General features: G+C 46.1%; 1 protein-coding gene across 1 annotated transcript; it reads left to right on the top strand.

Annotated features, from left to right (window-relative positions):
• Positions 1-109,902: 109,902 nt before the first annotated feature.
• Positions 109,903-462,802, top strand: LOC146829988 (vomeronasal type-2 receptor 1-like). Its single transcript, XM_085603675.1, has 3 exons — positions 109,903-109,982; positions 110,222-110,513; positions 461,897-462,802. The coding sequence occupies exons 1-3, from the start codon at positions 109,903-109,905 to the stop codon at positions 462,800-462,802; spliced, it is 1,278 nt and encodes a 425-aa protein (XP_085459801.1).
• The last annotated feature ends 113,914 nt before the right edge of the window (positions 462,803-576,716 follow it).

Below are 576,716 nucleotides of genomic sequence, written 5' to 3'. Positions count from 1 at the left end.
CAGTACCAGCATCCGAGAGGAGGACTGCTGTACCTGTTGTGGATGGTACCAGGACTGCTGTACTTGTATTGGACAATACCGGGACTTCAATAATTGCAATAGACAGTACCAGGACTGCTAGACTTTTAATGGACAGTACCAGGACTGCTTTACTTTGTAATGTACAGTACCAGCTCTGCTGTACTTGTAATGGACAGTACCAGGACTCCTTTATGTACAATGGACAGTACCAGTACAGCTGTACGTGTAATGGGAAGTAACAGGACTGCTTTAATTGCAATGGACAGTTCCAGGACTGCTGTAGTTGTTTTGGATATTACAAGGACTGCAGTACATTTATTGGACAGTACCAGGACTGCTGTACTTGTAATGGACAGTACCAGGACTGCTGAACTTGTAATGGACAGTACCAGGACTGCTGTACTTGTAATGCACAGTACCAGGACTGCTGTACTTGTAATGGATAGTACCAGGACTGCAGTAAATGTAATGGATAGTACCAGGTTTGCTGTACTTGTAATGGACAGCATCAAGACTGCGTTTCTTGCAATGGGCAGTTCCAGTAATGGTGTTCTTGTAATGGAAAGTACCAGGACTGCTATATCGCATTGGCCAGTACCAGGACTGCTGGACTTGTAATGGACAGTACCAGGACTGCTGTACTTGTAATGCACAGTACCAGGACTGCTGTACTTGTAATGGATAGTACCAGGACTGCAGTAAATGTAATGGATAGTACCAGGTTTGCTGTACTTGTAATGGACAGTACCAGGACTGCTGTACTTGTAATGGACAGTACCAGGACTGCTGTACTTGTAATGCACAGTACCAGGACTGCTGTACTTGTAATGGATAGTACCAGGACTGCAGTAAATGTAATGGATAGTACCAGGTTTGCTGTACTTGTAATGGACAGCATCAAGACTGCGATACTTGCAATGGGCAGTTCCATTAATGGTGTTCTTGTAATGGAAAGTACCAGGACTGCTATAGCGCATTGGACAGTACCAGGACTGCTGGACTTGTAATGAACAGTATCAGGACTGCTTTACTTGTAATGGACAGTACCATCACTGCTGTACTTGTAGTGGACAGTACCAGGACTTCTCTACTTGCAAGGGACATTATCAGGACTGCTGTACGTGTAATGGACAGTACGTGGACTGCTGCACTTGCAATCAACAGTACTGGCATCTGCGATTAGGACTGCTGCACTTGCAGTGGTCAGTGCCAGGGCTGCTTTACTTGCAATGGTCAGTGCAAAGGACTGTTTTACTTGCATTGGACATTAGCAGGATTGATGGACTTGTAATGGCCAGTACCAGGACTGCTCTACTTGCAATGGACAGGACCAGGACTGCTGCTCTTGTAATGGACAGTAACAGAACTGCTTTGCTTGCAAGTGACTGTACCAGGACGTCTCTATTTGCAATGGACAGTACTAGGACTGCTGTACTTGTAATGGAAAGTATTAGAACTGCTGGACTTGTAATGGACAGTAACATAATTGCTTTACTTGTAATAGTCAGTACCAGGACTGCTGTACTTGTAATGGACAGTATTAGGACTTCTGTACTTGTAATGGACAGTGCCAGGTTTGTTCTACTTGCAATGGACGGTACCATGACAGCTGGTCTTGCCATGGACATTACCAGGACTGCTGTAGATGTTATGGACAGTACAGAACTGCTGTACTTGTAATGGGCAGTACCAGCATCTGAGAGGAGGACTGCTGTACTTGTTGTGGATGGTACCAGGACTGCTATACTTGTATTGGACAGTACCAGCTCTGCTGTACATGTAATGGACAGTACCAGGACTCCTTTATGTACAATGGACAGTGCCAGTACTGCTGTACTTGTAATGGGCAGTATCAGGACTGCTTTAATTGCAATGGGCAGTACCAAGACTGCTGGAAATGTATTGGACAGTATTGTGACTGCTATACTTGCAATGGACAGTTCCAGGACTGCTGTAGTTGATTTGGATATTACAAGGACTGCAGTACATTTAATGGACAGTACCAGGACTGATGTACTGGCAATGGACAATACCAGGACTTATTTACTTGCAATGGACAGTACCAGTGCTGTTGTACTTGTACTGGACAGTACCAGGACTGCTATACTTGCATTGGACAGTACCAGGACTGCTGGACTTGTAATGGACAGTACCAGGACTGCTATACTTGTAATGGACAGTACCAGAACTGCTGTACTTGTAATGGGCAGTACCAGTACTGCAGTACATATAATGGACAGTGCCAGGACTGCTGGACTTGTAATAGACAGTACCAGTACTGCTTTACTTGTAATGGATAGTACCAGCTCTGCTGTACTTGTAATGGACAGTACTAATATTGCTCTACTTGCAATGGACCGGAGCAGGACTGCTGGGCTTGTAATGGCCAATATCAGGACTGCTCTACTTGAAATGGACAGGACCAGGACTGCTGTACTTGTAATGGATAGTACCAGGACTGCTGTACTTGTAATGCACAGTACCAGGACTGCTGTACTTGTAATGGACAGTACCAGGACTGCTTTACTTGTAAGTGACAGTACCAGGACTGCTCTACTAGCAATAGACAAAACCAGGACTGCTGTACTTGTAATGGAAAGTGATAGGACGGCTGGAATTGTAATGGACAGTACCAGAACTGCTTTACTTGGAATAGACAGTACCAGGACTGCTGTAATTGTAATGGACAGTTCTAGGGCTGCTGCAGTTGTAATGGGCAGTACCAGGACTGCTCTACTTGCAATGGACAGGACCAGAACTGCTGCTCTTGTAATAGACAGTAACAGGACTGCTTTGCTTGCAAGTGACTGTACCAGGAGAGCTCTACTTGCAATGGACAGTACCAGGACTGCGGTACTTGCAATGGACAGTACCAGCTCTGCTGTACTTGTAATGGACAGTACTAAAACTGCTATACTTGTAATGGACACTACCAGGACTGCTTTAAGTGCAATGGACAGTGCCAGCTCTGCTGTACCTGTTCTGGACAGTACTAAGACTGCTCTACTTGCAAGGAACAGGAGCAGGACTGCTGGGTTTGTAATGGTCAATATCAGGACTTCTCTATTTGAAATGGACAGGACCAGGACAGCTGTACTTGTAATGGACAGTACCAGGACTGCTGTACTTGTAATGCACAGTACCAGGACTGTTGTACTTGTAATGGACAGTACCAGGACTGCTGTACTTGTAATGGACAGTACCAGGACTGCTGTACTTGTAATGCACAGTACCAGGACTGCTGTACTTGTAATGGATAGTAAAAGGACTGCAGTAAATTTAATGGATAGTACCAGGTTTGCTGTACTTGTAATGGACAGCATCAAGACTGCGTTACTTGCAATGGGCAGTTCCAGTAATAGTGTTCTTGTAATGGAAAGTAACAGGACTGCTATAGCGCATTGGACAGTACCAGGACTGCTGGACTTGTAATGAACAGTATCAGGACTGCTTTACTTGTAATGGACAGTACCATCACTGCTGTGCTTGTAGTGGACAGTACCAGGACTTCTCTACTTGCAATGGACATTATCAGGACTGCTCCACTTGTAATGGACAATACGTGGACTGCTGCACTTGCAATCAACAGTACTGGCATCTGCGATTAGGACTGCTGCACTTGCAATGGTCAGTGCCAGTGTTGTAAATTGAAACAACGATGTGATTAAGCATTTACTAAAGACATTAATTCCCCTTTTATAGATCGTGTTTTCTCTGTTATGTTGACCGAAGCTTGGACTCCATTTTGTACTGTCATGCTCTCACGTATTCCCCACGAAAAGAGTCCAACCTCTGTGTTAGTTGCTCTTGCAATCTGCCTAGTAACAGTCTATAAATAGCTCCTTTGTCTATCTGGCACATGCCCAGACTTGACCACATCTGTTATCAGTTAGCCTTGCTTGACCATGTTTTCGCGGGCTCAAGGAGTGCGTTATCTCCGCCCACATATTGATTCAGTATTGAAAATGACCATAAATGGTAATGTTCTTCGGCCTCATGTTGTATCCACCCACTTATGAGCCCCTCTGTTGTGTATAAAAGGGGACCATGTACGAAGGTTCTTTGTGCTACTCTATGCAATACTGAAGAGTGTTGTGTGGATTGTAGGACCACCCTTAAGGGTTAATAAATGCTGTCTTTGTACTTTGCAGTTTCCGTGCCAACTTCCTTATAGATTCCATTACAGGAGAGCGAACCCTTGTGTCCTGCGGGCCTAGCTGGGGCCTGTATTCATCAATTGGCGCCCGTCACGTGGGGCTCATCGGCGACTCGGATGCTCGAAGGACTGGTCGCGACGAAGGTGAGGAATTGAGCCGGGGACGTGATCACTGCCAGCGGCGCCTTAGCCCTGGCATTCCAAGGTTTTTCTTCCTTCCCTTCCGAGCTGACCGTCTGGGTGGCGCCGGTCCTCGACTGAGACCTCTTCTGTCGGTCTTGCCGTGAAAGCCGTTTGGGCGATTGTGGAGCTTGGCAGTTGGAATCTGGACTCTTGATTGGTAAGAACCGGTGTACGGTACTTGCTCCGAGTTTTTGAAGCCTGATCTGGCTATTTGAGTTTGATTTGTGATGACTAGTCATATTTTGTATTTGTCTTTGTGAATATATATGCGTTGCAACACATATAGGCAGATAATGTGGAGAGATTTCTCCGGAGCTGTGTAACTTTGAACGGCGCAACGATTAAGTGCCATTTTTCTATAATATTGCATATTTTGCATTATTTCTGAGCATGCCTGCTTTCAGCGCACTCCGTAAGTGGTGTTGCTGTTTTGGGAACCGGTTGAACCTCGAGGAATCTGCTCCAGCTCCCCCAGAGGGGACTCCTAATAGGGATATGTATGTGAAGCATGGTCTTTCTTCCATAATGTACAGCACAGTATGGAGGAAATATACAAAAAAAGATCCTGAGTTGCGATGGCCTTTGTATGGATCGTTTGATATACGCAAGATTGAGTATGTGGAACAGTGTATGTGTAAGCGGCGTGCTCGTCAGGATATGTTTGAGTGTGTGCGGTTGTGGGTGAAGGAGGTGCGTGAGCGAGAGAAGCGTGAGAAAGCGCTGTTTGATAAAGAACAACGGAAGAATGATCATGTGCGAGCACAGGAAGCGAAGCGTCGGGAGGACAGAGAGCAGACGGACAGGCAAGAGAAGGAGCGTAGGCTACAAGTTTCGGGACAATACGCTGTTCGGCAGCCACTTTATCCTGTCCTTAATAATCTTGATGATGATTTTTATTTACTAGATCGCTCTCCGCCCCCTTATGTCGGCGCATCTGCTCCGAGGCCGCAAGATTCTGTCCCGGGTACGGGTAAGGTAGATACGCGGTCCATGTTATCAGCCGAGCAAATGGCTGAGCTTCGGCAAATTTCCTTCCGTGCACTTAACGGCAAGATATCCATAGAGGAATTATTCCATACTTGGGGGCCGTGGCAGGAGAGAGATAAATTGTATTTTCTGGGTCATTTTGCGGAGGAAGTGATTGATGCTTTCCGGAAACGTTCTGGTGTTTTTGAGCCCGACGAAGTGTCATCGGATGCTAAAGCATTGCGTAATGGTGTTTTCTCTTTTTCTAAGGCTCCAGATACGGCTCGGCGGCTGTTCGCCTTGCGGGACGAGGTGCTGGTCTTTAAAGAGAAAGCGCGCCAGCGAGCAGGGGAGGAGAAGCAGTCGGATTCGTGCACAACAGAGGGCCACTCATCCACCTCCCAGTCAGATAAGGATGATGTAGTGCATGTTAAACCAATGCGAGAGGCGGCGCCTTTGTATGTTCCTCCTAAAGGAGCGGGGACTAGCTCGGACATTACCTCCGCCGATGCTAAGGGATATTTTGTGTATAATTGGGTTTACACTCCATGGCATAGGGCTGATGTTATGGCATTGAAGAATGCGCTGCCCGACCCCCGCAAGAATCCAGCGGCCTTCTATGAAGAAGTCGAGGGGGCCTTGAATTCTTGCGTTATGACTTTAGCAGATATAGATTTGTTCTTTGGGCTTATTCTACCACCAGATATGTGGCGATCTGTGCGAAAGGTAGATGATGTTGCCACTTTTAAGGCTCGATGGTCTGAACTGGAAGATGAGGATAGGGAGAGGAAGCCTGCGCAGAAACCGCCCCAGAATATTTTAGATCTCCCTGCTGCTATTGTGGCTAAGTTAAAGACAATTATCCCCCCTAAAAAGATTGACTGGAATATGTTAGCTGCATGTAAACAGAAAGTTGACGAGTCAGTTGCGGACTTCTTTACGCGCTTTGAGGAGACGTTTCACGATTTTAGTGGACAGTCGCTTACCGACGATACGGGACGCCACCTTTTCGCGGATAAATATGTGGCTAATCTGCTGCCGGCAGTTGCGGCCCGTCTAAAAGCGAGTGAAAGTTCTTGGTCTTCCGCTACACCGACGGCCCTCCTGACTATCGCTCAGTATTATGAGCGTCAGGAGCAAGAAGCGAAGGGCCAGGAGGAAAAGAAATCGAAAGATTTGAAAACAAAGGTGATGTTGGCACAAGTCTATGGCCCGCCTCGACGGGGTAGTAATAGAGGTAGGGGAGGATCTTATGGTCCTCCCTCGGGCCGGTCTGATTTGAATAGGAATCAATGTGCGTATTGTAAGCAATCGGGTCATTGGGCTAGGGACTGCCCGGTGTTGCATGCATCGCGTCAGGGGCATACCCCCGGTGGCCCGCGAGGTAGAGGGGGTTTCTCCAACTTCCGAGGGAATTCTAATGAACAGGCTCGTTTTGACTCTGCTGGGCAGCATCGAGATAGATCAAATGTTTTCGATCGCCAGCATCAGTATCAAGCGTCAGGGATTGACCGGTCGGGGTACCATGACACTCAGCATGCATAGGAATGCGTTGGATGGGGGTTAGAATCAGTTGAGGTGCCAGTCGATCAGAAGGGCCCTTATGTATCGGCTGAGGTTTTGGGCTCTACTGATCAGTTCCTAGTGGATACTGGAGCGACACGTAGTGCGCTATCTAAGCAATTGGTTCCGGGGGCTCCCCCATCCGGCTTAATGGTCACATCGGTAGGGTTTGACGGTACACTCTCCCGAAGCCCTCTTTCACAGCCCCTCATGTTTAAGGTTGATTCTTTTTCTGCACCTTGTCCGTTTCTGCTTGCCCCGTACACACTGGACAACATTATGGGTCTTGATATGTTAAAGCATTTTAGGGCTACGATCCGCTGCTCCCCTGCTGGTGTGCGGGTAATATTGAATGACAATTACCCCCCGATCTGAACGGATGTGTACGATGTCAGAGGATGCGCTGTTATCTACCCTCCCTCGTGCGTTGTGGGCGACTTCGGATACTGATGTAGGACAAATGGTGATTCCACCGGTCCACATTAGCGTCCAGGAGGGGGCGGGGTTACCACGCCTCCCACAGTACCGTATTTCCCAGGAGGGGGAGGAGGCTCTCACACAGATAGTGCAGGATTTGATAGCGGTAGGGGTAGTGGAGGAAGTCCCCTATAACATTTGTAATAGCCCGATTCTTCCCATATTGAAAAAGGATACGGATGCCAGAGTTTATCGATTCATAATTGATTTGAGAGAGGTGAACAAGATCGTGATACCTCAATACCCAGTGGTTTCTGATATCACGACATTGCTTACCTTGGTCCCGCCTACGGCGACCATGTTCTCAGTGATTGATTTGAAAAATGCCTTCTTTTCCATTCCCATTCACCCTGATAGTCGATATCTTTTTGGGTTTACATTAAATAATAGATCTTATCGTTTTTGTAGGATTCCCCAGGGCTATACAGAAAGTCCTAGCATTTATAGTCAGGCTTTGAAACGACAATTGGATTCCTTTCTTCTGCTCGAGGGGGTCGCCCTCATTCAATATGTTGATGACATCTTGCTGGCGGCTGACACTCTGGAGTTGTGTGAGAAAAGTACGTTATCCTTACTTTCTGTTTTAGCGTCCCACAATCATAAGGTATCTAGGAAGAAATTGCAATTCTGTAGACCAAAGGTGACTTATTTGGGTCACCTTTTGTCTAAGGAGGGACGTGCACTCACACCGGATCGTATCCAAGTAATTTTGGACACACCGAGACCGTCCACACAGAAGGATGTGCGTGCATTTTTGGGCCTTGTTTCTTTTTGTAGACAGTGGATATTGGGGTTTTCGCACATAGCTAAGCCATTGTTAGCCCTCTTGACAAAGGACACGCCTATTCCAATCCCTTGGTCAGATGAGTGTGATACTGCTTTTCAGCAACTACGACAGGCCCTTTGTTCAGCACCAGTGTTAGGGACCCCTGATTATGCAAAACCCTTTTCGTTGTATGTGCATGAGAAAGATGGATGTGCATTGTCAGTTTTAGTGCAGATGCACGGCGATAAGCAGCGCCCATGTGAATATTTTTCGGCTGTACTTGATCCTGTCGCCCGAGCATTACCAGGGTGTTTTCGCTCGGTTGCAGCGACAGCTGTGTCAATACGCCAAAGCGAGGGAATTGTGTTATCTCATAAGCTGTTGGTATTAGTTCCCCATGCTGTTGATGCCCTGCTTAATCAAACAAAGACGCAGCATTTGACCAGTGCCCGTTTAACAGGATATGAGTTGACACTTTTGGCTCCTCATATTACGTTGAAAAGGTGTATAACGTTAAATCCGGCCACATTGTTGCCTTACCCCGAAACCCAGCCTGAGGCGCGGAAAGCGCATGATTGTATTCTCGTGACCGAGGAACAAACAAAGGGTCGTATTGATCTCCAGGATACGCCCTTTCCAGATGTAGATGGAGAACTGTGGGTGGATGGATCCTGTCTGAAGCTACCAGAGGGTACGACTTCAGCAGCATATGCAATTACCACATTACAAACGATAGTGGAGACAGCACGCATACCTCAGAAATCAGCTCAAGCAGCGGAACTGATAGCATTAACACGAGCATGTGAGCTCAGTACAGGACTGTGTGTGAATGTTTATACAGATAGCCGCTATGCCTTCGGAGTAGCGCATGACTTCGGCCTACTCTGGAAGGAGAGAGGGTTTTTAACGTCACATGGAGTGCAGATAATGCATGGAGAGTTAGTTCATAACCTTTTAACTGCATTGACATACCCAAAGAAAATTGCCATCGTTAAGTGTAGCGCCCATAGGAAAGTGGTTGATAAAGTTGGAGAAGGGAATGCGTTAGCGGATCGAGTAGCACGGGAGACTGCGATGCAGCCCGGTACTACTGCCATGTATGTAGTGAAGTCACAGGTGGAGAGATGGCATGATGCAAAGGAGGAAGTGCGAGAAATGCAAAGGACTGCTTCTGACAAAGAGCGGGAGCAATGGGCTAGCGAGGGAGAACTGGATGACGAGGGCTGCTGGAGAAATAAGCAGATGGATAGATGGAAATTACCCACGGCTTTTGTACAACCTATGGTTCAGATGGCACATGGGCTAGCACATGTTGGAGCTTCCGCAATTGTGAAATTGCTTACCCAAGTCTGGGAGCATCCAGAGATTGCTAGCACAGCAAAGAGGGTGGTGCAGACCTGTATGATTTGCCTGAGGTATAACCCAGGAAAGGGTACTCGAACTCCAGCAGGAGGGTTTGTGACACCCACTGCACCTTTTGAGGTTTTGCAGATGGATTACATCCAATTGGAGCGCTGTAATAATCTGAAGTATGTTCTAGTAGTGGTCTGCGCTTTCAGCAAATGGCTTGAAGCGTACCCTACGAAAGACAATACGGCGATGACTACTGCGAAGATGCTGCTGAAAGAGTTCTTCCCTCGGTATGGCGTCTGTAGACTTCTGTGGAGTGATAATGGCCCTCACTTCGTGGCGGATGTTATAAAGTACGTCTTGAAGGGCCTAGGTATCACTCAGAAGTTCCACGCCGTGTTTCACCCTCAGTCTGCAGGCCTAGTTGAGAAGTATAATGGTACACTGAAGCTTAAGATTGCCAAAATTCAAGCTTCGACGTCTTTGACTTGGCCAGACGCTCTGCCACTGGCGTTATTGTCAATTAGATCAGTACCGCATTCTCGAACTGGCCTTACGCCATACGAGATCGTTTTTGGACGCCCAATGAATATTTGGGGTCCACCAAGACCTAAGGCTGTGTATGATGTACCTTGTGTAATGATGAGCGATTATCTGGCACAGTTAACGGATAACTTGGTTTCTATCCATCAACAGGTCCGAGAGGCGCTCCCTGATCGGTCTGCCGGCGAAGGACATGGTCTCCGGCCCGGTGACCATGTCATGGTGAAGGTCTTCGACAGAACGAACAGTTTGGAGCCGAGATGGGTGGGCCCTGAGAAGGTCCTCCTCGCAACGAGGACGGCTGTGCGAGTCTCCAACCGAAAGAATTGGATCCACTCTCTGCACTGTAGGAAGGTGCCGCCCGGATTGGTGGAACCTGCCGTGCTGACCGATCAACGAGAAATTTTGGCTGCAGAGACAGGCCGTGCTGCGGAGCCAAACGCCACTGAGGAGCTCTTTCCGGACCACGCGACTCCTGGAGGAAGGCGATATCATCTTCGACCAAGGAAGTGAGTTTTCCAGTACCGGGACATACTGTCAGAACGGCCCTTGGGTTAGTGAAACGGAGAGCCGATGAGGCAAGGGGGGGGGATCAGCCCTGCATTAGTGTAGCGACACCCGTCTTGGCCCGCTGGTGAAGAAATCAACCGCTGCCCAAGGGGAAGAGTTCTGACAGACTTTTAGTTTCATGAAGATATTGGGTTTTATTTTTGTTTTGATATGGAGAAAAAGAAAATCCTTTGTGCATTAGGGTTCATGTTGACAGTAGCCATTGTTGGGATAACCACATGGTTCGTGGAGGATGTAACTCCCGCTCGGAAGATTCTTGTGTTGACAACTCCGGTGCCTGAGGAGCACTACTTTTATACATTACCGTATCAAGAGTTGAAGCATCGACAATCTTACTTGAATAACACTTTCATCCAGATGTTGCATCATACCCACGTTGCTACGAATGCTACGAACTGTTGGATATGTGGGATGATGCCAGCTCATCAGAAGAAAGGAGGAACGCCATTTATACCACTTCCTTTCTCTCATAATGGCTCTTGTAGAGCATGGTATACTTTGCTTTTTGCCACTCGGAAACCGACAGTGGGACAATTGCTTTTTAGACTTAATAAAGAATGCCATCAAGACAAAAATGGGTATCCACAAGCGAATGGGACAATTTGGGAGTGGGAAGAGTACCGACCAGACAATGAATCCATTCCCTACATTTTCACGAACACAAGAGACACTGCGGGAAAAGACAAATTTGTGATCCAAGTAGCACAAGCTCAAGCGGACCTGTGTGTCCAGAGTGTGGGTTCCATCCCTGTTGGTGTTAGTGATTGCATTACTGTTTTGAATATTGATGGGTTGAACAATAGTACCTTCTTGGCCTCTCATAATACGTATTTTGTGTGTGGAAATAAAGGTTATTACCGTCTGCCGGCTGGGTGGTCTGGGGTATGCTATGTATCATTTCTATTACCTCCTGTATTCCTAGCGCCAGCATCTTATCATAAGGATCTGAAATTATTGAATAATGTGACTGTAAATAGGTATAAACGTACTTTATCAATTGATGATGTAGATCAGACTGATACCAGTCTGCAACAGTATATTGATTTTAACTTAGGACTGTTTTTCTTTGTTGGAGCTGCCCTGAACAGTAGGAAGATCCGAAGGTTAACAAGAGTGGTAGAAGCTGTGACAAATCAGACTGCTGCTGCTCTTGGGAATCTTACGGAGGAATTGCAGATCACTAGAATTGTTGCATTGCAGAATCGTATGGTATTAGACGTTATGCTAGCTGACAGAGGAGGAGCATGTAAAATTATTGGAAGTAGCTGTTGTGTGTTTATCCCTGATCACACGCCATCAGTTTATAATGCCATCAATAAACTGCATAAAATTGCAGCTGAGATCCATACAGAAAACGGCACTTGGTCCTTTTCTGGATGGTTTTGGGCGTTAATTACTGCCTGGGGATGGAAGGTTTTAACTGGTCTCTGCATTATTGTGGCGGTTCTGTTTTTGTGCTGTATTTGCGTTCAATGCGGTCCCTTGCTCTGCTCATTATGTGTATCATTCTGTATCCCTGATAAGAAAGCTATTGCCGATGTTGCCCACCAAAAACGTTTAGCTAAAGAAGTTGAAGAAATGATGACAATTGACATATATGATGATTATCCTAACAAACCGGATGTCTTCAGTAAATGCTGAAAGGGTCGTCTGTTGTAAATTGAAACAACGATGTGATTAAGCATTTACTAAAGACATTAATTCCCCTTTTATAGATCGTGTTTTCTCTGTTATGTTGACCGAAGCTTGGACTCCATTTTGTATTGTCATGCTCTCACGTGTTCCCCACGAAAAGAGTCCAACCTCTGTGTTAGTTGCTCTTGCAATCTGCCTAGTAACAGTCTATAAATAGCTCCTTTGTCTATCTGGCACATGCCCAGACTTGACCACATCTGTTATCAGTTAGCCTTGCTTGACCATGTTTTCGCGGGCTCAAGGAGTGCGTTAGCTCCGCCCACATATTGATTCAGTATTGAAAATGACCATAAATGGTAATGTTCTTCGGCCTCATGTTGTATCCACCCACTTATGAGCCCCTCTGTTGTGTATAAAAGGGGACCATGTACGAAGGTTCTTTGTGCTACTCTATGCAATACTGAAGAGTGTTGTGTGGATTGTAGGACCACCCTTAAGGGTTAATAAATGCTGTCTTTGTACTTTGCAGTTTCCGTGCCAACTTCCTTATAGATTCCATTACAGGAGAGCGAACCCTTGTGTCCTGCGGGCCTAGCTGGGGCCTGTATTCATCACCAGGGCTGCTTTACTTGCAATGGTCAGTGCAAAGGACTGTTTTACATGCATTGGACATTAGCAGGACTGATGGACTTGTAATGGACAGTAACAGAACTGCTTTGCTTGCAAGTGACTGTACCAGGACTGCTGTACTTGTAATGGAAAGTATTAGAACTGCTGGACTTGTAATGGACAGTACCATAATTGCTTTACTTGTAATAGACAGTACCAGGACTGCTTTACTTGTAATGGACAGTACTAGGACTGCTGTACTTGTAATGGACAGTGCCAGGACTGTTCTACTTGCAATGGACGGTACCATGACAGCTGGTTTTGCTATGGACAGTACCAGGACTGCTGTAGATGTAATGGACAGTACAGAACTGCTGTACTTGTAATGAGCAGTACCAGCATCCGAGAGGAGGACTGCTGTACCTATTGTGGATAGTACCAGGACTGCTGTACTTGTATTGGACAATACCGGGACTTCAATAATTGCAATAGACAGTACCAGAACTGCTAGACTTTTAATGGACAGTACCAGGACTGCTTTACTTGTAATGTACAGTACCAGCTCTGCTGTACTTGTAATGGACAGTACCAGGACTCCTTTATGTACAATGGACAGTACCAGTACAGCTGTACGTGTAATGGGAAGTAACAGGACTGCTTTAATTGCAATGGACAGTTCCAGGACTGCTGTAGTTGTTTTGGATATTACAAGGACTGCAGTACATTTATTGGACAGTACCAGGACTGATGTACTGGTAATGGACAATACCAGGACTGATTTACTTGCAATGGACAGTACCAGAGTTGTTGTACTTGTACTGGACAGTACCAGGACTGCTATACTTGCATTGGACAGTACCAGGACTGCTGGACTTGTAATGGACAGTACCAGGACAGCTTTACTTGCAATGGACAGTACCAGAACTGCTGGACTTGTAATGGACAGTACCAGTACTGCAGTACATATAATGGACAGTGCCAGGACTGCTGGACTTGTAATGGACAGTACAAGGACTGCTTTACTTGTAATGGACAGTATCAGCTCTGCTGTACTTGTAATGGACAGTACTAATACTGTTCTACTTGCAATGGACAGGAACAGGACTGCTATACTTGTAATGGGCAGTACCAGGACTGCTTTAAGTGCAATGGACAGTGCCAGCTCTGCTGTACCTGTTCTGGACAGTACTAAGACTGCTCTACTTGCAAAGGACAGGAGCAGGACTGCTGGGCTTGTAATGGTCAATATCAGGACTGCTCTACTTGAAATGGACAGGACCAGGACTGCTGTACTTGTAATGTACAGTACCAGGACTTCTGTACTTGTAATGCACAGTACCAGGACTGCTGTACTGGTAATGGATAGTACCAGGACTGCAGTAAATGTAATGGATAGTACCAGGTTTGCTGTACTTGTAATGGATAGCACCAAGACTGCGTTACTTGCAATGGGCAGTCCCAGTAATGCTGTTCTTGTAATGGAAAGTACCAGGGTTGCTATAGTGCATTGGACAGTATCAGGACTGCTTTACTTGTAATGGACAGTACCATCACTGCTGTACTTGTAGTGGACAGTACCAGGACTTCTCTATTTGCAATGGACATTATCAGGACTGCTGTACGTGTAATGGACAGTACGTGGACTGCTGCACTTCAATCAACAGTACTGGCATCTGCGATTAGGACTGCTGCACTTGCAATGGTCAGTGGCAGGACTACTTTACTTGCAATGATCAGTGCAAAGGACTGTTTTACTTGCACTGGACATTAGCTGGACTGATGGACTTGTAATGACCAGTACAATGACCGCTCTACTTGCAATGGACAGGACCAGGACTGCTACACTTGTAATGGACAGTAACAGAAGTGCTGTACTTGTAATGGAAAGTATTAGAACTGTTGGACTTGTATTGGACAGTACCAGAATTGCTTTCCTTGTTATAGACAGTACCAGGACTGCTGTACTTGTAATGGACAGTACCATGACTGCTTTACTTGAAATGGACAGTACAAGGACTGCTGTACTTGTAATGGAAAGTACCAGGACTGCTTTACTTGCAATGGACAGTACCAGTACTGTTAGACTTTTAATGGACAGTACCAGGACTGCTTTACTTGCAATGTACAGTACCAGCTCTGCTGTACTTGTAATGAACAGTACCAGTACTTCAGTACATATAATGGACAGTACCAGGACTGCTTGACTTGTAATGAACAGTACCCGCTCTGCTGTACTTGTAATGGACAGGACCAGGACTGTTGTACTTGTAATGGACAGTACCAGGGCTGTTTTAAGTGCAATGGACAGTACCAGTACTGATGTACTTTTTAATAGGCAGTAACAGGACTGCTTTCCTTGTAATAGGCAGTACCAGGACTGCTAGACTTGTAACAGACAGTCCCGTGGCAGCTTTATTTGCAATGGACAGTACCAGTACTGTTGTACTTGTAATGGGCAGTACCAGGACTGCTATACTTGCATTGGTCAGTTCCAGGACTGCTGAACTTGTAATAGACAGTACTGGCATCTGCGATGAGGCCTGATACACTTGCAATAGACTGTTTTGACATCTGCGAGGAGGACTGTTGTGAGAAGTTGGCCTGATATATGCTGTCCACTAGTTATAGTGGGCACCCTGTATTAGTCCAAACAACCCCTTATGGTGATTGGTTAAAGACAACCTTTATTGAAAGCTATCCTAGTGGTAGCTATGGAGAGCAGCCTTCAGGCTAAGTCTTGAAGGAATGTAAAGCAGCTTGTTTTACCAGTCTATAATCTCTTGAATAATCAAATGAAAAGACAACCACACCAGGTATATATTTATTTGTGTTTGAGATAAAACACACCCCTCTAATCTCTTTAGGAGGCTAGAGTTCGAAGTACTTAAGTTACAAGTCAGTATTCAACAGTATTTGCACAAATACACGTTTGGGCCCTAGGGGTGTACCAAACCATAAAGCAATTAAATGGTATAAGAACCACGACTGACCTAGACACAAGGCCTAGACCCTGTAGAATTGCTGGGACCCCAAGGAACCACCCAAGGTAGTGACACAGGGGACCCACGGGGGCCGTGTACAGTGTGTGAACACAGCCGCTGGATCCCGTTAGCTTCTATGGGCAATGTCGCGGTTGGAAATTTAAAGATTAGGGACACTTAGAAATGAGTCAGGACCAAACCCTTTTGGACTTAGGAAGTTCTAGGGCTAGCACCCTCGGGAACACCGGAGTACTCGTGTTACCTCATCCAGGGAAGCCGGGTGCATAGGTGTCTTTTGGAGTTGGGTCGCGTCATCGATTTCAATGGGAGCTGACGAAGAATTGCTGCTGCCGTGAAGAGGAGTTTTCGAAGATGTGTTTGCAGTGACCAGGTCACAGGCCAAAATGTCTGAAACTGAACAGGCCTTGGTTTCTGGAATAATGAACCAAGTGCCATCCAAGAGGAGGAGCAGAAGGGTTAAGGCAGAGCCTTCCCCCTGACTCAGAAGGACGATCAGTCTCTTCAGGGAGATGATCACAGTCCTGAAGAAGGAACGGTCCCAGAGGAGCTTGAGCCTGCTCAGGTTGAGTTCTTGGGGACAGGGGGACCTTCCAGGGCAGATCTGAGCTCTTGAACCCCTCATACAGCAAGCTGCTGCTGAGGCTGCTGGGAGTGCTAGTGGTACCCACAGGGTGTACTGGGATGATGGACTCCTGTACTCAGAGTGTAGAGACCCCAAGCCTGGTGCCACAAGGAGGTTGGTTATACCTCTGAAGTTCAGGGGCTTCCTATTGACCCTAGCCCATGATATCCCTTTAGCAGGTCACCTGGGCCAGAACAAGACTTGGGACAGACGTGTCCCTCACTTTCACTGGCCCCACATGTCTGAAGACACAAAGGAGTTTTGTTGCTCTATGTAACCTGCCAAGCCAGTGGCAAAGCGGGTGGCACTACGAAGGCCCCCCTGATACCACTACCTGTGGTGGGGGTTTCCTTTGAAAGGGTAGGGATTGACATTGTTGGTCCCATGGATCCCCTAACAGCATCTGGGCACAGATTTATACTGGTGGTAGTGGATCATTCTACTAGGTACCCAGAAGCCATGCCCCTTAGGAACTCCTAAGTAGGTGGTGTCAGACAGAGGTACCAACTTCATGTCTGGATACTTAAGGGCAATGTGGAAGGAGTGTGGTGTGACTTACACGTTTACCACTCCCTATCACCCACAATGCAATGGTTTGGTTTAAAGGTTCAACAAAACCTTAAAGGGCATGATTAAAGGGCTCCCATAAAAGCTTAGGGGAAAATGGGACCTTATCTAGTCCAGCATTTTGTTTGCATACAGGGAGGTGGCACAAAAGGGGGTTGACTACAGCCCCTTTGAACTTTTGTTTGGTCACCCTGTCAGGGGTCCATTGTGTTTGGTGAAGGAAGGATGGGCGTTACCTCTCAAGCCCCCAAAGCAAGACATAGTGGACTATGTCCTTGGTCTCCGCTAAAGGATGGCTGAGAACATGAAAAAGGCAACTAAAAACCTTGAGGCTAGCCAGAACCTGCAAAAAGCCTCTCAAGACCAAAAGGCTTTACTGACTGTTTACCAGCCAAGGCAGAAAGTGTGGGTGTTGGAGCCTGTGGCCCCAGCAGCTCTCCAAGACAAGTGAAGTGGACCCCACACTATTGTTGAACAGAAGGGAGAGGTTACCAATTTAGTAGACCTAGGAACTCCCAGGAGTCCCCATAGGGTTCTCCATGTCAACATTCTAAAGCCATATTTAGACAGGGCTGACATGGGCTTGCTCATGGCTACTGATGAGAGACAGGAGGAAGAGAGTGACCCACTCCCTGACCTCCTCTCACAGAACCCTGATGATGGGTCAGTTGATGGTGTGGCCTTGGCAGACAGCCTCACTGCCCAGCAGCAAACTGATTGCAGACAGGAGCCCAATCAGTTCAGAAACATGTTTTCTCTGACTACAAGTCAGACTACCTGGTGCACTCATGAAGTGGACACTGGGGCAGTCTGCCTATTAAAAATAAGATTTATAGGCAACCTGACCATGTCAGGGACAGTATCAGGATAGATGTCCAGAAAATGTTGGATTTGGGCATTATTGAACCCTCAGATAGCTCTTAGGCTAGTCCAGTGGTCCTTGTGCCAAAACCTCACACCAGTGGTGGGAAAAGAGAGATGAGGTTTTGTGCGGACTACAGGGATCTCAATGCAATCACTAGGACTGATGCCCATCCAATTACAAGGGCAGATGAGTTTATAGATACTTTGGCCTCAGCCAAGTACCTTAGCACATTTGACTTGACAGCTGGCTACTAGCAGATCAGATTAGCTGATGATGCAAAGCCAAAAACAGCATTTTCAACCCCAAGTGGGAACTACCAATTTGTGGTGATGCCCTTGGCTCTGAAGAATGCACCTGCCACTTTCCAAAGGTTGGTGAATACAGTTCTCTCACAGGTCTGGAAACCTACAGTGCAGCTTATCTAGATGTTATTGCTGTCTTTAGCTCCACCTGAGAGGCTCACCTGTTCAACCTAAGGAACGTTTTAGAGGCCCTGCAACAGGCATGCTTCACTATCAACGTCACCAAGTGCCAGACAGGGCAGAGTCAGGTTGTGTACCTGGGCCACCTTGTAGGTGGAGGCCAGGTTCAACCACTGCAGAGCAAAATCCAGACCATCATGGACTGGGTTGCTCCAACTACCCACACTCAGGTGAGAGCCTTCTTATGCCGTACTGGGTACTATAGGAGATTTGTCAAGGGGAATGGTTCAATAGTGACACCCCTGAATGACTTAACTTCTAAATAAATGCCCAAAAAGTTTCAGTGGACAGCTAGCTGTCAAAAGGCATTTGATGACCTGAAGCAGGCCTTGTGCACTGCTCACATTCTACAGAGTCCTGATTACTCCAAGAAGTTCATTGTCCAAACAGATGCATCTGAATTGGGGGTTGGGGCTGTACTGTCACAATTGAATGATGAAGGTCATGATCAGCCAGTAGCTTTCATAAGCAGAAGGCTGACCCCTAGAGAGAAACGTTGGTCAGCCATTGAGAGGGAGGCCTTTGCTGTGGTTTGGTCTCTGAGGAAGTTGAGGCCATACTTGCTTGGTACTCAGTTCCTTGTTCAGACAGACCATAAGCCCCTCTTATGGCTAAAACAAAGGAAGGGTGAAAACCCCAAACTGTTTAGGTGGTCCATTTCCCTACAGGGGATGGACTTTACAGTGGAACATAGACCTGGGAGTAACCATGCTAATGCAGATGGACTCTCTAGGTATTTCCACTTAGAACATGAAGACTCAACTGGTCAAGGTTAGTTTAATGTCCCTGTGTTGGGGGGGAGGTAGTGTAGGAGAGTAGGATCTGCTTCACATGGGTACCCCCACTTTTTCCTGGTGTTTCACAGTTTTTCAACCCTAGTCTGGCTGTGGCCCTGCTAATCAGGACCCCAGCCTAGCTGCTTCCTCTCTAAAATGGTTTCCATGTACAGTAGGTACATTTCTAATTGGATTCTGGAGTGCCTTATAAGCCCCTAGTATATAGTATACTATGTACCTAGGGCATAGGTACATCAGAGGCCTACCAGAGGCTGAAGCATGTATTATGCCACCCCTGGGAAGCACTCCAAAATGGCACCACAGGTCTGCTACTGCAGCCTGGGTAAGATGGTGCTTGCACCCCTTATTTTGGTATAGGCGAACTATATCACTACCATTGCACACACATATAAAACCTATAAGTCACTCTTATAGCAGGCCTTAAGAAGTTAGCCCCTGCAACCGGTTTGAACTGGACTATGTACAGGGACACCAAGTGTGCCCCCAGTGCAGGACTTCAAAGCCCCAGAGAGTGCTCTCATCTAGCCCCAACACACATCTGCCTATCTGGGGAGGTGGTTACACCTCCCTGGGACAGGAAACCTATGGTCCAGGCCTCCCCTGCCGGAGTTTCGGTCAGCAGCAGGAGGCCAGACCCTTGTCTGTGGCAGTGGCAGCCACACAACAGAACAAGGTACTCTTGGGTGCTGGAAGCGCTTCTTGCTACTGGAATACGCTGCTATTTGCACAGCCTCTGCTGTGGTGTGTTTTTAATTTACTCCTCGTTTTTGTATTTATGTTGGACTTTATTTGTTCTGCCCTGTTTTTAATCTGTGGCATCGGATGTTGAGCTATCTCCCCAGTCACGCATTTCTTGCACTTTAAATCGGTGATTTCACCGCTTTTAGAGCGGGTCCCTGTCCCGATATTGCTGCCATATTGGGGGGAGGAAGGTCCGTTTGGGAGCGCCATTGTTGTTAGCGCTCTAGCGCTACGGTGGTCAGGTCGTCAGCCTACTTAAATCCCATACTCAGGTGGGTCAGTTAGAACAAGGTACCCTTGGGTGCTGGAAGCGCTTCTTGCTACTGGAATACGCTGCTATTTGCACAGCCTCTGCTGTGGTGTGTTTTTAATTTACTCCTCGTTTTTGTATTTATGTTGGACTTTATTTGTTCTGCCCTGTTTTTAATCTGTGGCATCGGATGTTGAGCTATCTCCCCAGTCACGCATTTCTTGCACTTTAAATCGGTGATTTCACCGCTTTTAGAGCGGGTCCCTGTCCCGATATTGCTGCCATATTGGGGGGAGGAAGGTCCGTTTGGGAGCGCCATTGTTGTTAGCGCTCTAGCGCTACGGTGGTCAGGTCGTCAGCCTACTTAAATCCCATACTCAGGTGGGTCAGTTAGAACAAGGTACCCTTGGGTGCTGGAAGCGCTGCTTGCTACTGGAATACGATGCTCTTTGCACAGCCTCTGCTGTGGTGTGTTTTTATTTTACTCCTCGTTTTTGTATTTATGTTTGACTTTATTTGTTCTGCCCTGTTTTTAATCTGTGGCATTGGATGTTGGGCTATCTCCCCAGTCACGCATTTCTTGCACTTTAAATCGGTGATTTCACCGCTTTTAGAGCGGGTCCCTGTCCCGATATTACCGCCATATTGGGGGGAGGAAGGTCCGTTTGGGAGCGCCATTGTTGTTAGCGCTCTAGCGCTCCGGTGGTAAGGTCGTCAGCCTACTTAAATCCCATACTCAGGTGGGTCAGTTAGAACAAGGTACCCTTGGGTGCTGGAAGCGCTGCTTGCTACTGGAATACGCTGCTATTTGCACAGCCTCTGCTGTGGTGTGTTTTTAATTTACTCCTCGTTTTTGTATTTATGTTGGACTTTATTTGTTCTGCCCTGTTTTTGATCTGTGGCATCGGATGTTGAGCTATCTCCCCAGTCACGCATTTCTTGCACTTTAAATCAGTGATTTCACCGCTTTTAGAGCGGGTCCCTGTCCCGATATTGCCGCCATATTGGGGGGAGGAAGGTCCGTTTGGGAGCGCCATTGTTGTTAGCGCTCTAGCGCTCCGGTGGTCAGGTCGTCAGCCTACTTAAACGACTCATGGATACGCGCAGCGGTCGAGCGCAGCGGGAGCGCCGTTTATGCGCCGGAGGTGCGCCAGAGGTAAGCCCTTTTGCGCCTGTTCGTGCACGGTCGGGCCTAGGGCCAGGACCGTCTGCTTCAGTATGTATGTTGCCTCTTGCGTATTCACGTCAGTCTTTACTATCATTAAAGAGCAACATACCCATGAACTGCCATCATGCGTTAAATTTAGCTCGTGGACAATTTTTGTGTACGACCTGTGCATTTAAAACTACAGAGAGTGATAAGTCGAGAAGTCGATGTGAACGGGATTTAAAATTGGCACTAGTAAATTGCCGCTCATTGCCCAAACATGCTGTTGAGATCTCTCATTTACTTGTTGATAAATCTCTGGATATCCTGTTTCTTACGGAAACTTGGCTGAGCCCCACTTCAGATCCAGATATTGTGCGGTCATTGCCCCCTGGATATCTGATCCAGCACAAGGATAGAGTCGCTAAAACCGGGGGAGGGATCGCCATCATCTATAAGGACTACATCACTTGCCGCTTACTCGAGCTTTCAATTTCGGACAGTGAGAGTGCTCACTTTGCTATTACAATATCCGCAGCTACTTCTTTTTCAGGCTTCCTGATCTACCGCCCCCCGGGCCCTTTGGGGCTTTATCAGGAAAACCTGATTGAAACAGTAATGGATGTAGCCTCTACTGTCTCTAACTTTCTGGTGCTGGGAGATTTTAACCTTCATTTTAATAAACACTCGGATCTGGCCGCTTTAGAAGTTATAAAGGATCTAGGTAGTTATGGCCTAAGCCAAAAGGTATCACATCCTACTCACTCAAAGGGTAACTTGCTGGACCCTGTTTTTTGTAACATTCCTGGCCTCGTCATCGAGGTACCCGTCCCGGTCCCCTGGTCAGACCATATGGTGGTTCCTTTTGGTTGGAAGGTGGCTCAGCCTAGCTCGTCCTCAAATCTTTGTAAAGGGCTAGCTAGGCATTGGTCCAAGCTCGACCTCTCTAAATGGATAAACATCTTGAAGCCTACTGAACCTTCAATCCACCTAGACGTGGAGAGAGCTAATCAGGAGTTCAACCTGTGGATAGAACGCTCCTTGGACAGTTTGGTGCCTAAAAAATCGATCACAATTAAGAAAGGCCTCACCAAGCATCCGTGGTTTAATCAGGAGCTAAGAGCTCTCAAACAAGAGTGTAAGAGGGAGGAGAGGCAATGGAGGAAAGAGTTTAGCAGTGAAAAAAAAAGCAGATACAGAGCGGCTCTAAAGATATACAAGACCGCCCTGATTAACACTAAATCTGCTTTCTTTGCTAGTAAAATCGAGTCCTCTGCCAATGCTCCCAGGGAGATATTTAGAATAGTGAAATTACTGACTAAAGTCCCCGATCCGCGGCCTGATTCAGATGAAGCAGCTAGCCGATGTGAGGAATTGGCGATTTTCTTTCGTACCAAGATTAAAAAGATAATTGATACGCTTCCCCCACCTTCCTCAATTGACTTTAAAGCGCCATTTGTTAGTCAGTATCAATCGGATCATCCTAGGCTTTCTGCTTTCTCTCCTCTCAGGGAGGATCTCCTGCCTACCTTGCTGAATGCCATAAAGAGTGGCTCCCCACCTGATCCTGCCCCGATGAGCATTTTCAATGCTGTCCTTCCAACTGTCAGCAAATCAATTGTGAATATGGTAAATGCCTCTTTGATCTCTGCCATTGTGCCTAGAGAATGGAAGATATCAATGGTTAGGGCCTTGCTTAAGAAACCTAGTTTGGACCCAGGGGATTTTTCCAACTATCGCCCTATCTCCTTACTACCGGGCATCAGTAAACTTACTGAGAAATTTGTCAATTCACAATTAGCTTCCTTTTTGGAAACTTATAATTTGCTTCATCCATCACAAACTGGATTCAGGAAAGGACAGGGAACAGAAACAGCCTTGTTGAGGGTGGTGGAGGATGCCAGGAGGATTCTGGAGGACGGTGGCAGCGCAGCCATTATCCTCCTGGACCTCAGTGCCGCCTTCGACACAGTTAACCATTACACTCTGGTTACCCGTCTTAGTAATGTGGGAATCACGGGCAAGGCTCTTAAGTGGCTGGAATCTTTCCTTGAGGACAGATTTCTTAAGGTCTTTGAGAATGACTTTTGCTCTGGTCCGGTTCCATTACAATGTGGGGTTCCGCAGAGGTCGTCCCTCAGCCCCACGTTGTTTAATGTGTATATGGCTCCTCTGGCGGGGATAGTGGCCCCTTTCGGGGTCCAGCTGCTGAGCTACGCCGACGATACTCAGCTGGTGCTTTCCTTGAATCAGTTTAGACAGTCTCCGCTGCAGTTGCGTAACTGTCTAGAGGCTGTAGCACGCTGGATGGACCAGTCCCACCTTAAACTGAATGGTGGAAAAACAGAGCTGTTGTTGTTGGGACGGCAGGCTAGCTTTGACAACGCAACCTTCTGGCCTGCGTGTATGGGGCCGGGCCCTACTTCTAAACCAGAAATTAAAAGCCTTGGGCTCTGGCACGATGCGGAACTTACGTTCAGAACTCAGGCCAGAAAAGTTGCTGCTACCTGCTTTGGGATTTTAAAAACCATACGAAAAATCCTCCCACAACTGCCAGAAAGGGCCAGAAAAATCTTAGTACAATCTCTGATCCTTTCGAGGATAGATTATGGGAATGCCATGTACTTAGGAGTACCAGCCTCTACGACTAAGCGACTTCAAGTCGTTCAGAATGCGGCGGCAAGACTTTTAATGGGTGTCAACCACCGCACATCAGCCAAACCCTCTCTCAAATCCCTCCACTGGCTTCCGGTGAAAGAGCGGGTTTTCTTTAAATCTTTGTGTTTGACACACAAACTCCTCCATGGGAAAGGCCCTCCCATCTTAGAAAATTTGGTCATTCCCTACAAATCTCCTCTAAATCTTCGGTCCAATGATCAAAACTTGGCTGTGATCCCTCGAATAAATAGATCTCGTTCTGGTGGGCGTCTTTTTTCATTAAATGCCTCCAAGCTTTGGAACTCCCTTCCTCTGACTCTTCGCCAGGAGCCTTGTTTGCTTGTGTTCCGGCAGAAGTTGAAAACCTGGCTCTTTCCGAGGACATAGAGCCGTACTCTAGTTAATGGTACTTTTCTTGTCCTTGGGTGATCCTTGTTGAGCGCTGGGATGCTTTCGAGTAGCGATGCGCTATATAAGAGCCTATTCAATTCAATTTAGTGATGCCAGGGCTTTAGAAAGTGTTCACCGGGCAGACCAGTGTGAACATGTCTCTCCCTCTAGAAGGGTGAAATGCTACCCCCGCCACCAGATCTGGCAGGGGGTTAGTATTCCAAAGTGTTTGACACCAAACACGACAGATTTCCGTGCAGCCAGTCCAAAGTTAGCATTTACCGCGTGGTTATAATGCAATTAAGAGTATATGGTCAGGCTGCACCACAAACAGCATCCGAGGAGGTACTCCGAACACTGCAGTGGGGCTCTGCTCATGCAGGGGCACCCTTTTGCATAAGAACCAAGCACTCTGCCTTCAGGATTGTTAAAGCCTGCCATAGGAGTGACTTATAGGTTTTATATGTGTGTGTAAGGGTAGTGATATAGGTGGCCTATACCACTGTAAGGGGTGCCATTTTGGAGAGCTTCCCAGGAGGCTCAACCATTACAGAGCAAAATCCAGACCATGATGGACTGGGTTGCTCCAAATACCCAGACTCAGGTGAGAGTCTTCTTAGGCCTGACTGGGTACTATAGGAGATTTGTCAAGGGGTATGGATCAATAGTGACACCCCTGAATGACTTAACTTCTAAAAAGATGCTGAAAAGGTTCAGTGGACAGCTAGCTGTCAAAAGGCATTTGATGACCTGAAGCAGGCCATGTGCACTGCTCCCATTCTGCATAGTCCTGACTACTTCAAGAAGTTAATTGTCCAAACAGATGAATCTGAATTGGGGGTAGGGGCTGTACTGTCACAATTGAATGATGAAGGTCAGGATCAGCCAATAGATTTCATAAGCTGAAGGCTGACCCCTAGAGGGAAACGTTGGTCAGCCATTGAGAGGGAGGCCTTTGCTATGGTTTGGGCTCTGAAGAAGTTGAGGCCATACTTGTTTGGTACTCACTTCCTTGTTCAGACAGACCAAAAGCCCCTCTTATGGCTAAAGCAAATAAAGGGTGAAAACCCCAAACTGCGTAGGTGGTCCATTTCCCTAAGGGGATGGACTTTACAGTGGAACATAAACCTGGGAGTAACCATGCCAATGCAGATGGACTCTCTAGGTATTTCCACTTAGAATTTGAAGACTCAACTGGTCAAGGTTAGTTTAATGTCCCTGCGTTTGGGAGGGGTAGTGTACGAGAGTAGGATCTGCTTCACATTGGTACACCCACTTTTTGCTGGTGTTTCACTGTTTTTCGACCTTAGTCTGGCTGTGGCCCTGCTAATTAGGGCCCCAGCCTAGCTGCTTCCTCTCTAAAATGGTTTGCATGTACATTAGGTACATATCTAATTGGATTCTGGATTGCCTTATAAGCCCCTAGTATATGGTATACTATGTACCTAGGGCATAGGTACCTCAGAGGCCTACCAGGGGCTGAAGTATGTATTATGCCACCCCTGGGAAGCACTCCAAAATGACACCACAGGTCTGCTGCTGCAGCCTGTTTAAGGGTGTGCTTGCACCCCTTACTGTGGAATAGGCTAAATATATCACTACCATTGCACACACATATAAAATCTATAAATCACTCCTATGGTAGGCCTTAACAATCCTGAAGGCAGAGTGCTTGGTTTTTATGTGAGAGGGTGCCCCTGCATGAGCAGAGCCCCTCTGCAGCGTTCGGAGTATCTCTTCTGATTTTGTTTGTGGTGCAGCCTGACCATATACTCTTAAGTGCAGTATAACCTCGTGGTAAATGCTAACTTTGGGATGGCTGCACAGAAACATGGCATGTTTGGTGTCAAATGCTTTGGAATACTGCCCCTCACCAGTTCTGGCGGCGGGGGTAGCATTCCACCCCTTCTAGAGGGAGAGACATGTTCACACTGGTCCAACCTGGTAGGACTTTCTTGAGCCCTGGAATCACAAAATGGATGCCTCTGCCATAGACACGGGTCTGGCCTCCTGCTGCTGACCGAAACTCTAGCAGGAGAGGCCTGGACAATAGGTTTCTTGTCTCAGGGAGGTGTAACCATCTCCCCAGACAGGCAGATGTGTATTCGGGCTGGGCGGTAGCACTCTCTGGTGTTTTGAAGTCCTGCACTGGGGGCACACTTGGTGTTCCTGTGCATAGTCCAGTTCAAACTGGTTGCAGGGGCTACCTGCCCCTGCTCTGGCGTGAAACTGGACAAAGGAAATGGGTGTAACCACCCCTCTTTCCAAACCCTCCCATAGGTGGGTCCCTAGAGTATGTCCAACCCCCAAACTTAGTATAAGTATGGGAACCCAGTCCTTGCGACTTTAGATTACCCTGGACGAAACTTTGCAATCTATATCCTGGACCTTTGACTTTCTATTTCAACTAGAAGACAAAAGAAATCTCCCTTGGGGTCAAGGAGTGACTCCCCTGCTTGGCAGGCACCAAAGAATCAACGGTCCGGTCTGCAATTCCGAAGCTCACCGAAGCACACCGAAGTCTCTGCATCACCAGAGGTGGATTTCCTGACTTCACCGAGGCAACTCTGAGTACATAGCAAAGCTGAGGCCCGTGGCTATTGTGGGTGACGAGGAACCGTGACCCCTTGGCACTGCATACTATTGCTGGTACATCAACCTGTTCATCCTTGAAGTTCTGCTTTGGGCACCGAGTAGCCCCTGCCTTGTGCACTGACTGCACTGAAGATCTCTGGCCTCCACTCCACGAGTGACCCGTGGGCCAGGTTCCAGTGTGACTGCTCAAGGCTCCTTCACGATCGCTAGCCCGTTGGCTAGTGGGTCCCCACAAAGGCAACTCCTCTTCTGCCTGGGTTTTCCTGGTTGCTCCAGATGTGGCCCGACTTATCCTTGCTGCGTGAGTCCCTCAGACCTTGCTGGTCTGCACCGACGTCCTTCTTCTCTTTCCATGAGACTTGTCGTTGCCAAGGCTTGTTGGGTCCAATCTGGTCGCCAATACTGCAGCACTTGACAGACTTCGTGGGACAGCTCTAATCCGGCTCGTGGACTTCGTTGACACCTCCTGGACCTCGTGGCTGAAGAGTCAAGACACCTGCAACTCACCTGAAGCACCTGACATCTGTGGGCATTGGTCCATTCTGCCCTCGGTCACTGGCAAGTGACCCAGACTCTGTCCCCTCTGCTTTCAGGTTCCTTCCATCCTACATCCAGGCTTGGATCTCCTCGGACACTTCTCCTCTTCACGCAGCAGCAGTTTTTCAGCAGCTTCCATTGTAATCGACAACGCGACCCGACACCAAAAGACACCTATGCACCCGGCTTCCCTGGGTGAGGCAACTTGAGTACTCCAGTGCTATTGTGGGTGCTAGCCCTAGAACTTCTAAAGTCCAAAAGGGTTTGGCCCTGACTCGATTCTAAGTGTCCCTAATCTTTAAATTTCCAACCGCGACATTGTCCATAGAAGCTGACGGGAACCCGCGGTTGTGTTTTCACACTGCACACGGCCCCGTGGGTCCCCTGTGTCACTACATTGGGTGGTTCCTTGGGGTCCCAGCGATTCTACAGGCTCTAGGCCTTGTGTCTAGTTCAGTTTTGGCTCTTAAACCACTTTTTTGGTATATGGTTTGGTTCGCCCCTAGGGCCCAAACGTGTATTTGTGCTATTACTGTTGATAACTAACTTGTAAATTAAGTACTTCGAACTCCAGTCTCATAAAGAGACTAGAGGGGTGTGTTTTATCTTAAATACATATATTTTAAATATATACCTGGTGTGGTTGTCCTTTCATTTGATCATTCAAGAGATTATAGACTGGTAAAACAAGCTGCTTTACATTCCTTCAAGACTTATCCTGAAGGCTGCTCTCCACAGCTACCACTAGGATAGCTTTCAAAAAAGGTTGTCTTTAACCAATTCACCATAAGGGGTTTATTTGGACTGATATAAGGTGCCCACTAGAACTAGTGGACAGCATATATCAGCCCACCTTCTCACATGCTGTATTTGAGGTGGACAGTACCAGGACTCCTGTACTTGTAATGGACAGAACCAGGACTGCTGTACTTGCAATGGACAGTACCAGGACTGCTGTACTTGTAATGGACTGTACCAGCATCTGAAAGGATGTGAGATGTTTGCCTGATATATGCTGTCTAAGGGTGGGCGCAGTGCTCTGCTCCGTCCACGGAGTGTGCGTAGTACTTCCCACTTCGCGCTGCGCAAAGTAGGCGTAGCATGGGCAGACTACGCACAACCCATGGCGGAGCAGAGTTGCCCGCCACCCGCCTCCCTCCCAGCCTAATTTTACAATTACTAGAAACATTAGATAAAGAAAAATTACTTACCTGAGCTGCCGCGTCCCGGGGCTCCATCTTGCTGCTTCCTGGATAGCTTCTTCCTCACGAATGCGCATGCGCGGGCGCCCGCGCATGCACATTTCTCCCGAGAAACAATATACCAATAAAGTGGTATAAGAACCCCGACTGAACAAGACACCAGGCCTAGAGCTTGTTGAAGTGCTTGGACCACAAGGAACCACCCAAGGCAGTGACACAGGGGACCCACGGGGGACGTGTGCAGTGTGAGAACACAGCCACAATTCGCCGTTACCTTCTTTGGGGAAAGTCACTGTTGGAAATTAAGAGTTTAAGGACACTTAGAGGACAACTACAAGCAAACCCTTTTGGACTTAGAGGTGTTTAGGGCCAACACCCATGGGAGCAGCAGAGTTCTCGAGGTACTTCACCCAGGGAAGCCAGGTGTATAGGTGTCAAATGGTGTCGGGTTGCGGCGTCGTTTTCAATGGAAGCTGGCAAAGAAGTGCTGCTGCCGTGAAGAGGAGAAGTGTCAGAAGTGATCCAATCATGGATCAAGGATGGAAGGAACCTGAAAGCAGAGGAGACAGAGTCTGGGTCACTTACCAGTGACCAGGGGCACGATAGTCCAATGCCCACAGATGTTGGGGGCTTCAGGTGAGTTGATGGGTGTCTTGACTCCTCAGCCACGAGGTCCAGGAGGAGTTGACGATGACCAGGAACTGGATTCAAGACGTCCCACAAAGTCTGTCAAGTCCTGCGGTGTCGGCGACCAGAGTGGACCCAACAAGCCTTGGCAACGGCAAGTCATTTGGAAACAGAGAAAGGACTTCGGTGCAGACCAGCATGGTTTGGGGGACTCACCCAGCAAGGGTAAGTTAGGGCACATCTGGAGCAACCAGGAAATTCCAATCAGAAGAGGAGTTGCCTTCGTGGAGACCTACTACCCAATGGGATAGAGATCGCGAAGGAGCCTCGAGCAGTCGCACTGGAAACTGGCCTACGGGTCACTCGGGGAATGGAGCCCATGGATCTTCGGTGCTGTACATGCCCAAGGCTGGGGTTAATCGGAGCCCGAAGCACAACTTTGAGGAAGACCAGGAAGATGATGGATCGGCAAAAGATCACTGTGTCCAGGGGTCACAGTTCTACATCATCCACGATAGCCACGGGCCTCAGCTTTGCTGTGGTCTCAGGGTAGCCTCAGAGAAGTCTGGAAATACACCTCTGGCGATGCACAGACTTTGGCGTCCGGCGGGAGCTTCAGAGCTCCAGACAGGACAGTTGCTTCTTTGGTGCCTGCCAAGCAGGGGATTCACTCCTTGACCCTAAAGGAGATTTCTTCAGTCTTCTAGTCAAAATAGAACGTCGAAGGTCTAGGAGATATGTTGCAGAGTTTCGAACAGGGTAATCTAAGTCGCAAGGACTGTGTTCCCAACTTATACTAAGTTTGGGGGTTGGACATACTCTACGGACCCACCTATGGGAGGGTTTGGAAAGATTGTTGGTTACACCCATTTCCTTTGTCCAGTTTTGCGCCAGAGCAGGGGCAGGTAGCCCCTGCAACTGGTTTGAACTGGACTATGCACAGGGACACCAAGTGTGCCCCCGTGCAGGACTTCAAACCATCAGAGAGTGCTCCCGCCCAGCCCCAATACACATTTGCCTGTCTGGGGAGGTGGTTACACCTCCCTGGGACAGGAAACCTATTGTCCAGGCCTCCCCTGCTGGAGTTTCGGTCAGCAGCAGGAGGCCAGACCCGTGTCTGTCGCAGTGGCATCCATTTTGTTATGCCAGGGCTTTAGAAAGTCTTAACTGGGTAGACCAGTGTGAACATTTCTCTCCCTAGAGAAGAGTGGAATGCTACACCCGCCGCCAGAACTGTAGCGGTGGTAGTATTCCAAAGTGTTTGACACCAAACTCGACATGTTTCCGTGCAGCCAGTCCAAAGTTACCATTTACCACGAGGTTATAATGCACTTAAGAGTATATGGTCAGGCTGCACCACAAACAATATCAGATGAGGTACTCCAAACGCTGCAGAGGGGGTCTGCTCATGCAGGGGCACCCTTTCACATAGAGACCAAGCACTCTGCCTTCAGGATTTTTAAGGCTTGCCATAGGTTTGACTTATAGGTTCTATATGTGTCTGCAAAGGTAGTGTTATAGGTAGCCTATACCACAGTAAGCGGTGCATGCACCACCTTACCCTGGCTGTAGTAGCAGACCTGTGGTGCCATTTTGGAGTGTTTCCCAGGGTTGTCATACTACATGCTTCAGCCCCTGGTAGGCCTCTGAGGTACCTATGCCCTAGGTACATAATATACCATATACTAGGGGCTTATAAGGCACTCCAGAATCCAATTAGAGATGTACCTAATGTACATGGAAACCCTTTTAAAGAGGAAGCAGCTAGGCTGGTGTCCTGATTAGCAGGGCCACAGCCAGACTAAGGTTGAAAAACAGTGGAACACCAGCAAAAAGTGGGGGTACCCATGTGAAGCAGATCCTACTCTCCTACACTGCACTTGCGAACAACAGTATTGACATCTGCACGGAGAACTGCTGGACTTGCAATGGACAGTACCGGCATCTGCGAGGAGGACTGCTGTACCTGTGATGGACAGCACCGGCATCTGTGAGGAGGACTGCTGGACTTGTAATGGACAGTACCGGCATCTGCAAGGAGGACTGCTGTACTTGTAATGGACAATACCAGCACTGCTTTACTTGCAATGGACAGTACCAGGACTGCTGTACTTGTAATGGGCAATACCAGCACTGCTTTACTTGCAATGGACAGTACCAGGACTGCTGTAATTGTAATGGGCAGTACCAGGACTGCTTTACTTGCAATGAACAGTACCGTCACTTGCCAGGAGGACTGTTGCATTGCAAGACACAGTACTGTCATCTGCGAGGAAGACTGCTGGACTTGCAAGAGACAGTACCGGCATCTGCAAAGTGGACTGCTTCACTTTTAATTGGCAGTACCAGGACTGCTGCACTTGTAATTGGCAGTGCGAGGACTGCTGTACTTTCAATGGACAGTACAAGGACTGCTGTACTTGCTATGAGCAGTACCTGGACTGCTGTTCTTGTAATGGACAGTACCGGCATCTGCGAGTAGGACTGCTGCACTTGCAATTTAACACTATTCACATCTGCAAGGAGGACTGATGTACTTGTAGTGGACAGTACCTGGACTGCTGTACTTGTAATGGACAGTACCAGTACTGCTGTACTTGTAATGGACAGTGCCAGGACTGTTGTACTTGTAATGGACAGTACGTGGACTTCTGCACTTGCAATGAACAGTATTGACATCTGCGAGATGGACTGCTGTACTTATGATAGACAGTACCGACATCTGCGAAGAGGACTGCTGTACTTGTAATGGACAGTACAGGCATCTGCGAGGAGGACTGCTGCACTTGCAAGAGACAGTAAGTGGACTGCTGCACTTGCAATCAACATCTGGGAGGAGGACTGCTGTACTTGTAATGGACAGTACCAGGTCTGCTTTACTGGTAATGGACAGTACCAGGACTGCTTTACCTGCAATGTACAGACTTCTGTACTTGTAATGGACAATAGAAGGACTGCTGTACTTGTAATGGACAGTACTCAGGACTGCTGTGCTTGTAATGGACAGTACCAGGACTGCTGTACTTGTAATGAACAGTACCAGGACTGCTGTACTTGTAATGGACAGTACCGGGACTGCTGCACTTGTAATGGACTGTACCAGGACTGCTGTACTTGTATTGGGCAGTACCAGGACTGCTGTACTTGTAATGGACAGTACCAGGACTGCTGCACTTGTAATGGACAGTACCAGGACTGCTGTACTTGTATTGGGCAGTACCAGGACTGCTTTACTTGTAACGGACAGTACCAGGACTTCTGTACTTGTAATGGACAATAGAAGGATTGCTGTACTTGTAATGGACAGTACTCAGGACTGCTGTACTTGTAATGGACAGTACCAGGACTGCTGTACTTGCAATGGACTGTACCAGGACTGCTGTACTTGTAATGGACTGTACCAGGACTGCTGCACTTGTAATGGACAGTACCAGGACTGCTGCACTTGTAATGGACAATACCGGCATCTGCGAGGAGGACTGCGGTACTTGTAATGGACAGTACCAGGACTGCTGCACTTGTAATGGACAGTACCGACATCTGCGAGGAGGACTGCTGTACTTGTAATTAATAGTACCAGTACCTGGCATCAGGAGTCCTGTACATTGTTGTACAAGTATTACACACAAGTACAAGTAGCGTGGGCAGTTTTTTCTAGACTGCAATATTGTGTGTCAAGCACAATACGTGCCAAGTGTGAGGAACTACCAGGTGAAAATGGGCCCTTGTCCTCAGACAGACAGACGTAAACAGCTCAGAGAGGGCACAGCTGCAGTTCTTTAGATTGTTTTTCTCTTGACCTCAATCCATTCATTTAGCTTTGAGCACACACCTGTTAAGGGGCCTCACTGCTGTCCATTGCTTTGGTAAAAGGTGTTTGCACCAAACGCTGCCTTAGGGGCCACCAAGCAAGTGTGTTTGTGTGAATCACAAATGTTTTGTTCTCCAGCCCTTAATGCTATAAACCACTTGAAGTTCCAATTCAGGCTGTGTCTTGGGAAAGGGATGTCTGCATGAGACCAGGAGACAGTGAAAGAAAACAGGTTAACAGTTTAATGAAACATGTTTTGTTAAGTTCCCTTAAGCCTTTCTATTCCTGCAATATTCTAGAGGGAGAAGCAGCCCTAGGTGGCAGAAGATGCTCTGAGACTTGTGGGATCAACATGTTTGCAGTGTTTCTTCTCTGAGTATTTCTGTACATTTCTGCAGAACAATATTTTTGTTATTGCTTCAGGATCAGTGCTACTACAGCTGAGCCCCACATACCTCAAGGCTACATTTAGCACACTGCCCCCTTCTCTCACCTCCACTGAACTTGTCTATAAGAGCAGCTCATGGGTTTACATTCAGAGAGCTGCCCCCAGGACCTCCATTCAAGGTCACTCAGGAGTGGACCTCAGGAAGAGGAAGAGAAGTCTTGGAGCAGAACATTGATTTTGGAAGGAGCCCACATCTTCAATGTTTGAGAACAGAACACACAGAAGAGCTGAAGGAAACAAATTCTTCGGTGTTTGAGAATACAGCACAAAATACCAAAATAAACGTAATCTTCAATGTTTGACAACAGAACACACAAGATGGAAAGCGTCATTTCTGGGCAGTGATTTCTCAAGGTAAGCTGCTAATTCGAGTTATCTAATTGTTTTGTCTTCATGCCTGCTTGTGTTAGTGGCAGGCTTGACAGTGTGCTGATCTTACCACCTTCATTTTAAGGCTGTTCGGGGCTTGTAGTTGGTGGCCAGAGCCTGACAGGGTGACCCTTCATAGATTTATTGACCACTGGCCCAGCTATAGTTAGGCCAGCTTGATAGTGTGGTGTGTTTCTAGGACTGAAGCACTGACAGGCTGTTGAAGGAGGGTGTGATGGCAGGCTGTGAGATGAGGCTGTGAGGAGAGGGGGTGAAAGAAGTCTGTGAGGGCAGGCTGTGGGGAGAGGCTGTGTGTGCTGGCAGTTGAAGGAAGCTGTAGGGCAGGCTGTGGGAGAAAGATGTGAGAGCCCACTGTGTAGGGAGGCTGTGAGGGCAACGTGTGGAGGGAGGCTGTGCGACGAGGCTATGATGTGAGCGGAGGCTGTGAAAAGAGGCTGTAAGGAGAGGCTGCACAAAGTAGCAGGGATGGCAGGATGCGAGGCCAGGCTGTGGAAGAAGACTTTGAGGGCAGAAGATGAAAGAAGGCTGTGAGGGCAGGCCTGGAGGCTGTGAGTGGAGGTGGTTAAAGGAGGATGTTAGCACAGGCTGTGGAAGAAGACTGTGAGGGTAAGCCATGGAAGAAGTTTGTGAGGGCAGGATGCAAAGCCAGGCTGTGGAACGAAGCTGTGAGGGATGGAGGCTGTGAGGGCAGAAGATGGAATGAGGCTGTGAGGTCAGGCTGTGGAAGGAGGCTGTGAGGGCAGGTTGTGGAAGGAGGCTGTGAGGGCAGGCTGTGAAGAAGACTGTGAGGGCAGAAAATGGAAGGAAGCTGTGAGGTCAGGCTGTGGAAGGAGGCTGTGAGGGCAGAAGATAGAAGGAGGCTGTGAGGGCAGGCTATGGAAGGAGGTTGTGAGGGCAGAAGATGAAAGGAGGCTGGGAGGTCAGGCTGTGGGAGGAGGCTGTGAGGGGAGGTGGTTAAAGGAGGATGTCAGCACAGGCTGCAGAAGAAGGCTGTGAGGGTAAGCCATGGAAGAAGTTTGTGAGGGCAGGCTGTGGAAGGAGACTGTGAGGGCAGAAGATGAAAGGAGGCTGGGAGGTCAGGCTGTGGCTGGATGCTGTGAGGGTGGGCTGTGGCTGGATACTGTGAGGGTAGGTGTGAGGGATAAGGTTGTGAGGGGAGGTGGTAGATGGGGGCTGTGAGGGAAGGCTGTGGAAGGAGGTTGTGAGGGCAGCCTGCAGAAGAAAGCTGAGGGGCATGTCTGTGAAAGGAGGCTGTGGGGGCAGGCTGTGGACGGAGGCTGTGAGGGCAGGTGGTGGAAGGAGGCTCTGAGAGCAGGCTCTGGAGGAGGCTGTGAGGGCAGGTTTTTGAAGGAGGCTGTGATTACAGACTGCGGAAGGAGGCTTTGAGGTCAAGCTGTGGAAGGAGGCTGTGATAGTAGGTTGGTGCACTAGGCCGTGAGGGCAGGCTGTGGACGAAGGCTTTGAGGACAGGCTATGAGATTGTAATGGGAGGTCAAGAGGTTGTGAGGACAAACTGTGAAAGGAGGCTATGAGTGCAGGCTGTGGAAGGAGTCTGTGTGTGCTGGCAGTGGAAGGAGGCTAAGAGGGGAGGCTGTGGCAGGAGACTGTAAGGGCAGCCCATAGAAGTAGGCTGTGAGGGCAGGCTGTGGAAGAGGCTGTGAGGGCAGGCTCAATGAGGGCAGGCTGTGAAAGAAGGCTGTGAGGGCAGGCTATGGCTGGAGGCTGTCAGGGCGAGCTGTGGGAGGAGATTGTAAGTGCAGGTCAAGAGGCTGTGAGGATAGACTGTGAAAGTAGGCTGAGTGCAGGCTGTGGAAGGAGGCTGTGTGTGCTGGCAGTGGAAGGAGGCTAAGAGGGGAGGCTGTGGCAGGAGACTGTAAGGGCAGCCCATAGAAGTTGGCTGTGAGGGCAGGCTGTGGAAGGAGGCTGTGAGGGCAGGCAGTGAAAGGAGGCTGTGAGGGCCAGCTGAGGGAGGAGGGTGTGAGTTCAGTATGTGAAAAGAGGCTGTAAGGTCAGGCTATAGAAGGAGGCTGTGAAGGCAGGCTATTGAAGGAGACTGTGATGACAGACTTGAAAGGAGGCTGTGAGGGCAGGCTGTTGAAGGAGGCTGTGAGGGCAGGCTGTTGAAGGAGGCTGTGAGGGCAGGCTGTGGAAGGAGGCTGTGAGGGCAGGCTGTGGCAGGAGGCTGTCAGGGCGAGTTGTGGGAGGAGATTGTAAGAGCAGGTCAAGTGGTTGTGAGGACAGACTGTGAAAGGAGGCTGTGAGGGCAGGCTGTGGAAGGACTCTGTGTGTGCTGGCGGTGGAAGGAGGCTAAGAGGGGAGGCTGTGGCAGGAGACTGGAAGGGCAGCCGGTAGAAGTAGGCTGTGAGGTCAGGCTGTGGAAGGAGGCTGTGAGGGCAAGCAGTGAAAGGAGGCTGTGAGGGCCAGCTGTCGGAGGAGGCTGTGAGTTCAGCCTTTGAAAAGAGGCTGTAAGGGCAGGCTATAGATGGAGGCTGTGAAGGCAGGCTATTGAAGGAGACTGTGATGACAGACTTGAAAGGAGTCCGTGAGGGCAGGCTGTGAGGGCAGGCTGTGGCAGGAGGCTGTAGCAGGAGGCTGTGAAGGTAGGCTGTGGACAGAGGCTGTGAGGGCACTCTGTGGCAGGTGGATGTGTTGGTAGGTTGTGACAGGAGGCTGTGAGAACAGGTGATGGAAGGAGGCTGGGAGGGCAGGCTTTGGAATGAGGATTTTAGGGCAGGCTTTTGAAGGAGGCTGTGAGGGCAGGCTGTTGAAGGAGGCTGTGAGAGCAGACTGTGGTAGGAGGCTGTGGAAGGAGGATTTTAGGGCAGGCTGCTGAAGGAGGATTTGAGGGCAGGCTGTGGGAGGAGTCTGTTAGAGCAGACTGTGGTAGGAGGCTGTGGAAGGAAGATTATAGGACAGGCTGTTGAAGGAGGCTGTGAGGGCAGGCTATGGGAGGAGACTGTGAGGGAAGGCTGTAGAAGGAGGCTGTGATGGCAGGCTGTGGCAGGAGGCTGTGAGAACAAGTGATGGAAGGAGCCTGTGAGGGCAGGCTGTGGAAGGAGGCTGTGAGGGCAGGCTGTGGAAGGAGGCTGTGAGGGCAGGCAGTGAAAGGAGGCTGTGAGGGCCAGCTGAGGGAGGAGGGTGTGAGTTCAGTATGTGAAAAGAGGCTGTAAGGTCAGGCTATAGAAGGAGGCTGTGCAGGCAGGCTATTGAAGGAGACTGTGATGACAGACTTGAAAGGAGCCTGTGAGGGCAGGCTGTTTAAGGAGGCTGTGAGGGCAGGCTGTTGAAGGAGGCTGTGAGGGCAGGCTATGGAAGGAGGCTGTGAGGGCAGGCTGTGGCAGGAGGCTGTCAGGGCGAGCTGTGGGAGGAGATTGTAAGAGCAGGTCAAGTGGTTGTGAAGACAGACTGTGAAAGGAGGGTGTGAGGGCAGGCTGTGGAAGGACTCTGTGTGTGCTGGCGGTGGAAGGAGGCTAAGAGGGGAGGCTGTGGCAGAAGACTAGAAGGGCAGCCGGTAGAGGTAGGCTGTGAGGGCAGGCTGTGGAAGGAGGCTGTGAGGGCAGGCAGTGAAAGGAGGCTGTGAGGGCCAGCTGTCAGAGGAGGCTGTGAGTTCAGCCTTTGAAAAGAGGCTGTAAGGGCAGGCTATAGATGGAGGCTGTGAAGGCAGGCTATTGAAGGAGACTGTGATGACAGACTTGAAAGGAGTCCGTGAGGGCAGGCTGTGAGGGCAGGCTGTGGCAGGAGGCTGTAGCAGGAGGCTGTGAAGGTAGGCTGTGGACAGAGGCTGTGAGGGCACTCTGTGGAAGGTGGATGTGTTGGTAGGTTGTGGCAGGAGGCTGTGAGAACAGGTGATGGAAGGAGGCTGGGAGGGCAGGCTTTGGAATGAGGATTTTAGGGCAGGCTTTTGAAGGAGGCTGTGAGGGCAGGCTCTTGAAGGAGGCTGTGAGAGCAGACTGTGGTAGGAGGCTGTGGAAGGAGGATTTTAGGGCAGGCTGCTGAAGGAGGCTGTGAGGGCAGGCTGTGGAAGGAGGCAGTGAGGGCAGGCTGTGGGAGGAGGCTGTTAGAGCAGACTGTGGTAGGAGGCTGTGGAAGGAAGATTTTAGGGCAGGCTGTTGAAGGAGGCTGTGAGGGCAGGCTGTGGGAGGAGACTGTGAGGGAAGGCTGTAGAAGGAGGCTGTGATGGCAGGCTGTGGCAGGAGGCTGTGAGAACAAGTGATGGAAGGAGGGTGTGAGGGCAGGCTGTGGAAGGAGGCTGTGAGGGCAGGCTGTGGAAGGAGGCAGTGAGGGCAGGCTTTGGGAGGACACTGTGAGTGCAAGCTGTTGAAGGAGGCTGTGATGACAGACTGTGAAAGGCGGCTGTAAGGGCAGGCTGTTGAAGTAGGCTGTGAGGGCAGGCTGTGGAAGGAGGCTGTGAGAGCAGGCTGTGGTAGGAGGCTGTGGAAGGAGGATTTTAGGGCAGGCTATGGGAGAAGACTGTAAGGGCAGTCTGTAGAAGGAGGCTGTGATGGCAAGCTGTGGAAGGCGGCAGTGAGGGCAGGCTGTGGGAAGACGCTGTGAGTGCAAGCTGTTGAAAGAGGCTGTGATGACAGACTCTGAAAGGAGGCTGTGAGGGCAGGCTGTTGAAGGAGGCTGTGAGGGCAGGCTGTGGAAGGAGGCTGTGAGGGCAGGCTGTGGCAAAAGGCTGTGGAAGGAGGCTGTGAGGGCAGACTGTGGAAGGAGGCAGTGAGGGCAGGCTGTGACAAAAGGCTGTGGCAGGAGGCTGTGAGGGTAGGCTGTGGACAGAGGCTGTGAGGGCAGGCTGTGGAAGGTGGATGTGTTGGTAGGCTGTGGCAGGAGGCTTTGAGAACAGGTGATGGAAGTAGGCTGTGAGGGCAGGATTTGGAAGGAGGATTTGAGGGCAGGTTTTGGAAAGAGGATTTGAGGGCAGGCTGTTGAAGGAGGCTACGAGGGCAGACTGTGGTAGGAGGCTGTAAGGGCAGGCTGTGGAAGGAGGATTTTAGGGCAGGGTGTTGAAGGAGGATTTGAGGACAGGCTGTGGATGGAGGATGTGATGGTAGGCTGTGGCAGGAGGATATGAGAACAGGTGATGGAAGAAGGCTGTGAGGGCAGGCTGTGAAAGGAGGCTGTGAGGACAGGCTGTGGAAGGAGGCAGTGAGGGCAGGCTGGAGTAGGAGGCTGTGAGGGCAGGCTGTGGAAGGAGGCAGTGAGGGCTGGCTGTGGCAAAAGGCTGTGGTAGGAGGCTATGAGGGCAGGCTGTGGAAGGAGGATTTTAGGGCAGGGTGTTGAAGGAGGATTTGAGGACAGGCTGTGGATGGAGGATGTGATGGTAGGCTGTGGCAGGAGGCAGTGAGAGCAGGCTGGGGTAGGAGGCTGTGAGGGCAGGCTTTGGAAGGAGGCAGTGAGGGCAGGCTGTGGGAGGACGCTGTGAGTGCAAGCTGTTGAAGGAGGCTGTGATGACAGACTGTGATAGGAGGCTGTGAGGGCAGGCTGTAGAAGGAGGCTTTGAGGGCAGTCTGTGGAAGGAGGCTGTGAGGGCAGGCTGTGGAAGGAGAGTGTGAGGGCAGTCTGTGGAAGGAGGCTGTGAGGGCAGGCTGTGGAAGGAGACTGTGAGGGCAGGTGTGGAACAGGGCTTTGAGGGCTGGTGGTGTAGGAGGCTGTTAGGGCAGGGCGAGGAAGGAAGCTGTGAGAGAAGGCTATTGAAGGAGGCTGTGATGGCAGGCTGTGGAAGGAGGCTCAGAGGGCAGGCTGTGGAAGGAGGTTGTGATTGTAGGCCGTGGCAGGAGGCTGTGAGGGCAGTCTGTTGAAGGAGGCTGTAAGGGCAGGCTGTTGAAGGAGGCTGTGAAGGCAGGCTGTGGAAGGAGGCTCAGAGGGCAGGCTGTGGAAGGAGGTTGTGAATGTAAGCTGTGGCAGGAGGCTCTGAGGGTAGGCTGTGGAAGGAGGCTGTGGAAAGAGGCTGTGATGGTAGGTTGTGGCAGGAGGCTGTGACGGCAGCATGTGGAAGGAGGCTGTGATGGCTGAATGTGGAAGGAGGCTGTGAGGGCAGGCTGTTGAAGGAGGATGTGAGGGCAGACTGTGAAAGGAGGCTGTGAGGGCAGGCTGTGGGAGGAGGCTGTGAGGGTAGGCTGTGGACGGAGGCTATGAGAGCAGGCTGTGGAAGGAGATTTCTAGGGCAGGCTATATAAGGAGCCTGTGAGTTCAGGCTTTGGAAGGAGGCTGTGATAGTAGGTTGTGGCAGTAGACCGTGAGGGCAGGCTGTGGACGAAGGCTGTGAGGGCAGGCTATGAAAGGGGGCTGTGAGGGCAGGTTATTGAAGGAGGCTGTGAGGGCAGGCTCAATTAAGGCAGGCTTTGGAAGAAGGATTTAGAGACAGGCTATGTCTGGAGGCTGTCAGGGCGAGCTTTGGAAGGAGATCATAAGGGCAGGTCAAGAGGTTGTGAGGACAGACTGTGTAAGTGGCTGTGAGGGAAGGCAGTGGAAGGAGTCTGTGTGTGCTGGCGGTGGAAGGAGACTAAGAGGGGAGGCTGTGGCAGGAGACTGTAAGGGCATCCGGTAGAAGTAGGCTGTGAGGGCAGGCTGTTAAAGGAGGCTGTGAGGGCAGGCAGTGGAAGGAGGCTGTAAGGGCAGGCTGTGGCAGAAGGCTGCAGCAGGAGGCTGTGAGGGTAGTCTGTGGACAGAGGCTGTGAGGGCAGGCTGTGGAAGGTGGATGTGTTTGTAGGCTGTGGCAGGAGGCTGTGAGAACAGGTGATGGAAGGAGGCTGTAAGGGCAGGCTTTAGAAGGAGGATATGAGGGCAGGCTGTTGAAGGAGGCTGTGAGGGCAGGCTGTTGAAGGAGGCTGTGAGGGCAAACTGTGGTAGGAGGCTGTGAGGGCAGGCTGTGGAAGGAGGATTTTAGGGCCGCATGTTGAAGGAGGATTTGAGGGCAAGCTGTTGAAGGAGGCTGTGAGGGCAGGCTGTGGAAGAAGGCACTGAGGGCAGGCTGTAGGAGGAGACTGTGACGGCAGGCTGTGGAAGGAGGATGTGATGGCAGGCTGTGGTAGGAGGCTGTGATGGCAGGCTGTGGCAGGAGGCTGTTAGAACAGGTGATGGAAGGAGGCTGTGAGGGCAGGCTGTGGAAGGAGGCTGTGATGGCAGGCTGTGGTAGGAGGCTGTGAGGACGGGCTGTGGAAGGAGGCAGTGAGGGCAGGCTGGGGTAGGAGGCTGTGAGGGCAAGCTGTGGCAGGACGCTGTGAGTGCAAGCTGTTGAAGGAGGCTGTGAGGGCAGGCTGTGGCAGAAGTCTGTGAGGGTAGGCTGTGGACAGAGGCTGTGAGGGCAGGCTGTGGAAGGAGGCTGTGAGGGCAGGCTATAGAAGGAGGCCATGAGGGCAAGCTGTTGAAGGAGGCTGTGATGACAGACTTTGGAAGGAGGCTGTAAGGGCAGTCGGTGGATGGAGGCTGTGATGGTAGGCAGTGGCAGGAGGCTTGAGGGAAGTCTGTGGACAGAGGCTGTGAGGGCAGGCTTTAAAAGAGACTGTGAGGGCAGGCTATTGAAGGAGGCTGTGAGTGCAGACTATTGACGGAGGCTGTGAGTACAGGCTGTGGATGGAGGCTGTGAGGGCAGGCTGTGGAAGGAGGCTGTGAGAGCAGGCTGGGAAAGGAGGATGTGATGGTAGGCTGTGACAGGAGACTGTGAGGATAGGCTATGTAAGGAGGCTGTGAGGGCAGGCTGTGGAAGGAGGCTGAGAGGGCAGGCTGTGGAAGGAGGTTGTGATTGAAGGCTGTTGCAGGAGGCTGTGAGGGCAAGATATGGGAGTAGGCTGTGAAGGCAGACTGTGGAAGAAGGCTGTAAGGGCAGGCTGTTGAAGGAGGCTTTGAGGGCAGGTTGTGGCAGGAGGCTGTGAGGTCAGCCTTTGGAAGGAGACTGTGATGGCAGGATGTGGAAGGAGGCTGTGAGGGCAGGCTGTTGAAGGAGGATGTGAGGTCAGGCTGTAGAAGGAAGCTGTGAGGGCAGGCTGTGGGAGGAGGCTGTGAGGGTAGGCTGTGGACGGAGGCTGTGAGGGCAGGCTGTGGAAGGAGGTTGTTAGGGCAGGCTATATAAGGAGGCTGTGAGGACAGGCTGTTGAAGGAGGCTGTGAGGTCAGGATGTGGAAGGAGGCCATGAGGGCAGACTGTGGATGGAGGCTGTAAGGGCAGGCTATGAAAGGAGGCTGTAAGGGCAGTCTATTGAAGGAGGCTGTGAGGACAGGCTGTGGAAGGAGGCTGTGAGGGCAGGCTGTGGACCAAGGCTGTGAGGACAGGCTATGGCAAGTGGCTGTGAAATCAGGCTGTGGCAGGAGGCTCTGAGGGAAGGCTGCAGACAGAGGATGTGAGGGCAGGCTGTGAATGGAGGATGTGATGGTAGGCTGTGGCAGGAGGCTGTGAGGACAGGCTATGGTAGGAGGCTGTGAGGGCAGGCTCTTGAAGGAGGCTGTGAGGGTAGGCTGTGGAAGAAGGCTGTGAGGGCTGGCTGTGGGAGGAGGCTGTTAGGGCAGTGTAGGAGAGTAGGATCTGCTTCACATGGGTACCCCCACTTTTTGCTGGTGTTTCACTGTTTTTCGACCTTAGTCTGGCTGTGGCCCTGCTAATCAGGACCCCAGCCTGGCTGCTTCCTCTCTAAAATGGTTTCCATGTCCATTAGGTACATCTCTAATTGGATTCTGGAGTGCCTTATAAGCCCCTAGTATATGGTTTACTATGTACCTTGGGCATAGGTACCTCAGAAGCCTACCAGGGGCTGAAGCATGTATTATGCCACCCCTGGGAAGCACTCCAAAATGACACCACAGGTCTGCTACTGCAGCCTGGGTAAGGTGGTGCATACACCCCTTACTGTGGTATAGGCTACCTATATCACTACCATTGCACACACATATAAAAACTAGAAGTCACTCCTCTGGCAGGCCTTAACAATCCTGATGGCAGAGTACTTGGTTTTTATGTGAGCGGGTGCCCCTGCATGAGCAGAGCCCCTCTGCAGCATTCGGAGTACCTCCTCTAATATTGTTTGTGGTGCAGCCTGACCATATACTCTTAAGTGCATTATAACCTCGCGGTAAATGCTAACTTTGAACTGGCTGCATGGAAACATGTTGTGTTTGGTGTCAAACGCTTTGGAATACTACCCCCCCCCCACCAGTTCTGGGCAGCAGGGGTAGCATTCCACCCTTCTAGAGGGAGAGATATGTTCACACTGGTCTACACGGTTATCCATCACAAAATGGCTGCCACTGCCACAGATGCAGGTCTGGCCTCCTGCTGCTGACCAAAACTCTGGCAGGGGAGGCCTGGACAATAGGTTTCCTGTCCCAGGGAGGTGTAACCACCTCCTCAGAAATGCAAATGTGTATTCGGGCAGGGCGGAAGCACTCTCTGGTGCTTTGAAGTCCTGCACTGGGGGCACACTTGGTGTCCCTGTGCATAGTCCAGTTTAAACCGGTTGCAGGGGCTACCTGCCACTGCTCTGGTATGAATCTGGACAAAGGAAATGGGTGTAACCACCCCTCTTTCCAAACCCTCCCATAGGTGCGTCTCTAGAGTATGTCCAACCCCCAAATTTAGTATAAGTATGGGAACCCAGTCCTTGAGACTTTGGATTACCCTGGATGAAACTCTGCAACATATATCCTGGTCCTTTGACTTTCTATTTCAACTAGAAGACTGAAGATATCTCCCTTGGTGTCAAGGAGTGACTCCCCCGCTTGGCAGGCACCAAAGAAGCAACTGTCCGGTCTGCATCACTGAAGCTCCCGCCGAATGCCGAAGTCTTTGCTTCACCAGAGGTAGATTTCAAGACTTCCCCAAGGCTACCCTGAGTCCACAGCAAAGCTGAGGCCCGTGGCTATCGTGGGTGACATGGAACCATGACCCCTGGACACTGTGATCTTTTGCCGATCCATCATCTTTATGATCTTCCTTGAAGTTGTGCTTTGGGTTCCTAGTAGCCCCAGCCTTGGGCATCTACAGAACTGAAGATCTCTGGCCTCCACTCCATGATTGACCCGTGGGCGAGTTTCCAGTGCGACTGCTCGAGGCTCCTTCGCGATCGCTAGCCCATTGGCTAGTGGGTCCCCACAAAGGCAACTCCTCTTCTGATTGGGCTTTCCTGGTTGTTCCAGAAGTGCCCTGACTTACCCTTGATGGGTGAGTCTCCCAGACCTTGCTGGTCTGCACCAAAGTCCTTTGTCTGTTTCCAAGTGACTTGCCGTTGCCAAGGCTTGTTGGGTCCCATTCGATCGCCAACACCGAACACTTGACAGACTTTGTGGTTCAGGTCGAATCCAGCTCCTGGTTGTCGTTGATACCTCCTGTATCTCGTGGCTGGAGAGTGAAGACACCCGTCAACTCACCTGAAGCACCCGACATCACTGGGCATTGGACAATCGTGCCCCTGGTCACTGGTAAGTGACCCAGACTCTTTCCCCTCTGCTTTCAGTTTCCTTCCATCCTTGATCCAGGCTTGGATCGCTTCTGACACTTCTCCTCTTCACGGCAGCAGCACTTCATGAGCAGCTTCGATTGAAAAGGACGCCGCAACCCGACACCATTTGACACCTATGCACCCGGCTTCCCTGGGTGAGGTAACTCGAGTACTCCAGTGGGTGTTAGCCCTAGACACCTCTAAGTCCAAAAGGGTTTGCTTATAGTCGTCCTCTAAGTGTCCTTAAAATCTTAATTTCCAACCGCTACTTTCCCCATAAAAGTTAACGGCGATTCACGGCTGTGTTCTCACACTGCACACATCCCCCGTGGGTCCCCTGTGTCACTACCTTGGGTGATTTCTTGTGGTCCTTATACCACTTTATTGGTATATGGTTTGGTCCCAAACTTGTCGTTGTGCTTTTACTGTTGAATACTGACTTGTAACTTAGGAACTTCGAACTCTAGCCTAATAAAGAGACTAGAGGGGTGTGTTTGTTCTTAAATACATACATTTTAAATATATACCTGGTGTGCTTGTCCTTACATTTGGTCATTCAAGAGATTATAGACTGGTAAAACAAGCTGCTTTACATTCCTTCAAGATATAGCCTAAAGGCTGCTCTCCATAGCTACCACTAGGATAGCTTTCAATAAAGGTTGTCTTTAACCTATCTCCACAAGGGGTTGTTTGAACTGGTACAAGGTGACCACTTTAATTAGTGGACAGCATATACCAGGCGATCTTCTCACAAGGCTGTGAAAGAGGGCTTTGAGGGCAGGTTGTGGAGGAGGCTGTGAGGGCAGGCAGTGGAAGGAGGCTCTGAGGGGAGTCTGTTGAAGGGGGCTGTGAGGGCAGGGTGTGGAAGGAGGCTTTGAGGCCAGGCTGTTGAAGGATGCTTTAAGGGCAGGCTGTGGCAGGAGGTTGTGAGGGCAAGCTGTGGACAGAGGCTGTGAGGGCAGGATTTGGAAGGAGGCTGTGATGGTAGGCTGTGGCAGGAGGCTGTGAGGCAGCCTGTGGAAGGAGGCTGTGAGGGCAGGCTGTGGGAGGAGGCTGTGAAGCCAGGCTGTGGAAGGAGGCTGCTCAGGGCACATGGTGGAAGGAGGCTGTGAGGGCAGCTAGTAGAAGGAGGCTGTGATGGTAGGCTATGGCAGGAGGTTGTGAGGGAAGGTATGAAGGAACCACACCTTCATTCCTGAATCTGGCTTCAGCAGAGAGTGATCTAAAGTAGCCCCTTCCCTGAACATCATCACTGAGTCATTGCCAGTGTGAAGAGTGCCAGGCCATCGGAGTGTCAGGGTGGCAGAGTGCCAGGGTGCTATAGTACCTGGCCACCATACTGTCTGGGTGCCAGTGTATTAGTCTAGCAGAGTATCATGCCACGTAACTGCCAGCGTGCCTGAGCACCATGCCACCAGAGTACCAGATCACCTGAGTACCAAGCCAACATGATGTCAGGGTGCCAGTATACCAGAGTGCCAGACTAGAAGACCACCAGAGTACCAAAGTGACAGAGTACCAGAGTGTCAGGGTACCCGAGCACCAGATTACCAGACCACCACAGTGACAGGGTACCTAAGTACCAGGCCACCAGAGTACCAGAGTGCCATGGTTGTCGGAGTACAGTGTGCCAGAGTACTAGGCCACCAGAGTAACAGAGTGCAATAGTACCTGGGCACCAGAGTACCAGGCCACCAGAGTACCAGGGTTGCCAGCACACAGGGTGCCATAATACCAGGGTGACAGAGTATCATAATACCACAGAATAGAGAGTGAAGAGAGAGGGACAACTGAGGAAGAACATAGGAAGAGCCCAGGGACAATGTAAAGAAAAGAAAGGATCAAGAAACAGAGAACGGATGAAGAAGAGAGGGAGAACAGAAGGGAGGAGTGGGAGCACGCTGAGAGTGAAGAGCAACAATAGAGAAAAAACAGAGAGAGAACGCAAGATAAACAGAGAAGAAATGAAGATCATGAAAGAACCGAGAGAGAACAGATAAAAATGGAACAGATGAGAAGAACAGAGTGAGAACAGTGATATAACACAGAGAGAACATAGAACTCCTAACACATGGTCGTTACTGAAATATCTAATGACACTCCAAGATCTCTTACCTTCGGTGCCTGGGTACAGAATCCAAGATCTGTTACCTTTTGGGCCCGGGTACAGTACCTGAGATCTCCTACCTTCAAAGTCCAGTTAAAGACTCCGAGATCTCTTACATTTGCAGCACCGTTACAGACTCTAAGATGTGTTACTTGTGGAGTACAGGCACACAGGTTTCTTTGGTCAGAAATCTTACAGACTCTGAGATCTCTTATTTATGGGGTTCAGGTACATGGGTTTCTCTGATGAGGTGCATGGAAACAAGGTACCTCCAAGACTAACAACCTGGTATCAGAGAATCAGAGCGTTAATGTTTTGATTTATAATTATATATTTTCCAAATCCTAGGACATCTCACTTAGGCGGCTTCTGCAAGAAATCCCATGTACTCCTCGACTAGACCTGGACAACACCCTGAAGCATGGCAGCTGCAATGTGTGCCAATGAGCTGCATTCAACACCCAGTGACACTTGTTCACATTTGCAGCTTTGGGACAGACTGGAGGATGGAAGTGAGGACATAATATGTGGGCTCCCAATGAAGTGTTTCAATTGGATGCTTTGTGACAGATCTGCATGTAGTGTCCCAAACACCACTTCTTTCAGATACATCATGCTGATTTTCATTTTATTCTTGATGGTGCTTCAATGTGCTGCTGGAGATGTTTCTAAACACACACCCAGGTGTAGCCTCCGAACCAGGACAACGCCGAGCATGTACAAGGCTGGAGACCTCATGATTGGGGCGATCATGCAGCGTCATCTGCATAACCTCCAATACTGGAAAGGTTTCAGCGAGTTGAAAGATCCGTGGAGATGCCACTGGTGAGTAGTGAGAGGCCTTTCTTGTCACGCATGAAGAGTCCTCCACAAGTGCTTATCCAAAAGTGTAGTTTGTGAACCAGGCCCAGAGAGTGTTCCAAGCTGTGTCCGAGAAGTCTGTCAGTGTTGAGTGCTCATATTTTGCTTGTTTGTAGCCTGTTGCAAACTTTCATGCTTGCACACTGTAATGCTTGCACGCAGCATGATCTGCACTTGCATGCTTGCACACCGAATTGCTCATAGGCATCATGTTGTAAACTTTTATTCTTGCACACTGTATTGCTTGCACGCAGCATGTTTTGCACTTGCCTGCTTACACACTGCATTGCTTGAAGGCAGCATGTTGCACACCTGCACACTGTATTGCTTGAACAAAGCATGTTGCGCACTTGCATGCTTAAACAGTGCATTGCTTCCATGCAGAATGTTGAACACTTGCATGCTTGCACACTGTATTGCTTGAAGGCAGCATGTTGCGCACTTGCATGCTTGCACACTGTATTGTATTGAATGCAGCATGTTGCGCACTTACATGCTTGCAAACTCTATTGCTTCCATGCAGAATGTTGAACACTTGCATGCTTGCTCACTGTATTGCTTGAACGCAGCATGTTGAACACTTGCATGCAGCATGTTGCACTCTTCATTGCTTGCACACTGTGTTGCTCACACGCAGCATGTTAAACACTTGCATGCTTGCAAACTGTTTTACTTGCACGCAGCATGTTGCACACTTGCATGCTTGCACACTATATCACTTGCATGCAGCATGTTGCGCACTTCATTGCTTGCAAACTGTATTGCCTGCACGCAACATGTTGAACACTTGCATACTTGCACACTGTGTTGCGTCCAAGCAACATGTTGAACACTTGCATACTTGCACACTGTGTTGCGTCCAAGCAACATGTTGAACACTTGCATGCTTGCACACTATATCGCTTGCATGCAGCATGTTGCGCACTTCATTGCTTGCACACTGAATTGCTCACACGCAGCATGTTGAACACTTGCATGCTTGCACACTGAATTGCTCACACGCAGCATGGTGAACACTTGCATGCTTGCACACTCTGTTGCTTGCACGCAGCAAAACCTGTGTCCCCAAGATACATAAATGCAAATCAAACTTTCTGTTCAAAGCTGCAAAACTTCAGAAAATCCACAAGAGTGAATGTGTATTTGTTTAATTACATTTTACGCGAAAATTTGCGAGAGCCATGGCAACTTTGCGTAAAATAATGTATAATTTTAATTAGGAGAGCAATACCTCTATTGTCATAACCCTAGCATGCCACAGAAGATAGCATCCTCTAATTTGCAGAATGCACTGCAGGCTTTTAATTGGACTAATAATGAGGAGCCTAATAATTTTCAACCAATCTCACGCCTCCCATTACCTGCAAAATTTGTTGGAAAAACCATGTATTTGCAACTTAGCGCCTTTCTACTTGAAACCCAAATGTTAGATCCCACTCAATATGGGTTCAGAGAAGGGCACAGTACAGAATCGGTAGAGATAAGGGAGGCTCTGGAAAGGGGAGGTAAGGCTGCCCTAATTATGTTGGACTTGTCTGCGGCCTTTGATATGGTCCATCATGATGTATTGATGGACCGTTTGTTGGCATGTGGGGTCCAAGGTAAAGCATGGAAGCTCCTGAAATCCTTTCTGATGGAAAGATCACAGATTGTGGTACTGGGTAAATTTCATTCTCGACCTTTCTCTTTGCCTTGCGGAGTGTCACAGGGTTCTTCGTTTAGCCCCACTCTTTTTTAATATATATGTATCTTCCCTAGCTTCTTTAATTGGTTCCTTTGGCTTCAGCCTGACATCGTATGCAGACTACACACAAATTGTGGTGGCTCTGCTGCCAGGACTGGCAGCAGGAATTGAAAACCGGTTCCACGATTGTATGGCAACAATCGGGAGGTGGATCTCACAAAACTGTCTAAAACTGAATTCAGGAAAGACGGGGGTCATCTTGTTTGGAAATGATCCCAACTTCTGGACCCGAAATTGGTGGCCAGAAGCTATGGGGACTCTTCCTGTTCCTACCAGGAAAGTAAAAAACCTAGGAGTCATAATTGATGAAAAACTCAACTTTGGTGACCAGATCAATGCAGTGGCATCAACTACCCCCAATGAAATCAGAATGATTAAGAAAATTCTCCCCTTCCTGCCGGCTGACAGCCAGCGGACTGTAGTTACTGCACTCATTCTGTCCAGGCTTCATTATTGCAACAGCCTTTATTTAAACATACAGGAACATTTTTTGAATACATTGCAACTGTTGCAAAATGCGGCAGCAGGGTTGCTTACTGGCACACCCAAATGTGCCCCATTACTAAGGAAATCAAAAACTTCATTGGTTGACAGTTAGGAAACAGGTGCGTTTTAAAGCTCTGTGCACCATTTACAAAGCACTCCAAGCACAGGCCCAGACTACTTGGAAAGGCAAATGTGGTGGTACTTACCCAGAAGCACCCTTCGCTCCTGTGGAGGCAAGTTGGTGATAGTAGCACCCATAAAAAATGCCTCATGGGGTGGGAGAAGCTTTATTGTTTGCGCAACAAAGGCCTGAAATAACCTTCCCCTATTTTTGAGAAATGCCACCGACCTCCTTACATTTAGGAGGGGATTGAAAACCTGGCTTTTTCACCTGTAATGTTGCTTTGCTCTAAAATAGTGGTTAGCGCCAGGATACCCTCAGGTAATCACCGCGCTTTAGAAATACCTATAACACAACATTAGTGCAGTAATTGATAGGTAAACTACTGCTTTGTGCTGCTTCCCTGCACACCCTTTTCATGCTAGCCTTGAGTTTTCAAGAAAGGTTGTTAGAAAAAGAGCACAAAAACACTCTTGCAACCGACCTTGTTGAACTTTTCCCGCCCAACGGTCGTCTTGACCAATCAACAGGAGTATTGTTGTCTCCATTCCAACAAGCAGGATAGGGAAGCAGGTCTTTCTTCCACGTGTTGCTGAAGCCTCATAGCAGAGTTTTATGGAGTAGAAAGCCAGGGAGTTACAAGCGGATAAAGGCCCAGTAGCTTTGGAGCTCACTGTATCCTCTGTGAAGGAAGCAAGGGAGCAGGGAACATCTGAAACTGAGGAAGGGAAAAGATTCAATGGGTGATCTATTGAAGGAGCAATGAAGAGAGTGGGGCATTGAAAGTTATCCCACAACCCCCCCAGACCCTCCCGGCAACAGATTCCTCCAAGGTGAGAGATGGCCTCTTCTGAGACATTGAAAGTTAGACCTGATACCCAAGGGGAGAGATGGACACTTTTGAGGCATTGGAAGTTAACACCCCCCTTGAGAGGTGGATTGAATGTTACCTCCATCAGAGAAGACCACTTTTGAGGCATTGAAAGTTAGCCCCCGTGAGAGATGACCACTTTTGAGGCATTGAAAGTTAACCTCCCCCTTGAGATGGGCACTTTTGAGGCATTGAAAGTTAACCCCAATCCCCAAGGGGAGATATGGCCATTTCTGAGGCATTAAAAGTTAACGTTTTTCTGACTGGGTACTACCCCGGCACTCAAATGTTACTGTTGACAATGTCAGTCAGAATAATTTAGGGTATGACTCGAATACACAGTACTGATGCGAATAGTCCTTGCTGTCCCCTAATAATCGAGAACTGAAACACTTTTTTTAAAATACACAGGAAAAAACAGTAATGTCCCATCATATGTTCTTCATAAGAAATCATGAAATTTAATATGTCTTGTCAATGTATCATATTTATATACAATTCAAAAAAGGACCTTTCTCCTTGTTGCGTTTAAATTAGGGGTGGGCGGAATTTGCGTAATCGCGTTACGCAAATCTCTGCGAAACAGTAAAAAATCTCCGCGAACATGCAGAAATTCCGCGAACACGCGGAATTGCTTGTTCGCGGTGCTTTTTTCCTGTTCACAATTGCTGTTTGCGTGCTCGAGGAGAAATATCTCGCGAACACGCATTTTGGGAACGCGAACAAGCAAAAAATTTCGCGAAGTCGCGGAAAGCTGAATTTTGGGCAATTTCGCGTTCTCCGCGGAACGCGAAATTACCCAAATTTCGCAAATTCCGCGAGCGGAACGAAATTTACCGCCCAGGCCTAGTTTAAATAGTACAGTGTACACAAGGATGTATCGTAATTTTATACAGTTTAGAAAAAGAACCTATCTCCTTGTGAAGTTAGTACAATATTACAGTATGATGTACACATCTGTCACCAATCTACACATTTAGACCCTTAAAGACGAGCCAAAATCTCCGTGAGGTGAGACGAGTCGGACGTTGAGACACCATCGAGGAAATAATCCGGAACAGCCGACAAGTGTTTTGTTACGCAATGTAACTTTTTCAAGGCTTCGATATAGTAGAGATGGATGTATTCCAGTCCAAAGGTATCGTCATCCGAAGGATGAAAGTATCAACCATAACAATCCTGTTTTCTGGGTTCACCATTCAGTTGTTTCTGGCTGCCGTATTCAAGCATCGAATCCGTAATCAATTCAGTGGGGCTGTCACAGTACGATATCCAACAAGTTTTAGGACCCTTAGAGCAAGTTATTATCCAAAGATTAGAGGCAGCGTCCATCCACCGGAGCAGCCCCAATCATTCACTGCACCTTTTGAAATAAGTAGCCGCAAAAGTATGGGAAGTATGAGTCACCTAGGTATTCCTCATCTTATAAACCGTACAATCAAACGGGCGACGTAAGAATCAAGCATTTAAGTATTCTTCTTGGCCCAGCGACGAATTATTCTGAAATGAAGCACTGTGATAGATACTTCAAGACCCAATGTGCAGGTAAGCCGTTCGAGCGTCCTCCGTTGGACTTTAAAAGTTAACCCCCAGCCCCAAGGAGAGAGATGATCACTTTTGATGCTTTGAAAGTTACCCCTATGAGATATGGCGTCTTTTGAGGCATTGAAAGTTAAACCCTCTCTTGAGAGATGGCCACTTTTAAGGCATTAAAAGTGAACCCTGATCCCCAGGGTGAGAGATGGCCACTTTAGAGGCATTGAAAGTTAAACTCCCCCGTGTGAGAGAGGCACTTTTGAGGCATTGAAAGTTAACCCCCCAGAGGTATAGATGGGCACTTTTGAGGCATTGAAAGTTATACCCCCCCTTAAGAGATAGACACTTTTGATGCATTGAAAGTTAACCCCCCCATGAGAGATGGCTACTTTTGAGGAATTGAAAGTTACCCCAATGAGAGTTGACCACTTTTGAGGCATTAAAAGTTAAAAATCCTCATGAGAATGGCCACATTAGAGGCATTGCAAGTTAAACTCCCCTGTGAGATATGGGCACTTTTGAGGCATTGAAAGTTAACCCCCCAGAAGGATAGATGGCCACTTTTGAGGCACTTAAAGTTAAACCCCCCAGGTGACAGATGACCGTGTTTGAGGCATTGAAAGTTAAACCCTCTTCTCCCTAGGTTAGAGATGACCACCTTTGAGGCATTGAAAGTTAAACCCCCTACGCCCCAGTTGAGAGATGACCACTGTTGAGGCATTGAAAGTTGACCCCCCTGAGGTGACAGATGGTTACTTTTAAGGCATTGAAAGTTAACCCCAATCCCCAAGGGGAGAGATGGCCATTTCTGAGACATTGAAAGTTAAACCGCACCCCCAAAGAGAGAGATGACCACTTTTGATGCACTGAAAGTTACCCCCATGAGACATGGCCACTTTTGAGGCATTGAAAGTTAAACCCCATCTTGAGAGATGTCCACTTTTAAGGCATTGAAAGTTAACCCCAATCCCCAAGAGGAGAGATGGCCACTTTTGAGGCATTGAAAGTTAAATCCCCCCTTGAAAGATGAACACTTTTGATGCATTGAGGGTTAACCCCTCTCATGAGAGATGGCCACATTAGAGCATTGAAAGTTGAACTCCCTTGTGAGAGACAGGCACTTTGATGCATTGAAAGTTAACCCCCCAGAGGAATAGATGGGCACTTTTGAGGCATTGAAAGTTAAACCCCTCCTTGATAGATGGGCACTTTTGATGCATTGAAAGTTAACCTCCCATGAGAGATGGCTACTTTTGAGGAATTGAAAGTTACCCCAGTGGAGATGGCCAGTTTTGAGGCATTGAAAGTTAAAACCCCCCATGAGATATGGGCACTTTTGAGGCTTGAAAGTTAGCCTCCACAGGGATGAATGGCCACTTTTGAGGAATTAAAAAGTTGAACCCCCCAGGTGACAGATGACCATTTTTGGGGCATTTAAATTTAAACCCTCTACTGCCCAGGTGAGAGATGACCACTTTTGAGGCATTACATTTTGACCCCCCCTAATGTGACAGAGGAACACTTTTAAGGCATTGAAAGTTAACCCCACCCCTTCAGGTGAGAGATCGCCACCTCTGAGGCATTGAAAGTTAACCCCCGACCCTCAGGTGAGAGATGGCCACTTTTGAGGCATTGAAAGGTAACCTCCAAGGGGAGAGATGACTACTTTTTAGGCATTGAAAGTTAAGCCTCCTGCCCAAGGTGAGATATGACACTTTTTGAGGTATTGAAAGTTACCCCTCAACCCAAGGGGAGAGATAGCCACTTTTGAGGCATTGAAAGTTGATCCTCCCCTAAGGTGAGTGAGGGCCATGTTTGGACATTGAAAGTAAACCCCCCCGCAGGTGAGAGATGGGCACGTTTGAGGCTATGAAAGTTTCCCCCTCCAAGACGAGAGATGGCCACTTTTTGGGCATTGAAAGGTAACCCCCCCCAGGTGAGAGATGACCACTTTTGAGGCATTGAAAGGTAACCCCCCCAGGTGAGAAATTACCATGTTTGAGGCATTCATAGATGACCCTCCCAGGTGAGATATGGGCGCTTTTGAGGCATTGAAAGTTAACCCCTACCCCTAAGATTAGAAATGACCACTTTTGAGACATTGAAAGTTAAAAACCCATCAGAGATGGCCACTTTTGAGGCATTGAATGTTCCCCCCGCCCAAGGTGAGTAATGGCCACTTTTGAGGCATTGAAAGTTAAACCCCACCTCTAGGAGAGAAATGACCACTTTTGAGGCATTGAAAGTTAAAACCCCCATGAGAGATGGCCACTTTTGAGGCATTGAAAGTTAACTCCCTCAGGTGAGAGATGGCCACTTCTGAGGCATTGAAAGTTAACTCCCACCCCCAGGTGAGAGATGGCCACTTTTGAGGGATTAAAAGGTAACCTTCCTACCCCAAGGGGAGAGATAGCCACTTTTGAGGCATTGAAAGTTAAAAACCCCATGAGAGATGGCCACTTTTGAGGCATTGAAAGTTAACTCCCTCAGGGGAGAGATGGCCACTTCTGAGGCATTGAAAGTTAACTCCCACCCCCAGGTGAGAGATGGCCACTTTTGAGGGATTAAAAGGTAACCTCCCTACCCCAAGGGGAGAGATAGCCACTTTTGAGGCATTGAAAGTTAACCCTGCCAAGGTGAGAGATGACTACTTTTGAGGCATTGAAAGTTAAAACCCCCGACCCCCAAGGTGAGATATGACCACTTTTGAGGCATTGAAAGTTGACACACTGACCCCCCAAGGTGAGAAATGGGCACTTTTGAGGCATTAAAAGTTAAAACCCCCATGAGAGATGGTCACTTTCGAGGCATTGAAAGTTAGCCCCCGTCCAAGGTGACAGATGACCACTTTTGAGGCATTGAAAGGTAAACCCCACCCCCAAGGTGAGAGATGACCACTTTTGAGGCATTGAAACTTAAAACCCCCATGAGAGATTACTGCTTTTGAGGCATTCAAAGTTACCCCCCCCCCCCCCCACACAAGGGGACAGATAGCCACTTTTTAGGCATTGAAAGTTGACCCTCCCCTAAGGTGAGAGATTGCCATGTTTGAGGCACTTAAAATGAACCCCCCCCCCCCCCCCCCGGTGAAAAATGGCCACTTTTGAGGCATTGAAATTTAAACCCCTGTGAGAGATGGCTACTTTTGAGGCATTGAAAGTTAAACACCACGATGAGAGATGACTACTTTTGAGACATTGAAAGTTAACCCGTGAGATATGGGCGCATTTGAGGCATTGAAAGTTAAACCCCACCCCCAAGGAGAGAGATGGCCACATTTGAGTCGTTGAAAGTTACAGCCCCTGAGTGAGAGATGGCCACTTTTGTGGAATTGAAAGTTAACCCCCCCCCCACCAGGTGAGAGATGGCCACTTTTGAGATACTGAAAGTTAATGCCCCCAGGTAAGAGATGGGCACTTTTGGGGCATTGAAAGTTGCTCCCTGCCCAGGAGAGAGATGCCCAATTTTGAGGCATTGAAAATGAAATCCACCCATGAGAGTTGGCTATTTTTGATGCATTGAAAATTACCATAACCCCCCAAGGTGAGAGAGGCACACTTTGAGGCATAGAAAGTTAAACACCCCCGTGAGAGATGGCCACTTTTGTTGTATTGAAAATTGCCCCCCTCGCCAAGGTGATAGTTTGCCACCTTAGAGGCACTGAAAGTTAAACCCCACCCCAAAGGCAAGAGATGCCCACTTTTATTCTTTTTTGTTAGAACGGAGAAACTATTTCTTTTGTTCTTGTCTGTGCTCTGTCCTTTTAACAAATGTCATTCAGATTCTCACCTTTTCAGTTCTGCTTCTTACAACCAACTTCTCACTTGTGCTCAACATACTGTGCTGATGTGCATCCACGTCGACCCTCGAGATCTTGTTTACATTCTGTACATCTGCCCCCTTCGTGCACCACATTTGCTTTACACCATCAGTTCTTTCTACACTCTCTGCTGCCCTCCACACTTCAGCTCTTCACTCTACACAGACATCATTAACATTCACTTCCGGCCTTCACCTGCACTCTCTCCTCTGTACGCACGCCCTTCATCTTGTACATTTGCTCTTCAAACTCAAAGTTCGCTCTCCACCCACATTTGTTTCTGACATCTTTTCCCACCATGGGTATCTGCTCTTCACTGTATCCATCTGCTGTACATGCTCCATAGTACCCTCCTTACTGTAAATGCCCTCCCTCTACTGTTACTTTCTGCCATATCTACTTTCTACCAAGTACCTATATCATCTTTCCACTATCTGCACCTGCTCTCCACCCTTGAAAAGCACTCCCCTGTACAGTCCCTCTCCATGGCCCACACCCTCACCGTAGTGCAGCACCACATCTCTAGTCCATGTGCTTCATCCGCTTTCCTCGAAGGTGGCAAGCCATTGAAGTAACAAGAGAGCCGACCCTAGTGTCAATCCTGACTCTGAGAGCCCCTACAAAACTCAAGCCTTGGAAATATTTGACACATAATTATTGCAAAAAACATCATGTGGTTAAGTGTCTTCGAAATTCCAAAAAATGCATTTAACACAGAGAAGCATTTCGTCTTAATACCTCAGGTGATATGTTGCCACTGGAAAGTATTTATTAAAAGAGATTTCTAACATGCTTGAGAAACATTTCTGCCCCCCCTCCCAGGAGATAATGCTATTGGGTAACTAAGAGACACATCGTGTGATCCCCATATGAGGCCTTTATTCTTATGCTAGATGGAGGGACACTATAGGCAACGTGGAGCAGCATTAAAGGCTACTAACTCAAAGTCAAGACGTTTTGTATAGGGTGCATGTTGTACTTCCATATTTGAGGGTGCTCCCACATGTGATAATGAACAAAACAGTGGCTCTGTGAAATAAAGTAGTTTCCTATGATCAAACAATTTGGTCATGCAGGGAAGCTGAGAGCGATCACAGATTTTCAAGTTTTGCACAGTGAAATGTAGCCACTAGATGGGTGTCTCTTTTTGTCATCAAAGCTTAATGTTTTGTCCTTAATTCTTGGAAGATGAGATTAGACAGGTTGGCTTGTGGTTGTTAGGCCCTGTGCACAAACACTTCCATTTTACATGCTCATGTTTAAAATTAACATCTTTTAAACAGTGACTTTTAGAATACTTTTTTCTTGAGCACCAGCATATGATAACGTACTCAGAAAATGATAACATACATGTACATTTCCTTGTAGGTACAATGTCATCTCTTAGAATATTCTGTACAAGGTACCGTTACGCTGCTTAAACTGTGTTGTTGATTATTGTCTGTTAGGCGACAGCTCTCGTAGGTAGAATAAACAATTATGCTCAGGCATTGAACGCATGGGTCCAGTTTAATATATCAGCTGGACCAAGCCTTTGCTTAGGCAAGGGAGCATTTTGATGGATTGCTGTGGTCACTCAGTGCCTGAATTCTATCCCAGAAAAAATCCACCCTTATCCCGAGAAGGATGGCGGCCTGCTCTACACCAAGACTTCTACAACAAGATTGGCTACCAGGTGACCCAATGCACACAGATATCTAGGGAGTAAGTCCACTCTAAGGTATTCTGGCTGACCTGCACACCCTATGCTTATTAGGATAGGCAGAGTTAGGTGGAGTACAAACATATGTATTCACATAATCCAATGCAAATATATAATTGTTGAATTGTTCATTCTTTTCACCCTTCTTGTCATGCTGGTGACATTATTTTGCTTCATTCTACTAATTATTGCAGCACATGAATTTATTATTTTACACAAGAGTCTAATTGCCTCAATAAGTATTTGAATTGCCAATTCATGTACTTCTTGTGTATTTCTTTGTGCATGCCTGAGTTACTAACACAAGGGTAAGATGTTTCCATAATTTCCTTGGGGGAATCAGCGTTGTTATGTTCTGAACTTGCAGACACCATCAGATACCTGTCCAGGTTTACGTCTGAAAGGCACGTTGTGAGCTATCCAGGAATCAGGCAACATATTCTGATCTTTTACGTGGACATAGTCCCCATATTTTTCATGCTTATGTTGCCCAAACCCACAGTCTTACTTAATTAGTAAGAACCGTATAAGAAGGGAGAATCTACAATTCATTTTTTGCCAGTATTGCAAAGCACAAACCTTGCCATAGTGTGTTACACATTTTTCTCTGTCATTTACTGGTGCTCTCCACTTTCCACAGGTACTCTCTCCACACTGTTCACCTGGTGTCTGCCTTGTTTATCTATTCTCTATCATGGGCCGCGCTGTACATGCACTCCCATGCTCACGTATGCTTCCTATATGCACTCTCCATAACTGGTCTGCAACCTGCAAATTCGTTTTCCAGGATATTCACTTCTCATCTTGCATGTCTCCTCTCCACCTTGTATTTATCCTCTTCACATCCACTTTCCAAGCTGCACTTGCAGACTGCAACCTCCATTTATGCTTACCACCCTTTCAGATTACCATCCTGTACCTCTGATCACCTACAGATATGCCCTACTCTCTGGAGTATATTCACAAGAACGTGTGATAACTACCGCAAGAGTAGTGTAAAGCAACTTTCAATATCACAGCCCATTGCTGAAAAATAACCCAGTGACAACGTGGTATTCACAACAAGGCGGTAGCATGCGATAGTCTGCCGAAACCGTGGACAATGTCTGTGTTAAACCACCTCGATGAAGATAAAAACACAAACCACAACACCAAAAAACCTGCGATGGGCCTAAGCACTATAAGGAAATCAGCGATAAGCAGCGCCAGGCCAGCAACACACACCTGGCAGGTGGGAAAAATCTCCATAAAACGGAGACAGCCGGAGCAGGTGCAGAGGACGAGCACTCCGGACAACCAGCCTGGGACCCCGGGGACAGGGAAGGGCAAGGACAAGAAGACAAGGAAGACGAAGTTCAGTCTGCAGGCCTACAGGATCATAGTCACGGAGGTGATGGAACACCATCAACAACTCTTTGTCATCTCCAACGTGTCACTGGGCACCAAAACTGCAATATAGCGGGACATCGTGGACAAGGTGAATGCCCTCAGAGAGCGCAAGCAGACAATGGACATGAACAAGAGGTGAGGGAATGACATCAAGCAGAAGACCAAGGAGAAACTCTCCACCAACCAGAAAGCAGCAATGCAAACTGGAGGTGGGGGCCCAGAGCCACAGCTGGAGCTGGATGACATGGAGGAGCTGGTGTTGACAGTCATCAGTGTGGAGACTGTGGACGGAGTCTGGGGACTGGACACTGCTCGACAGGACACAACACAACCGCAACAGGGTGCGTGACCACCAGGTACTGGGGGAACGAGTGGAGATGGCCACAATGGCACACATGCACAATCAACCAGAGCACAGTGCACACCCACAATGACTCTGGGTCATCGCCCAGATCTACAGACTGTCACAATGTACAATGCCATGCTGTCTGAATGTCAACCTGTACCATGCATCTACACACATGTGAACACATTGTAATACACCATCTCCCCTTCACATCGCAGGGGCACCATCAACACCTCCTGCAGAGCAGTCCCAGCCACTCTTCAATGATGATGAGGACAACACCAGCCTCAATGCCCAAATTATCCAAGACTTCATTGACGTCATCCGCCACTCACCTCTAGGCTCAGGGCAGCTCAGCCTTATAGATGAGACCCCACCCACCACCCAAACCACCCAGCAGGAGGCACCCACAGCCCCGGCACCCTCCCACGACCTCCAGGAACAGCACATGAACTTCCAACGCTGTGTGCTCGAGTGCCAGATGGAGACGGCTGAGCAGGTGCGGGTGGGATTCGGCGTCATGGCTGCCAAACTGGACACCATCCTTGGTTGTCTATGTCCGCTCCATGGTTTCCAATGAGCCCTGACTGACATCACTGGAGTCATGACATGCAGAGAAGAACATCTGTCCACTCAAAGTGGCTCCTGCTATGCCAGCCATGAGCTGGCACACATACGGAGGCTCATGGAGGACATGGTGCGGATGGAGGCGGAAAGGATGGCAGCCACCGCTGCACATCATCGAAATGTAGCTGTGATCTATCATGCCCTACAGATCTCCACCATGGCATTGTCACCACAAGGCGTGGCACTGATGAATGTTGCTGCCCCCACACCATCCACATCCCCGCCCACTGGTGTGTCAGTGGCACACAGTGCAGCAGCCGGATCCACTCAGGCCCCTGATGTGTTAGTGGCACACAGTTCGGCAGCTGGATCCACTCAGGCCCCTGATGTGTCAGTGGCACACAGTGCTGCAGCCGGTTATTGAACACCCACAGGTGGGGCAGGACACACACCTGGGGACGAGGAAGTAGATTGGAATGTGGTCAGAAGGACCAGGCACTAGCATTCATTAGGGCCACCTGGCCTGTTTCTGCTTGGTCCCGCATATGGCCTCATGACCTTCCACTGACCCACGATACACTCGATGCACTCACCTTGGACAGTGACATGTACTACCAATTCTGGATTGATGACCAATGACACGGCGACCAGGCTGCGGACTGTACCCTTCCCTTCAGCAGGACTTGTCATTCCCGGATGGACTCTGGCTGGCCCTCCACGGGCCCATATTGTCAAGTGGGCTGGGCATTGCTCTAAACTGCTCCAGCTGCATAACTGCACTGGATGTGCAATAAACATCCATTGACACACTGCTGTCAAAGTGGTGAAGCTGCTTACCGTTCGCGAGCAGGAAAAAAACTCTGCTGCACCACGCGAAGCACGGTTTTCTGTACTCCGCGAGCTCCGCGGAGTGCAGAAAACTCTGCAAACTCCGCCAACGGAGCAGAATTCGAAGCCCAGGCCTACCTACATTAAGAGTGAACCATGCAACACTTTCAACCAACCACTGTTGTGACCCCAAAGTCAAGCTTTTGCATCTGTTCTCTTCCCAGCACCGTGGTAAATTAAGCACTTGCTCCTGCTTCAGCACCAAGGAGAGCCAGTACAACCCTGCCCCCGGGCTTCTCGAGTCAGGAAAAATGTAACTGACTGTTGTGACTTGTTACAGGGACCCTCAGCACCTTAACCTTCCATGGGGTCCGCATATCACAACCTGCAAGTGACTGATTGTCACTGGTACATTTTTCCTATTGACTGCTATTGTAAAGGTTCTGGATTGAATTGATTTGTTTTATGACTTGCTCTAAAATCCATATCTCCAGTTAAATATCTCCAATCTTGTTAATTTTGGTGTTTAAAGTCATAAAAATTTGCTTTATTTTATAAATTGGTTTTGGCTATTTTTCGTGTAAATTACGTATCATGTTCCTCTAATATGGCTTGGCTGCTCTTTCTCACACTACCAGGACTCAGCTACGGATTAATTATTGTGAATCCAATTGCCATCTTTGGGGTATTGTGATAATATTACATGGTGAGCCTATCCAACATCACCACATGATACTTCACTTTCCTACATTTCCCAACCTGTGCATCTATCAGTCATCCTCTGCTACATCAACCCTGAACAATCTTCTCCGACCTGCGCAATAGCTCTTCAAGTTAGACAGTCACCGCTCACATCCTCATTCTAAACTGTACATAAACACTTCCCCCTCGTCTCTTTCTCCTGACCCGTTATATCTGCGATCTTGTAAAAGTGTCACATTCTAGACGTGTTCTACACAATCTAGTTGCGCTCTACTCATCAGCTATGCTGTACTTCCTTCTAATGTAGGCTGTACTGTCCACATAATCTAAATAAAAAATAACTCTCCACGATCCGCACCCACTTTACATATGTTCTCCTCACCAGCTCAACACATATGCAGTGCAGTTCTTTATCCTACACATCCACTCTCCAGCTTAAACATCAATTCTACATTCTGTACATCTGCAATCCACACTCCTCTACTCACGCAACATTCTATCTCCACCCTCTACATCCTTTCTCTGTCTGATAAACCACACCTGCAATCTGTCCTACTCATTCACTTTCAGCCCACAATATTTGCTCTCTAATCTCCACAATATGTCTCCATCATTAACATTCACTATTCCCTGAAACACACAACTGACCCTCTCCTTCTGCTCTCTACTGGCCATGTCCCACTATATATATATCCCACTGTTTATGTTCTCCACTAGATGTCCCCATCTGTGTCATCCACATGTATATATCCAACTACTTATGTTCTCAACTGCATGCCCTGTCTGTCATCCCACTGTATGTGTCTTACTGCTTCTGTTGTCCACCACATGCTTCCCTCTGCCATCCCCGTCTATGTGTCCCACTGCTACTGTTCTCCACCACATGCCCCATCTAGGTCATCCCCAGGTATGCATCCATCGATTACTTTTCTCAACCACATGCCCTATCTGTGTCATCCCACAATATGTATCCCACAGCATCTTTTTTTCATCACATGTCCATATCTGTGAAGTCCCACTGTATGTGTCCCTTTGCATCTATTCTCCATCACATTCCCCCATCTAAGTCATCACACTAAATGTATCCCGACGCTTCTTTTCTCCTGCCTATGCCCCATCTGTGCCAACCCACTGTATGTATCCCACTGCTTTTGTTCTCCATCACATGCCCCTTCTGTGTCATCCCATGGTTTATGTCCCACTACTTCTTGCCTAAACCACATGCCACATCTGTGTCATCCCACTGTATGTATCCTGCTGTTTCAGTTCTCAACTACATGCCCCCATCTGTCACACCACTTTATGTATCCCACAGCTTCAGTTTTCCTCCAGGTTCACCATTTGTCTTGTCCCACTGTATTTATCCCACTGCTTCTGTTCTAAACAAACCACATTCCCCATTTGTGTCATCCCACTCTATGTATATCACTGTTTCTTTTCTCCACCACCTGCCCTCATCTGTCATCTCAATGTATGTATGCTACTACTTCTGTTCTCCACCACATTCCCCATCTGTGCCATCGCATTGTATGTATCCCACTGCTTCTGTTCTCTACCACATGCCCCCATCTGTCATCCCACTGTATGTGTCCCGCTGCTACTGTTCTCCATCACATGCCCCATATGGGTCATACCCAGGTATGCATTCATCTATTTCTTTTCTCAACCACATGCCCCATTTCTGTATTCCCACAATATGTATCCCACAGCTTAATTTCTTCATCACATGCCCACATCTGTGTGGTACCACTGTATGTATCCTTTTGCATCTCTTCCCCATCACATTCCCCCATCTCAGTGATCACACTAAATGCATCCCACTGCTTCTTTTCTCCCGCATATTCCCCCATCTGTGCCAACCCACTGTATGTATCCCACTGCTTCTGTACTCAACCACATGCGCCTCTCTATGTCTAATACAAGTATATATCCCACTGCTTCTGTTCTCCACCACGTGCCCCATCTGTGTCATCCCACTGTATGATCACACTGCTTCTGTTCTCCACCACATGCCCCATATGTGTCATCCCATGGTTTGTTTACCACTGCTTCTTGTCTGAACAACATGCCACATCTCTGTCATCCCAATGTATGATCACACAGTTTATGTTCTCCACCACATGTCACCTTCTGGTCATCTCACTATATGCATCCATTGGCTTCTTCTTCAAACCACATGCCCCCTTCTGTGTCATCCCACTGAGTGGTTCCCACTTCTACTGTTCTTCATCAAATGCCCCCATTGGTGTCATCCCACTGTATGTATCCCCTGTAGAGGCCAGCACAGATAAGAGCAAATCAACACAGAGGCAGGTAAGTGGTTTTATTTTTTTGTTTAATATAACTTATCCTGTCAAATGTCAACTTTCAAGACCTCCACCCTGCTCCACCACGCCCTGCTCCACCGCCCAACCACTCTTGCCACATCTGTGTCATCCCAATGTATGTATCCCACTGCTTCTATTCTCCACCACAAGCCCTATCTGTGTCATCACACTGCATCTGTTCCCATCCACATGCCCCCATATGTGTCATCCCAAGGCATTTATCCCACTGATTCTGTTCTCCACCACATTCCCCATCTGTGCCATCCTACTATTTGTATCCCATTGATTCTGTTCTCAACCACACGCCCCATCTGTCATCCCAGTGTATGTATCCCACTGCTTCCAGTCTCATCCACATGCGCCCATCTGTCATACCACTGTATGAATGCTACTGTTTCTGTTAACCAATACATGCCCATCTGTGTCATTCCACTGTATGTATCCCACTCCTTCTATTCCCAACCACATGCCACATCTGTGTTGTAGGAGAGTTTTTGCTGGTGTTTCACTGTTTTTTGACCTTAGTCTGGCTGTGGCCCTGCTAACCATGACCACAGCCTAGCTGCTTCGTCTCTATAATGGTTTGCATGTACATTAGGTACATATCTAATTGGATTCTGGAGTGCCTTATAAGCCCCTAGTATATGGTATACTATGTACCTAGGGCATAGGTACCTCAGAGGCCTACCATGAGCTGCAGCATGTATTATGTCACCCCTGGGACGCACTCCAAAATGGCACCAAATGTCTGCTACTGCAGCCTGGGTAAGGGTGTGCTTGCACCCCTTATCGTGGTATAGGCTACCTATATCCACATATATATACAGACACATATAAACCTATAAGTCACTCCTATGGCAGGCCTTGACAATCCTGAAGGCAGAGTGCTTGGTTTTGTGTGAGAGGGTGCCCAAACATGAGCTGGGCCCCTCTGCAGCTTTCCGAAATCCTTCCTTACATCTGTTCTGTGATACAACCATACCATATACTCTTAAGTGCATTATAACCTCGCGGTAAATGCTAACTTTTGAATGGCTGCATCAAAACATGTCGTGTTTGGTGTCAAATGCTTTGGAATACTACCCCCCTGCCAATTCTGGCGGCAGGGTTAGCATTCCACTCTTCTAGAGGGAGAGACATGTTCACACTGGCTAAACCCTGTAGGACTTTCCTGAGCCATGGCATCACAAAATGGATGCCTCTGCCACAGACACGGGTCTGGCCTCCTGCTGTTGACCGAAACTCCGGCAGGGGAGGCCAGGACAATAGTTTTCCTGTCGAAGGGAGGTGTAACCACCTCCCCAGACAGGCAGATGTGTATTGGGGCTGGGCGGGGGCACTCTCTGGTGCTTTGAAGTCCTGCACTGGGGGCACACTTGGTGTCCCTGTGCATAGTCCAGTTCAAACCGGTTGCAGGGGATACCTGCCCCTGCTCTGGCGTGAAACTGGACAAAGGAAATAGGTGTAACCACCCCTCTTTCCAAGCCCACCCGTAGGTGGGGCGTTAGAGTTAGTCCAGCCCCTAAACTTACCATAAGTATAGAAATCCAGTCCCTAGGACTTTAGATTACCCTTTACAAAACTCTGTAACATATACCCTGGACCTTCGACTTTTTATCCTGACTAGAAGACTGAAGAAATCAGGGAACCGAGCTCACCTGAACGCCGCCACCGCCAAGAGTCCGTACAGACCATACGGTTGTGCCGCCACCGCCAAGAGTCATCGCCAGCCAGATCCCGCGCCGCCGCACAACGGGACTACGAATCCCGGCAGCACTTGCGGCGGCGCACAGCACGCACGCATCAACGGCGCCAGGAGGCGCATAAAATCAGCGTAAGGCCGGCGGAGCGGGGGGAACCGAGCTCACCTGAACGCCGCCACCGCCAAGAGTCCGTACAGACCATACGGTTGTGGCGCCACCGCCAAGAGTCATCGCCAGCCAGATCCCGCGCCGCCGCACAACGGGACTACGAATCCCGGCAGCACTTGCGGCGGCGCACAGCACGCATGCATCAACGGTGCCAGGAGGCGCATAAAATCAGCGTAAGGCCGGCGGAGCGGGGGGAACCGAGCTCACCTGAACGCCGCCACCGCCAAGAGTCCGTACAGACCATACGGTTGTGCCGCCACCGCCAAGAGTCATCGCCAGCCAGATCCCGCGCCGCCGCACAACGGGACTACGAATCCTGGCAGCACTTGCGGCGGCGCACAGCACGCACGCTTCAACGGCGCCAGGAGGCGCATAAAATCAGCGTAAGGCCCGCTTCGCGGGACGCGAGCGGGACGCCCGGGGCGAAGCCCGGGCAAAGGGCGGGCCCTCTACGGCCCTCATCGGCAGGAAGAGGCAGGGGCTGGGCCACACACGCTGCAGGAGTCATATCGGACATCATTGCACAAGTAAGTTGAGCCTATATAAGTCCCCACATTCATTTTATCGCACGAACTGCGGTTACAAAATAAGTCATGCCTAAAAAGGTTGTTACAGTCCAAAATAACAATATGAACAATTATTTGGTTCAGACTGTACAGAAGATTAATACGCAAAGGAGGGAGTCATTGGGGCTGAGCCAATCACCGGATTTGCTCTGTTTGTCCCCACCCACTTTCGCTACTACTTCGTCTGATGAAATTAATACACAAGATGTTTTTAGCGCCACCACGTCAGCTGATACTGTTTCACAAGTCATACCTGATATCCCGGACAATGTAACTCCGGCTTTAGAAGACTCGTTTATTGAGGGTGATATAAATGATTCGAATGACATTAATTCTGACCAAGATACACAGTCTCAGACATCCCAGGGGCCTATTCTTGACCTAACTCCTACAGCCCATGAAGTTAGACCCAAACGTCAATGCACCAAGATCCCTCTAAAGCGGGGTGGTCTACGTTCTGGGGCTAAATGGAAGAGGGTTAATACCTCAAAATGTACACAAATGAACCATGCTGAGGATCCTTCTATTTGTTCTATTGATGAAGCCCTTTTTGACAAAATTGCGGATCTTATTGAGACTAAAATTAATTTCATTATCAAACCCCTCATATCCAAGATAGATAAATTACAAGCAGAGGTTAAGAAGCTGGGTGGTTATCAAAACACAGTTGTAAGTGGCATTGAAAATTTAACCACGCTAGTTACTCTTCTGAACAACAACCATGGGAAAGCTGCTGACGTAACTACTTTGGGTGTCGGAGAGGGAACAGAGCCTTCTGGGGAGAATCCATCGTCACTGACTTCCAACGCTGTTGTTGGGAGCTCTTCGCTCCAGTGTCCCCCAGCAAATCCAATCCCCGCGGCGAATGTTCCCCACATGCAAACATTACAACCCCATACTTCTACGTCGGATCCCCTGCAATTTATTGTTGAAGCTACACCCGTGGTGTTAGTTCTTGCAAATGTCCCTCCATTAGAAAGAGGCACGGTGGAAAATTCTAACTCACTGTGTAGCAAAGCCCTACATTGGTTAACCAGCAATATGCGGTTAGCTCCAGGAGGACAGCAACATCTCGCAAGTGTAATTAAATCAGCAACTAGGGTTCCTTGGCTGGGAAACCGACCAAAAAAATTCAAAGGTGACTGTGTGGCTGTGAGCTTTTCAAATCAACATGTTCTTCCTAATATTCTTGCAAATATTCTTCCCCCTCAACGAAGACAAGGTACTGTGGTTCCCCTCACCTTGAAATTCTTTTATGGGGAACAGCAGAATGTATCAATCCCAAGGACTCCTGCTTTTGGATGGAACATAAATTGGGATCTTCACTCTAGTTGGGGTCAAGATATAAGGAATAATGCGCCAGCCCACCGACAACAACCCTTTGTATTTAACCCTGTTACACAACCTCTAGAACTGTTTAACCGCTTTGCGCCACTTTCTTTTATGGATCAAAATGACTGACTTTTGATAAGTCAAATTAATGATGTTGAGGAACCACATCCGGCTTCTGTTTTACCACTCCAGTTCTCTGCAGGCAATAGAGCCTGTAGAATTTTGAGCTGGAACATTGCTGGACTTAGAACCAAATTTAAAGACAAAATGTGGTTGGATAAAATCAGCAGTTATGACATTCTTGCTTTCCAGGAAACTTGGGTAACGTCAGAGTGTTTCGCCCTAGATGGCTACTCTCATTTTTCAGTACCCGCAGTCCCCAGTAAAACAGGAAGAGCTAGGGGTGGGTTAGTTGTGTATATTTCTCTTGACGTTAAAGGTAAACCCAGACACATCCAGTCTAAATCCAAAAATTGTTTAATGGTTGAATTGACTTTATCAAACTGTAACCCTATTTTATTTGTAAATTTTTATAATTCTTCGACCAGTCAATTTCCTAACGAGCATTTGTTAGCATTAGAGGATTTCTTATCTACTCATATTGAGAATAGCTGTTTCGAATATGAGGTAATCCTTATGGGAGATTTTAATATCCATCCCTGCTTGGCAGGTTGTCAGAGGGAAACTGAGATACTTCCTTTCCATCCCTCATCTCCGCATTTTGAACACACTCCAAGCGGAGAGATTTTGGAATCATTTTTGGCTACCCTCAACCTTTATGAATTTTGTACCTGCTCAAACGATTTGAGGCTACCAACATATGTGGGTCATGATTCTGGCACAATTATAGACTACATTTTTGTTTCTTTAAGTATTCTACCTAAAACATTTGTTTATATGGTAGAAACTTCTGTTTTTAGCGATCACAATCCCGTGATTTTAGAGGTTTTAGCAAATGGAGTCCTGGAAAATAGGAAGATTGACACATTGTGCGCGACAGGTCTTGCGCTAAAAGATCAAAATCGTAGGCTAAAATGGGACCAAGTTATCCCAACATCCTTCTTACAGGAGACATTGGCTAAAGTTGTTGATGAAATTGCCATTTGTTTAGATAACGAAAACCCGAGTGCCAAAATGGTTGATGCCTTTGGTGTCATATGTCATCAAGTTAATTTAGATCTGACCGTAAAGGTAAAGTCAAACAAACCAATAGGCCCTAGATGGTTTGATACAAACTGCTCTAGGGCCCATTCAGCCCTTCTTAAGGCTCTAAAGTGTAAACCTAGAGACAGAGTACTGATAGCATCATTGAGGAAACAATATAATTTTGCTATTAGGAAGAGGAAATCTGAGATTAAAAATGAGGCTTGGAATGATTTGTTACTGCCCGAGATACAGAAAGATAGTGCTAAATTCTGGGCAGTCATAAATCACCCATATTTTGTGGGACTAGATAATCAAAGAGCTGACTGTATTATCCCAGACGAACAGTGGGTGTCACATTTTAGTAACATTTATAGTCAAACTCACACCACAACAGATTGTGAAACAACAGTATTAAAATCATTGACTCATATTCCTCCCTTCACTCAGGAAGAGGTGATACTTGCAATAAAAGACACACTTTGCAAAAAGGCACCGGGGCCAGACGGGGTCCCTGCAGACTTCTTTAAGAGCGCTCCCCAACTTAGCTCAAAAATTTTAACTAATATTTTTAATGCCACTAGGGAATTTATTTTCCCCCCCAGTTGGGCAATCTCGACCATTGTGCCAATCTTCAAGAAAGGACAGAGGACAGACCCGGCCTGTTACAGGCCTATTTCTCTTATTGATTCGAGTGTCAAAATCCTGGGGAGAGTCCTGTTAGGCAGATTGTCCACGATTTTAGAAAGTAAGGGTATTTTATCTAACGCACAATATGGCTTTAGAGCGAACAGAGGAACTTTAGACCAGTGCCTAAACCTGGAGCTAATCATAAATAAATATGTAGTCGCTAGGGGCGGTTCACTGTACATGGCCTTTATGGACCTCTCCTCAGCTTTTGACCTGGTTAACAGGTCAAGGCTGTGGAGGATCCTTTTGGCCATGGGCCTTGACCCGCCTTTAGTCGATTACTTAGCCGAGCTACATAAGGACCTTATGACTTCAGTTAGAGTCACTAGGGAAGGAAGATGCACCTGCCTCTTTAAGTCTGAGAGGGGGGTTAGGCAAGGGTGTATACTCGCCCCCCTCCTCTTCACCCTATACATTAATGACCTTGAGGCAGTAATGCGAACATCTCACAGTGATATTCCGCGCGCAGGGGAGACAAAGATACCTGTCCTCCTGTACGCTGATGATGCTGTTCTTCTCGCACGCTCTGGAGTTGCATTGAATAAACTCCTTTTATCTTTTGGAGCTTTTATGGTATCTTTGGATATGAAAATTAATACAGAAAAATCACACGTAATGATCGCTGGACATGCAGGCAGAAAAAAAAAGATGCTAACATTTTATTGCGCGGGGAAGGAGGTTAAGAGAGTTCCTTCTTTCCCATACTTAGGTGTGACTTTTGATGAAAAGGGCACCTGGGCTCCCCAGCTTCTGGTTAAAAGTAGCGCTGTCGCTAGAGCGACCGCAGGGTTGTTGGGTTTTGCCAAAAAACTGGGCGCTCGTCCTATGGAAAGCATAATCAAAGTTTATAAAGCAAAATGCTTGTCAGTCGCCCAGTATGGCTCTATTATTTGGGGATATATTAACTCCACTAAAATACAGAATGTAGAAAATAAATTTTTAAGATCTCTCCTTTCTGTTCCCCAATCAACCCCGACATTTGCATTACATACAGAGGTAGGCCTGGGCTATATATCTGATACCTTAAAATTAGCCCCAGTGATTGGCTGGTTAAAAACCTGGCTTAACCAGGAGCTCACATTAAATCACATCATTTTAAAAGACTGTTTAGCCCTGGACAGAGCACTTAAAATCCCATGGGTAAGATATGTGAGAATTCAGCTGTCCTTAGCAGGCCGTCCGGAGCTCTTTTCATCTCCAGATGAAATAACTCACGGAGACTTAAAATTAGTTAAAAATACCCTGTTAAATCTATATGCTCTGGAAAGGGAAGCACAAGAGCTAAAAAAAACCAAGGGGCCTGATTCACAGAACAAACTTAAGACTAAATCCTAAACTTAGTACCATTCTGGTATTCACAGAATGCACCTAGTACTTCTGGTATTCACAGAATGAACTTACTACTTTTGCTATTCACAGAATGAACTTAGTACTTTTGCTATTCACAGAATGGATTTACGACTCCTAAACTTACGTCCGCACTCGGGCCGGAAATTCCGGCCCGGAGGCGGAGCTTCCGGCCCGGAGGCGGAGCTTCCGGGCAGGAGGCGGGGCTTCCGGGCCGGAGGCGGAGCTTCCGGCCCGGAGGTGGGGATTCCGGCCGATTTAGCTATGGCTGAAATCTCCACCTCTGGGCCGGAAGCTCCGCCTCCGGGCCGGAAGCTCCGCCTCCGGGCCGGAAGCTCCGCCTCCGGGCCGGAATTTCCGGCCCGAGTGCGGACGTAAGTTTAGGAGTCGTAAATCCATTCTGTGAATAGCAAAAGTACTAAGTTCATTCTGTGAATAGCAAAAGTAGTAAGTTCATTCTGTGAATACCAGAAGTACTAGGTGCATTCTGTGAATACCAGAATGGTACTAAGTTTAGGATTTAGTCTTAAGTTTGTTCTGTGAATCGGGCCCATGGTAAGGAAACATTATCTGCTTACCACTGTTCCTGGAATGGAACCATACCTTCTGTGGGTAACAAACCCTTACCATCGTTTTCTCTTAACGAGATTTCGCTTCGACTTAATTCACTTTATTTTGGGTAATTTTGGAACCTGGGCCAGACCTGATGACGCTGAACCATGCGATTGCGATTGTTTTTCAGTTCAGGATACGATGCATTTTACTATGTTTTGCGGTCATTATATTGAGATTAGAAAAATATACTTGCTCCCTATTTTACGTACTCAGGGCTTTATTCAGGTAAAACCAGCTCTGCTGTTTCTGCAACTTCTTCCTAACATAAAAGTAGCCTTCGCTTTCGCTAGTTTTCTAGTGGCAGGAGCACGTTTAAATAAGTTCCAAATAAGGCACAGGCACTTTATTTCTGAAAAATGAATTTCCTCTCTTTTTTAACATACCCTTATTTTTATTCTTTTTAATATATTTATGTATGTTTTATTGTACAAATTGATTTGTTTCTTTTTCTTGATAATTGTATGCAAATTTAATGATCTGCTGAAATGTTGTTATGTATTTTTTTGCTCGATCTTTTATGATTTTCAATAATCGAATAAAGATAATTGACTGACTGACTGACTGACTGAAGAAATCTCCCTTGGGGTCAAGGAGTGACTCCCCTGCTTGGTAGGCACCAAAGAAGCAACTGACCAGTTTGCATCACTGAAGCTTCCGCCGGACACTGAAGTCTTTGCATCACCAGAGGTTGATTTCCTGACTTCGCTGAGGCTACCCTGAGTGCACAGCAAAGCTGAGGCCCATGGCTATCGAGGGTGATGTGGAACCATGAACCCTAGACACCGTGAACTTTTGCAGCAACACTATCTTCCTGGTCCTCCTTGAAGTTGTGCTTTGGGCTCTGAGTAGCCCTATCCTTGAGCACCTTCTGCACTGAAGATTGTTGGCCTCCACTCCACGAGTGACTCATGGGCCAGTTCCAAGTGCGATCGCTCGAGGCTCCTTTGTGATCACTAGCCCGTTGGCTAGCAGGTCCCCACAAAGGCAACACCTTTTCTGCTTGGGCTTTTCTGGTTGATCCAGATGTGCCCTGACTTACCCTCACTGGATGAGTCCCTCAGACCTGGCTGGTCTGCACCGCAGTCCTTTCTCTGAATTCCAGTGACTTGCCGTTGCCAAGGCTTGTTGGGTCCAATCTGGCTGCCGATACAGCAGCACTCGACAGACTTCATGGGACAGCTCGAATCCGGCTCATGGACTTTGTTGACAACTCCTGGATTTCGTGGCTGAAGAGTGAAGACACCCATCAACTCACCTGAAGCACACGACATCTGTGGGCAATGGTCCATCCTGCCCTCGATCACTTGCAATTGACCCAGACTCTGTCCCCTCTTTTTTCAGGTTCCTTCCAGCCTAGATCTGGCTTTGGATCTCTTCGGACACTTCTCCTCTTCACTCCAGCAGCAGGTCTTTGCATGCTTCCATTGAAATCGACGACGCGACCCAACACCAAAAGACACTAATGCACCCGGCTTGCCTGGGTGAGGTAACTTGAGCACTCAGGTGCTCCCATGGGTGATAGCCCTAGAACTTCTTAAGTCCAAAAGGGTTTGGTTCTGACTCAATTAGAAGTGTCCCTAATCTTTAAATTCCAACCGCGACATTGCCCATAGAAGATAACGGGAATCCTCGGTTGTGTTTACACACTGCATACAGTCCCCTTGGGTCCCCTGTGTCACTACCTTGGGTGGTCCCTTGGGGTCCCAGAGATTCTACAGGCTATATTCCTAGTGTCTATTCCAATCGTGGTTCTTATACCACTTTTTTGGTATATGGTTTGGTACGCCCCTAGGGCCCAAACGTGTATTTGTGCTTTTACTGGTGATTGCTATCTTGTAACTTAAGTACTTCGAATTCCAGTCTCATAAAGAGACTAGAGGGCTGTGTTTTATCTTAAATACATATTTTAAATATATACCTGGTGTGGTTGTCTTTTCATTTGATCATTCAAGAGATTATAGACTGGTAAAACAAGCTGCTTTACATTCCTTCAAGACTTATCCTGAAGGCTGCTCTCCATAGCTACCACTAGGATAGCTTTCAATAAAGGTTGACTTTAACCTATCACTTGACTGATACAAGGTGCCCATTAGAACTAGGGGACAGCATATATCAGGCCACCTTCACAGCTGTGTCATCCCAATGTATGTATCCCACTGTTTCTATTCTCCACCACAAGCCCTATCTGGGTCATCCCACTGCTTCTGTTCCCATCCACATGCCCCATATGTGTCATCCCAATGCATTTATCACACTTCTTCTGCCCTCCACCACATTCCCCATCTGTGCCATCCTACTATTTGTATCCCACTGATTCTGTTCTCAACCACACGCCCCATCTGTCATCCCAGTGTATGTATCCCACTGCTTCCAGTCTCGTCCACATGCACCCATCTGTCATACCACTGTATGAATGCTACAGTTTCTGTTATCCAATACATGCCCATCTGTGTCATTCCACTGTATGTATCTGACTGCTTCTGTTTTCAACCACATGACCCCATCTGTGTCATCCCACTGTATGCATCCGACTGCTTCTGTTTCCCATCACATGCCCCATCAGTGTCATCCACACATATGTATCCAACTGCTTCTGTTCTCAATCACATACCCCTAGCCATTTCATCCCACTGTATACATCCCACTGCTTCTCTTCCCAACCACATGCCTCCACCCGTGTCATCACACTGTATGTATCCCACTGCTTCTATTCTCCACCACATACCCCATCTGTATCATCCCACTGTTTTAAACCCACTGCCTATAGTCCCAACCACATACTCCAGCTGTGTCATCCCACTGTATGTATACCACTGCTCCTGTTCCTACAACATGCCCCATCTGTGTCATCCCACTGTATGTAAACCACTGCTCCTGTTCCTACCACATGCCCCATCTGTGTCATCCCACTGTATGTATAACACTGTTCCTGTTCCTACCACATGCCCCATCGGTGTCATCCCACTGTATGTATACCACTGCTCCTGTTCCCAACCACATGCCCCATCTGTGTCATCCCACTGTATGTATACCACTGCTCCTGTTCCTACCACATGCCCCATCTGTGTCATCCCACTGTATGTGTACCACTGCTCCTGTTCATACCACATAACCCATCTGTGTCATCCCACTGTATGTATACCACTGCTCCTGTTCCTACCACATACTCCAGCTGTGTCATTCCACTGCATGTATCCCACTGCTTCTGTTCTCAACCACATGCCCCATCTGTGTGATCCCACCGTATGTATACCACTGATCAGGTCCTACCACATGCCCCATCTGTGTCATTCCACTGCATGTATACCACTGCTCCTGTTCCTACCACATGCCCCATCTGTGTCATCCCACTGTATGTATACCACTGCTCCTGTTCCTACCACATGCCCAATCTGTGTCATCCCACTGTATGTATACCACTGCTCCTATTCCTACCACATGCCCCATCTGTGTCATCCCACTGTATGAATACCACTGCTCCTCTTCCTACCACATACTCCAGCGGTGTCATCCCACTGTATGTATCCCACTGCTTCTGTTCCCAACCACATGTGTCATTTGTGTCATCTTACTCAAGTTTATTCAACTTCTTCTAATCCCAACCACATGCCCCATCTGTGTTATCCCACTGTATGTATACCACTGTTCCTGTTCCTACCACATGCCCCATCTGTGTCATACCACTCTATGTATACCACTGCTCCTGTTCCTACCACATGCCCCATCTGTGTCATCCCACTGTATGTACACCACTGGTCCTGTTCCTACCACATGTCCCATCTGTGTCATCCCACTGTGTGTATACCACTGCTCCTATTCCAACCACATGCCCCGTCTGTGTCATCCCACTGTATGTATACAACTGCTCCTGTTCCTACCACATGCCCCGTCTGTGTCATCCCACTGTATGAGTACCACTGCTCCTGTTCCTACCACATGCCCCATCTGTGTCATCCCACTGTATGTATACCACTGCTCCTGTTCCTACCACATGCCCCATCTGTCTCATCCCACTGTATGTATACCACTGCTCCTGTTCCTACCACATGCCCCATCTGTGTCATCCCACTGTATGTATACCTCTGCTCCTGTTCCTACCACATGCCCTATCTGTGTCATCCCACTGTATGTATACCACTGCTCCTGTTCCTACCACATGCCCCATCTGTGTCATCCCACTGTATGTATACCCCTGCTCCTGTTCCTACCACATGCCCCATCTGTGTCATCCCACTGTATGTATACCACCGCTCCTGTTCCTACCACATGCCCCATCTGTGTCATCCCACTGTATGTATCCCACTGCTCCTGTTCCTACCACATGCCGCATCTGTGTCATCCCACTGTATGTAGACCACTGCTCCTGTTCCCAACCACATGCCCCATCTGTGTCATCCCACTGTATGTATACCACTGCTCCTATTCCAACCACATGCCCCGTCTGTGTCATCCCACTGTATGTATACAACTGCTCCTGTTCCTACCACATGCCCCGTCTGTGTCATCCCACTGTATGAGTACCACTGCTCCTGTTCCTACCACATGCCCCATCTGTGTCATCCCACTGTATGTATACCACTGCTCCTGTTCCTACCACATGCCCCATCTGTCTCATCCCACTGTATGTATACCACTGCTCCTGTTCCTACCACATGCCCCATCTGTGTCATCCCACTGTATGTATACCTCTGCTCCTGTTCCTACCACATGCCCTATCTGTGTCATCCCACTGTATGTATACCACTGCTCCTGTTCCTACCACATGCCCCATCTGTGTCATCCCACTGTATGTATACCCCTGCTCCTGTTCCTACCACATGCCCCATCTGTGTCATCCCACTGTATGTATACCACCGCTCCTGTTCCTACCACATGCCCCATCTGTGTCATCCCACTGTATGTATCCCACTGCTCCTGTTCCTACCACATGCCGCATCTGTGTCATCCCACTGTATGTAGACCACTGCTCCTGTTCCCAACCACATGCCCCATCTGTGTCATCCCACTGTATGTATACCACTGCTCCTGTTAATACCACATGCCCCATCTGTGACATCCCACTGTATGTATACCACTGCTCCTGTTACTACCACATGCCTCATCTGTGTCATCCCACTGTATGTATACCACTGCTCCTGTTCCTACCACATACTCCAGCTGTGTCATTCCACTGCATTTATCCCACTGCTTCTGTTCTCAACCACATGCCCCATCTGTGTGATCCCACCGTATGTATACCACTGCTCAGGTCCTACCACATGCCCCATCTGTGTCATCCCACTGTATGTATAACACTGCTCCTGTTCCTACCACATGCCCCATCTGTGTCATCCCACTGTATGTATACCACTGCTCCTGTTCCCAACCACATGCCCCATCTTTGTCATCCCACTGTATGTATACCACTGCTCCTGTTCCTACCACATGCCCCATCTGTGTCATCCCACTGTATGTATACCACTGCTCCTGTTCCTACCACATGCCCCATCTGTGTCATCCCACTGTATGTATACCACTGCTCCTGTTCCTACCACATACTCCAGCTGTGTCATTCCACTCCATGTATCCCACTGCTTCTGTTCTCAACCACATGCCCCATCTGTGTGATCCCACCGTATGTATACCACTGATCAGGTCCTACCACATGCCCCATCTGTGTCATTCCACTGCATGTATACCACTGCTCCTGTTCCTACCACATGCCCAATCTGTGTCATCCCACTGTATGTATACCACTGCTCCTGTTCCTACCACATGCCCAATCTGTGTCATCCCACTGTATGTATACCACTGCTCCTGTTCCTACCACATGCCCCATCTGTGTCATCCCACTGTATGAATACCACTGCTCCTCTTCCTACCACATAATCCAGCGGTGTCATCCCACTGTATGTATCCCACTGCTTCTGTTCCGAACCACATGTGTCATTTGTGTCATCTTACTCAAGTTTATTCAACTTCTTCTATTCCCAACCACATGCCCCATATGTGTTATCCCACTGTATGTATACCACTGTTCCTGTTCCTACCACATGTCCCATCTGTGTCATCCCACTGTGTGTATACCACTGCTCCTATTCCAACCACATGCCCCGTCTGTGTCATCCCACTGTATGTATACCACTGCTCCTGTTCCTACCACATGCCCCGTCTGTGTCATCCCACTGTATGAATACCACTGCTCCTGTTCCTACCACATGCTCCATCTGTGTCATCCCACTGTATGTATACCACTGCTCCTGTTCCTACCACATGCCCCATCTGTGTCATCCCACTGTATGTATACCACTGCTCCTGATCCTACCACATGCCCCATCTGTGTCATCCCACTGTATGTATACCTCTGCTCCTGTTCCTACCACATGCCCCATCTGTGTCATCCCACTGTATGTATACCACTGCTCCTGTTCCTACCACATGCCCCATCTGTGTCATCCCACTGTATGTATACCACTGCTCCTGTTCCTACCACATGCCCCATCTGTGTCATCCCACTGTATGTATCCCACTGCTCCTGTTCCTACCACATGCCCCATCTGTGTCATCCCACTGTATGTAGACCACTGCTCCTGTTCCCACCACATGCCCCATCTGTGTCATCCCACTGTATGTATACCACTGCTCCTCTTCCTACCACATACTCCAGCTGTGTCATCCCACTGTATGTATCCCACTGCTTCTGGTCCCAACCACATGCCCCATTTGTGTCATCTTACTCAAGTTTATTCAACTTCTTCTATTCCCAACCACATGCCCCATCTGTGTCATCCCACTGTATGTATACCACTGCTCCTGTTGCTACCACATACTCCAGCTGTGTCATTCCACTGCATGTATCCCACTGCTTCTGTTCTCAACCACATGCCCCATCTGTGTGATCCCACCGTATGTATACCACTGCTCAGGTCCTACCACATGCCCCATCTGTGTCATTCCACTGCATGGATACCACTGCTCCTGTTCCTACCACATGCCCCATCTGTGTCATCCCACTGTATGTATACCACTGCTCCTGTTCCTACCACATGCCCAATCTGTGTCATCCCACTGTATGTATACCACTGCTCCTGTTCCTACCACATGCCCCATCTGTGTCATCCCCCCGAATGTATACCACTGCTCCTCTTCCTACCACATATTCCAGCTGTGTCATCCCACTGTATGTATCCCACTGCTTCTGTTCCCAACCACATGCCCCATTTGTGTCATCTTACTCAAGTTTATTCAACTTCTTCTATTCCCAACCGCATGCCCCATCTGTGTCATCCCACTGTATGTATACCACTGCTCCTGTTCCTACCACATGCCCCATCTGTGTCATCCCACTGTATGTATACCACTGCTCCTGTTCCTACCACATGCCCCATCTGTGTCATCCCACTGTATGTATACCACTGCTCCTGTTCCTACCACATGCCCCATCTGTGTCATCCCACTGTATGTATACCACTGCTCCTGTTCCTACCACATGCCCCATCTGTGTCATCTTACTCAAGTTTATTCAACTTCTTCTATTCCCAACCGCATGCCACATCTGTGTCATTCCACTGCATGTATACCACAGCTCCTGTTCCTACCACATGCCCCATCTGTGTCATCCCACTGTATGTATACCACTGCTCCTGTTCCTACCACATGCCCAATCTGTGTCATCCCACTGTATGTATACCACTGCTCCTGGTCCCACCACATGCCCCATCTGTGTCATCCCACCGTATGTATACCACTGCTCCTCTTCCTACCACATACTCCAGCTGTGTCATCCCACTGTATGTATCCCACTGCTTCTGGTCCCAACCACATGCCCCATTTGTGTCATCTTACTCAAGTTTATTCAACTTCTTCTATTCCCAACCACATGCCCCATCTGTGTCATCCCACTGTATGTATACCACTGCTCCTGTTGCTACCACATACTCCAGCTGTGTCATTCCACTGCATGTATCCCACTGCTTCTGTTCTCAACCACATGCCCCATCTGTGTGATCCCACCGTATGTATACCACTGCTCAGGTCCTACCACATGCCCCATCTGTGTCATTCCACTGCATGTATACCACTGCTCCTGTTCCTACCACATGCCCCATCTGTGTCATCCCACTGTATGTATACCACTGCTCCTGTTCCTACCTCATGCCCAATCTGTGTCATCCCACTGTATGTATACCACTGCTCCTGTTCCTACCACATGCCCCATCTGTGTCATCCCACTGTATGTATACCACTGCTCCTGTTCCAACCACATGCCCCGTCTGTGTCATCCCACTGTATGTATATCACTGCTCCTGTTCCTACCACATGCCCCGTCTGTGTCATCCCACTGTATGTATACCACTGTTCCTGTTCCTACCACATGCCCCGTCTGTGCCATCCCACTGTATGTAAACCACTGCTCCTGTTCCTACCACATGCCCCATCTGTGTCATCCCACTGTATGTATACCACTGCTCCTGTTCCTACCACATGCCCCATCTGTGTCATCCCACTGTATGTATACCACTGCTCCTGTTCCTACCACATGCCCCATCTGTGTCATCCCACTGTATGTATACCACTGCTCCTGTTCCTACCACATGCCCCATCTGTGTCATCCCACTGTTTGTATACCACTGCTCCTGTTCCTACCACATGCCCCATCTGTGTCATCCCACTGTATGTAAACCACTGCTCCTGTTCCTACCACATGCCGCATCTGTGTCATCCCACTGTATGTATACCACTGCTCCTGTTCCTACCACATGCCCCATCTGTGTCATCCCACCGTATGTAACCCAGAGGTGTGGGGCAGCGGCTAGGGTGGCTGACTCCGGAGTGCAAGGCTCACGGTTTGATCTCCGGCACTGGCGTCAGATCAGCTCAGCACCAAGTGACTCTGGGTAATCGCTCACTTATTCTCCCCAATGGCCCCCAGCGCCTTGAGACACTTAGGGGTGAGTAGTTTGCGCTTTACAAATACCGGATTTTTTTTTTTTTACTGCTACTGTTTTCAAACATATGCCCCCATCTGATTCATCCCACTCTAGGTATCCCACTGCCTCTGTTTTTCAGCACATGCGTCCATCTTCGTCATACCACTGTTTCAACCCCACTGCCTCTGTTCTCCACCAGATGGCCCCATCTATGCACTCTTGGGTCACCTCTGCTTTTTACTTCCACAGTCCTATGCATGTTCTCATTCTGTGTACCTGCATCCCCAAGAGGAGAGATGGCCACTTTTGAGGCATTGAAAGTTAAATCCCCCCTTGAAAGATGAACACTTTTGATGCATTGAGGGTTAACCCCTCTCATGAGAGATGGCCACATTAGAGCATTGAAAGTTGAACTCCCTTGTGAGAGACAGGCACTTTGATGCATTGAAAGTTAACCCCCCAGAGGAATAGATGGGCACTTTTGAGGCATTGAAAGTTAAACCCCTCCTTGATAGATGGGCACTTTTGATGCATTGAAAGTTAACCTCCCATGAGAGATGGCTACTTTTGAGGAATTGAAAGTTACCCCAGTGGAGATGGCCAGTTTTGAGGCATTGAAAGTTAAAACCCCCCATGAGATATGGGCACTTTTGAGGCTTGAAAGTTAGCCTCCACAGGGATGAATGGCCACTTTTGAGGAATTAAAAAGTTGAACCCCCAGGTGACAGATGACCATTTTTGGGGCATTTAAATTTAAACCCTCTACTGCCCAGGTGAGAGATGACAACTTTTGAGGCATTACATTTTGACCCCCCCTAATGTCACAGAGGAACACTTTTAAGGCATTGAAAGTTAACCCCACCCCTTCAGGTGAGAGATCACCACCTCTGAGGCATTGAAAGTTAACCCCCGACCCTCAGGTGAGAGATGGCCACTTTTGAGGCATTGAAAGGTAACCTCCAAGGGGAGAGATGACTACTTTTTAGGCATTGAAAGTTAAGCCTCCTGCCCAAGGTGAGATATGACACTTTTTGAGGTATTGAAAGTTACCCCTCAACCCAAGGGGAGAGATAGCCACTTTTGAGGCATTGAAAGTTGATCCTCCCCTAAGGTGAGTGAGGGCCATGTTTGGACATTGAAAGTAAACCCCCCCGCAGGTGAGAGATGGGCACGTTTGAGGCTATGAAAGTTTCCCCCTCCAAGACGAGAGATGGCCACTTTTTGGGCATTGAAAGGTAATCCCCCCAGGTGAGAGATGACCACTTTTGAGGCATTGAAAGGTAACCCCCCAGGTGAGAAATTACCATGTTTGAGGCATTCATAGATGACCCTCCCAGGTGAGATATGGGCGCTTTTGAGGCATTGAAAGTTAACCCCTACCCCTAAGATTAGAAATGACCACTTTTGAGACATTGAAAGTTAAAAACCCATCAGAGATGGCCACTTTTGAGGCATTGAATGTTCCCCCCGCCCAAGGTGAGTAATGGCCACTTTTGAGGCATTGAAAGTTAAACCCCACCTCTAGGAGAGAAATGACCACTTTTGAGGCATTGAAAGTTAAAACCCCCATGAGAGATGGCCACTTTTGAGGCATTGAAAGTTAACTCCCTCAGGTGAGAGATGGCCACTTCTGAGGCATTGAAAGTTAACTCCCACCCCCAGGTGAGAGATGGCCACTTTTGAGGGATTAAAAGGTAACCTTCCTACCCCAAGGGGAGAGATAGCCACTTTTGAGGCATTGAAAGTTAAAAACCCCATGAGAGATGGCCACTTTTGAGGCATTGAAAGTTAACTCCCTCAGGGGAGAGATGGCCACTTCTGAGGCATTGAAAGTTAACTCCCACCCCCAGGTGAGAGATGGCCACTTTTGAGGGATTAAAAGGTAACCTCCCTACCCCAAGGGGAGAGATAGCCACTTTTGAGGCATTGAAAGTTAACCCTGCCAAGGTGAGAGATGACTACTTTTGAGGCATTGAAAGTTAAAACCCCCGACCCCCAAGGTGAGATATGACCACTTTTGAGGCATTGAAAGTTGACACACTGACCCCCCAAGGTGAGAAATGGGCACTTTTGAGGCATTAAAAGTTAAAACCCCCATGAGAGATGGTCACTTTTGAGGCATTGAAAGTTAGCCCCCGTCCAAGGTGACAGATGACCACTTTTGAGGCCTTGAAAGGTAAACCCCACCCCCAAGGTGAGAGATGACCACTTTTGAGGCATTGAAACTTAAAACCCCCATGAGAGATTACTGCTTTTGAGGCATTCAAAGTTACCCCCCCCCCACACAAGGGGACAGATAGCCACTTTTTAGGCATTTAAAGTTGACCCTCCCCTAAGGTGAGAGATTGCCATGTTTGAGGCACTTAAAATGAACCCCCCCCCCCCCCCCGGTGAAAAATGGCCACTTTTGAGGCATTGAAAGTTAAACCCCTGTGAGAGATGGCTACTTTTGAGGCATTGAAAGTTAAACACCACGATGAGAGATGACTACTTTTGAGACATTGAAAGTTAACCCGTGAGATATGGGCGCATTTGAGGCATTGAAAGTTAAACCCCACCCCCAAGGAGAGAGATGGCCACATTTGAGGCGTTGAAAGTTACAGCCCCTGAGTGAGAGATGGCCACTTTTGTGGAATTGAAAGTTAACCCCCCCCCCCACCAGGTGAGAGATGGCCACTTTTGAGATACTGAAAGTTAATGCCCCCAGGTAAGAGATGGGCACTTTTGGGGCATTGAAAGTTGCTCCCTGCCCAGGAGAGAGATGCCCAATTTTGAGGCATTGAAAATGAAATCCACCCATGAGAGTTGGCTATTTTTGATGCATTGAAAATTACCATAACCCCCCAAGGTGAGAGAGGCACACTTTGAGGCATAGAAAGTTAAACACCCCCGTGAGAGATGGCCACTTTTGTGGTATTGAAAATTGCCCCCCTCGCCAAGGTGATAGTTTGCCACCTTAGAGGCACTGAAAGTTAAACCCCACCCCAAAGGCAAGAGATGCCCACTTTTATTCTTTTTTGTTAGAACGGAGAAACTATTTCTTTTGTTCTTGTCTGTGCTCTGTCCTTTTAACAAATGTCATTCAGATTCTCACCTTTTCAGTTCTGCTTCTTACAACCAACTTCTCACTTGTGCTCAACATACTGTGCTGATGTGCATCCACGTCGACCCTCGAGATCTTGTTTACATTCTGTACATCTGCCCCCTTCGTGCACCACATTTGCTTTACACCATCAGTTCTTTCTACACTCTCTGCTGCCCTCCACACTTCAGCTCTTCACTCTACACAGACATCATTAACATTCACTTCCGGCCTTCACCTGCACTCTCTCCTCTGTACGCACGCCCTTCATCTTGTACATTTGCTCTTCAAACTCAAAGTTCGCTCTCCACCCACATTTGTTTCTGACATCTTTTCCCACCATGGGTATCTGCTCTTCACTGTATCCATCTGCTGTACATGCTCCATAGTACCCTCCTTACTGTAAATGCCCTCCCTCTACTGTTACTTTCTGCCATATCTACTTTCTACCAAGTACCTATATCATCTTTCCACTATCTGCACCTGCTCTCCACCCTTGAAAAGCACTCCCCCATACAGTCCTTCTCCATGGCCCACACCCTCACCGTAGTGCAGCACCGCATCTCTAGTCCATGTGCTTCATCCGCTTTCCTCGAAGGTGGCAAGCCATTGAAGTAACAAGAGAGCCGACCCTAGTGTCAATCCTGACTCTGAGAGCCCCTACAAAACTCAAGCCTTGGAAATATTTGACACATAATTATTGCAAAAAACATCATGTGGTTAAGTGTCTTCGAAATTCCAAAAAATGCATTTAACACAGAGAAGCATTTCGTCTTAATACCTCAGGTGATATGTTGCCACTGGAAAGTATTTATTAAAAGAGATTTCTAACATGCTTGAGAAACATTTCTGCCCCCCCTCCCAGGAGATAATGCTATTGGGTAACTAAGAGACACATCGTGTGATCCCCATATGAGGCCTTTATTCTTATGCTAGATGGAGGGACACTATAGGCAACGTGGAGCAGCATTAAAGGCTACTAACTCAAAGTCAAGACGTTTTGTATAGGGTGCATGTTGTACTTCCATATTTGAGGGTGCTCCCACATGTGATAATGAACAAAACAGTGGCTCTGTGAAATAAAGTAGTTTCCTATGATCAAACAATTTGGTCATGCAGGGAAGCTGAGAGCGATCACAGATTTTCAAGTTTTGCACAGTGAAATGTAGACACTAGATGGGTGTCTCTTTTTGTCATCAAAGCTTAATGTTTTGTCCTTAATTCTTGGAAGATGAGATTAGACAGGTTGGCTTGTGGTTGTTAGGCCCTGTGCACAAACACTTCCATTTTACATGCTCATGTTTAAAATTAACATCTTTTAAACAGTGACTTTTAGAATACTTTTTTCTTGAGCACCAGCATATGATAACGTACTCAGAAAATGATAACATACATGTACATTTCCTTGTAGGTACAATGTCATCTCTTAGAATATTCTGTACAAGGTACCGTTACGCTGCTTAAACTGTGTTGTTGATTATTGTCTGTTAGGCGACAGCTCTCGTAGGTAGAATAAACAATTATGCTCAGGCATTGAACGCATGGGTCCAGTTTAATATATCAGCTGGACCAAGCCTTTGCTTAGGCAAGGGAGCATTTTGATGGATTGCTGTGGTCACTCAGTGCCTGAATTCTATCCCAGAAAAAATCCACCCTTATCCCGAGAAGGATGGCGGCCTGCTCTACACCAAGACTTCTACAACAAGATTGGCTACCAGGTGACCCAATGCACACAGACATCTAGGGAGTAAGTCCACTCTAAGGTATTCTGGCTGACCTGCACACCCTATGCTTATTAGGATAGGCAGAGTTAGGTGGAGTACAAACATATGTATTCACATAATCCAATGCAAATATATAATGGTTGAATTGTTCATTCTTTTCACCCTTCTTGTCATGCTGGTGACATTATTTTGCTTCATTCTACTAATTATTGCAGCACATGAATTTATTATTTTACACAAGAGTCTAATTGCCTCAATAAGTATTTGAATTGCCAATTCATGTACTTCTTGTGTATTTCTTTGTGCATGCCTGAGTTACTAACACAAGGGTAAGATGTTTCCATAATTTCCTTGGGGGAATCAGCGTTGTTATGTTCTGAACTTGCAGACACCATAAGATACCTGTCCAGGTTTACGTCTGAAAGGCACGTTGTGAGCTAGCCAGGAATCAGGCAACATATTCTGATCTTTTACGTGGACATAGTCCCCATATTTTTCATGCTTATGTTGCCCAAACCCACATGTCTTACTTAATTAGTAAGAACCGTATAAGAAGGGAGAATCTACAATTCATTTTTTCCCAGTATTGCAAAGCACAAACCTTGCCATAGTGTGTTACACATTTTTCTCTGTCATTTACTGGTGCTCTCCACTTTCCACAGGTACTCTCTCCACACTGTTCACCTGGTGTCTGCCTTGTTTATCTATTCTCTATCATGGGCCGCGCTGTACATGCACTCCCATGCTCACGTATGCTTCCTATATGCACTCTCCATAACTGGTCTGCAACCTGCAAATTCGTTTTCCAGGATATTCACTTCTCATCTTGCATGTCTCCTCTCCACCTTGTATTTATCCTCTTCACATCCACTTTCCAAGCTGCACTTGCAGACTGCAACCTCCATTTATGCTTACCACCCTTTCAGATTACCATCCTGTACCTCTGATCACCTACAGATATGCCCTACTCTCTGGAGTATATTCACAAGAACGTGTGATAACTACCGCAAGAGTAGTGTAAAGCAACTTTCAATATCACAGCCCATTGCTGAAAAATAACCCAGTGACAACGTGGTATTCACAACAAGGCGGTAGCATGCGATAGTCTGCCGAAACCGTGGACAATGTCTGTGATAAAACCACCTCGATGAAGATAAAAACACAAACCACAACACCAAAAAACCTGCGATGGGCCTAAGCACTATAAGGAAATCAGCGATAAGCAGCGCCAGGCCAGCAACACACACCTGGCAGGTGGGAAAAATCTCCATAAAATGGAGACAGCCGGAGCAGGTGCAGAGGACGAGCACTCCGGACAACCAGCCTGGGACCCCGGGGACAGGGAAGGGCAAGGACAAGAAGACAAGGAAGACGAAGTTCAGTCTGCAGTCCTACAGGATCATAGTCACGGAGGTGATGGAACACCATCAACAACTCTTTGTCATCTCCAACGTGTCACTGGGCACCAAAACTGCAATATAGCGGGACATCGTGGACAAGGTGAATGCCCTCAGAGAGCGCAAGCGGACAATGGATGAGAACAAGAGGTGAGGGAATGACATCAAGCAGAAGACCAAGGAGAAACTCTCCACCAACCAGAAAGCAGCAATGCAAACTGGAGGTGGGGGCCCAGAGCCACAGCTGGAGCTGGATGACATGGAGGAGCTGGTGTTGACAGTCCTCAGTGTGGAGACTGTGGACGGAGTCTGGGGACTGGACACTGCTCGACAGGACACAACACAACCGCAACAGGGTGCGTGACCACCAGGTACTGGGGGAACGAGTGGAGATGGCCACAATGGCACACATGCACAATCAACCAGAGCACAGTGCACACCCACAATGACTCTGGGTCATCGCCCAGATCTACAGACTGTCACAATGTACAATGCCATGCTGTCTGAATGTCAACCTGTACCATGCATCTACACACATGTGAACACATTGTAATACACCATCTCCCCTTCACATCGCAGGGGCACCATCAACACCTCCTGCAGAGCAGTCCCAGCCACTCTTCAATGATGATGAGGACAACACCAGCCTCAATGCCCAAATTATCCAAGACTTCATTGACGTCATCCGCCACTCACCTCTAGGCTCAGGGCAGCTCAGCCTTATAGATGAGACCCCACCCACCACCCAAACCACCCAGCAGGAGGCACCCACAGCCCCGGCACCCTCCCACGACCTCCAGGAACAGCACATGAACTTCCAACGCTGTGTGCTCGAGTGCCAGATGGAGACGGCTGAGCAGGTGCGGGTGGGCTTCGGCGTCATGGCTGCCAAACTGGACACCATCCTTGGTTGTCTATGTCCGCTCCATGGTTTCCAATGAGCCCTGACTGACATCACTGGAGTCATGACATGCAGAGAAGAACATCTGTCCACTCAAAGTGGCTCCTGCTATGCCAGCCATGAGCTGGCACACATACGGAGGCTCATGGAGGACATGGTGCGGATGGAGGCGGAAAGGATGGCAGCCACCGCTGCACATCATCGAAATGTAGCTGTGATCTATCATGCCCTACAGATCTCCACCATGGCATTGTCACCACAAGGCGTGGCACTGATGAATGTTGCTGCCCCCACACCATCCACATCCCCGCCCACTGGTGTGTCAGTGGCACACAGTGCAGCAGCCGGATCCACTCAGGCCCCTGATGTGTTAGTGGCACACAGTTCGGCAGCTGGATCCACTCAGGCCCCTGATGTGTCAGTGGCACACAGTGCTGCAGCCGGTTATTGAACACCCACAGGTGGGGCAGGACACACACCTGGGGACGAGGAAGTAGATTGGAATGTGGTCAGAAGGACCAGGCTTGGTCCCGCATATGGCCTCATGACCTTCCACTGACCCACGATACACTCGATGCACTCACCTTGGACAGTGACATGTACTACCAATTCTGGATTGATGACCAATGACACGGCGACCAGGCTGCGGACTGTACCCTTCCCTTCAGCAGGACTTGTCATTCCCGGATGGACTCTGGCTGGCCCTCCACGGGCCCATATTGTCAAGTGGGCTGGGCATTGCTCTAAACTGCTCCAGCTGCATAACTGCACTGGATGTGCAATAAACATCCATTGACACACTGCTGTCAAAGTGGTGAAGCTGCTTACCGTTCGCGAGCAGGAAAAAAACTCTGCTGCACCACGCGAAGCACGGTTTTCTGTACTCCGCGAGCTCCGCGGAGTGCAGAAAACTCTGCAAACTCCGCCAACGGAGCAGAATTCGAAGCCCAGGCCTACCTACATTAAGAGTGAACCATGCAACACTTTCAACCAACCACTGTTGTGACCCCAAAGTCAAGCTTTTGCATCTGTTCTCTTCCCAGCACCGTGGTAAATTAAGCACTTGCTCCTGCTTCAGCACCAAGGAGAGCCAGTACAACCCTGCCCCCGGGCTTCTCGAGTCAGGAAAAATTTAACTGACTGTTGTGACTTGTTACAGGGACCCTCAGCACCTTAACCTTCCATGGGGTCCGCATATCACAACCTGCAAGTGACTGATTGTCACTGGTACATTTTTCCTATTGACTGCTATTGTAAAGGTTCTGGATTGAATTGATTTGTTTTATGACTTGCTCTAAAATCCATATCTCCAGTTAAATATCTCCAATCTTGTTAATTTTGGTGTTTAAAGTCATAAAAATTTGCTTTATTTTATAAATTGGTTTTGGCTATTTTTCGTGTAAATTACGTATCATGTTCCTCTAATATGGCTTGGCTGCTCTTTCTCACACTACCAGGACTCAGCTACGGATTAATTATTGTGAATCCAATTGCCATCTTTGGGGTATTGTGATAATATTACATGGTGAGCCTATCCAACATCACCACATGATACTTCACTTTCCTACATTTCCCAACCTGTGCATCTATCAGTCATCCTCTGCTACATCAACCCTGAACAATCTTCTCCGACCTGCGCAATAGCTCTTCAAGTTAGACAGTCACCGCTCACATCCTCATTCTAAACTGTACATAAACACTTCCCCCTCGTCTCTTTCTCCTGACCCGTTATATCTGCGATCTTGTAAAAGTGTCACATTCTAGACGTGTTCTACACAATCTAGTTGCGCTCTACTCATCAGCTATGCTGTACTTCCTTCTAATGTAGGCTGTACTGTCCACATAATCTAAATGAAAAATAACTCTCCACGATCCGCACCCACTTTACATATGTTCTCCTCACCAGCTCAACACATATGCAGTGCAGTTCTTTATCCTACACATCCACTCTCCAGCTTAAACATCAATTCTACATTCTGTACATCTGCAATCCACACTCCTCTACTCACGCAACATTCTATCTCCACCCTCTACATCCTTTCTCTGTCTGATAAACCACACCTGCAATCTGTCCTACTCATTCACTTTCAGCCCACAATATTTGCTCTCTAATCTCCACAATATGTCTCCATCATTAACATTCACTATTCCCTGAAACACACAACTGACCCTCTCCTTCTGCTCTCTACTGGCCATGTCCCACTATATATATATCCCACTGTTTATGTTCTCCACTAGATGTCCCCATCTGTGTCATCCACATGTATATATCCAACTACTTATGTTCTCAACTGCATGCCCTGTCTGTCATCCCACTGTATGCGTCTTACTGCTTCTGTTGTCCACCACATGCTTCCCTCTGCCATCCCAGTCTATGTGTCCCACTGCTACTGTTCTCCACCACATGCCCCATCTAGGTCATCCCCAGGTATGCATCCATCGATTACTTTTCTCAACCACATGCCCTATCTGTGTCATCCCACAATATGTATCCCACAGCATCTTTTTTTCATCACATGTCCATATCTGTGAAGTCCCACTGTATGTGTCCCTTTGCATCTATTCTCCATCACATTCCCCCATCTAAGTCATCACACTAAATGTATCCCGACGCTTCTTTTCTCCTGCCTATGCCCCATCTGTGCCAACCCACTGTATGTATCCCACTGCTTTTGTTCTCCATCACATGCCCCTTCTGTGTCATCCCATGGTTTATGTCCCACTACTTCTTGCCTAAACCACATGCCACATCTGTGTCATCCCACTGTATGTATCCTGCTGTTTCAGTTCTCAACTACATGCCCCCATCTGTCACACCACTTTATGTATCCCACAGCTTCAGTTTTCCTCCAGGTTCACCATTTGTCTTGTCCCACTGTATTTATCCCACTGCTTCTGTTCTAAACAAACCACATTCCCCATTTGTGTCATCCCACTCTATGTATATCACTGTTTCTTTTCTCCACCACCTGCCCTCATCTGTCATCTCAATGTATGTATGCTACTACTTCTGTTCTCCACCACATTCCCCATCTGTGCCATCGCATTGTATGTATCCCACTGCTTCTGTTCTCTACCACATGCCCCCATCTGTCATCCCACTGTATGTGTCCCGCTGCTACTGTTCTCCATCACATGCCCCATATGGGTCATACCCAGGTATGCATTCATCTATTTCTTTTCTCAACCACATGCCCCATTTCTGTATTCCCACAATATGTATCCCACTGCTTAATTTCTTCATCACATGCCCACATCTGTGTGGTACCACTGTATGTATCCTTTTGCATCTCTTCCCCATCACATTCCCCCATCTCAGTGATCACACTAAATGCATCCCACTGCTTTTTTTCTCCCGCATATTCCCCCATCTGTGCCAACCCACTGTATGTATCCCACTGCTTCTGTACTCAACCACATGCGCCTATCTATGTCTAATACAAGTATATATCCCACTGCTTCTGTTCTCCACCACGTGCCCCATCTGTGTCATCCCACTGTATGATCACACTGCTTCTGTTCTCCACCACATGCCCCATATGTGTCATCCCATGGTTTGTTTACCACTGCTTCTTGTCTGAACAACATGCCACATCTCTGTCATCCCAATGTATGATCACACAGTTTATGTTCTCCACCACATGTCACCTTCTGGTCATCTCACTATATGCATCCATTGGCTTCTTCTTCAAACCACATGCCCCCTTCTGTGTCATCCCACTGAGTGGTTCCCACTTCTACTGTTCTTCATCAAATGCCCCCATTGGTGTCATCCCACTGTATGTATCCCCTGTAGAGGCCAGCACAGATAAGAGCAAATCAACACAGAGGCAGGTAAGTGGTTTTATTTTTTTGTTTAATATAACTTATCCTGTCAAATGTCAACTTTCAAGACCTCCACCCTGCTCCACCACGCCCTGCTCCACCGCCCAACCACTCTTGCCACATCTGTGTCATCCCAATGTATGTATCCCACTGCTTCTATTCTCCACCACAAGCCCTATCTGTGTCATCACACTGCATCTGTTCCCATCCACATGCCCCCATATGTGTCATCCCAAGGCATTTATCCCACTGATTCTGTTCTCCACCACATTCCCCATCTGTGCCATCCTACTATTTGTATCCCATTGATTCTGTTCTCAACCACACGCCCCATCTGTCATCCCAGTGTATGTATCCCACTGCTTCCAGTCTCATCCACATGCGCCCATCTGTCATACCACTGTATGAATGCTACTGTTTCTGTTAACCAATACATGCCCATCTGTGTCATTCCACTGTATGTATCCCACTCCTTCTATTCCCAACCACATGCCACATCTGTGTTGTAGGAGAGTTTTTGCTGGTGTTTCACTGTTTTTTGACCTTAGTCTGGCTGTGGCCCTGCTAACCATGACCACAGCCTAGCTGCTTCGTCTCTATAATGGTTTGCATGTACATTAGGTACATATCTAATTGGATTCTGGAGTGCCTTATAAGCCCCTAGTATATGGTATACTATGTACCTAGGGCATAGGTACCTCAGAGGCCTACCATGAGCTGCAGCATGTATTATGTCACCCCTGGGACGCACTCCAAAATGGCACCAAATGTCTGCTACTGCAGCCTGGGTAAGGGTGTGCTTGCACCCCTTATCGTGGTATAGGCTACCTATATCCACATATATATACAGACACATATAAACCTATAAGTCACTCCTATGGCAGGCCTTGACAATCCTGAAGGCAGAGTGCTTGGTTTTGTGTGAGAGGGTGCCCAAACATGAGCTGGGCCCCTCTGCAGCTTTCCGAAATCCTTCCTTACATCTGTTCTGTGATACAACCATACCATATACTCTTAAGTGCATTATAACCTCGCGGTAAATGCTAACTTTTGAATGGCTGCATCAAAACATGTCGTGTTTGGTGTCAAATGCTTTGGAATACTACCCCCCTGCCAATTCTGGCGGCAGGGTTAGCATTCCACTCTTCTAGAGGGAGAGACATGTTCACACTGGCTAAACCCTGTAGGACTTTCCTGAGCCATGGCATCACAAAATGGATGCCTCTGCCACAGACACGGGTCTGGCCTCCTGCTGTTGACCGAAACTCCGGCAGGGGAGGCCAGGACAATAGTTTTCCTGTCGAAGGGAGGTGTAACCACCTCCCCAGACAGGCAGATGTGTATTGGGGCTGGGCGGGGGCACTCTCTGGTGCTTTGAAGTCCTGCACTGGGGGCACACTTGGTGTCCCTGTGCATAGTCCAGTTCAAACCGGTTGCAGGGGATACCTGCCCCTGCTCTGGCGTGAAACTGGACAAAGGAAATAGGTGTAACCACCCCTCTTTCCAAGCCCACCCGTAGGTGGGGCGTTAGAGTTAGTCCAGCCCCTAAACTTACCATAAGTATAGAAATCCAGTCCCTAGGACTTTAGATTACCCTTTACAAAACTCTGTAACATATACCCTGGACCTTCGACTTTTTATCCTGACTAGAAGACTGAAGAAATCAGGGAACCGAGCTCACCTGAACGCCGCCACCGCCAAGAGTCCGTACAGACCATACGGTTGTGCCGCCACCGCCAAGAGTCATCGCCAGCCAGATCCCGCGCCGCCGCACAACGGGACTACGAATCCCGGCAGCACTTGCGGCGGCGCACAGCACGCACGCATCAACGGCGCCAGGAGGCGCATAAAATCAGCGTAAGGCCGGCGGAGCGGGGGGAACCGAGCTCACCTGAACGCCGCCACCGCCAAGAGTCCGTACAGACCATACGGTTGTGCCGCCACCGCCAAGAGTCATCGCCAGCCAGATCCCGCGCCGCCGCACAACGGGACTACGAATCCCGGCAGCACTTGCGGCGGCGCACAGCACGCACGCATCAACGGCGCCAGGAGGCGCATAAAATCAGCGTAAGGCCGGCGGAGCGGGGGGAACCGAGCTCACCTGAACGCCGCCACCGCCAAGAGTCCGTACAGACCATACGGTTGTGCCGCCACCGCCAAGAGTCATCGCCAGCCAGATCCCGCGCCGCCGCACAACGGGACTACGAATCCCGGCAGCACTTGCGGCGGCGCACAGCACGCACGCATCAACGGCGCCAGGAGGCGCATAAAATCAGCGTAAGGCCGGCGGAGCGGGGGGAACCGAGCTCACCTGAACGCCGCCACCGCCAAGAGTCCGTACAGACCATACGGTTGTGCCGCCACCGCCAAGAGTCATCGCCAGCCAGATCCCGCGCCGCCGCACAACGGGACTACGAATCCCGGCAGCACTTGCGGCGGCGCACAGCACGCACGCATCAACGGCACCAGGAGGCGCATAAAATCAGCATAAGGCCGGCGGAGCGGAGGGAACCGAGCTCACCTGAACGCCGCCACCACCAAGAGTCCGTACAGACCATACGGTTGTGCCGCCACCGCCAAGAGTCATCGCCAGCCAGATCCCGCGCCGCCGCACAACGGGACTACGAATCCCGGCAGCACTTGCGGCGGCGCACAGCACGCACGCATCAACGGCGCCAGGAGGCGCATAAAATCAGCGTAAGGCCCGCTTCGCGGGACGCCCGGGGCGAAGCCCGGGCAAAGGGCGGGCCCTCTACGGCCCTCATCGGCAGGAAGAGGCAGGGGCTGGGCCACACACGCTGCAGGAGTCATATCGGACATCATTGCACAAGTAAGTTGAGCCTATATAAGTCCCCACATTCATTTTATCGCACGAACTGCGGTTACAAAATAAGTCATGCCTAAAAAGGTTGTTACAGTCCAAAATAACAATATGAACAATTATTTGGTTCAGACTGTACAGAAGATTAATACGCAAAGGAGGGAGTCATTGGGGCTGAGCCAATCACCGGATTTGCTCTGTTTGTCCCCACCCACTTTCGCTACTACTTCGTCTGATGAAATTAATACACAAGATGTTTTTAGCGCCACCACGTCAGCTGATACTGTTTCACAAGTCATACCTGATATCCCGGACAATGTAACTCCGGCTTTAGAAGACTCGTTTATTGAGGGTGATATAAATGATTCGAATGACATTAATTCTGACCAAGATACACAGTCTCAGACATCCCAGGGGCCTATTCTTGACCTAACTCCTACAGCCCATGAAGTTAGACCCAAACGTCAATGCACCAAGATCCCTCTAAAGCGGGGTGGTCTACGTTCTGGGGCTAAATGGAAGAGGGTTAATACCTCAAAATGTACACAAATGAACCATGCTGAGGATCCTTCTATTTGTTCTATTGATGAAGCCCTTTTTGACAAAATTGCGGATCTTATTGAGACTAAAATTAATTTAATTATAAAACCCCTCATATCCAAGATAGATAAATTACAAGCAGAGGTTAAGAAGCTGGGTGGTTATCAAAACACAGTTGTAAGTGGCATTGAAAATTTAACCACGCTAGTTACTCTTCTGAACAACAACCATGGGAAAGCTGCTGACGTAACTACTTTGGGTGTCGGAGAGGGAACAGAGCCTTCTGGGGAGAATCCATTGTCACTGACTTCCAACGCTGTTGTTGGGAGCTCTTCGCTCCAGTGTCCCCCAGCAAATCCAATCCCCGCGGCGAATGTTCCCCACATGCAAACATTACAACCCCATACTTCTACGTCGGATCCCCTGCAATTTATTGTTGAAGCTACACCCGTGGTGTTAGTTCTTGCAAATGTCCCTCCATTAGAAAGAGGCACGGTGGAAAATTCTAACTCACTGTGTAGCAAAGCCCTACATTGGTTAACCAGCAATATGCGGTTAGCTCCAGGAGGACAGCAACATCTCGCAAGTGTAATTAAATCAGCAACTAGGGTTCCTTGGCTGGGAAACCGACCAAAAAAATTCAAAGGTGACTGTGTGGCTGTGAGCTTTTCAAATCAACATGTTCTTCCTAATATTCTTGCAAATATTCTTCCCCCTCAACGAAGACAAGGTACTGTGGTTCCCCTCACCTTGAAATTCTTTTATGGGGAACAGCAGAATGTATCAATCCCAAGGACTCCTGCTTTTGGATGGAACATAAATTGGGATCTTCACTCTAGTTGGGGTCAAGATATAAGGAATAATGCGCCAGCCCACCGACAACAACCCTTTGTATTTAACCCTGTTACACAACCTCTAGAACTGTTTAACCGCTTTGCGCCACTTTCTTTTATGGATCAAAATGACTGACTTTTGATAAGTCAAATTAATGATGTTGAGGAACCACATCCGGCTTCTGTTTTACCACTCCAGTTCTCTGCAGGCAATAGAGCCTGTAGAATTTTGAGCTGGAACATTGCTGGACTTAGAACCAAATTTAATGACAAAATGTGGTTGGATAAAATCAGGAGTTATGACATTCTTGCTTTCCAGGAAACTTGGGTAACGTCAGAGTGTTTGGCCCTAGATGGCTACTCTCATTTTTCAGTACCCGCAGTCCCCAGTAAAACAGGAAGAGCTAGGGGTGGGTTAGTTGTGTATATTTCTCTTGACGTTAAAGGTAAACCCAGACACATCCAGTCTAAATCCAAAAATTGTTTAATGGTTGAATTGACTTTATCAAACTGTAACCCTATTTTATTTGTAAATTTTTATAATTCTTCGACCAGTCAATTTCCTAACGAGCATTTGTTAGCATTAGAGGATTTCTTATCTACTCATATTGAGAATAGCTGTTTCGAATATGAGGTAATCCTTATGGGAGATTTTAATATCCATCCCTGCTTGGCAGGTTGTCAGAGGGAAACTGAGATACTTCCTTTCCATCCCTCATCTCCGCATTTTGAACACACTCCAAGCGGAGAGATTTTGGAATCATTTTTGGCTACCCTCAACCTTTATGAATTTTGTACCTGCTCAAACGATTTGAGGCTACCAACATATGTGGGTCATGATTCTGGCACAATTATAGACTACATTTTTGTTTCTTTAAGTATTCTACCTAAAACATTTGTTTATATGGTAGAAACTTCTGTTTTTAGCGATCACAATCCCGTGATTTTAGAGGTTTTAGCAAATGGAGTCCTGGAAAATAGGAAGATTGACACATTGTGCGCGACAGGTCTTGCGCTAAAAGATCAAAATCGTAGGCTAAAATGGGACCAAGTTATCCCAACATCCTTCTTACAGGAGACATTGGCTAAAGTTGTTGATGAAATTGCCATTTGTTTAGATAACGAAAACCCGAGTGCCAAAATGGTTGATGCCTTTGGTGTCATATGTCATCAAGTTAATTTAGATCTGACCGTAAAGGTAAAGTCAAACAAACCAATAGGCCCTAGATGGTTTGATACAAACTGCTCTAGGGCCCATTCAGCCCTTCTTAAGGCTCTAAAGTGTAAACCTAGAGACAGAGTACTGATAGCATCATTGAGGAAACAATATAATTTTGCTATTAGGAAGAGGAAATCTGAGATTAAAAATGAGGCTTGGAATGATTTGTTACTGCCCGAGATACAGAAAGATAGTGCTAAATTCTGGGCAGTCATAAATCACCCATATTTTGTGGGACTAGATAATCAAAGAGCTGACTGTATTATCCCAGACGAACAGTGGGTGTCACATTTTAGTAACATTTATAGTCAAACTCACACCACAACAGATTGTGAAACAACAGTATTAAAATCATTGACTCATATTCCTCCCTTCACTCAGGAAGAGGTGATACTTGCAATAAAAGACACACTTTGCAAAAAGGCACCGGGGCCAGTCGGGGTCCCTGCAGACTTCTTTAAGAGCGCTCCCCAATTTAGCTCAAAAATTTTAACTAATATTTTTAATGCCACTAGGGAATTTATTTTCCCCCCCAGTTGGGCAATCTCGACCATTGTGCCAATCTTCAAGAAAGGACAGAGGACAGACCCGGCCTGTTACAGGCCTATTTCTCTTATTGATTCGAGTGTCAAAATCCTGGGGAGAGTCCTGTTAGGCAGATTGTCCACGATTTTAGAAAGTAAGGGTATTTTATCTAACGCACAATATGGCTTTAGAGCGAACAGAGGAACTTTAGACCAGTGCCTAAACCTGGAGCTAATCATAAATAAATATGTAGTCGCTAGGGGCGGTTCACTGTACATGGCCTTTATGGACCTCTCCTCAGCTTTTGACCTGGTTAACAGGTCAAGGCTGTGGAGGATCCTTTTGGCCATGGGCCTTGACCCGCCTTTAGTCGATTACTTAGCCGAGCTACATAAGGACCTTATGACTTCAGTTAGAGTCACTAGGGAAGGAAGATGCACCTGCCTCTTTAAGTCTGAGAGGGGGGTTAGGCAAGGGTGTATACTCGCCCCCCTCCTCTTCACCCTATACATTAATGACCTTGAGGCAGTAATGCGAACATCTCACAGTGATATTCCGCGCGCAGGGGAGACAAAGATACCTGTCCTCCTGTACGCTGATGATGCTGTTCTTCTCGCACGCTCTGGAGTTGCATTGAATAAACTCCTTTTATCTTTTGGAGCTTTTATGGTATCTTTGGATATGAAAATTAATACAGAAAAATCACACGTAATGATCGCTGGACATGCAGGCAGAAAAAAAAAGATGCTAACATTTTATTGCGCGGGGAAGGAGGTTAAGAGAGTTCCTTCTTTCCCATACTTAGGTGTGACTTTTGATGAAAAGGGCACCTGGGCTCCCCAGCTTCTGGTTAAAAGTAGCGCTGTCGCTAGAGCGACCGCAGGGTTGTTGGGTTTTGCCAAAAAACTGGGCGCTCGTCCTATGGAAAGCATAATCAAAGTTTATAAAGCAAAATGCTTGTCAGTCGCCCAGTATGGCTCTATTATTTGGGGATATATTAACTCCACTAAAATACAGAATGTAGAAAATAAATTTTTAAGATCTCTCCTTTCTGTTCCCCAATCAACCCCGACATTTGCATTACATACAGAGGTAGGCCTGGGCTATATATCTGATACCTTAAAATTAGCCCCAGTGATTGGCTGGTTAAAAACCTGGCTTAACCAGGAGCTCACATTAAATCACATCATTTTAAAAGACTGTTTAGCCCTGGACAGAGCACTTAAAATCCCATGGGTAAGATATGTGAGAATTCAGCTGTCCTTAGCAGGCCGTCCGGAGCTCTTTTCATCTCCAGATGAAATAACTCACGGAGACTTAAAATTAGTTAAAAATACCCTGTTAAATCTATATGCTCTGGAAAGGGAAGCACAAGAGCTAAAAAAAACCATGGGGCCTGATTCACAGAACAAACTTAAGACTAAATCCTAAACTTAGTACCATTCTGGTATTCACAGAATGCACCTAGTACTTCTGGTATTCACAGAATGAACTTACTACTTTTGCTATTCACAGAATGAACTTAGTACTTTTGCTATTCACAGAATGGATTTACGACCCAACACCAAAAGACACTAATGCACCCGGCTTGCCTGGGTGAGGTAACTTGAGCACTCAGGTGCTCCCATGGGTGATAGCCCTAGAACTTCTTAAGTCCAAAAGGGTTTGGTTCTGACTCAATTAGAAGTGTCCCTAATCTTTAAATTCCAACCGCGACATTGCCCATAGAAGATAACGGGAATCCTCGGTTGTGTTTACACACTGCATACAGTCCCCTTGGGTCCCCTGTGTCACTACCTTGGGTGGTTCCTTGGGGTCCCAGAGATTCTACAGGCTATATTCCTAGTGTCTATTCCAATCGTGGTTCTTATACCACTTTTTTGGTATATGGTTTGGTACGCCCCTAGGGCCCAAACGTGTATTTGTGCTTTTACTGGTGATTGCTATCTTGTAACTTAAGTACTTCGAATTCCAGTCTCATAAAGAGACTAGAGGGCTGTGTTTTATCTTAAATACATATTTTAAATATATACCTGGTGTGGTTGTCTTTTCATTTGATCATTCAAGAGATTATAGACTGGTAAAACAAGCTGCTTTACATTCCTTCAAGACTTATCCTGAAGGCTGCTCTCCATAGCTACCACTAGGATAGCTTTCAATAAAGGTTGTCTTTAACCTATCACTTGACTGATACAAGGTGCCCATTAGAACTAGGGGACAGCATATATCAGGCCACCTTCTCATCTGTGTCATCCCAATGTATGTATCCCACTGTTTCTATTCTCCACCACAAGCCCTATCTGGGTCATCCCACTGCTTCTGTTCCCATCCACATGCCCCATATGTGTCATCCCAATGCATTTATCACACTTCTTCTGCCCTCCAACACATTCCCCATCTGTGCCATCCTACTATTTGTATCCCACTGATTCTGTTCTCAACCACACGCCCCATCTGTCATCCCAGTGTATGTATCCCACTGCTTCCAGTCTCGTCCACATGCACCCATCTGTCATACCACTGTATGAATGCTACAGTTTCTGTTATCCAATACATGCCCATCTGTGTCATTCCACTGTATGTATCTGACTGCTTCTGTTTTCAACCACATGACCCCATCTGTGTCATCCCACTGTATGCATCCGACTGCTTCTGTTTCCCATCACATGCCCCATCAGTGTCATCCACACATATGTATCCAACTGCTTCTGTTCTCAATCACATACCCCTAGCCATTTCATCCCACTGTATACATCCCACTGCTTCTCTTCCCAACCACATGCCTCCACCCGTGTCATCACACTGTATGTATCCCACTGCTTCTATTCTCCACCACATACCCCATCTGTATCATCCCACTGTTTTAAACCCACTGCCTATAGTCCCAACCACATACTCCAGCTGTGTCATCCCACTGTATGTATACCACTGCTCCTGTTCCTACAACATGCCCCATCTGTGTCATCCCACTGTATGTAAACCACTGCTCCTGTTCCTACCACATGCCCCATCTGTGTCATCCCACTGTATGTATAACACTGCTCCTCTTCCTACCACATGCCCCATCTGTGTCATCCCACTGTATGTATACCACTGCTCCTGTTCCCAACCACATGCCCCATCTGTGTCATCCCACTGTATGTATACCACTGCTCCTGTTCCTACCACATGCCCCATCTGTGTCATCCCACTGTATGTGTACCACTGCTCCTGTTCATACCACATAACCCATCTGTGTCATCCCACTGTATGTATACCACTGCTCCTGTTCCTACCACATACTCCAGCTGTGTCATTCCACTGCATGTATCCCACTGCTTCTGTTCTCAACCACATGCCCCATCTGTGTGATCCCACCGTATGTATACCACTGATCAGGTCCTACCACATGCCCCATCTGTGTCATTCCACTGCATGTATACCACTGCTCCTGTTCCTACCACATGCCCCATCTGTGTCATCCCACTGTATGTATACCACTGCTCCTGTTCCTACCACATGCCCAATCTGTGTCATCCCACTGTATGTATACCACTGCTCCTATTCCTACCACATGCCCCATCTGTGTCATCCCACTGTATGAATACCACTGCTCCTCTTCCTACCACATACTCCAGCGGTGTCATCCCACTGTATGTATCCCACTGCTTCTGTTCCCAACCACATGTGTCATTTGTGTCATCTTACTCAAGTTTATTCAACTTCTTCTATTCCCAACCACATGCCCCATCTGTGTTATCCCACTGTATGTATACCACTGTTCCTGTTCCTACCACATGCCCCATCTGTGTCATACCACTCTATGTATACCACTGCTCCTGTTCCTACCACATGCCCCATCTGTGTCATCCCACTGTATGTACACCACTGGTCCTGTTCCTACCACATGTCCCATCTGTGTCATCCCACTGTGTGTATACCACTGCTCCTATTCCAACCACATGCCCCGTCTGTGTCATCCCACTGTATGTATACAACTGCTCCTGTTCCTACCACATGCCCCGTCTGTGTCATCCCACTGTATGAGTACCACTGCTCCTGTTCCTACCACATGCCCCATCTGTGTCATCCCACTGTATGTATACCACTGCTCCTGTTCCTACCACATGCCCCATCTGTCTCATCCCACTGTATGTATACCACTGCTCCTGTTCCTACCACATGCCCCATCTGTGTCATCCCACTGTATGTATACCTCTGCTCCTGTTCCTACCACATGCCCTATCTGTGTCATCCCACTGTATGTATACCACTGCTCCTGTTCCTACCACATGCCCCATCTGTGTCATCCCACTGTATGTATACCCCTGCTCCTGTTCCTACCACATGCCCCATCTGTGTCATCCCACTGTATGTATACCACCGCTCCTGTTCCTACCACATGCCCCATCTGTGTCATCCCACTGTATGTATCCCACTGCTCCTGTTCCTACCACATGCCGCATCTGTGTCATCCCACTGTATGTAGACCACTGCTCCTGTTCCCAACCACATGCCCCATCTGTGTCATCCCACTGTATGTATACCACTGCTCCTGTTAATACCACATGCCCCATCTGTGACATCCCACTGTATGTATACCACTGCTCCTGTTACTACCACATGCCTCATCTGTGTCATCCCACTGTATGTATACCACTGCTCCTGTTCCTACCACATACTCCAGCTGTGTCATTCCACTGCATGTATCCCACTGCTTCTGTTCTCAACCACATGCCCCATCTGTGTGATCCCACCGTATGTATACCACTGCTCAGGTCCTACCACATGCCCCATCTGTGTCATCCCACTGTATGTATAACACTGCTCCTGTTCCTACCACATGCCCCATCTGTGTCATCCCACTGTATGTATACCACTGCTCCTGTTCCCAACCACATGCCCCATCTTTGTCATCCCACTGTATGTATACCACTGCTCCTGTTCCTACCACATGCCCCATCTGTGTCATCCCACTGTATGTATACCACTGCTCCTGTTCCTACCACATGCCCCATCTGTGTCATCCCACTGTATGTATACCACTGCTCCTGTTTCTACCAAATGCCCCATCTGTGTCATCCCACTGTATGTATCCCACTGCTCCTGTTCCTACCACATGCCCCATCTGTGTCATCCCACTGTATGTAGACCACTGCTCCTGCTCCCACCACATGCCCCATCTGTGTCATCCCACTGTATGTATACCACTGCTCCTCTTCCTACCACATGCCCCATCTGTGTCATCCCACTGTATGTATACCACTGCTCCTGTTCCCAACCACATGCCCCATCTTTGTCACCCCACTGTATGTATACCACTGCTCCTGTTCCTACCACATGCCCCATCTGTGTCATCCCACTGTATGTATACCACTGCTCCTGTTCCTACCACATGCCCCATCTGTGTCATCCCACTGTATGTATACCACTGCTCCTGTTCCTACCACATACTCCAGCTGTGTCATTCCACTCCATGTATCCCACTGCTTCTGTTCTCAACCACATGCCCCATCTGTGTGATCCCACCGTATGTATACCACTGATCAGGTCCTACCACATGCCCCATCTGTGTCATTCCACTGCATGTATACCACTGCTCCTGTTCCTACCACATGCCCAATCTGTGTCATCCCACTGTATGTATACCACTGCTCCTGTTCCTACCACATGCCCAATCTGTGTCATCCCACTGTATGTATACCACTGCTCCTGTTCCTACCACATGCCCCATCTGTGTCATCCCACTGTATGAATACCACTGCTCCTCTTCCTACCACATAATCCAGCGGTGTCATCCCACTGTATGTATCCCACTGCTTCTGTTCCGAACCACATGTGTCATTTGTGTCATCTTACTCAAGTTTATTCAACTTCTTCTATTCCCAACCACATGCCCCATCTGTGTTATCCCACTGTATGTATACCACTGTTCCTGTTCCTACCACATGTCCCATCTGTGTCATCCCACTGTGTGTATACCACTGCTCCTATTCCAACCACATGCCCCGTCTGTGTCATCCCACTGTATGTATACCACTGCTCCTGTTCCTACCACATGCCCCGTCTGTGTCATCCCACTGTATGAATACCACTGCTCCTGTTCCTACCACATGCTCCATCTGTGTCATCCCACTGTATGTATACCACTGCTCCTGTTCCTACCACATGCCCCATCTGTGTCATCCCACTGTATGTATACCACTGCTCCTGTTCCTACCACATGCCCCATCTGTGTCATCCCACTGTATGTATCCCACTGCTCCTGTTCCTACCACATGCCCCATCTGTGTCATCCCACTGTATGTAGACCACTGCTCCTGTTCCCCCACATGCCCCATCTGTGTCATCCCACTGTATGTATACCACTGCTCCTCTTCCTACCACATACTCCAGCTGTGTCATCCCACTGTATGTATCCCACTGCTTCTGGTCCCAACCACATGCCCCATTTGTGTCATCTTACTCAAGTTTATTCAACTTCTTCTATTCCCAACCACATGCCCCATCTGTGTCATCCCACTGTATGTATACCACTGCTCCTGTTGCTACCACATACTCCAGCTGTGTCATTCCACTGCATGTATCCCACTGCTTCTGTTCTCAACCACATGCCCCATCTGTGTGATCCCACCGTATGTATACCACTACTAAGGTCCTACCACATGCCCCATCTGTGTCATTCCACTGCATGTATACCACTGCTCCTGTTCCTACCACATGCCCCATCTGTGTCATCCCACTGTATGTATACCACTGCTCCTGTTCCTACCACATGCCCAATCTGTGTCATCCCACTGTATGTATACCACTGCTCCTGTTCCTACCACATGCCCCATCTGTGTCATCCCCCCGTATGTATACCACTGCTCCTCTTCCTACCACATATTCCAGCTGTGTCATCCCACTGTATGTATCCCACTGCTTCTGTTCCCAACCACATGCCCCATTTGTGTCATCTTACTCAAGTTTATTCAACTTCTTCTATTCCCAACCGCATGCCCCATCTGTGTCATTCCACTGCATGTATACCACAGCTCCTGTTCCTACCACATGCCCCATCTGTGTCATCCCACTGTATGTATACCACTGCTCCTGTTCCTACCACATGCCCAATCTGTGTCATCCCACTGTATGTATACCACTGCTCCTGTTCCTACCACATGCCCAATCTGTGTCATCCCACTGTATGTATACCACTGCTCCTGTTCCTACCACATGCCCAATCTGTGTCATCCCACTCTATGTATACCACTGCTCCTGGTCCCACCACATGCCCCATCTGTGTCATCCCACCGTATGTATACCACTGCTCCTCTTCCTACCACATACTCCAGCTGTGTCATCCCACTGTATGTATCCCACTGCTTCTGGTCCCAACCACATGCCCCATTTGTGTCATCTTACTCAAGTTTATTCAACTTCTTCTATTCCCAACCACATGCCCCATCTGTGTTATCCCACTGTATGTATACCACTGCTCCTGTTGCTACCACATACTCCAGCTGTGTCATTCCACTGCATGTATCCCACTGCTTCTGTTCTCAACCACATGCCCCATCTGTGTGATCCCACTGTATGTATACCACTGCTCAGGTCCTACCACATGCCCCATCTGTGTCATTCCACTGCATGTATACCACTGCTCCTGTTCCTACCACATGCCCCATCTGTGTCATCCCACTGTATGTATACCACTGCTCCTGTTCCTACCTCATGCCCAATCTGTGTCATCCCACTGTATGTATACCACTGCTCCTGTTCCTACCACATGCCCCATCTGTGTCATCCCACTGTATGTATACCACTGCTAATGTTCCTACCACATGCCCCATCTGTGTCATCCCACTGTATGTATACCACTGCTCCTGTTCCTACCACATGCCCCATCTGTGTCATCCCACTGTATGTATACCACTGCTCCTGTTTCTACCACATGCCCCATCTGTGTCATCCCACTGTATGTATCCCACTGCTCCTGTTCCTACCACATGCCCCATCTGTGTCATCCCACTGTATGTAGACCACTGCTCCTGTTCCCACCACATGCCCCATCTGTGTCATCCCACTGTATGTATACCACTGCTCCTCTTCCTACCACATACTCCAGCTGTGTCATCCCACTGTATGTATCCCACTGCTTCTGGTCCCAACCACATGCCCCATTTGTGTCATCTTACTCAAGTTTATTCAACTTCTTCTATTCCCAACCACATTCCCCATCTGTGTCATCCCACTGTATGTATACCACTGCTCCTGTTGCTACCACATACTCCAGCTGTGTCATTCCACTGCATGTATCCCACTGCTTCTGTTCTCAACCACATGCCCCATCTGTGTGATCCCACCGTATGTATACCACTGCTCAGGTCCTACCACATGCCCCATCTGTGTCATTCCACTGCATGTATACCACTGCTCCTGTTCCTACCACATGCCCCATCTGTGTCATCCCACTGTATGTATACCACTGCTCCTGTTCCTACCACATGCCCAATCTGTGTCATCCCACTGTATGTATACCACTGCTCCTGTTCCTACCACATGCCCCATCTGTGTCATCCCCCCGAATGTATAACACTGCTCCTCTTCCTACCACATATTCCAGCTGTGTCATCCCACTGTATGTATCCCACTGCTTCTGTTCCCAACCACATGCCCCATTTGTGTCATCTTACTCAAGTTTATTCAACTTCTTCTATTCCCAACCGCATGCCCCATCTGTGTCATCCCACTGTATGTATACCACTGCTCCTGTTCCTACCACATGCCCCATCTGTGTCATCCCACTGTATGTATACCACTGCTCCTGTTCCTACCACATGCCCCATCTGTGTCATCCCACTGTATGTATACCACTGCTCCTGTTCCTACCACATGCCCCATCTGTGTCATCCCACTGTATGTATACCACTGCTCCTGTTCCTACCACATGCCCCATCTGTGTCATCTTACTCAAGTTTATTCAACTTCTTCTATTCCCAACCGCATGCCCCATCTGTGTCATTCCACTGCATGTATACCACAGCTCCTGTTCCTACCACATGCCCCATCTGTGTCATCCCACTGTATGTATACCACTGCTCCTGTTCCTACCACATGCCCAATCTGTGTCATCCCACTGTATGTATACCACTGCTCCTGTTCCTACCACATGCCCAATCTGTGTCATCCCACTGTATGTATACCACTGCTCCTGTTCCTACCACATGCCCAATCTGTGTCATCCCACTCTATGTATACCACTGCTCCTGGTCCCACCACATGCCCCATCTGTGTCATCCCACCGTATGTATACCACTGCTCCTCTTCCTACCACATACTCCAGCTGTGTCATCCCACTGTATGTATCCCACTGCTTCTGGTCCCAACCACATGCCCCATTTGTGTCATCTTACTCAAGTTTATTCAACTTCTTCTATTCCCAACCACATGCCCCATCTGTGTCATCCCACTGTATGTATACCACTGCTCCTGTTGCTACCACATACTCCAGCTGTGTCATTCCACTGCATGTATCCCACTGCTTCTGTTCTCAACCACATGCCCCATCTGTGTGATCCCACCGTATGTATACCACTGCTCAGGTCCTACCACATGCCCCATCTGTGTCATTCCACTGCATGTATACCACTGCTCCTGTTCCTACCACATGCCCCATCTGTGTCATCCCACTGTATGTATACCACTGCTCCTGTTCCTACCTCATGCCCAATCTGTGTCATCCCACTGTATGTATACCACTGCTCCTGTTCCTACCACATGCCCCATCTGTGTCATCCCACTGTATGTATACCACTGCTCCTGTTCCAACCACATGCCCCGTCTGTGTCATCCCACTGTATGTATATCACTGCTCCTGTTCCTACCACATGCCCCGTCTGTGTCATCCCACTGTATGTATACCACTGTTCCTGTTCCTACCACATGCCCCATCTGTGTCATCCCACTGTATGTAAACCACTGCTCCTGTTCCTACCACATGCCCCATCTGTGTCATCCCACTGTATGTATACCACTGCTCCTGTTCCTACCACATGCCCCATCTGTGTCATCCCACTGTATGTATACCACTGCTCCTGTTCCTACCACATGCCCCGTCTGTGTCATCCCACTGTATGTATACCACTGTTCCTGTTCCTACCACATGCCCCATCTGTGTCATCCCACTGTATGTAAACCACTGCTCCTGTTCCTACCACATGCCCCATCTGTGTCATCCCACTGTATGTATACCACTGCTCCTGTTCCTACCACATGCCCCATCTGTGTCATCCCACTGTATGTATACCACTGCTCCTGTTCCTACCACATGCCCCATCTGTGTCATCCCACTGTTTGTATACCACTGCTCCTGTTCCTACCACATGCCCCATCTGTGTCATCCCACTGTATGTATCCCACTGCTTCTGTTCCCAACAACATGCCCCATTTGTGTCATCTTACTCAAGTTTATTCAATTTCTTCTATTCCCAACCACGTGCCCCATCTGTGTCATCCCACTGTATGTATACCACTGTTCCTGTTCCTACCACATACTCCAGCTGTGTCATGCCACTGCATGTATCCCACTGCTTCTGTTCTCAACCACATGCCCCATCTGTGTGATCCCACCATATGAATACCACTGCTCAGGTCCTACCACATGCCCCATCTGTGTCATCCCACTGTATGTATACCACTGCTCCTGTCCCTACCACATGCCCAATCTGTGTCATCCCACTGTATGTATACCACTGCTCCTGTTCCTACCACATGCCCCATCTGTGTCATCCCACCGAATGTATACCACTGCTCCTCTTCCTACCACATACTCCAGCTGTGTCATCCCACTGTATGTATACCACTGCTCCTGTTCCTACCACATGCCCCATCTGTGTCATCTTACTCAAGTTTATTCAACTTCTTCTATTCCCAACCGCATGCCCCATCTGTGTCATCCCACTGTATGTATACCACTGCTCCTGTTCCTACCACATGCCCCATCTGTGTCATCCCACTGTATGTATACCACTGCTCCTGTTCCTACCACATGCCCCATCTGTGTCATCCCACTGTATGTATACCACTGCTCCTGTTCCAACCACATGCCCCATCTGTGTCATCCCACTGTATATAAACCACTGCTCCTGTTCCTACCACATGCCCCGTCTGGGTCATCCCACTGTATGTATACCACTGTTCCTGTTCCCAACCACATGCCCCATCTGTGTCATCCCACTGTATGTATACCACTGCTCCTGTTCCAACCACATGCCCCATCTGTGTCATCCCACTGTATGTAAACCACTGCTCCTGTTCCTACCACATGCTCCGTCTGGGTCATCCCACTGTATGTATACCACTGCTCCTGTTCCTACCACATGCCCCATCTGTGTCATCCCACTGTATGTATACCACTGCTCCTGTTCCAACCACATGCCCCATCTGTGTCATCCCACTGTATGTAAACCACTGCTCCTGTTCCTACCATTTGCCCCGTCTGTGCCATCCCACTGTATGTAAACCACTGCTCCTGTTCCAACCACATGCCCCATCTGTGTCATCCCACTGTATGTAAACCACTGCTCCTGTTCCTACCACATGCCCCATCTGTGTCATCCCACTGTTTGTATACCACTGCTCCGGTTCCTACCACATGCCCCACCTATGTCATCCCACTGTATGTATCCCACTGCTCCTGTTCCTACCACATGCCCCATCTGTGTCATCCCACTGTATGTAAACCACTGCTCCTGTTCCTACCACATGCCGCATCTGTGTCATCCCACTGTATGTATACCACTGCTCCTGTTCCTACCACATGCCCCATCTGTGTCATCCCACCGTATGTAGCCCAGAGGTGTGGGGCAGCGGCTAGGGTGGCTGACTCCGGAGTGCAAGGCTCACGGTTTGATCTCCGGCACTGGCGTCAGATCAGCTCAGCACCAAGTGACTCTGGGTAATCGCTCACTTATTCTCCCCAATGGCCCCCAGCGCCTTGAGACACTTAGGGGTGAGTAGTTTGCGCTTTACAAATACCGGATTATTTTTTTTTTTTTACTGCTACTGTTTTCAAACATATGCCCCCATCTGATTCATCCCACTCTAGGTATCCCACTGCCTCTGTTTTTCAGCACATGCGTCCATCTTCGTCATACCACTGTTTCAACCCCACTGCCTCTGTTCTCCACCAGATGGCCCCATCTATGCACTCTTGGGTCACCTCTGCTTTTTACTTCCACAGTCCTATGCATGTTCTCATTCTGTGTACCTGCACACACTTTTTAACCAGAAGCCTCTCACTTATAACCTCTCTCCTCAGTCATTCACCCATTCATTCCTTTCTTCCAACCAGGCATTCAAGCACTCACCCATGCACGCCTTCACTCCCCCATTCATTCATCTATGTAATGAGTTATGCATTTTTCAGTCAACATTTCACAAGTTATGGAATCATCCACTCACCTGTCCACAAAACAACACATACAAAAGAAGCATTTTGATTTGACCAGGCTTTTTGGAGGCTGTGGTATTGAACATGTTGTCTATCTGGGAAAAGTAGACCTGTAATAAAATATGCCAAAACATTCAAAGATGGCCGACTGTACATACATAAGGACCACTTCCATAGCATGTACATAAAGGTGGGGTAGGAGACATGCCCCTACTATGAGTAGAGGTCCAGCATAACTGGCAGGTTCCCTTTCCATGGTTGTCATCACAGTAGTAGCTGTTTTTGGCAGTCTTCTTTCAAGTGTGGTGATGTTGCATCTCCTTTTCTTGCACATTGCAGAGATGATTCATGTTTTTGTGGGGCAGGGTGGTGTGCTGGTTGCCCAGGACCAGATACTTCCCAGAATGTTTGATACAGAGAGGTGAATGTTGAGGTGGTTTTCTTCTGCATACATCAGGTAGAGGTCCCCACATTTAGCTCTTCAGAATCTAGGATGAAGCAGAAAAAGCAAGGGAAGCTGCAGCGCTGCTCTTGAAATGATCAGCATCTTACAACATAATAAACATAATACACAATGTGGTTCTCTACATTGTTGTTTCTCTGATCTTGTGTAAAGCTGTAATAAATCTGCACTTCTCTCATGTGTTTCCTGCTCTTTAGGGGTTCATTTCAGCATGTTCTGCAGGGTCTGGCCTTCATCTACACCGTGGAGGAGATTAACAGAAACCCTGCACTTTTACCAAACCTCACACTGGGGTACCAGTTATTTGACTCCTGTGCTAGTGAGATGAAAGCTCTTCAGAGCACCCTGAGCATCATGTCCCAGCAAAGTGAGCCAGTGCCAAACTACAGGTGCCCGAGCAAGGGTACCCTGGTGGGTTTCATCGGTGACCTGTCCTCATCAACGACCTACTCCATGGCCCAAATCCTGGCTCTGTACAAGTATCCGCAGGTAGGAGGATGCTTTACTTCAACTCTATTATAGCCTGGTGGGTTTCATCAGCTACCTACTCCATGGCCCAACTCTTAACCCTGTACAAGTATCTGCAGGTAGGAGGATGCTTTACTTCAACTCTATTATAGGCTTGTGGGTTTCATCGGTGACCTGTCCTTCTCAACGACCTACTCCATGGCCTAACTCTTAACCCTGTACAAGTATCCGCAGGTAGGGGGATGCTTTACTTCAACTCTATTATAGCCTGGTGGGTTTCATCGGTGACCTGTCCTTCTCAACGACCTACTCCATGGCCTAACTCTTAACTCTGTACAAGTATCTGCAGGTAGATGGCCGCCTTGTGTCAACTCTTTCAGTTCTTTCCTTAACACACTGGGGTCCAGCTCACAAGCTTCAGAGAGATGTCCTGTGAAATTCTGCATCAGATATTATATATAGGATCCAAAAACTTCAAGGAAACAGCAATTGAACCAAAACTATATATTGTAACCTTGGACCAGATTAGACAAAGTGACCATTTTCTGCTGCTTGTCTCCTGACATACAACGTACCACCTCGCAACCACAATCCCATTCTGTGATTGTTCATAGGAGCAGAAGGGAGCCATTAACATGATTTAACTAAATTGTGCTGTCTATCTACATTGTGTGGACTAACTAAAGCTCATGCACTAACTACAGCTCATGCACAAACTACAGCACGTGCATTAACTAGAGTGCGTGCATTAACTAGAGTGCATGCACTATTTACAGCACCTGCACTATCTACAGCATACACTACCTAAGGTGGGTGTACTAACTACAGCTCATGCATTAACTACAGCTCATGCATTAACTACAGTGCATGCACTATTTATAGCAAATGCATTAAGTACAGCATGTGTACTAACTACAGCACATGAACTAACCACAGCACATGCATTACTTGCTGCACCATACTGCATGCACCAACTGCAGTGTATGCACTATTTATAGCAAATGCATTAAGTACAGCACATGCATGAATTACTGCACATGCACTAACTGCAGAGCATGCACTATTCACAGCCTGTGTCTTTAACCATAATGCATGCACCAACTGCAGTGCATGCAGTATCTATAGTTCGTGCACTACTAACAGCGCATGCATTAATTACTGCACATGCACTAACTGCAGAGCATGCACTATTCACAGCCCGTGTACTAACCATACTGCATGCACAAACTGCAGTGCATGCAGTATCTATAGTTTGTGCACTATCGACAGCGCATGCATTAAATACAGCATGTGTGTTAAAGTGCGTGCACTATCTAGAGGGATTCCGGTGGTAAACCAGAATGGTGCCTTGAGATGACTGGATGTCAGAATGTAGGGACTGCATCTCTACCACATCGTACCTGTTGCCCCAAATATTGGCTCGCTCACAGAGCCTCACCTGGACTTCTAAACTTCCCAGAGTAACAGGAGGTTTTGGAAACCTAGAACAAGACCCTCTAGTCCCTAAGGGAACAGTGGAAACAGATCAGATCATAACCTTTCATCACTCACTAATGCAGGCGCATAGTAAGCATAAGAAAGACACAAAGAAAGATTACAATATATGTATTGACACTATTGCAGTCTATTATGAAGCAGATGTGCTACAGTCAATAGGCAGATGGAACTAAACTAAGTAATTAGCATTACGATGAGGGTGTATAAAATAAACATCCCCAGCATGGCAAATGATCTGTCTGTCTAGGGCTATCCTTGCTGTGTAAGCAAAGGGATATATATTAGTGATCTCTGGGATTGGCAACAGACCCCATACCAGGTGTGCATGGTTATGTGCTCCGCATCATGGGTGTAAACTCAGTTTACGCAGTCAGCATGTCAAGCAGGTGCACATTCCAGGAACAGTCTCTCTAATTGAATTCTCCTCTCCACCATCAAGGGGACAAGGCACAGTTTATATGTTAAGAACTACTGTGTTGGAAAGCTGTGCTTCCATGTTATGTCTAAAACGTTAGGGGCTGTTGCTAACTGAGCAGAGGAAACAGTGCACCATGTTGTTAAATATTTCAGGTAATCTTGTACAAAATGTGCAGACTGACTCCCGAGATGCTTCACTAAATAACAAACAACATGTGTAGCTTATTCCTAAAATAATGTAATGAAAACGTAGAAGTAAAGAGCCTCAAGATAAATATCGGTATAAACAAGCCCTGTCCTGCTACCATCATACTATCAAAACCGCCAGGCGCAGATCCATCTTCAAACAAATTGAACTGGCTGGCAACTCCTCAAAGCTCTTTTTACATAGTCCATGATTTTACCACCCCTCAGGCATGTATCCAGTCTCTCTCTGAATCCCAGATATTCTGTGATTCACTGGCCAACTTTTTCCAGGAGAAAATCTCCCTCATCTTTGCAGAACTTAACATCTTCCCCTATCCGGGAGCAGCGACTATTCCTTCCAATGAAGAGCAGCCAAAGGACACTCGCTACACTCTAGATAGTTCTGTGCCATTCCCTATAGAGGAAATCCATAGCTCCTTGGCGTCCGCCAAGTCAGGTTCGCCGTTGGACATCTGCACTCACAAGATAATGTCCTCATTGGCCAGCCATTGTGCACCGGCGATTTTAGAGATTTTTAATTGCTTAATCAAAACAGGTACCATCTCGCCTCAATGGAAGGCAGCATGTGTACGGCCTATTGTAAGAAAAAACACCCTGGACCAAAAATCTCTAACTAATTATTGTTCAATTTGGTAACACTCCCTTCTACTGGAACAAGCTTTTGCTTTACGTTCGCACCTGTGTAAATTACGGCAAATCCAGAAAGCTACTTAAAGCTCATCTCTTCTAATCCTTTCCCACTCCTCCTGTACTTGTTTTCAAGACAGTGCTGAGATGCCCCAGGGTGACTTGTGCGCTATATCAAGTATCAATAACATAACATAGCAAAGTGGTCTTGGGTAGCTTGTTTTCTGGTTTGGAAAGGACCTGGCTTGGCACTTTGGGCTGGACTGTTCCCAGTGTTGCACGGACCAAGGCTGAGTTGCATATGTCTGAGTCTAACCTGATTGGTGCAGCTGACCAAGAAACAATGGCCTGTGTAATTAACCAGCCACTGAGAGTAGTTCAAGAATACTACCCATCATTGTTTCTCATGTCTCATACAACTACTATCACACAGCCACCATCTTACACCAACACACCTACCATTGTACACTGCACACTGACCATCAAGTGGCCATCCCACTAACACTTCTGCGCTCTACAGGGTTACTCCAATGACTTAGTTACTCCACCATGCATCCATTACAGAGAATCTTTCGAACCCTTCTCTTATAAAAACAGGGGTTGAGCTTAAGGCTGACTTAATATGTTGGGGCTTAAAATAGTTTCAAAATTGTATTGAATAAAAATAAAAACAATATTCCCAAGTTAAGGTGTTGCCTTCACTTCATGTGCCAACCCAACAGGAATAAATGGACCTAAACGCCAGCCCCCCTTCTTTCTTGGTGATGCTTGCAACAAGGAATGGTTTAGAGACCACTGTGTTTATAAGTGTGAGAAGCGCAGTATAAATGTTAGGTTTTACAAATATGTGATGTAGGGTGAGGACTCTGACCAGGAGAGTTGTCACAAGGGAGAGTGTGGAGAAGGAAGCAGCACAGTAAATGTAGATTGAGTGTGAAATGGGATTGAAGTCAGTGAGGAGGGGTTCCCAGTGGGTTCAGGAGAAGAGGAAAGAGGTTTAAAGACCAAGGGTAGAGGTGGAAGAGAAGGACATGAAGGGGCTAAGAAGGAAGGATGGTTAGACCACTGTTCGTCTTCAATGTATCGTTAGGTCTTTTTTGGAGCTTGGTCGGGCTTAGTGACTGGTAAATTGGGATTAGGGTGATGTATAAATGGCAGCCGTAATGGATACACACCACTCCACTAGTATGCAAAGATCTGTTACATCACCTTGGGTGCTAAACCCCCAGGTTCACCTGCCAAATACCCTCCATAATATTCTACTAACATAAGCACACAAAATGGGGAACCACTCCAAACAATAGTGTAGTCTTGAGTACTGTGTCAACACAACACTCAGGACTGCACTATAATATTTTTAATTGTAATTATCTGTATATATGATTTTACGGCCTTGATGAAGTCCCTTGTGGGGGCAAAACATGTTGGCTGAGCTGATTTGATATTATGTCAAGAAGACAGAGGAATAAATACTGATTTTATTGTGTACAATCATCTGTTTTCGAGTTTTTTATTGAGCCTGGTATTGTTATGTTGCTACAACAACACCAATATGAGCTCCATAAAATAAATTCAAACACAGTTGATTGTGCACAAGAATATCAGTTTTTATTCCTCCGTCTTCCCGATATAACACACATCAATTCAGCCCAGCAAGAGGTTTTGTCCCCTCAAAGGACTTCATCAAGGCTGTAAAAACAGATACACAATGTGAACACCAGCTCTACACAGGACTGTAATTAAAAAAGCTCAAGCAGGGGAAGGCAGAACAATAGGCATCCTGTCATAGGAAGGTGTGACCCCTTATCAGACAGGAATTAGTGTATTAGGCCTGGGTGGTTGTGCTTTCCAGCAACCGAAAGTCTGCATGTTGGGCACATTGGGTGTCCCTGTGCATAGTCCTGTTCAAACCAGTCCTGAAAGCCGTTGGCTCCTGCTTTGGTGCGAAACTGAGCAAAGGACATGGAAGTAATCTCCTCACCGTTCTGACCCTCCACTGGGAGGGTGCCCTGATTCTGTCCAAACCTCTCTCGTGGGTACAAAAGGGCTTACCTGACTGTAGGACCTTAGATTCGACGTGGACAAGATTATGAACCAAAAACCACTGAACGTCAAGTGTCTGGACACTCTGGACTTTGTTTGGGCCCAACGTCGTCTCCCTCTCAGTCTGAAGCATCGTCTGTGTCCTTGCATCAATCAGGCTCCATGCAGGACCTGTGGAGCATCAAGAACAACTGAAGATATCTCCCCTGAAGTGAAGGAGTCACTCTCCAGCTACCACAGGCACCACATCAAAACTGACTGGTCTGCTGCTCCTCAGCTCTTTCAGACTCCAAAGGCTTCAGCAACACAGGAGGTAAGTTTCTATGTTTCTCAAGGTCCAAGCTTCCCTCTCATCACGTTTGATGCTGAATTCCTTGAGGGGGCTGCAATACCTGTACCACTGTGAACTTCTTTCTTTTGCAAGTGTATGTGCTTGATGGTGTTTCCAGAACAAGTGCACTAGGGTCCAAGTAGGCCCAACCTCTGGCAACATTTCCTACAAAAAACTGCTCGAGGTCCCCTTGCGACTCCTGTGCCTCCGGCCTCTGGGTCTACTTGAAGGTCAACACTGCTTTTCTTGGGCTCCTCTGGTTGCTCCCGTCTTGTCCTGACTTTCCTATGTTTGGTGATTCTCCTGTACCTTGCTGGTCTGAACCGCAGCCTTCCTTGACCTTCTGCAAGGGTTGCCATTGCAAAGGCTTATTGATGCTCCTGCCAGATACTGACTCCTCAACACTCGACATCCTTCACGGGACAGCTTGCAGCTGGCTCCTGGTCATCCTCGACATCTCCTGGTCCCTGTGGCTGCAGAGTCAAGAACCTCCTCAACGCACCTGAAGCACCCGACATCGGTGGGCATTCATCTACCGAGCCCCTGGTCACTCCTGAGTGACCCAGACTCCATCTCCTCTGCTTTCAGGTACTCTTCATAAAGAATCCACCTTTGAATTCCAACAGACACTTTTGTTCCTTCCAGCAGTGGCTCTTCTTCGAAGTTCTCTATTGGGTTTGACGGCGGTTTCTGATGCCACTTCAGACCTAAGCACCCGGCTTCCCTGGAATAGGTAACACTGGTACTATGGTATCCACAGGTGGGGTGGCATTCCAACCTCCTAAGTGCCACAGGGTTTCTTCAAAGTCCACTGGTAAGGGTCCTTAGTCTTTAAAACTGCAACCGCGACTCTTCCATAGAATTGTATGGTGCACGCGGCCATGTTCCCACACTGCATCCATCCTCCGTGGGGTCCCTGCTTACTCACCTGGGGTGGTTCCTTGGGGTCCCAGTGATTCTACATTCTCTAGACCAGGGGTCTCCAACGAGTAGCTCGGGAGCTACTGGTAGCTAACCAGTACCTTCAAAGTAGCTCTCTGAGGTGAAGTCAAGCCCAGTATCAATTTCAGAGTAGGTGCCTATTAAAGAAGGCAGCACTGATCATCTCAAGACGCTAAGAGTGACAGCCAGCCAAACTTATCACAGTAACTCATACTAACACTCAAACACATACTGTGCCACTTATAGGACCTGCTACATGACAGTCTGTATCCAATCTCAATATAATTAAGCCACAAGGAGATTGACCATGTTACAGTCCCTCCTTTATCCGTCACACCATATGTGTGAACAGTGCACCATCAAAAAAGTATGGCAGCAGTAGCCTGAGCTGTAATCAGTGCTGACCCACCAAAGTGCGGGACTGCAGGAGTCAGAGTGAAAATGTGTCAGTGAGATGCATGTTCAGCTCAAGACCTGAGGAGAACAGGGTATGATCCAGACCAGAGAAAATTCAGAGATTCATCAACATTTATGTGTCTGCCCATAATAAACACTATTGCTTCCTAAAACTATGCCTGGTGCCAAGAACCGCCAAATATATATGCTAGCCCCATCATAAGAGTGATATATTTGGCATAATTGTGTGCATTCTTGACATAATAGTGCCAATGGCACAATTATGGTCATCCTTGACTGTTTTAGTATTTTTAGTCTAGTTGTGGTATGCTGGCAGCCATCATAGACCTACTCGGAGCATGGCTGGCCTATATGTACCTATTGCTGGCATATTAATGGCCATGACTGATATGTGGTCTTATCCCTGATCCTTCTGGTTCCCAGCCTTGGCACAACTGTGGCCCTAGTTTAATGGTGGGCATTACTGGCATAATCCAGGCATCCGTGGTGCTATGGTGAGCATCCATTATGATATAATGGGGTAACCCACAATTGTCCACGGACCTGGGTAACGATTGGTATAGGAAACAACGGTCCTAGACTTCTTTAAAGCTACAATTCAGTTATGAAAAACATTCATTAGTCAAAGTGCATCCGGTACATATAGAATTAGGTTTGTATCATTAATGTACCATATTTTCTTTACAATGCAAACAAGTATATCCTCAAAAGACACAAAGGCACAAAATATCGCTCCAATAGTGACTGTTTAATATTTAGTTACTTTTATAACAGATCACCATATTCAATGCTCCAAATAGAGAAAGAGGTTGCTCCAAGGGGAGTGTGAAAAAGGAAAGTGCTCGTGAGGTAGGACAGATATAAAGGAGGGGAATCCAAAAGGCAAATTCAATCACCAATCAATTACTCATTCTGGTATCCTTAGTAAAACTGGTCATGGTTCATAGTGGTACCAGATTTAAAGATAGGCCAGTCCCTTATGGATTTACAAATATCAATTTCATGATTTTCTGATGATGCACAGAGAACATTCATCTGTGAAAAGGCAGGCTGGGATGATATCAGGTACAGGCCCACTGGGGGAGAGTGTCAACGTTTCGACCCTGGTGCAATGAGGGTAATTTATATCCTCTGCAGGTGGATCTTCCTCAGGGGCTGTATCCTGATTGTACCTCACCCTAGGTTGCCTCCCCTCCCCCCGTCCTGAGGAAGATCCGCCTGCAGAAGATATAAATTACCCTCATTGCACCAGGGTCGAAACGTCGACACTCTCCCCCAGTGGGCCTGTACCTGATATCATCCCAGCCCTGCCTTTTCACAGATGAATGTTCTCTGTGCGTCATCAGAAAATCATCAAATGAATATTTGTAAATCCATATGGGAAAGGCCTATCTGTAAAACTGGTGCCACTATGAACCACGACCAGTTTAACTAAGGATACCAGAATGTGTAATTAATTGGTTATTGAATTTGCCTTTTGGATTCCCCTCCTTTATATCTGTCCTACCTCACGAGCACTTTCCTTTTTCACACTCCCCTTGGAGCAAACTCTTTCTCTATTTGGAGCATTGGATATGCTGATTTGTTATAAAAGTAACTAAATAATAAACAGTCACTATTGGAGCGATATTTTGTGCCTTTGTGTCTTTTGAGGATATACTTGCTTGCATTGTAAAGAAAATGTGGTACATTAATGATACAAACCTAATTCTATATGTACCGATGCCCTTTGACTAATGAATGTTTTTCATAACTGAATTGTAGCTTTAAAGAAGTCTAGGACCATTGTTTCCTATACCAATGGTGAACATCCATGGCATATGACTGTAATACCTGGGAATTCAAAGTAGTCTGTCCATATGAGGCATTTGTACATGGGAGTACATGATGATAATGACAAGCTGATGTTTTGAGACTCTGCATTTCTCAAAAACTGAAAACTGATATTTTAAAGGCAGTTTTAGTTTTCAAAAATGGGGTTTCTTCTGGAAAATTGAGTTTGTTTGCCCACAGTGGAAAGTAGTATTAGATAGAAAAATGTGCATTTTCAGAAACTGGTGAATAATAATTCAAGCTGAGCTTGAGAGACGTACTGCTGTGCTTATGTCCATTGTGCCACTGGGCATGTCAAGATATGAATGTTACTTCATAAGTCAAGGGGAGGCATTTAATATTGAAGAAATTTTTCCCAGCATTTCTGCTGGTAACCGCACTTGGTATACTTGGGTGGTAACTACTGAAAATCTTGCTTTGGGTGGTCATAGTGTAGTCACTATTTTACAGGTATAAAATTTGCTAGTAGCTCGGGAAGACTTTCCTTGAGCAGAAGTAGCTCTCACTACAGTAAAGGTTGGAGACCCCTGCTCTAGACACTGTCTTGATTCGAGTCATGGTTCGTATACTACTATTTTAGTATATGGTTCGGTCTCCCCCTGGAGCCCACTGTGTATTACTGCTATTTACTATTGTCTCTATGCTACAGTATTGTGTGCTTTGTGATTATCTGCGCATAGCAGATACTTCATCCTACTTAGAGTGTGTTATATTAATAAATACATATTTTTATAACTACTGAGTTGTTCTCCTTTCCTTTAACAAATGCTATAAGGTTGCATTCTGGTAAAACAAGCTGCTCAACATTCATTTAAGACTAAGCCTGAAGGCTACTCACCACAGCTACCACTTGGATAGCTTTCTAAGGTTATCTTTGACCTCTTAAATCACCATAAGGGTTGTTGGACTGGTACAGGGTGCCCACTTTAATTAGTGTACAGCATATACCAGGTCAACTTCTCACATTGGTGTGCAGCGTTTGGGATTCAAGCCTGCATTGTATTACCAGATACATATTTGTATCGATTAACTGAAAACCACTAAGTATTAGGTACATATATTACTAGGCTAGACTAAGTATGTTCTACTGAACTTAGGGTTGGGTAAGACAAGGGTCTAGCACACCCTTTCACCAATCTCATAGAGTTTAGTTCCCACTAGGTTAGGTGGGTACTACACCTCATCACACTTAGTATATCTGCTAAAGAAGATGCCAGTGGCTCCCTGCCCTCTAGATACAGTGAGCCTTAATTCCAAGAATTGAAAGCCCTGTGTGGCTCTAGAAAGCTGAAGACAGGAAGAAGTTCCAACACTCACCGTCTTCTAAAGATGTTCCTGCTAAATGACCTAAGGAAGACTCCTTGGTCAGATGAGCAGGACTGAGCGGATGGGACAGGGAATGAAGACAGGTCAGGAGGTGACACCTTTTATGACCTGGAATCTAATCCTGACAAGTGGGGGGCCAAGATGGGTCCCACCTGGATAACTCATATCTTCCAGAAGGCAGTGGAGAAGGCCTTGATGGCCCCCGCTTCACCCCTCCTGGCAGAGTGCAGAGTTTACCAAGGAGATCTAGATATCGCTCTGCTGAGTCAGATCGCTCAGGACAGTCTGTGGGGACCTCTGTATCTTGCAAGAGGGACCACTCTTTTGACAAGGTATACCAAATGCTTGAACCTGAGATAACTAGGCTTAGGGTCAGGCAAGAGCAATTGGCCCTAGATAAAGAGTTCCTAAAAGTCCAGATAGCTAGAAAAACGTTGGGGCTAGAGTCCCATGGTGACAGCAACAGTGTCCCTAGAATTAAGGAGCATTCCTTTGATAATAAGAACATGAGCAAGATTGTTCCTCCCTACCATATTGGAGATGACATCCATAAGTGGTTAACTGCTTTGGGGAGGACCTGTAAAGTTCAGAGGGTCCCACAAGAGCAGTGGGCAGCTATCTTGTGGCTGTCTTTTGCTGACAAAGATGGAGATAAGCTCCTCACTGTTAGAGAAGAGGATGCTGACAACTATTCAATCCTGAAGAGTGCTCTCATTGATGGGTTTGGCTTAACCACTGAGCAGTACAGAATTAAGTTCAGAGACACCCAGAAGACACAGAATCAAGATTGGGTAGACTTTGTGGATAGTGTCGTTAAGGCTCTGGAAGGCTGGCTGCTTGGCAGCAAAGTGAATGCTTTCAAGGAATTGTACAATTTTATTAAGAGGGACCAGATCCTTAATAATTGACAAAATCAGTTATTGCATCAGTACCTGATTGACTCTGATCTGACTTCTCCCCAAGAATTGGGAAAGAAAGCAGATACGTGGGTCATAATCAGAGTGAAGCAGAAAATCCAGAACAATGGTGGTGACCAAAAGAAGCAAGGTGCTAAAACTCCAGATAATTGTGGGGACAAGGGTAAAGAACAAAAGTCCTCATCAGGGCCCGAAAAACTAGCATCTGGGGGGTCGCAATCTAACAAAAGTAAAGGCAAAAATAAACCTGATTATTCTTGGCAGTTGTTAATTTAATCTGGGGAGGGGTAACTGGCCCTAAGAAAGTTGTGGTTAGCTCAGATCTTCCAGTGGAGTGTTTGTTGGGCAATGATTTGGAGACTTCAGCCTGGGCTGAAGTAGAGTTAAGGAATCATGCAGCAATGCTGGGCATCTCTGCAGATGTGTTTGCTGTGTCCAGGTCAAAGGCCAAGCTGGCTAACACTGAACAGGCCTTGGATACTGGAAATATGGACCAAGGGCCTTCCAAGAGAAGGAGCAGGAGACGTAAGACTGTGTCTTCCCCCAGACTCAGTGTGAGGATCAATCTCTTGAGGGAGATGATCTCAGTTCCTGATCAGGTTGGGTTCTTAAGGACAGGGAGCCCTTTCAGGGCAGACTAGAGTTTGGAACAGCAGACCTGCCCCTCTCTTGAGCCCCTGAGACAGCAAGCTGCTGCTGAGGCTGCTGAGGCTGCTGGGAGTGTCAGTGGATCCCACAGGATCTATTAGAATGAGGGACTCCTATACACAGAGGGTAAAGACCCAAAGACTGGTGCCACCAGGAGTTGGTCATACCTTTGAAGCTTAGGGGCTTCCTACTCACCTTGGTACATGACATTCCTTTAACACAGTGATACTCAAAGTACAGCCTGGCGGCCGCTTGCAGCCCTATTGACCTTTATAGGCGGACCCCGCTGGTGAACAGCAGCACAAGCTGCATTAGTTGCTGAGTAATGATATTCAGAAAAAAAGTGTTAAATAAAGCGGCAAACATTTATTAACATGCAAATAAATGCTTGCCCGCTTATTTAACATGTTTTTACACCTCCTTATACAATCCCTGACAAACCCAAATCCCCTACTGGCAACCTGCTGTCATCAGAGCGGCCCTCGGTCATACCACAGACTGTACTTTGTGGGACTGTGCAAATGTTTGTGAGTACCCGTGCCTTAGCAGTACACCTAAGTCAGATTAAGACTTAGGACAGGCTTGCCCCACACTTTCACTGGCCTCACGTGTCAAAGGACACAAAGGAGTTTTGTTGCTCCTGTACCACCTGTAAAGCCGGTGGTAAGTCAGGTGGTACCACACAAACCCCCCTCATACTCCTACCTCTGGTGGGGGTTCCCTTTGAGAGGTTTGGGATTGATATAATTGGTCCAACGAACCCTCCAACAACATCTGGACACAGTTACATTCTATTTGTGGTGGACCTTGCCTCTAGGTATCTAGAAGCCATACCCTTTAGAACGACAACAGCTGCAGTGGTAGCCAGGGCCCTCCTAGGAATAATTTCCAGAGTGGGTTTCCCTAAGGAGGTCTTAACTGACAGAGGTACCAAGGTACTTCATGTCAAGTTACATTATTATAATATGGAAGGAGTGTGGAGTAAAATACAAGTTCACCAAACCTTATCACACACAATGTAATGGGCTAGTTGAAAGGTTCAACAAAACCCTCAAGGGCATGATCATGGGCCTCCCAGAAAACCATAGCTGAAAATGGGAAGTCCTGTTCCCCTGCCTTCTTTTTGCCTACAGAGAGGTCCCACAGAAGGGGGTTGGCTACAACTTTTGAACTTCTGTTTGAGCATCCAGTTAGGGGTCTCTTGTGTTTTGTGAAGGAGAGATGGGAGTTGCCTCTCAACCCTCCTAAGGAAGACATAGTAGACTATGTACTTGGTCTCTGCTCCAGGATGGCTGAGTAAAAGAAGAAGGCCAGGAAAAACCTTGAGGCTAGAGAGAATTGCAAAAAGCTTGGCATGACCAAAAGTCTGTCTTGACTGTTTATCCGGCAGGACAGAAGGTTAGGGTGTTTGAGCATGTGGCCCCAGAAGCCATCCAAGACAAGTGAAGTGGACCCCATACCATTCTTGAGCAGAAGGGAGAGGTCACCTACCTGGTGGACCTTGGTATTCCCAGGAGCCCCCACAGGTGCTCCAAGTGAACAGGCTCAAGCCATACATTGACAGGGCTGACATGGGCTTGCTCATGGCAACTGATGAGGGACAGGAGGAAGAGAGTGACCCACTACCTGACCTCCTCTGACAGAACCCCGATGATGGATGAGTTGCTAGTGTAGTCTTGGCAGACAGCCTTACTGGTCAATATCAGATTGATTGTAGGAAGGTCTTCAATCAATACAGGCAATTGTTTTCTCTGACACCCAGTCAAACCATCTGGTGTACCCATGAATTGGACACAGGTGAGAGTCTGCCTGTCAAGAGTAAAATCTACAGGCAGCCTGACCATTTCAGGGAATACATCAGGACAGAGATCTAAAAGATGCTGGAACTGGGAGTGATTGAGCCCTCAGATAGCCCTTGTGCTAGCCCAGTAGTCCTGGTACCTAAACATCACACCCAGGGTGGTAAGAGAGAGATGAGGTTTGAGTGGACTACAGGGGACTCAAAGCCGTCACTAGGACTGATGCTCATCCAATTCCTAGGGCAAATGAGCTTATTGAGACTCCGGCCTCAGCCAAGTATCCAAGTACATTGACCTCATTGATGGTTATTGGCAAATCAGACCAGCTGAGGAGGCCAAACCAAAAACAGCATTTTCAACACCTAGATGGCATTATCAATTTATTATGATGCCCTATGGTTTGAAGAATGCATCTGCCACTTTTCAAAGACTGGTGAATAACGTCCTTACACAATTGGAAGCCTACAGTGCAGCATATCTAGATGATATAGCTGTCTTTAGCTCCACCTGGGAGAATCACCTGGTCCACCTGAAGAATGTTTTGGAGGCTCTACAGAGAGCAGGCCTCACTATCAAGGCTACTAAGTGCCAGATAGGGCAGAGCAATGTTCTGCACCTGGGCCACCTTGTGAGTGGAGGCCAGGTTCAACTATTACTAAGCAAAATCCATACTATCATGAGAACACCACTGCACTACCCTAAACCCTAAAACACTACCCCCAGCACGACCCCCTACACTACCAAAAGACCACTGCACTACCCTAAACCCTAAAACACTATCCCCAGCATGACCCCCTTCACTACCCGAACACCACTGCACTACCCTAAACCCTAAAATACTACCCCCAGCATGACCCCCAACACTTCCCGAACATCACTGCACTACCCTAAACCCTAAAACACTACCCCCAGCATGACCCCCTACATTACCCTAACACCACTGCACTACACTAAACCCTAAAACTCTACCCCCAGCACAACCCCCTACACTAGATAAACACCACTGCACAACCCTAAACCCTAAAACAGTACCCCCAGCACGACCCCCTACACTACCAAAACACCACTGCACTGCCCTAAACCCTAAAACACTACCTCCTGCACAAGTCCCTACACTACCCAAACTCCACTGCACTACTCTAAACTCTAAAACACTAACCCCAGCACGACCCACTACACTATACAAACACCAATACACTACCCTAAACCTTAAACCACTACCCCCAGCATGACCCCCTACACTAACCCAAACACCACTGCACTACCCTAAACCCTAAAACACTACCCCCAGTACGACCTCTTACACTACCCAAACACCACTGCACTACCCTAAACCCTAAAACACTACCCCAGCACAACCACCTACACTACCCAAAGAGCACTGCACTACCCGAAACCCTAAAACACTACACCCAGCACAACCTACTACACTGCCCGAACACCACCGCACTATCCTAAACCATAAATCACCAACCCCAGCACAACCCCCTACACTGCTCGAACACCACTGCCCTGCCCAAACCCTAAAACACCGGCCCCAGCACGACCCCCTACACTACCTGAACACCACTGCACTGCCCAAACCCTAAAACACCAGCCCCAGCATGACCCCTCACACTGCCCGAACACACCTGCACTGCCGTAAACCCTGAAACACCACCCCCAGCACGACCCCCTACACTGCTCGAACACTACTGCACTGCCCTAAACCCTGAAACACATCCCCTATACTCGCCCTCCTATACTGCCCGAATACCACTGCACTGCCCTATACCCTGAAACACTACTCCCTGCAAGACCCCCTACTCTGCCCGAACACCACAGCCCTAAACCCTGAAACACCACCCCCATCAAGACCCCCTACACTACCCAAACAACACTGCCCTAAACCCTGAAACACAGCCCCCAGCACGACCCCCTACACTGCCCGAACACCACTGCACTGCCCTAAACCCTAAAACACCAGCCCCAGCACGACCCCCTAAACTGCCCGAACACCACTGCACTGCCCTAAATGCAGAAATACTAGCCCCAGCACGACCCACCACACTCCCGGAACACCACTGCACTGCCCTAAACCCTAAAACACCAGCCCCAGCAAAACCCCCTACACTGCACGAACACCTCTGCCCTGCACTAAACCCTGAAACACCAGCCCCAGCACGACCCCCAAACTTCCTGAACACCATTGCGGTGCCCTAAACCCTGAAACAACACCCCCAGCATGACCCCCAAACTGCCCGAACACCACTGCACTGCCCTAAACCCTTAAACACCACCCCCCCACAATACCCAAACACCACTGCACTGCCCTAAACCCTGAAACACCACCCTCAGCAATACCCCTTACACTGCCGGAAAAACACTGCCCTAAACCCTGAAACACCATGCCAGCAAGACCCCCTGCACTGCCTAAACACCACTGCCCTAGACCCTGAAACACAACTCCGAACAAGACTCCAAACACTGCCCATACACCACTGCACTGCCCTAAACCCTGAAACACCACCCCCTGCATGACCCCCTACACTGCCTGAACACAACTGCACTGCCCTAAACCCTAAAACACCCCCACCTGCACGACCCCCTACACTGCCCGAACACCACTGCACTTCGCTTAACACTGAAACACCACCCCCAGCAAGACCCCCTGCACTGCCTGAACATCACTGCCCTAAACCCTGAAACACAACCCCCAGCAAGACCCCCAACAGTACCCAAAAACCACCACACTGCCATAAACCCTGAAACATAACCCCCTGCATGACCCCTTACACTGCCCGAACACCACTGCACTGCCCTAAACCCTGAAACACCACCCCCTGAACGACCCCCTACACTGTCCCAACACCACTGCACTGCACTAAACCCTGAAACACCACCCCCAGCAAGACCCCTTACACATCCCGAACACCACTGCCCTAATACTGAAACACCAGCCCCTGCATGAATTCCTAAACTGCTCCAACACCACTGCACTGCCCTAAACCCTGAAACACCAGCTCCAGGACAACCCCCTACACTGCCCGAAAACCACTGACTGCCCTAAAACCTGAAACACCAGCCCCAGCATGACCCCCTATGTTAGAATCCGGATTCTCTGGTTGGCACAGGTAGGTACTTGTGTCAAGCAGGGAACCTTTCCTCTAGTCAGGGTAAGGAGTTACACTCTAACAATAACCCCTGCTCACCCTCTAGATAGCTTGGCGTGAGCAGACAAGGCGTTATCTAAGGCGTAATGGTTAAGCATTTGTGATCACATACAATAATTCAATGACATCCCCACAAATGGACTCCACACTGGGTTTATCAAAAATATACTTCTTTCATAGAATAAGACTTATCACAAGACCCAATAACGTGTAAACGGGCACACAATTCTATTTAGCAAAAGAGTTCATGGTTTAGCGTAGGTTTGCAAGTTCTGTGTGCTTCGTTCCTGGCCGTACGTTAGTACGCGGTAGAACTGCTGGGAACGGGACTCACACGCACTGTAGGTGCTCCAAGAAGGAGCGTACACCCTACGGTGCGATCTGGCACAGTACCTTTATCTTTGTTGAAGTCGACACGAAGGCTGCGCAGGCATCCAGCACGATGTACGATGCGGTTTCTTCCTGGCGGTGCGTACTACGGTACGTTTAGACCGTGGGTGTGCAGGCTCAGGGGACGGTGCGTACGTATGGCACTTTCCAGCTTGTTGCGGCATTCGCGCCGTACCGTGCGATGGTAACCTTGAATTCGAGCTGCTGGATCCGAACACTCGTACGCTCCCACAGGGGAGACGTATGCGGCTGCCTATGCACCGCAACCTTCGCAAAAGCAGGGGAAAGGAGCGTACGCTGGCAGTACGGTTCGCAGGGGGGTAAAAGCGAGTACGAGTCACAGTCCTTCAGTTGCGGTGCGAACTATAGCTCGTAGGGGCCAGATAGTCGCGTTGCTCAGGCCAGGCGATACCTTCCTTTGCGGTGCGAGCTTCGGCTCGTAGAGGGGCCTCAGTCACTTTGTTCGGGCCGGACAGCGGGTGCAAGCTTCAGGGGGTTACGCTTCGATCGGGAAGCGCACACAGCAGTTCTCTGCAAGATTACAGGGAAAACGGTCCGTTTTCCAGTGCTCTCTCACGGCGGTGAAGTCCACTGGTCCTGGGACTTCATTCAGGGGGCAAGCTCACTCACAAGCCCTTGGAGATCTTTAGCACAAGTCAAATACAAGTTCCTTTGGTCTTTCTTCCTCTTCTTTAGCAGCAAGGCAACCACTGCAGGCCAATCCCCCAGGTCAGGGACAGTACTCCTCCACGCAGCTTTCCCGGTTCCTCCTCGTCGGACAGAGGTTTTTTCTTGGCAAGACAGGATCTAATTTCTTAGGAGCAGGGCTCCTACATTTATACTATATTTCTTTTGTTCTCCCAGGCCAGGGGGGCCCTTGCCTAGTTCAGTCCAGTACTGGAGCACTTTGTTGACGCAATGCAGGCTTCCTCTTTCAGGGAGCAGGGCAGAGTCATCAGACGCTCCACAAGGGGTGGAGCCGGCATTGTGGTAGCAGGGCACAGCCATATTCAGAGTCCAGGTGTACTCCTCCCACCCATCTACAGGTCAATCTTCCTATTCACCACCAGGTTACCTAGCCCTGCCCCTCTGGGATTCCCCAGCCCTGTCACTCACACAAGCCAGACAGCAGATACACATCAGCACAGAGGTGGGCTGAAATGGTGAGGCAAGCAAATGCCAACTTTCTAAAAGTTAATAAACAAAGGTGTAAATATTGTACACCGCTGCTGCACTGCTAAAGTGAGGAAAACGATCCTGTAGGGTAAACCTCATATTCCAAGTTGACCAAATTCATCCATAATATACCACTCATTATATCTTCATTGTAATGCATTATTTTTGCTGCTTGATAGAACCACTCCGGAAACATCTATGTTGAACCAAATTACTTTATCCTCATATTCAAATGCCTTCTGTTGCCCATCCGAGCTTTTACATTGGCATGTGTAGTCCATCGATTCCGTAACAGTCTGTTTAAAAACCCAATGCATTTCAAACCTAACGGTTCTTCGTCAGGGGTTGCTGTGAATAAATTAAAAAGAAACGCTAAACCAACCCATCATAAACAGAATAAATCAGATCAAAAACATTCAGTGACTGTCACTTCTAATTCCACCCCTTCGCCCTCTTCAATAATTACATACTCCAAACACACCCCATCATCCCCTCATGTGCACGTGTGAAACCAAAATTATTTCAAATTACTCAGCGATCAATGCAACAATCCCTTCAAATTGTTTCCCAAAACAATCTATTTCCGTTATTCTAGTGCAAACAAAAACCTTCTCAAAACCCGTGCTCACAGTAAAAGTAAGCCCATAATGTGCAGGAGGCACATTGCAATAATAAGCAAAAGTTAAAACATTATAAGGGATGGAGTGCATTCACCAACCATACATTTACTTTCTAAAAGTGGCATTTGCAAACGCAGAATATTATAATAAACCTTGCTACAAGATGTACCTTATTATTCTGAGTTCAGGCATACTAAACTCGATCTTCTACCATGTTCCCTGGGCCTGTTAGGATCATAGGATGTTATAATCTTAACAGCCCATTCTGGCCTATGAGAACAGGGTAGCCTTACAATAGTGAAAAACGAAAATAGCTGTAATTCACTATTAGGACATGCCACACACATCAGGGCTTGTCCTACCTTACGCTACAATGCACCCTGCCCTTGGGCCTACCATAGGGTTGACTCACATGAGTAAAGGGAAGGTTTAGGAACTGGCAAGTGCGTGCACTTGCCCAGTCAGCATGTCAGTACCAGACTGCACGCAGGTTCTGCAATGGAAGACCTAGACATATTTTTACCAGGCCGCTTCTGTGGGTGGCACAACCAGTGCTGCATTTGTATTTACACGCCCTGGCACTCCTGGTGCACTCTACTGGGGTCTGTGAGTAAACCAAATAAGCCAATCATGGAATCCAACCAACATATACATTTTACAAAGGGAGCACTTGCACTGTGGCACTGACTGGCAGTGGCACAGTGCTCTGAGCAGCCAACACCATAAAAAACACATGAGGCACAGCAACAAAAAGTGGAAAGGAGACTCACGCCAAGGTGCCAGGTCTAACACCCTACACTACCCAAACACCACTGCACTGTCCTAAAACCCGGAGCGCCACCCCCAGCATGACCCCCTACACTCCACGAACAAAACTGTTCTGCCGTAAACCCTGAAACAACAGCCCCAGCATGACCCCCTATACTCCCTGCACAGCACTGCACAACCCTAAATCCTGAAACACCAGCTTCAGCACGACCCCTTACACTGCCCCAACAACACTGCACTGAACTAAACCCTGAAACTCCACACCCAGCATGACCCCCTACACTGCCCGAACACCACTGCCCTAAACCCTGAAACACCACCCTCAGCACGACCCCTCCACACTGCCCAAACACCACTGCACTGACCTAAACCCTGAAACACCACACTCAGCACGACCCCCCCATACTGCCCGATCACCACTGCTCTGCCCTAAACCATGAAACATCAGTCCCAGCACGACCCCTACAGTACCTGAACACCACTGCACTGCCATCATCCTAAAACACCAGCCCCAGCACGACCCCTAAACTGCCTGAACACCACTGTGCTGCCCTAAACCCTAAAACACCCACTGCACACACCCCACACTGCCCGAACAACACTGCACTGCCCTAAACCCTGAAATATCACCCCAGCAAGACCCTTTACACAGCCCGAGCACCACTGCCCTAAACCCTGAAACACCACACCCTTCAAAACCACACACACTGCCCAAACGCAACTGCTCTGCCCTAAATCCTGACATAAAATCCCCAACACAACCCATACACTGCCCACACACCACTGCTCTGCCCTAAACCCTGAAACACCACCCCTAGCAGAACCCCCTACACTGCCCAAACACCACTGCACTGCCCTAAACCCTGAAACACCAGCCCCAGCACAACCACCTACACTGCCTGAACACAACTGTACTGCCCTATAACCTGAAAAACCAGCCCCAGAACGACCCCCTACATTGCCCGAACACCACTGCACTGCCCTAAACCCTGAAACACCAGCCCAAGCAGGACCCCCTACACTGACCGAACACCACTGAACAGCCCTAAACCCTGAAACACCAACCCGTGCACGACTCCCTACACTGCCTGAACACCACTGCACTGCCCTAGACCCTGAAACACCACCCCCGCACGACCCCCTACACTGCCCAAACACCACTGCACTGCCCTAAACCCTGAAACACCAACCCCAGCATGACCCCTACACTGCTCGAACACCACTGCACTGATCTAAACCCTGAAACTCCACACCCAGGACAACCCCCTACAGTGCCCGAAAAACACTGCACTGCCATAAACCCTGAAACAACACCCTAAGCACAACCCCCCCACTGCACAAACACCACCTCACTGCCCTAAACCATGAAACCCCACCCCCCTGCACAATCCCCCACACTGCATCGAACAACACTGCACTGCCCTAAACCCTGAAACACCACCCCAGCAAGACCCCCTACACTGCCTGAACACCACTGCCCTAAACCCTGAAACACCACCCCCTTCACGACCCCAAACACAGTCCGAACATAACTGCTCTGCCCCAAATCCTTAAATACCAGCCCTAGCACGACCCCCTACACTGCCCGTGATGAATACAGGCCCCAGCTAGGCCCGCAGGACACAAGGGTTCGCTCTCCTGCAATGGAATCTATAAGGAAGTTGGCACGGAAACTGCAAAGTACAAAGACAAAGTTTATTAACCCTTAAGGGTGGTCCTACAATCCATACAACACCCTTCAGTATTGCATAGAGTAGCACAAAGGACTTGCGTACACGGTCCCCTTTTATACACAACAGAGGGGCTCATAAGTGGGTGGATACAACATAGAGCGAAATTCATTACCTTTTAAGGACATTTTCAATACAAGATCAATATGTGGGCGGAGTCAACAATTTCCTGGGCCCGCGAAAACATGGTCAAGCAAGGACTAACTGATAACAGATGTGGTCAAGCCTGGGCATGCGCCAGACGGACAAAGGAACTATTTATAGACTGTTACTAGGCAGATTGCAAGAGCAACTAACACGAAGATAGGACTCTTCTCGTGTTGAGCACGTGGAGACATGACAATACAAAATGGAGTCCAGACTTTAGTCAACATAACGAAAGAGACATGTTCTAAGGAAGGAGAATTCATGTCTTTAGTAAATGCTTAATCACATCGTGGTTTCAATTTACAACAGACGACCCTTTCAGCATTTACTGAAGACATCCGGTTTGTTAGGATAATCATCATATATGTCAATTGTCATCATTTCTTCTACTTCTTTAGCTAAATGTTTCTGATAAGTGACATCGGCAATAGCTTTCTTATCGGGAATACAGAATGATACACATAAGGAACAGAGCAAGGGACCACATTGAACACAAATGCAACAAGAGAACAGAACTGCTAAAATAATACAGAGACCAGTTAAAACCTTCCACCCCCAAGCAGTGATCAATGCCCAAAACCATCCAGAAAAGGACCAAGTGCCGTTTTCTGTATGGATTTCAGCTGCAATTGTATGCAACCTGTTGATAGCATTATAAACTGACGGCGTGTGGTCAGGGATAAACACACAACAACTACTTCCGATAATTTTACAAGCTCCACCTCGGTCGGCTAACATAACATCTAGCACCATACGATTCTGCAATGCAACAATTCTAGTAATCTGTAATTCTTCCGTAAGATTCCCAAGAGCAGCAGCGGTTTGGTTTGTCACAGCCTCTACCACTCTTGTTAACCTTCGAACTTTCCTACTATTTAGGGCAGCTCCAACGAAGAAAAACAATCCTAAATTAAAATCAATATACTGCTGCAGACTAGTGTCAGTCTGATCCACATCATCAATTGATAGAGTACGTTTATACCTATTTACAGTCACATTATTTAACAACTTCAAATCCTTATGATAAGATGCAGGTGCTAAGAATACAGGGGGCAATAGGAATGCTACATAACATACTCCGGACCAACCGGCTGGCAAACGGTAATAACCTTTATTTCCACATACGAAATAGGTATTATGGGATGCTAAGAAGGTACTGTTATTCAATCCGTCGATATTTAGAATAGTGATGCAATCACTAACACCAACAGGAATATAACCCACACTCTGGACACACAGGTCCGCTTGAGCTTGTGCCACTTGAATCACAAATCGGTCTTTCCCCACAGTGTCTCTGGTGTTCGTGAAAATATAAGGAATCGATTCATTGTCTGGTCGATACTCTTCCCATTCCCAAATTGTCCCATTCGCTTGCGGGTATCCATCTTTATCCTGATGACACTCCCTATTAAGTCTGAAGAGTAATCGCCCCACTGTAGGTTTCCGGGTGGCGAAAAGCAAAGTGTACCATGCTCTACCAGAGCCATTATGAGAGAAAGGAAGAGGTATGAATGGCGTTCCACCTTTCTTCTGATGAGCTGGCATCATACCGCATATCCAACAGTTCGTAGCATTCGTGGCAACGTGGGTATGATGCAACATCTAGATGAAAGTGTTATTCAAATAAGACTGACGATGCTTCAATTCTTGATACGGAAGGGTATAGAAGTAGTGCTCCTCAGGCACGGGAGTAGTCAACACAAGTAACTTTCGAGCAGGAGTCACATCCTCCACAAATCATGTGGTTATCCCAACAATAGCTACTGTGAGCATAAAACCTGTTGCACAAAGGATTTTCTTTTTCTCCATGTCAGAAATAAGAATCAATATCTTCCTGAAACTAAAAGGTTTGTCAGAACTCTTCCCCTTGGGCAGCGGTTGATTTCTTCACCAGCGGGCCAAGACGGGTGTCACTACACTAATGCAGGGCTGATCCCCCCCCTTGCCTCATTGGCTCTCCGTTTCACTAACCCAAGGGCCGTTCTGACAACATGTCCTGATACTGAAGAATTCACTTCCTTGGTCTCAGATGATATCGCTTTCCTCCAGGAGTCGCGTGATCCGGAAAGAGCTCCTCAGTGTCGTTCGGTTCCACAGCACGGCCTTTCTCTGTGGTCAGAATCTCTCGTTGATCGGTCAATACAGCAGGCTCCACCAATCCGGGCGGTACTTTGCGACAGTGCAGGGAATGGATCCAATTCCTTCTGTTGGAAACCCGCACAGCCGTCCTCGTTGCAAGTAGGACCTGCTCAGGACCAACCCATCTCGGCTCCAAGCTGTTCGTCCTTTCGAAAATCTTCACCATAACATAGTCTCCAGGCCGGAGACTATGTCCTTCGCCGGTGGACCGATCAGGGAGCGCCTCCCGGACCTGTTGATGAATAGAAACCAAATTATCCGTTAACTGTGCCAGATAATCATTCATCATTACACAAGGTACATCATACACAGCCTTAGGTCTTGGTAGACCCCAAATATTCATTGGGCGTCCGAAAATAATCTCATACGGGGTAAGACCGGTTCGAGAGTGCGGTATCGATCTAATTGACAATAATGCCAGTGGTAAAGCATCTGGCCAAGTCAAAGATGTCGAAGCTTGGATTTTAGCGATCTTGAGCTTCAGTGTACCATTACACTTCTCGACTAGTCCTGCAGACTGAGGGTGAAACACTGCGTGGAACTTCTGGCTGATGCCCAGACCCTTCAGAACATACTTTATAACATCCGCTATAAAGTGGGGTCCGTTATCACTCCACAGAAGTCTACAAACGCCATACCGAGGGAAGAACTCCTTCAACAGCATCTTGGCGGTAGTCATTGCAGTATTGTCTTTCGTAGGGTATGCCTCAACCCATTTGCTAAAGGCACAAACCACTACTAGAACATACTTCAAATTGTTACAGCGCTCAAGCTGGATGTAATCCATCTGCAAAACCTCAAAGGGTGCAGTAGGTGTTACAAATCCTCCTGCTGGAGTTCGAGTACCCTTTCCTGGGTTGTACCTCAGGCAGATCATACAGGTCTGCACCACCCTCTTTGCCGTGCTAGCAATCTCTGGATGCTCCCAGACTTGGGTAAGCAATTTTACAATTGCGGAAGCTCCAACATGTGCTAGCCCATGTGCCATCTGAACCATAGGTTGTACAAAAGCCGTGGGTAGCTTCCATCTATCCATCTGCTTATTTCTCCAGCAACCCTCATCATCCAATTCTCCCTCACTGGACCATTGCTCCCGTTCTTTATCAGAAGCGGTCCTCTGTATTTCTCGCACTTCTTCCTTCGCATCGTGCCATCTTTCTACCTGCGACTTCACTACATACATGGCAGTAGCACCGGGCTGCATCGCAGTCTCCCGTGCCACCCGGTCTGCTAACGCATTCCCTTCTCCAACTTTATCGACTACTTTCCTATGGGCGCTACATTTAACGATGGCAATTTTCTTCGGATATGTCAATGCAGTTAAAAGATTGTGAACTAACTCCCCATGCATTATTTGTACTCCATGTGATGTTAAAAACCCTCTCTCCTTCCAGAGCAGGCCGAAATCGTGCGCTACTCCGAAGGCATACCGGCTATCTGTATAAACATTCACACACAATCCTATACTGAGCTCACATGCTCGTGTTAATGCTATCAGTTCCGCTGCTTGAGCTGATTTCTGTGGTATGCGTGCTGTCTCCACTATTGTTTGCAATGTGGTAATTGCATACGCTGCTGAAGTCGTACCATCTGGTAGCTTCAGGCATGACCCGTCCACCCACAGTTCTCCATCCACATCTGGAAAGGGCGTATCCTGGAGATCAATACGACCCTTTGTTTGTTCCTCAGTCACAAGAATACAATCATGTGCTTTCTGTGCTTCAGACTGAATCTCGGGGTATGGCAACAATGTGGCCGGATTTACCGTTACGCACCTCTTTAACGTAATATGAGGAGCCAAGAGCGTCAGCTCATATCCCGTTAAACGGGCGCTGGTCAAATGCTGCGTCTTTGTCTGATTAAGCAGGGCATCAACAGCATGGGGGACTAATACCAACAGCTTATGAGATAACACAATTCCCTCGCTTTGGCGTATTGACACAGCTGTCGCCGCAACCGAGCGAAAACAACCAGGCAATGCTCGGGCAACAGGGTCAAGTACAGCCGAAAAATATGCACAAGGGCGATGCTTGTCGCCGTGCATCTGCACTAAAACTGATAATGCACATCCATCTTTCTCATGCACATACAGCGAAAAAGGTTTGGTATAATCAGGGGTCCCTAACACTGGTGCTGAACAAAGGGCCTGTCGTAATTGCTGAAAAGAAGCGTCACACTCATTTGACCAAGGAAGCGGAATAGGTGTGTCTTTTGTCAAAAGGGCTAATAATGGTTTGGCTATGTGTGAGAACCCTAATATCCATTGCCTACAAAAAGAAACAAGACCCAAAAATGCACGCACGTCCTTCTGCGTGGAAGGTACTGGCGTGTCCAAAATTACTTGGATACGATCTGGTGTAAGTGCACGCCCCTCCTTAGACAAAAGGTGACCCAGATAAGTCACCTTTGGTCTACAGAACTGCAATTTCTTCCGAGATACTTTGTGATTGTGGGATGCCAAAAAGGAAAGCAAGGACAACGTACTCGTTTCACACAACTCCGGAGTGTCGGCCGCCAGCAAGATGTCATCGACATATTGAATGAGGGCGACACCCTCGGGCAGAACAAAGGAGTCCAATTGTCTTTTCAAAGCTTGACTGTAAATGCTAGGGCTTTCCGTGTAGCCCTGAGGGATTCTACAAAAGCGATAAGACCTATTATTTAGAGTGAAACCAAAAAGGTATCGGCTATCGGGATGAATAGGAATCGAAAAGAAGGCATTTTTCAAATCAATAACTGAAAACGTAGTCGCCGTAGGCGGGACCAAAGTAAGCAACGTCGTGATATCAGAAACCACTGGATACTGAGGTATCACGATCTTGTTTACTTCTCTCAAATCAATTATAAACCGATAAACCTTGGCATCCGTATCCTTTTTCAAAATGGGTAGAATCGGGCTATTACAGACGTTGTAGGGAACTTCCTCCACTACTCCCACCTTAATCAAATCCTGCACAATCTGTGTAAGAGCTTCCTCCCCCTCCTGGGAAATACGATACTGTGGGAGGCCTGGTAACACCGCCCCCTCCTGGACACTAATGTGAACAGGCGGAATCACCATCTGTCCTACATCAGTATCCGAAGTGGCCCACAAAGTACGAGGGAGGGTCGCTAACACAGCATCCTTTACAACCACACACATCCGTTCAGACCGAGGGTGATTATCATTTAATATCACACGCACACCAGCGGGGGAGCAGCGGATCGTAGCTCTGAAGTGCTTTAGCATATCAAGACCCATAATGTTGTCCGGCGTGTTCGGGGCAAGCAAAAACGGACAGGGTGCAGAAAAAGAATCAACCTGAAATGTGAGGGGCCGCGAAAGAGGGCTTCGGGAGAGTGTACCGTCAAACCCTACCGATGTAACCATTAAGCCAGATGGGGGAGCCCTCTGAACCAATTGTTTAGACAGCGCACTACAAGGCGCTCCTGTATCCACTAGGAACTGATCAGTAGAACCCAAAACCTCAGCTGATACGTAAGGACCCTTCTGATCAACCGGCACCTCAACTGATTCTAACCCTCATCCAACACATTCCTATGCATGCTGAGAATCATGGTACCCAGAGCGGTCAATCCCCGACACTTGATACTGGTTTTGTCGATCGAAAACATTAGGCCTATCTCGTTGCTGCCCGGCAGGGTCAAAACGAGCGTGATCGTTAGAATTCCCTCTAAAATTCGAGAAACCCCCTCTACCTCTCGGGCCACCCTGATTGTGTCCCTGACGCGAAGCATGCAACGCCGGGCAATCTCTGGCCCAGTGTCCCGATTGCTTACAATACGCACATTGATTCCTATTCAAATCAGATCGGCCCGAGGGAGGACCATAAAATCCTCCCCTTCCTCTATTGACACCCCGACGGGGCGGACCATATACTTGCGCTAACATCACCTTTGTTTTTAAATCTTTCGATTTCTTCTCCTCCTGTCCCTTCGCTTCTTGCTCCTGACGCTCATAATACTGAGCTATAGTCAGGAGGGCTGTCGGGGTCGCGGTGGACCAAGAACTTTCACTCACTTTTAGGCGGGCTGCGATCGCCGGTAGTAAATTCGCCACATATTTATCAGCAAAGAGGTGTCGACCCGTATCATCCGTAAGTGACTGACCACTAAAATCATGAAACGTCTCCTCAAAGCGCGTAAAGAAATCTGCAACTGATTCATCGACTTTCTGCTTACATGAGGCTAGCATATTCCAGTCAATCTTTTTAGGGGGGATGATTGTCTTCAACTTAGTCAGAATAGCAGCGGGGAGATCTAAGATAATCTGAGGTGGTTTCTGCGCGGGTTTCCTCTCCCTATCCTCATCCTCAAGCTCAGACCACCGAGCCTTAAAAGCGGCAACATCGTCCACCTTCCGCACAGATCGCCACATATCTGGTGGTAAAATAAGTCCAAAAAACAGATCTATATCTGCTAAGGTCATCGTACAAGAATTCAGGGCCCCCTCCACTTCTTCGTAGAAGGCCGCTGGATTCTTGCGGGGATCAGGCAATGCATTTTTTAATGCCATGACATCAGCCCTATGCCAAGGAGTATAAACCCAATTGTACACAAAATATCCCTTAGCATCGGCAGAGGTAATATCCGAACTAGTCCCCGCTCCTTTAGGAGGAACATACAAAGGTGCCGCCTCTCGCATTGGTTTAGCATGCACTAGGTCGCTCTTATCTGACTGGGAGGTGGATGAGTGGCCATCTCCGGTATGCGAATCCGACTGCTTCTCCTCCTCAGCTTGTTGGCGCGCTTTCTCTTTAAGGTCCCTCACCGCGTCCCGCAATGCAAACAGCCGCCGAACCGCATCAGGCGCCTTAGAGGGAGAGAAAACACCATTACGCAATGCTTTAGCATCTGATACCACATCATCAGGCTCAAAAACGCTGGAATATTTCCGGAAAGCAGCAATCACTTCATCAGAAAAGTGGCCCAAAAAATACAACTTCTCTCTATCCTGCCACAGCTCCCAGGAATTCAACAACTCAGCAAGGGATAACTTGCCCTTAAGTGCACGATAGGAAACTTGCCGAAGCTCACCCATTCGGTCAGCCGATAACATGGACCGCGTGTCTACCTTACCCGACACCGATCCAGAATCCGGTGGCCTCGGGGCAGACGCGCCAACATAAGGGGGCGGAGAACGATCTAATAAATAAAAATCATCGTCAGGATTATTAAGGACAGGATAAAGTGACTGACGGACAGCATATTGACCCGAGACTTGCAACCTACGCTCTTTCTCTTGTCTCTCCGTCTGTTCTCTTTCCTCCCGACTCTTCGCTTCCTGTGCTCGCACATGATCATTCTTCCGTTGCTCTTTATCAAACAACGCTTTCTCACGTTTCTCTCGCTCACGCACTTCCTTCACCCATAATCGCACACATTCAAACATGTCTTGACGAGCACGCCGCTTACACATACACTGTTCCACATACTCAATCTTACGCATATCAAACGATCCATACAAAGGCCATCGTAACTCAGGATCCTTCTTGGTGTATTTCCTCCATATCGTGCTGTACATTATGGAAGAAAGACCATGCTTCACATACATATCCCTATTAGGAGTCCCCTCTGGGGGAGCTGGAGCAGATTCCTCGAGGTTTAACCGGTTTCCAAAACAGCAGCACCACTTACGGAGTGCGCTAAAAGCAGGCATGCTCAAAAATAATGCAAAATATGCAGTATTATCAGAAATGGCACTTAAACGTTGTGCCGTTCAAAGTTACACAGTTCCGGAGAAATATCTCCACATTACCTGCCTATATGTGTTGCAACGCATATATTCTCACAATAATCAATACAGGATATGACCGGTCATCACAAATCAAACTCAAATAGCCAAACCAGGCTTCCAAAACTCGGAGCAAGTACCGTACAACGGTTCTTACCAATCAAGAGTCCAGATTCCAACTGCCAAGCTCCAAAATTCGCCCAAACGGCTGTCACGGCAGGACCGACAGAAGAGGTCTCAGTCGAGGACCGGCGCCACCCAGATGGTCAGCTCGGAAGGGAAGGAAGAAAAACCTCGGGATGCCAGGACTAAAGTGCCTCTGGCAGTGATCACATCCCCGGCCAAATTCCTCACCTTCGTCGCGACCAATCCTTCGAGCATCCGAGTCGCCGATGAGCCCCACGTGACGGGCGCCAATTGATGAATACAGGCCCCAGCTAGGCCCGCAGGACACAAGGGTTCGCTCTCCTGCAATGGAATCTATAAGGAAGTTGGCACGGAAACTGCAAAGTACAAAGACAAAGTTTATTAACCCTTAAGGGTGGTCCTACAATCCATACAACACCCTTCAGTATTGCATAGAGTAGCACAAAGGACTTGCGTACACGGTCCCCTTTTATACACAACAGAGGGGCTCATAAGTGGGTGGATGCAACATAGAGCGAAATTCATTACCTTTTAAGGACATTTTCAATAGAAGATCAATATGTGGGCGGAGTCAACAATTTCCTGGGCCCGCGAAAACATGGTCAAGCAAGAACTAACTGATAACAGATGTGGTCAAGCCTGGGCATGCGCCAGACGGACAAAGGAACTATTTATAGACTGTTACTAGGCAGATTGCAAGAGCAACTAACACGAAGATAGGACTCTTCTCGTGTTGAGCACGTGGAGACATGACAATACAAAATGGAGTCCAGACTTTAGTCAACATAACGAAAGAGACATGTTCTAAGGAAGGAGAATTCATGTCTTTAGTAAATGCTTAATCACATCGTGGTTTCAATTTACAACACCCGAACACCACTGCTCTGCCCTAAATCATGAAACCCCGCCCCCAGCAGAACCCCCTACACTGCCCGAACACCACTGCACTGACTTAAACCCTGAAACACCAACTCCTGCATGACCCCATACACTGCCTGAACACCACTGCTCTGCCCTAAACCCTGAAACACCTGCCCAAGCACGACCCCATACACTGCCCGAACACAACAGCACTGCCCCAAACCCCGAATCACCAGCCCCAGGACGACCCCTACACTGCCCAAACACCACTGAACTGCCCTAAACCATGAAACACCAACCCACGCACGACCCTCTACACTGCCCGAACACCACTGCACTGCCCTAAACCCTGACACACCACCCCGCACGACACTCTACACTGGCCAAACACCACTGCACTGCCCTAAACCCTGAAACACCACCCCCAGCATGACCGCCTACACTGCTCAAACTCCTCTGCACTGCCCTAAACCCTGAAACACCACCCCAGCACAAACCCTTACACTGCTTGAACACCTCTGCACTGCCCTAGTACTGAAACACCAGCCCCTGCATGACCCCCTATACTGCTCCAACACCACTGCACTGCCCTAAACCCTGAAACATCAGCCACAGCATAGCTCTAGCTCTCCACTACTTAAGGAGCCCCAAGGAAGCAGGCTTGTGATTTAGAAAGCGTTTTGCCAGCATTGCACAGTATTCTACTCGCTCCCTTAGAAGCGCTGCTTACTTTAGCTGATACTAGGAATTACCATCGTTTAATATAGCATTTTAATCGCCGATTTTTAAAACTTTTAAAACTTGTCTAAATTGTTATTTCCACACTGTTGCACTCAGCATACCTCCCCAGCTCCTTGCATCTATTTTACACCGCTTGTAGAAGGTCTCAGCTGACCTTAGGGCTGAAACTCGATCTATAGGGATAACATCCCCTACGGCGGCCATCTTAGGTGGGAGGCGACAGCAGTGAGAGCGCTCTAGCTCTCCACTACTTAAGAATACGGTCGCTCTCCGCGCTAGCGGACGCGCTTTGCGGAAGCGCCTCGTTCAGCGCGGAGTCACACCGAGTCAGCCCGTCTGCGCCCGTCCGCGCTGAGGACGGGCTGCAGGACGGGCTGTCCCTCATTATTATGCCCTTCGACAATCAGACTCAGGGTGGTCGTAAGTACATCTACTCTTCCACGACATTACTGTCTTTTCGACCTTGTACCCCCATATCTTGTTCCTTGTGCATTCTGCCTTGCCATTATTTCACTTGTGCTGGTTGTGGCTTCACTACTGGTAAAATGCAGCTCTCCAAGACACAGCAGAGCGTTAAGCACTATAGGGGAAAAAGAAAGCCCACCAAGGGCCCTATCACCTCCCCGTCCCCTCTCCATTTCTGGAGCCTAAATTGTAGATCGCTCCCTAGGAACAAACTAAACATCTTCGATTTTATCACTGAGGAATCACCTGACGCTCTGTTCCTGACCGAGACTTGGATTCAGGCCAGCTCGGGTCCGGACATTGCCGCAGCCGTCCCTCCTAACTATGTTGTGCTGCATCAGGACAGACCCTTAGGTAAAGGTGGTGGAATTGCAATCATTTATAAATCTATCTATCAATGTAAACTGGAACCTCTACATCTCCCAGGTAGTGAGGCTGCACTGTTCAAATTGACGATTAATCCTCGAATGATGCTCTCCGGTCTGCTAATTTATCGGCCGCCCGGAAATGCCGCACCTTGGATTCCCTCACTTATTGATTGCTTATCAGCAACACTACTAAAATCTAATAATTTCACCATTCTTGGTGATTTAAACATTCACTTCGATGATGTCAACAACCCCCTCAATAAAGTCCTTCTTTCTGACCTTGAGGTTTTTAACCTCAAACTCTGTAACTCTGGAGCCACTCATAATGCCGGCCATCTCTTGGATCCAATCATCTCTACTCTCTCATTTGACTGTACCCACTCTGCCCGCCCGCTTGTCTGGTCTGATCACTATGCGGTTCACTTTGTACTACCACCTGCTTTATACTCTGCCAGGGTCCATGCGGATGAAATTAAATCATCGTATCGTTGGGACAAGCTCAATATAGCCGATTTTAACCTGCGTCTAACTGAGTCTATTCCATCCTCCATCAATACTGACCAGAATCTGAATGTTTCCATCTCTGATTGGCTGACAGATGCAGTATCGACTCTTGTCCCTCAATCCAGGAGCAAACATAGATCCTTGCGCCCACCAGCACCCTGGTATTCAGAGGAGCTGAAAATCCAACGCTCCAAATGCAAAGCCCTGGAGAGGAAATGGAGGGCGTCCTATTCAGCTTCCTCTAAAGTGATCTACAAAGAAGAATTAAAACTCTATCATTCAAACTGCAAACGTGCTAAGGCCTCCTACACTGTTTCCACAATCACTTCAGTGCAAAACTGTCCCCGAACTCTTTTTGCCACAGTTAAAAAACTCACAGGAGCTGATACTGTCCCCGCACTGCCGGCTTTAGATGCCACACAATGTAATGCCATTGCAGACTTTTTTGTATCTAAGGTTGAGGGCATCCATCAATCTCTTGCTTCCCTTCCCTCTCCAACTGATTCCTCTCTACACGGTCCGTATTGTAATACCTCCACCCCCCCCACTGAGTTTATTTTCAACTGGACACCATTTGACGACTCTTCTTTCCTATCCTGCTTAAAAAGCATCAGGTCTGGATCTCCGCGGGACCCAGTCCCCATGAAGATACTCAAACAACTTGACCTTGAACCACGAAGATTCCTAATGAGGCTATTAAACGTCTCGCTTACCGAATCTCGAGTGGAACAGGACTGGAAACATGCCATGGTCGTCCCCCTGCTTAAAAAATCTGGTGCTGACATCACAAATCTTGCCAACTTCAGGCCTATATCCCTGCTGCCAGCCTGTTCTAAAATCCTAGAACGCCATGTTAACACCCAGCTTAATGAGTTTGTTGAAAACATGGGATATCTCCATCCGTCCCAATCAGGCTTTCGCGCTAATTACTCCACCGAATCCGCACTCCTAGGGGTAACTGAGCGACTCCGACACGGTATCGATGGCGGTGAGACCTTTGCGCTGATTCTTCTTGACTTAAGCGCTGCTTTCGATACCGTGTCCCACTCCATCCTATTGGAGTCTCTCGGTTCCCTCGGTGTTGCTGGATCTGCGCTCGCCTGGGTGTCCTCATTTCTTAATGAGCGCACCTTTCAGGTTTTCTCAAACAAAGCTGAATCTGCGATTCATTCCTCTGCCTACGGCGTCCCCCAAGGGTCTATATTGAGCCCTCTGTTGTTCAATATTTACATCAGACCACTTGCTTCCATCGTAGAGGACGCCGGTCTGTCTATATACTCATACGCAGACGACACGCAGATTGTGTTCTCTTTGTCTAGCAGCAGGGCTCAGGACACCTCTGCCCTCAAAATCGGCCTCTCTCGCGTTGCAGCTTGGATGCAAATGCATCTGTTAAAGCTCAACGGAGACAAGACCGAGGTGATCATACTAGGCAAACAAAAAGATCTCTGGGGTCCACGACATTGGCCCAGTGACATGGGTCCTCTGCCTACCCCCGTGCCTGTTGCTCGCAACCTCGGTGTCCTAATCGACGACAAACTCTCGATGAGGCAGCAGGCAACTAAGGTCGCTGCGATCTGCTTTAACACCCTTCGCTGGTTGCAAAAGATCATATGGATGCTGCCTGAGTCCACTCGTAGAACTGTCGTACAGGCCCTTGTGATGTCCCATATCGACTATGGCAATGTGCTTTATCTAGGAGCAGATAAAGCTACAATCAATAAACTCCAGGTTGTACAGAACTCAGCCGCCCGCCTGCTGCGTAATGTCCCAAGGAGAATGTCCGCAATGCAGGCTCTACGTGACCTCCATTGGTTAAAAATCTCGGATCGAGTGGCCTTCAAAACTTTGTGCATCCTCTTCAAAATTCGCCAAGGCTCCGCTCCGGCCTACTTGCACAATCTTGCGCAGCCATATCAGCCGGGCCGCCTTTTGAGGTCATCCAATAGTGGCAATCTTGTGATTCCCAGAATCCGACTGGCAAAAATGGGAGGCCGTTCATTCGCATATCTGGGCCCCAAGATGTGGAATGCTTTCCCAATGGCGCTTAAAACAGAAACCAGTCTTCTGGCTTTCCGCAAAAAACTGAAGACCCTCCTGTTCTAGTTCCAGATTCCTCCGGTCTAGTGTCTCCCTCTTGCAATTACTTGTTTTCCGATTTCTCCTCCAGTCTATCCCTGGCGCCGGGAAACCCACTGCGGGTAGCTGCGCGCAATATAAGTTCAATAAAATAAAAAAATAAAAAATAAACAGCACAACCCCTTACAATGCCCGAACACCACTGTACTGCCCTAAACCCTGAAACACCAGCACCAGCACGACCACCTACACTACCCAAACACCACTGCACTGTCCTAAAACCCGGAACACCACCCCAGCATGACCCTCTATACTCCACAAACAAAAGTGTTCTGCCGTTAACCCTGAAACACCAGCCCCAGCATGACCCCCTATACTCCCTGAACAGCACTGCTCTACCCTAAATCCTGAAACATCAGCACGACCCACTACAATGCCCGAACATCACTGCACTGCCCTAAACCCTGAAACACCAGCTCCAGCACGACCCCCTACACTGCCCGAATACCACTGCACTGCCCTAAACCCTGAAACACCAGCTCCAGCACGACCCCCTACACTGCCAGAACACCCCTTCACTGACCTAAACCCTGAAACTCCACATCCAGCTCAACTCCCTACACTGCCCAAACACCACTGCTCTGCCCTAAACCCTGAAACACCAGCCCCAGCACAACCCCTACACTGCCCAAACATCAACACACTGCCCTAAACCCTGAAACACCAGCCCCAGCATGACCCCTACACTGCCCGATCAGCACTGCTCTGCACTAAACCCTGAAACACCAGCCCCAGCATGACCCCTACACTGCCCGATCAGCACTGCACTGCACTGCCCTAAACACTAAAACACCAGCCCCAGCACGACACCCAGCACTGCCTGAGCACAACTGCACTGCCCTAAATCCTGAAATGCCACCCTCAGCATGACCCCTTAACACTGCCCGAATACCACTGCACTGCCCTAAACCCTGAAACATCCCCCCTGCACACCCCTCAACACTGCCTGAACACCACTGCACTTCCCTAAACCCTGAAACACAACCCCAGCAAGACCCTCTACACAGCCCGAACACAACTGTCCTAAGCCCTGAAACACCACCCCCTTCACGACCACACACACTGCCCGAACACAACTGCTCTGCCCTAAATCTTGAAACACCAGCCCCAACACGACCCCTACACTGCCCGAACACCACTGCTCTGCCCTAAACCCTGAAACACCACCCCTAGCAGGACCCCCTACAATGCCGAACACCACTGCACTGCCCTAAACCCTAAAACACCAGCCCCAGCACAACCCCCTACACTGCCTGAACACCACTGCACTGCCCTATACTTTGAAACACCAACCAGGGCACGACCCCCTACACTGCCCAAACACCACTGCACTGCCCTAAACCCGGAAACACCACCCCGCATGACCCCCTACACTGCACAAACACCACTGCACTGCCCTAAACCCTGAAACACCACCCCCAGCATGACCCCCTACACTGCTCGAACACCAATGCACTGACATAAACCCTGAAACTCTACTCCCAGTACGACCCCCTTCACTGCCCGAACACCACTGGACTGCCCTAAACCCTGAAACACCACCATAAGCATGACCCCCGCACACTGCCTGAACACCAGTGCCCTAAACCCTGAAACACCCTCCCTTCACGACCCCACACACTGCCCGAACACAACTGCTCTGCCCTAAATCCTGAAACACAAGTACCAGCATGAACCCTACACTGCCCGAGCACCACTGCTCTGCCCTACACCCTGAAACACCACACCGCATGACCCCCTACACTGGCCAAACACCACTGCACTGCCCTAAACACAGAAACACAACCCCAGCACAAACCCCTAAACTGCCCGAACACCACTGTGCTGCCCTAATACTGAAACACCAGCCCCTGCACTACCCACTCCACTGCCACAACACCCCTGCACTGCCCTAAACCCTGAAACACCAGCCCCAGCACGACCCTCTACTCTGCCCGACCACCACTGTACTCTCCTAAACCCTGAAACACCAGCCCCACCACGACCCCCGACACTACCCGAAAAACACTGCACTGTCCTAAAACCTGGAACACCACCCTCAGCACTACCCCTCCACACTGCCTGAAAACACCACTGCACTGCCCTAAACCCTGAAAGACCACCCCCTGCATAACCCCCCACACTGTCTGAACACCACTGCACTGCCCTAAACCGTGACACACTACCCCAAGCAAGACCCCCTACACTGCCCGAACACCACTGCTCTAAACAATGAAACACTACCCCCTATACAACCCCCCACACTGCCTGAACACAACTGCTCTGCCCTAAATCCTTAAACAACAGCCCCAGCGTGACCCCTACACTGCCCGAACACCAATGCTCTGCCCTAAACCCTGAAAACCAGCCCCAGTACGACCCCCTAAAATGTCTGAGCACCACTGCACTGCCCTAAACACTGATACACCAGCCCCAGCACGACAAACTGCACTGCTTGAGCACCACTGCACTGCCCTAATCCCTGAAAGACCAGCCCCAGCACGACCCCTACACTGCCTGAACACCACTGAACTTACCAAAAAGCTGAAACACCAGCCTGTGAATGACCCCCTACACTGCCCGAACACCATTGCACTGCCCTAAACCCTGATGCACACCCCCCGCACGATCCCCTAAACTGCACGAACACCACTGCACTGCCCTAATCCCTGAAACACCACACCCTGCATGACACCCTACACTGCTCGAACACCACTGCACTGCCCTATACCCTGAAACACCACACTCACCACAACCCCTACACTGCCCAAACTCCACTTCACTGCACTAAATGTCAGGATTCAATACTTAACTGTCTCAGAGCTTGCACAGGAACAGAGACGCTGATTCCCAACTCCCTCTCAAAGATGAACCGGAGATCAGTGAATTTGTACCTTGACTCCAATATTACCCTCAAGGGGGAAAGGGGAGTGGATAAAATAACAAATCAAGAAGAGACTGGTCTTGAAAACTTTGGTTCTCTTTCGCTCGTCTACTTCGTCTTCGATTCTGCAGACTCCTTCTAAGAGAACCTTCAACAAATAACACATCAATATGAATACCTACTCTACTCTAAATTCTATTCTCTCTATATTATCTATTGTCTTACCTACCCCAAGTTTTCAAGTACTGCGCCTCTCCTCTGTATGTATTTGTATTTAATACAATTCTTTTTTCTTTCTTGTAGCCGCCTCTCAGTGTCTTCACCTATAAGATGAATCTTAGTCACTACTTCTGCTAAATTAACATTAACTGTATATATAGTGTTTAATTCCTGCTTCTTCACTTACTTTTTTGAGGTAGCTTCGGTATGAGGTATAACGTCACTCAAGGCTGTTCCATAACTCTATAGTCCTTAAACTCGTGTCTTGGTAAATGCCTTTATCAAAGTTTATTAGTTCGAGTGTTCTGGTTATCTTCCTATCTAGGTACAGATTCTACTGCTCTCTGGTAAGCATTGGTTATCTCTCTTCTGCTACTCTCCAGTAAGTACTATTCCTTCTCTACGTAATTTTGATGGTTACCAATGCCCTTGAAATATTAACCTCTTCTTTGTTTCTTATCTACAGGTTCTCCCTCAACTCCCACTCAGGTAAGTATACTTATAATATACTATTTACGCTCTTTTGGTTTCATTAGTTTTACTCACGACCTTTCTGTAATTAATAATACTTAGCTTCGGACTTCTGTTCTTCGATTCTTAGGTGGCGCTGAAGTACTTTGCACAAAGCACCTGTCTGGTTTCTGAAGACTGTACAGGTGACTGAAGTTGAGAAATTCATCTTTTTCGGATTTTACTCTGTTTCCTCTGCTAAAACTATAACCAAGTATCAAGCTCTACTCTGTGCTACTCCCGACGGGAAGCGAAACGATACCGGACGAAAACCCGACGAAATACTCTGGAACTCTAATTCTAGCTGCACACTCGAAAATTACTTTAGTGAAGTGCGCGCTCTTCACGGAGCGCGTGCTTCACCTAGGTTCTGGAATTCTGTGGAGAGAAAGAATAGACCGCTGTCGTGCCTTCTGCAGTGGCGGCCATCTTGGAATTCTGTTGCCTAATTAACTCTGTCCAAAGATTCTTTTCAACCAGTCTTTTCGTTTTTGGACTACAAGCCTTAGTTAGTGTTGCCCCCACAGTTGTTACTTCATACTCCAGAGGCCTGACACTAAACCCTGAAACACCACCCTCCTGCACAACCCCCTACTATGCCCGAGCACCACTGCACTGTCCTAAACCCTGAAACACCATCCCTCGCTCGACCCCCTACTTTGCCCGAACAACACTGCACTGTCCTAAACCCTGAAACACCACCTCCCACATGACCCCCTACATTGCCCAAACACCACTGCACTGACCTTACCTCTGAAACACCACCCCACACATGACCCCCCAACACTGCCCAAACACCACTGTACTGCTCTAAACCCTGAAACGCCAGCCCCAGCATAACCCCCTAAACTGCCCAAACACCACTGCACTGCCCTAAACCCTGAAACACCAACTCCCACATGACCCCCTACACTGCCCGAACACCACTGCACTGCCCTAAACCCTGAAACACCACCCCCCAGCAAGACACCCTACACTGCCCGATCACCAAATCACTGCCCTAAACCCTGAAACACCACCCCCCGCATGACCCTCTTCACTGCCCGAACAACACTGCACTGCCCTAAACCCTGAAACACCACCCCCTTCACAACCACCCACACTGCCCAAACACAACTGCTCTACCCAAATCCTGGAACACCTTCCCCAGCATGACCCCTACACTGCCCGAACACCACTGAACTGCCCTAAACCCTGAAACACCACCCCTTGCACAACCCCCTATACTGCCCGAACCCCACTGCACTGCCATAAACACTGAAACACCACCCCCAGCATGACACCCTAAACTGCCGAAACACCACTGCACTGCCCTAAACCCTGAAACATCACCCCCAGCACATCCCACTACACTGCCCAATCCCCACTGCACTGCGCTAAACCCTGAAACACCAGCCCCTGCATGACCTCCTACAATGCCTGAACACCACTGCACTGCCCTAAACCCTGAAACACCACCCCCCAGCAAGACCCCCAACACTGCCCGAACACCAAGTCACTGCCCTAAACCCTGAAACACCAGCCCCAGCACGAACCACTACACTGCCCTAAACCCTCATACACCATCCCTGCATGACCCCTACACTGCCCGAACACCACTGCACTGCCCTAAACACTGAAACACCAACCCCCACATGACCCTCTAGACTGCCCGAACACCACTTCTCTGCCCTAAACCCTGAAACACCACCCCCCAGCAAGACCCCCAACACTGCCCGAACACCAAGTCACTGCCCTAAACCCTGAAACACCAGCCCCAGCACGAATCCCTACACTGCCTGAACACCACTGCACTGCCCAAAACCCTGAAACACCAGCCCCAGCACGACCCCCTAAACTGCCTGAACACCACAGCACTGCCCTAAACTCTGAAACACCAGCCTACGCATGACCCTGTACACTGCCCGATGACCACTGACCTGCCCTAATCCCTGGAACACGAACCCGCGCACGACCCCCTGCACTGCCCGAACACCTCTGCAGTGCCCTAAACCCTGAAACACCACCCCCAGCACGACCCCCTATACTGCCCAAACACAACTTCACTGCCCTAAACCCTCAAACATCAGCCCCTGCATGATCCCCTACACTGCCCGAACACCACTGCACTGCCCTAGACCCTGAAACACCAGCCCCAGCATGATCCCCTACACTGCCCGAACACCACTGCACTGCCCTAAACCCAGAAACACCAGTCCCAGCACGACCCCTTACAATACCCGAACACCATTGCATTGTCCTAAAACCTGAAGCACCACCCCCAGCACAACCCCCAACACTCCCCGAACAAAACTGCACTGCCCTAAGCCCTGAAACACCAGCCTCAGCATGACACCTATACTCCCTTAACAGCACTGCACTGCTCTAAACCCTGAAAAACCGGCCTCAGCACAACATCCTACACTGCCCGTACACCATTGCACTGCCCTAATCCCTGAAACACCAGCTCCAGCACGAACCCCTACACTGCCCGAACACCACTGCACTGCCATAATCCCTGAAACACCAGCTCCAGCATGACCCCCTACACTGCCCGAACACCACTGCTCTACCATGTATCAGGGATAGGGCAGTGTAGTGGTGTTCGGACAGTGTGGGGTGGGTCGTGCTGAGGGTGGTGTTTTAGGGTTTATGGCAGTACAGTGGTGTTCGGGCAATATAGGGGATCGTGCTGGGACTGGTGGTCAGGGCCCGATTCACAGAACTAACTTAAGATAAAATCCTAAACTTACTACTATTTTGGTATTCACAGAAGGCACATACTCATTTTGGTATTCACAGAAGGCACTTACTCATTTCGGTATTCACAGAAGTTAGGACACCTAACTTCGGGACTCCTAAATGCCTTCTGTGAGTACCGAAAGTCTTAAAGTTAGGATTTTTCTCAGTTTAGGAGTAGTAAAGTTAGGAGTCCTAACTTTACTACTCCTAAACTGAGAAAAATCCTAACTTTAAGACTTTCTGTATTCACAAAAGGCATTTAGGAGTCCAATAGTTAGGACTACTAACTTCTGTGAATACCGAAATGAGTAAGTGCCTTCTGTGAATACCAAAATGAGTAAGTGCCTTCTGTGAATACCAAAATGGTAATAAGTTTAGGATATTGTCTTAAGTTAGTTCTGTGAAACAGGCCCTGAAACACCAGTCTCAGCATGACCTCCCCACACTGCCCAAACACCACTGCACTGCCCTAAACCCTGAAACACCACTTCCCTGCACAACCCCCCACACTGTCCGCACACCACTGCACTGCACTAAACCCTGAAACACCGCCACCAGCAAGACCCCCTAAAATGCCCGATTACCACTGCCCTAAACCATGAATCACGAACCCCCTTTACGGCCACCCACACTGCTCGAACACAAATGCTCTGCCCTAAATCCTGAAACACCAGCCCCAGCATGACCCCTACACTGCCCGAACTTCACTGCTCTGCACTAAATCCTGAAACACCTCCCCAGCACGACCCCTACACAGCCCGAATACCACTGAACTGCCCTAAAGTCTGAAAAACCAACCCGTGCATGACCCCCTACACTGCCCGAACACAAATGCACTGTCCGAAAACCTGATACACCACCCCCTGCATTAGCCCCTACACTGCCCGAACACCACTGCACTGCCCTAAACCCTGAAACACCACCCCAGCACGACCTCATACACTGCCCGAACACCACTATACTGCCCTAAACCCTAAAACACCATCCCCTGCATGATCCCCTATACTGCCCGAACACCACTGCACTGCCCTAAACCCTGAAACACCAGCCCCAGCATGACCCCTACACTGCCCGAACACCACTGCTCTGCCCTAAACCCTGAAACACAACCCCCATCAGGACCCCCTACACTGCCCAAACACCACTGCTCTGCCCTAAACCCTGAAACACCACCCCCAGCAGGACCCCGTACATTGCCCGAACACCTGTGCACTGCCCTAAACCCTGACACACCAGCCCCAGCATGACCCCCTACACTGCTTGAACACCACTGCACTGCCCTAAACCCTGAAACAACAGCCCTAGCACGACCCCGTACACTGCCCGAAAACCCACTGCACTGCCCTAAACCCTGAAACACCCCCCTGCACAACCCCCACACTGTCCTAACACCACTGCACTGTCATAAACCCTGAAACACCACCACCAGCAAGACCTCCTACAATATCCGAACACCACTGCCCTAAACCCTGAAACACCAACCCCCTTTACGACCACCCACACTGCTCGAACACAACTGCTCTGCCCTAAATCCTGAAACAAAAGCCCTAGCACGACCCCAACACTGCCCGAACAACACTGCTCTGCTTTTAACCCTGAAACACCACCCCAAGGATGACCCCCTAAAATGTCTGAACACCACTGCACTGCCCTAAACACTGATACACCAGCCCCAGCACGACAAACTACACTGCTTGAGCAGCACTGCACTGCCCTAAACCCTGAAACACCAGCCCCAGCACGACCCCTACACTGCCTGAACACCACTGAACTTCCCTAAAAGCTGAAACACCAACCTGCGTACGACCCCCTACACTGCCTGAACACCATTGCACTGCCCTAAACCCTGATACACACCCCCCCGCACGACCCCCTAAACTGCAAGAACACCACTGCACTGCCCTAAACCCTGAAACACCACCCCCGCACGACTCCATAAACTGCTCGAACACCACTACACTGCACTAAACAATGAAACACCACACCCTGCATGACACCCTACACTGCCCGAACACCACTGCACTGCCCTATACCCTGAAACACCACACTCACCACAACCCATACACTGCCCAAATTCCACTTCACTGCACTAAACCCTGAAACACCACCCCCCTGCACAAACCCCTACAATGCCCGAGCACCACTGCACTGTCCTAAACCCTGAAACACCACACTTGCTCGACCCCCTACACTGCCCAAACAACACTGCACTGTCCTAAACCCTGTAACACAAACTCCCACATGACCCCCTACATTTCCCAAACACCACTGCACTGCCCTGATCCCTGAAACACCACCCCTCACATGACCCCCTACACTGCCCAAACACCACTGCACTGCCCTAAACCCTGAAACACCAACCCCCACATGACCCCCTACACTGCCCGAACACCACTGCACTGCCCTAAACCCTGAAACACCACCCCACAGCAAGACACCCTACACTGCCCGATCATCAAATCACTGCCCTAAACCCTGAAACACCACCCCCGCATGACTCCCTTCACTGCCCAAACACCACTGCACTGCCCTAAACCCAGAAACACCGCCCCCCTTCACAACCACCCACACTTCCCAAACACAACTGCTCTACCCTAAATCCTGGAACACCTGCCCCAGCATGACCCCTACACTGCCCGAACACCACTGAACTGCCCTAAACCCTGAAACACCACCCCCTGCATGACCCCCTAAACTGCCGAAACACCACTGCAATGCCCTAAACCCTGAAACATCACCCCAGCACATCCTATTACACTGCCCAATCACAACTGCACTTCCCTAAACCCTGAAACACCAGCCCCTGCATGACCCCCTACAATGCCCGAACTCCACTGCACTGCCCTAAACCCTAAAAACACCAGGCCGAGCATGACTCCCCTACACTGCCCAAACACAACTGCACTGTCCTAAACCCTGAGACACCAGCCCCCACACGACCCCAAATACGGCCCGTACACCACTACACAGCCCTAAACCCTCATACACCAGCCCCTGCACGACCCCTACACTGCCCGAACACCACTGCACTACCCAAAACCCTGAAACACCAACCCCCACACAACTCTCTAGTCTGCCCGAACACCACTTCACTGCCCTAAACCCGGAAACACCACCCCACAGCAAGACCCCAACACTGCCCGAACACCAAGTCACTTCCCTAAACCCTGAAACACCACCCCTCACATGACCCCCTACACTGCCCAAACACCACTGCACTGCCCTAAACCCTGAAACACCAACCCCCACATGACCCTCTACACTGCCCGAACACCACTGCACTGCCCTAAACCCTGAAACACCACCCCACAGCAAGACACCCTACACTGCCCGATCATCAAATCACTGCCCTAAACCCTGAAACACCACCCCCGCATGACTCCCTTCACTGCCCAAACACCACTGCACTGCCCTAAACCCAGAAACACCGCCCCCCTTCACAACCACCCACACTGCCCAAACACAACTGCTCTACCCTAAATCCTGGAACACCTGCCCCAGCATGACCCCTACACTGCCCGAACACCACTGAACTGCCCTAAACCCTGAAACACCGCCCCCTGCATGACCCCCTAAACTGCCGAAACACCACTGCAATGCCCTAAACCCTGAAACATCACCCCAGCACATCCCATTACACTGCCCAATCACAACTGCACTTCCCTAAACCCTGAAACACCAGCCCCTGCATGACCCCCTACAATGCCCGAACTCCACTGCACTGCCCTAAACCCTAAAAACACCAGGCCGAGCATGACCCCCTTACACTGCCCAAACACAACTGCACTGCCCTAAACCCTGAGACACCAGCCCCCACACGACCCCATATACGGCCCGTACACCACTACACAGCCCTAAACCCTCATACACCAGCCCCTGCACGACCCCTACACTGCCCGAACACCACTGCACTACCCAAAACCCTGAAACACCAACCCCCACACAACTCTCTAGTCTGCCCGAACACCACTTCACTGCCCTAAACCCGGAAACACCACCCCACAGCAAGACCCCAACACTGCCCGAACACCAAGTCACTTCCCTAAACCCTGAAACACCAGCCCCAGCACGACCCCCTACACTGCCTGAACACCACTGCACTGCCCTAAACTCTGAAACACCAGCCCAAGCAAGACCCTCTACAATGCCCGAAGACCACTGACCTGCCCTAATCCCTGGAACACGAACCCGCGCACGACCCCCTACACTGCCCAAACACAACTTCACTGTCCTAAACCCTCAAGCACCAGCTCCTGCATGATCCCCTACACTGCCCAAACACCACTGCACTGCCCTAGACCCTGAAACACCAGCCCCAGCATGAGCCCCTACACTGCCCAAACACCACTGCACTGCCCTAAACCCTGAAACACCAGTCCCCGCACGACCCCTTATATTACCCGAACTCCATTGTATTGTCCTAAAACCTGAAGCACCACCCCCAGCATGACCCCCTACACTCCCCGAACAAAACTGCTCTGCCCTAAACCCTGAAACACCAGCCCCAGCATGACACCTATACTCCTTTAAAAGCATTGCACTGCTCTAAACCCTGAAAAACCGGCCTCAGCACAACATCCTACACTGCGCGTACACCATTGCACTGCCCTAAACCCTGAAACACCAGCTCTAGCACGAACCCCTACACTGCCCGAACACCACTGCTCTACCATGTATCAGGCTTTAGGGCAGTGTAGTGGTGTTCGGGCAGTGTGGGGGGTTGTGCAGGGGGCTGGTGTTTCAGGGTTTAAGGCAGTCCAGTGGTGTTCGGACAGTGTGGGGGGGTCGTGCTGAGGGTGGTGTTTTAGGGTGTATGGCAGTGCAGTGGTGTTCGGGCAATATAGGCGGTCGTGCTGGGACTGGTGGTCAGGGCCCGATTCACAGAACTAACTTAAGATAAAATCCTAAACTTACTACCATTTTGGTATTCACAGAAGGCACTTACTCATTTTGGTATTCACAGAAGGCACTTACTCACTTCGGTATTCACAGAAGTTAGTAGTCCTAACTTAAGGACTCCTAAATGCCTTCTGTGAGTACCGAAAGTCTTAAAGTTAGGATTTTTCTCAGTTTAGGAGTAGTAAAGTTAGGACTCCTAACTAAGGGGCTTTTTGTTTATTACTTATTTTACAAAGTGTTTGTTGTTGTTGACTTGTTTGACAAGTTACCTTTATTAGTAAGCAATATGGCTAGCCGTAGAATGACTGCTCAGCAGGTGGTTGGTATGCTTCTTGAATCTTCCTCTGAGCATGATTATGAGACTGACAGTGCATCTGAGGGAGAGGAGGGAGGGGAAGATTCTGGCAGTGAGTTTTCTCTCAACATGGAATCATCGGATGATGAAGGTACTCTCAGTGCAGATGAAGGTACTCTTGGTGTGGATGAAGCAACTCTCAGTGCGGATGAAGTGCCTGTCTTAGAGGAGGAAACTGCTGTGCCGATGGTGCAAGAGGCATCTGGATTGCAGTCTGAGGCTGCTAGGCTTCCTACTGGAAGTGCTGGACTTTGGGTTGATCCAAACATGGTGCAGCCGGTGTTGCCTGCCTTTAGCGGTGATGCAGGGTGTACAGTGGATTGTGAACACTTTTTGCCTATACAGTTTTTTCAGTTGTTTATGGATGATGTATTTTTGGGTGAGATTGTTGAGCAGACAAATTTGTATGCTGAACAGTTTTTGAGGGACAACAGCGACAAACTTAGGCCCCAGTCTAGAGCTACCCGGTGGACTCCCACATATCTGGAAGAGATTAAGAAGTTTTTGGGTTTGATTTTATTGATGGGTGTGGTAAGGAAGCCAACCTTGCCTTCATATTGGTCTACTAGCCCCTTGTTGGCAACTGCCATATTTCCTGCAGTTATGACTCATAATCGGTATTTACTTTTGCTATGTATGCTGCATTTTGTTGATAATTCTACGGCGTTGCCACGAGATCACCCTGACTGTGACTGTCTTTTTAAGATTCGGCCCGTTCTTGATCACTTTGTAGATCGATTTTCTGAGATCTATACTCTAGGGAAAGAAATATCTATTGATGAGTCTTTGGTCTTGTTCAAGGGCCGTTTGGTTTTTAGGCAGTACATCCCTAGCAAGAGGGCACGCTATGGAATTAATCTGTATATGTTGTCTGAGAGTAGGACAGGATATGTTTTTAATTTTCGTCTGTACACTGGTAGAGATTCTACTATTGACCCCCCAGGTTGTCCGTCCACTTTTGAAGTGTCAAAGAAAATTGTGTGGGATCTTGCTAGAAGACTGTTTAACAGAGGCCACCATTTGTACCTTGATAACTTCTATACTGCTGTGCAATTATTTAAGGAATTGTATAAAGTGGACACTTTTGCATGTGGCACAATCCACTCTAACCGTAAAGGTTATCCGAAAGAGCTTGTTTGCAAAAAACTTCAGAGGGGGCAGTGCAGTTCCTTGCGTAGTGATGCACTACTAGCTGTAAAATTTGTGGACAGGAGGGATTTGTACATGCTGACTATCATCCATGATGAGAGTACTTCACCTGTGGCTGTTTGGGGTCAGGTTGCTGAAGTGCGCAAACCTGTGTGCATTCTAGACTACAATAAGCACATGGGTGGTGTTGACAGAGTAGATCAGAGGTTGGAACCTTACTCTGCTATTCGGAAGGCTTATGTTTGGTATAAGAAGTTGGCCATCCATTTCTTCGAATTAGCAAATTTCAATGCTTTTATTGTGTTCAAGGAGTGTTCTCCTGCGTCAAAGTTGACATTTCTTCAGTTTCAGCACTCTGTGATAGCTAGCCTTGTTGTTGTGGAACAGGCAAGTGTTCCTAGATTTGGAGTGGTGGAGGATGTGGTTCGATTGAAAGATACCACTATCCTGATTTAATCCCTCCCACACCATCAAAAGATTTTCCCACTAGGAGATGCAGAGTCTGTTGGCGAAGAGGTACGCTGAAGGAGATTCGTATGTACTGCCCCGACTGTCCTTCTAAACCTGGGCTGTGTGTCCCTGCTCGTTTTAGAGCGTACCACACACAAAATAATTTTTGGGAGCATTCATGAGTGGTAAAGTGAACTGCCTGGTCTGTATTCTTTGAAAAATTTGATTCTGTTTTAAGGTTGGCGTTAGTGCAATGTATTTAGTTTCTGATTTTGTGTTTGTAGATTTGTATCTATTTGCGATTAGTTTGTGTTTTTATTTTTGTCTAAAAAAATCCTAAATGTGTTGGCGGTGTGTGTGGACTGGCACTTGGTTGGCGGTGTGCGTGGAATGGTGCTTGGCTGGCGGTGTGCGTGGACTGGTACTTGGCTAGCGGTGTGCGTGGACTGGCGGTGTGCGTGGACTGGCGCTTGGCTGATGGTGTGCGTGGACTGGCGCTTGGCTGGCGGTGTGCGTGAATTGGCGAATGGCTGGCGGTGTGCCTGGACTGGCGATTTACTGGCAGTGTGCCTGGACTGGCACTTGGCTAGCGGTGTGCGTGGACTGGTGTTTGGCTAGCAATGTGCGTGGACTGGCGCTCGATTAGCGGTGTGCGTGGACTGGTGCTCGGCTGGCTGTGTGTAGTGACTTGCTGCTGGTCACTACACACACTGCTAGCTGAGTGCCACTCCACGCAATCCATCAGCTTGTATTGTTGCTGTGTTAGGAATGTGGGCGTGTGAAAGTGATGGGCCCTTGAATGGCGCTGTGTGCTGATGTGAGTTTTGTTATGTGATGGGCCTGCGGCTGTGAATGGTTTTGTATGTCTCACACATATGAAAGGTGCATGAATGGCCTGTAAAGAGGTTGGTGCCTTGTCGTGGCTTTACAGCTCACGAGCTGTGAGTCAATGGTTCGGTTTCTTGCCCTTTCAATTATTAACAGTGCATTTCATTTTTGTGAAATCACTTGCTAATACAATTGTATCTACTGAACCATCACTCACCCTCGTGCCAAATCCAACCAGTATGTGTGTGTGCTTGAGTATTAGATGGCTGTGCAGTAATATTTGCCTTTCTGAAGCAGGGTGTACCTTGTCCCTTTTTGTGAATTTTGTAATGTGTTGTTTTTGTGCCTGGTGGTACGAATGGTCTTGTGTGTATCACATATGAAAGGTGTGTGAATGGCCTGTAAAGCGGTTGGTGCCTTGCCGTGGCTTTACAGCTCACAAGCTGCGAGTCATTGGTTCAGTTTTTTCTCCATTTAATTATTGACAGTGCATTTCATTTTAGTGTAATCTCTTGTTAATAAAATGTAATATACTGAACCATCACTCACCCTCCTGCCAAATCCAACCAGTATGTGTGTGCGTTTGAGGAATAGATGGCTGTGCAGGAATTTTTGTCTTTTTAGTTTCTCTGCCAAGGTGTACTTTCCATGTAAGAATAACCCACCAACTGTAGATATTGTCGTATCCACAATGTCCCATACATTTCTGAAAACTAGACACCCGGGGGCTTCCAGAGAGGTATGGCTTGCGTGGATCCCCCAAAATCTCCTTACCCAGAATCCCCTGCAAACCTCAATTTTAGCTGGAAAAACTCACTTTTTTCACACATTTTTGTGTGGGAAAGTTGTGGCATCACCGGGCTCACACAAATTTCCCACCACCCAGCGTTCCCCCGGGTCTCCCGGTAAAAATGGTGCCTCACTTGTGTGGGTGGCCCAAGTACCCGCGACAGGCAAGGGCCCAAAACGCAGTGAGGCGACATCAAAATTGCCTATGTCAAAACCACCTGGTTTTGCAAGGGGGGTCACTTGGATTTTTGGCCCGGTGCTCGGCGGCCATCTAGGGAAACCTACCAAACCCATACATTTCTGAAAACTAGACACCCGGGGGCTTCCAGGGAGGTATGGCTTGCGTGGATCCCCCAAAGTTTCCTTACCCAGAATCCCCTGCAAACCTCAATTTTTGCTGAAAAAATCACATTTTTCACACATTTTTGTGTGGGAAAGTTGTGGCATCACTGGGCTCACTCAAATTTTCCACCACCCAGCGTCCCCCCGGGTCTCCCGGTAAAAATGGTGCCTCACTTGTGTGGGAGGCCCAAGTACCCGCGACAGGCAAGGGCCCAAAACGCAGTGATGCGACATCAACATTGCCTATCCCAAAAATCTTTTGGGCCCTTGCCTGTCGCGGGCACTAGGCCGACCCACACAAGTGAGGTACCGTTTATTCTTGTAAGACTTTGGGAAATACGGGGTGGGTTGAAGTTTGTGGATCCACACCGATTCCGGAACTTTCCACGACAGAAAGGTGGGGAAAATGTGTTTTTTTGGACAATGTTTTAGGTTTGCAAGGGATTCTGGGTAACAGTCCCTGGTGGGAGGCAGTCAAGTCATCCCATCCTGGATTCCCCTGGGTGTCTAGATTTCAAAAACGTATAGGTTTGCTAGGTTTCCCAAGGTGCCTGCAGAGCTAGGGTTCAAAAACTACAGCTAGCCATTTTGCCAAAAAAGGGTCATTTTTCATTGCGAAATTGAGGTGTGACCACGTTGCGTTTTGTGCCATTTCCTGTCGGGAGCACTAGGCCGACCCACACAAGTGAGGTACCATTTTTCTCATAAGACTTTGGGAAACACAGGGTGGGTGGAAATTTCTGGATCCACGCAGATTCCGGAATTTTCCACCACAGAAATGTGGGGAAAATGTGTTTTTTTAGACAATTTTTTAGGCTTGCAATGGATTCTGGGTAACAGACTCTGGTGGGAGGCAGTCAAGTCACCCCATCCTGGATTCCCCTGGGTGTCTAGTTTTAAAAAATGGATAGGTTTGCTAGGTTTCCCAAGGTGCCCGCAGAGCTAGGGTTCAAAAACTAGAGCTAGGCACTTTGCCAAAAAAGGGTAAATTTTCACTGCAATATTGAGTTGTGACCACATTGCGTTTTGCGCCGTTTTCTGTCGCGGGCACTATGCCTACCCACACAAGTGAGGTACCAGAGCTGATGAGCTCATAGATCGGCTAGGAGCTGCCAAGTACCTCAGCACATTTGATTTAACGTCTGGGTACTGGCAGATCGCCTTGACCGATGGGGCCAAAGAGAGGTCAGCATTTTCCACCCCAGATGGGCACTACCAGTTACGGGTCATGCCCTTTGGAATGAAAAATGCCACTCCCACCTTCCCAAGGTTGGTCAACCAGGTGTTGGCTGGACTGGATTTGTTCAGTGCTGCCTACCTGGATGACATCGCAGTGTTCAGCTCCACTTGGGAAGAACACCTGTGCCACCTCTGGGAAGTGTTGATGGCGCTGCGCAAGGCAGGCCTCACGATCTAGGGGAGTAAGTGCCAGATCGGGCAGGGTTCCGTGGTGTACTTGGGGCACCAGGTTGGGAGCGGGCAGGTGGCGCCCCTTCAACCCAAGATAGAAACTATCCTGAATTGGGTGTCGCCCAAAACCCAGACAGAGGTGAGAGCCTTCCTAGGTCTCACTGGATACTACAGGAGGTTTGTCAAGGGGTATGGCAACATCGTTGCCCCCTTGACAGCGCTGACTTCTAGGAAGCAGCCCAGGGAAGTGATTTGGACTGACACCTGTCAGAAAGCTTTTGAGGCCCTGAAAGCTGCTATGTGCACGACGCCCGTGCTCCTGGCTCCCAACTTCTCCAAAGAGTTTATCGTTCACACTGAGTCATCAGAGCAGGGTGTGGGGGCTGTTCTTTCACAGATTAATGAAGATTGCCTAGATCAAAATGTAGCCTTCCTTAGCAGGAGGTTACTTCCACGGGAACAGAGATGGAGTGCTATTTAGCATGAGGTATTTGCTGTGGTCTGGGCACTGAAGAAGCTAAGACCATACCTGTTTGGGTCTCACTTCTGGGTTCAGACAGACCACAGGCCCCTCAGATGGTTGATGCATATGAGGGGTGAGAATCCTAAGCTGTTGAGGCGGTCCATTTCCCAACAGGGTATGGATTTCACGGTGGAACATCGCCCTGGCGCAGATCACGCCAATGCTGATGGTCTGTCCAGATTTTTCCGCCTTAGTGATGAGGAACTCCTTGGGGTAGGGTAGTTCTCCCCACTTTTCAACTGGAGGGGACACGTGTTAGACCTTGCACCTTGGCGTGAGTCTCCCTTCCCCTTTTTGTCGCTGTGCCTCATGTGTTTTTATGGTGTTGGCCGCTCAGAGCACTGTGCCACTGCCAACCAGTGCCACAGTGCAAGTGCTTCCTATGTAAAATGTATATGTTGGTTGGATTCCATGATTGGCTTATTTGGTTTACTATCAGACCCCAGTAAAGTGTGCCAGGGCGTGTAGATGCAAATGCCACTGGTGGGCTTGCAGCAGTGGTTGTGCCACCCACAGAAGCGGCCTGGTAAAAAGTGTCTAGGTCTGCCATTGAAGAACCTGCGTGCAGTCTGGTACTGACATGCTGACTGGGCAAGTGCACACATTTGCCAGTCCCTAAACCTTCACTTCACTCAGGTGAGTCACCCCTATGGTAGGCCCAAGGGCAGGGTGCAATGTAGCATAAGGTAGGACAAGTCCTGATTTGTGTGGCATATCCTAATAGTGACTTACAGCCATTTTTGTGTTTCACTATTGTAAGGCTACCCTGTTTTCATAGGCCAGAATGGGCAGTTAAGATTGTTACATCCTATGATCCTAACAGGCCCAGGGAACATGGTAGAAAATTGAGTTTAGTATGCCTGAACTCAGAATAATAAGGTACATCTTTTAGCAAGGTTTATTATAATATTCTGCGTTTGCAAATGCCACTTTTAGAAAGATGGCATTTGCTTGCTTATCCATCTCAGCCCGCCTTTGCGCTGATGTGTATCTGCTGTCTGGCTTGTGTGAGTGACAAGGCTGGGGAATCCCAGAGGGGCAGGGATAGGTAGCCTGGTTGTAAATAGGAAGCTTGACATATAGATGGGTGGGAGGAGTACACCTGGACTCTGAATAGGGCTGTACTCTGCCACCACAATGCTGGCTCCACCTCCTGTGGAGCATCTGATGACTCTGCCCTGCACCCGGAAAGAAGAAGCCTGCATCGCATCAACAAAGTGCTCCAGAACTGGACTGAACAAGGCAAGGGCCCCCCTGGCCTGGGAGAACAAAAGATTTGTGGTATAAATTTAGGAGCCCCGCTCCTATAAATTAGATCCTGTCCTGCCAAGTAGAAACCTCTGTCCGACGAGGAGGAACTGGGAAAGCTGCAATGAGGAGTACTGTCCCTGACCTGGGGGATTGGCCTGCAGTGGTTGCCTTACTGCTGAAGAAGAGGAAGAAAAGACCAAAGGAACTTTTATTTGACTTGTGCTGAAGATCTCCAAGGGCTTGTGAGCGAGCTTGCCCCCTGAACGAAGTCCCAGGACCAGTGGACTTCCCCGCCATGAGAGAGCGCTGGAAAATGGACCGTTTTCCCTGTAATCTTGAAGAGAACTGCTTTGTGCGCTTCCCGATCGAAGCGTACCCCCCTGGAAGCTTGCACCCGCTGTCCAGCCCAAACAAAGTGACTGAGGCCCCTCTACGAGCCATTTCTCGCACCTCAAAGGAAGGTATCGTCCGGAATAAGCAACGCGACAATCTGGCCCCTACGAGCCGTAGCTCGCACCGTAACGGAAGGGCTGTGACCCATACTTGCTTCTGTCCCCCTACGAACCGTACTGCCAGCATGCGCTCCTTTCCACTGCTTTTGGAAAGGCAGCGGCACGTGTGGTGGTCGCGTACGTCTCCCCTGTGCAGAGCGTACTAGTGTTTGTACCCAGCATTTCGAACCCAAGATTGCTGATCTTACGGTACGGCGCGAACGCGGCAACGAGCTGGAAAGTGCCGTACAGCGGCACCGTCCCCTGAGCCTGCACACCCAAGGTCCCACGTACCGTAGTACGCAACGCCAGGAAGACCCCGCATCGTACATCGCACTGGATGCCCGCGCAGTCTTCGTGACGAATTTACCAAAGCCAAACGTACTGTGCCAGATCGCACCGTAGGGTGTATGTATGCTCCCTCTTGGTGCGCCAACAGTACGTGTGAGACCCGTTCCTAAGCAGTTTTTACAGCGTACAAAGCGTACGGCTAGGAACAAAGTGCGCAGAACTTTTAAACCTATGCTAAGCCAAGAACTCTTTTGCTAAACAGTATTGTGGGCCCGTTTAAACGTTATTGGGTCTTGTGATAAATCTGATACTATAAAAGAAGTATCTTTTTTATAAACCCAGTGTGGAGTCCATTTGTGGGGGGGTAATTAAATTACTGGATGTGGTCACAAATGCTTAACCATTACGCCTGAGATAACGCCTTGTCTGCTCGCGCCAAGCTACCTAGAGGGTGAGCAGGGGTTATTGTTAGAGTGTAACCCCTTACCCTGACTGGAGGAAAGGTTCCCTGCTTGACACAAGTACCTACCTGTGCCAACCAGAGAACCCAGATTCTAACTTTGGTGGTCAGCGGGGAGGATTCTGAATTTGCATTTGTGATTTATGTACAGTGATTTTTTGAAACGCCACATAGTGAGTTCAGACCAATAACGTAGCCACATACTTTTTAATTTCCGTTTTGCTGGAAATCGCCATTGTTGGAAGAAATCATGCCTGATTCAGTCATTATGGAGAGAGCGGAATCTGTCGTCTCTGAAATGGAAGATGTTGAATGGGAAGAGGAGAGACTAGAGAGCTACACCAAGGCCCAGCTGAAGGGCTTCTGTAAAAAGTTCAAAGTCCCCATTGTTGGATGTAAGCTCAAGGCAGAGCTACTCAAGGCGCTGAGGACCTGGAGTGAGCCCAGGGCGCATGAGGAAGCAGAAATAATTGAAACAGCAGGAAGCATCCATAGTTTTGGCGGAGGCCTGTCGCCAGAGGAGTTGGCAGACAGGAAAGAAACCAGGATGCATGACATGGAGATGGCAAAACTAAAATTGAATGGGCAACTGGAGCTAGAAAGCAAAAACTGGCTCTGGAAGAGAGAAGAATCCAAATGGAGCATGAAATGAAGTTGAGGGAATTAGATCTGAAAGCTTAAAATTTGGAGTCTACTCCCTCTGGTGGCAGCACACCATCAGTGCAGGCAGAATCAAGGGTGTACATACCCAAGTATGTGGTTGAGGAATTTTTTAAGACTGATGACATAGGGCAGTGGTTCAAGGCCAATGAGGTAGCAATGTCTTCCCACCGGGTCCCTGAGAAAGACTGGGGAGCGGGGATGTGGGGACAGTTCCTTAGTGAGGGGCGGGACACACTGCTAGACTTACCTTCAGATGTTTACAATTCTTATCCCCATATGAGGACAGCATTGATGACTAGGTATGGGTTGACCCCTGAGATGTTTAGACAAAGGTTCAGGGGTTGCACAAAGATTCCTGACGGTACGTATGTGGAGTATGTAACTTTTTTTTTGCAGAGCACTGGATGGTTGGGTGAAGGGTAGCAAGGTTGATGATTTTCAAGGGCTTCTTGATTTAATGGCATGGGAGCACTTATCCAGTAATTGTTTTCCTGAGCTACGCCAGCACCTGATTGATAGTAGGCTGACTAACCCTAGAAAGCTAGCTGAGGAGGCGGACCGCTGGGTCAGTACCAGGGTCCACAAGGGTCACATGGGAGATTCCGCCAAAGGTGGGCAGGGTCCCCAGCAGAAGAGTGGGGGGGACAGGGGTAACCAGAGAGAGTTCCCAAAAAGGCCCCAAAGTAATCCCCAAGGGAACCAAGGGAAAGGTTCTCAGCCTCCCCCACCCCAGAAACCGACCGGGGCCCAGACAGGTCCTCCTGTTCAGAAGGGGCCCATCAAATGTTACAGGTGTGGTAACATAGGGCATTTTGCCTCTTATGTAAAGTGTCCTTCCTATGGGAAACAGGCACCCACAGGTGCTCCACCCCGGCAGATGGCTAGTGTAGCCTTGGGGGAGGAGATGTGTATCCAAGGTTGGTGGGGTCCCACAGAGATGTCCCTTGTCTCATTAGGAGACTGTGAAGTGGTCCCCCAAACTCAACTGCCTGAGAACACTAGGAAATACAGGCAGTGGGTGACCATCAATGGCCATAGAGTGGAAGCTCTGAGAGATACAGGAGCCATTGTGACAGCTGACAAATGTCACCTGGTTTCTCAAGAGCAGGTTGTCCCAGGAGCATTCTATCCTGTTGTTGCAGCTGACAACACAGAGAGTCACTGCAAGGTGGCTCAGGTTCCCTTTGAGTGTGGGGGGGGTCTTGGGGGGGGGGTCTCTGGTACTCTTCAGGTAGCAGTGAGGCCTGCCATGCCTGTAGACTGTCTGTTAGGGAACGATTTGGAGAGCTCACCTTGGGCTGAGGTGGAGCGGAGTGCTCACCTGGAGATGCTGGGTATGCCGGATTGTGCATGTGTCACCACACTGTGGTAAATAATTTAATTACCGGGACTTAATTTGATACAGAACATAATAAAAATAGCTCAGTAAATAAGAGGCAGAATCCGTGGGATTAGAGGTTCGGAATGGGCTTTATTCTAATGGACGATTTCGAAATCGTGGCCTCCAAGTTCCATCACCACGGAGGTTCAGGAAGTGAAGTACATACATTATTGATAATTATTCACTTTTATACAATAGGCATTACAGTGAAGTAAATGCAAGAGGCGTAACAATTGATAGCAAAGATAACATTTCACATGCGTAGCTGAAAAAGGCGTAATTGGGAGTAACAAGGAAAACGTCATTGGTTATGATGTCACATATGGGTGGACCTATGAAATAATTTCGCAATGTCAGCAGAAATACTTGGCAGAGATGCGCGCGCAGCAGCATGACGTGTGATTGACGTGCAGCTAGGGGGTGGAGGGGACTTGACATTTAGCTCTACATGTGGCGACAGAAGTCTGGAGGGTCAAGTCAACCTAATCCCAAATCATATCTAACATCCTATGTTTAAAGAACTATGTTATCCAAAAGAGAGGTCTCTTAGAGTAGAATCTTATTCTATACTGACTATACTGACTGTTAGTGCGTGTACAAGCGTCTAAGTGTCTACACTAGATGCGAGGGCAGGAATCTTCCATAGTAACAGAGCTATGAATTACTTGCATGAAGACAGAGAAGCCGGGCCTTTGCTCGGTAGCTGGAAGAATGTTTACTGAAACTACTAGACAGGAATGCATTGGGCAGGGATCGGAGCAGATAATTTCGAAGGTGAAATACAGTTCTTGGCAGGCAGCAGGCTGATGTCAGGCTTCGTGAGCCGCGCAGGGAATGAGACAAAGTCCATGGTCACAGATGCAGGCTCAGACTGGAGCTTCAGAGGCAGAAAGCAAGAAAAGCTTGATGACAGAATCAGGGCCTACTTGCCTGGACTGTAAAAATGGCATAAGTGAACCATATAAAGGCGGTGGCCTTTTGTACTTAGGAATGGAATATCCGGCCCATTCATGGCGGATTTGAAAGAGGACATGTTAACGGTGGACGCACATGTATTTGCGTCTTCATAACTGGAACTGGAGGGAACATACATGTACTTGTAACATGCACATAGAACCGTTGGGGTCCAAAATAGGGGACATAACTGACCAGAAAAATCCATATTTCCACATTCCCTCCTTGTCCCCTACTTGCCCGTCAAGAGACATCAATCTTCATCAATCCATTGATCTGTTCATATAGCATCATTTGTTCTTCTTTCTTCTTCCGGGATTTTGAACGAAAATCTTGATGTGGAATGCATGATGTGGCACACAGACCACAAATCGCTGGTCCACATTGCAGGCATAAGCAGCAACTGAATAGTATGAGAAGGCCAATACCTAGGAAGGATAGAACTCTCCATCCCCAGGCTGATAACACGCTCCAAAACCAACCGGACCAAGTCCAGGTGCCTGGATTCTGGTGTATCTGGCTTACAATCTTATGAAGGCGGGTTATGGCTTTATATACAGATGGCGAATTTTCTGGTATGAATACACAGCAGCTTGATCCGATGACCCTACAAGCTCCGCCCCTATCGGCCAGGATGACGTCAAGGACAAGACGATTTTGAAGCACAACAATCCGCATAGCAGACTGCTCTTCTGTTAAATTGCCTAAGGCGGAAATAGTTTCGTTCACTACTGCTTCAAGGGTTCTAGTTAATCTACGTATCAGTTTACTATTAGTAACGGTACCTATATAGGGAAAGAGACCTTTATTGAAATCTGTGTATTTTTCCCATGCTGTTTCAGTGTAATCGACTATTGGGAGATCTCTCCTTTCTCTATTGTGTACTAAATGAGTATTTCTGTGATAATCAGGAGGAGCTAGGAAAACAGGTGGCAAAAGGAATCCAATGTAGCAGGTACCATCCCAATCTAGAGGCAAACGTACATATGCCGTCTGACCACATATAAAATAGGAATGACGGGAAGCTCTAAATGTCGACTTGCCTTGATCACTAAATTCTATTACAGTGGTGCATCTACTATGGCCCATATGTATGGAACCATTCTTTCTTACACATAATTCACCTTTTACTGGAAATACTGACATGGCGGGCAAACTTGGAGTGACTTCGGATTCGACATTCAAGATCAAGAGATTAAGCGTAAAATTACCTAATCCATATACTTCGTTTTCTAGATCAGTTCCTGTTCTTTTGGGAAGTCCCTCCTTGTTGGGGTGGCAGACTTTAAGTAAAACTAAGTTCAGATTTCCCCATACCCAGTTGTCTTGATAAACTGCAGAATTTGAATCTAAGGAATTAATTAAGCTAAACCATGCTCCACAGGAGCCGTTGTGTGTGAACGGGTATGGAAAAAGAGGTAGAATTCCTTTATAGTTCTGATAGGGAGGGAGTCGGCCACATATCCAACAATTTGTAGCATTGCTAACCTGATGGTAATGATGTAACATACTAATAAAAGTGTTATTGCGCAGCGCAAATCTGTATGACAATTCATGTGGAGGTAATTCACTAAAAGAATGTTCAGCAGTAATATTATAAACATGTCTAGAAATAGGATAATATATGTGCAACAATATACTTGCAATGATTATAAAAAGACTTAAGGAAAACAAAATTAATAACGTCACTGTGCAATGACTACGCAGTGATTTACAATACGCATGTCGTTTCAACATTTTTCGGGTTTTTTCTCTATTCAGATCTAAGGGATACATGTCAGAGACAAATTCAACCGCTTCACCTTGGAGAGGACTTAAACAATCGAATTGCCCGACGGATTAGATCTGAGTTTTAGTTTATAATGTTCGTGACTACTGGTTTCAACCAAAGGAAGTTTTGAGTCAATGGGTGAAGACACGCGAGGTGTAGTTTTTATATCCGATGGTACTCCATAAAATTTCTTGATATGACTTGAATGAATCAAGCCTTTTCTGCCTTCGATCTTCACGGCTGTCCTTGTGGTGAGCAAGACCAATTGTGGCGACCTCCACCTAGGATCCAGCTGAGTCTTTCGATCAAAGTTCCTCACTAAAACGAGATCCCCCGGAATTACGTCATGGGGTTTCACTTCAGTGTTGTCAGGAAAAGCTGCAGCTACCTGTGAACGACAAGATTGTAGTGCAGACATCAAGGAAGCCAAATAATCTGTCAGCATATTACAGTCAATATCAGTTATTTTACGTGGTATAGGCGTCCCCCACATATTTGGTGGTCTGCCAAAGATCACCTCATACGGAGATAGCCCTGTTCGAGAGTGTGCTACCATTCTCATGTAAAAGAGCGCAACTGGTAATGCTACTACCCAGTCGACACCTTTCTCCCTGCATATTTTGGACAATCTAATTTTCAGGGTCTGATTATGTCTTTCCACAAGACCTGCTGCCTCGGGGTGTCGGACACAGTGGAATTTCCACTGGTAGCCTAACAAAAGTGAAACGTGTTTCATGAGTTCGGATGAGAACGGCTGGCCATTATCTGAGTAGACAGCACGTGGTAAACCGTATCGTGGGAAGAATTCTCGAACTAACTGTTTGGCAGTAGTCGGGGCAGTGTAATCTGAAACCGGGTATGCCTCTGTCCAACGGGACAGAGCACAGACAACTACGAGAACATATTTGAATCCTCGACATCGTTCCATCTGGATATAATCCATCTGAAGGATTTCAAAAGGGTGATCAGGAGGCTGAAATCCACCCTGTTCTATGGGAACGCTTTTTCCTGGGTTGAACTGGCAACAGATCATACAGGTACGAACTTTTTGTTTAGCTGCTGCTCGTAAATGTTTATTGAACCAAATGTGTCGGATGCTGTCTAGCATAGCTTTTTCTCCTAGATGTGCTGGACTATGTATAGTGTTAATAATTGTAGGAAGGTGGATATCTGACTATGGTTACCCCCAAATTTTTGCCTAGTGTCTAGCTGGTTTTTCGACTTAGTTGGCCTGAGATCCTGCCATTCAGGATCTCAGCCTGGCTGTTCTCTCTTTAAAATGGACTCCATGTACCCTAGGTACATACCCAATTGGTTAGATCACCCTGTGAGCCCCTGTACCAGTGTACACTAGGTACCCAGGGCATTGGTGTATCTAAGGCCTACCAGGGGCTGAAGCATGTATTATGCCACCCCTGGCCTGGCCTAACAATCTGACACAACTGGCTGATCACTCAGCTGGGGTAAGTTGGTGTAATCACCTCTTACTTAGGTGTAGTATACCTATACCTAACCTTAAATGGGACACCTGGTAACCTATAAGTCACTCCTATGGCAGGCCTTAACAATCCTGAAGGCAGAGTGCTTGGTTCCATGTGAGATGGTGCTCTGGCATGAGCTGAGCCTGTCTGCAGTGGTCGGAACAACTTCCTTCTACTGTTTCCAGATATCGTCATACCATATACTCTTAAGTGCATTATGAACCTCGCGGTTAAATGCTATCTTTGGTTTGGCTTTATCAAAACATGTCGAGTAAGGTGTCATACGAATTGGAATACTAACCCCTCGCCAATTCTGGCGACGGGGTCAGCATTCCACCCTTCTAGAGGGACACGACATGTACAGTACCTGAAACCCGGGTAAAATCAGACATAGCCTCAGCTCCACAAAATGGATGCTGCCACCACAGACACAAGTCTGCCCTCCTGCTGCTGGGAGTCCTTCCAGCTTGGGAGGTGTGGACAAAGGGTTTCCTGCCAGGGGAGGTGCGTGCACCACCCCAGACAGGATTTTGTGTATTGGTCAGGTAGGGCTTGAAAGAAACCAGACATGCCTGTGGCTCACAAGGAGCCTCGGTGCATATGCCAGTTCAAACCGGTCCTGGGGCACACTAGTCCCGGGCCTGGGGCGAGCTGGACAAAGGATTGGGGGTGTAACCACCCCCCTTCCTGGTCCCACCCATAGGGAGGGACCTAGCAGGTAGTCCGGCCCCTAGAATCCGCTTAAAGGTAGGAGCTGTGTCCTAAGACTTCGGACATCCTGGAATCAACTTGAAACTAAGAAGAAGACGGGAACTTCGACATTCTGCTGCACAGAAGACTGAAGAAAATCTCCCCTGTGGTCAGGGAGTGACCACCTTGCTAACGCAAGCACCATCCAGCGAATCACTGTCTGCTTTGCCGCCGCCTCCCGCCGGAGCCCGAGCCCAGAGACTGACAAGACCTGGACCTCCAGACCTCTCACCGCCCGATCCACAGTCCCTGAAAAGAGGAGACCCGTGGAGGCACCGAGACACGTGGAGCCAGCCATCTTGGAACGACTACGACAAGCTGACAAGTGCAACAACCGAGGCTCCCTCCAAGTTGTGCTTTGGGTCCTGAGAAGCCCAACCCCCGAGCAGCATCTGCACCAAAGGTGAGCCCTCCAGCATCTCCACGATCTGCGTGGGGCCCTTCTGCATTTTGCCACTCGACGCGCCTAACCGGTTGCTGGCCGCTGGCTAGTGGCCACCTTGGCGACGAAATCTACGACAAACACCGCTGGTCTGGTTGCTCCAGACTGGCCCTTGCTCCCCTCCAAAGGAGCAATCCCTCTGACCTTGCTGGTCAGAACTAACAGCTGATTTCCGAATCCTCCTGCAATTGCTTTTGCCAAGGCTTGTTTGTTTCGATCAAGTCGCCGACACGGCCGACAGCGAGAGCCTGCGTGGGACAGCTCATGAGCCGACTCCTGGACGTCGTCGACCTTCAGGGACTACGTGGCTGCGGAGACAAGCTACCCCTCATCACCTGTTTGCACCCGACATCGCCTGGTGCCCACCTGGTGCCACGCTGGTCACTGGCTAGTGACTGTGAACACTGTCCCCTCTGCTTACAGGTCTTCAACATCTCCGATCCACTCTGGGATCCACTGCATCTCTCCCGGACCGACCGCCTGCAGCATCTTTGTCTTCAAGCTCCCCGGAACAGATAGAAGAAACCCGACGCACTTCGAGGCCTATGCACCCGCTTCCTGTGGGTGAGGTAAAGCTGGCACACCTGTGCCCAAGTGTAGTATTACATCTCTAGTGCCTGTGTTCCAAATCTTAAGTTCCTAGTCAACCCGGAAGATCTCCTTTGCAGTAACTTTGTACTTTTTACGCACCCATTGAAACCTATGGGAGCGCGCGTGTGACTATTTGCTCTGCACACGCCACCCGTGGACCTCCTGGTCACTAACTGACGTTAGCTCCTTGTAGGCCCAGCGATTCTAGAGGCCCTAGGCCTTTTCCCTTTTCTGTTCGTGGTACTTATACCACTATTTTAGTATATGGTTTGAGTGGCCACCAGGGCCTATCCATATAACGTGCAACTTCTGTGTATTCTGTGATAATCTTGTTTGACGATTTGTGCTCCTGTGCTCATAAAGAGACTAGGGGTTACTTTGAGAAATAAATACATATATATTTTGAATATATATCTGTGTGGTGTCCTTTCATTGGTATAAAAGGGGGTTGCATTTGGTAAAACAGCTGGCTTAACACGCTTCACGAGTTTAGCCTCAAAGACTGCTTAGCCTACGCTACCACTAGGGCAGCTAGTCCGAAAAGGTTGACTTACAACCACACCATAAGGGTTGCTTGGCATGGTACAAGGTGATCACTTTAACTAGTGAGCATCATATACCAGGCCAACTTCTCACATTGGTGAGCAGCGGTTGGATTTGAGCTTGCTGTGTTTTACCATTGTAATCTCTTGGTTACCAATTGAAAGATCACATAGGTACCTGTAGGTACATATAAAACAAGATTAGATATACATAAGTTCTACTGAACTTAGTTGTTGTAGAGCAAAGGGAGTAGCACACCCTGACTACAACTACTAGATAGGTTTAGTAGGTAAACACAAGTGTAGGTAGATTGCAACACATCCACCCACACTTAAGAGCAATGGCCGGGGCAGAGGGGTCCACTGTACCCATCTCTGTTGAGAGTGACCCCCAGAGGGCAACATCCAGCTTTGCTACCCTTAATCAGAATGAGCTCAGGCATTTGGCAACTCTTAGAGGCCTTAAACAGCCCAAGAACCCAAACTCTGCTGAGCTCAGAGAGCTCTTACAGAATGATGAGAATCAGAGAGCACTCAAGAAAGCTTCCCAGTTAGCCCCCTTAGGGTCAGAAACAGGAGGCCCCCCTTCTGAAGATACTACAGAGATACCCAGTTCCAATAGCCATCCCTTAGATGAGAACCATACTACAGGGGAGGAAAGTGGTGAGGATACAGAAAGTAGTGATGATGAAGGGAGAACTAGCCCAGTGCCAAGTATTATACTTGGCCCAGCTAAACTAAGGATATTGGGGACTGACAATGGGTTTACCCCATTGGATCTCCCCAGTGGACTTAACACAGGGCTTGGGAGGCAAAGGAATCGCTCAGGTGACTCCAATGCTTCTCATGGCTCTAGAGGCTCTCAAGGTCACTCCAGGAAAAGGATGACCACCCCTCAGAGGAGGGAACATGAGGCCAGAATGCAGGAAGCCCAGCTGAGGATCAGGAAGCAGGAGCTAGAAGTAGCCCTGATGGAAGAAAAACTGAACAAGGCTAGGCAACCTAGAGAGAGTGGGTCTATACCCACTGGTGGCAGCATTGTCCCTAAGGACAAAGATAGGGTCTTTGATAATAGGAACCTGTCTAAGGTTGTGCCCCCTACAAAAGTGGGGATGACATCCACAAATGGATAACTGCTCTTGAGAGAGCCTGCAAAGTACAGCAGGTTCCTGAAGACCAGTGGGCGGCAATCCTCTGGCTCTCCTTTGAAGGAAGAGGCAGGGACAGACTCCTCACTGTTAGAGAAGAGGATGTCAGAAACTACAGAGTCCTGAAGAGTGTTCTGGTAGATGGGTTAGGCTTAACCACTGAACAGTACAGGTTAATGTTCAGAGACACCCAGAAGACACAGACTCAGGACTGGTCTGAATATGTTGAATGTGCCACTAAGGCTTTGGAGGGTTGGTTGCTGGGAAGTAAGGTATCTGATTATACAAGATTGTACAATTTGATGATGAGAGAACAGATTTTAAGTAACTGTCAAAACCAGCTCCTCCATCAACACCTGGTAGACTCAGATTTGACCTCTCCCCAAGAATTGGGAAAGAGGGCAGATAAATGGGTCAGGACCAGGATCAGGCCTAAGAATCAGGGTGGTGACCAAAAGAAAGATACCACCAAACCTCAAGAGAAGGGTGGGGATAAAGCAAAAGAGAAATCTTCCTCAGGGCCCCAAAACTCCACACAGGGCGGTGGGTCCCAGGCTCCCTCCTCTACCACAGGTAAAAAGCCTTACTGCCATGAGTGTAAAACTCCTGGGCATTGGAAAACTGACAGCAGTTGCCCAAGGGCTACAAACAAAACTGTTCCTCCAATTACTCCTGTCACACCACCTATTACTGTCAGCAGTAATCCCCCAGGTGGTGGGAGTGCCCCCAAACATTTGGGTGGGTTTACTTGGGGAACACAGGGGGACCCTGGCTTAGCCAATTCCCCTGCAGCAGATACTCTTGTCTGTGATGGTGGCATGGGGTTTGCCAACTTCACTGCCTGTCCCAACACTTTGGGTAGGTACAGACAGGAGCCCTACATCAATGGTACAAAAGCTGAGGCCTACAGAGACACTGGAGCTAGCATCACAATGGTGGCCCATTGGCTGGTTCCCTCTGAGCAGCTTTTGCCTGGTTTCTCCTACCAGGTGACCAACATTGATGGCAAACAGAACAGTCATCCCATGGCAGAGGTATGTCTCAGCTGGGGAGGTGTCACTGGCCCTAAAAGGGTGGCAGTGTCCCCAACCTTGCCTGTAGACTGCTTACTGGGGAATGACTTAGAACTCTCAGCCTGGGCTGGAGTTGAACAAGACACCCATTCTAAAATGGTAGGCCTGTCACAAAAGGGTAGGGGGGTTGTGCCATTCACAACCCCTGTCCAAATAGATTTCCTCCCTGAAAAGGTTGGAAGGGCAGTGGTAGCCACAGCCCAGGCACAGACAGACTTCCCTGTAGAGACTGGCAGAGCTGTGACAGTCACAGCTCAAACACAAACTGAGTGCCCCCCTGAAAAGGTTGGCAAGGCTGTAATGGTCTCAGCCTATACTCAGACTGACATAGGTGTAGTGAAGCCTGAAACAATGGATCACTCCACACAAACTGAGAGTAGTGGGGAGGAAGAAAAGTCTCCCTCTCCCCAGACATTAGGAAAAGGTCAGCCTCCTCAGGGATCTGACCTCACCCCTTGTGAAGGAACTGCCCCAGAGGTAGCCAGGCCTGGCCTGGCAGAGCCTCTGATGTCAGTGGCCCCTTCCAAGGTGGGACCCAGTCTGGTGCAGGTAACCTGCCTCTCTCTACCCTGCCTCAGTCAGCCCAGGACTGCAGAGGTCAGGGAGGCCAGTGGACCCCCAGAGGGCCCCTGTCCACAAGAACCCCCCCATCAAAAGAATGAGGATTGCCTGGCTAGTAGCCCTAGTCAGGTGATGGGTAAAAACATTCCTGAGGGATCTCCTTTACAGGTAGTTAGGGACCTCCCCCAGAGGGATTCTGTTGGGTACAGGCAAACATGGGACCTTAGGGCCCCAGACCTGACCTGTCCCTCCAGTAAGTCCACAAAAGGGACCCAGCCTCCAGCTTTAGGTAGCCAGAGGCTGACCCTGAGAGCACAGTGCAACTCAGTTAAGGAAAGAAAGGCATCCATGGTGGAGAATGATTGGAGGAAGCTGAGACCTCACTTTGAGGACACTCACTTCAGTACTCCATCTCAACACCAGCCTTTTACTTTGCCAAGACACACCAAAGGTAGAGATTCCCTATGGTGGAGACCCTCTGATACCCTTAGGGTGAGGGATTGCTTAGTGGACCATGAGACAGGGGGTAACCATGCCAGTGCTGGTTCCTCCTTATATGGCCACTTGGGCAATATAGGCTTACCTGGTCAAGGTCAGCCTTATCTCCCTTCGTTTGGGGGGGGGTTGTGTAGGAAGGTGGATATCTGACTATGGTTACCCCCAAATTTTTGCCTAGTGTCTAGCTGGTTTTTCGACTTAGTTGGCCTGAGATCCTGCCATTCAGGATCTCAGCCTGGCTGTTCTCTCTTTAAAATGGACTCCATATACCCTAGGTACATACCCAATTGGTTAGATCACCCTGTGAGCCCCTGTACCAGTGTACACTAGGTACCCAGGGCATTGGTGTATCTAAGGCCTACCAGGGGCTGAAGCATGTATTATGCCACCCCTGGCCTGGCCTAACAATCTGACACAACTGGCTGATCACTCAGCTGGGGTAAGTTGGTGTAATCACCTCTTACTTAGGTGTAGTATACCTATACCTAACCTTAAATGGGACACCTGGTAACCTATAAGTCACTCCTATGGCAGGCCTTAACAATCCTGAAGGCAGAGTGCTTGGTTCCATGTGAGATGGTGCTCTGGCATGAGCTGAGCCTGTCTGCAGTGGTCGGAACAACTTCCTTCTACTGTTTCCAGATATCGTCATACCATATACTCTTAAGTGCATTATGAACCTCGCGGTTAAATGCTATCTTTGGTTTGGCTTTATCAAAACATGTCGAGTAAGGTGTCATACGAATTGGAATACTAACCCCTCGCCAATTCTGGCGACGGGGTCAGCATTCCACCCTTCTAGAGGGACACGACATGTACAGTACCTGAAACCCGGGTAAAATCAGACATAGCCTCAGCTCCACAAAATGGATGCTGCCACCACAGACACAAGTCTGCCCTCCTGCTGCTGGGAGTCCTTCCAGCTTGGGAGGTGTGGACAAAGGGTTTCCTGCCAGGGGAGGTGCGTGCACCACCCCAGACAGGATTTTGTGTATTGGTCAGGTAGGGCTTGAAAGAAACCAGACATGCCTGTGGCTCACAAGGAGCCTCGGTGCATATGCCAGTTCAAACCGGTCCTGGGGCACACTAGTCCCGGGCCTGGGGTGAGCTGGACAAAGGATTGGGGGTGTAACCACCCCCCTTCCTGGTCCCACCCATAGGGAGGGACCTAGCAGGTAGTCCGGCCCCTAGAATCCGCTTAAAGGTAGGAGCTGTGTCCTAAGACTTCGGACATCCTGGAATCAACTTGAAACTAAGAAGAAGACGGGAACTTCGACATTCTGCTGCACAGAAGACTGAAGAAAATCTCCCCTGTGGTCAGGGAGTGACCACCTTGCTAACGCAAGCACCATCCAGCGAATCACCGTCTGCTTTGCCGCCGCCTCCCGCCGGAGCCCGAGCCCAGAGACTGACAAGACCTGGACCTACCGACCTCTCACCGCCCGATCCACAGTCCCTGAAAAGAGGAGACCCGTGGAGGCACCGAGACACGTGGAGCCAGCCATCTTGGAACGACTACGACAAGCTGACAAGTGCAACAACCGAGGCTCCCTCCAAGTTGTGCTTTGGGTCCTGAGAAGCCCAACCCCCGAGCAGCATCTGCACCAAAGGTGAGCCCTCCAGCATCTCCACGATCTGCGTGGGGCCCTTCTGCATTTTGCCACTCGACGCGCCTAACCGGTTGCTGGCCGCTGGCTAGTGGCCACCTTGGCGACGAAATCTACGACAAACACCGCTGGTCTGGTTGCTCCAGACTGGCCCTTGCTCCCCTCCAAAGGAGCAATCCCTCTGACCTTGCTGGTCAGAACTAACAGCTGATTTCCGAATCCTCTTGCAATTGCTTTTGCCAAGGCTTGTTTGTTTCGATCAAGTCGCCGACACCGCCGACAGCGAGAGCCTGCGTGGGCAGCTCATGAGCCGACTCCTGGACGTCGTCGACCTTCAGGGACCACGTGGCTGCGGAGACAAGCTACCCCTCATCACCTGTTTGCACCTGACATCGCCTGGTGCCCACCTGGTGCCACGCTGGTCACTGGCTAGTGACTGTGAACACTGTCCCCTCTGCTTACAGGTCTTCAACATCTCCGATCCACTCTGGGATCCACTGCATCTCTCCCGGACCGACCGCCTGCAGCATCTTTGTCTTCAAGCTCCCCGGAACAGATAGAAGAAACCCGACGCACTTCGAGGCCTATGCACCCGCTTCCTGTGGGTGAGGTAAAGCTGGCACACCTGTGCCCAAGTGTAGTATTACATCTCTAGTGCCTGTGTTCCAAATCTTAAGTTCCTAGTCAACCCGGAAGATCTCCTTTGCAGTAACTTTGTACTTTTTACGCACCCATTGAAACCTATGGGAGCGCGCGTGTGACTATTTGCTCTGCACACGCCACCCGTGGACCTCCTGGTCACTAACTGACGTTAGCTCCTTGTAGGCCCAGCGATTCTAGAGGCCCTAGGCCTTTTCCCTTTTCTGTTCGTGGTACTTATACCACTATTTTAGTATATGGTTTGAGTGGCCACCAGGGCCTATCCATATAACGTGCAACTTCTGTGTATTCTGTGATAATCTTGTTTGACGATTTGTGCTCCTGTGCTCATAAAGAGACTAGGGGTTACTTTGAGAAATAAATACATATATATTTTGAATATATATCTGTGTGGTGTCCTTTCATTGGTATAAAAGGGGGTTGCATTTGGTAAAACAGCTGGCTTAACACGCTTCACGAGTTTAGCCTCAAAGACTGCTTAGCCTACGCTACCACTAGGGCAGCTAGTCCGAAAAGGTTGACTTACAACCACACCATAAGGGTTGCTTGGCATGGTACAAGGTGATCACTTTAACTAGTGAGCATCATATACCAGGCCAACTTCTCACAATAATAACTTGGACCATTGAGTCAGGAAGGAACCACACAGATTTTTCCTTCGTCATCCATCCTTGGTCCGTTTGAATCCCTCCTAATTCAGTCCATTTCTTTATTTCCTCTGGTGTAGCATGTGTCTGTATGTCAATTACGTCAAGAGCGGGATCTTTAATTGTCATACAATGTGTTGGCGTCGGGACTATTGTCTTTGTCATGTCGGATGTTTGAGTTTGAGCAGTCTGTTTAGCTGTTCTGTCAGCTAGATCATTGCCTTGAGAAATGATATCAGTCATTTTCGTATGAGCTTTGCATTTCATAATCGATATTGCAATGGGTAGATGTATTGCATCTAATAAGGCATGAATGAGGGGTCCGTGCTGAATGTGGGCACCATGAGAAGTTAAATAACCTCTCTCTCGCCACAGCACGCCGAAGTCATGTACAACTCCGAATGCATAACGTGAATCAGTGTATATGTTGACTTTTTTATTTGCAGCTTGAATACAGGCTTGTGTCAGAGCGACGAGCTCTGCTGCTTGAGCGGACAAGGTATTTATACAATTAGTTTCAATGATTTCAGTGTCTGTTGTGACTGCGTAAGCGGCCACTAACTCTCCTGTACTTGTTCTCATACATGAGCCATCTACATACAACGTCAGGTCTGGGTCTGACAATGGGACATCGGTTAAGTCTTGTCTGGGTTTCGTCGTGATTGTAATAACGTCAATACAGTCATGAGCTAGTGGGTCTGTTCCGTTTACTGGTAACAGTGTGGCAGGATTCAATGTGTTACAACGTCTGATTTCTATATGTGGCTGAAACAATGTTAGTTCATACCCTGTAAGTCGCGCTATAGTTAAATGTTGTGTTTGCGTTCGATTCAAAAGAACCTCTACTGCATGCGGCACTTGTACTGTCAATGGATGTCCTAACACTATGGCATCGCTTTGTCTGATTGCTAAAGCTGTCGCTGCCACTGATTTTAGGCACGCAGGCAAAGCCTGAGCTACGGGATCTAATGTACTAGAAAAATAAGCACATGGTTTGTGTGATCCTGCTTGTTCCTGTGTGAGTACTGACAAGGCAGTACCTTCGCGTTCTGTAACAAAAAGTGTAAACTGTTTATTGTAACATGGTGTTGCTAAAACAGGTGCTTGACATAAAGCTTTCTTTAAGCTTTCAAAAGCTTGTGTATGTTCCTGAGTCCAAGGGAGAACAGTCGATGTGGCTGCCTCCTGTGTTGTCAATTGAATGAGTGGTTTTGCTAGAAATGCATACTGAGGGATCCACTGCCTACAATATGAAGTGAGGCCTATAAAAGCCCGCACCTCCTTTTGCGTCTTGGGTATAGGCATGTTAGCTATTAACTGAATGCGATCTGGTGTAAGCTGCCTTCCCTCCTTGGACAGCGAGTGACCAAGGTAAATAACTCGCTGGACACAGAATTGCAGCTTAGAAGGGGACACCTTGTGCCCCTTTTCGGCTAGAAATTGTAAAACCGTCAGTGATGCTTTTTCACATTCAGGTTCGCTTCGGGCGGTGATCAGCAGATCATCGACATATTGAAGCAGAGCAGTGTTGACTGCCATGTGGATACTGTCGAGTTCTCGTTTCAGTGCTTGGCTATAGATGCTGGGGCTTTCTGTAAATCCTTGAGGTGCGCGTGAGAATTTAAAGCTACGTCCATTTAAACTAAATCCGAACAAATATTGGCTTTCCGGATCTATAGGGACGCTGAAAAAGGCATTCTTGAGATCAATTACAGTAAAGAATGTTGCTTCAGAATCAATAGCTGTCAGTAATGACGAGATATCTGGGACCACAGGGAATTGTGGCACAATGCATTTGTTCAATTCGCGCAGATCAATAACCAATCGATATACTGGCGGGGCCTTCGGATCTGTTCGTTTAAGAATCGGAATTATCGGTGAATTACATACATTGGAGTCTGTTTCTACAACCACTCCTTGGGCAATGAGCTCGTCAATGATTTGCAGTAAAGCCATTACAGCATCTGGGGGTAACTTGTATTGTCGCATTCGTGGTAGTACCACTCCTGCCTTTAGTGTAACTCGATATGGTGTAATATTCATGCAACCAACATCAGTAGGGCCTTGTGCCCATAGATGTGTAGGTAAAGTCTGTAGTCGGGGATCCATGTCTCTAGACACATAGTGACCTTTAAAATCACGTAAAAACAATCTTACTCCTTCCGGAGAACAACATATTATGGCTCCTAGAGCTTTCAGTGTTTTTATACCTAACAAGTTTTCTGGACAGGATTTAGTAAGCAATAAATCTGTAGTTCTGGTCAAAGGTCCTATCGTAAGTGGAAGAGGCTGTGATACTTCATTAACAATAGGTTTTCCTGAAAAACCAAGGGAAATATTCTGTGAGCCTGAGAGGGGTGCCCCTGGAACTTCACTACGTTTTATAGTTGTTCGACTTGCCCCTGTATCAAGTAAAAATTTTCTATCTTGGCCTAATAATTCACTATGTACATAAGGTCCTTCTTGATCTACAGGGACCTCGATAAGGGGTAAGTCAACTTCCCTCTCTAGGCTGGTTCATGCGTATCGTTGGTAATCAGGATAGTCATACTGTGCGGTCTGGTACAGCTGTCGTGTCGTGGTTTGTGTGGCAGCAGCAGGCAACGCTGGTGCGGCCGGCACAAACTGTATAGACTGTTGTGGAGCTGGCATGGCCTGTGCATGCTGCGGTGCTCCTTGTTCATTCTGATCCTGTCTAGGTGGCCGTGGTCTTTCTTTTGTAATACCTGTGGCGATATTACGCTTCAGGACTGGGCAATCGTGTATATAATGACCTGGTTGTTTACAGTAGTTGCATGTCCCTTTTATAGGTCCTGCTGATTCACCGGAATGTGTCGTACCCTTTTTATGTCCTTCAGCTGGAACTGTCTGGGAGACTAGCATTTTCATTTTCGTGTCTTTCATGCGTCTTTGTTCATGATCTTGTTCCTCTCTAATTCTATTGTGATGATACTGTAACATTTGTAACATTTGTGATGGGGTATTACCTTGCCAGGTACTCTCGAATTTTAATACTCTATTCTTCACTTGGGGCAAAGAATTTTCAACTAATTTTGTCACAAACAGATGTGGGTATGACTCGCTACTTGCTTTTATACCACTATTTATACCAAAACATTTTTCGAATCGGGCATAGAAATCACTAGTATCTTCATCTTGCTTTTGTTTACAGGCTGAGATTGCACCCCAGTCTTCCTTTTTCGTGGTTAATAAACGTGGCAGTACCTGAACTAGTAAACCTGGTAGTGCTTTAGTTTTGTCCCCAAGCCCCGAACCTGGGCCTCGGGCCTTTTCTTCATTTTCTAATGCTGTCCAGTCTATCTTTTGGTCTCCCACTTCCCACTCTTTTTCCTTGAGTTTTTCATAAATGCCAGCAGGCATCAATACCTTTAATATGGTCATAATGTCGGGATAGGTATACTCTCCCATGAGTAACATGTCTTTAATTTCTCGGTGGAAACCCGCTGGGTCTTTGTCATGACTGGATACCACTTTCTTCATTTCCAACAATTCTATTTTTGATATGGGCGTATATACATATACACGTTTAAACTGATTGTCCTCGCCCTTTATTGGGTGCACTTCTCGTAAGGGATTCTGTCTGTCCATGTAATACATCGGTCTTTCCTTGATGGCCAGTGAATCATGTTCTGGACATACAAAAAGAATGTACTGCTTTCTTGATTCTAGTATTTCTTTAATTAGCTTAGTACCTGAACCTCTCCATCTATTCGTGAGTAATTCAGTCAATATGTCAGGTAAGGGACCAGGATCTGAATGTTGGCTTTTATATAGTATAAGAAGTTGTTGAATCATATAAATCCCAGCTAAACGCTGTTCATCTGGGGTGAGATTCAAAAATGTGTGTGCTACTGTATCATCATCATACTTTCCGGGACTGTCAATCCAATGAACGGCTGACCTGGCTAATTCTTGTTCATCCATAGAATCAAGAAAATGATAACCCCTTCGTTCTCGCAGTAATTTGTCAGCGGCTTGGAACGAATGCTCGGGGGACCTCATATTTATTATAGGTGTTTGGAAATTCCTGTTATTATCTGGACATATCGGACGTATCGGGTCAGTAAAGTATCTAGTACTATTACAAGATCTTCCTCTACCTACATAGGCTATGGTTTCTGACTGTCCTGTGGGCAGTCCTGATCCTTCCTCCTCGCTTTGTTCGAACTGGTCTACCGCTAATCTCTCTTCGTGTAGGCGTTCTATTTCTTTACGGATCTTTCTGCACATGGCTATTATACATTTTTGCCTGTCATGTCTCCCTTCTGATATGTTCTGGCTCCATCTGGTAAGAGTTTCCATTGTTTCCGGGTCTACCCCCGGTCGGTCTTGATTTCTGATCACACAATTTATGAGGAAACGTAACAGTTCCCCCTGTATTTCCACTTTCTGGTATTCCATAGCTCTGTTAATACATTCAGAATCTCGCCCTGTTTGGACAAAATGGTATATATTATCTAGATGCATAGTCATTCCTGGTAACTTCCCTAAATACACCGCAGCTCGTCTGATACGTAATGATGCCAGGATCATTTCGTCCTCTTTGCCGGGCACAGGGTCATATCTACAATCTACAAGAAGTTCCTTAAGCGTGCGGGAATTTATGAGTTTGGGGGTACGTGGATGTGCTGACTCTTGAAAGGTAAGTTTATTTATTCTGGGTGGCGTAGAAAAAATGTTGGTAGCCCCTCCCGTAGCCCCGTCTGGGGTATCGGGCGTGAAAGGATTCGTTGAACGCGATACAGCAACTATAGGTGTGGACATAGCTATAGAAGTAGCTGTAGGAACAGATGAGGAAACAGATGTGCTTGCCGGAACTTGTGTCAGGATTTGTTGTTGTAGAGATACAGATACAGGATCTTGGCGTTGAACCTCCCCGGCCGACGGTCTATGTGGGGCGGGGTTAGCATACTCGGGAGCTGCGTCATCTAAATATGAGGAAAGAAAAACATCTTCTGCGGTTCTAGGATGCCCCTTGGGATGTACTTTTATTGGAAATAATGGGGGTGGCAAGTCTTTTGGTATCCCCGCAGTAGCCTTAGGTAATCCCTCGGCCAGAAGGGGATACATACCCTTCATAAGGGCATGTCTTTGTCTGTCTACTTGTTCTGATTTCACTCGTGTACCTTTTTCAATTAATAGATTTTCTCAGACTTCATTTGAATTCTCTTTACTCTTCTCTTCCTGTCTACGTGCTTTTTCTGTACGTCTATACGATTCTTTACGCCATAATTCAATGGCGTCTTTCTGTGATTGTCTAGCTTTCTTTTTCCATAATTCTTCCTCTACTTTCACGATGCACTCTGCATCCCAGGTCCCAGTTGCGGGCCACCTCTGACTTTCTGGTAATTCCTTAGTGTAGTCTACCCATAGATCAAGAAATAATATGGCGTCTAAGCCGTGTTTATGATACATGAAGTACCCTGGAGTGTCCCTAGGAGGAATAGGAACAGCTTCTTCGAGTACCCCTTTTCTAGTTGTGATCTGTCTTAATTTCGAAAAGAGCGGCATATTGAGAACTGATCTAATACTTGATCTTGAACAAACTTAATACAATAAACACGATAATGAACAGTCATTCATACCACAATATGCAGAACGTATTAAAAACATTTAACATTTAACATTTTAACATTTAACTGAGCACAATGATGATACGATCTAAGGAAACTTAATTACTGAACATAATACTCGGCATTAACTGAATTATTCTGAATTTATATACTAGATATACTAGATATACTGCTAAACAGTACAGATACACTGCTGAAACAGTGCAGACCGGATTTGTGTACCCAAACCCGTCTGGACCGGCACAACTTATGTGCACGCCAGAACGCCTCCCCAGTAATGGTACTCACCGGGTAGCTCGGAACGGAAGGCCTCGGAAACTGAACTGAACTTGAACCGGACTGGACTCGACTCGAACACTTCGGAAACTGGACTCGACTCGGGACTTTCGGAAACTTCTAAGCTTCGGAAACCTGGTGGGCCTCTGTATACCTCGGATCTTGCTCTCTCAGCTAGGCTCTGGTCGGGATACTTCGCACTTCTCACCGCCTCGTCTGGGTGTTGATCGCAGCCTCAGTCGCCCCCGCTTGACCGGAGGGAGATACAGGAAATCCTGCTGGTACGCGTTGTTGTCCGTCCAGCTGTGGCAGGAGACCGGGCCTGCAACGCACCACCGGCGCGTGAGATGAGAAAGTGTCCCTGTTCGGGCGCCATTTATGTGGTAAATAATTTAATTACCGGGACTTAATTTGATACAGAACATAATAAAAATAGCTCAGTAAATAAGAGGCAGAATCCGTGGGATTAGAGGTTCGGAATGGGCTTTATTCTAATGGACGATTTCGAAATCGTGGCCTCCAAGTTCCATCACCACGGAGGTTCAGGAAGTGAAGTACATACATTATTGATAATTATTCACTTTTATACAATAGGCATTACAGTGAAGTAAATGCAAGAGGCGTAACAATTGATAGCAAAGATAACATTTCACATGCGTAGCTGAAAAAGGCGTAATTGGGAGTAACAAGGAAAACGTCATTGGTTATGATGTCACATATGGGTGGACCTATGAAAGAATTTCGCAATGTCAGCAGAAATACTTGGCAGAGATGCGCGCGCAGCAGCATGACGTGTGATTGACGTGCAGCTAGGGGGTGGAGGGGACTTGACATTTAGCTCTACATGTGGCGACAGAAGTCTGGAGGGTCAAGTCAACCTAATCCCAAATCATATCTAACATCCTATGTTTAAAGAACTATGTTATCCAAAAGAGAGGTCTCTTAGAGTAGAATCTTATTCTATACTGACTATACTGACTGTTAGTGCGTGTACAAGCGTCTAAGTGTCTACACTAGATGCGAGGGCAGGAATCTTCCATAGTAACAGGGCTATGAATTACTTGCATGAAGACAGAGAAGCCGGGCCTTTGCTCGGTAGCTGGAAGAATGTTTACTGAAACTACTAGACAGGAATGCATTGGGCAGGGATCGGAGCAGATAATTTCGAAGGTGAAATACAGTTCTTGGCAGGCAGCAGGCTGATGTCAGGCTTCGTGAGCCGCGCAGGGAATGAGACAAAGTTCATGGTCACAGATGCAGGCTCAGACTGGAGCTTCAGAGGCAGAAAGCAAGAAAAGCTTGATGACAGAATCAGGGCCTACTTGCCTGGACTGTAAAAATGGCATAAGTGAACCATATAAAGGCGGTGGCCTTTTGTACTTAGGAATGGAATATCCGGCCCATTCATGGCGGATCTGAAAGAGGACATGTTAACGGTGGACGCACATGTATTTGCGTCTTCATAACTGGAACTGGAGGGAACATACATGTACTTGTAACATGCACATAGAACCGTTGGGGTCCAAGATAGGGGACATAACTGACCAGAAAAATCCATATTTCCACAACACGGTCCACGGCAGCAAGTATAGGTGCTCAAGAGGTCCTGGAGCCTGAGAGGGAGGCCCATGGACCGGCCTTAGAGAGAAGGAGCCGGGGGCGCGGGAAACCGGCCCCTGAAGCTCCCACAGTCCAGGAGTAATCAGACCTTGAGGGGGATGCCCTGGAGCCTACAGGGGAGCTGATAGCTGAACTGGGAGACCTGCCTGAGCTGACCCATTGGCAGCAGGAAGGAGGTCCCTCCAGGGAGGACTTTTGTAAGGCGCAGAAAGAATGCCCTTCTCTCGTGGGTATGCGGCAGCAGGCTGCAGACCAGGCCGCAGGTGATCAGTCTGGGTCACATTTCATTTACTGGGAGAAACACCTCCTATATACAGAGCCTAAGGTTGCTGACCCCGGGTCAGCCCGTGCGCTGGTGGTACCCCAGGACTTCAGAGCCTTCCTACTGGGGCTGGCTCACGATGTGCCTTTGGCAGGGCATTTGGGGCAGGACAAGACCTTTGAAAGGCTTGTCACCCACTTTTATTGGCCTCAAATGCGCAAGAGTTCTGACACTCACTGCAGGACATGTCAGACTTGCCAGGCAAGTGGAAAGAGTGGGAGGAAGAAGAAGGCTCCTCTCCAGCCATTCCCTGTGGTCGGTACCCCACTCCAGCGAGTTGGGATTGACATTGTGGGGCCACTGGACCCCAGGACAGCCATGGGCAACAGGTTTATCCTGGTCCTGGTGGACCATGCCACCGGGTACCCGGAAGCCATCCCTCAGAGGACAGTGACGGCCCCCGTGGTGGGACGTGCACTGATGGGAATTGTCTCCAGAGTAGGATTCCCTCTAGAGGTGGTGTCTGACCGGTGTACCAATTTCATGTCAAAATACATGAAATCCCTTTGGCAAGTGTGTGGTGGTACCTACAAGTTCACTATACCTTACCACCCCCAAGGAAATGGGTTGGTTAGGAGATTCAACCGAACCCTTAGAGGCATGATTATGGGTCTTGAGGGACCTATGAGGCGTAAGTGGGACGTCCTCTTACCATGCCTTCTCTTTGCTTACCGTGAGGTGCCACAGAAGTCTCTAGAGTTCAGCTCCTTTGAGCTCCTGTATGGCCACCCAGTGAGAGGATCTCTAAGTCTGGTCAAGGAAGGTTGAGAGCAATTTCCCAGGAAACCTCCTTAGAATGTATATAGTTACATGCTGGCCTTCAGGAATCAGACTAGGTGATTCAGGCAATTTGATGAGGCAAATCTGGAACCCAGCCAGGAGGAGATGAAGCGGTGGTATGACCAGAATGCCACACTGGTAGAGCTTCAGCCTGGACAGAAGGTGTGGGTCTTGGCCCCCGTGGAGCTGTGTGCGCTCCAGGATTGGTGGACCGGTCCCTTTGAGGTTGTGGAGCGCAAGAGTCCTGTTACCTGTGTGGTGGACTTGAAGTCTCCTAGGAACCCCTTAAGGGTCCTACATGTCAAATGCCTCAAGCCCCACTTGGAGAGGTCCCAAGTGGGCATGCTCTTGGCAAAAGATGCTGGGATGGAAAAGGAGACCGAGCCTCTTCCTGACCTCCTGTCAGCCCAGGAGCAACATGGGTCAGTGGATGGTGTCATCCTCTCTTCCGCCCTGACCCCTGAGCAACAGAATGATTGTCGCCAGTTGCTGGGACTATTTTCTGATCTGTTTTCCCTGGTTCCCTGGTGTCACTGATTGGTGCGCCCATGATGTGGACACTGGGGATAGTACACCCGTGAGGCACAAGGCCTACACGGTGACTGACAGGGTGAGGACATGCATCAAGGAGGAGGTCTCCAAGATGTTTGCACTCGGGGTAATTGAGTCCTCCAGCAGTCCTTGGGCCAGCCCAGTGGTCTTGGTCCCAAAGGCTGCAGCGCCGGGAGCCACACCCGAACTCCGGTTCTGTGTGGACTACAGAGGACTCAATTCAGTCACCAGGACTGATGCACACCCCATCCCCAGAGCTCATGAGCTCATAGATCAGCTAGGAGCTGCCAAGTACCTCAGCACGTTTGATTTAACGTCTGGGCACTGGCTGATCACCTTGACCGTTGGGGCCAAAGAGAGGTCAGCATTTTCCACCCCAGATGGGCACTACCAGTTACGGGTCATGCCCTTTGGAATGTAAAATGCCACTCCCACCTTCTAGAGGTTGGTCAACCAGGTGTTGGCTAGACTGGATTTGTTCAGTGCTGCCTACCTGGATGACATCGCAGTGTTCAGCTCCACTTGGGAAGAACACCTGCGCCACCTCTGGGAAGTGTTGATGGCACTGCGCAAGGCAGGCCTCACGATCAAGGCGAGTAAGTGCCAGATCGGGCAGGGTTCCGTGGTGTACTTGGGGCACCAGGTTGGGAGCGGGCAGGTGGCGCCCCTGCAACCCAAGATAGAAACTATCCTGAATTGGGAGTCGCCCAAAACCCAGACAGAGGTGAGAGCCTTCCTAGGTCTCACAGGATACTACAGGAGGTTTGTCAAGGGGTATGGCAACATTGTTGCCCCCTTGACAGCGCTGACTTCTAGGAAGCAGCCCAGGAAAGTGATTTGGACTGACACCTGTCAGAAAGCTTTTGAGGCCCTGAAAGCTGCTATGTGCATGGCGCCCGTGCTCCTGGCTCCCAACTTCTCCAAAGAGTTTATCGTTCACACCGACGCTTCAGAGCAGGGTGTGGGGGCTGTTCTTTCACAGATTAATGAAGAGGGCCTAGATCAAAATGTAGCCTTCCTTAGCAGGAGGTTACTTCCACGGGAACAGAGATGGAGTGCTATTGAGCGTGAGGTATTTGCTGTGGTCTGGGCACTGAAGAAGCTGAGACCATACCTGTTTGGGTCTCACTTCCGGGTTCAGACAGACCACAGGCCCCTCAGATGGTTGATGCATATGAGGGGTGAGAATCCTAAGCTGTTGAGGTGGTCCATTTCCCTACAGGGTATGGATTTCACGGTGGAACATCGCCCTGGCGCAGATCACGCCAATGCTGATGGTCTGTCCAGATTTTTCCGCCTTAGTGATGAGGAACTCCCTGGGGTAGGGTAGTTCTCCCCACTTTTCAACTGGAGGGGACACGTGTTAGACCTGGCACCTTGGCGTGAGTCTCCCTTCCCCTTTTTGTCGCTGTGCCTCATGTGTTTTTATGGTGTTGTCCGCTCTGAGTACTGTGCCACTGCCAACCAGTGCCACAGTGCAAGTGCTCCCTTTGTAAAATGTATATGTTAGTTGGATTCCATGATTGGCTTATTTGATTTACTATCAGACCCCAGTAAAGTGTGCCAGGGCGTGTAGATGCAAATGCCACTGGTGGGCTTGCAGCACTGGTTGTGCCACCAACAGAAGCGGCCTGGTAAAAAGTGTCTAGGTCTGCCATTGCAGAACCTGCGTGCAGTCTGGTATTGACATGCTGACTGGGCAAGTGCCCACACTTGCCAGTCCCTAAACCTTCACTTCACTCATGTGAGTCACCCCTATGGTAGGCCCAAGGGCAGGGTGCATTGTAGCATAAGGTAGGACAAGCCCTGATGTGTGTGGCATGTCCTAATAGTGAATTACAGCCATTTTCGTTTTTCACTATTGTAAGGCTACCCTGTTCTCATAGGCCAGAATGGGCTGTTAAGATTGTTACATCCTATGATCCTAACAGGCCCAGGGAACATGGTAGAAAATTGAGTTTAGTATGCCTGAACTCAGAATAATAAGGTACATCTTTTAGCAAGGTTTATTTTAATATTCTGCGTTTGCAAATGCCACTTTTAGAAAGTTGGCATTTGCTTGCCTAACCATCTCAGCCCGCCTCTGCGCTGATGTGTATCTGCTGTCTGGCTTGTGTGAGTGACAGGGCTGGGGAATCCCAAAGGGTCAGGGCTAGGTAGCCTGGTGGTGAATAGGAAGATTGACATATAGATGGGTGGGAGGAGTGCACCTGGACTCTGAATAGGGCTGTGCTCTGCCACCACAATGCTGGCTCCACCCCCTGTGGAGCGTCTGATGACTCTGTCCTGCACCCTGAAAGAAGAAGCCTGCATCGCATCAACAAAGTGCTCCAGAACTGGACTGAACTAGGCAAGGGCCCCCCTGGCCTGGGAGAACAAAAGATTTGTGGTATAAATGTAGGAGCCCTGCTCCTAAGAAATTAGATCCTGTCCTGCCAAGTAGAAACCTCTGTCCGACGAGGAGGAACTGGGAAAGCTGCAATGAGGAGTACTGTCCCTGACCTGGGGGATTGGCCTGCAGTGGTTGCCTTACTGCTGAAGAAGAGGAAGAAAAGACCAAAGGAACTTTTATTTGACTTGTGCTGAAGATCTCCAAAGGCTTGTGAGCGAGCTTGCCCCATGAACAAAGTCCCAGGACCAGTGGACTTCACCGCCGTGAGAGAGCGCTGGAAAACGGACCGTTTTCCCTGTAATCTTGAAGAGAACTGCTGTGTGCGCTTCCCGATCGAAGCGTACCCTCCCTGGAAGATTGCACCCGCTGTCCGGCCCGAACAAAGTGACTGAGGCCCCTCTACGAGCCGTACGTCGCACCGCAAAGGAAGGTATCGTCCGGCCTGAGCAATGCGACTATCTGGCCCCTACGAGAAGTAGCTCGCGCCGTAACGGAAGGACTGTGACCCGTACTTGCTTCTGTCCCCCTTCGAACCGTACTGCCAGCGCACGCTCCTTTCCCCTGCTTTTGGGAAGGCTGCGGCGTGTGTGGTGGTCGCGTACGTCTTCCCTGTGCGGAGCATACTTGTGTTTGTACCCAGCGTTTCAAACCCAAGATTGCCGATCTTAAGGTACGGCGCGAATGCCGCAACGAGCTGGAAAGTGCCGTACGTACGCACCGTCCCCGGAGCCTGCACACCCAAGGTCCCACGTACCGTAGTACGCAACGCCTGGAAGACTCCATATCGTACATCGCGCTGGATGCCCGCGCAGTCTTTGTGATGAATTCACAAGCCAAAGGTACTGTGCCAGATCACACCGTAGGGTGTAGGCTCCCTCTTGGAGCACCTACAGTGCTTGTGAGACCCGTTCCCAAGCAGTTTTTACAGCATACAAAATTAGTACGGCCAGAAACGAAGTGCGCAGAACTGTTAAACCTACGCTAAGCCAAGAACTCTTTTGCTAAACAGTATTGTGTGCCCGTTTAAACGTTATTGGGTCTTGTGATAAGTCTGATGCTATAAAAGAAGTATATTTTTTATAAACCCAGTGTGGAGTCCATATGTGGGGGTGTCATTGAATTACTGTATGTGGTCATAAATGCTTGACCATTACGCCTGAGATAACGCCTTGTCTGCTCGCTCCAAGATACCTAGAGGGTGAGCAGGGGTTATTGTTAAAGTGTAACCCCTTACCCTGACAGGAGGAAAGGTTCCCTGCTTGACACAAGTACCTACCTGTGCCAACCAGAGAACCCGGATTCTAACACCCGAACACCACTGCACTGCCCTAAACCCTAAAACACCACCCCCTGCACAATCCCCCACACTATCTGAACACCACCGCACTGCCCTAAACCCTGAAACACCACAACCAGCAAGACCCCCTACAATGCCTGATTACAACTGCCCTAAACACAGAAACACCACCCTCCTTTACGACCCCCCACACTGCTCGAACACAACTGATCTGCCCTAAATCCTGAAACCCCAGCCCCAGCACGACCCCTACACTGCCCGAAAACCACTGCTCTGCCCTAAACCCTGAAACACCACCCCCAGCAGGACCCCCTACACTGCCCGAACACCACTGCACTGCCCTGGCCTAAACCATGAAACACCAGCCCCTGCACGACCCCCTACACTGTCTGAACATCACTACACAGCTTTAAATCCTGAAACACCAGCCCCAGCACAACCCCCTACACTACCCGATCACCAATGCACTGCCCTAAACCCTGAAAAACCAGCCCCAGCACCACCCACTGCACTGCCTTCCACTGAACTGCCCTAAACCCTGAAACACCAACCAGTGCACAACCCCCTACATTGCCTGAACACCACTGCACTGCCTTAAAAGCTAAAACAACACCCCCAGGATGACCCACTACACTCCCCCAACAAATCTGCACTGCCCTAAACCCTGAAACACCAGCCCCAGCACGACCCCCTACACTGCCCGAACACCACTGCACTGCCATAAACCTTGAAACACCACCCTAAGCAAGACCCCCCCACACTGCCCGAACACCATTGCACTGCCCTAAACCCTAAAACACCACCCCCTGCTCAATCCCCCACACTGCCCAAACACCACTGTACTGCCATAAACCCTGAAACACCACCCCGCACAATCCCCTACTCTGCCCGAACACCACTGCAGTGCCCTAAACCCTGAAACACCACCCCCCGCTCGAACCCATACACTGCCCAAAAACCACTACACTGCCCTAAACCCTGAAACACCACCCCCAACTCGACCCCTTATACAGTCCGAACTCCACTGCACTGATCTAAACCCTGAAACACCACCCCCCACACGTCCCCCTACACTGCCCGAACACCACTGCACTGCTCTAAACCCTGAAACACCACCCCCATCACAACCCCCTACATTGCCCAAACACCACTGAACTGCCCTAAACCCTGAAACACTATGCCCCACATGACCCCCAGCACTCCCCCAACACCACTGCACTGCCCTAAATCCTGAAACACCACCCCCACCAAGACCCGCTACACTAGATAAACACTACTGCACTACCCTAAACCCTGAAACACCACCCCCACACAACCCCCTACACTTCCCGAAAACCACTGATCTGCCCTAAATCCTGAAACATAAGCCCCAGAATGACCCCTACACTGCCCGAACACCACTGCTCTGCCCTAAACCCTGAAACACCACCCCCAGCAGGACACTCTATACTGCCCGAACACCACTGCACTGCCCTAAACCCTGAAATACCAGCCCCTACATGACCCCATACACAGTCTGAACACCACTGCACTGCTTTAAATCCTTAAACACCAGCGCCAGCACAACCCCCAACACTGCCGATCACCACTGCACTGCCCTAAACCCTGAAACACCAACCCCAGCATGACCCCCTACAATGCCTGAACTCCACTGCACTGCTCTAAACCCTGAAACAACACCTCCACACGTCCCCCTCACTGGCCAAACACAACTGCAATGCCCTAAACCCTGATAAACCAGACCCCAAACGACCCCCTACACAGTCTGAACACCACTGCACTGCTTTAAATCCTGAAACACCAGCCCCAGCACTACCCCCTACACTGCCCGATCACCACTGCACTGCCCTAAACCCGGAAACACCAGCACCAGCACTACCCCTGCACTGCCTTCCACTAAACTGCCCTAAACCCTGAAACACCAACCGTGCACAACCCCCTACACTGCCCGAGCACCACTGCACTGCCCTAAACCCTGAAACACCACCCCGCATGACCCCCTACACTGCCCGAACACCACTGCACTGCCCTAAACCCTGAAACACCACCCCCGCACGATCCCTACACTGCCCGAACACCACTGCACTGCCCTAAACCCTGAAACACCACCCCCACACAAACCCATACACTGCCCGAACACCACTACACTGCCCTAAACCCTGAAACACCACCCCCTGCTTGACCCCCTACACTGCCCGACCACCATTGCACTGCTCTAAACCCTGAAACACCAGCCCCAGCACAACACCCTATTCTCCCTGAAAACCACAGCTCTGCCCTAATCCCTGAAACACCAGCCCTAGCATGACCCCCTACACTGCCCGAACACCACTGCACTGACATACACCCTGAAACACCAACCTCAGCAATATCCCCCCACAATGCCCGAACACCACTGCACTGCCCTAAACCCTGAAACATCACACCCCTGCACAATCCCCCACACTGTCCGAACACCACTGCACTGCCCTAAACACAGAAACACCAGCTCCAGCACAACCCCCAACACTGCCCGATCACCACTGCACTGCCCTAAACCCAAAAACACCAACCCCAGAATGACCCCCTACACTGCCTGAACTCCACTGCACTGCTCTAAACCCTGAAACACCACCTCCACACGTCCCCATACACTGGTCAAACACAACTGCAATGCCCTAAACCCTGAAACACCAGCCCCCACATGACATCCTACACAGTCTGAACACCACTGCACTGCTTTAAATCCTGAAACACCAGCCCCAGCACTACCCCCTACACTGCCCGATCACCACTGCACTGCCCTAAACCCTGAAACACCAGCACCAGCACAACCCCCTGCACTGCCTTCCACTGATCTGCCCTAAACCCTGAAACACCAACCGTGCACAACCCCCTACACTGCCCGAGCACCACTGCACTGCCCTAAACCCTGAAACACCACCCCGCATGACCCCCTACACTGCCCGAACACCACTGCACTGCCCTAAACCCTGAAACACCACCCCCGCACGACCCCTACACTGCCCGAACACTACTGCACTGCCATAAACCCTGAAACACCACCCCCACACAAACCCATACACTGCCCGAACACCACTGCACTGCCTTACACCCTGAAACACCAACCTCAGCACACCCCCCCCACAATGCCCGAACACCACTGCACTGCCCTAAATCCTGAAACATCACACCCCTGCACAATACCCCACACTGTCCGAACACCACTGCACTGCCCTAAACACAGAAACACCAGCCCCAGCACAACCCCCAACACTGCCCAATCACCACTGCACTGCCCTAAACACAGAAACACCAGCCCCAGCACAACCCCCAACACTGCCCGATCACCACTGCACTGCCCTAAACCCTGAAACACCAACCCCAGAATGACCCCCTACACTGCCTGAACTCCACTGCACTGCTCTAAACCCTGAAACACCACCTCCATACGTCCCCCTACACTGGCCAAACACAACTGCAATGCCCTAAACCCTGAAACACCAGCCCCCACATGACACCCTACACAGTCTGAACACCACTACACTGCTTTAAATACTGAAACACCAGCCCCAGCACTACCCCTACACTGCCTGATCACCACTGCACTGCCCTAAACCCTGAAACACCAGCACCAGCACAACCCCCTGCACTGCCTTCCACTGAACTGCCCTAAACCCTGAAACACCAACCGTACACAACCCCCTACACTGCCCGAGCACCACTGCACTGCCCTAAACCCTGAAACACCACGCTGCATGACCCCCCACACTGCCCGAACACCACTGCACTGCCCTAAACCCTGAAACACCACCCCCGCACGACACCTACGCTGCCTGAACACCACTGCACTGCCCTAAACCCTGAAACACCACCCCCACACAAACCCATACACTGCCCGAACACCACTACACTGCCCTAAACCCTGAAACCCCACCCGCTGCATGACCCCCTACACTGCCCGAACACCACTGCACTGCCCTAAACCCTGGAACACCACCCCCAGCATGACCAACTACACTGCCCGAACTCCCCTACACTGCTCTAAACCCTGAAACACCAGCCCCAGCACGACACCCTATTGTCCCTGAAAACCACAGCTCTGCCCTAAACCCTGAAACACCATCCCCAGCATGACCCCCTACACTGCCCGAACACCACTGCACTGCCATACACCCTGAAACACCAACCTCAGCACAACCCCCCCACAATGCCCGAACACCACTGCACTGCCCTAAACCCTGAAACATCACACCCCTGCACAATCCCCCACACTGTCCGAACACCACTGCACTGCCCTAAACACAGAAACACCACCCCCAGCACAACAAACTACACTGCCCGAACTCCACTGCACTGCTCTAAACCCTGAAACACCACCCACACATGACCCCCTACACTGCCCGAACACCACTGCACTGCTCTAAACCCTGAAACACCACGCCCCAGCACAACCCCCTACATTGCCCAAACACCACTGCACTGCCCTAAACCCTGAAACACCACCTCCCACACGACCCCCTATGCTGCACAAACACCATTGCACTTCCTTAAACCCTGAAACACCACCCCCCTGCAAGAACCCCTACACTAGATAAACACCACTGCACTACCATAAAGCCTGAAACACCAACCCCACACGACCCCCTACACTGCCCAAACACCACTGCACTGCTCTAAAACCTGAAACAATAGCCCCAGCACAACCCATATAGTCCCCAAAAACCACTGCACTACCCTAAACCCTGAGACAACAGCTCCAGCACGAAACCCTACACTGCCCGAACACCACTGCACTGCCCTAAACCCTAAAACACCAGCTCTAGCACGACCCCCTACACTGCCCGAACACCACTGCTCTGTCCTAAACCCTGAAACACCAGCCCCAGCACAACCCCCTACACTGCCCGAACACCACTACACTGACATAAACTCTGAAACACCAACCTTAGCATGATCCCCCCACACTGCCCAAACACAACTGCACTGTCCTAAACCCTGAAACAATAACCCCAGCACAACCCATATAGTCCCCGAACACCACTGCACTACCTTAAACCCTGAAACACTAGCTCCAGCATGAAACCCTACACTGCGGGAACACCACTGCACTGCCCTAAACCCTAAAACACCAGCTCTAGCACGACCCCCTACACTGCCCGAACACCACTGCTCTGCCCTAAACCCTGAAACACCAGCCCCTGCACAATCCCCCACACTGTCCGAACACCACTGCACTTCCCTAAACCCTGAAACACCACCACCAGCAAGACCCCCTACAATGCCTGATTACAACCTCCCTAAACCCTGAAACACCCCTCACACTGCTCGAACACAACTGCTCTGCCCTAAATCCTGAAACACCAGCCCCAGCACGACCCCTACACTGCCTGAATACCACTGCTCTGCCCTAAACCCTGAAACACCACGCTCAGCAGGACCCCCTACACTGCCCGAACACCACTGCGCTGCTCTAAATCCTGAAACACCAGCCCCAGCACAACCCCCTACACTGCCTGATCACCACTGCTCTGCCCTAAAACCTGAAACACCAGCATCAGCATGACCCCCTGCACTGCCTTCCACTGAACTGCCCTAATCCTTGAAACACCAACCCGTGCACAACCCTGTACTCTGCCCGAATACCACTGCACTGCCCTAAACCCTGAAACACCACCCCCACACAACCCCCTACACTGCCCGAACACCACTGCACTGCTCTAAACCCTGAAACACCACCCCAGCACAAAACCCTACACTGCCCAAACACCACTGCACTGCCCTAAACCCTGAAACACCAACCCACAATGACCTGCTATACTGCCCGAACACCACTACACTGCCCTAAACCCTGAAACATCTCCCCCTTCACTAAGCCCCACACTTTCCAAACACATCTGTTCTGCCCTAAATCCTGGAACACCAGCCCCAGCATGACCCCTACACTGCCCAAACACGAGTTGTTAGAATCCGGATTCTCTGGTTGGCACAGGTAGGTACTTGGGCCAAGCAGGGAACCTTTCTTCCAGTCAGAGTGAGGGGTTACACTCTAACAATAACCCCTGCTCACCCTCTAGGTAGCTTGGTGCGAGCAGACAAGGCATTATCTCAGGTGTAATTGTTAAGCATTTGTGACCACATACAATAATTCAATGACACCCCCACAAATGGACTCCACACTGGGTTTATCAAAAATATACTTCTTTATATAGACTCAGACTTATCACAAGACCCAATAACGTGTAAACGGGCCCACAATACTATTTCAGGAAGAGAGTTCTTGGTTTAGCGTAGTTCTACAAAGTCTGTGCGCTTCGTTCCCGGCCGTACACTCAGTACGTGGTAGACTCTGTTGGGGAACGGGTCTCACACGCACTGTAGGCGCTCCAAGAGGGAGCGTACACCCTACGGTCAGGAAGAGGCTTGGTCTCCTCTTCCATCCCAGCATCTGTTGCCAAGAGCATGCTCACTTGGGACCTCTCCAAGTGGGGCTTGAGGTGGTTGACATGTAGGACCCTTAAGGGGTTCCTAGGAGACTACAAGTCCACCACATAGGCAACAGGACTCTTACGCTCTACAACCTCAAAGGGACCGGTCCACTTATCCTGGAGCACACACGGTTCCAAGGGGGCCAAGACCCACACCTTCTGTCCAGGCTGAAGCTCTACCAGAGTGGCATTCTGGTCGTACCACCTCTTCATCTCCTCCTGGCTGGCTTCCAGATTTGCCTCAGCAAGTTGCCTAAATCGCCTAGTCTGATTCCTGAAGGCCAGCATGTAACTATATACATTCTGGGGAAGTTTCCTGGGAGATTGCTCCCAGCCTTCCTTGACCAGACTTAGAGGTCCTCTCACTGGGTGGCCACACAGTAGCTCAAAGGGGCTGAACCCTAGAGACTTCTATGGCACCTCACGGTAAGCAAAGAGAAGGCATGGTAAGAGGACGTCCCACTTACACCTCATAGGTCTCTCAAGACCCATTATCATGCCTTTAAGGGTTCGGTTGAATCTCTCAACCAACCCATTTCCTTGGGGGTGGTAAGGTGTGGTGAACTTGTAGGTTACACCGCACTCTTGCCACAGGGATTTCATGTATTTGGACATGAAATTGGTACCCCGGTCAAACACCACCTCTAGAGGAAATCCCGCTCTGGAGAAAATTCCCATCAGTGCACGTCCCACCACGGGGGCCGTCACTGTGCTCAGAGGGATGGCTTCCGGGTACCGGGTGGCATGGTCCACCAGGACCAGGATGAACCTGTTGCCCATGGCTGTCCTGGGGTCCAGTGGCCCCACAATGTCAATCCCCACTCGCTGGAATGGGGTACCGACCACAGGGAATGGCTGGAGAGGAGCCTTCTGCTTCCTCCCACTCTTTCCACTTGCCTGGAAAGTCTGGCATGTCCTGCAGTGAGTGTCTGAACTCCTGCGCATTTGAGGCCAATAAAAGTGGGTGACAAGCCTTTCAAAGGTCTTGTCCTGCCCCAAATGCCCTGCCAATGGCACATCGTGAGCCAGCCCCAGTAGGAAGGCTCTGAAGTCCTGGGGTACCACCAGCGCACGGGCTGACCCAGGCTCAGCAACCTTAGGCTCTGTATATAGGAGGTCGTTCTCCCTGTAAATTAAATGTGACCCAGACTGATCACCTGCGGCCTAGTCTGCAGCCTGCTGCCACATACCCACGAGAGAAGGGCATTCTTTATGTGCCTTACAAAAGTCCTCCCTGGAGGGACCTCCTTCCTGCTGCCAATGGGTCAGCTCAGGCAGGTCTCCCAGTTCAGCTATCTGCTCCCCTGTAGGCTCCAGGGCATTCCCCTCAAGGTCTGCTTCCTCCTGGACCATGGCAACTTCAGGAGCCGGTTACCCGCGCCCCCTGCTCTTTCTCTCTAAGGCCGGTCCCTGGGCCTCCCTCTCAGGCTCCAGGACCTCTTGAGCACCTCTACTGGCTGCCATGGACCGTGTGGTGACACACGCCCAATCTGGCATACCCAACATCTCCAGGTGAACACTCCACTCCACCTTAGCCCAAGGTGAGCTCTCCAAATCGTTCCCTAACAGACAGTCTACAGACATGGTGGGCCTCACAGCTACCTGAAGAGTACCAGAGATGCCCCCCCCACTCAAAGGGAACATGAGCCACCTTGCAGTGACTCTCTGTGCTGTCAGCGGCAACAACTGGATAGAATGCTCCTGGGACAACTTGCTCTTGAGACACCAGGTGACACTTGACAGCTGTCACACTGGCTCCTGTATCTCTCAGAGCTTCCACTCTATGGCCATTTATGGTCACCCACTGCCTGTATTTCTTAGTGTTCTCAGGCAGTTGGGTATGGGGGACCACTTCACAGTCTCCTAGTGAGACAAGGGACATCTCTGTGGGATCCCACCCACCTTGGACACCCATCTCCTCCCCAAGGCTACACTAGCCACCTTCCGGGGTAGAGCACCATTGGGTGCTGGTTTACCATAGGAAGGACACTTTACATCATAGGCAAAATGCCCTATGTTACCACACCTGTAACATTTGATGGGCCCCTTCTGAACAGGAAGACCTGTCGGGCCCCGGTCGGTTTCGGGGGTGGGGGAGGCTAAGAATCTTTCCCTTGGTTCCCTTGGGGATTACTTTGGGGCCTTTTTGGGAACTCCCTCTGGTTACCCCTGTCCCCCCCACTCTTCTGCTGGGGACCCTGCCCACCATTGGCGGAATCTCCCACGTGACCCTTGTGGACCCTGGTACTGACCCAGTGGTCCGCCTCCTCGGCAAGCTTTCTAGGTTTAGTCAGCCTACTATTAATCAGGTGTTGGCGTAGCTCAGGAAAACAATTACGGGACAAGTGCTCCCATGCCATTAAATCAAGAAGCTCTTGAAAATCATCAACCTTGCTACCCTTCACCCAACCATCCAGTGCTCTGCAAAAAAACATGTACATACTTCACATACGTACTGTTAGGAATCTTTGAGCAACCCCAGGACCTTTGTCTATACAACTCAGGGGTCAACCCATTCCTAGTCATCAACGCTGCCTTCGTATGGGGATAAGAATTATAAACATCTTAAGGTAAGTCTAGCAGTGTGTCCCGCCCCTCACTAAGGAACCGTCCCCACAACCCCGCTCCCCAATCTTTCTCAGGGACCCGGTGGGAAGACATGGCTACCTCATAGGCCTTGAACCACTGCCCTATGTCATCATTCTTAAAAAATTCCTTAACCACATCCTTGGGTGTGTACACCCTTGATTCTGCCTGCACTGATGGTGTGCTGCCACCAGAGGGAGTAGACTCTAAACGTTTAGCTTTTAGATCTAATTCCCTCAACTTCATATCATGCTCCATCTGTATTCTTCTTTCTTCCAGAGCCAGCTTTTTGCTTTCCAGCTCCAGTTGCCCATTCAATTTCAATTTTGCCATCTCCAGTTCATGCATCCTGGTTTCTTTCCTGTCTGCCAACTCCTCTGGCGACTGGCCTCTGCCAAAACTGCGGACGCTTCCTGCTAGTTCAATTATATCTGCCTCTTCATGCGATCTTGACTCCTTCCAGGCCCTCAGCGCCTTGAGCAGATCTGCCTTGAGCTTACATCCAACAATGGGGACTTTGAACTTTTTACAGAAGCCCTTCAGCTGGGCCTTGGTGTAGCTCTCTAGTCTCTCCTCTTCCCATTCAACATCTTCAATTTCAGAGATGACATATTCTGCTCTCTCCATAATGACTGAATCAGGCATGATTTCTTCCAACAATGGCGATTTCCAGCAAAACGGAAATTAAAAAGTATGTGGCTACGTTATTGGTCTGAACTCACTATGTGGCGTTTCAAAAAAATCACTGTACATAAATCACAAATGCAAATTCAGAATCCTCACCGCTGACCACCAATGTTAGAATCCGGATTCTCTGGTTGGCACAGGTAGGTACTTGTGTCAAGCAGGGAACCTTTCCTCTAGTCAGGGTAAGGGGTTACACTCTAACAATAACCCCTGCTCACCCTCTAGGTAGCTTGGTGATAGCAGGCAGGGCGTTATCTCAGGCGTAATGGTTAAGCATTTGTGATCACATACAATAATTCAATGACACCCCCACAAATGGACTCCCCACTGGGTTTATCAAAAATATATTTCTTTTATAGAATCAGACTCATCACAAGACCCAATAACGTGTAAACGGGCCCACAATACTATTTAGGAAAAGAGTTCTTGGCTTAGCATAGTTCTACAAGGTCTGTGCGCATCGTTCCCGGCCATACAGTCAGTACGCGGTAGACTCTTCTGGGGAACGGGTCTCACATGCATTGTAGGAGCTCCAAGAAGGAGCGTACACCCTACGGTGCGATCTGGCACAATACCTTTATCTTTGTTGAAGTCGACACGAAGGCTGCGTGGGCATCCAGCACGATGTACGATGCGGTGTCTTCCTGGCGTTGTGTACTACGGTACGTTTAGACCTTGGGTGTGCAGACTCAGGGGCCGGTGCGTACGTACGGCACTTTCCAGCTGTTGCGGCGTTTGCGCCGTACCGTGCGATGGTAACCTTGCATGCGAGCTGCAGGATGCGAACACTCGTACGCTTCGCACAGGGGAGACGTACACGACCACAACACGCGCTGCAGCCTTCCCAAAATCAGGGGAAAGGAGCGTAGGCTGGTAGTACGGTTCGCAGGGGGATACAAGCGATTGCGAGTCACAGTCCTTCCGTTACGGTGCAAGCTACGGCTCGTAGGGGCCAGATAGTCGTGTTGCTCAGGCCGGACGATACCTTCCTTTGCGGTGCGAGCTACGGCTCGTAGAGGGGCCTCAGTCACTTTGCATGGGTCGGACAGCGGGTGCAAGCTTCAGGGGGGTACGCTTCGATCGGGAGGCGCACACAGCAGTTCTCTTCAAGGTTACAGGGAAAACAAAAACAGTCCGTTTTCCCGCGCTCTCTCACGGCGGTAAAGTCCACTGGTCCTGGGACTTCGTTCAGGGGGAAAGCTCACACACAAGCCCTTGGAGATCTTTAGCACAAGTCAAATAAAAGTTTCTTTGGTCTTTTCCTCTTCTTCTTCAGCAGCAAGTCAACCACTGCAGGCCAATCCCCCAGGTCAGGGGCAGTACTCCTCCATGCAGCCTTCCCGGTTCCTCCTCGTCGGACAGAGGTTTCTTCTTGGCAGGAGAGGATCTAATTTCTTAGGAGCAGGGCTCCCACATTTATACTGCATTTCTTTTGTTCTCCCAGGCCAGGGGGGCCCTAGCCTAGTTCAGTCCAGTTCTGGAGCACTTTGTTGACGCGATGCAGGCTTCTTCTTTCAGGGTGCAGGCCAGAGCCATCAGACGCTCCACAGGGGGCGGAACCAGCATTGTGGTGGCAGAGCACAGCCCTATTCACCACCAGGCTACCTAGCCCTGGCCATCTGGGTTTCCCCAGCAATGTCACTCACACAAGCCAGACAGCAGATACACATCACGTAGAGGCGGGTTGAAATGGTTAGGCAAGCAAATGCCAACTTTCTAAAAGTGGCATTTGCAAACGCAGAATATTAAAATAAACCTTACTAAAAGATGTACCTTATTATTCTGAGTTCAGGCATACTAAACTTGATCTTCTACCATGGGAAGGTGTGGCGACTGGCAAGTGTGTGCATTTGCCCAGTCAGCATATCAGTACCAGACTGCACGCAGGTTCTGCAATGGCAGACCTAGACACATTTTACCAGGCCGCATCTGTGGGTGGCACAATCAGTGCTGCGAGCCCACCAGCGGCATTTTCATTTACACGCCCTGGCACTCCTGGTGCACTTTACTGGGGTCTGATAGTAAACCAAATAAGCCAATCATGGAATCCAACCAACATATACATTTTACATAGGGAGCAGTTGCACTGTGGCACTGGTTGGCAGTGGCACAGTGCTCTGAGCGGCCAACACCATAAAAACACATGAGACACAGCGACAAGAAGTGGAAGGGAGACTCACACCAAGGTGCCAGGTCTAACACCCCCTACAATGCCTGATTACAACTGCCCTAAACCCAGAAACAACACCCCCCTTGATGACCCCCCACACTGCTCGAACACAACTGATCTGCCCTAAGTCCTGAAACACCAGGCTCAGCACGACCCCTACACTGCCTGAACACCACTGCTCTGCCATAAACCCTGAAATAGCACCCTCAGCATGACCCCCACACTGCCCGAACACCACTGCACTGCCCTAAACCCTGAAACACCACCCCCAGCATTACACCCTACAATGCCAGATTACAACTGCCCTAAACCCTGAAACACCAGCCCCCCGCACGTCCCCTACACTGCCCGAACACCACTGCTCTGTCCTAAACCCTGAAACACCACCCCCAGCAGGACCGCCTACACTGCCCTAACACCACTGCTCTGCCCTAAACCCTGAAACACCAGCCCCTACTGGACCCCCTACACTGTCTGAACACCACTGCATTGCTCTAAATCCCAAAACACCAACCCCAGCACAACACCCTACACTGCCCAATCACCACTGATCTGCCCTAAACCCTGAAACACCAGCGCCAGCACGACCCCCTGCACTACATTCCACTGAACTGCCCAAAACCCTGAAACACCATCCAGCGCACGACACCCTACATTGCCCGAACACCACTGCACTGCCCTAAACCCTGAAAAACCACCCTGCATGACCTCCTACACTGCCCGAACACCACTGCACTGCCCTAAACCCTGAAACACCACCCCCGCGCGAACCCATACACTGTCCGAAAACCACTGCACTGCCTTAAACCCTGAAACACCACCACCAGCAAGATCCCCTACAATGCCTGATTACAACTGCCCTAAATCCTGAAACACAACCCCCCTTTACGACCCCACACACTGCTCCAACACAACTGCTCTGAGCTAAATCCTGAAACACCAGCCCCCCGCATGACCCCTATGTTGCCCGAACACCACTACTCGGCCCTAAACTCTGAAACACCACCCCCAGCAGGACCCCCTACACTGCCTGAACACCACTGCACTGCCCTAAACTATGAAACACCAGCGCCTACTCGACGCCCTACACTGTCTGAACACCACTGCACTGCTCTAAATCCCAAAACACCAACCCCAGCCTAATCCCCTACACTGCCAGATCACCACTGCAATGCCCTAAACCCTGAAACACCAGCCCCAACACGACCCCCTGCACTGCATTCCACTGAACTGCCCTAAACCCTGACACACAATCCCCAGCAGTATCCCCTACACTGCCCGAACACCACTGCTCTGCCCTAAACCCTGAAACACCAGCCCCTACTGGACCCCCTACACTGTCTGAACACCACTGTATTGCTCTAAATCCCAAAACACCAACCCCAGCACAACACCCTACACTGCCCAATCACCACTGCACTGCCCTAAACCCTGAAACACCAGCCCTAGCACGACCCCCTGCACTGCATTCCACTGAACTGCCCAAAACCCTGAAACACCATCCAGCGCACGACGCCCTACATTGTCCGAAAACCACTGCACTGCCTTAAACCCTGAAACACCACCACCAGCAAGATCCCCTACAATGCCTGATTACAACTGCCCTAAATCCTGAAACACAACCCCCCTTTAGGACCCCACACACTGCTCCAACACAACTGCTCTGTGCTAAATCCTGAAACACCAGCCCCCCGCATGACCCCTATGTTGCCCGAACACCACTACTCGGCCCTAAACTCTGAAACACCACCCCCAGCAGGACCCCCTACACTGCCTGAACACCACTGCACTGCCCTAAACCCTGAAACACCAGCCCCTACTCGACACCCTACACTGTCTGAACACCACTGCACTGCTCTCAATCCCGAAACACCAACCCCAGCATAATCCCCTACACTGCCAGATCACCACTGCACTGCCCTAAACCCTGAAACACCAGCCCCAACACAACCCCCTGCACTGCATTCCACTGAACTGCCCTGAACCCTGAAACACAATCCCACGCATGACCCCCTACACTGACCAAACACCACTGCACTGCCCTAAACCCTGAAAAACCAACCACTGCATGCCCCCCTACACTGCCCGGACACCACTGCACTGCCCTAAACCCTGAAACACCACCCCCTGCACGACACCCTACACAGCCCGAACAGCACTAAACTGCCCTAAACCCTGAAACACCAACCCGTGCATGAGCCCCTACACTGCCCGAACACCACTGCACTGACCTAAACCCTGAATCTCCACACCCAGCACAACCCCCTACACTGCCCAAACACCACTGCACTGCCCTAAACCTTGAAACACCACACCCAGCATGACCGCTACACTGCTCGAATACCACTGCACTGACCTAAACCCTGAAACTCCACACCCAGCACAACCCCCTACACTGCCCAAACACCACTGCACTGCCCTAAACCTTGAAACACCACCCCCAGCATGACCCGCTACACTGCTCGAATACCACTGCACTGACCTAAACCCTGAAACTCCACACACAGCACAACCCCCTAGACTGCCAGAACACAACTTCACTGCCCTACACCCTGAAACACAACCACCACAACGACCCCCTACACTGCCCTAAACCCTGGAACAACAACCCGCACACGACACCCTGCACTGCCCAAACACCACTGCAGTGCCCTAAACCCTGAAACACCACCCCAGCATGACCCCTACACTTCCCGAACACCACTGCTCTGCCCTCATCCCTGAAACACCAGCCACAGTATAACCCCCTACACTGCCCGAACACCACTGAACTGCCCTAAACACTGAAACACCAACCTGCGCATGACCCCCTATACTGACCAAACACCACTGCACTGCCCTAAACCCTTAAATACCCCCCGCACGACCCCCTACACTGCCCAAACACCACTACACTGCCCTAAACAATGAAACACCATCGCCTGCACGACCCCCTACACTGCCCGAATACGACTGCACTGCCCTAAACCCTGAAACACAACCCTCAGCATGACCCCTACACTGTCCGAACTCCACTTCACTGCCCTAAACGCTGAAACACCACCCCCACAAGAACCCCTTCACTGCCCGAACACCACTGCACTGCTCTAAACCCTGAAAGACCAGCCCCAGCATGACCTCCTACGCTGCCCGAACACCACTGCACTGCCCTAAACCCTGAAAAACCACCCACAGCAGGACTCCCTACCTGCCCAAACAACACTGCACTGCCCTAAACCCTGAAACACCACCCCCAGCAAACCCCCTTGTTGGACTTGGCCCTTCTGGCAGGTTCACCCCTGGACTTTTTGGCTTTTTATTGGTGACTTGGTGTGGTAATTTTTTTGGTTTCTGCGCACTTTCCCTGTGTCCCAGGGTAAAGTGCGTGCGTGCTCTGAGTGCATGTGGTGAGATAGGCCTGCCCTCCCATAGGAATGCATGGGGAGTGTATGTGTCCCTAGTAGTTCCTGATGCGTGGGGTGTGCAGGCCCAAGTTTGGTATGTGCGGACTCGTGGGAGTGAATGCTGCGCGATGATGTGTGCGGCGTGCATGTACCTAGTGTGGAAGTGCCACTTCTAGAGGTGGGCACTTCTGTGTGCAGTGTGTCTGTCGCGTGATTGGCTGGTCATGTCATGTGACGGGCTAGGGATTCCCCAGAGTCAGGATGAGTCACCCAGTGGTGAATGGGGAGATCAGCAGCTAGATGGGTGGGAGGAGTACACCTGGGTCCTGAATAGGACAGGGTTTTCCACACACAATGCTGGCCCCGCCCCCTGTGGTGCGACTGACGACCCTAGCCCTGCCAGTGAATAGAGTGAGGGGCTGAGCACATCAAGGGTGCTCCCCAACCAGCTGCGACTGGTTTTCCCCCTCACCCTGAACCCAGAACAAAGGGTTTGACTGTATAAAAATGGGGCTGTGTCCCCACAGAAATTGTTCTTTGCCAGGATCCTGCCTGAGGGGGGCTGCTGCTGCTGCTGGACCAGAGGACCGCCACCTGGACTACCTCCCTGCCTGGAGGCCCAGTGAGCTGGCTCTGGGTCCAGCCTTGCCCCCCACCCCTGCCCTGCTGCATGCAGGGGAAAACTCTGCTGGACTTTGCTACTGGCACCCTTAACGCGCTGGGAGCGCTTTATTTGGATCTCTAAGCGCCTGGAAGCGCTGAACTGGCCTTGAGCGCTGGGAGCGCCCTCCCTTGCTTTCCTTAGCGCTTGGAGCGCGCTATTTCGAAAAGCCGGTGCCCACCCGGCGTGTGCCCCGTTCTCTGCAAATCCTAAAGTCCCCTGGCAGGTGCCCACCCTGCCAGGGACATTGCCGCAATATCGAGTGCCCACCTCGATTTATTGGACTATAATAGCGCCGGTGCACACCCGGCATTTGCCCCGTGAATCGCCCTCCGGCGCCCGACCAGGAAGTCAGGCGGGCCGGGGGCGGGCCTCCGGGACAACCGGAAAAGGAAGTAGGAGGGCGGGAGCCTACCCCGCCTCCCTCCGAAAGTCCGCGCTGGTCTATGCCCTCAAGACCCAGGCGGGAGCCTACCCCGCGCTGGGCCGGTCCGGAGCGAAGACGTGACCCCCGCGACCCAGGCTGGGCCGAACGCCGGAGAAGAAGGAAGGCCCCGAGGAGGATCCTCCCCACGCTCCCCTGAAGGAAGAAGGGACCGGGTGAAGAGGAATCCTTCCCCCAGAGGCCCGGTAAGTCCTGGCTCCAAGGGGAGGGGGGGCAGTGAGAGAGAGGCACCAGTGCCGGTGCCGACTTCCTGGGCGGCCCCATCTAGCAGCGGGCCGCCCCAACGTCCGGGCACAGTGTTTTACGAGCCTGCGAGGCTCGCGAGTCCCTGAGAGGGACTCCAACGAAGGGGGCAGAGAGGTCAAAGAGCCTAGAGGGCTCCAACGTCCCCCAGATCATTTGTTTGGAGCCTATTGTTTTCAGAGCCCACGAGGCTCCACCGAAGTCCGGGGGCATCTCCTTGGCGACCACGAGCCCCGTGAGGCTCCAACGAAGGAGCGCATTATCGATCAGAGCCTGCGAGGCTCAGGGGCATTTCTTGTGTAGAGCCTGGGAGGCTCAGGGGGCCACAAGTGTTTTCTTAGAGCCCAGAGGGGCCCCACGTGACTGTGATCTGTGTTCAGAGGGCACAGTGGGGCCCACGTTCCTTTTCCCAGCTGCCCAGCACTTAGTGGGCAGCTGCAACATTTAGGTTGTGACCTCTGCGTTTGGTTGTGCGCTTGGCTGGCGCAGCTGGCGCAGCCATGCCCTAACTTCTCTGGACATAGGGCGTCCTAGCCCCGACCAGGCCAGTTGGCCTGGGGACTGCCACAGATAGTGGCTAATGTGAGTTTTTGCGCTAGTGTTCCTTTCCTGCACCTCTGAATGTGTTTATGCGTCATGTGCTTTGCTCTACACCTCTGAATGTGTTATTTTATGCATCATGTGTTTTCCCTGTTCTACACCTCTGAATGTGATGCATCATGTGTAATGTGCGTTTACCCCTACAGGTATTGTGATACTTAGGTGGTTGTTTTCTCCCTAGTACAGGTGGTACTAGTGAGGTCCTAGTTCCCTGCGTGATATGTTCCTAAAGGTGGTTAGGGTTGCGTAGGTGGTACTTTCTGGTTACCAGTAGTTACTGGTTGTGTGCTATATGTTCTATTTTTAGTGCTACATATATTATTTTGTACTACAGTATTATTCCTATGTTCTAAAAAGTGCTAATTCCTGACAGTGGTCCATGTGGCCCTGTCCCCTGTATATATAATCCCTTGTAAATTCTGCCCGTGCCTGTTGGCACATTGTAAAGTGTGTATTTTTATCTAATGTGTTGTGTATAATACAAAGGTTATTTGTATATAATACCTTGTGTGGAGTTTCCTTTGTGGTGGGCCTTGGGTGTTGTTGCTGGGTGCGCGCGCAAACGCTTTACACATCGCCTCAGGGATAAGCCTGTCTGCTCGTGCCAAGCTACCAAGGGGGTGAGCAGGGGTTATCTTTGGCGTGTAACTTCCTTGCCCTGACTAGAGTGGTGGTTTCTGCCTGACTTTGGCGCAAGCCTTAGCCAACCAGAAATCCCATTTCTAACATTGGTGATCAGCGGTGGGATTTGGACTTGCGTTTGCGCTGTACCGCAGCGGCAACTGGCCGCACTACAAAACTCTGCATTTAGATAAATCACATGGTATAGGGATTATTGTTTTAAAATTGTTTTTAATTGTCATTTCTTTGGAAATGTGGTTTTGTGCACTGTGAGTTAGGTGTCCCTAGCTCGGGAGGGTAGATCATCCCCCTTAGTGCATTGTGTTTTCTGGATTCACCAGAGGGTGGGATCCAGTGGTGGCAGCGTCATAGTGTCCAGTACATTTGTCCCCCGCCCTGCGCCCAGAGTTGGTACCTGTGTCACGTGGTGGTCAGGTTGAGGAATCAGGGGTGGTAGAAACTGCCTTACCAGTCCGAGGGGAGGGTTGTGTGTGTGGATGAATGGTGTGTGGCACTAGGCAAGTGAGTGTGAGTTCTCTGGGTTAGAGAGCTTGCTGAATCCTTTGTGAATTGTGTACTCCTGTGTTAAACGCAGACCCCTAGGTTCCCTGTGTGATCTTTTCTCTAGAACGTCTGCCAGAATGGAGCCTGCTTTTGATCTCAGTGATCTAATTTATTACAGTATGCAGGAGTTGGAAAGGTTCTGTAGAGAGAGAGGCATAGGGGTGAGAGAGTCAGACACTATGTGTGAACTTAGGGGCCACATGATCCAGTGGGTTTAAGAGGCAAAGGGATCTTGAGCGCAGTACGGAAAGGGCCCAGGCCTCACACCTGGAGGGTGGTGGGTCTGTGGGGAGCCCTGAAGAGTCAGAAGAGGAGGTAGAGGATGACAATACCTGGACGCCAGTAGAGAGTGAGGACCCCATAGGTAGGGCGTCCCTTGCTGGGTCCAGCGTAGGAGGCAGCGCCTCATCCCTTTCCCTGTCCCCAGAGGAGTGGGAAGATAGGAGGAAAGAAAGGGAGCACCAGCTGGCGTTAGAGAAGCTCAGGTTAGAGCATGCTCAGGCTATGGCGCAGCTGGAGGCCAGGAAGCAACAGCGAGAGACTGAGTGGGTCTTGGCGCGGGAGAGGGTAGAGGAGGCTGAGAGGGCCTCCACCAGAGGCAAAGTAGCTCTGGAGGGTAGACTATCCCCTGCGCGCAGTTTTAATTTTCTGGACTCCCCAGGGAGGGTGGAGTCCAGTGGTAGTAGCGATGTAGATTCCAGTGTAGGAAATCCCAGTCCCCCCAGTCTGGTACCTGTTCCCCAGGAGGAGGAGTTAAGGTTGAAATTCAGGGGCAGTAGGAAACTGTCTCACCAGTCTTGGGAGGAGTTTGTGGATGAATGTGAGGATGCACTGTTTGATTGGATAAGAGTTCCCGCAGAATCTGATTATGATAAACTGTGTGATCTGATTCTCAGAGAACACCTGCTCAATTGTTGTGCACCGGGGTTGCGCCAACACCTGTTGGGGTGTGGGGTGTCTGCCCCATTTGAGCTTGGAGATGAAGCAGAGCGCTGGGAAAGGGCTAGAGGTTCTCTAGAGTCATTAGGGAGTGACTCCAAAAGTAGTGGGTCAGGTATCTTCCAGCCCAGCGTGGTGGAAGAGGCTCAGTGTAGCCCAGCTAGGTCCCAGGATAGCGAGGAGGGTGTAGGGGCTCACTGCCTGGCTCAGTGGAGCAGGAGTGAGAGGGTGACCGAGGGTCCCGGGACGTACGAAACCCTGCCTCAGGACTTGGATGGTTCCATGAGGGAACACCAAGTTGGGGACCTAGGCTGTCCTGTTAGCCCATTTGAGGAAGATCTCCTGGTGAGTAGAGGACCTAGAGCACCTGTAACCAGGGCTCCTGTGGTTCTGGAGTCTGGCAGTACCGCTCCGGTAGGGAGGGTACAGGAGTCGAGTGTGAGGAGTGATTGGGGGATGAGTTTCCCAGTGGAAGAGCCTGTGGGTCAGGGACTACCCAGTTGGGCTAGGATCCCGTGTCGTGACCAGGGTGGCACCACTTCTGTTCTGGGGGATCTCCGCGCACTGTCAGGTGGACAGGGGACGGGAGATCAGCGCCAGACAGACAGTCGCTCGACATATGTGTCCTTTGATAGCCTCAGGGGGATGGAGTGGAAATCCCCAGAAGTCCTGGAGTGCCAGGCAATTATTCCACCAAAGGTTCTAGGCCGGAGGTTGGGAGGCCAGGTTCAGGATCAGCCTGACCTGAAGGGTGGGACGTCTGTAATCAGCGTCCCGACCAGTTCTTCTTCCAGAGGTACCGCCCCAGTTGGTAGGGAGCAGGGTTCTGGAAGGGGGTGCAGAGGGTGGGAGAGCCCACCTCTGCCCCCGGTACAACCTAAGGGGTTAAACCCTGGGTTGGAATGGCGTTCTAGGTGTACCCCTCGCCAGAGGAGGAGGAACCCTAGGAGAAGAGGTAGGGGGAGGAGAGCTTTCCCTGAGACTCCTGGTCCGCCTGAGGGTGTAGACCCTAGGCTGGAGAACCAGTGGCAGTCTAGTCCTGTCATTCAGAGAGGAAGAGTGGAGAATGGCCGCTATGTGCCAGGGGTTACTACCCCCACTCTGTGGTTAGGCAAAGACCAGTGGCACCTGGGTGGCCTAGGGCCTGGTCTTGGCCGCGGACAGCTTGGGAGTACCAGTGGGGTAGCCCAGTTGGTCCAGACAGTGGTGTTAGAAAGAATTCCATGGGTTCACCGTGGCGTAGAACCGGAGGGTGTCCCTGCAGTTGCGGGCCCGCGTCCGTGTTCTATCGCCCCAAGCAGGGAAGTCCATCACGGTGGTGATTGGTCTGCCCTGCGTTTTGGCTGGAAGGGGGTTGTGTTGGACTTGGCCCTTCTGGCAGGTTCACCCCTGGACTTTTTGGCTTTTTATTGGTGACTTGGTGTGAGAAGTTGGCCTGGTATATGATGCTCACTAGTTAAAGTGATCACCTTGTACCATGCCAAGCAACCCTTATGGTGTGGTTGTAAGTCAACCTTTTCGGACTAGCTGCCCTAGTGGTAGCGTAGGCTAAGCAGTCTTTGAGGCTAAACTCGTGAAGCGTGTTAAGCCAGCTGTTTTACCAAATGCAACCCCCTTTTAAACCAATGAAAGGACACCACACAGATATATATTCAAAATATATATGTATTTATTTCTCAAAGTAACCCCTAGTCTCTTTATGAGCACAGGAGCACAAATCGTCAAACAAGATTATCACAGAATACACAGAAGTTGCACGTTATATGGATAGGCCCTGGTGGCCACTCGAACCATATACTAAAATAGTGGTATAAGTACCACGAACAGAAAAGGGAAAAGGCCTAGGGCCTCTAGAATCGCTGGGCCTACAAGGAGCTAACGTCAGTTAGTGACCAGGAGGTCCACGGGTGGCGTGTGCAGAGCAGATAGTCACACGCATGCTCCCATAGGTTTCAATGGGTGCGTAAAAAGTACAAAGTTACTGCAAAGAGGATCTTCCGGATGGACTAGGAACTCAAGATTTGGAACACAGGCACTAGAGATGTAATACTACACTTGGGCACAGGTGTGCCAGCTTTACCTCACCCACAGGAAGCGGGTGCATAGGCCTCGAAGTGCGTCGGGTTTCTTCTATCTGTTCCGTGGAGCTTGAAGACAAAGATGCTGCAGGCGGTCGGTCCGGGAGAGATGCAGTGGATCCAAGAGTGGATCGGAGAGGTTGAAGACCTGTAAGCAGAGGGGACAGTGTTCACAGTCACTAGCCAGTGACCAGCGTGGCACCAGGTGGGTACCAGGCAATGTCGGGTGCAAACAGGAAGAAAGGTGTAGCTTGTCTCTGCAGCCACGTGGTCCCTGGAGGTCGACGACGTCCAGGAGTCAAGTCACGAGCTGTCCCACGCAGGCTCTCGCTGTCGGCGGTGTCGGCGACTTGATCGAAGCAAACAAGCCTTGGCAAAAGCAATTGTTGTAGGAAAAGGAAATAAGCTGATGGTTCTGACCAGCAAGGTCAGAAGGACTGCTCCTTTGGAGGGGAGCAAGGGCCAGTCTGGAGCAACCAGACCAGCGGTGTATGTCGTAAAGTTCGTCGCCAAGATGGCTACTAGCCAGCGGGCCAGCAACCGGTTAGGCGCGTCGAGTGGCAAAATGCAGAAGGGCCCCACGCAGATCGTGGAGATGCTGGAGGGCTCACCTTTGGTGCAGATGCTGCTCGGGTGTTGGGCTTCTCAGATCCCAAGGCACAACTTGGAGGGAGCCTCGGTTGTTGCACTTGTCAGCTTGTCGTAGTCTTTCCAAGATGGCTGGCTCCACGTGTCTCGGTGCCTCCACGGGTCTCCTCTTTTCAGGGACTGTGGATCGGGCGGTGAGAGGTCTGGAGGTCCAGGTCTTGTCAGTCTCTGGGCTCGGGCTCCGGCGGGAGGCGGCGGCAAAGCAGACGTTGATTCGCTGGATGGTGCTTGCGTTAGCAAGGTGGTCACTCCCTGACCACAGGGGAGATTGGCTTCAGTCCTCTGTGCAGCAGAGCGTCGAAGTTCCCGTCTTCTTCTTAGTGTTAAGTTGATTCCAGGATGTCTGAAGTCTTAGGACACAGCTCCTACCTTTAAGCGGATTCTAGGGGCCGGACTACCTGCTAGGTCCCTCCCTATGGGTGGGACCAGGAAGGGGGGTGGTTACACCCCCAATCCTTTGTCCAGCTCGCCCCAGGCCCGGGACTGGTGTGCCCCAGGACCGGTTTGAACTGGCATATGCACCGAGGCTCCTTGTGAGCCACAGGCATGTCTGGTTTCTTTCAAGCCCTACCTGACCAATACACAAAATCCTGTCTGGGGTGGTGCATGCACCTCCCCTGGCAGGAAACCCTTTGTCCACACCTCCCAAGCTGGAAGGACTCCCAGCAGCAGGAGGGCAGACTTGTGTCTGTGGTGGCAGCATCCATTTTGTGGAGCTGAGGCTATGTCTGATTTTACCCGGGTTTCAGGTACTGTACATGTCGTGTCCCTCTAGAAGGGTGGAATGCTAACCCCGTCGCCAGAATTGGCGAGGGGTTAGTATTCCAATTCGTATGACACCTTACTCGACATGTTTTGATAAAGCCAAACCAAAGATAGCATTTAACCGCGAGGTTCATAATGCACTTAAGAGTATATGGTATGACGATATCTGGAAACAGTAGAAGGAAGTTGTTCCGTCCACTGCAGACAGGCTCAGCTCATGCCAGAGCACCATCTCACATGGAACCAAGCACTCTGCCTTCAGGATTGTTAAGGCCTGCCATAGGAGTGACTTATAGGTTACCAGGTGTCCCATTTAAGGTTAGGTATAGGTATACTACACCTTAGTAAGAGGTGATTCCACCAACTTACCCCAGCTGAGTGATCAGCCAGTTGTGTCAAATTGTTAGGCCAAGCCTGGGGTGGCATAATACATGCTTCAGCCCCTGGCAGGCCTTGGGTACACCAATGCCCTGGGTACCTAGTGTACACTGGTACAGGGGCTGACAGGGTGATCCACTTCCAATTGGTTATGCACCTAGGGTGCATAGTTTTAATTTAGTAGAGAGAACAGCAGGCTGGGGGTCTGATTGGCAGGCCCACAGCCTCAATATGTCAAAAACCAGTGAAGCAAAAAGCAAAAATTTGGGGTGACCATAGGATAGCAGACCCTACTCTCCTACACAACCCCCCCCCCCAAACGTTGGGACATTAAACTAGCCTTGACCAGTCTCGTCTTCATGTCCTAAGTGGAAGTACCTGGAGAGACCATCTGCATTCCCATGGTCAGTACCTGGCCGGTGCTCCACTGTAAAGTCCATCCCCTGTAGGGAAATGGACCACCTAAGCAGTTTGGGGTTCTCACCCTTCATCTGATTTAGCCACAAGAGGGGCTTATGGTCGGTCTGAATCTTGAAGTGAGTGCCAAACAAGTATGGCCTCAGCTTCTTCAGGGCCCACACCACAGCAAAGGCCTCCCTCTCAATAGCTGACCAATTCTTCTCTCTGGGGGTCAACCTTCTGCTAATAAAAGCAATGGGTTGGTCTTGACCATCTACATTAAGTTGTGACAGCACAGCTCCCACACCCAACTCAGAAGCATCTGTTTGGACAATAAACTCTTTGGAGTAGTCAGGACTTTTCAGGATAGGTGCAGAGCACATGGCCTCCTTCAGGTCATTAAATGCCTTTTGACAGCTTACTGTCCACTGAACCTTTTTGGGCATCTTCTTGGATGTCAGATCATTAAGAGGAGTCACAATGGACCCATAGTTCTTAACAAACTTCCTGTAGTACCCAGTCAAGCCCAAGAAAGCTCGAACTTGAGTCTGGGTGGTTGGAGGGGACCAGTCCTTGATGGATTGAATCTTACTCTCCAGTGGTTGAACTTGGCCTCCACCTACAAGGTGGCCCAAATACACAACCTTACTCTGCCCTATCTGGCACTTAGTAGCCTTGATAGTGAGGCCTGCCCTTTGCAGAGCCTCAAGAGCCTTCTTCAGGTGGATCAGGTGATCCTCCCAGGTGGAGCTAAAGACAGCAATGTCATCCAGATATGCTGCGCAAAAGTCATCCAACCCAGTAAGGACTTGGTTCACCAGCCTTTGGAAGGTGGCAGGTGCATTCTTCAGACCAAAGGGCATCACCACAAACTGGTAGTGCCCACCTGGGGTTGAGAATGCTGTTTTGGCCTTAGACTGCTCAGCTAATCTGATTTGCCAATAGCCAGCTGTTAAGTCAAATGTGCTCAAAAACTTTGCAGAAGCTAGTTTGTCTATGAGCTCATCTGCCCTTGGAATAGGGTGTGCATCTGTCCTGGTGACAGCATTGAGTCCTCTGTAATAAATCCACACAGAACCTCATCTCTCTCTTGCCATCTTTGGTGTGAGGTTTGGGGACCAGAACCACTGGGCTAGCCCAGGGGCTCTCTGAGGGTTCAATGACACCTAATTCCAGCATTTTATGTACCCCAGCCTTTATACAGTCCCTGACGTGGTCAGGTTGTCTGTAAAGCTTGTTCTTTACAGGCAGACTGTCACCAGTGTCCACCACATGGGTACACCAGTCAGTTTGACTAGGTATCAAGGAAAACATATGTGAAAATGATTGTAGAACCTGTCTACATTCAGTCTGCTGATGGGCAGTGAGGTTGCCTCCAAGGGTCACTCCTTCAACTGAGCCATCTTCAGGGTTCTGAGACAACAGGTCTGGGAGAGGGTCACTCTCTTCCTCCTGTCCCTCATCTGTAGCCATGAGCAAGCCCATGTCTGCCCTGTCAACATATGCTTTAAGCCTGTTAACATGGAGTACCCTGTGGGGACTCCTGGGAGTTCCTAGGTCGACCAAGTAGGTGACCTCTCCCTTCTTTTCCAGGATTGTATGGGGTCCCGACCATTTGTCTTGGAGTGCTGCTGGGGCCACTGGCTCCAACACCCATACCTTCTGTCCTGGCTGAAACTCAACCAAGACAGCCTTTTGGTCATGCCAAGCTTTCTGTAAGGCCTGGCTTGCCTCAAGGTTTTTGGATGCCTTCTCCATATACTCAGCCATCCTGGAGCGGAGACCAAGTACATAGTCCACTATGTCTAGCTTAGGCTTTTTGAGAGGTAACTCCCATCCTTCCTTCACCAAACACAGTGGGCCTCTCACAGGGTGCCCAAACAACAATTCAAAGGGGCTGTAGCCAACTCCTTTTTGTGGGACCTCTCTGTAAGCAAACAGAAGGCAGGGCAGAAGGATGTCCCATCTTCGCCTGAGCTTTTCAGGTAATCCTTTGATCATACCCTTTAGGATCTTGTTGAATCTCTCAACAAGCCCATTGCATTGTGGGTGATAAGGGGTGGTGAACTTGTAGTTGACACCACATTCCTTCCACATAGCTGTCAAGTATCCTGACATAAAGTTGGTACCTCTGTCAGATACTACCTCCTTAGGAAACCCCACTCTGGAGAATACTCCCAGCAGGGCCCTGGCCACAACAGGAGCTGTAGTGGTCCTAAGGGGAATTGCCTCTGGATACCTGGTGGCATGATCCACTACCACCAGTATAAATCTGTGCCCAGATGCAGTGAGAGGATCCATGGGACCCACTATGTCTATTCCCACTCTTTCAAAGGGGACCCCCACCACAGGTAGTGGTATTAGGGGGGCCTTTGTTGTGCCACCTGATTTGCCACTGGCTTGGCAGGTAACACAGGAGCGACAAAACTCCTTTGTATCTTCATTCATGTGAGGCCAGTGAAAGTGAGGGACAAGTCTGTCCCAAGTCTTGTTCTGGCCTAAGTGTCCTGCTAAAGGAATGTCATGGGCCAAGGTAAGAAGGAAGCCCCTAAATTGCAGAGGTATAACCAACCTCCTGGTAGCACCAGGCTTGGGGTCTCTAGCCTCTGAATAAAGGAGCCCTTCATCCCAATACACTTTATGGGTACCTTGAGCATTCCCAGCAGCCTCAGCAGCAGCCAGCTGTCTGAGGGGTTCAAGAGAGGGACAGGATAACTGAGCCTGCCTCAAGTCAGCCCTTGAAGGTCCCCCTGTCCCCAGAAACTCAACCTGATCAGGTTCAAGCTCTTCAGGGACAGTTCCTTCAGGGTCCTCTAGATCAGCTTCCTGGGAAGGCTGATCATCACTCTGAGGCAGGGGGGAAGGCACAGCCTTGACCCTCCTGTTCTTCTTCTTGGTAGGTGCTTGGTCCATTGTTCCAGGATCCAAGACCTGAGGTTCAGTGAGGCACTTTTTGGCCCGTGACCTGGTCACAGCAAGGACATGTGATGATATACCTAACATCTCTGCATGAGTCCTGTACTCCACTTCTGACCATAGAGAACTCTCTAGGTCATTGCCCAACAAACATTCTACTGGGAGGTCTGCACTAACCACAACCCTTTTGAGGCCAGTTACCCCTCCCCATGAGAAGTTAACAACTGCCATACTGTGTGAAGTAGTGGCATTGCTGGCATTGGTCACCAGGTAGTTCTCACCTGGTATGTACTGTCCAGGGTCCACAAAGCCTGGTGTCACCATAGTGACACTGGCACAGGTGTCCCTGTAGGCTTGAGCCACTTTGTCATTAATTAAAGGAGTCTGTCTGTACTTGCCCAGGTTACTGGGGCTCACAGTCAGGGACAAATCAATGTCCCCATCACAGATCAAGACTGCCTGTGTCAGGGTTCTGTCTAAGTCAGAATCTCCTTCAGTTCCCATAGTGATTCCCACTACACCCTTTGTCTGGGGACCAACACTGCTAACAGTAGTACTGGGAGCAGGTGCCTTAGGGGCAACAGTGTTGGGGGCTCCACCCTTTTTGCAATCACTAGTCCAGTGAGTTGTATTTTTGCAATGATTGCACCAGGGTTTCTTTTGACCTTCTTTCTTCTTTTTGGACTGTTGTTGGGACCCACCCTCCTTAGCAGTAGTTTGGGGCCCTGTTGAAGACTTCTGGTCTTTAGATTTCTGATCTCCACCCTTTTGGTCTGTTTTCTTCTGATCGCCCCCTTGGCCCTGGTTCTGGTTATTTTGCTTAACCCTGGTTCTGACCCATTTGTCTGCCTTCTTTCCCAATTCTTGGGGAGAGGTCAGATCAGAGTCAACCAAGTGTTGATGCAGTTGCTGGTTTTAACAGTTATTTAAAATCTGTTCTCTCATCATCAAATTATACAATCCTGTAAAATCAGATACCTTACTTCCCAGCAACCAACCCTCCAAAGCCTTAGTGGCACATTCAACATATTCAGACCAGTCCTGAGTCTGTGTCTTTTGGGTGTCTCTGAACATTAACCTGTACTGTTCAGTGGTTAAGCCTAACCCATCTACCAGAACACTCTTCAGGACTCTGTAGTTTCTGACATCCTCTTCTCTAACAGTGAGGAGTCTGTCTCTGCCTCTTCCTTCAAAGGAGAGCCAGAGGATTGCTGCCCACTGGTCTTCAGGAACCTGCTGTACTTTGCAGGCTCTCTCAAGAGCAGTTATCCATTTGTGGATGTCATCCCCACTTTTGTAGGGGGGCACAACCTTAGACAGGTTCCTATTATCAAAGACCCTATCTTTGTCCTTAGGGACAATGCTGCCACCAGTGGGTATAGACCCACTCTCTCTAGGTTGCCTAGCCTTGTTCAGTTTTTCTTCCATCAGGGCTACTTCTAGCTCCTGCTTCCTGATCCTCAGCTGGGCTTCCTGCATTCTGGCCTCATGTTCCCTCCTCTGAGGGGTGGTCAGTCTCCTTCTGGAGTGACCTTGAGAGCCTCTAGAGCCATGGGAAGCATTGGAGTCACCTGAGCGATTCCTTTGCCTTCCAAGCCCTGTGTTAAGCCCACTGGGGAGATCCAATGGGGTGAACCCACTGTCAGTCCCCAATAGCCTTAGTTTAGCTGGGCCAAGTATAACACTTGGCACTGGGCTAGTTCTCCCTTCATCCCCACTCACATCTGTATCCCCATCACTTTCTTCCTCTGTGGTAGGCATCCCATCTAAGGGGTGACTATTGGAAGGGGGTACCTCTGTGGCATCTTCAGAAGGGGGGCCTCCTGTTCCTGTCCCTAAGGGGGCTAACTGGGAAGCTTTCTTGAGTTCTCTCTGATTCTCATCATTCTGTAAGAGTTCTCTGAGCTCAGCAGAGTTAGGGTTCTTGGGCTGTTTAAGGCCTCTAAGAGTTGCCAAATGCCTGAGCTCATTCTGATTAAGGGTAGCAAAGCTGGATGGTGCCCTCTGGGGGTCACTCTCAACAGAGATGGGTCCGGTGGACCCCTCTGCCCCGGCCATTGCTCTTAAGTGTGGGTGGATGTGTTGCAATCTACCTACACTTGGGTTTACCTACTAAACCTATCTAGTAGTTGTAGTCAGGGTGTGCTACTCCCTTTGCTCTACAACAACTAAGTTCAGTAGAACTTATGTATATCTAATCTTGTTTTATATGTACCTACAGGTACCTATGTGATCTTTCAATTGGTAACCAAGAGATTACAATGGTAAAACACAGCAAGCTCAAATCCAACCGCTGCTCACCAATGTGAGAAGTTGGCCTGGTATATGATGCTCACTAGTTAAAGTGATCACCTTGTACCATGCCAAGCAACCCTTATGGTGTGGTTGTAAGTCAACCTTTTCGGACTAGCTGCCCTAGTGGTAGCGTAGGCTAAGCAGTCTTTGAGGCTAAACTCGTGAAGCGTGTTAAGCCAGCTGTTTTACCAAATGCAACCCCCTTTTATACCAATGAAAGGACACCGCACAGATATATATTCAAAATATATATGTATTTATTTCTCAAAGTAACCCCTAGTCTCTTTATGAGCACAGGAGCACAAATCGTCAAACAAGATTATCACAGAATACACAGAAGTTGCACGTTATATGGATAGGCCCTGGTGGCCACTCGAACCATATACTAAAATAGTGGTATAAGTACCACGAACAGAAAAGGGAAAAGGCCTAGGGCCTCTAGAATCGCTGGGCCTACAAGGAGCTAACGTCAGTTAGTGACCAGGAGGTCCACGGGTGGCGTGTGCAGAGCAGATAGTCACACGCGTGCTCCCATAGGTTTCAATGGGTGCGTAAAAAGTACAAAGTTACTGCAAAGAGGATCTTCCGGATGGACTAGGAACTCAAGATTTGGAACACAGGCACTAGAGATGTAATACTACACTTGGGCACAGGTGTGCCAGCTTTACCTCACCCACAGGAAGCGGGTGCATAGGCCTCGAAGTGCGTCGGGTTTCTTCTATCTGTTCCGTGGAGCTTGAAGACAAAGATGCTGCAGGCGGTCGGTCCGGGAGAGATGCAGTGGATCCAAGAGTGGATCGGAGAGGTTGAAGACCTGTAAGCAGAGGGGACAGTGTTCACAGTCACTAGCCAGTGACCAGCGTGGCACCAGGTGGGTACCAGGCAATGTCGGGTGCAAACAGGAAGAAAGGTGTAGCTTGTCTCTGCAGCCACGTGGTCCCTGGAGGTCGACGACGTCCAGGAGTCGAGTCACGAGCTGTCCCACGCAGGCTCTCGCTGTCGGCGGTGTCGGCGACTTGATCGAAGCAAACAAGCCTTGGCAAAAGCAATTGTTGTAGGAAAAGGAAATAAGCTGATGGTTCTGACCAGCAAGGTCAGAAGGACTGCTCCTTTGGAGGGGAGCAAGGGCCAGTCTGGAGCAACCAGACCAGCGGTGTATGTCGTAAAGTTCGTCGCCAAGATGGCTACTAGCCAGCGGGCCAGCAACCGGTTAGGCGCGTCGAGTGGCAAAATGCAGAAGGGCCCCACGCAGATCGTGGAGATGCTGGAGGGCTCACCTTTGGTGCAGATGCTGCTCGGGTGTTGGGCTTCTCAGATCCCAAGGCACAACTTGGAGGGAGCCTCGGTTGTTGCACTTGTCAGCTTGTTGTAGTCTTTCCAAGATGGCTGGCTCCACGTGTCTCGGTGCCTCCACGGGTCTCCTCTTTTCAGGGACTGTGGATCGGGCGGTGAGAGGTCTGGAGGTCCAGGTCTTGTCAGTCTCTGGGCTCGGGCTCCGGCGGGAGGCGGCGGCAAAGCAGACGTTGATTCGCTGGATGGTGCTTGCGTTAGCAAGGTGGTCACTCCCTGACCACAGGGGAGATTGGCTTCAGTCCTCTGTGCAGCAGAGCGTCGAAGTTCCCGTCTTCTTCTTAGTGTTAAGTTGATTCCAGGATGTCTGAAGTCTTAGGACACAGCTCCTACCTTTAAGCGGATTCTAGGGGCCGGACTACCTGCTAGGTCCCTCCCTATGGGTGGGACCAGGAAGGGGGGTGGTTACACCCCCAATCCTTTGTCCAGCTCGCCCCAGGCCCGGGACTGGTGTGCCCCAGGACCGGTTTGAACTGGCATATGCACCGAGGCTCCTTGTGAGCCACAGGCATGTCTGGTTTCTTTCAAGCCCTACCTGACCAATACACAAAATCCTGTCTGGGGTGGTGCATGCACCTCCCCTGGCAGGAAACCCTTTGTCCACACCTCCCAAGCTGGAAGGACTCCCAGCAGCAGGAGGGCAGACTTGTGTCTGTGGTGGCAGCATCCATTTTGTGGAGCTGAGGCTATGTCTGATTTTACCCGGGTTTCAGGTACTGTACATGTCGTGTCCCTCTAGAAGGGTGGAATGCTAACCCCGTCGCCAGAATTGGCGAGGGGTTAGTATTCCAATTCGTATGACACCTTACTCGACATGTTTTGATAAAGCCAAACCAAAGATAGCATTTAACCGCGAGGTTCATAATGCACTTAAGAGTATATGGTATGACGATATCTGGAAACAGTAGAAGGAAGTTGTTCCGTCCACTGCAGACAGGCTCAGCTCATGCCAGAGCACCATCTCACATGGAACCAAGCACTCTGCCTTCAGGATTGTTAAGGCCTGCCATAGGAGTGACTTATAGGTTACCAGGTGTCCCATTTAAGGTTAGGTATAGGTATACTACACCTTAGTAAGAGGTGATTACACCAACTTACCCCAGCTGAGTGATCAGCCAGTTGTGTCAAATTGTTAGGCCAAGCCTGGGGTGGCATAATACATGCTTCAGCCCCTGGCAGGCCTTGGGTACACCAATGCCCTGGGTACCTAGTGTACACTGGTACAGGGGCTGACAGGGTGATCCACTTCCAATTGGTTATGCACCTAGGGTGCATAGTTTTAATTTAGTAGAGAGAACAGCAGGCTGGGAGTCTGATTGGCAGGCCCACAGCCTCAATATGTCAAAAACCAGTGAAGCAAAAAGCAAAAATTTGGGGTGACCATAGGATAGCAGACCCTACTCTCCTACACTTGGTGTGGTAATTTTTTTGGTTTCTGCGCACTTTCCCTGTGTCCCAGGGTAAAGTGCGTGCGTGCTCTGAGTGCATGTGGTGAGATAGACCTGCCCTCCCATAGGAATGCATGGGGAGTGTATGTGTCCCTAGTAGTTCCTGATGCGTGGGGTGTGCAGGCCCAAGTTTGGTATGTGCGGACTCGTGGGAGTGAATGCTGCGCGATGATGTGTGCGGCGTGCATGTACCTAGTGTGGAAGTGCCACTTCTAGAGGTGGGCACTTCTGTGTGCAGTGTGTCTGTCGCGTGATTGGCTGGTCATGTCATGTGACGGGCTAGGGATTCCCCAGAGTCAGGATGAGTCACCCAGTGGTGAATGGGGAGATCAGCAGCTAGATGGGTGGGAGGAGTACACCTGGGTCCTGAATAGGACAGGGTTTTCCACACACAATGCTGGCCCCGCCCCCTGTGGTGCGACTGACGACCCTAGCCCTGCCAGTGAATAGAGTGAGGGGCTGAGCACATCAAGGGTGCTCCCCAACCAGCTGCGACTGGTTTTCCCCCTCACCCTGAACCCAGAACAAAGGGTTTGACTGTATAAAAATGGGGCTGTGTCCCCACAGAAATTGTTCTTTGCCAGGATCCTGCCTGAGGGGGGCTGCTGCTGCTGCTGGACCAGAGGACCGCCACCTGGACTACCTCCCTGCCTGGAGGCCCAGTGAGCTGGCTCTGGGTCCAGCCTTGCCCCCCACCCCTGCCCTGCTGCATGCAGGGGAAAACTCTGCTGGACTTTGCTACTGGCACCCTTAACGCGCTGGGAGCGCTTTATTTGGATCTCTAAGCGCCTGGAAGCGCTGAACTGGCCTTGAGCGCTGGGAGCGCCCTCCCTTGCTTTCCTTAGCGCTTGTAGCGCGCTATTTCGAAAAGCCGGTGCCCACCCGGCGTGTGCCCCGTTCTCTGCAAATCCTAAAGTCCCCTGGCAGGTGCCCACCCTGCCAGGGACATTGCCGCAATATCGAGTGCCCACCTCGATTTATTGGACTATAATAGCGCCGGTGCACACCCGGCATTTGCCCCGTGAATCGCCCTCCGGCGCCCGACCAGGAAGTCAGGCGGGCCGGGGGCGGGCCTCCGGGACAACCGGAAAAGGAAGTAGGAGGGCGGGAGCCTACCCCGCCTCCCTCCGAAGGTCCGCGCTGGTCTATGCCCTCAAGACCCAGGCGGGAGCCTACCCCGCGCTGGGCCGGTCCGGAGCGAAGACGTGACCCCCGCGACCCAGGCTGGGCCGAACGCCGGAGAAGAAGGAAGGCCCCGAGGAGGATCCTCCCCACGCTCCCCTGAAGGAAGAAGGGACCGGGTGAAGAGGAATCCTTCCCCCAGAGGCCCGGTAAGTCCTGGCTCCAAGGGGAGGGGGGGCAGCGAGAGAGAGGCACCAGTGCCGGTGCCGACTTCCTGGGCGGCCCCGTCTAGCAGCGGGCCGCCCCAATGTCCGGGCACAGTGTCTTACGAGCCTGCGAGGCTCGCGAGTCCCTGAGAGGGACTCCAACGAAGGGGGCAGAGAGGTTAAAGAGCCTAGAGGGCTCCAACGTCCCCCAGATCGTTTGTTTGGAGCCTATTGTTTTCAGAGCCCACGAGGCTCCACCGAAGTCCGGGGGCATCTCCTTGGCGACCACGAGCCCCGTGAGGCTCCAACGAAGGAGCGCATTATCGATCAGAGCCTGCGAGGCTCAGGGGCATTTCTTGTGTAGAGCCTGGGAGGCTCAGGGGGCCACAAGTGTTTTCTTAGAGCCCAGAGGGGCCCCACGTGACTGTGATCTGTGTTCAGAGGGCACAGTGGTGCCCACGTTCCTTTTCCCAGCTGCCCAGCACTTAGTGGGCAGCTGCAACGTTTAGGTTGTGACCTCTGCGTTTGGTTGTGCGCTTGGCTGGCGCAGCTGGCGCAGCCGTGCCCTAACTTCTCTGGACATAGGGCGTCCTAGCCCCGACCAGGCCAGTTGGCCTGGGGACTGCCACAGATAGTGGCTAATGTGAGTTTTTGCGCTAGTGTTCCTTTCCTGCACCTCTGAATGTGTTTATGCGTCATGTGCTTTGCTCTACACCTCTGAATGTGTTATTTTATGCATCATGTGTTTTCCCTGTTCTACACCTCTGAATGTGATGCATCATGTGTAATGTGCGTTTACCCCTACAGGTATTGTGATACTTAGGTGGTTGTTTTCTCCCTAGTACAGGTGGTACTAGTGAGGTCCTAGTTCCCTGCGTGATATGTTCCTAAAGGTGGTTAGGGTTGCGTAGGTGGTACTTTCTGGTTACCAGTAGTTACTGGTTGTGTGCTATATGTTATATTTTTAGTGCTACATATATTATTTTGTACTACAGTATTATTCCTATGTTCTAAAAAGTGCTAATTCCTGACAGTGGTCCATGTGGCCCTGTCCCCTGTATATATAATCCCTTGTAAATTCTGCACGTGCCTGTTGGCACATTGTAAAGTGTGTATTTTTATCTAATGTGTTGTGTATAATACAAAGGTTATTTGTATATAATACCTTGTGTGGAGTTTCCTTTGTGGTGGGCCTTGGGTGTTGTTGCTGGGTGCGCGCGCAAACGCTTTACACATCGCCTCAGGGATAAGCCTGTCTGCTCGTGCCAAGCTACCAAGGGGGTGAGCAGGGGTTATCTTTGGCGTGTAACTTCCTTGCCCTGACTAGAGTGGTGGTTTCTGCCTGACTTTGGCGCAAGTCTTAGCCAACCAGAAATCCCATTTCTAACACCCCTACACTAGATAAACACCACTGCACTACCCTAAACCCTAAAACCTTACCCCCAGCATGACCCGCTACACTACACAAACACCAATGCACTACCCAAAACCCTAAACCACTACCCCCAGAACGACCCCCTACACCACCCAAACACCCCTGCACTACCCTAAACCCTAAAACACTATCCCCAGAATGACCCCCTACACTAACTAAACACTACTGCACTACCCTAAAACCTAAAACACTACCCCCAGCACGACCCCCTACACTACCCAAAGACCAATGCACTAACCGAAACCCTAAAACACTAACCCCAGCACGACCTTCTACACTGCCCGAACACCGCAGCACTACCCTAAACCATAAAACACCAGACCAAGCACAACCCCCTACACTGCCTGAACACCACTGAACTGCCCTAAACCATAAAACACCAGCCCAAGAACGACAACCTATACTGCCCGAACACCACGGCACTGCCCTAAACCCTAAAACACCAGACCCAGCATGAACCCTCACACGGCCCGAACACCACTGCACTGCCGTAAACCCTGAAACACCACCACCAGCAAAACCCCCTCCACTGCCCGAAAAACACTGCCCTAAACCCTGAAACACCACCCCCAGCATGACACCCTTCACTGCCTGAACACCACTGCACTGCCCTAAACCCTGAAACACCAGCCCTAGCACGACCTCCTATAACCCCCGAAAACCACTGCACTGCCCTAAACCCTGAAACACCACCCTCAGCATGACCCCCTACACTGCCAAACACCAATGCACTGCCCTAAACCCTGAAACACCAGTCCCAGCACGACCCCCTACACTGCCAAAAAACCACTGCACTACCCTAAACCCTGAAATATCACCTCCAGCATGACCCCTCACACTGCCCGAACACCACTGCACTGTCGTAAAACTTCAAACACCACCCCAGCATGAACCCCTACACTCCCTGAACACCACTGCACTGCCCTAAACTGTAAAACACCACCCCCAGCACGACCCCTTACACTGCCCGAACACAACTGCACTGCCCTAAACCCTGAAACACAAGCCACAGCACGACCCACCACACTCCCCGAACACCACTGCACTGCCCTAAACCCTGAAACAGCAGTCCCAGCATGACCTCCTACACTGCCCAAACTCCACTGCACTGCCCTAAACCCTAAAACACCAGACCCAGCACCACCCCCTACACTTCCCGAACACCACTGCTCTGCCTTAAACCCTGAAGCATCACCCCCAGCACGACCCCCCACACAGCCCAAACACCACTGCCCTGCCCTAAACCCTGAAACACCAACCCTCTGGACAACCCCCTACACTGCCTGAACACTACTGCACAGCCCTAAATCCTGAAACACCACCCCCAGCAAGACCCCCTACACTACCTGAACACCACTGCCCTAAACCCTGAAACACCACCCCCACAAGACCCCCAACACTGACCAAACACCACTGCACTGCCCTAAACCCTGAAAAACCAACCCCTGCATGACCCCCTACACTGCCCGGACACCACTGCACTGCCCTAAACCCTGAAACACCACCCCCTGCACGACCCCCTACACAGCCCAAACACCAATGCACTGCCCTAAACCCTGAAACACCACCCCCTGCACGACACCCTACACAGCCCGAACAGCACTAAACTGCCCTAAACCCTGAAACACCAACCCGCGCATGACCCCCTACACTGCCCGAACACCACTGCACTGACCTAAACCCTGAAACTCCACACCCAGCATGACCCCTACACTGCTCGAATACCACTGCACTGACCTAAACCCTGAAACACCAACCCAGCATGACCCCTACACTTCCTGAACACCACTGCTCTGCCCTAATCCCTGAAACACCAGCCACAGCATGACCCCCTACACTGCCCGAACACCACTGAACTGCCCTAAACACTGAAACACCAACCTGTGCATGACCCCCTATATTGCCCGAACACCACTGCACTGCCCTAAACCCTTAAACACCCCCCGCACGACCCCCTACACTGCCCAAACACCACTACACTGCCCTAAACAATGAAACACCATCGCCTGCACGACCCCCTACACTGCCCGAATACGACTGCACTGCTCTAAACCCTGAAAGACCAGCCCCAGCCTGACCTCCTACGCTGCCCGAACACCACTGCACTGCCCTAAAACCTGAAAAACCACCCACAGCAGGACTCCCTACCTGCCCAAACACCACTGCACTGCCCTAAACCCTGAAACACCACCCACAGCACGATTCCCTACGCTGCCCGAACAACACTGCACTGCCCTAAACCATGAAACACCACCCCCAGCAAACCCCCTACACTAGATAAACACCACTGCACTTCCCTAAACCCTAAAACACTACCCCCAGCATGACCCGCTACACTACACAAACACCAATGCACTACCCAAAACCCTAAACCACTACCCCCAGAACGACCCCCTATACCACCCAAACACCACTGTACTACCCTAAACCCTAAAACACTATCCCCAGAATGACCGCCTACACTAACCAAACACCACTGCACTACCCTAAAACCTAAAACACTACCCCCAGCACGACCCCCTACACTACCCAAAGACCAATGCACTAACCGAAACCCTAAAACACTAACCCCAGCACGACCTTCTACACTGCCCGAACACCACAGCACTACCCTAAACCATAAAACACCAGACCAAGCACGACCCCCTACACTGCCTGAACACCACTGAACTGCCCTAAACCATAAAACACCAGCCCAAGCACGACAACCTATACTGCCCGAACAACCACGGCACTGCCCTAAACCCTAAAACACCACCCCCAGCATGACACCCTACACTGCCCGAACACCACTGCACTGCCCTAAACCCTGAAACACCAGCCCTAGCACGACCTTCTATAATCCCCGAAAACCACTGCACTGCCCTAAACCCTGAAACACCACCCTCAGCATGACCCCCTACACTGCCAAACACCAATGCACTGCCCTAAACCCTGAAACACCAGTCCCAGCACGACCCCCTACACTGCCAAAAAACCACTGCACTACCCTAAACCCTGAAATATCACCTCCAGCATGACCCCTCACACTGCCCGAACACCACTGCACTGCCCTAAACTGTAAAACACCACCCCCAGTATGACCCCTTACACTGCCCGAACACAACTGCACTGCCCTAAACCCTGAAACACCAGCCACAGCACGACCCACCACACTCCCCGAACACCACTGCACTGCCCTAAACCCTGAAACAGCAGTCCCAGCATGACCTCCTACACTGCCCAAACTCCACTGCACTGCCCTAAACCCTAAAACACCAGACCCAGCACCACCCCCTACACTTCCCGAACACCACTGCTCTGCCTTAAACCCTGAAGCATCACCCCCAGCACGACCCCCCACACAGCCCAAACACCACTGCCCTGCCCTAAACCCTGAAACACCAACCCTCTGGACAACCCCCTACACTGCCTGAACACTACTGCACAGCCCTAAACCCTGAAACACCACCCCCAGCAAGACACCCTACACTACCTGAACACCACTGCCCTAAACCCCGAAACACCGCCCCCACAAGACCCCCAACACTGACCAAACACCACTGCACTGCCCTAAACCCTGAAAAACCAACCCCTGCATAACCCCCTACACTGCCCGGACACCACTGCACTGCCCTAAACCCTGAAACACCACTCCCTGCACGACGCCCTACACAGCCCGAACACCAATGCACTGCCCTAAACCCTGAAACACCACCCCCTGCACGACACCCTACACACCCCGAACAGCACTAAACTGCCCTAAACCCTGAAACACCAACCCGCGCATGACCTCCTACACTGCCCGAACACCACTGCACTGACCTAAACCCTGAAACTCCACACCTAGCATGACCCCCTACACTGCCCAAACACCACTGCACTGCCCTAAACATTGAAACACCACACCCAGCATGACCCCCTACACTGCTCGAATACCACTGCACTGACCTAAACCCTGAAACTCCACACCCAGCATGACCCCTAGACTGCCAGAACACAACTGCACTGCCCTATACCCTGAAATACAACCACCACAACAACCCCCTACACTGCCCGAACACCACTGAACTGCCCTAAACCCTGAAACACCAACCCTCTCGACAACCCCCTACACTGCCTGAACACTACTGCACAGCCCTAAACCCTGAAACACCACCCCCAGCAAGACCCCCTACACTACCTGAACACCACTGCCCTAAACCCTGAAACACCACCCCCACAAGACCCCCAACACTGACCAAACACCACTGCACTGCCCTAAACCCTGAAAAACCAACCCCTGCATGACCCCCTACACTGCCCGGACACCACTGCACTGCCCTAAACCCTGAAACACCACCCCCTGCACGACCCCCTACACAGCCCGAACACCAATGCACTGCCCTAAACCCTGAAACACCACCCCCTGCACGACACCCTACACAGCCCGAACAGCACTAAACTGCCCTAGACCCTGAAACACCAACCCGCGCATGACCTCCTACACTGCCTGAACACCACTGCACTGACCTAAACCCTGAAACTCCACACACAGCATGACCCCCTAGACTGCCAGAACACAACTGCACTGCCCTATACCCTGAAACACAACCACCACAACGACCCCCTACACTGCCCGAACACCACTGAACTGCCCTAAATCCTGGAACACCAACCCGCCCACGACACCCTGCACTGCCCAAACACCACTGCACTGCCCTAAACCCTGAAACACCAGCCCTAGCACGACCTCCTATAATGCCCGAAAACCACTGCACTGCCTTAAAACCTGAAATACCACCCTCAGCACCACCCCCAACACTGCCTGAACACCACTGCACTGCCCTAAACCCTGAAACACCACCCTCAGCACGACCCCCTACACTGCCAAACACCAATGCACTGCCCTAAACCCTGAAACACCACCCTCAGCACGACCCCCTACACTACCAAACCCCCTACACTGCCAAAAAACCACTGCACTACCCTATACCCTGAAAAATCACCTCCAGCATGACCCCTCACACTGCCCGAACACCACTGCACTGTCGTAAAACCTGCAACACCACCCCAGCACGAACCCCTACACTCCCAGAACACCACTGCAATGCCAAAAACTGTAAAACACCACCCCCAGCACGACCCCTTACACTGCCCAAACACAACTGCACTGCCCTTAACCCTGAAACATCAGCCACAGCACGACCCACCACACTCCCCGAACACCACTGCACTGCCCTAAACCCTGAAACAGCAGTCCCAGCATGACCTCCTACACTGCCCAAACTCCACTGCACTGCCCTAAACCCTAAAACACCAGACCCAGCACCACCCCCTACACTTCCCGAACACCACTGCTCTGCCTTAAACCCTGAAGCATCACCCCCAGCACGACCCCCCCACACAGCCCAAACGCCACTGCCCTGCCCTAAACCCTGAAACACCAACCCTCTGGACAACCCCCTACACTGCCTGAACACTACTGCACAGCCCTAAACCCTGAAACACCACCCCCAGCAAGACCCCCTACACTACCTGAACACCACTGCCCTAAACCCTGAAACACCACCCCCACAAGACCCCCAACACTGACCAAACACCACTGCACTGCCCTAAACCCTGAAAAACCAACCCCTGCATGACCCCCTACACTGCCCGGACACCACTGCACTGCCCTAAACCCTGAAACACCACCCCCTGCACGACCCCCTACACAGCCCAAACACCAATGCACTGCCCTAAACCCTGAAACACCACCCCCTGCATGACACCCTACACAGCCCGAACAGCACTAAACTGCCCTAAACCCTGAAGCACCAACCCGCACATGACCCCCTAAACTGCCCGAACACCACTGCACTGACCTAAACCCTGAAACTCCACACCCAGCATGACCCCCTACACTGCCCAAACACCACTGCACTGCCCTAAACCTTCAAACACCACCCCCAGCATGACCCCCTACACTGCTCGAATACCACTGCACTGACCTAAACCCTGAAACTCCACACCCAGCACGACCCCCTAGACTGCCAGAACACAACTGCACTGCCCTATACCCTGAAACACAACCACCACAACCACCCCCTACACCGCCCGAACACCACTGAACTGCCCTAAATCCTGAAACACCAACCCGCGCACGACACCCTGCACTGCCCAAACACCACTGCAGTGCCCTAAACCCTGAAACACCACCCCAGCATGACCCCCTACACTTCCCGAACACCACTGCTCACCACTGCTCTGCCCTAATCCCTGAAACACCAGCCACAGCATGACCCCCTACATTGCCTGAACACCACTGAACTGCCCTAAACCCTGAAACATCAACCTGCGCATGACCCCCTATACTGCCCGCACACCACTGCACTGCCCTAAACCCTTAAACACCCCCCACACTACCCCCTACACTGCCCAAACACCACTGCACTGCCCTAAACCTTGCAACAATACCCCCAGCATGACCCCCTACACTGCTCGAATACCACTGCACTGACCTAAACCCTGAAACTCCACACCCAGCACGACTCTCGACACTGCCCGAACACCACTGCACTGCCCTAAACTCTAAAACACCACCCTAAGAACGACCCCCCCACACTGCACGAACACAACTGCACTTCGATAAACCCTGAAACACCACCCCCTGGACAAGCCACCACACTTCCTGAACACCACTGCACTGTCCTAAACCCTGAAACACCACCCACAGCAAGACCCCCTACAATGTACGAGCACAACTGCCCTAAACCCTGAAACACCACCCCCTTTACGACCCACACTGCCCGAACACAACTGCTCTGCCCAAAATCCTGAAACACTAGACCCAGCACGACCCCTACACTGACCGAACACCACTGCTCTGCTCTAAACAATGAAACGCCACCCTCAGCAGGACCCCCTACACTGCCCGAACACTACTACACTGCCCTAAACCCTGAAACACCACCCCCAGTACGACCCCCTACACTGTCCGAACACAACTGCACTGCCCTAAAGCCTGAAACACCACCGTCAGCATGACCCCCCCACACTACACAGACACCACTGCACTGCCCTAAACCCTGAAACACCAAACTCCTGTAGAACCCCCCACACTGCATAAACTCAACTGCACTGCCCTAAACCCTGAAACATCACCCCCAGCACGACCTCCTACGCTGCCCGAACACCACTGCACTGCCCTAATCCCTGAATAACCACCCACAGCAGGACTCCCTACGCTGCCCAATCACCACTGCACTGCCCTAAACTCTGAAACACCACCCACAGCACGATTCCCTACACTGCCCGAACACCACTGCACTGCCCTAAACCCTGAAACACCACCCCCCAGAAAACCCCCTACACTAGATAAACACCACTGCACTACCCTAAACCCTAAAACACTACCCCCAGCATGACCCGCTACACTACACAAACACCAATGCACTACCCAAAACCCTAAACCACTACCCCCAGCACGACCCCCTACACCACCCAAACACCACTGCACTACCCTAAACCCTAAAACACTATCCCCAGCATGACCCCCTACACTAACCAAACACCACTGCACTACCCTAAAACCTAAAACTCTACCCCCAGCACGACCCCCTACACTACCCAAAGACCAATGCACTAACCGAAACCCTAAAACACTAACCCCAGCATGACCTTCTACACTGCCTGAAAACGACTGAACTGCCCTAAACACTAAAACACCAGCCCAAGCCTGACAACCTATACTGCCCGAACACCACGGCACTGCCCTAAACCCTAAAAAACCAGCCCCAGTATGATCCCTCACACTGCCCGAACACCACTGCACTGCCGTAAACCCTGAAACACCACCCCTAGCACGACCCCCTACACTGTCCGAACACCACTGCATTTCCCTAAGCCCTAAAACACAACCCCTCTACTTGACACCCTACACTGCCCGAATACGACTGCACTGCCCTATGCCCTGAAACACCACCCCCAGCAAGACCCCCTACTCTGCCTTAACACCACTACACTGCCCTAAACCCTGAAACACCACCCCCAGCAAAACCCCCTCCACTGCCCAAAAAACACTGCCCTAAACCCTGAAACACCACCCCCAGCATGACACCCTACACTGCCCGAACACCACTGCACTGCCCTAAACCCTGAAAAACTAGCCCTAGAACGACCTCCTATAATCCCCGAAAACCACTGCACTGCCTTAAAACCTGAAATACCACCCTCAGCACCACCCCAACACTGCCTGAACACCACTGCACTGCCCTAAACCCTGAAACACCACCCTCAGCACGACTCCCTACACTACCAAACACCAATGCACTGCCCTAAACCCTGAAACACCAGTCCCAGCATGACCCCCTACACTGCCAAAAAACCACTGCACTACCCTAAACCCTGAAATATCACCTCCAGCATGACCCCTCACACAGCTCGAACACCACTGCACTGTCCTAAAACCTGAAACACCACCCCAGCACGAACCCCTATACTCCCTGAACACCACTGCACTGCCCTAAACCCTAAAACACCACCCCCTGCACGACCCCCTACACTGCCCGAACACCACTGCACTGCCCTAAACCCTGAAACACCAGCTGCAGCACGACCCACCACACTCCCCGAACACCACTGCACTGCCCTAAACCCGGAAACACCAGTCCCAGCACGACTTCCTACACTGCCCAAACTCCACTGCACTGCCCTAAACCCTAAAACACCAGACCCAGCACCACCCCCTACACTTCCCGAACACCACTGCTCTGCCCTAAACCCTGAAGCATCACCCCCAGCACGACCCCCCACACAGCCCAAACACCACTGCCCTGCCCTAAACCCTGAAAAACCAGCCCTCTGGACAACCCCCTAAACTGCCTGAACACTACTGCACAGCCCTAAACCCTGAAACACCACCCCCAGCAAGACCCCCTACACTACCTGAACACCACTGCCCTAAACCCTGAAACACCACCCCCAGCTAGACCCCCAACACTGACCAAACACCACTGCACTGCCCTAAACCCTGAAAAACCAACCCCTGCATGACCCCCTACACTGCCCGGACACCACTGCACTGCCCTAAACCCTGAAACACCACCCAATGCACGACCCCCTACACAGCCCGAACACCAATGCACTGCCCTAAACCCTGAAACACCACCCCCTGCACGACACCCTACACAGCCCGAACAGCACTAAACTGCCCTAAACCCTGAAACACCAACCCGTGCATGACCCCCTACACTGCCCGAACACCACTGCACTGACCTAAACCCTGAAACTCCACACCTAGCACAACCCCCTACACTGCCCAAACACCACTGCACTGCCCTAAACCTTGAAACACCACCCCCAGCATGACCCCCTACACTGCTCGAATACCACTGCACTGACCTAAACCCTGAAACTCCACACCCAGCACGACCCCCTAGACTGCCAGAACACTACCGCACTGCCCTATACCGTGAAACACAACCACCACAACGACCCCCTACACTGCCCGAACACCACTGAACTGCCCTAAACCCTGGAACACCAACCCGCGCACGACACCCTGCACTGCCCAAACACCACTGCAGTGCCCTAAACCCTGAAACACCACCCCAGCATGACCCCCTACACTTCCCGAACACCACTGCTCTGCCCTAATCCCTGAAACACCAGCCACAGCATGACCTCCTACACTGCCCGAACACCACTGAACTGCCCTAAACCCTGAAACACCAACCTGCGCATGACCCCCTATACTGCCCGAACACCACTGCACTGCCCTAAACCCTTAAACACCCCCCGCACGACCCCCTACACAGCCCAAACACCACTGCACTGCCCTAAACCTTGAAACAACACCCCCAGCATGACCCCTACACTGCTTGAATATCACTGCACTAACCTAAACCCTGAAACTCCACACCCAGCACGACTCTCCACACTGCCTGAACACCACTGCACTGCCCTAAACTCTAAAACACCACCCTAAGAACGACCCCCCCACACTGCACGAACACAACTGCACTTCCCTAAAGCCTGAAACACCACCCCCTGGACAAGCCACCACACTTCCCGAACACCACTGCACTGTCCTAAACCCTGAAACACCACCCCCAGCAAGACCCCCTACAATGTATAAGCACCACTGCCCTAAACCCTGAAACACCACCCCCTTTACGACCCACACTGCCCGAACACAACTGCTCTGCCCAAAATCCGGAAACACTAGACCCAGCACGACCCCTACACTGACCGAACACCACTGCTCTGCCCTAAACCCTGAAACGCCACCCTCAGCAGGACCCCCTACACTGCCTGAACACCACTACACTGCCCTAAACCCTGAAACACCACCCCAGCACGACCCCCTACACTGTCCAAACAACACTGCTGTGCCTTAAACCATGAAACACCACCCCCAGCACGACCCCTACACTTCCCGAACACAACTGCACTGCCCTAAAGCCTGAAACACCACCGTCAGCATGACCTTCCCACACTGCACGAACACCACTGCACTGCCCTAAACCCTGAAACACCAACCCGTGCATGACCCCCTACACTGCCCGAACACCACTGCCCTAAACCCTGAAACACCACCCCCTTCACCACCCTACACACTGCCCGAACACCACTGCTCTGCCCTAAACCCTGAAAAACCACCCCCAGCCAGACCCCCTACACTGGCCAAAGACCACTACACTGCCCTAAACCCTGAAACACCACCCCCAGCATGGACCCCTACACTGCCCGAACAATACTGCACCTGCCCTAAACCCTGAAAAACTACCCCCAGCACAACCCCCTACACTGGCCGAAAACCAATCTACTGCCCTAAACCCTAAAACACCAACCCCTGCACGACCCCTACAATGCCCGAACACCACTGCACTGCCCTAAACCCTGAAACACCACCCCCAAAATGACCCCCTACACTGCCCAAACACCACTGATCTGCCCTAAACCCTAAAACACCAGACCCAGCACAACCCCCTACACTGCCCGAACACAACTGCACTGCCTTAAACCCTGAAACACCTCTTCCAGCACGACCCCTCACACTGCCCGAACACCTCTGCACTGCCCTAAACCCTGAATCACCACCCCCAGAATGACCCCCTAAACTGCCTGAGCACCACTTTACTGCCCTAAACCCTGAAACACCAGCCCCTGCACTACCCCCTACACTGCCCGAACACCACTGCACTCCCCTAAACCCTGAAACACCAGTCCCAGCATGACCCATTACACTGCCCGAATACCACTGCGCTGCCCTAAACCCATAAACCAGTACAAAAGGGGGAGGTGATGGACGGAGCAGCAGAACCAATCAAACACTCACACCCAGTCAACAGATCTGGGGTTGATCCATCACCGCTCTTTAGCCCACTCTGCCACCCCAGTTCAGACATGGCCATATACAAATCAGTCTGACCCTGTGCCTCATGGGAACAGTCCAGCCCGAACTGCCAAGCCATGCCTTCCCTGGACCGGAAACAAGCTTCCTAGGACCGGTTTCTGGCATTTCAGCTGTCTTCAGCCAGGCTTGCTTGAATCCAGTGGCAAAGTGAGCAAGGGACTCACGTCTGAGCATACCCTGCCAACTTATGGCAAACAAAGCAGTACAAAAGGGGGAGGTGATGGACGGAGCATCAGAACCAATCAAACACTCACACCCAGTCAACAGATCTGGGGTTGATCCATCACCGTTCTTTAGCCCACTCTGCCACCCCAGTTCAGACATGGCCATATGCAAATCAGTCTGACCCTGTGCCTCATGGGAACAGTCCAGCCAGAACTGCCAAGCCATGCCTTCCCTGGACCGGAAACAAGCTTCCTAGGACCGGTTTCTGGCATTTCAGCTGTCTTCAGCCAGGCTTGCTTGAATCCAGTGGCAAAGTGAGCAAGGGACTCACGTATGAGCATACCCTGCAAACTTATGGCGAACAAAGCAGTTCAAAAGGGGGAGGTGATGGACGGAGCATCAGAACCAATCAAACACTCACACCCAGTCAATAGATCTGGGGTTGATCCATCACCGTTCTTTAGCCCACTCTGCCACCCCAGTTCAGACATGGCTATATGCAAATCAGTCTGACCCTGTGCCTCATGGGAACAGTCCAGCCCGAACTGCCAAGCCATGCCTTCCCTGGACCGGAAACAAGCTTCCTAGGACCGGTTTCTGGCATTTCAGCTGTCTTCAGCCAGGCTTGCTTGAATCCAGTGGCAAAGTGAGCAAGGGACTCACGCCTGAGCATACCCTGCCAACTTATGGCGAACAAAGCAGTACAAAAGGGGGAGGTGATGGACGGAGCATCAGAACCAATCAAACACTCACACCCAGTCAACAGATCTGGGGTTGATCCATCACCGTTCTTTAGCCCACTCTGCCACCCCAGTTCAGACATGGCCATATGCAAATCAGTCTGACCCTGTGCCTCATGGGAACAGTCCAGCCCGAACTGCCAAGCCATGCCTTCCCTGGACCGGAAACAAGCTTCCTAGGACCGGTTTCTGGCATTTCAGCTGTCTTCAGCCAGGCTTGCTTGAATCCAGTGGCAAAGTGAGCAAGGGACTCACGTCTGAGCATTCCCTTGCCACTGGATTCAAGCAAGCCTGGCTGAAGACGGCTGAAATGCCAGAAACTGCACTGCCCTAAACCCTGAAACACCAGTCCCAGCATGACCCCCTATACTCCCCGAACAGCACTGCACTGCTCTAAACCCTGAAAAACCATCCCCAACATAACCCCCAACACTGCCGGAACACCACTGCACTGCCCTATACCCTGAAACACCAACCCGTGCACGACCCCCTACACTGCCCGCACACCACTGCACTGCCCTAAACCCTGAAACTCTACCCCCGTATGACCCCCTACACTGCCCAAACGCCACTACACTGCCCTAAACCTTTAACCACCCCCCCAGCATGACCCCCACACTACTGCACTGACCTAATTTCTGAAAATCCACACCCAGCATGACCCCTAAACTGCCCGAACACCACTCCACTACCCTAAACCCTTAAACACCACCCTAAGCACGACCCCCACATTGAACGAACACCACTGCATTGCCCTAAACCCTGAAACACCAGACCCCTGCACAACCCACCACACTGCCCGAACACCACTACACTGCCCTAAACCCTGAAACACCACCCCCAGCAAGACCCCCTACACTGTCTGAAGACCACTGCCCTAAACACTAAAACACCACCCCTTCACAACCCCACACACTGCCCGAACACAATGGTTCTACCCTAAATCCTGAAACACCAGCCCCAGCACGATCCCTACACTCCCCGAACACCACTGCTCTAAACTAAACCCTGAAAAACCACCCCCAGCAGGCCCCCCTACACTGCCCGAACACCACTGCACTGCCCTAAACCCTGAAACACCAGCCCCAGCATGACCCCCTAAACTGCCCGAACTCCACTTCACTGCCCTAAACCCTGAAATACCACCCCCTGCACGACCCCCTTCACTGCCCGAACACCACTGCACTGTCCTAAACCCTAAAAAACTACCTCCACCACGACCACCTACATTGCCAGAACGCCACTGTACTGTCCTAAACCCTGAAACACCACCCCCCACACGACGCCCTGTATTTCCCAAACACGACTGTACTGCCCTAAACCCTGAAGCAACACCCCCCACACGACCCCCTACACTACCCGAACACCAAATCACTGCCCTAAAACCTGAAACACCATCCCCCGCACAACCCCCTTCACTGCCCGAATACCACTGCATTGCCCTAAACCCTGAAACACCAACCCACTTCACAACCCCCACACTGCCCAAACTCAACTGCTCTGCCCTAAATCCTGGAACACCAGCCCCAGCACGACCCCTACACTGTCCGAACACCACTGCACTGCCCTAAACCCTGAAACACTAGCCCCAGCATGACGTCCCACACTGCCCAAACACCACTGAACTGCCCTAAACCCTAGAACACCAAACCGCGCACGACACCCTGCACTGCCCGAACATAACTGCAGTGCCCTAAACCCTGAAACACCACCCCCCGCATGACCCCTCTACACTGCCCGAACACTACTGCACTGCACTAAACCCTGAAACAGCACCCCTGGCATGACCCCCTAAACTGCCCGAACACCACTGCACTGCCCTAAACTCTAAAACACCACCCCAGCATGACCCCCTACACTGCCCAAACACCACTGCAATGCCCTAAACCCATATACACCAGCACAACCCCCTACACTGCCCGAACACCTCTGCACTGTCCTAAAACCTGAAACACCTCCCCCAACACGACCCCCTAAGCTCCTCGAACAAAAATGCACTGCCCTAAACCCTGAAACACCAGCCCCAGCATGACCCCCCATACTTCCCGAACAGCACTACACTGCTCTAAACCCTGAAAAACCATCCCCAGCACAACCCCCTACATTGCCCAAACACCACTGCACTGCACTAAACACTGAAACACCACGCCCCACACAACCCCCTACACTGCCCGAACACGACTGCATTGCCCTAAACTGTGAAACACCACCCCCCACCAAGACCCCACACACTAGATAAACACCACTGCTCTACCCTAAACCCTGAAACACCACCCCCACACAACCCCCTACACTGCCCGAACACACCACACTGCTCTAAACCCTGACACACCAGCCGCAGCACGACCCTGTATAGTCCCAGAACACCACTGCACTACCCTAAACCCTGAAACACCAGCTCCAGCATGAAACCATACAATGCCCAAACACCACTGCTCTGCCTTAAACCCTGAAACTCCACCCCCAGCAGGACCCCCTACACTGCCCGAACACCACTGCACTGCCCTAAACCCTGAAACACCAGCCCCAGCATGACCCCCTACACTGCCCTAAATCCACTTCACTGCCCTAAACACTGAAATACCACCCCCTGCACGACCCCCTTCACTGCCCGAACACCACTGCACTGTCCTAAACCCTGAAACACCACCCCCCACACAACCCCCTGCATTGCCCAAAACCAACGGTACTGCCCTAAACCCTGAAACACCAACCCCCACACGACCCTCTACACTGTCGAACACCAAATTACTGCCCTAAACCCTGAAACACCATCCCCCGCATGACCCCCTTCAATGCCCGAACACCACTGCAATGCCCTAAACCCTGAAACACCACCCCCCTTCATAACCCCCCACACTGTCCAAACACAACTGCTCTGCCATAAATCCTGGAACACCAGCCCCAGCACGACCCCTACATTGCCCGAACACCACAGCTCTGCCCTAATATCTGAAACACCACCCCCAGCAGGACCCCCTACACTGCCCAAACATCTGTGCACTGCCCTAAACCCTGAAACACCATCCCCAGCACCACCCCCTACACTGCCTGAACACCACTGCACTGCCCTAAACCCTGAAACACCAGCCCCAGCACAACCCCTACACTGTCTGAACACCACTGCACTGCCCTAAACCCTGAAACACTAGCCCCAGCATGACGCCCTACACTGCCCGAACACCACTGAACTGCACTAAAATCTGAAACACCAACCCGTGCACTGCCCAAACACAACTACAGTGCCCTAAACCCTGAAACAACACCCCCTGCATGACCACTTTACTCTGCCTGAACACTACTGCACTGCCCTAAACCCTGAAACAGCACCCCTAGCATGACCCCCTAAACAGTCCGAACACCACTGCACTGCCCTAAACCCTAAAACACCTCCCCCAGCATGACCCCCTACACTGCCCAAACACCACTGCACTGCCTAAACCCTGAAACACCAGCACCAGCACGACCCCATACACTACCTGAACACCACTGCACTGCCCTAAACCCTGAAACACCAGCCGCAGCATGACCCCTACACTGCCTGAATACCACTGCACTGCCCTAAACCCTGAAACACTAGCCCCAGCATGACCCCCAAACAGTCCGAACACCACTGCACAGCCCTAAACCCAAAAACACCTCCACCAGCACAACCCCCTACACTTCCTGAACACCACTGCACTAAAACCTGAAACACCTCCCCAACACGACCCCCTAAACTCCCAGAACAAAACTGCTCTGCCCCAAACCCTGAAACACCACCCCCCACCAAGACCCCCACACTAGATAAACACCACTGCACTACCCTAAACCCTGAAACACCACCCCCACACAACCCCCTACACTTCCCGAACACCACTGCACTGCTCTAAACCCTCAAACACCAGCCGCAGCACGAACCACTACACTGCCCAAACACCACTGCATGGCCATAAATCCTGAAACACCACCCTCAGCATGACCCCCTCACACTGCCTGAACACCACTGCACTGCCCTAAACCCTGCAACACCACCCCCCTGCACAACCCCCCACAGTGTCCTAACACCAGTGCACTTCCCTAAACCCTGAAACACCACCCCCCACACGAACCCATACACTGCCCGAACACCACTACACTGCTCTAAACTCTGAAACACCACCCCCTGCATGACCCCCTACACTGCCCAAACACCACTGCACTGCCTAAACCCTGAAACACCAGCCCCAGCACGACCCCATACACTACCTGAACACCACTGCACTGCCCTAAACCCTGAAACACCAGCCGCAGCATGACCCCTACACTGCCTGAATACCACTGCACTGCCCTAAACCCTGAAACACTAGCCCCAGCATGACCCCCAAACAGTCCGAACACCACTGCACAGCCCTAAACCCAAAAACACCTCCACCAGCACAACCCCCTACACTTCCCGAACACCACTGCACTAAAACCTGAAACACCTCCCCAACACGACCCCCTAAACTCCCAGAACAAAACTGCTCTGCCCCAAACCCTGAAACACCACCCCCCACCAAGACCCCCACACTAGATAAACACCACTGCACTACCCTAAACCCTGAAACACCACCCCCACACAACCCCCTACACTTCCCGAACACCACTGCACTGCTCTAAACCCTGAAACACCAGCCCCAGCACGACCCCATATAGTCCCCGAACACCAATGCACTACCCTAAACCCTGAAACACCAGCACCAGCACAAAACCCTACACTGCCCGAACACCACTGCACTGCCCTAAACCCTAAAACACCAGCTCCAGCAAGAACCCCTACACTGCCCGAACACCAATAGACTGCCATAAACCCTGAAACACCACCCCTGCACAACCCACTACACTGCCCGAACACCACTGCACTGCCCTAAAACTTGAAACACCACCCCCCACATGAACCCATACACTGCCCGAACACCACTACACTGCCCTAAACCCTGAAATACCACCCCCTGCATGACCCCCTACACTGCCCGAACACCACTGCACTTCCCTAAACCCTGAAACACCACCCCAGCACAAACCCTACACAGCCCGAACTCCACTGCACAGCCCTAACCCCAAAAACACCTCCACCAGCACAACCCCCTACACTTCCCGAACACCACTGCACTGTCCTAAAACCTGAAACACTACACAATGCATGACCCCCTACACAGCCCGAACACCAATGCACTGCCCTAAACCCTGAAACACCACCCCAGCATGACCCCCTACACTGCCCGAACACCACTGCTCTGCCCTAATCCTTGAAACACCAGCCACAGCACGACCACCTCCACTGCCTGAACACCACTGAACTGCCCTAAACCCTGAAACACCACCCCTGGCAAAACCCCTACACTGCCTGAACACCTCTGCCCAAAACCCTGAAACACCACCCCCTTTACAACCCCACACACTACCCGAACACAACTGCTCTGCCCAAAATCCTGAAACACTAGACCCAGCTTGACCCCTAAACTGACCGAACACCAATTCTCTGCCCTAAACCCTGAAACGCCACCCTCAGCAGGACCCCCTACACTGCCCAAACACCACTACACTGCCCTAAATCCTGAAACACCACAGCCAGCACGACCCCCTACGCTGTCTGAACAACAATGCAGTGCCCTAAACCCTGAAACACCACCCCCAGCACGACCCCCTACACTGCCCAAACACCACTGCACTGCCCTAAACCCTTAAACAGCCCCCGCATGACCCCCTACACTGCTCGAATACCACTGCACTGACCTAAACCCTGAAACTCCACACCCAGCATGACACTCTACACTGCCCGAACACCACTGCACTGCCCTAAACTCTAAAACACCACCCTAAGAACGACCCCCACACTGCACGAACACCACTGCACTTCCCTAAACCCTGAAACACCACCCCCTGGACAACCCACCTCACTGCCCAAACACAACTGCACTGCCCTAAACCCTCAAACATCACCCCCAGCAAAACCCCCTACACTGCCAGAACACCACTGAACTGCCCTAAACCCTGAACCACCAACCTGCGCATGACCCCCTACACTGCCCAAACACCACTGCACTGCCCTAAACCCTTAAACAGCCCCCGCATGACACCCTACACTGCTCGAATACCACTGCACTGACCTAAACCCTGAAACTCCACACCCAGCACGACTCTCCACACTACCCGAACACCACTGCACTGCCCTAAACTCCAAAACACCACCCTAAGAACGACCCCCCCACACTGCACGAACACAACTGCACTTCGCTAAACCCTGAAACACCACCCCCTGGACAAGCCACCACACTTCCCGAACACCACTGCACTGTACTAAACCCTGAAACACCACCCCCGGCAAGACCCCCTACAATGTACGAGCACCACTGCCCTGAACCCTGAAACACCACCCCGTTTACGACCCACACTGCCCGAACACAACTGCTCTGCCCAAAATCCGTAAACACTAGACCCAGCACGACCCCTACACTGACCGAACACCACTGCTCTGCCCTAATCCCTGAAACGCCACCCTCAGCAGGACCCCTTACACTACCCGAACACCACTGCACTGCCCTAAACCCTGAAAGACCAGCTCCAGCACGACCCCCTACACTGCTCGAACACCCCTGCACTGCCATCAACCCTGAAACACCACCCTCAGCACGACCCCTCCACTCTGCCCGAACACCACTGCACTGCCCTAAACCATGAAACACCTTCCCCCTGCATAACCCCCCACACTGTCCGAACACCACTGCACTGCCCTAAACCCTGAAACACCACCACCAGCAAGATCCCCTACAATGCAGGATTACCACTGCCCTAAACCCTGAAACACCACCCCCCTTTATGACCCACAGCAGTGCTCAAACACAACTGCTCTGCCCTAAATCCTGAAACACCAGCCCCAGCACGACCCCTGCTCTGCCCGAACACCACTGCTCTGCCATAAACCCTGAAACACCACCCCCAGCACGACTCCTACACTGACCGAACACCACTGAACTGCCATGAACCCAGAAACACCAACCTGTGCACGACCCCCTACACTGCCGAACACCACTGCCCTAAATCCTGATACACCACCGACCGTACGATCCCCTACAGTGCCTGAACACCACTGCACTGCCCTAAACACTGGTACACCACCACATGCGACCCCATACACTGCCCGAACACCACTGCACTGCCCTAAACCCTGATACCACCCCACCCATGACCCACTACACTGCCCAAACACCACTGTATTGTCTTAACCCCTGAAACACCACCCCCACATGACCCCCTACATTGCCCAAACACCACTGCACTGCCCTAAACCCTGAAACACCACTCCACACATGACCCCCCACACTGCCCGAACACTACTGCACTGCTTTAAACCCTGAAACACCACCCCAGCACAAACCCCTACACTGCCCAAACACCACTACACTGCCCTAAACCCTGAATCACCACCCCCCGCCAAATCCCCCACACTGCCCAAACACCACTGCACTGCCCTAAACAATGAAACACCACCCCCAGCAAGACCCCCTAAACTGCCCGAAGACCACTGACCTAAACCCTAAAACACCACCCCAGCAGGACCCCCTATACTGCCCAAACACCATTGCACTGCCCTAAACCCTGAAACACCAGCCCAAGCACGACCCCCTACACTGTCCAAACTCCACTTCACAGCACTAAACCCTGCAAAACCACCCCCCTGCACGATCCCCTACACTGCCTGAACACCACTGCACTGTTCTAAACCCTGAAAAACTACCCCCCGCACGACCCATTACTCTGGCAGAACACCACTGCACTGTCCAAAACCCTGAAACACCACACCCCACGTGACAGCCTACATTGCCCAAACACCACTGTACTGCTCTAAACCCTGAAGCACCCCCCACACAACCCCCTACTCTGCCTGAACACCACAGCACTGCTCTAAACCCTGAAACACCACCCCATCAAAACCCCCTACATTGTCCAAACACTATTGCACTGTCCTGAACAATAAAAAAACCAACCCCCTCATGACCCCCTAAACTGCCCGAGCACTACTGCACTGCCCTAAACCCTGAAACACCAGCCCCAGCACGATCCCCTATACTGCCCGAGCACCACTGCATTGCCCTATACCCTGAAACACCAGCACTAGCACGACCCCCTATACTCCCCAAAAAACACTGAACTGCCTTAAAACCTGAAACACCACCCTCAGCACCACCCCCCAACACTGCCTGAACACCACTGCACTGCCTTAAACCCTGAAACACTACCCCCATACGACCCCCTGGACTGCCCAAACACCACTGCACTGCCCTAAACCATGAAACACCACCCGAAGCTAGACCCCCCAACACTGAACGAACTCCACTGCACTGCCCTCAATCCTGAAACACAACCCCCTGCACAACCCCCCACACTGCCCGAACACCACTGCCCTAAACCCTTAAACACCACCCCAGCAAGACCCCCTACACTGCCCGAAGACCACTGCCCTAAACTCTAAAACACCACCCCCCTTCATGACCCCACACACTGCCCGAACACAACTGCTCTACCCTAAATCCTGAAACTCCAGACCCAACATGACCCCTATACTGCCCGAACTCCACTTCTCTGCCCTAAACGCTGAAACAACACCCACAGCAGGACCCCTACACTAACCGAACACCACTGCACTGCCCTACACCCTGAAACACCAGCCCCAGCACAACCCCCTACACTGCCCGAACTCCACTTCACTGCCCTGAACCCTGAAATACCTCCCCCTGCACGACCCCCTACTCTGCCCGAACACCAATGCACTGTCCTAAACCCTGAAACACTACCCCCCGCACGGCCCCCTACACTGTCAGAACACCACTGCACGGTCCTAAACCCTGAAACACCACCCCCCACACGACCAAATACATTGCCCAAACACCACTGTACTGCCCTAAACCCTGAAGCACCACCCCCCAAACGACCTCCTACTCTCCCTGAACACCACTGCACTGTTCTAAACCCTGAAACACCACACCCATCACAACCCCCTACATTGCCCTTAACCCTGAAACACCAACCCCCACATGACCCCCTACACTGCCGAAACACCAAATCAATGCCCTAAACCCTGAAACACCATCCCCCGCACGACCCCCTTCACTGCCTGAACACTACTGCACTGCCCTAAACCCTGAAACAACACCCCCTTCACAACCCCCAAACTGCTCAAACACAACTGCTCTGCCCTAATCCCTGAAAAACCAAACTCCACTTCACTGCACTAAACCCTGCAAAACCACCCCCTTGCACGACCCCCTACACTGCCTGAACACCATTGCACTGTTCTAAACCCTGAAAAACTACCCCCCGCACGACCCATTACACTGGCAGAACACCACTGCACTGTCCAAAACCCTGAAACACCACCCCCCACGCGACCCCCTACATTGCCCAAATACCACTGTACTGCTCTAAACCCTGAAGCACCCCCACACAACCCCCTACTCTGCCTGAACACCACTGCACTGCCCTAATCCCTGAAACACCAGCCCCAACACGACCCCTACACTGTCCAAACACCACTGCACTGCCCTAAACCCTGAAACACCAGCCCCAGCATGACCCCCTGCACTGCCCGAACACCACTGAACTGCCCTACACCCTGGAACACCAACCCGCGCACTACGCTCTGCACTGCCCGAACACCACTGCAGTGCCCTAAACCCTGAAACACCACCCACACATGACCCCCCTACAGTGCCCGAACCCCACTGCACTGCCCTAAATCCTGAAACAACACCCCCAGCATGACCCCCTACACTACCCAAACACTTCTGCACTGTCCTAAAAACTGAAACAGCACACCCAGCACGACCCCCTACACTCCCCCAACAAAACTGCATTGCCCTAAACACTGAAACACCAGCCCCAGCACGACCCCCTATACTTACCAAACAGCACTGCACTGCCCTAAATCCTGAAAAACCAGCCCAAGCACAACCCCCCACACTGCCCGAACACCACTGCACTGCCCTAAACCCTGAAACACCAGCTCCAGCACGAACCCCTACACTGTCTGAACACCACTGCACTGCCCTAAACCCTGAAACACCAGCTCCAGCATGACCCCCTTCACTGCCAAACACCACTGCTCTGCTCTAAACCCTGGAACACCAGACCCCGCATGACCCCCCTACACTGCCCGAACACCACTGCACTGCCCTATACCCTAAAACACCACCCCCAGCATGACCCCCTACATTGCCCAAACACCACTGCACTGCCCTAAACCCTGAAACACCATACCCTGCACTACCCCCTACACTGCCTGAACACCACTGCACTACCCTAAAACACCACCCCAGCAGAACCCCTTCACTGCCCAAACACCACTGCACTGTGCCAAAACCCTAAAACTCTACCCCAGCATAACCCCCTATACTGCCCAAACACCACTGCACTGCCCTAATCCCTAAAACACCACCCCAGCACAAACCCTAAACTGCCTGAACACCACTGCACTGCCCTAAACCCTGAAACACAACCCCCAGCATGACCCCCTACACTACCCAAACACCACTGTACTGCCCTAAACCCTGAAACACCAGCCCCTGCACGACCCCCTACACTACCCGAACACCTCTGCACTGTCCTAAAAACTGAAACAGCACACCCAACACGACCCCCTACACTCCCCCAACAAAACTGCATTGCCCTAAACACTGAAACACCAGCCCCAGCACGACCCCCTATACTTACCAAACAGCACTGCACTGCCCTAAATCCTGAAAAACCAGCCCAAGCACAACCCCCCACACTGCCCGAACACCACTGCACTGCCCTAAACCCTGAAACACCAGCTCCAGCACAAACCCCTACACTGTCTGAACACCACTGCACTGCCCTAAACCCTGAAACACCAGCTCCAGCATGACCCCCTTCACTGCCAAACACCACTGCTCTGCTCTAAACCCTGAAACACCAGCCCCAGCACAAACCCCTACTCTGCCCGAACACCACTGCACTACCATAAAACCTGAAACACCACCCTCAGTATGACCCCCTCACACTACCCAAACACCACTGCTCTGCCTTAAACCCTGAAACTCCACCCCCAGCAGGACCCCCTACACTGCCCGAACACCACTGCACTGCCCTAAACCCTGAAACACCAGCCCCAGCATGACCCCCTACACTGCCCTAAATCCACTTCACTGCCCTAAACACTGAAATACCACCCCCTGCACGACCCCCTTCACTGCCCGAACACCACTGCACTGCCCTAAACCCTGAAACACAACCCCCAGCATGACCCCCTACACTGCCCAAACACCACTGTACTGCCCTAAACCCTGAAACACCAGCCCCTGCACGACCCCCTACACTACCCGAACACCTCTGCACTGTCCTAAAAACTGAAACAGCACACCCAACACGACCCCCTACACTCCCCCAACAAAACTGCATTGCCCTAAACACTGAAACACCAGCCCCAGCACGACCCCCTATACTTACCAAACAGCACTGCTGTTGGACCTGGCCCATCTGGCAGGTCCGCCCCTGAAGTTTTTATGCTATATGTAACCTGGGGATGGTGATTCCCCCTCTGAGTGAGTGTGAGGAGAGAGCGACCTCCCCTTCCATAGGAATACATGGGGAATGGATGAGTCCTCAGTAGTTCCCGGTGCGTAGGGTGTGCAGGGTCAAGTCTGGTATGGATGAATTCGGGAGGTTGAATGCTGCGCAACGGTATATGAGGTATGAGTGTGTCTAGTGCAGAAGTCCCTCTTTTGGAAGTTGGCATATTTGTGGAATATGTGCCTGGCGTATGATTGGCCGGGGCTGGCTGGTGAGCCTGGCTCCCAGGATCTGGGAGGGTCTGCCCGGTGGTGAATGGAGTGTTTAGCATACTGATGTGAGGGGAGGAGTGAGCCTGGGTCTGCTTGTGGATTGACCGTCTGGTTTGAGTGTCATGAATGAGGCTGGGTTTTCCCCAGACACTGCTGGCTCCACCCCCTGGGGTGCGGCTGATGTTCCTAGCCTGGCCAGTGTAAAGAATCCCCCATAACCAGTTCCAGCTGGTTCTCCCCCTGCCTGCCCCTTCAGACCAAGAATGTGTGTATAAAAAGGGTGCTGGGACACCCTGGACTTGTTCTTGTTCTCCAACTTGAATCTACCCGGAGCTGCTGCTGCTGGGGCTCAGGGGTGGCGTGCCTCCCTGGGCCCTGCCCTACTCCTGGACTAAGGATGGCCCCTTCCCCTCTTTGGCGCTGTTGGGCCCCCCTGAGGTCCTGGACTACCGACGGACTTTGGTAGCCTGCATCTAGCGCTGGGGGAGCGCTGTCCCTTCTGCCCAGCGCCTGGAAGCGCTGCTCCCTGCCCCTGCCGCTTTGGGGTCCTTCACTCCTGCACCAGCGCTGGTAGCGCTACATTCAACGAGCCGGTGCCCACCCAGCGTCTACCCCGTGCTCCCAGTGTTCGATACCCCCAGCGAGTGCCTACCTCGCTTTATTCCCTGCCCGTGTGCCTCACGAGGGAGCCCACTCCTCGTCGATTTCTCCCCGAGTTCACCGCCGCCGCCCGGGACCCTAGTGACGTCATCCCCGGGCCGCGCTGGTATTGGCTGCCGGCCCGGGATTCCCCACTGGCGTCATCCCCCAGGCCGCGCCGTGATTGGCTGCCGGCCCGGGAGAAGGAGGAGAGGCCGGCCGAAGGAAAACGACGTAGCAGGAGCGGCGGGAGCTCACTCCGCGCCCCTGCGATACCCCCGTGAAGCTGCTGACCTTCCCCGGGGCTCCCGAGAGAGAGAGAGCCCCGGAGCACAAGGAGAAGGCTGGCGCAGCGAAGGAGACCGGCGCACCAAAACCGGTGAGTGCTGCTGCGAGCCCCAGGGAGGAGGGGCGTCGGGACACGTTGTCGGTGTCCGCCCCCCCTCGAGTGAATCTCCAGGTGTGCCCGAGGCCCAGGAGGCCTCCCACGAAGCCCAGTCCCCCGAGAGGGACTCCGCGTGCCCCCCCCAATGGTCTGAGCCCTGCGAGGCTCCACCTGTGGCATTGCCCCCAGAGCCCAAGAGGCTCCACCGTATCATTGCCCCCAGAGCCCGAGTGGCCCCACCCGTTGGCACCCTTTTCCCCAGGGCCGGTAAGGCTCCCACGGGGTCCCTCAGTGGCCCAGCACTTAGTGGGCCACTGCTACGTTTAGCTTTGCCCCGGGCTCCCTGCCATGAACATCGAGACATTTGGGCCCCTTGCCCCAGAAAGGCCCGCTGGCCTGTGGATTGCCATGGACCAGGTCTAATGTGATCCCTACACGTATTCTGTGTTGCACCTCTACGGGTGCTCCTGTTGTTGTGTACCTTGTCCTATTTCCCCCCCTTGAATACCAGATGTCCCCTATGTGATTCCTGGCCGTGGTCCCTTGGCCCGGTGCTGTACCTTCTTCCCCGAAGCCCCTACCCGTGCCCCTGGCACCTTGTACGATGTGTGTTCCTATGTGTCCTGCTTAATACAGAATCTATTTTTCATATATATATACTTGGTGTGGAGTTCCTTTGTGGGAGGCCCGGGAGGTTGTTGTTGGTGGGTGCGTGCGCAAATGCTTCACATGTCCTCCGAGATAGGCCTGGCTGCCCGCGCCGCGTTGCCTAGAGGGCGAGCAGGGGTCGAACTTTCATAGGAGTGGTGGTCTCTGACTGGCTGTGGCGCAAGCCCTGGCCGGCCGGGGGTCCCATTTCCTACAACTGCACTGCCCTAAATCCTGAAAAACCAGCCCAAGCACAACCCCCCACACTGCCCGAACACCACTGCACTGCCCTAAACCCTGAAACACCAGCTCCAGCACAAACCCCTACACTGTCTGAACACCACTGCACTGCCCTAAACCCTGAAACACCAGCTCCAGCATGACCCCCTTCACTGCCAAACACCACTGCTCTGCTCTAAACCCTGAAACACCAGCCCCAGCACAAACCCCTACTCTGCCCGAACACCACTGCACTACCATAAAACCTGAAACACCACCCTCAGTATGACCCCCTCACACTGCCCAAACACCACTGCACTGCCCTAAACCCTGAAATACCACCCCCCTGCACAACCCCCCACACTGTCGGAACACCACTGCACTGCCCAAAACCCTGAATCACCACCACAAGCAAGACCCCCTACAATGCCCGATTACCACTGCCCTAAACACTGAAAGACCACTCCCTTAACGACCCCTCACACTGCTCGAACACAACTGCTCTGCCCTAAATCCTGAAACATCATCCCCTGCATGACCCCTACACTGCCCAAACACCACTGCACTGCCCTAAACCCTGAAACACCAGCCCCTGCACAACCCCCTACATTGTCCGATCACCACTGCACTGCCCTAAACCCTGAAACACCACCCTCAACAAGACCCCATACACTGCCCAAACACCACTGCACTGTCCTAAACCCTAAGACACCACCCCATGCATGACCCCCTACACTGCCCGAAAACCAGTGCACTGCCCTATACCCTGAAACAACACCCGAGAAAGATCCCCTACACTGCCCAAACACCACTGCATTGTCCTAAACCCTGAAACACCACCCCCACATGACCCCCTACATTGCCCAAACAACCACTGCACTGCCCTAAACATTGACACACCATCCCCCACAAGACCCCTACACTGCCCGAAAACCACTGCACTGCTCTGAACCCTGAAACACCACCCCCAGCACAACCCCCTACACTGCCCAAACACCACTGCACTGCCCTAAACCCTGAACCACCAACCCACACACAACCCCCTACACTGCCCGAACACCACTGCTCTGCTGTACACCCTGAAACACCACCCCCTGCACGACACCCTACACTGCCCGAACACCACTGCTCAGCCCTAAACCCTGAAACACCAACCCCCCACACCATCCCCTACACTGCCTGAACACCACTGCACTGCCCTAATCCCTGAAACACCGACCCCCACATGACCCCCTACACTGCCTGAACAACCAAATCACAGCCCTAAACCCTGAAACACCACCCTGCATGACCCCCTTTACTACCCGAACACCACTGCACTGCCCTAGACCCTGAAACACCACCCCCTTCCAACCCCCCACACTGCCCAAACACAACTGCTCTGCCCTAAATCCTGGAACACCATCCCCAGCACAACCCCTACACTGCCCGAACACCACTGCTCTGCCCTAAATCCTGAAACACCACCCCCAGCTGGATCCCCTACACTGCCCGAACACCAGTGCACTCACCTAAACCCTGAAACACCAGCACCAGCACCACCCCCTACACTGCATGAACACCACTGCACTGCCCAAAACCCTGAAACACCAGCCCCAGCTCCAGCCCGACCCCTACACAGTCCGAACACCTCTGTACTGCCCTAAACCCTGGAACACCAACCCATACACGACACCCAGCACTGCCCGAACACCACTGCAGTGCCCTTAACCCTGAAACACAAGCCCCCGCATGACCCCCCTACACTGCCCGAACACCACTGCACTGCCCTATACCCTAAAACACCACCCCCAGCATGACCCCCTACATTGCCCAAACACCACTGCACTGCCCTAAACCCTGAAACACCATATCCTGCACTACCCCCTACACTGCCTGAACACCACTGCACTACCCTAAAACACCACCCCAGCACAACCCCTTCACTGCCCAAAAACCACTGCACTGTGCCAAAACCCTAAAACTCTACCCCAGCATAACCCCCTATACTGCCCAAACACCACTGCACTGCCCTAATCCCTAAAACACCACCCCAGCACAAACCCTAAACTGCCTGAACACCACTGCACTGCTCTAAACCCTGAAACACCACCCCCAGCACAACCCCATACACTGCCCAAACACCACTGCACTGCCCTAAACCCTGAACCACCAACCCACACACAACAACCTACACTGCCCGAACACAACTGCTCTGCTGTAAACCCTGGAACACCACCCCCCAGCAAGACCCCCTTCACTGCCCGAATACCAAGTCACTGCCCTAAACCCCTAAACACCACCCCCTGCACGACAACCTACACTGCCCGAACACCACTGCTCAGCCCTAAACCCTGAAAAACCATGCCCTTCATAACCCCCCACACTGCTCAAACACAACTGCTCTGCCCTAAGACCCGAAACACCACCCCCAGCACGACCCCCTACACTCCCGAACAAAACTGCATTGCCCTAAACACTGAAACACCAGCCCCAGCAAGACCCCCTATACTCCTCAAACAGCACTGCTAAACACTGAAACACCAGCCCCAGCAAGACCCCCTATACTCCTCAAACAGCACTGCCCTAAACCCTGAAAAACCACCCCCAGCATGACCCCCTACACTGCCCGAACTCCACTGCACTGCTCTAAACCCTGAAACACCACCCCCAGCACAACCCCCTTCATTGCCCAACCACCACTGCACTGTCCTAAACCCTGAAACACCGCCCCACACAACCCCCTACACTGCCCAAACACCACTGCACTGCCCTAGACCCTGAAACACCAACCCACACACAACCCCCTTCACTGCTCAAACACCAAGTCACTGCCCTAAACCCTGAAACACCACCCCCTGCAGGACACACTTCACTGCCCGAACACCACTGCTCTGCGCTTAACCCTAAAACACCACCCCCTTCATAACCCCCCACACTGCCCAAACACAACTACCCAGCAGGACCCCCTACACTTCCAGAGTACAGCCCTAAAAACTTAAACACCAGTCCCAGCACGACCCCATACACTGTCTGAACACCACTGCACTGCTCTAAACTCTGAAATACCAGCCCCAGCACGACCCCCTACACTGCCCGAACACCACTGCACTGCCCTAAACCCTGAAAACCAGCCACAGCATGAGCCCTACACTGCCCGAACACCACTGAACTGCTGTAAACTCTGAAACACCACATCCCAGCATGACACCCTAAACTGCCCGAATACCACTGCACTGCCCTAAACCCTGAAACACCAACCCACACACAACCCCTTCACTGCCCAAACACCAAGTCACTGCCCTAAACCCTTAAACACCACCCTACACTGCCCGAACACCAGAGTACTGTCCTAAAAACTGAAACACCAGTCCCAGCACGACCCCTACACTGCCCGAACACCACTGCTCTGCACTAAACCCTGAAACACCACCCCCAGCAGGACCCCCTGCACTGCCCGAACACAACTGCACTGCCCTAAACCCTGAAACACCAGCCCCTACACAACCCCCTACACTGACTGAACACCACTGCTCTGCTATAAACAACTGAAACACCAGCCCCAGCACTACACCCTACACTGCCTTGATCACCACTGCACTGCCCTAAACCCGGAAACACCACCCGAGCAAGACCCCCTACACTGCCCAAACACCACTGCACTGTCCTAAACCCTGAAACACCATCCCATGCATGACCCCCTACACTGCCTGTCACCAGTGCACTGCCCTAAACCCTGAAACACCACCCTGAGAAAGACCCCATACATAGCCCAAGCACCACTGCGTTGTCCTAAACCCTGAAACACCAACCGCCACATAACCCCTACATTGCCCAAACAACCACTGCACTGCCCTAAACCCTGAAACACCACCCCCCACAAGACCCCCTACACTGCCCAAACACCACTGCACTGCTCTAAACCCTGATGCACCACCCCCACAACAACCCCCTACACTGCCCAAACACCACTGCACTGCCCTAAACCCTGAAACACCAACCCACACACAACCCCCTTCACTGCCCAAACACCAAGTCACTGCCCTAAACCCTGAAAAACCACCCCCTGCAGGACACCCTTCACTGCCCGAACACCACTGCTCTGCACTTAACCCTGAAACACCACCCCCTTCATAACCCCCCACACTGCCCAAACACAACTTATCTGCCCTAAATCATGGCACACCAGCCCCAGCACAATCCCTATACTGCCCAAACACCACTGGCCTGCACTAAACCCTGAAGCACCACCCCCAGCAGGACACCCTACACTGCCCGAACACCAGAGTACTGCCCTAAAAACTTAAACACCAGTCGCAGCATGACCCCATACACTGTCTGAACACCACGGCACTGCTCTAAACCCTGAAACACCAGCCCCAGCATGACCCCCTACACTGCCCGAACACCACTGCACTGCCCTAAACCCTGAAACACCAGCCCCAGCATGAGCCCTACACTGCCCGAACACCACTGAACTGCTCTAAACTCTGAAACACCAACCCACACACAACCCCATTCACTTCCCAAACACCAAGTCACTGCCCTAAACCCTGAAACACCACCCTACACTGCCTGAACACCAGAGTACTGCCAAAAAAAAACTGAAACACCAGTCCCAGCACGACCCCATATACTGCCTGAACACCACTACACTGCCCTAAACGCTGAAACACCTCCCCCAGCACGACCCCCTACACTGCCCAAACACCACTGCACTGCACTAAACCCTGAAACACCAGCCCCTGCATGACCCCCTACACTACGTGAACACCACTGCACTGTCCTAAAACCTAAAACACCATCCCCAGCACGACCACCTACACTCCCTGAACAAAACTGCACTGCCCTAAACCCTGAAACACCAGCTCTAGCATGACCCCCTACACTGCCCAAACACCACTGCTCTGCCCTAAACCCTGCAACACCACCCCCCTGCAAAACCCCCCAAAGTGTCCTAACACCAGTGCACTGCTCTAAACCCTGAAACACCACCCCCCACACAAACCCATACACTGCCCGAACACCACTACACAGCTCTAAACTCTGAAGCACCACCCCCTGCACAACCTCCTACACTGCCTGAACACCACTGCACTGCCCTAAACCCTGAAACACCACCCCCAGCACGACCCCCTACACTGCCCGAACTCCACTGCACTACTCTAAACCCTGAAACACCACCCCAGCACAACCCCCTTCATTGCCCAACCACCACTGCACTGCCCTAAACCCTGAAACACCACCCCACACAACCCTCTACACTGCCCGAACACCACTGCACTGCCCTAAACCCTGAAACACCACCCCCCAGCAAGACCCCCTACACTGACCAAACACCACTGCACTGCCCTAAACCCTGAAACTCCATCCCCGGCAAGACCCCCTACTCAGTCCGAACAAAACTGCACTCTCCTAAACCTTGAAACACCACCCCGAGCAAGACCCCCTATACTGCCCAAAAACCACTGCACTGTCCTAAACCCTGAAACACCATCCCATGCATGACCCCATACACTGCCCAAACACCAGTGCACTGCCCTAAACCCTGAAACACCACTCCTTGCACAACCCACTACACTGCCCAAACACTGCTGCACTGCGCTAGACTCTGAAGCACCACCCCCAGCATGACCCCCTACTCTGCCCGAACACTAGTGCACTGCCCTAAACCTAAAAAACCACCCCAGCACCACCCCTACACTGCTCGAACACCACTGCACTGCCCTAAACCCTAAAACACCACCCCCAGCACGACCCCCTACACTGCCCAAACACCACTGCACTGCCCTAAACCCACCCCCAGCATGCCCCCTTCACTACCTGAACACCACTGCACTACTCTTAACCCTAAATCTACCCCTAGCACGACGCCCTACATTACCTAAACACCACTGCACTAGCCTAAACCCTAAATCTACTGCCAGCAAAACCCCCTACACTACCCAAAAACCACTGTACTACCCTCAACCCTAAATCTACCCTCAGCACAATCCCTACATGACCCAAACACCACTGCTCTACCCTAAACCCTAAAATACTACCCCCATCACAATCCCCTACACTACACCAAGACCACTGCACTGCCCTAAACGCTGAAACACCTGCCCCTGCACGACCCCCTACACTACGTGAACACCCCTGCACTGTCCTAAAACCTAAAACACCATCCCCAGCACGACCACCTACACTCCCTGAAAAAAACTGCACTGCCCTAAACCCTGAAACACCACCCTACACTGCCCGAACACCAGAGTACTGCCCTAAAAACTGAAACACCAGTCCCAGCACGACCCCTACACTGCCTGAACACCACTGCTCTGCACTAAACCCTGAAATATCCCACCCCCAGCAGGACCCCCTGCACTGCCCGAACACCACTGCACTGCCCTAAACCCTGAAACATCAGCCCCTACACAACCCCCTACACTGACTGAACACCACTGCTCTGCTCTAAACAACTGAAACATCAGCCCCAGCACTACACCCTACACTGCCTTGATCACCACTGCACTGCCCTAAACCCGGAAAAACCACCCAAGCAAGACCCCTACACTGCCCAAACACCACTGCACTGTCCTAAACCCTGAAACACCATCCCATGCATGACCCCCTACACTGCCCATCACCAGTGCACTGCCCTAAACCCTGAAACACCACCCTGAGAAAGACTCCATACACTGCCCAAGCACCACTGCGTTGTCCTAAACCCTGAAACACCACACACCACATGACCCCTACATTGCCCAAACAACCACTGCACTGCCCTAAACCCTGAAACACCACCCCCCACAAGACCCCCTACACTGCCCGAACACCACTGCACTGCTCTAAACCCTGAAGCACCACCCCCCACAACAACCCCCTACACTGTCCAAATACCACTGCACTGCCCTAAACCCTGAAACACCAACCCACACACAACCCCCTTCACTGCCCAAACACCAAGTCACTGCCCTAAACCCTGAAAAACCACCCCCTGCAGGACACCCTTCACTGCCCGAACACCACTGCTCTGCGCTTAACCCTGAAACACCACCCCCAGCACGACCCCCTACACTGCCCGAACTCCACTGCACTACTGTAAACCCTGAAACACCACCCCAGCACAACCCCCTTCATTGCCCAACCACCACTGCACTGCAGTAAACCCTGAAACACCACCCCACACAACCCTCTACACTGCCCGAACACCACTGCACTGCCCTAAACCCTGAAACACCACCCCCCAGCAAGACCCCCTACACTGACCAAACACCACTGCACTGCACTAAACCCTGAAACTCCATCCCCAGCAAAACCCCCTACTCAGTCCGAACAAAACTGCACTCTCCTAAACCCTGAAACACCACCCCGAGCAAGACCCCCTATACTGCCCAAACACCACTGCACTGTCCTAAACCCTGAAACACCACTCCTTGCACAACCCAATACACTGCCCGAACACTACTGCACTGCCCTAAACTCTGAAGCACTACCCCCAGCATGACCCCCTACTCTGCCCGAACACCAGTGCACTGCCCTAACCCTGAAACACCACCCCGGCACCACCCCTACACTGCTCGAACACCACTGCACTGCCCTAAACCCTAAAACACCACCCCCAGCACGACCCCTACACTGCCCAAACACCACTGCACTGCCCTAAACCCACCCCCAGCATGCCCCCTTCACTACCTGAACACCACTGCACTACTCTAGACCCTAAATCTACCCCTAGCACGACGCCCTACACTACCTAAACACCACTGCACTAGCCTAAACCCTAAATCTACTCCCAGCACAACCCCCTACACTACCCAAAAACCACTGTACTACCCTCAACCCTAAATCTACCCTCAGCACAATCCCTACATGACTCAAACACCACTGCTCTTCCCTAAACCCTAAAATACTACCCCCATCACAACCCCCTACACTACACCAAGACCACTGCACTGCCCTAAACGCTGAAACACCTCCCCCAGCACGACCCCCTACACTGCCCACACACCACTGCACTGCACTAAACCCTGAAACACCATCCTCTGCACGACCCCCTACACTACGTGAACACCACTGCACTGTCCTAAAACACCATCCCCAGCACGACCACCTACACTCCCTGAACAAAACTGCACTGCCCTAAACCCTGAAACACCAACCCACACACAACCCCTTTCACTGCCCAAACACCAAGTCACTGCCCTAAACCCTGAAACACCACCCTACACTGCCCGAACACCAGAGTACTGCCCTAAAAACTGAAACACCAGTCCCAGCACGACCCCTACACTGCCCGAACACCACTGCTCTGCACTAAACCCTGAAACACCACCCCCAGCAGGACCCCCTGCACTGCCCAAACAGCACTGCACTGCCCTAAACCCTGAAACATCAGCTTCTACACAACCCCCTACACTGACTGAACACCACTGCTCTGCTCTAAACAACTGAAACACCAGCCCCAGCACTACACCCTACACTGCCTTGATCACCACTGCACTGCCCTAAACCCGGAAAAACCACCCAAGCAAGACCCCTACACTGCCCAAACACCACTGCACTGTCCTAAACCCTGTAACACCATCCCATGCATGACCCCCTACACTGCCCATCACCAGTGCACAGCCCTAAACCCTGAAAAACCACCCTGAGAAAGACCCCATACACTGCCCAAGCACCACTGCGTTGTCCTAAACCCTGAAACACCACCCGCCACATGACCCCTACATTGCCCAAACAACCACTGCACTGCCCTAAACACTGAAACACCACCCCCCACAAGACCCCCTACACTGCCCGAACACCACTGCACTGCTCTAAACCCTGAAGCACCACCCCCCACAACAACCCCCTACACTGCCCAAACACCACTGCACTGCCCTAAACCCTGAAACACCAACCCACACACAACCCCCTTCACTGCCCAAACACCAAGTCACTGCCCTAAACCCTGAAAAACCACCCCATGCAGGACACCCTTCACTGCCCGAACACCACTGCTCTGTGCTTAACCCTGAAACACCCCCCCCCTCCATAACCCCCCACACTGCCCAAACACAACTTATCTGCCCTAAATCATGGCACACCAGCCCCAGCACAACCCCTACACTGCCCAAACACCACTGGTCTGCACTAAACCCTGAAGCACCACCCCCAGCAGGACACCCTACACTGCCCGAACACCAGAGTACTGCCCTAAAAACTGAAACACCAGTCCCAGCATGACTCCATACACTGTCTGAACACCACTGCACTGCCCTAAACCCTGAAACACCAACCCACACTCAACCCCTTTCAATTCCCAAACACCAAGTCACTGCCCTAAACCCTGAAACACCACCCTACACTGCCCGAACACCAGAGTACTGCCCTAAAAACTGAAACACCAGTCCCAGCACGACCCCATACACTGCCTGAACACCACTGCACTGCACTAAACCCTGAAACACCAGCCCCTGCATGACCCCCTACACTACGTGAACACCACTGCACTGTCCTAAAACCTAAAACACCATCCCCAGCACGACCACCTACACTCCCTGAACAAAACTGCACTGCCCTAAACCCTGAAACACCAGCTCTAGCATGACCCCCTACACTGCCCAAACACCACTGCTCTGCCCTAAACCCTCAAACACCAGCCCCAGCACGAACCACTACACTGCCCAAACACCACTGCATGGCCATAAACCCTGAAACACCACCCTCAGCATGACCCCCTTGCACTGCCTGAACACCACTGCACTGCCCTAAACTCTGCAACACCACCCCCCTCCACAACCCCCCACAGTGTCCTAACACCAGTGCACTGCCCTAAACCCTGAAACACCACCCCCCACACAAACCCATACACTGCCTGAACACCACTACACTGCTCTAAACTCTGAAACACCACCCCCTGCAGGACACCCTTCACTGCCCGAACACCACTGCTCTGTGCTTAACCCTGAAACACCCCCCCCCTCCATAACCCCCCACACTGCCCAAACACAACTTATCTGCCCTAAATCATGGCACACCAGCCCCAGCACAACCCCTACACTGCCCAAACACCACTGGTCTGCACTAAACCCTGAAGCACCACCCCCAGCAGGACACCCTACACTGCCCGAACACCAGAGTACTGCCCTAAAAACTGAAACACCAGTCCCAGCATGACTCCATACACTGTCTGAACACCACTGCACTGCCCTAAACCCTGAAACACCAACCCACACTCAACCCCTTTCAATTCCCAAACACCAAGTCACTGCCCTAAACCCTGAAACACCACCCTACACTGCCCGAACACCAGAGAACTGCCCTAAAAACTGAAACACCAGTCCCAGCACGACCCCATACACTGCCTGAACACCACTGCACTGCACTAAACCCTGAAACACCAGCCCCTGCATGACCCCCTACACTACGTGAACACCACTGCACTGTCCTAAAACCTAAAACACCATCCCCAGCACGACCACCTACACTCCCTGAACAAAACTGCACTGCCCTAAACCCTGAAACACCAGCTCTAGCATGACCCCCTACACTGCCCAAACACCACTGCTCTGCCCTAAACCCTCAAACACCAGCCCCAGCACGAACCACTACACTGCCCAAACACCACTGCATGGCCATAAACCCTGAAACACCACCCTCAGCATGACCCCCTCACACTGCCTGAACACCACTGCACTGCCCTAAACTCTGCAACACCACCCCCCTCCACAACCCCCCACAGTGTCCTAACACCAGTGCACTGCCCTAAACCCTGAAACACCACCCCCCACACAAACCCATACACTGCCTGAACACCACTACACTGCTCTAAACTCTGAAACACCACCCCCTGCACGACCTCCTACAATGCCTGAAAACCACTGCACTGCCCTAAACCCTAAAACACCACCCCCAGCACGACCCCCTACACTGCCCAAACTCCACTGCACTACTCTAAACCCTGAAACACCACCCCAGCATAACCCCCTTCATTGCCCAACCACCACTGCACTGCCCTAAACCCTGAAACACCACCCCACACAACCCTCTACACTGCCCGAACACCACTGCACTGCCCTAAACCCTGAAACACCACCCCCCAGCAAGACCCCCTACACTGACCAAACACCACTGCACTGCCCTAAACCCTGAAACACCACTCCCGCATGACCCCCTACACTGCCCGAACACCACTGCACTGCACTAAACCCTGAAACTCCATCCCCGGCAAGACCCCCTACTCAGTCCGAACAAAATTGCACTCTCCTAAACCCTGAAACACCACCCCGAGCAAGACCCCCTATACTGCCCAAACACCACTGCACTGTCCTAAACCCTGAAACACCACCCCATGTATGACCCCATACACTGCCCAAACACCAGTGCACTGCCCTAAACCCTGAAACACCACTCCTTGCACAACCCCATACACTGCCCGAACACCAGTGCACTGCCCTAAACCCTGAAACACCACTCCTTGCACAACCCACTACACTGCCCGAACACTACTGCACTGCCCTAAACTCTGAAGCACCACCCCCAGCATGACCCCCTACACTGCCCGAACACCACTGCACTGCCCTAAACCTGAAACACCACCCCAGCACCACCCCTACACTGCTCGAACACCACTGCACTGCCCTAAACCCTAAAACACCACCCCCAGCATGACCCCCTACACTGCCCAAACACCACTGCACTGCCATAAACCCTAAAACACCACCCCTAGCATGACCCCTTCACTACCTGAACACCACTGCACTACTTTAAACCCTAAATCTACCCCTAGCACGACCCCCTACACTACCTAAACACCACTGCACTAGCCTAAACCCTAAATCTACTCCCAGCACAACCCCCTACACTACCCAAAAACCACTGTACTACCCTCAACCCTAAATCTACCCTCAGAACAATCCCTACATGACCCAAAAACCACTGCTCTACCCTAAACCCTAAAATACTACCCCCATCACAACCCCCTACACTACAAAAAGACCACTGCACTGCCCTAATCGCTGAAACACCTCCCCCAGCATGACCCCCAACACTGCCCAAACACCACTGCACTGCACTAAACCCTAAAACACCAGCCCCTGCACGACCCCCTACACTACGTGAACACCACTGCACTGTCCTAAAACCTTAAACACCATCCCCAGCATGACCACCTACACTCCCTGAACAAAACTGTACTGCCCTAAACCCTGAAACACCAGCTCTAGCATGACCCCCTACACTGCCCAAACACCACTGCTCTGCCCTAAACCCTCAAACACCAGCCCCAGCACGAACCACTACACTGCCCAAACACCACTGCATGGCCATAAATCCTGAAACACCACCCTCAGCATGACCCCCTCACACTGCCTGAACACCACTGCACTGCCCTAAACCCTGCAACACCACCCCCCTGCACAACCCCCCACAGTGTCCTAACACCAGTGCACTGCCCTAAACCCTGAAACACCACCCCCCACACGAACCCATACACTGCCCGAACACCACTACACTGCTCTAAACTCTGAAACACCACCCCCTGCACGACCTCCTACACTGCCTGAACACCACTGCACTCCTCTAAACCCTGAAACACCACCCCCAGCACGACCCCCTACATTGCCCGAACTCCACTGCACTGCTCTAAACCCTGAAACACCACCCCCAGCACAACCCCCTTCATTGCCCAACCACCACTGCAGTGCCCTAAACCCTGAAACACCATCCCACACAACCCTCTACACTGCCCAAACACCACTGCACTGCCCTAAACCCTGAAACACCACCCCCCAGCAAGACCCCCTATACTGACCGAACACCACTGCACTGCCCTAAACCCTGAAACACCACTCCCGCATGACCCCCTACACTGCCTGAACACCACTGCACTGTACTAAACCCTGAAACTCCATCTCCGGCAAGACCCCCTACTCAGTCCGAACAAAACTGCACTCTCCTAAACCCTGAAACACCACCCCGAGCAAGACCCCCTATACTGCCCAAACACCACTGCACTGTCCTAAACTCTGAAACACCACCCCATGCATGACCCCATACACTGCCCGAACACCAGTGCACTGCCCTAAACCCTGAAACACCACCCCTTGCACAACCCACTACACTGCCCGAACACTACTGCACTGCCCTAAACTCTGAAGCACCACCCCCAGCACGACCCCCTATACTGCCCAAACACTACTGCACTGCCCTAAACCCTGAAAAACCACCCCAGCACCACCCCTACACTGCTCAAACACCACTGCACTGCCATAAACCCTAAAACACCACCCGCAGCACGACCCCCTACACTGCCCAAACACCACTGCACTGCCCTAAACCCTAAAACACCACCCCCAGCATGACCCCTTCACAACCTGAACACCACTGCACTACTCTAAACCCTAAGTCTACCCCTAGCACGACCCCCTACACTACCCAAACACCACTGCACTAGCCTAAACCCTAAATCTACTCCCAGCACAACCCCCTACACTACCCAAAAACCACTGTACTACCCTCAACCCTAAATCTACCCTCAGCACAATCCCTACATGACCCAAACACCACTGCTCTACCCTAACCCCAAAAATACTACCCCATCACAACCCCTTACACTACACCAAGACCACTGCACTAACCTAAACCCTAAAACACCACCCCAACATGACCCCCTACACTACCCAAACACCACTGCACTGCCCTAAACCCTAAAACACCACCCCCAGCATGACCCCTTACACTGCCCACACACCACTGCACTGCCCTAAACCCTCAAACACCACCCCCAGCACAACCCCCTACACTGCCCGAACACCACTGCACTGCCCTAAACCTTGAAAATCCAGCTCCAGCATGACCCCCTACACTGCCCGAACACCACTGCACTGCCCTAAACCCTGAAACACCAGCTTCAGCATGACCCCCTACACTGCCCAAACACCACTGCACTGCCCTAAACCCTGAAAAACCAGCCCAAGCATGACCCCCTTCACTGCTCGAATACCACTGCACTGCCCTAAACTCTAAAACACCAGCCCCAGCACAACACCCTACACGGCCCGAACACCACTGCTCTTCCCTAAACCCTGAATCTCCACACCCAGCATGACACCCTACACTGCCCGAACACCACTGGACTGCCCTAAACCCAGAAACACCACCCCCAGCACAACCCCTACATTACCCAAACACCACTGCACTACCCTAAACACTAAATCTATCCCAGCACGACCCCATACACTACCCAAATACCACTGCACTACCCTCAACTCTAAATCTACCCTCTGCACAACCCCTATACTACCCAAACCCCACTGCACTACCCTAAACCCTTAAACACTACCCCATCATGACCCCCTACACTACCCAAACACCACTGCACTGCCCTAAACCCAGAAACGCCACCCCGGCACAACCTCACTGCACTACCCTCAACCCTAAATCTACTCTCAGCACAACCCCTACAATACACAAACACCACTGCACTACCCTAAAGCCTAAAACACTACCCCATCACAACCCCCTACACTACACCAATACCATTGCACTATCCTAAACCCTAAAACAGTACCCCAGCATGATCCCCTGCACTTCCCAAACACCACTGTACTACCCTAAACCCTAAACACTACCCCCAGCACGACCCCTACACTACACAAACACCACTGCTCTGCCCTAAACCCTAAAACACTACCCCCAGCACAACACCCTATACTACACAAACACCACTGCACAAACCTAAACCCTAAATCTACCCCAAGCACGACCCCCTACACTATACAAACATCACTGCACTATCCTAAACCATAAAATACTACCACATGCACGACCCCCTCCACTACACAAACTCCAATGCACAACCCTAAACCCTAAAAAACTATACCCAGCCTGACCCTCTACACTACACAAATACCACTGCACTGCCCTAAACCCTGAAACACCACCCCCAGCACAACCCCCTACACTGCCCGAACACCACTGCACTGCCCTAAACCTTGAAAGACTAGCTCCAGCATGACCCCCTACACTGCCCGAACACCACTGCACTGCCCTAAACCCTGAAACACCAGCTTCAGCATGACCCCCTACACTGCCCAAACACTACTGCACTGCCCTAAACCCTGAAACACCAGCCCAAGCACGACCCCCTTCACTGCCCGAATACCACTGCACTGCCCTAAACTCTAAAACCTCTCTAACAAAGAGAGAGGGACCCCAACACCAAGGGAGAGGGGTGCTAAGTAAGACCGTAGTCACAAAAGAGGGACCTCCCTTGGTTCTCTATCTGTGCCAACAATCATACAACACTCAACACTTTACTTAAAAAATAACGGGGTATGAACCGGCATCAACAAAGCAAACAAACAAGCTACTAAATCAATGGTTTATTAAAATTAGTCACATAAATCTCACCAAAAATGAGCAGTTATACACATATAATAAAAAACAATTTTTTAACAATTTCTCAAAATACACAAAAAGATAAAAATCAATAAAAATCGATAAAAATGCACATGTGATTCAATGACATATAATGCAATGACAACACAGCGGTGATTCTCACTGTCAGTGTACAATACACAAATTAATAAAAACAAGAAAATTGGGAAAAGAAAAGGAAGAAGGTCAGGATGATTATTCCTACTTCCAAAAGGGAGAATCGCTTAATCATAGACTGATTAGTTGTGACCCTAGAAACATTTGATTACGTTATGTATTTCGCACAACCCTTGATGTCATAGATTTTATCCGATTCCGCTTTAAATGAGCATCTGCCCTAAACCCTGAAACACCACCCCCAGCACAACCCCCTACACTGCCCGAACACCACTGCACTGCCCTAAACCTTGAAAGACCAGCTCCAGCATGACCCCCTACACTGCCCGAACACCACTGCACTGCCCTAAACCCTGAAACACCAGCTTCAGCATGACCCCCTACACTGCCCAAACACTACTGCACTGCCCTAAACCCTTAAACACCAGCCCAAGCACGACCCCCTTCACTGCCCGAATAGCACTGCACTGCCCTAAACTCTAAAACACCAGCCCCAGCATGACACCCTACACGGCCCGAACACCACTGCACTTCCCTAAATCCTGAATCTCCACACCCAGCACGACACCCTACACTGCCCGAACACCACTCCTCTGCCTTAAACCCGGAAACACCAGCCCCAGCACGACCCCCTACTATCCCCGAACATCACTGGACTGCCCTAAACCCAGAAACACCACCCCAGCACAACCCCTATATTACCCAAACACCACTGCACTCCCCTAAATACTAAATCTATCCCAGCACGACCCCATACACTACCCAAATACCACTGCACTACCCTCAACTCTAAATCTACCCTCTGCACAACCCCTATACTACCCAAACACCACTGCACTACCCTAAACCCTTAAACACTACCCCATCATGACCCCCTACACTACCCAAACACCACTGCACTGCCCTACACCCTGAAACACCACCCCAGCACAACCTCACTGCACTACCCTCAACCCTAAATCTACTCTCAGCACAACCCCTACACTACACAAACACCACTGCACTACCCTAAACCCTAAAACACTACCCCATCATAACCCCCTACACTACACCAATACCATTGCACTACCCTAAACCCTAAAACACTACCCCAGCACGACCCCCTACACTACCCAAACACCACTTTACTATCCTAAACCCTAAAACAGTACCCCAGCATGATCCCCTGCACTTCCCAAACACCACTGTACTACCCTAAACCCTAAACACTACCCCCAGCACGACCCCCTACACTACACAAACACTACTGTTCTGCCCTAAACCCTAAAACACTACCCCCAGCACAACACCCTATACTACACAAACACCACTGCACAAACCTAAACCCTAAATCTACCCCAAGCACGACCCCCTACACTACACAAACATCACTGCACTACCCTAAACCATAAAATAGTACCACATGCACGACCCCCTACACTACACAAACTCCAATGCACAGCCCTAAACACTAAAAAACTATACCCAGCCTGACCCTCTACACTACACAAATACCACTGCACTACCCTAAACCCTAAAACACTACTCTCCACACGACCCCCTACACTAATCAAACACCACTGCACTACCCTAAACCCTAGAAAAGTGTCTACAACCCCATACCCAATCCCCCTTACCTCTCACTCCTCATGGTTCCTCTCTCCAAATGGTTCCCGCTTTATGTCATCTCTGAGGGGCGGTGCATGTCGTTGTGAGGAAACGGAACATCCTCTATTTCCTTACCTCGACGTGGATTGTCTATATTATTTTAGAACTCATGTTCATTTACCATACATTTCTTTACAACTAATTTTGTTGTTAAGGCATGCATGGCAAATGACCATACGTTCTAAAAAAATGCATAATAATTACTTTGCGATGTACAACGCATTTGTGGTAATGCATGCATTGTAATGGTATCTCGAAGTAAAAAATTTGTTGTAACGGCTGTTTACCGACCGAAGCTAGCCCCTGTTCTTCAGTGAGTAGTTTGTTGGGTAAATTAGGAGGAAGGAATGTGTTTTTGTACCGAAAAGTGCATTCCCGGCTGATGTATTGTGAAAGTGTACACGTGGCCTGGTTTCACATCCGGTGAGAGAGTGGAAGAGACTGTATGACTCTAAAGTGGTTCTGCTGTTGGACGGGGCCAGTGCAACACGTCATCAGAAAACACAGCTAATGGAAAACGTTGTCGCCGAAGTGTGGAGCAGTGCCATGAGAGGTCAACGAGTGTGCGTCCCACCGCAGTATGACCGTACCGCGTGACCCATGTGCCACCTCCAGTGTACAGAAGGCAGAAGCAGCAGCCATCGCAGGTCCTCTTGAAGACCGCTGAATCACTAATTCTACATTTTGGAACTAGGGCATTTTAACCTTGTTGTTCCTGCCAGATACAAAGAGAAGATCCTGTGTTATTCAGTGCACTCGTTTCCTTTTCTGTGGGTGTGGTGCTTGTCACTTCGCTGCCCCGCCAGTGCACACGACTGGGCTCCCCACCTCGTGTGCCACTGCAGGGCCTCTGCCCTCCAATCACTGGTTTCGGTTTCTGGAGTGGTAACATAAACAGTTACTTAGGTGAATATCCCCTGCGCCAGCATTCTGCGGAAATTCTTTCCTAGCTCTCCCACATCGACAATGATGTCATAATAGCTCGGCTGTGCTCGCGACATCGCATGACGTCATAGGAGTCATAAGAGGACCTCGTTGGCGTTCTGACATTAGTTCCATTCATTTTTTCTGTGCCACTAAGGTAAACAGGTGGACCGACACATTTTCACATGTATACATAGTATACTAAATATATATATATATATATATATATATATATCAGGCTCAAGCTTGCACCAACAGGTAGGAGGAACTCGAACATGGTCACGGGCCTCAAGCTGCAGCCCAATCTTCGATCTAGAAGCTGCCTGCTTGTAAAATCCTTTTAGCAGTCCCAATCACCACTGCCTGACGTGTTTCAAACAATCTTCATCAGAGGCTTAGGAGAAGGAGACAACACGCATATGCCGGACCTGCGGTATTTAAACTTTATTGATTGCGCGCCGTGAATCAGCTGCTCATATGAGTCTGCGCATTGCATTGTGGTACCTGCAGTCCGGAGGGATATAGATATCCCCTTGATCGAAGATTGGGCTGTAGCTTGAGGCCCGTGACCATGTTCGAGTTCCTCCTGCCTGTTGGTGCAAGCTTGAGCCTGATCTATTAGCGGCCGCAATGCCGCTGGGAGAGAACCACCCCAAGAACCTGGGGGCCACGGAGGTGTGCATCCAGCTAGCCTTAGTATGTGGGTTCACGGACACTGAACACAGAACTTACCTGTTTGTCAAGGCCCATCGGAGGGCCTTAATTGCCAGCAGACCATTTTCACACACTTTGAAAGGGGATATCTATATCCCTCTGGACTGCAGGTACCACAATGCAATGCGCAGACTCATACGAGCAGCTGATTCACGGCGCGCAATCAATAGAGTTTAAATACCGCAGGTCTGGTATATGCGTGTTTTCTCCTTCTCCTAAGCCTCTGATGAAGATTGTTCGAAACGCGTCAGGCAGTGGTGATTGGGACTGCTAAAAGGATTTTACAAGCAGGCAGCTTCTAGATCGAAGATTGGGCTGCAGCTTGAGGCCCGTGACCATGTTCGAGTTCCTCCTGTCTGTTGGTGCAAGCTTGAGCCTGATCTATTAGCGGCTGCCATGCCGCTGGGAGGGAACCACCCCAAGAACCTGGGGGCCACGGAGGTGTGCATCCAGCTAGCCTTAGTATGTGGGTTTACGGACACTGAATACAGAACCTACCTGTTTGTCAAGGCCCATCGGAGGGCCTTAATTGCCAGCAGACCATTTTCACGCACTTTGAAAGGGGATATCTACATCCCTCCGGACTGCAGGTACTACAATGCAATGCGTAGACTCATACGAGCAGCTGATTCATGGCGCGCAATCAATAAAGTTTAAATACCGCAGGTCTGGCATATGCGTTTTTTCTCCTTCTCCTAAGCCTCTGATAAAGATTGTTCGAAACGCGTCAGGCAGTGGTGATTGGGACTGCTAAAATGATTTTACAAGCAGGCAGCTTCTAGATCGAAGATTGGGCTGCAGCTTGAGGCCGGTGACCATGTTCGAGTTCCTCCTGCCTGTTGGTGCAAGCTTGAGCCTGATATATATATATATATATATTACGTAGTTTTTCGTTTCAAGCGCTCCTGTGCGCCTCAAATCCAAAGGAGACCAGGAACAAACGAACGCTGACCCAGGATGCGGGTGAGAAATTCAATTTATTATTATTAGACCAGCAATGCCTGCATGACGCGTTTCAGCCTACGAAAGGCCTTGATCACATGACGCCTGAGGCTATGCAGGGGAAATTTAAAGTGCAAGTGCAAGGTATAACAAACTTGATTGGCTGACGCATAATTGGCGTGATAGACATGAAAAAAATACAATCAACGTTTTGAACATTTTTGTACAAGGCTACTCGTAATTCACTTTCTGTAAAATACATAAAAATTGCAAAATATGCTAACCAATTGGTACCATGATCCTTAAAAAAAGAGGCACTGATATAAGGTGCAATCAAATTTAAAGGTACAAACCTCAGGACAGTGACAGTTTAAAGCAAGCTGTAAATGCTTTGTATGAAAAAAACTGAACACCTGCTTGTGCAACAACGCAGTCTGCCGTGCAAAAGAGGCAATGTGTGCAAATAAAACCCAAGTGGGTAAATCCTAATTATATACATGATCAATGGACAAATGCAATATAAATAACCATCCTCAATGTACAATATCCTGTCTACATCAGAGCGCCAATCAAGATAGTGCAAGTATACAATGTGCACGGGTATTGTGCTAAATTAAAATCAGTCTTAAAGAACTATAAGGTGCTGTTACAAAATCTATCATTCTTTTTGTATACTAAAAAAGTTTTGGAGGCCATACATCAATGGAATAATTTTTGGCATCTTTAAAACTTAAGGAAAAAGTTGATGAAAAAATGGTAAAATTACAGACAGGTGAAAAAGTCTTCGCTAGCATTAAGACCCGCAGGGGTCTTAGAGTCCAATTCTAGAATATAGCGGGTTTCTAGCGCTCGTAGGCGAGCCTCACGATTGCCACCTCGTATATATATATATTCACTGAAAAAAACATAGGTTTCAGGGGTGTTATAGTTAGATGGACATTTCCCTCGTACAAAACCCTAGAAATTCCCCTGTTATAGTTAGTTCAGCTAACTATAACTTGCGCCCCCGCAATGCACTGCTGAAGACATCACATATTACATCACTCATGACATGGTCAGAAACATCACTGATGACATCACTGATGACCTCTCAAATGACATCACTGATGACATCACTGATGACATCATCCAGTGACTGTGTGTTTCTGTAAAGTTTAAATATGTTTTATATATTTATAGTGAAAGGCCTGTGGAAGAATGAGTGGGTGTACAAGTGTGTGAATAGATGATTTTCTAGGTGCGTAACTGACTCTATAAGTGAGTGATTAAATGTATCTTACTGCAGACTAGTGACTAAACTGTGTGAATGTCTGTATGTGTCTGTGTGTAGGTGTATAAGTGGCTGCATGGTTTTGTGAATACCTATATGAGTGTCTATATGGGTTATTGATTGGTTCTCTGGGTTGTATGGGTGCCTGGGTGCCTGAGTGTTTGTGTGGGTAGGGTGTGTGTGACTCTATGCATAGATGTGTGAGTGGGTGATTCTATGGGTGTATGGTTTTAAGAGAGCATCTGTGATGAACTGTATGGTTGGGTGGGTGTATGTATGGGTGTGTTAGGGATTGAATGTATATCTCAGTGGTACATGTGTGACTAACTACATATGTGAAAGGCAGTATATATGTGTGTAAGAGTATATAAGTGGGTATATGTGAGAGTGTGTGATTGTGAGAGTGGCTGTATGGATGAGTGTGTGCTTGTATCAATGATTGTATAAGAGCGTAAGAATGTGGTACTATTTTTATGAGTAAGTGAACTTGAGTCTGTTTAACTGTATAGGTGAGTAAATTGGACTGTGTTTAATTACTTGCACGACTGACTAGGTGTGTCAGTACCTCAATGGATGATTAGCGGTGTGTGAGTGTCTATATAGGTGTATAAATGCATATGATAGTCTTGTACGGAGTGACTGTAAGTAGGAGTGACTGTACAGGTGAGTGAGTGGAGGTGTATGTAGACCTTAGAGTAAATGAGTGGACATGTAGTTATTGGTATTGGAGTATCTATGGTTTTCAAAATGGCCGTCTGAAATTTTGAGTCGGTGTATCAAAGGTTAAATTAGAGTGTGAGAAGATGCACTAATTTATCACATGGATGATGTCATCAGTGATGTCATTTGAGATGTCATCAGTGATGTCACTGACCATGTCATGAGTGATGTAATGTGTAACGTCATCAGCAGTGCATTGCGGGGGCGCAAGTTATAGTTAGCTGAACTAACTATAACAGGGGAATTTCTAGAGTTTTGTACGAGGGAAATGTCCAGTTAAGTATAACACCCCTGAAACCTATGGTTTTTTCAGTGAATTTCTAAAGTTTTTTAAATGCCAATTCCTAACTATAACGCCCCTGAAACCTCTGTTTTTTTCAGTGAATTTCAAAGGTTTTTAAATGCCAATTCCTAACTATAACGTCCATGAAACCTATGGTTTTTTCAGTGAATTTCAAAGGTTTTTTAAATGCTAATTCCTATCTTTAACTTATCTCTGAAGATCTCATGTTTAATGATTTTGATTGGATTTCTATATTTTCAAATTCAGTGTGTCAATTTCATCAATTATGTTTTTTTTAAAATACTTTTTATCACCATTTTTTAAACTTATTTTTTCAATTAATTCTTTTAAAAATTGAAAAATGTTATTTGAATTTAATGGGTTTTATAAACATATTTTTTTATATTTTTCAAAAACTTTATTTTATATATTTTTTCCATGTTTTTGGATCCGCGCACCCTAAGCGCACCGTTCACGATCCCTACGCTTTAGCATCCGCGCATGGTATGCGTCGGGTACGTGTTTAGTGCACGATCGCAATGCGACCGGTACGTGACTCCCTATGACGCGGTAGGTGCGCGGATCCCGCGAAATATTTAACATTTAAAAAAACATATATATGTATTTCATGTGAATATTAATTGAAGACAAACTCTAAACTAGTCTTAGAACTAATATATTTTTACATCTAATCCTATAATTTTTTTTAATTAAATTTCACGGATGCGCGCTGTGAGCGCGCTACGTAAGTGCAGGATGCGCGGATCCCATGTGACCTGCAAAAAAAGAGATTTGATTGATTCATTACACTTCCTGTTCTAACTATTGAAAGACCTTGCCCAATTCAATCATTCTTCTTTGACCTTCTTTGGAAGAGCATCTCTTTGCAGAGAAGAAGATTTTTTAGACTAAGTTTACACTTAGCTCTAACTTTTTTCAACTAAAAATGGCTTCAGGGCAGCAGGCATCACCTACATCTCCTCATATATCTGAGGATGAATTTTTGGAGGAGGTACCATGCAAACAACGTTTTTCTTCAGTGGTGTGGACATTTTTTACTTTTCCCGAGGGGCAGAATAAGACCAATGCCACCTTGGTCACATGCAAGATTTGCATTTACATTTACATTTGACATTACATTTGACCCTTCATCCAAACAATCTTGCACAACAAGAGTGCAAACGGATGAGAAACACTCCTGATCCTGCGCCTTCCACCTCATCGCAGCCGAGCACCTCAAGAGTGCATCCATCAGCCCAAAATTTGGACATCCGTCCTCAATTTCAATATTTAAAAATACTCTGCACTAAGTGCAATGCGACTTTGTGCTACGGTGAGCAGTCGATCGATCTGATCTGCCGACGTCAAGAAAGTCACATTTGCTATTTTTTTTATTTTTTTTTATTGTTCCCTGAAGTTCATTGTTTGGTTCCTCCTGTTTTTTTTTAATTATTATTTACAGAAATCCCCCAAAAATTTCAAAATTGTTCAGAAAACCCCCCAAAAAATATAAAAGAAGAAAAAAAAAAGTTCTTGTAAGAACTAACTCTCCTGGTTTAAAAAAAGAGCTAAATTTCTTTGTTAGTGTGTGAAAGTTTAGATGAATGTATGTGTAGTACGTAATTGACTGAATGAATGCATTGGTAGCGTATGGTGAATGTATAAGTGCAGAACTATGAGGATGTGCTGCAGCATCACACAGTAACCTCTTTAACTGCAGTGTGCTGTAGTACTTCCGAAGTACAGGGATGCAACATATGTACATAAATATGTTGCAAATCTATGCTTCTCTCTGCATGGCTCCTTAAACTGCAGCCATGTGGTGACACAGGCACCCTTCTGTGTCATGTGCTGTTTATTTCTCTACAGGAAGACACACCTTCCTGCACAAAAACAATGAGAAAATGCATTTTCTCCTTCAATGTATGCCGAACATTTCAGCATGCATTGAAGATATAAAAATGTGGAAAATTGAAAACAATTCTCCTTGTTGTGCTTTCCTACACCAATTTTAGAATGGTGCAGCATTTACACACATATTGAGATTTATGATTTCTGATAAATCTAGACATGTGTCTTGTTCTATGAGTATTAAGTGCAATCATGCACAACAACACTTATAGAACACCCTTTCAACGCAAAGTGGTGTGCATGATGAGGTTGTATTTACATGGAGTATAAAAAGTGCACAGAGTGCCTTTTCCTCTCTTTGTAAATATGAAAGAGTATCTTGCACAATAACTATGTTACAAAAAGTGACATATTTCCGTGTTTCAAATTCCTTGCAAATGATAGAAGGTAAGCACAGAGTTTTGTCTGCAAAGATGTTCAAAGAAGAATGATTGAAATAATTGCGGTCCTTCAATAGCTAAAATGGGAAATATTATGAACCCCTCAAATCTCTTTTTTTGCAGGTTACATGAAATCTGATTATGGTCAGATTTCAAAACTACATAGGTATAAACAGAGTGTTTTTAGAAACGTGTTTCAACTTTGTAGCTTCGTGCAGACCTCCTCATTCTGCATATTGAGACTTAGTTAAACTTACCTTCACAGTAATAGGAATAAAAAATGGTATACATCGTTTTCAGATTTTCATTCCAATCTAAATTCATATAAATTGCTTATTTTAAAATTTGGATCTGTGAAAGAAAAGGAAAAAAACATTATAACATGTAATAATACATTTTTTACAACACAGCATAATTTCCACAAAGTAATTTGTTTGCCTTTTTTGCTGTTCTCAGAATATATTAAATTTCACTAAAAATAGTGATTTCAATCATACTCATCACTTAACAGCGGGCAAAAAAAAAAAATCACAAAGATTGTTACAAAAAATAACAACATACTATTCTCAACAAAATACCACAAGATACGAATCACAGATATATAAAATGCTTACAGCTAACAAAATTTTATACGTTTATCTTACAAAAACTGTAAATGTTGTTGCTTTAAAATATTCACCGAATCTAAGGATGAATTTTTGGAGGACGCACCACGCCCACAACGTTTTCCTTCAGTGGTGTGAATTTTTTTTACTTTTCCCGAGGGGCAAACAAAGACCAATGCCACCTTGGTCACGTGCAAGATTTGCAAAAGAGTTCTGTTGCAAGGGGATCCTAACAAGAAATACTCGTACGGCACGGCAAGTATGATGAAACACCGAAGGACCCTTCATCCAAACAATCTTGCACGAGAAGAGTGCAAACAGATGAGAAACACTCTGGTTCTGTATCTGTAAAAAAGAATCACAAATACATGTATATTAATAACTTTCAAATTTATACTATTCCATTACTGTACAAACATATTTAATATAAAAACTGACTAAGAAACTATAGCCCTGAACCACAAGTGTGACAATCGTAAAAACACTACATACATAGTGCATACAACTTTGAAGCAGTTCATGCCCTAAAGCCTACCTCACTAAAATACTACATGCTAACTGACTAAGTGATTACAGTACTATAAGGAGACACACTGGGTGAGTGACAGGGTGTTTGCTAGTAGTGTATGAATACTGACTGTGGAATTGAAGGTGTGAAAGACTACTCTGTAGGTGGTTAGAGGCCTGCATGCATAGTGAATATGCATTTGAAGCAGTCTATGTGCTAAGGCGTGGCTCACTGCATGAGTACTTGGGAACTGACAGAATGATTAGAGTACAGCAAAGAGAGTGCCTGAGTGAATTCATAAGTGGTTGGCTTTTATACACAGTGAATTGATTAGTACTTGGGACTGAATGGATCACTAGAGGAGTGCAAAGGGAGTGACAGTATGTTTGCTGGACTATGTGGATACTGACTAGGGAATTGAAAATGTGAAAGACAAGTGTATAGTATGGTAGAAGACTGCATGCATACTGCATAGACATTTGAAGCAATCTATGTGGTAATGTATGGTTTACAACATGAGTACTTGGAAATTGACTAAATCATCAGACTACTGCTAGGTTAGTGCCTGGGTAAAACTTTTAAATTTTCAGTTCTGGCACAGAGAAGAGAATAGTACATGGTACTGCACTTTAGTGTCAAACCCTGACTCATTTTATCAATGCATAAGCAAAGAATAGCTTCTAAAGCTACTAAAACTTGACAACATGACCGATTTTAAAACAGTTATCTGTCAGAAATTACACCATGTTACCAAATGCTTCTCTCACAATCCTTACCCAAATGTACACAGACTCACAGTGTGATTTTAGACAAGCAACACTATCCCTAGCAGTTTACCAAAACTCATTCACTAGTCTAGAAGAGGTAATGGTACTACACACAATCTACATATTTAAGTACAGCACATTAGTGTCAAAGCATGACTCATTTAATCAATGCATAAGCAAAGACTGGCTTCTAATGCTACTAAAACTTGACCACACGACAGGTTTTAAAAGAGTTATCTGCCAAAAAATACACAATGTTACCAAATGCTTCTCTCACAGTGGTTCCCAAATGCACACAGACTCACAGTGTGATTCTAGACAAGCAACACTATCCCTAGCAGCTTACCAAAACAAATTCACTACTGTGCAAGGGGTAATGAGACTACACACAATCTACATATTAAAGTACAGCACATTAGTGTCAAAGCATGAATCATTTTATCAATGCATAACCAAAGACTTGCTTCTAATGCTACTAAAACTTGACAGCATGACAGGCTTTAAAAGAGTTATCTGTCACCAAATACACAATGTTACCAAATGCTTCTCTCACAGTGGTTCCCAAATGCACACAGACTCACAGTGTGATTCTAGACAACAACCACTATACCTAGGAGTTTGCCAAAAATCATTCGCTACTGTGGAAGTGGTAAGGGAACTGCACACAATCTACATATTTCAGGACAGCACTTTTGTGTCAAAGCCTAACTCATTTAATCAACGCATAAGCAAAGACTGGCTTCTAATGCTACTAAAACTTGACAACATGACAGGTTTTAAAAGAGTTACCTGCCACAAAATACACAATGTTATCAAATGCTTCTCTCACAGTGGTTCCCAAAGGCACACAGACTCACAGTGTGATTCTAGACAACAACCACTATACCTCGGAGTTTACCAAAACTCATTCACTATAGTGGAAGTGGTAAGGAAACTGCACACAATCTACACATTTCAGGACTGCACTTTTGTGTCAAAGCCTGACTCATTTAATCAAAGCATAAGCAAAAACTGCCTTATAATGCTACTAAAACTTGACAACAAGACAGGTTTTAAAACAGCTATCTGTCAGCAAATACACGATGTTACCAAATGCTTCTCTCACAGTGGTTCCCAAATGCACACAGACTCACAGTGTGATTCTAGACAAACAACACTATCCCTAGCAGCTTACCAAAACTCATTCACTACTGTGCAAGGGATAAGGAGACTACACACAATCTACATATGAAAGTACAACACATTAGTATCAAAGCATGACTTATTCTATCAATGCATAAGCAAAGACTGGATTCTACTGCTACTAAAACTTGACAACATGACATGTTTTAAAACAGTTATCTGTCAGCAAATACACAATGTTACCAAATGCTTCTCTCACAGTGGTTCCCAAATGCACACAGACTCACTGTATGATTCTAGACAAGCAACACTATCCCTTGCACTGTACCAAAACACATTTCTTCATCTAGAAGGAGTACTACATTTTAGTGCAGAAACATAACTCATTTCACAAATTCATAAACAATGACTTGTTTCTAATTCTATCAAAATATAAAAACTGCACAGTTATCTGTCTACAAACACATGAAAAACACAAATGCTTATCACAGAATGGTTTCTACATGCACACACACGGTCAATAAGATTGTAGAAAAAAAGTACTCCCTACACTTTAGCAGGAGAAATACATTAGTCTGATTAAAATCAAAATAGTCTACATACATCCCCTCACAAGTAAATAACTCACCTTTCAAGTTGTTTTGTAGATTAAGAAGTATATCAGTCACACATCAGATATCAGTCACACACCAGATTTTCTTATACAGAATCTCTGCACTGTGCACCTGTCAGCAGAACCAAAGAATGGCAAAGTTTCCCTCTCATTTTCAGCACATATACATGTAAACATCAAATCACATTCCTTCCCACATAAATTCAAAAGCAAACACACATTTCTATTGGTTAAACATTTCAACCCTTTCCAAATGACATCAATTTGAACCCTTCCCCCAATCTGCCTTCTGCCCGTTACCATAGAAACAGATCATGGAACACTGTACTGAGCACACAGGTCACAAGTTCAGCACACAATGTTGCTTATCAAGACAGCAAGTGTGCTTGACTTTTCAACATATCAGCTTATCATATATAATGTTCCTTACAATCAGTTTTTTTTAACCAATACGAATCATGCGTTTAAAAAACAGAAATATACACCCTACCTTTCAGTGTAGAAGGTTGTCAAACAACCAATGATTTCTTGTCTTTTTTCAAAATTGCATCTTAGCCAACATTGGCAGTTGCAGGTCAGTGAATGTGTTGTTTTTGTGCTTGTTGGACATGTTTTGTGGCTTTGTGCCATTTGAATGGTGTATTCTTGTTTTGTTTTGCTTTGTCCTGGTTGTGTACGTGCGTTTTTAGCGTGTGTACGGTGTGTACTTCGGGAATTTTGTTGTACAGTGCTGTCCTTGTGTCTGGCTTGGTACGACTCGTACATGCGCGATGTTGTGTGAAGGTGCTGGTGTTGGGGCCTGGGGTGCGCTCCGTACTTAGAATGTTGGGGTAGGGGTATGCTCCATATGTACGCGGGTGAGGGTACGGGTCATACATTCACTGTTGGGGTGGGGGTACGCTCCATACATACGCGGGTGAGGGTACGGGTCGTACATACACGGTTGGGGTGGGGGTACGGGTCGTACATACACGGTTGGAATGGGGGTACGCTCCATACATTCATGGGTGGGGGTACGTCTCGTACATACACGGGTGTACATACACGGGTGGGGATTCGACTCGTACATAGGAGGGCTGGGGGGAGTGTTGGGCGCGTATGCGGGCACATGTCTCCATGGTTGCTATGGGAGTTCGGTGCGGACGGTGTTTTTTCCATACGGTTGTAACATCGGACGCATGGGATGGATCGTACTTGTGCGGTCGGACTTCACTTTTCACATTTGTGCGGTAAATCGTCCAGGGACGTGTCGGACACATTTTCCGACCCGAGGACGTGTGGGGAATTATTCCCAATGCGATTCGTATGGACTTTTTCCCATGCGAATCGTAGTTGGCAGTTTGTACGGCACTTGTACGATTCGTACGGTAAAAAGACCGGATACGAGTCGTACGGGGACATTTTTTACAAGATCGTAATCGGCACCTGAATGTCTACATTTGGCAAACCTAGGTCTTTGTGAATGCCTTTGTTTTCTGCATACCTTTGGCTCCAGAAAATGTAGCTGTGTCCCACAATCCACACTCTAAGCATCTTGAAAGGAGGTCTGGATGCACTCAGATGGTCTCTGTAAATGAAATGGCAGTTTGGAAAGTAACATGATACACTTAAGAAAAGTCAGTCGCAGGGGCAGAGGAGTTACTAGCAGAGGATAGTGATCCTACTTAAACTTAGAATCTGCCGAACTAGAACAGGCCACAAACAGGTAACAGTCAGGACCAAGGGGGGCACTGGCAAGCTACCGCAATGGCCTTGGAGGTTGAACCGGAAGTAAATAGTCAAGGGCGAAGCCTGTGGCCCGGAAGAAGTTAGGAGGCGTGATGGCACCGGATGGGTAAGCTCACATGGTCAGGTTGGAAGCAGGCGCTTACCTGGAAGGAAATGCATGGTGGTACCTACCGGAAGTGAAAGGTCACCCGGTCGGGTTGGAAGCAGATGCTTACCCAGAAACAAAGGTGGTTGCACCGGAAGTGAAAAGGTCACCCGGTCGGGTTGGAAGCAGAAGCTTACCCGGAATGGAATGTGTGGGGCACCGGAAGTGAAAGGTCACCCGGTTGGGTTGGAAGCAGATGCTTACCCGGAACGAAACGTGTGGTTGCACCGGAAGTGAAAGGTCACCCGGTGGGTCACCCGGTCATCCCGGTGGGATCCCGAACAGAGGCCCAAAACACAACCACTCCTTATAACACACCCACCCAAACTTCAAACACAGCCACACCCACCAATGGACCAATAAAAAGGGCCCACAGACACAAACCATGAGCCTTTGCAACAGACTCACTGCTGCCAGACCCCACAGACAACCTACAGCACCATACTTGAACCTTTACTACACCTTATACTTGCACACCTTCACACACACACCTTCACAAACACCCCCTCCTCACATTCACACACACACCTGCACAACCACACCCACACACCCACAACCATCCACACACACACACCCCCAACCATCCACACCCACACCCCTCACCATGCCCACTAACAAGAATCCAAAGTTCACTAGCCGAGAGTTGGAGGTCCTTGTCGACGAAATCCTCAGAGTCGAGCCACACCTCCTTGGAACATTGGTTAGACAGACCTGCATGTCCGAAAAAACAGCCATGTGGCAGAGGATTTTCGATGCTGTGAATGCTGTTGCGGCCACCAGAAGGACCAGGCATGAATGCCAAGCCAGGTGGTACGATCTGCGGAGGAGGGTCTGAGCCAAAATGACCGATGACCACAACCAGGCCATCGTCACTGGAGGAGGGCCGCCCCGCAGACCCGTACACTACCATCCCTGGGAGGAGAGGGCGATGGCCATACTGCCGGTGGTGTCAGTGGACGGATTAGAAGGACTCCGAGACCCGGGTGAGTACACAAACAACTCACCTCACATGGGGGGAACGTCATCCACAACCAAACTCACAATCAGGCACGCAACCACCCCAAGCTATCGCATGACTCAACCACACTCCATGAACACGCACATGCCACTGGCGCCACCATGCCCCATGCACCCAGCTGGACAATGCAAAGTCACAGGCCACAGAAAACACCAACACAAGACAAGGTAAGCCGGATGGCGGGAGTGTGGGCCTCAAAAATCACATAGTGCAACTCAGAAGCAGACAACAATGCCCTCTGCCCATATGGCCTAGGTCACAGCCAGACAAACAGTGTGTCCTCACACAGGAAAGACTTGCCAGCAAATGGCGGATGCCTTGCATTAACACATGGGGGTGACGGCACGTTTTTGCACATGACAGCAGCTAATGAACAGCCAACACTGTGAAAGAGTGGCAGCACACACCACCAGAGCAGCAGCGCAGACACAGACACTACACCCAATGGGTGCCTGGAGATCAGAAACAAACTCACATCAACAAGCCAAGGGCCATTCAAAGATCTGCAAAAAGTGTGTGCCTAGGAAGCTGGGCTGAGGTGACAGAGGGTGACACACAGAGGGAGGGAGAGGAGGAGAGAGAGGGAGGGAGACACAGGGAGACGTACAGAGGGAGGAGGCTGACACACAGAGGGAGGGAGAGGGGGACAGAGAGGGAGTGAGAAAGGGACACACAGGGAGACCAATTCAGCCTTGGGGGGTGTGGGAATGTCTGCTCGTCAGCAGGTGGACTGCGTGCATGTAGACAAGGGTGGCCAGTGCCTGAACCCCCCCTCTTCTCCATGGCAAAACACTGGGCCATGTCTCAACCTGTGCACGAGCACAACGCCAGCTACCTGCATTATAGAAGTGTGTGGAACAACTCCATGTGCCCACGTACAGTGCAACACGGAAGGCGCCAATGCATGGCTCGCCACACCTGCTCACTCCACTGCTGACTGCAGTCACAATTGACGCAGCAAGTAAGACTGTGCCACACATAGGTAAAGTCGCAAAAGCTGTGGCCAAGGGACATACCCATGCACAAGTGCACTGTGAGTGGAATGCAAGACATATCCAAATTCCCAGAGGAAATGTGCCAACTTAGAAACGAATGAAACATGGATGTTGCATGGAACAAAATTAACATTGTCTCTCTCACACACAGGTCAACGTCGTGGATCACCCCCAACACTGGGGGGGAAGACTCACAGGACCCGGCTCGGCGGGATGACGGACCCACCGGCAGCGTCGACTCTCACCACTCTGTGGACAAACCCGACCCTGACCAACCTGGCCCCTCTGGTGTCCAATCACCTGCAGCACCTGCGTCAGGTACAACTGGGCCAACCACCACCTCCACTCCTGCCACATCCCAGGAACATCCAGGATCCCTGCCCCACCACCACAATGCAGCCAGGCTGGCCAGGAGGGACACGGTGTACCGGGCACCCAGGAGGAGGCAGGCGACAACGCCAATGCCACCCCTCTGGGGTCCCGGAGACCCGATGTGCCGACAAGGGCAGGCCAGGTGCAAGTGGGCAGGGGTGGTGGGAGTGGAGGACGGCGGAGGCGCGAGCCTGACCAGTTGGCTGCGGAACCGGTATATTCCCATGTCAGAAACATCCTGGACACATACCGGCAGGACACCACGGGCATGGCCCAGGTTGTGTCCATCCTCGAGGAGATCAAGACCCAGCAGGCCCAGCAACATGCGGAGCAACATGCCTGTCTACTGCGACACCAAGGGCGGATGGAGGACAGACAGGCTGAGCTCCTGACGGTGCTCACGGGAATTAACCGTTCTCTCCGTCGGATAGCCGACAACATGGGCAACCCTCCCTGTGCCACCAGGCGTAGAACATCACCACCCACAGGGAGGGATGAGGAGGAGGAGGAGACATCCGACGGAGCATCCCAAACATCGTCACGGCCTGCTTCTGAGGGTCCCCGCAGGAGGGCGGGTCGTCCACGGAAAAGACCGTGAGGGTCAGCGCAACAGCACCATCTCCCAGGACACCTGGCCTGGCACCTGGCCCACTGGATCAACAGCAGCACAGCAGCAAAAGACATTCTCTGCCACATGGACTTGCTGGTCACTGTCTGACCAATGTTGACAAAGACTGTGGCATGGACTCTGAGGATTTCCAATGGCAAGGACACCAACTCCCCTAGTGAACTTTGGATTCCACACACCCGGAAAGCCCCTCATGTCATACCCCCCCCCTTCACGTACCCCAACCAAAATAAAAAGTTACACGATAAAGAGATGATGCCTACATTTTGCATTATTACCTTACATGTGTCTTGTAAAGTCTAACCATGACTGAGTTCTCATTTGACTTCAACCATCCACACCCTGGGGCCTGAGTCTGGCACAGGACACACATGGGTCACATTGTATTAGGCAAGACAGACATGGAGCACCATACACACCCGTGATGGGCCCAACCAGCTGAGGGGGTGGCCGCACAACCGTGCCGACAGACATATTGAGTACAGCGACAGCCATGCGCAGAGGTCAGGGATCATGTGGAGTGTCCTGTGGGGCACCCAGGTATGTGTGGACAGGTGGCAGAACCATGTCCTGCAAGCTTGAGTCAGGTGGATGCAGAGAATGGTGGCCTGGCCAACGTTGGATGCATGGGGATGGCACATGTCACAATACCCACACAGTCATGGACATCATGCACAATACACAGTCTAATCCCACACAAACAGCTTGCATCTTGCTACTCGACACATAGACACATAGCCACTATCACGGAAAACCATGCCAGACATGCCGGATGCACCGTGGCAACACACCAGCATTGACTGAGAATAGGCACCTTGGAGGCATAGGGACACCTTTATTATTCATGTATTCGGGAATGCAGAGGCAACTCGGAGTACACATGAACAGGTCATGTGGAGTAACATGTGGGTCCAACACTGGAACCCCCCTTCTGCAGCACAAATGCGTGATAGCCCTGGAACTGGCACACAAGTGTCGGCTAACAGCTGAAAACCCCCTGCTGCTCACGGAGAGGCTGCCATACACCATTGATCCTCTGATGTGGAAGTCCCACACCATGTCAAGCCAATGCAAACCGTATGTGTCCGAGGGCAGTGTTACACACATTGATGCCATCATCACAATCCACAATCCCATCACAGATGACTGTCAACAAGTCTGACCATCTATTCAGGTGTACCCAGCTGCATGTCATGTGTCCCATGGTGATGCGACATGTCTGCAGAGGAACCAAACATCGACAGGGGCAGTGTGCACACATCGTAAACAACTGCCACACCCAATACACCCCAGATGCATCCCTTACCCTAAGGAGACTTCCAAACTTGTCCGTGCGTGTAATGCTGAGTCAGCACACGATGACGTGTCCATGAGGAATAGCAGTGCCACAACAATGCAACCAGCAGACGGCATGCGCAAGTACCTGGGGATGAGAGACACACAAGAAGTCAGCCACAAAAAGCACAGCCACTTGCATGTGCATGTACTCGACACATGTAAGGATGACAACATGCTAGGTCACAATTTTGACTGGGGAAATACACTCATCACTGGCACCATCACTCCAGTGACACATCCACACACACCTCTGACTCACGTGGCATACATGCAGATGGACACACACATCGCAACACATGCCACACGGGGACCAATGCGTGCACACACAGACACTGGTACTCACCACTAAGCAAAGAAGTCGCGTATGAGCCGACTCCGGATGTCCTCTTGCAGAACCACATCCTCCACATCACTAGCCCCATTGCCAAGACCTTCGTCCTCCACGGGTGGATGGTCCTGATCATCTTGATCCAGGATGAGTGGCACAGCTTTCTCAACTGCCATGTTGTGCAGCATGCAGCAGACCATGAAGATTTTGCAGACCTTTGCCGGGGCATATGGGAGGGCACCGCCGGTCTTGTGGAGGCATCTGAATCGGCTCTTCAGGAGGCCAAATGTCCTCTCTATCACTCGCCTTGTCCGGCCATGGGCGGTGTTGTAGCGGAGCTGGGCCGGCGTGATGGGGTTGCGATGAGGAGTGATCAGCCATGGCATGTTGGGATAGCCAGTGTCCCCTACATGGAAACCACATGGACATAAGTAGGACAGGAGAAGCGGTCGTGCTGGAAGTCTACGCAAAATACAGGACAGACAGAGTGTACCCACCAACAACACATGCTCTTTCGTTGCGCAGCTGCGTCATCATTTCAGGCACCCTGCTACGCCTCATGATGTAGGCATCGTGTGTTGATCCTGGAAAACGAGCACAGACATGTGAAATTACCATGTTGGACAGACACACCACAAGGGCATTGATGGAGTGGTAGTGCTTGCGATTCCTGTACGCTACCTCCTGTGCCTGTGGTGGTACCAAAGCCACATGTGTCCCATCTATGGACCCAATGACATGGGGCATCCCTCCCAGGGCATAGAATCCACGCTTGACCCCAGTCAACAGTTCAGGAGTTGGGAAATGGATGAACTCATCCAGGTGAAGCAACATGGCCTCTAAGAAATCATGCAGCACACGGCTGAACATGCTCTGGGACATGCCACCAACATGAGCTATGGTATATTGAAAGGTACCCGTGGCAAGAAAATGTAGGGCTGCCATTACCTTCAGCTTGGGTGTCAGTGCCGTAGGATACCTGTGCAGCGGTTGCAGGTGTGGTGCCAGCCTCTCCGCCAACTCCTCAATCAACGGTTGGGGGAAGCGGTAGCACCGGATACAGTCATTCTCCCGCATGTCAGCCAAGTCCGGAATTGGTCGGGGAAGAGGCGGCGCTCTGCAGTAATTTGGAAGTGACAAGGAAGAGTGAGTGCACTACAACAACAATTTATTTGTACTGAGCACATGTTAATCTGTCAATACACATATGCGACATACAGAGTCAGGTATGTGCCACATGCCCTGGACACGTATGGCTGCCAGGTGACACTCCTACCAAGACCCAGCTACACACGGAGAATGTGAACCTCCACATGCCATGGCATGGGATTAGCTGTGTCCCAGTGTAAGTGAACAGCCAGACGCAACACAGGAGTGACATACATCAACACATCAGCAGAAGTAGGATGTCGATTTCAGAGACTGGTAGCGGAACACTAGAGCCACAGGTCACATGACATTACACTAGGACAGCCCACACAGCTTGCCAATAAGGTGTACATGTAATTACTCCCCACACATTCATTGAGAGGATGCAGACATGTCCTTGTTACGCTACTCCGTGTCCCATGCATACATACGCACCTCACATCCGATACCACATGTGGCCTGGTGTGTGTAACAGTGTGCCATGTCCATCTACACACAGACACATGTTGGTTGCTGCAACAGCTGATGCTTTTGAGGGAGCACCAACATCAAGCTAATGGGAACACCCCACACATACATGACATAGACACATCGTGCACCGTGGGTAGTCACATGTCTGGTGTGGTAACCCCTGTAGCGGGCATCAGGGGACACTTGCGTGTGTTGTTGACTGTGCCATGCCAGTGACGCTCATCCCAAGTGTGCAGTACGACATGCAAACATGTCAAAGGAGTTAAGGGCATGCCTGGCACACATTGCACCGTCACACATAACATCTGTAAACATCTCATCATACATCTGTTGCCTTCTCGACTCAGGAGTAATGTGCCACATCACAGACTTTCACACCTGTGCCCCACACATGTAGTAATGCCCAGACAATGCCTTGATGTCCATCCATGGACAAGTATGTCAGCTCTATTCCTTCCTGTGTGCTGCCTGTCACCACTGTGATGTGTAAAAGGCACCGTACATTCGCTCAGAGGGCCTGTGTACATTCCCTATCACTATGGGTGTGCTCGCGTATGCGTACCCATAGTGATAGTGAGCGTACAGGCGTGTGTACGGTCCGTTTCACTATGGGTGTGCTCGCGTATGCGTACCCATAGTGATAGTGAGCGTACAGGCGTGTGTACGGTCCGTATCACTATGGGTGTGCTCACGTATGCGTACCCATAGTGATAGTGAGCGTACAGGCGTGTGTACGGTCCGTATCACTATGGGTGTGCTCGCGTATGCGTACCCTGTATCGCATGTAAGTGCTTCCTGTGTCTCAACAAATTGTCTCATGTAGGGGGTGGTTGGTGCGGGCAAAGCCTACATGTCAAAACCTGATATCTCCTTGCTAGGTCTGGCCAGTGTGTGATGTTTTTCTGCACATACACTCAAGGTGCAGTGAGCCAGTCATGGTGGGCATGTTTTCAGTATTACCTATGCAGCATGTGCCTCAAGTTCATGGATATGGTCCCTGCTCATCCCTATTTTCGGCAACGCTGTGTGGTGCAGATGCAGTGCTGGATTGTCCCCAGGGCCTGGCTCTTCTGTCAAACTCCATTTCATGTCATTTGCTATTGTGTCATGCTCTCCATAGTTTTTCAGTGGCATGGTGGGTCAACCAACTGTGTGTTGCATGCCCTACATCTGTACCTTGTTTTGTAGATGTTACTCATCTTTCTTTTCAGGCTATGCACTGTAACCTATGTAGATCGGACTCATGTGACATATGTATACAGGTGTATGATTAATTGCTGTCTCTTCACCTTGCCCACAGCATCGTCGGGGGACACGGAGGGAGACATGAGCACAGACGGAGCGGAGGGACCGAGCACCAGTGCCAGCGGTGACATCGTGCCTGGCACATCGAGTGGACCTGAGGCGGAGGAGAGTGAGGCCGAGGACCTGTCCACTGGAACGACAGAATATGAAGCTGACGGGTCTGAGGATGATCTCTCCGAGTGGGCGGAGGCTGCACCAGCAGCTGACAGCGGCACAACATCTCTCCCCGCCCCCTCCATTGCCATCAGCCACCTCCCACTTGCTCGTGTCTCTTCCCAGCGTGCCAAGTCACCACATGTCTCCTTCCTGCCAGGCACCGCACCCCCTGCCCCTGTCTCCACCGCTGCCGCCAATGCCGAGTCTGTGGACATCCAGCGGCAGTTGCAGGTTGGTCAGGCTGTGATGCTTAATGTCCTCCATGGCCACAGCCAAGTGCTGAACAACTTGGAGGGCATTTTCTCATCGCAGGCTGACCAACGCAACTTGCTGAGGTCCATTGACTCGACACTGACTGCAGCAGTGGGTCTCCTGCAGCACTACGTCCAACCCCCTACCCCTGACCCAATCACACTTCCCACTCCCATGCCTGTCCCACGTACACCCAGACGTCAGCATGCACCCACCACAACAGACACAGGCACCACACCAGCAGGAAAGGTCAAACGCACACCTCCTGGCACGCACACACAGGGTGAAGTAGGCACACCCACTGGGTCGGGGGGCAAACATAAGACACGCAGCCAGAGTGGGAGTCCGCATTCCACCAAATCCACTCCCTCCAAATCCCCTCCCCTCAGCTCTCCTGGCCACATATCCGGCAAAGACTCCTTCATGGCCGCTCTGTCCCTGAGCCCCACAGTGACACCACCCCGCAAGCGGTCAAGGGAGTCCCCGGTCAGGGTGGTTGAGTCCCCCCCCTGTCCACACCCTCCCCCAGTGGTGCTGCGACTCATCCCTCCGCCCCCCCCTCCTTGGGGCCTGTGGTTCCTTCGGGTGCAGGGGAGTCGCTGGAGGACCTTGCTAAGGTGTGCAGCGCCATCCTGGCCTCCGCCTTTGGCCTTGCCCCACCCCCTGTGGTGGAGTCCTCCATCCCTGCACCCACGACGCCTACCCTTCGCCCTCATGTCCCTGTGGTGCCTGGTCCTTCCCCCCCACATGATGCCCTCCCCGCTCTGGAAGACGAAGGAGTCTGACTGTGCAGGCAAGCTAGGGGACACGCGTCCCACTGTGTCCCCCACCTGGATTTGAACTTTGGATTGCCCTATGGGCATTGTACATTTTGAACTTTCAAGGGACAAACAGATTTTTGGATGCTGAATAAAGCAATTTCTTTTTCCTTAGTACACTACTGTCTGTCTGGTATTGCTGTTGGTCGACCTGCCCCATTATTTTGGGTGGTGATTATGTGTTGGGTGTGTGGGAATTGTAGACTTGTGCTGGTCATAGGGTGGATCCTGGTTTCTGTGTGCCATCACAAGCTGTTGGCTACATAACTTTGTTCATGTAAGCAGTTACTGCATGGTGACATCGTCCCAAGGTGTGTTCCTTCCTCTGTGTAACCTGACATCTTCCCTGCAGGGTCTTTCCAATATGTGGTGCTGAGCTGTGTCTACATTGGCTGGGTGTGTGACGGACTCGTTAGACTTGGGCCATGCATGCTGAGCGATGTCTCCACTAGGGGTGGGCGTAGTTCGCGAAGAAGCACTTCGCGAAGCTACGCAAAGTGAAGCTCGCACTACGCGAGCTACGCGTAGCACTTCGCGAACTGCGTAGTAACATGTTCGCACTGTGCAAGATGTTGTTTTCAATGATTGCACAGTGCGGACAAGCAACCGGCACTGTGCAATCATTGAAAATGGCATCTTGCACAGTGCGAGCTGTAGTTTTCTGCTGCTCGAGTAGATTTTTACTCGAGCTGTAGCTTTCTCAACGTGAACTGGTAGTTTCTCATCGCGAGCGGTCGCGAGCATACGCGACCCCTCGCAATGAGAAACCTGACCTCCTCGCATTGGGAATCGCGCCGGGAGGTTTATTTTCCATGCTCGCGATCGCCAACTTGATGTTGCTGATCGCGAACAAGGAAAAAGTCTCGCCGGGATGTCATTTTGCTTGCTCGCGGTTGCCAACTTGACGTTGAGGACCGCGAGCAAGCAAAAAATGACCGCAGCACTATGCAACACTACGCTACGCGTGTTCGCACTGTGCTACGTGCAGTTCGCGTAGTGAGAAGTAGCGCGAACTTCGCAAACTACGCGAGAGTAGCGTAGTGCTTCGCCCAGGCTTAGTCTCCACCTGCATCATTCGTGGCGTCCTTGGTGGTCACTGTACTTGTGTATGTAGACTGTTGCCATGACTTCATGTGTACATGTTTTCTTTTTGGCGCTATGCATGTGTATACTCCCAGCCTTGCACACATGTGGTACATGTACTGCAGGATCTTTGTGCACCTGACTGACATTTGTGAGCATTGGATCTGTGGGTACTCCACCCTTTTCTTTGCAGGGGCACTGCTGTGAGTGTTAGGCACCCACCCCTCCTGTGTCTGGGCACTGCTGGGAAGACTCTGCACACACCCCTCCTGTGTCTGGGCACTGCTGGGAGGACTCTGCACACACCCCTCTTATGACTGGGCACTGCTGGGAGGACTCTGCACCCACTCCTCCTGTGTCTGGGCACTGCTGGGAGGCCTCTGCACACACCCCTCTTATGACTGGGCACTGCTGGGAGGACTCTGCACCCACCCCTCCTGTGTCTGGGCACTGCTGGGAGGACTCTGCACACACCCCTCCTGTGACTGGGCACTGCTGGGAGTGTTAGGCACCCACCCCTCCTGTGTCTTGGCACTGCTGGGAGAACTCTGCACACACCCCTCTTATGACTGGGCACTGCTGGGAGGACTCTGCACCCACCCCTCCTGTGTCTGGGCACTGCTGGGAGGACTCTGCACCCACCCCTCCTGTGTCTGGGCACTGCTGGGAGGACTCTGCACACACCCCTCCTGTGACTGGGCACTGCTGGGAGTGTTAGGCACCCACCCCTCCTGTGTCTGGGCACTGCTGGGAGGACTCTGCACCCAACCCTCCTATTTCAGGATATGTACGCTTAGAACATACACAGGTGTGGGTTCGCTCCATGCATACGAGGTGGGGGTACGGTCCGTACGTACACTGTTGGCATGGGGGGTACGCTCCATGCATACGCGGGTGAGGGTACGGGTCATACGTACACTGTTGGCATGGGGGTATGCTCCATGCATACGCGGGTGAGGGTACGGGTCATACATACACGGGTGGGGTGGGGTTACACTCCATGCATACGCGGGTGAGGGTACGGGTCGTACTTACACTGTTGGGGTGGGGGGTACGCTCCATACGTACACGGGTGAGGGTACGGGTCGTACATACACGGTTGGGGTGGGGGTACGCTCCATGCATATGCGGGTGAGGGTACAGGTCGTACTTACACTGTTGGGGTGGGGGGTACGCTCCATACGTACGCGGGTGAGGGTACGGGTCGTACAAACACGGTTGGGGTGGAGGTACGCTCCATGCATACGCGGGTGAGGGTACGGGTCGTACTTACACTGTTGGGGTGGGGGGTACGCTCCATGCATACGCGGGTGAGGGTATGGGTCATACGTACACTGTTGGCATGGGGGTATGCTCCATGCATACGCGGGTGAGGGTACAGGTCGTACATACACGGTTGGGGTGGGGTTACACTCCATGCATACGCGGGTGAGGGTACGGGTCGTACTTACACTGTTGGGGTAGGGGGTACGCTCCATACGTACACGGGTGAGGGTACGGGTCATACATACACGGTTGGGGTGGGGGTACGCTCCATGCATATGCGGGTGAGGGTACAGGTCGTACTTACACTGTTGGGGTGGGGGGTACGCTCCATATGTACGCGGGTGAGGGTACGGGTCGTACAAACACGGTTGGGGTGGAGGTACGCTCCATGCATACGCGGGTGAGGGTACGGGTCGTACTTACACTGTTGGGGTGGGGGGTACGCTCCATACGTACGCGGGTGAGGGTACGGGTCGTACTTACACTGTTGGGGTGGGGGGTACGCTCCATACGTACGCGGGTGAGGGTACGGGTTGTACTTACACTGTTGGGGTGGGGGGTACGCTCCATACGTACGCGGGTGAGGGTACGGGTCGTACTTACACTGTTGGGGTGGGGGGTACGCTCCATGCATACGGGGTGGGGGTACGGTCCGTACATATCCATACCCACGCTATGGAATGCTTGTGCGGGCTGTACGCAGGCCTTTGCCACGTGGGTACAGCCGTCCCGGGATTGTTGGGGTGAAGTAGGTGTGGGCGTGGTACGACTCGTACCCACGCTCTTAAGGCGTGGGTACGGGACGTACCTGTATTGTTGTGTTGCCGGTTCGCGTCGTCAAGCACTTCCGTTGTGGCGGACGCTGGCTTTGCTGGACACGCCCCCACCCCCTCGTAGTGACCAGGGCCTGGCGGTCAGGTATGTCCAGGGCATGTGTGCTGACCCCCTGACAATGGCTAGGGGGTCAGGAACTGTCCACCCTGCCCCCTTTTCATGTTCTCCACCTTTATTTTTCACCTCCCTCGAACTGCGAGAGACAAAATGGCGGCCGACACTTCCTGGTTTCGACCGATTCGAATGTTTACTAAGATCTAACAACCAATCAGAATTGCGCTCGCGCACGGCAGGGTGCGCTTACCGAACGCGCACGGTGCGCGCCTATAGATATATATATGCTTTTAAATGCTATTTTTTCAGAAAATACTGAACAGATTTACACCAGACCTGCAAAAGGCACATCCCTGACCTGAGGACTACCTCTCTGCCAAATTTCAAGGTTTTCTGTTCAGCCGTTCGGGCTGTAGCATGGACTATAGGTCCTATGGGAAAATGCATGGGGAAAATGCGTTTTGGGACCCCCCCTTTTTCTCAGCCCCCGCTTGACGAATTCACGCGAGACTTTCAGGGAAGGAGCGGAGCGGAGCGCCCCACCTATTTTGAAAATTTCGCGAGGATTCGTCAATCGGCGCAAAAGTTATTCCAAATAGAATGTTGCGGATTTCCTATGGAAACACGGTCCTAACTATAACTATCTACTGGCGACCGCCAGTAGATAATATATATATATATATATATATATATGCATAACCAATAAAGGCATGAAGAAATAGCAACAGATCAAGTATTTCTCACTATTAAAACATAAGCATGATTAAGATATATTAAAAACATTCATGCCTAACAGTAAAAGCATCTTTTTGGTAGAAAGAGGTGGACAACGATGAGGCGGGTGGGACAGTGAGGAATCCACAGGCAGATACTGTATCCTCTATAAAAAGCATTACTGAAGATAAGTAACTTGCTCTTCTGATGGATACTTCTGCCTGTTGATTCCTCACCTTTTAATAGAATCCTCAAGCCGTACCTCACGTGGAAGAGGGTGTCCACATGACTAGATCAAAAAATCTTGCAAAACAGATCGAGCAAAATGGCCATCCCTCCTAACCTCTAAATCCAATAATATTCAAATAATTTTTAGTCAAAATTATATTGAGAATAATACTTTAAAAATACTTTTATTAATAAATTTAGACAAACACTTAAAGGAAAACTTTTATTTACATTTAATTGAAAGATATTTTATACTTTACAAACTACGCTGAAGTCGTGACCCCAGCGTGAATTTTCAAAATGGCTACCAGAATATACGCAGCCATCGTGTAGGGTGCGCACTTCTGTATAATATTTAAAAAAAACAAATGAATATAGTTTTCCTTACTTAAAATTATTCACAAGTCTTTCAAATATATATGTCGCCAGTAGATAGTTATAGTTAGGACCGTGTTTCCATAGGAAATCTGAAAACTCTATTTTGAATAACTTTGACGCCGGTTGACGAATCCTCGCGAAATTTTCAAAACTAATGGGGCGCTCCGTTCATCTCCTACCCTGAAAGTCTCAGGGCGATTCTTCAAGTGGGGGCCGAGAAAAAAGGGGGGCCCCAAAACGCATTTTCCCCATGCATTTTCCAATAGGACCTTTAGTCGAAGGTACATCCCGAACGGCTGAACAGAATTACTTGAAATTTGGCAGAGAGGTAGTCCTCAGTATGGGTGGGCGGAATTTGCGGAATTAACTTCCGCAAATTATCGCGAAAATGCAGAAAATCTCCGCAAACACGCCGGAAATATCGCGAAGACGCGGACGTTTTTTTGCCGCCTGTTCGCGGTATTTTTTGCGTGATCGCGGGTCGCCAACTTACCCATGCGGTTGCTCACGGGTGCGGCCATCTTGTCCCGCCCTCTCGCGATGCTTACTTCCTGTTCCGGGTCGCGCAATGCATGTTCGCGCCTGTTCGCGGTTGATATTTCCTGTTCGCGACCGCTTTTACTTGATCGCGTTGCTTTTTGCTTGCTCGGGGAGAAAATATCGCGCGAACTTGCGCACGTGGTCGCAATGGGCGCGGCCATCTTGTTTTTCACTCTATTGCATGGTTCTGGGGCCTGATTTTCAATCCTCCCTAAATCTTTTCAATCCTTTGTTTATAGCCACTTTTTTGGATCTTTATTACTTATTATTTCTCTAACTATTTTCCTGCTTCTATATTTTTGGTTTTTGTCTACTTTTTTTTTGTTTTTTAGCTACTTTTTCACTCTTTCTATTGCCTATTTATTTCCTTTACTTACTTTTTTAATTTTATTACCTTTTCTTTCCCACCCCGTCTCTCATCCCCAGAACCATGTCAAAGGGTAGGGCTCGCCGCAGCCAGAGCCGCGACCGCCTTCCATGTGGAAGGCGGCGCCCACAAGGGGTGCAGGCACGGGCCTTATTTGGGGAGGTGGAGTTGGCTGCACTCATTTTCTTTGTGCAGCGCCAACTCCCCTCAACCCTGGCAGCTGGTGGCAGGCCTGGGTCCGGGTACGGCCTCCGGGAGCGTCGGCAGCGGTGGGGGAAGGTGCGCCGGGCAGTGTCGCGCATCTCTGGAGTCCAGCGCACCCAGGCACAGATGACGCACCGGTGGGCCGACATCCTGGACCGTGAGCAGGACCTGCTGGACCTGCTAGGAGTGGAGGTCCCGGGGCTTGGTGAGTACCTATTTAATTATTACAACTTTGTGTCTGTTCTTCTGCTCTATGTTATATATTGCGAATATCTTTTTTTCCTTCCAACCAGCTAGAATGTTGCTGCTTACAATACATTCCAGGTTAATAACGTTTAAAAGTCTTCTGTGATTATTATGACACAGGTGCTCTTCTGCGCTACTACTAATCTTACTTGTTTGCAGCTTTGCGTTTGCGCTTGCTTAGCGTGATTCTTTACGAGTTTATTTTAGAGAAATTAAGTTACGTAATGCTACAGTGACTCACGTCCACTCCTTACTTTGTCCTGTCACTGATAGAGAGGGGCGGATTGATACTTAGGTTTAGGGACTTTGTAGTTGTATGAGCTTCTAATTGGTTAGTGGTATGCGTGATGCCCCCCCTCACTCAGTTACGGGACGTGCTGCTATTACGGCAGTCTTTAGAACCTTTTCTAGTTTGTTCAATGAGTGGAGGTAGGCTTAGCAGTTACTTAGCAGTAGCAGATCAGCATCAATCAAACCAAAATTTGGTGTATACAAAAAATGTAGTCATGTTCATGTGTCCTCCATGATTGGACCATACGCATTGTTGAGGAATACTGTGGAAATGCATACTTAATGTACAATTGGCATGCCTGGAATAGGTGGGCTAGGTTGGGTGGTACGTTGTACTACTACTTAGGCTTAGTTGTAACTTAGTTTTCTTTAATCAGAATGGAAGACTGGATCACTGTTGATAAATAGTAACTTAAGTAGTCGAACTGCGAATCCCCCGATATTACATGTTGACCAGATTAGATCGGTCAATGTAGTTATTGCAATTGTTGTTTACATAAGTGTTTTTTGACCGTTATTGAAAAATATTGTATTTGTTTGACACCATCCATCAATGTTTGTCTCTTTCTTATATCTTTCCTGTCCATCAGCACCCAGGGGCAGACCGACAGGGACTGGGCAGTCGGCGGGACAGGAACACCACCAGGAGGACACCGCTGAGGGCTCCTCTGCTGGCCCCAGTAAGTCTTCTTGTTTTTAATAATATTTCTTATTCCATAACTTTTACTGCCCCATTTCTCCCGAACTATAGTGTGTTTCCAAATGCTATTTTTTTACCACCAATTATCCTTCGATCTGTACGGTTTCAAAAATCTTATCCCTGCCTCCGCTATGATGACCCTGAGTACTACTACATCCTATCAATCTGTCTGTACTGTAGTAGCTAGTCTTGCCCAGTTGGCCAGTGCCACTCTTTGTGAAAGGTTGTAATATAAAACTCATATTCACCAGTAGCTCGTACAATCCGTTGGGTCCTTGTCTTGTACTACTTTTACTCTTATTGATGTTGAGGCTTTCAAAATTCACAGCAACAGCCCTACCAGATTTCTTAATATTTTGATATGATACCCTATAGGACATACCACTGTTGTAGGGATCTTGCACATACATTTGCACCAGAAAATAGGATGTTGGTGATGGTATGTTGGACCTTCCTTGCACACCTCAATCAGAAATTCCGCACCCACCACAATTCCACTGCTTGACTATAGTACTGTCTTGTCATACCTATTAGGTCTCGGAACCCTCCCCCCAAGATACCCAACAAGTAGACAACCCAGAACATAACACACCCAACTTGTGTCGTGGAAGCAATTCACATGCACACCCTTACTTTAATTTGCTCACTCGTGTAACTTAGTCCACTCCACACCAAATACCACGAAGTCTATGTAAGTTTAAAATGTTTATTTCAATTTGAGAAGGTCTGTACACTGTTTTCTTAGCAGCACCAACCGGCAAATCAATAACATTAAAACAATATACATTGTTACACTTATACAGTTGGGAATTAAATCATGATAACTGAACAGTGGTGGAAGGCAGCACCACCATCCCATAGCAATTTAGTTTATATACATTTATAAATGAAGATGTGAGTGAATGGACCCCTCACCTCAGAAGAACCTAGTACTGGTAGTTGGTGCATCGTTCAGAAGCTCTGGTTCGTAGAAGGGAATCTTGCGTCTGTAATGCGAAAAAAGAAATGGTGTGCGTTAGTATATTGCAACTTGCAAGCATTTCTCAGCCGTGCCAAAAAGTGTAGCATCTATGGATAAGCAATATGGACTAACAGTAACAGTAGTATACCAGTTCTTCCTAAAAAAGTGGCTTGTTAATGTTTGTTGACCGATTGTATGCAGCGCGTAGACTAGACAGTAGCAGTGTGAGGCAGGTCATGTGGGCTCAAAGGTGTCTTAAGAAGCTGCAAGGTAAAGGTAACGTCACATGTGCATGGCTAGGGCTAATCAACCAAAGGCTACAATGATCATATAACTATTAGTGTCTACTCTACTACTACCTGATTTGTACTAGTGATGTATGTTAGTATTAACTCATTTTTCAACCTTGCTACTGATCAATAGGGGGGAGGTGTATATGACGCCTAATAAATGTGTAATGTTTTCTAGGCGCACTACCGACCACCATTGCTGGGGCCAGCGAAGGCGACGCCGAGGGCGAGGATGCGGCAGTTGCAGATAGCAACGGAGCGGTAGGGGGAGTGGCAGCACCAGTGGCAGGCAGTGGTAAGTTAGATTCATAATCTTTAACTATTGTTGAACTTTACAGCACACTCACTGCAAGGGTGTACTGTATGTATATGTATACTGTACAGTTGTGACTTAGGGCCCCCATTAGGATGGTGGGCGTATTGCCCCCGCCGGGCCGGCTGGAATTCACTGCCGTCACCGCAGGGGCAAACCTCCCGCCATCCCTGTAGAAAATATTCAGACATGTCCAGGCGGAAAGGGGTTCAATATGGCGGTGGTGTCTCTCTCACCACACCGCCAGCCATATAATCTGCATTTTGGAATGCCTTTGCGTGGCGGCATTGCCGTCCGCCACGGAAAGGCATGCACACATTGCAGAGTATGCTTGGGGGCCCCCATGGAGGGTACCTACCGATGCTATGGCCCCCCCCGACTTTCAAAGCAATACGTGACAGGCTCCGTGCGGGGCCCGTCATGTTGTGCTTGGAAAAGCAGCACAACATTTTAGCATTGCTTTCAGCAAAGCCAACCAGAATTTAAATTAAAAAAAACAGGGTGCGCCTGCCACTGTGCCGGGCGCATCATCCTAATTAATTGTCCCCACGGGACCCCCACCCTTTTTAGCAGTCGGATGGCGGGCGGACAAAGTCCGCCCGCTATCCGATGTCGTAAGTAAGTATCAGTTCTTGGGGACGTTTGAAGAGTGAACTAGAAGACTAGAATTCCCTTTAATTGGTATAGGACTAGGAGCCGGAGTATTGAGTAACCAATGGCCTCATCTATCTGATTTGAACTCCGCTTTGAAAGTTTTATGGAGAAGAGCACCTGGTGCACTGTTCAACTAAAAAGTGTAAGACAGGTGGAAGGAAGAAGGACGGGCGCCTTTTAAAATGTTATGTACTACTGTGCTTTATTTTATAGTGCTACTCTACCATGCCACTATGTGTATAAATAATTACCTTGTCCTACTGTTTTATTAAGACTATATTTTATAATTGTCTTGTTTTTTTCTTTTTGATACACAGCAACTCCGAAAGTCAACCGTAAGGAGTTGGCCACCAAGGCACGGTGCCGGAAGCTGGAGGCAATCCAGCAGGAATACCGGCGGCTGGTGGTCCTAGCCGAGGAGGAGGAGGAAACTGCAGCAGCTATTGAAGACTCCTCCAGTGCCCCGGGCCCCAGCCACCGCCCTCCAGCGTTACGGCGCCACCGCCTGGCGGCTGCCCGCCGCCACCGTGTCATCTCCGGTGCCCCCCACCACTGTGGCTGCAACTGCCGCGGCCTTAGACGCTGCATCGCCCATTTAGAGGAGGAGATGCGCCAGATGCGTGTCCTCCTCCAGTCCCGCCCCACCAGTTAGTCCCTGTCACTGCCCCTTTTTTAATTCTTGTTCGTTTGGGCGTTCCAGACTTTTTTCTATGGACAGTGGTTGGGGTTAGGGAGGGGGTGGGTCAGCTTTTGTGGGTTTAGTTTATTTGTTAGGGTAAATTCAATATATTTTTCTATGTTACATGCAATGTTGTTAATGTTTTGTAGGTGGGGTAACTGTTTTACATCACACTGTTTCCGTGCTGGTGCATGGCCGCCCATAGCCTGTGTTTGATTTCAATAATTTGCTGACTGTATAAGACACAAACAGATAGATGCGACACACCTCACTCATTGACTGGTCCTTCTAGTACTTTCAGTCTGTCCTCTAGTCTATGCATTCTTTGGAGTGGTGTTAGAAAATAAAATCATTGACAACATGTCCATTATTAATTCTGCCTCCCCCAAACTTCTCTCTTACCGGTGCTTGATGTTTATGTCCAACTGTGGCACAGCACTGGCTGCATGGTGAAGATGGTTTCCTTTTTCATACATGCCATGATTGGGGTGGTGGTGGTGGTAGTATAGTAGTAGTAGTATACACTGGCAGGGTGGCAGCATTTCCAAAAAAAAGAAAAGGAGATAGTCAATCGCCTTTGAGAGACTGTTAGAGGAGTAGTTGAATGAAGTACATCACAGAATTTACAGAGCAACAATTATATGCTCAAAAATTTGACAAAAAAACTGAATGGTGGTTATTATGAGGATAGCCTACTAGACAGAGTTACAAACTATAGTTTTGTCGACTCGAGTCACTTGACTATGCCTACAGTCTAACAGTTAGTGCTGTATATGAGGAATGACAACAAACAAATCCAATCAATGCCGGCAATTCATGCTGAGGTATATGTTCCTTTGTTAAATAAAATAACTTCTGAAATATCCTACTCATGGGTGGGCAAGCAGAAGAAGATCATCGCTCTGCATTGAAATTGAAGTAGTGTTGCTTTCACCACATCCGGCCCAGCAAGTGTGTGATTAAGTATTGGTGTACATTTAATTTAGTTACACCTCGACAATAAGTCACACAGCCCGGGGGAAGAGGGTTAGGGTTTGTTGAATGGATGGGAAGGGGGATTTTGGGAAAGGTTTGACATAGAAAAACAGTATGCCTACATAGACAAACAAACGACAATCATTGAAGACTACCATACCATATCCATTCCATATGTTAAGGGAGAAAAAGGCAATGCATGCATGATGATGAGACCCGGATTACATACACTTCTATTTCTTGTTCTGTTCCAGCCTTAATACTTTAACAGATAGCAAATAGAAATTTTAAATATTGGTAGTGAAGAATCGTAAACACAGAGCAAACGTAATGATGATTGATAATAACAACTCCAAGAACACACTGTTGTAAAGATTGTATACAAGATAGTAATCAAATTATTTAAAAGAAGTTAAGTGGATACTGTTACTGTCTTATCCTGGTCAAAAAGGTGGACTGGTTTTGCGCATCTCAGCATTCCTCTTGATCCTCTCGTCCATCAATCTTGGGTGTGTCGCCTCGCCACTCGCCACTGCCCGGCTGGAAAAAAAAGGTGATTGATTGGTAAGGTAATTAATATGCATTGTAATGTTTTACAAAGTTTTGGCCAAGGCCCGGCCTGTAATTTTAGATTGAAAACCAAAGGGGATATTGAGAAAGAAAGTGAAAACAAATGCACAAGTGATGGTGTAGTGCAACAAGAACACTTTCCGAGGTGGCATGTATGCATATGCATCATCTCTACTCTAGTCTGTTTCCAGCATTGACCTTCAACAGTAACAGGAGAGATCAGGCCCACAGTGCTTACCATTAGCACATCCTACGTTAACACTTTAGAGTCCTTTTTTTTTCTCTCAAAGAGTTGGACAAACTCAAAGCACATTATCCATTCCAAACATAGCATTTTACAGTTAAAGTTAGTAAAATCAATGCACTGCAGTCATCCCACCGCTACACTCTATTCAACTTCTACACAGACATTTGGGTCTGCTGTGGTTGTTGTTGACGTGTTTACCTTTAGGCTTTTCCGTTGCCACTCCTGAAACATCCTCCTCCTGACTTCATCATCATCTCTGAATCGATACTTTTACTGACTGAAGATCGGCCTGCAGTATAAGTATAATTTTTATGAATCACCCAGAGTAGAAATATAAACATTACTGACTTGAGTCATTCTTTATTGTGTACAGAAAGATAGATTACTACTAGTACACTTTGACATCACTTTGTGCACAACAAACAACACAAACACAAAGACCAATAGCTCAGAGTCAGGTGTCCAATGCATGCCATTAATTGTCATTCATTACCTGTTCCTTCTCATCTTAAGTTAACGGGCCGTCTCTTTCGCCATCATCATGAGGGACGGTGCTGTTAAGAAAGTTGATTAGTGGCAGTGCACAATTACATCAATTCATGCGCAACACACACAACAAAATCTACATCATTCAGTCTGCGATTCTGCGGCCAATGCATGGCATCAATCATTACCTGTTGCATCTCATCTCGTTAACGCTGCAGGCCGTCTCTTTCGCCATCATCATGATGGACGGTGCTGTTAAGTCACAGTCATTTGCATTGCGCAGATTGAGTGAGTCCCCTTCCTGTATTGAATTAAAAGCAATGTATCACCAAGATGCAGGAGAAGTACACATTTCTTGTTTGCAAGAAGGGGAAAATTAGTGTGTTCTGTAGAATGTTGATTAGTGGCAGTGCACAATTACATCAATTCATTCATGCGCAACACACACAACAAAATCTACATCATTCAGTCTGCTATTCTGCGGCCAATGCATGGCATCAATCATTACCTGTTGCATCTTATTTTCAGTTAATGGCCAGTCTCTCTCGGCTCTGAAGGAGGATAGCTATAGAAGTCATCAGATTCATGGTCCACTTGTTTTGGAAGGACGAGGAAAGTTTGAATTTGTTGTTACCATCATCCAATCATCATTCATGAGGGAAATGGAATTGAGCAGGAGATGCAGTATGATCGAGCGGAGGAGCTGGATTCTGAGGACTGTAGTGTCAAATGGCAGACACCTGAAACTTGTATCTTAAATTAGAAGAGTAGAAGACGGTGATAATGCATTTGTTGCGATTCACAAGTTTATAACCGGAACGACAGACACAAACAAAGGGGGAAAAAAGGGAGGAAGACAGTAAGTGTGAGCCTAATTGTCAGGGAAGTATAGCTCGTCCTCAAACTCTGGGGGATCTTCCAGTAGTAGGTAATCATCTGACACAATACTTCCGTCACCTGAGCCGCTGTCCTCATCTTCCTCTGTTGATTCATGCATTGTGTAATTCGGTGGTATGAAGTGCTGATTCATTTTGATCATTGTTAACCTCTCCACGTTTTTGGGAGATAGACTGGTCCTTCTCAAGGTTACAATGGAACCAGCAGCACTGAAAACACGTTCGGAAGAGACACTTGCGACAGGGCAAGCCAGATAGCTTATCGCCAGCCTGCAGAGCTGTGGCCATTCAGACCTTTTCCTATACCAATACTGCACTGGGTTTCGATCAACGTACACCTCTGTTGGGTCGTCCAGATAGGCCTGGACCATCCGCTCAATGTTCAGGGTTGCTGCTGGTAAGCTTTTGTGCTGTTTTTTCTGTGCATCAGCACTGTGCTTAAGGCCCATCTTTACATACCAATCTGATAATAATTGTACTCGGCCGAATGATCCAGTTATTGTTTTTGTAGTCGATGGTGATGGTGAGTGTTGCGATTGTGAGCCAACCGCACTGCCCTCAGCCGACGAAGTTGCACTTGATTCTGCATGGCCTGCTTCAGTATCAGTACTTGTTGTGGGTTGATGTGGCGGGCTTTTAATTAGCAGCCCTTCGTTTTCAAACTTGATGGCTGCTTCAGCTATACAACTTTTGTAGCGGGCAACATCATTGTCGGAAAAAGAAAGGAATAGTCCTAATTTTGCACGTGGATCCAGAATTGTGGCACAAATGTAATGTTCTTGTGACAAAATTTTATTTTGTATCCTTACATTTTCTGATAAGCGCCTGGATAAGCTCTCCACCAAGTCATGGGCTTGCCTTCTGTCCTCTACACCTTTGTAGGATTCAGACACATTATTCAGCTCATGCTCTAGCATTTGCAACAATGGGATAGCTTGGCCCATTGTACAGTCCTCCTTGCTGACTTCACGTGTGAAGACCTCAAAAGGAGACAGCATCTCAGTCAGGCATTGAATTAGGGTCCATTGCTCCCTCTGAAGGGTCATGCCTTTAACACTAGCATCACTGCTTCTGTACCAGACATATTCATTGAGTGACCTGTGCTGTTCGTACAGACGATCAAGCATGTAATACGTTGAGTTCCCACGTGTTGCCACCTCCTGGATGAGTGCCTTGACTGGCATCCTACGGTCACGTTGGATGATCCTCAGCTGCTTCCGAGCTTTAAAAGAATGGCCGAAATGAGTGCATATTCTTCGGCAGATGGCCAGTAAATTGCTTACTATGGGTTCTTTTTTCAGAAAGTCTTGCACTATAATGTTTATGCAGTGTGCCAAACACGGAACCCTGAAATAGGAACCAAGTTCCATGGCCTTAAGTACATTACTGCCATTGTCTGTGGCAACAAAACCAATACCAAGCCCTCTGGGCCGCAGCCATTCCCAAACCTTGGTGCGAAACTCTTCTAAAATGTTTTCAGCCGTATGAGATTTCTCCATGGCGAACATGGCTACAGTTGCATGTTTCCGAGTACCTTCAAAAATCGCAGCTGTATCAACAACACCTCGTGCAGATAGTTGATCTCTAACCCCCACAAAAGAGATCCAGTGTGCAGTGATGCACATGTAATCTGTGGCTTGGCAACTGGTCCACATGTCTGTTGTCAGGTGGATATTGTGCACAGCACTCTGCTGCAAACCGTGACCAACCAATTCCAGCACATCATGATGTAGTGCCTGAACAGCAATTCTTGCGAAATAGGACCGGCTGGGAACTTTCCATTTCGGTCAGATGGCAGACACAAATTCAAGGAAACCCACCCCTTCCACAAATGAAAAAGGAAGAAGGTCCAGCGCTAACATTTTAGCCAGCTTTGCATTGTACAATCGTGCCATTGGGTGGTTGCGTTGGAACTGCCCCTCCAACCTAAACATGCTCTCAATGGTAGGCTGGCTTACTTTCCTTAGTGGTGCTGTTTTCATCAACCCACTAAGGCTCAACGACACAGATTGTCTCATTGAGGTACTCGCCGGTCGCCTTGGTGTCTCACCCACACTCTGAGTATGGCTCTTACTGCGGTGCCACTCTGATGTTACTGAGGAGGATGTGGGCGTTACCACTGCAGTGACTGCACTACTGGAGACAGGGCTAGAAATGCCTCCCTGTTCTTCACCTGCCACCACAATAATATCGCTCCCTGATTCCTGACCAACTTCAAAGGGTTTAGTTTTCCTACTTTCTTTTAACTTACGTAGGTGATCCTCCCACACGATATTGTGGTGTATTTTTAGATGACTTGCTTGTCCTCCGGTACCATAGTTTGTACCAAGCTTACCACACCGAACACCTTGCTGACAAATTGAGCATATAGCAACGTTCTCCTCCTTGGCGCTAACAGAAAAGAAGTCCCAAACTGGGGAGGAGAACTTTCTGGCACTGCTGGATGTGCCACTTTCAACAGATGAACTTGAGGGGGTGCTTGAAAATATGTGACCCTGTCCACCTACACTGTGACTTTTACTACCACTTCCTACTGAGATGGTTGAGCTGGATGTAGGTCCCTGCCGGGCCTTGGAAAATATGGCAGCTGGAGGTAGTGGTGGTGTAACCTGTGTGGGTGAGATCCGTGCTACATCCCGCTCAGTAGCAGCCTTTCTGGATAGGGTGAGAATGTCGGTCTCCAATCCCTTTGGGGCGGGAGTAATGTGCGTGATGACTGGCTCGTCTTCATCAACATCATCACCCCCCTCTTCTACATCCACCTCCATAACTCTAAGTTTTTCTGGGACCTTCCTTTTCAGAAGCAATGTCTTGTGGCGTACTTCACTCTCAGACCGAGCTGGTGAGACCCAAGTGCCATCACGATCATCGGAAGCGGGGCTTGAAGAAGAAGATGATGGACTAAGCCTCCTTTTCCTTGCTGGTGGTCTGGAAGACAATTGATCTTCTGAAACAGTGGTTTGACTTCGCTCCACTTTGTCTGCAGGAAGCTCGATTTCCTGAAATGCCCCTACGTCAGGAGCAACAACTACTATGGTGGGCTGTTGCGGCGGCTGCTGCTGTTCTGGTTGCGGCGGCTGCTGCTGTTCTGGTTGCGGTGGCTGCTGCTGTTCTGGTTGCGGCAGCTGCTGCTGTTCTGGTTGCGGCGGCTTGACACTGATCTGCTGAGTTTGCGCCTGCGTTGAACTTGATTGTGTACTACTTTGCGGTAATTACATTTCTTCAACATCGCTGCTCGTTAGTAGACTGGCTACCTCTGCGACAGTAAAGCCCTTGGGCCTAGGTTGGTGGGGTTGCTGGACCGCTGTGCTGCTCCCAGCTTGGTTCCCGGAAAACGCTTTGGTGCCAAAAAAAACCTTGGCCGGCACACCACCAGTCGTGGTTAATGGCACTTCCTTTTTCTGTTCCTTCTTCTCACCAGCAACTTTCTTGGTACTGGACCTGGTACCTTTCTTTGGGGCCATCTTCTTCCGATGTCAGGCAGGAGGCAGATGCACAACAAGTTCTGGTCACACGTGGGCGTGATGCGCAGCAGGACTTCTGTCTGGCTGGCAGTACAACGGGTAGCCAGGTGATGCCGATGACACCTCCTACTCTGTCTTTTGTGCACCTAAAAGCAAAGAAGACAGGAGAAGAACATCAGTGAAATGTTGCATTTGTTTTTGTGGTTCAGTTACTTAGTACTGTACTAGTGCAAACAAAAGATAGTCTAGCCATTTATGACTTTTTTTTAACTAGAGCTATGTTATACTACTAGTACTGTGTACAGCCACACACTACACTCTCAGGAAGGTGATGTCTAAAAATTCAACAGATCACATAGAAAACACTTGATCAATAAAGCTGTGGCTACCTGCTCTGATCCTAGTGGATGAAAAAGCAGGCCTGTTGGCAGACAAGGCCAGGCAAGCTTGTAGGCCTAGGCCTCAAAATGGCCACCAGCCACATGGCCAGGCCCAACAACATCAGCAAGGCCACCCCCAAAAACACACTTCCCCAACTCAATCCAATGCCATTCATGCCCTAAATGTGCTTGAAAATGAAATCCATTCAAAAAACAAAAGGAACAGTTGCTTCATCATGCACACACACCCATGAGGCCATGCCCATGCCATCCATGACAACAACATCAAAAAGGCCACCCCAAAAAACACACTTCCCCAACTCAATCCAATGCCATTCATGCCCTAAATGTGCTTGAAAATGAAATCCATTCAAAAAACAAAAGGAACAGTTGCTTCATCATGCACACACACCCATGAGGCCATGCCCATGGCTAGCTCGGGCCTACTACTACAACCCACACAATTTAAAAAACAAAAAAAGGAATGATGATAATTAATTAATTAACAAAAATAAATTGTAGTTACAACAACTGCAATGCCCACAATCAAACACAACAACCACTTACTTGTAAAATATCATATTCCAAAAATCCTGAAATCCAATTGAAATGATGCAGCAGACAAAAAGAGTGATCTTTCCAGCTCCAAATCCAAAGACAGAATGAGCAGGAGATGGACAAAGCACTGGGAGGAGCCTGCTGGACAGGAACAGGAAGTTGGAGATTCTGTGTCACTTCCTCCCTCTCTCCACCTTTAAATAAAATGACTCCTTGCACAAAAATGTCAATGTAAGGAGTTCTTTTCATCCAAAATCAGCATTTGCAGATGGTTTCATGCTGCTAGAGCCGATATTCCTCTCCAAATTGTAAATTTTACGTTGTTGAGTTCTCGAGCTTCACATTACTTCCGCCGGCGTGTCGAAAACGATATGATCGCGTTCTCTTCTTTGTCCCTGTCGCGTTGGATATGACGTGTTCGCGGTCTCTTTCTCCTGTTCGCGTTTGATTACACGTGCCAGCGTCCTCATCCTCTGGCTCGCGATGTAGAATGACATGTTCGAGATATAAATCTTCTCATACTCGCGCGGTGCATGATCGCGAGAAGAAAGACGTGATCGCGCCACAAATGACGTGATCGCGTGACAAATGACGTTAATGCTGCCGCGAACTCTCGCAAGACATCGCAAAATGGCTATCAAAATCCAACATCTCGTGGAGAACGCGACCGGGTCAAGAAAACTTGTCGGAGAACGCAGGGATTCAGGTAAGGCGATCGCGCGCGCGCGAGAATGTATTATTTTACAGCGCGAGCAAGAAACAAATTATCGCTAAGCTGCGGAATGCGGAAATTTTGACATTTTCGCGCTTTCCGCGGAACGCGAAAATGCCAAAATATCGCAATTTCCGCGAACGGAACGGAATTTTGGCCCAGGCCTAGTCCTCAGGTCAGGGAAGTGCTTTTTGCAGGTCTGGTGTCAATTTGTTCAGTAGTTCCTGAGAAAATAGCATTTAAAAGCATATAAATATCTATAAGCGCGTACCGTGCGCGCACCGTGCGCGCACCGTGCGAGCACCCTAACGTGCGCAAGCGTAATTCTGATTGGTGGTTACATGTTAGTCAACGTTCGAATCGATCGAAATCAGGAAGTGTCGGTTGCCATTTTGTTGGTTTTCAGTACGAGAGTGTAAAAGGAAGGTGGCGAACGTGAAAAGGGGGCAGGGTAGAGAGTTCCTGACCCCCTAGTCTATGTCAGGGGGTCCCTGAAGGACCCCGAAGGCAGAATTTTTTTTTTTTTTTTTTACTTTTTTGTAAAAAAAATAAGGGGGTGCGCGCATGGTGAAAACCCCCCCAAAAAAACAACAATTTTAATACATAGTTTATTGTAAAATAAATATATTAAAAAAAAAATAATACATACATAACTTAGCATTTAAAAACCGTACAAATTCACTGAAAAAAACATAGGTCTCATACACGTTATAGTTAGGAATTAGCATTTAAAAAACCTTGCAAATTCACTTAAAAAACCATAGGTTTCACACATGTTATAGTTAGGTGGATATTTCACTCGTAAAAAACCAATGAAATTCGCCCGTTATAGTTAGTTGAGATAACTATAACTCGCGCGACCGCCACTCTATCACAAGGATGAAGTCATCAGTGATGTCATGAGTGATGTCACTGACCATGTCATGAGTGATGTAATATGTGACGTCGTCAGCAGTGCATTGCGGGCTCGCGAGTTATAGTTATCTGAACGAACTATAACGGGGGAATTTCATTGGTTTTTTACGAGTGAAATATCCACCTAACTATAACATGTGTGAAACCTATGGTTTTTTAAGTGAATTTGCATATATATATAGCACACCTTCCATTGGAGGAGGAGTGATGACATCACAGAGGGAGCGGTCTATTTTACAGCTGCATCTCGTTTGACCCCCTTACAGAGCACAGAAGTTCGTGAAACCGGCACTGAAGAGAGCCATTGGAGGCTTGAAACGCGTCTGCCTGAGCGTTCCAGGAACTTTGAGCACTACGCGCCTTTGAAAACAAAGCCTTTGTCAATTTTACCCCGGAGCTGTATTGCGCTTTTTCTTCATGGGAGGAAGCTTAGACTTGGATATTAAGTCAGCAAGCAGGTCGCTGACTAGCAATACACCCTCTCGTTCTGGAGCACCGTGAAGAGACCAGCACGTTGTAGATTTCTTGCATGGACTGCATCAACACGGCGCCCCCCCAGCTGCCCATATAGCCACATGGTTTGACAAGCGGCAAGGGGAGAGAGTAGGCGAAACGATTCGCCTGATAAGGGGCTGGCAATAGACTTTGTTCGATACTGCTGGGCATCTGAGGCTAACGTGTGGAACACAACCAACTTTGTTGGGGCATCACTTGTTGTTAGGAGAAATGCTGTTACTACACAGACACTCCATGTGAACTACACTAACCAGCATGCATCTGCTCAGCAAGGTGTGAGCTCAAGGGGCTAGCACACCTTCCATTGGAGGAGGAGTGATGACATCACAGAGGGAGCGGTCTATTTTACAGCTGCATCTTGTTTGACCCCCTTACAGAGCACAGAAGTTCGTGAAACCGGCACTGAAGAGAGCCATTGGAGGCTTGAAACGCGTCTGCCTGAGCGTTCCAGGAACTTTGAGCACTACGCGCCTTTGAAAACAAAGCCTTTGTCAATTTTACCCCGGAGCTGTATTGCGCTTTTTCTTCATGGGAGGAAGCTTAGACTTGGATATTAAGTCAGCAAGCAGGTCGCTGACTAGCAATACACCCTCTCGTTCTGGAGCACCGTGAAGAGACCAGCACGTTGTAGATTTCTTGCATGGACTGCATCAACACGGCGCCCCCCCAGCTGCCCATATAGCCACATGGTTTGACAAGCGGCAAGGGGAGAGAGTAGGCGAAACGATTCGCCTGATAAGGGGCTGGCAATAGACTTTGTTCGATACTGCTGGGCATCTGAGGCTAACGTGTGGAACACAACCAACTTTGTTGGGGCATCACTTGTTGTTAGGAGAAATGCTGTTACTACACAGACACTCCATGTGAACTACACTAACCAGCATGCATCTGCTCAGCAAGGTGTGAGCTCAAGGGGCTAGCACACCTTCCATTGGAGGAGGAGTGATGACATCACAGAGGGAGCGGTCTATTTTACAGCTGCATCTTGTTTGACCCCCTTACAGAGCACAGAAGTTCGTGAAACCGGCACTGAAGAGAGCCATTGGAGGCTTGAAACGCGTCTGCCTGAGCGTTCCAGGAACTTTGAGCACTACGCGCCTTTGAAAACAAAGCCTTTGTCAATTTTACCCCGGAGCTGTATTGCGCTTTTTCTTCATGGGAGGAAGCTTAGACTTGGATATTAAGTCAGCAAGCAGGTCGCTGACTAGCAATACACCCTCTCGTTCTGGAGCACCGTGAAGAGACCAGCACGTTGTAGATTTCTTGCATGGACTGCATCAACACGGCGCCCCCCCAGCTGCCCATATAGCCACATGGTTTGACAAGCGGCAAGGGGAGAGAGTAGGCGAAACTATTCGCCTGATAAGGGGCTGGCAATAGACTTTGTTCGATACTGCTGGGCATCTGAGGCTAACGTGTGGAACACAACCAACTTTGTTGGGGCATCACTTGTTGTTAGGAGAAATGCTGTTACTACACAGACACTCCATGTGAACTACACTAACCAGCATGCATCTGCTCAGCAAGGTGTGAGCTCAAGGGGCTAGCACACCTTCCATTGGAGGAGGAGTGATGACATCACAGAGGGAGCGGTCTATTTTACAGCTGCATCTTGTTTGACCCCCTTACAGAGCACAGAAGTTCGTGAAACCGGCACTGAAGAGAGCCATTGGAGGCTTGAAACGCGTCTGCCTGAGCGTTCCAGGAACTTTGAGCACTACGCGCCTTTGAAAACAAAGCCTTTGTCAATTTTACCCCGGAGCTGTATTGCGCTTTTTCTTCATGGGAGGAAGCTTAGACTTGGATATTAAGTCAGCAAGCAGGTCGCTGACTAGCAATACACCCTCTCGTTCTGGAGCACCGTGAAGAGACCAGCACGTTGTAGATTTCTTGCATGGACTGCATCAACACGGCGCCCCCCCAGCTGCCCATATAGCCACATGGTTTGACAAGCGGCAAGGGGAGAGAGTAGGCGAAACGATTCGCCTGATAAGGGGCTGGCAATAGACTTTGTTCGATACTGCTGGGCATCTGAGGCTAACGTGTGGAACACAACCAACTTTGTTGGGGCATCACTTGTTGTTAGGAGAAATGCTGTTACTACACAGACACTCCATGTGAACTACACTAACCAGCATGCATCTGCTCAGCAAGGTGTGAGCTCAAGGGGCTAGCACACCTTCCATTGGAGGAGGAGTGATGACATCACAGAGGGAGCGGTCTATTTTACAGCTGCATCTTGTTTGACCCCCTTACAGAGCACAGAAGTTCGTGAAACCGGCACTGAAGAGAGCCATTGGAGGCTTGAAACGCGTCTGCCTGAGCGTTCCAGGAACTTTGAGCACTACGCGCCTTTGAAAACAAAGCCTTTGTCAATTTTACCCCGGAGCTGTATTGCGCTTTTTCTTCATGGGAGGAAGCTTAGACTTGGATATTAAGTCAGCAAGCAGGTCGCTGACTAGCAATACACCCTCTCGTTCTGGAGCACCGTGACGAGACCAGCACGTTGTAGATTTCTTGCATGGACTGCATCAACACGGCGCCCCCCCAGCTGCCCAAATAGCCACATGGTTTGACAAGCGGCAAGGGGAATGAGTAGGCGAAACGATTCGCCTGATAAGGGGCTGGCAATAGACTTTGTTCGATACTGCTGGGCATCTGAGGCTAACGTGTGGAACACAACCAACTTTGTTGGGGCATCACTTGTTGTTAGGAGAAATGCTGTTACTACACAGACACTCCATGTGAACTACACTAACCAGCATGCATCTGCTCAGCAAGGTGTGAGCTCAAGGGGCTAGCACACCTTCCATTGGAGGAGGAGTGATGACATCACAGAGGGAGCGGTCTATTTTACAGCTGCATCTTGTTTGACCCCCTTACAGAGCACAGAAGTTCGTGAAACCGGCACTGAAGAGAGCCATTGGAGGCTTGAAACGCGTCTGCCTGAGCGTTCCAGGAACTTTGAGCACTACGCGCCTTTGAAAACAAAGCCTTTGTCAATTTTACCCCGGAGCTGTATTGCACTTTTTCTTCATGGGAGGAAGCTTAGACTTGGATATTAAGTCAGCAAGCAGGTCGCTGACTAGCAATACACCCTCTCGTTCTGGAGCACCGTGAAGAGACCAGCACGTTGTAGATTTCTTGCATGGACTGCATCAACACGGCGCCCCCCCAGCTGCCCATATAGCCACATGGTTTGACAAGCGGCAAGGGGAGAGAGTAGGCGAAACGATTCGCCTGATAAGGGGCTGGCAATAGACTTTGTTCGATACTGCTGGGCATCTGAGGCTAACGTGTGGAACACAACCAACTTTGTTGGGGCATCACTTGTTGTTAGGAGAAATGCTGTTACTACACAGACACTCCATGTGAACTACACTAACCAGCATGCATCTGCTCAGCAAGGTGTGAGCTCAAGGGGCTAGCACACCTTCCATTGGAGGAGGAGTGATGACATCACAGAGGGAGCGGTCTATTTTACAGCTGCATCTTGTTTGACCCCCTTACAGAGCACAGAAGTTCGTGAAACCGGCACTGAAGAGAGCCATTGGAGGCTTGAAACGCGTCTGCCTGAGCGTTCCAGGAACTTTGAGCACTACGCGCCTTTGAAAACAAAGCCTTTGTCAATTTTACCCCGGAGCTGTATTGCGCTTTTTCTTCATGGGAGGAAGCTTAGACTTGGATATTAAGTCAGCAAGCAGGTCGCTGACTAGCAATTCACCCTCTCGTTCTGGAGCACCGTGAAGAGACCAGCACGTTGTAGATTTCTTGCATGGACTGCATCAACACGGCGCCCCCCCAGCTGCCCCTATAGCCACATGGTTTGACAAGCGGCAAGGGGAGAGAGTAGGCGAAACGATTCGCCTGATAAGGGGCTGGCAATAGACTTTGTTCGATACTGCTGGGCATCTGAGGCTAACGTGTGGAACACAACCAACTTTGTTGGGGCATCACTTGTTGTTAGGAGAAATGCTGTTACTACACAGACACTCCATGTGAACTACACTAACCAGCATGCATCTGCTCAGCAAGGTGTGAGCTCAAGGGGCTAGCACACCTTCCATTGGAGGAGGAGTGATGACATCACAGAGGGAGCGGTCTATTTTACAGCTGCATCTTGTTTGACCCCCTTACAGAGCACAGAAGTTCGTGAAACCGGCACTGAAGAGAGCCATTGGAGGCTTGAAACGCGTCTGCCTGAGCGTTCCAGGAACTTTGAGCACTACGCGCCTTTGAAAACAAAGCCTTTGTCAATTTTACCCCGGAGCTGTATTGCGCTTTTTCTTCATGGGAGGAAGCTTAGACTTGGATATTAAGTCAGCAAGCAGGTCGCTGACTAGCAATACACCCTCTCGTTCTGGAGCACCGTGAAGAGACCAGCACGTTGTAGATTTCTTGCATGGACTGCATCAACACGGCGCCCCCCCAGCTGCCCATATAGCCACATGGTTTGACAAGCGGCAAGGGGAGAGAGTAGGTGAAACGATTCGCCTGATAAGGGGCTGGCAATAGACTTTGTTCGATACTGCTGGGCATCTGAGGCTAACGTGTGGAACACAACCAACTTTGTTGGGGCATCACTTGTTGTTAGGAGAAATGCTGTTACTACACAGACACTCCATGTGAACTACACTAACCAGCATGCATCTGCTCAGCAAGGTGTGAGCTCAAGGGGCTAGCACATCTTCCATTGGAGGAGGAGTGATGACATCACAGAGGGAGCGGTCTATTTTACAGCTGCATCTTGTTTGACCCCCTTACAGAGCACAGAAGTTCGTGAAACCGGCACTGAAGAGAGCCATTGGAGGCTTGAAACGCGTCTGCCTGAGCGTTCCAGGAACTTTGAGCACTACGCGCCTTTGAAAACAAAGCCTTTGTCAATTTTACCCCGGAGCTGTATTGCGCTTTTTCTTCATGGGAGGAAGCTTAGACTTGGATATATATATATATATATATATACAATCAGCAAAGGATTTTCTGCCTTACTGTTATTTTTATTTATGCTGACACACGAATTGACTTATACAGATTTATTTGAAAAAGCCAAATTGAGAAAATGGCATTTCCTTTACAAACGTGATCAGACTAATCAATTCTCTACAAATGAAGAGGCTAGTCGTTCCTTGTACAATCTGAACATTGCAGATGCAGACATCCTGCGTGATATGCAGGTTCTAGCCATGGGTAATGAGACACCGGATAGTATTCCCAGCGAACCAGTGGAACCGGATATTCACACCGACTTGGCTGTGTCCACCAAATTCAAACCCCGGTCCATTTTTTACCCCAATCTTCCCCACGACAACATAGATACATTCCATGAGATGGTTACTCAGTCTTTATTAAAATTAAAACACCAGACAAATAAAATCAGAAATATACAGCTCAATTTATCTATTGAACAAAAGGAATTCTTAAAAACATTGGCTGATGATCCCAATATTGTTATACGCCCTGCAGATAAGGGGGGCACCATTGTCTTGTGGGCAAAGCAAATGTACATGGAGGAAGCACGGAAACAACTTAGTGATATCAGATTTTATATGCAAACAAACACAGACATGTACAATGCCAGCATTTTTGATATCTGGGCCAAACTCAAACTTTGGGAGGAAAAAGGTTACATTTCATGGGAAGAGTATTGTTACCTAAAACGTGACTACCCAAGACTATCTGTTTTATATCTTCTACCCAAAGTTCACAAGATCTCGGAAGTACCCCCTGGGAGACCTATTGTGTCATCTATAGGTAGTACTTTTGAACATGTATCGAAATATGTTGATCATTTTTTACGTGAATATGTTATCGAACTCCCTTCCTATGTCAAGGATAGTAAAGATTTTTTACTTAAACTCAATAACATCAAATGGGAACCCAATGATCTCATATTAACACTTGACGTCAATTCTCTGTATACCATTATTGACTATACACAAGGTATGCAAGCATGCAAACATTACCTCAGCAAAAGACCAATTGAATTTCTTGAACACACGAATATGGTACTAGAAATGATGCATCTGTGTCTTACCAACAACATTTTTATGTTTGATGGCATCATTTATAAACAGACCCTTGGCACAGCGATGGGGACTTGTTTTGCCCCAAGTTTTGCCAATTTATTTATGGGGAAGTGGGAGGAGGATATCAGGGAAGACAACACACTGCTCGATTTTTTCAGTAAAGTCAAAATTTGGGTGCGATACATTGATGACCTTTTTGTAATCTGGACTGATACCGAACAAACTGCTACCGAGTTTATAGAGAAACTCAACATCAATGATCGTAACATCTCCCTTACCAGCAATATGAGTAAGCATTCAGTGGAGTTTTTAGACCTACTGATTAAACCCCTAGGAGACAGATTACGTACTAGTCTGTTTCGCAAAGCTACGGCGGGCAATACACTTCTTCACGCTCTTAGCAGCCACCCAGAGCCACTCAAATGGAGCATCCCATACGGAGAGCTGCTAAGAGCGAGAAGAAACTGTAGCACCAATGACGCATTCCACCGTGAGAAGGAAGTCATGATCAAGAGATTCAGGGAAAGAGGCTATCCTCAATGGGTCCCTAATAAGGCCATTACCAAAGTCAATTCCATCGACCATGCTCAAACTTTATCTACTGATACTGATACCACAGAAAATTCCTTAGAGGGCACTAACAAAGTTATACTCACTTTTAGTGGTAACTCCGAACAAATACACAGAATACTAACCAATAATTGGAAGATTCTGAAGAGTGATCCTATTATTGGCCATACATTTGAAAACAGACCCAGAATAACTTACAGGAAAGGTCGCAGTTTAAGAGATTTTTTGGTACATAACGATGTTACCTCTAGAACATCTGGTAATGTACAGAACCTTACTGGTTTCTATCCCTGCGGCCACTGCAAGGCCTGCCGCAATAGCCACATGACCAAAACTGTGAATATTCCTGGGCAAACTACACCCAAAATGATTAACCAATTTCTAACTTGCAGTACTTCTTTTTGTGTATATCTATTGATATGCCCATGCAAACTTTGGTATGTTGGGAGCACTACATGTATGGCTAAGAAAAGAGTATTAGAACATATGCATGCCATCAACAAGAAAGATACTAACTATCCTATTGCAAGACATTTTGACCTTTTCCATCTATCCAACAGCTCCCTGTTAAGTTACTTTGTCCTCGAACAAGTCCATCTTGGTCCAAGAGGTGGTAACAGAACGTTATTACTCCGTAAATGTGAATCCAAATGGATAATTGTATTGGAAACTAAGTTCCCCAAGGGTCACAATTTGGACGAGGAACTTAATGTACACCTACATGAAGACTGATTTCTGTTTCATATGTGCCTTCTGTTTTTCTGTTTGCACAATCCCATTGGGGTCATGCATGTCCGACTGCTGGTTGCTTAAGTTTGATTGCTTTTTTAGCCATTGATAGATACTATAATGTAATAGTATAACTATGTGCAATTTTAACTTATGCTTTTTTATGATATTTGTTATAATTCCCTTTTTTCTCTCTTCTTTTGTTGCACAGGAGGAAAGGAAGGGTCGCCATCTCATCGGATTATTTTCATCCGTACCGGTTACCCTACCCTTTTCTTCCCGGTTCTGTGGGTACAGTAAGGAAAGAACTCTATTTCTTCATCCTTTCTTCTTCCTTCCTTTTATTTGTGATTCCAAGATTATTTTTGAGAACTATTCTTTTGCAATGGAGGTTGCACGGTGCTGGTGTTTTCAGAACTTTGTCTGATCCTGGAGGCAACTGATTTAATATTGTAACATTATACAACTGTGGTGCTGACACGGCTTTTCCTCTCTTTGCTCTTACCAGAAGCTCAAGGTGCACAATACGTAACGGGCACTATGCTGAGTACGTTTACTTTCCAGAGTCAGAAACATGTATATACAATTCTAAAGTACTGGACGCGATCATGAAATTACTTTCCAAAGTTAGAGACATGTATATACAATTCTAAAGTACTTTACGTGACTATGCCCTTGTATGCTATTTTGGGGTAACCTTTGCCCACCAGATTAATCTGCCTTTATCAAATTGTCGATTATTAATGCAAAATACTAGCGATGACACACTATTTGTGTATTTATTTTCATTTTGCACTACAAACACATGCTACTGTATGCTACTAGTAACATTACTACAGTGGATAATTTCATATTGTTTGTTCACTGTTTGGCGCTATGCCAATTATAATGTCTAACAATAGCTGGTTTTCAGTCCATTGCGATGATACACTATTGTAGATACAAATTTGGATAATATGTTTTACAATTATTTTGTTGACATAGCATGTAACCAGTTATTATGTCATGAAACCGTATAGTTTGGCATTATTTTTTTACTTTTAGCAATGGCCGCCAAAGTCACAGTCACCACTAGACAAAATTTTGTCTGTCGTTTATTTCTCCAGCCGTGTAAATACCTCCCATTTTGTGTACACTTTGTGTGATCAAGTCAGTTTCACTGACGAAACGCGTTACGAGTGACTAAATAAACAGTTGATTTTCCCTCCTGGGTGCGAGTCCTTCTATGAAGAAGACGCTGTAAGCATATTGAACTACCGGGACACGGATTCCAGAAAAAAAGGTCGTTTGTGGTGAATATATATATATATATATATATATATATATATATATATATATATATATATATATATATATATATATATATATATATATATATATATATCCAATCAGCAAAGCTATTCCAAACCTCCTGGCCAGCGAGAGGAAAGCTCACGAACCCACAGATATGGTGGCAAAGATGTTTATTTCTCCAAAGACCTCATACATGACGCGTTTCGAGCATCCAGTGCCCTTGATCTAACGTTGACACAAACGCTAAGGTTGTTTTTTTCATTTTTAAAGATGCAGTGCTACACCCGATCACATGTGATAAAAATAGAAAACATACTATTTAACACTTAGAATCTAAAAGTTGCTCAACAGAAATACAGGGTCCATCACTATTCCAAATTTGTTTCCCGCTGATAATACATGTTGATAATTAAACATAAGCCATACTGAAGAAATCTTTTGGACAAAAATATTTGTGTTTTAAAATAAAGTTGAATATTTGTAAAGCTGAATACTTTTTGAATAACAAACTTGTAGTGCACACAAACTATCAAGTTTAATCATATATGATTTAGACTTGATATATTATAAGGAACTAACTCAATATAACTTCATTTGTAATGTGTGTAAATACACTTTGTCTGTTTTAAAACACAAAAAAACATGTTTGTCATATATAACGAATCCTTGGCTGATTGTGAATACACATGCCGAAAGCGATATAACTAAAATTATCTTATCATTCCTATGATGTTACTTGGACCCTGATCGTTTGCTGATGTCTCCTGATATTGAATCAGTGTCCATGCTGATTTATCCGTCCCGCTACCTCTAGTTTAGACACTGTCTAAATCTATGACATGAGGTAGTATCAGTGCCAGTTTTAATAGTATGTGCAAATAACGCATCGTGACTAAAGTGCAAAGAGCTGTTGATAAAGTGCTTGATTTGACTAAAGTGCTCAAATACCCTAATAAATAGGTGTAACCTGCATAGTGAATATTATGAAATACTTTAAAACAATTATTGAAATAGTATAAAAACCTTACTAACAAATTAATAATGATTGTTTTTCTAAAATTAGTGCAAATATATCCTTAATTGCGGAAGCGGTCATATTGATCTACTGTTTACCGATATTATAATCCAATGTATTTACCAACACAAGCTGAATCTCAATGAATAACCCTACTCCTCATACAAAGCATGGTATCTCATGAATAACACATAAAATACGTATAATTCATAAAAACCACGCCATCTGTAATAAATAGGAACTCATAAAAAGTAGTTCATGTCCTCTGTGTTATTTAGGCCATTAGGGTGTTGGCTGTCCAGCTCTAAAATGGTTCTGGACTCTAGTTGTCTTAAAGAGCGTTCCCTATCCCCACCTCTATGCTGTTTGGGAATGGCTGCAATCACAAAATAGTTTAAATCTTGTAAATTGTTGTTGTGTTGGGTTTTGAAGTTTCTAGCTACCGGAAAAGTGGTATCATTTTTCACGATAGCTCGCAAATGCTGTAATATTCTGATGTGCACCTGCGATTTTGTACTGCCCACATAACGTAGGCCACAGGTGCACATCAGAACATACACAGCATGATCTGTCCTGCAATTGTAGTTGCCTCTGATCGCCTGTTTTTCCTTACTGAATGGAGTTAAAAAGTGGGTAGTGTTGATCCCAAACCTACAGGCCCGACATGTACTGCACTTAAAAAAAAACAGTTTCGGTTGCAACCAAGAATTCATTTTACCTAGTTTGGGACTGCTTTTAACTATCTGTGACCGCATTGTAATCCCTTTTCTGAAATTGATAGTAGGGACTGTTTTAACCCTGGGAGCTAAGACACCATCTGTTAGAATGATTGGCCAATTTGTATTTATGATTGATCTCAGTTTTCTTTCTTGATGATTGAATGTGAGAATCAATCTAGGTCCTTCATTGTCAGAAGTGTTCTCTATTTGTTTCATTTCTGAATCTTTTTCTAGAAGTGAACTACGTGATCTCAGATTTGCTTTGTTTACTGAAGATGTTAAAATCTTTTTCTGAATCTACTCAGAGCTTCCTCGGTGCATGCCTCAAAAACTTCTTGTGTACTACAAATTCTTTTTAATCGTAGAATCTCACCATATGGAATATTATCAATGACATGTTTTGGATGTGCGCTGTGGGCATGGAGTGTGGAATTTCCTGCAGTGATTTTACGATGGAGAGTGGTAGCTAGTCTTCCTTCCTTCAAATACATTTTTACATCAAGGAAATCCACCTCCTTAGCACTAATTGCAGATGTAAATTTGAGATTTTCATCATTTTTGGTGATAGTTTCCACGAATTTTAGAGCGCTAGTCATGTCTCCTTGCCATACAACAAAAACATTGTCTATAAATCTTAACCAATGGCGAATATATCCCTCATATTCATGCGCCTGAGAACCTGTTCCTCCCACCAGCCAACATGCAAGCATGCATAGCTAGGGGAGAAACAGGCTCCCATCGCGACACCCTGCTTCTGAATATAAACATCATTTTTGAACATGAAATAATTGTTGTACAGGCATTGGGTAATCATGTCCATTAACATCACGTTGTGAATAAAACAGTCAATAGATCGTGAATTTAAGAAATGTTGTATCGCTCTTATTCCTGTTGTATGATTTATGCTCGTGTATAGAGATTCTATATCCAACGCCATGAGAATGCAATCATCAGACCATTCAATATTGCGGATTTTATTGAGGAAATCTCCCGTGTCTTTCACATATGACGGTAGTTTTTTGACCAGATCTTGTAAAAAATAATCGACATATTGTGCAATATGTTCTCCCATGCTACCTATGGCCGAGATAATCAGCCTACCTGGAATTGGGACCCTATTCTTGTGCACTTTGGGAATGAAATAAATTATTGGAAGAATTGGACATTCAATGTGCAAAAACTTATATTCCTCTGAAGAGATAAGGCCTGTCCGTTTCCATTGCATGAGTTGTTTTTTCAAGGAGTCTTTGGCTATGTTGTATTGTTTGATGTTTGTTTTTTCATAGCACATATTGTCCCTCAGATGTCTTAATGCTTCATTCAAATAGTCTGCTTGTGGCCAAATAACAATGTTTCCTCCCTTGTCTGCTTTTGACACAATTACTTTATGATTTTGCTGCAATTTCTTGATAAGCTTTTCATATTGTATGTTTCTATAGTGACGGGAATGGATTTTCCGCGATACTTTATGGTGAAGTGATTTTATATCCTCTACCACTCTCTCATGGAAGATATCAATGGCGTCCTTAGGCATGTTAGGTATAAAAGTGGATCTGGGTTTGAAAGGGCTTAAACCTGCCCCACTTTGTTGAATATTGGCCTGTGCAATCTGAGCTTGTGTTGATTGATTTTCAAATGTCCCCTGTGTTGAAATGTCAGATTCATTGCTAAGATTGTGCAGTGCCAATAAAGCTGGTATGTCATACGCTTGTAAACCGGTGACTGAACTTTCGTTTGTGTCGGGAGAAGCGTTTTTGTCTTTCAAACCCACCTTGATGGTAAAAAATTTCTTAAGTTTCAGTTTGCGGATGAACTGAAAAACATCCACCCTAGTGCGTGTATATATATATATATTACCTACTGGCAGTCGCCAGTAGGTAGTTATAGTTAGGACCTATTTTCCATAGGAAATACGCAACATTCTATTTGGAATAATGTTGGCGCCGATTGACGAATCTTCGTGAAATATTCCAAACTTTTGGCCAGCTCCGGTCCTCTCCTATCCTTAAAATTTCACGGTGATTCGTCAAGCGGGGGACGAGAAAAAAGGGGGGTCCCAAAACACGTTTTCCCCAATGATTTTCCCATAGGACCTGTTGATGCAGCTACAGCCCGAACTGCTGAACAGAATTACACCACATTTGGCAAAGAGGTAGTATTCAGTTCAGACTCGTGCCTTTTGCTTAAATGGTGTAAATCCATTCAGTAGTTCCTGAGAAAATTAGAGTTAAAAAGGTAGATATATCTGGGCGGAGCCTAACCACACATCTCATCGTGAGATCTGATTGGCTGTCAGTACTTCATCCAAGAAGTGTTGGCAGCCATCTTGGGACCAATATACATGATAGCACCTCATTAAAAAGCATTGCAGTTAATAGAAGGTTTTAAGACTTTAGTTACATTATAAATCATTTATTGATGGTACCATACTCATTTTAGGAATTGTGATGTGTTCTAAGGTGATTTTACCATGGGAAAAAGCATTCTGATGTGATATCATGAATCATGTTTGAGAGAAAACTATTTTCTCATGCTTTTCCCACAGAGGTTTGGAAGGTGATCTATAAGCTAAACTGAGAGCATATTTTCTGTAAATTCACATTAACTTTCTCAGTCATGTGAGAATGAAGTCTGACATTCTCAGTAAAACATGTACATCCAACAAGGTCAGAGACTGTCAGCTGATTCCTTTGTGTTCTACTGCAGCTTCCCAGAGTGTTCTAAAGAACAACTAGAGCGCTAACAGTCGTACTTATGACAAACGTATTGCACACCTGAAGCCATCTTGATTGGAATAAAGTGGTAACTCTTAAAACATTTAATTTAAAAAGGAACCAAATGAGGGGGTTAATTTTGCCATAGAAAGTATGATTAGTGCTGCAGAAAGAAAAATTAGGGCACATTTTGAGTGACTTCTCAAATCCTCTTCTATTTCATTAAAAAATTCTGACATGCAGACTGAAACATGCACTTTCAATACCAGCAGCAGACTTCCCTGGTGAGCAGTAGCTTTACTATAGTGATCTAATAAGCAACTAGAGTGCTAACATTCTGAATTTATGGCAAATGTGTGACACATCTGAATGCCTTCTTGATGGAATCAAAGTAAAAAACTGAAAGTATTTCCTACTGAGGAGACTGTAGTAAATGAGGAAATTGGGAAACTTCATAACAAATAAGTCTCCCAAGTTGGCCACCAGAGACAAAAGAGCCCAAATGTAGCACAAATATCACCCAGATGTAGCTCAAGTATACCCAGTGACAGAATGTCCCAGAGTGTTCTAACGAACAACTAGAGCGCTAACAGTCTTACTTATGACAAAAGTATGGTTCTGGAGCGGGCTTAACTTAGAAAATCGATATACCCCCTCCATTCTGCATGTTTACATTAATAAGAATAATCAATTAATTGTAATTGTACTAATTGTTTGCTTTGCGAATATATCAACATTTTAATAAATGAATTACACGTGGGATTTGCATTTGCATGGCTCAATTAATATGTAAACTAAATTGTGTACGCATATTAATAATAGATATATGTTGCTTTTGTGATGTGTTGTGATTTTTGCTATATAAAATAGGTTTTATTTGCAATGGGTGTTGCTTATTGCTAGATAAATACACACATATGGGTTTTAGTGAGGGAATAACATTTTATTAATCATTTCTATGTATTAATTACGTTTTGTGTTTCTTTTGCTTAAGTTGGCCATTCGGGCCTGCCATAAAATGGCTGCCTTCCGTAGCTCACATGATTGACAACACTCCACGAGAATATGGGTGAAGTGCGCCTGCGCTAAAAGATGAGCAACAATAGCCTCGTCCTGACCTCAGGCAAGCTGAACCCATCACGGCCGTACCGGGAAACGTGCCAACCTTATGGACAAAGGACTTCCTTAAAAAATAGATTTGACAAGTATAATGACATCACAGACTGAAACTTATGAGAACCAGGAAGGATGACCCCTGTTCAACCAATCAGGAGAACTGTAACCCATACAATTGATACATGTTGCAATGATTTTTACTATAAAAATGATAGAATAGAGAGGGTCCATGCCTTCGCTATTTGATCGCCTTCTTGATTTCCCGGCGTTATGCCGACGGAGAGGACGGTGACACTGCAGGACAGCTGTTTACCAAATCTTTGACGGACTGATCGGATGCTCTAATTCCTGATGAACTGCACAATCATTTCCCATGAGCCTAGAGTGACAGAACGACTGAATCTGACATTAGAGGACGACATTTAGCCAGAATAGGTAAATATGATAACCAGCTGCTTAATGAATTAATGATTTTCTGCAATATTTAGATAAAAACTATCTGTTCATTACAAACATGTGTTGGATTGTTTATTTACAGAAAGAATTGATGTGGAAAGAATTGCAGAATTAGAAAAACTAAATCAGCAACTAGGATGATCCATGGCCTATTTATGGGAGGAGTACCAAGAGGAGAAATTAGGTCTTAATGAATAGAGAAAGCTAGAGAATCAATCGTTCATTAAGGAGAAACAGGTATTTCCTTTCATTCCAGCGGTTGCAACAATCACTTCCTTAAAGAGCAGACTAATGGTGAATGAATGTTGGTGTTATGGGCCCCACCAGCGAGTGTAGTGAATGAGTGTGTTTGTAGAACTTTTGGTCTGTGACGAGGGGAGGGATTTTGTATTCCGCGCTGCAACAATGGCACACCTGAAGCCATCTTGATTGGAATAAAGTAGTAAGACTTAAAACATTTAATTTACAAAGGAACAAAATGAGGGGGTTCATTTTGCCATATAAATTATGATTAGTGCTGCAGAAAGAAAAATTAGGGCACATTTTGACTTCAAAAATCCTCTTCTATTTCATAAAAAAATTCTGACATGCAGACTGAAACATGCACTTTGAATACCAGCAGCAGACTTCCCTGCTGAGCAGTAGCTTTACTACAGTGATCTAATGAGCAACTAGAGTGCTAACATTCCGAATTTATGGCAAATGTGTGACACATCCGAATGCCATCTTGATGGAACCAAAGTAAAAAACTGAAAGTATTTCCTACTGAGGAAACTGCAGTAAATGAGGAAATTAGAAAACTTCATAACAAATACATCTTCAAAGATGGCCACCAAAGACAAAAGAGACCAAATGAAGCCCAAATATCACCCAGATGTAGCCCAAGTTAGCCCCATGACAGAATGCCCCAGAGTGTTATAACGAACAACTAGAGCGCTAACAGTCTTACTTATGACAAAAGTATGGCACACCTGAAGCCATCTTGATTGGAATAAACTGGTAACACTTAAAACATTTCATTTAAAAAGGAACACAATGAGGGGGTTCATTTTGCCATAGAAATTATGATTAGTGCTGAAGAAAGAAAATTTGGGCACATTTTGAGTGACTTCTCAAATCCTCTTATATTTCATTAAAAGATTCTGATATGCAGACTGAAACATGCACTTTTAATACCAGCAGCAGACTTCCGTGGTGAGCAGTAGCTTTACTACAGTGATCTAAAGAGCAACTAGAGTGCTAACATTCAGAATTTATGACAAATGTGTGACATATCTGAATACCTTCTTGATGGAATAAAAGGAAAAAAATTGAAAGCATTTCCTACTGAGGAGACTGCAGTAAATGATGAACTTAGGCAATTTCATAACAAATAAATCTCTCAAGATGGCCACCAGAGACAAAAGAGCCCAAATGCAGCACAAATATCACACAGATGTAGCCCACATGTAGCCCAATGACAGAAGTGTGCAAAACACTTATTTTTTGTTTATTTGCAGTTTTATATAGTGCAGACTTGTCAGGTATTGGAGTGCTTTACATGAGCATTGGTTACATCACACAAGAGCAAATTCATTTTGGTTGTGGACATGGGGAGACTAAGTGATTTGACCAGAATCACAGAATGTCGAGCTGAAGCAGAAACTTCAACCTGGTTCCCCAGTTGCAAAGTCTGCAGTTCTGGAAGTAACACCACATCCTCTCCCCTAAGTGCAACATTTAATCAAGTGGTCAACTGGATAAAAAAACATAGAGATTACAAATAATTTCAAAGTTCTTTGTCGCTATTTGAAAACTCAGAAAATATGTCCTCATTTTAGTTTTTTAGAGCACTAACCATAATTTTGATGCAAATAAGACCCTCTCATAAATGTAATTTCTAAAGGAAATTCTCTAGGTATTACAGTTTTGATTACATCAAGATGACGTCAGGCGTTCCACACTTTTGTAATAAATATAGAATGTTAGCAATCTAGTTGTTCATTCGGATAATGTTGAGAGGCAGAGGCCAGGGGCACGGACTCTGAAAATTGAAGGCTAGCTGACCACACAGGGAAGGTGGGAGGGGCCATGGCAGCACAGAAGACCATGCATGGCAAGCGGGAGGGTTAGTGGCAGCACAGTGGCTATGATGTGCAAGAAGGAGGGAGCAGGGGCATGCACAAAGGACCATGGAGGATAGAAGGGATGGTCAGGACCTGGGCACAGACAAGAGAGTTCAGGGGAAGCGGCCTCACTACAGACCGCGCGGGGCAGGCAGGAGGAGCAGTTGCAGCACAACAAACCAGGGAGGGCCGAAGGGTGTGGCAGTAAAATGGACGATGGAGGACAGGAGGAAGGGGATAGGGGCATGTCATGAGTACAGGCAGGGTGGAGGTGGCAGGGACAGGTTACAGTCATCTGACAATGCTAGGCAGTTGGGAGGGGAGTGGAAGCTCAACAGAACACTCAGAGTAGATAGGAGTGGCAGGTCCATGGAACATGGTGGCCAAAAAGGATGGAGCAGGGGCATGCACAAAGACATCGCAGGGCAGGGGGAAGGAGAATAGGGGTAGCAAGCTAAGCACAGAGGCTAAGCAGGAGGTCAGTGATGGGCCATAGAATTGGGCAATGGAGGGCACTAGGAGTGGACTGGTACATCATGCTAAATGGAGGGCAGTGGCAGCACATCAGACCATGCATGGCAGGAGGGAGGAGGCTAGTCCATGGATTCAGACAACAGAGGATAGGGAGGAGGTGGATGGGGCAGCAATCTTACTGTTCTGAGAAGGTGGGTATTAGGAACTTCATTGTTTTTAAAATGTCTGTCAGTGCGAACTACTTAAAATATGAACAAGTATGCAGCATAATCTCACTTTTATTCAGGAAGAAGAGGACGTTTGTGACTGTGACTCAAGGCTCACTTGGCAGAAACACCCCCTGACCCTCTAACCCCCATCGCAAAATGTAATGCCCGTGAAAAGGGTAGGTGGACGCAGTGTTATATAGAACATAGTCCTGAGAGCACGATTGAAAATGAAAACTAGATATAGTATATGGTATAAACTGTGCACCAAAAAGTGTGATATAAGATGAACCGGGGCGTGAAATATAATATGCAATACATTGTGCGCAATGACAGATTCATTGGAGAGCGCGAGATAGCACAGGCACTAGCGCGTGCTATGCGATATGCACCTTGGAGTGTAATATGCACAGGGCAGTGTTGAGTAACCTAACTAGTCTCTAAAATTGTAATATAAAATATGTGCTGGGGAGTGTAATGTTGCATATGCACTGTGAAAAAGATATGGATCCCAGAATAAATATGTATGGCATAGCGCTGTGCATTATAACATAGGCTTCGAGGAAGGCACGTTAGATGGGGCAATATAAACCATGCGAAGGCAAGTGTGGCATGACATATTCACGGGGTGGTGTTACAGTGCACATGGGCTAGAGAGTGTCATAGCATATGCACTAGCTGGTGGAATACAACACAAAGGTGTGTGGCACTCGGAGGGCACTGGTGGGTGTAACACAGCATTGGGCTCAGCCAGGAGCATGCTGTGACTCTCAAGTGAGGTTTGTCTCCTTTCCAGAGAGTAAAATAAAAAGTATTACACATCCGGCGGTGGATGTGTGTTTTATTAACCGTGAAGGGGGTTTCTTGCATAGTTTGGTTGAATTTTTGTCGTATCACCTTTGAATGGCTTGGTGTGCGTGTGTATTAAATGTGCCCGTCAATAGCTACCCATGTTTGTATAAATAAACGACAAGGGTGTCTACTTGGAGAGTACCCACCGGCGGGGGTGTCGGGATTAGGCACGGTAGGGCGTCAGACACGTCAGAGCTTCACTAGCGGTGTAAATACATTCCACGTGGATTCATTGTATGCATAGTCGCCTTTTAACGAATATCACGCAAATCGTCATGGTGATAGGTACATACGGTTTGTCCAGCATGTCCTAGGTGTTTCTATAAATATATATTTTTTTAAAAATATTAAAAAACAAAGGCCGGCTCCGGGGGATGGGGTCCCCGGGGCCATAAGTGGCCTGAGGAAGTGGGCAATGCAGCCCCCCTCCTAAAGAATAAAACAAAAAAAATGCCATGACCCGTGGGTTGGGGTCCCCGGAGCCGATTAAGGCCTTGGGTAGGGGGCCACGAGGCCCCCTTCCAAATTTATTTTCTTCAACAAAAAAAATTAGGGTGCAGGCCCTGGGGGATGGGGTCCCCAGGGCCTATAAATTAGAAAAAGAAGGTGGGCCACACAGCCCTCCTTCTTAAAAAAATAAAATAAATAAAAGACCGGCATCACGCCGGAGGACATGCCCCCTCCTTGCAGAACTCTGCAACTGCGCTCCCTGGCCAGTTGTAAGTTGGGGAATTAATTCCCCTTCAATACTGAGGGTCCCTGTGGGCCAACTAGCCCAACAGGTATCTCCAGTATGCTCCAGGGAGCTGCATTGCAGACAGGTGTTCTGAGGCCACGCCCCTTTTTACACCACTATGCAACGCAGCTCTGTGGTGCTTACTGGAGGTACCTAGTGGGCTAGTTTGACCCTAGGGACCCTTAGGATTCATGGGGACTTAATCTCTCAACTTAGAATGGCCACAGGGTGCGTTTACACAGTGGTGAAGGGGCCTGAGGTGACGTGTGCAAACAAGCCCTGTGGCGCGTTTTAAGTTGGGGAAATAATAACCTTTCAATCCTGAGGGACCCTGGGGGCCAACTAGCCCACCAGGTGCTTACAGTAAGCGCCACTGCTCTGCCTTGCAGAGAGGTGGTGCAGGCCGTGCCCCTTTTTAAACGTCTCTGCAATGGCGCTTACTGGATGTACCCAGTGGGCTATTTTGCCCCTAGGGATCCTCAGGATTCAAGGGGACTTAATCTCCCAACTTAAAACGGCCACAGGGCATGTTTACACAGTGGGGAAGGGAGGGACGGGGCCTGAGGTAATGTGTGCAAACACACCCTATGGCGCGTTTTAAGTTGGGGAAATAATTCCCCTAAAATCCTGAGGGCCCCTGGGGGCTAAGTAGCCTATCAGGTGCTTCCAGTAAGCGCCACTGAGCTGTGTTGCAGAGAGGTGGTCTAGGCCGTGCCCCTTTTTACATCTCTCTGCAACGCAGCTCTGTGGCACTTACTGGAGGTACCTAGTGGTCTAGTTGGACCCTAGGGACCCTCAGGATTCAAGGGGACTTAATCTCCCAACTTAAAACGGCCACAGTGGGGAAGGGAGGGGACGGGGCTGAGGTGACGTGTGCAAACACGCCCTGTGGTGCGTTTTAATCCCCTGCCCTATTATATACTAGGGGCTTACAGAGGAGGTCATGCTAATCACAGGGGGACCCCAACGCATAGTGTTCCCTAGTGTATGCAGGTGTTTTCACTCTATTTTGAGTGTCTTTTAACATAGCACTGGCTCTAGGACTGGTTAGTCAGACTCAGTTACCACCAGTATCCATCTGAAAAAGTTGAGGGTACAGGATGATTTTGCAACAAGGCTTCTTTCTGCTCTTCTGTTTGTTCTTTCTGCACATTATCCTTCTTCCTGCACTTCTTATCGTATTTGAGGACTTCTGTTGCTTCTTTCTGCATTTCTTTTTTTTCTTTCTGTGCGTTCTTTCTTCTTTCTTCACATGTCCTATCTCTGTAGGCATAGTTAGAAATTAGCATATAAAAAACCTTTGAAATTCACTAAAAAAACATAGGTTTCAGGCACGTTATAGTTAGGAATTAGCATTTAAAAAACCTTAGAGATTGACTGAAGAAACCATAGGTTTCAGGGGCGTTATAGTTAGTAGGACTTTTCACTCGTACAAAACCATTGAAATTCCCCCGTTATAGTTAGTTCAGCTAACTATAACTCGCGCGCCCACAATGCACTGCTGATGACATCACATATTACATCACTCATGACATGGTCAGTGACATCACTCATGATGTCACTGATGACATCTCAAATGACATCACTGATGACATCATCCTTGTGATAGAGTGGCAGACCTCCTCTCACCCTAATATAACTTTTGATACACACATTCAAAAATAGAGACTAAAATTTTCAAAACAATGGACATACCAATACCAGTTACAACAACCTCTTCAGTAATTCTAAGATCCACATACACATCCACTCATTCACCATCAGTCTTATACAGTCACTCATACATGTACTCACTCATCATATGTACTCATACACCTATACATCCTGTTACACAACGCCACTCATCCATAGAGATACTCACACACACAGTCACTCATGCTAATAAAGAATCATTTACTTGCATATACAGTTATACACATACCACCACACTTACTTCTACAGAAACTTATGCATACTTAGTCTTTTAAACAATCACTTATAGAAACACATACTTCCTCATAGGAACTCTTCCAATCTCTCACTCTCACATATACTCACTTATATACACTAATAGTCACATATACTAGTTTAAAACATATGTAGTTACTCATAAAGACACTATTGAGTCAGTCATTCACTCACTAACACACCCATGCACACACTCATCCACCCATACAGTCCTGCACACATGCTGTCTTCAACACTTACCAACAGTGAGTCACTCATTCATGCACCTATGCACTACGTAATACCCCCCACCGAACAATACAGACACTCAGACACTCATACTGATACTCAAAAAACCAACTAATAACCTATATAGCGGGGAGAATCACTGAGCACGGCCAGTGTTACAGTGTCAGATTATGCCAATTCTGATCCTGCTGTGGGGAACTCTTGTCGTGTTAGGAAAGCTGTGGCCAACTGTCAGGTCCCCAACTAAAAGGTCTCACATCAGGAAAGGTATCCTGTATAAGAAGAAAGGAATGATGGTTGCCGTGTTGTCCAAACTGTGTAAACAGCATTGGGTGCAAGGTCGATTGCAACATGGCGGTTGTGTGTTCCATAATAGGAAACGGGTCAGCGCTCTAGTCAGATTGGCAGATTGGAGAGTTACCGGTGAGGCACGCGGAGAGCTGTGCACTTCACCTGAACAGTAGGAGGAGTAGAAGGTGTCTTCAACGCGTCACGCTAGTTTAGGGAAAAGAACCTACGCGTCGCGAGAATCCTGAGGAAATATTTGAGTTTGTGTACAGCCAGCTATCCTAAGTAAGACAATTCCAATTTTACCTGAGAAGCGGTCCATTAAACTGGTAACAACGCATGCTTGCCAGAAGCTCCTGAGGAAATATTTGAGTTCGTGTACAGCCAGCTATCCTAAGTAAGAAAATTCCAATTTTACCTGAGAAGCGGTCCGTTAAACTGGTAGCAGCGCATGCTTACCAGAAGCTCCGCTTCCTTAAGGCGAGTGCGCAGTTTCTTCTGAAGAAATTTTCAAGTGCGAGTCTAGAGTCAGCACAAGTCTTGAACAAAAATATTACTAGGTTATTCGACGTGAGTTCTGAGAGGCGACGGCATTTTCGTTTGAAGCTAATGCCGTTTCCTAACAGTTTTTCACACAACTTAGAGAGTGGAAACACGCATGAGGTAGAATCCATATGACTACGAAAAGTGAAAGAATATAATACCACAGCAAATCAGCAGAGGTTACATAATAAGATATACATACACATATGTGAAGAAGAAAGAGAATACTTAACAAGGCTTCAGTTCTCTGTGCTGTAAGTGAGCACCAGTGAAGAGAAATTAGAGGTTAGATATAAGAGAAAGAATAACCAATATCACAAGCCCATTATATTACAGTGAATAATACTAACAACAGAAGAACAAGTAGCCTAAGAAGAGAAGCAAAGGCACACAGCTCCTGGGTAGGTTTTCAAGCGGATGAGGAGAATAAGGTTAGAAGGAGAAGAGGAGTCAGAGAGTGATTTACATGTAATTTATTTTTCAGTATACAAGAACAGTAGAGCAGAAGAAAAAAAAAATAGACAACATAAGAAGAAGAAGAAAGAAAGACTACATGTGTGTGCATTCTCTTCTCTGTCCAATTCCCCTTTCTCCAGAGGGGCTTTTCTGGCTACGCATTTAAGATTGTGCGTGGCTGGGGAGTTCGGAGGAGGAATTGGGAGCTTATGTCATTCTGCTCCTGTGTCACCCACCAGCGAAAGAGAAGAGCTGGTTCTGACACCAACGCAATTCAAAAAGAAGTGAAATCACTTTGCGGTTTGGAAGCATCTCTCGTACCAGTGGAGGAAGATCTTTCATCCATTATTGTGAATGGAGAGTGCGAAAGTGACAATGACATGGCAGAAATGCCAAAGAAGGTAGTAGCAGCAGGGAAAAAGAAAAGGAGCAAGAGAAACGAAGAAACAGTGTGATCCGTTCATTGTACCTTATGTATAAGCCATTTACTTCTCGACTGGCAAAAAGTCCTACAATCACGGAATCGACTCCTAGCAATTTAGATTATTCTAAATGTTTACTTTTCTGGTGGGAGTTTAACTTCAAGTTCCAAAAGCAGTTTCCTAGATCCAAGAAGAACAGTCATCCTGTACTGCATCCTCCTTCTAGATATGAGGAAGTGCATGCTACTAACCCAGATCAGGAATGCTGCCTGCTGCAAGTTACCACCCCCAATTTTAAATTTTTACCATTTGTCATGGGCATGACATTATCTTGTCTTGAAACTCGTCCGGCGGAGCCGAACCGCATGGCTGATTCCCGGTGGAGCTGCACCGACAGCTATAGGGGAGACTGACCCTGGCACACCGCTTTGGCCATCACCTACCCAGACGGACTTCAGACATATGTCTCGCCTTCTCTCCGCCGCTGTCTCCTTCCAATAGACTCCCAGCTCCCCCTGTTCTTTGTGAATCCTGACACTCGTCCTGCCAATAACTCCTGTATTGAATTTGTAATTTTTCTGTAATTAATGTGAATTTTTCTGTAACTGGTAACACGCTATTTCCTTATGTAAAGAGCTCTGATACCTCCGGGTCTAGCTAGCGCTATATAAAACTCTCTAAATAAATAAAAAAAATAAAAATTAAAAAATTAAAATAAGCCCCTAGTATATAATAGGGCAGGGGATTAAAACTACCTCTTAAAACTCGCCACAGAGGGTGTTTGCACACGTCACCTCAGGCCCCGTCCCCTCCATTCCCCACTGTGTAAACACGCCCTGTGGCCGTTTTAATTTGGGAGATTAAGTCCCCTTGAATCCTGAGGGTCTCTAGGGTCCAAATAGACCACTATGTACCTCCAGTAAGTGCCACAGAGCTGCGTTGCAGAGAGATATAAAAAGGGGTACGGCCTAGACCACCTCTCTGCAATGCAGTGCAGTGGTGCTTACTGGAAGTACCTGCTGGGCTAGTTGGCCACCAGGGTCCCTCAGGATTGAAAGGGAATTATTTCCCCAACTTAAAACGTACCACAGGGCATGTTTGCACACGTCACCTCAGGCCCCGTCCCCTCCCTTCACCACTGTGTAAACACGCCCTGTGGCTGTTTTTAGTAGGGAGATTAAGTCCATTTGAATCCTGATGGTCCCTAGGGTCCAACTAGCCCACTAGGTACCTCCAGTAAGCGCCACAGAGCTGCTTTGCAGAGAAGTGTAAAAAGTGGCACGGCCTAGACCACCTCTCTGTAACGCAGAGCAGTGGCGCTTACTGGAAGCACCTGGTGGGCTAGTTGGCCCCCAGGGTCCCTCAGGATTGAAAGGGAATAATTTCCCCAACTTAAAACGTACCACAGGGCATGTTTGCACACGTCACCTCAGGCCCCGTCCCCTCCCTTCACCACTGTGTAAACGCGCCCTGTGGCTGTTCTAAGTTGATAGATTAAGTCCCCTTGAATCCTGAGGGTCCCTAGGGTCAAACTAGACCACTAGGTACCTCCAGTAAGTGCCACAGAGCTGCGTTGCAGAGAGATGTAAAAAGGGGCACGGCCTAGACCACCTCTCTGCAACGCAGTGCAGTGTTGCTTACTGGAAGCACCTGGTGGGCTAGTTGGCCACCAGGGTCCCTCAGGACTGAAGGGGAATTATTTCCCCAACTTTAAACGCACCACAGGGTGTGTTTGCACACGTTAACTCAGGCCCCATTCCCCCCCCCCTTAACCACTGTGTAAACACGCCCTGTGGCCATTTTTAGTTGGGAGATTAAGTTCATTTGAATCCTGAGGGTCCCTAGGGTCCAACTAGCCCACTAGGTACCTCCAGTAAGCGCCACAGAGCTGCTTTGCAGAGAAGTGTTAAAAGTGGCACGGCCTAGACCACCTCTCTGTAACGCAGAGCAGTGGCGCTTACTGGAAGCACCTGGTGGGCTAGTTGTCCCCCAGGGTCCCTCAGGATTGAAAGGGAATTATTTCCCCAACTTAAAACGTTCCACAGGGCATGTTTGCACACGTCACCTCAGGCCCCGTCCCCTCCCTTCACCACTGTGTAAACGCGCCCTGTGGCCGTTTTAAGTTGATAGATTAAGTCCCCTTGAATCCTGAGGGTCCCTAGGGTCCAACTAGACCACTAGGTACCCCCAGTAGGTGCCACAGAGCTGCGTTGCAGAGAGATGTAAAAAGGGGCACGGCCTAGACCACCTCTCTGCAACGCAGTGCAGTGGTGCTTACTGGAAGCACCTGGTGGGCTAGTTGGCCACCAGGGTCCCTCAGGATTGAAGGGGAATTATTTCCCAACTTTAAATGCACCACAGTGCGTGTTTGCACACGTTAACTCAGGCCCCGTCCCCTCCCTTCACCACTGTGTAAACACGCCCTGTGGCCGTTTTTAGTTGGGAGATTAAGTTCATTTGAATCCTGAGGGTCCCTAGGGTCCAACTAGCCCACTAGGTACCTCCAGTAAGCGCCACAGAGGTGCGTTGCATAGAGGTGTAAAAAGGGGCGTGGCTTCAGAACACTCCCTGGCGCATACTGGAGATACCTGTTGGGCTAGTTGGCCCTCAGGGACCCTCAGTATTGAATGGGAATTAATTCCCCAACTTACAACTGGCCAGGGGGCACATTTGCAGAGTGTTGCAAGGAGGGGGCGTGGCCACCGGCGCAATGCCGGTCTTTTATTTATTTTATTTTTTTAAGAAGGAGGGCTGTGTGGCCCCCCTTCTTTTTCTAATTTATTGGCCCTAAGGGAACCCATCCCCCAGGAACTGCACCCTAATTTTTTTTGTTACAAAATAAATTTCGCCCTCCCAAGGAATTAATCGGCCCTGGGGACCCCAACCCCTGGGTCATGGCCTTTTTTTAATTCTTTAGGATTGGGGCTGCATTGCCTCCCTCATCAGGCCACTTATGGACAAACCATATGTACCTATCACCATGACGATTTGCGTGATATTCATTAAAAGGCGACTATGCATACAATGAATCCACATGGAATGTATTTACATCTTTAGTGAAGTTCTAACGTGTCTGATGCCCTACCGTGCCTAATCCCGGCGCCCCCGCCGGTGGGTACTCTCCACGGAGACACCCTTGTTGTTTATTTATACAAACATGGGCAGCTATTGATAGGCACATTTAATATACACGAACACCAAGCCATTCAAAGGTGATTCGACAAAAATTAGACCAAACTATGCAAGAAACCCCCTCACGGTTAGTAAAACACACATCCACCGCCGGATGTGTAATACTTTTTATTTTACTCTCTGGAAAGGAGACGAACCTCACTTGAGAGTCACAGCGTGCTGCTGGCTGAGCCCAATGGTGTATTACACCCACCAGTGCCTGCCGAGTGCCACATACCTCTGTGTTGTATTCCACAAGCTAGTGCGTATGCTATGACACTCTCTAGCCCATGTGCACTGTAACACCACCCCGTGAATATGTCATGCCACACTTGCCTTCGCACAGGTTATATTGCCCCATCAAACGTGCCTTCCTCGATGCCTATGTTATAACGCACAGCGCTATGCCATACATATTACAATCTGGGATCCATATCTTTGTCACAGTGCATATGCAACATAACACTCCCCAGCACATATTTTATATTATATCTTTAGAGACTAGTTAGGTTACACAACACTGCCCTGTGCATATTACACTCCAAGGTGCATATCGCATAGCACGCGCTAGTGTCTGTGCTATCCCGCTCTCTCCAATGAATCTGTCATTGCGCACAATGTATTGCATATTATATTTCACGCCCCGGTTCATCTTATATCACACTTTTTGGTGCATAGTTTATACCATATACTATATCTAGTTTTCATTTTCAATCGTGCTCGTAGATCTATGTTCTATATAACACTGCATCCACCTACCCTTTTCACAGGGCATTATATTTTGCAATGGGGGGTGGAGGGTCAGGGGGTGTTTCTGCCAAGTGAGCCCGGAGTCACAGTCACAAACGTCCTCTTCTTCCTGAGTAAAAGTGAGATTATGCTGCATACTTATTCATATTTTAAGTAGTTCACACAGACATACATTTTAAAAACAATAAAGTTCCTTACACCCACCTTCTCTGAACAGTTAGCTTGCTGCCCCAACCACCTCCTCACTATCCTCTGTTGTCTGAATCCATGGACTAGCCTCCTCCCTCCTGCCATGCATGATCTCATGTGGTGCCACTGCCCTCCATTTAGCATGATGTACCAGTCCTCTCCTCCTGCCCTCCATTGCCCAATTCTATGGCCCATCATTGACCTCCTGCTTAGCCTCTGTGCTTAGCTTGCTGCCCCTATTTTCCTTCCCCCTGCCCTCTTATGTCTTTGTGCATGCCCCTGCTCCATCCTTTTTGCCCACCATGTTCCATGCACCTGCCACTCCTATCTACTCTGAGTGTTCTGTTGAGCTGCCACTCCCCTCCCACCTGCCTAGCATTGTCAGATGACTGTAACCTGTCCCTGCCACCTCCACCCTGCCTGTCCAAATGCCATGCCCCTATGCCCTTCCTCCTGTCCTCCATGGTCCCTTTTACTGCCTCACCCTTCTGCCCTCCCTGGTCTGTTGTGCTGCAACTGCTCCTCCTAACTGCCCCGCGTGGTCTGTTGTGAGGTCCCTTCCCCTGAACTCTCTTGTCTGTGCCCAGGGCCTGACCCTCCCTTCTATCCTCCATGGTCCTTTGTGCATGTCCCTACACCCTCCTTCTTGCCCATTATAGCCATTGTGCTGCCACTAACCCTCCCACTTGCCATGCATGGTCTTCTGTGCTGCCATGTCCCCTCCCACCTTCCCTGTGTGGTCAGCTAGCTGCCTCTGAACCCCTCCCACTTTCCCTCCATGGTCTGTATGTATGCCATCATAGTCTCACTGTTGCTCTCCACGGTGTGTATTGTTTCTAGTGCCCATCCTGCCTTACCTCCATGGTCATCTTGGTGCTCCTGCCCTGCTCCCTTGCCCCCAGCCCTCTGTTTCCATGTGCAGACCTCTATTCCCTCCCTCCTGGCTTGTCTGTTCCATTGTAATGCCCCTGATCCGTCCCTCCTGCCCTTTATGGTCTGTTATGCTGCAGCTTTCTATCCTGTCTGTCCATTATGGTCAGCTAGCTACCATTGCCTCTTTCCCCTCTGATCTCTGTTGTCCATGTGCATGGTCCTGTCCCCTCCCTATTGCTTTCTATGGATTGTTGTGCTGCACTCCCGTCCCGCATGCCCTGTGTGGTGTATTGTGCTGCTGCAAACCCTGATGCCTGCCCTGTAGGGTCAGTTTGGTGCACTTCTCCATGTCGCTCCTGTCCTTTGTTATCCGAGTCCATGTCCCTACCCCAATTCCTCCTGCCTACCGTGATCCAATGTACCATACTTGCGAACACTTTGATCTTGGTAAGAGGGAGATTTTGAAAAAAAAACTGGGGTGTTGATTTTCCCCTTTGAGTTACATTGAAAAAGAGGAGATTGTAGACAGGAGACAGATCAAATAAAGCTCATTTGAGCTTTAAAACATTGGACGTTTTCTGGCTGAAACGGGTCTGTTGGCATGTATGGTTGTATGACCACTGCCTCTTTCTTCTGCCCACAATGGTCTATTATATTGCCACAGCCTCTCTTGCCAGTCCTGTATTGTTGGTTTGTTGCCCCTGCCCCCCTTTCCACTGCCCTCCATAGACTGTTGTGCTACCACTGCCCTTCTTGCCTGCCCAGTGTGGTCAAATTGTTGCCTCTGCACTCTCCTACCTGCCTTCAATTATCAGAGTCCGTGCCCCTTGCCTCTGCCTCACAACAGTATCCCAATGAACAAGTAGATTGCTAACATTCTATATTTATTATAAAAGTGTGGAACGCCTGACGTCATCGTGATGTAATCAAAACTGTAATACCTAGAGCATTTCCTTTAGAAATTACATATATGAGAGGGTCTTATTTGCATCAAAAGTATGGTTAGTGCTCTAAAAAACTAAAATGAGGACATATTTTCTGAGTTTTTAAATAGCGACAAAGAACTTTTAAATTATTTGTAATCTTTATGTTTTTTTATGCAGCTGACCACTTGATTAAATGTTGCACCTAGGAGAGAGGATGTGGTGTTTCTTCCAGAGCTGCAGACTTTGCAACTGGGGAACCAGGTTGGAGTTTCTGCTTCAGCTCAACATTCTGTGATTCTGGTCAAATCACTTAATCTTCCCATGTCTACAACCAAAATGAATTTGATCTTGTGTGATGTAACCAATGCTCATGTAAAGCACTCCAATACCTGACAAGTCTGTACTATATAAAACTGCAAGTACGCAACAAATAATTGTTTTGCACACTTCTGTCACTGGGCTACATGTGGGCTACATGTGGATGATATTTGTGCTGCATTTGGGCTCTTTTGTCTCTGGTGGCCATCTTGGGAGATTCATTTGTTATAAAGTTTCTTCATTTACTCATTTACTGCAGTCTCCTCAGTAGGAAATGCTTTCAGTTTTTTACTTTGATTCCATCAAGAAGGTATTCAGATATGTCACACTTTTGCCATAAATTCTGAATGTTAGCACTCTAGTTGCTCATTAGATCACTGTAGTAAAGCTACTGCTCACCACGGAAGTCTGCTCCTTTTATTAAAAGTGCATGTTTCAGTCTGCATATCAGAATTTTTTAATGAAGTAGAAAAGGATTTAAGAAGTCACTCAACACGTGCCCTGATTTTTCTTTCTTCAGCACTCATCATATATTTCTATGGCAAAATGAACCCTCTCATTGTGTTCCTTTTTAAATTAAATGTTTTAAGTGTTACCAGTTTATTCCAATCAAGATGGCTTCATTTGTGCCATACTTTTGTCATAAGTAAGACAGTAAGCGCTCTAGTTGTTCTTAAGAACACTCTGGGACATTCTGTCATTGGGCTATACTTGGGCTACATCTGGGTGATATTTGGGCTACATCTGGGCTCTTTTGTCTCTGATGGCATCTTGGGAGATTTATTTGTTATGAAGTTTCCTAATTTCCTCATTTACTGCAGTCTCCTCAGTAGGAAATACTTTCAGTTTTTTACTTTGGTTCCATCAATAAGGCATTCATATGTGTCACACATTTGCCATAAATTCTGAATGTTAGCACTCTAGTTCGTCATTAGATCACTGTAGTAAAGCTACTGGTCACCACGGAAGTCTGCAGCTGGTATTAAAAGTGCATGTTTCAGTCTGCATATCAGAATTTTTTAATGAAGTACAAGAGGAATTAAGAAGTCACTCAAAATGTGCCCTATTTTTTCTTTCTTGAGCACTCATCAGAATTTCTATGGCAAAATGAACCCCCTCATTGTGTTCCTTTTTAAATTAAATGTTTTAAGTGTTACCAGTTTATTCCAATCAAGATTGCTTCAGGTGTGCCATACTTTTGTCACAAGTAAGACAGTAAGCGCTCTAGTTGTTCTTAAGAACACTCTGGGACATTCTGTCATTGGGCTATACTTGGGCTACATCTGGGTGATATTTGGGCTACATCTGGGCTCTTTTGTCTCTGATGGCATCTTGGGAGATTTACTTGTTATGAGGTTTCCTAATTTCCTCATTTACTGCAGTCTCCTCAGTTGGAAATACTTTCAGTTTTTTACTTTGGTTCCATCAAGAAGGAATTCAGATGTGTCACACATTTGCCATAAATTCTGAATGTTAGCACTCTAGTTGCTCTTTAGATCACTGTAGTAAAGCTACTGCTCACCAGGGAAGTCTGCTGCTGGTATTCAAAGTGCATGTTTCAGTCTGCATGTCAGATTTTTTTCATGACATAGAAGAGGATTTTTGAAGTCAAAAAGTGCCCTAATTTTTCTTTCTTCTGCACTAATCATAATTTCTATGGCAAAATGAACCCCCTCATTTTGTTCCTTTGTAAATTAAATGTTTTAAGTGTTGCCACTTTATTCCAATCAAGATGGCATCAGGTGTGCCATACTTTTATCATAAGTAAGACTGTTAGCGCTCTATTTGTTCGTTAGAACACTCTGGGACATTCTGTGATTGGGCTACATCTGGGTGATATTTGTGCTGCATTTGGGTTCTTTTGTCTCTGGTGGCCATCTTGGGAGATTTATTTGTTATGAAGTTTCCTAATTTCCTCATTAACTGTAGTCTTCTCAGTAGGAAATGCTTTCAGTTTTTTACTTTGATTCCATCAAGAAGGTATTCAGATATGTCACACATTTGCCATAAATTAGGAATGTTAGCACTCTAGTTGGTCATTAGATCACTGTAGTAAAGCTACTGCTCACCACGGAAGTCTGCTGCTGGTATTAAAAGTGCATGTTTCAGTCTGCATATCAGAATTTTTTAATGAAGTACAAGAGAAATTAAGAAGTCACTCAAAATGTGCCCTAATTTTTCTTTCATGAGCACTCATCAGAATTTCTATGGCAAAATGAAGCCCCTCATTGTGTTCCTTTTTAAATTAAATGTTTTAAGTGTTACCAGTTTATTCCAATCAAGATGGCTTCAGGTGTGCCATACTTTTGTCACAAGTAAGACAGTACGCGCTCTAGTTGTTCTTAAGAACACTCTGGGACATTCTGTCATTGGGCTATACTTGGGCTACATCTGGGTGATGTTTGGGCTACATTTGGGCCCTTTTGTCTCTGGTGGCATCTTGGGAGATTTATTTGTTATGAAGTTTCCTAATTTCCTCATTTACTGCAGTCTCCTCAGTAGGAAATACTTTCAGTTTTTTACTTTGGTTCCATCAAGAAGGCATTCAGATGTGTCACACAATTGCCATAAATTCTGAATGTTAGCACTCTAGTTGCTCATTAGATCACTGTAGTAAAGCTACTGCTCACCAGGGAAGTCTGCTGCTGGTATTCAAAGCGTTATAACAAACAAATGATAGATGGAATGCTGACAATGCAGACATTCTCCCCCAGTCAAGGATGCTGGGGGAGAATCCTAGGACCGGGGGCATCCAGTCCTAGGATGCTTGATTCCGGTCCAGGGAAGACATGGCTTGGCAGTTCGGGCTGGACTGTTCCCATGAGGCACAGGGTCAAGACTGATTTGCATATGGCCATGTCTAAACTGGGGTGGTGTAGTGGGCAAAAGAACGATGGATTTAACCCAGATCTCTTGACTGGGGGAGAACGTATGCATTGTCAGCATTCCGTCCATCACTTGTTTGTTGTAACGCTTTTCGCCCTAAGTGGGATGGGTATTCCCAGACGTGGGACCCGTGCTCACTACGCCACTGGAGTCAAGCTATCCTGGCTGATGACGGCTGATAGCCAGAAACCGGTCCTAGGATGCTTGATTCCGGTCCAGGGAAGACATGGCTTGGCAGTTCGGGCTGGACTGTTCCCATGAGGCACAGGGTCAAGACTGATTTGCATATGGCCATGTCTAAACTGGGGTGGTGTAGTGGGCAAAAGAACGATGAATTTAACCCAGATCTCTTGACTGGGGGAGAATGTATGCATTGTCAGCATTCCGTCCATCACTTGTTTGTTGTAACGCTTTTCGCCCTAAGTGGGATGGGTATTCCCAGACGTGGGACCCGTGCTCACTACGCCACTGGAGTCGAGCTATCCTAGCTGATGACGGCTGATAGCCAGAAACCGGTCCTAGGATGCTTGATTCCGGTCCAGGGAAGACATGGCTTGGCAGTTCGGGCTGGACTGTTCCCATGAGGCACAGGGTCAAGACTGATTTGCATATGGCCATGTCTAAACTGGGGTGGTGTAGTGGGCAAAAGAACGATGGATTTAACCCAGATCTCTTGACTGGGGGAGAATGTATGCATTGTCAGCATTCCGTCCATCACTTGTTTGTTGTAACGCTTTTCGCCCTAAGTGGGATGGGTATTCCTAGATGTGGGACCCGTGCTCACTACGCCACTGGAGTCAAGCTATCCTGGCTGATGACGGCTGATAGCCAGAAACCGGTCCTAGGATGCTTGATTCCGGTCCAGGGAAGACATGGCTTGGCAGTTCGGGCTAAACTGTTCCCATGAGGCACAGGGTCAAGACTGATTTGCATATGGCCATGTCTAAACTGGGGTGGTGTAGTGGGCAAAAGAACGATGGATTTAACCCAGATCTCTTGACTGGGGGAGAATGTATGCATTGTCAGCATTCCGTCCATCACTTGTTTGTTGTAACGCTTTTCGCCCTAAGTGGGATGGGTATTCCCAGACGTGGGACCCGTGCTCACTACGCCACTGGAGTCAAGCTATCCTGGCTGATGACGGCTGATAGCCAGAAACCGGTCCTAGGATGCTTGATTCCGGTCCAGGGAAGACATGGCTTGGCAGTTCGGGCTGGACTGTTCCCATGAGGCACAGGGTCAAGACTGATTTGCATATGGCCATGTCTAAACTGGGGTGGTGTAGTGGGCAAAAGAACGATGGATTTAACCCAGATCTCTTGACTGGGGGAGAATGTATGCATTGTCAGCATTCCGTCTATCACTTGTTTGTTGTAACGCTTTTCGCCCTAAGTGGGATGGGTATTCCCAGACGTGGGACCCGTGCTCACTACGCCACTGGAGTCAAGCTATCCTGGCTGATGACGGCTGATAGCCAGAAACCGGTCCTAGGATGCTTGATTCCGGTCCAGGGAAGACATGGCTTGGCAGTTCGGGCTGGACTGTTCCCATGAGGCACAGGGTCAAGACTGATTTGCATATGGCCATGTGTTAAAAAGTAGATTCGTCAGTAAGGAAGGTCACAGGAGTCAGGAAATCTTCAAAGGTAGTTTTATTCTCAAATCCAATGTATAACACAGCTCAGCCACCCAACCGACAGCAAGCTCATTACAATCGGCTGTCTTACATTCCAATCCCAGCTTGAGCCACTAACAATTCTAGAACACCAGCATGTCAGACCAGGGCTCGTAAAGCACCAAGTACATGAAGTAACTATACAACATATCTCCCTCTTTTATATATAGGGATGAAAAAAAAAACAAAACAAAAACATTGAACAAACCCTGAAAGTTATCACACAACATAATCATCCAAATATGCAGGTGTGCGGGAAACCCTGCTGGGCCTATTTACAAATGACGATACAGAACCACCTCCAAGATTATCTGTCGGGGCACTTGCAAAGTCATGGTTACTACAAATAGCAACACGACTTAAATTCCAAACTCTATGATCAGAAGTTTTAACAGCATTGTTGAAGACTTTAATAACTCTTATCGGTTTTGAAAACTTAGCACCAGAAACAGAGAAACCAGGCTTTTTGATCCTAACTAAGTCACCAACATTAACCTTAGTTGCCTTGACAGCATGTCTCACATCATAATTTTCTTTGCTCTTTAAACACTTCTTATCTTCCTTTTCTTGCCAAGATGTAAGATCTGTCAACCCATCTCTCAAAGAAAGACATTTATTAACCCATGGAGGTTCTAAAAATGTGTCAGGAAGCCTCCCACGAAACAGAAGAAAAGGAGATTTCCCAGTTGTAGAATGAGGAGTAAAGCGATATACGCAAACTCTCTTTGAGACTTCTTCTTTCCAATTAAGACCACTCTGTTTTGCTAACGACACTGTTTCTTTTAACACCCTATTAAACCTCTCAACTGTCCCATTGGATTCTGGGTGATACAGAGCACATTTCTTGTGGATTATTCCACAATTACTTAGAAAACTTTCCATATTATCTGAGACAAGTTGAACACCATTGTCCGTGAGTAAAGTTTCTGGTATGCCTTCTCTAGAAATAAGTAGTTTTAAGAAATCAATTACTGTATCAGTATTCACATTTTTTGCAAAAGATATCTCCGGCCACCTTGAGAAAAGATCCATAACCACAATAATGTAAGTGTCAGACCCATCACCATGTACAGGACCCAGAATGTCAAGTGCAATGTCCTTCCAGGGACCACTGGGACGAGATCTTTTCTCCATGGGTTGCGTTCTGACCTTTAAACACTTTTCACTGAGAGAACATTGAACACATTCTCTCACCATTCGTTCTATCTGAATATCAAGGCCAGGCCACCAATAACTAGATCTAACCCTTTCTTTGGTCTTAGAAATCCCTAAGTGTCCCTCATGAGCTAGATCCAAAACATCCTTCCTAAGAGATAAAGGAGGGACTAATCTGTGGCCTCTCAGACGCATACCCTCACAGCAAGAGAGTTGATCCTTCACAGACCAAAACTCTTTCACAGATGAACTCCCTTGTTCCTTATTCTGCCAACCATCACGAATCAGAAGAAGAACATCCTGAATCACTTCATCATCTTTGCATGCATTCACCCAACGTTCCCGTGAGATCACTTTACAATCAACCACACAAACAAAATCATATGAATTCTGAAAAGCAGGATCCGTGTAAACCTCAGGATGCTCTGTAGAGACTAGTCTTGAGAGGGTGTCAGCAACAAAATTATCAGAACCAGGGAAATGCTTGACAGTAAAATTGAAGCCTTGCAGACCAACAATCCATTTGGATATTCTAGGAGATATGGAATCAATGCCCTTGCTCGTTAACACCTCACATAACGGTTTGTGGTCTGTCCTTATCACAAAAGAAGTGCCCCAAAGAAATTTCTTGAGTTTCTTAATGGCCCAATAAACAGCGAGCGCCTCTCTCTCAATAACTGAATACCTAGACTCAGCACCCTTCAAACTTCTCGAAATAAACATGATAGTGTTCTCTGGACTAGTGCCACCCTGATATAAAACAGCACCAAGTCCCTTAAGACTGGCATCGGTGGAAATGATGGAAACTTTTGAAGGATCGAAATTACGAAGATTTGGAGCAGTCTGTAACATACGCTTAATGTCATTGAATTCCCTTTCACATAACTCATCCCACACAAAATTCACTCCCTTTTTTAGTAAATTCCTCAAATTAAACGTGACATCTGCAAAATTTCTTATAAATTTATTATAATATTCTGCCATTCCCAGAAATCGCATGAGTTCTTCTTTAGAACTAGGAGAAGCCAAATCATTGATGGTGTTGACCAACTCCGTCTTGGGAACCACACCATCAGCAGTTATGGTGTGACCCAAGTAATTAATTCTATCGAGACCAAACTTACACTTCTCACGTTTGATGGTAAGATTGTGGGACGTGAGTCTATCCAACACCATACGAACCCTTTCCCCATGTTGAATCTCATCAATCCCATACACTAGGATATCGTCTTGGTAGACACAGACTCCCGGTACATTCTTTAACACTTTCTCCATCACCCTCTGAAAAACAGAGGCAGCGGATACCAACCCAAAAGGAAGTCTCACAAATCTAAAAGTTCCAAAAGGAGTTACAAAAGCAGTTAAATCTCTGGAAGATTGGTCAAGAAGAATCTGGTGATACGCAGAAGTTAAATCAATAGTACTAAAAACCCTTGCACCACGTACCATGCTCAAAAGCTCAGAGATGTTGGGAAGCGGGTATTTATCTACAAGCACACACTTATTCAGTTGCCTGAGGTCAATGCATAATCTCAGAGACCCATCGGCTTTCCTTGCGGCTACTACCGGAGCCAACCAAGAAGTTCCTTCAACTTCTTCAATGATGCCTTGAGACTTAAGTTTCTCCAGTTCTTTCAGCATTTCATCCTTAACCGTGAAAGGTACATTACGTACCTTACAGGATATCGGGACCGATCCAGGAGCTAATCTTATCTTATGACAATATCCCTTTAAGCACCCTAACCTATCCCCAAAAACTTGTGGATATTCTTCCAAAAGTTGAGTCTGCAAGGAAGAGTGACCAACAGCCTTAATAGAGCTTCTTTCCTTAAGAATGATTGGAGGAGAACTATTAGGATCCAGCATAACACCAAGATCCTTTTGGTGCCACCAACTAATTATGCTATCCCCTTTCTTGGAAACATAAATATTGCCAGAGGTAAACCGCCCTTGATACTCAATAAGACCCACAAAATATCCTTTTAATTAAATAGGATCTCCACCATACGCAGTAGGACGGATGTCTGCCTTTAGAAGTTTGACTTTGGCACTCAAATTGTCCTTAAAAAATTTGTTAGACACTATAGTAATCTTAGCCCCAGAATCGAACAAAACCTTGGTTTCATGACCCTCAACCAATATGGTATCCAACGGTCCCTCGTTACCAACCTGAACTACAATCTGACCACATTCAAAATCATGTTTGTCATCCAAAACTTCGTGAGAAATCTCATTCACACTTTGCTTAGAAGCTTTAACTCTACAAGCAGAAACAAAATGCCCTTTTTTTTGCAAAATGTGCATATAGCATTCAAAGCTGGGCAAGATTTGTCATTTGCCCAGTGTCCAGTGCTGTTGCACCTATAACACTTATTTTCTTTATTAACTTTAACATAGGACCTGTTAGTAGATTTATCTTTAAATTGAGGTTTTACTAAAGAATCTTTGGGTTTTGACGTTGAATTTGTGTTAACCACAGCAACATCTTTACTCAAATCTTTTTTAATCTCCTTAACACATTCTAAAGAATGTTCAATTCTTTTAGCTATAACAAGGACTTCATCCAGAGAGGGTTCATCCTTGAGCCACAGTTCATCACGTATCTTTTCAGATGCACACCCAAGCATGAACTGATCCCGTATTCTCTCTTCAATAAGTGTGTCAAATTTACAAGTAGAAGCTAAACGCCTTAGATCAGTGACGTAATTCTCAATGCTTTCACCTTCTTTTTGCATGCGTTTACCAAAGTGATAGCGTTCTAAAATCGTACTAACTTTAGGCAAATAATGCGCATCTAGTTTATACAAACATAACTCAAACTCATTCATACCTCCTGCAACACTGACTGGGACATCAGGAAGATGGTCGAACACATCTTGTCCCTCTGAGCCAAGGCAGTGCATTAGTAAAGCAGTCTTCCTTTCTACACTGAGAGAGGTGCCACACACACGAGCATAACGCTCAAACACTTTTTTCCATTTTGACCATTTGATAGGCGGATCACCAGGGGACTGCAAAAAAAATGGAGCAGCAGTAACATTCTGCATGACCTAAATTTGTACTGGTGTTGCACCAGAAAACACAACTACCAAAGATAAAAACAAACTGAAATCAGTTATATATTAGTACTGAGTAGCTTGTAAATAGGGTCGTGACAGAATCACGGTAGAGAAAACAAAGAAGAAAAAAAAAAAAAGAAGAAGATCAGTGCGGGATACTTCAAACAGCAAAGCTGTGTGTGTCGGCGATGAATCCAGAGATAAACATTTCTCCAAAGATGTCAAATGACTCTGACACACCGTAAATCACAGCAATGTGCCCATCAGCGTAGGAACACCAATAAGAAACTCCAAACGTATTGCAGAAAGCTTCAAACAGCAAAACCCTGTGTCAAACAGTTAATTAAAACTGTGTGTCAGCAATAACATCGAAGAAATGTGTTTAAAAACAACACTATCGACACACTGTAAGTGAAAAGCTGTGTGTGTCAGCGGTGAATCCAGAGATAACATCCAATATATGTTTAAAAACAACAATAACGACACACTGTAAGTGAAAAGCTGTGTGTGTCAGCGATAAAGATGCTAAAGTCTCGAAGACGCTGTTGACACACTTTAAAAGGTAGCGCTGTGCTGTTTGTCTTTATAGTGAAACTGTGAACAAGGTGCAAAACAAAGCGAAGGTTACGTTTCACTAGTGGCACTGGCTGAGTGTAATATGTGCGCTCAACAAATAAAGTCTTTCTTCATCTTGTTGAAAAAAAAACGAAAGTCACGTTACTCCTGTTTCATTGGCTGAGCGTAAGGCAACGCTTCTGACAGACGCCAGATGACGATTTGCGTCACAAGAAAACACACTTTGGAGATGAGCCGCACACACGGAAGCTTCGAACGTCGACTTTATGACAGCAGGCAGGTGAGAAGCTGCTCGTGCAGGCGCGCGTGTGCATTAGCAGATATTTAAGTCCAAACAGACCAACCGTGACACCGTGAAATGACCCCAATTAGAATATGCTTAGGGGCACAGTGAAATATGAGGCAGCGGGTCACCCACAATTAAAAAAAAAAAACGCGCACAGACAATATGCGCTGTTAAACGTGGCAGTTAAACGTTGAACCAGACTTCCAATTATCCGATCAACACATATAAATACGCGTGGCCGTTGATCTTGATAGAAACATGCGCCCGAAACAAACGTGAACACCTTACATGAAAATTGTAGATCCGGTTCACAGAGTTCAGGTACACGAAGATCAACGTAGTAGAAGATGGTCAAATCCGTTGGAGTTGAGCTGTGAAGAACCCAGTCGTCGCCAGTGTTAAAAAGTAGATTCGTCAGTAAGGAAGGTCACAGGAGTCAGGAAATCTTCAAAGGTAGTTTTATTCTCAAATCCAATGTATAACACAGCTCAGCCACCCAACCGACAGCAAGCTCATTTCAATCTGCTGTCTTACATTCCAATCCCAGCTTGAGCCACTAACAATTCTAGAACACCAGCATGTCAGACCAGGGCTCGTAAAGCACCAAGTACATGAAGTAACTATACAACACCATGTCTAAACTGGGGTGGTGTAGTGGGCAAAAGAACGATGGATTTAACCCAGATCTCTTGACTGGGGGAGAATGTATGCATTGTCAGCATTCCGTCCATCACTTGTTTGTTGTAACGCTTTTCGCCCTAAGTGGGATGGGTATTCCCAGACGTGGGACCCATGCTCACTACGCCACTGGAGTCAAGCTATCCTGGCTGATGACGGCTGATAGCCAGAAACCGGTCCTAGGATGCTTGATTCCGGTCCAGGGAAGACATGGCTTGGCAGTTCGGGCTGGACTGTTCCCATGAGGCACAGGGTCAAGACTGATTTGCATATGGCCATGTCTAAACTGGGGTGGTGTAGTGGGCAAAAGAACGATGGATTTAACCCAGATCTCTTGACTGGGGGAGAATGTATGCATTGTCAGCATTCCGTCCATCACTTGTTTGTTGTAACGCTTTTCGCCCTAAGTGGGATGGGTATTCCCAGACGTGGGACCCGTGCTCACTACGCAAATGGAGTCAAGCTATCCTGGCTGATGACGGCTGATAGCCAGAAACCGGTCCTAGGATGCTTGATTCCGGTCCAGGGAAGACATGGCTTGGCAGTTCGGGCTGGACTGTTCCCATGAGGCACAGGGTCAAGACTGATTTGCATATGGCCATGTCTAAACTGGGGTGGTGTAGTGGGCAAAAGAACGATGGATTTAACCCAGATCTCTTGACTGGGGGAGAATGTATGCATTGTCAGCATTCCGTCCATCACTTGTTTGTTGTAACGCTTTTCGCCCTAAGTGGGATGGGTATTCCCAGACGTGGGACCCGTGCTCACTACGCCACTGGAGTCAAGCTATCCTGGCTGATGACGGCTGATAGCCAGAAACCGGTCCTAGGATGCTTGATTCCGGTCCAGGGAAGACATGGCTTGGCAGTTCGGGCTGGACTGTTCCCATGAGGCACAGGGTCAAGACTGATTTGCATATGGCCATGTCTAAACTGGGGTGGTGTAGTGGGCAAAAGAACGATGGATTTAACCCAGATCTCTTGACTGGGGGAGAATGTATGCATTGTCAGCATTCCGTCCATCACTTGTTTGTTGTAACGCTGGTATTCAAAGTGCATGTTTCAGTCTGCATGTCAGAATTTTTTTATGACATATAAGAGGATTTTTGAAGTCAAAATGAGCCGTCATTTTTCTTTCTTCAGCACTAATCATAATTTCTATGGCAAAATGAACCCCCTCATTTTGTTCCTTTGTAAATTAAATGTTTTAAGTGTTAAAACTTTATTCCAATCAAGATGGCTTCAGGTGTGCCATACTTTTGTCATAAGTAAGACTGTTAGCGATTTATTTGTTCGTTAGAACACTCTGGGACTTTCTGTCATTGGGCTATACTTGGGCTACATCTGGGTGATATTTGGGCTACATTTGGGCTCTATTGTCTCTGGTGTCCATCTTGGGAGATTTATTTGTTATGAAGTTTCCTAATTTCCTTATTTACTGCAGTCTCCTCAGTAGGAAATACTTTCAGTTTTTTACTTTGGTTCCACCTAGAAGGCATTGAGATGTGTCACACATTGGCCATAAATTCTGAATGTTAGCACTCTAGTTGCTCATTAGATCACTGTAGTAAAGCTACTGCTCACCAGGGAAGTCTGCTGCTGGTATTCAAAGAGCATTTTTCAGTCTGCATGTCAGAATTTTTTTATGAAATAGAAGAGGATTTGAGAAGTCAAAATGTGCCCTGATTTTTCTTTCTGCAGCACTAATCATAATTTCTATGGCAAAATGAACCCCCTCATTTTGTTCCTTTGTAAATTAAATGTTTTAAGTGTTACCACTTTATTCCAATCAAGATGTCTTCAGGTGTGCCATACGTTTGTCATAAGTATGACTGTTAGCACTTTAGTTGTTCTTTAGAACACTCTGGGAAGCTGCAGTAGAACACAAAGGAATCAACTGACAGTCTCTGCCCTTGTTGGATGTACATGTTTTACTGAGAATGTCAGATTTCATTCTCACATGACTGAGAAAGATAATGTGAATTTACAGAAAATATGCTCTCAGTTTAGCTTATAGATCACCTTTCAAACCTCTGAGGGAAAAGCATGAGAAAATAGTTTTCTCTCAAACATGATTCATGACATCCCAGCAGAAGGCATTTTCACATGGTAAAATCACCTTAGAACACACCACAATTCCTAAAATGAGTATGGTACTATCAACAAATGATTTACAATGTAACTAAAGTCTTAAAACATTCTATTTACTGAAATGCTTTTTAATGAGGTGCTATCATGCATATTGGTCCCAAGATGGCTGCCAATGCTTCTTGGATGAAGTACTGACAACCAATCAGATCTCACGATGAGATGTGTGGTTAGGCTCCGCCCAGATATATTTATCTTTTTAACTCTAATTTTCTCAGAAACTACTGAACGGATTTACACCATTTAAGCAAAAGGCACGAGTCTGAACAGAGGACTACCTCTTTGCCAAATTTGGTGTAATTCCGTTCAGCAGTTCGGGCTGTAGCTGCGTCAACAGGTCCCATGGGAAAATGCATGGGGAAAACACATTTTGGGACCCCCCTTTGTTCTCAGCTCCCGCTTGACGACTCACCGTGAAATGTTCAGGATAGGAGTGGACCGGAGCTGGCCAAAAGTTTGGAAAGTTTTGCGAAGATTCATCAATCGGCGCCAACGTTATTCCAAATAGAATGTTGCGGATTTCCTATGGAAAATAGGTCCTAACTATAACTACCTACTGGCAACCGCCAGTAGGGAATATATATATATATATATATATATAAATTCACTGAAAAAACCATAGGTTTCAGGGGTTTCATAGTTAACTGGACATTTCCCTCGTACAAAACCCTAGAAATTCCCCTGTTATAGTTAGTTCAGCTAACTATAACTCGCTCCCCCGCAATGCACTGCTGATGACGTCACATATTACATCATTCATGACATGGTCAGTGACATCACTGATGACATCACTGATGACATCTCAAATGACATCACTAATGACATCACTGATGACGTCATCCAGTGACTGTGTGTTTCTGTAAAGTTTAAATATGTTTTATATATTTAGAGTGAAAGGCCTATGGAAGAATGAGTGGGTGTACAAGTGTGTGAATGGATGATTTTCTAGGTGCGTAACTGACTCTATAAGTGAGTCATTAAATATATCTTACTGCAGACTAGTGACTAAACTGTGTGAATGTCTGTATGTGTCTGTCTGTTGGTGTATAAGTGGCTGCATGGTTTTGTGAATAGTTATATGAGCGTCTATATGGGTTATTGATTGGTTGTCTGAGTATCTGTATGGGTGCCTGAGTGTTTGTGTGGGTAGGGTGTGTATGACTCTGTGCATAGATGTATGAGTGGGTGATTCTATGGGTGCATGGTTTTAAGAGTGCATCTGTGATGAACTGTATGGTTGAGTGAGTGTATGTATGGGTGTGTTAGGGATTGAATGTATATCTCAGTGGTACATTTGTGACTAACTACATATGTGAAAGGCAGTATATATGTGTGTAAGAGTATATAAATGGGTATATGTGAGAGTGTGTGATTGTGAGAGTGGCTGTATGGATGAGTGTGTGCTTGGGGAAAGGTTGCTGAACTGCCCTGCTGCGGGACTGCGAGGACCATGGTGCTCAGCGCCTAGCTGATTGGACTCACCTGGTTCCTCTTCCCACTCCCGCCCCCGTCATCTGCATCCATCCACACAGCGCCTCGCGGCCCCCGCTTCACGGGTGCCGCTCGTTGGTACATCGTTATAAATATCCTGGCTGACAATCATTCTGCGTGTGCCTCTGATCACTAAAGACCTGCTTGGACGCTCTGCTGCTCTTCCCGCTCCCGCCCCGTCATCTGCATCCATCCACACAGCGCCTCGCAGCCCCCGCTTCGCGGGAGCCGCTCGTTGGTACATCGTTATAAATATCCTGGCTGACAATCATTCTGCGTGTGCCTCTGATCACTAAAGACCTGCTTGGACGCTCTGCTGCTCGAGGGGAAAGGTTGCTGAACTGCCCTGCTGCGGGACTGCGAGGACCATGGTGCTCAGCGCCTAGCTGATTGGACTCACCTGGTTCCTCTTCCCGCTCCCGCCCCCTCCTGCCCTTTGGTTCTTCTTAAGCCCCCGATTGGACGCGCCAGCGGTACGCGCGCGGGACGTAGCTCGGGGCGAAAACCGGGCAAAGAGCAGGCCGTTTGTGGCAGTTCGTGGACGGGACGGGCCACCCCCCTGACAGGTGCTACTATACATGGACTATACTCATCGTGAGTAGTAGTAAAGCTGCTGATAGGCGGGTCCTGCCTTATAGTGTTTTATGTTGTTGCTGTGTAAGTTAACATCTTAGCATTTATTCCCAATTGTGTTCCCTGGTGCATTACTGGTGCATTATTTTAACTGTTTTGAGACCCCTCCATTTTACGTAGGTAGCCTCCCAATAGTCTGACCCGCAACTATCAGTATGACCTCCCTCAGATCTGGTAGGAAGGTAATGCAGGCCACTAAAGGGGGTCAAGTACTAGGGACTCTCGATAATTTTATTACAAGAGCGGCCCGTGTTCTAGAACAAGAGATTATCTTAACCGAGAAAAGATTGTCCCTAGAAATTCAAGAGAAAAGATCATCACTGGGTAATATAATGACGGCTTTGTCCCCAGATAATAGACTGCCGCAAACTGTTCTCGTTATATCGCCCAGTCTTACTGAAGCGCAGTCGGACCAAACAGATCTGGGCTCAGTGGATACATTACTAGAGCAAACGTCTATCCCCGAACCCAATGCTCCTCTTACAACTGTTAGCACCTCTCACCCACAGTCTATCTCCGAGCAATCGTACACTGTTGCTCCGACTGTGAGTAATAAGCCCAAGCCTACTTTTGGTAAAAGAAAGCGTAGGGGAGTACTGCCCAGGGGTAAATGTGCAAAAAAGTCTAAAATGTTTAAACCGCATGATTTTGTTATTAATCGAGATGCTCCCAATTCCTCAGTACCTGGCAGTGCTACTCCTGCTATAGGGAGCTCTAGGTTTTTACACACTGCTATTACTCAAACTAATGAAGACCCTCTATCCTCTGATTTTCTCCAGCATCTAGAGAAATTAGTTAAATCTCTTCTTTTACCCTTATATGAGAGAGTAAACCGGCTTTCCTCTTCGTTGGAGAAAATAGAGGGCACGGTGCTTACAAATACGACCATGTTGGAGAAATTCACACTGTCCTCCAACTGCTCTAAGTCTCTAACCACCCTTGAAATTGATGATAAAACTAGGTCTGATTCCAATATTAAGACCCGTAGGGGTGGAGCCCCACCCAACTTCCCTGGTCGCAATGACCCTGTTGTTGAAGTACCTTTCTCTCCTGCTAGTGTAGAGGTGCCGACTGATCCAGGGTGTAATAATAATGCTACCTCCACAGACATTAACAAGAGTGCTACTATTAGCAAGCCTAGTATGGAGAGTGTTGATCTCCCTCAAAAGCTCCCATGCATTAATCTTCCCCCTGAGTCGAAACCCTATACTGCTATATTGGTTGGTGTCCCAAGGCTTACCCAGGCTAAGCCTGAGTCTCACAGTGAGCTGAAAAACAAAGTTATACACTGGCTAAATAATAACAGGCCACTACCCCCTAGCTTAAGTGCTGAGATCCTGACTGTCGGCAGGGTGTGCTGGTTGGGAAGTAGAGTTAGGAAAGTGGAGGGTGACTGTGTGATCATCAACTTTCAAACCCTAGGGTGGTGAGCCATATCTGTTCCTACCCCAATAATTTGAGTGGTACTGGAATATCTGCATTGGACATGTCCTATTTTTATTCATATCACTCCCCTGTTTTACCTTTTGACATGTCCATTCCTTGGAGAAGGGTTACCAAGAGATCGCATCGACAGATTGGATGGGACTTCCATCTTCCACTGTCTAATTCTTATGCTCCATTGAATGCCCTAGACGGGGTCGTCTGACTCCCACCAATTACAATTAATAGGGCCAGTCCTGGCGTGGATAATGTGGGACTAGTAGGGAGGGTTGGGTCAAGGAGGGCACTTTTGGGTTTGAGCTTATTGCCAGTTACTCCTGCTCGGGTTTCACCTAGTGGCTCACTTAATATCCACCGCTATTCTGATACTCCTAAGAGCGTGAACAACGGTATGGGCCACACCTCTATTCAACCCGCAATACGAGGTGTGGTTTCTGTACCCTTGCTGCCCATTCCTATCGACCCTCCTTTAATATCTATGGTTTCATGGAACATTGCTGGTTTGAGCAGTAAAATAATCCTGGAAGACTGGTCCGTATGGGTGAATACCCAGGACATTCTGGTCTTCCAGGAAACATGGGCAGTGGAACCCATTCACATCTCCGGGTATTTAAACTTTTTCAAGGGTGCTATACGTGGAGCAAAGGGACGCCCATCTGGCGGCCTCTGCATCTGGGTTAAGCAAACCCTTGGGTATAGTATAAGGGAATTGGTCATAGATAGCCCAGATTTACTAATCATCTCACTTCAGCTCAATGATGATCCTGAATTTCTGATTGTAAATGTTTACAACAGGGGTCTACTTGGTGGTCGTGGCACAAATACTTTTTTACAATTGGAAGGGTTCTTGGACACAGTGAATCTGCGTTCCAATGTTTTAATAGTGGGAGACCTAAACTGTTGTTTTGAGCCTCTACCCATTGCCCCTGAGTCACTCACAGGGGATGTGGACGTAATTTTCAACATTCCACCTCTTGAACTTCCTCCCATCAAGAGGTGGACTGAATCCGCTACCCAGTGGATGAGTCTATGTATGGAGCAGGGCTACAGAGCTGCCAATGGACGAACTCCCTCGGATAAAGAGGGAAGGGCAACTTTCTCCGATGGTCGACGCTGTAAAAGTCGAATCGACTACGCCTTAATCAAAGTGGAGTATTGGTCCATATTATGTGATATGGTGGTCCTCGACCGCCCTGAGAGCGATCATAATCCACTGGTTTTGAACTTATTACTCTGTCCAGCACATAGAAATAAACCCACAGAAATAGCGACCGCCGAAACATTATTAACTAACAACCAACGGCGAGTTCGTTGGGATAAGGTAGCTATCGATAGCGCATTATTATCAGAGATTAATCAGAAGGCTTCCTGTGCTCTGGTGGATTTACAGCTCCTACAGAGCACAGAAGATATAATTACAGGAGCCACCCAAATACATGATCATTTATTTTCTGATCTTAAGTCCATCTTCTCCAAGCCAAGTAAGGCCAAGAAATCTACTATGTTAATCTCGAAATCTTGGTATAACAAAGCGTGTCGAGCTTCTTATAGCAAATTGAAACTTGCTATTGCTACTAAAAACCCGGCTGTTATTAGACAATCTAGAAAAGACTATAGTAAGGCTAAAATAACGGCCAAACGAGAATGGGATAATAACCATTGGAATGATCTCCTGGCTGCTAGCAAAAAAAGGAATTTAACCCTGTTTTGGCATATTGTTAAGTGGGGTAACTCACCCAGTACCCAGGTCCCAACCAACCATGTTCCCCCAGATTCCTGGGTTTCGCATTTTGAATCCCAGTTCACGGACGGAAACCGTGTTGAGGGGTTTGTTCCCATAGAAAGCAGGGACCTGTCCATTTCCCCTATTCTCAATTTTGACTGTGATGAGGTCGCGGCGGCACTGAGAAAGGTGCCCAGCGGCAAAGCACCCGGAATGGATTGTGTCCCTGCTGATCTTTTTAAATCTGATTTTGATATATGGGTACCTTATATTGCACATCTTGCCAATGCTTTAATTAGAGGGGCAGCTATCCCTGACTCCTGGAGGGGCGCAGAGATTCTCCCGATTTTTAAGAAGGGTGATCGTTCCTGTCCGGGGAACTATCGCCCTATTAGTCTTATTGATTCTGTTCAGAAGATCATTGCTAGAATGACACTGGCAAGAATCCAGATTTGGATTGATCAGGAGGATATCATCTCTCCCCTACAGGCCGGTTTTAGACCCTGCACCAGTACCATCGGCCAGGCATTCAAATTCCAACTAATTGTCTGGAAAACAGTTTATCTGTGTGGTGGTTCCATATATGCTGCCTTCGTAGATCTTCGATCAGCATTTGACTTGGTCAATAGGTCCAAGCTATGGGACGCCTTGGTGGAACTTGGCATTCCGGGAGATCTCTTGAACATTATCATTAAGTTATACGACAACAACTTTGCCCAAGTTCGTTGGGGGAAACAGGGTCAGGTTACAAAAAGATTTAGGGTAACCAGGGGCGTCAGACAGGGGTGCGTACTTGCGCCCACACTATTTTTACTGTTTATTAACAGAGTGGTTCAGTACTTCTCTTCCACCCCTACGGATGCCCCTACGTTGGGTGGTACCAAAATACCACTCCTTATGTTTGCTGACGATACCCTTCTTCTTTCCCAGACCCTCTCAGGGTTACAGTCAGCTTTGAATGTCTTTTCTAATTTTTGCAATGATTTTGATTTGTCATTGAATGTATCTAAGACCAAGTACATGGTGTTTAACAAAGGGAAAGGTGTGAAGGGTCATATATACATGAATAATGATTTGCTTGAAAGAACTAGTGTTATGACCTATTTGAGGGTAGTATTTGAAAATAAGCTGGATTGGAGGCCGCAAATTGATGTGCTTAACCTTAAATTTTCTCAGCTTTCGGGATGCCTTGTTAAAGATGAGAAATTATCCCAATCGAAAATAATTGGCCCCCCCATTAAAATATTTAATGTAAGGATAAACTCAGCGATCCTTTATGGAGCTGAACTCTGGGGCTTTGCCAATCTTTCCGCTCTGGTCAAGGCACAACATACATTTTTCCGAATCCTTACGGGCCTGCCCAGTTCTACCCCATTGAAACCGTTGTTACTGGATCTTGGTTGCCACTCTTTCGATGACATTGCTAGGTACAAACCTTTGGCCTATTGGAGGCGACTATGGACAGTACCTGAACTAGGCCCCTATGCTAAAGCCTTTCTTGACGTCCGTTCCATCATGGGAGCAGGTAATATTCCCTGGTTCCGACAGGTTAGGCAATTACTAGACTCCATGGGTTTGGGAATTTTGTGGTCAGACCCAGGTAACAACTCCTTCCCCTCTAAAAAAGAGGAAGGGTGCATCTCGCGATTCCTGTAACTGGTGTATGGACTGTGTTGATTCAGTGGGTCATGTTTTCTTTGTCTGCCCCGCTTACGCTGCCCCACGGGCTAAATGGCTTAAACCCCTATGTCGAACACTGGGAACGAGACAAAGCCTAGAAGCACTGGATATTTTGCGTTTTGATACTAGTGAACTTATCGTAATTGCAGTCGCTAAATTCTTAGCTTGGGCCTGGCTCATCAGAATTAGGAGGCACCAAAATTAATGTACTATGGTTTCCTGTGATTTTATTGTGAATTGTAGTAACAGTTTTAATACTTGTTTGGTTGCATTTTTATTTTGTAAAATGTCTTTTTTGATGAAATTATCGATAATAAAGACTTATGAATTGAATTGAGTGTGTGCTTGTATCAATGATTGTATAAGAACGTAAGAATGTGGTACTATTTTTATGAGTAAGTGAACTTGAGTGTGTATAACTGCATAGGTGAGTAAATGGGAGTGTGATTAATTATTTGCATGACTGACTAGGTGTGAGAGTACCTCTATGGATGATTGGTGGTGTGTGAGTGTCTTTGTAGGTGTATAAATGCATATGATAGTCTTGTACGGAGTGACTGTAAGTATGAATGACTGTACAGGTGAATGAGTGGAGGTGTATGTAGACCTAAGAGTTAATAAGTGGGTATGTAGTTATTGGTATTGGAGTATCTATGGTTTTGAGAATGGACGTCTGAAATTTTGAGTTGGTGTATCAACGGTTAAATTAGGGTGCGAGAAGATGCACTAATTTATCACATGGATGATGTCATCAGTGATGTCATTTGAGATGTCATCAGTGATGTCATCGGTGATGTCACTGACCATGTCATGAGTGATGTAATATGTGACATCATCAGCAGTGCATAGCGGGGGCGCGAGTTATAGTTAGCTGAACTAACTATAACAGGGGAATTTCTAGGGTTTTGTACGAGGGAAATGTCCAGCTAACTATAACACCCCTGAAACCTATGGTTATTTCAGTGAATTTCTAATGTTTTTTAAATGCCAATTGCTAACTATAACACCCCTGAAACCTTTGGTTTTTTAAGTGAATTTCAAAGGTTTTTTAAATGCCAATTCCTAACTATAACGTGCATGAAACCTATGGTTTTTTCAGTGAATTTCAAAGGTTTTTTAAATGCTAATTCCTATCTATAACTTATCTCTGAAGATATCATGTTTAATGACAATTTCATTAATTGCATTTTTCTAAATACTTTTTTATCACCATTTTTGAAACTTATTTTTTCAATTAATTCTTTTAAAAATTAAAAAATATTATTTGAACTTAATGGGTATTTCAAACATATGTTTTTATATTTTTCAAAATATTTTTTTAACTATATGTGTAAAACTTTATTTTATATATTTTTTTACTATGTTTTTGGATCCGCGCACCCTAAGCGCACCGTTCCCGATCCCTACTCAATAGCATCCGCGCATGGTATGAGTTGGGTACGTGTTTAGTGCGTGATCGCAATGCGACCGGAACGCGACTCCCAGCCTATACGCGACACGTTCGATGTATGTAACGCGACGTTACGTGCTTCCGCGATGCGTCATCTGCGTCTATGACGCGGTAGGTTGCGCGGATCCCGCGAAATATTTAACATTTAAAAAAACATATATATATGTATTTTATGTGAATATTAATTGAAGACAAACTCTAAACTAGTCTTAAAACTAATATATTTTTACATCTAACCCTATAATTTTTTTTTACTAAATTTCGCGGATGCACGCTGGGTGCATGCTGCGTAAGCGCACGGTGCGCGGATCCCATGTGACCTGCAAAAAAAGAGATTTGATTGGTTCATTACACTTCCTCCTCTAACTATTGAAAGACTCCACCCATTTCAATCATTCTTCTTAGACCTTCTTTAGAGGACCATCTCTTTGGAGGGAAGAAGATTTTTTAGACTAAGTTTACACTTAGCTCTAACTTTTTTCAACCAAAAATGGCTTCAGGGCAGCAGGCATCACCTGCATCTCCTCTTTCTTCTCAGGATGAATTTTTGAATTAGGCACCACCCAAAGAACGTTTTTCTTCAGTGGTGTGGACATTTTTTACTTTTGCCGTGGGGCAGAATAAGACCAATTCCACCTTGGTCACATGCAAGATTTGCAAAAGAGTGCTGTCACGAGGGGATCCTAACAAGAAATACTCGTGCGGCACGGCAAGTATGATGAAGCACCTGAGAAACCTTCATCCAAACAATCTTGCACAACAAGAGTGCAAACGGATGAGAAACACTCCTGCTCCTGCGCCTTCCACCTCATCGCAGCCGAGCACATCAAAAGTGCATCCATCAGCCCAAACCTTGGACATCAATCCTCAATTTCAATTTTTAAAAGTGCTCTGCACTAAGTGCAATAAGACTTTGTGCTGTGGTGAGCAGTCGATTAATCTGATCTGCCGCCGGCAAGAAAGTCACATTTGCTATTTTTTTTTGTTTTTTTTTATTGTTCCCTGAAGTTCATTGTTTGGTTTCTCCTGTTTTTTTTGCAGAAAAACCCAAAAAATTTAAAAATTGTTCAGAAATCCCCCAAAAAATTATAGAAAAGAAGAAAGAAGAAAAAAAAAAGTTTTTGTAAGAACTAACTTTCCTGGTTTAAAAAAAGAGCTACATTTCTTTGTTAGTGTTAGTTTAGATTGACTGAATGAATGCATTAGTAGCGTATGGTGAATGTGTAAGTGCAGAACTATGAGGAAGTGCTGCAGCATCACACAGTAACCTCTTTAACTGCAGTGTGCTGTAGTACTTCCGAAGCACAGGGATGCAACATATGTACATAAATATGTTGCAAATCTATGCTTCTGTCTGCACGGCTGCTTAAACTGCAGCCATGTGGTGACACAGGCACCCTTGCACCATAGTGCAAGGATATCTGTGTCATGTGCTGTTTGCTTTTCTACAGGAAGACACACCTTCCTGCACAAAAACAATGAGAAAAAGCATTTTTCTCCTTCAATGTATGCTGAACATTTCAGCATGCATTGAAGATATAAAAATGTGGAGAAATTAAAACAATTCTCCTTGTTGTGCTTTCCGACACCAATTTTAGAATGGTGCACCATTCACACACATATCGAGATTTATGATTTCTGATAAATCTAGACATGTGTCTTGTCCTATGAGTATTAAGTGCAGTCATGCACAACAACACTTATAGAACACCCTTTCAACACAAAGTGGTGTGCATGATGAGGTTATATTTTCATGGAGTATAAAAAGTGCACAGAGTGCATTTTCCTCTCTTTGTAAATATGAAAGAGTATCTTACACAATAACTATGTTACAAAAAGTGACATATTTCCTTTTTTAAAATTCCTTGCGAATGATAAAAGGTAAGCACAGAGTTTTGTCTGCAAAGATGTTCAAAGAAGAATGATTGAAATAATTGCGGTCCTTTAATAGCTAAAATAGGAAATATTATCTCTTTTTTTGCAGGTCATATGATATCTGATTATGGTCAGATTTCAAAACTACATATGTATAAACAGAGTGTTTTTAGAAACATGTTTCAACTTTGTAGCTTCTTGCAGACCTCCTCATTCTGCATATTGAGACTTAGTTAAACTTACCTTCACAGTAATAGGAATAAAAAATGGTACACATTTTTTTCACATTTTCATTCCAATCTAAATCCATAAAAATTGCTTATTTTAAAATTTGGATCTGTGAAAGAAAAGGAAAAAAACATTATAACATGTAATAATAAATTTTTTACAACACAGCATAATTTCCACAAAGTAATTTTTTTGCCTTTTTTGCTGTTCTCAGAATATATTAAATTTCACTAAAAATAGCGATTTCAATCGTATTCATCACTTAACAGCGGGCAAAAAAAAAAACAATCTCGAAGATTGTTAAAAAAACAACAACATGCTATTCTCCAAAAAAAAACCAAGATACAAATCACAGATATATAAAATGCATACAGCTAACAAAATTTTATATGTTTAACTTACAAAAACTGTAAATGTTGTCGCTTTAAAATATTCACCGAATCTAAGGATGTATTTTTGGAGGATGCACCACGCCCACAACGTTTTCCTTCAGTGGTGTGGAAATGTTCTACTTTTCTCGAGGGGCAAACAAAGACCAATGCCACCTTCATCACGCGCAAGATTTGCAAAAGAGTTCTGTTACGAGGGGATCCTAACAAAAAATACTCGTGCGGCAAAGCAAGTATGATGAAACACCTAAGGACCCTTCATCCAAACAATCTTGCACGAGAAGAGTGCAAACAGATGAGAAACACTCCTGTTCTGTATCTGTAAAAAAGAATCACAAATAAATGTATATTAATTAGGCCTGGGCGAAAATTTCGTTCCGTTCGCGGAAATTGCGATAATTTGACATTTTCGCGTTCCGGGGAAAGCGTGAAAATGTCAAAATTTCCGCATTCCGCAGCTTGGCGATAATTTGTTTCTTGCTCGCGCTGTAAAAAAATGAATTCTCGCCCGCGCGCGATCGCCTTACCTGAATCCCTGCGTTCGCCGACAAGTTTTCTTGATCCGGTCGCGTTCTCCATGAGATGTTGTATTGTTTTTAGCCATTTGTGCTGTCTCGCGACAGTTCGCGCCCGCAGTGACGTCATGCGTCGTGGGATCACGTCTTTCTTCTCGCGATCATGCACCGCGAGACAACTGAAAACAAGATGGCCGCGCCCGCGAGCAACCACATGGGTAAGTTGGCGAGCCGCAACCATGCATAAAATCTCACGAACATGCGGGAAAAAAACTTCTGCATCTTCGCGATATTTCCGCGTGTTTGCGATAATTTTTAACATTTTCGCGATAATTTGCGAAAGTGGATTTCGCAAATTCCGCCCACCCCTAATATTAATAACTTTCAAATGTATACTATTTCATTACTGTACACACACATTTTATATAAAAACTGACTAAGAAACTATAGCCCTGAACCACAAGTGTGACGATGGTTAAAACACTACATGCATAGTGCATACTACTTTGAAGCAGTTCATGCCCTAAAGCCTACCTCACTAAAAGACTACATGCTAACTGACTAAATGAGTACAGTACTATAAGGAGACACACTGGGTGAGTGACAGGGTGTTTGCTAGAAGTGTATGAATACTAACTAGGGAATTGAAGGTGTGAAAGACAACTGTGTAGGTGATTAGAGGACTGCATCCATACTGGATAGGCATTTAAAGCAGTCCATGTGCTAAGGCCTGGCTCACTGCATGACTACTTGGGTACTGACTGAATGATTAGAGTACAGCAAGGAGAGTGCCTAGGTGAATTTATAAGTGGTAGGCTTTTCGCACAGGGAATGGATTAGTACTTGGTACTGAATGGGTCACCAGAGGAGTGCAAAGGGAGTGACAGGGTGTTTCCTGGAAGTGTATGTATACTGACTAGCGAATTGAAAATGTGAAAGACAAGTGTATAGTATGTTAGAAGACTGCATGCATACTGCATAGACATTTGAAACAATTTATGTGGTAATGTATGGTTCACGACATGAGTACTTGGAAACTGACTAAATCAGCAGACTACTGCTAGGTTATTGCCTGGGTAAAACTTTTAAATTTTCAGTTCTGGCACAGTGAAGAGAATAGTACATGGTACTGCACTTTAGTGTCAAACCCTGACTCATTTAATCAAAGCATAAGCAAAAACTGCCTTCTAATGCTATTAAAACTTGACAACAAGACAGGTTTTAAAACAGTTATCTGTCAGCAAATACACAATATTACCACATACTTCTCTCACAGTGGTTCCCAAATGCACACAGACTCACAGTGTTATTCTAGACAAGCAACACTATCCCTAACAGCTTACCAAAACTCATTCACTACATATTAAAGTACAGCACATTAGTATCAAAGCCTGACTTATTTTATCAATGCATAAGCAAAGACTGGCTTCTAATGCTACTAAAACTTGACAACATGACAGGTTTTAAAACAGTTATCTGTCAGCAAATACACAATGTATAGAAACATAACATAACTCTTTTCACAAAATCATAAACAATGACTGGTTTCTAATTCTACCAAAATATAAAAACAGCACAGTTATCTGTCTGCAAACACATGAAAAACACAAATGCTTATCACAGAATGTTTTCTACATGAACTCACACTGTCAATAAGATTGTAGCGAAAAAAACATAGATTTGAGGAACTTTATAGTTAGTTGGACATTTCACCTGTACAAAACCATAGAAATTCCAGCGTTATAGTGAGTTCAGCTAACTATAACTTGCGCCCCCGCAATGCACTGCTGATGACGTCACATATTACATTATTCATGACATGGTCAGTGACATCACTGATGTCATGACTGATGAAATTTCAAATGACATCACTGATGACATCACTGATGACATCATCCATGTGAAAATCTGATGCACCTCCTCACACATGAATATAAACTTTTTTACACCCACTCTAAAATACAGGCTACCATTTTTGAAAAAATAGATGCATAAATACCAGTTACTAAATATGCACTAGGTATACACACACACATCCACTCATTCACCCATACAGTCACTCATACAGGCAGTCATTCATCAATCCAACACTATCATATGCACTCATATACCCATACAGACACTCACACACTGCCACATATTCAGAGTTACTCACACACTTAGTCAGTCATGTAAAGAATCAATCATACTTCCATTTACTCACCTATGCAGTCATACAGACACTACCTCACTTATTCATACATATACTAACAAATAATCACTGATACAAATAAACACTCATCCATGCAGCCAATCTCACAATTACTGACTCTCACATATAGTTATTTATATACACCATCACACACATATACTGCCTTTTACGTTTGTAGTTACTTGCACATGTACCACTGAGACATCCATTCACTCACCAACACACCCATACACACACTCACCCACCCATACAGCTGTTTCCACATGCACTATTGAACCCATATACCCAGTGAATCAATGACTCAAAGATCTATGCACAGAGTCACACACCTCCCACCCACACACACACTCAGACAGCCATACAAATACTCAGGCAAGCAATCAATAACCCATATAGACACTCATGCAGCTACTCACCAACCCATGTAGCAGCTTACACAACAACAGACAGACTGATACAGACTTTCACACAGTTTAGTCACCAACCCATGCATTCAGTAAGACACATTTAATCACTCACTTATACAGTCAGTCACATACCTAATAAATCCTCCATACAGACACTTATACACCCACTCATTCCTCAATACAGCTTGGCATATATATACAACAGAATTAAACTTTACAGAAACACACAGTCACTGAATGATGTCATCAGTGATGTCATCAGTGATGTCATTTGAGATGTTGTCAGTACTGTCAACAGTGATGTCACTGACCATGTCATGAATGATGTAATATGTGACGTCATCAGCAGTGCATTGCGGGGGAGCGAGTTATAGTTAGCTGAACTAACTATAACACTTGAATTTCTATGGTTTTGTACAAGTGAAATGTCCAACTAACTATACATTTCTTGAAACCTATGGTTTTTTCAGTTAATTTCTATGATTTTTTAAATGATCATTTCTAACTATAACGTGCTTGAAACCTATGTTTTTTCAGTTAATATATATATATATATATATGTATATGTATATGTATATATATATAAGACAAAACTTTTCTCTCGCTTCACCCTCAAGCCCAGGGGTTCGTCGCATCAAGGAAAGCACGGCACCACAGAAAACACTCGAATAGTGTTTATTTTCAGGTACACATGAATAAACACGCACAAGAGACGGTCGACGATGTATATATATATATTCACTGAAAAAAACATAGGTTTCAGGGGTGTTATAGTTAGCTGGACTTTTCACTTGTACAAAACCATTGAAATTCCCCCGTTATAGTTAGTTCAGCTAACTATAACTTGCGCGCCCGCAATGCACTGCTGATGATGTCACATATTACATCACTCATGACATGGTCAGTGACATAACTCATGCCATCACTGATGACATCTCAAATGACATCACTGATGACATCATCCAGTGAATATGTGTTTTTCTGAAAATTAAATATGTATATCTCAAGGTCAATGGAAGAAAAAATGGGTATATAAGTGTCTTAATGGATGATTTGTTTTTGAAAAATTGATTGTGTAACTGACTGATTAAGTGTATCATAGTGAATACATGGCTTAGTGAGTAATGTTTAAATATGTAAATATCTGTATCAGTCTCTCACTTTGTGTATAAGTGGCTGCATGGGTTGTGAGTAGCTACATTGGTGTCTATATAGGTTATTAGTTGTTTTTTTGAGTATCAGTCTGAGTGTCTGCATGGTTCGGTGGGGGGTATTACGTAGTGCATAGGTGCATGAATGAGTGACTCACTGTTTGTATGTGTTGAAGACAGCATGTGTGCAGGACTGTATGGGTGGATGAGTGTGTGTATGGGTGTGTTAGTGAGTGAATGACTGTCTCAATAGTGTCTTTATGAGTAACTACATATGTTTTAAACTAGTATATGTGACTATTGGTGTATATAAGTGAGTATATGTGAGAGTGAGAGATTGAAAGAGTTCCTGTATGAATAAGTATGTGTTTCTATAAGTGATTGTTTAAAAGACTAAGTATGTATAAGTTTCCGTAGAAGTAAGTGTGGTGGTGTGTGTATAACTGTATATGCAAGTAAATGTATGTTTCATTCTTTATTAGCATGAGTGACTATGTGTGTGATTAACTCTATGGATGAGTGGCATTGTGTAACAGGATGTATAGGTGTATGAGTACATATGATGAGTGAGTACATGTATGAGTGACTGTATAGGACTGTTGGTGAATGAGTGGATGTGTATGTGGATCTTAGAATTACTGAAGAGGATGTTGTAACTGGTATTGGTATGTCCATTGTTTTGAAAATTTTAGTCTCTATTTTTGAATGTGTGTATCAAAAGTTATATTAGGGTGAGAGGAGGTCTGCCACTCTATCACAAGGATGATGTCATCAGTGATGTCATTTGAGATGTCATCAGTGATGTCATGAGTGATGTCACTGACCATGTCATGAGTGATGTAATATGTGACATCATCAGCAGTGCATTGCGGGTGCGCGAGTTATAGTTAGCTGAACTAACTATAACGGGGGAATTTCAATGGTTTTGTACAAGTGAAAAGTCCAGCTAACTATAACACCCCTGAAACCTATGATTTTTTCAGTGAATTTCTGAGGTTTTTTAAATGCTAATTCCTAACTGTAACGTGCCTGAAACCTATGGTTTTTTCTGTGAATTTCAAAGGTTTTTTAAATGCTAATTTCTATCTATGCCTACAGAGATAGGACATGTGAAGAAAGAAGCAACAGAAGTCCTCAAAGACGAAGAAAAGTGCAGGAAGAAGGATAACGTGCAGAAAGAACAAAAAGAAGAGCAGGAAGAAGCCTTGTTGCAAATTCATCCTGTACCCTCAACTTTTTACTGGTGGTAACTGAGTCTGGCTAACCAGTCCTCGAGCCATTGCTATGGTAAAAGATACTTAGAATACAGTGAAAACACCTACATACACTAGGGAACATTATGTGTTGGGGTCCCCCTGTGATTAGCATGACCTCCTTTGTAAGCCCCTAGTATATAATAGGGCAGGGGGATTAAAACTACCTCTTAAAACAGGTCACAGTGTGTTTTTGCACACGTTAACTCAGGCCCGTCCCCTCCCTTCACCACTGTGTAAACACGCCCTGTGTCCGTTTTTAGTTAGGAGATTAAGTTCATTTGAATCCTGAGGGTCCCTAGGGTCCAACTAGCCCACTAGGTACCTCCAGTAAGTGCCACAGAGCTGCGTTGCAGAGAGGTGTAAAAAGTGGCACGGCATGGACCACCTCTCTGCAATGCAGCTCAGTGGCGCTTACTGGAAGCACTTGGTGGGCTAGTTAGCCCCCAGGGGCCCTCAGTATTGAAGGGAAATTATATCCCCAATTTAAAACGTGCCATAGTGCGTGTTTGCACACGTCACCTCAGGCCCCGTCCCCTCCCTTCACCACTGTGTAAACACGCCCTGTAGCAGTTCTAAGTTGAGAGATTAAGTCCCTTTGAATCCTAAGGGTCCCTAGGGTCAAACTAGACCAGTAGGTACCTCCAGTAAGCGCCACAGAGCTGCGTTGCAGAGAGGTGTAAAAAGGGGCTTAGCCTCAGAACACCTGTCTGCAGCGCAGCTCCCTGGCGCATACTTGAGATGCCTGTTGGGCTAGTTGGCCCTCAGGGACCCTCAGTATTGAAGAGGAATTAATTCCCCAACTTACAACTCGCCAGGGGGTGCGTTTGCAGAGTGCTGCAAGGAGGGGGCGTGGCCTCGGCACAATGCCAGTCTTTTATTTATTTTAATTTTTTTAAAAGGTGGGCTGTGTGGTTCCCCTTCTTATTCTAATTTATTGGCCCTGATGACCCCATCCCCCAGGGCCTGTCTCCTAAATATATTTGTTTGACCTCAATCCCCAGGGCCGGCCACTGTTTTTTATTATTTTTAAAAAACTATATATTTATAGACACACCGAGGACATGCTGGACAAACCGTACATACCATGACGATTTGTGTGATATTCATTAAAAGGCGACTATGCATACAATGAATCCACGTGGAATGTATTTACACCACTAGTGAAGCTCTGACATGTCTGATGCCCTACCGTGCCTAAACCCGGTAGACACCCTTGTCGTTTATTTATACAAACATGGGTAGCTATTGACGGGCAAATTTAATACACATGCACACCAAGCCATTCAAAGGGGATTCGACAAAAATTCAACCAAAACTATGCAAGAATCCCCCCTCACGGTTAATAAAACACACATCCACAGCCGGATGTGTAATACTTTTTATTTTACTCTCTGGAAAGGGGACGAACATCACTTGAGAGTCACAGCGCGCTCCTGGCAGAGTCCAATGCTGTGTTACACCCACCATTGCCTGCTGAGTGCCACACACCTCTGTGTTGTATTCCACTAGCTAGTGCATATGCTATGACAGTCTCTAGCCCATGTGCACTGTAACACCACCCCGTGATTATGTCATGCCACACTTGTCTTCGCACGGGTTATATTGCCCCATCTAACGTGCCTTCCTCGATGCCTATGTTATAACGCAGTGCTATGCCATATATATTACAATCTGGGATCCATATCTTCTTTGTCACAGTGCATATGCAACGTTACACTCCCCAGCACATATTTTATATTACAACTTTAGAGACTAGTTAGGTTACACACTGCCCTGTGCATATTACACTCCAAGGCGCATATCGCATAGCACGCGCTAGTGCCTGTGCTATCTCGCGCTCTCCAATTAATCTGTCATTGCGCACAATGTATTGCATATTATATTTCACGCCCGGTTCATCTTATATCACACTTTTTGGTGCATAGTTTATACCATACACTATATCCAGTTTTCATTTTCAATCGTGCTCTCAGGACTATGTTTTATATAACACTGTGTTCACCTACCCTTTTCACGGGCATTACATTTTGCGATAGGGGGTGGAGGGTCAGGGGGTGTTTCTGCCAAGTGAGCCGGAGTCACAGTCACAAACGTCCTCTTTTTCCTGAATAAAAGTGAGATTATGCTGCATACTTGTTCATATTTTAAGTAGTTCGCACATAAACACGTTTTAAAAACAATAAAGTTCCTAATACCCGCCTTTTCTGAACAGTTAGCTTGCTGCCCCATCCCCCTCCTCCCTATCCTCTGTTGTGTGAATCCATGGACTAGCTTCCTCCCTCCTGCCATGCATGGTCTGATGTGCTGCCACTGCCCTCAATTTAGTATGATGTACCAGTCCACTCCTCCTGCCCTCCATTGCCCAATTCTATGCCCCATCATTGACCTCCAGCTTAAACTCTGTGCTTAGCTTGCTGCCCCTATTCTCCTTCCCCCTGCCCTCCGATGTCTTTGTGCATTCCCCTGCTCCATCCTTTTTGCCCACCATGTTCCATGGACCTGCCACTCCTATCTACTCTGAGTGTTCTGTTGAGCTGCCACTCCCCTCCCACCTGCCTAGCATTCTCAGGTGACTGTAACCTGTCCCTGCCACCTCCACCCTGCCTGTCCACATGCCATGCCCCTATCCTCTTCCTCCTGTCCTACATGGTCCATTGTACTGCCACACCCTTCTGCCCTCCCTGGTCTGTTGTGCTGCAACTGCTCCTCCTGCCTGCCCCGTGCGGCCTGTTGTGAGGCCCCTTCCCCTGAACTTTCTTGTCTGTGCACAGGTCCTGACCCTACCTTCTATCCTCCGTCGTCCTTTGTGCATGCCCCTGCACCCTCCTTCTTGCCCATCATAGCCATTGTGCTGCCACTAACCCTCCCACTTGCCATGCATGGTCTTCTGTGCTGCCATGGCGCCTCTCACCTTCCCTGTGTGGTCAGTTAGCTGCCCCTGACCCCCTCCCACCTTCCCTCCATGGTCTGTGTGTATGCCATCACAGTCTCACTGTTGCTCTTCATGGTGTGTCTTGCTTCTAGTGCCCATCCTGCCTGACCTCCATGGCTATCTTGCTGCTCCTGCCCTGCCCCTTGCCCCCAGCCCTCTGTTTACATGTGCAGACCCCTACTCCCTCCCTCCTGGCTTGTCTGTTCCATTGTAATGCCCCTGATCCGTCCCTCCTGCCCTTTATGGTCTGTTATGTTGCAGCTTTCTCTCCTGTCTGTCCATTATGGTCAGCTAGCTACCATTGCTTCTTGACCCTCTGTTCTCTGTTGTCCATGTGCATGGTCCTGTCCCCTCCCTCTTGCTTTCTATGGATTGTTGTGCTGCACTCCCTTCCCGCATGCCCTGTGTGGTGTATTGGGCTGCTGCAAACCCTGATGCCTGCCCTGCAGGGTCAGTTTGATGCACCTCTCCATGTCCCTCCTGTCCTCCGTTATCCAAGTCCATGTCCCTACCCTATTTCCTTCCATGATCCAATGTACCATACTTGTGAACATTTTGAACTTGGTAAGAGGGAGATTTTGAAAAAAAACTGGGGTATTGATTTTCCCCTTTGAGTTACATTGAAAAAGAGGAGATTGTAGACAGGAGACAGATCAAATAAAGCCCATTTGAGCTTAAAAACATTGGACGTTTCCTTGCTGAATCGGGTCTGTTGGCATGTATGGTTGTACTACCATCGCCTCTTCCTTCTGCCCACAATGGTCTATTACATTGCCACAGCCTCTCTTGCAAGTCCTGTATTGTTGGTTTGTTGCCCCTGCCCCCCTTTCCACTGCCCTCCATAGTCTGTTGTGCTGCCACGGCCCTTCCTGCCTGCTCAGTGTGGTTAAATTGTTGCCTTTGCACCCTCCTACCTGCCTTCAATTTTCAGAGTTCATGCCCCTGGCCTCTTCCTCTCAACAGTATCCTAATGAACAACTAGATTGCTAACATTCTATATTTATTACAAAAGTGTGGAACGCCTGACGTCATCTTGATGTAATCAAAACTGTAATACCTATAGAATTTCCTTTAGAAATTACATATATGAGAGGGTCTTATTGGCATCAAAATTATGGTTAGTGCTCTAAAAGACTAAAATAAGGACATATTTTCTGAGTTTTCAAATAGCGACAAAGCACTTTTAAATTATTTGTTATCTTTATGTTTTTTTATCCAGTTGACCACTTGATTAAATGTTGCACTTAGGGGAGAGGATGTGGTGTTACTTCCAGAACTGCAGACTTTGCAACTGGGTAACCAGGTTGGAGTTTCTGCTTCAGCTCGAAATTCTGTGAATCTGGTCAAATCACTTAGTCTCCCCATGTCTACAACCAAAATGAATTTGTTCTTGTGTGATGTAACCAATGCTAATATAAAGCACTCCAATACCTGACAAATCTGCACTATATAACACTGCAAAAACACAAAATATTAAGTGTTTTGCACACTTCTGTCATTGGGCTATATTTGGGCTACATCTGGGTGATTTTGGGCTACATTTGGGCTCTTTTGTCTCCGGTGGCCATCTTGGGAGATTTATTTGTTATGAAGTTTCCTAATTTCCTCATGTACTGCAGTCTCCTCAGTAGGAAATGCTTTCAGTTTTTTACTTTGATTGCATCATGAAGGTATTCAGATATGTCACACATTTGCCATAAATTCGGAATGTTAGCACTCTAGTTGCTCATTAGATCACTGTAGTAAAACTACTGTTCACCATGGAAGTCTGCTCCTGGTATTAAAAGTGCATGTTTCAGTCTGCATGTCAGAATTCTTTAATGAAATAGAAGAGGATTTGAGAAGTCACTCAAAATGTGCCCTCATTTTCTTTCTTCAGCATTAATCATAATTTCTATGGCAAAATGAACCCCCTCATTGTGTTCCTTTTTAAATTAAATGTTTTAAGTGTTACCAGTTTATTCCAATCAAGATGGCTTCAGGTGTGCCATACTTTTGTCATAATGAAGACAGTAAGCGCTCTAGTTGTTTTTAAGAACACTCTGGGACATTCTGTCATTGGGCTATACTTGGGCTACATCTGGGTGATATTTGGGCTACATTTGGGCTCTTTTGTCTCTGGTGGCCATCTTGGGAGACTTATTTGTTATGAAGTTTCCTAATTTCCTCATTTACTGCAGTCTCCTCAGTAGGAAATACTTTCAGTTTTTTACTTTGATTCCATCAAGAAGGCATTCAGATGTGTCACACATTTGCCATAAATTCAGAATGTTAGCACTCTTTTTGCTCATTAGATCACTTTAGTAAAGCTACTGCTCACCAGGGAAAACTGCTGCTGGTATTGAAAGTGCATGTTTCAGTCTGCATGTCAGAAATTTTTAATGAAATAGAAGAGGATTTGAGAAGTCACTCAAAATGTGCCCTAATTTTTCTTTCTGCAGCACTAATCATACTTTTTATGGAAAAATGAACCCCCTCATTGTGTTCCTTTTTAAATTAAATGTTTTAAGAGTTACCACTTTAATCCAAGCAAGTTGGCTTCAGGTGTGCCATACGTTTATCACAAGTAGGACTGTTAGCGCTCTAGTTGTTCTTTGGAACACTCTGGGAAGCTGCAGTAGAACACAAAGGAATCAGCTGACAGTCTCTGCCCTTGTTGGATGTACATGTTTTACTGAGAATGTCAGACTTCATTCTCACATGACTGAGAAAGATAATGTGAATTTACAGAAAATAAGCTCTCAGTTTAGCTTATAGATCACCTTCCAAACCTCTGTGGGAAAAGCATGAGAAAATATTTTTCTCTCAATCATGATATCCCAGCAGAAGGCTTTTTCACATGGTGAAATCACCTTAGAACATACCACAATTCCTAAAATGAGTATGGTACTATCAACAAATGATTTATAATGTAACTAAACTCTTAAAACCTTCTCTTAACTGCAATGTTTTTAATGAGGTGCTATCATGTATATTGGTCCCAAGATGGCTGCCAACACTTCTTGGATGAAGTGCTGACAGCCAATCAGATCTCAGGATGAGATGTGTGGTTAGGCTCCGCCCACAGATATATATGATTTTACTTTTGATTTTCTCAGGAACAACAGATTGACACCAGATCTGCAAAAGGCACTTCCCTGACCTGAGGACTACCTCTCTGCCAAATTTCAAGTAATTCTGTTCAGCCGTTCGGGCTGTACCTTTGACTAAAGGTCCTATGGAAAAATGCATGGGGAAAACACGTTTTGGGACCCCCCTTTTTTCTCGGCCCCCGCTTGACGAATCACCCCGAGACTTTCAGGGTAGGAGCGGAGCAGAGCGCCCCACCTATTTTGAAAAATTTGCGAGGATTCGTCACCCGGCGCCAAAGTTATTCCAAATAGAATGTTGCGGATTTCCTATGGAAACACGGTCCTAACTATAACTATCTACTGGCGACCGCCAGTAGATAATATATATGTATATATATATAAAATAAAAAAAACATAGGATTGAGGTACATTAGACTTACACATTTTCATATAAAAACACCTTTGAAATTCACTGGAAAAAACATAGGGTTCAGGGACGTTATAGTTAGAAATTAGCATTTTACAAACCTTAGAAATTCACCGAAAAATTATAGGTTTCAGGGACATTACAGTTACATATTAGCATTTAAAAAACCATAGAAATTCACTGAAAAAACACAGGTTTCAGGGACGTTATAGTTAGTTGGACATTTCACTCATACAAAACCAGAGAAATGTGGCCGTTATAGTTAGTTGAGCTAACTATAACTCCAATCACTCACTCTCACATATAGTCCTTTATATACTCCAACACTCACATATACTGCCTTGCTCATATGTAGTTACTCGCACATGCACCAATGAGACATTCACTCACTCACCAACACACCAATACACACACTCACCCACCCATACAGCCCTTCACAGATGCACTCTTAAACCCATACACCCAGTGAATCACCCGCTCACACATCTATGCACAGAATTACACTCCCGTACCCACCCACACTGACACCCAGGCACCCATACAGATACTCAAACAACCAATCAATAACCCATATAGACACTCATGTGTCTAGTCACCAACCCATGCAGCTGCTTACACACCAACTGACAGACTGATACATACATTCACACAGTTCAGTAACTAAGCTACGCATTCAGTAAGACACGTTTAATCACTCACTTATACAGTCAGTCACGCATCTACTAAATCATCCATTCAGACTCTTATTCACCCTCTCATTCTTCAATACACCTTGGTATATGTGTATATGTATATATGTATATATTACCTACTGGCGGTCGCCAGTAGGTAGTTATAGTTAGGACCACGTTTCCATAGGAAAACCTCAACATTCTATTTTGAATAACTTTGGCGCCGGTCGACGAATCCTCGCGAATTTCTCAAAATAGGTGGGGCGCTACGCTCTGCTCCTACCCTGAAAGTCTCGGGGGGATTCGTCAAGCGGGGGCTGAGATAAAAGGGGGGTCCCAAAACGCGTTTTTCCCATGCATTTTTCCATAGGACCTTTAGAACGAGCTACAGCCCGAACGGCTGAACAGAATTACTAGAAATTTGAGGTAGTCCCTAGGTCAAGGGAGTGCCTTTTGTAGGTTTGGTGTAAATCTCTTCAGTAGATTCTGAGAAAATAGCCTTTAAATCAATATATATATCTGAGCCCGCTTACGGTACGCTTACGGTACGCTTACCGTACGCTTACCGTAAGCTTACGGTGGCGTGCGCGAGCGCGATTCTGATTGGCTCTTAGATCTTAGTAAACATTCGAATCGGCCGAAACCAGGAAGCGGCGTCCGCCATTTTGTCTCTCGCACTGAGTGTTGTTTATCAAACATGATGGCCAAAAACATGTTACGGGGCTGTTTTGACAACTCCCTCCCACATAGTCATGTTGAGGGAGTCCCCAAACATCCCCCAAGAGCAAAAACGGTTTTATTTTTTTTTCGGCAATTTCGCGGGGTACGCTTACCGTACGCTTACCGTACGCTTACCGTAAGCTTACCGTACGCTTACGGTAAAAAAATAAAAATAAAAAAAACACTATCCACACTTACCCCACCCCCTGTGCTTTTGGTGGCCGCAGGCCACCAAATGTGCAGGGCTTATTAATAGAGAAAAAAAACGTAATTTTGGCAACATGAAATTATAAAATCGAAATAAAAAAAACACTATCCACATTGACCTCACCCCCTGTGCTTTTGGTGGCCGAAGGCCACCAAATGTACAGGGCTTATTAAAGTTGATAAAAACCGTGCACGGAACGAACTGCGTTAAGTGGGCGCGCACGCCACAAATGGCGTAAAGTAACTTAGCATTTAAAAAACCGTACAAATTCACTGAAAAAACCATAGGTTTCACACACGTTATAGTTAGGAAATAGCATTTAAAAAACCTTGCTAATTCACTGAAAAAACCATAGGTTTCACACATGTTATAGTTAGCTGGACATTTTACTGATAAAAAACCAATGAAATTCCCCCGTTATAGTTACTGTAGGCAACTATAACTCACGCGACCGTAATCCTCTGCTGATGACATATGTGTCTTTATGAAAAAAAAATATTTGTAATATATGTATAGCTAAAATTTAATGGAAGAAGATATGGGCAAATAAGTGTCTAAATACAGTATTAGCATCAGCAGAGGATTGCGGTCGCGTGAGTTATAGTTGCCTACAGTAACTATAACGGGGGAATTTCATTGGTTTTTTATCAGTAAAATGTCCAGCTAACTATAACATGTGTGAAACCTATGGTTTTTTCAGTGAATATATATATATTCACAGAAAAAAAACATAGGTTTCAGGCACGTTATAGTTCGGAATTAGCATTTAAAAAACCTCAGAAATTCACTGAAAAAACCATAGGTTTCAGGGCTGTTATAGTTAGCTGGACATTTCACTCTTACAAAACCATTGAAATTCCTCTGTTATAGTCAGTTCTGCTAACTATAACTCGCGCGCCCGCAATCCACTGCTGATGTCACGTATTACATCATTCATGACCTGGTCAGGGACATCACTGATGACATCTCAAATGACATCACTGATGACCTCATCCAGTGAATGTGGTTTGGTTCGTTATTGAAATATGTATTCTATATATCAATCTGCATTGAAGAATGAGTGGATATATAAATATCTGGATGGAGGATTTAGTAGCAGTGTGACTGTTTACTTGACTAATTTATAGTGTCTCACTAAATATATTGGACAGTGACTAAACTGTGTGAATATCTGTATCACTTTGTCAGTTCTGTAAACTGCTGCACCAGTTGGTTACTAGCTATGTGAAAGTCTATGGGCCCGATTCACAGAACTAACTTAAGACAAAATCCTAAACTTACTACTTATGGTATTCACAGAAGTTAGGATTTTGTCCTAAGTTTGGCTTAAGACAAACTTAAGACAGACTTAAGACAGACTTAAGAAAAACTTAAGACAGACTTAAGACAGACTTAAGACAGACTTAAGACAGACTTAACCCCTTCGGTGCTCATGACGGAACGGTTCCGTCATGAGCCACGGTTGAGCTGTGCTCATGACGGAACCGTTCCGTCATGACCACGCCCGCGCAGGAATAGATCAGCACAGCAGGGGAATCCGTCCAGCATGGAAGGGGTTAAGACAGACTTAAGACAAACTTAAGACAAACTTAAGACAAAATCCTAACTTAAGTCTGTCTTAAGTCTGTCTTAAGTCTGTCTTAAGTTTGTCTTAAGTCTGTCTTAAGTCTGTCTTAAGTCTGTCTTAAGTTTGTCTTAAGTTTGTCTTAAGTTTGTCTTAAGACAAACTTAAGACAAAATCCTAACTTCTGTGAATACCAAAAGTAGTAAGTTTAGGATTTTGTCTTAAGTTAGTTCTGTGAATCGGGCCCTATATTAGTTATTGACTAGTTAACTAAGTATTTGTATGGCAGAGTGAATGTGTGTGTTTCGGTGGAGGGTGGGGGGTGTTTGACTGCCCAAAGATGTGTGAATAATTGATTCAGTAGGTGTAGGAGAGTAGGATCTGCACCTTATGTTGCCCCCACTTTTTTTCTGATGTATACACAGGTTTCTGGCTATAGTCTGGCTGGGACCCTGCTAATCCGGGCCCCAGCCTCTCTGTTCTGTCTAAACAGCATGGAGTGCATATTAGATGCACTAGTGATTGGATACTGTGGTGCCTTATGAGCCCCTAGTATATGATACGTTAGGTAACAAGTGCATAGATACTTTACAGGCCTACCAGGGTCTGAAGCATGTATTATGCCACCCCTGGGAAGCAGACTAAATCTGACACCACAGGCCTGCTACTGCAGCCAGGGTGAGGTGGTGCTAGCACCCCTCACTGAGATATAGGTTCACTAAAACTCCCCTGCACACACATTTAAACCTATCAGTCACCCCTAAGGCAGGCCCTATCAATCCTGAGGGCAGGGTGCTTGATTTCCATGTAAGGGGGTGCCTCTGCCTGAGCAGGGCCCCTATGCAGCTCTGAGTCCATTCTCTGGGGCTCTTTGTCTATGCGGTCAAACCATATCCTCTGAAGTGCATTATAACCTCGCGGTAAATACTAACTTTGGGATGGCTGCATCAAAACATGTCATGTTTGGTGTCAAACGCTTTGGAATCATACCCCCACACCAGTAACTGGTGTGGGAGTATGATCCCACCCTTCTAGAGGGATAGACATGTACTTACTGTGGAAACGCGGTAGAATCCTGAAGAACCTTGGCATCACAAAATGGATGCCACCAGTCACAGACACTGGGCTGCCCTCCTGCTGATGACCGAAACTCGCAGTGGAGGAGTCCCAACAATAGGTATCCTGTCACAGGGAGGTGTGACCACCTTCCAGACAGGGTTTAGTGTATTGGGGTTGGGTGGGTGCACTTCTAGAGTGCTTTGAAGTCCTGCACTGGGGGAGCAGTAGGCTCCTCTGTGCATACACCAGTTCAAACCGGCTCAGGGGCTATCTGCCCCTGCTCTGGCATGAAACTGGACAAGGGGAAGTGGGTGTAGCCACCCACTCCCCTGATCCTCCCATAGGTGGGGTCATAGCTAGTCCCTCCCATCCTTCTAGTATAAGTTAGGGAACCCTTGCCATTGCAAACTAGATACCCCTGGACGACACTCTGAACTATCCCAGACCTTCGACGTCCCACTACCTCTGGAAGACAGAAGAATCTCCCTTGAAGTCAAGGAGTGACTTCCCCTGCTTGGCAGGCACCAAAAACTACAAACTACGGTCGCAAACTCTACAACTCCCGCTGGAGCCCGAAGTCCCTGCAGTCTTAGAAGAGGATTTCCTGACTTCTCCAAGGCCATCGTGAGTCCCCAGCGACGCTGAGGCAAGTGGACCCTACGAGTGACGAGGAACCGCAATCCCTCGGTACTGTGCACTATTTTCGAGTGCAACCCCTTCACGACGTTCTAAGAACTTGTGCATTGGACCATGTGTGGTCCAAACCTCTAGCAGGAATCCCTCCGAAGATCAGAGGCCTACCCCGTCCCGAATGACCGTGGGCCCCTGTTGAGTGGATCCTCTTGAGGTGTCTTCACGATCCCTTGCCGGCTGGCTTGTGGGTCCCCAGAAGACTTTTCTACAGTTCCAAAGGGCTCCCCTGGTTGCTCCAGGCCTTCCCTGACTTACCCTCGCTGGGTGAGTCCCGCAGACCTTGCTGGTCTGCACAGCTGACTTTTTATCCTTTCCATCAGACTTGCTGTTACCAAGGCTTGTGGGCTCCAATCTGGTCACGACACTGCAATAAGCTGCATACTTTGTGGGACACGCCGAATCCATCTCCTGGTCATCGTCAACGCCTCCTGGACCTCGTGGCTAAAGAGTCAAGACACCCGTGATCACCTGAAATCACCCGACGACTGTGGACGTCCAGCTTCCTTGCCCCGGGTCACTGCCAAGTGACTTTGAACACTGTCCCCTCTGCTTTCAGGTCTTCCTTCTTCTGAATCCAGCCTTGGATTCCACCAGACACTTCTCCTGTCTTCACAAGCAGCAAGTCTTCTTTGGCTCCCATTGAAAACTACGCCGACACCAAAAGACACCTATGCACCCGGCTTCCCTGGGTGAGGTAACTCCAGCACTACGGTGCTCCTGTGGGTTTTCGCTCTAGAACTACTTAACCTGTAAGTGACTTGCTTGTAGACTCTCCTGAAGTATCCTTAAATTCTTAATTTCCAATCGCGACTTGCTCCATTGAAGTCAGTAGGGATTCGCGGCTGTGTTCCCACACTGCATGCGTCTCCCGTGGGTCCTTTACTTACCTGCCTTGGGTGGTTTCGTGAGGCCCCAGCCCTTCTGAAGGCCCTAGGCCTTGTCCCTTTGCAAGTCGTTATTAAGTCTCCTTTTTAGTATATGATCTGGTACGCCACTAGGGCCCCAGCCATATTTGTACTTAATTTATTGTGAAAGGTTGATTTGTGCAGATGTTCCTGACTTCTAATCTCATAAAGAGATTACTAGAGTTGTTTAGTAATAAATACATATATATATATATATATATATATATATATATTCACTGAAAAAACCATGGGTTTCACACACGTTATAGTTAGGAATTAGCATTTAAAAAACCTTAGAAATTCAGTGAAAAAACCATAGGTTTCACACACGTTATAGTTAGGAATTAGCATTTAAAAAACCTTAGAAATTCAGTGAAAAAACCATAGGTTTCACACATGTTATAGTTAGCTGGACATTTTACTCGTAAAAAACCATTGAAATTCCCCCGTCACATATCACATCACTCATGACATGGTCAGTGACATCACTCATGACATCACTGATGACATCTCAAATGACATCACCGATGACATCACTGATGACATCATCCAGTGAATGTGTGTGTTTCTGAAAATTACCTATGTTTTATATATGTATATCTCAAGGTCGATGGAAGAATAAATGGGTAAATAAGTGTCTAAATGGATGATTTGTTTTTGAAAAATTGATTGTGTAACTGACTGATTAAGTGTATCATAGTGAATACATGGCTTAGTGAGTAATGTTTAAATATGTATATATCTGTATCAGTCTTTCACTTTGTGTATAAGTGGCTGTATGGGTTGGTGAGTAGCTACATGAGTGTCTATATAGGTTTTTAGTTGTTTTTTGAGTATCAGTCTGAGTGTCTGCATGGTTCGGTGGGGGGTATTACGTAGTGCATAGGTGCATGAATGAGTGACTCACTGTTTGTATGTGTTGAAGACAGCATGTGTGCAGGACTGCATGGGTGGATGAGTGTGTGTATGGGTGTGTTAGTGAGTGAATGACTGTCTCAACAGTGTCTTTATGAGTAACTGCATATGTTTTTAACTAGTATATGTGACTATTGGTGTATATAAGTGAGTATATGTGAGAGTGAGAGATTGAAAGAGTTCCTGTATGAATAAGTATGTGTTTCTATAAGTGATTGTTTAAAAGACTAAGTATGTGTAAGTTTTTGTAGAAGTAAGTGTGGTGGTGTGTGTATAACTATATGCAAGTAAATGTATGTTTGATTCTTTATTAGCATGAGTGACTATGTGTGTGAGTAACTCTATGGATGAGTGGCATTGTGTAACAGGATGTATAGGTGTATGAGTACATATGATGAATGAGTACATGTATGAGTGACTGTATAGGACTGTTGGTGAATGAGTGGATGTGTATGTGGATCTTAGAATTACTGAATAGGTTGTTGTAACTGGTATTGGTATGTCCATTGTTTTGAAAAGTTTAGTCTCTATTTTTGAATGTGTGTATCAAAGGTTATATTAGGGTGAGAGGAGGTCTGCCACTCTATCACAAGGATGATGTCATCAGTGATGTCATCAGTGATGTCATTTGAGATGTCATCAGTGATGTCATGAGTGATGTCACTGACCATGTCATGAGTGATGTAATATGTGACGTCATCAGCAGTGCATTGCGGGTGCGCGAGTTATAGTTAGCTGAACTAACTATAACGGGGGAATTTCAATGGTTTTTTACGAGTAAAATGTCCAGCTAACTATAACATGTGTGAAACCTATGGTTTTTTCACTGAATTTCTAAGGTTTTTTAAATGCTAATTCCTAACTATAACGTGAGTGAAACCCATGGTTTTTTCAGTGAATTTGCAAGGTTTTTTAAATGCTAATTCCTAACTATAACGTGTGTGAAACCCATGGTTTTTTCAGTGAATTTGCAAGGTTTTTTAAATGCTATTTTTTTTTTTCTTCTATTTTTTTAAACATATTTTTAATTTAATGTTCTAACCTTTTATAAAGACTATGGTTAAATTTTTAAAATTCTTTAATATGTTTTTTTAAATATATTTCATAAAATAAACATGTAAAATTTATTTGCAGTACATTTTTTCCTTTTTTTTTTTTTTTTTTTTAGTACGCGTACCGTAAGCTTACGGTAAGCGTACGGTTAACGCAACGTCCGTAATTTATCTACGCTGTTTGCGTATATTTACGCAATTTGCGTAGCCGCGCGTACTATGCGTGGGTCGTGTACGCGTATACGCTACACGCGCACGTTACGCGGAAGTGTCGGGGAGTGACTGTTAAGCGCATGCGCGCAAGCGTGTGTCTTTTTTACGCGCATGCGTACTTTTGCCGTAAGCGTACCGTAAGTGTACCGTAAGCGTACGGTAGGTCATGTGATCATGAAACACAACTTTTGATTGGTTGAAACTACTTTCAGTTCTAGAACTCTCCTACACCACACCCATTCCCCTCATTTCTGCTTGTGATCCCTTAGGAGAAGGAGCTGGGTTGTCTTTGTGATACGATGGCAGAACAGCAGAGCTCTTCTGAGAGTGAGGCTAGCACTAGCAGCACTACCTTGAGGCAGAGAGCGAGGAAACAAAAGACCTCTTATGTATGGGATTATTTTACTTTTCCTGAAGGCCAGCAAAAGGTAAATGCACCCTTAGTGACTTGTAAGCTGTGTAAGCGTGTACTTTCAAGAGGTCATCCTGACAGGAAGTATTCCTTTGGGAATCATACCATGATGAGGCACCTCAGGGATGTACACAGAAGGACACATGCTCGACTTACTGGAGGTAACCCTTCAGTAAGTCATCCAAGCACATCCACAGCAGCTCAGCCTGGACCATCATCTGCAGGGCTGACTCCTTCTTCTGCAGGTCAGGTGAGCCCTTCATCTGTGGGGGGAGCATCTCCTTTTGCTGGCCCTCTGGAAATTAACCCTCGATTTCTGAGGGTTGATATTCGATGTGCCTCTTGTCATGATCTAATTTGTCATAGGGAGACCAGTGTTTCCCTAGTGAACCTCAAAATAGATCAGCACACTTGTCACAGAGACTAATTTTCCCATTCTTTCTTTCCTCTCTCCCTGCATGAACACAACGGCTCTTTTAAGAGCCAACCTTATCTTTCATCTTTTTTTTATATATGTTTTTAAAAACTTTTTTTTTTTTTTTTTTTACCATACGCGTACGGTGCGCGTAATTTTTTTTTTTTTTTTAAAAAACACTAAAAATCAATTATCACATTACAAGGTCTTTGAGACACTACAATTATTATTATTGACTTACCATACCCACTCAAAAAAATATTTATTCATTTGTTTTTTAAAAAAAAAATTGCTTTAAAAATGGTTCTAGTTTTCGAAAATTTTCTATATCTATCTGAAAAAAAAGAAAAAAATATTAATATTTTTCAAACATTTTAAAATACAGTACACGTATTTACATATTTACCAAAAAATATTTTTGCCTTATTTTTGCTGTTTTCAGAATATATTGCATTTCACTATAAATTGTGAAAGCAATTGCATTCATCATTTAACAGCGGGCAAAAAAAAAATAACAATCTCAAAGATTGTATTAAAAACATTACAGAAATGTATAATATTCTAAAAAAATATCATCAAAAAACAATACTTATTTCTTTAAAATACCGTCTGATATTTTTGTTACAGAAGTATAATCACAATATTATATCTCAAATAACTCCACAATACATCTGATTCCATTTCCTTTAGGCCAAATAGTAATTTAAAAAAAAAATTTTGATTAAATTTACAATGGTAATCCAATAAAATTCTAAAGTTTAATTTGTCCAGATCTCACCGATTCTCTGTAAAATTTTGGTTCCCGAAAAATTTATTAATAATTTATTAAGTCCACAATAGAATTGGTTACTTTTCCGCATGGCCAAATAGTAATTTTAAAAATCTTTTTTGAAAAAATTTCCAATGGCACTCCAATAACATTCCAAAATTTAAATTGTGCAGATGTTACCGATTTTCTCTAAATTATTGGTTTTTGTAAGTTTCATAAAAAATTAAAAAAGTCCACATTACAATTGGTTATCTTTCCATTAGGCCAAATGATAATTTAAACAATCTTTTTTTTTGAAAATTCCAATGGTAATCCAATAAAATGGTAACATTATTTTGTCCAGATCTTGCCAAGTCTCTCTAAAATTTAGGTTTCAGGAAGATTAGATAGGAATTTGCTAAATCAAAAGGCAAACGTTGTTTGAAAATCAATTGGGAATCATTACACAGTGTCCAGCCTTTTTCACATTTAAGATAAACTGTGTAATGTCCAGAAGTTACAGTAGGTCCTTCATGGAAAATTATTGCAACAGTTACAAAAGTTTTTCCTGAAATTGATAATTGCTGTCCTGTAAACTTCTTTATTAAAGTATCCAATTTTGAACCATCAGCTCTACATCGTTGCATCATTAAAATTACATACTGTCCGTATTCCTTTAAAATTAATGTTGAAAACATGTCAGATTGACACTCACCGCATTTCATGCTATGATTAGCATCTTTAACTAATTTTGCAAAAGTGACTGTTTTACTCTCTGGCAATGTCAAATAAATAAACCTTTCATTATCAACATTAGAGCCACATATATTATAACAGTTTTCACAACTATGTTCCCATTTATAAGAGAGACCAAATAAAATATCAATTGCAACTTCTTCTTCTTCCAGTACTTGAAGAAAATACATCAAAAATTCGTGTGCATCTTGCTGTTCATTTTGAGAAAACTGTGTTCGTCCTGAACATACATCTAAAAGTTTTCTAATTTCAGTAGCACTTTCTATTTGAGTTTTATCATTACTCAGCTTTTGAAAAAGGAGACTCAGCTCAGAACAGAATATTTTTCCCTGATTTACTATTATCTGCTCTTGCAAACTTTCCAGATAAAATGCAACATTCAGCACTACATTTGCGTAGCAGTTGACACCAGAGCTATGACATCCTACAACCTGTTCTTCTTTTTCCTTACTCTTTTTGCTTGCAATTACATCACTCCTCTTTTTTTTCCTCCTCTCTACATCGTCATCACAGATATTCTCATTTCTCCTTTTACGAGAAACTACACATTTCTCCAACACAGGATACTGACCTAAATGAGGAGCATAGCTTCTTCTTAATCTATTATACTCCTTTACACAATTTGTATCAGCACTAACTTTTGAGTCATCAAAGTCTATCATGAATAAACCTGATAATGTTTTCACTCGTGACAAAGCAACATATGCCATACCTTCTTTGAACACAGTTGAACCAATGTTCACAAATGCACAATCTACAGTCAATCCTTGAGACTTGTGAATAGTTACAGCATATGCTAGCGAAAACGGAAACTGCTTCCTACGTACATATAAGTCTTTCACAAGCATGAAACGAACTGTACAACGACAAATGTCTTTAACTTCTTCTATCTGATCAAATTTTATTTTTAAACATTCAATTCTTCTTTTTTCTGATAATTAATAAAACCCACAACTCTTCCCATAGCTCCATTAACTAAACCTTTTTCAACATCCAAATTTCTCCTTAAAAATACTCTACAGTTCATGCAAACATATAGATTTTTTTCTAATCCAGCTGTTTTGGAGATGTTCTTCTCTAGTGAATCCAATTTATTTTTCAGTGTGCCTGTTACTGTGACAGTAATTCTTCCATCCTCAATTTTGTCCACTGCTTCCAATTTCCTGATCTCTTCCTTTTCCAATTTCAAAAGCTCCTCATTAAATATTGAGCATTCACGTAGAGTTGGCATTAAGCAGATGACACTTTTGTTTTCTGCAATGTTCTTGTATATCTTCTCTGCAACTATTTCTTCCTTTGGAAATAAATTATGTAGCAGCCGACTCTGTAATGCTTTTTTGCCAACTTCTGTGAGTAGTCCAATTCTGATATCTTTCAGAATACTTCCATATTCTTCATCGCTTGCTTGCCTCATATTAGTAGTAAGTTCCTTGTACTCAAAGAAGGACCAAATATTTGTATTTCCGATGCTTCCCAATGACTTCTTCGTGTCTTCATGTGTGACAGTATTAAACACTGGTTGTCCTTTAACTGGAGTAAGTTGCAAAAGATCTCCAAAAACTATGACGTGTTTTCCACCAAATAACATGTCATAGTCTGTCTTCAAAATTTGCTGCATTCTTAAATGCACAAAGGCAAGCATTAAGTTTGATACCATGCTCACCTCATCAATAATGAGAACTTGCATCTTCTTCAATACTGTTGAAACTTCCAAGGATGCTTCTCCAGTTAGCTTGTTGTATTGTATTTTGTTCTCATGCTCCACTGGTAACATTAGCAAACGATGTAAAGTGATTCCTTTTATGTTATATGCTGCTAACCCAGTTGGAGCAGTAACCACACAAGACAAAGTTGAATCCGTTTTTTGCTGTAGGTAGCTTCTGATGACTTTTATAAGGAAACTTTTTCCAGTTCCAGCTTGTCCGCTTACATACATCCTGATTGGATGAAATGTTGTGCATGAGCACTCTTTTTTTTCATGTAGAAATCCGTTATCAATTTTGCTTCTGATCTCTTCATAAATTTGTTGCTGCTCTTGATTCAGTTGTCTTTCCAAATTTTGTAAGTCTATAAATTCTTCTTGAGCTTGATTCATAGCCATTTCCACTTCATTCATGGCTATTGATGCTTCATTTTCAACGATTGGTTGTCCTAGGGGATCTTGACTGAGTGTTCCTGAACTTTGGCTGTCTTGAGAACTGTCTCTAGCTATTTCTGCTGCAATTGTAGTTTCCTGTTCAATTTCTTCATTTAACATTTGCAGATAACTTGAGAATGTACTGCATTGTATGCTGTCTTTGCAAGCATTAAAAGAATCTTCATAGCTTTGAAATTCTCCCAGTAGTTCATCCTCTGTACGCCATGGTTTAAACAACTGTAAAAGAGCCAAGTAGTAAAATTCCTTCTTGTCAGTAGTGTCGCAACTCAGCTTCCTGTGATTTATCAAACTTCCTTTTGTTTGCTTCACCAAACATCCTTCCTCACCAACGACTTTATATTTTCCATTGTTGATGTCTTCTGCGGCTTTCCGTGAATAAATGTAGTTCTGCAGCACTTCATAGAGACACATGTTCTCCAGATGTTGACTTCTCTTGGGATAATATGTGTCCAACATGTTTGATTTCAAAATATCTGTACTTTCTGGGTCATTCTCGGCCAAATATTCAATTTCTCCAACAGATTTCAGTACCCGATTTCTCATTGCTGCAAGGCCTAAACTTGCCCAAATTATTCTTCTTGACTTCGAGTAGAGACTTGCAGAAGATAACCTATCTGAACATTCGTAGGATCCAATTTCTCGATGCGATAACATCTTCAAACTGAAACTGTACAGCTTCTTACTGACAGTCTTCTCGTGAGAAATCTCTTCCCACATTTCCTTCAATTCTGTTTTTTCTGATTTCGTAATGTAAGACGTTACATATCGAGCAACAGCAATGGAATTGTCAGCTACATAATGTATATCCATGTTAGCATTCCACATGGATAAAATGACTGGGTTGTAGTCATTTATATTTTTTGATTCTTCTTTTCTTTTTAGATTGTAGGTATTCTTAGGTGATTTTCTTGTGATAGTATGTCTCACAGCTGACATAAAACTGTTGACTCTTCCATTTGAAAGAACAGGTCTAGGAAATCCAAATCGACATTTAGTGTAGTATTTATCTTTGCTCTTGTATTTCCGTCGACAGTATTTTCCACACCGATGACTTTGGAAACGTAAAACTTGCTCCTTTAACTTTTTCTCTTCTGTGCTTTTTGGTATAGCACATGTTGCATATTCTTCAATGAAAGATAACACTGCTTCATCAGTATCTGTTCCAAACTTTGGGGCATCCTTGATCCACAACAGCATATGAATATGAGGAGCACCTCTTGCCTGGTACTCTTTTCTCCAAAATAAATCTACTACTTCTCCAAGAGGTGGATTTTTTTTATTGCAGATGAAGGACATCATAGCCTCAAATCTATGATTGAAATATCTGCAAACATTAACCGGATCCAATGAGCACAGTTCTCCTGCTGTCTTGTATTCGATGTTTTTAATGTTTGAATTTGCCTCTCGTAGAAAATCCAGTAAATCATCCCAAGCGTACTCGGCACAGCTTAGGGTAAGGAACCATGTTGGTGTTCCTAAATTCCGTAACATGCATTTTAATTCACCATGACGTCGGTACCAATATTCATTTGTCCCACGCTGACAAGCCATCAGATTGATCAGTTGTGTTTCCAAATGATAATCTCGGTGCTGCACTTTCTCCATAAAATCCTTAGCAGACACATTTTGTAAATGTACTCCACTTTTTAAAATGTGATTTACTGCATAAGACAGTGCAGACAAGTCGCTTTCAAATAAAAGATGGAACAAATAAGGAATACTTTGTCGAAATCTGGGATCTTCAGCATATAGTCTTGTAGTCCGATTCTCAGAAGCTGGAATCTGTTCCGGACGTTCATCGTATCGTCCTCCTTTTCCTTTAGGAAACAGCTGGGGAAAACATCGAGCTTCCAAGCTCTCCTCCCATACACTCACGGGAGTTACTTTTGCTTTCTTCATCTGAAAGAGATCAATATTGTCTCCCATAACTTCTTTTGAATGAAGAGGATGTATGCTAAAATGTTCATAAATTTCTTCTTCCTTTGACTTGTCCACTTTTTCAATTTGGCCAGTTGGTGTTTCTGTGTCTTCTTGTAAATCTTCTTCTTCTTCTTCTTCTTCTATATAAATTGATTCATACCATTTGTTATTCCTTTTCAAATACAAATTTGCTCTTTGTACTTTCCGCACATCTACCAGCTCCTGCCAAATCTTCTTATTCTTTGTAGGTACACCATTAACCAGAATAACTAATGGTTCAGTTTCCAAAGTATCCGCATCAATAGTTTCCATATTTTTTTTCAAATCCAAGGGCAAATACACCACTCTTCCTTTTAAACCTCTCAGTAAATCAGAAGGAGGTAATTTACCAGTTTTGGGCTCCATACGTACTATGGTCTGGAACGGATGAACACATTGAATGAGTATAGACTCATATGTATTTAATTCAGAAAGTTCAGCAGGAATAGCATCCAATTCTAAATTATTATGTACAGCTCTGGTTGGCATTCTATTTTCCTCTAACTTGTTGTAACAGTATTTACAAATACGCTGATCTTCACCCAAATCAAAACAATTTTCTAGAAATATATATGTGGCAAAATCCTTCCACTTATAATGATCTTCATTTTCACTCTTTCTGTAGAGATCAACATTCCTAGTTTGTTTTCTATAATGAGTTCTGCGGCAACAAATACAAGTAAAATTTGGTCTTTCATTAGAGACTATTGCAAATTTTGTTATGTGATCATTAAATGTGTTACTTACAGAGGGTTCTACATTCTCTTCCACTTCTTCCTCATTTACTGTGTCCTTCTCTGCACTGTTTTGTTCAGGACCAAAGTAACAAAACTGAATTTCATCAACAACCTTCTCTACATCTGATACCTTTCCTCGGAACAGAGCCCTATTCAATTCATTTAACTTTATTGCTGGACTTTTGGCAAAATACAACCGTCTCACAAACTTTCTCATTTCAGTATGATGAACAGCCAGCATCCTAAAATGATGGAAAACACTATTACACACTTTTCTAGATAGACAAGCCAGAGAATGACCCTGCAAACCAGTATTCTCTCTCACTCTGCATGGATCCAGACTTTGAAGCACCTTAATCTTCTGTTTTATACTTTTTTTACTATATTCTCTTAGAAACTCTCGAAATTTGTCAATAGATTCCTGACGCACAGTGCAAATACTACTACAATTCCAAATGTACACTGGGGCTTTAGGACGTCTCCCCATAGCCTCATCTGCCATCACTTGTACCTCATCTCTTGGAACCATTATCTCCTTCTCCATTATGCAACCATTTTTTACTTCGTAAGAACGACCTCTGGTGTCAACTGCATGCAGCAAACTATTACTTTGAAAATAGCTCTCTTCATTAAAAAAAGGTTCACTACTTGAACTATGCATCCACTTTCCTAAAAACACTTTACAAAAGTTTGTTCTGTTCACTACTCTTTTCCTTTTGCTATGTGATTTCAGTACATTAACCATTTTGTCTAATGTACGCATCCTATTCAAAATTAAAATGAATAGTTTCCTTTTTAATTCTAATGCCTTTGCTGCAATGGCTTCTATTTCTTTTTTTCTTTTATAAAACTTTGTCTTTTTCTTATATTTCTTCTAGGGGTGGGCGGAATTTGCGGAATTGCGTTACGCAAATCTCCGCGAAACGGTAAAAAATCTCCGCGAACACGCAGAAATTCCGCGAACACGCGGAATTGCTTGTTCGCGATGCTTTTTTCCTGTTCACAATTGCTGTTTGCGTGCTCGGGGAGAAATATCTCGCGAACACGCATTTTGAGATCGCGAACAAGCAAAAATTTCGCGAAATCGCGGAAAGCAGATTTTTTAGCAATTTCGCGTTCTCCGCGGAACGCGAAATTACGCAAATTCCGCAAATTCCGCGAGCGGAACGGAATTTACCGCCCAGGCCTAATTTCTTCACATCCTTCATCAAATTGGACATAACTCTTCTCTGAAACATTTTTCTACGTATCTCTTTAAACGCTGTTTTTCTATTTATATAAATCTTTTCAGTTGCTGAAGGTATATTTGCATTAACTAAATTCTCAATTTTTTCCTCTCCTTTTCTTTTCAATACATCCTTTCCAGTACAGACATTTTGTACATTTTTCATTCTTTTGAATATATTTTTTAGAAATTGTTTTTTCTGCTTACCAGAAGATTTTTTCTTTTTCCCAACATGAGCATCTTCTACTAACTTTGGTCCTATAGTTGTCTTCAAATATAGGTTTTTTTTGTGCGTTTTTTGAACTCTGGATTTTGTAGGCATCTTAAATTTTGTTCACTGCTCTTCAGCAATACCTGAAAAAAACTAAAAAAAAAATTCCTTTATTTAATTTAAATATATTACTACATTTCTTTTCACAATAGTCACAAAACGAAATTTCTTTGCCAATTTGAATGCACACTTACTGCTCTTTTTTTTTGGCAAGTGAAAATCACTTTTACAGACTGACACATTATGAAACTACTTTTCAGATTTTTTTAAAAGCCCATGTCCACACTGCTTTTTCAGACCACCACCATGTGTATCCTCGGTGACTGCCTACACTCCAGCAAGGGCAACCAGCCTTAGTGATGCTGAATGTATTTGCATTACAGACTGAAACCTCAAAACCCCACTCGCTTGTAAATACTGTGCTTGATTATACATGGAAAGGAGCTGGGTGTGTGCTAAGAGTCTGCTTCTGCACCAAAAAAATCGCTCCCCCTTTTTCCTACTAATGCAACTGTGAAATCACCAGAGCAAAACGCAATAAATCTCTGCCTGTAAATCCTATTTGCACACAGAGTCATATTTTCACATTAGTCACAAAACGAAATTTCTTTGCCAATTTGAATGCACAGTTACTGCTCTTTTTTTTTGGCAAGTGAAAATCACTTTTACAGACTGACACATTATGAAACCACTTTTCAGTTTTTTTAAAAAGCCCATGTCCAGACTGCTTTTTCAGATCACCACCATGTGTATCCTCGGTGACTGCCTACACTCCAGCAAGGGCACCCAGCCTTAGTGATGCTGAATGTATTTGCATTACAGACTGAAACCTCAAAACCCCACTCGCTTGTAAATACTGTGCATGATTCCACATGGAAAGCAGCTGGGTGTGTGCTAAGAGTCTGCTTCTGCACCAAAAAATGACTCCCCCTTTTTACTACTAATGCAACTATGAAATCACCAGAGCAGTACACAATAAATCTCTGCCTGTAATTCCTATTTGCACACAGAGTCATGTTTTCACATTAGTCACACAACGAAATTTCTTTGCCAATTTGAATGCACAGTTACTGCTCTTTTTTTTTGGCAAGTGAAAATCACTTTTACAGACTGACACATTATGAAACCACTTTTCAGATTTTTTTAAAAGCCCATGTCCAGACTGCTTTTTCAGACCACCACCATGTGTATCCTCGGTGACTGCCTACACTCCAGCAAGGGCAACCAGCCTTAGTGATGCTGAATGTATTTGCATTACAGACTGAAACCTCAAAACCCCACTCGCTTGTAAATACTGTGCATGATTATACATGGAAAGGAGCTGGGTGTGTGCTAAGAGTCTGCTTCTGCACCAAAAAAATCGCTCCCCCTTTTTCCTACTAATGCAACTGTGAAATCACCAGAGCAAAACGCAATAAATCTCTGCCTGTAATTCCTATTTGCACACAGAGTCATGTTTTCACATTAGTCACAAAACGAAATTTCTTTGCCAATTTGAATGCACACTTACTGCTCTTTTTTTTTGGCAAGTGAAAATCACTTTTACAGACTGACACATTATGAAACCACTTTTCAGTTTTTTTTAAAAGCCCATGTCCAGACTGCTTTTTCAGACCACCACCATGTGTATCCTCGGTGACTGCCTACACTCCAGCAAGGGCAACCAGCCTTAGTGATGCTGAATGTATTTGCATTACAGACTGAAACCTCAAAACCCCACTCGCTTGTAAATACTGTGCATGATTATACATGGAAAGGAGCTGGGTGTGTGCTAAGAGTCTGCTTCTGCACAAAAAAAATCGCTCCCCCTTTTTCCTACTAATGCAACTGTGAAATCACCAGAGCAAAACGCAATAAATCTCTGCCTGTAATTCCTATTTGCACACAGAGTCATGTTTTCACATTAGTCACAAAACGAAATTTCTTTGCCAATTTGAATGCACACTTACTGCTCTTTTTTTTTGGCAAGTGAAAATCACTTTTACAGACTGACACATTATGAAACCACTTTTCAGATTTTTTTAAAAGCCCATGTCCAGACTGCTTTTTCAGACCACCACCATGTGTATCCTCGGTGACTGCCTACACTCCAGCAAGGGCAACCAGCCTTAGTGATGCTGAATGTATTTGCATTACTGACTGCAACCTCAAACCCTTAAAGTATTCCTTATTTTTACCAGTACACCTTAATTTATCATGAAAAAATAGTCCATATTATTTTACATGTTCCTCACATTTAAATTTCTCCCAAAACAGAAAATAATAAACACAACTTCAACAAAAGGAATTCCAATTCTATTATTCATTTCTTAATTTACCATATACATCCCCTCTCAAACTCATAACTCACCTTTAAAATTAGTTAGTTGTGAAAGAAATGTGGCACTCAAACAGCAGATTATCAGAGCCAGGATCTCTGTTCTCTACACCTCTCTCCTCTCAGCAGAACCAGAAAATGGCAAAGTTTCCCTCTATTTTTCCACACATATACATGTAAGTTTCAAATCTCAGTGCTTCCCCCTTTTTTTCAAATGTAATCACACATTTCTATTGGTTGAAAACCAACCCTTTTCTTAAAGTACCCTTCCCCCAACTTGACTTCTGCCTGCTACCATAGCAACAGCTCATGGAACACTGCTGTGTGGAGTTAGGTCAGAAGTTCGCCAAACAATGTTTCAATTCCACAGAGCAAGAGTGCTTGACTTTTCAAACCTTACAGCAAATCCATAGTACTGTTCTTTGGTAACACATTTTTCTGTACCAATACAAAACATGCTTCTATAAATTTACACATACAGCCTAGTTTTTAGTGTAGAATGGTATGAAACAGCCAATCAGTTCTTTTTTTTTATAAAAAAATATGTATGCCTCCATTTCCAAACTGTTTTTCATTTCTTTTTACCATTCTACTGAATTACACCTCCTGAGTGCACCCCGATCTCCTTGAAAGATGTTCACAGTGTGGATTGTAGGGCACAGCTATGTCTTCTGGAGTGAAAAGTATGCAGAGAAAACAGATATGGTGAGAGACCTTGCTTTACCAAATGTAGACATTAAATGGATTGGTCAGAGAGGGTTAAAGTGGCACCAATTGATGCCATTGGTGAAATCCTTCATGCAAATCCAACACCCTGACCTCATAATAGTGCACTGTGGTGGCAATGACCTAGGCACTTTGACTGGGGTAGGTCTGGAAATGCTTATGAAGGACACCTTTGCACAACTGTTTTCTCTTTTCCCTAAAACTGCCTTTGTGTTTTCCAACATATGCCAAAGGCAAAAATGGAACTGGTCCAATCATGTCTGTCCGCAAATTGACAAAGCAAGAAAGCACGTCAACAAATCTGTTTCTGCTTTCCTCCGTGACTATGGTATGGGTGCCATTTACCACAACAACTTGCGTTATGACATGCAAGACATTTATAGAGGAGATGGTGTGCACTTCAATGATGAAGGGAACAGAGTCTTCCTCTTGAACCTTAGACTCTGCATCGGTACTTACTTGTAGGTACCAATAAAAAATCACTTCATAAACACAACGGCTCTTTTTAGAGCCCCCTAATATCTAAACACTTAAATCTGCATTTCATTTCTTTTTTTTTCGTTTTTTACCGTACGCGTACGGTGAGCTTACCGTACGCGTACCCCGTGATTTTTTTAAAAATCAATAAATGTTTTCTTTGTACTTTTCTGTCCTTCTTTGACCCCCTCACAAATGTAAGGGGGTCTGTAACTCTCCTCCTTGCCCCCTTTTCTTGTTATCACTCTTTTTTTTCTGAGTGAAACACACAAAATGGCGGCCGCCGCTTCCTGGTTTCGGCCGATTAGAATGTTTACTAAGATCTAAGAGCCAATCAGAATCGCGCTCGCGCACGCCACCGTACGCGTACGGTAAGCTTACGGTAAGCGTACCGTAAGCTGGCTCAGATATATATATTGATTTAAAGGCTATTTTCTCAGAATCTACTGAACAGATTTACACCAAACCTACAAAAGGCACTTCCTTGACCTAGGGACTACCTCTCTGCCAAATTTCTAGTAATTCTGTTCAGCCGTTCGGGCTGTAGCCCTGTCTAAAGGTCCTATGGAAAAATGCATGGGAAAAACGCGTTTTGGGACCCCCTTTTATCTCAGCCCCCGCTTGACGAATCCCCCCGAGACTTTCAGGGTAGGAGCGGAGCGTAGCGCCCCACCTATTTTGAGAAATTCGCGAGGATTCGTCAACCGGCGCCAAAGCTATTCAAAATAGAATGTTGCGGATTTCCTATGGAAAAGGGGTCCTAACTATAACTACCTACTGGCGACCGCCAGTAGGTAATATATATATGTATATGAACAATGGCGCCTGAGCCCGAAACGCGTCATCTGTCGACTGCTGCTAGGTACGAAATAAAACATCTTGCCTGAGAAAACAAGTGGTTCGTATCTCTTTCTTCGCTGCCGAGGTAGAGGTGGAAGGAGTATTTTTTGCGATATATATATATATATATATATCTCTCTCTCTCTCTCTCTCTCTCTCTATATATATATATATATATATATATATATATATATATATAATGGCTCCAACTGCACCTCGGACCAGCGCACTCGTGGACGGGTGCTTCGGTAAGGCGGAGGCGTCTAATGTGCGCGCTCACTCCCTTTTCCTCTACAGTATAGAGAAAGCACTCGCAGGGATCTTTGCCTTTTTAAAAATTCCTTTTTAATTCATCGGCTTCCCAGTCAACATGACGCGTTTCGGCTGACGCCTTCATTTGTAAACATTAGATTAAGGCGTCAGTCGAAATGCGTCATGTTGACTGGGAAGCGGATGAATTGTAAAGGAATTTTGAAAAAGGCAAAGACCCCTGCGAGTGCTTTCTCTATACAGTAGAGGAAAAGGGAGTGAGCGTGCATATATATATATATATATATATATATATATATATAAAGCGACTCCGTCATGTTTTCTTCTTTGTCGAAAAGAGAGTCACGGACCCTAACTTGGCGGCTATATGACGCGTTTCAGGCACTCAGATGCCCTTGATCACATGCGGAAATGCAGTCCGCTTTCTATTTTTATATTTTTTAGTGAGCTACACCCATAGTGAACACAAACAAAATACTTCAGTTCGCACAGTTTGGATGAGTCAAGTATTGTGGTTTGTTGAAGTCTATATTTTATCTTAAGTTCTTTTTGCTACTTGCTTGTGTCTGTAGATGGATAGTTTTATATACATGCACAAAATATGAAATGTGCACAGTTGTTCTAATGTGAACTGTATCTAATTGTCGCTGATACAATGGTGTGTGCTACAAGAGTATAAATACCAATAAAACCGTTTATACAACTTGGTTGATTTAAAACCATAAATAAATATATATATAAATACATAAATATTATAAATAAATATATATATAAATACATATAAATATATATAAGCACATTTATATATATAACATTATATATACAATCACGCTTTCAATGGTAAAAACACATATTACAAAGTGCAAAAACCTATTACTGCATAAATACTTGAAAGGGTGTAAACCATAGCTTTGTGCAAAGTACTATAAAACATGCATTATTTGACTTGCTAATGAAAATTTAAATTAAGTAGACAATAAAGGCATACATATCCTGTTTTTAATTGGGTGCATATTTATGACATGGTTGGTATGCCTATTGTTAGCAGAATACCGTAGACTTATCTACTCAAACCTCACAGACTCTATCGATTTTGTAATTGCGTATTTTATTAAAAGTGCTGTTTGCTAAATACTACCGCTTTATAAAAAAGTGCTGGTGCTTAAATGCATTAAATTGAAGTGCTTGGCTGTAAATATAAAAATTAAGGGAATAGCAGCTGGCAGTGAACTGTAATAACAATGTGCATTTTAAAATTTGTACTCTAATCTTCAAACTCATTTAGATCTTAATTGCTGGTATAGTCATTGAAGAAGCCTATTTAATATATATTGTGAATGTGGTATTACGTACTCATTATTTATACCACATATTGAACTGGGAGAAGCTAGCTGTAACTAGCGGAAATCTATATAGAATTGATTTATTTATCATGTTTTGCTCACTTTCTAAAAACAACCAACAGAGTTACAGAAAATTATGCAGATCTTCGGTGTTGTTGAGTCCATTAGGGTGTTTACTATCTAACTCAACAATTAACCGTGATTCTAATTGGCGTAGGGATCGTTCTCTGTTTCCCCCTCTACGTGGTTTTGGGACTGAGCTGATGACAAAATATCTGAGGCACTTGAGGTCATTATTGTGGATTTGTTTAAAATGCCTAGCAACTGGATAAGCATTGTCATCATTTACAATTGCTCAAATGTGCTGCAGGATCCTGACATGCACCTGCAGCTTTGTACTACCCACATATCTAAGCCCACAGGTACATGCCAGGAAATAAACAGCAAATTCAGTTATGCAATTGTAGTTGCCTGTAATCGGTTTGGGCTTAGCATTAAACGGGGTGATGTAGCTGGTTGTGTTTATCCCAAACTTGCATGCTCTACAAATTGAACATTTAAAAAAACCTTGTCTTGGTTGCAACCACATTTTGTTTTGGTAAATCTCTGGGCTGTTTTTAACTAGCTGTGTCCTCATCGATTTGCCTTTCCTCAACGTAATAATGGGGCTATCCGGCATGTGGGGTGCCAGTACTGCATCCATGAGGATTAGGGGCCAATTACGCTTTAGAATAGATTTAACTTTTCTCTCTTGCTGATTGTAAGTAATAATCAGTCTAGGTGCAGAGTCTTCTTTTTCTGTCATCTGAATATTGTCAATTGCTGGTTCTATATATATATTACCTACTGGCGGTCGCCAGTAGGTAGTTATAGTTAGGACCACGTTTCCATAGGAAATCCGCAACATTCTATTTTGAATAACTTTGGCGCCGGTTGACGAATCCTCGCGAATTTTTCAAAATAGGTGGGGCGCTACGCTACGCTCCTACCCTGAAAGTCTCGGGGGGATTCGTCAAGCGGGGGCTGAGATAAAAGGGGGGTCCCAAAACGCGTTTTTCCTATGCATTTTTCCATAGGACCTTTAGACACAGCTACAGCCCGAACGGCTGAACAGAATTACTTGAAATTTGGCAGAGAGGTAGTCCTCAGGTCAAGGAAGTGCCTTTTGTAGGTTTGGTGTAAATCTGTTCAGTAGATCCTGAGAAAATAGCATTTAAAAGCATATATATATGTGGGCGGAGCCTAACCACACATCTCATCCTGAGATCTGATTGGCTGTCAGCACTTCATCCAAGAAGTGTTGGCAGCCATCTTGGGACCAATATACATGATAGCACCTCATTAAAAAGCATTGCAGTTAATAGAAGGTTTTAAGACTTTAGTTACATTATAAATCATTTGTTGATGGTACCATACTCATTTTAGGAATTGTGGTATGTTCTAAGGTGATTTCACCATGTGAAAAAGCCTTCTGCTGGGATATCATGATTGAGAGAAAAATATTTTCTCATGCTTTTACCACAGAGGTTTGGAAGGTGATCTATAGGCTAAACTGAGAGCTTATTTTCTGTAAATTCACATTATCTTTCTCAGTCATGTGAGAATGAAGTCTGACATTCTCAGTAAAACATGTACATCCAACAAGGGCAGAGACTGTCAGTTGATTCCTTTGTGTTCTACTGCAGCTTCCCAGAGTGTTCCAAAGAACTACTAGAGCGCTAACAGTCCTACTTATGATAAACGTATGGCACACCTGAAGCCATCTTGCTTGGATTAAAGTGGTAACTCTTAAAACATTTAATTTAAAAAGGAACAAAATGAGGGGGTTCATTTTTCAATAAAAAGTATGATTAGTGCTGCAGAAAGAAAAATTAGGGCACATTTTGAGTGACTTCTCAAATCCTCTTCTATTTCATTAAAAAATTCTGACATGCAGACTGAAACATGCACTTTCAATACCAGCAGCAGTTTTCCCTGGTGAGCAGAAGCTTTACTACAGTGATCTAATGAGCAAAAAGAGTGCTAACATTCTGAATTTATGGCAAATGTGTGACACATCTGAATGCCTTCTTGATGGAATCAAAGTAAAAAACTGAAAGTATTTCCTACTGAGGAGACTGCAGTAAATGAGGAAATTAGGAAACTTCATAACAAATAAGTCTCCCAAGATGGCCACCAGAGACAAAAGAGCCCAAATGTAGCCCAAATATCACCCAGATGTAGCCCAAGTATAGCCCAATGACAGAATGTCCCAGAATGTTCTTAAAAACAACTAGAGCGCTTACTGGCTTCATTATGACAAAAGTATGGCACACCTGAAGCCATCTTGATTGGAATAAACTGGTAACACTTAAAACATTTAATTTAAAAAGGAACACAATGAGGAGGTTCATTTTGCCATAGAAATTATGATTAATGCTGAAGAAAGAAAATGAGGGCACATTTTGAGTGACTTCTCAAATCCTCTTCTATTTCATTAAAAAATTCTGACATGCAGACTGAAACATGCACTTTTAATACCAGGAGCAGACTTCCATGGTGCAGTAGTTTTACTACAGTGATCTAATGAGCAACTAGAGTGCTAACATTCAGAATTTATGGCAAATGTGTGACATATCTGAATACCTTCATGATGGAATCAAAGTAAAAAACTGAAAGCATTTCCTACTGAGGAGACTGCAGTACATGAGGAAATTAGGAAACTTCATAACAAATAAATCTCCCAAGATGGCCACCGGAGACAAAAGAGCCCAAATGTAGCCCAAAATCACCCAGATGTAGCCCAAATATAGCCCAATGACAGAAGTGTGCAAAACACTTATTATTTTGTGTTTTTGCAGTGTTATATAGTGCAGACTTGTCAGGTATTGGAGTGCTTTACATGAGCATTGGTTACATCACACAAGAACACATTCATTTTGGTTGTAGACATGGGGAGACTAAGTGATTTGACCAGAATCACAGAATGTCGAGCTGAAGCAGAAACTTCAACCTGGTTCCCCAGTTGCAAATTCTGCAGTTCTGGAAGTAACACCACATCATCTCCCCTAAGTGCAACATTTAATCAAGTGGTCAACTGGATAAAAAAACATAAAGATAACAAATAATTTAAAAGTGCTTTGTCGCTATTTGAAAACTCAGAAAATATGTCCTTATTTTAGCCTTTTAGAGCACTAACCATAATTTTGATGCCAATAAGACCCTCTCATATATGTAATTTCTAAAGGAAATGCTCTAGGTATTACAGTTTTGATTACATCAAGATGATGTCAGGCGTTCCACACTTTTGTAATAAATATAGAATGTTAGCAATCTAGTTGTTCATTAGGATACTGTTGAGAGGCAGAGGCCAGGGGCACGGACTCTGAAAATTGAAGGCAGGTAGGAGGGTGCAAAGGCAACAATTTAACCACACTGAGCAGGCAGGAAGGGCCGTGGAAGCACAACAGACTATGGAGGGCAGTGGAAAGGGGGGCAGGGGCAACAAACCAACAATACAGGACTTGCAAGAGAGGCTGTTGGAGGCAAGATCTATTACGGGTCAAGGAAGCTAGGGGCGGTCCCCAGATCCCCGGGAGCCACCACAGAACTGAGCAGGAGAGTGAGTCAGGGACAAAAGGGGCACCTTAATTTGAGCCGGGGTACCCAGGAACGCTTGCTCCAAAAATGAAGAAAACAGACATATGAGACATGGAATTGGAGGCAGAATACAATGGCAGTTTAATGAGAAGATGCAACTTCAAAGAAACCGCAGAATAGAGACATAAAGTACAAAATACAGAATCCAGATAATCATACAGCTGTCATGATATTCTCTGTATCTCAATTAATGTACTGACAGAGAGAGAGAGAAAACACATCCTTAAATGCATCATGAGAAACAAGTTACACCAAGGAAAATGTTACCTAGGAACACTCACGTTTACTCTTAGAGCAAGCATTCCTGCAATTACAATACAAAATCTTTTAAATGCAAAAGTAAAGAGAACAATGGTTAAACATAACATGACATTTCATATAGGTAAAATAGAATAAGATACTTCAAGCAAAGCAGAGCAAGACATTTTAAGCAAAGGAAGACAAGAGCTCCCAGCTCTTGGGGAAAACCTGCACTGCCTGTTAACCTACATACAGACGGCGAGGTAGTCCGTCGATATCTGTGGGTGCTCCCTTTTTATATCATTTTGTGGGCTCCTTTGCACGCTACATCTACCTACGTATGCTACCCAAAAGCTTCGTCTGCAGATTTTACCAGACATTTCGTCATTTACCCACTTAATGCTGACAATGGACTGGGTGAAAAGGTCAGTCTCTCAGGCCAATCGCTTATCGTAAGTTCCATAGAGCAAGCAGAAAATAATGGGTATTGTACGGGAATTCAATATATTCATGTATAAAATCTCCTCAGTTCTCCTAACTTGACGCTCTGCGGTTGCCACTTCCTTAAAAGCGGGAAACCTGCCCAGGAAGCAAGTACCAGTCCAGGATGCAGCCTACTGTATGTCGACAGCTTCAGGGGGATGTTGAACTTTGATACCGAGCACGGAGCACTCGGGTAGGGTGGGGGCTACTGGTTTGGAGCAGAAGGCCTCGCAGACCTGCCTTCAGACTGCTATACACTAAAATTGCAGAGCTATGGTCAATTTAACAAAGAGGCCTACATATTGAACAGAAGGGCCTACACAGGGGTTTTATACTGGCTGAGTGGTAAGGATGTCTCAGGATAATTATATAGCAACACAGGACCCGCTGGTCAATTTAATACGGCCTACAAATGCAGCTGGCAGGGCAAGGACAAGGGTCTCATACTTCAGGTGTGGACAGAACGGGCCAGGGGCCCCCTGTGATACAAAATCTACCCTCCTTCAAGCCTGTGGCAATGTAATAGACCATTGTGGGCAGAAGGAAGAGGCAATGGTAGTACAACCATACATGCCAACAGACCCGATTCAGCCAGGAAACGTCCAATGTTTTTAAGCTCAAATGGGCTTTATTTGATCTGTCTCCTTTCTACAATATCCTCTTTTTCAATGTAACTCAAAGGGGAAAATCAATACCCCAGTTTTTTTTCAAAATCTCCCTCTTACCAAGTTCAAAATGTTCGCAAGTATGGTACATTGGATCATGGAAGGAAATGGGATAGGGACATGGACTTGGATAACAGAGGACAGGAGGGACATGGAGAGGTGCACCAAACTGACCCTGCAGGGCAGGCATCAGGGTTTGCAGCAGCACAATACACCACACAGGGCATGCAGGACGGGAGTGCAGCACAACAATCCATAGAAAGCAAGAGGGAGGGGACAGGACCATGCACATGGACAACAGAGAACAGAGGGGCAAGAGGCAATGGTAGCTAGCTGACCATACTGGACAGACAGGAGAGAAAGCTGCAGCATAACAGACCATAAAGGGCAGGAGGGACGGATCAGGGGCATTACAATGGAACAGACAAGCCAGGAGGGAGGGAGTAGGGCTGGGGGCAAGGGGGCAGGGCAGGAGCAGCAAGATAGCCATGGAGGTCAGGCAGGATGGGCACTAGAAGCAAGACACACCATGAAGAGCAACAGTGAGACTGTGATGGCATACACACAGACCATGGAGGGAAGGTGGGAGGGGGTCAGGGGCAGCTAACTGACCACACAGTGAAGGTGGGAGGGGCCATGGCAGCACAGAAGACCATGCATGGCAAGTGGGAGGGTTAGTGGCAGCACAATGGCTATGATGGGCAAGAAGGAGGGTGGAGGGGCATGCACAAAGGACGATGGAGGATAGAAGGGAGGGTCAGGACCTGTGCACAGACAAGAAAGTTCAGGGGAAGGGACCTCACAACAGACCACACGGGGCAGGCAGGAGGAGCAGCTGCAGCACAACAGACCAGGGAGGGCAGAAGGGTGTGGCAGTACAATGGACCATGTAGGACAGGAGGAAGAGGATAGGGGCATGGCATGTGGACAGGCAGGGTGGAGGTGGCAGGGACAGGTTACAGTCATCTGACAATGCTAGGCAGGTGGGAGGGGAGTGGCAGCTCAACAGAACACTCAGAGTAGATAGGAGTGGCAGGTCCATGGGACATGGTGGGCAAAAAGGATGGAGCAGGGGCATGCACAAAGACATCGGAGGGCAGGGGGAAGGAGAATAGGGGCAGCAAGCTAAGCACAGAGTTTAAGCAGGAGGTCAATGATGGGGCATAGAATTGGGCAATGGAGGGCAGGAGGAGGGGACTGGTACATCCTACTGAGGGCAGTGGCAGCACATCAGACCATGCATGGCAGGAGGGAGGAGGCTAGTCCATGGATTCACACAACAGAGGATAGGGAGGAAGGGGATGGGGCAGCAAGCTAACTGTTCAGAGAAGGCGGGTATTAGGAACTTTATTGTTTTTAAAACATTGTGTCTGTGCGAACTACTTAAAATATGAACAAGTATGCAGCATAATCTCACTTTTATTCAGGAAGAAGAGGACGTTTGTGACTGTGACTCCGGGCTCACTTGGCAGAAACACCCCCTGACCCTCCACCCCCTATCGCAAAATGTAATGCCCGTGAAAAGGGTAGGTGAACACAGTGTTATATAGAACATAGTCCTGAGAGCACGATTGAAAATGAAAACTAGATATAGTGTATGGTATAAACTATGCACCAAAAAGTGTGATATAAGATGAACCGGGCGTGAAATATAATATGCAATACATTGTGCGCAATGACAGATTCATTGGAGAGCGCGAGATAGCACAGGCACTAGCGCGTGCTATGCGATATGCGCCTTGGAGTGTAATATGCACAGGGCAGTGTTGTGTAACCTAACTAGTCTCTAAAGTTGTAATATAAAATATGTGCTGGGGAGTGTAAGGTTGCATATGCACTGTGACAAAGATATGGATCCCAGATTGTAATATGTATGGCATAGCACTGTGCGTTATAACATAGGCATCGAGAAAGGCACGTTAGATGGGGCAATATAACCCGTGCGAAGACAAGTGTGGCATGACATATTCACGGGGTGGTGTTACAGTGCACATGGGCTAGAGAGTGTCATAGCATATGCATTAGCTAGTGGAATACAACACAGAGGTGTGTGGCACACGGCAGGCAATGGTGGGTGTAACACAGCATTGGGCTCTGTCAGGAGCGCGCTGTGACTCTCAAGTGATGTTCGTCCCCTTTCCAGAGAGTAAAATAAAAAGTATTACACATCCGGCAGTGGATGTGTGTTTTATTAACCGTGAGGGGGGTTTCTTGCATAGTTTTGGTCGAATTTTTTTCGAATCCCCTTTGAATGGCTTGGTGTGCATGTGTATTAAATGTGCCCGTCAATAGCTACCCATGTTTGTATAAATAAACGACAAGGGTGTCTACCGGGATTAGGCACGGTAGGGCATCAGACATGTCAGAGCTTCACTAGTGGTGTAAATACATTCCACGTGGATTCATTGCATGCATAGTCGCCTTTTAATGAATATCACGCAAATCGTCATGGTGATAGGTACGTACGGTTTGTCCAGCATGTCCTAGGTGTGTCTATAAATATATATTTTTTAAAAATAATAAAAAACAGTGGCCGGCCCTGGGGATTGGGGTCAAAAAAATATAATTAGGAGACTGGCCCTGGGGGATGGGGTCATCAGGGCCAATAAATTAGAATAAGAAGGGGAACCAAACAGCCCCCCTTCTTAAAAAACTAAAATAAATAAAAGACTGGCATCGTGCCGGAGGCCATGCCCCCTCCGTGCAGCACTCTGCAAACGCGCCCCCAACAGGTATCTCCAGTATGCGCCAGGGAGCTGCGCTGCAGCCAGGTGTTCTGAGGCCAAGCCCCTTTTTACACCTCTCTGCAACGCAGCTCTGTGGCGCTTACTGGAGGTACCTAGTGGTCTAGTTTGACCCTAGGGACCCTTAGGATTCAAGGGGACTTAATCTCTCAACTTAGAACAGCCATAGGGCGCGTTTACACAGTGGTGAAGGGAGGGGACGGGGCCTGAGGTGACGTGTGCAAACACGCACTATGGCACGTTTTAAATTGGGGATATAATTTCCCTTCAATACTGAGGGCCCCTGGGGGCTAACTAGCCCACCAAGTGCTTCCAGTAAGCGCCACTGAGCTGCATTGCAGAGAGGTGGTCCAGGCCGTGCCACTTTTTACACCTCTCTGCAACGCAGCTCTGTGGCACTTACTGGAGGTACCTAGTGGGCTAGTTGGACCCTAGGGACCCTCAGGATTCAAATGAACTTAATCTCCCAACTAAAAATGGACACAGGGCGTGTTTACACAGTGGTGAAGGGAGGGGACGGGGCCTGAGTTAACGTGTGCAAAAACGCCCTGTGGCCAGTTTTAAGAGGTAGTTTTAATCCCCATGCCCTCTTATATACTAGGGGCTTACAGAGGAGGTCATGCTAATCACAGGGGGACCCCAACGCATAATGTTCCCTAGTGTATGTAGGTGTTTTCACTGTATTCTAAGTGTCTTTTAACATAGCACTGGCTCTAGGACTGGTTAGTCAGGCTCAGTTACCACCAGTATCCGTCTGAAAAAGTTGAGGGTACAGGATGATTTTGCAACAAGGCTTCTTTCTGCTCTTCTTTTTGTTCTTTCTGCACGTTATCCTTCTTCCTGCACCTATCTTCGTATTTGAGGACTTCTGTTGCTTCTTTCTGCACTTCTTTTGTTTCTTTCTGTGCATTTTTTCTTCTTTCTTCACATGTCCTATCTCTGTAGGCATAGTTAGAAATTAGCATTTAAAAAACCTTTGAAATTCACAGAAAAAACCATAGGTTTCAGGCACGTTATAGTTAGGAATTAGCATTTAAAAAACCTCAGAAATTCACTGAAAAAACCATAGGTTTCAGGGGTGTTATAGTTAGCTGGACTTTTCACTTGTACAAAACCATTGAAATTCCCCCGTTATAGTTAGTTCAGCTAACTATAACTCGGGCGCCCGCAATGCACTGCTGATGACGTCACATATTACATCACTCATGACATGGTCAGTGACATCACTCATGACATCACTGATGACATCTCAAATGACATCACTGATGACATCACTGATGACATCATCCTTGTGATAGAGTGGCAGACCTCCTCTCACCCTAATATAACCTTTGATACACACATTCAAAAATAGAGACTAAAAATTTCAAAACAATGGACATACCAATACCAGTTACAACAACCTCTTCAGTAATTCTAAGATCCACATACACATCCACTCATTCACCAACAGTCCTATACAGTCACTCATACATGTACTCACTCATCATATGTACTCATACACCTATACATCCTGTTACACAATGCCACTCATCCATAGAGTTACTCACACACATAGTCACTCATGCTAATAAAGAATCAAACATACATTTACTTGCATATACAGTTATACACACACCACCATACTTACTTCTACGGAAACTTACACATACTTAGTCTTTTAAACAATCACTTATAGAAACACATACTTATTCATACAGGAACTCTTTCAATCTCTCACTCTCACATATACTCACATATATACACCAATAGTCACATATACTAGTTTAAAACATATGTAGTTACTCATAAAGACACTATTGAGACAGTCATTCACTCACTAACACACCCATACACACACTCATCCACCCATACAGTCCTGCACACATGCTGTGTTCAACACATACAAACAGTGAGTCACTCATTCATGCACCTATGCACTACGTAATACCCCCCACCGAACCATGCAGACACTCAGACTGATACTCAAAAAACCAACTAATAACCTATATAGACACCCATGTAGCTACTCACCAACCCATGCAGCCACTTATACACAAAGTGAGAGACTGATACAGATATTTACATATTTAAACATTACTCACTAAGCCATGTATTCACTATGATACACTTAATCAGTCAGTTACACAATCAATTTTTCAAAAACAAATCATCCATTTAGACACTTATATACCCATTTATTCTTCCATCGACCTTGAGATATACATATATAAAACATATTTAATTTTCAGAAAAACACACATTCACTGGATGATGTCATCAGTGATGTCATCAGTGATGTCATTTCAGATGTCATCAGTGATGTCATGAGTGATGTCACTGACCATGTCATGAGTGATGTAATATGTGACGTCATCAGCAGTGCATTGCGGGCGCCCGAGTTATAGTTAGCTGAACTAACTATAACGGGGGAATTTCAATGGTTTTGTACAAGTGAAAAGTCCAGCTAACTATAACACCCCTGAAACCTATGGTTTTTTCAGTGAATATATATATATATGTATATATTACCTACTGGCGGTCGCCAGTAGGTAGATATAGTTAGGACCAATTTTCCATAGGAAATCCGCAACAATTTTATGTGGAATAACGTTGGCGAATCTTGGCGAAATTTTTCAAACTTTTGGCAAGCTCTGGTCCGCTCCTATCCTGAAAATCTCACGGTGATTCGTCAAGTGGGGGGCGAGAAAAACTGGGGGTCCAAAAACAAGTTTTCCCCATGCATTTTCCCATAGGACCTGTTGACGCAGCTACAGCCCGAACTGCTGAACGGAATTACACCAAATTTGGCTAAGAGGTAGTCCTCAGTTCAGACTCATGCCTTTTGCTTAAATGGTGTAAATCCATTCAGTAGTTGCTGAGAAAATCTAAAGTAAATTCATAGTTATATCTATGGCCTCGGAGGATCCGCGCATCCTCCCCGCACCCAGCGCGCACCCTGCCGTGCACGAGCTGTATTCGAATTGGCTGTGAACACTCCAGATCAGGAAGTGTTGGCAGCCATCTTGTGCCTTGAGGCACAAGAAACCTATAAAACAAACGTGAAAAACGTGACAAGGGGGCAGGGTGGAAACACCCTGACCCCCTAGGTCTGCTCAGGAGGTCCCAAAAGGACCCCCAGGGCCAAAAAAAGCATTTTTGTTTTGAAAAAATCATCGAGATTCGCGCACCCAGTTACCCAAATTGGGTAATTGGGGCCAAATCCCAGGGGCAGAATTAAAAAAAGTGTGGGGGGTCCCAATCCCCCCCACACTGCCCCGGGGGCCACCACACCCGGGGCTCAAAGTGTTGTAAAAAGAGGAGTGGCCTCTGAACACCTCTCTTAAACACAGCTCCCTGGCGCATACTGGAGGTACCTGGTGGGCAAGTTGGCCACCAGGGGACCTCAGGATTCAAGGGGACTTAATCCCCCAACTTGAAACACGCCACAGGCACGTTTGAACAGTGGTGAAGGTAGGGGGTGGGGCCTGAGGTGATATGTGTGCAAACACGCCCTGTGGCGCGTTTTAAGTTAGGGAATTAATTCCTCTTCAATCCAGAGGTCCCCTAGGGGCCAACTAGCCCACCAGGTACCTCCAGGAAGCGCCACAGAGAATTTAAAAAACCTTAGAAATTCACTGAAAAAACAATAGGTTTTAGGGGTGTTATATTTAGCTGGACATTTCACTCGAACAAAACCATTGAAATTCCTCCGATATAGTTAGTTGTACTAACTACATCTCGCGCGCCCGCAATCCACTGCTGATGATGTCACATATTGCACCATTCATGACATGGTCAGAGACATCACTGATGACATCGGAAAAGGTTTTTTAAATGCTACATTTTAAGTGTGATAGTAGTTATACCTATTTTTTTGTACTGATTTTCTACAGTTTTTTAACTGTTTATTTATAAATATTTTATTAATTAAATAACATTATATATTTTTCGGAAAATTTCAAAAACAATTCAAACTGGAAATATTGATAAATTTTCTTGTTTTCATTTGTTATTTTAATACATTTATATTATTCAAATTTACACTGACTGACTGACATTGACTTATTGACACTGATTGACTAAAACTGACTGACTGACAACGACTGACACTGATTGACTGACACTGACTGACTGACACTGACTGACACTGACTGACACTGACTGACAACTCTGTACTACTCTACTACTCACTCTCTACTACTCTCTACTACTCTCTCTCTACTACTCACTCTCTACTACTCACTCTCTACTACTCTATACCACTCACTCTCTAATTATCTATTACTCTCTACTACTCTATTACTCTCTACCACTCATTCTCTACTACTCTCTCTACTACTCACTCTCTACTACACTCTACTATTCACTCTCTACTACTCACTGTACTACTCTCTACTACTCTCTACAACTCACTCTCTACTCTCTATTACTCACTCTCTACCTCTCTACCTCTCTTTCTCTCTACTACTATCTACCTCTCTACCTCAACCTCTCTACCTCTACCTCTCTACCTTCACACCTCTACCTCTCTACCTCTCTCTACCTCTCTCTACAAGCACACACATATATATATATATATATATATATATATGCATATATATATGCATTTATATATATGTATGTGTATATATAGATATACATACATATATAAACATATATATAATCTGCATATCTATATAAATTCAAATATAAATGCATGAATACATATACATATACATATATGCCTACATATGCATGTTATGTACATGAAAGTTTGAAAAACACTAATACAAGCAAAGCTAAAAAGCCACCCAATTACAAACAGAATTGCTGTAACTTAAACGAGGGCGAGACCTATTGCATTTTCAATGCTTGTTTACGTTAGTTCCATCAAGAAGGCATTCACATTTGCCATAAATTCTGAATGGTAGCACTCTAGTTGCTCATTAGATCACTGTAGTAAAGCTACTGCTCACCAAGGAAGTCTGCTGCTGGTATCCAAAGTGCATGTTTCAGTCTGCAAGTCAGACGTTTTTTAATGAAATAGAAGAGGATTTGAGAAGTCATAATGTGCCCTAATTTTTCTTTCTGCAGCACTAATCATAATTTCTATGGCAAAATGAACCCCCTCATTTTGTTACTTTTAAATTAAACTACTCACTCTCTACTACTCTCTACTACTCTCTACTACTAATCTCTAATACTCACTCTCAACTAATCACTCTCAAATACTCTCTACTACTCACTCTACTACTCTCAACTACTCTCTATCACTCACTCTCTACTACTCACTATCTACTACTCTCTACTACTCTCTCTCTACTACTCCCTCTCTACTACTCACTCTACTACTCTCTACTACTCACTCTCTACTACTCAATCTCTACTACTCACTCTCTACTACTCGCTCTCTACTGCTCACTCTCTACTACACTATACTATTCACTCTCTACTACTCACTCTACCACTCTCTACTACTCTCTACAACTCACTCTCTACTCTCTATTACTCACTCTCTACCTCTCTACCTCTCTTTCTCTCTACTACTATCTACCTCTCTACCTCTCTACCTCAACCTCTCTACCTCTACCTCTCTACCTCTACACCTCTACCTCTCTACCTCTCTCTACCTCTCTCTACAAGCACACATATGCACATATATATATATATGCATATATATGCATATGCATTTATATATATGTATGTGTATATATATATTCACTTAAAAAAACATAGTTTTCACACATGTTATAGTTAGCTGGACATTTCACTCGTAAAAAAACAATGAAATTCCCCCGTTATAGTTAGTGCAGGCAACTATAACTCACGCGACCGCAATCCTCCGCTGATGACGTCAGATATTACATCACTGTATTTAGACACTTATTTACCCATGTCTTCTTCCATTAATCTGTAGCTATACATATATTACAAATATTTATTTTTCATAAAGACACATATGTCATCAGTGATGTAATATCTGACGTCATCAGCAGAGGATTGCGGTCGCGTGAGTTATAGTTGCCTGCACTAACTATAACGGGGGAATTTCATTGGTGAATTTGCAAGGTTTTTTAAATGCTAATTCGTAACTATAACATGTGTGAAACCTATGGTTTTTTCAGTGAATTTGTATGGTTTTTTAAATGCTAAGTTATGTATTTATTAATTTATTTTTTTTCAGGTTTTTCACCGTGCGCGCACCATGTGCGCACGGTGCGCTTCCCGCACCGTGTGCACCTGGTGGGCGCTCGATGCTCTTCACGCACCAAGTACCCACGGTTCGCAGTGCGTGCCGTGCGCACGCAGTGTGCGCACCTCACGATATTTAAAAAAAAAAAAAGATTTTTTTTCTCCCTTGGGGGTCCTTCTGTGACCCCCTGACCAAGGCTAGGGGGTCAGGAACTGTCCACTCTGCCCCCCTTTCATGTTCTCCACCTTTTTTTTTCACCCCCTCAGACTGCGAGAGACAAAATGGCGGCCGACACTTCCTGGTTTCGACCGATTCGAATGTTTACCGACATCTAACAACCAATCAGAATTGCGCTTACGCACGGCAGGGCGTATAGATATTGATATGCTTTTAAATGCTATTTTCTCTGTCAATACTGAACAGATTTACACCAGACCTGCAAAAGGCACTTCCTTGAACTTATGGCTACCTCTCTGCCAAATTTCACGTAATTCTGTTCAGCCGTTCGGGCTGTAGCTGCGACTAAAGGTCCTATGGAAAAATACGTGGGGAAAACGCGTTTTGGGCAGATTAGCATGACCTCCTCTGTAAGCCCCTAGTATATAATAGGGCAGGGGATTAAAACTACCTCTTAAAATGTGCCACAGGGCGTGTTTGCACACGTCACCTCAGGCCCCGTCCCTTTCCTTCCCCACTGTGTAAACACGCCCTGTGGCCGTTTTAGGTTGGGAGATTAAGTCCCCTTGAATCCTGCGGGTCCCTAGGGTCCAACTAGACCACTAGGTACCTCCAGTAAGCGCCACAGAGCTGCGTTGCAGAGAGATGTAAAAAGGGGAGCGGTCTAGACCACCTCTCTTTAACGCAGCGCAGTGGCGCTTACTGGAAACACCTGGTGAGCTAGTTGGCCCCCAGGGTCCCTCAGGATTGAAGGGGAATTATTTCCCCAACTTAAAACTCACCACAGGGCTTGTTTACACACGTAAACTAAGGCCCCATCCCCTCCCTTCACCACTGTGTAAACACGCCCTGTGGCCGTTTTTAGTTGGGAGATTAAGTTCATTTGAATCCTGAGGGTCCCTAGGGTCCAACTAGCCCACTAGGTAACTCCAGTAAGCGCCACAGAGCTGGGTTGCAGAGAGGTGTAAAAAGTGGCACGGCCTGGACCACCTCTCTGCAATGCAGCTCAGTGGCACTTACTGGAAGCACCTGGTGGGCTCGTTAGCCCCCAGGCGCCCTGAGGATTGAAGAGGAATTATTTCCCCAACTTAAAACGTGCCATAGGGCGTAATTGCACACGTCTACTCAAGCCCCGTCCCCTCCCTTCCCCACTGTGTAAACACGCCATGTGGCCATTTTTTAAGTTGGGAGATTAAGTCCCCTTGAATCCTGAGGGTCCCTAGGGGCAAAATAGCCCACTAGGTACGTCCAGTAAGCGCCATTGCAGAGAGGTGTAAAAAGGGGCATGGCCTGCACCACCTCTCTGCAACGCAGAGCAGTGGCGCTTACTGGAAGCACCTGGTGGGCTAATTGGCCCCCAGGGTCCCTCAGGATTGAAAGGGAATTATTTCCCCATTTTAAAACACGCCACAGGGTGTGTTTGCACACTTTACCTCAGGCCCCGTCCCCTCCCTTCACCTCTGTGTAAACGCGCCCTGTGGCCGTTCTAAGTTGAGAGATTAAGTCCCCTTGAATCGTAAGGGTCCCTAGGGTCAAACTAGCCCACTAGGTACCTCCAGTAAGCGCCACAGAGCTGCGTTGCATAGAGGTGTTAAAAGGGGCGTTGCCTCAGAACACCTGTCTGCAACGCAGCTCCCTGGCACATACTGGAGATACCTGTTGGGCTAGTTGTCCCTCAGGGACCCTCAGTATTGAAGGGGAATTAATTCCCCAACTTACAACTGGCCAGGGGGCGCGTTTGCAGAGCACTGCAAGGAGAGGGCGTGGCCTCCGGCGCGATGACAGTCTTTCTTTAAATGTAATTTTCTTAAGAAGGAGGGCTGTGTGGCCCCCTTTCTTTTTCTAATTTATTGGCCCTGGGGACACCATCCCCAGGGCCTGCACCCTAATTAATTTTGTTGAAAAAAATACATTTGGCCCTACCAAGGCCTTAATTGGCCCCGGGGATCCCAACCCCCGGGTCATGGCCTTTTTTTTTTTTAAATTCTTTAGGAGGGGGGCTGCGTTGCCCCCCTCCTAAGGCCACTTATGGCTTGGGGACCCCATCCCCCGGGGCCGGCCTTTGTTTTTTATTATTTAAAAAATATATATATTTATAGAAACACCAAGGACATGCTGGACAAACCGTATGTACCTATCAAAATGACGATTTTCGTGTTATTCGTTAAAAGGTGACTATGCATACAATGAATCCACGTGGAATGTATTTACACCGCTAGTGAAGCTCTGATTTTTCTCACGCCCTACCGTGCCTAATCCCGGCGCCCCCGCCGTTGGGTACTCTCCAAGTAGACACCCGTGTCGTTTATTTATACAAATATGGGTAGCTATTGACGGGTACATTTAATACACACGCACACGAAGCCATTCAAAGGGGATATGACAAAAATGTGACCAAACTAAGCAAGAAACCCCCTCACGGTTAATAAAACACACATCCACAGCCGGATGTGTAATACTTTTTATTTTACTCTCTGGAAAGGAGACGAACCTCACTTGAGAGTCACAGCATGCTCCTGGCTGAGCCCAATGCTGTGTTACACCCACCAGTGCCCGTCGAGTCCCACACACCTCTGTGTTGTATTCCACCAGCTAGTGCGTATGCTATGACACTCTCTAGCCCATGTGCACTGTAACACCACCCAGTGAATATGTCATGCCACACTTGCCTTCGCACGGGTTATATTGCCCCATTTAATGTGCCTTCCTCGATTCCTATGTTATAACGCACAACGCTATACCATACATATTACAATCTGTGATCCATATCTTTTTCACAGTGCATATGCAACATTACACTCCCCAGCACATATTTTATATTACAACTTTAGAGACTAGTTAGGTTACACAACACTGCCCTGTGCATATTACACTCCAAGGCGCATATCGCATACCACAAGGTTGTGCCTGTGCTATCTCGCGCTCTCCAATGAATCTGTCATTGCGCACAATATATTGCATATTATATTTCACGCCCGGTTCATCTTATATCACACTTTTTGGTGCATAGTTTATACCATATACTATATCTAGTTTTCATTTTCAATCGTTCTCTCAGGACTATGTTCTATATAACACTGCGTCCACCTACCCTTTTCACGGGCATTACATTTTGCGATGGGGGTGGAGGGTCAGGGGGTGTTTCTGCCAAATGAGCCTGGAGTCACAGTCACAAACGTCCTCTTTTTCCTGAATAAAAGTGAGATTATGCTGAATACTTGTTCATATTTTAAGTAGTTCGCACAGACACACATTTTAAAAACAATAAAGTTCCTAATACCCACCTTCTCCGAACAGTTAGCTTGCTGCCCCATCCACCTCGTCCCTATCCTCTGTTGTCTGAATCCATGGACTAGCCTCCTCCCTCCTGCCATGCATGGTCTGATGTGATGCCACTGCCCTCCATTTAGCATGATGTACCAGTCCACTCCTCCTGCCCTCCATTGCCCAATTCTATGGCCCATCATTGACCTCCTGCTTAGCCTCTGGGCTTAGCGTGCTGCCCCTATTCTCCTTCCCCCTGACCTCTGATGTCTTTGTGCATACCCCTGCTCCATCCTTTTTGCCCACCATGTTCCATGCACCTGCCACTCCTATCTACTCTGAGTGTTCTGTTGAGCTGCCACCCCCCTCCCAACTGCCTAGCATTGTCAGATGACTGTAACCTGTCCCTGCCACCTCCACCCTGCCTGTCCACATGCCATGCCCCTATCCCCTTCCTCCTGTCCTCCATGGTCCATTTTACTGCCACACTCTTCTGCCCTCCCTGGTCTGTTGTGCTGCAACTGCTTCTCCTGCCTGCCCCGTGCGGTCTGTTGTGAGGCCCCTTCCCCTGAACTCTCTTGTCTGTGCCCAGGTCCTGACCCTCCCTTCTATCCTCATGGTCCTTTGTGCATGCCCCTGCACCCTCCTTCTTGCCCATCATAGCCACTGTGCTGCCACTAACCCTCCCGCTTGCCATGCGTGGTCTTCTGTGCTGCCATGGCCCCTCCCACCTTCCCTGTGTGGTCAGCTAGCTGCCCCTGACCCCCTGTCACCTTTCCTCCATGGTCTGTGTGTATGCCATCATAGTCTCACTGTTGCTCTCCATGGTGTGTCTTGTTTCTAGTGCCCATCCTGCCTGTCCTCCAAGATCATATTGCTGCTCCTGCCCTGCCCCCTTGCCCCCAGCCCTCTGTTTCCATGTGCAGACCCCTATTCCCTCCCTCCTGGCTTGTCTGTTCCATTTTAATGCCCCTGATCCGTCCCTCCTGCCCATTAAGGTCTGTTATGCTGCAGCTTTCTCTCCTGTCTGTCCATTGTGGTCAGCTAGCTACCATTGCCTCTTTCCCCTCTGTTCTCTGTTGTCCACGTGCATGGTCCTGTCCCCTCCCTATTGCTTTCAATGGATTGTTGTGCTGCACTCCTGTCACATATGCCGTGTGTGGTGTATTATGCTGCTGCAAACCCTGATGCCTGTCCTTTAGGGTCATTTTGGTGCACCTCTCCCAGTCCCTCCTGTCCTCTGTTATCCGAGTCCATGTCCCTACCCCAATTCCTCCTGTCTACCATGATCCAATTTACCATACTTGCAAACATTTTGAGGGAGATTTTGAAAAAAACAATGGGGTATTGATTTTCCCCTTTGAGTTACATTGAAAAAGAGGAGATTGTAAACAGCAGACAGATCAAATAAAGCTCATTTGAGCTTAAAATCATTCAACGTTTCCTGGCTAAAATGGGTCTGTTGGCATGTATGGTCGTACTACCACTGCCTCTTCCTTCTGCCCAAAATGGTCTATTAATATTGACATAGCCTCTCTTGCCAGTCCTGTATTGTTGGTTTGTTGCCCCTGCCCCCCTTTCCACTGCCCTCCATAGTCTGTTGTGCTGAAACTGCCCTTCCTGCCTGCCCAGTATGGTCAAATTGTTGCCTCTGCACTCTCCTACCTGCCTTCAATTTTCAGAGTCCATGCCCCTGGGCTCTGCCTCTCAACGGGATCCCAATGAACAACTAGATTGCTAACATTCTATATTCATTACAAAAGTGTGGAACGCCTGCATTCATCTTGATGTAATCAAAACTGTAATACCTAGAGCATTTCCTTTAGAAATTATATATATGAGAGGGTCGTATTTGCATCAAAATTATGGTTAGTGCTCTAAAAAACTAAAATCAGGACCTATTTTCAGAATTTTTAAATAACGACATAGAACGTTTAAATTAATTGTAATCTTTATGTTTTTTTTTATCCAGTTGACTACTTGATTAAATGTTGCACCTAGGGGAGAGGATGTGGTGTTACTTCCAGAGGAGCAGACTTTGCAACTGGGGAACCAGGTTGGAGTTTCTGCTTCAGCTCAACATTCTGTAATTCTGGTAAAATCAGTTAATCTCCCCATGTCTACAACCAAAATAAATTTGATCTTGTGTGATGTAACCAATGCTCATGTAAAGCACTCCAATACCTGACAAGTCTGCGCTATATAAAACTGCAAATACACAAAAAACACAGTGTTTTGCACACTTCTGTCATTGGGCTACATGTGGGCTACATCTGGGTCACTTTTGTGCTGCATTTGGGCTCTTTTGTCTCTGGTGGCCATCTTGGGAGAATTATTTGTCATGAAGTTTCCTAATTTCATCATTTACTGCAGACTCCTCAGTAGGAAATGCTTTCAGTTTTTTACTTTGATTCCATCAAGAAGGTATTCAGATATGTCACACATGTGCCATAATTCTGAATGTTAGTACTCTAGTTGCTCATTAGATCACTGTAGTAAAGCTGCTGCTCACCACGGAGGTCTGCTGCTGGTATTAAAAGTGCATGTTTCAGTCTGCGTATCAGAATTTTTTAATGAAATAGAAGAGGATTTGAGAAGTCACTCAAAATGTGCCCTCATTTTTCTTTATTCAGCACTAATCATAATTTCTATGGCAAAATGAACCCCCTCATTGTGTTCCTTTTTAAATTAAATGTTTTAAGTGTTACCAGTTTATTCCAATCAAGATGGCTTCAGGTGTGCCATACTTTTGTCATAAGTAAAACAGTATGCGCTCTAGTTGTTCTTAAAAACACTCTGGGACATCCTGTCATTGGGCTATACTTGGGCTACATCTGGGTGATATTTGGGCTACATTTGGGCTCTTTTGTCTCTGGTGGCCATCTTGGGAGATTTATTTGTTATGAAGTTTCCTAATTTCCTAATTTACTGCAGTCTCCTCAGTAGGAAATACTTTCAGTTTTTTACGTTGGTTCCATCAAGAAGGCATTCAGATGTGTCACACATTTGCCATAAATTCTGAATGTTAGCACTCTAGTTGCTCATTAGATCACTGTTGTAAAGCTACTGCTCACCAGGGAAGTCTGCTGCTGGTATTTAAAGTGCATGTTTCAGTCTACATGTCAGAATTTTTTAATGAAATAGAAGAGGATTTGAGAAGTCACTCAAAATGTGCCCTAATTTTTCTTTCTGCAGCACTACTCATACTTTCTATGGCAAAATGAACCCCCTCATTTTGTTCCTTTTTAAATTAAATGTTGTAAGAGTTACCACTTTATTCCAATCAAGATGGCTTCAGGTGTGCCATACGTTTGTCATAAGTAGGACTGTTAGCGCTCTAGTTGTTCTTTAGAACACTCTGGGAAGCTGCAGTAGAACACAAAGGAATCAACTGACAGTCTCTGCCCTTGTTGGATGTACATGTTCTACTGAGAATGTCAGACTTCATTCTCACATGACTGAGAAAGATATTGGGAATTTACAGAAAATATGCTCTCAGTTTAGCTTATAGATCACCTTCCAAACCTCTGTGGGAAAAGCATGAGAAAATAGTTTTCTCTCAAACATGATTCATGATATCACAGCAGAAGGCTTTTTCACATGGTAAAATCACCTTAGAACACACCACAATTCCTAAAATGAGTATGGTACCATCAACAAATGATTTATAATGTTACTAAAGTCTTAAAACCGTCTGTTAACTGCAATGCTTTTTAATGAGGTGCTATCATGTATATTGGTACCAAGATGGCTGCCAACACTTCTTGGATGAAGTGCTGACAGCCAATCAGATTTCACGATGAGGTTGCCAGATATATCTATCATTTTAACTCTAATTTTCTCAGGAACTACTTAACGGATTTACACCATTTAAGCAAAAGGCACGAGTATGAACTGAGGACTACATCTTTGCCAAATTTGATGTAATTCCGTTCAGCAGTTCGGGCTGTAGCTGCGTCAACAGGTCCTATGGGAAAATGCATGGGGAAAACGCATTTTGGAACCCCCCTTTTTTCTCAGCCCCTGCTTGATGAATCACCGTGAAATTTTCAGGATAGGAGTGGACCGGAGCTGGCCAAAAGTTTGGAATATATTGCGAAGATCCGTCAATCGGCGCCAACGTTATTCCAAATAGAATGTTGCTTATTTCCCCTGGAAAATATGTCCTAACTATAACTACCTACTGGCGACTGCCAGTAGGTAATATATATATATGTGTATATATATATATTTTTTTTTTCTTGTTTAGGATAATTTCACTTATGTATTCATTTTTTATAGATTGTTTTCAGTTTTAGTTTTTTTCTTTTAATTTGTTATTTTTTATTTTTTAATTATATCATAATTGTAATTTTTGGGATTTTTTTTATTTTGGATTAAAAAAATATAGAGAAAATGTTTTGTATTTATATGTTAACTATTTTTGGTGTGAGATATTTGGTATCCATTTTCAAAACATCTGACATCAAGGAATCAATCTCATGCTATAGGTGCACTATAACATTCTTTGTCTAAGGATTATTCCATTGTCATTTGTTAGCTGTATCTCCCGGAGTGCCACAGGGAGAAGATTGAGGATTTCCTCAAGGTTTGGGAAAGGACCAATCTTTCCACCAACCCATCTTTCTCCTTTGAGGATAAGAGGTCAGGGAGAGTTTAACTTTCCTCTTCCTCTTCCCCATCATTCACCATCAGCAAGGTAAGCTCAGAGTTCTCATAGTAGAGTTTAAGGCAGTTGACATGTAGCACCCCGTGGGGTTTCCTGGGGGTCTTGCTGCCCAACATGTAAGTGGCCTTAACATTTTTCTCAAACACCTCATAGGGACTTGTCCAGTGTCCTGTAGGGCACTGAGCTCTCCAAGCTCCATGACTCTCACTTTCTGTCCAGGCTTGAAATCCACAGAAGTAGACTTCTGATCATACCACTTCTTCATTAGAGTCTGACTGGCCTTTAAGTTGTTGGAAGCTTGCTTTCACCACTTAGCCATTTGACTACAAAGGCCAGCATGTAGCTTACTGCATGCTGGGGAATTCTCCTAAGAGTTTTTACCACCAATCCTTTACCAAGCGGAGAGGTCCACCAACAGAACAGGGTGATGGCATAGAAGTTCAAAGGGGCTGAAGCTCACCCTCTTCTGTGGATCCTCCCTGTAGGAAAAGAGCAAGCAGGGCAAGAGTGTATTCCCCGGTTTTCTCAGGCGCTCGACTGACTTCTAATTATGCCTTTCAAGGTCTTGTTGAATCTGTCAACAAGCCCTTATGTCCTGGGGTAGTAAGGAGTAGAGAACTTATAAGTGAGTCCACACTCTTCCTCCATAGCCTGAACATATGCAGACATAAAGTTTGTGCCACTGTCAGACACAACGTCTTTGGGGAAATCCACTCTGGTAAAAATTCCCATCAGGGACTGTGCCACCACATGTGCAGTGATGGTCCTCAGAAGAATTGCCTCTGGGTACAGGGTGGCATGATCCCCCAGAACCAGGATAAACCGCTGACCAGAAGAGATTGGGGGATCCATAGGCCCAACAATGTCAATGCCCACCCTTTCAAAGGGCATCCTAATAACAGGGGAGCCTTCAGCTGCATCCTTGTTTTCCCACCAGTATGGGAGGTTACACAAGTCCTAGAGAACGTATCTGAGGAGGTCCTCATTTTTGGTCAATAGAAATGTGGGACAAGCCTAGAAAATGTTTTGTCTTGGCCCAAGTCGCATGCCAGAGGTATCTCATAAGCCAATCCCAATATGAATGCCCTGTAGCATTGGGGGACCACCAGGGACCTTGATGAGCCATGCACAGGAACCTTAGACTCACTGTAAATTAGGCCATCCTCCCAGTAAATATGATAGTTCCCAGAGGCATTGCTTGCTGCCTGGGCTTTGGCCTGGTGCCTCATGCCATCAAGGATGGGTCACTCACTCTGTGCCCTACAGAACTCCTCACTGGTGGGTCCTCCTTCCACCTTCCAATCCACTGGAGTAGGCAGGTCATCAAGGGGAGCAATGTCCCTCTACATGGACTGTGGGGAAACCACCGCAGGGGTCCCATCATCTCACTGTAAATACATCCAGGTTGTAGTTTACCACACCCTCTGCTTTTCCCCTTTTTAGCAGCTGGGTGGGCAGATGTTTCAGGCTCAAATGAAACCTTGGCTACAAGATACTGACCCTCTCTGTTTTCAGCCATCACAACTGGGTGAAATTCATCGGTAATCACCTGCTCTGAGGACACCAGCTGACTCCTTACCATAGTCATCCTGGCACCTGTGTCCCTCAGGGCCTCCACCTCTTGGCCGTTCCTCCCTTGGACACTGGTCCGTCCTCATGTTCTTCTCCTTCTGGGTGGGCAACTGCCTATGGCTTCAAGGCTTTCTGAAGCTCTGCCTTCTTGATGCTTCATTTGTAGAGCACCGCTTTCTCCTGGAAGAAATCCTTGAGCAGTGTCACTGTGTAAGCTTCCATTTTGGCCAGCTAGAATTCAATCTTGCCACGAAGGACATCAGATGTTTGCAGAGAATGACAATGGGACTTAGGCCAAGGACTTTGAAGGAAAAAAAAAAATCAAAGTTGCCAATCAGTGAGAATTGATACAAGTGCCAATCGGAGAGAACAGGCAAAAAATATTGCCAATCAGAGAAATATAGGTTTGAGTTGATTCAAGTAAAGAGTTGCAGCACACACTAAATTACTGCACAGTGTTACACAAGCACAAGTCCTTTCCTCACCGCTGATTACCAATGTTAAATATAGGGGGTCTATAACTGGCAGGGGTATGCACCCTTGCCCAAGTACGGACCACCATTCTGTTCAGGGTAAGGTCCACAACACCTTAGGGAATCCTGTGCTCAACCTCTGGTAGCTTGGCATAGAGTGGACAGGCACACCGGTGGAGGGAATGTGTAAAGTATTTTGTGTAACACGCACGCCTAGCACACAGTAAAACACCACAAAAGAAATGAACCTCTACACAGATTCAGAAAAGTAGAGAATCTTTATGTCACCACAGTATGATGATAAAACCCAACCAAGGGGTTCAATGATATCAACATTGCATATGCAAGGCAAGAACCAGCAAGAGGCTTTGAATCTACCGGATCAGGTCCCAAAGATGAGAATTTATTTACTGGATTCCAAGGTGTGACAGTTATAAGTTCACAGCAAAGGAGAGCCATGCTTGGCAGCTGTTGAGACTCATTTTAGAGCCTTTGTGGTAATCTGGAGAAATATTATTGTGCTGCCGTCTTCAAAGTCCAATCAGATGTGTCACTTGTTCCCACTAAGGCAGTCTTGTCAGTCTCAAGGTGAGAGAGACCCCCCTGGTCTTAATTAACTTAATTAAAGCATAGCACTGCAGCTGCAGGCAGGAGCGAGGAAATACCTTGGAGGTTGTAGGTGCCAACAGCATGTTAGAGAGGTTGTGGCAGTATCAACAGCCATGCCCAGGAAGCTAAAAGAGCAGTTCACTGCCCTGAGAGCGGCTATTGGCTGGATGGCGTAGATGGTAGTAGTGCACCTAGTATACTAATTTAACATTTGTAGTAGGTTAGTGTATAGGTTGAACACCTATATATTCTTCAAAAAACTTATACTCACTTGATGATGTCATTTGAGATGTCATCAGTGATATCACTGACCTAGTCATGAGTGATGTAATATGCAAGTGCATTGTGGGGCAGTAAGTTATAGTTAGCTCAGCTAACTAATACTGCTGAATTCCACTGGTTTTGTACAACTCAAATCTGAGCCTAAATATAATGTCCCTGTAATCTTTGGGTTTTTTTCAGTGACTATATAAATATATTCACAAAAAAACAGTGGTTACATGGATGTTATAGTTAGGCCAGGATTCATTCATATACAACAAGTGGAATTCAGCAAATATAGCTAGCTGAGGTAACTATAACTCACTTTCTCCTCATTGTACTGCTTATGACCTCACATATCAATGATGATGACATTGCAAATGGCATAGCTTATGAAATCATTTAGTGACTGTGATTTTTTCCCCAAAAGTTCATGGGTGTAAAATATATATACCAAGGTGTATTGATGAACCAGTGTATGTATTAATGCCTGTATGGATGATTCTGTTGTTGAATGACTGACTATATAAGTGAGTGACTAGGTGTCTTAGTAAATGTAGGGGTACGTGACTGTATCAGATGTTGTTTAAGTGGCAGTATGGGTATGTCAGTGAGAATGTGACTGGCTGTAAATGTGAGTGATTGGTTGTCTGAGTACCCTTAAACGGTGTCTGAGTATCTGTCTGAGTATCTGTGTGGGTGGTGAGGGGGTATGTGACTACCTGTATAGATGAGTGAGTGGGTGAATCAGGGGCAGTATAGGTTAGTGAGTGCATTTGTGAGGGGCTGTATGGGTGACTGAGTGTATGTATGGCTGTGTGGCTCAGGGAGTGGATGTGTCAGATGTGTTAATAATGGTATGTGAAAGATAGTATAGGTGAATAATGTGATATATATGAGTGACTGTATGGGTGAGTGAGTGAATGTGGGCATGGCTGCATGGGTGAGTATGTGTTTGTGTCAGTAACTTTATAGGTCAGTGAGTATGTGTTAGTATCTGTACAACTAAGTAGGTGGGTGTATGTGTATCTGTATGGGTGAGTAAGTGGCTGTGTGAGTGAGTGTATGGGTGAGTGACTAGGTGTATGAGTAGCTCTATGGGTGACTGTATGAATGGCTATATGGGTATATGAGTGGATATGTCAGTGACCTTATTAATGAGTGAGTGGCTGTATGAGTTGTTGGGTAAATAGACATAATATCGAAAAAAATATCGAGTGGACAGAATATCGAGTTTTAAATATAGAATGGACAGAATATCGAATTGCCAAAATATAATGGTGAAGAATATCGAAAAACAGGTAAGAAATATCGATTGCAATAATATAGAAGTAAGTAATATCGACAGTCATAATATAGTTGTTAAAAATATTGATTTTTTTATAGTGTTTTAAGTGTTAGTATATGTGTTAAAAGAATGTATTAATATTGTAATGTATGTTAGTATATTTTTAAAGTAATGAATTTTATGTTATTTTATTTTTGTGTAATTTAATTCCGTAGTGGGTTGTGGGTTTATAGGGGAGTAGGGTGGGAAGTAATTTAATTATAGCACATTAAATAATAATTTATAGGAATTATTAATTATTTTTAATTTAATTTTGCGTTTTACTTCTGTAGCGGGTTGTGGGTTTATAGGGGAATAGGGTGGGAAGTAATTTAATTGTTATTAGTTAATTATTAATTGGTATTGAAAATTAATTGGTTGTTGATTAATTATTAATTGGTAAATAATTTGTATTAATTGGTAATTAATTTGTATTAATTGTTTAATTGATAATTATGTTAATTGTATTCATTTAATATTCGTAGCGGGTAGTGTGTTTATAGGGGAATATGGTGGGAAGTAATATAATTGTAAATAATTAATTATTTAATTGATGTGTGTATATTGTTAATTAATATATCTTTAATTTAATTTAGCGTTTTACTTCTGTAGCGGGTTGTGGGTTTATAGGGGAATAGGGTGGGAAGTAATTTAATTGTTATTAGTTAATTATTAATTGGTATTGAAAATTAATTGGTTGTTAATTAATTATTAATTGGTAAATAATTTGTATTAATTGGTAATTATTTTGTATTAATGGTTTAATTGATAATTATGTTAATTGTATTCATTTAATATTTGTAGCGGGTAGTGTGTTTATAGAGGAATATGGTGGGAAGTAATATAATTGTAAAAAATTAATTATTTAAATAATTTGTGTATATCGTTAATCAATATATTATTAATTAATGATTAATTGGTATTATTAGCATTTATTAATGTTTGTTATTGAAAAACAATTGGTTGTTAATTAATTATTAATAGGTAATTAATTAAACACAAATATATTGGTATTTATAAATAATCAATTATTAAATCTTGTGTGATTGGTAATTAATTGTAATACTTGTTTTGGTATTGATAATTCATTAATTTTCAACAAAATATTAATTTATTATTTTCCCTACTTTTGCACTTACTTGAGTGGGAATAGTAATTTTTACCCCTACGCTATCCAATGCTTTCCCTATTATTGCACTCTCTGGAGTGGGAATAGTAATTTTTACCCTACCGCTATCCAACGCTTTCCCTACTGTTGCACTCTCTGGAGTGGGAATAGTAATTTTTACCCTACCGCTATCCAAGGCTTTCCCTACTGTTGCACTCTCTGGAGTGGGAATAGTAATTTTTATCCCTAGGCTATCCAATGCTTTCCCTACTGTTGCACTCTCTGGAGTGGGAATAGTAATTTTTACCCCTACGCTATCCAACGCTTTCCCTACTGTTGCACTCACTCGAGTGGGAATAGTAAATTTTACCCTCCCGCTATCCAACGCTTTCCCTACTGTTGCACTCTCTGGAGTGGGAATAGTAATTTTTATCCCTACGCTATCCAACGCTTTCCCTACTGTTGCACTCTCTGGAGTGGGAATAGTAATTTTTATCCCTACGCTATCCAACACTTTCCCTACTGTTGCACTCACTGGAGTGGGAATAGTAAATTTTACTCTCCCGCTATCCAACACTTTCCCTACTGTTGCACTCTCTGGAGTGGGAATAGTAAATTTTACTCTCCCGCTATCCAATACTTTCCCTATTATTGCACTCTCTGGAGTGGGAATAGTAATTTTTTCCCTCCCGCTATCCAACGCTTTCCGTACTGTTGTATTTTCTGGAGTGGGAATAGTAATTTTTACCCTCCCGCTATCCAACGCTTTCCCTACTGTTGCATTCTCTGGAGTGGGAATAGTAAATTTTTACCCTACCGCTATCCAACGCTTTCCCTACTGTTGCACTCACTGGAGTGGGAATAGTAAATTTGACACTCCCGCTATCCAACGCTTTCCCTACTGTTGCACTCTCTGGAGTGGGAATAGTAATTTTTATCCCTACACTATCCAATGCTTTCCCTACTGTTGCACTCTCTGGAGTGGGAATAGTAATTTTTACCCCTACGCTATCCAACGCTTTCCCTACTGTTGCACTCACTGGAGTGGGAATAGTAAATTTTACCCTCTCGCTATCCAACGCTTTCCCTACTGTTGCACTCTCTGGAGTGGGAATAGTAATTTTTACCCTCCCGCTATCCAACGCTTTCCCTACTATTGCACTTACTGGAGTAATAGTAAATTTTACCCGCCCGCTAGCAGAAAATATTGAATATTTTTAATAAATATTACGTTAATATATATATATTAATTTTTTTTTTTACTTACATTAATTATTTATTAATTTTAATATTATTTAAGTATTTTTAAGTATGTGTCAGTTAATTATATGTATTATTTCATTAATTTTACATTACTTTTAAAACATTTAAAAAATTCGATATTTTGACTAACTATATTATTTACAACGATATTTTGGATTCTATATTTTTGTACTTTCCTGTTTGGAGATAGGGAGTCGATATTTTGGTATTCTATATTTTGGCATCGATATTTTTGTAAGTCTATATTTTTTTAGTCGATATTATGTCAGTGATCCGAGTTGTTGTATGGGTAAGTGAGTAGATGTGTGTGTGTGTATCTATGAATCGGTGAGTGGTGTGCAAGTACTGGCATGTGTCTGTGAATGGTTGTGAAGGAGTGGGTGTATGAAAGGTTATACAGGGGATTGAGTGGGTGCATCAGTGATTCTGTGGATGATGTAATCAGTGATGTTATTTGAGATTACATCAGTGATATAATCAGTGATGTCACTGACTATGCCATGGTTCATTTACTATGTGAGATCATAAGCAGTGCATTGCGTGAGCACAAGCTAAATTTCACTGTTTTTTTACCAGTGAAACCTGATCCTAAAAGTAATGTCCCTGTAAACTTTGTTTTTTTCAGTAAATTCCAAGCTTTTTTAAATTCCATTTCCTAACTATAACAACCTTGTAACCTTTGTTTGTTTCAATAAATTTGTATGTTTTTTTAAATAGTAGTTGCATTTGCAGAGTTGTGGGGAAAGGGGGGCTGTGACCAGCTCTCAGCAATTCCACTGTATGGAACTTACTGGAGGTAACAGAAGGGGTTTCTGGCCCCCAAAAACCCTTAGCCTCAAAGGGGACTTCATCCCCCAAGTAGCAGTGCACCAGGAGGCACAATTGCAGAGTGGTGGAGAGAGGGTGTGTGGCACCCAAAAACCTATCAGCAATTTAGCAGTGTGGAAGTTACTGAAGGTAATATGATAGGTAGTTGGCCCCCGAGGGCCCTCTGGAACTTTGTTTCCCAACCAGCAGTATCCCAGATGGTGGGATTGTAGTGTGGTACAGAAAGCAGGCATGGCCTCATAAATCCTCTCAGTAATCCCACTATTTAGGACTTACTGGAGGTAACAGAAGGTCTTGCTGGCCCCTAAGGACCCTCAGCAGCCAAGAGGACTTCATCCCCCAACCACCAGTACTCCAAAAGGCATGTTTGCAGAGTGGTGAAGAAAGAGGGTGCGGGGCATCCGGTGACTGGTCTTTTCTTTTTTTTAAACTTTTTGTATGTATTCGGGGAGGGGGCCTCGTGGCCCCCATTACCTGGGCCAATTGTGGCCCTGGGGACCCCATCCCCCGGGGCAGGGCCATTAATTCTTTTAAATACATTTTGGGATGGGACCCCATTTCCCGGGACCTGGCCTCTGTTGTTGGTGTCCTTGCAAGCCTCACGGCCCCCACTGTCCCTGCCAGCTCCCCACCCCTGCGGTAGCTGGCATTGCTTTGAAACAGAAGGAGCTGCTAACATGCAATTTCTCTGTAATAAAGCAATTGTGCCCCGCTTTGAGCAAGCAAGAGCAAAATGCTCTCACTTGCTCAAAGCAGACCACAGTTTGCAATGGCTTGGTGGGAGCAGTAAAGTAAAATGTTGCCATTTCCTTTCCATCTTCTCAAGCACATGGCCAGTTAGTGTAAGACCTCAAGGATGATCAGATATTGGAATTCACAAGGACAGCACAAACAAGAAATGGTTCATATGAGGCGAGCACTTAAAAGCAGGTAAAGTGCATGGATAGATGGAATCGTGGAGAAGTCATGAAGAGCAGGCGGGCCCCAGCAGGTTTATCTAGAGCCACCATCTTCCTTCCACCCTTTTGAGAAAAGTCACAAGGTAGCAGTTCAGCTGCGGATCTACTGGGGAAAGCAAGCCAATACTGCCTGCTTACATGTGTGAACACCTCTTTGGCTGAGGGATGCTTTGGCGATCAATCTACAATCGTCTAGTAGCTTTTTATAAGTGTATATTAAACGTGGCCAATCTTCTACACCACCCACACACAAGCAGCATCTGCTAAAGCTTGGATGTCACTGCCAAGGAAGTCAACATAGAAATGGTTGAATAGCCCAAGACGGTATTTCAGAAACTTGTTTTTAAGATTAATATAGTTCCCGGTGTGGAAGTATACTTGGGCAGCATGTGATCCGTAGTAGTTCAAGACAACCGATGTATGAGATCTTCTAACTAGAGAGGCATTGTCTTTAAGGACAGAGAGTGATTTGATAGATTTGCTAACCAGTTTTTTAAGGTACAGGTGACTGGTGAAGATTTCCCAGAGCTCGGTTGTCCCAGTTGTAATTTGTGACTCATTAAGATTCGCTCTGGCAGCCAAGGTGTCCCTGTTCTGCATCTCCTCCCATAGGTGAAAATTCATGATATCTGTATAGGCACCACACCGTGCCAGATTTTGCCTCTGAAGCCTGTTTTCCAGCCTTATCTTAGCCAAAGAGGTATATTTGGGGAGATTAAAAATCATCCCATAGGTTCTAGTCATGAGAATGTCCAGCCTGGTAGCATCGCTCCCTGTCAGAGGTTTTCTCCCATTAACTATGTTGAGAAGTAGCTTTGCTTGAACTATTCGGAGAAGTGGCATCGGCAGTGAACAGGGTAATTTCCTCTTTAAATATTCGAAGGTTATGGTAGTGCATTGCCTTTTATTCTCATAGCTTCTTTCTGGAGGTAAATCACCTGTCTTAAACTCTGTAGTCTGCCCATGGTATTTATATATACATTAACCATTGTGATCTGAGCTTTAACGTTCTGACTATGAATTGTGGCCACCCTTTGGATGACCATATTTTGCTTCTTTGCAGGCCGGTATAAAGTAGTTTGTGAACCCCTGTATGGGTAATGGGTCTTTGAGACATGTCTCTCGTAGAAGAATGATATCGAAAGTTTGCAAGTAGGCTTGAAACTCTGGGTCAGGTTTTTTACTTGCTAGGCTGTTGATGTTCCATGAATACAGTCATAAAAGTCTATGGCACTCCTTACTCTTCGCATAGATTTCCAGGTCCTGATACTGGGCGTACAGGTTTGCTGGCGGGTTGGGACCCTTGGAATAAGTGTGACTATAGGGCCTGCCCCCACCACCCCCTGACAAGTAATTTTTGTGTGTAGCTTGGGGAAAATCACCCAACACAGCAAGTACATTCTCTTTTTATGTTTGTTTGAATGCTGAAGCAATTCTTTTGGCACCACAAGTTTTCCTTTGTAACAATTGCAAGATGACGTTACTGGGGGATCTTTTCTCTAGTAGCGCCCTGATGAATGCCACAGGACCAAATGGGCCTGTAGAATAGAGCAGAAACATGTTGCCGTTGTTATAATAGGGTCATGCGACCACAAAATATTTATTTCCACTTCCCATAGTTTTTAACTTCCCAACTCACCCTGCTAACAAAGGGATACCTAAGGATGAATTAGAGATTTTTGTCCTAAATGTGAAAAAAAGAAACAACAAAAACAAGTTGTCTTCTAAGTGCTCCCTGGAATACGGTTAAAACCACCCTGAACTTTAGGAGTCAGTGTGAACCCAATGATGATGCATGCCCCTACTAGAGTTGGTGAGACTCTGAGTGGGGTGGAAGTATATAGCTGATTTCCTCTTCCCCTTGATTGTTTATTGATAATAGAGAGACTACTAATCGTGAGTTAGGACTATTTCAGGGGGAGTGTGTATCCCCTTGCCTTTCATTCTGAAAGGCTCTCTCTACCCTTTCTAGGTCTCTGAGGGTTTCCCTCAGACCATTTTTGTTAGGAGTAAATACGCAACCCTTCAAACTAGTTCTGGGGTCTCATCAAACCACTTCTGGGGGCTGCTACCTCCACAAATTGGTAGTCTCCTGACTGGGGGAACAAAGGAACAGACGCTGTCCAGGTATCATCTGACATCTTCCTGTGACAGTGGAGGCCCCTTTGAAGTCGATTAGGTTCCTAGGCACTGCTCACATGGCCATACCGCGAGAGGAAATGGAAGACCTCCCCCCCAGACTTTTGGGTCTTCTCTGAGAGAATTTTTCAGACCTCATTCAGAGCTTGAACACTAAGAGGGCTGCAGCTGGAGATGAATACAAATTAGCCCCTAGAGCCTTTAGGCAGGAAAAAGTTAACTTTATAAAAAAATATTTTTTCCTTGATTATTATTAAAAGTCTGACTTTTTGGGTGAGTTGGGCTTTTAATAAATATTACAAAGAGATCAAGAAGCATATTTATGGAGATTCTCTAACCAAATATAACATTATTACATATAGTAATGCATCCCAGTGTTTCTCTGTGGAACTGCCAGCCTTGCTACAGTGAAGTAGCTTTCAAATGGTATTCCCTGAGGTTCTTGTGTTTTGGTTCAGGGACGACTTGGTCTTGCAGCTCTGGCTAGACTGCTCCCATTGGTCCAGGATAAAGACTGGTTTGTATATGACTGGGTTCACACTGAGGTTAAATGGTAGATGAATAATTATGTATTTGGATGTGTCCCTAAGTGATTTTTAGTGACTGGGTTTAATTCCAGCAATATATCCTTAAATTTATTTTTGATGTCCTAAGTGTGATGGAGATGCCCAGACATGGGTACCTTGCTCACTGTGCCACTGAATCCTATCTATACCTGCCTGAGGAGCCTTAATAACAGCAAAACCTGTCCTGGGTTGCTTGTGTTTGGGTCGAGGAGGACTTGGCCAGGCAGTTCAGGCTGGACTGGTCCAAACTGAGGCGGCGTGGTGGACATGGCTATGGTGGATAAAAAAAGACGGTGATTGCCAGTGTCAGAGATTAATTCAAGCATTCAATGCATTACTTTGTTTTTGATGTGATTCGCTGTGGGGACAAGCATACACCCGGGCTTTGGGGCTATACGACTTACATAGGTGTGAGTTAGGATTATTTAAGAGGAAGAATTAGATCTTTCAAGAGGGTTTAATTTAAAAGGTTGAATTGCAATTTCAAAATTGCTCCACTCCTCTACAGTGGTAGACCTGGGGCAATGCTTGTCCTAGCACTGTAGTAGATGGCACAATAGGTGATATATTCTGCTAGTGGCATTTACCACACAGGCCTGGGGTACTCCATGTGTCATACACCAAAGACTTATCGGAAAGCTAAATATGTCAATTAGGGTATGTTAAATGGGGGCGCACAGTTGCTTTACTATTGCCTATCACGGGGAAAGTACACCTAGTTACACAGCCAGAAAAAAAAGACAGAGCCAATAGCTTGGTGCACACCACTAAAAAGATAGTAGTTTCCTGCAAGGTTATTGAAGCTATTTCATAAATATTTCTCTGTCCTCCTCCATTTTCCTCTATCCCTGAGAATACACTAAATCCAGCTGCCCCTAGGAAATCTCAGCTGGTTACCTATATACTGGGATAGATCAATTTAGGATATGGGACCATTTTAGCCCAACTTCCACCAAATTGTGAATGAAATGACTCAAACGTAAATAATTTGAGTATTTTTATATACTGATTTGAGACCTAAAGCAATCCAGTTGATTGAATATATGCCTCATAAGATTTTAAATGTGCCTTCTGCCTTTATTCTTTCGGGCATTTGATTTGCCCTGATGACTAATGCAGACACCACACACATTAATGTCTATAAGAGTCTCTGTAACTCCGTAGATAATTTATTTTTATCCTCTATGACAGCAGTCGCCAATTGGATGAGAGCTAACTTTCTCAACAGCACCAAAACTGAGGTTCTGTTATTCAGTCGCTGACATCTTGTCTTCTGTATGGTCGCCTCAAAACTAGGATCCCTCCCCACATCATTATGAAAAAAAATAGGAATCTACTTTGATCCTGACTTATCTTGCAACTCTCAGATTAACCACACTTCATCTGTGTGCTTCCTTGTTAAAAATATTGCCTTTCCTGCCCATAGCTTCTCACAAACCTGTCTTCTTTCAAGACCTCATTTCAGCAAGACTTGAGTACACAAACTTGATATATTTGGGCCCCACAAGTATATACTTCATCATTTCTAGATCATACAGAATGCTGCTGCGCATCTTAACCTTCAATGTCCATTCACATTAGTCCATTGGCCCGTCTTTGTAAGTTCTTCTTTGGTTCACTATCAGAACATTCTCTCACCTACACAGGTTTCAATTAGGAGCATTCTTCAGTTGTAAATGCAAGTGCTATGTTTCCGTCATCCTCTTCACTCTGCTGCTTCCCTGCTCTTTCAAGTTCCCAGGATTAGAAGGCGCTATCTTTGTGGTCATTTCTTCATCTACATTGCAGCCAAACCTTGAAGTCTTTTCTGCTTTGCATCAGGAGATCTTCTACTCTGCCCCACTACTGGAAATTACCCAAGACCTGGCTATATAAGCAATTATCTATTCTTTAACAGTTACTCTTCACGGCTCGGTCTGATTCTACTCCCGCTAGTGCCAGAGCACCCCCCGGGGGAACAGTGATCTTTTTCAAAACTTCATTCATTCATCACAAATTCTTTGGAAATATTTTAGCTACTTCACTTATTTTCCAAATGGAGCACATGGTACAAAGTCGAATCTAAAAAGAACAGTGCTTCCTGTAAGGCAAAAGAAAAGAGGGACCTTTCATGCAGGGATTGAAAGATAAGATGTACATTTTCAAGTATTTGCTAGCTTTGTTCTCAGATATACAAGTCTCTCTCTCACTCACACACACACACAAACACACACACACACACCCACACACACACACACACACACACATGCACACACATTCAAAGTTCTGCAATTCCATTAGACCATCTCCAAGCAAGTCTTGCTGTCACCAAATGGGATTCGGTATCTCAGAATCCGATTCAGAACCCTTGTTTCTGACCGAATCAGAAACATATCCCAATGACCGATTACGCTGCCCGGAAACCGTTTGGGCTGTCCAAATTGGTTCTGAAAGGCATTCGGACAGGCCAAGTCTTTCAGAGCCGAATCATACATCTCTATGGGCACGGTTTCCGAGAGAACAATTACGATGACCAATTGGGACAGCCATTCCAATTCGGTCTGCCCGACACAAAACGGCTGTCGGAATCTGTCTTTGGGGGCTGGTTCCAGGCCCCTCTTCACCCAGAGGCATTCTGTTGGAGCCCATCGGGGGTACCCAAGGGACCCCTCTTTCTAGCATTGCACAATGTGGTAGGCACCATGGGGTGCCCACCCACAGCATGCAAGGTTTCCCTCAACCACCCCTTTTTTCAATGGGAGCCTGTGTTCTTGTTTGGAACAACGGCTCCCATTGAAGTCAATCCAGGTCTGATCCAATGATGTTGGGAAGCATCATATTCGGTTGTTCGGACTCCCAGAACCCGATTCATTCGGAAATGATTAAGAGACTGATTTGTTCAAAACAGTTTCTGAATGACATCGTAACCGGCCCCTTAGCGCGTAAGTTACTATGAAAAACAAGCATTGGCAATGCCAATATGTCTTGTCAATGCCATATTTATTGAAGTTCTCAATTTAGTTTTTTAGCCACGCTGCACAGATGTGCATTTATTGTGCAGCACGGTTGAGAGTGAAACTAAATGCTATGACACGGCTAGAATTGATCACGTCATAGCAATTTTTTGTACTTTCATCTATTTATTTATTTATTTTATTTATAAAGTTTTATATAGCGCGAACAAGATGCCAAGGGATATCAGAGCGCTTTACAATCAAACTAGAACTAGAAGGATAATAATGTAAACAACAACAAGCTAAAAACACAAATGATCATAAGGTGCCCGAAAATGCAAATGGAAGTTATGTTAAACAAAAGTACAGTGTAATGACAGAGGGACACATGTGTGTCAAAAAAAAAAAGTGTAGTAGTAAATGTTGAAACAATGGAAGTAGGAACAATGTCAACTGGCCAAGGGGCTAAACCAATTACTGAAGGAGTTTATTCATCAGGAATCTTTTGACTTCCAGATTGAACACCGTTGTTCTGGAGATTCTGCGTATTTCTGGAGGAAGAGAGTTCCATATCTTTGGAGCCGCGCCAGAGAAGGCTCTGTGACAGGTTCTCTTTTTGTTAAGGATAGGTGGTTTCAGGAGTAAGGTAGTGGCGCTTCTAGAGGCTCTTACACCACAAGATAGTTCACAACACCTGTGTTGTAGTACAATGTGGCTGAAACATTGACAAACCCAATAGATCTCACGTAGGAGAGACCTATTGGATTTGCTAATGATTGTTTTGGTAGGACAGCACTGATAGTAAGAAGGTGTCACTTAAATCACTGGAGTATAATCTGTGGATTAGTACTGCATCCCTACAAAGTAAATTCTGAGATATTGGAAATCCAGCAGCGGAAATTCACACCAGTTTATATTGGAAGGGGAAATTAACCTCTACATTGTTAACCTGGTGTCCTTTCGAAGCATCTCAATAAACGATACCTATAGATGAGGAATACAACAGGCCTTCGTCACAGCCTCTTGGGCATCTGTGCGTGCTTTAATATAATACAAGCTATGCCAGATTTCTTCTTTCAACTTAAAAGTGAAGCATTTTGCACAAATGTTGAGCACAGAATTGTACTGATGGATTGGTACAACGCTGTTGTTCAGGGTGGTCAGTCGGTACTAATGTTATTTTCCAGTTTTTTTTATTAAATGCTATTGTGACAAACCATTATGAAGCTGCCCTGTCGTATAACCTTTTTTCCTTCCGTCTGTTGGGATGAGAATAAATAAAGGTGGGGGGGGGGTGAAACAGGGATAGTTAGAAAAAATAGAGATGTGGCTGGTGAGAAGCTGAAAATACAGGGACAGGCGTGGGATGGAGGTATGGGTAAAAGCAAAATGGATGAAGATGGGATAAAAGGATATCAGATAGAGGGGTTAAATATATAGTACCTGAATGACAGTGCAGGCAGTAGCTGGACATGAGTTAGGAACTCCAATCAAACTAAATAATCTGTGCATGGTCCGTGACCCACAGAAAGAAAAGAAAGTGACAAATGGCAAGCGCGGCCCAATTAGAACACAGCAAAGTAGAGTGACAATCAATCAAATCAATCAATCAAACAGAATTGCAACACTGACACTCTTAGGGTTATATCTGGGTGCAGCGTCTCCACCAAAGAGCCAGGTCTTGAGTGCCTTTCTGAAGTCTGTAGCTGGGGAAGTTAGTTCCAGGCCAGGTCTTGGCCGGGATGTAGGAGAAGGATAGGCAATGGCTGTGATTGATGCGGACAGTGTGTGCAAGGGTGAGTGAAGAGGAGCACAGGTATCTAGAGGGTTGGTGGAAATTCAGTTGGTGGTTGATGTCCTAGGTCATGGAGAACTTTGTAGGTATGTGTGAGAATCTTGAAATTACATCTCTTCTGTATGGAGAGCTAGTGGAGGTTTCTCAGCTGGGGGGTGATGTGGGTATGTTTGGGGAGGTCAGGGATGAGTCTGGCTGCAGCGTTCTGTTTGGGCTGGAGTTTTCTAAGGAGCAGGGTAGAGATGCTGGTGAAAAGGGTGGTGTCATAGACAAGGCCACTTGTGACAAGAGCCTGCATGATGGTCTTTCTGGTGTTGGTTGCGATCCACTTGATTATTGCAGAGTGTGTGGAAGCAGGAGGAGGCAACTGCATTAACTTGTCATTTCATGATCAGTTGACTGTGGACGATGATGCCGAGGATGCATGTACGGTCAGTTGGTGTTGGTGTAGGTCCGAGTTCTGCAGGCTACCAGCTGTGGTCCCAAGTGTACGTGCTTTCCAGAAGATCAGAACTTCAGTTTTGTAGGAGTTGAGTTGGAGGGAGTTGTCTCTCATCCATTTGGCAACATTGATCATGGCGTTGCAGAAGTTGGTTTTGGCTTTGGAGGGGTCCTCATTAAGCGAGAGGATCAGCTGAGTGTCATCTACCTAGGAGATTATGTTGAGTCTGTAGGATCTGATGATGTCTGTGAAGGGGTTCATGTAGCTGTTACACAGAGTGAAGATCCATGTGGTACACAACATACGATGCAGTAAACAGACTGATTCGCCTGACATTGTAGCCCTCGATTTCTGCATCAAGATTTCTCCTCACTACTGTCTGGGTGGGTTTCGCTTTACCGTCCCCTGGACCTGCTGGTCCCTTCCCCAAGCTGCTTGACAACTGGATCATGCCTAGGACTTTGTGATATTTGCATTTTCTGCTTCTCGGTGACTGTAACATTCACATTGCTAACACAGATGGGAGTGACACACAGGACTTTCTAGCTGTGGTGCAATCATCTTTACTCCAACAATATGTGTCTGCCCCCACTCATGGTGGTGGCCACACGTTAGATGTTCTTTGCTCTAGTCTTCCCTTGGTACTGACTCCCCCTCTTCCTGTCACTTGGTCTGACCACTATTTGATCCCTTTTTCCTGGCAGATTTCCTAAGGTCCTCCTTCTCTCAGGCCTTGTTTAAATGGCCTGTGTGGGGCGCCTCCTAAAATTGAGCTGGCTGCATTTTGTCTTGCACTAGCAGAGTGTCAGCCTTTGCTCCCTGCTGATTTTGCTCCTGCCCTTGCCCGTTTTAATAACTGGATTGAGAAGGTGGTGGTCGATCTCACTCCGCAAGCTAAATCTAGACCTCATAATCCCCCACTGTCTAAATCATGGTTCTCGCCCCAGCTTAAATTAAAGGCTGGAAAGGAAATGGAGACAAACTATAGCTCAGAGGCCAAGATCAAATTGAAAGTAGCCCAAAAAGTTTAATATGTGGGTGTTGTACTGGCTAAGCAGACTTATTACGCTGATCATATTGCCCAGTCTAGCAATGACTCTAAAGAGCAGTTAAACATTGTAAAAAGATTTACTTCCCCCAATGCAATGAATTTGGCCCACGTCCCTTCCCTCTCATGGCGTGAAGAACTTTCCAATTTTTTTACCAATAACGTCAGGGCGTTGCAGTCGCATTTTCATAACCTTGATATCCAGCCCTGTCAGCTGTCCTCTGATCACCTTACCTGTCCCTCTGCCAATTTGACACTTTCTTAATTCGACCCTGTATCTCAGTTGGAGTCCCTGGCTACTTTATCTTGTCTTAAATCGGGCTCCCCTCATGATCCTTGCCCTGCCATACTCATGGCTAAAGAAGCTGTTGTTTTCAATCCACTCTCGAATCAGCTGATTAATACCTCGCTTACACTAAGACACATACATTTACATTTACATTTACTTAATTCTGTTCCCACCGACAGGAAACAGGCGTTGCTTGTCCCTCTTATTAAAAAGCAGACTTTGGATCCCCATCTCCCTTCCAGCTATCGCCCCATCTCTCTGCTTCCGGCCATTGTAAAAGTATTCGAGAAAATGGTCAACAAGCAGCTCACCTCCTTTATTGAGCAGCAGTACCTTCTCCATCCTGCCCAATCAGGCTTTAGGGCCTCATACAGTACTGAGTCTGCCCTAGTGGAAGTAGCGGAGGCCATTCTTGAGACTTTGGATGCTGGGGGCAGGGCCGCTTTGGTCCTACTGGACCTCCTTGCCGCTTTTGATACTGTCCCCCATTCACTTCTCCTTGCCCGTCTGCAGAAGTTGGGTATCATTGGTGTCGCCTGGGAGGGGTTAAAATCCTTTTTGGAACATGGAACCCAACAAGTTTAGGTCCCCACTTTTGTGTCAACATCTCAAGCTCTGTTGACAGGCGTTCCTCAGGGTTCTATATTGAGTCCCTTGTTATTCAATCTTTATATGACCCCTCTTATTCAGCTGGTGGAGGACCTGGGTGCTAAAGTGGTTGCTTATGCCGACGACACTCAACTTTTATTTACCTTGAAGAAGCATGAGGCCTCCACCTCTCATGTCAAGGCTTGCCTGTCTGCTGTTTTTAACTGGCTTTCGTCGGCTCAGTTAAAATTTAATGCAGACAAAACTGAGATCCTTTTCTTTGGGGAGTTCTCCTCATTGTTTTGGCATAACTTCTGGCCCAATTAATCCCCTAGTCCCGCTCCATCTGGCTACCCTGTAAAAAATCTTGGTATCTGGTTTGTTGAAAAGCTTAGCTTTGGTAACCAGATCAGCAAACTAACTGGCACTTGCTTTGGTATTTTAAAACTCCTCCGCAGAATTTTGCCGCTGCTGCCTCTTCCTGCTAAAGAAACTGTCATTCGTGCTTTGGTCACCTCTCACATTGATTATGCAAATGCGTTGTATGTCGTCTCCCTTGCTACCTTTTGGACAAATTGCAGGTTGTCCAGAATGCTGCCGCTCGGCTGCTGTTGGACTTACCGAAGCTCACCAGTGTTAGGCAACACATGCGTAACTTACACTGGTCGCCAGTTAAAGCTAGGATAATGTTCAAGGCTTTGGTCATTGCTCATGCTGCACTTTACGAGTATGGCCCTGCCTATCTCAGGAAACGCTTTCAGGTCTATATCCCGGGCAGGCTTCTTCGTTCCTGGAACATGCTCCTGGCCACTGTCCCCAGGTTTCACCTGAAACATAACGGGGGCAGCTCATTGGCCTATTTGACAGCAACACATTGGAATTCCCTTCCCCAAGATTGCATAGTCTTGAGAATCCTACTCAGTTTAGGAAAAAACTCAAAACTTTCCTGTTTAACTGGTTTGTCCTGGCTTTTCTTCTGCAATGTGTTTCTTTGTTACTCTTGGGCTCGCGCCAGAACCCTCTTTCTGAGTAGCTGTGCGTGCTGCAAATTAGGATAACATAACATGTCTTTGTATGCAGAAGTGAATGGAGGCAGTCAGATGCTCTGTGTGCATCCTGTAATGAAGGAGGCAATCTACTTGAGGGAGTCTTGCTGTATGCCTATGTTGTAGAGTCTGTTGATGAGGGTGTTGAACGCCACTGAGGGGTCAAGGAGGATCAGTGTCACAATGTCTACATGGTCAAGAAGTGTTCTTATGTTATCTGTGGTGGCAATAAGTGCGGTCTCAGTGCAGTTTTTGGCACATAATCCTGATTGTGAATCGTCCAGTAGGTGGATTTGTTCCAGGAATTCGGCAAGAAGCTGGTTGATGGCTTTCTCGAATACTTTAGCCAGGTGGGGGAGCAGGGAAATCTGCCTGTGATTTTTGAGATCACTGGGGTCGAGAAATGCTTTCTTTAGGAGGGGTCTGACATCTGAGTGTTTCCATTTGTCCAGGAAGGTTGCTGTGGAGATGCAGGTGTTGAGGATGCTTGTGAGTTGCATGCTGATTGGGTTTGTTGCTAGCCTGCAGAGGTGATGGGGCAGGAGTTGGTAGGCACCCCTGAGCAGATGTAATATATAAGGGCTGTGAGCAGAGACCAGGTGGTAATGGTTTGGCTGATGACCGCTGGTTGCTAGAGGTCATTGGGTGTTGATGGTGGTGAGTTTGAGGTTGAAGTTGTTATAGATGATGGTATTCTTGCTGTGGAAGTAGACCGAGAGGGTGCTGCAGAGTTATGGGAGTAGTAGAGAATTTTCTCTATGGCTGTTGGGTTAGAGAATTCTTTGACTATTTTGAAGAATTCCTTTGAGTGCTTGTCCACAGAGTCAATGCGGATGGTGATGGCTGCTTTCTCGCCTTCTTTGATGTGCCGGTGATAGGTGCTGAGGACTGTTTGCTGTTTTGTGAGCTGCTGTTCTGTCTGCTGGGTTCTTGGTGGTATGCCACTGTTTCTCAAGTTGGTGGTAGTTGCGTTTATTGGTCCTGAATTCTGTGGTGTAGTAGCTGGCCTGTTCGGAGGATTTTGGGATTTAGTAGGTTTCAGAGGGTTGAATTTGTCAGTGCTGTCGATGATCCAGGCGGTCAAGTTCTAGACAGCCTGGTAAAGGTCTGTTAAGGCCTTGGATTGGGAGGTGGTGAAGGCAATTGAACTCTGAGTTTTGGTGACCTACCTCTAGGTGCAGTGGGAGGATATCAGGTGCCTGGTGATGGTGTGCTGGGCACCTGTGATGGTGAATTGTAAGATAGTGTGGTCATTCCAGGTGAGTTGTGTGATGTGGCTGAATTTGAATCTGTCGCTGGAGGTGAAAATGGGGTCGAGTGTGGGTCCTGCTTAATGCGGGGGTTTGATAACCTGTTGGGTGAGGCCAATTGTGTTCGGATTCTCCAAGAGGTCGGTAGAGTTGGTGTCATCAATGAGAAAGTTGAAATCGCCAAGTAAGATGTAGTGGTGAGAGTTGATTGCTAGGGAGGCGATGAGGAAGAGGATGGTGTCTCAGAATGTGGCTCAGGGTCCTGGAGCTCAGTAGACAAGGGTGACTCTTATCATGGTTTTGGATCAGTTTGTGGTAGGAAGTTGAGCTGTTCCATGAGAAGCGTGGGGGTCATCATTGGTAACCATGGGCAGAGTTTGCATAGCCACACTATGCGGAATCCCGCAAAGTTGCAGAAAAACTCTGCACCCGCTTGCAATGCATTTTTGACATTCAGGAACACGTACTGCATGTTCGGGGATGCTCTTTGCGTGCTCGAGGGAATATATAGTGCAAACTTCACAACACGGTCGCCATCTTGTTTTTCACTGTTTGCTATAGGTCTGGGCCTGTGTTTCTATCCTCCCTATATCTTTTCAATCCTTTGTTTCTAGAAACTTTTTTCTGATCTTTTTAATTTATTATCTACTCTCTCTCGATTCCTGATTGTATACTTTGCATTTTGTTCCACTTTTTGTGTGTTTTTTTGTGCGTTTTTCACTCTTTTTCTATTACTTGCATTTTTATTTTCTCCCGTACTTTCTAACTTCCTACCTTTTCTTTTCTGCCTCCTGCCTATGCAGAACCATGGCAAAGAGTCTTAAAAAGACTAAGGGCCAGGGGAAGAGGTTCACAAGGAGCGAGCTCCGCAAGGAAGGCTCCATGACTGCCTTCCTTGCGGAAGGCGGTGCCCACAAGAGGTGCAGCCACGGGCCTTATTCTCTGAAGTGGAGGTGGCTGCATTCTTTATTTTTGTGCAGCACCACCTCCCCTTAACCCTGGCCGCAGGCCTGGGTCTGGGTATGGGCTCAGGGAGCATAACCGGCGGTAGGAAACGGTGTGCCAGGATGTGTTTTGCTGCTCTGGGGTCAGGCGCACCCATAACTAATTGACAAACCGGTGGTCCAACATCCTGGACCGGGAGCAGGACCAGCTGGACCCGCTAGATGTTGAGGTCCTGGAGCTTGGAGAGTAGCTAATTATATTACTTTTGTGTTCTTCTGTTCTGTGTTATTGCGAATATTATTTTTTTCGCAAATAGCTAACATGCTGCTGCTGCATGCAGGTAATTTATGTTTAAAAATCTTATATTATGTGACTGGTACCACCAGACAGATGCTCAGCACTACTAACTAATCGTTCTTGTTTGCAACTTTGTGCTCTCTTGGGCTGGTTATGTAAGAGAGGTTAGAGAAGTTAGGTAATGCAGATAGGAAATACTTTGGTCCTTTCCTTTGTCTTGACAGGCTGTCCGTTCCTGTCACTAAGATATTGATAATAGTTAGTTAGTTAGTATTATGTAATTTAGGGGCATGCGTAACTCGTTCACTCAAATGGAAGAGATGTGGCACTGCGGCCAGGGCGACTGACGCCGGAATCTGGGGATCACGGTTCGATCCCCGGCGCTGGTGACAGATTAGCCCAGCACCATGTGACTCTGGGCAATAGCTTGCTTAATCTTCCTGACTGCCCCCAGCGCCTAGAGACTCTTACGGGTGATTGTTCGCACTTTACAAATGTGGATTATTATTATTATTAAATGACTTCAGCCCTAGTGGAACCTTTTATAGTTTGTATGGTGAATGAATAGAAACCAACCAATTTGGTGTGTGCAAACATGCAATATGCATGCGTCCATCTATGCATTAAGAAGAATAAATGCAGACTTAGCATCAAAGGGGGTTGGATTTGAGAATGAGAGATTATTAGGAGTGAGATCAGAGGTTAAATATAATTTGTTTGCAAATCATTCCAAAGTCTGGAATAGGCAAGCTAGGTATGTTTAGGATTCAGGAATCGGAATTATTTTTATTTTTATTTTAAAGGTTTTATATAGCGCTGGCTAGACCCGGAGGTATCAGAGCGCTTTACAGGAGAATCAGACCATAGTTGCAGGTTACATCGTTACAAAGGGTTACACAGTTATTAGAGCATGGTAACATAGTTACATGTAAGGTCGAGACAAACAAGAAGGACATATACGTAAGGGAAAAAGCAGGCAAGGGGAGAGATTCAGGGGAGGGGGTAGGAGTAGGGGAAGTAGACAGAGAAAGGAGGAGCGAAAAAGGAGTGGAGGGTGAGAGACACAGCATGGAAAGAGGAGGGGAGGGTGACGGGACACAAACCGAGAGACGAGTCAAAACTGCGTCCAAAGTCCGGTAAACTGTGATCCCAGGGGATGTGGTATCATTTCCCTATCTCTGTTGCGAGAGGTTCCCTATACGCAGTGGACTCTCTCAGAGGGGTCTCTGCGACTCCAAGGCCTACATACTGGATCCTTCCCCAAAAAGGGGAGAGGGAGTGCTTTGGCAAGGGGTGCCATACCATACCTCAACTGTGAGTGGCTCCCTTGGCGTTGTGGACTCTCAGCGGGTTCGCTGAGACTCCAGAGTATAAATATTGGATCTTTCCCCAACAAGGGGAGAAGGAGTGCTTAGTCACAGGGCACAAAAGGGCAGGGGGCTAGGCGGTGTAGCATGCAAGGGGAGAGATTCAGGGGAGAGGGGATGGGAGCAAAGGAAGTAGACAAAGAAAGAGAGTATTAAATGGGAACAAACAGCATCAATTTGGGGGACAGACTCTCTGTGGCCATTGGGGATGGTCCAATGGAGAGAAGCTTCCATTGACGTGTGGTTTCAGTAACAGTCCTCATATAGGGAATATAACAGGTCCACAGTAAAACCCCCAGGCATGTATTCAGTCCTGCCATGCTCAAATCACCACTTCTGCAGGTCCAACAGAAAGAAGGATATGGAAGAAGGACCCAAAATTGAGTTGGCCGGTGGGTTTGTTCGTGTCACAGTTCACTCCGGTCTTTTAAGCACACATGTCGCTACCGCTTCTTCTTCTGTTTCAGCGACTTCCTCCTCTTCAGGATCATCTCGTAGAGTTTGTCCATGCATTCGGTCAGGCCCTCGCCGATGATGGCGCAGGCTGGCTAAACGTGGTAAGCAGTGGAGGCTGCCAGCTCCTGCAAGGCCAGCTGCCTCTCGATCTCCGGCATGGGCAACGAGCGGGGCAGATCCTGCTTGTATGCAATGACCAGCAACAGTGCGCCCTGGGTCTCAGCAAATTTGGTCACCTTGTGCAGCTCTGTCCTGGCCTCCTCCAGCCGGTCTGCGTCCACCGAGTCCACCACGTAGATGATGCCATCTGTGCAGCGGCTGTGGGACTTCCAGAGGGGGCGCAACTTTTCCTGGCCCCCCACATCCCAGAAGTGGCAGCTGATGCCCTTGGCGGTGCCATTGCTCAACTTGATCTTCTCGGTGTATAGCTGATTCCGGACCTGGCCAGCCTTGCTCCCATCTTTGCTCCTACGTCCTCCGACATAGTTCTGGATCTCGCCCTGACTTCCCTTGACATCCGGTGAAGGTATTCCGGTTCCGTATATCCTGTCTTCTGTCATCCCGAGTGGCGTCAGCCTCGTACTCAAACCACTCTACGGAATTGAACTGTGAAATACTAAAGATAGGATGGTGCGCGACTGCGATACTAGTCTACTACTAGGCAATCTGATTTAGGATAGGTCAATGTTATTGCAATTGCCGTTTCCTGTTGAATTTTTTTAAACCGATTGGATTTATTTATTTCACACTAATCATTTTTTGTCTCTTTAATTATGTCTCACATGATCAGCATCCAGAGGCAAGAAGAAGACTGGGTCTGCTGACAGTGCTGAGGCTGGTGCGGGAGCCAGAGGGGGCTCCCAGGAGCAGCAAGAAGTGGCCTCAGGTTCAGATGGCTCTGCTGCTGCCCCAATAATTCCTCCTGGTGTTGTTATATTAATGTTTCCTTAACTTTTACCGCTCTTATTTCCATTTCCTACTTTTAATTTTTCCAAAATCCTCTTCAATGTATCTGTTTCTAAATTCTTGTTTTTGCTCCAGTACCTACTACAATCGTACTATTATTGTTTCTAGTGTCTATTTTTTTACATCATATCAAACTGCATTTCTTCTGGGTTTCCACTCAGCTTTCCCTCTCCCTTTATATGTGGATTGCCTAGTAATTGTACTGTGAGACTCCGAGAGCCCATTGGTCCTAGGCTACTGCTAATACTAGTAGTAGTAAGGACTCCTTACTACAACTAGTACTAGTAGCACTAATCTGCAGTGCAGAATGCATTTCAAGTGAGGTATTCCACACAGGTTTGCGAGATGTGAAGGCTTTCTTTTACTGTCTCATGCTGAATCCGTAAATGGTGGTCACTCATGTTGGACACCCCAAAGTGGCGTATTTTACTTTCTGTAATCCAGGCCTAGTACTCTTTTTATTATCAGCAGTTGATGGTGAACACTGAACAACTGATTACCGGGCACCTTGGCAGGAAGTAAGTATGAGGAGAAGGACGGCACCATTATTTTCCAACTAAGAGAGACCTCATGTCTGTCCAGTTGGTCACTCTTTATTCTTTTCAAATAATGTGATGCACCAATAGCTCTACTCACTGAGTCCAGTCGCTTGGGTTGTCCTCTAATTGAGACGCTTTTCAAAAATTGTAACCATCAAAATGCCCATCCGGATATTATTTTATTATTTTTGATAGGACATACTGTCTTCTCTACTCTGGTATTCAAATTGTAGATAGTGATGTGTGTATTATAAGTGATATTAATTATGTATTTTCAATCTTGCTAATGAAATAAATAAATAGGGGATGAGTGTGGCATCTAAAAAATTTGAATTGTTTTTTCCTGGCGTTCCGACAACCAGTGCCTAGGCCTGCGGGGAGGGCCATGTCACTCCGGAGGGAGCGGATGCAGATGCAGCAGCTGCAGCGGTTGAGCCAGCAGCAGTGGCAGGTGGTGGTAAGTCATGTTCCTTACTCATTGAGAATGATGAATACACTTGCTGCAAGGGTGTACACACTCAGTAGTACACTGCCCTTCTGCTGAGACTAAGTTGTTGTGAACACTGAACAGTTCAAGAAGACACCCTTTACTTAACTTTAGCATTAGCGGTGGGGGTGGAGTAACTAATGGCCTACTGGATTCAATCTTCAACTCAGCAGACAAAGTTTTATGACAAAGACAACGAGTCAGATGATATGTAATATATGACTAGCAGAGAAGGACGGGTGGGTGAAGGAATGGGCCCCAGGAATGGATGCAAATAGGTGGCTGATGATAGGATGCATGGGAAGTTGAAGGGCAGGTGAAAGGTGAAAGAAAAGAAAGCAGAAAGGATGCCAGCCTGTGTGGGTGAAACTGTACGGGTTAAAGTAATTCTCCGGGGAGTTTGAGGGGTCAAACTCAAAGGCAAGCAAAGATGCATTGGTGGTGGTTGGTTAGGTTAGTTATATCTATGACAAATGTATGTTGTTGGAGAAAGGTGTATGATAGCCATGTTTGGATGGATGGATTCCATGATGGTACCACAGTAGGTGAGAAAAAGAGTCAGTCTGGATAAAGAGAATGTAAACGAAAAGTAAACCATGCCAGAGTACCAAAGCCAAGGGTGAAGAATAAAATAATGCTAGAAGTGTAAAGCAATGATAAATGAAAAAAAAAGCCCTGGGAAGAACAAGGACTGTTTTTTGCAAGGTTTTTTAATCTGATTCAGAGGTTTGAGGCTGTATTTCAGAACGGAACACTCCCTTGACTCACAGTAGTTTGCAAGCCCAACATATATATTGTTGTGCATGACTATAAATTATGTATCCTACCTACCCATCATCGATCGCCTTACTCCAACTCTGAGGCCCACTTCCATTCCAGTCACTACCGATATCATTTTGACCGTGTCATATATGGGTGGCCTATCGGCTGCATGGTAAGTACTTACATATCCGTATGTCATCATCCTCATCACGTAAGTGACGTGATTTTGTGATGTACATCATTATCATTCATAAGCATGTCATATTGTGCTTTACTGCAGTAGTCAGAGTGAAAGTGAGATTGAGCATTTGCCATTGATTTAACAGAGTATAGCTGTAATGGGAAAAATAGTTAATTGCGTAGTACAGCTGCCCAACCTTCAGACAGTAGAAAAGTAACGTGAGTCTGAGACACAAGTATGTCTCTCTAGGGCACAAGCTTGCTGAAATGGCATGCCTATAAGATTAATTCTGCTAAACAAGAGAGAGAAGAATACTTGTCTACTCCATAGTGCCTAGTGCCTGAAAGTCTAATCATCACATCCAAATCTTAGGGGCAAAGGAAGTGAGGAGGATACCACAACTGCTAGTGCTGCTGTGCCACTATAATTTTTATGTCTGTAATTACTAATTATGTGTTACTGTTTTGCTAAGAGTATTGGTTACAATTATCTTTTTCTTTCTGATATAGCTACTCCATCCCAACCCAACAGGCAGGAGTTAGCAGCCTGTGCTTGGCAACCGAAGCAGGAGGCCATCCGGCAAGAATATCACAGGCTGGTTGTCCTGGCAGAGAGGTGGAGAAGGCAGCAGCTGTAGTATCCTGCAATGCCGTGGGCCCCAGCCAAGCCCCTCACATGCCTCCAGTGGTACGGTATCGTGCTCTGGCAGCTGCCCGCTGCCCATCACATTCATTATAATCCATTGCTGCCCACCCCTGTTCCTGCAGGAACTTTCAGCGCCGCATGCTCCTGCAGATGGCACGCCTAGAGGCCAGTCTGGAGGAGGTCCTGCAATGCACCAGCCAGCAGCCCCCTTGCTAGATCTCAGTCTTCAACCCTTGCCCCTTTTTTTATCTGTTTTTGATGGGTGGGATGTTGGGAGTTGGGGAAAGTTGAGGTTTTCTTGAACTTCTTGACTTGGAAAACAATGGACACATTTACTGGACATTGGTTGGGGTTAGGGAGAGGGGTGGGTCAGGTGTGGGTTTCTCCTTATAGTTTATATTTGTTAGAGTAAAACATTATTTATAGTTTTACAATACATAAGATGTAAATATTTTCTGGGGGGCTAAACTTTTACATTACCTTATTTGTTTCCTCCTTTTGCTGCAGCCTGCAGGGCCGCAGACAGTTTTTAGGTCTCGGCTGGCGATAGCAGTGCGCATGCACTCTCTCCACATTCGAAAACTTCTTGTAATCAATACGGTTCAGGGTGCAGACATGAAGCCCCGCCCCCTCTTCCCATTGGCCAGCGTCATATTTCAGGCTAAACGCTAGCTTTCCATTGTAAAGGAGGCTTCTTAGTCCCTTCTAGTTACCACCCTACCCAATTTTGGCCCCGCCCACCAGGACTGGTTCGTTTACTGGCGGAGTTACACGTCCCCCTTCATAACTCAGTAAGCACTATTTTATTTTCATTTTCAGCGCGGTACTAATGACAGTGCACCGCACTCTGTTTGTGTTCATTTGTTTTATTTAACTTTGAAACTGAGCGCTGCACCGCTTCACAGACACGGCGCTCATATTATTTATATATTTATTAACTTTAACACTGAGCGCAGCGCCTGCTTCAAGGACACCGCGCTCAGTGTTAAAGTTAAGAAATATATAAAGAAACCATGTGCAGTGTCTGTGAAGTGGCGCCGCACTCAGCTTTAAACTTAATGCTTGTTCTTTTTCCTTTCGCAGCCCGATCCGTGTGCATGTTTATTTGTTACGTTTAACTTTGAAACTGAGCGCAGTGCCACTTCACGAACCCCGCGGTCAGATTATTTATTTATTTCTTAACTTTAACACTGAGCGCAGCACCTGCTTCAAGGACACCGCAATTAGTGTTAAAGTTAAGAAATATATAAAGAAACCAAGCGCAGTGTCGTTGAAGCAGTGCCGCACTCTGCTTTAAACTTAATGCTTGTTTTTTGCGCTTTCGATGTTGCAGCATGTGTTTGGACAGAAGGGACCCATCTGCACCGCGGAAGTATTGAAATACTGCAGGGAGCACCTATAGCTGGACTTTAAATCTCTTTTCGCAACAACCCTAGAAGATTAGCTCGGTGGCGCCCCCCAGAGAGGGATGAACTGCACAGACAGGTGGGATTAGATAGCATGGAAGGAAGGGCCCGCCCTAAAGTGTTTGTGGACGAGGCAAAAATGACCGACTGCATGCAGTAACACCACCTCCTATCTACCAAGCGCATGCGCACACAGACTTCTGTACAAAATGCATTCATCCTTATGTGATTATAATTTTTATTTCAAACTGCAGCAAGTTGATGCCTGGGATGAATTTAAAAAAAAGTTTAACTTGAGTAGAGATTTGTGGTCATGGTTTGTGTTTTGTTATTCCTCTAAAACATATTTTTGACATTTTAAGGGTTATACACAAGCAGCAACTACAATCAGTAGTATAATTCCTATATATGTGAAAAATGAAGATATAATCATCGCTTTTTATAAAGCAAACATATTTCCATTAGCAAAAGTATTATTGGACATAGAAACTGAAAGTGAAAACCAAGGACGTTCCCTTTGTTAGTTTATCACTCGAGCATTTTACTTAGCAAAGTAACGGTGCTGCTGCCATTCTTTTAAAGAGGCAACGGTTAATTTGTTAGACGCGGAGAGTAGAAATGAATCACTGCCTGCTGCCTGTCTCACCCAATTTAACACCTTCTTATCTTATTCTCTCAGCATCAGGTCCCCTGGCAACGGTGTGTCAAGTGTGGGATGAAAGGGTTTCCTGTGGGGAAAGGATGTTCTGCCCCTCATATTCTACCGTCCCAGACAGAGGATCAGGGCTTTAAGTGGGATGAAAAACAAGCATTGAAAATGCAATAGGTCTCACCTTTTATTAAGTTAAAGCCATTTGCTTTGCTGTACAATACCAATAGCAAAGCAAATGGCTTTAACTTAATCAAAGGCGAGACCTATTGCATTTTCAATGTTTGTTTAAATCTGCCAATAGTGTAACACACCAACAGATAGATGTGGTACCCTCACTTGTCCTACTACTGTCAGTCTCGTCTCCTAGTCTATGCATTCTGCAACTAAAACCCCTTTGTAGTATTTACTGGGAAGGATATGGGTATGTGAATTATTTAATTTCCATTGTATTTACATTATTGCCTCCCCCACAGTTCTTCCCTTACCTGTGATTGACGTTTAGGCAATTTGATGGTGTCATGGTGATGGCTTGGTTTTCTAAGGTACCATGGTGGGTGGTGGTAGCAGTATTAGACAGTTGCATTTGCAAAAAAAGAAAATTAGACAGTCAGTCATCTTAGGGAGACTAGGGAACTAGTAGTAGAAGTAAAGTACACAAGAAGAAGACTGCCAAACAAGAAACCATGATGATGAATGATAAGCAATGCTAAAGTAAAATAAAACATAATGGTGGCAGGGATAGTCTAGTACAAGTTACAACTGAAGTTGACTGGATCTACGAAGTGGACGAGCGTAACCTTTCGTGCTGGAAGGATGATAAACTGACGTTCGCAATTATTAATTAATCCTTGGATTATGTTCACCCGGTAAAAAAAAAAATAGCGAACACTGAGCATGGGTGGGCAATCTGTTTCCTGTGTGGCTGATATATACCTATATTACAGCAGAAGTAGATCCTTGCCCTGCCTTGAGTTAGTGTTGCTTTCACCACATACGCCCCAGCAAGTGTGTGATCAATTATTGGTGTAAATTTAATTTAGTCACAACTCAATAATATAAATCACATAGACCGGGGAAAGAGTGTTAGGGTTTTATGAATTGTTGGGACCGAGCATTTGAGGGAATGGTTTGCCAAAGACAAACACTACAACTTTGGCAGCACACAATCTCGGCAGACGAACATCATAAATCTGTAAAGGGAGAAAAAGGAAATGCATGCACGATGATGATGACTTGATGATGATGAGGAGTACTAGACTAGCAGTACAGGGCAGTATTACATTATTAATTAATATTATAATTATGCAATTGCCTTGCGTGTCTGCCCCCAGAGAGAGTTGAGAGACCCAAATTACATATATTTTATGTTCTGTTGTACCAGGCTCCCTTACGTTTTAAAGCTAGCAAAGAAAAGTAAAAATTAGCTGTAGGGGTAAAAAATAGAAGCAAAGATAATAAATGACAAAACATAGTTGTAATGATTTAAGACAAAACATGAATCATAGAAAAATAAAAGATGTTACTATATGTTATGGTCAGATTCTGAGTTGCATCTCGTAATTCCTCTTGGTCCGTCCTTCCATGGACGCTCTGTTCGTCAATCTTGGGTGCCACTGCCTGCCTGCTGGATGCGAATTGGTAAGGTATGTGTAAGTTGATTTTCCCAGTATAGCACAGGGTAAAGGCTGGCCTGTAAGTGTACATAGAAAAACAAAAGGGATATTGATAAAATCATGGAGAGAAGTAAAAATGCATGAATTGAGCAGGAGTGCAACAAAAATACTTTAAGAGGCGGCATGGCTAAATCATGTCTAATCTGTTTCCAGCACTAACCTGCAACAACAGGACACAGCAGGCCTGGGGCACCTACCCAACCTCCACTGAGCTTAGATTTTGTGCCAGACAGCACTGAGCACACATACACAGCAACATTGCATTTTCCAAATTAAGTCAATAAATCAATGCAACCTTGTCAGTCATACCACTACATTTGCCTCCACCACTACACAGACATGGAGGTCTGGTGTGGTTGTTGTTGACTTGTTTACCTTTTAGGCCACTTCATGAAACTCTCATGTTATTTGATCAATCATCTCCAATCCTACCGACTGACTACGACTATGGTATGATCTTCATGGTGTCCATCTCTGTAATGTACTGAGTGAGTGCAGAATCAAAAATGCAATGGATCGGCCTGCAGTAGTAGAATTGTGTTATTGAGCAACAAGAAGAGACACATTGACTTGAATCACTTTTTTGTGTGTTTATTAAATTAAAGTAGACATCATGCACAACAACAACACGAACATCAAGCACTCAGAGTCAGCGTCCAATGCATGCCATCATTTACCTGTTCTTTCAGGGCAGTGCGTCTCCGCTCAGAAAGAAGGATAGCTATTGTCAGATCCTTTGGAGGGACTCGATGAGGCAGACAGACATACCATTTCTTGTACTAGTAGTCTCCATCCAATGTCTGGCTTGAGGGAAATGGATTTAGGGCAAGTCAGGACTCAGGAGTGGACAGGAGCAAGACTCGGAGGAGTGGACTTACTTCTTCACTGATTGCACACAGTTGCATCTTCAATCCAGCAATAAAAGAGTAAAATGGTAGTGATGGATTTGGTGTAATTTGAACCAGAAAGACAGAGACACAAACAAATAATGAAAGTAAATAAGCAAGAAAGGAAGTAACAAGTCAAAAGCTTAGTTGTTGTCAGAGATGTAGAGCTCATCCTCATACTCTGGTGGTTCACCCAGAAGAAGGTCATCTAACACCCTACTTCTATGGCCTAAGTCATCTTCCTGCAGTGCTACTTCAGGTATGGTGTAATACGGTGGTATAAAGTGCTAATTAATTTTGATCATGGTTAACCTCTCCATGATTTGGGGCATGAGACCAGCCCTTTTCACTGTCGGACCAGCACCAGCAGCACTGAAAACACACTCAGAAGAGACACTTGCAACAGGGCAAACCACATAATTCATCGCCAGCCTGCTGAGCACTGACCATTGGTGCCTTTTCCAATATCAATGCCGGATAAACTGGTAGGTGGGCATGAAGTTTGACTCTCTGCAGTACCTACTTCTACTGAGGTAGTACTTGTGGAAGATGCACGTGGCTGAGGGTGTAATAAGGAAGCTGAAGCTGGTATTGGTGATATGATTTGATCTGTGGTGATATCCGTGCCACATCCTCACAGCAATTTGGGATGGGGTAATGTCGGTCTCCACTGGGGCTGGACTAATGTCCATGATGATGGCTGGCTTGTCATCATCCTCCTCTGCAACATCTACCTACATAACTCTAAGGCTTTCTGGAACCTTCCTTTTCCCTAGCCTTGTCCCATGGTGTGTCTCACTCTCAGACTGAGGTGGTGGAATCCAAGTGGTGTTTAGATCATCAGAAGGGGGGCTTGCAGAAGAAGTTGATGGACTATTCCTCCTTTTCCTTGCTGGGGACCTGGAGGACAATGGATCTTCTGAATAAGTGGCTTGCTCTTCTTCCTCTGCAGGAAGCTCTATCGCCTGAACTTCCCCTACTTTGCCCAGTTATCTCAGTTCCCAGCATTGATTGAGTACTACTTTGCGATAACGATAAGTCAATGTCAATATCACTGCTCGTTGGAGTTGTCGTGATCTGACTGGCTGCCTCAGTGACAGACATGGGCTTGGGCATAGGTTGGTGGGGTTGGTCCACTGAAGCAGGGGTGCTGCTCCCAGCTTTATCCCTGGATACTGCTACTGCAGGTGCAATTTTTGTTTTTCCCAAAAAACATCATGGGTGGGACACCAGTCTTGGTAAGTTGCAGTTCCTTCTTCTCACTGGCAACTTTCATGGTACTGGAGAACCTGGTACCTTTCTTTGCGGACATCTTCTTCAGATGTCAGCAGCACACAGTGGTACAAGTTGAAGAGATGTCTGTGGTCTCACGTCACATTGTGCGCAACAGGGCTTCTGTCTGGCAGTATAATGGCTGATGACACATTTTTTGCACCTAAAAGCAAAGAAGCAAGAAGATTGACAGTGAAACGTCAACGTGGTATTGATTGTTGTGGTTTAACTACCTGTACAAACAAATATAATATTGTTGCGGGGATTCTGCACATATACAGAACTATGCACAGGAATCCAGGACTTCGGTGTATTGTGGTGTTCCAAAAACACGCCTCAGTGCCCAGAACCCCTAGCTATAGTATCCCATTTGTTCTCCGCACTACAGCGGAGCTACCAATGATAGGATATCCTAGAACATGCAACTCAGGGCCTCTCAGAATTCGTAGGAACAATACACTCTTTCACTTAGATACTCATACCTGTTCACAATGTGAGTAACCAGAGACACTGTATAGTTTAAAACATGTATTTCAACTAACATGCTCTGTAATGCAGTACATGTGCTAACACTAGCAAAGAAATGCATAAAAACAATATAATCAGCATTGTTACATTTCCATATAATACGAACGGGGATAGCATATTATAATGACAGTGGATTAGGCCTTATAGCGCTTTACAACCTTCCCGTGCTACGAGCTATATTTATTATATCAGTGGAAGACCTCTAGGCTTGGACAGTGGAACTCCCTACCTCAAGTCTTAGATGATAGGAGTTACATCTCCGGACAAGCACAGATCTTTCTCTGGAAAGGTTTTCTCCAAGTGTTGTTAAGTTGCATCCTGTGTAATATTAAAAGCGCCCAGAAAGTCAGATGCGCAGCTGTCTTCCATGGTATGTCTATATGTGTGTTGGACGGACCAAAGCCGATTAACCAGTGGAGTTGTTTTCTGACCTTGAACATGAAATACAGATGAGAACTCAGAGCACAACAGAAATAGTGAAAGGCAGAGAGTTCCAATGTGAAGCAGCACAAGCAAAAGTGTTTGCGGGATCCAAGGCATGGAGTGTCGTGTGCATAAGCGGCAAGATGGTGGTGATGCAACGCACAAACTTAGCAACATCCGCTGGCACCCCCAAACCCTCATGACACCCTCCCCTTGGGCAGTCCTACGCACAGTGATTGAAGCAGAAAACAGAGTTTAAAAAGTCTGAGCAACAAGAGGTTATGCGTCTTGGAAGTGAAGAATGTCAATAGGGTGAGATATTTGGTATAGTTCTGTTCATAAAAAAAATGTATCCTTCTGGTAGGGCATTAAAAAAGTAAACAGAAATGACAAAAAAATATTTTAAAAAATGTCTGTGCGGCCTGCTCTTATCAATCCATTAGCGTGTAAGCGCAAAAAGTGGCAACAGCTGCCAACAGGAAATCATTGTCATCGTCTGAAAATGTAGACTCCATCCAGTTAAGTAATTCAAAGAAGCAAACATGCTCATTACCGATGGGTGCTTCCAGCACCATCAGTGGGCAACTTGCGTGGTACTCGATGTAACTTCATTGCAGGAAATCACGTGCTGCTGCACCAATGTCCCACTGAGCTAGTACTCCTAGCGCAGCCGCACATGCCATCAGACCCATACCGGACCTGTCCTGCTCCTGAGACACTAGTGGGGCCATCAGTAAGGCAAAGTCTGGGTCAGGTCATGCTGTATTTATGAGGCAGAGATCCAAAGGCCAATGAAAAGGACATTCCAAGCAGGAGAAAACTGATGGCATGCAAGTGTACCATGGAAATCGGAAAGACAGATAAGGAGCCACGCTTAGAGTGGCCAGTGGCAAGGTGCCGTAGCACTGAAGAATGCGGCTATGAAGCAGTTGCAGCCTGGCCGGGTTGTGTACGACCACAAGAGGGGCAGCCATTTCTGAGCAGGCAAATCACTAGGAAGACCCCGGCTGCTAAAGCGAGTATTAGTGGCAACACGCCAAAAGACGCTGGAAAAAATAGAATGAATGAAAGCAGGGATCACACCAAAAATAGTTTGAAAAGATTTTACAAGGCCAGAGCCCACAGTTTAAAAAAAATTAGCCAGTCCCGTTGTATGCGAAGCATTGAAGATAGAATGAATTAGCTCACCAAAATGTTGTGGGAGGTCAGTGTTTAAAATTGCTTGAACTTATGTTCTTGTATTAGCCACCTGCAGGACATAGGTCTCACGGACAGAAGTGAGAGAAATTTCTTTCTGGGACAATAAAGCTCTTATTCGGCTCAGCTTGTTGAACTCTGCCTTCGAGGTCGGCATGGAAAGCCAAATTGAGATATCGGGACTCCCACGAGGTGGAGGAAACAGCACATTTTGCAGCAAACTACACGTTGTGACACAGTCACAATGTATGGTATGCCTATTAACATACCACCGCATTTTGTATTACTCAGAAGTAAATAAGTACCATTAGACAACAGTGTGAAAGTTGGTTTAATCGGGGACGGGCTTTCCCTTTAAAATGCACGCTAAATTAGGCACTTCTAAATTATAGGCACCGTGCAATTGTATATTTCTGCACACAAGGGAGTGTCCAATGGAAGAATCGCAAGTTTCACCAGTCAGATACACCTCTGTGTCATCACGCAAACATCTAAATGTGAAGGGGAGTGACCAAAATTCATGAAGGAACAAGTTTCCTAATGGTTCATAGCGACCTAGGGACAAATGTAATAATAAATAAGGAGAACGGCAGCGTTATATCCCCATGAATGAGCCAAACAGCAGTTTGTTTCCGCTACTGAGAATGGTAAAGGGTCTAATTTTTTTAGGATATAGGATGCATCTTTCATGGACATAGACTGTTGTCTGTCAGTCAAATTAAAAGGTGAAAACAAAGATTAGAAATATCAAATGTTGCATTTGTAAATAGAGACTGCAACTCCTCAAATGTGTAATTGGTAGTACCATTGCAGTCTGGATATTCTGCAAGGGAAGGAAAAGCAGGAGCCTTCAGTTGTTTTGCCGTAGCTAAACCCAGACAAGTAGTCTGATAGATGGAATCGTTCAAGAACAGTATTTGTGTTGGTATAAGACATGCACGATACAAAGCTTCAGTGCCCTGCACCTGCCAGGTTTTGGAACCCCAAACCGATTTTAAATCAACTCTATTTTTCCAATGATCATGGCCGCCCACCGCCAATTTAAGGATGAAGGAATCAGAGTATAACAATTTAGTGTGGGTAAGTATAACTTTCGTATTTGATTTAGAATTTAATTTAAAATAGTAAGATTGAGGGTTTGAGTTATCAAAACTCGTAAAATATGTAAATTTATTCAATAGGTTCTTTGAACTCCCTATCGGTGGGGGGGGCAATGTTACCATTGTGTGTAGTTGAATACAGCTTGAAAAGTGGTTGCTTTATGCAAATAATGGTGGCCATAATGCTGATAGCAAAGTAAGTCAGCATAATTTGCAGAATTCAAATAGAAGTCTTCAGCATCAAATGCTGCATAGTATTTTAAATATAAAAAGTTAGTATTGCTTGCACATCCCAGTCATCTGAAAGTATGTTATATTTAACCACGTCACCCATTGAGACGCGAAGTACATTTGGAAAATTAATAGTCTCTGTTGGACAATGAATTTGAAATGGGACTGTATCCCAAACTATGCCATCCGTAACTGGCCAGGCTGTAATGTTTACGAAAGTCTGGTCCCTCTTCATGAGGTGCAATGAAGAATACTGGGCCAAAGTTCCATCCACCAGTTCTACAGCAGAGCATTCTTTAAGGTAGTGTCCATTGATCAAAATAAAAAATACTGTCACAAATCCAATGGACATGAATAAAAAAATAAGGATGAGCACCAGCCAAAAATATATCCAAGGGGGAACCAAATAAGTGCGTTTAAACCAGGAGATAAAAATAACAAATTTTGATGGGGTCAAAGTCGATGTTGAATGAGAGTCAAAGGAAATGCGACTCGTTCCTGGTGGCAGCTTTCAACCCAGGCAAAGATTCACTGGTAAGTTAAGTATATTCTGGTTCCTCATTAGCAGCTGAGAATTGTTGGACCAGCAAAGGATTAGCAACAGAGTCTATCTCTATGGCAGTGTCAGGATTTCCTGGAATAGTGGCATACGATGAAGCTGGAGGCAAACTATTCAGAATCAGCCAGATGGTGTAGCTTGACATTGTCAATTGAGACATATCTGTTGTCTTTGCGTCCTGGAAGCGGAGGTAAAATAACTGTCCGAGTTCCCTGCACACCCAGCACTGGACCCGGAGCTCAATAGGATGGACCAAATTCTTTTTTGTTCTCCACCTTCTCTGTGACCAGTTCTCCAACTTTAGGCAGCCAGCCGATCACTGGAATCTGCAGTGCACCATTCGCGGCGGCAGGGAAATGGTCTTTTGCTAGACTGTCTCTTGTGTCTTGTGATTCTGCAATACAGCACAATGTTTATCTACGTCAAAAGGGACGGCAGCAGCCACCAAGTCTAGACCATCAAGGTCTGATACAAACATTTTCATGCCAAAGAGCAATTTGTAAGGTCCACCCACCCAGAGGTCATCTAGGGAGATTATTAAGTGCACGTTGTATGCTATACAAATGGGTGAGCCAGTTCCTGCCAGTGCCTAGGACTCTAGCTGTTAAGGATTGCTTTAAGTCATGGTTCATTCGCTTCACAACGGAATTGCCCTCAGGCCAGTATGGAGACGAAAATTTGACCTGCACCCCCAAAGACCTCAAGGGTTTTTTGTATGCCTTAGAGGTGAACCCTGGACCCTGCTCCGAATGTAAGGAACCCACTTCAAAAATTCCCACAAAGACGCGCAAATCCCTGACTACAGTTAGAGCGTCAGTGCTGCGTTGTGGCCAGACCTATAGAAAACATGTGCATGGATCAACTGCAACTAAAATGTATTTACATGCAGTATCAGAAGAAAATCGACCGCAGTGATCCAAATAAACACATGCAAATGGTCTATTGGATATGCATATTGGTGTTTGTGGTGGCCAGGTCACAGTAGATGGCTTGGTTCGCTGACAAATCCCACAAGAAATTACATAAGTACGTGTTTTTTTCTATAAGCCATGCCACCAGTAAAGTTGTTGCAAGATGCCGACTGTAGCAGACACACCAGCATGCGCCGAGGCCATGCCCTTGTGTGCTGCGATTATCAGTGTTAGCCTGCAGTCTGCATTGGGAATCAACCTCTCACCAACATTATTAATTGTCACGTAGGGAACGTTATCAGGGTTTAAATGATAAAAGTATTTGGAAGGAAATCCTTTTGGATAATTACCTTCCATCCCTGTAGTAGTTATAGCTGCCAAGATGTCATCATCAATCTTACTCATGGATGTTGTTACCGCTGCTACTAAGCACGTGTCCACTGCTGACTTAGCTGCTTTTTCTGCTAAGCTGTTACAAATCGCATGTACTCCTACATGTTGGTGGCTAAGAGTATGAATTACCTGTGTGAGATGCAGGCGTTTCTTTAGCTCTGCCACTCAAACCCATAGCATTTTATGCTTAATTGTCTTGCCTTTGAAATCACAGTAGTCATTTTGAAACCAAAATAATAAATTGTCATTGAAAGATTGCACACAGTAATAGGAATCGCTTACAATCAAAGTAGTAACGTTAGGATCTGCAAACTCCAGTGAGAGCACCAGCTCAGCCAATTGGGCGGTACAGTCGCCAAGTGCCTGTGTGTGAACCACACTGGACTTAAACTCGCCGTTCACTATGGAACCAGCTACAATCGCACAAGCTGCAGAATAAGAATGTTTAGATCCAGTAGCCGGTTGTGCAGAACCATCAGTGTAAATGATACAATGGAATCCCTCGAGCAGGCGCATAGACAGAGGAGCTGGATGAACAAATTCATATTGCAGCGACTCCTGAGTCTGTAAAGAGGAATCATAGATAAATGTGACATCCGGGGATGTCAACCATGTAGCCCATTGTATCCACCTTGGATGTAAAGGTTTGGAATTAGGAACACTCACCTTTATCACTGCTTCTAGAGCAGGATATGGTGTTACCACCAACATGTGTTTTCCTTGTGCCAGGGTGCGTTCTTTTAGAATCACCATCTGGACTGCCGTCAAGACTTTTTTGACAGAGGAAAACCTCAGTTCTGCTGAAGTGTACAAGTGTGACTTGTAAGCAATAGGGACTGTGTCTCTTTAATTAAATGTCAAGTATATGAAATCCACCGTGCCTGGGATGATTCGTATCACCAGGTTAGCAAGGTTGTCATGGGTTAACAAGAGTTTAGAGTCAAGTAAATCAGACTGCAAAGACTGCAGTATATTTGTATGTTCCGGAAGCCAGCATGCTTTCACAAATGTTGGTTGTATCAAAGCATAAAGAGGCTTGATACGCTGGGCATACTCTGGTACGTAAGTATGACTAAAGTGCAAGAAACCCAGCAAAGATTGTAATTTTTTAATGGTTGTAGGAGGACGCAAATGTACGCACTTCTCTAGGAAGTGCGGTGCCAAAACGCGTCCTTTATTATTGAGCTCGTAGCCCAAGAACAACACTGCGAATTTAGCAATGTTTGATTTTGCTAAATTAAATGTGTAACCGTAGTCCGCAAAATCCACAATGATATGGTCCACGCGACAAAGATGCGGATATAATTAGTCGCCCGTAAGATAAATGTCATCTACATACGAATATGCATCAGGGTCGATTGTGTCTAACAATGAGGAGAAAACACCGGGCAGTTTTTATAGCCCATCGCCAATCTTGTAAAATGTTTTTGTTTGCCGCTGTGTGTAAAGGCTGTCCACTGACTTGACAAGGGGGTCAGGTTGTGGCTAAAAAAAGCCATTGTATATATCTAGTGTTGTTTTATATTTTTTCCAAACTAGACTGTCCACTAGGGCTGAACTATGGGTATTCTGTACCGCATTTGTCCGACAATGACAGTTCAAACGTCGGTAATCCAAAATTATGCGGTACGACCAGTCTTGCTTGGTTATGGTAAAAAGAGGGTTATTCATCGGTGACATGCATGTCTCAATTACTCCTTGATACTCCAATTGGTCTAGTATTTCCGCTACAGGAGCCTTTACTTCCCTACGGAGGGGATATTGGGGTTGTGCCTGTGGCATGGACCGTAATGGAATTTCATGATGGGGAGATGTTGTATCCCAAACCACCTGAGTATGGTATAAAGCTCCAGAATGCACCGATACCCACTGTTCTATAAAAAGTTGCACATGCTCCTTTGGGACACCGTGTGAAAAACTAGGTAGGATTACCTCCTCCCCTCTCGGAGCTGCTAGAACAAAAGGCGGGGGCCAGTCTGCCTCTGCTAACAGGATGACATATGAAGAAGTCAGATTTTCCACCCAAAATACTTTGATAATGCCTTTTATGTCACCTTCAATGAGAATACTAATGTCCTGTAGTCTGTCAGGGGAGCCACTCGGGTGTCAGCAGTTTCAACTGTGATGAAAGTATCAGTTGCTGTCGCCTCCTGAAATGGGCGCGGTGCTTGCCGCATTACTGTAACTGCTACTGCGCTGTCTAGCAGCATTACTGTCCATGTTTGATTCCGGAGCTGGGTCCTCACCGTCCGTGGCATACCTCACAGTTAAATGCAAAAACAACAGTTGATGGAGGGATTTCACCCCTCTTCAGCCAGGATAGCTTGATCCCGAACTGCCAAGCCAGGTCCTCCCTGGACTGGAAACAAGCATCCTAGGACCGGTTTCGGGGTTTTACCCCTCTTCAGCCAGGATAGCTTGATTCCAGTGGCATGGAGTGCACGGGACCCACGTCTGGGCATACCCTTCCCACTTGGGACGACAAATGCAAAAACAACAGTTGATGGATAGAATGCAGAACAATCTCATACATTCACCCCAGTACAGAGATCTGGGCCTAAAGCCATCGTTTTTTTGCTCACCATGCCATTCCAGTTTGAACCCAGCCATATGCAAATCAGTCTTCACCCTGTGCCTCATGAGAACGGTCCAGCCTGAACTGCCAAGCCAGGTCCTCTCTGGACTGGACACAAGCATCCTAGGACCGGTTTCGGGGTTTCGCCCCTCTTCAGCCAGGATTTCTTGATTCCAGTGGCATGGAGAGCACGGGACCCACGTCTGGGCATACCCTTCCCACTCGGGATGACAAATGCAAAAACAACAGTTAATGGACAAAATGCAGAACAATGTCATACATTCACCCCAGTACAGAGATCTGGGCCTAAATCCTTCGCATTTTTGCTCGCCATTCCAGTTTGATCCCAGCCATATGCAAATCAGTCTTGACCCTGTGCCTCATGGGAACAGTCCAGCCCAAACTGCCAAGCCAGGTCCTCCCTGGACTGGAAACAAGCATCCTATAACCGGTTTCAGGGTTTCACCCCTCTTCAGTCAGGATAGCTTGATTCCAGTGGCATGGAGAGCACGCGACCCACGTCTGGGCATACTCTTCCCACTCGGGATGACAAATGCAAAAACAACAGTTGATGGACAGAATGCAGAACAATGTCATACATTCACCCCAGTACAGAGATCTGGGCCTAAATCCATCAGTTTTTTGCCCACCATGCCATTCCAGTTTGAACCCAGCCATATGCAAATCAGTCTTGACCCTGTGCCTCATGGGAACAGTCCAGCCCGAACTGCCAAGCCAGGTCCTCCCTGGACTGGAAACAAGCATCCTAGGACCGGTTTCAGGGTTTCACCCCTCTTCAGCCAGGATAGCTTGATTCCAGTGGCATGGAGAGCACGGGACCCTCTTCTGGGCATACCCTTTCCACTAGGGAAGACAAATGCAAAAACAACAGTTGATGGATAGAATGCAGAACAATGTCATATATTCACCCCAGTACAGAGATCTGGGCCTAAATCTATTGTTTTTTTGCTCACCATGCCATTCCAATTTGAACCCAGCCATATGTAAATCAGTCTTGACCCTGTGCCTCATGGGAACAGTCCAGCCCGAACTGCCAAGCCAGGTAACCTCCCTGGATGGAAACAGGCATCCGAGGACCGGTTTCGGGGTTTCACCCCTCTTCAGCGAGGATAGCTTGATTCCAGTGGCACAGTGAGCCCACAACTCATGTCTGAGCATACCTGGTGCACTTAGGGCGAGAAAGCAAAAGACATACTCAAACGTGAAAACTTTCTAAAGGGAAATTGACCTTCATAAACCTGGGACCAAATGATGCCCTCAAGTATCTGGCAAATTATGATATCTCCATTGTTTTATTTCCATTTTTATTCACAGTTAAAAATAAATTCAGACAAGAAAATAAATGGTTTTCTGTCTGTATTTATCTGTTAAAATCAGCAAAAACGGAAAACAGGGAGCCTTAATTATGATATGATACATGGCTTCAGCCCAGTTTAGTCTAATGTTCTTTTTTGACAACTACAATCAGCTCTAACTAAAGATAACATTTGTTTACCCCTCCACCTTTCTTTCACAAAGGGCTGCCAAATTTCATCTCACATTTCTTACCTCATGTCTTTCTTCTTTGCAGATCAGTTACGGGGCTCAGAACCCTGTACTCAGTGACAGAGTGAGATTTCCATCCTTATACCGGACTGTCCCAAACGATCTCTCCTTCTACATTGGAATTGCTCATTTGTTAAGACATTTCGGATGGACCTGGGTGGGGGTTCTGACAACGGATGATGACAGCGGAGAGCGAGCGCTGCGAGAACTGAAGGACGTGATCGGTCAGGTCGGAGGCTGCATCGAGTTCTCCTATATGATTCCCGCTTATGTTTCGAAAAGTGACCCACCAAACATAGAGACAGTCATTGAGGTTGTTAACACATCCACCGCACAGGTGGTCATTCTCTACTGCAGTACAGTGAACGCTGTGCATTACTTCTCCTACAATGGCTGGAAAACGTTGCCTCCTAAAATTTGGATTTTGTCAGAGGCCATCTCTAATTTAGTCAATTTTGAATTTGTCTCATATTTATTCAATGGAAGTCTGGCATTTTCGATCCAAAAAGAAGAAATCATGGGATTTAGAGATTTTCTGTATGATCTTACTCCATGGGAATTTCCAGGTGATACAGCCCTGGCTAATCTATGGGAGGCGACGTTTAGGTGTCTTTTAATGGATAGAAATAATATAAATGTGACAGACATTTCATCTGATCTTTACTGCTCAGGAAAAGAGACATTTCAGATGTTGCCTGAATATCAGAAAATCAAAAACAGTCTGATCCATACTGTTCATACTGCTGTCTACGTATTGGCACATGCCTTACATAACATGTATTCATCTGACCCCAGACCAGGAACAGGAAGTGCTGCTTGGAGCTCAATGAAGGAGCAGAAACCGTGGGAGGTAAAGATGTGTCACATGGGAAATGGAGCCAGGGATGTAACTTGTATCCTTTTAACTCTGGCATTAGCCAAGAACGTTTGATTTTAGTAAAATTACTTACTTATAGCTGTTTTCAACTAGTTCTCTTCATGCATTGGTATTCTGCTGTGTCCTTCCCATTTATATTCCACCCACCACAACCTAAAGATTGGGGCCATGGACCAGCCATCTTCACCCATTGGTTAACTTCATTATGAGTGGCAGCACTTGCCCTCTCACATGGAGAACAGTCACACACAAAATACCTCTCATTATGCTAGCGGTTACAATAGCAGTGTGTGTTGTGAGTAGCAGATTAGTGGCTTCACTGAAGAAGGAGCTGAGCGCTTCAAGCTGCTGCATGTTAACAATGTGTACAAGCTCTGCTCTCTGTGTGCTGAACTTAGAGACCAGGCAGCCATGTTAGTGTCAGGCTGCACCATGTTAGTGTCAGGCTACGCTGTGCATTTCTACCGCTCCTGCATTTAAGCAATTAAAATGAAAAGTTTTCTAGTTTTTCTATTTTAGTTGTGCGCATAAAAAGAATCTAGTTCTAAGTGACATTTGTACATTAATGTATTTCCCAATAAATGGTTCTTTCTTCCTCAGCATGTTTCATTCACGAATGCTGCCAACTTATAAAAATACATTTTAGATTTACATTATTGTTTACAAAAAGCCAAAACACTTTTCTCAGTTCCTTGTTAGTACCTTGGTCTGTCATCATTCCAGTACAGCACTACTTTTATTAGGCTATGTCCCTTTCCATCTTCAGTCGCTCCAAGGCAGGGGGTCCCCAGCCTGCAGGGGGTGGGTGGTTGATAGCAAAGACGGCTGGGCTGGGACCACTTCCTTCATTGCCATAGATCATTGCTCATCACCCATAGTCTGCTGTGCATCATTATCCATATTAATAAAACACAGACCACCCTATATACTCCCACCCTCTGAAGCACTTTATCCTGTCAGGAGCAAGCACCTAGAAACTTTCACTGGCATAAAATGTATAAGACTGCACCGCGTACCTTGTCAGAAATGGGAAATTCCAGAAACTAAAGCGCACCCACCGACACGTTAATATATTTGTATAGGGAAATTATGTAATTTCCTTTCTTTATTTTCAGTTAAAAAATGTACTTACTGTGAAGAAGTGAAGACTTTTTTGCATTTATTTTATAGTTGCTCCCTCTAACTGACATTGAGTTTTGCATTGTTGCTGAATGAGGAAAAGTTTTTGTTAGCAATGATTGTTTACAACACTGTGGTTCACAGGTCACTTCAGCCTGCCTTGATAGCGTCCTCCTGGGGATGCAATACAGATAAGAAACAGTTTGTGCAAAAAGCTATTGAGCCAAACTCATTCACGGATCCTCAGATATAGTGAAGAACTGTATACACAGTTATAACTTTCTGTTTGTGCACTTGCTGAGCAATTCATCCGCCTTTAACATGTTCTCACATTGAAGCACTCATGACGACTCTACAGACCACACACACAGAACCATGACCAGTGAAGCTTCTCTTTCATTCAAGGATGGCCAGATTCCCTGTCTTTGCCAATGCTTGTTGGTACGTGATGCTGAATTGTGGCCTTTGTGGTTTAGCACACAGGGCTCACCGTAGACTTCCCAGCTCTCACACATCTCTTTCATTCAAAGATGGCCAGATACTCTGCCTTCACCAATGCTTGTTGGTACTTGATGCTGAGTTTTGGCCTTTTTAGTTGAGCAATCTCCTCGTAGGCTGGGCATACTGTAGTATGGCGGTCCACACAGATAGTTTGTAATTAAAGATGATCTATTAAAGCAGGTAACATATTGAATAGTTCCAGTGCGACAGGTAGTGGAGTTGTGAAGGGGAGCCCCACCAGGAGGAGCCTGCCTGCTGCTCAGCCCATGCTCAACAGTCACTTCACCTCTCTGTGGCCCAACATTCAGAGGCACATCAAGGCTTCAACATTCTATTGAGCACACAGCACAGACACTGGCTGAACAGGAGGTGTAAAAATACATAACATTAACAATACTACATATCCCTTCTCACTGAGGGCGACAAAAGCAGGAGGAAGAAATGATGGATGGAATGCTGAACACTACAAACATTCACACCAGCCACAACGATCCTGGTTTAATCCATTATTCTTTTGCTCACCACGCCACCCCAATTTAGACCCAGGCATATTCAAATCTGTCTTAACCCTGTTTCTCATGGGAACAGTCCAGCCAAAACTGCCAATCCAGGTTATCCCTGGACCGTAAACAAGCATCCTGGGACCGGTTTCAGGGCTTCAACACTCATCAGCCAGTCTAGCTTGAATCCAGTGGCACAGTGAGCATGGGACTATGGTTGGCAGACCCTTTCCACTTAGGGTACCCACATTTAAAACATTGGGGTCCCTGGGAGGATCCTCACGGTTCCCGCTGTCCCTGCCGGCTCATTGCATCGTGTGGGAGCCGGCATTACTTCTAAATCCAGGTAGCTGCTAACATTCAACTCCCTGGATCCCAAAGCAATGTGTCTTTTTCTCTACTTTGCTTCACTGAGGGCAGGGATACAGACACATGCTGTGCTTTCAGCAAAGAGAACATTTTGCGTTTCTAAACAAAAAAAAAAGGTTTGGTGCCCCATTGCTACCAAAGGAAGGTATAGACCCAGAGGACCTCATTCCCCAGGACCTGGCCTCTCCATTGGGGACCGCGGGGGGAGCTTGAAAGCCCCCCGCTGTCTCTGGCAGTTCCTTGCCTCCTGCAGGAGCCAGCCTTGCTTTAGGACAGAAGGAGCTGCTAAACATGCAGCTCCCTCTGTTGAAAAGCTGTTCTGCTGTGCTTTGTGCAAGTGAGAGCATTGTACAGGAGGAACAAGGTCAGCGGTAACCCTCTAGGACAGCACCGGATTATCAATTACCCCTTGTATTAGTTGGTGACAAATTCAAATTCACCCTGTGTGTGCGCTCTTGAATAGTACCCGCTAACACAATACCTCCCCAAATACTGGGGCAAAATGAGACATAAACAGCAAAAGGCGCACCACATCCACAAATTTAAATAGTATCAAATTAGTCCATGTACATGAGATATTTTCTTTTCCAAATTGATCTTCTTTATTATTCATTTGTTAAAATGACATTTAAGAACAGCCAAAGCAGCCGACGCGTTTCGTCCAACTTGGGACTTCTTCAGGGCGTAAGAGGCAATGCATCTGTTTGTGTAATTCTTTCTTGAAATTTCTAGAACGTCATTCAAAATCAATTCATGATATAAAGAATGTGATGAATAGGATAACGGTCTAAATCCGACAAATGGCGATTGATGGTCCCGTCTTTTTATCAGTAATAGAACACCAGATCAAAAGTTTATCCAATGATAAGGATAGGAGTCAGAGTCTTTATAATGCCCGATTCCGCATATTCCAAATCCTGGACGGGACCTAATCCTTTGGCAATCCGTGTACATGCTCTTGCTTGCACAAAGTGGAGAAGATTTTGCTATGGCTTCTCAGAGCAAACCATAGCAATCTACAATGTCTGGGGATGGGCACCCCAGAACATTGCTGGAGCTGGTCCTTGGGAGGTGGAGATTCCCAGGGCCATATAGGTCCACAGGCAGGGAAGGCGTGCCCACTCCTTTATTTGTATTTGTCTCGGGGAGGTGGTGGTCCTGCCTGCTACTCACCATTGGTTCAGTCCACTGTCACTCTTCTTTGCTGCCTCCTAACTGGTTTAGGCAGTGATTCCTCACTTCCTTATTTGCCTAGAGGAGCACGGGCTAAGTACAAATTCCTTACTCTGGGATCGCCTATTTGTTGTTCGACAATCCCAAAATGTGCAGCTCTGTAGGTTATGCTGCACCCTCCCAGACGCTAACTACACCTCTACAATGGCACACTGGTGAAAGGGCCATGCACGGAGCCAGCGCTGCTGTAGATCAGCTTGTAACAGCTCACAGGAGGCACTATCTCCCAAGCAGTTACCTGAGAAGGTACTCGCGCTTTGCATCGCGCTATGCGCCTCAATACCGCGCTATCATTTTTATAGCTACCCTTATAACTATTTGTGTTTTTCTTAGTTGTATTTTGCCCTGATTTTAATAGGATTTATTGTAACCCCCTCACCTGCACTCTAATCGGTTCCTTCACCACTGTTTTGGCGGGTCCGGTCTCTGGGGTGGGATTGGCTTTGGGCGCCATCTTGGAGTGGTGGTCACTTTGGGCGCCATCTTGGAGTGGTGGTCACTTTGGGCGCCATCTTGGAGTGGTGGTCACTCTGGGTGGGTGTTGCTGACGAGCGGTCTAGCGCTCCGGCTGAGTGGAGGGACGCCTATTTAAAGCTCCCTCCAACGCGCAGCGGTTACGCGCAGTGGGCGTGCCTTCGCTGTGCCTGAGTCGTGCCAGAGTCCTGCCCGTCCGCGCTAAGGAAGCGCGGCTCGCGGCAGAACTCTGGACCTGGCCATCATGACTATACTTTTGAGAACTTATAGTAGGGCCGATCTACTGGCCCTTCGGGACCGATGTACACGCTGCGAGTTTTCGCCTGTAGTCCCGCTGTGTGGCCCATATCATTGTAAGTGTGGTGCTTGGTCATTGGAACCCCCCTCTCTTATACACTCCTTGGGGCCTGTTATAAAGAGGATAGGACAACGGGACCTGAGTATCTGGAGCTTAAACGTCAGATCTGTGGTAAAGCACCATCAGGAGGTTTACGACCTTCTTATTGATGGTTCGCCGGATGGCATGCTCTTTGTCTGACTCTCCTTTTCTATCTCAGGATAGACTTGTTCTTAAACGACACTGGAACAAATTAAGACTGGAGGATTTTTACCATCAGCTCGAGAAGGTTCCTTTAGGTCCGCTCACCGAGGACGATTGTGGATACGACTCCTTCTGTGAGTGTATATCTGGTGCCCTCGATTCTCTGATTCCTATGTGTTGGTCCAAGTGTCACCGGAAGGAGCCGAGCCCTTGGTATGACACTTCCTTGGCATCTCTTAAGAGGGCCTGTAGACAGGCCGAAAGATTATGGAGGAAGTCGTACGACCCAGATCTGAAAATATGTTATCTGGCCAAGGTCAAGATTTATCACAGGGCAGTGTGTCAAACTCGCGCTTCCTTTTATGCTCAACAGTTTCAGAACTCTGCCAATCCATCGAAACTTATTTTTAAAGTATTAAAGGACTTGATGGCGAAGAGAGCAACTGCAGTGGAAATATGCTCGGACTCACATTGTGAGGGTTTGGCCTCTTTCTTCCATGAAAAAGTGCAAGCCATCTATCGCACTTTCCCAACGGGTTCCCTGATTCTAGAGCAGGTTGGTCGCACCTTAGGTGAGGGGGAATGTCTTTCCATCTTACCCCCTTATCTCTGGAGGTGTTTGACTTTCTCAGCGCCAAAATCAAGTCTGGATCTCCGGCAGACCCGCTGAAACCGGCCCAACTCAAGACCCTGGCACCGGTTTGCCGTACCCCGGTGCTGTCCTTGATCAACCTGTCTCTCTCTTCTGGAGTGGTTCCCGTTAGATGGAAGCAGGCAGTAGTCGCGCCAATTCTGAAGAAGGCGACCCTTAACCCCCTTAAACCTGAAAGCTACCGCCCTATCTCCCTTCTCCCTTGGGCCACGAAAATAGCAGAGGCCCATGTGAATGCCACTCTTACAGACCATCTTGGTAGGCTTAACATTCTCGACCCTACCCAGAACGGGTTCCGTGCGGGTCACAGCACGGAGACGGCCCTTCTCTCGATGGTCGAGCATCTGCGTTCCGTGCTGGATTCCGGTCAGACGGCGGCACTACTGTTATTAGATCTTAGTGCCGCCTTCGACACGGTCTCGCACGGGATTCTGATTCGGCGTCTTGAGGAGGTGGGCGTTTCTGGCTCCGCCTTGCACTGGTTTCGTTCCTTCCTTACGGATAGGTCATTCCAGGTGGCGATCCCGCCCGGTAAGTCGTCATCCTACCCGCTAAACCAGGGAGTCCCACAGGGGTCTTCACTGAGTCCCACCCTTTTCAATCTGTATGTGAGACCGTTGGCTGCGGTCGTCAAGCAGTGGGGCCTGACCATGGTCTCTTACGCAGATGACATGCAGCTGGCGGTCACACTGAGTGGGGACTCAGACCTGGAGGATCCCAGGTTCTGTGATGGTCTGCGGGAAGTGGCTAACTGGATGAATTCCAACTGTCTCCAGTTAAACACCAAGAAGACGGAGATTATGGTGGTTGGTAAACAGGTGGCTTTGTGGGATGACAAATGGTGGCCTTCGGAGTTGGGTGTGACTCCCCTCCCAGCGGCAGAGATATAAAACTTGGGGGTGTGGCTTGATCCTTCTCTGACTTTCATCTGTCATACCAAGAACGTGGCGGCTTCTTGCTATGGCATCATCAGAGGACTTCGACCCATCCTCAAATAATTCTTTGATGCACCCACAAGACAGCTGGTGGTCCAAGCATCAGTGCTGTCCAGGCTGGACTATGCCAGCTCCCTACTGGCGGGGATAAACCAGTCAGAATTTCTGCGGCTCCAGCGGGTTCTAAACGCTGCGGCCCGACTGGTGACAGGTCTGCCTAGGCGATGCTCGGTGTTCAATACTCTGCGCTCTCTCCACTGGCTCCCTGTGCAGCAGAGGATTAGATTTAAGGTTCTCTGCTTTGCATTTAAAATCCTAAAGGGTACTCCACAAATCTTGGAGAAATTGCTGATTCCCTATGTCCCCTCTCGCACTCTTAGATCGCTAGGCCAGAACTTAGCAGTGGTTCCGCGTTTTAAGTTGAGCAGAATTGGTGGCCGCTCCTTTCGAGTCCTGGCAGCGAGTTGGTGGAATTCTCTTCCTCCACAAATCCGGGCCATCGATGAGCTCCTTCAGTTTAGACGGGCTATCAAGACCTTTTTATTTGTTTAGCTTATCTGTTGTGTCTCGTCTCCTTTTGTCCGCTTTTAGTGCTGTGTTGTGTTCACCTTCTCAAAGCGCCCGGACGCCCCTTTGCTGGGGCAGCTGTGCGCGGTACAAATAAAAATAACATAACATAACATAACAGTCCTCTGTTCCTGGTGCGCCCCTGCCTGGGACAGCTCCAAAGGCCTCCGCCATTAAAATCGACAAAGCTAAGAGCAGTGCACAGGGCTGGTGGGAAGAGACCCCTCGAGAGGTGAGGGGACATGTTCAGCTGTTGTAGGGGAGAATGAGGGGCAGAGTGTTTAACTTGAACTTTGTGGCTGTTTCCTTTTTTTCACTCTCCGATGCTGATTTTCATTCTTTACTGAGGCTACCATGAATCACCTCCTCTCCCCAGAGCATCCCCCACCTCCTCCCGCTAGTCGCTGCTGCTCCGACTGAGGCAATCAGAATGTATGTGCTTCATTTGCATCGTGAATCACGTGCATAAAATACAAAGTGAAAGGTTGTTGGAAATTGGTCCATGTGGCAGTGCTGCTGCAGAAGGAAAGAGGCAGACGCCATTGCAAAATGCATATTTGCAGGTCCTGTTTTAATGTCATCCAACACCGGGCACATCAGCGACTCCCTTCTGCAGACTGTATTTTGGCATTACAGACTGGCAGACAGAAGGAGGCGTGTCTAAAGCTCCAGTCTCTCCGGAGGCGCAGGTTTGAGTCCCACCGGTACCAACCATTCTTATTCTATTGTAATGTCTGTAGCATATTGCGCTGATGTACAGGACCGTAGGACATTTTTATTTTGAAAATATTAGTGTCGGGTTACTTTTCATCATGAAGGACATTGCTGCTCTTGTTAACAGTAGCAATGGCACGACGAAATCTGGGTTTGGCAGGCAGATTTGAAAACATTTGACCAACAGGATGCTCTCCTACCACTTTGGATCTGATGATATTTTGCAATCTTTCTTTTTAACTCAACAAAGAAAGTTGTGAGTATGATGTTGTGTTTTTCATCCAACCAGTAGCGAGGTAAGCATGAGGTACTCAGTGCTTAATTTGTAACAAAAAAAAATACATGTCAGGGCTTTTGTCAGGAGGTGCCTGCAGCTCACACCACACATTGCCCCTGCTATACTGCCAATAATAGTAACAATACAACTACTAACCATCACACTCCTACAAGTGTAATAATACAGATTTTTCATGGCCCCCAAAGCTATAAGAATGACTTAGTCGGCAGATAATAGTCATTTTTAATGCATATTGACTTAATAATTAACTGTTGTTGTGGTCATCTCTAAATTAGCCATGGAGTGCCATCTTGTGGTAGACTGTCACTAGTGCCAGTGTTGACAGTTAAGTGCCAGTGTCGAGCGCCGTAAAGCACCAGCTCAAATCAAGCACTGGAGGAATTCAAGCGATCAGATGTATTTGTAACATTGTAAATGTGGACGCCTGTGACTGAAACGTGACACTTTCCTAATAGGCCATGAGAAAACGATCCTGGAAGACCTGATTACATTTATTACACTCAGATTAAACTGGGATACATTACAGGTGTTACTTTTGCAGCTGTATTTACCACAAGCTCAGCTACAAAAAGTGTCCTATATCACTGGACTTAGTGACAACAGCCTAGAACCTGTTCAGAATCTGTCCAGATCAACAGTTTCGGAACAAGCTGCACTTAACACAGGTCACATTTCCATTTATTTGATGTCTTGCTCCAGCCCCTTCCAAGCCTCACGTTCTTTCATAAAAAGACCAGAAAGGTAGACTGCTTGCGTCAAAATTATGTGACAGAGTTATATTTCGGGATAAATATTACGTTTAAATGACAGTAAATTGAAAGGGCCTTCAACCAGCTTTGGAAATAAATTTGCTTTTGATGGTTTGCAATGCATGAGCGCCACCTTCTGGCTTATTAATGAATTACTGTTAAACACTGCAGTAGCCACCTTATTCTCTGTTATGTGGTGCGGTGACATGTTCAATCAATCAATCAATCAATCATAGCATTTGTAGAGCACACTACCTACCCGTGACGGTCTCTAGTCACTGGGGGGGGGGGGGGCTGCTACTGTTCAAAGAGCCAGGTCTTGAGGAGTCTTCTGAAGGTCAGTAGGTCTTGAGTCTGCCGTAGGTGGATGGGGAGGGTTTTCCATGTCTTGGCGGCGAGGTGAGAGAATGATCTGCCACCGGTGGTTACTCTTCGGATGCGGGGGACAGAGGCGAGGGCGCGGTCTGCGGACCGGAGCTGGTGGGTGGGGGTGTAGAAGCTATTAAACTCTGTATTTACAGTGCATTTAATGATATTTGCCACCTGCAATTCAGTCATGCGAGTCACGAGAATAGGCGTGAATTACAAGTAGGGCACACTGATGCAGGGCTGCCACTCTTTAAATCAGACAGGGCCAGCTAGTCTCTGCAGAAGTGCTAGTGAGTGATGGGCAGTATTTCCACTTCTTAGCTGGAAACTCATATTTTACTTGGGATAATGGGACACTTTTCCACAGTGTTGTGTTGTAAATGTGTCTGTAAGAGCACTTGTCAGCATGGCTATTGTGTATTTAATAGGCTGAATTTGCACTCCTCATTAGGATCGCAGAAGTTTTAGCGGAACAGCTGCAGCTCTTTTCAGCAGGCAATGTCATTCGGTAACGCAGCGGCTTTAAAACAACGAAGCATTGTTGCTATTGTTTTAGTGGAGCATTACGATAAGTTCTGAAATAGATTAAATAGAATAGTACTGGTACTTTTTAAAATGCATGCTAAATATGTAAAAAGAATGTATCAGAACTTCATTCATCCACTCTCTCGATACACTCCATGCTATTCCACCCCACTTCACGCCACTCTACGACATTTCACTCTGACACTGCACTCTATGAGAGTCCCTGCCAATGAACTTTGCTCATCTCTACTCATCTCTACTCCCCCACCCTACTCCACTCTATGACAGTCAACTCTGCCGATTTCTGTCTCTGACACTCTACTTATCCCACTCCACTCTAGGACACTGGCAACTGCCACATAGCAACAATCCACATAAATACACTCCACATCATGCCACATAACTCAAATCTGGATAATTTCACTGAAACCACACAATTCCAAGCCAGACAATTCTACTTCATACCACATAATTTGGCTAATAATTACATAATGCAACTCAACAACACTTTTACCTAACACACCAAATACTTCCAATCCACACTACAAAATACCACATCATACCACAAAATTCAACAACACATTACATAATCAAATTCCAAGCATACCAATACACAATACCTAATGCCATTCCACATATTTACATGCCATAAACACAATCCCACTCCATATAATTTCAACTAAACTCAAAACCAAAAAATTACTATCCACATAATTCCACTGCACACCATAACACTTAATTCCACTATACATCCACTTCACATGACAGAATTCCACAACAAACAATAAGACTCTCTCATATGGTTGGCTTGAGGTCTTTATTTACAAAGTATTATACAGCGTTTGCTAGACCCAGAGGTATCAGAGGTCTCCAAGCACAGTTTCTTTCCTGTACTTTTTCAAAGTTTCCAAACCTCAAACCCGAGCTATCCTCCTTTTTGTAGCATTTCTTCTGCATATACAGGTGCTCCCTCTTTATAAGTCTGTAGCCTGCTCTCCCCTTCTTTCTCTCTTTCTCTCACACTTTCTGCTCCTCTGTCTGGAGTTCATTCAGCACTTCTTGCACAAACTACCTATATGTCTCTGTCTTCCTTACTATCTATTCTTTACAGCTCTCACACCTATCTTTTCACCATGCCACATCATTTTGGCTACACAAATACACTCTACACCACACAATTCCACAACTAACAATTTAAACACAACTAACATAACTGCACTCTACATCACATAGACGAACTAGACTCCAAGCCAAAACTCATAGGTAAAAATACTAAGCTGTCTGAGGCTTTCACTAAAAGTGAGCAAGACTTTTGTGGTGAATACACTCATTTAAGGCATGCAACGCTTTAGCCACTCCCACCTTCTCGATTTTGCTCTGTACCCTGGGCTGCTGCAGCCCCCTGGACGAACAGCATCCTTTAATCACTCGTGTATGCTGAACTACTGTACTTTGGAGGCCATCAAAACACCTTTGAAAGTGGAGGAGTTTTTCTGTTGATTTCTTCCTGTGCCCCCTGCTGACAACCTTCCTTCAGCCTATTTGCCAGGCGTCAAAGACTTAGTGGGGACAGATGAAAGGACTCATTCGCATATTTCGCACCTCACCCCATCCACACTGCAGCTGTGCCTCGCTTCTGCTTAACTTCTAAAAAGGGAAATTAACATGCATACATTTGCTTTAAAATGTAATGGCATTTCTAGCTTTTCTCAATGCTTGTGTTGCCCAAAGGTTTTAGACAAAGATAAGCCTTGAGGATTTATTTAGCTTCTATTCATTAATCAAGTAGTCACCGTAGTGAACTTCATTTTCAAGAACTTAGATAAAGACAATTCTCACAGTTGATTTTTTTATACAATCTTTTTTTAGTAGTTTGACATAACCAATCTTTTTATATATACAATAATAAAATATATATATATTTTCATTTATACATTGGCAACATAGGACTACTGTCGATTTAGCACATATAAACAGTAGTCATTGACACTTTTTAAACAGCAATGAACCATCCACAGTTGGTCATACACCGAGAAAATTCTTGTTTAGACAATTGTGATATCATAACACATCAGATGAACTCTGTTTATGCCAAAGAAGTGTCACAGCGTCGACGTTTCGGTATCCTATCTGATAATATTAATCACCGAGACCATCTTCAGGACCACAGTTGCACCATGTATCTATTATAAACAAATTTATTTCTTCCATTATTAAACATTCTATTTACACATATCCACATCTAAGTTCTAAATATTTGTATTGCCTCTACATTGAAGGAAAACAGGTGTGTCCATAAGGTAACCACCTGATATTGTAAATAGGTACCCAGACACCGTAAACTATATAACACCCAATGAAAAAAGATGAAGAGTGAAACAGATTAAACTCTGTGCACAAAAAGTCAGTTCGAGATGTCCCAGACACCACTCTAGTATCCACAATTACAACCGCCAGAACAGTAACGCACACCACCACCACTTTGTCTGGATGGGGGGTGCTTGGGCCCTTCTAGATCCATACTGGAAGTGCTGCATCACGCTGTGATTAATCTCGTGCTCTTCTACTTATATGAATGACATAATTCTGGGGACTAATATACAGCTGATTACATCGGACGATGTTATGTACATTTCTATTCTGAATGATAGAAGACCTTTTACAAGCCATCGTGCTATGAACAATTGGTCACTTAGCCATGTGGTTGAGTTATCGGATTTTTTCCTGCCCTCTGTTTTTGTCATATTTGCTGATATTTAGTATCTGCATTGATGCATCTGTGACCAGTCTTTTCAACTAATGAGCGTTTTTTCCTTTTGGATCAAGACGTTTTTAATCTACCATATATTCCATAGGTTCTGACATTTTATACTTTTGTCCCGTGATTGTCAGCTATATTCAGAAGGCAGCGGGGTATAGTCTAATTTGATTTTGAGTGTTAGACTCACTATTTGTAGCTTAAACGTCCACATTCCAAGATGGCCGATTTGTTTGGCTGTGCGTTCATGACGATATACATCACGCCACTCTTGAAATAATGCACACGTCGTCTTGCGACTCACACTCAGACTAATTGGCGAGGTGTTGAATGGAAGTGTAGCCAGTAAAGATACCCGTTATTGGTAAGGAATGGAGTGGGTCACAGACGGGTGGTCTAACTGTTATAGAGAAGAGATTTGGCGGAATCGTTAAGTGATTAGGTCTGTTTCCTTTGCTTGGTTACAGATTACGGACTCACGAAGCGCCGAGGAAACCTGGCGTTCGTTGTAAGTAACTGTTGGAAGTTTGAGCTATGGTACTCTGTGTACATAGAGAGCAAAGTTGTGGTATATATATATTTTTAAAACAAATTAAATTGTATTTACGATATGCTGTATCTTTGGAATTATGATTTCTAGAACTAAGTGCTTCTACGGTGGAAAACCGGTTAAGAATCAAAACAAGAGATTAGGAAGTGTTTATAGTCTCGAAGAAGTAAGTGCACACTTTCTCACAACAAATCTCCACATTAGATACGTCCACTGAGTGGTGGTGGTGTGCGTTACTGTTCTGGCGGTTTTAATTGTGGATACTAGAGTGGTGTCTGGGACATCTCGAACTGACTTTTGTGCACGGAGTTTAATCTGTTTCACTCTTCATCTTTTTTCATTGGGCGTTATATAGTTTACGGTGTCTGGGTACCTATTTACTATATCAGGTGGTTACCTTATGGACACACCTGTTTTCCTTCAATGTAGAGGCAATACAAATATTTAGAACTTAGATGTGGATATGTGTAAATAGCATGTTTATTAATGGAAGAAATACATTTGTTTATAATAGATACATGGTGCAACTGTGGTCCTGAAGATGGTCTCGGTGATTAATATTATCAGATAGGAGACCGAAACGTCGACGCTGTGACACTTCTTTGGCATAAACAGAGTTCATCTGATGTGTTATGATATCGCAATTGTCTAAACAAGAATTTTCTTGGTGTATGACCAACTGTGGATGGTTCATTGCTGTTTAAAAAGTGTCAATGACTACTGTTTATATGTGCTAAATCGACAGTAGTCCGATGTTGCCAATGTATAAATGAAAATATATATATTTTTTATTATTGTATATATAAAAAGATTGGTTATGTCAAACTACTAAAAAAAGATTGCATAACAAAATCAACTGTGAGAATTGTCTTTATCTAAGTTCTTGAAAATGAAGTTCACTACGGTGACTACTTGATTAATGAATAGAAGCTAAATAAATCCTCAAGGCTTATCTTTGTCTAAAACATATTATACCCAAATCCTTGTGGTTAATTGGGTTGCCCTATTGTTTTGTATATGTGTTGCCCAAAGGGCCATCACTTCAGAAACAATTTAGGCAGGATTTTACATTCCAATTAAAAAGAAAATATGTATGACATTAGAATATAAATGTTAATAAAAAAAAATTCTTAGTGCCTTGAAACCATTTTTAATATAAGGTACTATTGATTTTAAAGAATGGCCCAGCCCTCAGCGTCCATCTGCTCTTCTCATTCCAGGTAAATGTTGGTTTAGCACAGTTTATTGTGGGTGCATCATGTTTGGTTGTACTGCGAATTAGAATTTTCCTTTCTCAGAGGCTGCTTTGGAGGTGATTGGGCAAACGTTTGTGTCCTTTATTAGCTTGAATAACTATCTTTGCACCCTTGATGCACAGAACCCTTAATCTCATACCACAACATTCCAAATATAGGCCACAATGCACTCAAAGAAGTAAAAATAAAGCCTTAACAAAAGGAAAGTCAAACATTACTCACTTTCTGGCTGATTTGCACAAGGTGGAACCAGAAAACATGGATAAATCACAACTTTGCTGCTTAAATTGTGTGATCTTAAGCTCTTATTTTATTTCACCCAAACTCTTTTTTCTTCATATCTTTTAACAAATACTTCTCAATGCAGTGATATAATGTCACATAGTAATGTCAAAGCTTCACATGTTGAAGAAATACACTTTTTTAAAATTTTGAACAACATGATCATTTTTTTTGTGATATTTTTCGTGTGATTTACATAGCAAAGGTTTTCAAGGATGAAGTGGTGTGAGGGCTCTAAGATCTAAGCCAGGCCCTTGGTTCGGCTCTGGTTGAGCGCTCCCTGTAAATGTATTGTCCGCCTCTATTGACTACACGTCAAGAGCACTCTCTGAACATCATGCACAATGTGTACTCAACCTTTATAGGGTGCTGCATGTGAATTGAACAAAAAGAGACAACATATAATATATAACATATAATGGGAGTAAATTGTGTAATGGTTGCTTTGCTTTTGCTGTTAATTTCACACTACGATAATCCATTAACATAAGTTTAGCTCAAAACTCAACCGTACAGTTTAAGTAAGTCCAACGCATCGCTGCTTTCTAAACCACAATATTTTAACCTAGTAAAGAATATCTAACAATTCTGCAGCGCGAGTTAAAAACTCATCGGTTTATCCACAAAGGGCAATTCTGTTTCATTCACAAAGTCATGTTTGTTTGAAACATGTTTGTTCTGATAGTATTGGGTTTGTCCAATATGATTAAAATACACAGTGTGTCACTATGTTGTTGAATTGGCTCCAAGGATAAGTCCACTCCCAAGTGTTTCAAATGTTAGCTCCGCCTCTATTGCTTGGTGTGTCAGCACCCCCAAAAAGTTCCACTCTAGTTGCACCCCTGATGCTCTCACTTGACAAATACAGCCTTCTCTTTCAGCCAGCATCAGCTCACTGGCGGCTTTCTGCTTTTATTCTATTTGCTTCCCTCAGACCATTAAGGTTCATCTACCTGCACATGCATCCAATAAGACCGTCCTAGCACATAACACTACCAGTCCCAGAATGCACCACAGGTTTGCAGAATCCTTGCAGGTGGAAAGCTTCTTCTTTTTGTGAAACAAAGGTGGGCCATTAGTTGTGACCCCCCCTAAGTTCACACATTGATGCGTCTCCTTCCTTCAGCTGTCTGCTTTTGTGACTGTCTGTTGACTCATACAGGTAAAACTGAGCAGCTCGTTCATCAAGAATTTTACAGAAGTTAAAGTGAACAACAGGTATGCATAAGGGCCTATACCCTCAAGCCATACCAGGCTATGACAGTATAAAAAGCCCTGATCTTGTGAGTCCTGTCCTGCCCTCTGTGATGCCTACATGGTAACACAAAAACACCCGTGTTTGTGTGTGTGTTTGTGTGTGCATGTGTGTGTGTGTGCATAAACCACACACCAGAGGATGCTAGAACCAAACACTTAAGGAAAACATACCTACTTAACTGACAGTAATATGTCCCTTCTCACTCCCTCGGAGCATTGCAGACACTGCTCAGCCTTCAGCTCTGTCGTACCCCAGTGTCAGTGAAAGCCACACTGAATGGATGTATGTTTGTATTGGGAGTGGGAAAGAAGGGACATTATAGTTAGGAAAAGTAATTTAAAAAACCTTAGAAATTCCCCCAAAAATTAAAGGTTACAGGGACCCTACAGTTTGGAAATAGACTTACAAAAATCTCACAAACAGGGTTTACAGGGGCGTTGTAGTTAGGAAATAGAATTTAGAAAAGAAACCGTAGAAATTCACTTAAAAAGACTAAGGTTACAGTAACATTATAGTAGGGAAATAGAATTAAAAAACCTTACAAATTCATTATAAAACACAAAGGTAACAAGGGTGTAGGGTCAGAATTCACAGACATAAAGCCATAGAAATTCAGCAATTATAGTTAGAGTTATCACAGGTAACTATAAATCGTGCCCTAAGGTAACTATAACTCGCGCCCCCTCATCAATTAAATTACTGCAAATGTTATAGTGAAATCATCAGTGATATCATGATGACTGATGTAATGTGTGGGGTAACTAACAGTGCATGGAGAGAGTGCAAGTTATAGTTACCTTAGAGCACAAGTTATAGTTGTTGGATGGGAGATAGATGCTCTGATGGTCTCATGGTCTCGCCTCCTTTTGTATGTCTTCACTAATTTTCTTTTAATATCCAAATACTTACCCCACATGAGGAGGCAGATATCAAATCCAATTCTAGTAGCCACCTTTTAAGGGGTGATCCCAGGATACATGTCTCTGGTCCAGGGAGGTCCAGGGAGGACCTGGCTTGGATGTTCAGGCTGGACTGTTGCTATGAAGGAGAAGGGCCAAGACTGATTTGCATATGGCCAACTCTAAACTGTGGTGGCATGGTGAGCAAATGAACAATGGATTTAACCTAGATCTCTTGACTGGAGGTGAATGTTTGATTTGTTCTCCATTCCATACACCAATTGTGCGTCTTTTGCTCTATCTCCTTTATGTGCACCGGGTATGCTCAGATGTGGGTCCCAGGCTCACTGTGCCACTGGATTCAAGCTAGCCTGTCTGATGAGGGGTGATACCCCTTAACCGGATATTTGTTTCTGGTCAAGGGAGGACCTGGCTTGGCAGTTCGGGCAGTTTGGGCTGATCGCATGAGGAACAGGGTCAAGATTGATTTGCATATGACTGGGTCCAAACTTGGGTGGCACGGTGACCAATAGTATGATGGATTTAATCTAGATCTCTAGACTGGGGTGAATGTGCCAGGAAACACCCGGAGGCCCAGAGGCACCCAGAGCACCCAGAGCACTGTCAGGCAAAGCTCCAATGGCGAAAGAACTGAATAAATCAGGAATCAGGGAACACAATGACATCACAGGAAAGTAAGTAAATCAACAAGAAAGTACGGGAAACACCGATGGCAATAATGCAATAGAAGTGTAGGGAACAATACAGTGCTAAACTAAGCTTGAACGGGAGATATGCAATGCGCATAAACATTCCATTCACCATCCTGCTAGTTTGTAGCCTTTTTATACTGACCAGGAGGGGCTGTGCTTTCCCTACTGAGCCAGACAAGGAACTGTCTGTATTTGGACCTCTGTATATGAGCCAGACAACCAAAACATAGTCCTTCAAAGTCTCCAAGTTGCCTCTCATTCATGAATCTTTTGGAAAGAAATAAAACATACTTGCGCTTATTTCTTTCTTCCTGTATGTCCTTAGAATACACACTGACATTCTCTCTCTTGTCAAATTCCTTTGATGAAAAATAAGCACTGCTGCGTTGATAGGAATGCCGGTGGATCCTATCTGCTGCAGCTGACATCAAGCACTGTCTGGAATACTCCCTGCTCCCCCTTCCCCTGGACCCATCCCTGCTCCTCAGAGGCCTCTCCATCTGATTTCCAAAGGGGAAGTTGTGCACAGTGTTAGCTTCCTTTTGAAAATCTGCTATCATCTCCTTTCAGCAGTCAGTACTATTGCAATGATTTGTGACCACCATTCCATTCACAAACCACTGATATATCATGTACTGAATCACAATTAAGAGGAGACGCCCCATTCACACCCCGTCCTATTTGCAAATTGAAACAAATCATAGAACAACTTCTTCAATCCGGTAAACCTTTTCCTAATCTCAAAAGGTGTTCTGTAAATTCTAACACTTCATGGTGTGGCCACACCCCCAGTGCTCTTGCGAATCACAGGGTTTGACATTTCAAAATAGTGAGATCCATGGCACAGCAGATGTGGCTCAAACCCTATTCAATCATCTAGAATTGTGCTTGCTATTTGGTGCTGGTGACTAGTCACAAACAAGCTTACAACAATCGGCCTAATTTATGAAAAGTGACGCATTGCTGCGAGAAAACAACGATGTGTCACTTTTCATTGTGCCCGCCTTGCGACACCAATGATGTGTCATATTTACAGTATGTAAATAAACAACAAGAGATCTCAACAGGTCTCATTCAGAGGCAATTATACATGCATGTCAATAACATTGCAAGCAAAGAAGGAAGACTCTCAAACAATAAAAGTTTTTAGCAAAAAGCAATCATGTATTAAATAATATTTGTACAAAAGGAAGAGAAATAAGAGTATAAACCAATCTACAAAGAAGAAAGTTACAGTTATATCAGCACTGTAGGCAGAATCAAATTCGCATAAAACAATCCGAAAATTGTACTTGGTGCTGGGAAGTGTACGTGACACATAAAGACAGCGACACAAGTGACAAAGTGAAGTCAGCAAGGGGATGGCGCAAGGTGAAGTGAAAGTGAATATATACAATATAATACAGTCGGCGGTTCTAATCTCAATTATAACAATTATAACAATGAAATTGAATTTTATCCATTTCAACAAGGTGGTTCCATTAATTAGGCTGACAAGTGGACGGCGTTTCGATCCCCACGATTTGGGATCATCATCAGGACCGGATTGTGAAATTCAGACAGTGCTGTATAAAAGGAAAGAAACGGGAGGGGGGAGAGATTAAGAGCCAGAAAGGGAATTTTTTTTTGACAGAAGTAGCCCGAAACAATTGAGCCAAAGTGAGCAAGAGAAAGAGGAGGCTAATTGATAAACAAGTGGAGGCTAGTAGTAAACGGGTGAAAACATGAATTCAAACATGAATAAAAACAGACCAGAAGAGCATCAAGCCCCGGTGTCAGAAGGACCGTTAATGGTGTACGTTAGTAAGGAATGAACAGGAATTGTATAAGGTAGGTATTAATCTCTCCCCCTTCCCGTTTCTTTCCTTTATATACAGCACTGTCTGAATTTCACAATCCGGTCCTGATGATGATCCCAAATCGTGGGGATCGAAACGGCGTCTACCTGTCAGCCTAATTGATGGCACCACCTTGTTATATGGTTCTATGAAATGGATAAAATTCAATTTCATTGTTATAATTGAGATTAGATACGCCGACTGTATTATATTGTATATATTCACTTTCACTTCACCTTGCGCCGTCCCCTTGCTGACTTCACTTTGTCACTTGTGTCGCTGTCTTTATGTGTCACGTACACTTCCCAGCACCAAGTACAATTTTCGGATTGTTTTATGCGAATTTGATTCTGCCTACAGTGCTGATATAACTGTAACTTTCTTCTTTGTAGATTGGTTTATACCCTTATTTCTCTTCCTTTTGTACAAATCGTATTTAATACATGATTGCTTTTTGCTAAAAACTTTTATTGTTTGAGAGTCTTCCTTCTTTGCTTGCAATGTTATTGACATGCATGTATAATTGCCTCTGAATGAGACCTATTGAGATCTCTTGTTGTTTATTTACTCACTTACCCTAATCTCAACTAGGTTTATGGGTTTATGCTCCTGTAATTTTTTACAATATTTACAGTTTGACGCATCATGTTGCAAGGAGTTACAGATACGTGAGTATTTCTGACGTATCTGTAGGCGCAAAAATTACGCATTGATTTAGTGTGTCACGAAAGTGATGCATCTCTAGAAATGGGTCATTACACATGGGCAAGCCCCATGTGAAATGTGCCTGTGTCAGTGTTACGCCTGCCATGAGGCGGGCATACGATATTGACGCATTTGCATACTAGAAGTGACACACTGAAATATCATAGATTTCACTGTGTCACCTCTATGAGGCTTACTTGCCTCAGAACACCCACCCGGCCTACATTATACCTGGCGCAGGTATAATGTGGCGCAGGGGTTTACAAAGTGACTAATCTACCTAGATGCGTCACTTTGTAAATATGATGCAAAAAGGGAAAAAATTTTGCACCGCTGGTACGTCGCAAAAAGTGACGCACCGGCGGTGCTAAAGTGACACAAGGGCTCATAAATGAGCCCCAATGTTTTTAAAGGGCAAGTTGTGCAAACATTAAATCATACCCGCAATGGACACACAGACACACTTCTTTAATGTGAAAATCAAAATGTACATTTTAATTTGAAGGAATGAGAATTGTTGTCTTTCAAAATCAAATAATAGCAAATCTAACATATACATTTATACTAACCTAGCACTACCCGGGCCCATGATAACTATGAAAGTAACTTTAGCCTGCCTAATTCTTGTCACATCAAAAGTTCTAAAAGCCAACCTGTTGTTAATTTTGCCAGAATTATTGTTTGACATATATATTATTGGGACTGGAGTAAGCCCAGGATGATGCATGGTTCTGGCTCTTTTCTTGAACCAGGAGGGGCACACCAAGAGCAGCGTCATAGTGACAGGGAACTACCGTCGCCATCACAGGTTTCCTGTATGGAGCATGGTATTGGCAGCGTACCATGGTTAATGAGTTAAAGTAGAGACACTCTTTTCTGTGAGACATGAATGGATGATCTCAGGCTCGGTCATCTAAATTTCTACTGATCTTTCTTGTCACTCTTCCTGTTTACTGGGAGGAGGGTGTCATAAATCGAGTTTGGACAAAAGATCAAATAAAGAAATTTGTGATACAAAAATATATTTTCTAGAATATTGTCAACAGGCATATCAAAGGTAAAAATATCATTTGACATGCTATTGTTAATATTGGTGTAAAAAATATTGTTGTATGTCATATAATTTGTAAGTGATATGTTGTATGACATTTATTGTACTGTTTTAGATTCTACATGCATATTATTTTTTTATTTGACTTTTAGTAAGATCATTTATTAATTAATAAATTGTTGAGATGTGTCATTTCAGTTGCAATAATGTATAAATACGATGTATTTTAAATTTATTTTTAGCAGCAGGACATTGGGTTTTAAGGGTAAAGGGTGGGAAGATTCTTTTTAAGTGGATCTTTTAACTTATATTAAAAACAAATAACATTAATGACAATCAAATTATTATTGTAGATAATTTACATGTATTTCCTTCCATTAATAATGTTATAAATTATAATTTATAACTAACGAATGCATGTGTGTGTGTGTGTGTATATATATATATTCACTGAAAAAACCATAGGTTTCACACACGTTATAGTTAGGAAATATCATTTAAAAAACCTTACAAATTCACTGAAGAAACCATAGGTTTCACACATGTTATAGTTAGCTGTACATTTTACTCGTAAAAAACCAATGAAATTCCCCCGTTATAGTTAGTTCAGCTAACTATAACTCGTGCGCCCGCAATCCACTGCTGATGACGTCACATATTACATCACTCATGACATGGTCAGTGACATCACTCATGACATCACTGATGACATCTCAAATGACATCACTGATGACATCACTGATGACGTCATCCATTGAGTATGTGTTTCTGAACAATTTTAATATGTGTAATATATATAGGGAAAGGCCTGTTGAAGAATGAGTTGGTGTATAAGTGTGTGAATGGATGATTTTCTAGGTGTGTGACTGACTCTATAACTGAGTCATTAAATGTATCTTATTGCAGACTAGTGACTAAACTGTGTGAATGTCTGTATGTGTCTGTATGTTGGTGTATAAGTGGCGGTATGGTTTTGTGAATACCTATATAAGTGTGTATATGAGTTATTAATTGCTTGTCTCAGTATCTGTATGGGGTCCTGAGTGTTTGTGTGGGTAGGGTGTGTGTGACTCTATGCATAAATGTGTGAGTGAGTGATTCTATGGGTGCATGGTTTTAAGAGTGCATCTGTGATGGACTGTATGGTTGAGTGAGTGTATGTATGGGTGTGTTAGGGATTGAATGTATATCTCAGTAGTACATTTGTGACTAACTACGTATGTGAAAGGCAGTATATGTGCGTGTAAGAGTATATAAGTGAGTAGATATGAGAGTGTGTGGTTGTGAAAGTGACTGTATGGATGAGTGTGTGCTTGTATGAATGATTCTATAAGAGGGTAAGAATGTGGTACTTTTTTTATGACTAAGTGAACTTGAGTGTGTATAACCGCATAGCTGATTAAATGGGAGTGTGATTATTTGCGTGACTGACTAGGTGTGAGAGTACCTCTATGGATGATTGGTGGTGTGTGAGTGTCTATATAGGTGTATAAATGCATAAGATAGGTTTGTATGGAGTGACTGTAAGTATGAGTGACTGTACAGCTGAATGATTGGGGGTGTATGTAGACCTAAGAGTTAATAAGTGGGTATGTAGTTATTGGTATTGCAGTATGTATAGTTTTGACATTTGAACTCTTAAATTTTGAGTTGGTGTATCAAAAATTATATTAGGGTGTGAGAAGATGTGCTAATTTTTCACATGGATGACATCATCAGTGATGTCATCAGTGATGTCATTTGAGATGTCATCAGTGATGTCATGAGTGATGTCACTGACCATGTCATGAGTGATGTAATATGTGACGTCATCAGCAGTGGATTGCGGGCGCGCGAGTTATAGTTAGCTGAACTAACTATAACGGGGGAATTTCATTCATTTTTTACGAGTAAAATGTACAGCTAACTATAACATGTGTGAAACCTATGGTTTTTTCAGTGAATTTGTAAGGTTTTTTAAATTATATTTCCTAACTATAACGTGTGTGAAACCTATGGTTTTTTCAGTGAATTTGCAAGGTTTTTTAAATGCTAATTCCTAACTATAACGTGTGTGAAACCTATGGTTTTTTCAGTGAATTTCAAAGGTTTTTTAAATGCTAATTTTTGATTTTTTTAATATATTTTTTATATATTTATTTTACAAAAATGTCCCTATGTATACATTTATAAATTATCTGTATCCTTTAATTTTGTGTGGGTCATTTTTTTTTTACTTTGAATTTGGATAAAGTTGAACAGCATAGTTAATATCTTCTATTAACTTATGTCCACTTTATTTCTTTTTTTTTTCTATACATTTTTAGGGTACGCGCACTGAGCGCGAACCTAGTACGTTTGCATACATTTTTCATGTATGCAGGCGTACATTATCTACGTACGCATACATACGTTTTAGTGCGCGCTCGCAGTGCGCACCTAGTACGCATGTGTACATTTTTTGTGTACGCATGCGTACGTTATATACGTACGCATACGTACGTTTTAGTACGCGCTCGCAGCGCGCACCCAGTACGCATGCGTACGTACGCATGCGTGCGTCGTACGTGCTCCACGCGCAACGCGTAGAGTACGCGCGCTGACGTTCGCACATGCGCGCGTGCTGCGTATGCGCATTACGTACACGCATAATACTTATGCGTGCGTACGCGTTCGCGCATGCGTAATTGCACCGTGCGCGCTCTGAGCTTGCTCCGTGCGCGCACCTCGGGTTATGTGATTAATAAAACAACACTTTTAATTGGTTTTCATTACTTTCAGTTTCAGAATGTTTCAACACCACACCCAATCCCCTCATGGCAAGTCATGTGATCAAGAAACATCACTTTTCATTGGTTCAAAGTACTTTCAGTTCCAGATTCTTCCAAAACTACACCCACTCCCCTCATTATTAGTTCTGATTCCCTTGGAGAAGGAGCTACTCTGTTTTTGTGAGACAATGGCAGAGCACCAGCCACCTTCTCAGAGTGAGCAGGACACACTTGAGAGACAGAGGCAGAGGGAGCAGAAAGACTCCTTTATATGGCAGTTGCGGCAATGCATCCTGTGACTTTTCGTCAAGCCTCTGGAGCAAACCCTCCACCTACTCAGCCGACGACATCTGCAGCAGCTCAGCCGAGCACATCTTCGGCAGCTCAGCCGAGCACTTCTTCTGCAATGGTGCCTTCACCTTCTAACACACCTTTGGATATTCGTCCTTGTTTTGGGAGGATGAGTACACGGTGCATGGATTGTGCTACTCTTATTACTATGGGTGAGAGCAGTATTGATCTCATTCAGAGGAAATTTGAGGAGCACCCTTGCACTAGGCCATAGTATTGTTATTTTTTTTTTTCGTTTTTCTCTTCCTCTGTCCCTACATTAACTCAAGGGCTCTTTTTGGAGCCACGTAAAATCAAAACACAAAAACTTGTTTTTTGAATCTATTTGTCATTTTTTTTTTGGGGTGTGCGCACCCTGCGCGCACCCAATGACGTTTTTAAAAATAAAAATCATTTTTCTCACCTTTAGTAAACCTTCAGGGACTCCCTGACAAAGAGAGGGGAGTGGCAAAGTAATTAAAAAAGAGATGGTGTACATTCCACATATGAAGGGAAGAGAGTCTTCCTATTAAACTTTAAACTCTGCATCAGTACTTACCTATAGGTACCCTAAACCTTTCAAAAAAGATAATAGCTCATTTTAGTGCTGCATTTGAGTTGGCTGTATTTACAAGGAGAGGAAAAGACACACAGAGTGGCTTATCCTCTCCTTGTAAATATGGAAAAGCACCATGCGCCACTAGTACGTCAAGAAAAGTGACGTAGTGGTGGCGCAGGTGGCTTGTAAATCTGCCCCAGAGATGTTAAGGAAATTAAGGGTAAAACAGACAAACAGAGAGTGACAGATACAGAGAGCAAACAACTGAGAAGGAGTAAGGCAGTTAAAAATACTAAGACATATGGATATAGAGAAAGAAACATGGATGAAAAATTAGTGATGGAGGTAGTAAAGGTAGGGGAGTAGTAGAGAAGGAGTGAGGGAGTTACAAAAGAGTAGTAAAGCAGGAAGAGAGAGTGAGAAGAGAAATGAGAAAAGCAGAGTAAGGAGAGGTGAAGAAAAGGAAGCATGAAATGAAATGAAAGCAGTGACACATACAGATATTTTAAACTTACCTGACCATCAAAGTAACTTATTTAGAAATAAATGTTTTTATTTATTTGCAAGGAAACTGAATTACATTTTCTAAATTTTCTTTCTAGTTCTGAAAAAAAGTATTAATATTCAACAATACATTTTATTAAACAGTACATGTTTTTTTATATTTAGAAAAGCAATTTTTTGCCCTTTTTTTGCTGTTTTCAGAATGTTTTGATTTTCACTGAAAATAGTGAAATCAATTGTATTCATCATTTAACAGCGGGCAAAAAAAAAAACAATCTGAAAGATTGTTTAAAAAAGCCCCAAATGTATCCTCACTAAAACATACCTTAATAGAAATGTCAAAAATACCTTTTAAGAACAATAACAATTTTCAATAAATAACATCTGTAAACCTTGTTGCAAAAGAACATTTTCCAAAATAATATCTGTCAAAGAAGTCCACAATTGTTTGTTTTACCTTTCCTTGAGGCCAAATGGTAAGTTTAAAATCCTTTTTGAGTGAAATATCCAATTTTAATCCTTTAAAATTTAAATAATGCTTTCTTCAGATGCTGAATTTAGTATTTAAAATTTGGGTTTCAGAAAAATTAAGTAACAATTGGGTAAATCATAAGGCAAACGTTGCTTCAAAATCAATTGAGAATCATTACACAGTGTCCATCCTTTTTCACATTTAAGATAAACTGTGTAATGACCAGAAGTTATAGAAGGACCGTCATGAAAAATTATTGCAACTGCTACAAAAGTTTTTCCAGATATAGATAATTGATTACCAACAAACTTCTTTAGAAAAGTTTCCAATTTTGTTTCATCAGCTCTACAACGTTGTACCATTAAAATTACATACTGTCCATTTTTCCATAAAAATAACGTTGACAACATTTCAGATTTACATTTAGAACATTCCATGTTGTGATTAGCATCTTTAACTAATTTACTAAAAGTCACTGTTTTACTTTCTGGTAATGGTAAATATATGAACCTTTCAGAATCAACATTACTACTGCTTGTGTTCATACAGTTATCACAACAATGTTCCCATTTATAAGAGACACCAAATACATTTTCTACTTCTACTCCTTCATCTTCCAGTACCATCAGGATATACATCAAGAATTCCTGTGCATCTTGCTGGACATTTTGTGTAAACTGTGTACATCCAGAACATACATCTAAAAGATTTCTAACATCAGAAGCACTTTCTATTTTATTTTTATCATTACTCAGGTTCGCATAAAGGAGACTCAGCAAAGAACAGAATCTTTTTTCATGATTTAGTATTATCTGCTCTTGCAAAGTTTCAAGATAAAATACAACATTCAGTACTACATTTGCGTAGCAGTTGACACCGGAGCTATTTTCAAAATGACAACCAACAACCTCTTCCACACTGTCTTTTTTCTTTTTGCTTGCAGTCACATCACTATCTTTTTGTTTTCTCTTCTGTACATCCTCATTACAGATATTCTCAAATCTCCTTTTCCGACAAACAACACGTTTTTCAAACACAGGATACTGTCCTAAATGAGGAGCATAGCTTCTTCTTAATCTATTACACTCCTTTACACAGTTTGCATCAACACTTACTTTTGAGTCATCAAAGTCTATCATGAATAAACCAGATAATTTTTTCACGCGTGACAAAGCAACATATGCCATACCTTCTTTGAACACAGTAGACCCAATGTTTACAAAAGCACTATCAACAGTTAATCCTTGAGACTTGTGAATAGTTACAGCATATGCTAGAGAAATCGGAAACTGCTTCCTACGTACATATAAGTCTTTCACTAGCAAAAAACGAACTGAACAACGACTAATGACTTTAACCTCTTCAATCTGATCAAATTTTATTTTTAAGAATTCAATTCCATCTTTTTTCTGGTACTTTACAAAACCCACAACTTTACCCATAGCTCCATTCACTAAACCTTTTTCTACATCCAAATTACGTCTTAAAAGTACTCTACAGTTTATACACACATAAAGATTCTTTTCCAAACCAGCTGTTTTTGAAATGTTTTTCGCCAGAGAATCCAATTTAGTAGCCAATTTGCCTGTCAATATAATAGTTATTCGTTCATGTTGAATTTCATCCACAGCTTCCAGTTTTATGATCTCTTCATTTTCCAATTTCAAAAGTTCTTGATTGAATACTTGGCATTAAGCAGATTACAGTATTTTTTTCAGCAATTTTCTTGTATATTTTCTCTGGAACTATTTCTTCTGTTGTAAACAAATTACTCAGCAATCGACTCTGTAATACTTTTCTGCCATGTTCTGTGAGTAGTCCAATTCTTATATCTTTCAGAATACTTGCATAGTCCTCATCATTGGCTTGCCTCATATTGGTAATGAGTTCCTTATACTCAAAATATGTCCAAATATTTACATTGCCTATACTACCTAACGACTTTTTCGTGTCTTCATGTGTAAGTGTATAGAATACCGGTTGTCCTTTAACTGGAGTAAGTTGCAAAAGATCCCCAAAAACTATGACGTGTTTTCCTCCAAATAACACGTCATACTCTGTCTTCAGAATTTGCTGCATTCTTAAATGCACAAAGGCAAGCATTAAGTTTGATACCATGCTTACCTCATCAATAATGAGTACTTTCAATTTCTTCAATTCTCTTGAAACTTCCAAGCATGCTTCTCCTGCTAGTTTGTGGTACTGTATTTTGTTATCATGCTCTACTGGTAACATTAGCAAACGATGTAAGGTAACTCATTTTATGTTATACACCGCTAACCCAGTTGGAGCAGTAACAACACAAGACAAAATGGAATCCATTTTTTTCTGTAGGTAGCTTCTAATTACATTAATTAAGAAACTTTTTCTAGTTCCTGCTTGTCCACTTACATACATTCTCATTGGTTCAAAAGATGTGCATGAGCACTCTTTCTTTTCATGTAGTAATCCGTGATCAATTTTTTTCCTGACTTCTTCATAAATTTGTTTTTGTTCTTCATTCAGTTGCTGCTCCAAATATGTTAAGTCTACTAAATCTTCCTGAGCTTGATTCATAGCTGTTTCCACTTCATTCATGGCTATTGCTGCTTCATTTTCTACGATTGGTTGTCCTAGAGGATCTTGACTGAATGTCCCAGAACTTTGACTGTCTTGAGAACTGTCTCTAGCTACTTCAGCTGCAATTGTTGCTTCTTGTTCAATTTCTTCATTTAACATTTGAACATAAGTTGTGAAAGTGCTGCATTCTATGCTGTCTTTGCTAGCATTGAAGGAATCTTCATAACTCTGGAATTCTCCAAGTAGTTCGTCCTCTGAACGCCATGGTTTAAACAGCTGCAAAAGTGCCAAGTAGTAAAATTCCTTTTTGTCAGGAGTGTCGCAACTCAGCTTCCGGTGATTTATCAAACTTCCTTTTGTTTGCTTCACCAAACATCCCTCCTCACCACTGACTTTATATTTTCCATTGTTGATATCTTCTGTGGCATTCCGTTTAAAAATGAAGTTCTGCAGCACTTCATAAAGACACATGTCCTCAAGGTGATGACTTCTTTGTGGGTAATATGTGTCCAACATGTTTGTTCCTAAAATGTCTGTACTTTCTGGTTCGAACTCTGCTAAATATTCAATTTCTCGAATAGATTTCAGTACCCGATTTCGCATTCCTGCAAGGCCTAAACTTACCCAAATTATTCTTCTGGATTTGGAGTACAGACTTGCAGATGATAACCTATCTGAGCATTCGTAGGATCCAATTTCTCGATGCGATAACATCTTTAAACTGAAACTGTATAGCTTCTTACTGACAGTCTTCTCGTGAGAAATCTCTTCCCACATTTCCTTCAATTCCGGTTGCTCAGATTTAGTGAATTTAACTGTTCGCCGGACCCGCTTCACGGGTCCCGCTTCACCAGTATTACCTTTCGGAGAACTGCGCTGTGTCCGTGAGGCTTGTGGTGCTCTGGGGTACTGGGCAGGGCTGCGAGCGTTTCAGCAGGGACTCTGTGTCCCAGGAGTCCCTGCCTGGCCGATTGAAAACACCTGGCCCGCTCTCCTTGTCAGCCCCGCCCCCTGCACACGGTTTGTGAAAAGGAGTCTGCCTGCCTTTCCTCACTGGGACGCCTTGCTGAAGAGGAAGCCCTGCTGCTGTTCTTTGCCCTCTGACCACTGGTGACCTGCCTTTGATTTTAACTGCTCGCCGGTATTACCTTTGGGAGAACTGCGCTGTGTCCGTGAGGCTTGTGGTGCTCTGGGGTACTGGGCAGGGATGCGAGCATTTCAGCAGGGACTCCGTGTCCCAGGAGTCCCTGCCTGGCCGATTGAAAACACCTGGCCCGCTCTCCTTGTCAGCCCCGCCCCCTGCACACGGTTTGTGAAAAGGAGTCTGCCTGCCTTTCCTCACTGGGACGCCTTGCTGAAGAGGAAGCCCTGCTGCTGTTCTTTGCCCTCTGACTACTGGTGACCTGTCTTTGATTTTAACTGTTCGCCGGACCCGCTTCGCGGGTCCCGCTTCACCAGTATTACCTTTGGGAGAACTGCGCTGTGTCCGTGAGGCTTGTGGTGCTCTGGGGTACTGGGCAGGGCTGCGGGCGTTTCAGCAGGGACTCCGTGTCCCAGGAGTCCCTGCCTGGCCGATTGAAAACACCTGGCCCGCTCTCCTTGTCAGTCCCGCCCCCTGCACATCACACTAATTATATCTTTGATATCCCTCCCCGCTGCGCGGGAGCGCGCGGGGGAGTGCCCGGGGCTAAGCCCGGGCAAAGGGCGACCGTTTGAGGCCGTTGGAGGCCGGGACCGGGCCACCCCCCCTTCATTTGTCCTGTCTTGCTGGACTTCCCCGGGGTTCGCACACCTGCTCCTTATATATTCATCGGCAAGCCATCTATCCCACTGTTACAATGGTGTTAACAAGAGGCAGGAAAAAAAAGGCCGCGGGAGGGGTGGGTAACCTCCTAGGTCCAATGGACGATTTTATCATTAAGGCAAACTCTTTCATCGACCAGAGTATCAGCCTTATGGAGGGTAGGGTGTCTTTAGACCTTGCACGCGCCAAGAGATCTTCTTTGGGTGCTCTAGCGAGTGTAAGATCCCCTGAGCTAGTTACTGCTCCTGATCTCAGGTAATTTAATGAAGGTAGGCGTAGCTTACCAAACATGGTGGATCTATCCGCAACTTTGCTATCAGACTTACAGACCAGCACAGATCTGGAAAAATCCCCTGACCTTCTCCCGCAATCTCCACAGCTATCCTCGCAAGTTACGCCTGAAGAAACAAGAAGAGATAGAGGGAGGAGGGAGGGCGCCGTGAGGAAAAAGAAGTTGGACATAAATCAGCCTTCTCTAGTTCCCAATACACTAGCTTTTAATAAATCAGTTTCTAGGCCTAGTTCAACTGAGTACTTACACCCGAGAAAGGTACAAGTAGTTCACTTCACGATAGCACATCGCCCAGCACACGATAGTTTCGACCCCATTTTTGTGGCCTCATTGACTGATGTCCCTAGCGGTGGAGAACCACTCCGGTCTGATAACTTACAGATGTCATCAAACAGTATAGCGGATCTACTGAAAACTCTACTCACCCCAATAGAACGTAGGTTAACAAATATAGAAAATAAATTGACCAATATTTTAAATCTGTATAAGACTAAGCAGGTATCAGAGACACAAATTCCACGAGTAAAAAACCAGATTCAGAACCCAGCCAAATCAGCACTCCCACAAAACCGTATATCTACTCCTACTGCCCCATTACAAAAATGAATTCCATCCACTAACTCAAAAATTAATAGTTCAGCAAAACCCGCCCCTAAAAATATCGCCACCTCAACAGTGGCAAGTACTTTGCCTCAAAAAACAATGGTACAAAATGCTCAAGCCTCAAAAAACTTGTCCCGGCCACTGCCAGCTTCAAAAACAGCACCCCCAGTTTCTGACGCAGGTGGTATGAGGGTAGGTCAACAGGCTAGACTTCCTGTTGACTTGCCCCCGGAAACCTACCCCCTTGTGGCGGTAATGACGGGTGTCCCTGAACTCTTGGATTATAATTCAGAACCCACAGGGTCCCTTAAGAACAAAGTGCAATTCTGGCTCAATACTAATCGCCCTGTTCCACCGACAAGGTCCTACAGGATCCTTATGGTATGTAGAACTACCTGGGTGGGCCATGGCAGGAAATCACTGCCAGGCGACTGCATCGTGGTAACCGTTGATGATCCTAGAGCAGCCGACCATATCTGCGCATGGGAAAATTCATGTGAAAGTGGAGGAATAAGCATTAAACGGCTTTCCTTCTTTTATCCTCCAAGGTCCTCAAACATCCAAGAGCCATCTTGGCAATCGATGGGTCCCCACTATTTCGACTATGACAGCCACATGCAGACAATGGGTCCCTGTCATCCCCAACATGACAATCCCCGGCAAATAGTGGGGCATCGACATCTGGGTAGAGACTGGGACAGCTGGGGTGGGACACATACGTTGAGGGCGGTTAATCATGAGCGCACTCGCTGGGCTCCCTGGTCCGGTATTCCCACATATAACCGATTCAGTGGCTTAGAAATGGTCGATTGACCACTAACATTGATTGACTCCTTTAACTCAAAGTCTACTATGGGTAATGTTAATACACCTGATTTAAATAACCCAGTTATATTTGGCGAAACAGAGGGGATTGGGGTAATAAGGATACAGGAGTTTGACGGTGCAAGCACAACTAACAGGGAATGTAGGCTTTTTTCCTCCACCGTGACTCCTCAGCTATTAACGACACAACATTTACCCAGCGACATCAGCTTTAGTATAAGATCTAGTGTAGCAATCAAGGAAGTTAGGCCGAGTTTTTCATCCTACAGCCTGATTACGTGGAATGTGGCAGGTTTGAGCAAAAAGGTCCACCAGCAAGCATGGCTGGATGTTATTAATAAACACACTATAGCCTGTTTGCAGGAAACCTGGACGACCGAGGAAATCCATATTATAGGATTCCAAACCTTTCATTCGCCCGCACTTATTAGTAAGCAGGGTAGGAATAAAGGAGGCCTTTTTACTTATGTGGCTACAACGGCGGAATTTAGGGCCATCAAGTGTCTTAATGCATAGTTTTATCAGGTCTTGGTCTTTAAAGGGCCCCGCTCTGTTAATGTAATTCTAATTAATTTTTATAATAACGTACCATCTATCCATATAGAGCATGTTCTTTATAATCTTCTCAATAGCATAACATCTCTAATAGATAATCTTGCAGGTGAGAAGGTGCTAATCTGGGTAGGGGACTTTAATTGTACTGTCTGTCCCCTTTCTGCAACTGGCTTGTGCGGCCTAGCAGATTATGGGGAAGACTGCCCTACCCATTTCACCCACTCAAAATTAAGCAACTCCTTAAATAATATGATGTTTTATTTGAATTTGTCCTTTGTAAACGAACTGTACAGCCCGATCGTTCCGTTTCAACCAACTTTTAACGGACGAGGGTGTAACTCCACCATAGATTAAACATTAATGTCCCCGGCCCATGCTGGTTGCACAATCCTCTGGGAGACTGGAAAGGCTCTCTTCGGAGATCATTACCCCATATCATTCTCAGTAAAAACAATGGGAGAATGCAGTCAACTCAAGAAGAACCCTAATTATGCTCCCAAGGTTAATCTGGGTGCTATAAATGGGTATGTTATCAAATGGGATAAAGTTGAGCAAGCTGGCTTCTTAAAGAGCTTGGTTTCGATGTCTCTCGAGGATATTCACGTATGTCTAACAGCTGCCATGGAGCCTGATAAAGTCGTGGCTGCCTTTTCTAATATCCAACGGTCAGTAAAAGATCTTTTATTTAGAGAACATAGGCAAACAGCTAAGCGCCCACAGGGTTGGTTTGACAATAAATGCACCAAAGCTTTGACTTCTCTCTAAAAGACCCTACATACCAAACCAATAAATCCAAGACCTGATCCGTCAAGCCAGAGGAGCTTACAAACTGACCATTAAAATGAGAAAAGCCACCCTTAATCGGGAGGCATTGGCGACCTTACGTGAGGCCTCGCAACAACGCGCTAGTGCACTATTTTGGAAAGTGGTTAATGCCCCATACCTGCAAAGCAGAGCGGAAGACATCTTAGACGTGGCTATCCCAGGGGATACCTGGGTGAACCATTTTAAGCAATTATATAATAATCCGACTGTAGGGCACTGTCCTCCTTTGCTAACTGTCAGTTTGACGGACCTCGGCGGATCAGGCGAGCGAAATGCTTTTCCGCTGAATATTACTTTCAGTCTCCAAGAGGTCATTAAAGCTATTAAGGACAGCCCATCCGGTAAGGCTCCGGGTCCCGACGGTGTCCCAATCGACGTCTATAAGGCAGAGTTGGATCTATGGGCACCCTTACTTACCAATGTTTTAAACAAGTCTAATCAACAGGGGTTTGTGGCATCTTGGCCTGACGCTACTGTCGTGCCAATATTCAAGAAGGGTGACAGAAACGACCCAAATTGTTATAGGCCAATCTCTCTTCTGGATGCACTGATGAAGGTGGCCGGTAGGATCATCCTAAATCGGATCCAGAGCTGGGAGGCCGAAAACCAGGCCATCTCTAACTTGAACCTGGCCTTAATTATTGCAAAGTACACTCAAGCGAAGTGCGAAAAGTTATATATTTCCTTCATTGACCTAAGCTCAGCGTTCGATTGTGTGAATCATGAACTCGTCTGGAACACACTTTCTTTCTTGGGCCTTGACGCCCAAATCATCACGTTTATTGGGAGGAATGCTCAGACAAATTCTCTATCTCGCGGGGGGTCAGACAGGGGTGCATATTGGCTCCCCTGTTGTTCACCATCTATATTAACTCTATTGGAGAACACCTAAGTAGATTTCAATATGACTACCCCGCTATAAAGGGTACCTCAGTGCCCCTATTACTCTATGCTGACGACGCGGCAATAATGTTGCGTACTAGGATAAGTCTACAGCGGGCGGTGGTCCAATTTTCCTCCTTTATGAGAGATAGGGAATTAAAGGTGAATACTTCTAAAACTTATAACATGGTCTGCGGCAGGGGCCTTAGAAGTGCACCATGTCCTATTTACTTGGACGCCCAAAAAATTGAAACCACTGAGAAATTCTGTTATTTAGGTGTGACTTTTGATAGGAGGGGGAGCTGGAAGCCGGCAATAGCAACAAGGAAATTAGCCTTTTTACGTTCCGCGGGAGCCCTGAACAATTTTTCTGCAAAAATTGGGGGGAAGCCTGCTAGGGAACTAATACAAATCTATAAGGCCAAAGTGGTTTCCTCAGCCACCTATGGGGCAGTGCTCTGGGGGATAGAAAATGTGCAGACGTTACATGTGAGAATCAGTTTATCTGCCATTTGCTAGGAGTCTCTAAATTTTCATCTACTTACATGACCCATATAGAAGTAGGCCTTCCCTACATTAGTGACATTGTTAACATCTCCCCTCTTTTATTGTGGCACAAGGTCTGGGTGACAGAAGAGACAACCTTAAATAGGGAAGTAATCACCGACTGTCTCACAATGAATGGAATGGCCAATATTAGGTGGCTCTCCTACGTGAAAAATCTTTGTGTAAGGATAGGACATCCAGAATTCTTTGATAACCCTCTCAGTTTGGATGGGCTATCGAGAGCCGCCTTGAAAAAGTTGGCTCTTGATTACCTGGTAATGGAAAGATGGGAAAAGGAGAAAATGAAACCTACTGTACTTCGGTTTCAGGAAATTACTCAGTGTGAGGGTCTCCAATATTATCTTAGCTCAGAATTAAGGCCATATGCACGCACACTGCTGACCCGCCTCAGATTAGGCATGTTTTTTCACTTAGTCACTTTCCCCCTTTGTAATGACTGGTCCACTGAAATCCCTTTGTGCCCATGTGATGATATTTCCAGACAATCGGACATACATTGTGTCTTTTTTTGTGTATTTTACAAAGTCCCGCGTAGAGCTCTTCTGTTACCTGTTCTTAGGGCCTGGGGGATTCGTACCTGTAAATTAGCATACATGAAATTATTGCTATTAGAAGATGATTCCCTTATTCACGCAGTTTCAAGTTTCTTAAAATTAGTAATTACATTTAGAAAATCTATGTAATCCTCATGTTCCTAATTTGTTCCGAATTATTTTGTTCCGAATCTTTTTAATGATATTTTATCTTGATTTTATGATTGAATAAGCTTATGTTGTTGACTCTGTTTTATTCAAAAAAATGTTTGTATTATGTGCTTTTATGATTTTATCTTGAAATCGAATAAAGCTTGAAATAATTATTAATTAATTCAATTTCTCGAATAGATTTCAGTTCCCCGATTTCGCATTCCTGCAAGGCCTAAACTTACCCAAATTATTCTTCTGGATTTGGAGTACAGACTTGCAGATGATAACCTATCTGAGCATTCGTAGGATCCAATTTCTCGATGCGATAACATCTTTAAACTGAAACTGTATAGCTTCTTACTGACAGTCTTCTCGTGAGAAATCTCTTCCCACATTTCCTTCAATTCCGTTTTCTCAGATTTAGTGATGTAAGATGTGACATACCGAGCAACAGCAATAGAATTGTCAGCCACATACTGTATATCCATGTTAGCATTCCACATGGATAAAATGACTGGATTGTAGTCATTTATATATTTTGACTCTTCTTTTCTTCTTAGGTTGTAGGTATTCTTAGGCAATTTACTTGTAATAGTATGTCGCACAGCTGACATAAAACTGTTTACTCTTCCTTTTGAAAGAACAGGTCGTGGAAATCCAAATCAACATTTTGTGTAGAATTTATCTTTACTCTTGTACTTTCGTCGACAGTATTTTCCACATCGATGACTTTGGAAACGTAAAACTTTCTCTTTTAAGATTTTCTCTTCTGTGCTTTTAGGTATAGCACATGTTGCATATCCTTCAATGAAAGATAAAACTGCTTCATCAGCATCTGTTCCAAATTTTGGGGCATGCTTGATCCACAACAGCATATGAATATGAGTAGCACCTCTTGCTTGGTACTCTTTTCTCCAAAAGAAATCCACAACTTCTCCAAGAGGCGCATTTTTTTTATTGCAGATGAAGGACATCATAGCCTCAAATCTATGATTAAAATATCTGCAAACATTAACCAGATCCAATGAGCACAATTCTCCTGCTGTCTTGTATTGTATGTTTTTAATGTTTGAATTTGCCTCTCGCAGCAAATCCAGTAAATCATCCCAAGCGTACTCAGCACAGCTCAGGGTAAGGAACCATGTAGGAGTTCCTAAATTCCGTAACATACACTTCAATTCTCCATGGAGTCGGTACCAATATTCATTAGTTCCACGCTGACAAGCCATCAAATTGATCAATTGAGATTCCAAATGATCATCTCGCTGTTGCACTTTGTTGAGAAAGTCCTTTGCTGACACATTATGTAGATGTATTCCAGTTTTCAAAATGTGATTTACTGCATAAGATAGTGCAGACAAGTCACTTTCAAATAAAAGATGGAACAAATAAGGAAAACTTTGACGAAATCTGGGATCTTCTGCATATAATCTTGTAGTCCGATACTCCGAAGCAGGAATCTGTACTGGACGTTCATCATATCGTCCACCTTCTCCTGTAGGAAACAGTTGGGGAAAACAACGAGCTTCCAAGCTCTCCTCCCATACACTCACAGGAGTTCCTTTTGCTTTCTTCATCTGAAACAGATCAATAGCGTTTCCCATAACTTTTTTAGAATGAAGAGGATGTATGCTGAAATGTTCATACATTTCTTCTTCTTTTGACTTATCCACTTTTTCAATTTGCCCAGTTGGTATTCCTGTGTCTTCTAGTATTTCTTCTTCATCTTCATCCATATAAATGGCTTCATACCATTTATTATTTTTTTTCAAATACAAATTTGCTCTTTGGACTTTTCGTACATCCACCAGCTCCTGCCAAATGTTCTTATTCTTTGTAGGTACACCATTAACCAGAATAACTAATGGTTCAGTTTCCAAAGTATCTGCATCAATTGTTTCCATATTTTTTTTCAAATCCAATGGCAAATAGACAACTCTTCCTTTTAAACCTCTTTGTATATCCGAAGGAGGTAATTTACCTGTTTTTGGCTCCATACGCACTATGGTCTGAAACGGATGGACATATTGAATGAGTATAGACTCATAAGTATTTAAATCAGAAAGTTCTGGAGGAATATCAACCAATTCTAATTTATTATGTACAGCTCTTGCTGGCATTCTATTTTCTTCTAACTTGCTATAACAGTATTTACAAATACGCTGATCTTCACCCAATTCAAAACAATTTTCCAGAAATATATATGTTGCAAAATCTTTCCACTTATAATTATCTTCATTTTCACTTTTTTTATACAGATCAACATTCCTTGTTTGAATTTTATAATGGCTTCTCCGGCAACAAATACAAGTAATATTTGGTCTTTCATTAGAGATGATAGTAAATTTTGTCATTTCATCTTCAAAATTTTTACTATCAGTAAGTTCTACATTCTCTTCCACATTTTCATCAATAACTGTGTCATTTTATGCACTTTCTTGTTCTGGACCAAAGTAACAAAACTGAATCTCATCAGTAACCTTCACTACATCTGATACAGATCCATGGAACAGAGCATTATTCAACTCATTTAACTTTAGTGTTGGACTTTTAGCAAAATACAATGTTCTCACAAACTTTCTCATTTCAGTATGATGAACAGCCAGCATCCTAAAATGGTGAAAAACACTTTGACACACTTTCCTAGATATACAAGCCAGAGAATGTCCTTGCAAACCAGTATTCTCTCTCACTCTGCATGGATCTAGTCTTTGAAGCACCTTAATTTTCTGTTTAACACTCTTTTTACTATATTCTCTTAGAAAGTCACGTAATTTATCAATAGATTCCTGACGCACAGTACAAATACTACTACAATTCCAAGTGTACACAGGGGCTTTAGGACGTCTCCCCATAACCTCATCAGCCATCACTTCTTCCTCATTTCTTGGAACCATTTTCTCTTTTTCCATTACACAACCATCCTTAACTTCATATGCTCTACCATTGGTGTCAACTGCATGCAACAAACTATTACTTTGAAGATAACTCTCTTCATTAAAAAATGGTTCAGTACTTGAACTATGCTTCCATTCTCCTAAGAACACTTTACAAAAGTAATTTTTTTTTACTTCTCTTTTCCATTTGCTTTGTGACTTCATTGCATTGACTAATTTATCTAATCTACGCATCCTGTTCAAAATTAAAATGAATAGTTTTTTTTTATTTCTAATGCCTTGGTAACAATACTTTCAATTAATTTCTTTTTCTTATAAAATTTGGTTTTCTTCTTATATTTTTTCACATCTTTTAGCAAATTTAACATCACTCTTCTCTGAAACATTTTTCGTCGAATGTTTTTAAAATCTATTTTCCGTGTTAAGTCACTCTTTCTTACTTCTGAGTCTACGTTAGCATTTTGTTATTGCTGTCGACTCTGTTGTTGTTTTGTACTTGAAACACTGTTTGAATTTATCTTTCGATCATTTTTTTTTTTTAGGAAGATATTTTTTAAAAATTCTTTAGTTTGCTTACTAGAAGACTTTTTCTCTTTTCAAACACAAGCTTCTCCTCCTATTTTTTTTTACCAGTTGTCTTCAAATATAGTTGTTCTTTCTTTTCTTTTCTCTTTCTTGACTTTATAGGCATCTTTATATTTTTTCACTGTTGCTCAGCAATACCTGCAAAAAACTAAAATAAATACCTTTATGTAATTTTAATTCATTACAATTTTTTTTTCAACTTTTCAAATCCTATCACATGAGCTGATCCTTTCCTACGAGTCCAAGTCTTACAAAACAAGAGAAACATGAATTAAATCTCTGACAACAATTCCTGTGTGCACACAGACTCATGGTGTGATTCTAGGCAGAAAACGATATTTGATTGGTAATTTGAAAGCATATTTACTACTGTTGAGGAGCAAATGATAATTACTGTGACAGCCTGACACATTTTTCTTATATTTTAGAGAAGCAGAAAAGAGCACATGTCCTTACACCTATTTGAGACCATGACCATGTGTTACAGGGTGAGTAATTAGACTAGAGCAAAGGAAATGAGCCTTAGTGACATTGAATCTGTTTGCGTTACACACTGCTATCTGAAACACCACATACAGCTGAGTAGTACGCACGGGAGTGTAGGAGAAGCTGCTGCGTGTGTGCAAAAAGTGTGTTTCTGGAGACTGTGTATTGTCAGTTGCAAGAGAGATCTGCATGGAAACTTGCACAACTGCATGAAGAGTGCAGACATGCGTATAAGAGTAGATGTGTGGTAAGGGTTAATTTGAGTTTTGAACATGTAGGAACTACCTCCGCCATTGCAAGATTTGATGGTAAATCTACCTTGTGGTTTTCAAATGTGTTAGCATTTGCCTCTCATTTGTGAGATAGTGATTTCTGCTGAGTGCTAACCATCACAGTTGAAGAAAACAAGCTGCCCCTTTCCTACGAGTGCAAGTCTTACAGAACAAGAGCAACACAAATTAAATCTCTGACAACAATTCCAGTGTGCACACAGACTCATGGTGTGATTCTAGGCAGAAAACGATATTTCCTTTGGCAATTTGAAAGCACATTTAGAGTACTGTGGATGGAGCAAGTGATAATTACTGTGAAAGCCTCACACATTTCCCTTATATTTTAGACAAGCCAAAAAGAGCACATGTCCTAACAGCTTCTTGAGACCATGACCATGTGTTACAGGGTGACTGATTAGACTACAGCAAATGAAATGTGCCTTGATGACTTTGAATGTGTTTGCATTACACACTGCTATCTGAAACACAACACAGAGCTGAGTATTATGCATGGGAGTATAGGAGAAGCTGCTGCATGTGTGCAAAGAGTTTTGTACATGTATGAACTACCTCACCCATTACAAGATTTGATGAAAAATCTACCTAGTTAATTTGAAATGTGTTACCATTTGCCTCTCATTTTTCTGATAGTGATTTCTGCTGAGTGCTAACCAACACATTTGAAGAAAACAAGCTGGCCCTTTCCTGAAAGTGCAAGTTTTACAGAACAACAACAACACAAATTAAATCTCTGACAACAATTCCTGTGTGCACAGAGACTCATGGTGTGATTCTAGGCAGAAAACGATACTTCCTTTGGCAATTTGAAAGCACATTTAGTACTGTGGATGGAGCAAGTGATAATTACTGAGACAGCCTCACACATTTCCCTTATATTTTAGAGAGGCAAAAAAGAGCACATGTCCTAACAGCTACTTGAGACCATCAGCATGTGTTACAGGGTGAGTGATTAGACTAGAGCAAAGGAAATGAGCCTTGGTGACGTTGAATGTGTTTGCATTACACACTGCTATCTGAAACACAACACAGAGCTGAGTATTATGCATGGGAGTGTAGGAGAAGCTGCTGCATGTGTGCAAAGAGTGTGTTTCTGGAGACTGTGTATTGTCAGTTGCAAGAGAGATCTGCATGGAGACTTTTACAAGTGCATGAAGACTGCAGATATGTGTGTAAGAGTACATGTTTGGTAAAGGTTAATTGGAGTTTTGTACATGTAGAAACTACCTCACCCATTACAAGATTGAAAGGAAAATCTACCCTCTTGATTTGAAATGTGTTACCATTTGCCTCTCATTTTTTTGATAGTGATTTCTGCTGAGTACTAACCAACACACTTGAACAAAACAAGCTGGCCCTTTCCTGAAAGTGCACATTTTACAGAACAACAGCAACACAAATACAATCTCTGACAACAATTCCTCTGTCCACACAGACTCATGGTGTGATTCTAGGCAGAAAACAATATTTCCTTTGGCAATTTGAAAGCACATTTAGTACTGTGGATGGAGCAAGTGATAATTACTGAGACAGCCTCACACATTTCCCTTATATTTTAGAGAGGCAAAAAGGAGCACATGTCCTAACAGCTACTTGAGACCATCAGCATGTGTTACAGGGTGAGTGATTAGAGTAGAGCAAAGGAAATGAGCCTTGGTGACGTTGAATGTGTTTGCATTATACACTGCTATCTGAAACACAACACAGAGCTGAGTATTATGCATGGGAGTGTAGGAGAAGATGCTGCATGTGTGCAAAGAGTGTGTTTCTGGAGACTGTGTATTGTCAGTTGCAAGAGAGATCTGCATGGAGACTTTTTCAACTGCATGAAGACTGCAGATATGTGTGTAAGAGTACATGTTTGGTAAAGGTTAATTGGAGTTTTGAACATGTAGGAACTACCTCAACCATTGCAGGAGTGGAAGGAAAATCTACCCTGTGGTTTTCAAATGTGTTAGCATTTGCCTCTCATTGGTGAGATAGTGATTTCTGCTGAGTGCTAACCATCACAGTTGAAGAAAACAAGCTGTCCTTTTCCTTCGAGTGCAAGTTTTACAGAACAGCAACACAAATTAAATCTCTGACAACAATTCCTGTGTGCACACTGTCTCATGGTGTGATTCTAGGCACAAAACAGTATTCCTGGGTGATACCAGGCCCTTTCCTGAAAATGCAAGTTTTACAGAACAACAGGAACAAAAATTAAATCTCTGACAACAATTCCTGTGTGCATGTTGTCTCATGGTGTGATTCTAGACAGAAAACAGTATTCCTGGGTCATACCAGTACACCTTAACTTATGGTGAAGACATACCCCATAATATCTTTCAAGTTCAAGGCACTTAAATATCTTCCTTAACATAAAATGTAAAACACAACTTTTAAATTGGTAGGAAAATGTACCATGCTATTTTCAAATGTGTTTGCATTTGCCTAGCATTTTTGAGATAGTGATTTCTGCTGAGTGCTAACCAACACAGTTGAAAAAAAGAAACTGCCCTTTCTTAAAAGTGCAAGTTTTACAAAACAACAGCAACACAAATTAAATCTCTGACAACAATTCCTGTGTGCACACAGACTCATGGTGTGATTCTAACCACAAAGCGATATTTTGTTTGGCAATTTGAAAGCACATTTAGTACTGTGGTGGAGTAAGTGATAATTACTGTGACAACCTGACACTTTTTTCTTATATTTTAGACAAGCAGAAAAGAGCACATGTCCTAACAGCTCCTTGACACCATGACCATGTATTACAAAAAACAAGCTGCCCCTTTCCTGCGAGTGCAAGGGTAATAGAGCAAGACCAACACGAATTAAATCTCTGATAACAATTCCTGTGTGCACACTGTCTCATGGTGTGATTCTAGGCAGAAAACAGTATTCCTGGGTGATACCAGTACACCTTAACTTATAGTGAAGACATACTCCATAATATCTAACATGTTCAAGGCACTTAAATATCTTCCTTAACATAAAATGTAAAACACAACTTTTAAAGTGGTAGGAAAATGTACCATGCTATTTTCAAATGTGTTTGCATTTACCTCTCATTTGTGAGTAACTAATTTCTGCTGAATGCTAACCATCACACTTTAAGAAAACAAACTGCCCCTTTTCTGCGAGTGCAAGGCTAACAGAACAAGAGCAACACAAATTAAATCTCTGACAACAAATCCTGTGTGCAGACAGACTCATGATGTGATTCTAGGCACAAAACAGTATTCCTCAGTGATACCAGTACACCTTAACTTACAGTGAAGACATACTCCATAATATTTTACAAGTTCAAGACAGTTAAATATCTCCTAAAACACAAAATGTAAAACACAACTTTAAAAGAAGAATGACAATTCTAATATTTATATCAAAAATCACCACATACATCTGAAGGACTGGGCTATTCTAAGGCCCAGCGGTGCCAGAGAACAACACCTGAAACCTTCGTGGGTTACTTGTTCCGGCGTACAAAACACAGAGACACGGGACACTTCCTGCGGCGTCAAAGATCAGCATTTATTTACTGCAGGGATACAGAAATCGCAAGAAGTACACAACGTGTAGTTTCTGAGAGACTGCTTCAAATTGCACAAATGGATCGCTCCTTTTATACCCATTTTCGTCATTGAACAGCATGGCGAACAAAAGGTTACAACTCAGTTCCCACAATAAACTTCAAAAAGGTCGCATTCATGTTTTCAGAAACCCGAAACATAATTACAGCAGCATTGCCGGTTCCCAACTGTAAAAACACATTATCCCCACATTAAGCACATTCCATTCTGACCGTAATTAGAGGAAGGGACAGGAACAGATGCAAAGGAAAAAAACAAGGATGCACAACAGTTTAGAAAACAGTGTAGAGAGCAATATCGGAAACTTCATTGCAGGATCAAAGGACTCGTGCCTAATGTATGCACGACTGAAACAATAAACTAGCATGGCAAGATGAGCCTCGAGCGGAGCCATCTGCCCTTGCCGTGTCATCCCCCTCATCATAAAAACACCTTCAAAGGAACATGTGTCCTCCACGAAAGCTTGGGAATCCCAGGGTCACGAAGCGGACAGTGTCCGTTCGCTGGCTACTTGAGGGCAAGAGACAAAATGGACGCTGTATCTAAAATGGAACCCAAGGGTTCAGATGGACATGCCCAGGAATGAGACGAACCGTACATAGTAGCGTAGCGAAAACGCGTACACCCACTAAACTCGTCATTTGCGGTTCGTAGATACCAAACTCGTCCATATTCGAACATACCCAAAATGTCAGTCCGATTCCCACGGAACCTCAGACGCTCCTTTTGCCCTCATGTAGGCAAGCACTAGTCGAGATCAGAATCGATTTCGATATTCATCAAATCCTTCAGTTGCTGCTGGAACATCATTCTATTCATCAACGTCTCTTTGGTAACTGATGGCCGTCTTATACACGCTGTAGCACAGAGGCCACATAAGGCAGGACCACACTGCACGCAAAGACAACACTTGAACAGGAACGTTACAACAACCCCTACGATCATCAGAATCTTCCAACCCCAGGTTGATATCAGGCCCCAAAACCATCCTAGAAGCGTCCAACTACCTTCGTCCACGTGTATGGACTCAGAGATCTTATGCAACTTCGAGATGGCTTGGTAAACGGTTGGAGCGTTGTCAGGAATGAAAATGCAACAGCTCGAATGAATCACTTTGCACACACCACCTCTGTCTGCAAGAACGACGTCTAGAACCATACGGTTCTGCAACGTCATAAGTCTATCCGCCTGAAGTTCTGCTGTTAAATTACCAAGAGCACTCGCAGTTATGTTAGCAGTCAATTCTACCACACGGGTCAACTGTCTCAGGTTCCTACTATTAACCATAGGTCCCCAAAACGGCAAGAAACCCTTAAAGAAATCTCCTGCTTCTTGATCCTCAGTGTCCTCTTCGCTAATAACGCCTCTCACAACTCTAGTTTTGTGATAGTCTGAGGCAACCGTAAAAGTCGGTGGCAAAAGATTCGCAATATAACAGGTTCCCGAGAAGTCTCGGGCAACCATGTATATGCACGTTCATAACATACGAAATAGGTACCCTTGGCAGTCAGGAAAACAGGGGAAGAGAGCATCGGTAAAACGTACGTGTCAGTACAAGCACTCTCCCCAAGCTGGGCTCTCGGATTTCGACCAAGACCTTTCAAGCAGAAATTACCGAGGTGGGGTACGATCCATATTGGAGACGAGCTCTTGAGCTGTCTATCACCCACTGACATACTATACTCAGCCTCACTCAGATCTTTATATGCTTGTATCTCTTCATCTGGAATAAGCGATGCATCGAAAATATCTCTATCTAAATCAGCAATCGCTATCACCAAAGGCTTGTGGTATGGACCAGGACAAAAATTTGCAGAACGTGGCTCTCGACTGGGGTAGGAATCTAGTGCACTACGGAACATAGTTTGGAATGCTCGAGCTGACCCCTGGGAGCTGTAAAGAAGGACCAAGTACGGAATACCCCTATCCATGGTATGTGGCATTAACCCACACACCCAACAGTTGGTAGTATTCATCACCAACTGATGCTGATGTAGGAGTTGAACGAAGGAGTTATTCATGAATTCCGCACGCCTAACCTGTTCATGTTGGGGCAGAGGATGAAAGGAATGTGGAGAAACAGTAGTAACAGAACCTAGTTTAGGAGAAAAAGTAGGTGAAATGGAAGGCAATAACGACTGTATTCCAAAATACACTCCGCCCACCAATAGCATAGAAACAGTCAGAAACAATAGAAATACCTGAAACAAAAAACATTTCGTTCGTACAATCTTATGAAATTTTGATCTTTGCGCCGACATCCTTTCGACTTCCAACAGCTTAGAGAACGCCATCCTCTAAAAACCGTCCGTGACGTCCTTGACGCACTTCGTTCTGAGTAGCGATTATCAATTCCCAGGAGTTCCCAGGAATCGACAAAAGGTAACTGACCTAGTATCAGAAACCTGCTAAACAGAAGGAAGTACCCGCACGGCCCTACGGTTAACCCGGATGATAGGTTTTCTTAAACAAACATCCAACTTAATAAAAAATCTCTTAGCTGTAAAAAGTACACATGAAAAGGAACTCGAATATCAGTAAAGGATGCAATTGTTCTTAATGTTCGTGGCAACAGTAAAGGAAAATATAGAAAATTTTTATTAGTCTTTGTCATGTGAACGAAGAAAATATCGACTTCTTCCAGGTCGAGTCTGCTCTTCAAATAATTGTTCTGCTGGTGAAACAATGTTCAGTCGATCAGATGACAATTCAGACCTTGAGTTCTCCAAAACTGATGACTCATCAGATGTGTCTGGCTGCAATGAATTGTCTACTACAGGTTGAGCATCGCTAAACGGCACGTAACATAGAGGGGTCTCGGTTTCCGCTGTCGCAATACCAGTTCTCACCCAATTATCTGCTGGTGAAGGGATCGGAACCTTTTTAGTATGGGTGGCATGCACCCAGTTCTTTCTGCCTTCCAACCGAACTGCAGTCCTTGTAGCTAGCAATACTTGAAAGGGACCCACAAATCTCGGCTCCAAATTGCGTTTTCTGCCAAAATTGCGGGTAACAACCCAGTCACCCGGTTGGAGCCGATGTCCAGGACCCTCTGTCTGTGCCGGTAAAGCTTCAAAGACCTGTTGATGAATTAACCTCAGTTTAGCAGTCAGATCATGAAGATAATCAATTAACATTGGATACTCAAGACTTCCGAATTCCAAGGCCCTTACACACACTCTGCATCACACTTCCCACAAACTCACTTCCGTTATCTGACCACACAATCCGTGGCATTCCATACCGACGAAAATATTCCTTCAGTAGGACTTTCACTGTGGACAGGGCAGTATTATCCTTAAGAGGATAGGCCTCTATCCATCTGGAGAACGCACAAACCACAACTAAAACGTACTTCAGATTATTGCATCTCTCCATATGGATGAAGTCCAGTTGGATAACCTCAAAGGGACACGTAGGAGGAGCAAAATGGCCAGGTGGAGTGGGGGTGCCCTTGCCAGGATTATACATCAAACACACCATAAAATTCTTAACCACTCTCTCAGCGCATTTAGCGATACCATCATTCTTCCATACAGGAGACAATAACTTACATATACCTTTCGCGCTAATATGTGACAAGCCGTGAGCCATAGTCACAACGGCTAGCACATATGCATCCGGTAACATCCACCTCTGACATTCCGACAAGTCAACCCAACATCCATGGGTGTCTAACTTTCCCGTACTTTCTTTCCACTTGGTCTTTTCAGTTTCAGTGGCCTCATTCTGAATTGCTTTCACGCTCTCAACAGTGTCTTCACACATACCAGTCTCCATAGGCCACCGCACTGAACTCGTAACATACATTCGGGACGCAAGATTCTTAGCCGTTTCCTTAGCAATCTCATCCGCAAATGCATTACCACGACCAACATCATCCGTAACCTTTCGATGCGCACTACATTTAATAATCGCCACCTGTTTAGGCAATGTAAGTGCATCCAAAAGATCGCTCACAAGCTGTCCATGTTGGATCTTTGTACCATGCGATGTCATAAATCCTCTCTCTCTCCACAATCGGCCAAAGCTATGTGCAACACCAAACGCATATTGACTGTCAGTAAACACATTCACTCGCTTTCCTCTAGACAAAACACACGCTCTCGTCAACGCAATCAACTCTGTCGCTTGCGCTGAATTCTGACTCAATCTCGCAGTTTCCACAACCGTACTCAACGTCACTACAGCATAAGCAGTCGTCACATCACCATTCGGCAACTCAAAACATGACCCATCAACATACAAAGTGCCATCGGGTCTATCAATGGAGTGTTTTTCAGGTCCACACGACCCTTCGTTTCTTCCTCGGTTCGTAAATAGCAATCATGTGGTGGTACATCATTTGATTCCACATTAGTCGGCAACAATGTCGCCGGATTCAGCACATTACAACGCTTGATCTGTATATGACTTGCCAAAAGTGTCAACTCGTAACCGGACAACCTTGCACTCGTCAGATGTTGAGTTTTTGTACGATTCAGGAGAGTGTCAACTGCATGCGGAACCATCACTGTGAGCATATTATCCATAACCAGACTTGCGGATTGTCGAATAGACACCGCAGCTGCCGCTGTCGCTCTCAAGCAACTCGGCAACGCTCTAGCTACCGGGTCTAAGGTCGAGGAAAAATATGCACATGGACGCTGCTTACCACCAAATTGTTGCATCAAAACACTCAACGCACAACCTTCTCTCTCGTGGACGTATAGTGTAAATGGCTTACTGTAATCAGGAGTACCTAACACAGGAGCCGAACACAACGCGTCACGCAGTTCAGAAAAACTTTTCTGACATTCTTTCGTCCATGGCAAAGGAGTCAAAACATCCTTGCACGTGAGAGCTATCAATGGCTTCGCTAACAGTGAAAAGTTCGGGATCCACTGTCTGCAGTATGACGTGATACCTAGAAAGGCATGCACATGTCTCTGAGTTGTTGGCACAGTCATTTGAGCGATCGCTGCAATTCTTTCTGGGGTCAACCTTCTTCCCTCCTTTGACAATAAGTGACCTAGATAGGTTACTTCTTGACAACAATATTGCAATTTAGAAGGTGACACCTTGTGATGTAAGTCACATAGATGCTGTAACAGTGATACAGTAGCAGTTTTGCAAATCTGTTCAGTGTCAGCAGCTACCAACAGATCATCAACGTACTGAATCAAGGCCGCACCAGCTGGTAACACAAACGCATCAAGTTGGCTCTTAAGCGCTTGGCTATAGATCGATGGACTCTCACAGTAGCCCTGAGGTGCGCGTTTAAACCTGAAACTGCGACCACCTAATGAAAAACCAAATAGATCTCTGCTTTCCTCAGCAATCGGAATACTAAAGAAAGCATTCTTCAGATCGATTCCCGAGAACCATGATGCAGAAGCTGGAATCAGAGTCAGCAAAGCTGTAATGTCAGGCACCACGGGAAACTGTGGAATCACAATTTTATTTACCTCCCTCAAATCAATAACAAAACAATACACAGGAGGCTTGGATGGATCAGTTTGTTTCAAAATAGGTAACACAGGACTATTACACACGTTACCCCGAGTTTCTTCGATGACATCTTTATCGATAAAATCGTAAATGATCGCTAATAGTGCTCGTTCTCCATCAAGAGAGATACGATACTGGGGAATGCGTGGTAAGCGCACATTTGATTTCAATTGAACAACATAAGGTGGTATATCCAACAGGCCCCCGTCGTTGGGACCCGTCGCCCACAAAGACTTAGGAAGAGAACACAATTCTGGTGGGAGCTTATCCGTTGACAAATACATAGGAGAGATTACTCTCCGACCCAACGTAAGCTCCACTCCCGCAGGAGAACAGTACAAAGTCGCGTATAACCGTTTCAACAAATCCAGGCCCCAAAGATTCTCACCACAACCAGTAGTCAAAAGCAAAGGAGCTTCTAACTCACGAGACCCAATTGTAAGGGGCAACGGACAAGAAACTGGATTGCTAACGGGCGCCAGAGAATCCAACGGAAACATTCATTAAGCCAGACAAAGGCGCGCCAGGGAGTTTTGAATGCATGATGGAGCTTTTCGCTGCACCAGTATCCAACAGAAAAGGTTCAACTACGCCCAATGTGGCAACTGCGACGTAAGGCCCACTCTGATCAACCGGAACCGATACCACTCCCTTTCTTTGTCTATGGCTGTCCTAATAATTACCGTCAGCAGCAACATCATGCTCGACATAATAGTCGTCCACATGATACTGTGCAGATCTACCAGCCAATAAATCGCGCCGATCAAAGCAATTTTGCGAGTCTGATGAAGTGACAAAACGCTCATTCTGATTCTGAGTAACACCGCGACCTCTACCACTTAAGGCTTGTTGAGGACCACTACGACCTCCTCGAGCCGAAACACCATTGTTTCGGTCACGCAAGACTGGACAATTAAACTTCAGATGGCCCTCACCCCTACAATATGCGCATTGATTATACCCCAACATAGTTCGTGGTGTACAGGAGTCAGTACGCGACTGCGACCTAGAAAACTGTGACTGTAATCGATTTTGCTGTTGCGAGTCATTTTGAATCGAGCGCGGGGGATACGCTTGCTGCAATAAGACCTTAGTTTTAAGATCCTTCGTTTTCCTATCTGCACGTTCGCTTTCTTCCTTCTCTCTATTTTCGTAGTATTGGGCCGTAGCTAATATTTGGGCAGTGGTAGAAACAGCCCACGAACTTTCAGAGTTCTTCAATTTGTTGCTTAGTTCAGGCAGCAGATTCGATACGAATTGATCAACAAACAGTCACTGACCTCCCTCAGTGCTCATATCCTGACCACTGTGATCGATGAATGCCTCCTCAAATCTCGTAAAGAAATCGGAGACACTCTCGTCCTTCTTTTGTTTGCACGCAGACAGTTTGTCCCAGTTAACTCTTATCGCTGGCATAAGCGTCTTCATAAGTGTAATTATCCTCTGGGGCAGATTCTCAATGAGCTGTTCAGGTTTAGCCCCACCAACTTGCCGTGCGTCAGCCGCCGCTAGAGCAGCCCAATCACCGCCTAACTCAGCTGCGTGATTCTCTTGGCGGATTTTCGCCCAAATCGGTTGAGGTACTACATTACTGAACAACATGTCGATATCGGCAAGGTTCATAATAGTAGCATCCACTAATTGGGATAACTCCTTATAATAACCTGCCGGATTTTTGCGGGGGTCAGGCAAAGTTTGCTTCACCTGCAAAACTTCCGATCGCTTCCAGGGGAGGTGTATCCAAACTCTCTGAAAGTGTGGTGGAATAGCAGGGACAGCAGCAGGATCACCTGGCATCCACACTGGGGGAACTTCCAGCATAGGGTACTGACCAACCAGATTGTGCCATCCGCTCCTCAGCTTCACCCTCAAACAATGCTCGAGGTGATACCGTAGATCGAAAAGATAACAGATGCTCTAAAGCATGTCGAACATTACTACCCACGATCATACCATTCGAAAATTGATTCTGAAGTTCAGTGATCTCGGGCGGTACATTGTCTACCGCATCATTATCCCACTCTTCTCTCAAAGATTTACACATTTCCTCGTACACAAATCTTTGTGTGGGCTCATTAAACTGAGAAAACGTTTCGAAAACTATACGCAAAGTGTACTTCGCAGGATGACTAATCCATTTACGCGCCAGTTTCACTAACGACTCACGTTCTCTACCATCAGGAATTTGACTGCGCCTCTGAGAGACATCAGAAAGATCGGACCCAAGTATCGGTCCAAAAAGTGGAGAATAGAGATTAGCGACAGCATTAAATATACGACTACGAACAGAAGGGGAAGAAGAAGGAAGTACAGGAGCAACAACATTAGGGGTAACCGTAGAAATAGTAGAAGTAGTCGAGATAGCAGGAGTAGTAGTAACAATAGGCTGAAGAGGTACAGGCGAAGGAGCAGTAGGGAAAAGAGCGGGTAGCGGAGGATGAACAATTTGCGGCACAAGGGGATTCGGAAGAACAGGAGGAACGACAGGCTGTCCAGCAGCCGCCAAGACAACAGGTTGAAGAACAGGAGGAATCACAGGACCCACAGTATCTGGTGCATAGGGAGGTGGTGATTTCAATAGATAAGACAATAATGGATCCTCTACCGCTTCTTCTCCCGTCTTATCAGGACTAGACGGTAAAACCGGATAACATTTATCCACCGCCATATGATGCAATCTAGCAAAAACTTCCTGCTCCTTCTCATCTTTGTCTCACTGATACTGTTCTGTATTTCGCATTACAGCAATAGCACCTTCTCTCTTATTTTTCTTAGACTGTTTGATTTCTTTTTGCTTGGCCTCTTTACGCCATAACCGAAAGGAATCAAACATGGCCGGCCTAGCCTTCTTTTTAAACAATTTAGTTTCAAGATTATCCAATATTGCGGTTTCGAAACTACCATGTGGTGGCCAACTAAGAACACCATCATTTTTAGTATAACGAATCCAATATTCATTATATATGATAGGACCTACTCCGTGGCGGCTATAGAGCTCATAAATTGGAGTTCCAACTGGAGGTATCGGACATGAATCCTCCAGTCGGGAATCCGTGCTGCAACATTTAAGGAAACCAAACAAAGTACTACGGCCAGGCATCGTGCACACTAACCGAGTTTACAAACTTCAAGGGCTATCGAATTACGATGTCCTCGCAAAAAATGCAAGACCCTCGGTTTTTGGCAATTGCAATTGTCAAATAAAACCCAACAACTAAGAACCAACAACTAAGAACCACAAATGCAATGGAACCATGCAAACAACCAAGTCTACTTTGGGAGCGACCCACAAATACTTAACTGAAAGAGCAATGGCGTCACCAGGAAGGTCCGTCTATCGTCTCGCCGTACAAAGGACTACGCCGGGCGCCAAAACAGGTCGACAGTCAGGGCATCAGTCCGTCGCAGCCGTCAGGAGGCGGGAATCTTCACGGGAAAAGTCTTCGGACCACTTATTTCGACAACTGGATCGATGAAGCGGGGTGCACCTTCCCTCGGAGATTTCACACGAAGTTCCTCACGATCGTCGGGCTTTGGACCGGTACCGCTGATGTCGCCCCACATTGGGCGCCAACTGAAGGACTGGGCTATTCTAAGGCCCAGCGGTGCCAGGGGACAACACCTGAAACCTTCGTGGGTTACCTGTTCCGGCGTACAAAACACAGAGACACGGGACACTTCCTGCGGCGTCAAAGATCAGCATTTATTAACTGCAGGGATACAGAAATCGCAAGAAGTACACAACGTGTAGGTTCTGAGAGACTACTTCAAATTGCACAAATGGATCGCTCCTTTTATACACATTTTCAACATTGAACAGCATGGCGAACAAAAGGTTACAACTCAGTTCCCACAATAAACTTCAAAAAGGTCGCATTCATGTTTTCAGAAACCCGAAACATAATTACAGCAGCATTGCCGGTTCCCAACTGTAAAAACACATTATCCCCACATTAAGCACATTTCATTCTGACCGTAACGAATTAGAGGAAGGGACAGGAACAGATGCAAAGGAAAAAAACAAGGATGCACAACAGTTTAGAAAACAGTGTAGAGAGCAATATCGGAAACTTGATTGCAGGATCAAAGGACTCGTGCCTAATGTATGCACGACTGAAACAATAAACTAGCATGGCAAGATGAGCCTCGAGCGGAGCCATCTGCCCTTGCCGTGTCATCCCCCTCATCATAAAAACACCTTCAAAGGAGCATGTGTCCTCCACGAAAGCTTTGGAATCCCAGGGTCACGAAGCGGACAGTGTCCGTTCGCTGCCCACTTGAGGGCAAGAGACAAAATGGACGCTGTATCTAAAATGGAACCCAAGGGTTCAGATGGACATGCCCAGGAATGAGACGAACCGTACATAGTAGCGTAGCGAAAACGCGTACACCCACTAAACTCGTCATTTGCGGTTCGTAGATACCAAACTCATCCATATTCGAACATACCCAAAATGTCAGTCCGATTCCCACGGAACCTCACATCCCCTCTAAAACTCATAACTCACCTTTAAAATTAGTTAGTTGAGAAAGAAATGTGGCACTCAAACAGCAGATTATCAGAGCCAGAATCTCAGAGCTGTACACTTCTCTCCTCTCACCACAACCAGTAAATGGCAATGGTTCCCTCTCTTTTTTCACACATATACATGTTAATGTAAAATCACAGTCCTTCCCACATTTTTTCAAATGGAATCACATATTTCTATTGGTTGCAACTTTCAACCCCTTTCCAAATCATCCCTTCCCCCAACATGACTTCTGCCTGCTACCATAGCAACAGGTCATGGAACACTGGTGTGAGCAGAGAGGTCATAAGTTCAGCACACAATGTTTCAAATCCAAAGAGCAAAAGTGCTTGACTTTTCAAACCTAACAGCAAATCCAAAGTAATGTTCAGTGGGAACACATTTTTCTGTACCAATCCAAAACATGCTTTTAAAAATTGAAACATACAGCCTAGTTTGAAAAATGGTTTGAATCAGCCAATGAGTTATTTTTATTAAAAAAAGTATGTATGCCTCCATTTTTCAACTGTCTTTCTTTTCATATTGCCATTCTACTGAAAGACACCTCCTGAGTGCGTCCTTTTCTCCTTGGAAGATGTTCACAGTGTGGATTGTAGGTCATAGCTATGTCTTCTGGAGTGAAAAGTATGCAGAAAAAAGAGGTATTTTCAAAGACCTTGCTTTGCCAAATGTAGACATTAAATGGATTGGTCAGAGAGGGCTAAAGTGGCACCAATTAATGCCTTTGGTGAAAACCTTTCTACATCTCCCACTGCCTAACCTTATTATTGTGCACTGTGGTGGAAATGACCTAGGCACTTTAACTGGGGTAGGTCTGGAAATGCTTATTAAGGACACCTTTTTGCAATTGATGTCACTTTTTCCACAAGCTGCCTTTGTATATTCTAATATATGCCAAAGGCAAAAGTGGAACTGGTCCAACCAATTTTGTCCGCAAATTGACAAAGCAAGAAAGCACGTCAATAAGTCTGTTTCTGCTTTCCTCAGAGACTATGGTATGGGTTCTATATACCACAACAACTTGCGTGACAACATGCAAGACATTTATAGAGGAGACGGTGTACATTTCAATGATGAAGGGAACAGAGTCTTCCTCTTGAACTTTAGACTCTGCATCTGTACTTACTTGTAGGTACCAAAAAACACTCAATGAACACAAGGGCTCTTTTTAGAGCCACCTTATAGCTAAACACTTAAACTTGATTTTTATTTCTATTTTTTTAATGTTTTTTTTCGGGTGCACGCAGAGTGCGCACACCTCGCGATGTTTTTACAAAAAATTTAATTCATTTTTTTTGCCCTTCGTGATCCTACTGTGACCCCCTGACAATGGTTTGGGGGTCAAGAACACCCTACTCTGCCCCCTATTCACGTTCTCCACATTTCCTTTTCAGTGCGACAGACAAAATGGCGGCCGAAACTTCCTGATTTCGACCGATTCAAATGATTACTGACATCTAACAACCAATCAGAATCACGCTCGCGCACGGCAGGGTGCACGCGAGAGGGCTTGCACAGTGAGCGCACCCTGAGCGCGTATAGATATTGATATGCTTTTAAATGCTATTTTCTCAGGACATACTGAACAGATTTACACCAGACCTGCAAAAGTCACTTCCTTGACCTTATGGCTACCTCTCTGCCAAATTTCAAGTAATTCTGTTCAGCCGTTCGGGCTGTAGCTGCGTCTAAAGGTCCTATGGAAAAATGCATGGGAAAAACGTGTTTTGGGACCCCCCTTTTTTCTCGCCCCCGCTTGACGAATCACCCCGAGACTTTCAGGGTAGGAGCTGAACGGAGCGCCCCATTAGTTTTAAAAATTTCGCGAGGATTCGCCAACCGGCGCCAAAGTTATTCAAAATAGAATTTTGAGATTTCCTATGGAAACACGGTCCTAACTATAACTATTTACTGGCGACCGCCAATATATATATATATATATATATTCTGAATGCATGGATTAGAGACTAAACTGTGTGAAAGTCTGTATCAGTCTGTCTGTTGTTGTGTAAGCTGCTGCATGGGTTGATGAGTAGCTGTATGAGTGTCTATATGGGTTATTGATTGCTTAACTGAGTATTTGTATGGCTGCCTGAGTGTGTGTATGGGTGGGTGGGAGGTGTGTGACTCTGTGCATAGATGTGTGAGTGGTTGATTCACTGGGTGTATGGGTTCAAGAGTGCATGTGGAAACAGCTGTATGGGTCGGTGAGTGTGTGTATGGGTGTGTTGGTGAGTGAATTGATGTCTCAGTGGTACATGTGCAAGTAGCTACATATGTAAAAGGCAGTATATGTGAGTGATGGTGTATATAAATAACGATTTGTGAGAGTCAGTAATTGTGAGAGTGGCTGCATGGATGAGTGTGTATTTGTATCAGTAAGAGAGTAATTATGTGTTAGACTGTATGAATAAGTGAGGTTGTGCCTGTATAACTGTATGAGTGAGTAAATGGAAGTTTGATTGATTCTTTGCATGACTCGGTGTGTGACTAACTCTGGATTTGTGGCAGTGTGTGAGTGTCTGTATAGGTATATGAGTGCATATGAGAGTGTTGTATTGATGAGAGACTACATGTATGAGTATGTATGAGTGACTGTATGGGTGAATGAGTGAATGTGTGTGTAGACCTAGGAATCAGTCAGTGCGTATTTAGTAACTGGTCTTGATGTGTCTATTTTTTCGAAAATGGTAGTCTGTATTTTAGAGTGGGTGTATCAAAGGTTATATTCAGGTGTGAGGAGGTACATCAGATTTTCAGGTGGATGATGTCATCAGTGATGTCATCAGTAATGTCATTTGAGATGTCATCAGTGATGTCACTGACCATGTCATGAATGATGTTATATGTGACATCATCAGCAGTGCATTGCGGGGGCGCGAGTTATAGTTAGCCGAACTAACTATAACGCCGGAATTTCTATGGTTTTTTACGAGTGAAATGTCCAACTAACTATAAATGCTATTTTTTAAATGCTAATTTCTAACTATTACTTTCCAGAAAACTATGTTTTTTTCAGTGAATTTCTATGTTTTTTTAATATGCTAATTTCTAACTATAACGTGCCTGAAACCTATGGTTTTTCCAGTGAATTTCAAAAGTTTTTAACTGAAAATTTGTAAGTCGAAGGTATCTCAATCCTGTTTTTTTATTTTATATATATATATATATACACACACACACATATACATATATATATTTTAAAAAAATTGTGAATGATTTTTAGTTAGGAAAACTATATTCATTCTTTTTTTAAAAAAAATATTATACAGAAATCGTGCACCATTCGCGCACCCTACTCGATGGCTGCACGCATTCTGGTAGCCATTTTGAAAAGTCATGCTGGGGTCGCAACTTCGGCGTAATTTGTAAAGTATGAAATATCTTTAAATAAATTATAAATACAAGTTTTCCTTTAAGTGTTTGTCCAAATTTATTAATAAAAGTATTTTTAAAGTATTATTTTCAATATAATTTCGACTAAAAATTAATCGATTATTATTGGATTCGGAGGTTAGGAGGGATGGCCATTTTGCTCGATCTGTTTTTCAAGATTTTTTGGTCTAGTCAGGAGGACACCCTCCTCTGGGTGAGGTACGGCTTGAGGATTCTATTCAAAAGGTGAGGAATCAACAGGCAGAAGTATCTATCAGAAGAGCAAGTTACTTACCTTCAGTAACGCTTTTTCTGGTGGATACAGTATCTGCCTGTGGATTCCTCACTGTCCCACCCGCCTCCCCGTTGTCCACCTGTTTTCACCAAAAAGATGCTTTTACTGTTTGTCATGAATGTTTTTAATATGTCATAATCATGCTTATGTTTTAATAGTGAGAAATGCTTGATATGTTACTATTTCTTTATGCCTTTATTGGTTAAACATTTGTGTATATATATATATATATATATATATATATATCAACGCTCCAAGTTGCCCACAGTGGAACAGCACATGAACACGGTTAAGAGGTGGCAAACCTTTTATTCACAGGGTATAAGCAGGCTCTGATGGCAGATATTAGTGCCACCATCTAAGGTATACATTACCTGGACTACCTTTCCCAAAGTGCAGTGCTGTCATTGGACAGGCCCATCAGGGGGCGTGATAACAGCGCTATGAAAAAAGACCAGGTGCACACATTCACTCTTTTTCGAAACGCGTCAGGCTCTCGCACCAGTGACTGTCTGATTGAAACTGCCATCAGAGCCTGCTTATACCCTGTGAATAAAAGGTTTGCCACCTCTTAACCGTGTTCGTGTGCTGTTCAGCTGTGGGCAACTTGGGGCGTTGATTTGGGGCGGCTGCCCAGCCGCCGACCGTGAACCACCCCGGAGCCATGGGGACACACGGCTTGGAATGTGCTGAGCCATTATATGGAACACGATTATGGGATTTAAAGCGGACACAGCTGACGGTGGCCCATCCAGGGCTTTTAATTTGGGACAGATATTAGTGCCACTATCTAAGGTATACATTTTCTGGACAGCGCTATGAAAAAAGACCAGGTGCACACATTCACTTACCGATTGACTCTGAGGAACAACATTTTTTGAAACGCGTCAGGCTCTCGCACCAGTGACTGATTGAAACTGCCATCAGAGCCTGCTTATACCCTGTGAATAAAAGGTTTGCCACCTCTTAACCGTGTTCGTGTGCTGTTCGACTGTGGGCAACTTGGAGCGTTGTTATATATATATATATAATGGAGCTGCTCGTGTTTGGAATCTGAGGAAAGGGAATGTTTTCCCTGAAACGCGTAAGGACAAGGGATAATCACGGATTGGGAAGCAGTTTGTTTTTTCAAATAAAGGTTGTTACCTACCTGAACACGGAGTGTGGCTCCATCTCTGAGCAACTCTTTGGAAAATGGACACACGGCGGCTCCAGGCCGTGGGAGCGACGCACCGCCCTGGGACTGATCTGGGTTTGCGTGGGGGAAAAGATTTCCCTTGCGATCGGCGTGGACAGGAAATTCATTTTAAGCAAACTGAGTTTCATTCGGAGGCTCACTATAGAACTGCACTTTCGATCCCTTTATTGAAACACGAGCAACTAACCCACTGGAGGGCAACAAAGTGCTGATTTGAACTGCAGGTTCTGGCATGCAAAGGGAGAGTGAATAAATTAAGTGGCACACCGGAGGCTAATAATTATTACTGAAGTAACATGCAGGGAACAGTGCAGGCGCACGTAATGGAGCTGCTCGTGTTTAGCCACTGAGGAAAGGGAATGTTTTCCCTGAAACACGTAAGGCCAAGGGATAATCACGGAATGGGAAGCAGTTTGTTTTTTCAAATAAAAGTTGTTACCTACCTGAACACTGAGTGCGGCTCCATCTCTGAGCAACTCTTTGGAAAATATATATATATATATATATATTCACTTAAAAAACCATAGGTTTCACACATGTTATAGTTAGCGGGACATTTCCCTCGTAAAAAAACAATGAAATTCCCCCGTTATAGTTAGTGCAGGCAACTATAACTCACGCGACCGCAATCCTCTGCTGATGACGTCAGATATTACATACCTGTATTTAGACACCTATTTACCCATGTCTTCTTCCATTAATCTTTAGCTATACATATATGACAAATATTTATTTTTCAGAAAGACACATATGTAATCAGTGATGTAATATCTGACGTCATCAGCAGAGGATTGCGGTCGTGTGAGTTATAGTTGCCTGCACAAACTTTAACGGGGGAATTTCATTGGTTTTTTACGAGGGAAATGTCCAGCTAACTATAACATGTGTGAAACCTATGGTTTTTTAAGTGAATTTGCAAGGTTTTTTAAATGCTAATTCCTAATTATAACGTGTGTGAAACCTATGGTTTTTTAAGTGAATTTGTACAGTTTTTTAAATGCTAAGTTGTGTATTTATTAATATTTTTTTTTCAGGTTTTTCACCGTGCGCGCACCGTGCGTGCGCTGAGGGCACTCAGTGCACTTCGCGCACCGAGCGCCCACGATGCATTGTGCGTGCCGTGCGCACACCGTGTACGCACCCCGCACTTTTTCGTCAAAAAAATAAATGTTTTTTTCACCCTTGGGGGTCCTTCAGTGACCCCCTGACAAAGGCTAAGGGGTCAGGAACTGTCCACCCTGCCCCCTTTTCACGTTCTCCACCTTTGTTTTTCACTGCCTCAGACTGCGAGAGACAAAATGGCAGCCGACACTTCCTGATTTCGACCAATTCGAATGTTTACTGACATCTAACAACCAATCAGAATTGCGCTCGCGCACATCACCGTGCGCGCACGGTGCGCGCTTCTAGATATATATGTACTTTTAACTGAAATTTTCTCAGGAACTACTGAATAGATTGACTCCAGATATTCAAAAGGCACATCCCTGACCTGAGCCGTTCGGGCTGTACCTTGGACTAAAGGTCCCTATGGAAAAATGCATGGGGAAAACACGTTTTGGGACCCCCTTTTTTTCTCAGCCCCCGCTTGACTAATCGCCCCGAGACTTTTAGGGTAGGAGCGGAGCGGAGCGCCCCACCTATTTTGAAAACTTCGCGAGGATCCGTCAACCGGCGCCAAAGTTATTCAAAATAGAATTTTCAGATTTCCTATGGAAACACGGTCCTAACTATAACTATCTACTGGCGACCGCCAGTAGATATATATATATATATATATATATATATATATATATATATATATATGTATATATATATATATATTGCCAAACACCACGTCTCTGGAAAAAACGTGCGGCGCACTCAGGCTCATTCAAAAGAAATTTGCTTTAATCGTTCTTGTCTGTGAAGACTAACACACGCGTTCCGGCACCCTGGCCTTCGTCAGTGTTAGTTTGTTATGTCCAAAACACACATATAACTGTGGACTGAGTGTATACCTCTCATTTCCTGTGTATTTAGTGTGATTAGGTATTATGCCCATTGGAGGGCTCAGTTTTGTGTTCTTTGAATTACTGATTAACTCTTGCACCTACTTTTTGTAGATTGAGTGAATGCCCTTCACTTTCTCTTCTTTCTCTTTTCCAACATTCAGTTTGATTTAGCATCATTGATGGGACTGGTAGCCAATGAATTTTGGTTTGTACATTATGTATCTTAGATGTGGCTCCGCCCATTGGTGGGCGTAATTTTGTATTTCATGCTTTTTGGAGCCAGATCCTCTCTGCCACGGACACAGCAAGTCATGTCATTGTATGGTCACAAAAATAATCTGTTGACATTATTGCAAATGAATTACACATATTTGATTTCTTGAACAGCTATCATCATGTCATTGCATGTATGCAGATATTCACTGTGATCCAATGACTTGTTTTAATGTATTATACATGATTTTCGTGTCTGTGTGACAATTCAAATATGGCCGCTGTGGTTACGATGAATTGTGGTTAACCCGCTGCGAAGTCCCTTGTCGATGTTGCTTACTAGTCCTGTCGACCAATGACTGTACCTATTATTTATATGTGTGTTTTGGACATAACAAACTAACACTGACGTAGGCCAGGGTGCCGGAACGCGTGTGTTAGTCTTCACGGACAAGAACGATTAAAGCAAATTTCTTTTGAATGAGCCTGAGTGCGCCGCACGTTTTTTTCCAGAGACGTGGTGTTTGGCAATAATTATTTGCGCTATCGCCCGCGCAATTGGTGCACCCGCACTGCAGAGAGCAAAGGAGTGGGGCGGTGTTGTTTTTCGCATATATATATATATATATATATATATATATATATATATATATATATATATATATATATTCCCAGAGTGTGACCATGTCCAATGTCCAATGGCCACTGTTTGAGGCGCACACTGACACGATGATTATCCCCAAAAAATGATTGAGTTACTCGAGTTATGGACAGACGCGTTTCGGCTACGCCTGCTCAATGTCACACAATAATTGAAAGTGATGCAACTTTATACAGAAAAGTATGTGAACAAAATCATAAAAATCAAGAGAGGACTCACATTTCATGTGAAGGCAACAAAAATGAGGGACAAATAAAATGTTATTTTAAGTCAATTTGGAAGCCATTTTTAAAGGTCTTTAACTCATTCATCATTTATAATTAGATAGAATGATGTAAGCATAATTATATCTGTTAAATACATATATACATATATACAACTTAACATTCCAAACTCATTTATAATGTTCTCGCCATATATCAGTAACTGCATCATCATGGACCTATTTCGACCGCTTTTCCTTAATTGTGCCCTGAATGGGCATTCTTGTCACACTTTCACCTAGGGGTCTATTTGCCATGCATCCTCCCTATATAGATGTTGGTTCCTGTAATATATCTCAGCTGTTTATCTCTATTCTATATGGACCCAGAGCTCTTCATCATTGTTCAAACCCAGAGGGGCTTTGGTTTGTAATTCAATGATATATCGGGATTTGAGTTGGCGTAATGCTCTAACTCTATCAGCTCCTCTTTCTTTTTTGATGACTTGATCTAAATAGAAGAATTTAAGCAGATTGGCATTCGATTTATGTTGCTCTTCAAAATGCCTTGCAACAGGATATGTTGCGTCATGATTTTTGATAGCATGCATGTGCTCCAATATCCTTTTCTTAGTGGGATGAATCGTACTTCCCACATACCTCCTGTTGCAAGGACACATGAGACAATAAACTGTATGATCTGAATTACAGTTCATCAGTTGAATGATCCTATGCATTTTCTTCCTTCCTGGTACTGAGAATTCCTTCACCTTGGCGCTATTTTTGCACGCATGGATAGAAGCCGGTGATCATGTTTTTTTTGTCTTGCAGTTTTTGAAAACTGGCTCCTCACAAAAAAATATATATATATATATATATATTCACAGAAAAAAACATATGTTTCAGGGGTGTTATAGTTAGCTGGCCATTTCACTCGTACAAAACCATAGAAGTTCCTCCATTATAGTTAGTTCTGCTAACTATAACTCGCGCCCCCGCAATGCACTGCTGATGATGTCACATATTTCATCATTCATGACATGGTCAGTGACATCACTGATAATATCACTGATTACATCTCAAATGACATCACTGATGACACCACTGATGATAGCATCCAGTGAATGTGGTTTAGTTTGAAATGTAAATATGTTTTAAATATATACCAATCTGTATTGAAGATTGAGTGGATATATAACTGTCTGGATGGAGGATTTAGTAGCTGTCTGACTGTCTTTTTAAGTGAGTAATTAAAAGTGCCACACTTAATACATGGATCAGTAACTAAACTATGTGAATGTGTGCAGCACTTTCTCTGTTGTTGTATAACATGCTGCATCAGTTGGTCACTAACTACATGAGTGTGTATATTAGTTATTGATTAGTTGGGTGAGTATTTGTATGGGACACTGAGTTTTTGTGTGGTTGGATGCGGTGTGTGTAACTCTATGCATAGATGTGTGAATGGTTGATTGACTAGGTATATAGGTTTAAGAGTGCCTGTGGAAACAGTTGTTTGGGTGACTGAGTGTATTTATTTGTGTGTTGGTGAGCAAATATATGTTTTAGTTGTACATCTTCAACAAAGTAAAAAAATAAAAGGCATTGTATGTGAGAGGTGTGTATATAAATAAGTATTTGTAAGAGTCAGTGATTGTGAGAGTAACTATATTAATGAGTGTGTAATTGTAATGGTGCTTTTTTAACATATTAACTATGAGTTACTATGTGTTTGAATAAATGAGGTGTTGTTGGATAATTGTGTAAGTGAGTAAATGTAAGTGCGATTAATTTTTTTCATGAGTGAGTAGGATGACTGCATAACCGACTAAGATGACTGCTGATGTGTCAATGTCTATATATGTGTATAAGTGCATTTGATAGTGTTCTATTAATTAGTGACTGCATGTAATAAATGATTCTGTTGTTGAATGGGTAGTTGTGTGTGCAGAATTAGGAATCAGTGAGTGGGTACGTAGTAACTGGTATTGGTGTGTCAATGGTTTCAAATATGGTACTCTGTATTTTCATGTGAATGATGAAAGGTTATACTAGTGTATGATGAGGTGTATCAGATTGTCATGTGGATGATGTCATCAGTGATGTCATTTAAGATGTCATCAGTGATGTCATCAGTGATGTCACTGACCATGTCATGTATGATGCAATATGTGACATCATCAGCAGTACATTGCAGGCGCGCGAGTTATAGGTAGCAGAACTAACTATAAGGGAGGAATTTCTATGGTTTTGTACGAGTGAAATGGGCAGCTAACTATAACACCTCCGCAACCTATGTTTTTTTCTGTGAATTTCTAAGGTTTTTTAAATGCTAATTTCTAACTATAACATCTCTGAAACCTATGTTTTTTTTCAGTGAATTGCAAAGCTTTTTTAAATGCTAATTTTTAAGTGTGATGGTAGTTATACCTATTTTTTTGTACTGATTTTCTACTGTTTTTTAACTGTTTCTTTATAAATATTTTATTCATTAAATAACATTATATATATTTCGGAAAATTGCAACAAAAAAAATAAAAAAATTAAAACTGAAATATTGATTAATTTTCATGTTTTCATTTTTTATTTTAATATATTTATATTATTTTCTTTTAAACAAAATTCCAATTTTATTTGGAGTCGGGCACTCAAAGGTTACACATCACAGTGGGTGCTCGCATTCTAGCCGCCATTTTTGAAAAGTCATGAAGGATCCGCGTATGGTGTGCGACGGCTGCGTGTTTTTCAATTACATCATATACATTTAATATCACGTGATGTGCGCGATTGGTATGCGACTAGTCCGCGACTCTAGCTCCTGCGCATTCGCGACACATGCGCATTATGGTACATGATGTTTGTGCGGTTGCAGGTCCTGCGTGACATCATATACGTGCTGGGGCGCACTGGGTGCACGACTCCCGCAAAAAAAATGTATGTTCCAAAATGATATGTATGTGTCTTTAATATGCATATTAGGGCAAGAGATTATGTAAGATATTCATAAAAAAAATATATTTGTACTTATAATAAACTTATATTATTTTTAAATATATTTTCGCGAAGTCGGGTGCGTGCATCGTGAGTGCAGAAAACCAGGTCAGCAGAGCTGCTCTAGAGCCTCAGAATGAGGTCAGCAGAGCTGCTCTATAGCCAGAGAACCAGGTCAGCAGAGCTGCTGTAGAGCCAGAGAAACCAGGTCAGCAGAGCTGCTTTGCCGAAGAACCAGGTCAACAGAGCTGCTTTAGAGCCAGAGAACCAGGTCAGCAGAACTGCTCTACAGCCTAAGAACCAGGTCAGCAGAGCTGCTCTAGAGCCAGAGAACCAGGTCAGCAGAGCTGCTGTAGAGCCAGAGAAACCAGGTCAGTAGAGCTGCTTTAGAGGGAGAGAACCAGGTCAACAGAGCTGCTCTAGAGGGAGAGAACCAGGTCAGCAGAGCTGCTCTAGAACCAGAGAACCATGTCAGCAGAACAGCTTTAGAACTATAGAACCGGGTCAGCAGAGCTGCTTTAGAGCCAGAGAACCAGGTCAGCAGAGCTGTTGTAGAGCCAGAGAACCAGATCAGCAGAGCTGCTCTGTAGCATAAGAACTAGGTCAGCAGAGCTGCTCTAGAGCCAGAGAACCAGGTCAGGACACTGACCGACTGCCTGACACTGACTGACACTGATTGACTGACATTGACTGACTGACACTGACTGACACTGATTGACTGACACTGACTGAATGACACTGACTGACTACTCTCTACTACTTTGCTACTCACTCTCTACTACTCTCTACTACTCTCTCTCTACTACGCATTCTCCACTACTCACTCTCTACTACTCTCTACTACTCACTCTCTACTACTCTACTACTCTCTACTACTCTCTACTACTCACTCTCTACTACTCACTCGCTACTACTCTCTACTACTCACTCTCTACTACTTACTGTCTACTACTCTCTACTACTCACTCTCTACTACTACTCTCTCTACGACTCACTCTCTACTGCTCTCCACTATTCACTCTCTACTACTCACTCTCTACTACTCTCTACTAAGCACTCTACTACTTCCTACTACACTCTACTACTCTGCTTCTCACTCGCTACTGTTCTCTACTACTCTCTCTCTACCACACACAGTAGAGCTGCTCTAGAGCCAGAGATCCATGTCAGCAGAACAGCTTTAGATCCATAGAACCGGGTCAGCAGAGCTGCTTTACAGCCAGAGAACCCGGTCAGCAGAGCTGTTGTAGAGCCAGAGAACCAGATCAGCAGAGCTGCTCTGTAGCATAAGAACTAGGTCAGCAGAGCTGCTCTAGAGTCAGAGAACAAGGTCAGGACACTAACCGACTGACTGACACTGATTGACTGACTGACACTGACTGACACTGATTGACTGACACTGATTGACTGACACTGACTGACTGACACTGACTGACTGCTCTCTACTACTTTACTACTCACTCTCTACTATTCTCTACTACTCTCTCTCTACTACACACTCTCTACTACTCACTCTATACTACTCTATACTACTCACTCTCTACTATTCTAATACTCTCTACTACTCACTCTCTACTACGCTCTACTACTCACTCTCTACTACTCTCTACTACTCACTCTCTACTACTCACTCGCTACTACTCACTTGCTACTACTCTCTACCTCTCACTCTCTACTACTCACTCTCTACAACTACTCTCTCTACTACTCACTATCTACTACTGTCTACTATTCACTCTCTACTACTCACTCTTTACTACTCTCTACTAAGCACTCTACTACTTCCTACTACTCTCTACCACTCACTCTCTACTACTCTACTACTCACTTTCTACTACTCTCTCTACTTCTCACTCTCTACTACTCTCTCTACTACTCACTCTCTACTACTCTCTACTACTCACAATCTACTAATCACTCTCTACGACTCTCTACTACTCACTCTCTACTACTCACTCTCTACTACTCTCTCTCTACTACTCTCTACTGCTACTCTCTACTATTCACTCTCTACTACTCTCTCTCTACTACTCTCTACTACTCACTCTACTACTCTCTACTACTCTCTACCACTCACTCTCTACTACTTACTCTCTACTACTCACTCTCTACAACTACTCTCTCTACTACTCACTATCTACTACTGTCTACTATTCACTCTCTTCTACTCACTCTTTCCTACTCTCTACTAAGCACTCTACTACTTCCTACTACTCTCTACCACTCACTCTCTACTACTCTACTACTCACTCTCTACTACTCTCTCTACTTCTCACTCTCTACTACACTCTCTACTACTCATTCTCTACTACTCTCAACTACTCACAATCTACTAATCACTCTCTACTACTCTCTACTACTCACTCTCTACTACTCTCTACTACTCTCTCTCTACTACTCTCCACTGCTACTCTCTACTATTCACTCTCTACTACTCTCTCTCTACTACTCTCTACTACTCACTCTACTACTCTCTACTACTCTCTACCACTCACTCTCTACTACTCTACTACTCTCTCTCTGCTACTCTCTACTACTCTCTCTCTACTACTAACTCTACTACTCACTCTCTACTACTCTCTCTACTGCTCACTCTCTACTATTCACTCTCTACTACTCACTCTCTACTACTCACTCTCTACTACTCTCTACTACTCACTCTCTACTACTCACTCTCTACTACTCTACTACTCTCTACTACTCTCTACTACTAACTCTCTACTACTCACTCTCTACTACTCTACTACTCTCCACTACTCTCTCTACTACTCACTCTCTACTACTCTCTCCTACTCTCTACCACTCACTCTCTACTATTCTACTACTCACTCTCTACTACTCACTCTACTACTCACTCTCTACTACTTTCTTCTACTCACTCTGTACTACTCACTCTCTACTATTTTCTACTACTCTCTACTGCTCACTCTCCACTATTCACTCTCTACTACTCGCTCTCAACTACTCTCTACTACTCACTCTACTACTCACTCTCTACTACTATACTACTCTCTCTTACTCTCTCTACTTCTCACTCTCTACTACTCTCTCTACTACTCACTCTCTACTACTCCAATACTCTCTACTACTCAGTCTCTACTACTCTCTACTACTCACTCTCTACTACTCACTCTCTACTATTCTCTACTACTCACTCTCTACTACTCTACTACTCACTCTCTACTACTCTCTCCCTACTACTCTACTACTCTCTACTACTCACTATCTACCACTCTACTACTCACTCTCTACTACTCACTTTCTACTACTCTCTCTCTACTATTCTCTACTACTCAGTCTCTGCTACTCGCTCTCCACTACTCTCTACTGCTCACACTCTACTACTCTCTACTACTCACTCTACTACTCACTCTCTACTACTCTCTACTACAATCTACTACTCACTCTCTAAAACTCACTCTCTAAAACTCACTCTCTACTACTCACTCTACTACTTTCTACTACTCACTCTCTGCTACTCTCTCTACTACTCTCTACTACTCCCTACTACTCACTCTCTACTCTCTATTACTCGCTCTCTACCTCTCTACCTCTCTCTACCTCTCTCTGTACTACTCTCTACCTCTACACCTCTACCTCTACACCTCTACCTCTCTACCTCTCTCTACACGCACACATATGCATATTTATATATGCATATGCATTTATATCTCTCGACTACTCTACTACTCACTCTACTACTCACTCTCTACTACTCTCTCTCTGCTACTCGCTCTCTACTACTCTCTACTGCTCACACTCTACTACTCTCTACTACTCACTCTACTACTCACTCTCTACTACTCTCTACTACAATCTACTACTCACTCTCTAAAACTCACTCTCTAAAACTCACTCTCTACTACTCACTCTACTACTTTCTACTACTCACTCTCTGCTACTCTCTCTACTACTCTCTACTACTCCCTACTACTCACTCTCTACTCTCTATTACTCGCTCACTACTCTCTACCTCTCTACCTCTCTCTACCTCTCTCTCTACTACTCTCTACCTCTACACCTCTACCTCTACACCTCTACCTCTCTACCTCTCTCTACACGCACACATATGCACATTTATATATGCATATGCATTTATATATGTATGTGTATTACCTACTGGCGGTCGCCAGTAGGTAGTTATAGTTAGGACCACGTTTCCATAGGAAAACCTCAACATTCTATTTTGAATAACTTTGGCGCCGGTCGACGAATCCTCGCGAATTTCTCAAAATAGGTGGGGCGCTATGCTCCGCTCCTACCCGGAAAGTCTCGGGGGGATTCGTCAAGCGGGGGCTGAGATAAAAGGGGGGTCCCAAAACGCGTTTTTCCCATGCATTTTTCCATAGGACCTCTAGACAGGGCTACAGCCCGAACGGCTGAACAGAATTACTAGAAATTTGGCAGAGAGGTAGTCCTCAGGTCAAGGAAGTGCCTTTTGTAGGTTTGGTGTAAATCTGTTCAGTAGATTCTGAGAAAATAGCCTTTAAATCAATATATATATCTGAGCCCGCTTACGGTACGCTTACCGTACGCTTACGGTAAGCGTACGGCGGCGTGCGCGAGCGCGATTCTGATTGGCTGTTAGATCTTAGTAAACATTCGAATCGGTCGAAACCAGGAAGCGGCGGCCGCCATTTTGTGTATTTCACTCTGAAAAAAAAGAGTGAAAACAAGGAAAGGGGGCAATGAGGAGAGTTACAGACCCCCTAACATTTGTAAGGGGGTCAAAGAAGGACAGAAAAGTACAAAAAAAACATTTATTGATTTAAAAAAAAATCACGGGGTACGCGTACGGTAAGCTTACGGTAAGCGTACGGTAAAAAAAAAAAAAAATAGATAAATGAAATTCAGATTTAAGTGTTTAGATATTAGGGGGCTCTAAAAAGAGCCGTTGTGTTTATGAAATGATTTTTTAGTGGTACCTACAAGTAAGTACCGATGCAGAGTCTAAGGTTCAAGAGGAAGACTCTGTTCCCTTCATCATTGAAGTGCACACCATCTCCTCTATAAATGTCTTGCATGTCATAACGCAAGTTGTTGTGGTAAATGGCACCCATACCATAGTCACGGAGGAAAGCAGAAACAGATTTGTTGACGTGCTTTCTTGCTTTGTCAATCTGTGGACAGAAATGATTGGACCAGTTCCATTTTTGCCTTTGGCATATGTTGGAAAACACAAAGGCAGTTTTAGGGAAAAGTGTAAACAGTTGTGCAAAGGTGTCCTTCATAAGCATTTCCAGACCTACCCCAGTCAAAGTGCCTAGGTCATTGCCACCACAGTGCACTATTATGAGGTCAGGGTGTTGGATTTGAATGAAGGATTTCACCAATGGCATCAATTGGTGCCACTTTAACCCTCTCTGACCAATCCATTTAATGTCTACATTTGGCAAAGCAAGGTCTCTCACCATATCTGTTTTCTCTGCAAACTTTTCACTCCAGAAGACATAGCTGTGCCCTACAATCCACACTGTGAACATCTTCAAAGGAGAACTGGATGCACTCAGGAGGTGTCTTTCAGTAGAATGGCAATATGAAAAGAAAGACAGTTTGGAAATGGAGGCATACATATTTTTTTAAAACAAAAAGAACTGATTGGCTGTTTCATACCATTCCAGAATAAAAACTAGGCTGTATGTGAAAATTAATAGAAGCATGTTTTGTATTGGTACAAAAAAATGTGTAACCAAAGAACAGTACTATGGATTTGCTGTTAGGTTTGAAAAGTCAAGCACTCTTGCTCTGTGGAATTGAAACATTGTGTGTCGAACTTCTGACCTAACTGCACACAGCAGTGTTCCATGAGCTGTTGCTATGGTAGCAGGCAGAAATCAAGTTGGGGGAAGGGTACTAGGCAGAAGTCAAGTTGGGGGAAGGGTACTTTTGGAAAAGGGTTCGTTTTCAACCAATAGAAATGTGTGAATACATGTGAAAAAAAGGGGGAAGCACTGAGATTTGAAACTTACATGTATATGTGTGGAAAAGTTTGCCATTATCTGGTTCTGCTGAGAGGAGAGAGGTGAACACAACAGAGATCCTGGCTCTGATAATCTGCTGTTTGAGTGTCACATTTCTTTCACAACTAACTAATTTTAAAGGTGAGTTTACAGTTTGAGAGGGGATGTATGTGGTAACTTAAGAAATGAATAATAGAAATGGGAATTGTTTTTGTTGTAGTTACACATGGTGGTTTCATAATGTGTCAGTGTGTAAAAGTGATTTACACTTGCCCCGAAAAAAAAAAAGAGCAGTAAGTGTGCTTTCAAATTGGCAAAGAAATTTCGTTGTGGGACTAATGTGAAAACATGACTCTGTGTGCATAGAAGAATTATAGGCAGAGATTTATTGCGTCTTGCTCTGGTGATTTCACAGTTGCATTAGATGGAAAGGGGGAGCGAATTATTGGGGGAAGAAGCAGAGGCTTAGCACACACCCATGTCCTTGCCGTGTATAGTCATGCACAGTATTTACAAGCCAGTGGGGTTTTCAGGTTTAAGTCTGTAATGCAAATACATTCAGCATCACTAAGGCTGGTTGCCCTTGCTGGAGTGTAGGCAGTCACAGAGAATGCACATGGTGTTGGTCTGAAAAAAAAACAGCTTGGACACGTCCAATTAAATAAATCAAAAATAGTGGTTTCATAATGTGTCAGTCTGTAAAAGTGATTTCAAATTGTAAAAAGAGATTTTCACTTGGCCCGAAAAAAAAAGAGCAGTAAGTGTGCTTTCAAATTGGTAAAGAAATTTCGTTTTGGCACTAATGTGAAAACATGACTCTGTGTGCATAGAAGAATTATAGGCAGAGATTTATTGCGTCTTGCTCTGGTGATTTCACAGTTGCATTAGATGGAAAGGGGGAGCGAATTATTGGGGGAAGAAGCAGAGGCTTAGCACACACCCATGTCCTTGCCGTGTATAGTCATGCACAGTATTTACAAGCCAGTGGGGTTTTCAGGCTTTTTTAATACAATCTTTGTGATTGTTAATTTTTTTTGCCCGCTGTAAAATGATGAATGCAATTGCTTTCACAATTAATAGTGAAATGCAATTTATTCTGAAAACAGCAAAAATAAGGCAAAAATATTTTTTGGTAAAAAATGTAAATATGTGTACTGTATTATTAAATGGTTTAAAAATATTAATACTTTTTTCTTTATTTTCAGATCGATATAGAAAATTTTCGGAAACTACAACCATTTTAAAAACTATTTTTTAAAAAAACAAATGAATAAATATTTTTTTGAGTGAGTATGGTAAGTCAATAATAAAAATTGTAGTCTCTCAAGGACTTTATAATGTGATAAATGATTTTTAGTGTTTTTTTTTAAAAAATAAAAAAAAGGTACGCTTACCGTACGCGTACGGTAAAAAAAAAAAAAAAAAAGTTTTTAAAAACAAGTAAAAAAAAGATGGAAGATAAGGTTGGCTCTTAAAAGAACCGTTGTGTTCATGCAGGGACAGAGGAAAGGAAGCATGGGAAAATCATTCAAAGCTACAAATGTGCTGATCTATTTTGTTGTTCACTAGGGAAACACTGGTCTCCCTATGACAAATTAGACCTTTACAAAATGTGCAATGAATATCAACCTTCCGAAATCGAAGGTTCATTTCCAGAGGGCCAGCAAAAGGAGATTCTCCCCCCACAGATGAAGGGCTCACCTGACCTGCAGAAGAAGGAGTAAGCCCTGCAGGTGATGGTCCAGGCTGAGCTGCTGTGGATGTACTGGCTCGTCTTTCTGAAGAGTTACCTCCAAAAAGATGACCATGTGTCCTTCTGTGTACATCCTGGAGGTGTCTCTTCATGGTGTGATTCCCAAAGGAATACTTCCTGTTAGGATTACCTCTAGAAAGTACACGCTTACACAGCTTGCAAGTAACTAAGGGTGCATTCACCTTTTGCTGGCCTTCTGGAAAAGTAAAATAATCCCAAACATAAGAAGGCTTTACTTTCCTCGCTCTCTGCCTCAAGACAGTGCTGCTGGTGCTAGCCTCACTCTCAGAAGAGCTCTGCTGTTCTGCCATCGTATCCCAAAGACAAACCAGCTCCTTCTCCCAAGGGATCACAAGCAGAAATGAGGGGAATGGGTGTGGTGTAGGAGAGTTCTAGAACTGAAAGTACTTTCAACCAATCAAAAGTTGTGTTTCATGATCACATGACCTACCGTACGCTTACGGTACGCTTACGGTACGCTTACGGCAAAAAGTACGCGTGCGCGTAAAAAAGACACGCGCTTCCGCGCATGCGCATAACAGTCACTCCCCGGCACTTCCGCGTAACGTGCGCGTGTGGCGCAAGCGCGCACGCGTCCCACGCGCAGTACGCGCGGCTACGCAAATTGCGTAACTATACGCAAGCAGCGTAGATAGATTACGGACGTTGCGTAAACCGTACGCTTACCGTGAGCTTACGGTACGCGTACTAAAAAAAAAAAAATAAAAAAAAAAAAAAATCTGGTAATAAATTTTACATGTTTATTTTAAAAAATATATTAAAAAAAAATATTTAAGGATTTTAAAAATTTAAGCATAGTCTTTATAAAATGAAAGAAAATTAAATTAAAAATATGTTTGAAAAAAATGAAGAATAAAAAAAAAAAATAGCATTTAAAAAACCTTGCAAATTCACTGAAAAAACCATGGGTTACACACACGTTATAGTAAGGAATTAGCATTTAAAAAACCTTGCAAATTCACTGAAAAAACCATGGGTTTCACACACGTTATAGTTAGGAATTAGCATTTAAAAAACCTTAGAAATTCACTGAAAAAAACATAGGTTTCACACACGTTATAGTTAGGAATTAGCATTTAAAAAACCTTAGAAATTCAGTGAAAAAACCATAGGTTTCACACATGTTATAGTTAGCTGGACATTTTACTCGTAAAAAACCAATGAAATTGCCCCGTTATAGTTAGTTCAGCTAACTATAACTCGCGCGCCCGCAATGCACTGCTGATGACGTCACATATTACATCACTCATGACATGGTCAGTGACATCACTCATGACATCACTGATGACATCTCAAATGACATCACTGATGACATCACTGATGACATCATCCTTGTGATAGAGTGGCAGACCTCCTCTCACCTTAATATAAGCTTTGATACACACATTCAAAAATAGAGACTAAAATTTTCAAAACAATGGACATACCAATACCAGTTACAACAACCTCTTCAGTAATTCTAAGATCAACATACACATCCACTCATTCACCAACAGTCCTATACAGTCACTCATACATGTACTCACTCATCATATGTACTCATACACCTATACATCCTGTTACATAATGCCACTCATCCATAGAGTTACTCACACACATAGTCACTCATGCTAATAAAGAATCAAACATACATTCACCTGTATATACAGTTATACACACACCACCACACTTACTTCTACGGAAACTTACACATACTTAGTCTTTTAAACAATCACTTATAGAAACACATACTTATTCATACAGGAACTCTTTCAATCTCTCCCTCTCACATATACTCACATATATACACCAATAGTCACATATACTAGTTTAAAACATATGTAGTTACTCATAAAGACACTATTCAGACAGTCATTCACTCACTAACACACCAATACACACACGCATCCACCCATGCAGTCCTGCACACATGCTCTGTTCAACACATACAAACAGTGAGTCACTCATTCATGCACCTATGCACTACGTCATACCCCCCACCGAACCATGCAGACACTCAGACTAATACTCAAAAAAACCAACTAATAACCTATATAGACACCCATGTAGCTACTCACCAACCCATGCAGCCACTTATACACAAAGTGAAAAAATGATACAGATATTTACATATTTAAATATTACTCACTAAGCCATGTATTCACTATGATACACTTAATCAGTCAGTTACACAATCAATTTTTCAAAAAGAAATCATCCATTTAGACAGTAATATACCCATTTATTCTTCTATCAACCTTGAGATATACATATATAAAACATATTTAATTTTCAGAAAAACACACATTCACTGGATGATGTCATCAGTGATGTCATCAGTGATGTCATTTGAGATGTCATCAGTGATGTCATGAGTGATGTCACTGACCATGTCATGAGTGATGTAATATGTGACGTCATCAGCAGTGCATTGCGGGCGCGCGAGTTATAGTTAGCTGAACTAACTATAACGGGGCAATTTCATTGGTTTTTTACGAGTAAAATGTCCAGCTAACTATAACATGTGTGAAACCTATGGTTTTTTCACTGAATTTCTAAGGTTTTTTAAATGCTAATTCCTAACTATAACGTGTGTGAAACCTATGGTTTTTTCAGTGAATATATATATACATACATATATAAACATATATATAATCTGCATGTCTATATAAATATAAATGCATGCATACATATACATATATGCATATATAGGCATGTTATGTACATGAAAGTTTGAAAAACACTGATACAAGCAAAGCTAAAAAGCCACCTAATTACATTGTTTGTTTCCTTTGGTTCCATCAAGAAGGCATTCAGATGTGTCACACATTTGCCATAAATTCCTAATGGTAGCACTCTAGTTGCTCATTAGATCACTGAAGTAAAGCTACTGCTCACCAGGGAAGTCTGCTGCTGCAAAGTGCATGTTTCAGTCTGCATGTCAGAATTTTTTAATAAAATAGAATAGGATTTAATAAGTCAAAATATGCCATAATTTTTCTTTCTGCAGCACTAATCATAATTTATATGGCAAAATGAACCCCCTCATTTTGTTCCTTAGCAAATTAAATGTTTTAAGTGTTACCACTTTATTCCAATCAAGATGGCTTCAGGTGTGCCATACTTTTGTCGTAAGTCAGACTGTTAGCTCTCTAGTTGTTCTTTAGAACACTCTGGGACATTCTGTCATTGGGCTATACTTGGGCTACATCTGGGTGATATTTGTGCTACATTTGGGCTCTTTTGTCTCTGGCGGCCATTTTGGGAGACTTATATGTTATGAAGTTTCCTAATTTCCTCATTTACTACAGTCTCCTCAGTAGGAAATACTTTCAGTTTTTTACATTGATTCCATCAAGAAGGCATTCAGATGTGTCACACATTTGCCATAAATTCAGAATGTTAGCACTCTAGTTGCTCATTAGATCACTGTAGTAAAGCTACTGCTCACCAGGGAAGTCTGCTGCTGGTATTCAAAGTGCATGTTTCAGTCTGCATGTCAGAATTTTTTAATGAAATACAAGAGGATTTGAGAAGTCACTCAAAATGTGCCCTAATGTTTCTTTCTGCAGCACTAATCATACTTTCTATGGCAAAATGAACCCCCTCATTTGGTTCCTTTTTAATTTAAATGTTTTAAGAGTTACCACTTTATTCCAATCAAGATGGCTTCAGGTGTGCCATACGTTTGTCTTAAGTAGGACTGTTAGCGCTCTAGTTGTTCTTTAGAACACTCTGGGAAGCTGCAGTAGAACCCAAAGGAATCAACTGACAGTCTCTGCCCTTGTTGGATGTACATGTTTTACTGAGAATGTCAGACTTCATTCTCACATGACTGAGAAAGATAATGTGAATTTACAGAAAATATGCTCTCAGTTTAGCTTATAAAACCTCTGTGGGAAAAGCATGAGAAAATAGTTTTCTCTCAAACATGATTCATGATATCACAGCAGAAGGCTATTTCACATAGTAAAATCACCTTAGAACACACCACAATTCTTAAAATGAGTATGGTACCATCAACAAATGATTTATAATGTAACTAAATTCTTAAAACCTTCTATTAACTGCAATGCGTTTTAATGAGGTGCTATCATGTATATTGGTCCCAAGATGGCTGCCAACACTTCTTGGATGAAGTGCTGACAGCCAATCAGATCTCACGATGAGATGTGTGGTTAGGCTCCGCCCAGATATATATGTTATTTTACTTTTGATTTTCTCAGGAACTACTGAACTGATTTACACCATTTAAGCAAAAGGCACGAGTCTGAACTGAGGACTACCTCGTTGCCAAATTTGGTGTAATTCCGTTCAGCAGTTCGGGCTGTAGCTTCGTCAACAGATCCTATGGAAAAATGCATGGGGAAAATGCGTTTTGGGAACCCCCTTTTTTCTCGGCCCCCGCTTGACGAATCACTGTGAAATTTTTAAGATAGGAGCGGCCCGGAGCTGGCCAAAAGTTTTGACAATTTCACGAAGATTTGTCAATCGACGCCAACGTTATTCCAAATAGAATGTTGCGGATTTCCTATGGCAAATAGGTCCTAACTATAACTATCTACTGGTGACTGCCAGTAGGTAATATATACATATATATATATATATATATATTGTAGAAAACTCCACAATACTCGTTCGGTAAAGGAATACCTCGCACTCCAAGGCTCGTTGTGAAAATACGTTTAATGGCAACGCGTTTCGAGCAGACGCTCTTCTTCACTGGCCACAAGTTACACATCACTCGTCCACTATTTCAAGTGTTACATAAACATAGAAAACGGACCAACAATTGCTCGTGACCCGAGCACAAAAATAAACAAAAGACTTTCTCGCAATTCAAATAAGAGAAAAGAAAATACCAATGTCTAATTCAACAAATCCTATTGTAAAATAAGTATATGTGAAAACATGATTTGCCAAGTGGCTGTGTATGTAAAACATCTTCCTCTTGCTTTTCCGTGCAATGTCTCTGGGGGTCGAGATCTTAGAGTCATATTTGTCTGTAAAAAACGATATTCCTCAAAGGGCCTGAAGGTTGGTACTTCATCACCTGCAGACTCGGGCACCTCATTTAAATCTGAGTAGATATCTGAACCAGATTCAGATGTTACTACTTCTTGTTCTTTTCTAACTCTCCCAAGTTGTTTAAACTGCTTAATTGCACCATCATATCTTTTTGCAAATGTCAAAATCCTTCTACTGGCATAGTCATATTTGTCTCTCAAAAACTTCAGTTTCTTTTTTAGTTTAATCTCTTCCTCATATTTATCCAGTCTCACTTCCATTTGCTCAAGTGCAATTTTGATTTCATCCTGCGCAGCATGTTTATCCAATTCTTCTTTTAATTTTTCCACATCTTTCAAATCCTGTTTGAGTTCAATAGCAGTATACTTGGATAACAAACTCAACATATGTTTACATGTTTCAGACATCAGATTCGACCAATGTTCCAACAGTTTTGGGTGAGGATTCTGATACGTGGGTGTTATCAGAATTCGAAGCTCTCTTGGTACCCTGCCGACCTCGATGTAATTGTTAAGGGAGGATACCTCCCACAGCCTGTTGATCTCTCTATATATATATATATTCACTGAAAAAACCATAGGTTTCACACACGTTATAGTTACGAATTAGCATTTAAAAAACCTTGCAAATTCACTTAAAAAACCACAGGTTTCACACATGTTATAGTTAGCTGGACATTTCACCCGTAAAAAACCAATGAAATTCCCTCGTTATAGTTAGTGCAGGCAACTATAACGCACGCGACCGCAATCCTCTGCTGATGACGTCAGATATTACATCACTGTATTTAGACACTTATTTACCCATGTCTTCTTCCATTAATCTTTAGCTATACATATATTACAAATATTTATTTTTCATAAAGACACATATGTCATCAGTGATGTAATATCTGACGTCATCAGCAGAGGATTGCGGTCGCGTGAGTTATAGTTGCCTGCACTAACTATAACGGGGGAATTTCATTGGTTTTTTACGAGTGAAATGTCCAGCTAACCATAACAAGTGTGAAACCTATGGTTTTTTAAGTGAATTTGCAAGGTTTTTTAAATGCTAATTCGTAACTATAACGTGTGTGAAACCTATGGTTTTTTCAGTGAATTTGTACGTTTTTTTAAATGCTAAGTTATGTATTTATTAATGTATTTTTTTTCAGGTTTTTCACCGTGCACGCACCGTGCGCGCGCTGAGGCGCGCTTGGTGCGCTTAGCGCACCGAGCACCCACGGTTCGCAGTGCGTGCCGTGCGCGCGCGGTGCGCGCACCTCGCGATTTAAAAAAAAAAAAAAAAGGTTTTTTTCTCCCTTTGGGTTCCTTCTGTGACCCCCTGACCAAGGCTAGGGGGTCAGGAACTGTCCACTCTGCCCCCTTTTCACGTTTCCACCTATTTTTTTTCACCCCCTCAGAATGCGAGAGACAAAATGGCGGCCGACACTTCCTGGTTTCGACCGATTCGAATGTTTACCGACATCTAACAACCAATCAGAATTGCGCTCGCGCACGGCAGGGTGCGAGCACAGTGCGCGCACGGTGCGCGCGTATAGATATTGATATGCTTTCAAATGCTATTTTCTCAGGAAATACTGAACAGATTTACACCAGACCTGCAAAAGGCACTTCCTTGACCTTATGGCTACCTCTCTGCCAAATTTCACGTAATTCTGTTCAGCCGTACGGACTGTAGCTGCGACTACGGGTGCTATGGAAAAATGCATGGGGAAAACGCGTTTTGGGACCCCCCCTTTATCTCGGCCAGCGCTTGACGAATCACCCCGAGACTTTCAGGGTAGGAGCTGAACGGAGCGCCCCATTTGTTTTGAAAAGTTCGCGAGGATTCGGCTACCGGCGCCAAAGTTATTCATAATAGAATTTTGAGATTTCCTATGGAAACCAGGTTGTAACTATAACTATCTACTGGCGACCGCCAGTAGATAATAAATATATATATATATATGTATATATATATTTAGTATACTATGTATACATTTGAAAATTTGTCGGTTCACCTGTTTATCTTGGTGGCACTGAAAAAATGGGTGGAACTGATTTCAGCACGCCGACGAGGTCCTCTTATGGTTCCTATGACGTCATATGGTGTCGTGAGAGGAGCCGTGCTATTATGACATCGTCGTCGATGTGGGAGAGCTAGGAAAGAATTTCCGCAGAATGCTGGTGCGGGGATATATTCACCTAAGTGTTCAGGCTAGGCCTTTGGGAGCAACTGTTTATGTTATTACTCCAGAAACCGAAACCAGTGATCCGAGGTCAGAGGCCCTGCAGATGGCACACGAGGTGGAGAGCCCAGTCGTGTGTACCGGCGGGGCAGTGAAGTGACAAGCACCACTACCTAAAGAAAAGGTAACAAGGGCACTGAATAACACAGGATCTTCTCTTTGTATCTAACAGGAACAACAAGGTTAAAATGCCCTAGTTCATAATGTAGAATTACTGCTACAACGGTCTTCAAGAGGACCTGTCATGGATGCCGCTTCTGCCTTCCGTACACTGGAGGTGGCACATGGGTCACGCAGTACGGTCATACTGCGGTGGGACGCACACTCGTTGACCTCTCATGGCACTGCTCCACACTTCGGGGACAACGTTTTCCATTAGCTGTGTTTTCTGAGGACGTGTCGGACTGGCCCTGTCCAACAGCAGAACCCCTTTAGATCCAAACAGACTCTTCCACTCTCTCACCGGAAGTGAAACCAAGCCACGTGGACACTTTCACAATACAACAGCCGGGAATGCACTATTCAGAAAAGAAAACACATTCCTTCCTCCTAATTTATCAAATAAATGACTCACTGAAGAACAGGGGCCAGCTTAGATCGGTAAACAGCTGTTACAACAACTTTTTACTTCGCGATACCATACCAACGCATGCATTCCCAAGCATGCGTTGTACATCGCAAAGTAATTACTACGCATTTTTTTAGAATGCATGGTCATTTACCACGCATGCCTTTGCAAATAATTTTGTTGTAAAGGTATGTATGGTAAATGACCATGAGTTCTAAAAAAATGTAGACAATCCACGTCGTTGTAAGAAAACAGAGGCTGGTCCCTTTCCTCGCAACAATGTGCACCGCCCCAAAGAGACGAGATGAAGCAGGAACCACGAGGAGAGAGGAACCACAAGGAGTGAGAGGTAAGGGGGATTGGGCTTGGGGTGGTCGTTACTTTTCTAGGGTTTGGGGTAGTGCAGTGGTGTTTGTGTAGTGTAGGGGGTTGAGCTATGGGTAGAGTTTTCGGGTTTAGGGTAGTGCAGTGGAGTTTGTGTAGTGTAGGGGGTCGTGCTGGTGGTAGTGTTTTAGGGTTTAGGTCAGTGCAGTGATGTTTGTGTAGTGTAGGGGGTCATGATAGGGTAGTGTGTTAGGGTTTAGGTAGTGCAGTAGTGTTTGTGTAGTGTAGGGGGTCGTGCTGGTGGTAGTGTTTTAGGGTTTAGGGTAGTGCAGTGATGTTTGTGTAGTGTAGGGGGTTGAGCTATGGGTAGAGTTTTCGGGTTTAGGGTAGTGCAGTGGTGTTTGTGTCGTGTAGGGGGTCGTGCTGGTGGTAGTGTTTTAGGGTTTAGGGTAGTGCAGTGATGTTTGTGTAGTGTAGGGGGTCATGATAGGGTAGTGTTTTAGGGTTTAGGTAGTGCAGTAGTGTTTGTGTAGTGTAGGGGGTCGTGCTGGTGGTAGTGTTTTAGGGTTTAGGGTAGTGCAGTGATGTTTGTGTAGTGTGGGAGGTCATGCGGGGGTAATGTTTTAGGGTTTAGGGTAGTGCAGTGGTCTTTTGGTTGTGTAGGGGGTGGTGCTGGGGGTAGTGTTTTAGGGTTTAGGGCAGTGCAGTGGTGTTCGGGCAGTGTAGGGGGTCATGCCCGGGCTGGTGTTTCAGATTTTTGGGCAGAGCAGTGGTGTTCGGGCAGTTAAGGGGGTCATGCTGGGGTGGTGTTTCAGGGTTTAGGGCTGTGCAGTGGTGTTCGGGCAGTGTAGGGAGTCTTGCTGGGGGTGGTGTTTTAGGGTTTAGGGCAGTGTCCTTCGGGCAGTGTAGTGGGTCTTGCTGGGAGTGATGGTTCATGGTTTAGGGCAGAGCAGTGGTGTTCAGGCATGTTAGGGGGTCTTGCTGGGGTTGTGTTCAGGGTTTAGGGCAGAGCAGCGGTGTTCAGGCAGTGTAGGGGTCATGCAGGGGTTAGCGTTTCAATGTTTAGGGCAGTGCAGTGGTGTTTGGGCAGTGTAGGGGTTATGCAGGGGGTGGTGTTTCAATGTTTAGGGCAGTGCAGTGGTGTTTGGACAGTGTAGGGGTCGTGCTGGGGCTGGTGTTTCAGGGTTTAGGGCAGTGCAGTGGTGTTCGGGCAGAGTAGGGGGTCGTGCTAGGTGTAGTGTTTTATGTTTTAGGGCAGTGCAGTGGTGTTCGGGCAGTGTAGGGGGTCGTGCTGGGGTAGTGATTTAGTGTTTAGGGCAGTGAAGACGTGTTCGTGCAGTGTAGGGGGTCATGCTGGGGTAGTGTTACATAGTATACTAAATATATATATATATATATATATTCACTGAAAAAACCATAGGTTTCAGGGGTGTTATAGTTAGCTGGACTTTTCACTCTTACAAAACCATAGAAATTCCCCCGTTATAGTTAGTTCAGCTAACTATAACTCACGCGCCCGCAATGCACTGCTGATGACATCACATATTACATCACTCATGACATGGTCTGTTTTCATGTGCAGACCCCTATTCCCTCCCTCCTGGCTTGTCGGTTCCATTGTAATGCCCCTGATCCGTCCCTCCTGCCCTTTATGGTCTGTTATGCTGCAGCTTTCTCTCCTGTCTGTCCATTATGGTCAGCTAGCTACCATTGCTTCTTTCCCCTCTGTTGTCTGTTGTCCATGTGCATGGTCCTGTCCCCTCCCTATTGCTTTCTATGGATTGTTGTGCTGCACTCCCGTCCCCCATGCCCTGTGTGGTGTAGTGTGCTGCTGCAAACCCTGATGCCTGCCCTGTAGGGTCAGTTTGGTGCACCTCTCAATGTCCCTCCTGTCCTCTGTTATCCGAGTCCATGTCCCTACCCCAATTCCTCCTGCCTACCATGATCCAATGTACCATACTTGCGAACATTTTGAACTTGGTAAGAGGGAGATTTTGAAATAAAACTGGGGCATTGATTTTCCCCTTTGAGTTACATTGAAAAAGAGAAGATTGTAGACAGCAAACAGATCAAGTAAAGCCCATTTGAGCTTAAAAACATTGGACGTTTCCAGGCTGAAACGGGTCTGTTGGCTTGTATGGTTGTATGACCACTGCCTCTTCCTTCTGCCCACAATGGTCTAATATATTGCCACAGCCTCTCTTGCCAGTCCTGTATTGTTGGTTTGTTGCCCCTGCCCCCCTTTCCACTGCCCTCCATAGTCTGTTGTGCTGCCACTGCCCTTCCTGCCTGCCTAGTGTGGTCAAATTGTTGCCTCTGCACTCTCCTACCTGCCTTCAATTTTCAGAGTCCGTGCCCCTGGCCTCTGCCTCTCAACAGTATCCCAATGAACAACTAGATTGCTAACATTCTATATTGATTACAAAAGTATGGAATGCCTGACGTCATCTTGATGTAATCAAAACTGTAATGCCTAGAGCATTTCCTTTAGAAATTACATATATGAGAGGGTCTTATTTGCATCAAAATTATGGTTAGTGCTCTAAAAAACTAAAATGAGGACATCTTTTCTGAGTTTTTCAAATAGCGACAAAGAACTTTTAAATTATTTGTAATCTTAGTTTTTTTATCCAGTTGACCACTTGATTAAATGTTGCATCCAAGGGGAGAGGGTGTGGTGTTACTTCCAGAGCTGCAGACTTTGCAACTGGGGAACCAGGTTGGAGTTTCTGCTTCAGCTCAACATTCTGTGATTCTGGTCAAATCACTTAATCTCCCCATGTCTACAACCAAAATGAATTTGATCTTGTGTGATGTAACCAATGTTCATGTAAAGCACTCCAATACCTGACAAGTCTGCACTATATAAAACTGCAAATACACAAAAGATAAGTGTTTGGCACACTTCTGTCATTGGGCTACATTTGGGCTACATCTGGGTGATATTTGGGCTACATTTGGGCTCTTTTGTCTCTGGTGGCCATTTTAGGAGATTTATTTGTTATGAAGTTTCCTAATTTCCTCATTTACTGCAGTCTCCTCAGTAGGAAATGCTTTCAGTATTTTACTTTGATTCCATCAAGAAGGTATTCAGATATGTCACACATTTGCCATAAATTCTGAATGTTAGCACTCTAGTTGCTCATTAGATCACTGTAGTAAAGCTACCGCTCACCACGGAAGTCTGCTGCTAGTATTAGAAGTGCATGTTTCAGTCTGCATATCAGAATATTTTAATGAAATAGAAGAGGATTTGAGAAGTCACTCAAAATGTGCCCTAATTTTTCTTTCTTCAGCACTAATCATAATTTCTATGGCAAAATCAACCCTCTCATTGTGTTCCTTTTTACATTAAATGTTTTAAGTGTTACCAGTTTATTCCAATCAAGATGGCTTCAGGTGTGCCATACTTTTGTCATAAGTAAGACAGTAAGCGCTCTAGTTGTTCTTAAGAACACTCTGGGACATTCTGTCATTGCACTATATAAAACTGCAAATACACAAAAAATAAGTGTTTGGCACACTTCTGTCATTGGGCTACATTTGGGCTACATCTGGGTGATATTTGGGCTACATTTGGGCTCTTTTGTCTCTGGTGGCCATTTTGGGAGATTTATTTGTTATGAAGTTTCCTAATTTCTTCATTTACTGCAGTCTCCTCAGGAGGAAATACTTTCAGTTTTTTACTTTGATTCCATCAAGAAGGCATTCAGATGTGTCACACATTTTCCATAAATTCTGAATGTTAGCACTCTAGTTGCTCATTAGATCACTGTAGTAAAGCTACTGCTCACCAGGCAAGTCTGCTGCTGGTATTCAAAGTGCATGTTTCAATCTGCATGTCAGAATGTTTTTATGAAATAAAAGACGATTTCAGAAGTCAAAATGTGCCCTAGTTTTTCCTTCTGCAGCACTAATCATAATTTATATGGCAAAATGAACACCCTCATTTTGTTCCTTTGTTAATTAGATGTTTTAAGTGTTACCACTTTATTCCAATCAAGATGGCTTCAGGTGTGCCATACTTTTGTCATAAGTAAGACTGTTAGCGCTCTAGTTGTTCTTTAGAGCACTCTGGGAAGCTGCAGTAGAACACAAAGGAATCAACTGACAGTCTCTGCCCTTGTTGGATGTACATGTTTTACTGAGAATGTCAGACTTCATTCTTACATGACTGAGAAAGATAATGTGAATTTACAGATAATATGCTCTCAGTTTAGCTTATAGATCACCTTCCAAACCTCTGCAGGGGTGTGGAATTTTCCAAATAATCTAGTTGTCCAAGGGACAAAATGCCACCTACCCCCGTTCCACATCAAACCTAAGGGCTCCGGCTGACAGAGAAACATTAATATATTTTTGCTTTATTAAAATCAGTAAACCATTGAATGCTGTGCAATAATAATGCTAAAGGAAAACTTGTCAAGCGATATTATCGCGTCCCTGCCCCCCTGCGCCTCCTCCCCTTAACCCTGACGGCAATTCTTTTATTTCTATTCCCCTTTTTTTCCATTTTTTTTGGCTGTGTATTTATTCCCACAAAATACGTACATTTCAAACCATACGTAATGTACTAATTTACCGTCACCCTTGGCTGTGTATTTATTCCAACAAAATACGTACATTTCAAACCATACGTAATGTACTAATTTACCGTCACCCTTGTAAAAACGTATGGGTGGGATATAAAAAGTGTGGGCCAGTGTGCCTCCTGCCATCTCCCCCTCACTTTTGCAGCTGGCCAGACGTGAGCCCTACGTTCCTTGCGAATCGGTAAGTTCTATCGAAAAATAAACAGCAAAGTTGGGAGCTTCCTTTAATAATAAGAATCGTTTTTTCGCCAAATGTACCCTCTTTGCAACATTAATCAATTGTGTAATGTATTTTTGTCGGTGTGTTTACGCAGTTATGGGCTGAAAGTTAATAGCTCACTATTCTATATTAGGACTTTAAGTTATAAATTGCAAGTCACCAACGGATGTCTCTTTTGGAAGCATTAATCTGCAGATCTGTTCCCATCCTATGCACTCTGTAATCGACTTCGTACATGTTCTTTGCAGCAGGCATATTAACCCTGTGCACTAACTTCACCGAGGTCACAACCTCAACTATACAAAACACGGATCTCTTTCCAGGATGGTAATTCATCACACAAGTTTCCTACACATTTCTGTGAGGCCTGGAAATTGCCGGCGGAAAGAAATGCTGCAGCAGGTGCTTCGAAAGCTTTTAGTACTGGCTGCGCCGTGTGCGACAATGTTTTTTTGCCCATAAGCCAAAGGAGTGAAAGTGTAGGAGTCACATGTCACCCATACTGGTAGGCAGTGAAGTACTCTGATTTTTGAGACCCCAGAGGTGCCAGGGGTAGCACCCTATGACTTCGAGTACTTCCTGTTGTGGTATTTGAAAATTCCACTCTCATGGTAATATAACAAAGAACTTGGCAAAGAAGCGGAAATATGAAAAGACATCTTTATTAAACTCAAATGAGTGAGACTACGTCGCACAGAAGCCTTAGCAACTGAATGAGGCAGTCTGCAGAACAAAAACCAGTCTTCTCTTTTATACAGAATATTACGCTCTGGGCAACACCGCCCATCTCTTGCAGTTGGTCATTCACATATTTTACTTCAAAGAACAAGCAAAGTCATAATTACAATCCCACATTTCAGTTCAGCCAGCCCGCAATTATTTACCCAGCGAGGCTCAGATCCCTCATCAGATATCAGCAGACCCCAATAAACACGGGCAGCTCCTGTTTGCAAAACAGGCCATAAATCAGGAGCAGTCAGGTGTGAAAGAGATTAGCCGGAGGCTTGTGTGGGATCAAAAGGCTTTATGGTGTGTCAAACCCTGATGCTAATCACAGGTGGCCGTAGGACGGGCAGCTCGTGGGACCGGACTGACCTGGGGCGGTGGAGCCAATTCGCACAGGTCACAGAGAAGTCAAAGGAAGGCGCATGTGTTCTAGAGGCCTGTATTTGTTCTTAAAGTGTAGCCTATGTGAGGGCAACTATAAGATGGCCACCGCTTCAAGATGGAACCCACGGAGCCAATGCATAACATCGTATACATAGTATATTTATCAATGAAATGTTATGCAAAGTACTTGTACATACCGTATTGGCCATTTGCGGTTCGCTAATACCGGAATAGACAGGGGTAGGGCCCTGCCTCCTACGCGGTCCCAAATTTCAAAGTACCACAGCAGTAGTTTAAGAGTGCTTGGTGTGGAGAAGCAGAAACGCAGAGTCGAAAAAGAAACAGCAAAGTTGGGAGCTTCCTTTAATAATAAGAATCGTTTTTTCGCCAAATGTACCCTCTTTGCAACATTAACCAATTGTGTAATGTATATTTGTCGGTGTGTTTACGCAGTTATGGGCTGAAAGTTAATAGCTCACTATTCTATATTAAGACTTTAAGTTATAAATTGCAAGTCATCAACGGATGTCTCTTTTGGAAGCATTAATCTGCAGATCTGTTCCCATCCTATGCACTCTGTAATCGACTTCGTACATGTTCTTTGCAGCAGGCATATTAACCCTCTGCACTAACTTCACCGAGGTCACAACCTCAACTATACAAAACACGGATCTTTTCGCCAAATGTACCCTCTTTCCAGGATGGTAATTCATCACACGAGTTTTCTACACATTTCTGTGAGGCCTGGTAATTGCCGGCGGAAAGAAACGCTGCAGCAGGTGCTTCGAAAGCTTTTAGTGCTGGCTGCGCCGTGTGCAACAATGTTTTTTTGCCCATAAGCCAAAGGAGTGAAAGTGTAGGAGTCACATGTCACCCATACTGGTAGGCAGTAGTTTAAGAGTGCTTGGTGTGGAGAAGCACAAACGCAGAGTCGAAAAAGAAACAGCAAAGTTGGGAGCTTCCTTTAATAATAAGAATCGTTTTTTTCGCCAAATGTACCCTCTTTGCAACATTAATCAATTTTGTAATGTATATTTGTCGGTGTGTTTATGCAGTTCTGGGCTGAAAGTTAATAGTTCACTATTCTATATTAGGACTTTAAGTTATGAATTGCAAGTCACAAACGGATGTCTCTTTTGAAAGCATTAATCTGCAGATCTGTTTCCATCTGCGGTATGTAGGCTCCGGACCCACGATGTTAAACCTGCGTTGCGATGGCAGCGCGTGAATCTGAATTCGTTGTAATGGGTGTTTCCCCCATGAAGCAGTGGTAGCGCAGCGCGCCTGCTTGCGATACACTTTTTTGACGTCCTTATCTGAGGCACCGAGGCGGGCCAGGCCTAGGCTTTTGTACTAATTAATCTACCCACGCACGGTTGCTAAAAATATAAATAAGAGAAAATCGCAGCACCTCCGTCACAATATCACACAATTCAAGCGGGCAAAACTGCTTATTTTACCTGAATGCTTATTGCAAGCCTTGTGGCGGCCACGGACTACTGCTTGCAGAGGCTGAGTGAGGTTTCACTCCCCCAGCCAATCACTGGCTAGAGCCCAGTCATGGGCTGCTAGCCAATCAGATGCCGCCAAAGGCTCTCTGCAAGCTTCGGATTGGCTGTGTGCCCCAGAGTGCCCACAGCCTGTTGTTTTAACGTGATTAAAACGTGATTAATGTCTACATGTCCTTCGGACATAAATAGACATTAAATCTGCTTGCCCGTCAATATAAACAACATGGTTCGGGCGTAGGGCGATATGATTCCCCCACCCCTGCCTCTGTGGAAAAAGTATGAGAAAATAGTTTTCTGTCAAACTTGGCTCGTGATATCACAGCAGAAGGCTTTTTCACATGGTAAAATCACCTTAGAACACACCACAATTCCTAAAATGAGTATGGTACCATTAACAAATGATTTATAATGTAACTAAAGTCTTAAAACCTTCTATTAACTGCAATGCTTTTTAATGAGGTGCTATCATGTATATGTGTTCCAAGATGGCTGCCAACACTTCTTGGATGAAGTACTGACAGCCAGTCAGATCTCACGATGAGATGTGTGGTTAGGATCCGCCCAGATATATATATGATTTTTGTTTTGATTTTCTCAGGAACTACTGAACAGATTGACACCATATATGCAAAAGGCAGATGCCTGACCTGAGGACTACCTCTTTGCCAAATTTCAAGTAATTCTGTTCAGCCGTTCGGGCTGTACCTTGGACTAAATGTCCCTATGGAAAATTGCATGGGGAAAACGCGTTTTGGGACCCCCTTTTTTCTAAGCCCCCGCTTGACGAATCCCCCCGAGACTTTCAGGGTAGGAGCGGAGCGCCCCACCTATTTTGAAAATTTCGTGAGGATTCGTCAACCGGCGCCAAAGTTATTCCAAATAGAATGTTGCGGATTTCCTATGGAAACACGGTCCTAACTATAACTATCTACTGGCGACCGCCAGTAGATAATACAGAGAGGTAGTCCTCAAGTCAGGGATGTGCCTTTTGCAGGTCTGGTGAAATTCTGTTCAGTAGTTCCTGAGAAAATAGCATTTAAAAGCATATATATATCTATAAGCGCGCTCCGAGCGCGTACGGTAAGCTTACCATATGCGCACGCTGCCGTGCGCGAGCTCAATTCTGATTGGTGGTTATATATATATATATATCCAACAACAACAGGAAACCCATTCGAAGTGAAGCAACTCAGGAGATAATGTTGCTCACAATAATTTATTGGACACCTTGCTGGCAGGAACCTGCTCACAGAGCAAAGCATTCATCAATTTGTCGCCAGACGCGTTTCAGGATGGAAATCCTTTCTTCAATGGCGTAGGTGAACGACTCCAAACAGCGCTGTTCGTTGCCCACACTTCTATTTCAACACCTGCCCCAGTGGGCGAGGCCAAATAATTGGCCTTCTGGGAGTTGTAGTGTGCTAACAGTGTTCCCCTCGTGGGTGCGCCGAAAGAGTCTCATAAATAGGCCCAATAATATGTGCACACTCTTGATAGGGTCCTGCCCCGCTTTTTAATATTTAAAATAATCAATAAATAACCCGTGTAGAGGGGCCTCAAACCCCACACACGCCCAGGGGACCGTCACTGCCGCCAGAGAGCTACATAGCAGTGGTTGGGTTTTGGCACAGTAAATGGATTAGTACATGGTGCTGAAAGGATCAGTAGAGGAGTGCAAGGGGAGTGACAGGGTGTTTGCTGGAAGTGTATGGATACTAAATAGGTAATTGAAGCTGTGAAAGACACAGCGCGAAAATGTCAAAAATTCCGGTTTCCGCAGCTTGGCGATAATTTGTTTCTTGCTCGCGCTGTAAAATAATACATTCTCGCGCGCGCGCGATTGCCTTACCTGAATCCCTGCGTTCGCCGACAAGTTTCCTTGATCTGGTCGCGTTCTCCATGAGATATTGTATTGTTTTTAGCCATTTGCGCTGTCTCGCAATAGTTCGCGCCCGCAGTGACGTCATGCGTCGCGCGATCACGTCTTTCTTCTCGCGATCATGCACCGCGAGACAACTCAAAACAAGATGGCCGCGCCCGCAAGCAACCACATGGGTAAGTTGACGACCCGTAACCATGCAGAAAATCTCGCGAACATGCGGGAAAAAAACGTCTGCATCTTCGCGATATTTCCGCTTGTTTGCGATAATTTTAAACATTTTTGCGATAATTTGCGAAAGTTAATTTCGCAAGTTCCGCCCACCCCTGATGCATAGTAGATAGTTGTTTGAAGCAGTCCATGTGCTAAGGCCTGGCTTACTGCATGAGTACTTGGGTACTGACTAAATGATTAGAGTACAGCAAGGAGGGTGCCTGGGTCAATTTATAAGTGGTTGGGTTTTGGCGCAGTAAATAGATTAGTACATGGTGCTGAATGGATCAGTAGAGGAGTGCAAGGGGAGTGACAGGGTGTTTGCTGGAAGTGTATGGATACTGACAAGGGAATTGAAGGTGTGAAAGACAAGTGTGTAGGTGTTTATAGGACTGCATGCATAGTGGAAAGGGGTTTGAAGGAGTCCATGTGCTAAGGCCTAGCTACCTGCATGAGTACTTGGGTACTGACTGAATGATTAGAGTACTGCAAGGAGAGTGCCTTGGTGAATTTATAAGTGGTTGGGTTTTAGCGCAGTGAATCGATTAGTACATGGTACTGAATGGGTCACTAGGGGACTGCAAGGGGAGTGACAGGGTGTTTGCTGGAGTGTATGGTTATTGACTAGGGAATTGAAGGTGTGAAAGACAAGTGTGTCTGTGGTTAGAGGACTGCATGCATAGTCGATAGAGGTTTGAAGCAGTCATTGAGCTAAGGCCTGGCTCGCTGCATGAGTACTTGGATACTGACTGAATGATTTGAATACTGCAAGGAGAGTGCCTGGGTGAATTGATAAGTGGTTGGGTTTTGGCGCAGTGAATGGATTAGTACATGGTGCTGAATGGGTCACTGGAGGAGTGAAAGGACAGTGACAGTGTGTTTGCCGGATTATATAGATACTGACTGGGGAATTGAAGGTGTGAAAGACAAGTGTGCATGTGGTTAGAGGATTGCATTCATAGTGGATAGGGGTTTGAAGCAGTCCATGTGCTAAGGCCTGGGTCACCGAATGAGTACTTGGGTGCTGACTGAATGATTAGAGTACTGCAAGTTGAGTGCCTGGGTAAATTTATACGTGATTGGGTTTTGGTGCAGTGAATGGATTAGTACATGGTGCTGAATGGATCTCTAGAGGAGTGCAAGGGGAGTGACACGGTGTTTGCTGGAAGTGTATGGATACTGACTTTGGAACTGTAGGTGTGAAAGACAAGTGTATAGGTGGTTAGAGAACTGCATGCATAGTGGAAAGGGTTTGAAGCAGTCCATGTGCTAAGGCCTGGCACACTGCATGAGTACTTGGGTGCTGACTGAATGATTAGAGTACTGCAAGTTGAGTGCCTGGGTAAATTTATACGTGATTGGGTTTTGGCGCAGTGAATGGATTAGTACATGGTGCTGAATGGGTCACTAGAGGAGTGCAAAGGGAGTGACAGGGTATTTGCAAGAAGTGTATGGATATTGACTGGAGAATTGAAGGTGTGAAAGACAAGTGTGTAGGTGGTTAGAGGACTACATGCATAGTGGATAGGGGTTTGAAGCAGTGCATATGCTAAGGTCTGGGTCACTGGATGAGTATTTGGGTACTGACGGAATGATTAGAGTACTGCAAGGAGAGTGCTTGGGTGAATTTATAAGTGTTTGGGTTTTGGCGCAGTGAATGTATTAGTACATGATGCTGAATGGGTCACTGGAGGAGTGCAATGGGTTTGAGTCCTAGAGCCAGTGCTATGCTAAAAGACACTTAGAATACAGTTAAGACACCTACATACACTAGGGAACACTATGCGTTGGGGTACCCCTGTGATTAGAATGACCTCCTCTGTCAGCCCCTAGTACATAATAGGGAAGGGGTATTAAAACTACCTCTTAAAACACACCATAGGGCGCGTTTGCACACTGGTGAAGGGAGGGGGGCTAAGCTGACGTGTGCAATCATGCCCTGAGGCCGTTTTAATTTGGGGGATAAAGTCCTCTTGAATCCTGAGTGTTCCTTGGGTCCAACTAGCCCACCAGGTATCTCCAGTTAGCGCCACAGAGCTGTGTTGCAGTGAGGTATAAAAAGTGGCACAGCCTGGACCACCTCTCTGCAACGCAGTGAAGTGGCGCTTACTTGAAGCACCTGGTGGACTAGTTGGCCCCCAGGGGCCCTCAGGATTGAAGGTGAATTATTTCCTCATCTTAAAACACGCCAAAGGGCATGTTTGCACACGTCACCTCAGGCCCCATTCCCTCCCTTCACCACTGCGTAAACACACCCTGTGGCCGTTTTAAGTTGGGAGATTAAGTCCACTTGAATCCTGAGGGTCCCTAGGGTCAAGCTATTCCACTTTTTACACCTCTCTGCAACGCAGCTCTGTGGCACTTACTGGAGGTACCTAGTGGGCTAGTTGGACCCTAGGGACCCTCAGGATTCAAATGAACTTAATCTCCCAACTAGAAATGGACACAGGGCGTGTTTACACAGTGGTGAAGGGAGGGGACGGGGCCTGAGTTAAAGTGTGCAAAAACGCCCTGTGGCCTGTTTTAAGAGGTAGTTTTAACCCCCCTGCCCTATTATATACTAGGGGTGACATGCCCTCATCAGCCAGGATAGCTTGATTCCAGTGGCATGGAGAGCAAGGGACTCACGTCTGAGCATACCCTTCCCAAGTGGGATGGGTATTCCCAGACGTGGGACCCGTGCTCACTACGCCACTGGAGTCAAGCTATCCTGGCTGATGACGGCTGATAGCCAGAAACCGGTCCTAGGATGCTTGATTCCGGTCCAGGGAAGACATGGCTTGGCAGTTCGGGCTGGACTGTTCCCATGAGGCACAGGGTCAAGACTGATTTGCATATGGCCATGTCTGAACTGGGGTGGTGTAGTGGGCAAAAGAACGATGGATTTAACCCAGATCTCTTGACTGGGGGAGAATGTCTGCATTGTCAGCATTCCGTCCATCATTTGTTTGTTGTAACGCTTTTCGCCCTAAGTGGGATGGGTATTCCCAGACGTGGGACCCGTGCTCACTACGCCACTGGAGTCAAGCTATCCTGGCTGATGACGGCTGATAGCCAGAAACCGGTCCTAGGATGCTTGATTCCGGTCCAGGGAAGACATGGCTTGGCAGTTCGGGCTGGACTGTTCCCATGAGGCACAGGGTCAAGACTGATTTGCATATGGCCATGTCTGAACTGGGGTGGTGTAGTGGGCAAAAGAACGATGGATTTAACCCAGATCTCTTGACTGGGGGAGAATGTCTGCATTGTCAGCATTCCGTCCATCATTTGTTTGTTGTAACGCTTTTCGCCCTAAGTGGGATGGGTATTCCCAGACGTGGGACCCGTGCTCACTACGCCACTGGAGTCAAGCTATCCTGGCTGATGACGGCTGATAGCCAGAAACCGGTCCTAGGATGCTTGATTCCGGTACAGGGAAGACATGGCTTGGCAGTTCGGGCTGGACTGTTCCCATGAGGCACAGGGTCAAGACTGATTTGCATATGGCCATGTCTGAACTGGGGTGGTGTAGTGGGCAAAAGAACGATGGATTTAACCCAGATCTCTTGACTGGGGGAGAATGTCTGCATTGTCAGCATTCCGTCCATCATTTGTTTGTTGTATCGCTTTTCGCCCTAAGTGGGATGGGTATTCCCAGACGTGGGACCCGTGCTCACTACGCCACTGGAGTCAAGCTATCCTGGCTGATGACGGCTGATAGCCAGAAACCGGTCCTAGGATGCTTGATTCCGGTCCAGGGAAGACATGGCTTGGCAGTTCGGGCTGGACTGTTCCCATGAGGCACAGGGTCAAGACTGATTTGCATATGGCCATGTCTGAACTGGGGTGGTGTAGTGGGCAAAAGAACGATGGATTTAACCCAGATCTCTTGACTGGGGGAGAATGTCTGCATTGTCAGCATTCCGTCCATAATTTGTTTGTTGTAACGCTATTATATACTAGGGGCTTACAGAGGAGGTCATGCTAATCACAGGGAGACCCCAATGCATAATGTTCCCTAGTGTATGTAGGTGTTTTCACTGTATTCTAAGTGTCTTTTAACATAGCACTGGCTCTAGGACTGGTTAGTCAGACTCAGGGGCAATTTCAATGGTTTTGTACAAGTGAAAAGTCCAGCTAACTATAACACCCCTGAAACCTATGGTTTCAGGGGCGTTATAGTTAGCTGGACTTTTACTATAACACCCCTGAAACCTATGGTTTCAGGGGCGTTATAGTTAGCTGGACTTTTCACTCGTACAACTCGTACAACACCATTGAAATTCCCCCGTTATAGTTAGTTCAGCTAACTATAACTCGCGTGCCTGCAATGCACTGCTGATGACGTCACATATTACATCACTCATGACATGGTCAGTGACATCACTGATGACATCACTAATGACATCTCAAATGACATCAATGATGACATCACTGATGACATCATCCATTGAATGTGTGTTTTTTTGAAAATTACATATGTTTTATATATGTCTATCTCAAGGTCGATGGAAGAATAAATGGGTATATAAGTAGATAGTTATAGTTAGGATCGTGTTTCCATAGGAAATCCGACACATTCTATTTGGAATAACTTTGGCGCTGATTGACGAATCCTCGCGAAATTTTCAAAATAGGTGGGGCGCTCCGCTCCGCTCCTTCCCTGAAAGTCTCGGGGGGATTCGTCAAGCGGGGGCTGAGAAAAAGGGGGGGTCCCAAAACGCGTTTTCCTCATGCATTTTTCCATAGGACCTTTAGTCCAAGCTACAGCCTGAACGGCTGAACAGAATTACTTGAAATTTGGCAGAGAGGTAGTCCTCAGGTCAGGGATGTGCCTTTTGCTGGTCTGGTGTAAATCTGTTCAGTATTTCCTGAGAAAATAGCATTTAAAAGCATATATATATCTATAGGTGCGTACCGTACGCGTACGGCAAACATTCGAATCGGTCGAAACCAGGAAGTGTCGGCCACCATTTTGTCTCTCGCAGTCTGAGGGGGTGAAAAACAAAGGTAGAGAACGTGAAAAGAGGGCAGGGTGAACAGTTCCTGACCCCCCTAGCCTTTGTCAGGGAGTCCCAGAAGGACCCCCAAGGGCCAAAATTTCTTTTAAATTTTTTTCGAAAAATCACGGAGTGCGCGTAGCGTGCGCGTACGGTAGAAACGGCCAAATTCCGCAAAGCGCACCGTGCGCCTACGGTACGCGCACGGTGAAAAACCTTAAAAAAATAAATAAATACTTTACTTAGCATTTAAAAAAACATACAAATTCACTGAAAAACCATAGGTTTCACACACGTTATAGTTAGGAATTAGCATTTAAAAAACCTTGCAAATTCACTTAAAAAACCATAGGTTTCACACATGTTATAGTTAGCTGGACATTTCACTCGGGAAAAACCATTGAAATTCCCCCGTTATAGTTAGTGCAGGCAACTATAACTCACGCGACCACAATCCTCTGCTGATGACGTCAGATATTACATCACTGATGACATATGTGTCTTTCTGAAAAAAAAATATTTGTAATATATGTATAGCTAAAAATTAATGGAAGAAGACATGGGTAAATTAGTGTCTAAATACAGTGATGTAATATCTGACGTCATCAGCAGAGGATTGCGGTCGCGTGAGTTATAGTTGCCTGCACTAACTATAACGGGGGAATTTCAATGGTTTTTCACGAGTGAAATGTCCAGCTAACTATAACATGTGTGAAACCTATGGTTTTTTAAGTGAATTTGCAAGGTTTTTTAAATGCTAATTCCTAACTATAATGTGTGTGAAACCTATGGTTTTTTCAGTGAATATATATATATATGTATACATATATGTATACATATATAAACTCCACTCGTGCCTCGGTAAACCCACCACCTCCAAAACGAAAGGCGCGTCGGCGTTGCGGACCTCCGAAACTCGGTCCCAATATGCCACAAGATCCCACAAAAGGAGAGTCGACGCCGTGTCGTTCAGTTAATCCGCTTTAATGTCAGCTGATAATGTTAGACGCGTTTCGCCTGCCCAGCAGGCTTGCTCACTAACATTGCAATAAAGTTTTTCCATCATTTTAACTGAAAGTTATGCCGTGTCATGTGAGGACTGCAAAAACATAGAAGGTAAAGACAGACTCGTAGTTTTTGATTCTGAATTTCGGCATTTCACACAAATAGTGTCAAACCTTGTACAATTTCATTGTTGAATCAAACAATACAAATGCAAGTGCAATCAATATTCAGTAATAAATCAACCATTAGATAATCATTGGATTACTAGGTCCGCTAGATTTTAAAATTTATAATCTTTTCAACTTAATTCATCTAACCATGAGCGAGCAACTCAAATTTTACCACTGTTACTGTTCGTGATATATGATTTCATTGTATTTCATTATATTTCATTCGCTGCCCTAGTGGGCCGAAATATCGATGTCATTAAAGTTGGTAATGATTAAATGACATCGATATTTCGGCCCACTAGGGCAGCGAATGAAATATAATGAAATACAATGAAATCATATATCACGAACAGTAACAGTGGTGTAATTTGAATTATTTACAAGGAACTACTCATTGCAATACCTATTTGCTGTCTCTTATTACCCTCTTGTTCATAGTGTAAGTGGAATAAAACCAGTTAATAAAGAGAATTCCAGGATCGCAAGGATAATTACAGATATGTATGGAGATCTTCTTCCATATTTAACCCCATTGGGGTCTTCGTGTTCAGTTTAATAATGTAGCTGGATTCTAGCTTGCGTAATACGTTTTGGCGATCACCTCTGCTGATGTTCACTGGTACAGCATCGATCACGTAATATGACAACCCTTTTGTATCGCTGTTGTGACAACTCTAAAAGTATCCGCGTTTTTAATAGCTCGTATGTGTTGCAACACTCGCTTGTGGACTTGAAGAATAGTGCTGCCTACGTACTTCAGGCCACAAAGGCACTGAAGCACGTAGACAGCAAATTCGGTTTTACAAGAAAATTGGCCTTTTATTTTCTGTTCCTTCTTCATAAAACCTGGGATGTAACTATAGATATTTCTTCCAAAGGTACATGCCTTACAATTTGTGCACTTTAAAAACCCGTCTTTTCTAGCTAGCCATGATTTGCTGGTAGTTGCCTGAGTTTTAGTGGTTAGCATATTGCTGACAAGAGCCTGTTTGAGAGAACGAGCCCTTCTGAAGGTGATAAGGGGCCTTTTTGGCACAACTTTTTGCAAGATTGGATCATTACGAATGATGTGCCAATGTTTTTGTAGTATGTGTCTCAGATCATTCTGCTGGTTATTGAATGTAGTTATCATCCTGCACTGAGAATTTTCATTCTTTTTGTTCTTATTTCTACTAGGATTAAAGAGTATTTCTTCCCTAGATTTCTGAGTTGCCTTCCTCATCGCTTCTTGAATACACTCCTGAGAATACCCTCTTGTTGAGAATCTTCTTTTAAGGCATTCTAATTCGGCATCCAAATCTTGCTGCGTGCTGCAATTTCTCATTCCTCTGAGGCATTCCCCATAGGGGATGCTCCTGACTAAGTTGGCCGGATGAAAACTTGATGCATGAAGCAGCGGGTTTCCATCTGTAGGTTTGCAAAACAACTTTGTATGCAGCTGTCCTTGGTGGGTGTAGACTGTTAGATCTAAAAAGTTGACCTCAGAGCTGCTGATGGTACTAGTGAACTTTAAGTTCAATTGATTACTCTGTAGCCTGTTGACGAAATCTTGAGCACTATTCTCATCACCCTTCCATATAATAAAAAGGTCGTCGATAAAACGACTCCACATGATTATATTTTCTTGTTCTTCTTGTTGGAAAAGGGATTGGACCACCTGCTCCTCCCACCAGCCCATATGCAAATTAGCATAGCTGGGGGCGAAGCAGGTGCCCATAGCTGTCCCACAGAGTTGGTGGTAAAGGTCACCATTGAAAAGAAAAAAATTGTTTTCTAAACACATGGTGATCATGATTAATAACATCTGTGTATGGTGCCAAAACTTGGCTGGTCTACCTCCCAGGAAGTGTTTAACAGCATTCAGCCCGTCCTTGTGCCGAATGCTGGTGTACAAAGTTGTAACGTCAATAGTCATTAAAAGAAAATCAGATTCCCATGGCACATCATATACTCTTCGTAAGAAATCCCCTGTGTCCTGAATGAAAGAAGGAAGCTTGCTAACCAGAGGACACAAGAAAGAGTCAACAAACTTTGATGTGTGTTCAAATGCACTGTTAATAGCCGAAATATTAGGGCGACCTGGAGGGTTTGTGATGTCCTTATGGACTTTAGGGATTAGATAAAAAACTGGAGTGGTCGGGTTAGAAATTGTTAGGTAAGACAATTCATCTTGGCCAATAAGGCCCTGTTTCCCAATCTAGTAGTTGTAAATTATACATGTCAAAACTTTTTATCATCACCTCTTTTTGAACTTTGACATAATTATCTTTGTTCCCTAGTTGTTTGTAGGCTTCGGTGAGGTATTGCTGCCTACCCCATAGGACTACATTGCCCCCCTTGTCAGCATTCCGTACAAAGCAGTCATCATTATTAGACAGTTTCTCAACAAGCCTGTAATAATCTCTAGCTTGTTTCGTGCATGGTTTTTTCTTTGCATTTATTGATGTACATAATTCTTTGACCTCATTGACAACCAAGTCATTAAAGACATCAACAGAGTCCCTTGCTGTTACTGGTATGAATTTAGAAGGCATCTTGAATTTTGTCAATTCACTGCTGTTGATTTGAATTGCTTCAGAGACAGCCAATTGTGCAATTTTACTGGATGTGTTTCATAGATCTTGAATGGTTGCATTTTCTCGACTTGCATCATTTTCCGCTTGCAATTCTTGTAGGTCGATCATCAAGTTGAAATCACTCACTGCAAAAGTCTCTTCTCTGTCAACAGCAGTACTTGTTATAGCCTTAACTGTATTTTTAGGAGCAACTGCAAAGAACTTTTTCAGTTTAAGAGACCTTACAAATTTGAACACATCTACTCTCGTGGTGGTATAGTCCATATCAATTTGTGGACAATAGGAAAGGCCTAGACGTAAAATCCTTTCTTCTTCATTAGAGAGACTGATATTAGCTAGATTCACAATTGTCACGTTTTCCTCTCCATTCACTTGTTGCCTTTGAATTTGGGTTTATCGATGTCATTTAATCATTACCAACTTTAATGACATTGATTCCTTCAGTAATCGATGAATTAGATTTTTTACGGGAAGAGAGACAGTTCAACTTACGTCCAAGACCCCCAGTAAACTCCAGACCTCAAAGAGCAAGAGGCAGAGGAGGAAGAGGCGCAAAGGTGCCAAGCTATGCAACATCAGGAGAGAAACCCAAATTCAAAGGCAACAAGTGAATGGAGAGGAAAACGTGACAATTGTGAATCTAGCTAATATCAGTCTCTCTAATGAGGAAGAAAGGATTTTACGTCTAGGCCTTTCCTATTGTCCGCAAATTTATATGGATTATACCACCACAAGAGTAGATGTGTTCAAATTTGTAAGGTCTCTTAAACTGAAAAAGTTCTTTGCAGTTGCTCCTAAAAATACAGTTAAGGCTATAACAAGTACTGCTGGTGACGGAGAAGAGACTTTTGCAGTGAGTGATTTCAACTTGATGATCGACCTACAAGAATTGCAAGCGGAAAATGATGCAAGTCGAGAAAATGCAACCACTCAAGATCTATCAAATACATCCAGTAAAATTGCACAATTGGCTGTCTCTGAAGCAATTCAAATCAACAGCAGTGAATTGACGAAATTCAAGATGCCTTCTAAATTCATACCAGTAACAGCAAGGGACTCTGTTGATGCACGAAACAAGCTAGAGATTATTACAGGCTGGTTGAGAAACTGTCTAATAATGATGACTGCATTGTACGGAATGCTGACAAGGGGGGCAATGTAGTCCTATGGGGTAGGCAGCAATACCTTACCGAAGCCTACAAACAACTAGGGAACAAAGATAATTATGTCAAAGTTCAAAAAGAGGTGATGATAAAAGGTTTTGACATGTATAATTTACAACTACTAGAGTGGCGTAGACAGGGCCTTATTGGCCAAGATGAATTGTCTTACCTAACAATTTCTAACCCGACCACTCCAGTTTTTTATCTAATCCCTAAAGTCCATAAGGACATCACAAACCCTCCAGGTCGCCCTTATATTTCGGCTATTAACAGTGCATTTGAACACACATCAAAGTTTGTTGACTCTTTCTTGTGTCCTCTGGTTAGCAAGCTTCCTTCTTTCATTCAGGACACAGGGGATTTCTTACGAAGAGTATATGATGTGCCATGGGAATCTGATTTTTTTTTAATGACTATTGACGTTACAACTTTGTACACCAGCATTCGGCACAAGGACGGGCTAAATGCTGTTAAACACTTCCCTGGAGGTAGACCAGCCAAGTTTTGGCACCATACACAGATGTTATTAATCATGATCACCATGTGTTTAGAAAACAATTTTTTTCTTTTCAATGGTGACCTTTACCACCAACTCTGTGGGACAGCTATGGGCACCTGCTTCGCCCCCCGATATGCTAATTTGCATATGGGCTGGTGGGAGGAGCAGGTGGTCCAATCCCTTTTCCAACAAGAAGAACAAGAAAATATAATCATGTGGAGTCGTTTTATCGACGACCTTTTTATTATATATAAGGGTGATGAGAATAGTGCTCAAGATTTCATCAACAGGCTACAGAGTAATCAATTGAACTTAAAGTTCACTAGTACCATCAGCAGCTCTGAGGTCAACTTTTTAGATCTAACAGTCTACACCCACCAAGGACAGCTGCATACAAAGTTGTTTCGCAAACCTACAGATGGAAACCCGCTGCTTCATGCATCAAGTTAAATCCGGCCAACTTAGTCAGGAGCATCCCCTATGGGGAATGCCTCAGAGCAATGAGAAATTGCAGCACGCAGCAAGATTTGGATGCCGAATTTGAATGCCTTAAAAGAAGATTCTCAACAAGAGGGTATTCTCAGGAGTGTATTCAAGAAGCGATGAGGAAGGCAACTCAGAAATCTAGGGAAGAAATACTCTTTAACCCTAGTAGAAATAAGAACAAAAAGAATGAACATTCTCAGTGCAGGATGATAACTACATTCAATAACCAGCAGAATGATCTGAGACACATACTAAAAAAACATTGGCACATCATTCGTGATGATCCAATCTTGCAAAAATTTGTGCCAAGAAGACCCCTCATCACCTTCAGAAGGGCTCATTCTATCAAACAGGCTCTTGTCAGCAATATGCTAACCACTAAAACTCAGGCAACTACCAGCAAATCATGGCTAGCTAGAAAAGACGGGTTTTTAAAGTGCACAAAATGTAAGGCATGTACCTTTGGAAGAAATACCTATAGTTACATCCCAGGTTTTATGAAGAAGGAACCGAAAATAAAAGGCCAATTTTCTTATAAAACCGAATTTGCTGTCTACGTGCTTCAGTGCCCTTGTGGCCTGAAGTACGTAGGCAGCACTATTCTTCAAGTCCACAAGTGAGTGTTGCAACACATACGAGCTATTAAAAACGCGGATAAAGCTTATCCAGTTGCCCGACACTTTGAGAGTTGTCACAACAGCGATACAAAAGGGTTGTCATATTTCGTGATCGATGCTGTACCAGTGAACTTCAGGGAAGGTGATCGCCAAAAAGTATTACGCAAGCTAGAATCCAGCTACATTATTAAACTGAACACGAAGACCCCAATGGGGTTAAATATGGAAGAAGATCTCTATACATATCTGTAATAATCCTTGCGATCCTGGTATTCTCTTTTTTAACTGGTTTTATTTCACTTACACTATGAACAAGAGGGTAATAAGAGACAGCAAATAGGTATTGCAATGAGTAGTTCCTTGTAAATAATTCAAATTACACCCTATATTCAATTAGATAACAGCCCACTGGGGCTATATGTACATATATTTCTTCCAAAAGTCTCCGCGCTCAGAAATGCACTCCACGGGGAAATGTTCAACTGAACCTTTATTTCAGCAAGCGGTTTAAACCGCCCCAACAAATCATGTCCCTTACGTGTTTCGATGCACCGAAATTTGGGGGAGCGGTTTCTCAAGCCCAAGCCCACTGGAGGGCTGTAAATAATTTGGATATTGGCAGATAAAATTTGTTGTGAAAACGGACTCCACCAAAGGAGAAGAATCGGGACTACCGCTCCCAGGATGCTGTGCACTGGAGCACACATACCTAAGAGGGTCAAACATGCGGAAGTCCAGTGCCGTTGTTTCCAACTTGCCTCAACCCTATGATTAAGATGCAGGTGTGCATCGAAACGCGTAAGGGACATGATTTGTTGGGGCGGTTTAAACCGCTTGCTGAAATAAAGGTTCAGTTGAACATTTCCCCGTGGAGTGCATTTCTGAGCGCGGAGACTTTTGGAAGATGTTACACACGGCAGCTCCAGCCGTGGGAAGTTGCACCGCCTAATGACCGAAGGAAGGTCTGTGTGGCTGTACATTGTGACAGCCTGTTCCAGCACGAGGAAATCCGAAATTTGGGGGAGCGTTTTCTCAAGCCCAAGCCCACTGGAGGGCTGTAAATAATTTGGATATTGGCAGATAAAATTTGTTGTGAAAACGGACTCCACCAAAGGAGAAGAATCGGGACTACCGCTCCCAGGATGCTGTGCACTGGAGCACACATACCTAAGAGGGTCAAACATGCGGAAGTCCAGTGCCGTTGTTTCCAACTTGCCTCAACCCTATGATTAAGATGCAGGTGTGCATCGAAACGCGTAAGGGACATGATTTGTTGGGGCGGTTTAAACCGCTTGCTGAAATAAAGGTTCAGTTGAACATTTCCCCGTGGAGTGCATTTCTGAGCGCGGAGACTTTTGGAAGATGTTACACACGGCAGCTCCAGCCGTGGGAAGTTGCACCGCCTAATGACCGAAGGAAGGTCTGTGTGGCTGTACATTGTGACAGCCTGTTCCAGCACGAGGAAATCCGAAATTTGGGGGAGCGGTTTCTCAAGCCCAAGCCCACTGGAGGGCTGTAAATAATTTGGATATTGGCAGATAAAATTTGTTGTGAAAACGGACTCCACCAAAGGAGAAGAATCGGGACTACCGCTCCCAGGATGCTGTGCACTGGAGCACACATACCTAAGAGGGTCAAACATGCGGAAGTCCAGTGCCGTTGTTTCCAACTTGCCTCAACCCTATGATTAAGATGCAGGTGTGCATCGAAATGCGTAAGGGACATGATTTGTTGGGGCGGTTTAAACCGCTTGCTGAAATAAAGGTTCAGTTGAACATTTCCCCGTGGAGTGCATTTCTGAGCGCGGAGACTTTTGGAAGATGTTACACACGGCAGCTCCAGCCGTGGGAAGTTGCACCGCCTAATGACCGAAGGAAGGTCTGTGTGGCTGTACATTGTGACAGCCTGTTCCAGCACGAGGAAATCCGAAATTTGGGGGAGCGGTTTCTCAAGCCCAAGCCCACTGAAGGGCTGTAAATAATTTGGATATTGGCAGATAAAATTTGTTGTGAAAACGGACTCCACCAAAGGAGAAGAATCGGGACTATCACTCCCAGGATGCTGTGCACTGGAGCACACATACCTAAGAGGGTCAAACATGCGGAAGTCCAGTGCTGTTGTTTCCAACTTGCCTCAACCCTATGATTAAGATGCAGGTGTGCATCGAAACGCGTAAGGGACATGATTTGTTGGGGCGGTTTAAACCGCTTGCTGAAATAAAGGTTCAGTTGAATATTTCCCCGTGGAGTGCATTTCTGAGCACGGAGACTTTTGGAAGATGTACATATATTTATATATATTTACATACATTCATGTATGGTTTTGACAAGGCCATATGTCGGGCAAAACAATAAAATCATTGGTGATTGATGAATTGTGCAAAATTGGTGATTTGGTCACTTGACCGTTTAAAGTTGGTAATGATTAAATGACATCGATATTTCGGCCCACTAAGGCAGCGAATGAAATATAATGAAATACAATGAAATCATATATCACGAACAGTAACAGTGGTAAAATTTGAGTTGCTCGCTCATGGTTAGATGAATTAAGTTGAAAAGATTATAAATTTGAAAATCTAGCGGAACTAGTAATCCAATGATTATCTAATGGTTGATTTATTACTGAATATTGATTGCACTTGCATTTGTATTGTTTGATTCAACAATGAAATTGTACAAGGTCTGACACTATTTGTGTGAAATGCCGAAATTCAGAATCAAAAACTACGAGTCTGTCTTTACCTTCTATGTTTTTGTAGTCCTCACATGACACGGCATACCTTTCAGTTAAAATGATGGAAAAACTTTATTGCAATGTTAGTGAGCAAGCCTGCTGGGCAGGCGAAACGCGTCTAACATTATCAGCTGACATTAAAGCGGATTAACTGAACGACACGGCGTCGACTCTCCTTTTGTGGGATCTTGTGGCATATATACATATATATATATATAATTGCACTGGTCTCCAAGATTCTGACCTGGCCCTACTCTCGGATATACACCATTTATTAACAGCAGGGGATAGTGTGGAAACAGGTGAACTGTCCCTGTTGGTGAATCAAACCAAACCTCATACACCCTTCAAGCCTAAATCTAAATTTATCGCTATTTCCACCCATGATGGCTTAGACACCTTTAGTGAGCATGTGGCAGTTCAACTAAAGAAATTGACATATGCCAGCAATAAAGTAAGAAAAAGAAAGTATTACCAGCAACAAGGAAAATTCACGCAGTTGATCTCCAAACTAAAGAAGGCGGACCTAGTTATCCGTACTTCAGACAATGGAGGGAACATAGTTCTTTGGCCGACAGCAGAATATCTCAAGGAAGCCTACAGGCAGCTGGATGATGTATTATGTTATAGCAAGAGTTCGCCACTTAAATATAAAAATGCACAAGAGACATTGTTCAAGGATTTATTGGCATGGAAAAACCTGGGTCTTTTAAGTTGGGAAGAATTCAAGTTTATTAAAAAAGAACATCCATTAGTACCATACATCTACTTCATCCCAAAAGTGCATAAAAGCTTGACGGACCCTCCGGGACGACCGATTATTGCTGCCTGTGATGGCCCCCTTGAGAACCTATCACGGTATATTGATTACTTTTTACAAGATCACTTGAAAAAGTTAAATTCATATATTCAGGACACAGGAGATTTTTGTCAAAAAAATAAATAACCTGAGATGGAAAGAAGGTTACCTGTTAGTCACATTGGACATATGTTCCCTCTACACCTGTATTAAACACAAAGATGGACTAAGAGCAGTGGAATTTTACTTGAGTACAAGACAAATGGAATATGCGGACCACTCCAGAATGTTATTGAATGTGCTATCCTTTTGCTTAGAAAACAATTTCTTTTGTTTAATGGGCTATTTTATCAACAAATACGAGGAGTAGCAATGGGGGCCAGCTTCTCCTCCAGCTATGCCTGTTTATTCATGGGCTGGTGGGAGGAGCTGGTGGTCAGACACCAATACAAAAATGTCTTTGCTCAAAATGTGATTTTATGGTTCCGCTTTATCGATGATCTTTTTATCATTTGGCAAGGCACAAAGGATAGTGTAATTAACTTTGTCAAGGATATTAACTGCAATGATCTTAATCTTTCTTTTACCTCTAACATCAGTGATGACTCAGTAACATTTTTAGATGTACAGGTTTTAATATCCAATAATATTTTAACTACTACCCTTTTTAGAAAACCTACGGCTGGCAATACACTTCTTCATGCCTCCAGCTCACACCCACCCCATTTAATAAATAGTATACCCTATGGGGAGATGCTCCGCATCCGTCGTATCTGCAGTAATCCTGAGGATGCGGAACACAAACTAGGGGAAAGTATGACTAGGTTTTTAGCAAGAGGGTATAGTTATGAGGTATTGGAAGCCGCCAAGAAAAAGGCCCAATTAAAACCCAGGAAAGAACTTCTAGAATACAGAAAAAGAGAGGTTTCTGACCCCAATAAAGAACCTGTGCGTCTTATTTTAACATATTCCAAGAAAAAGAATTGAGGAGCATCATGAGAAAGAGCTGGCATCTAATTCGTGAAGATCCGGTGATTGGTTGCCTTATGCCCTCAAATCCCCCAATCAGCTTCCGTAAGTCTAGAAGCATGAGGAATATGTTAACTGACAATAGCCAAGAGAGTTTTAAAAAACAGACATGGCTACCTACAAGAAAAGTTTTTTTTAAATGCTCATCCTGCAAGGCCTGCCAGTTTGGTACTAACACAAAAACATACTGCACGGCTTTTTCAGAAATTCCAAGGGAAATCAAGCAACACTTAACGTGCAAACTAGATTTCTGTGTCTATGTGTTACAATGTGACTGTCCCTTAAAATACATAGGCAGTACCAAACTGGCAGTCCACAAGCGAATCTTGCAGCATATTAGAGCTATTGTCAACAAGGACCAACATTACCCTGTAGCCAGACACTTTGAAAAAATGCACGAAAGTAACCCCAAGTGTCTTAGGTACTTTGCAATTGAATCAGTTCCCCAGAAGCGAAGGGGTGGTAATAGAGAGGCCACCCTACATCGCCTGGAAACACAGTATATTTTAGAGTTCGATTCCAAATGGCCGGGGGGTCTCAATGCAACAGAAGACCTTTACATTTTTTTATGAATCTAAATAGTGTATCTGGCAACAATACATTGATACAGGGTGCTTATTTCTCCCTGGGAATGTCACATATCCATTTAAAGGTTCTTGGGCTTGTTTTTTATGAACATATATATTTTTAATGATTGGTTTTAAATGCAGGGTAGGTTTTTATTTACCTGGTGTCTTTTTTATTGATCATTTTAAATATGTCACAAGCCATCTTTTAGCTCATTATCTTATTATTGCACTCTGAAAAGCTAATGTCAATTGTTTACTGCACTTTATCTGTCTATGTCTCCTTCCTCAATTCGCAAAATTTGCACCCCTAAACATCGGTCACTTTATGTCCTTATAACACAGTTGCATTTATGCACTTTATTCGATTAACTTGAAGTTAAACAAAGTGTTGGACTACTGTGAAAATGTATATAGATTAATCTTCTATCTTCTCTTTTTTTATTCTTCAACACGGTTAAGCAAGGACTATATTAGTAATCATGTGTCAGGAAAAAATTATCTATTGTCATTAATTACCAACTAGGGGAAATGTTTAGAAAATATTGAATTTTACAAATAGTGGCATTTAAGCCTTTGAATGTTCAAGTACACCTTCTTGGTAATTGTTCTTGCATTTGCAATGTATAATATGCAAAAAAATGACGAGACAAATAGTAACTCTTCCATGTTTACTACAAATGTAATTAGCACTAGCACTTTAAATTGAGGGTTTGTCAATGCGTGTGGTCAGGTGATCAAGGCCGCTTGGACGGCCGAAACGCGTCTGGACATTGAAACAGGGAAATGAATAAAGCAAACTGTTCTAGTATTCCAGTGGTCTGTGCCCGTAATTTTCCTTCAGGAAATAGAAATGCGAGTTGCTTCGATATATATATATATATATATATATATATATATATATATATATATATATATATATATATATATATATATATATATATATATATATATATATATATATATATATATATTATCTACTGGCGGTCGCCTGTAGATAGTTATAGTTAGGACCGTGTTTCCATAGGAAATCCGCAACATTCTATTTGGAATAACTTTGGCGCCGGTTGACGAATCCTCGCGAAATTTTCAAAATATGTGGGGTGCTCCGCTCCGCTCCTACTCTGAAAGTCTCGGGGGGATTCGTCAAGCAGAGTCTGAGGAAAAAGGGGGGTCCCAAAACACGTTTTCCCAATGCAATTTTCCATAGGGACCTTTAGTCCAAGGTACAGCCCGAACGGCTGAACAGAATTACTTGAAATTTGGCAAAGAGGTAGTCCTCAGCTCAGGGATGTGCCTTTTGCACATATGGAGTCAATCTGTTCAGTAGTTCCTGAGAAAATCAAAAGTAAAATCATATATATTTCTGGGCGGAGCCTAACCACACATCTCATCCTGAGATCTGATTGGCTGTCAGCACTTCATCCAAGAAGTGTTGGCAGCCATCTTGGGACCAATATACATGATAGCACCTCATTAAAAAGCACTGCAGTTAATAGAAGGTTTTAAGACTTTAGTTACATTATAAATCATTTGTTGATGGTACCATACTCATTTAAGTAATTGTGGTGTGTTCTAAGGTGATTTTACCATGTGAAAAAGCCTTCTGCTGTGATATCATGAACCATGTTTTATAGAAAACTATTTACTCATGCTTTTCCCACAGAGGTTTGGAAGGTGATCTATAAGCTAAACTGAGAGCATATTTTCTGTATATTCCCATTATCTTTCTCAGTCATGTGAGAATGAAGTCTGACATTCTCAGTAAAACATGTACATCCAACAAGGGCAGAGACTGTCAGTCGATTCCTTTGTGTTCTACTGCAGCTTCCCAGAGTGTTCTAAAGAACAACTAGAGCGCTAGCAGTCTTACTTATGACAAAAGTATGGCACACCTGAAGTCATCTTGATTGGAATAAAGTGGTAACACTTAAAACATTTAATTTACAAAGGAACAAAATGAGGGGGTTCATTTTGCCATATAAATTATGATTAGTGCTGCAGAAAGAAAAACACATTTTGACTTCTGAAATCCTCTTTTATTTCATAAAAAAATTCTGACATGCAGACTGAAACATGCACTTTCAATACCAGCAGCAGATTTGGCTGGTGAGCAGTAGCTTTACTACAGTGATATAATGAGCAACTAGAGTGCTAACATTCAGAATTTATGGAAAATGTGTGACACATCTGAATGCCTTCTTGATGGGATCAAAGTAAAATACTGAAAGTATTTCCTACTGAGGAGACTGCAGTAAATGAGGAAATTAGGAAACTTCATAACAAATAAATCTCCCAAGATGGCCACCAGAGACAAAAGAGCCCAAATGTAGCCCAAATGTAGCCCAAATATCACCTAGATATAGCCCAAATGTAGCCCAATGACAGAACGTCCCAGAGTGTTCTTAAGATCAACTAGAGCGCTTACTGTCTTACTTATGACAAAAGTATGGCATACTTGAAGCCATCTTGATTGGAATAAACTGGTAACACTTAAAACATTTAATTTAAAAAGGAACACAAAGAGGAGGTTCATTTTGCTATAGAAATTATGATTAGTGCTGAAGAAAGAAAAATTAGGGCATATTTTGAGTGACTTCTCTTTTTTTTTTTTGACAAACTTGACTATGTAAATTCTTTTATATATCTTTTATATATCTTGGGGTGGCCTTCGCTGCGAACAACTCATGGAGTGGGCATTCCGCCCACGCCATGAGTAAGTTCTCGAAGGCCATCAACTCAATATTGAGTCTTCCACGCCCTAAAAAATTAGGTGCAACCAGTGCTATTTTAAAAGTTTTTAGATTACAGTGTATCCCTGTTGCCACTTATGGGGCAGAAGTTTGGGGCTCTGCTAAAACCCCCGGTATCCAACGAGAAGAGACACGTTTCTGTAGGAAAGTACTGGGTGCCCCAATCTCGTCCTCCGAATTTATTTGTCACAAAGAGTTGAACCTCCCTTATATTAGCGATTTTATCAGATGTAGACCAGCTTTATTCTGGCTGAGAATCTGGAGGAACAATGCTGCCTCTTTAACACAAGACATAATTAAAGATTGTCTTAAATGTGATCACGGCCTCTTAATTCCATGGCTTGCTGGGGTCCTAAAATTATTAAGTGCCGTGAATAAAGGAGATCTCTTTTTAGATCCCTCCAGAATCGGATGCCAAGATAAGGTCGAGGTCAAACAAGCACTATACGCACTCTTTGAAACTGAAAGGATGGAAAGGGAAATATCCAAATCAACTGTTGTCAGATACATGGAGGATGATCTGTCAAGGCAACCCCTCCCACTCTATCTTACCTTGCCTATGTCTAGTTGGGAGAGGTCTCTGTTATTTCGATTAAGGGCAGGTTCTATAAAACGTTTGCTGGGCTTTCCTTTGGGTTATAATCACACTACAGAATGTAACCCTTGCCCCTGTGATGGTACCAGCAAACAGAATGATCTGCATTTTCTATTTTTTTGCAAATTTTATTTAAAATATATTAATTGGCTCTTAACACCCTATTTTAGAAAACAAAGACCCCTCTCCTTGGAGGAGTCTCGCTTGATGTTACTCTCCCTGGATACTGAGGAACTGACCTTTCGTACTAGTACCCTTTTAAGACTAATAATCCGTGTACGCAATATGATGGAAAACCCTTGAAAGATTGCTGTCTTAGTTCCCTTTTTAAAATTTTTAAAAAAATTGTATTATGTATATTGTATCAATGAATTGTTTTTTATGTCTGTACTTTTATGAATTCAAGTAATTCGAATAAAGGTCTTTTGATTGATTGATTGATTGATTGAGTGACTTCTCAAATCCTCTTCTATTTCATTAAAAAATTGTGATATACAGACTGAAACATGCACTTCTAATACTAGCAGCAGAATTCCGTGGTGAGCAGTAGCTTTACTACAGTGATCTAATGAGCAACTAGAGTGCTAATGCTGGAGCAGAGTTTTCTATTGAAAATTTATTGAGATTTAAACTCCAGTTTTGTTTATATGTCGTAATTAAAATTACTGATAATTAATTATTAATTACTAATTTTGTTAAAGTTCCTGATTAATCAACATCACTAATGAGAGAATTACACGTGGGAATGCATTTATGTTGCCTAATTAGTACGTGAACTAAGTTGGTGAGCAAATTAATTAAATATGTGTGGCTAAAGTGCAATTTGTTTTTTGTTTGCGCTTTAAAATAACGTGCTTTAATGCTTCTTTGTGTCGCAGATGGCTAGGTAATTACATACACATAAGGGTATTAGTGGGAATTAACACTGTATAATCATTACGATGTGGTAACGTTGTTTTGTGTTTCTTTTAATTAAGATGGTCCGTTTTGGCCTAATCCAAGATGGCCGATATTTACAGCCTGCATTCAAGTTGTTGAGATGTGACGAGAGGCCTCGCTGAATATGGTTGAAAACCACCTGACCACGGCCTCTGACTGAATTAAAAGTTTCCGTGAGGACAGCAGCTCCAGGCTTGCTGCCAATTGCCCTTGGAGAAGAATAAAGCCACAATAAACTCTGATAAACTTGCGGTGGCTTCACTATGATTCCGAGGAAGAGCATTCATGGATGTATCATTTTTTAGTTTGAGCTTCCTTCTTCCGTGTTTTTATTTTTGTGATTTTTGTGAGCGGATGTTTTCTAAATGTTGCGAATCAACATCCTGTCCTGCTAGCTCTGCTCAATGGCTCAACGGACGTTTAGAGTTTGTTTGTTACTTTTAATTTGTTAGTTTCCCTATAAATATTGTTAGACTAGAGAGGGTCTAAGCCACTTCTTCTTGAACCTATGCTCGAGAGGATCGACGCTGATTGAGAGGACGGCGACTCAGGAGATTTTACTGAGAGACCTGTCTTGACCCATTTAGCTAGAATAGGTAACTATGAGAATAATGATTTTGCTATTGATTGACTTTCATTTGAACTAATTTAGATAAACAACCCTTTTGTTTGAATCACAGTGTCGGGTGGTTATTTCTTTGTCATTTATTGAGTTCCGAATGTATTTCCTGTGTTTTAAATCATGACTCAAGACATATCTTTAAGGTCGCATTGACCTCGCATTAGATGCAGATTGGTTTAGGTTTTCTCTTGTATCTTCAGTGTGGATAGAGTAATAGTTATGAATGTTAGTGTGATGGGCCCTAGCGTATGGTGAGTATATGTGCGTATGACTGTGGAATTACTCTGTCCGTGGAAGTAGGGAGAATTTATGTGCTCCGATCTGCAGCAGTTTCCTGGTAGCAGTATGATGGTTTTAGATTATTGTCTTGATCTGATATATGGCTTGTATATAGGCTTTTGAATTCATTGATTTATGGTTTGATGTTGATATATGTACTAATACTATATGTTGAAGTCGTCGTATTGAGTTATATGTAGTGTGTACGGCTTCTGGACCGTGGGGAGCTGGTGACGGTTCCGTAGTAGGGCAGAGGGAAGTGAGTGCTGCTCTCGGGAAAGACGGGATTGTTGGCCCTGTATGTATGCGGGGGAAAACAAGTGACAATTGAAGTTGCGCTTCACATTGTCTGGGTTCGGAATCAGTGACATCGTCGTGTGTGACTATTAGAGACATATTTTCAGTATAAAAGGAGTGTGTATGGTAGCGAAGGTTATCTGTGAAACTCTGGTCTTAAGTCCCAGGGATCCGTAAGGTTTGCCGTTAAAGCTTACTGCTGGAGAAGTGATAGGTATTCTCTGAGCTTACATTAAACACCTTAGCACACGTAATTTTATGATTAAGGTCAATTTCCCATATTATTCATAGCATGAAAACACAAGCAAAGTCTTTTCGTTTTTCTGTCTTTTAATCCATTCGGGTGTTCTTTAGCCTCTTTAGCCAACACGTGTTTCGTCGTCTCTGTAGTTTAATACACACGACTTGTTCACGGCTAAATAAGAAAACACACAGTACGGTGTTTCAGTTTAAACAAACGAAAAAAGCTTAAGGGGCAATATTTTACAATTATATAACGAGTTGTTACACTAATTGTGAACATGTCTGTGCATATACAACACAAAAGTGATTTTAGAAACAGTTGTGGGAGGGTATTTAACATTGTATACCCTTCACTTTTGGTTTGGAAGACCTTAAACACACACACATGTGAATAGTGAAGGTTGTATGTGATTGAAATTAAATCTATATGAAAGATTCCCTGTGTCTCATAAAACCTTAACCCAGGAAAAGAGAACCTAAGTGCATATAGAAGTCCAAGGACAGGACCACCATTCTGGTCCAAAATGATAGAAGCCCTGAGCGAAAAGCAAAACCACTAAAGTCCAAACTTAAAACCATGCATTTAATATTAGGAAGGACATAGAAATCCAAAGAACAAACCTGTACTGTTATAAAGAGAGTAATCTGAGGGGAAACAGGAGAAAGAAAAATGTATACACTGAAATCAGTATACATAATATATAAATGAGGTGATTAAGTGTCCACAAACTCAAAAGAGAGAAAATTAAATACGTACTCCTATTGTGGCGATAATTCCAGGCCACAATAATCCTGTGGCGTGGGGTACACGAGCAAATCCTTCTTTACAGCGAGTCAGATATTAAGTGCTCTGTATGGGTTGTCAATCCACAACCCTCGTTAATCCCTGGTTTCACGTCTTCATCAAGACACTAAAATAAACAGGAAATCAATGTTTGCTAATCTAACTCCAAAATTTTCTTAATCAAGAAAATATTCTTTACTTCACTAATATGAAGCTGGTGCTTAAAAAGTGTCAAGCACGTCCTGTCCGGTTGCTGTCTCATTACTTACTTAAGGTTTGTAGACTGCTTAACTCGTAACGAACGTCTCCCCACGCCGGTCTCCTCGAGTGCGAGTGCCGGGTTGCCGAGTAACCGTTCTAAATAAACGTATTTGCGTGATCATGTGACCACGCGTAGCGCAATCACGCAGTTTCCAAGTATCGCGTTATTTTCGTGTGGGTAGGATAAAATAATATTAGTAATCTCGATTATTAGGCAGGTTGCATAAATATAGGTGGTTCTAATGTCAGTGATATCGGTCTCACTGTGACAGACCCAAATATCGGTAGTGCTGTAGATTTACTCAGAATACCGCGATCACGTGAACCCATATATCGCGTGACCGTATCAGAATTCCGAAAAATGCGCCATGTTTGTATGGGCAATGGCAGTAAAAAAAGGGTCAGTACGGAAAACATAACATAAAGTGAAAAACTCTGAATTCTCAATCTCTGGATTTCAATGCACGGATAAAAAATGGGCAAGACCAAAAAAGCAAGTTTTTTTTGCATTCTACGAACGATAGGTTCTATGCAGAGCATCTCTCTTAGATGCCACTTAGTAACGTTCTATTAACGTCCAATCAAGTCCGCAATGCAAATAATAGCCTTATGTGTCAACAAGCATTGATGCAAGGAATTCTCCTATAGAAGCCGGACCTAAACCAACACGGAATTCGGTATTCATGAGTGAGGTGAAGTCAGTTTTTTAAAATAGTCATTCAACTATCTCATTATGTGTATGTTACTAGTCCCTTCTGGTTGCAAGGTCAATTTCAGTGACTATTTCGTGTGGGTGACATCATATATACAAGGTAAATGGCTAATACATCATTTAACCTTTGTTACATAGCAGTACAATTTTTCATTTTGTCATGCTACAATATTATTTTTCTTATGATTTACGTTTTGTTGGTTTTGCAATAACAATTTCTTTATAAGGTAGGCTCAAATCTATTACACATATCTTGTGTCCAAAGCATACTAGAAAAAAAGAGACGGGTCAGCCAAAACATCCACTCTTCCGACTCTTAGATACTGGTAAATGTGCATAGTTCGCATTCAGAAATTCTATTTCCCCAAGAAATAATGCATCTCCTGGTCCACATTCATCCCTACTTCAGTTGTCCGTAGTTTGAGGATCCAAGATGCCTCATTTCTACGCAGTTGCAATTCTCTATTGCCTCCCCTAGGGTGTCTCGGAGTTTGTTCTATCCCATAGAACGCAAAATCTTTATGAGGTCCTTGTTTGTGGCAGGATGTAATGTGTGTCGCTATCGGGTACCTGAGGTCGCCCTGTTTAACCGCCCTCATGTGTTCCCCAATCCTCTC

The sequence above is a fragment of the Triturus cristatus genome, chromosome 5_1 (genome assembly GCF_964204655.1).
Source record: "Triturus cristatus chromosome 5_1, aTriCri1.1, whole genome shotgun sequence".
NCBI classification, from domain to species: Eukaryota; Metazoa; Chordata; class Amphibia; order Caudata; family Salamandridae; genus Triturus; species Triturus cristatus.
This window is presented reverse-complemented; position numbering and strand designations above follow the sequence as displayed.

Coding starts and splice junctions, on each gene's coding strand:
- LOC146829988 (XM_085603675.1), top strand. CDS start 109,903: ATGATTCATGTTTTTGTGGGGCAGGGTGGTGTGCTGGTTGCCCAGGAC. Junction 109,983..110,221: donor AGAATGTTTGATACAGAGAG/GTGAATGTTGAG, acceptor CCTGCTCTTTAG/GGGTTCATTTCAGCATGTTC. Junction 110,514..461,896: donor CTCTGTACAAGTATCCGCAG/GTAGGAGGATGC, acceptor TCTTCTTTGCAG/ATCAGTTACGGGGCTCAGAA.